General features: G+C 40.1%; 2 protein-coding genes, 2 long non-coding RNA genes and 1 other non-coding gene across 8 annotated transcripts; 2 read left to right on the top strand and 3 right to left on the bottom strand.

The window, feature by feature from the left end:
• Positions 1-7469: 7469 nt before the first annotated feature.
• LOC132652106 (uncharacterized) lies at positions 7470-14625 on the bottom strand. The gene is made up of 3 exons (XR_009589594.1): positions 14501-14625; positions 9659-9858; positions 7470-9192 (listed from the first exon to the last, which is right to left on the bottom strand). It is a non-coding gene; the product is annotated as an uncharacterized LOC132652106 (long non-coding RNA).
• A 164716-nt stretch (positions 14626-179341) lies between these two features.
• Txnl1 (thioredoxin like 1) lies at positions 179342-204999 on the bottom strand. Its single transcript, XM_021657887.2, has 8 exons — positions 204692-204999; positions 195946-196042; positions 192834-193007; positions 190423-190545; positions 188318-188387; positions 186573-186745; positions 185503-185607; positions 179342-179576 (listed from the first exon to the last, which is right to left on the bottom strand). The coding sequence occupies exons 1-8, from the start codon at positions 204787-204789 to the stop codon at positions 179547-179549; spliced, it is 870 nt and encodes a 289-aa protein (XP_021513562.1). The 5' UTR covers positions 204790-204999; the 3' UTR covers positions 179342-179546.
• A 9914-nt stretch (positions 205000-214913) lies between these two features.
• Wdr7 (WD repeat domain 7) lies at positions 214914-530751 on the top strand. Of its 4 annotated transcripts, XM_060377175.1 has the most exons (29): positions 216105-216328; positions 218657-218968; positions 224515-224686; positions 225053-225159; positions 227389-227467; positions 232205-232379; positions 233024-233100; positions 234323-234442; positions 240307-240452; positions 241238-241340; positions 243977-244118; positions 244326-244574; positions 245253-245473; positions 263716-263911; positions 272813-273027; positions 298835-299604; positions 301142-301230; positions 311832-311924; positions 314330-314448; positions 316367-316490; positions 349662-349775; positions 394719-394940; positions 445841-446027; positions 463601-463718; positions 465762-465911; positions 466515-466597; positions 480017-480116; positions 522176-522280; positions 528133-530751. In XM_060377175.1, exons 2-29 carry the CDS (start codon positions 218898-218900, stop codon positions 528334-528336), a joined length of 4551 nt encoding a protein of 1516 aa, XP_060233158.1. In that variant the 5' UTR covers positions 216105-216328; positions 218657-218897; the 3' UTR covers positions 528337-530751. The 4 variants fall into 4 exon arrangements, with proteins under 4 accessions (XP_060233160.1, XP_060233158.1, XP_060233159.1 ...); XM_060377177.1 differs by lacking the exons at positions 216105-216328; positions 218657-218968 and adding an exon at positions 214914-215028; XM_060377176.1 differs by lacking the exon at positions 218657-218968.
• LOC132652549 (U6 spliceosomal RNA) lies at positions 452144-452247 on the bottom strand. Its single transcript, XR_009590158.1, has one exon. It is a non-coding gene; the product is annotated as a U6 spliceosomal RNA (small nuclear RNA).
• A 21371-nt stretch (positions 530752-552122) lies between the features above and the next one.
• On the top strand, positions 552123-558025 carry LOC132652105 (uncharacterized). The gene is made up of 3 exons (XR_009589593.1): positions 552123-552223; positions 552731-552804; positions 557961-558025. It is a non-coding gene; the product is annotated as an uncharacterized LOC132652105 (long non-coding RNA).
• The last annotated feature ends 18691 nt before the right edge of the window (positions 558026-576716 follow it).

Here is a 576716-nt window from a genome sequence, read left to right as displayed (position 1 = left end):
CTCCAGATTTTGGAAATGAAAGAACATACTTTTAAATAAACTATGAGTCAAGGAAGGAATCAAAAGAATAACTAAAAAATACTTTGAACCAAATGAAGGTGAACTATATCAAAGTACATGGGATATTGTTTAAGCAGTTTGGGGGAGAATTACAGAGCCACTTTAAAAAAGCACAAAGATATCAAATGATATCTCAACTATCATTAAAAGATAGAAAAAATAAATTCAAACTAGAAATATTTCAAAAATGAAACAGTATTTTTTTAAAAAAAAGAAACAGTAATGTGCTAGATGGAACTCATAATGCTTCCTAAAGTTTTACTCTTTGGTCTGTATACCCTGTATAAAACTTGAACAATAGACAGGTTATGTAAATATGGTAAGACTTATTTCTACTGTATACTACTGTATACTTATATAACTAGGATCTGAATCAACAGATGGTACATTAACCAAGAGGAACATGATCTTGAGTGGACCTGGCCTCATCAGGAAATCTTTTGAAAACAGTAAAAACTGAAGATGTCAGGAAGTTTGATCTTTAGAACCCACATTGCAACGCTGAGTGTGGTGGCATTCACTTGTAATTCCTACACTGAGGAGGTGGAGATAAATCCTGGGGCTTGATGGGCAGCTTAGCCCGCCTTACTTGACACATTTCAGAACAATGTAACACCACCCTATCTCTAACAGCAAGGTGCACAGTGTTTGAGAAACAGCACCCAAGGTCACAATGAACATGATAAAAAAGCTATGCAATATTGGAGAAACATTCTTTCTGAACTGGAAAAACATGCTATGAACTGCCTGTGGGGACAAGGGGCATTAGGAGTTGAGTAAACAAGCCAACAGCTGCAGGAGACTGAATTCTTTAATAACCCAAATGAGCTTGTATCTGCTCTTTAGACTATACTAGGACCAAGCTAACTTTGATTCCAGTTTAGTGAGACCTTGAGATCCAGTTAATGCTTCCCCAGGTTCCAGACTCATGGAAACTCTTTGATAGTTTGTGTTATCTTAAACAACTTGGAAGTGAATTGTAATGCAGCATTAGAAAACCAGTCCACCTAAATACTAAAGCACAAAAATAAGAGTGAATAATCAAAATCCAAAAGCTGAGGTGGTGAAAACATAAAATAATCAGTATCAATAATAAATTACAATAATTCACAAATAAAAGGGAAAGTTATAAATTCCCAATGTATGAAACTACAGAGATAACATCACTACATGGTCTACAGATATAAAAATCAAGATAGTACTATTGAAAGAAGGGTAAACAGATGGGCATTTTGTTCTCCATGTGGGTCCCTTGTAAGTTGAGCAGGTGCTGTCTATGACATGGACTCTGTTGCCTGCCTTTGATTACTTTGCCCTAGCCAGGCTGCTTTGCCTGGCCTTAGCAGATGAGGCAGAGCTCAGTCATGATGAGTCTTGATGTATTGGGGTAGGGGAGCTCTCCTTTCCTGAAAGCAAGGGGAGGGAGGATAGGGTCAAGAGGATGGGAGGGAGGGGCCAGGAGGAGGGGAGAAAGGGGGATATGATCATGATGTAGAGTAAACATTTAAATTAAAAATAAATTTTTAAAAGTGAAAAAAGAAAGAAGGGTAAACAAATATGAACAAGTATGTGTCAATACATTTGAAAAATTATGAAAACAATCTTCCCATTAAACACTCAACAAAGTGGATGATGTGAGAATCAATATCTATCATCTATTATTTATCAATCTACTAAAAATCTAAACTCAAACCAGTCTCACAATGAAATGTACAGGAATTTATTTGTATTTATTTGTAAATTCTTTCCTTTATTAAAAATGATTTAATTCTATAGAAACATTAAAAAATTAAAGAAAAGAATATTTTCCATATCATTGTATGAAGTGACCATTACTCTGATAGAAAAACTAAAAAATAATACATTCCCCATAAAATTGAATGCGGAACATTATCTGTCCAATGCAGGGATGCAAACATTCTAAGCAACTTTCACCAGATCGAGCCAATGTGTACAAAACAATAGCACAACTCAACTAAAGGGTATTCATATCAGAAACGAAGGATTCATTTAATATTTAAAAACTCACGCAAGTAACAACTTGAAGAAGAATCATTCCCTATATACAGGGGAGGGATTTATAAACATCAACATTCATTTCTCAAAAAAAAAAATCTCTCAACAAACTAGAAATTAAATGGAACTCTGGCCTGATAATAGAAATCTATAAAAATATATTTTAAAAAAAACTTACAACTAATATCAAAATAGACTGGATGATTTACCGCTGTACCATGGTTCTCTAGAAGAAGAGAGACACGGAGATATATGCGTGGTGTGTATATCATTGTGATTATGAATGATTTATTTAATTAACACAAACAATATGCACTGGGTAATCTGTCAATGGCTGTCTGCACAGTGGAGGACAAAGAATGTGGTAGCTCTTTAGTCCATGAAGCTAGAAGCTACAGAAGGAGACAAAATACAGCCTTGATCTAAAGCTGAAGTCACAGAAGGTCCTTAGAGAGTCATGGACATGAGTCTGCATAGTCAAAAAGAGTTGAACTGGCACAAGCTAGCTGACATTTGCCTTCTCCTACTTTCATTCCATCACAATACTCAGCCTGTTGGACGGTATGGGCACATTCAGGATAGATTTCCCCCCTTCCACTGCTCTCTCAAATGTAATCATTCTGGAAACATCCTCAACTACACAACCAGAAGTGTTCTTAACTAATCTCCCAATCCAGTAGTCAATCAAGATTAGCCGTCACACCCCCTAGAAGATGTCTACTTTCATCACCTTTATTTAATATTGTTCAAAATTCTACATAGTGAAATCAGGAAAGGGAAGAGAAAGGTTTGTGTCCCTCCATCAAACATAGCCTTGATATTATTATCAATCTGTTCTCTTTCATGATCATTACGTGAGTTAGAAAACTAGTTCTTCAAGCTTCCTTACACATGAACAGCCCAGGTAGGGGATAAGCAGAGACAAGGAAAACACCTTATGTTTAGAAAGAATGTTTACCCATGAGTATCTGTCCATCACTCTCATAATTAAGCAAAGCTTGATACAATTCCTAATTCTAAGAATTCTCTGTTGAGGAAAATTAGGGCATTAGAAGGCATATCCCTGGAGCTTCATCACATACTCAGGTCCTGTCACTGGTTCTCCATGGGACCAGAGATGATATGCACATTAAAAAATAACCACAGTACCTGAGCAACACTGGAAGCCAAGCACTCATTAGCACTCATTTCTCTCTTTCCATTTTTTCTCTCTTCTCAGTTACAGTAAGAACAAGGGGTTTAAGATGACAAAGTGATAAATAATGGTATGATTTATGGTCCTCAGGACAAGAAAATCACCAAAATAAGGCTATAACCAAATAATATACATATTGATATGGATATAACAAAGACATGCACATTTCCTGTTACCAACATACTGGAAGTCCAGCTGGATTACTAGTGGTGAAAACAGTCACCACCCTACCCCGGAGCTGTCTCTTTTCTTAGAAATTGGCAGATGTGTTCATCAAGGAGAGTCCACAGGATCGGAATGGATGAGAGCCATCAGGAAATTTTATGGATTATTATGATGTCTCACAAGCAAAAGGCAGAATGAGGATTATTATGCTGACAATAAGTATAATTCTCTCTGCTTGAGGCCATCACACAACCAAGTCAGGCCAAGGACATATGCAACAGGGAGTGGGAAACACTGCTGGAAAGATCATCGCAGACATATGCAGTGAACTTGAGGCTTTGGAGTACAGAACTTGTACTTTGCTGTGCAAATGTGGGTTAACATGAACTCAGGGGAAGTTGTAGAGCAGTTAGAGCAGTTAGCAATGTGATTAAAGCTGAAACTTCTAGGAACCAAGCTTGTGGCGAATGTGACTGGTACTGGGCAGTCTCAGGGCTAGATTTTGAGTGTGTAAATCATGATGGTGGAAAGAGAGGAGAACGTCAAAACATATTATTAAAATAGCATCAGAACTGATACATACAGAGGCTGCAGCAGGATTCAGGTCTAGATACTTGGGAGAAAATGAGACTTTTTCTTTTCTTTTTTTTTTTTGTTGTTGTTGTTATTATTATTTACAGTTTATTTATTACTTTATATCCTTTGTAGCTCCCTTCCTCATCTCCTCTCAGTCCCACCCTCCCTCCCTTTTCTCCCCCCTCATTCTCCTCCCCTAGTCCACAGATAGGGGAGGTTCTCCTCCCCTACTATCTGACCCTAACCTATCAGGTCTCATCAGGACTGACCGGATCCTCTTTCTCTGTGGCCTAGTAAGGCCACCCCACCAGGGGGAGGTGACCAAAGAACATGAAACCAAGTTCATATCAGAGACTGCCCCTGCTCTCCTTACTAGGGAACCCACATAGCAACTGAGCGGCCTATGGGCTACATCTGAGCAGCTTGTCTAGGTCCTCCTTTTTTTTTTTTTTCAACAAATAAAGGTGGGTTTATTCCTTTTCATATTTTGAAATTCCACTTTGATCTTTTAATTCTACTAAGTCATAATTTCTAAGAGTCATATGATTAGGCTGGACCAAGTGGGTAATATAGCATTAGTGTTTTTTTTTTTTGGAGCTTTGATTTGTTATTTAATTTTATGTATATATTTATTTATTACAATGTGTTCACTTTGTATCCCCGCTGCAGCCCTCTCCCTTCTCTCCTCTCAATCCCACATGCCCTCCCTTCCTCCCTGCATACCCCTTTCCTAGTTCCCTAATAGGGGAGGACCTCCTCCCCTTCTATTTGACCCTAGCTTATCACGTCTCATCAAAGCTGGCTGCATCATCTTCCTCTGTGGCCTGGCAAGGCTATACCTCCCAGTGGGAGGTGATCAAAGAGCCAGACACTGAGTTCATGTCAGAGACAGCCCCTGTAACCCTTACTAGGGTACCCACTTGGGAGTCAGGGGTTGCCCTGAGAACCTGCTTTTCCAAAGGCCCTTGGGTGGTTCTGGGGCAGGGTTGGTAGTCATTGCCTATGAACAACACTTCTGCCTGGAGCACGTATCTCATCATCTTCACCCCCAAGTCATACTTGGACGATGTTTTTCTGCCTATTTTGCATCCAAAGTCCATTTCGTGTGTTCCACTGCAGCTGCTTTCTCAGCACAACAAATGCAAAGGATCAACTTAAAGGCTTATCCTGTTTCCAAGACCTAAGCACTTTTAAAAGCCTTATTATCGTCACTTGTTTGTGTTTAAAAATGTTGTCATAAACAGTTAGAGCTCAGATGCATTATCTGCACCCATCTAAACACTATTTCTAGATCTTAGGGGCAAGCAGAAATCTGAATGGGCCACATACTTAGCATTCTCTTGAAATGGCCTCCGTTTTCTACTAACATGAGAGGAGGAGGTCTGAATCACCAGGTGCCCTCTCTGGAGTTTCTGTCATGTGTCCACTGGTCAGCGTGTCCCTATGAGCATACCTGCTCTGAAGATTTTCAAAGCATTGCTTTTGCTCTTGTCAAACATAAGTAGAAACTAGAACATAAGGATTGTAGTGACAGGGCCGTGAATAACAGAGAAAAGATTCCGTCAGGACTCATAAGGAAATCTTCAGGTCAGTCTTAGGATGACAGTCAATATACTGGACATAACAATGGTTCTGTACATGGACAAAACGACCTCTTAAGAAGCAATATAATAATTAATAAACAAAGTGGCACATGTTGAACTCACCAGTCACTGAAGAAATGCTTACTAAAACAAGGCGGAGAGCCTATTTTTTTTTTTCACTTAGCAGATTGAAAACCCAAGCAACTTCAACCTTTGATGCAAGCCAGGATGTAATGGCTGCACCGCTTTGAGATGTGGCTGGTGGGTAGCATTTAGCACAGACAGAATCTGGAGCAGCCTCTATTACCTTAACACAGCCAAGTATCTGCCTCCAAACTTGTTCTTGCCTTATCCACAGAAATCCTCACATATCCATAAACAGACACATGTAAGGAATCTCGTTCCAGTTTCATTTTGTGGTTGCTGTGTTAAAATACCTCAACAAAAAAGTAACTTTGTGGGGAATGGGCTCATTTAAGCTTGCAATTCCAGGTTACAGTCCTTCATTACAGGAGAGTCAAGCTTGGAACTTAGACCAGCTAGCCACATCACATCCACAGTCAGGGACAGCAAGACATAAACATGAGCACATTCGCTTGTTTGCTTGCTTGGGCTCTGTTTGACTTCTTCATGCTTCCACAGTTCCAGATTCCCTGCCTAGGGAATGGTACTGCTAACTGTGGACTGGATCTTCCCAAGTTAATTAACACAATCTTCTACAAATATGCCCACAGGCCAACCCAATCTAGACAGCCCCTCATAGAGTATTCATTCAAATGGGGGGAAGGGGCTATGCAGAAGATATGAGGTAAGCTGGAATGTATGTAAAACACATAACCAAAGTCAAATAGTCAAGCAGAAGGGCACCATTGTGACTTGTGGGTAGATATTTTCTACTAAATTAAAAGATAAATAGCAATATATACTGTATTAATATTATGCTATATTATTTACTTTCATTGTTTATCATATAATTATATGTTGAATTTATGTGTTTATGTGTTATTTTCTTGAAAGCAGAAATACATATAGGTCTGTCCAGCTCTACAATTGAGCTACCTATCAAAATCCAGAAAATATTTTATAATTTGATCATAATTATTGTAAACACAGATCATTAAAGCTTTTCTGGGCCTAAAGTGAAAGATGTTTGCTACATATCCTGGTTAGCTTTTATTGTCAATTTGACATAGCCTAAAGGCATGTAAGGAGAGAGAATCTCAGCTGAAGAATTTTCTCTACTGTATTAGCTGGTGGACATGTCTATACAGACATAGTCATGATAACTAATTGATAGGGGAAGGTCCATCCCGCTCTGGGCTGTACTATCTCTAGCCAGATGTTTCTGGGCTGTAAGAGAGTTACCTGGCTTCAGTTTCTTCTTGAGCCCCTGCCCTGACTTCCCAAAGCAGTGAAGGACAGGTGTTTTGAAAACACTAGGACTCTGGGACTCAATTTGGTGTCCTGGTCTCACAGTCAAACTGATGTTGGCAGAGGTTTAAAGACATTACAGAAGTCTACAAGCCACAAGAAACACAGCTAAAAACATCATCACTTAAATGTGTATGTGGCACATAGCCTAACATATTAGAAGACTGTCTGAGAAAGATGACTCAAGTATTAAAGGGAAAAACAAAAACAATCAAACAGTAACCTGATTAGAAATTAGAGATTCAACATAGAGGATCTGAAAAGTGCAATTACGCTACTGGGCAAAGGAAGAAAGCAAAGAGAAACACTTTTCACCCAGCACCCAGACAACCCCAGAAAGCAGCCAACTCATCCTCTAAAGGCTAAGAGCACAAGGCACATGAGAAGTTGTTCCCAGAAACAATAAAATATTTGTGCACAGGCTTTTATTGTTAAGGAAATAACCTTGTAAAAATCCCATAAAATATATATCTATGAAGAAATCCATTTTATAAATAATTTATATTGTAGCTTTTTAAACACAAAATTTTATCGTATTTTTCCCTTATTTTATTCTGTCTCATTTCTGAAGGGAAATAGGTGGCGTGGTGTGCGGGCTCTCGAGGTAGAATTCAAACCACAGCACTGCTCTGTCTTCTGGGGAAACGTATTCGATCGTTCTGTTCCTCAGTTTCTAGCTGAGAAAAATGGATTAAAAATAGAACCTAATTCACAAGATTACAGTAGGCATCTAACAAGTGGCATACACAAAACAGCACATGGCAAGTCATGTAGCTGACTTTAGTGACTGGCCTAGACACCTCAGTGTGGAACAATCCCCACCACCCCCAGGTCTGTTGGTCAGGGGAGCAGTTAATAGTGGTCACAAATGGAACAGGTACCAGGTACCTCAGGTCCTATAAAACCTACCATTGATTGATGCAATTATTTCATGAGTGTGTATTGTTTGCTAACCATGTGACAGGTACAGGGTTATCAAAGGGCAGAATGACCCCTAACCCTGTCCTCGGGTTGATTAAACCTAGGTAGATAAAGGACATAATCACCCAGCCATGCAGAACGATGTCCCGCTGAACCTGGGAAAAGAGAGAAAATGAAGCTGTGCAGATTTTCAGAGCAATGGCCTGTGATGGAGACAGGCTACTACTCACCCTTAGTGGGGTGGGGGGGTCAGAATGTACATGGCTAAAGAGCTCATGCCAAGGCCCAGGCAGGCAGGATCTAACTGTGTGGAACCCATGAAGTCAGAAAAAAAAATATTCCAGGTTTCTCTCTAAGAGGAATGGCAAACCTGTGATGTGCACAGGAGTGGGAGGGGGTGTGGCGAGTCCCCCGCAAGCTTGACAGCAGGCAGGGGGAAAACGTCACCGTGAGCTAAAAGTGAAACTTGGCTCAGCCCAATTTGATTGTAACCAGCGCTAGACCAGGATTTCCAGAGTCTGGCCCAGATCATTTTAAGCACATATTTAAGCACAGATGATATTTAACACAATTTGGGGGGAACAAAGGGTATTCAGATAACAATTAACTCAGCCCTGAGTGCACAACAATTTAAGACATGTTTACATTGAGATTCTTTACAAAGTATATCTGGCTTCTTTCACAAGAGTGGGTACTATGGACACATAGATAGTGGCCAAGGTTTAGACCCTAGGGATCTTGACTGAGGTAAACATGATGCCTGTGGGTGTCAGCATTGTCCTGGCCCTAAGATAACACGGAAGTCACTTTGGCTGTGGCAAAGCACAAGTGACATCATTCATAAAAATAGGTTTATGGTCTAAAATCAATGCTCAAGATTTAGGGGGAAATGTCAAGAATGAGTTTTTTAAAAACATGAATTGGGAGATATGGCAAAGCCTGTCTCATCGGACAGCAAAGACCCCCAGGTTGTAAAACTTCCTGACATTCCAGGAAGAGCAGCTATGTACCTCATTCTGTTGAAGAGGTCAGCTATGTGTTTAACTTTTCTGACTTCCCTAGTGCTCATCTTCGTGCACAGGCCATTTTCCTCCCACAAGAGTGAACAGAGAACGAGGGGCAGCTGCAGGGCGGGCAATCTTCCACTGTAGTGATCTTGGCAATGTCCCATCAGAAGCAGGCCATGTAATTGATTATATTATCCTAATATGTCAGGAGACTGTCTTCTGGAAGTTGATGTAAATACTAAATGAAAAGAAAAAGAGCTGATGGTATTTGACAAAGGAGCAAAGGCAATGTGTCATACTACAGCTTAGATAAGTGAGGGACTCTGCAGAACAGAGTAATTGTTTTTAGTGGCACGTATTTATATGGTGGAAGTCGGTGTAAAAATGTCTAGTGAGTATTATTAAAGAAAACTGTCTCGCAAATGTTATGCATAGATTCTTGCCATTTGTATAAACGATACATTGTAGCTTCATAGAAAATAAAACTTGAATCAATGTGTCAAAATATGAATAGTGCATGTGTATAAATGCAAGGAAATAGTTGGAGATTTTTTCTTGATGTATCCTTCATTTTCATCTCTTTAAATGAATAAATATTCTTCTTTTTAGAAGAAATAACATTTCCAAAATTTCAATAGTGTTTAAAGGAAAAGAGAATGAAGATATAGAAAAATACATCAATGGCCAACTAAAGAAAGACTCACATCTCAAATGTTGTTCTCAGACAACCATGGAGAGACTGGTCTTAACAATCATTATGGTTTCATATTCTTGCCACCCAAGGATCAGTCAAGTATCATTCTTCCTCCTATGGTTTAGAGCTGATGGCAGCAGCAAGTACAGATGGGGAGAACACGGTGTGCTTGCTGGAACCTGACAAGCTTCCTCCGTGAAACTTCTCTCCCTGTAAGAGTTGGGTGAGAGTGTAGGGGAGTCAGGGGACACACTAGTCACCCCTCCCCACAGAAGAAAAGATAAACAGGGTACCTGAGTGCAGGCAAGACTTGTGATATGGACAGGCCCACAGCCAGTATCAGCAAAGATTGCAGAAAGGCTAGAGGGTCCTGGCATGGGGTGGGAGTGGGCATGCTTGAAGACCCGTGGACAGAGAACTCCATTCCTAAAGGATGCGGCTTAGTGGATACACAGCAAACCAGTTCTGTCCCCTAAGCTAAGTTTCAGGCTAAGAATGGTTTCCCATAACCATGAAAGAATTTGATCCAAGAAACCTAACTGTGGGTCAAACTAGTGCAGTCATTCCTCTCTGCGGTGCTCCCCATCCTGAGGTATATGGGACCCTAGGAAAGTGGGGGTGGGCATTGAGCCTTTAGCTGGAGGCAAAGGACTCCCAGATCTAGGGAGGAATCCGATGGCACTTTAACTAGCTTCAGAGTTAAAGGAGGAGGAATTATTTATGATTTATGTATAACAAGAAGATAGATGCAGAGAACCAGCCAAAGGAAAAGATGACATTATAAAGATAAGAGCTCTCGTGAGTCAGAGTCCTCAAGCCAAGCTTGGGTAGCGAGATCACTGATGTCTTCTCTGTACATCTTGGTGACATTTACACCCACTACAGGCCATGCATGAGGCAGTCTGGCCAGAGCATCCCTCATCTCTAGACCTCATCAGACAACACATCACTGAAATATATGCCAGACGGAATGCCTCTACTGTGAAGCGTGAAGGCTGACCTCGCATGCCAACATTCCCATCTGGGGACCATTTGCAAACCAGGCATACCATGTCTGAGCTTTCTAAAATATGCCTATTTTTCACACACAGTGCCATGGATAGAACTGCTAATGCATGCTCCTAAGTCCAAGCCAGTTCTAAGATTTGTCACATCCTTGCTTACTTTCCTATATTAGTCAGCTACCTATCACTATGAGAAAATACTTGACAGCAACTACTGATGAAGTAAGAGGCTTTTTTCAGCTCATGCTTCTAGAGACTCGGCCCCAATGTCAGCCATCCACATAATATTTGGCCTCTAGAAAGGACAGTGTATCACAGCACGAGGGTGAGTTAGGGCAAGCGCTCACCTCTGAAGCCAGGAAGTAGGCAGAGACCAAGATACTGCAGTGGCCTGTTTTGGCAAGTTCCTGCTGATCTATGGAACCCTCTAAGCCCACCTCTTAAGGACAATCCGAGTGTGACCACTGGTTCCCAGGTGGTAGAAAGAGAAGATCAGCTCTTCCAAGTTGTCCTCTGACCTCCACAGATACACTGTGGAGTCCACATGCTCACCGCCCCCCTTCAAACACCCACCAAAGTAAAAATAGAACTAAATATTAAAAAATAATTATCAAAGACTCTGTAGAAAAAAGAGACAGAGACAAAGCATATGGGAACACTGCAATGCTCTGTACCCTGAAAAACTGGTAGAATACATAAATGTTTATCAGAGAATACTTTTAGCAATTCATGCTCAGAGCTGATTATACATACATGCATACACACATATGCACATATATGTATTATATATAGCATATATATGACATTTGGTAACTATTAGAAAAACATAATGAGGTCTAATGGAGAGAATAAAGTACATGAAAAATCTTAACAGAAAAAAAACTCATCTTTAATAAAGAATGCACTGTGTTCAAAGGATAATGTAATACAGTTGCTTTTGACCAAGCATAATGGACTGGTTTTGTTCTTTGGCAATATTTCACTGCATGTACGGATTAATGTGGTGACTAAGTTTGTGTATCAACCTGACTGAGTCAGAGAGAGCCCACATATTTGGTTAAACATAAATGCCTCTGTTCAGGAGTGGTGTATGTGTGTAGGAATGAAGTCAGGTGGGGGAAGGGAGAGAGAACCAAAGGAGAACTGGGGCTGTAATCGTGGATGCATGTGGCTGTTGCTCGTGGTTAATGTTATAATTATCCAACAGATCATTGTTGAACTTCAGCTACACACCCGGACCTGGGAGAAAGAGCACATTTCGGATCCCATTGAATTTTGCATTAAATGTGGCATGGCATTTAAGCACGCTCCCTATAATGCAGTGAGTATGCTGACGGGGACCTCGGAGTAGCAGGAAAGGCATCAGCAGAAGGCTCAGCCTGGCCCAGGAGGGCAGACGTCTTTCGTTATGACTCCAGAAGACCATATGTTTTCTAGGACAGTTCTGACTAACGTCTATACAGAGGAATAATCAACAGTCTTGTATCTGTTCAGAGACAGAATCAGCGGTTTTCCGTCGTTCTGCTTTTAGTGTACATTCCTTGCGACTACTGAGTTCTTGTCTGAGCCAGCCTGCATGTGACACTCTGGGAAGAGAAGCTTCTCAGAGGTGGAGTCATGTCTGTGTTTCTTTGTATCCCTGAGAGGACCTCATGTCCCTTCGGGATGTCATAACCATATGAACTCAGGCAAAAAGTGACCAATGCTAAGGCCCCTATGTGCCATGTCGGGACACTGATCTTTTCCCTGCCTCCCACATGTCACATCACCTTGGTAAAAGTTAAAAGTCAGAAAGAAGAGATCTAACATTGATCAAGTTGGCCACTGGCACAGAGACCTTATCTGAAGACTCCCACTGCTTCCCAGCTCCATATCCACTGGGAAGTGTCCAGAAAATCCCCTCCTACTGGAAGTTTCCTCTGTGCGACTTTGGATAGAGAACCCTCTTAGCTCCGAGGGGCCATTATCTTATCTTCCCTCATCTGAGGGAGGTCAATAGGCCTTGCTACTGTAGACAGGATGTTCTCATCCTGCCTTGTGGCTAGGGACTTGAGACTCCCTCGGACAATGTGGAGGTCAATGCCAAGTTCCTGGGAAAAAATAGGAAACCACAAAGATCTCTCAAGGTCCTGAGACGAGACATAGTGATTCACAGGGCTGTGTCTGCCTTCCGACACCCACCCCACCTCCAGGACTCCCTTAGCACCTCAAGGAGTCATTCCTTCCTGCTCTCATTTGTTGCAGGATATTCTAATGCTCGGGCCATGATTGGTTTCCACTGTTCTGCCAAGATAGACAATACTGTCTTCTGACATGGGTTACGTTTGGGTAAGTTCTATAAGTTATAAAATAGTAATATATACTACTTGTGGCTTTAGAGTACCACATGATTTTTCTAAAAAAAAATAATAATTTTGGACTCTTCACTGCTATTAAGTAGAATACTCTCTAGGTTTATCACGCTGCTAGGCAAGTCTCTAATCTTTAATGGGGAGAATATAAAAGTTCAAACTGTTCCAAGTCCTAAATTACACTAGCGACAGTAAATTCCTGTTATCTCTATGTTCATTATTTAACACATGAACAATTTTGCCGGCGATTTTACACAATTTTCATATTAAATGATATGTGGCATTAGCTACAATTATATTCTATAAGTGAATTTCTAAAACAAAGCTGTAGGGCTTGGTATAAGGAGACAATTTTGTCTGCATCTACTGTTAAATTTACTGAGGACAACTATTAAAACATCAAGAAGCGGTTTATAAGAGAAAATGAAACACAAGTTAACCTCTTAAAGGAAAGCAGTTTTTATCCTATGTTCACAGGGGAAAGGGACAGACAGAGAATATCCAGGAGAAGCTGAGGGACCAGGTAGAGAAAAGCAGAGCCACAAAGCAGATGCCTCAGCATGAGCCATGGAAGGTATATTCAGCACGATTAGCCATTCTGCAATATGTATACCGCAATACCAAACACTTCATGGGATTTGCTCCCCTAAGTGAGCCTATAATGCACTATTTAACACCTTCCATTGACATACTTTGGAATTATCTTGGAGACCTATAGAGTGCTCTTTTGTAATAAATACTTCTTTACTAACAAACAAGTGAGAGTAGGGGTTGTCAAGCAAAGCAAAGACACAAAGGAGTATTGGCCATGGTTAATAAGAAGGGAATAATGTTTCATTCTCCCTTATGCCCTTTATGATAGAATTAACATAGTGAATAACTATTTTAGTCGTGATCCCTTTAACTAATGTGTTGGGTATAAACTAAGGCAGTTTTTTTCACATAAAACTCCAAACACTCTTCATAGAACCTACACTATGAAGAAACAGACTTGACAGCCTCTACTGACCTTCTCTTTTAATATTGCATTAAAATTAGCACCTTAGAAACACACGAATTCCTGTACTCGGTGATCCTGGCTACCCAGGCTAACCTAGGTTATGATTGTTTCTCCATTCCCAAAGCTAATATGGCATCTGTGAGCTGAACCGGGCTCCAAAAGTCTAACCAAAATTTCTATGAAACCTGCCTACTTCCACTCATCCGTTAGGCTCCAGACAGGCTAATGCCTGCAGAGGCTGGATGAGTTGCTCTCAATCCAGTCCAAAGTCTAATGGGCTTAAGTTTCCCAGCCACAAACTACCCCTCCCCTGTACACATCCCCCTCTTACTGCAAACTTCATTCCCATGGTTCCTCCAATCCTCTACTCCTGGGCACAATTCTGTTCTGTGGCGCTCAGTGCCTGCGCCCCCTACTGGGAACTTCTGGAACTGGTGAGCTAAAATGGATCTCATCCACTTGTGTGTTTGTTTGGTCCTCATCTGCCATTCACTTACCATCAGTCTCTTCCCCTGATGCAGTGAACTGGAGATGGTCAAAACACCGGTTTTCATTCAGCACCTTAGGAAAGGGAAGCCTTGGGTTGGAAATATGGCACCGTGCTGAAAAGTGCCTGTGGTTCTTCCAAAGGACCTGAGCTTTAATTTCCAGTTCCCACAAGAGGTGGCTCACAGCTGCCTATTTCAGTGACCTGGTGTCCTCCTTCATCTGTTCTTTTCAGGTGCCACACACATGTGGCATCTGCCCGAACACACACACATACATGCACACACACTCATACACACACACACACATCACACTCATCATATATACATACACAATATAAAATAAAAAATAAGAAAATTGTTATCAACAATTATTTTCACATAGAATTAACAAGTTAGAAAATGTGAAACATTTACTTAAAACTAGGAACATTAGAAAATTAAAGCAAAATTCAGCCAGTGAAATAGGCAGCCTGAATAATATTATATCTGCTTAAGAAATCAAATTTGTAGTTTAAAAAGTATCAAAAAGAGAACTCTCTTCAGAGGTCAGTTCAGGAATGCCAAACTCACAAAGAAGCAATTGCACCAACTCTGTAGCAATTCCTGTGAGAAACAAAAGAGAAAAGGACAGTCTATTTAGTTTTGAATACTGATCTCCTTTGAGGCTTCCTCTTTGACACACACGACTTTTTTTTTTAATGAGCATTGTTTAATTTCCAAGAATTTGGGGGATTTTTCCTGTTATTACTGTGTTAGAGTTCACAGAAGTTTAATATAACTACTGAAATCCTGAGCAAACCTTCCATGAATAGTCACATGTGCCTAATAGTGTGTGTGTGTGTGTGTGTGTGTGTGTGTGTGTGTGTGGTTAAGAGCTTTAGTATCTTTTTAGCTTTTTATTTCATGGAGCCCAAAGTGCTGTTGTGAAGACTCCAGGTTTTCTCCCAGTGCTGTGGTAAGCTACAGAGGGCTTTGAGCACAGGAGTGATACTATTCTGTTTAGGTTATTTAAAATGAAACAAAACAAAACAAAAAATTCATAAATGGCATAAGGGCACTGATCTCCAGGGAGCTGGAGAAGAAGCTAACATCAGAAAAGCTCAACAGCCTCCAGCAGGATGCTGAGATCTGGACCAGAGAAGCCATTAAGGGGAATCACATGGTGCATTTCCTGTGTGTTATGGTGGGAAGGGTTGCTGTGGTGGGACATGCATGTTCTGTAGCCTGAGCATGTCGAGACCTCAAAACACTCCCCCACACACAAATGACACATTTCCTCCAACAAGGCCACACCTCCTAATAGTGCCACTCTGTATGGGCCAAGCATTGAAATACGTGAATCTATGGAGGCCATTCCTATTCAGACCACCACAACCTCCAAACAAAACTATTTCATTGCTACTTCATAACTGTAATTTTGGATCTTCTTCTGTCGCCTACGGATCAAGATGTAGAACTCTCAGCTCCTTCTCCATGTCTGCCTGGACCATGATGATAATGGACTAAACTTCTGAAACTGGAAGGCAGCCTCAATTAAATGTTTTCATTTGGAAGAGTTGCCTTGGCCATGGTGTCTCTTCATAGCACTAACTAAGACAGAGATCTAAGACAGAGATCACCACAACAGGAAGAACTGCTTGAAGGGCCATAGCATTAGGACCTGACTGGACACTCAGCAGGCCTGGAAACACCAAGCACTACTCCATTCCTGGATATAGGCAGGGGCTGGGAGAATGGTACAGTGTAGTATCACAACAACAACAACAAAATGGCAGGAAAGAATTGTAATTGTGGAGGAACACCAAGGGCCACTTGAGGGGTCATGTGGAAACCTACCACATTGAAGCTTCTCAAAATATATGCAATTATGAAAGAAATATAAATTGAGTCACCAGTAATGGAGGAGACAAGTAAAACCCCCAAGACCAAGAATGGGTTGCATTTAATTGAGTTGTTGGCCAGAGGAACCCTGTGAAAACCACCAAACCACTTGAGCTATCGCCGAGGCTTTTCATTTCTGCCCCACAAATTAATGGTAAGGTTCTGTTGTTGAAGATAATACTTACATGTCTCACTGAACACACAGCAGTTGAGCTGGAGCCTACCTAGAGCCTTTACCCTGACTAGCAAGTATCCATGGTACCGGATGGTGCTTGGCACACTATCAGAGTATAAGGGCAACCACCAACCCAGCAGCAATAATCTGCAGTGTTGACGACCTGCATGAAACACTGATGCAACAGTGGCCCACACATTGTGGGAACAACCAACCACCATGTGACCTGATTGGATGAAGGACCGCTCCTCAAAATGGAACCCCTACCTGACACTACTCAGTGTGTAAGGCTGGACAGGCCACAGACCTAGGAGAAAACCAAATACTACTTATGACTCCTAATGACACTCTGCTGTGGTCATCAGCACCTTGTTCAGCCATCATCAGAGAAGCTTTCTCTTGCTGTAGAAGAGAACAAATACAGAGACCTGCAATAGACAATGCGCAGAGACGGAGAGACTTTAGAATCCTCGGTCTTAAATGGGACCTTCACATAAAACTCCTTCCCTCAGGGTTCAGGGAGCTATGCAGAAGTGGAGGTAGTAAGGTTGTAAGAGCCAGTGGGGATAGATGACTCCAGGGAAACAAGGTCTTTCAGGACTGATAAACATATGAGCGCACAGAGACTGTGGCAGCATGCACAAGGCTGGCACAGGTCCAAGCCAGATGGGTTCCTGTGCTGAGGGGGGAGGAAGCAAAAAGCTCTCTCCTATTGACAACTGCTTGCAAAGAGAAAATTGGTTTTCTCAAATGGATTCTCAGTGGGTATAGGAACCACACTTAAAGGTAGGCTCTATGCCCAGCAGAAGATGGCCAACGCAAAACTCAGTGGTGTTTTCGTAAATTTTTGTTGTCATTATTGCTCTGTTAGAAGCATTTTTTTTTATCTTACTGTCTTACTGCTTTTTTGCTTGTAAATTATTTATGGTTTCCTATTTTGTGGTTTCATGGTGTGTGTGTGTGTGTGTGTGTGTGTGTGTTTCCTGAGCTTTTTAGGTTTTTTTAATTATCCTTTTTTAATTTGCCTTTTGCCTTTTAATTTTGCCTTTGTGTGTGTGTGTGTGTGTTTCCTGAGCTTTTTAGGTTTTTTTAATTATCCTTTTTTAATTTAATGTTTTCTAAAGATAGAGAGAAAGAGGCATGGGGTGCATGGGTGGGGAGGTGAGGAGGAGATGGAGAAGGAGAAACTGTGATCAGAATATACTGTATACCTTTGTTTGGTCATAAGCAGCCCTGATGTCACATGCCTAGGCACATTTACAAGCCCTCTCTGTGGGACGGGAGATAAAATTACACCTAGAATGATGGAGTAAATACCCGAGTCTATTCTTACTAACATTACTAACAAGCTATTGAAAATTCAAGATTTTTATTCAGTTACTGGTAAAATTACAATTCATGCCTTCATGTTTGGCTTATGGGTCATTCCTTACAGGTGTAATTATGGCACTAACAATGGAAACTTCCAACCCTTTGTTACAAATTCATGCCGTGTTTCCCCAGGTGGGTACCGGCCTCCCTAAGCACTCTTCAATCCATCCTTGAGTCTGGACCTGGCTAACCCAACTGTCTGTAATTCTATAAGCAGTAAATCTTGCAGGGTTCATGGAAATACCATCTAAGTGTGTTACAGCCCAAGAGCTGGGCTGGAGACCACATTTTATTTGCAATTAATTACGTCCAGCTGTAGGAGAACAAAAGCAAGAACGCTCCATCTTCAGGTCTCAGATGACTATTCCTCCTGCCCTTGGGACACAAAGTTTATTTTGCTTACAGGAACTTCACAGAACTGTAGAGGAGATTAAAAGCTGTTTAGTACAAATGTTCACAGCTTGACAAGAGAACAAGTAAGGCTTGGGGTCAAAAAGTAGCATATCTAAGGTCAAACTTTTCATTTGTAGTTCGGCTAGGGGTTTAGTGCCATTCGGTTTTCTTAAGTGTTTTCTCTTTCCTGAATCAGGAAGGACAGAGAACCCCATGGCCCTAAGTTGTGTCATGAAGAAGAGTGTGTGTACATAAAAAGGAGCAAGCTTGGCGACCTTGTAGAGATTGTGTGGATCTCCATGCGGTGGACATGGAGATCCTGCAGAGGTGTGTGTATTCACATACAGAGGTGGGCAGGGCTAAGGATGAAGTCCACAGTACATTTCATCCAGCGGGAACACAGCATCTGAATGCCCCCAATAGCCGCTAGAGAAGAGAACAAAGCCGTCATTTCGAGTTCTGTTTTTGGCCTGCTGTCACCACGAGTTCTTGTAAAAATGATATAATATGATAAAGTGGACCAAGTATGAGCAGTTGGAGAGGAAGCCAGACAGAAGGGGCTGAAATGCCACAAGGGCGGGATCCCTGGTTCCCGTTCATTGCTCTGAAGTGCCATCACATCGAAGCTGATAAGGGTTAAGGATGTACGCGTTCCGTTTGACGTCATGCTGTGAATGTACCAGGAAGCAACTCACCTCATCTTGAAGCACCCTTTAAAGGCCCTGCAGCTCTGCTGCTCCTTAGCAATCTGATTCCTGGAGACAGACCGGACAGTAAGGAACAGCATGTCTTCTGTTTACAATTTCTTCTCCTCTAGCTGCAACCTGGCAGCAGCACAGCTGAGACGGGAGATTCCTCAAAGGGCTCAAATCCAAGCCAGCATCCCTCCTTCCAGCACGGATCCACTGTGAAATTATGCTAAGTTATGTCAGCACCTCACCCCGATTTTCCAAGGACTCCTCCGTAAAATGCTAATGGTAATACCATGTACTTTCTGGTGAAAAGGATCCACGAGTTCACAGCTATGGAGATGCTAACAGTTATGTGGAATTACCTGGACCCAGGGAACAAAGCTTCTGCCCTGCTCTGGCTGCTGATAGAGGATGCTTCATGTCCCACAGATAATATAAGCAATGGCTTGGGCTTTTTTACAAATCATTGTATAAGCGACACATGCTTCCATGGATCTCAAGATTCTCCACTTCATGCTCACACACTTTTCTCCGTATCGCGTGGCATGGGTGCACAGCTTTCCACACACCTCACGCCACGTGTAGACTTTTATACATTACCTTCCACTTCTCACACCACCTGTACGCTCTCACACATACTTTCACACATGTCAGAGCACATGCATGATCCCACACATCCCACCCATATCAAACTCATACATCACACCATAGATGGCTGTGGGGACTACACATGCCTCGCACAAGCATGTACACATGAACACGGATCTCTCCCTCATATTTCACATGCATAAATGTTCTCATACATCTCCCCTCTCCTTCTCTCTTCTCTCTTCATACTATCCACAGACTGTGTTGGATCATGGTTGTCACAGGCCATCCATGGTTGCCTCACCTCTGAAATGTTGTAATGTGGCTCCCATGCTCCTGCTTTGTTAGGCCCTGGATGACTCCTCCAGGATTCTACCCTCCAGAACATTGTCATACTAATATAAGTGGATATTAACCATACTATATAGGAATAACATACTAAAATCTGTACATATAAAGAAGCTAATCAAGAAGGAGGATGCTGGGTAAGATGATCAATCCTCACTCAGAAAGGCAAACAGCATGGACATCAGAAGAGGGAGAAAACAGGGAACAGGACAGGAGCTTACCATGAGGGACTCTGAAAGACTCTACCCTATAGGGTATCAAAGCAGATGGTGAGACTCATAGTCAAACTTTGGGCAGAGTGCAAGGAATCTTATGAAAAAGAGGGAAATAGAAAGACCTGGAGAAGACAGGAACTCCACAAGGAGAGCAACAGAACCAAAAAATCTGGGCAAAGGGGTTTTTTTCTGTGACTGATACTCCAACCAAGGACCATGCATGGAGATAACATAGAACCCCTGCACAGAAGTAGCTCATGACAGCCCAGTCTCCAAGTGGGCTCCCTAGTACTGGGAACAGGGACTGTCTCTGACATGAACTCAGTGGTTGGTTCTTTGATCACCTCCCCCCTGAGAGGGGAGCAGCCTTACCAGGCCACAGAGAAGACAACACAGCCAATCCTGATGAGACCTGATAGTCTAGTCAGAGGGAAGGGGAGAAGAACCTTCACTATCAATGGACTAAGAGAGGAACATGGGAGGAGATGAGGGAGGGAGGGTGGGATCGGGAGGGGATGAGGGAGGAGGCTACAGCTGGGCTACAAAGTGAATAAACTGTAATTAATAAAAAAAATTTTAATTTAAAAGAAATGAATGAATGAATTAATAAATGAAACAAAAGAAGCAGACATTGAGAAGGGCAATTTAGGAAGGGAGGGTAGGTTTACACTTCTATTGATCATTCATCATAGCAGTTGTCTATGCACACAAGACAAATAATATCCTCACCTGTGTTTTTGACATAATCAAGTTTGTTGCCAGTTACATTTTATCTTCTTCCCTAGCTCCAGTTCACACCAGCCCCTACTTCTCACAGCAGGACACACACACACACACACACACACACACACACACACACACACACACACACACCTGTGTGATGCTTTGATGTGCAAGGTGTCCATTGCCCCTGCAGAGTACATGCCTGAGCTGATTGTTGGCTTTTATCACTACCGAATTCATTAAGGCTGCCAAAGGAAGAAGTTCACTGGGAAACGTTAACCTTTGACCTATAGACCAATTAGATACTTTGTCTGCAACTTGGTTAAGTTCTTCCTATCATACCAAAAAATCTGATTTCTTGATTCCTTTTGAAGTGGATCCTGAAAATCCAGCAGAAATACCAATACTGGACTGAATGTTTTCTGGACTGGCTGTTCCATCTCTCTTTTAATCTTAAAAACCATTGCCATCAAATCTGCAGTATTTTCTCACTCAAAGTCAGAGAGAAACGAGGCAGAATTTTTGCCCCTGTGGCAGAACCATAGTTGAAAGATTTTGTGTTGCAAATGAATTGTTAATTAATATTTCATTGTGCTAAGCTATTCATTTGTGACTATGGGAATGTAACCTTTGTTATGCTTTGCGATGGCTTGAGTGAAATAAATGTCCTCACAGGCCTCAAATATCTGAACACTTGCTTTCTCGTTGGTTGTGCTCTTTGGGAAGATTCTGGAACTTTTTGGTGGTTGGGCCTTGGTGGAGGAAATACTATGTCATTAGGGGGCCTTTAGAGTTTATGGTCTGCCACACTTCCGGGTCACCTTCTCTGCTTCATGCTTGATGCTGAAGGTGTGTTCTTCCAGCTTCCTGCTCCAGCCTCTTGCTGCCAGGTCTCCTCTGCCGTTGTGGTTCTCCCTTTAGAACTCTGAGCCAAATCAGACTCTGTCTTTTATAACTTGTGTACGACAGCAACAAAAAACAACTAGTACATGCATAGAGGAATCTCATAAGAGTCACAAAGTAAATCACTGGATGGAGGGAACTGTGTAAACTTAAAAAAAAAGTGTCTTTTTAACCACAAGAAGGGGTTATGAAATTCTAGGGGAATATTAAAATGTGTTCTTTTCATTGTTAACAATAGCCATGCCTTGGTCTCATCCCAGCTTTCAGCCGGAATTCCAGACAGTTTCCACTAATTAATAAATAGGAGAGGAAGTAAGATCAGGAAGAGGAAGTAAAATCATCTCTGGGATGCTTCTTCCTTGTTAAGGTAGAGACCAGTGTGTGAAAGGAATAGAGAGCAGAGCTCTGACCTTACTTTGGGCTGGAAATAATTGAAAAATAAGACAGTGATGATAAAAACTATTGGTTCTTCTTGCCCCTTTCTAATTCTTCTCTGTTTAGTTGAGTGTTCACACTGGAAGAGACATGACTCAGGGCTGGGGTTCATTTCTAAGCCATTTCACACCAGACCTCTGTGGCTTTGGCTCTATCAAGAGGCCATAGGTATTCTGGGCACACTCTTGATGCCTCTTTCTGTACCTGAAGAGCATTGTGGGGATGCCTGCAACACGTGTTGAAAACAATATCAAATGGAACATGAAACACAATTCAGAATACTTGGCTTAGAAAATTCTCAGCTCAACACCTTATCAGGACTTCCAATGAAAAATCTAATGGACATTAAGAAATAAATTTTCATAGGCACACACACACACACATGTTGGAGGTGGTGTCACTGGGTTGTCCTGTAAACTTAAGGAGTTAACAGCCTGCCTCAGAAATCCTGCCTCTCAACCCCAAGAGCTGTGTGACCACAAGCAAATGGCAATATCTCTCTGGATTTGCCTTTCTCATCTGAAAAAGCCAGAAGAACTTGTGACTGTAGAGATAAGGAGAATGCACAAAGGCAAGTGCCCCTGGACCTTGGCAATGGCACTTACTTTGCAGAAGTGTATACAATGACTGTTTTAGAAGAGATTCTAAAGGGAAGGCCAGGAGGTCCCTATGGAAAGTAGACTTTCAATTTGAATCTGTGCTCCACCCTCCTCCCTGAAGTGGAGCAAAGGTGCTCTTTACTGGATTCCAGGCCTTCTAGAGGGAGGCTGGGCTGTTTGACCTAGGAAGAAACTGCAGCTTCCCACTACCTCTGTGGAACGCCGAAATCCCATCTGTGCCAGGCACACCGTATAATCCCAGTTTTCATACCTGAAGTCCGAATGCCAATCCTTCTTTACCACTGGACAAGCATGAAGACACTGGTCCCACATCCTACTTGGTCACCACGGAATCTTTACCTGGGACAAGATCTAGGAAAAAAGGCACAGTGGTACTTCAGAAGAGAATTCATAATGCCGGCTGTGAGAAGTTGACTTGAGTTCAAGAACATCCTGGCTAGGGACTTGTGAGCTGGTGTGACATTCCTGTGGGTGAATGTGGGAACCTCTACCTACCCCGCAGCCACGCTTGGAAGGGTGGGGAGAGTTCTGAACAGGAGCAAGAAATGGTTGTTTCTGAGAGGAATGAGAAGACAGTCTGCCTTAGCCTTGCCTTAGCTTTGAGGCTAAGGCATAAGCAGAAGCACACTCATGGCCACGCCTTTGAAAAAAGGGGGAAAAGAACACTGTCCCTTTCAGCAGCTAATCAGTGTCACCTCTAAAAGGGGAGCAACAATGATCACTTCATCCTTTTATGGGCAGGAGTATGAAACAGGAAAAACATAGCACTGAGGCTTAAGAATTAAACCAGCTACCTTGAAATAGATACCATTACATAGTTATCTACAATGTTTGACATTAACTGTAGTAATACACACAGTCACTCTATTGTGTAAGATAACACAGGAAAGTATTTGCCCTTTAGAATCATAGTTCTGCCCCTTTTGACAAGCTTCTTCCCAAACCCCCACATTCTACTCTTACGTGTTCATTGCATGTGTCAAACCATGTTGAAACTTCACACAGTACTTCATACGTTAACATAATGTTATGCCAATTTTACAAGATCATCTATGAACAAAAGACAGGCATTTTGGCAATGGGCATCCTACAAAGGCTGCAGTGATGCCCCACTCTGCACATTGGCTTCTATGGCCAGATCTTTGATGTCTTAGCCTACTCAAAAACACTTAAGTATTTATTGAGATTGTACAAGAATAATTTGCAAAATAATTAATACTCAAGGATATAACTATGCTTTCATAATACCCTACATTTCAGGGCCACACAGAATAAACAATTATCTTGAGCAAGATCCTCAAAGAATAATATTTTTCTTTTGGGAAACTGAAAACTGCAGATCCCTCCATTCCAGGCTCAATGGCTGCCATCTGGTATCTTAAGCATGTTCCTACTGTAGCAAACTCTGAGAGACCCAGCAAAGAGGCCCAACATATGCCAAATGAGGACTTGGGTGAGACATTGAGACCAATAAAACATTGCCCTTTCTCAACCAGTACTGAACATTAAGTGCAGGCCTCTAAGCTACTTCCAATCCATTACTCTAAACTCTTCCTCCCAAATCCTCTCTTCTTACTGTTTTCTGCTGTCCTAAATAGTCCCTCTTGTTCATGTCTACACACTGGCATACTGACAGTTTTGTTTTCAACAGCATCCTAGAATACCAGAAACATTAGAAGCATCAGAAGCATGTGTTCTATAAGCCAAGGCAGCCTTGACGGTGGTAAACTGACTGACTGGTCATGGGCCTGTCATTTAAATACAATGTAAAAGAGAACATAAGGAGAGGGTCTGGAACCCAGCTGTTTTCCATGATCATGTGCTAAGGTTCCCACCAGTCCCATCCCAGACTCTTACTCACTTGCTGGGTGAATAAGGAAGGAGCCTCCACGTTTTCAATTTGAAAATGCTTGTTTCGGTTAATCCCCACTGATGTTACATTGTCCCATTCCATTAACTTATAAGATCAAGGTGGAAACAGCATGCAACACAAAACCCCATTGATCACATGAACAATATAGCAAGTAGCTGTAGAACAAACTGAAAAAGCAAACATTTCTTCCTCCCTCCCATCTCCTTTATTACTTTTGTATTCCATGAATCAAAGTCATCATTCACTTATTCACCTGTAGGTAATTAAGCATTTATCACTTGCCGGGCATTGCCTGGGTTCTGGAAACAAAACAAGAAATAAAAGTGACTGTCAACAGAGTACCCTGCTAAACTCATATTTGGGGAAGGAAACTTCAGGCCGAGGAAGCAGCAAATTCTCTCATGCCCGGAAATGTGGTGGTCCCATAAAAAGAGGATGGGGGTTGTCACAGAGGTCACAAGGGGACCTTAGAATTTTCAGTTCACAGGAGACTGGTGTGGAGTAGAAGGATGATGTCATATAGCCTGTGCTTTGCAGGACCCTTCCACCTGCAGTGTAAGGACCAGGCCGGAGCAGCATTGTGACAAAGCCTCCAGTCTAGCTGGGGTCCTTGTGCTGCACTGGGATGGGCACCGTGGGCAGAGACAGAGAAGTTCCTCGAGAGTTCATCTCTGGCAGCTTTTATATCCCTTGGCATTTGACAGTAGCTAGCATCGAGACAGGAGAGTGGCAGATTCTAACGAGCAGATTTACAGAAAGGGATCAGGGGTCTTGAGGTGGAATAGTCCCACACGCTGCCACATGGAAGACCAAGCTGAATTCTATGTCCATTTATCTACATCAGACTTGTCCACTCCAATGTGAAATTACAAGCCCTGATTTCTAAATGATCTTCGGGAACAGCGGCTGGACTCTGTTACCTTACACATAACCTCTGAGTGTCTACCTCATTAAATAGATGCCGGGAACTTCCATAAAGAACTACTAAAACTCACTCCCTGGGCTGCCATCTACTTCTCTGGGAGCTCTCTTTCCTCCATCTTCCACTTAACAAATCTTTGGATTTGCTCATGCCCTTTTGTCCTTGTGTTTCATTCCCCAGGAGAATGTGAGGGCTCTCAGCAAACACCACAGCCAGCAGAGTGTCAGTCTGCATGAGGCAAGACAGAAGTCGGATTCAGCTTGACTCTGTAGCCAGTGTTGGCTTAAACTTCGAAAGTCTGAGTCTGGGTAGTTTATTTCAGGCATATTTAAGTACAGCATACACACACACACACACACACACACACACACACACACACAAATTTCCTGGTGATGATTAGCTCAATCCTGTGTGTACAATAAAGCTCAAGACATGACTACATCAAAACTCATGGTAAAGTGCATGTGACCTATTCATGTGACCTATTCTTTAAAGATGGGTTCTACAGACTGACTGTATGTGACATCTTAAGAGTCTGGGGAAAGATCTCTGTCATGCAGACAGCACCAAGATCACCAGGCCATTAACTGCCTCTGCTCCCATCCTTCTTGGTGGAAAACAGGTTGTATATCTCTTTCTTCGAAGAGACAGCCCTGCCTGTTTGACATTCCTGGTTTCCTCAGAGCTTATCTGTGAGCACAAGTTCCTCTGTGCCCCCTACAGGAGACAAGCAGCTCCCAGGAGATGAGACGCCAGGGTAAGCTCCCAGGAGAAACCTGCAATGGCAACAGCACCAGAAGGCACAGTGGCCTCGAGTGGCGCCCTCTAGTGCCTCCTAGATGCCTCTGCTAAGAGACTCTATATAAGGCATCGGAAAGAAATCAAAACTTCTTGGTCCTTGGCAACAGCTGGAGCTACAGCTTCCAAGCAGGCCCAGCTATTGAGATTCCTCAGCTCATGACAATGCCATTGTTACAGCTTCTAGATCTCTTGTGTCTGAGACTCTTGGTCTCAAAGTCGTGACCGTGGCCTGCAGTTTCTCATCCTCAGTTTTCCACCCTTCAGCCTCAGCTTGAAGTCCTTTCTCTATTTACCATCACTCCTGCTTTCTCTGCCCAGAGATACTCTCTTGAACCATTCAGCTGTCTCTTGCTGCTGTGGAGGCTGCCACCATTGCTGCCATTCAGGAGGCAGCGACTGCAGCTTCTCTGTGGCTGCCGATGCTTCTGACACTGACAGCCACCAGCCCTGCAGCTCTGCTTCCTTTTGCAGCTGTCTCTGCCGCCCACTTCTCTGCTGACATTTTAACTCCCTTTGCTTTACTGTCACTGCTGTGACTTTCAGGCTGTCAGTTCATCCTGCACTGCTAAAAGTAAAGCAAGAAAGGCAAAAGACACAGAGGTCTTTTATGAGACTGTTTCTCCAACCAAGGACCATGTATGGATATAACCTAGAACCCTTGCTCAGATGTAGCCCATGGTAGCTCAGTATCCAAGGGGATTTTCCTGGTATGGGGAACAGGGACTATTTCTGACATGAACTCAATGGCTGGCTCTTTGACCTGCCCCCCACCCACCCACCCCAGGGAGGAGCAGCCTTGCTAGGCCACAGAGGAGGACATTGCAGCCAGTCCTGAAGATATCTGAAGCTAGGGTCAGATGGAAGGGGAGGAGGACCTCCCCTATCAGTGGACTTGGAAAGGGGCAGGGAGGAGATGAGGGAGGGAGGGGATTGGGAGGGAATGAGGGAGGGAAGGGGCTACAACTGGGATTCAAAGTAAATAACCTGTGATTAATATAAAAAATAAAAACTATTTTAAAAAAAGAAAGACAAAAGAAGCTTTGTCTTGAGTCTAATGTTGCAATATCAGGAGATGTTGGATGTCACTTACTAATCTTCAAGTAAGACCAAAGCCCTGATTAATTAGACAGAAGAAGGTGCTTGTGTTGATCACAGCAAACATCACCTATAAATAGACATTTGTATGTCACCTATCTACAGCAGTTCTTTTGGCCTTCTAGGAAATACTGCATGGGCACCTAAGTCCACTGAAAACAGGTAAAAGCATTTGAGACAGCCCTGACCAAGGCAACCCTTTCAGAAACTGGAGCAATCTGCTGTGTTTGTTGAAAGGAAAAGTTTCCGCTCAGGACCTCCAAGACCAAGTTCTCAGCACAAAGGGGATTTATTTACCCCAGAGGGACAGAGAACAGGAAATAAATGACAAAGACAGGGAATGGAGGATGAGAAAGAAACAAAAGGGTACAAGCAGGAGGAAGGAGGGATATTTGCCCCAGAGCGGGACAAAGGACTGCCTCAGGATAGAGAGGAGACAGATGTGGCACATAGGAAAACGGCAGTTTATAAAGGTACAAGGGGAAACGCTATGTTAGGCTGAGACGTTTAATTTTAACTTGACGTGTTAATTAGGTGAGTCGGGGGGGTGATTGCTGGACTTCAACACTTTGATAGCTGGACCTTGATAGTCAGCCTCAGGAGGAGGAAGTGGCCAAATAAGAGATATACCTTGGTGGCTAGCTTTAGGAATGTAATCTAATGGGCACAGGGAATGAGAGAGGACAAGGCCTGCCAGTGTCATGCTCACCATGCTCACTCAAGCTGGCCAGATTTCTTTCAGTTGTGGTACAGTTTGCCCAGGCTGTCTATGGAGTGTTCAGAACAGCCACTGGTGTCGTCAAAGTACAGTCAATTGTTTTTCTTGTGCTTCTATGAAACTAAGGCAGGAAGGCAGAGCCCAATAGTTGCACATTAGAGCCAAAGTGTCCCATCCCCAAAGCCTTTACTTCTTTATGAGAAAATGAACACCAGGAGCAGGGCTGACAATAAGAGCTTAAAGAACAATGAGGGAGGGGTCTCATAGCTCTCAGTGTGTTAAATAGATTCTCCATGTTGAATCGCGTATAAACAGTCTGTTAATAGTATCTGCAGTGGCATAGCCTACAGGATGGCTGAAGGAGCTAGTGATTAGAACCAAAACCATGAAGACAAAAGCTGCACTGTTTGATATTATGATTCAGTTTTTATTTTCGCAAAGTACAGCACAAAGACTTGGCTCGCCTGGAGGGAACGAAAGGTGCTGATTAACTGAGTTCTCCGATTAACTGATGGGTTAAGCTGACGGGAAAACAAACAGGAAAGCAAGCTGCCAGGGCCTCTTTGTTAATAAGCAAGGCATGTCAAGAATTAAAGTTACGGCCTTGCTGCCTAGGCTTACCCATCTGTCGGGCATTTGCTGAAAGAAGGGGTTACAATCATAAACATGGATCTTCTGCTTGGAGGGTCAGTTGCTCAAGGCTTGAGAGTCATGCTCTGCAATGCACCCATCTAGGGAACAGGACCAAGGTCTCCAGACTCCTGAGGGTGGAGTCCTATCTGGGATCATCCCCAGCCACAACACAGGCCGCTGGCTCACATTTTTGCTAACTGACCCTTGGCTGTTACTCACTTACTGTCAGTTGACCTTGACCACCTGGTTCTGGCGATGTGTTATCAGTATCCCGCTGGCTGCTCCAGACAACTACAGTTAGCACTGATGGGCAGGTCACAATGAGAATTGTTGAATGTGTTGCTTCTCAGGGTCTTGGAAGCCAATTGTGGTTGAAACTAAGGACTTTTTTCATTAGGGCCCACGTGTCCTAATGACACGTGTGACATCAAGAGATCAAAAAAACTCCTTCTCAGATCACGGTGTCAGCACCATTTTGAACACGGAGTTCAAAGAAACCACACACTTTGCCTCTGTGTGCAGTATCCTTATGTACAAGTAGGCTGCTGTTGCTCAATCTCCCATCCCTTTTCTCCATGCCTTAAATCACGTTGCTTCTTTGTCCCATCAATAAGCCAATCGTAACCCCTGAGAAGGCACTGAAAACCTGGGTCTGCCCATCCCTTGCTGTGCTGTGTGGCCAACAGGCCAGTTTGATCATACAATTGCATTCATACTTCAAATCGTCATTAGAAATATCGAAAGTAACAAATGACGCCTGAAGTGGGATGATAGAAGCAGGCTTATGGAGCAGAAATGACACTCCAGGAAGGAACCACAAGAGAATGGGGGGCATTCTGCAAACTTAGCTTCTTTAACTGAGCTGTGTAACTAGAATTCTGGACTGTTTGTCAATGAGGAGACACTCCCAGAAAGATGTATCCAGACCCAGAGTCTTCAACTGGTTTCTGAGTTTCCACCCTGCTCCTGGCTTTCCTTTTCCAGTGGATTCCTTGGTTGGGAAATTGGCTAACATGTCAGCCTGCAATATTTCACCTATGATGAGTCATATCACTGACCTGTTTTAATCCCCATTTCTTTGCTCTCTTACCAAATAAACTTGATCTCAGTGAAGGATTTTAGACCAGAGCCAAGTCATCCAGCAAACAGTTAGGTCTTTCCCAGAACTCCTGTTATTTTAATAATTTAACTCTCACCAGAGAGTGCTGTCTGACCCTGAAAGCATTCTAAGTGTTTGGGGTTTTGTTTTGTTTTTCCCCTAATGATTGAGTTGCTCCTTTGTTCTCTGTAATGATTCAGTAAGGAAGGCTGCTGAGTCCAGGGATTTGGACATTGAAATAACATTCCTCAGCTTGAAAGCAGCTACAGGAGCCACCGGGAGTCATAGCTCACACCCTCAGCCTTGTGGAAACCACCAAGGATGCAGTTAAAGAGAGACAGGGATGGGCACAGTTTGCGGGAGTTAATGAAAACGCCTCCAGAATGGAGTTCCAAAGGCATTTATATACCACTCAGGAAAAAACTTCAGATGCAGGCAGTTAGATGCGCACGCATTACACCGGCCATGTAGGACGGGAACACAGCATGCATTATTCATGGCCAGCACTTCTACCCACTGCAAGCTACCCATGCTGGAGAGGCAAAGCGATGGTGGCTTCACTGGCCAGTGTAACAAACATCCTGTAATGCGCAGGCCACTACGACCCCAGGACCCATCTTCATCCAGAAAAGCAAGGCATAAGAATGTGTCTTACTTTAAAGCTTTAGAATTTTTACAAGAGAAGAGAAACAGCGAGCATCTTTTCTTCTGGGAGACTGTATTGATTCACTTGATTCCTAATGAGCAGAGGGAACAGCTCACAGTCAGGCTTGTCATCCAGGAATGTATCTGCTGTTTTATGGGTATCATTTTTTTTCTCTGAACTTCTCTTATTCAGCCACACAAATTAACTATTATTTAAGACTCAAGGAAAAAAATAAGGCAAGAAAACTGATACCAAGAATGGAACATACAAACAGTAAGTGGAATATAATGTTGGTAACTATTGACTGTGTTTGCTCCTTTGGGCAGCTCAGAAAATATCAGGTGTTTGGTGGGTTGCTCAGAAACTAATCAATCTCTAGGCCTTGTGTGGGAAGCAGTCCTACCATAATTGTGTCGCCTCATCATCCAAGAGAATGTACACACACACACACACACACACAAACAAACAACAAAAAAACAAACCCGAAACAGACCCTTCTGCAAGAGGCAATATGCAGGACAAATACACACAGGCAGTCACGGCAGAACAGGAAACAACCCCAGACTGTGAGACTGGAAAGGCTCTCAGTCACTGAGAGCAGCACAGCCCCCACTGGTCAAACGTAAGAAACCTGTGAGTTCCCAGGAATGTGTTGTGACCCCAAGCAACTTAGACACGTTGGTCTCGTGTCTGAATGGAGAGAAAATGTCTATTCTATAAGCTTAGATCAACACTTTTAGGATACAACTCTAAGAAATAAGGGTGAGGAAATGGCCCGGTGGATGAAACACTTGTTGCATAAGCACGAAGACTGGGATCGAATCCGCAGAAGTGAGGTAAAGCCACATCTACAATAGCACGCATCTGTAATCTCAGCATCCCTATGGTGAGACGGGAGGTGAGGAGAGGGGGACTTGGGAAGCTCATGGGCCAGCTGGTCTCACATACACAGGTGGAAGAAAGATGAATGCTTAAGATTGTCCTTGACCTCCACGTGTGCACAGAGGCATATGCATGCCTGCATGCTCACACATGCACACATGCATGCACAATACACATGCACACACATACACAAATATAAAAAACACCTTTTAAGAAATAGACTAATCAGCTGGGTGGTGGTATTGCACACCTTTAATCCCAGCACTTGGGAGGCAGAGGCAGGTGGGTCTCTATGAATTCAAGGTCTATAGAGCTAGTTCCAGGACAGTCAGGGCTATGCAAAGAAACCCTGTCTCAGAGAAAAATGAAAAGAAAAAGAAAAGTAAGAAGTGGGACCAATAGACTAATCATTGTGAGCACTCTGAAGGAAATACAGAGCTCCACACTCGAGCCGTGGTTATGACCTGTTGCCCTGGTTCAGTCCTCCATCCCTCCGTGTTTACCATCAGCAGGCTGTGCCAGCCGAGCAGGAAGCCCAACTTCCTGAGGTCTGTGCTGATTTCTCGCATTCTTAATTCACTTCCTTCCTCTCTTCATTTACATACAAATATAAAAGTGCATAACCATAACTTTAATTAAGAATCTGCTACATGGCAGATGCTATACTAGCATATCTTGTGATGCTTTAATAACCGCAATCGGGAAAAAGTCACCATCCATCGCAGGCTCTAAGGAAAAGTGTCAGTTCTGCCAGTTGATCTACTACCCATAATGCTGTGCTTTCACTGTACCTCACTTTCTTCAATTGCGCTATTATTTTTAGGAATGTATTTATTTTATGAATATGCGTGTTTGCCTGCATGTATGGATGTGCACCCAATGACTGGGGAGATCAAGAGAGGATATTGAATCCCCTATAAGTGGAGTTATGGATAGCTGTGAGATAACACGAAGGTGCTGGGAACTGACCCCAGGCTCTGCACGAGTGACAAGTGCTTTTACAGCTGAGCCCTCTCTCCAGAACCTCACTTGCATCATTTATAAGTTAGAGCCAATAATAGGACACCTATGTTAAAGAATTCTTGGGACACTAACTTAACATACCTACATGTTGATCACTTCTCAGACACTTCCAAGAGCCAGGAAGAACTACAGGGTAGCTCAGTGCTAGGACACATGCTTGGCACGCAATACACCATTGGCTGACATTCCAGCAACTACAACAGCTCAGGAAAAGACCAAGGATTGCGTGATGTCGACTGTCCTCACTAGCACGCCTCATAATGCTGTTTTCAGATTTTGTAGGGAAAAAATAATCCAGATGTGTACCCACTACACAGCAAGCAAGCAAAGGCCCATGAATCAAGGTCAACTCACTTACATTTACTGGCCAATTCACTTAACTTTCATTGTCAAACCATATCCTTCAACAATAAAGTTTATTCGTCCTATTAAAATAAATTCAATAGGCATTTGGCCCCCATCCCCACCATGAAATGAATGTGCAATTGCAAGGCTTAGTTTAAACTCAGTTTGTCGAGCTTAGAGATGGGAGGTAAGAAGGTGGCAGGGAAGTTCTGGTAAAAGAAGACTGTGAGACCTAAGACATTAATGAGAGGGAGGTGAAATGCTAGCTAACTCCTTTGAGTCGAGGTTAGTAAACTTAAAAAGTTGAGGGAGAAACAGCTGCCAACTAGGTAAGATATAACAAGTGTAAGACTGAGGATGTATTGGAACAGAACACTCTGCCTAATGGGTGAGGCCCAAGGTTCAATCCCCAGCACTACATTAGAACATACACACACACACACACACACACATTTCCTCCACACACACAACCCCACACATACACACATACAACACCCCCACACAACCCCACACATACAACCCACACACACAACCCCACACATACAACCCACACACACAACCACACACACATACAACCCACACACACAACCACACACACACATACAACCCCCACACACACATATAAGAATGAAGCAGTGTCACATAATTGGATAGAGACTCCCCTCCCCACCCCCACCACCATCAGTTGGATATGGATGCAGGGAAAGCTGGAGAAGGTCAGAGGTCACTTTAGCTCATAAATACTGATATGACTCCAAGGACTCAAGGAATGAGATAAGCGCCCTTTGAACAAAGTGAAAATTTGAGTGAAGAGCAGAGGTTGCACACCAAAGCATGCACTGAGAGAAAGAAGCTGCATTCATAATCAAAAAAGCTCAGGATCCCCAAAGGAGTTAAACATGATTTAAAAAAAAAAAAAAGGCCTGAAAGTGAGTGAGTCTGGCCCAGCTGTAGGGCAGGTCTTGGCTATGAGGTTGAGTTTTGATTTATTCTCTGTGGCTGTAAGGGTTGCTGAAAAAGTGGTATGTTTGGACTCCTGCCTGGGGAAAGTGCTCTGATGTCTCCAGGAAGACTGGCTGGGAGTGGCAGCAGCAGGGAGTGTGAGGAATAGGAAGAGCAGTGAGAGCAGAGGTGAGTCTGACCTGCAGCTGTTTCAGGGGAAATGAAATAGAAGACACAGTGTCCATGTGATTCAGCAATGGAAGTGACAGGGATACAAAGGAGAATGGCTTTAGGGTAGCATCTAGGAGCAGTCTGGTACAGTTTATGGAGAAAGAGGTGGAAGCACGCAAGAGTCTCTTACCTTGAACCTCAGCAGACAGAGGCTGAGGAGCAGTGACAACTACCATCTTGAAGAGAACCAGGTTCCAGCGTGGCATTCGAGGGACAGGTCTAATAAGATGCTGAGGATGTGGCTCACCTCAGGCCTGTGCTAGAGAGAAGAGAGTCACCACACTTGAGAGAAGACAGAGCATCGCTTCCATGGAAAAGACCTGGGCAAAACACAGAACCAACAAGAATCAAAGAAACAAAGCAGGAGGAACCATACTGGGGGATACGGCAGAGGAAGCACCCTGAGAGAGAGCAGGGTGAAAGCTAGAACAAACGGAGGAGACGGCAGGGTTTGTGGAGAGAGAAGGGTGGAAATGCTAGGCTGAGTGGGTGATCTGGGAAATGCTGCTAGGAAAACGACAATTTAACTGTAAAGCCCTCTCCTATTGCATCAGTTTAAGAAGAAAATAGCCTTTATAAAGAAGCCTGGTCCAACACGGCCTCAGGTGGCACCACGTACTACTCACTACTCCCCACCCCTCCTCCTCGTCCTCCTCCTCCTCCTCCTCCTCCTCCTCCTCCTCCTCCTCCTCCTCTTTCTCCTCCTCCTCCTTTTCTTCTTGTTTTCTTTTTCTTCTTCCTTTTTCTTGTTTCTCTTCCTTCTCTTCTTTTTCTGTTCTCTCTCTCTTCTTTCTTCCTCTTCCTCTTCTTCCTCTTTCTGTTTTTCTTCTTCTATTACATCCTCCTCCTCTTCTTCCTTCTTTTTCTTCTTCTTTTCTTTTTTTAGGAATGGGGGAAAGGTCACAGGGTTGCTGGGCCAAGCTGGAAGGACTTGGAAATGAGTGTGACAAGGGTGCATTATGTAAAATTCCCAAATAATCAAAAATATTATGTTGGAAAAGAAGAATCCCAGAAGGGCCCTTAATTTGCAGATAAATACATTTGAAGAAAATCTAATCATTTTGAAGCATACACTGCTTAACCTAAATGGTATTGTAAAACATGAAAAACTATAAGCCAGTAGAAAAATGTAATATAAAGTAGTCAAACCATTCCATTTTTTTTTACTTACACATCTGCCCTTATAAAGTGAACTCACTTACACAACAGAGTCTATTCAGACACTTTCAATATTTATTATTAAGATACTAGAAAAATAAAGCCCTTTATGTCTCATTGTTTGGAACTTTCTGTTTATCTGTTTGAATTTTGAAGGAGTAGAAATGCTCCCAATATGTCAGAAATACAAGCATGCTTTTATAAAAGGAAAGGATCCATAGAAAACATTCTATACATTTAGGAAGAAAAAGATTCTAAGGTAATCAACTGTAGTGGAACTGGGGAGCCTGTCTCTGTACCTATGGATTCCAAAGACCGAACAGGCTGAGTTGGGGAGAACTCAGGGCCTCCCTTCGCTTTGCTAATGAAGGCTTTTAAAGTGCAGACTTGGTGTTACCAATGGCTGCTGATAATCGGTGTTCTCCGCAGAGAATTTGTTCTTAACTACCTTTCGACTGCCAAGCAGCGCTCCAAGGCAGCACTTTAAATCATGCTCTCCCCGGGAAAATTGGATGCACAGCCTTCTGGGTTTCTCAGGCAGCTAAGATCATGCTTGGGGGGAGGCCAACTGCAGAGAAGGCTTTCCGCCTGCGAGCTGGAAAGTCCCACTGAACGAAAGTTCAGAAGGTTAGAAAGACAGACTTGAGAGAGGGAGAGGCATGTCCACTTGGTAGAGCATGGCAGTCACAGGACGCCCTGACCACAGCTGGGCCATTGAGCAGCGGGAAACCAGGCAGTTTCCCCCCTCATCGGCTTGACTCCGTTGCTTTTCTCACAGAAGATGCTCTGTAAATATATGGTAATTTGATTTTGACTCCGGAAAATATCCCTTGTTTAGATCCCAATAGTCCTTATTTAATTAAATAGTTCTAAATATTACTTTAGTTTTGCCAAGGTTTTTTTTTTTAAGATTTTTTTTTTTTAACTCTCACTCACATCAAGTTTTAGAAACAATTCCATGAGACAGGGGCTGTAATTGCCAACTGCCAGCAACCTACCGTGAACCAGAAAAACAGAACAGTTCAGTCCTGGGATGGCGGTAGGACAGTGGCCGCCCAGAGAAATTGAGTTACCCCGGAATGCAGCGGTGACTTGCCCGCTCCCAGGAATGCGGTTTAAGCACAGTGTCTCCTGTCAGGTGTGTGTACAGCCTTGAGTTCAGATTTTAAAGCAGAGCTTTGGAAACTACAGCATAGTGTCTGAAAGCACAGAAACAATTGAGATAATAATTCAGCAATAAGCTTGGAGCCCAAAAGCAAGGAATTTCTTAGAACTGAGGAATGAATGATGGTGCCTTACTTTACACCCATACTACAAAGAATCTTTGTAGCCTGGGACAGTCAATAAGGAGAAAGGGTCATTTTGGCTCAAGGCTTTGGAGGTTCACAAACATAGTCAGTCAGGTCTTTTGGAGGTGTGTGTGTGTGTGTGTGTGTGTGTGTGTGTGTGTGGTGCAGCGGTACATGATGAAAGAGGTGAGTTAAGCAGAGGAGAAAGAGAAGGGTCGGGAGCCCTCCACCCCCATCCTCTTTAGGGTATGCTGTAAATGACCTGAAACGATTCTACCAACTTTCAGTAGTGCCGAGCTGGGGACCAAGCACATGGGCCTGTCAGACATATTCAGGATCCAAACTACAGCAGACAGACAGGGTGGGAGAGTCCTCCTACTTACAAAGCCTGTGCCCAAGGTGGTAAGGAGGAAGGAAAGAAAAACAAGTGAGTCAACACCACTTTGTATTGCTTCAGGTCTGTTCATTGTCTAGGTCAGGGTTTGACGGACAGACGCCTTTCCCTAAAGGTAAGAAGTGGTTTGCAGGGCATGGCATGGCAACTGTCCAATCTGCCTGTGAAGTGCAAAAGCAGCAATGTAAAGTATGCAAACGAAGGGGCTACCTACAATTAGTGAGGTTCCTTTTACCAAATTGGGCACCAGGCTTCCTTGCCACCTGTCACAGTATGACAATCATTCAATGGCTCTGCTCTGCCTTTCCTATGTTAATTATTAACAAGGACATTTCCATGAGCGCCTGGAGTTGAACTTGGAGGGCCTGTCGGAGTAATGAGCCTTATTCGCCAGACACTGAGTTCAGTGGTCACTGGAAGAATCTTTCTTTAAGGTTTTGTTGTTGTTGTTTGTTTGTTTCATTAAAGATTCAGTCCAATTATGTGGTAATAAGGATTTCAAATCAGCTTCCCTGATGTCAGCCAGGTTCCATTTCTATGTGTAACTGCTTGTTTTAGAATAAGCAACCAAATTACCTCAAAGACATCCAAAATATTTATTAACATTTCCTATGCTGTACTAAAGACCTGATTTGATTTACGGTGAACTTCCAGGCCAGTACAAATTTCTCATATAATTAGAAAACTAACCAGTATGCACTATTGGTTTAAAGTTGGGCCCAGAGAACTTCCCATTCCTTTTAATTTTATAACCTTGTTCTGCCTCTACTATTCAGCTATGTTTGAAATTACTGCACGTGACATGTTCTGTTTCTTACATCTTAGATTGGATACAATTTAAATGTTTCTTTCCAAGAAAAGGAGAATTCAACAATCAAGAAAAAAAAACTATTGAAATTAAGAATTTTACTTTCTTTGGGCAGGAGAGATTATGCCATGGCTAAGAACTCTTAGTGCCCCTAGAGAGAACCTGGATTTGGTGCTTAGCACCCATAGCAGGTGGCTCACGTCTCTTGTGACTTCAGTTCCAGAAAATCTGACGCTTTCTTCTACCTACCGTGGACACCTTTGTGCATATGGTGCACATATCACTTATGCACATACACATACACAGGAAATCAAAGTTAAGAGGCTGGTGAAATGACTCGAAAAGTAAAGGCTTCTATGCCAGTACCATGCAGTTTTTAGTATTGTTGCTCTATAGTACAGCTTGAGATCAGGGATGGAGATACCTCCAGAAGATCTTTTATTGTAGAGGATTGTTTTAGCAATTCTGGGTTTCTTGTTATTCCATATAAAGTTGGAAATTTTTCTTCCAACGTCTGTAAAGAACTGTGTTGGTAATTTGATGGGAATTGCATTGAATCTGTAGATTGCTTTTGGTAAGATGGCCATTTTTACAATGTTAATCCTGCCAAGCCAAGAGCATGGGAGATCTTTCCATCTTCTGATATCTTCTTCTAATTCTTTCTTCAGAGACTGGAATTTTTTTTCATACAAGTCTTTGACTTGCTTGGTTAGGTTCATACCAAGGTACTTTATGTCCTTTGTGGCTATTGTGAAGGGTGTTATTTCCCTAATTTCTTTCTCAGCTTTTTTGTCTTTTGTATACAGGAGGGCTGCTGTTTTTTGTTTTGTTTTGTTTGTTTTTTGTTTTTTTGTTTTTTGTTTTTTTTTAGTTAATTTTGTATCCAGCCACTTTGCTGAAGATGTTAATCAGCTGTAGAAGTTCCCTGGTAGAATTTTTGGGGTCACTCAGGTATACTATCATATCATCTGCAAATTTTGATACTTTGACTTCTTCCTTTCCAATTTGTATCCCCTTGATCTTCTTTAATTGTCTTATTGCTCTAGCAAGAACTTCAAGAACTATGTTGAAGATAGATGGAGAGAGTGGGCAGCCCTGCCTTGTCCCTGATTTCAGTGGGATTGATTTACAATGTAGCCACTCCTGATGAGACCTGATAAACTAGGATCAGAAGGAAAGAGAGGAAGACCTCCCCTATCAGTGGACTTGGGGAGGGTCATGTGTGGAGAAGGGGGAGGGAGGATGGGACTGGAAGAGAAGGAAGGGTGGGGCTTACAGGGGATACAAAGTGAATAAAGTGTAATTAATAAAAATTAAAATAAAAAATGTTCAAAACAAAAAAAAGTAAAGGCACTTGCCACTAAGCCTGGTGAACTGAATTTGAGTCCCAGGACCCACATGGAGAAGAAGAGAACTGACTCCTGCAAATTGTTCTTTGGCCTCCCAAGCCTCACTGTGGCTTGTTTGCACTTGCATGTGTACAAGCACAGACAGACAATAAATGAATACATGCAGTAAGATATGCAACTAAAAATAAAAATCAAATCCTAAAAAGATGAAATAAAAAGGAATTGACATTCTTAAGTGTCGTCTTATATTAGTCTATTTATCCTTGTGCAGCTTTACTTTGAAGCTCATGAAAACCTAAAGGAAAAGTTGTAAACTATGAGATAAAACTCTCAGTATTCTGGAAATACCCAGAGAATCAATCCTTCTTCTCATTTCTCGTTTCTCACCAGAGAAAGACAAACTCGTCTCCATTTATTTAACCATATTTAAGGAGTTTCTATTTACTTTTAGTTTTATGAATCTACTTGAATTGGTCTCTGGTAAATAAATGTTTTGTAAGGAATATATTTAAACAAACAAACAAACAAAAAAGACAGCTGAGAGCATACACCCTCGGCTAAAAAGACCTGTTAAGACATGAAATGCCAGGAGCCGGACGGGGAGCTCAGTTAAGTATAAAAAGAAAATATAAAAAAATATAAATAAGGAAAGAGCATGGAATGCTTTTTAAAAACCCAAGTTTGATTCTCATCACCCATGAAGGGGTGGCTCATTACTGCCTGCTCCAAGGATGTCTGACACTTCTGCCATCTGTGGGCTCCTACAGGCTCACAGCATACATACCCCCCCACACACACATACAAACACAATTAAAACTGTTATTTAAAAAGAAAGAAAGAAATGACATGAAGTTGCCTCATTCAATCAACACTGGGGTGAGTTTCCTGGTCGATCGGACCATCCATGTGTTCTCAGCCATCAACTCACTGATTCTCAAGAGAAACTTTCTCTTCCCTTTACACACTCTAGGGAGTCTATGGGAAGTCTTCTTTTGCACATCACAGGTCAAATCATGTATGTGAGTGGAAGCCCCACATGACATAAGGAAAGACTTGCTGCCTTTTACAACCAAATCTCTTGAGATGGTAGTTTCCAATGACTCCTATAGGACTGACTCCTCTGTGTGAAGGAACCATCCCTCAAGCATTACAGAAAAACCCCAATCTTCCAATAATAACTGTATTTTAGTTGCTCACTGACATTTCATCGATAAACACCACAGTGGATGAGTAGAAAGGCCAGCACCATTCTCCATCTACCACCCAACATGGGGGTTTTTTTGTTTTTTGTTTTTAATTTAGACCTCAATAACATCCCATCTGCTGTCACGTCTGTCTCATCCAGCAAGAAAGACGCAACCACCAGCTCTTCCTCAAGCAGTTTATTCAGGCATTTGCAAGCTTCTTCTCCTCCCGTATCCCGGGCCCTTCCCAATTACATAGGCAACCACATCAGCCAATCACAGCCAACCACGCTCACTCATCAGACCTGCAGCAGGCAGCCAATGGGCCAGTGCCACGCTCGCCTTGACCAAACATGGACTTGTTTATCAGCAGTCAGTACATCCAACGGGCACCATCTTTTAGGCGCGGCAACTTAATAGCCACGGCTTGCCACAATCTGCCATGGAGCATTCCATAATAAACAACGAATGTCACCTGAGTGTGTACCGGGTTTGAAAGAAAGGAATACAGTGAGGTCTGGAGGTAGATGGTTACTGGCCTGGGGAGGCTTGAGGTTTCAGGGACACGGAACACTTGCCATGCTTTGGACACCCCCATGCTCCCCTTAATTATGCAGCTCTTCTGCCATGAGAAGAGGTTAACCACTGAGCAAAGAAAGATGAATATGGATTTCACTGAGAAGAAAAGATAGGCTATGATTTCAAGTGCCTCTTAGATCTCTTATAGTCTTTCTTTCCCCCTCTGCTTTCCAGAGATAACCCTAAAAACACAAACACTGTAATTTCATCATATATATGAAATATAAAATGTCAGGGGTGATAAGGGGAACAAAGGGACATGTACTGAGGTGGAGGCACAGTGAACAAGGCCACCAAACTCAATCCGAGAGCAACAGCACCTAGAGGTGGTCTCAAGGTGCATTCATGGTGGATGAGAGTTAACCACACATGGGCAGGAGTCCAGTTAACACACGGAGGCACATTAGGAAAATGAAAGCAATGTTCTAGAATATAAAGAAACAAGAAAATGATCGCCAAAGACAGGAAACCTAGCAGTCATCAGAGTCTTTGTAGGACTGTATTCTTGACAATGGGGGGGAGGGGGGAGCAGAGAATTGAAATCAGAGCATTGTATAATTAACTTACATAATTACATACTAATTATATATAATTAACTTACATAATTACAACTATGACAAAGTACCTGAGATAACCAGTTTATAAGGAGAAAGATCCGTTTTGCCTCGTGGTTTCAGGGGTTTCAGTCACTGCTTTCTTTGCCCCAATACCTTTACGCCTGTAGTGAGATCATGGTAGATGTATATAGAAAAGGAAGCAAGGAGGCTTGCTTAATAGTAGCAAGGAAGCTGTCCTAGTTAGCACTGACTGTCAACTTGATGCTGCCTAGAAAATGACTCAGTTGTTCTGTAGGAGTGTCCATGGAGGGACTGTCTTGATTGCTAATTGATGCAGGAATGCACAGCCCACCGTGGGTGACACTATTCCTTTGGCAAAGTGGTCCAGAGCCACTAGATAAACACAGAGAACTAGTTGAGCATGAGCCTGAGAGCCATCTGGCAAGCACTGCTTCTCCATGATTTCTGCTTTAAGTTCTTGCTAGAGTCCCTGCCCTGACTTCCTTCAGTGATGTGCTGTGACCTGGATGTGTAATCCAAATGAACTCTTTCTCCTCTAAATTGCTTCTTGTCAATTTTTTTTCACAGCATCAGAAAGGAAACTAAAACAGAAGCAGAGAGAAGGGAAGGGCTGGGGTGTCAACATCCTCCCAAGGGCATACCCTTAATGATATAACTTTGTTCCATGAAATCCCAACTTTGAAAGGTTCCACCACCTCCCGGTACTCCGTGGGTTATGTTTGAACCAAGGCAGGTAATCCCAATACAAGCTACAGCAGTTTGCATTCTTGTGGTGGCAGAAGAGCAAATGCAGACTGGCGGGGAGTGATTATCACAGAAATACATTGAAACTCCAGAATGCCTATTCTAAGGTGGTAGCGATGGAGATGAAAACATGAGCAAGTTCTAGAGCTGAACTAGTTTAGGGGGACCTCTTTAAAGGCACTGTCCCATCCTCAAGCGCAGAGACTTCTGTAAAGCACCTATTGTCTGCCCTTCCCCAACCAGATGACAGTATCCAGGGGCTGGAGTGGCATGCTTGATGTGTGTGCCTTTACTCTCGGCACCATGTCCTTCTATCGCTACAGGGTTGTCCTCCAGGAAGAAAGAATGCTGAATCCAAGAGTGTGGAAATGAGTGAAAGTGTGTTAGGGAGCAGAGCAAACCTGTTCACAAGCATAGAGCAAAGAGAGGGGGAGGGAACAGAGGGACACTTCTCTTTGAGGTCACCCCCCCCGAAGTGTTCTAAGGACCTTCCACAAGGCTCTACCCCTTACAGTTTCTACTGCTTCCCAATGACCATCCTGGGACACAAACATTTAACACAGGGGCAAGGAGACAACTAATATCCAAACTACAACATCATTAGTTCTTCCAGAAAATCTTATTTTGGCTCATGGTGAAGCACTCGGTACTGTCAGCCCACAGTACTGGCAAGAAACATTGGTGGCTGCAGCAGGTTTTTTAGTTCTGGAGTGTTAGGTGATATCTCTCTTGGGGTGTACTGAGACAGCATCACCTAGAGAAAGTCGGGGCCATGAATAACTGTGAGTCTGTCCTCCCTATGCTTATAAAGCCACTGGGATTCAATCATGTGGCTCCACCCTCTGTCCTCAAGTCTTCCCCTGGCCCAAGGTCCTGTCTCTGAGTACTATAGTCAGATTAAATTCTCTCCCTCATACTTCACAGGTGAGATTAAACTTCAGCATTAGTTTTGGAGGGACAAATCATGCCCTGCAAGAGACAACGGCCACCCTAGTGTCTCCCTAGTAATTCTCTAGTGCATCTGTATGTTGCCCCTAATAAAACTGATTGGTAATAATAGAGTCTCTCTTATTTTTCAATTTTTTTCTTTTATTCCTGAGGTTATAATATATCATTTTTCCTTCTCCCCCCCACAATATTCTCCCTTATATCCCTTCTTGCTTACTTTCAAATTCAGTCTCTTTGTTCATTCATTGTTATTATATGCTATATGTTGTTATATATACACATATATGTTACACAGACACATATATGTGTATGTATAACAACATATATATACATACATCATATACATATGCACATATACACATACACACATATACATACATACATTATATACACATGCACAAGCACATACACCTACACATACATCATATGCATCTACATGTCCACATGCATCTACATACTTATACATAAGACTTCCTCAGCCTATGTAATGTTACCTATGAGTGTTTTCAGGGATGAGCACCTTGAACACATAGTTATCTCATCTGATCTCAGGAGCTAAGCAGGGCTGGGCCTGGGTCTGCCTCTGTGTGCACAGTGCTCTCTGGAGGCACTCTAGCGGCCAGTACCCTCTGCTCATGCTTGGAATGCGCATGCCAAACAGCACTGTGAGCTGCACCGGGCAGGCCTCCCATTCTGGGAACTGGCATGGGTACTGGGTCCCAGCTTGGCACTCATCTTCCCAGCCAGTAGAGGCTCAGATTTTAATGCATTCAGAACTAGAAACACGTCTCTGGGTGCTTCCACAGACAGCATAATCTTATAAAAGAAAGACATATTCTCTTGGGTAATTCCTCAATTTTTCTTAATTTCTGGGAAAATCACATCAGTGGAAGCTAAGGCGCACTGGCGTGGAATAGCTGTGTCAGTTTGGGTTTGTGTCACATTTTGAGAGAGGTCTGCTATAAAGGGGAAAGGCTCATAGAACTCAACAAGAATTCAGGATGCAGAGAAGTAACAAGAAGGACCCAAAGGAGGATGCACAAATCTCACTCAGAAGGGGAGACAGAACAGACAGAGGTAGTGGCTGAAGGGAAGGAACAAGGTAGGAGAGGGGGCACAGAGAGTTAAGAGGGTGGAGATCAGAGCTGAGGAGAGCATGGGAGAGAGGACAGAAGGCCTGTAGGGAAAAGAGAAACTGAAGTTGGGGGTGACTTTCTGACAAGCTGGAGAGCTAAATCAGGGTAGGTTCCTAGGAGGATATGAGGGGGATTCAAGCAGAGACTCCTAGTAGCAGAGACTATGGAGACTGAAGAGGACATCCTCTAACTAGACTAGTCTTCTAGTAAAGGGTAGAGAACACCAACCAACCCACAAAAACTTTGACCCCAAATTTACCCTGGCTATGAAATGTGCAGGGCTAAAGATAGAGCAGATAGAGCAGAGACTGAGGAAATGCCCAACCAATGCCTGGCCCAACCAAAGCCCCACCCTATCAGAGAGTGCCAACCCCTGACACTATGAACAATACTCTGCTAAGCTTGCAGACAGGAGCCTGTCAGAGTTCTCCTCTGAGAGGCTCTACCCAGCAGCGCCTCAAACAGATACTAAGACAAACATTGGTCAATGTGTAGGAAGTCTTACAGAACAGTGGGAGGAAAGAGAAAAGGACCCGGAAGTGACAGGAGCTCTACAAGAAAAACAACAGAGCCAACCAACCAGGGCCCAGAGGAGTGTGCTGAGACCAAGCATCAACCAAGGGCCATGCATGAACTAAGGTAGCAGTTGGGCAGCTTAGGCTTCAAGTTCCCCACCAGTAAGGGAAGTGGGGACCTGCATCAGACAGGGGCTTACTTCCTAGCTTTTTAGATCACTTTCTGCCTTGCCAGGCTGCAGGGGAAGAGGACATGTTTAGTCCTGATGCAAGTTAGAGATCTGGGTGGAGGGGAGCTCCCCTTTCCTCAGAAAAGGGGAGGAGAGGGAGAGAAGGTGGGACTAGGAGAGGAGAGAAGGGGCTACAAGGATGTAAAGTGAATAAAATAAATAAATGAGAAAAAATAAATTAAAAGAGGGAAGGGGAGAAGGACCTTCCTTTTCAGTGGACTGGGAGAGGGACACGAGTGGGGAAGAGGGAGGTTGGGATTGGGAGGGAATGAGGGAGGGAGGTACAGGGGGGATACAGAGTGAATAAACTGTAATGATAAAAAAAATAATTAAAAAATATGTCTTAAAAAATAATAATGACAAAAGAAGCGAATGTGCAATTGTGAATGTGTCATATGTGGTTTTGCTTAGATCGTTTAAAATCAAATTCTATTTATGGTGTCATTTTCCAAAACATGTTTGTACGTTCCTTGTAGATGCTTAGAGTATTTTCCCATTAACACCAAGTTGAGAGCTGTGGTAAAGAATCCATATAGGGCTCAATCACAGCTCAATATAAAAGTTACCTTAAGGCCACACCTGCCACTGGTACTTGCCTTATAGTAATTTAACTTTCATCTCTCAGGTAGAATGATCCAGCTCCTAACACTCATCTTGATTAAACTGAGTCATGACTTCTGAGTCCTTAAGACTTTGACAAGCACCTTTTTCTTGCCTTTTCCTTATATTAGTCTGTAATCTTAGGCTGTCTCCTTAAGGCACATGCTCAAATTTGATGATGGGTCATTTTTCTTTATAATGTTGAATGATCTTCTATTGTTGAAAAGCCTAGCCTTAACACATTTGTGTCTGACTTCTTTATTGGATTTTATGCATCAAATAACAGCAAACAGAGCCCTTTGTATCACTGTATTTTTTTAATTGAGGATATAAAAAACTTGACCTGCCCTAATGAACTTCCAAAATGATGGATACATTTGAGAATCAAGAGTACAGAACAGAAGTTGCAAAGTGAGGAAAATAGAAGGCACACATGTACTTTGAGTAGGTGGTTCCCACTGGCTCATTGAATTAGTATTTAGGTTTTTATAAGCTATAAAAAACTGGCTTTTCAATGCCACCAATATTAAACATTGAATATGTAAACATAATTACACCTATTATGCAAGAAAAAAAATGAAATCTAAAATCTCTCTGAGTTCTTAACCATGAACAACCTTTTAACTTGGTTTGCCTGGTCCTCGGCCACCTCTATCCCTGTAGACTTAAATGCTTACAACTTCTTCTCCACCCTCCCGTCCCATCCTTGACCCCTGGCACACATTCAGTCATGGGCCACAAGGGAATCTGTGTGGGAGTGGCCAAGCAGGCAGACATCAGGAGGACGGGTCAGTGCTAGGAAAGAGCTTGGGATACTTCCTGCCACGGAAGAGCAGGGATGTGCTTGGGAGACAAGATGAGTGGGACAGCCAGGAAGCATCCATGAACACACAGCTAAGGGGCTATCCCTCTTTGCAGGTGCTCACGGGTGTCTGGCTCTGGGCTTCAATATGCATGTGGCCCCCATTTCAGTAAGATTCCTACCTAAACAACAAGCCAAACCCCTAATTAAGATAAACTGTTATGAGCTCCCCTGTAGGGTACATCTGGGCCTGAGTCTTGTGCAGCATGCTGCAAAAGGTCTAGTTGAAGGTCAATTGCTTTGTTCTAGTCATTCACTGGCTTGATGATCACTTATCTTATTTTCCCCTGGGGAGATGCTAGAAATATGACATTGAATGAGTGTAGACTCAGCTTCCCCTCATAGATCCCACAATGTGATAGAGGGAGACCGGCAAATAGGCCACCTCAGTTGTGAAGTTCAGTACATGTGTAGCTGGGCATCATAGGGCAGGGGTGTAGGGAGGTGAGAGGTGAGAGGTGAGAGGTGAGAGGCCAGGCTTAGCTGTGGGAACTGAGATGATGACTGACGGTGCTGGTTTCTGAATGAACTCTTCCTGCAAGCTCCCATCCCAAAGCCAACCCTGTCCTGCGGCCTGCCTCAGAGCTTTGCTGAGTGCCCAAGGCTCCATTCCAGGCAGTTTGTTCGCCTTATACCAATTCATCATTCAATGAGTAATTTGTTTGCTTTTCATATGGATGTTGTGACATATTAGGAGGTGGGGCCTTGGAAGGTGAGTAAGGTTCAGGGAGATGGATGAGGCTATATGAGCCGAACCACAAGAAGATGGCGTATCCCTTTAAGAGCCTGTGAGAGCTAGCTTTGTCTTATTTTATGTTCTGTGTCGATTTGAGATACACAGGGACATTGACCAAACTGTTATCAGGAAGAGGTCCCCACCAGAGTCCTGACATTCATACACCCTGACCTCATAATTCCAGCCCCCTAGCACTGTTAGAAAGAACTATCCATTGCCTATCAGCCACCTGTGGCCATTGGATGTAGCAGCAGCCCACACTGGTTGAAGCCTCGGAAGGCAATGGAAGAGAGAATGTGGGACCACACTCACTGAATACTTGAGAAGTTAAGCGCACATCTCCAACACATACACTTACCACAGGGTGCGCGTGCAGCAGGCTGACAGTGGCCAGCGCTCTCACACTCAAGTTCATCTCTATCTAAAACTAGCAAAGTTCTGTCTTCTCACTTCCAAGTGCGTCCTCTCACTGACAGATGGCCCCAAGTGTAGGTGCGCCATCGCTGGTTCACTTCAGCCTCACACATCACACAGTGTTTCACCTGCTTCGTGCATGTGCCTGCATTTTATTGATTATACATCTTCGTTTAACTGAGATTGGCAGGAGAAACCACAGACTGGGGGAAACGCTAATGATCATTATCAAGAGAACAAGAACTTAGAGAACTTAAAACTCTCCTACTGAAAGCCATGTTTGTAGACAGAATCATTACTTCACCTTTGTGGCAAACTTCAGAGATTTCTATTCCAGTTAAAACACAAAATGTAGGTGATCCACAGAGTAATAAAACATTTGTTAGTGTGTCCATACACTAACGATGCTTTGAATTTCATCCATACGGCTTTCCTTTTTTAAGTTTCTGAAGGAATGCTAAGAATGGCCAGGAAGCCCCTCACCAGTCACCACCCAGACCTCAGGTAGGCTGTTCCTCCTACCCTCAGCTAGCCAGCTTTGGCCTGCCTCTGCCTCACACCAGCTTTGCTGTCTACACCAACAACTAACAAGACAACAAATTCAAATCTTCAATAAAACATGGAAGTCTTCAATAAAACAGGAAATCTTCCCATTCCTGCTGAAATCCCACAGGTTCAAGACAGGCCCTCTGCTCACCTTCTGCTTGGCTCAGGTCAAGATGCATGATGGGTCTATGAAATCCCTTCTGTGACTTAGCTCCTGGTGATCTGTCACTCACAGCCTTACCTTGCTCTGGAAGGAAACCATGTAAAATTCTCACATCTTATATTGGTTCCCTCCTTACTCGTTGGCTCCCACCCAATGCAAACCTCAATCCAGATTGCCTCATCCTTTGGCATAAGGTTACAAACCTCAGAGCTCCTTGCACCAAACCTGGCTTGCATCTAGCATACTTTTATCTGCATTTATCTACCTGGACTTTAAAAAGTAGCAGAATGCTCTAGACTCTGGATCCAGTTATCTTACACAGAAATGTATTTTTTGCTTTAAAAAAATATGGCCTTGAGATTCAAATAATATTATTAGAAATATGATGATTTCTACAATAATTTTCAAGCATATGGTATACGATTATTGTCAATTTATCCTGACAGACACTTCAAAATCATTAACATAAATCTTCCACAAAGGTTGGCTTAAACCTTAGTGCTGCAATTTGTTAAATATCCTCTTTACATCCTGTAGAGAACACCAAACTACCCCAGCACTTTCTATGCATTGCATTTACAAGGACAAGTATAATATGGCTGAAAAACCTACATGAATGCAGTGTTTGTGTGAGACAGAGCTTTCAGTCAGGCTACCCAGGAAAGCACTGCCTTGGCAATGAATGCTTATATTGTACACACAGCACAAACCCACCACATGCATTACAGCCTATAAATATAACACAGGAAATTAACATAAAGGCATTTGCAAAGCAAATGTTTATACATCGTTATCTTACAGAGTAACAAGACTTGGCTTCATCCCCTAAATTCTAGCCAAGGGGGCTTTAAAATCCGCATGTTGGCTTCACCAGTCGAAGGAGGTGGGAGGAGATGAATACACTCCCAAACATGTACCTTAATATTTATTATCATTGCTAGTGCCCACAAGCAACCCATGCTGGGGATCAGACGTCTGGCCAGATTTGGACTCTGGGTCACAGAAAAGCACAATTGGCCAGTGACCGAGAACCACACAAGGAGGCCTCCTGTGCACGTCAGACTTCCTGGCACATGGCACCAATGCATACTGTTAGTTGAGGCCAGCCTACCACTTAGACATGTGCCAGGAGGACAAATGAAGTTACTTTAATCATGCTGGTGCTTTAAGTATAATATTGCTGCTTGCCAGCACTGTAAAGGATAAGTGTTCATCCGTGTGCGAGAAGTGAGAGATGAGGATCCCTACTCCCTAAACTGACAGATTTAGGAATTGGGGTTGGAATGGGGATCACCACCCAGGACAACCCAAGAGTATAACATGTCCAGGTTGCATATATGGGAGCATCTTTATTTTACTGTACATTGTGCACCCTTCTGACTTATTTTGTGTTGTTGACAACTGGTAGACACATCTGTTCCCCTCTGTGACACCGCAGGAGAACTTGTCCTCATCGAGCCCTTTGTATTTTACGAGTTTGAGTTTCTTATCCACAAACCAGGCAGCAGATGGAAACGTTGATTACTGAATTTGATGAGCCATCTTTGCAGGGGTTCATGTGGGAGGAAAATGGGAGTGTCTTCTGGCTGTCACATCTAAGAGACCACTGATTAAAGTGTATAGCTTTATTTTGTGTGCTTCTAGGGAAGTAATACAATATCAGTTGAAACTGGAAAAGCTCCCCATTGGAAGGTGCCATGTTCCTGTTAAATGCACACATAACTTGGAGTTGGTGAAATGCTTTGCATGTAGTGGCCCTAGTGTCCTTTGTTTATCAGATCTGCTATCCAATCAGATGCATGGCAAATGGTGTCTGTAAGTCTTCCATTCTTCCACTAGACCCATTGCAAGGAAGTCATACTCACAGGCTGTGAAGCAGAGCGGACCAGGCAGCCCCTCTGCTCAGTGTGTTTAAGAACCAGCCAGAGAAACTGACAGAACGCACAAAGTCAGAACAAACCTTCCATACAGCAAGCACCCATGCAGGGCAGGACACTTTGGAGGATCTGACTCAATAAATCCCCATGAGTTGCTCTTTTGTTTGCAAAAAGGTTCCCCAAGCTTATTTCTTGCGAATGAATTGCACTTGCCTAATTCATTTCTATTAAAAAAAAAAAATGCTCCAACTCACAGATGGGAGTACACTGTAGGAGAAGCAGCAAAGGAGAATGCTGGGAGAATGCAGATTGAGTTGGTCATTAAGGATCACATGCTTTGAAACAGATTGTTACAGTAGATTGTTAATCTCCACTTCCTCCAGGAGCCTTAACCCTCCCCACTTCAGAGAAGGTTCCTGCCGGAAACTCTCTGGGGCTGAACTTCATTATCATTTTGCCCTGAAACCTACTTCCTAAAGTAATCAGGACAGCTATTGAAACCAGAACCAGCTGTGTCCAGACGGAAGGATTGGCTGCATGGTTGTCCTTTCTGACTAACTCAAAGGGTCCAGGTTAGAGGCCCAATGCCAGCAACCCATTGTTGACTTCCATCTTCTGTATCTCCTGAGTCTGTAAACCCCACACCATCCACCCTCCAAGGGGCAAGATTCACTTCTTCACTCTCCAGAATGTCTTGCACGCATACATTCTGGCCTTATTTAATTCTCTGGCATAATTTTGTTTGTTAAAAGTTCTGGGAAATGCTCTTTGATCACCTCCCCCTGAGGGGGGAGCAGCCTTACCAGGCCACAGAAGATGACAATGCAGCCACTCCTGATGAGATCTGATAGACTAAGATCAGAAGGAAGGAGAGGAGGACCTCCCCTATCAGTGGACTTGGGGAGGGGCATGCATGAAGAAGGGGGAGGGAGGGTGGGACCGGGAGGGGAGAGGGGAGGGGCTTATGAAGGGGATACAAAGTGAATAAAGTGTACTTAATAAAAAAAACTTAAATTAAATTTAAAAAAAAGTTCCAGGAAAGCCCACAGCTAAGCATGCCCTTCTGTGGAGGCTGCTGCAGATTCCTGCCCATGCAGTCATGCTGCAAAGGTCGTCCTCAGAGCCGCAAGTGCTGAAGTGGTCTGCAGGTGCAGGCAGGAAGGTCAGCTCAAAATGTCGTCCCTCCTCCCCCCAGGCAGGGCCTAGTCTTGGTTCACAGTACAGTGTTGTCACCTAGGTTATTTTGCTAGCACTTTAAGGACATACTCAATGCTGTGGACATTGCTGAGTGAGGAGCTCCTTGGCACTGTCCCTCCGTGGCCCACTTAGCTCAGAAGTGAGCAGGAAACCAGACACTTGCTTCCCAAGGTCAAGACCCGCCATCTTGTCTCAGTCGTTTCCTTTCTAGTAGTGCTTGAGACTGATAATCATTCTCACATATAAAGCACTTTGATGTCCCAGCACACTTTTTTTTGCCTTACAACAGTTAAGATTTGCAAATATATGTGTTAGGAGACCCATCAAGCACTCTCAGGCATAAAACATTTTACTTTATTTTCATCTTTAGCTAAGAAGAGGGGAAAACGGGCTCCTTTGTTGGCTTTTGAGCTTATTTTCAATGTTAATGCTAAAAATATAAAGTATAGGTATGTAGATTTTATAGATATTGGTTTGATGCCAGGTCATAGAGTGGGATATTTTATCATCAGTCAACATAGTCCCTCAATAGATTTGATAGTATCTTAGGAAAAAAATATGTTTTTAAGCAGCACCCATGAGCTTTTCCCATAGTGTAGCATTTGGTTGGTAGAGGAAGATAATGGCTCCATTTAAGAAAAGCAGGTTGCAGGCAGGATAGAGAAGAGCTGACTGAAAGGTGATGTGGAGCAGAGGCCTCTCTGAAAAGCAAAGCACTGATGAGAACATATACTTGGACCACCCTTTCTCCATCGATGGGCTCCTGGGGCTGCCTGTGAGCAGAACCACAGCAACAACCATAGGTCCACTATGACCAGCTGAGGAAGGATCATTGAGACACTGGGGTGCTGGTTCAAAAGCGGTGCTGTCAGGGCAGCGCAACAATCTGACCTTTATTCACTAAGCTCACCCATGAATACCTGACAATAAAAGCCGCCAAGTGAGTGCTGGGAGTGGAACCTGTGTCCTCCGCAAGAGCAACCAGTGCTCTTAACTGCTGAGTCATCTCTCCAGCACCAGGGGTGATAATTCTAAAATCAAAAAGCTGTGTATCATATCCATGAGGTACAAACACTGCACACAATCACAATGCTGGTAATATAAGCATGAACAAAAACAAACAAACAAAAAAGTGTATTTGAAGTTTAGGCCTTAGTTTAACCTTTTCCAAAGGCAAGAATTGTCTTGTGTTTTATGTTAAATTTGGTTCAGCCATGCAATATAAGAAAATGATTCGAATGCTGTGCCTTAAAGATGGAGCTGGTTTCCGCCTTCCACCTTCCCGATGGTGAGTGCTCTCTGTCACGAACAATTCCACATTTGGCTAAGGCTGAGGATCTGGCTTGCTTCCATGTATGTGGACCTATCTGCATTGCCCACGTGGCACGCTGGCGTTGGCTACCCAGAGGCTATTTAAGCTGTGGGCTGGCTTTCCCCAGGGTCAGATGATTGTTCAAGGTTCCTGAATAAACTGCATTGAAAAAAAAAAAAAAAAAAAAGAAAATGATTCAAGAGGCTAACGCCATGGCTCAGTGGTTAAGAATACTGACTACTGTTCCAGAGGACCTGGCTTTGATTCCCAGCACCATGTAGAGGTTTACAACCATTTATGTCTTCAGTTTCAGGAGTTCTGGCACCCTCTCTGGCTTCTACAGCCACCAGACACACAGTGGTACACACACATATATGCAAAAAGAAAAAAAAAAAACACTCATACACATAAAATACAATTTTAATTTTAATTTTTTTTATTTAAAAGAAGTACAATAGTTGTCCCAGAAGCAAAAAGACACACATGATATATACTCACTCATATAAACATACAACATAGAATAAACCCACTAAAATCTGTAATCTAAACATACTAAGCAAAAGAGAGAACCCTAACTAAAATGTTCAATCCCCATCCTGAAAGGCAAAGAGGATGGACATCCGAAGAAGAAAACAGGAAACAACCTAGGAACCTGCCACAGAGGGCCTCTGAAAGCCTCTGCCATGCAGACTGTGAAAGCAGATACTGAGCCTGATGGCCAACTGACGGGCAGAGTGAATGGAATTTTATGTAAGAAGTGGGAAATAGTAAGAGCTTGAGAGGACAGGAACTCCACAAGGAGAGCAACAGAACAAGAAAATTTGAACACAGGGGTCTTCCCAGAGACTCATACTCCAACCAAGGACTATTCATGGAGATAACCTAGAACCCTGACTAGGCAGCCACTTCTGATGAGAACTGATAGACTAAGATCAGAAAGAAGGAGTGGAGGACCTCCCCTATCAGTGGACTTGGGGAAGGGCATGCATGCAGAAAGGGGGGAAGGGTGGGACCGGGAGGGGAGGAGGGAGGAGAGTATGGGGGGATACAAAATAAATAAAGTGTAATTAATAAAAGTAAAAAAAAAAAAAGAAGTACAATTATTTAGTACATAGCTTGGGTAGCTAACTGCTTCTGAAGGTCAGTCTCTTCTGAAAATAGTCTCTGACGAAGCATTCTGTACCACACATGCTGTCTGGTCAGGAAAATGGGTTTGGGAAGTGAGTACTGACAGGTATATGCAGGCGAGGCTGGGTACAGGAAATGGTTCCTCCTACACTGGCTTCAGTTGGCCCTGGATGCCACTGAATGCCCTCTCTACCTCTTCCTGGGATCCCAGCTACAGGGCATCACATTGTCCTCATCTTGCTCACCATCTGAACCTTCTGAGCTGAAACTCGGTACATGAAGGGTCTGGGCCATGGTAAGCTGGCCACACATGGTTCTGTGGGCGGGGGGATGACACAGGGTAGCAAGCTGTACTATAGGAAAAGGAAACACAGTGGGAACAGTGGGCAGTTCAGACTTCTCTACCAACCGCTGCTAAGCAGGAAGATTATCTGCCTTTGTGTGAAACCACAGGACTGGGCCTATTTACAGTCATTACAAATACCTGAACAATATCCGCTTGCAAGCAGAAAGGCTTGTCTGACTATGTGAGTTCCATCCACAGTGAGTTGACCTTATGCCTAGTACATCTGACAAGCTTCATGGTTTGGTGGTAGGAGCCAGATTGACACAAGACTTTCCCAGAGGCCTCATGAAGAACAAAGGGAGCTTTGGTTCTGTGCTCCTGTCCAGGAGTGGACTTGGCAAAGCCCATCTAGGGCTGGAGCCAATACCTCAAGAGTCGTGTTATGACTTCTGGGGACCTGACTCTTCTCCCTGGGCTATAGTTATCAGGCCTTAGGCAGCCGTGTCTGAGGTATCCTATGTTTTGTCTGCCTTAGCTCTTTGCTGACCTTAGCCGTTCTTCCACCTGCAAATAGGATATAAGATAAAGTACTTTTTAATAAACTTCTTGGCGTAAGTCATCAGTTTATGCAAGCCCTCCCAGTCCCAGATAATGCTTCTGTCTTCTTTATTTCTCTGGACACCTTGTGGTTCAGGACTCCCATTCCTGACAGTTTGGGACAGATTAAGTTGTTCACTTTATGGCAGGCAGAATGGAAATACAGCAGGAGTAAAAGAGTCGGTGTCCTGCGATGCCCTTCTAAGACACATTCCTTAGTGACCTAACCTCTCCTCCCACTAGTTCCCACCCCTAAAATTTCCAACAGGGCCACAGGGTAGAGAAAAAGTCCTTATCACACAGGGTTTTTAGAGACAAAGAGCAGATCCCACCAGCAACTGCCACCCTTGATGCTTCCCCTTCCCCTTGAGCTCAGGTCCCTTGAGGGGAGAACTGCATTTGGAGGGTGAGAAAGCTCAACCATTGCCTCCTCTAATAATCAAGTCCTCCATGAATAGATGTACATATTTGAAAACTCAGGAGACTTTGGGAAGAACGCAGAGCATACAGGACAGAAATGATCTGTGTAAACAATGAGAATGTGACGTCCTAAAGAAATCCCAGAGAGGAGGTCAAAAGGAAACTGGTTAAATATAAGTTAGTATTGAGAGAGAACTTATGCCATTAACCTGAATATGCTGCTTTAAGAGAAAAACTCTGAGTTCAAGGCCAACTTGGTCTAGAGTGAATTCCAGGATACCCAGGGCTACACAAAGAAACTCTTTTTTGGAAAAAAAAGAAAAAAAAGAAAGAAAGAAAAAGAAACTACCCATAGAGAAATGAAAACATCAATGAACAAAACGAAAGCAAAACAAGTATAGAGGTACTGGGAACTAAAACACTGACCCAGAGCAAGACTAAGAAAGGGAAAGAGAGGTAAATGTTGAGTTTGTTTTCTGTTGGCCATCTACTGCTTGGCATGGGACCTTAAGAGTGGTTAGTACACCTAAATGAACATCAGTACAAAGTCCCAATTTATTCCTAATATCAGAGATCAGACCTCTATTCTTGCCTGATGCATCTAAAACAAAAAGGGGGAACTGTAGAGAGCTGCGTAATGCCGCGCCTTAAAGATGGAGCTGGTTTCCACCTTCCACCTTCCCGATGGTGAGTGCTCTCTGTCACGAACAACTCCACATTTGGTTAAGGCTGAGGATCTGGCTTGCTTCCATGTATGTGGACCTATCTGCATTGCCCACGTGGCACGCTGGCGTTGGCTACCCAGAAGCTATTTAAGCTGTGGGCTGGCTTTCCCCAGGGTCAGATGATTGTTCAAGGTTCCTGAATAAACTGCATTGAAAAAAAAATAAATAATAATAACATCATAACACTAAATTTCAGTTTTCAATAAATTCTCACTGAACTTCAAAAAAAAAAAAAAAAAGAGTGGTTAGTATACCCAGCTAGTGAGACTCCATTGGAGAGTCTAGTTTTGTTTTGTTTTTAATGAGAGGTTATTAACTGGAGGTGGAGTCTGCTTAGGGATAGATACTGTGTCTGCTTCTCCTCTCACTAGGACACCATCTGGCTTAGGCCCCTGCAGTAATGGTGCATGTTGCCTCAACATGGGCTCATCAGTCCTGTGGTGTCTAGAAGACCTTGTTGTCGTGGTATCCTCTATCTTCTCTGGCTCTAATCTTTCTGTCTCCTCTTCCTAAGAGTTGCCTAAGCCCTGGGAAAAGAGATTTGATGGAGATGTCCCAATTAGGACTGAGTTGTTCCAAGGTCTCTCACTCTCTGCACATTGTCCAGTACTGCTTCTTTTTTTAATTAAAGAGTTTAATCCATTTCCATTTACTCTAAGTGCTGTGAAGGTAGGAATTACATCTGCCATTTTGCCATGTGTTTTCTAGATGACTTAACTTTCTTTCCCCTCATTCCTTCAATACTATCTCCTGGGTCCTACATAAACATTTTAAAATGAACTGAACCCTGTTTACTAAGAAAATATACATGTCAGTTCACATACCACTTGCAATGTATCTACTTGTGTTTTTACCCCACTGAATTAGTGATTATCAATCAAAACGGGTAATAACATTAGTGGACACAGACTACAAGAAAAAATAGCTTTTAAATTATTAGGAAAATCAGAAAGATCAGTGAGATGGTGAGCATATTAGGCCCAAAGAAGCAACGGACAGCTTTAAGTCAGATGGCCAGAACAGGAAAGAAGTCTACCAGAGCCAAGAAGGCAGAAAGACTTCCGCGCATGGCCAGAGCTTGTCTGATTTTAGCTGATGCACTTTGATCTACCTGAGCCTTTCTAACCATCTACATCTGTTCGCCAGAACACTATTCATACAACCTACCTTCTGCACACTCCCCTGGGAAACATTTCCCCCAGTTCCTCTGCTTCCTCCTAGTATTCTTTAGACATGAATTAATAAACTAGCTGTAATTGTTTACTGACCACTACAGCACAGTGTGGAGGACAAGGGACTTTATGATGAAAGGCCACATCCCCCACAGTGGCATTTCCGATATTATCTGCAGGAAGAAGATCTGTTTGTCAGGGCACACTCCATCCAGCTGTGGCAGCTGCTGTCCCATCACCTCAGCTTACCCTGCCATGGCCCCAAGGCTCCTTGTCTGCAGTATAATCTCCCCCTCACCGACTCTAGGAACTGCCTCATCATTGTCCTTTTCTGACATTTAAAGTTCGGCACCATATAAAAGAATTTTATGCCCCCCAGGTCCCAACACAAAAGTGTCTAAAGGCAAACTCTAGCATTCCCAAGAAACCCACCATAGACATTTCTTTATAAAGGTATATATGGAATAACTAAATAGAGAACCAAAAGTAACTACGACCATTTTCTTTGGTGGTATACACTGCATCAATTAAATCTCATCTAAAATAAGTTATCTGTAATTCCAAACATGGGGGAAAGGTTAGATCCAATAGCAATTTGGAATCAGAGAGTAAATAAAAAACATTCATCTTTGGCACAAAAGAATGCCTGGAGACAGGAAGTCACTGCCAAAAGGATATTTACCCTTAGAGCTATCGGATTCTTGATGTTCTTAGAAGAAAATATTAAGAGGTCATTTCCTTCTGTGAGCCCACATCAAAGACTATATGAATCTAAAGAGCTTCACAAAGTTTAAGCCTGTCCATGCTTCCCAGTTATTTTTAACATAATGAAACCAGGTTAGCACACAGTATCTGAGGTTGAAAAGTAAGTTAATAATCTAATGTTGTATTACTGCTATACTGAAACAAGCGTCAGGACAGCCAATTAAAAGAGAGACAACTACAGGATTAAAGTAATGATAAGGAGAAACACTCAGGCTTATAGTTTGAGTAGTTGAATAAAGCACAGTGTAAGTTGGTGACACCTAAAAAAAAAAAAAAGAGGGGACAGGAAGGACACCTAGGAACCAGGATGAGAGGGAAAGGGAGGAGTCTGTAGTGTTATGACTAGCCTTGAGATTTCCATAGGAAACTCAGAAAGAAAGTGCATGATTCGTTACAGATTTAGAACTCTGGAAATTTAAGCATGAGACAAACATGTAGAAAAAAAAATCAGTCTATAAATAGTGTCATCCACAGCTGAGGAATGCAAAGGTCTGGAGTATGCTGTGGGGTACACGAACACAGCATCACTTAGTGTTGGGAGCGTCATTTTCGGCCCTCCACATGTTTTATTCCCTATGCCGTCTGAACTTCCAGGAGGCTATTCCCCATGACACCGTCACATTCTGTCTTCTTATTTTAAGGAACTCTGATCATTATTGACTCTCCAGGGTTCTAGCTGAGTTATTCGGACTAAAGAAGCATATAGAGAGGCCAGCACAAACACGGTGGAAATGGTTTTGTCCTCTGTCATAGCCACTAGCCATTTAAGGTTAATTGACACTTGAAATGCTATTAGTATAAAATAAGGCATTGGACTTTTATCTCCCTTTAATTGGTAAATTTTAAAAACCATGCACAAAGATAGCTACTCTATTACACATGAGAGATTGTGTGTTTTGCGGAATTATCCTACGTGTGCTTCAGTGACATTCCGCTTTACACATAAGCACATACACATTGAAACACATGAAGCAAAATCCTGTTTAGCAACACTTGGAATCAGAGCTCATTATCCAGTGAATTGCAACTGAACTCTAGCCCAGATTTGGGACAAACAGACAGAAAGACGAATCCATAGGTGATCCCATTGCTGCATCTTCTGCCCATCAGAGCAAGGGCCTATTTTGAATTAAAAGTGACAGGGCATCAATAATCAGCTCCACGTAACATTGTGAGGGTGGTGAGGAGGACTTCAGAAATCTAAAAGGCCATTGGAAGGAGGCCCAGTCAGGAAGGCAGGGGTCTTTGGTTATGACCCAGCGGGACCACATGTCTGTTTTCCAGGACAGTCTTGACTGATGTTTACTGTAAAGATTCCTGTGTGTTTAATAGTGATTGTGCTTTTATGCCCTCAGACATGTCCCGCATTGGACTATACAGAATCTGCCTGAATCAGCCTGGGGTTTCTAGCTGGGTGCTTCTCCCTTGGAAAGAATAGCCTCTCAAGGACCAGAGTGACCTCTGTGACTCTTTATGATGCTTAGGGAGCTCACAGCCACAAGGCCTGAGACAGTCGGTGGTCGATGGTGAGCCTGCTATGTGCCGGGTAATGACATCAGTATCCCTTCTCTACCTCCACTTGTTGCATCACCTCGTTTAAAACATAAAGGTCAGAGAGGAAGCACTTGGACACTTGCTCAAGTTCATCCCTGTGGCACCTGGAACAGGGAGACCTGACCTGGAACATTTCATTCTGTTTCCAAGGCCTGTTTCCAGCAGGCCAGCACCTGGGCTCTCGCTCTGACCAAGTTTCCCCTTCAACAGCTTTGGGCAGCTAAAGTGTTTAAGGCTCTGAGGGCCCGTAACCTTGTCTACACATATCCCTGTAATATCCGCAGGCCCTGGTCCTCTGTACACGATGTGCTCATCCCTGAGAAAATATGGAGGTCAACTCTAAGTCCGTGGAGGAACAGGTCAAAAAAAACCATGAAGCTCTCCCAGGCCCAGACTAGATGGAAGTGTATCTGCATTTTGACTCTCTGCCTCGCTCTCAGCTGCAGCATCTCCTTGCTGACCTGTGTTTCACAGACTCTTCTAACTCTCTGTGCCAAGCCCTGGTGTTCATAGTTCACAGCACGCAGTATCACTTCTTAACTTAAATCTGTTGTTGGTAGTCATGTGTGGCTCGTTGTGACCATGTTCGGCAGTGGGAGTCCATTTTGGACTCTCCTTCATACTGGATGCTCAGTCTGTTCATAAGAAAAAAAACTCATATTTTTTTCCATAAAAAGAAATCAAACTAACAAAGTGAGCCTCCTTCAGTAGCTGCTGAGGGTACCCGTAGGTCTTGGCAATTAAAACTTATCCCAGCTCTGTCAGTGAAGAAAGTGGGGTGTATCTAAAACACTGTTGCTCATAAAGGCTCAATTTTAACCAGTCCATGGTCAGCCAAGCACGAGGACAGTGTGACCTTCAAGTCCTCAAGGGAGAGGCCATTAGGCTTTGATCATTCCCAGGGTCCACTTGGAAGTACGTGGTCATAGAGCCCTACTTCTTCTCTAGTAGAGAAACCCTGGAAAGGCGGAGAAGAATTTATAAAGATTGGTCTTCTCAATCTCCGTACCCCAAGAGCCTAAGACACAAGCACATACACTTCTCTGTTGCATGTACTGAGCCACCAACATTTTCTGCTGAGTCTATGATTTTTTCCCTCCGGGGTATTCATCACGCTTATCAAGTACATATTCCTAGTGATACAGATCGCTCTTACCAGCTAACTATATTAAGCTCTTGGAAATAGCTAAGTGCTCTTCAGAAAGCCACGAGTATTCCTCATTGAACAGTTTTCTAAACTCAGCTCGGGCCTCTCCCAGTCCATGTGTCAAGGGGAAAGAATCAAATGACCTCCAAAGCTCAGAGAGGTCCACAAAGTGTATGATTTTGATGTAGCCTGAGAAAAGCACTGTCCTAGACAGGCTAAAAATACATGTTTCTCTTTTGTTAGTTTCAACAATCAGAGTTCCTGCAAAAAGTCCCCTGAACTATAAAAATAAAATCACAAAACTCCCAGAAATCTTGGGAACCTAGAACAAAATGCTGGCCTGCAACCTTCCTGGAGATATGAGTTAAGTTTGTGAGAATTCAATACGGGACATGGATTATCCCAATCATGTTTTTCACTAAAAGATTTATGGCATTGTTCTGAGGGGGTGATGAGAAAGAGGGAGCTGTGGGACCAGGATCTTAGATGCCAAAGAATAGAGTAAATGGCACTTTAATCCTGTCTGGAATGTCCCCACCCATTTCTGCACACAGAGTAGGAAAGAGTCAAGGAAAAATGGGGGAGTTAGTGTGAAGCGAGGGTCAGGAGAGTCCTGGATTACCCTGGGTATGACCTACTGAGGCCCTTTATAAGCACATAGAGAAAGCAATGTGTTAATTTAAAACCCAAGTTTATGATTCTTTTTTCCCACCGTTATGCTCATCCAGCCTCAGGCTCAGGCAGTTGGTAGTCATGGCTGAATGTTGCTGGGTGTTATTCTGGGAATGCATATAGCTGGCCCAGCGTGACTGGAATTACTGCCTGCCAGCTATTTACCAACGCTATATACAATAGTTCCGTTGCCATTTGTGGTAGGTGGACTACTGTGTGCCTCCATTTGCAAAGCATGTAAGAGTAATTAATTGCTTCATGAATCCAAAGGTTATTATTGTCCATTAAGGGCATCCTGGGTGGAGAAGTAAGCAGCCTGAGACAGCTCTGCCGTGTTTGGTAATCAGTGAGAATTTCAATTTTCACTTGGTTTAAATTTTAAAAAAAATGGTTATAGTTCTTTAATGATAATCTTTACAGCAATAGTCTTATCTGTTCAGGCATTTTAGCTATTTGCCTGTGGTATCCTAACAGAATACCCCACTTTGGAGGCAAGGAAAGGGCCTGGACAGTCTCTATCCCTTATCTAAAGAGGGTCAGCTGATTTGTTTGGGTTAGCTTTAATTTGCCCTAGACACTCAATTTTTTTTCCTTCCATTACAAGTTGAGAAAGAAATGATAAGAGATTAATAAATCCTACCAGCTCTTCTCAGACAGCCTAAAAGAAACCCGATTCTTTACCAAAAATATCAAGTAGTAAATTATCTTTTGCAGGAACTATTTGGTTGACATAGAACCAAGTAAGTGGCCCCCACTAATTTTTTTAATTTTATGTTGAACTAGGATGTAGATTATTTATGCTACTTTCATGGAATAAATGACAATTTGGCATTGACAAACTGAACTCCAAGCTCTGGAGTTAATTAAGTAGAAGGGGACATGAGGTGTTTCTTCTGCTGTTGTTGAGATAGAATGTGCTAACAAAAGTGACTTACGGAAAGAAGGAAGGGTTTCCTTTGGCTAACAGTCCCAGGATGCAATCCATCATGGCAGGAAACTCAGGCAGCAGGAGCTTTAGGCAGCTAATTGCATTGCATCCCATACAGGAAGTAGAGGGAAATGAATACCAGTGCTCAGCTTTGTCCCTTTTATACACTCCGGGATCCCTGCCCAGGGAAAGGTCCTGCCCAGAGTGAAGATAGGTCTTCCACATTAGTTACTATAATCAAGAGGATAGGTATGCCTAGGGCCTCATATCCCTCAGGGGATTCTAAGATTTATCTATCTTTATTTATATGCGTGGATGTGTGTGACTGTATGAATTTATGTGCACCACATGTGTTCAGTTACCCGTAGAGGCCAGATTCCTTGGAACCAGTGTTACAGGCAATTGTGAGGCACCATGTGTGTGCTCTACAAGAGCAGCAAGTGCTCATCTTGTAGAGCTCATCTTGCCAGCTCCTCCCAAGTGATTATGGATCTTGTCAGGTTGACAGCTATCGCTAACCATCACAGAGTGTTTGCAGATGATGATTTTTGTAGTCTCACACAAGCAGAGGGGATCTTTATTAGTATTTATTTCATAATGCAATATAATGATTTTTTTTCTGCTTCAGAGATGTTGTACAGGACAAGGAATGCTACTCAATTAACCAAGAACAGTTTTAACTGTTTTACCTCTGTACCAGCTGAAGATGCATTTAATAATCAAGCGTTCTCCCCAAAAATGAGTAGGCTTTTGTAGCCTAGAGAAATGTTCTGTTGAGTATATACAGACTCAACTTTACCTCCCTCTATTAATTCCAAGGAATTCATGGAGAGGTAAATTTCAAATATAGAATGGACTAAGGTCTTTCATGAATAAAAAGGCTTTCTTTAAATTTTTGTTGGTGTTTGGACCAGAACACACGTTTTTATTTTATTTCTCTTTTTAAAATTAAAATATAACTACATTATTGTCCCCCTTCTCTTTCCTTTTTCCAATCTCATCCATCCACTTGCCTGTCATTTCTCCCTTATGAAATCATGGCCTCTTTCTCTTTACTTGTTATTGGTTTACACACACACACACACCTCAATATAAAAATACAACCTACTTAGTTTGTTAAATATTTTTTCAGAGCTGATCTGTTATTGTGTATTTTTTAATCTATTTTATTGGGGTTATTATACCTCTACCTCCCTTCTAGCTTTTATCCACTCTAATCCCTTCCAACCCCCCACCCCAGCACTAGGCAGGAGGGAAGAAGGTTAGAGAGGAGAGAGGGCATAGGTCTCTTTAGCTACTTCCTGCCAGAATTTAAATCCGTAAAGAGCAAAAAGTGATACCAAATGAAAGACGAACAACAAAGAAGGCAAATTTATTATGCTGCTGAGATTTAAACACCAGAAGTAGATAACTCAGTTGATATGTGCTTGTGCAAGCACAGGGACCCAAAATTGTTCCTCAGCAATAAATACTGAGGAACACTGGGGAGGTAGAGAAAGTGGCTCCATGGGAGTCCATTGGCCAACCAATCTGGCTGCGTAGTGAGCCTGGTTCAGTGAGAGATGCTGACTCAAAACATAAGTTGGAGATCAATGGAGGAAGACAGCTGACATTGACCCCTGGCCTCCACACACACACACACATGCATTCTTGTATACATGCGCATAGCCATAAAAACATACATATACACCACAGAGAGAGATGTGGGGCACTAAAAACCACGGATGTAACTTATTCCCATCCTTCTGGTCTCATCCTTCAAAGTTCCAAGTCCCTGATAACCTTCCTAACACCCCAAGAATTGGCTATTGTTTTTACCCATAACTAGGATTATTTCAGAATTGTTGATCACTTTTACCCATAACTAGGATCATTTCTGCATTCATTAGTTCACTGTTTAGCGTCTCAGTGGGTCTAAGTCCTATAAAAACTGAGAGGAATGCTTTCTTCACTTATCCCTCACCACCTGTATTAGTTACTTTTTTTTCCACAGTCCTCATAGCAGGGAAGGCATAACAGGGGCCAGGGGGAGGAAGCCGGCTAATCGCCTTTTATCCAGACACAAGAAGGAAAGAGCACCAGCAGCTATAAACTCTTAACTCTATCCCCTTCACCCCTAAAATGGCATTCTTCCTCCAGCAAGGCTCCACCTCCTAAAGGTTCCATAACCTTCTCAAACAGTGCCACCAGCCACTGGCCAGGTGTTCAAGACCATGAGCCTACAGAGGGCCTTTCCCGTTCAAACCATGCACCACTGACTGCCCAGCACAAACAGCAATGATTTTACAGCTCTGTGCACAGGGCTGTATACGTGCTTCTTTGTTTCCTGAGTGCAGACATGAAACAGAGAACAGTGCAGAAGATTTATCACTTGGGTAAAACAACCCAATGAGGCTGTCAAAACATTTTCACTGTGACGAAAGGAGAAAGTCCCTTTCATTTAAGCCTGACTTGAAGGATCAGTCAGGAGTAGTATTCACTGGCTTTCTATCAGCCATTCTTTCTTCTGTAGAAAAAGCTACTTTCATTCAGTGGTGCCATTTCCAGGGCTGGGAGCTCTGTTTTAAGTTCATGGAAATTATATTGGCTAAGCAATGTTGCATGAGAGAGGAGAGAGAGATAACAAAATAAACTTCCTCTTTGTATTTCCTAAGAAGTCTGAGGAGTGTTTTGAAAGTTATTAGAATGTTCTTGGCTTTTGAATAGTTGATACTGTCTCCACCCAGATATTCCTGATTCCCCCATTCAGACACCCATTGGTTGCCAACTGGCTCATGTTTTCATTTAGTGAGGTGCAGAGTGAAGCAAATGTGTAACACAAAACATAGTAGCACACACACCCAGAAGCCATTAGGACAGCAGGAATGTCAAAATGTGTTCTATTCCTTACACTTTGGGGTTGAATGCTTGAATTGGGACATTTTCAAGAAAACATTCACATAAAGGGTTCCTTAAAGAAACAGATTTGTGAAGAAAAACAATCAAAAGCACATACCACTTCCAATGCTCAAAAACCACCACTGCTAACTAGTTTTAGAACAGATGGAGTATGCCTGGGGCACTCCTTCTCAAATTCCACCACAGGCGGTTCCTGCCTCCACACTTTAGGCAGGGAATGGCCTCTAGGCACAAACAAATCTTAGGCCTCAACCTCTGATTATTCTGCACAAAACAGAATGTGGGAGCAACGTGATTTCTGTCATCCAGCTCTTGTTCTGAATCTTGACTTTTACAAACCTGGTTCTTATTTACAAGATTTGTAGTGTGATCAAGTCAAATAGAAGACTATCAAGAATATGTGTGTGATATGCCAGCTGTGGTGCCTAGAAGATTCTACTGAATTTCTGACCAGTGGCTTTTCTGTTGTGTTACACACCCAGTTTCTCAACTCAGGCTAGCTAATGTGTTTACTTTTGTGGTTACATGACATGGAAGTCAGTTTGTTTGTGGCTTCCTTTGTTCCTGCCCAAACGAGTTAACTCTCTGCCACCCAGTCGTGACTGTTGCTTCACCCTGGCAGTCCATGAATAATGTCCTGTGGGGAGGTGAGAGCGGGTTGGCAGCAACCCTGGTAAAGTGGCCACTTTTCTTACCAAAGGTTAAATGACAGCATCTTTAGTAGAGCATTTGTATTTGTTGTCTTCTATTTGAGATTCTTGCAATGGGTGGTGGGTTCTTTTTGGAGGGTGGGGCAGAGAGCTGTTTGTTTTGTTTTGGTTTTGACAATCTTCCCCAGGTTTTTTTCTCGTTGCTTTCTTGTGGTGCTGAGGATCACATCCATGGGTGACTTGTGTAACATACAACACAAACTAGTGTTGTTTAACTAAGGTCTTTCTGTCTTCATAAAGGGATTCAAAGGGATGGCTTTGGACCTAACTTGAAAAAAACATTGACAGTCCCAACTGCATGCATGAATTTTAGGCCCTCTGTCTGGCTGTTTGTGCAACTGGGCTGATGAGGTTCATGCTCACAATTCACTCACAGTTGGGTCAGCCTATATTGCTGTCTCCAGCACAGAGCCCTGTACTAGGACTATGACTACATCAATAATAGAGGGAACTTTAAAAATCTGTCATTAAAAACCTGTAATTCAAAGCCAAATAGGAACTGAACATTTAGATGGAAGGAAATAGAAAAGAAAGCATCCTTAAGGATATGTTCAACATTTTGACATTATAAAACAAGGTTGTCATCTACAAAGTCAATGCTTAAAAACCACAGCATCAAGTTACAAAAAAGAAACAAAGTAAGAGAGAGAGAGAAAGAGAGAAAGAAAGGAAAAGAAACCATAAAAACATTATCACATTTTAAATAAGTTTAAATGTAAATGTATTAAAATACCAGTCAGGAGATGTAGAATGGCTAAGCTGATCAAATTAACAAGACCCAACTATATGCTTCCTACAAGAGACGCACAAGGGCTATTGAAATCACAGGTAGGCTAGATGTGAAGGGCCTGTAAAAAGTTCTCCAAGTAAATGGTGACCCAGCAAGCAAAGGTTATTTATACTCATACCTGAAAAAAAATAGACTATAGGTCAAAAGCTATCATAGGAGCAAAGGAGGTCATCATGTAATGGTCAGTTCATCAAGAGTATACAAAACATGCACTCAATATTGAAACATATCTAAATATACAAGCAAATATTAACATAACTGAAGGAGAAATAATTGCAGTACCAAATAGTAGTGATTTTTAACACCACATTTTCAAGAATAAATTAGTCCTCTAGACAGGCTATCAATAAGAAAATATTGGGTTTAAACTATCACATATAATCTCACATTATCAAATTCTAGTAGGATTGCTGATAAAAATATAAAATGATAGAGTCACTTGAAAGACAGCTTTGCAGTTTTTTTTTTTGCATATGCTTATGATATGATTCAACCACTATACCCCTCAATATTCGCTCAAATAAGGTAAACAGTGATAAAGAATTTTGTATAATTATTTTATAGTTGTTTTATTACTATTATCTTTTGTCAAACAAAGAAATCAGGACATCCTTCAGTGGTGCCTTAGTTAGGGTTTTATTGCTGTGAAGAGATACCAAGACCTTGACAGTTCATATAAAGGAAAACATTTAATTGGGGCTGGATTACAGTTTCAGCAGTTGAGTCCATTATCACCATGGTGGGAAGCATGGTGGCTTGCAGGCAGACATGGTGCTGGAGAAGGAGCTGAGAGTTCTACATCTGGATCTGCAGGTAGCAGAGGGAGACTGCACATCACACTGGGCATAGCTTGAGCATAGGAGATGACAAAGCCAACCCCCACAGTGACACACTTCCTCCAACAATGCCACACCTACTCCAGTAAGGTCACACCTCCTAATAGTGCCACTCCCTATGGGCCAAGCATTCAGATACATGAGTCAATGAGGGGAGAGGGCATAGATAGATAAGCAAATTATGCTATATCCATACATATGAATGTTGTGAGATGATTAAAAATAAATCAAGATTATAAACCTAAAAATATGTGGAGACATGGAGGAACCTTGAGGGCATGGTTGTAAGTGGAATGTCTAGTCTGGAAAGGCTGTGTACACGTGTGACTCCACATACAGCAATCTAGACAAGGCAGAACTTCATTGGAAATCTAGGCTTAGAGGTTGCTGAGGGCCTGAGGGGCATCGGAAAGGCATAAATGGGTGGGATAAACGCACTTTTAGTGCAACAAACCTATTTGTTATGATGCTGTAATTGTGGAGACCTACAATATATACTTATAAAAACCATAGACTATACAAGGTGGCACCTTCATGTAAATGATAGATTTGTGCTAGCAATAGTGTAATGATTTAGGTCCACTGATTAGTTTAACAGTTATACCACATTAATTGTAAATGTGAACAATATATTAAGCTGTAATGAAAGAATGGGGTGTGTGCATACTCTCTATATGAGCTGCTCAATATTTTGTAAATCTAAAATATCCTAAATTTGAAATCTATTATCACAAAAAATTAGCTGCTTTTGTGTTCTCACTACATTTAACAGGGACACCATCTTCCAGTAAGGGAAGTGTCAGAGAGGGAGTCAGACGAATATTACAATACCCACCTCAGTCTTACACATAGGGGTAATTTGGAGGATGTATGCCTGAAGTGTAGATTTTTCTATACAAATACAGGCAAAAAATATTCGTAGCCCAACCAGCAGCAAGTGCAAAGGGAGTGCCCTGCTTGGCCTTTGGAATGTTAGTAAATATTTCTAGAGGAATGCTGTAAAATGTGCTTGCAATCCAGGATTCCAGTCCTGTGAAATGAAAACGTCTAGACAGAAGATTAAATCCTCAGGTTATCTCAGGGATATTCAATCTGTCTTTCATTGTCCCGGGTTCCTTCCCAGGAATGCAACCTTTTGTCACTCTCAGGAAAAGCAAAGAACTTCTGTTGTCTCTAGGATGGGTGTGAGCCAGATTCATCCTTAAGGAAATGAATATTTGCAGTTAATTGACAGAAGTAAAGTAGTTGGAATGTAAGACATTCCCTAGTTCCATAGCATTTCATTTTCAGTGCTTCATAGGCCAGAACTTTATAGACATAAGAAAAACTGAGAGAAGATTTATTTTGTCACATATTTTAAGCCTGTTAACTGCCTTCTGTTGGCTGACTTAAAGGTATTTTACAAAAACTGTCTTGGAATTTATATAGACTTCACAATATTTTTTAATTTCTCCTAATGATTCCCTCCTCCATCTACCTCTTTCTCTCCCTCTTTCCTTCCCTCCTTCTTCTCCTCCTTCCCTCCCTTCCTCTCTCTCTTTGAAATATTTTAAGTCATGCTTCTTAGTTTCCATCCATTTTAAGATGTATGGATTTCTCAGTCTATTTTTATTGCCTCATTGAAATCAGCGTGCGACCAAATAATATAATGAGAAGGTGATACCAGCTTCTCGGTGGACTTAGTCAAGCCTACTGTAGTCTGTGGTTTCTGTTCCACTTGCATTTTCTTCTGTATTGTGGCTCTAGACACATCATTCTCAAGTGCAGCTCCTTGGCATTTGAACAAACAACAAAACAGGAAGGTTCTCATTCAGCTTCTCTCCAAAAGCAATCATGAAACATAGGAAGGCCACTCCACAGCTCGCTCTTCTGCCCAGACAAGGTTTTAAGATCTTCATTTATGATTATATTCCCTCTTTGGAGGACAGGGGCATCCTCTGAAGTCGTCAGGAGGCAGAGAAGATCATGTAAAAATAGGCCGCGTCAACTCTTCCTTCACTGATGTCCATTGACCTAGACCTACTTCTGTCCAGGGATATTTCCCCACAACAACCCTTTCCTAATCCTAGGCATAGAAACATTCAAGTTCAGTTTATTCTTTGAGTCTTCATTCCCTATGGATGCCCCTGAGTCAAAGAAAATTTATATTAACTAAATGGTATAGTTTGAATTAGTAATGTCACACACAAGATCATCAGTTAAAGACTTAGCCCTCATCAAATTCTACTTAGCAAAGTGGAAGAAACTTTGAGAGTAGAGTCTCATTGGAGGACATGTCTTAGGTGGCTCACATCTTCTCCTTGGGCTTTTCTTCTATGACGTTTAATCACAAATTGAATGGCATCTGCGAAATGTTCCAAATACCATGTTATTTTTCTTTGTCTGAGGCCCAAGGCAATGGAACCAGCCAAACCCTCAGACTAAATCCTCTGAAATCATGAACCAAAAATAAATCTTTCTTCCTTTAAGGTGTTTCTAACAGGTATTTGTCATAGTAAATAAATATATATTACAAAATACTTTGCTCTTATTGACCTGTGGTTTTTAAAGAAATCTCAGCCATGAGCTTTGCAACCTGTAGGAGAAAAATCTTAGCCCAAAAATATACACTAATAAGTTACAGAAAGATGATAGACAGACAGACAGACAGATATCTAGTTTAACATTTAGTTTAACATCTGTAAGTGTACAATTTAATGGTATCAATAAGGTTTTATTGATAACTTTAATTGACAATATACAATAGATTTTTTGAATTAACACTACTGGGTCACTCAAATATATACCTCTTTTAAAACATTTTCTGCTGCTTTTTCTACTTATTATTTTAAAGAATATAAATCCTATTATAATTCCTTAATTTTTTTTCTGGAAATTTAGTATTTTGCACCATATATTTGCCAATGGGCTTCAAGGGCTATTATTATATCTTTTCAGAAGTTATCTGTCTTGTCAGTATGTAATTGTCAATAGCACATTTTGGCCTTGAGTTTTAGGCAAAGAAAGTGGCCCATGTAGCAAGGCCATAGTACCGGGTCTTTTTCCCTTCTCATGGGTGGTCATGTGAAAGTATCTACAAGCCACATGGGAGAAGAGGGACATCTGTGGAATGAAAAGCAAAGGCAGAGTTTTCTATGATTCAACCCCTGTGGGAGGACTGTGCTCTCTCTTCCCTGTGGCCCTGTGGTCAGCATTCCTCTCAGATAACATGATCCACTGCTCCTCCACATGAGCCTGAGTCATCTTGCCAGTGGCTGGGTGTTTGGCACTTCATAATACCTGTCTTTTTCTCCTCCTCCTCCTTTTCCTCCTCCTCCTTTTCCTCCTCCTCCTTCTCCTCCTCCTCCTCCTCCTTTTCCTCCTCCTCCTTCTCCTCCTCCTCCTCCTCATCTTCCTTTTTCCTCCTCCTCCTCTTCCTTTTTCCTCTTCCTCTTCCTCTTTCCTTCTCCTCCTCCCCTTTCATCCTTCTTGCTTTCTTCTTTTTTTCTTTCTTTCTTTCTTTCTTTCTTTCTTTCTTTCTTTTCTTCTTCTTCCCCTTCTTCTCCTTCTTCTTCTCCTCCTCCTCCTCCTCCTTCTTCTTCTTCTTCTTCTTCCATGTCTGTGCTGTTTTCAGCCACCAAAAGAATTGACTCTCCTTTTTTTTTTTTTCCATCTGCCATTTCTCTCCCAAGATGGCTATGTTCCCTGTGGTATATTGTGGCCCAAGGTCAGGGGTAGAAACCACCGTCATTTCAAAGGCACTCAGCAGTCAGTGGTCTTTGTAACTTGCCCACGCAACAGTCTCTCCACCTTTATTTCAGATGAATAAGAACAAAACGATACAGCAAGCCATGAGGACAACAGAAGTGAGACAGAACGCAAACTGCTGGGAGATGACACATCTTATTTCACAATCTTATTTGTTTGTTTTAACACAAGGTCTCCTAGCAGTACTAGAAAAGCGATGTGCACCTTACAAAGAGCAGTGATGCAAAAGCGATGAATCCTTGCCAGTGGGCCTCTATTTATCCCTTCTTGGAGTCCACAAAGGATATTTACAAACCACGCCCCGGCACAAGACAGCAACATCACGTGCCCTCTCATGTGTCCCTTTTCAGCTGCCCAAGATCATGTGCCCTCTCATGAGTTTGTCTTCAACTGATGATGAAAAAAAAAAAAACAAAACATTTTTCACATCCACATTTGGAACCAAAACAAACAAAAACCACATAGAAAAAACCAAAACTTTCACTACAGTTCTGTTATACAGCTCTAAGTTATTACAATAAGGATGTTAATATGCAAGCACCATGAGCTATAATTTATTCCTATTATTCATAAGGGTCTTAAAAAGTATTCACATCCACGAGTCAAATTATTCAATAGACTTTTATTTACCATTTGTACTTAGAATGTTGTAGTGTTTAAACTATTATATGCTAAGGGGATTTTCTTTTCTATTTCGTGTTCTATTTGCTTCTTGTGTCTGTATGGGTGTGTCTTTCCTTAGCTTGGCAAAGTTTCTTCTATGATCTTTTTAAAGATGCAGTCTATCCCATTCCCTTGGGATTCTTCTCCCTCGTCTATGTCTATAATTTGAAGATTTTTGTCTTTTCATGGTGTCTCACATTTCCTGTATGTTCTTACGCTATTTTGTTTTAATCTTTCATATTCTTTGCTTATTTGCTGTACGTCTTCTACTTTATCTTCCAGTTCTGACAATCCATCTCCTGCTTGATTCAGTCTACTTCCAAGGCCTTCCTTTGAGTTTTCTAGTTGGGTTACCGGGTTTTTCAATTCCATCTTCATTTCAGCTCGAGTCCTTTTCCATACATCTCTCTTTTCATTGAATTCCAATGTAAAGTCTTGGGTCATCTTTGCCATTTATTTCCATTGGCTTTACATTCGTGTCATTCCTTGGCATCATTCATTTTTTTTATTATCCTTAAGTTATTTCTCTTTAAATGTATTGAGTTATTTTTGTGCCTTCTTTAGACATTTTGAATTTTTTTATAAAGTTTATTATTTTATAGTTAAATTGTGTCCTGCCATTCGTCTAGGTGATGGTTACTGGTGATCATTACTGTGGGACTGGTAGGTTTTGGAGGGGAGATCCTGGCTTGAACCTTCATATTGTTGGTACTTTTTCAATAAGATCTAGGTATGTGGATTTCTTTTATTAGCTCTGTATCCTATATAGACAGATCAGGTTGGGAAAATGTGCACACTGGGATGGGTCTGAAGGTTGGAGGTGGCTTAGGTAGAATGAAGTCAGGTGGACAGAGGAGACTAAGCTGGCATGCAGCATTTATATCCATGTCCAAGCCTGAGGGAAGGGGGTGGAACTGACTGGGCGAAAATGTTGGATGTACCGTGGGAGGGGTCTATGGGGGAGGCAGGGAGGGAGGGCTCTGGCATAAGCCTAAAAGTTTGTTGCAGTGCAGACAGGGGTCCTGTGGCCGAACAGGATGTTCTTCCCACTGAGCTCTAGTTAGGGCGACCTGCAGCGCCTTCAGATAATCCCTGCTGTGCTGCACAAGTGGTTGAGGACTGACTTCCTGGAGAAGAAGACCGAATACTTCCTGGTGGAGAACCTCAATGAGGAAGGGGCAGTCAGAGTCTTCCTGTACGCAGGCTGGGGTAGGAGAGCCATGGAGGGTGCCGGCCTGCAGCACCCATTCAAGACAACAGTTCAAAGAGATATGAAATACGTGGCAGGCATGCAGACGCACTGCCCACAAGCCGCTTTCAGGAGGAGGAGCTTCCTGTTTAAACAGAAAGAAAGGACGCATGTCCTTAGTTTATCCAAGTATAGGCAGAATGACGGTGAAGAACACCGATGACTTTTAAAAGTCACCCAAATTGTCACACAAGGTGTTGGACTGCCAGGAGGTAAATGGGAAGCATATGCCTTCTCACACCAGGTAGCACTACAAACCCTGGGGCTGGTTCCCTCAGTGGGGGTGGAGGGGGAGGGGGTGGGGGGTGGGGGGGTACTGCTATGTCATTTCCTGTCCCTGAGCAGAATCCACTGCTACTTTGCTCATGCTGCCAGTAATACCGTCAAACTCCACCTGCTGTCCTGAAGGCTCTGGCTAATTTGTAAAATACCCACGTGAGGAGGTGGGGGGTTGCAGGGCCAGCACTCCTCAGGCCAGCTCAAACAGCCATGCCTACGGAAAACTTTTGAAAAATAAAAATAAAAGATGAATATGCTATGCTTCTCCCCTTAAGACAAATCTTTAGTATGACTAAGTGGACTGTAGATGTGCCCTATGTTCGAGCGAATCACCTCTCCAGAAAACATGTGACCCTAGGAAGCTCCAACCCACACCAACGCTGACTGAGGAGACCACCGGAGGACTGCTGCCCTGGCCATACACTGAAGGAAGCAGTGAGCATTCAAGGTGTCATAGTCCCTGACATCCCTAGAAACCAGCCCACAGGAGCTCACTCGCACGGTGGGATTGTCAGTTTCTGAGGCATAGGACAGGGTAGAGGGGAGAAACATCCTGAATGGGGTAAGTGGAAAGCATCCGTCACACAGTAGCTATCGGCTACACTTTTGGCCCGATTTACTGAGTGTGGAAGGAACTGAGCGTGACTCAGTGAACTGGAAGGGCTTCAGGTGGGAGTTGTCTAGAAGAGTGTCTAGACTGCAAGCATCCTAGACCCAGTAGGCATGATGTCATGCAGTAGAGGCTTAAACAAATAGGTCCAACTCTCGGAACATGCCTCCCAAAACAGATGTGCAATGGTAACGGGTAACGGAGAGTGTGTGAGAGCAGCTAGCATCCAAATGCTCATCATATTGCAGGAGGCCAGCCTCGCTGTCACTGACCTAAGCACCAGGATGGGCTCGGGGAGAAAGACTTTCTGGTCCTGAACAGTAGTCAGACTGTCAGGAGTTCCAGGACCTTCAAGTACCGGAGAGATGGGAGCTGAACTGAAGCTAAGACTTGAATTCATACTTGCGTGCTGGGAAGAGAGCTGTTGGAGATGTTTCCATCAAACCTTCTTCGCCCCGTTTTAACCAGCTGCTGGCATGATGGGAAGGGATCCCCAGCCTCCAGAACAAGGTTTCGCTCCGTCACTAAGTGGAGTTTTTAAATGAGCACCTCCTCTGTGATAGACACTTTCCAGGCTGAAGGGAGAGGCGAGCAAACGGGACTGCGCATGTCACAGAACTGATCTAGTAAAGAATCTAAAGGTGAAATAACTTACTTGTGAGTAGGGATTAGTTTCAAGGTAGAAATCTAGCTCAGAACATGCAAGGCCCTGAAAAAGAAAATGAACAACTAGAAGCTGATTCTTTAAGAGCAGACACATTGCGTGTCTTAGCAGGGTCTCAGCACCTGGAATCCTTTGTGCACTGACACATAGCAGATTCGGTAGGGACTTGCCTGGCTAACAAACACAGGACAGCGCAGTGGGTGGAGTCCTGAAGTTGAGGGTGACGATATGGCAAACCCTAGCTGCAGGGTGGCTAATGGGATCTTCTATACCACGGTAAATAAACTACATTTAGTGAAAGGAGAAAAGAAAAATAGTGCAAGAAGGCACTGTTATTCCTTGCACTTTCTCTTGGGAAGGGAGATAAAGATGGCGTCATTGTTTTCGCTGCCCTAAATATCAGAACACCACAATGGCCAAGTCTCTAGGCAAAGCAAGTCTTAGTTGGGGGTGGGGGAGTGTTTGCAGAAGGCAACAGTGTCGCAAGGCTTTTAGTTCGCAGATCCTGGTGCCTGCATTCCGGCCCGTTGATTTAATTGCTTCCAAGTTCACACTTAAAATATAACACAAGCACTGTCAGATTCCTAGGGCATCTATTCTTTCTACCAGTCGTAACCCCAGTTCCTGGCTTACACATAGATACAAGTTGTCAGAGAATTACTGAGCCCATACAGCATAGATTTCTAGGCCTGCTTACATCCACAGAAATAAAGATTGGTTCGTGGTAGTTGTTTCCAAATTCAGCACAGCATTTAAAAAAAAAAAAAATGGTACCCAGCTCCAGAAAAAGAAAATCAGTACAATATTTTTCATAAAGAATGAACTTTGAACTTTTGGTATTAATTTTTTTTTCCTCCCAGAAATACCAGCAGTTGTGTCCACTTTGATACAAAATAATTGGAAGGGCCTCATTTTTTAACGGAAAGAAACTACTTTTCAAGAACTATAATTTTGAGTGTCCCTGGGGAACTTGGAGTTGGAAGACAAAAACAGAAGAAACTTCCAAGCTCAGGGAAAATTCTGGCAGGGGCCCTCATCATGTGGACCGATGCCTCTGTGTTGAGGGGTAAACGGAAAGTCAAGAGTGTTCGGAGCCAGAATTCCAGAGAGGACTGGAGTTTCCACCCCGGCTCTCCCAGCACCAAAACACTGTGGATTCCATCACTGCCTGGGAAGATCATCTTACCAAAATGGAGCAAAAGCCAAACCACAGCCCGCTGGAGAGTCTCCTTATGTGGACGTCTGCGGGGATGGCTCAATGCACTTTATCGTGAGCAAAGGGATGTTTGCATCATGAAAAGTAAACCTTTTGAGAGTGTTTCATTCTGTAAACCAGCCTGACTTTGAACTCAGAATCCTCATACCTAAATCTCCGGAGCGCTGTAATCATGGGCTTGCAACATCATACGGCTCTCTCTAATTTCTTATTATTATTATCAAGCACTGAGGGATTAGAATATGAATGATGAGGGTATTTTGTCTTTCAAGCAAGATAAACTAAATATTTGAATTCTAGAAATACATCAGACAGCAGCTAGAGAGATGACTCAGTGGCTAAAAGAAAATACTACTCCTCCAAAGGACCAGGCCTTGGTTCCCAACACCCACCTGAAGCTGCTTGCAACTGCTTGCAATTCTAGCTCCAGAGGATCAGACATCCCCTTCTAGCCTCCACGGGCAGATGTCTACAAATGATACATAGCACACATAAACACAGACACACAGAGAAATCATTGAAGTTTTTGGCTTTGTTATTATTATTTTATGAATATGCATGCTTTGCCGGCATGCGCGTGCGTGCACCACATGCGTGCCTGGTTCCCTGAGAAGGTAGTGAGCCTTCATGTGGGTACTGGCGATCAGACTTGGGTCCTTTGCGAGAACAACAAGTGCTCTTAACAACTGAGCCAAATCGCCAGTCCCCCAAATAAACCATACTTTAATACAGACAATATCCAAATTGCCAACCCAGTAATCAAGTGTTTTTTCATTATTTGTGATAGAACAGTTGAGGCCTGAACACTTCTGACTATAAAGGTCTTTCAATTGCCCTGTTGATTGACAGATTATCTACTGTAGGCTAAACATACATGATTTCCCTTTTTTGTTGTTTTGGTTTTTTGTTTTGAAGGAGGGAGAGAGAGAGAGAGAGAACATGGGCACCTGATGATTTTTAAGCACCAACCCAACATGACAGAAGTGGAAATTTCTATACCTGACCTCACATGACAGATTTCATCACAACACAGGTAGCTACTTCCTGTTACTGAGGCACCACTAACTCTCCCACCCTTGGGACTTTTGGTCAGATTTGGGAGTTATTATTATTGTATAAAGCAACGATAGTTGTCCTCTTACAAGAACACTGCAATGGAGAGTTTAAAATACTGAAACTTCTAATCTACTTCCCTCAGGTAATGTGTGTCAGTAAGGCTCCTATGATATGTAAATGAATTTCATTCTAGACTTAGTTTCTATCTCTAAGCCATCTCAGTATGTAAGTGCAAATATTCCAAAATCTGAAAACACCACTGTTCTCAAGCAAACAAGAGATATTTTACATGAAGTGGGTTCTAAAGACAGACTGGCATATCTCTTCACTGTTAAGGCTCTGCTATAAACGGAGAGCTCCAAAGAACCTTTCTGAGTTTCTAAGAGTTTACCTGAACAGTATGCATCCTACAAACTTCTACATCAGAAAGAAAATCTCCACTCTAATTTTAGCTTGATGGGGAAAGTGTATGAAATATTTACAAAATACTATTGCTTGATTTATTATTTGATCTAGAACTTCGTATTTAAAATAAGATGTATTGTCTCACAGTAAGCTAAACTCAAAGCCCCGGTTCTGTGGTTTCTCATGGCTTTTGGCTTCAGGCTAAGGCAAAAGAGGAAACCACGTTTCTTTCTATAGCGAAGTCTTGCAATATTTCAAACAAATGAGCAAAACAACACATACAGCATGATCCTGTGATCAATTCCAACACTGACTGCAGAGGGTGACACAGAGGTTAGTAACATCAGTATGTAGACACAGCTATAGGATCACTGCCTACAATCATAATATGAACATGTGTATGTGCAACTGTTAGTACATGTCACATCTGTGTGGATGGAAAAGTCAGAATGGCATGGACCAAACTGGTTATTAATGGAAATCTTGATCCTCTGCCTTCAGGTGAGCTTTAATTTTCTGAATTTTTTGCAAAGAACATATGAGAGTTCTATAAAGGACTGGTACAGACAACCTATTTGCCTTTCAAGATACTCTGTTACTAGCAGCACTGTACCATCTTTGTCACTGTGAATTCACCCCACATGAGCCAAACCAAACTGAGATCCAGCCAAGGTTTGGCTCATGTGGGGTGGAGTTTATTTCTGTGGTTCTCCGTGATGTAATCAAGATGGCTCTCTCCCTTTACCTGAGGGTCATGGCTCCTTGGGTCTCTCTCTCTCTCTAACCCCAGGCAGGGTTACTAGTCCTGGTACTCTACCATGTGTGTAGGTTCCTGTATCGTTGCCATGGGTTTTAAGGCTAGTCTTCAACACCTGACCACAGGCCACACAGTTGTGTGTGTCTTTCCTTGCTACTGGAAAAGGATGATGGAAACATGGAGGTAATTCCCAAAGCATATTTCCTGGCGCTTCTCTACCTCGTTTGTCCTAAGACTTCATTGATTATAGAGATTTAGTGTAGACAGAGTAAAGAAAAACCCACGTAGCCCAGAGGAATTCCTGTAAAGTCAAGAGCTATGATTCTTCTGTCTTTCTTGGGACATTAAGTCATCCTAAAAGTGTTTCAAGTCCTTGGACCCTGGAATGAACTCACTTTCCATCTTATTCCCAACTTTAACTTGTTTTCCCAATGGGCCTCCCTGAAACAGTGAAGTGTTTCCTGTCCCAGGTTTTTCACAGTGGCTGGGAGCAGAGGAGAATTTGTCAATGCATGATATCGGCTAACAACAGGAAAGAGGATCCCATATTTTGAAGAAGAGGAGGAGAAGGGAAAGGGGGAGGAAAAGAAGAAAATTCTACTTCTGACCAAAATGCAGGAGCTGCCTAGGGCCTGGCCAGGATGAGTTGCCAAGTCAGAGACTCTTCCCAATGCCACTCAACCTCAGAACTGTTTGCTCCCCCAGCTGGGCTGGAACCAGCCACTCAGGACACAGGGCATTGGGATGAATTCCCAGAAGGGCATTGCTTCAAATCAATTTTCCACCAAATACTGCGCTGCTGTCACCTGAAAAGGTCAGAAAGCACACTTTTCCAAAGGAACCGAGCCGTGTTCCAGGAAGTCATCCATACATATTGATAGGAAAACCCCTAGATGCCAAAAATTAACAGCATAAAATCAAATATTGGAACATCTGATCAAAACTGACCAGAAGCAAGAGAAAACAACCCATGATGAAGACAACTGTCAATCAGTAAATACAGACTCAGGAAACTGATGAAATAAAACTGACAGATCAGAGCATTTAGCTCCACCATGACTGTAGTCAGGCTCAGCAGGGCACAGTGGCTGACAGATGAAAAGTCACAAAGAGCACACGCATACAGACAATCCAAGTGAATCGCAGCACACTAACGCTGGGTGAAAGATGCCAGATCGAAATGCGAAAGTACAGAAAAGGTAGCACGCACGCTACAAGTCATGAAATCCTGGAAAATGCGATACTGCCTATGAAGACAAAAAGCAGATCTATAGATGTCTGAAGGGGGGTGGCAGAAGAAATGGCAGGAGGGGTGCAGGTAATAGTTACATTACTAAAGTAAAAACTTCCTGGGCGTATGTAATTAAGATTATCACACTTTTGTGTTAGCTACTCTTGGTTGTCAATTTGACTGTTTTTGAAAACAACCAAGCTAAGACACTCCGGGAGGGATTGCTTTGACACTCAGCCTTGTGGACTGAACAACTACCAGATTCTCAGCCCTCTAAGCATGAGATTAATAGACTACCCAACTGAAACCTGCTTGAACACACACACACACACACACACACACACACACATACATATACATATATATATATTATATATTCTTTTAAAGAACTATGACTAATACAACTTTATTAAATGTTTATCAGATTGTGTGTATTATGAGAGAGAGAGAAGGAAAGCACGAGCGTGCTCATGCCACAGTGCATGTGTGGTGAGATCAGAGAACAACTTGAGGGAGTCACTTACCCCCTTCTACCATGTGATTTCCAGAGAGCACACTCAGGTCATCAGGTTTAGTGGCAAGCAACCCTAACTGCTGAGCCATCCTGCCAGCCCATCCAATTTATATACTTTAAATGACTACAGCTTACCGTATGTCAAGTATATGTGAATAAAACAGCGTGTTCCTTTATAAATGTATTAGCTGAGAAAAGTTGCCCAATATCTTTGCACTCTTATAATCCTATCATGGACTCTTGGCAGGGCCAGAGGAAGGAGGGGCTTGCCAGTGATGATCATGGAGATGTCACTTCTTTTATTTGACTGTCTTTCCCATTTGAAACATTTGGCTATAACCAGCTCCCAAAGACACAAGTCCTGAGTATCTCTTCAGAAACAGGGAAGGCTCAAGCATACAAAATCAGCATGGTAGCAGTTTATTTCCCTTTTTAGGATACATTTTCTGATTCTTTACATGAGTACAATGTTAGGGTAACCTGGTTTTCCCTAAATTCTGTCAAATAGCAATCCATAGTTATCTTAGATCAAGTTGGTAGTCTGCAGATGTCACCCAGTAGGAAATAAGTGTTACCCATGGCACCTAAATTATCCCCAGCCTAGGCCTACCTCTGAGTTTTTATTATCAGTTGGTTATTATTATTATTAAGTCTTTGGATCTTATCATCCACAGGCCCAAATTGCAAAGTGGCTTTTGATAAAAGCAACCAAAGCAGAAAGTGATATAGGTTGGATATCAGATAAGATTACCCTAACAACAAGGCCTGAACGCATGGAGTACAGGGCACACAGCTTCAATTAGGAGGAGGAAGGCCACAAGAGCCACTGATAAAGAAGGGACTAAGAGAAGAAGACAGGAAGTGATTTTAGAAGTAGAAGGACAGCTATGGACAGAGAGTGGGCAAGGGGGTCCTTAACGACACAGTGGCTGCTCTTCCAACAATAGCTGTCACAATGATATTAAGTTCTCCTGAAGGATGAAGATGGCAGTGGGAAAAAAGAAGCCAGAAGGATAAATGAAACAAAGATTCCCTAAATTATCCTCCCCCCTCCCACGTGCCAGCAAGTATTTCCACATCTTTTTTTTAACTTTTAACTTTAATTAGTTAATTTAATTAATTAATTTAATTAGTTGTTTACATCCCAATCATATCCCCCATCCTCCTCTCCTTCTGGTCCCACTCGCCCTTCCTCTTTCCACCTCTCCCTTCCCCTAGCCTTCAGGAAAGCCCCCCACTAACCCACACCAGCACTTCAAGTCACATTCCACATCTTAAAGGATGTTCTGTTGTACGACGTCATGGGAGCCAACATAAACAGGATCAAGCGAAGCAAGTTCTCTAAGGAGCAGTGGAGTTGCATGTACTGAACCACAGCATTACAGCTCCCCCCATAACTTGTTATGCACCCCCCACACACACACAACACTTCCTTCTCTCAGATTCAAATCATAGACATATCTGTGCTGAGGGTCAGAATTAAAGAAGCTACTAAGTGAAAAAACAAAATAAACAACAAAAAAAACTGGATTTGAGGCAGGATAATTAGTGATACTTTTACAGATTTACATTTAGCACAGGAACTGCAAGTACATTAACTGATTTGACTCCACCAATCACTTGTAACGTGAGCAGCCCCAGACGACCATCCCAGGGTGGAAGCCTCTAGGTTCCAGGCTTCCTCTCAGACATAAGACAAACCCAACTTCTGATTCAATGGACCCTGAAGCACTGAATGTAATGCTTTTCATCTTTGGAGTGTGTCTGAGTCCAGGAAAGGAACCATTTTATTGGCAGGGAATGTCTTGGGGTTCAACACTAAATATCATCTATTAACTGAGAGGATAAGAAACTATCACTGCAAAGATAAAGAGCAGAAATGAAGAACTGAGACTACGAATCACCTGTGGCTCCTGGTTTACTATGCATTAGCCCCAGCCATCAATAAAGTCAGCAGACTTTCAGCTGAGAAGACAACTACATTAATGGAGTTCCGTGAGCCGCTTTGATGATCATGAATAATGTTTTCAGTTAACAACATAAGTACTGCATCTCCATTATCAGGAGAGTTTTTAAAATTTATTTCCTTAAGCATTATCGAAAGCATCTCCAAGCTAGAGAGGTCTGGAGACTTCCGCAGGTACAATAAAGCCATGAATAATTAACATGCGTCAGGTTGTCCCTTCCTTTAGCAGTTCCTCTCCAAAAAGGCCATAAATCGCCTCAGCAAGAGTGCATTATTTCTGTAAACCCTATATCAGAGTTTAGGACTCTGAGCTTTTGACTCTATGCCTCTGACATGGAGGGAACTAAATCGCTGTCCTGTTCTACAATGTCACAGTCATGTGACCAGCACTTAGTACTTCTAGCAAGAAGGGTTTCCCAAGGAAGAGTTCCTAGAGAGCAAACATTATTTTCTCCTTTTTTTCCAAAAAGTTCATTCTCCATGTTGTGACCCAGATTTACAGTCATGAAGACTGAGCCTGTCTACTGATTCCTTCCTATGGTGGATACCGTGGGACTGAGAACAATCAGAGTCTACCAAGTGCTCCTGGTGTATTAAACACTCAGATGTAACCACATGGTTTATCCCATTTTCTACACCCTATAGACTTGACGGTGTCATCCATTCGATGTTGGGTTTGCAGATGTATAACATGGAAATGTAAGGGGCTATGGAGGCTTGCACCAAGGTTACAGAAAACTGCCAATAGCACTCTGTGAGAGGCAGGACTGGATTAACTGCAAGGAGATCCTGAAAAGCCACTGCCATAAATATGAAGTCTAAGTTGCTGTGGAAACTCCTGAATATTGGAGATCCACAATGGGAAATCTGCAAAACAAACAAACAAACAAACAAAACAACAACAATAAAAACCTGCAGGCAAAGATTCAAGCCAGCCCAAGAGAGAGGCACTATGTGCTGCAAATGAACTGATGGAGCTATCCAAAGTTGTTGGAGCCCTTGGGTTACCATCAAAGCCCCCTGCTGGTAGGAGTGCAAGCTTGTATAACCACTGTGAAAATCAACCTGGATGTTTCTCAGAAAATTGGGACTAGTTCTACCTCAAGACCTAGCTATACCACTCCTGGGCATAGACCCAAAACATGCTCCACCATACCACAAGGACACTTGCTCAACTATGCTCATAGCAGCTTTATTCATAATAAACAGAAGCTGGAAGCAACCTTGATGTCCCTCAACAAAGGACATGGATAAAGAATGAGTAAAGAAACTGTAGTACATTAACACAATTGACTACTACTCAGCTAAAAAAAAAGACATCATGCAATTTGCAGACAAATGGATAGAACTAGAAAAGATCATCCTGAATGAGATAACCCAGACCCAGAAACATATACGTGGTATGTCCTCACTTGTAAGGAGATATTAGACAGAATAAACTCGTTCCGCTATAACTTGTTTCTTGTCAGTTAATTTGATGAGCCTGCAGGACATGATGTCATGTGAATCAGATACTGAAAGGAACACAGTACATTAGTTTCACTTACTAGGGAAACTTTGAAAATGAAATATATAAGGATAGGGAATGAAATAGTGGTGAGCAAGGTTGGGAGGGGTGAAATAGGAGCATGTATGTCAAGAGATATCAAATTGCAAATATTTTGGCTGAACAAGTGAAAACATGAAAACTCCCATTAGTAATTATGTGTCATGTTCAGGATTTTTGCTAAATGAGCAGGTTACAGATGTTCTTAACCACAGGGAGAAGGTGGGTAACTAGGTAAGATGTCAGATTTGTTCTACGACAGCATATTCGTTACTTGCAAGTGGTTATTACAGTAACAAAATATCCAGTGAAATCAAGTCGAGATAATAATGGTTGGTTTTGGCTCAGAGTTTGCGGGTACAGTCTATCAAAGGGGGAAAGCCATGGCAGCAGGAGCTTTAGGCAAATGGTCACATTGCATTGGTGGTCAGGAAGGGAAAAATGAATACCTGGGCTCAGCTCACACACACAGAGCATGGGAGCCCAGTCTGTGAGATGGTACCACCCAGGCATGTGGTGGGTCGTCTCTTCTCAATTATCTATTAACCATGAGATGTTAGTTCAACCATAGAGGTAGGCAAAGATCAGCTGCTCCAGAGAACTAGAACCAGACAACAGTGAGGTAATTATCCTCTGGACTGCAACGTTCCAAACTCTGGACCATACTGCAGTTCAAAGCAGCCAGTCTCTGAAGACACAGCTTCCTTTTGGGAGTTTTGTTCACACCAGTTACGGATGGGTTTTCCTGCAGACAATAAAACCAATTCAAAACACAGAAAAGTTAACGAGATACAAGCTTATTTTTTTTCTTGCACGAAAGAAATTAAGGAAGGACAGTGCAGGAAGAAGGAATTTTAGTACACAGAAGTCTTGCAGCTCTAGCATATAAAAATTGTATAATCACATTAAATATAGATCCTCCAATTAAGGCATAGATTTTTCAGACTGCCTAATGAGACAAGACCCTACCATTAGAAAATATATTTGTTATATTTTCTCTCCATCAGAAAACATATTAATTATAAAGATGTGAATTTTTAAAGTAAAAAGGTAGAAAATGTAGCATGCTAACACACATGCACACAGTTACAGTATGGTATGTGAGCAAGAACCAGAGGGCCTGCTGGGTTCATGTTAGTACCATGGAGCAGATGTCTGAGAAGGGCTATTCTCAGGGGCGTGGTACGATAGTGATTCCAAATGTTTTTATATCTGATAACAGAGCTGTGATTGGCATGAAAATGAGAAAGGGACTACAAAAGGAAAAAAAACAAACAAACAAACACTACTCACTGCTGTGCCTGTGCTAGTTAGTTTTCCTATTATTCCATAATGATCAATAGAATGAATGGAAAGAAACTGAGTAAGCAGATAAAGTGAGAACCTGAACAACACTATCAACTGTGACCTAGATGGTACTTTAATGACTCATGTGGAATCAGAACTCATTTTTCCTGTCAAGTAAACAGTATATTTAGCAAGACAGGCATATTCTGGAGCCAATGTTAATATATTTTAAGGAAGTCTCTAAAATAAATCTTTTCACCTTGGAATTAAAGTAGAAATATTTTAATTACAGGATAATAAAACTACTTAAAAGTGGACAAATGATTTGAACTGATATGCCACATAAGTAAGCAACCAATGGTACCTAAACACATGAAAGATGTTCAACAAGTTCATTATGGAAGCTCAAATTTTAACTGTGAAAAGATGTAACTACCCATCCTGTAGCAAATATCATGTGTTGGGAGTATATAGGGCACCCAAAATTCTCATACAGCTAGGGGATGCTGAAAATACTGTAAACCCTTTCAACAAACTTTTGACGCTTTCTAAATCATTAACATTTCGTTCAGGATGTGTTGTGGTTTAAGCAAGAAATGTCTCCATAGGCTAAGTGTTTGAACACTTGGTCTTCAGTTTGCTGGAGCTGTTTAGGAGGCTGCGGACCCCTTGGTGGGTAGATCCTTGTAGAGGAAGTATGTCACTAAGGGTTGTCTTTGAGGATTACGAACTCCTTCCATTTTCTCTTATCTTTCTCTCTTCTTTCTGCCTGTATGTAAAATATTTCATTCCCATTCAGACTGCCATAGAAAAGTTTTTTAAAACGGTCTCTATGATTTCAAAATGTGTTATAGGGCTGGCAACATCTCAGCTGGTGAGGTTCTCCTCCACCGAGGTCGCTGGCACCGAGGTCCTCGCCACTGCTCCTCATGACCTGGGTCCTCTTCTGAGAACACACACAGAAGAAGGGAAGAACTGACTCCGGAAAGTTGTTCTATGCTCTCCACACACATACATAAGATAGAACACCAAAAAATGTTCTGATTTAGTAATAAAACCGATGTAATGTTCTAAAAATGCGTTTAATGGTTGAGGCAGGGTCTCATATAGCTCAAGCTGGCCTGAAAGAAACTCTGCAATTGAGGACTATGTTGAGCTCCTGATCTTCTTTCCTCCACCGCCCAAGAGGTAGGATGAATGCATCATGGGGCGCTGCTGTAATTATTAATATTTAATTTCTATATAATCAATGTTTGTACAAGAAAGAAAAAAATATATATAAATGGTGTAAAAGTAAGGGCATTTCAAAATATCAATATGTGTTTAGTAAATGATACTTATGGACTTCAAGTCTACAGCATATAAAATAGATAATTTCATAACTGGTCAAACAGTTGGTCAGTAGAAGCATAATAAAAAAATTGAAGCTTATTTTAATCTGAGAAAACATCTCAAATGGTTTAATTCATGTGAGAAAAAAAAGACTTTGTAAAAAACTATTTTAAAAAAACACAAGAGCTTAGTGTATCTTTAACAAAAGCTGAATCCGTTCTAAACACGATGTTAAATACAGAGACTATAAAAAAATTAATGCAAAGTGATGAAGTAAAAACCCAAGCTCCCTCATTTGTTCTGATGAATGATGTAGGCATTGTTGCTGCTGTTGTTTTGTTGTATTGTCTTTAGGGTCTGGCAGTGGATGGCTTATAACCTACCTCCTGCCTCAGCTTCCTAAGGGCTTTTCGTAAAGGAAAATGACAAATAGTAAAAATATTTCCATTATATAAGCCAGGAAAGGACCACAAGGTTGAACCGAAGTATACATAATTCTTAATGGCTAAGAAAAATACTAGCAGGAAATTCTATAGGGACCTGATGGGTAACTCACATATAGGCAAAAATAAAAATAAAAAGATATGGTCAGTTAAAGTGAAGAAGAAGTAAAAATATAAGTTTCCATATGTACAAATGGTGCTTACATGTTCACAGTTCGCTTGGTTGGATACATGTTTTCAACCATCTTGGACTCTGTTTCAGTTACTTTTCTGTTGCTGTGCTACCATAACACGACCAAAAGCAACTTAATGAAGACCTTATTTGGTCTAGTGGTTCCACAGGGCTGGCTGTGATAATGTGAGAAAGGGCATGATGGCAGGTACAGGAAGCTGAGAGATAGCAACACATAGGAAGGAGGGTGAGCTAGAAGCAGCCATAGCTATAAATGCAAACCCCACCCCTAACGACACGCTTCCTCCAGTAAGGCTGGACCTCCTAAGGGTTCCACAACCTCCCCAAACAGCACCACCCATTGAGCACCAAGTGTTCAAATACATGGGCCTACCTGGGACATTTCTCATTCTAACCACAAGCAGACCTTTTATAGTAAAGCCACTAAAATGACAGTAATCTACTCCTGAGCATAACAAACCCATATGACAACTGAATGGGAAAGCAGCTTAGAGAGAGGATGGCCAAGGTGATCCCACTTGCGAGAATGTGTAGGTACTCGTGAGTACATGTGTGCCTCAGGGAAGCCTGTGAGGACAGTCTCCACCAGTTGTTATCACCACTGCATGATGGGAATGTGACTCAAGTGCCAGGAGGGTGCCAGGGTGGGATGGGCAGCCACTATAGCTAGAACCTTTGATCTCAACACACCTCCAGCTACCAGCTTAACAGCTGTTTGCTTGAAGTGCAAGTATTTCTCTCCAAGTTTCCCCTCTTCTATGACCCATGACCTCATGGGCCTAGGGAACTTTCTGGTACTCACTGTGAGACAGATGAAGAAGATCCACCTCTCCCTGGAGCACTGGACACCTTTGCATAGAGTTAGAATGTGTGGGAAAGCCACCCTCGGTGTTGATAGCACCTTTAAGGTCTTGTGTGCACTCCTTACGGTGCACGAAGATGCCGTGGAATGAGGCGATCAGCCACTTCATTGGCAGCTGTTTCACTTTCCCTGGCAGCCCTGGATGCCATAAGCTGAAGAACTATCAATCCAGCAGCCAGCTGGACCAGAGCTTATGCCAACACCAGCCTCTCTGAACACCGCACACTTGCCTTGAGAAAATGCACCATGATCAGAAATGATTGCTCTGGCTCCTGTAGGCGCAGCCTCTGCCAGGGCTGTTTCAAACATTTTGTACCAGACAGATTTGTATACAAGCTGTCGTGAACTCAATGATCCTGCAAGCATTTTCACCCTGGCCAGAGTGGGGGAACACACTTCCCCTTGTGGCCTAGCAGAGAGGCTGCCTTGACTGGAGCTACAAGAACAGTGCTGAGATTATCACAAGCACAAGCCTTAATTTGCATGCAAGGTTTGTTATGATTGGAGTGAGCACCCGTTCTCTGCATGCATAAGCAGATTGTTTCACTCTTGGGGCAGATGGGAGACCCCTTCCCCTCTGAGCTCTCTCCCCTGGTATTGCCTAATAAAAGACTTCCCTGACACTGTTAAAACCTCATATAGTAAGACCTTCTGCTGCATCATAAGCAGGTCTGTAGGTAAATCATAATAGCTTGGTATAAGTAGGTAAAATCATAATAGCTTGATATAAATTTTGGGACTGCAAAATTTGAGCTATATAAATTTGTCCTTAACAGTAGGAATGACTATGAAAAAGTTGCATACTAGAGTCAATTACTTATAAAAATATTCATTAAAAAGCATCAAATCTGTCTATAAAATATAAAATGCAATTGAAAAATGATACAGAAGCTGTTGCTTAACTGTGCTGGATAGAAAGTTAACTCATAGTTTAGCTCATATGGAGCTGAACTATATGATGGCATATATTTCAGAAGCACAGTCTTGATGTTAATACTAGTGTTGCCAAAATGAATAAAAATGAGGAAGAGATAATAGAACAATAAGGTACAACAGTGAGGTATTGGGAACAGAAAAAGATCACACTGGGTTCTCACATACCCTAGTAGACAATGGGCCTACTTGAAGTGGAAGCAGTATGCTGTTTAATGAAAATGAGGAAGTTTGATGTTGCTTCTGGGGTACAAGGTCACGGGTGTTAGAGACCAGAGGAAGGAGCTGGCAGCACATCATTGGAAGTAGTGCTGCTGGGCAGAACTTGGAGCATCTTGTCTGAACTGCTGTAGTCGCCCAGAATATTAAAAAATAAGCTTTGACCCAGAACTTTCATGAAGACCTGTGCTTAATCCCCAGAACTTATGTTTAAAAAGCCAGACATAGCCATGTGTATCCATAATCCTAGAGCTGGTGAGGTGGAGACTGATGGATTCCTGGGGTTACTGGCAACCCAGCCTGGAGTATTTGGTGAACTTCAGGTTAATTAGAGAACCCTTCCTCTAAACAATTAAACAACAGTAAAGGTGGATGATACCTGAGGAACTACACATAAGGTTTACCTCTGGCCTGTACATACATGTGCTTGTCACACACACACACGCACACACACACACACACACACACACACACACACGGGGGCGGGGGGGGAGGAGAGAAAGCATGGAAACCCAAACCAGTTGTTTGTTAAGGCTGAGATAAAAGCCATGTCGCAGGAATGACTATGTCCTCTGCCAGTTTCCTGGACTGCACTGAGATTCCCTTATTGAACACACATTTGGTAAATAGAATGGCTGCTGCAATTCACTGCTGGACTGAGTAGCAAGAACACAGGGAATGAAAACGGGCTCACAGCTCTAACTCTCTCAGGCCAGGATGATAAATTAACAAGGTTGGAAGGTTAAGTGTTTCATTCAGGCACTGAGCTTCCAAGACTACTTAGAAAAATCTGTCACCTCTTGTAAACGATTGGCTACTCTAGCCCAACATCGCTGCTTAATTACCATGCAACTGTAACTTATAACCTCACCCAAACTCTGCCATAACATGTAAGATCAACAATTAGAACAGAGATAATTTGTAGGATTCTCTTGATGTATAAAAATGCTCTCCCTCTTTGAGAGGCTCTTGTCTACAGAAATAGCCTTCCCTTACGTGAAACCATAGCCAGTTCTGACTTGCTTGGAAACCCTGACTTATTTTATCTGCTCTAGCTCTTTGTTAGGGAATACCATCCTCCATTGCTTAACCTGACAGCCATGTTGTGGGAAGACTTAAGGGAACTGGAGGGGATATAATTCTTAGACATCTCTCTACCACAAAAATAAACTAGTCACACCATTCACAGATTTAGTGGTGGCTTCCGATGATATAGTTTCTGACCGTTCTATCAAAGAATCAACAAAAGTCACCATAATTTTGGAGATATGTACATGCAGTCTACCAGCTCTGCCCAAGGAGCCAGAATAGGAATAGAATGAATCCAAGGCATAGCCCTGATTTCTTGTCTTATTAATGGGCATATGTCCAGCAAGAATAAAAGAGGCTTTTTCCAGGGGGTGGGGGTTGGCTCGCTCACAGTGCTAAAACCATTGATGTTATCTGGTCTATCATTTTTTTCCAGCTCTTCGGCTTAGGGCTGCGACCCTGCAGCTTCATCTACCCAGTCATCTCCTAGGCTTTTGAGGGTGCTGTTTCTTGGGTGTCTTTGAGAATGGATGACATTCATCTCTTGGGTGAGCACCGTAGCTTAAAAGGAGAATATTAGGGAGGTAGTAGCAATCCCTTTCATTCCCAGCGCTTCCATGGGCATAAGGTGCCAAAGCACGCAGGAAGAAATGGCGTTACCATTGTTACCTCCTGCCCTACCTCAGCTGTGAGGCTCAGCCGGAACAGTTCTGGACCATGGCGCATGCCCAAAGAGCCTCAAGCATCCTGGAGGCTCATGGGAGCAGAAAGAAGAGTCTCTTAACAGTCTCTTAGCCCTGGTCTTCTCTCAGGTTTTCTTGCTTTAAAAGTCAATTCCTAACCAGGCGTTGTGGCGCAAGCCTGTAATCCTAGCACTCCAGAGGCAGAGGCAGGTGGGAGCTCTGTGAGTTCAAGGCCAGCCTGGTTACAGAGAAATCCTTGTTTTTTGTTGAAAACAACAACAACAACAACCCCCCCAAAAAAAAACAACAACAAAAAACGAACTCCAAAAAAAAAAAAATCAATTCCTTTGATTGTTTTCTTAAATGTCTCTGCTATCTGTTCTTTCCCTTTCCCTTAATTCTGTGCTCCTGACTTTTATTTCAGTCCTGTAACTTCTCTTTGGCGCTGCTATAGCCTGAATACTTAGTTCCTAATTCCCATTCTGATAATCTCTTCCCTCAGGTTCAGTTCTCTGGCATCAATACCTTTTGTAACCATCTCTATTATCTGTGGCCACACAATCTTCTCATGTAGGTCTTCAGGGTTTGTCCCAGCAGATTTTTAGGTATTTTACAGCCCATATCCAAAGCTAAAACTACAATTCTTTCTTTTTTCATTTATTCCCTTCGTCTCAAACTGCCAATAGTCAATCACAAAGTCTTGTAATTTTACATCTATGAAATGCTCCATTTACCCAAGCCTCTGAGTTAACTTAGGACTTTAATTTCTGTGGCCTTCTTTTTAATGTGTCTTGTCATTTTCACTTTCCACAATTTCCTTATAATTCAGCTCAGAGGTTCTTTCTTTGTAGGGCCCAAGAATGGTCACAGATGTTTCAGAAGCGAGGCTGAGGTAGACCAAGAACCATTCTTACACAGACTCAAAGTGTTTGGTTTTTTTTCTCAAACACACATAGCTTTTCATCAAATGTACTCAGCTGCCCTTATGGTTGGGTATTTATTTCTCTGCTGTTGGCTGTGTTTAAGTCATTATTACTTCCTTCAAATGAACTTGTAACTTTTTAAGTTTGTTTTTTATTGTATGTGTGTATGTATTAATGTGAGGATAGACATACATATGTTCTGTATGACACACTTGCCATACAACACACATGTGGAAGTCAGAAGACAATGTTTCAAAGTCAGTTCTCCCCTTCTCCCCTGGGATCTGAGGACGGAACTCAAGTTAAGCTTATGCTAAGAGAAGAACTAAAATAATGTTTTCTGAGGTTTGATTTTAAGAAGTAATCATAAGAATACCAAATCCAATGTTAGTAGATGAAGGAAATGAAAAGAGAAAGAAGGAATCAATGAAGTAGAATACAAAGGGGAGTAATAGCCCAATGCTGGAATGCTAGTAAATTCACTAGCTGGTTACTCGCATGCCTCGCTGGGTGCCTGTGCCCGTTGATGCCCCTCACGCTATGACTCTCTTCAGACAGAAAAGGGATCTTGGAATTACAGCCGCCATTGTTACTGCCATCTCTTTGGCGGCTGTTGGAGCTACCACCACTGCATTAGCCAGGAGTCATACTGTGCAGACTGCTCAGACCCTGAATAACCTTTTAGCCAATGTAGCTCAAGCCTTAGATGTGCAAAAAGGAATTAATGCTCAACTAAAAGGAGGCTTGATGGTGTTCAATCAGAGGATTGACCTCGTGCAGGAGCAAATTGATACCCTATGGCAAATTGCTCAACTTGGCTGTCAATGAAAGTATGCTGGACTTTGAGTCACTAGCATACAACATGAGAATTTTCCCTGTGCTGCAATAGTCTAAACAATTGTCTAGCTATATTTTAGGTAATTGGACTGGAGAATTCGATACTACGGTGGAGCAGCTAAGAGTGGCCATTGTCACGGTAAATTCTACCAGAGTGGACGCAGGACACTAGCCACAGGATTATCATCATGGATTGCTGCAGCCATGAATCATCTGAAGGAATGGGCGGGCATGGGAGCATTAGCAGGCCTTCTGGTGTTGGTCTCCTTGGTTTGCCTGTGGTATATATGCAAGATTAGAGTCTCACAACAGCGTAATGCAGCCATGACCATTCAGGCCTTTACAGCCATTGAAGCAGGACATTCTCCCCAAGCATGGTTGGCTACCATAAAAAGCTAAAATGTTACGCTCAGGATGCGAGGCTAAGCACTGCACTCAGGGTCAGCTGCTACCCAGAGAAGAGCATGTCTGATTGCATGCGGGTTGATGCCCCAGGTCCCGCCTCTGAGAAAAAGGTATCGGACGGGTCTGATGCTCTTTGGGGGGATGACACCTAAATGAACATCTGTACAAAGTCCCAATTTATTTCTAATATCAGAGATCAGACCTCTACTCTTGCCTGATGTGTCTAAAACAAAAAGGGGGAACTGTAGAGAGCTGCGGAATGCCGCGCCTTAAAGATGGAGCTGGTTTCCGCCTTCCACCTTCCCGATGGTGAGTGCTCTCTATCACGAACAACTCCACATTTGGCTAAGGCTGAGGATCTGGCTTGTTTCCGTGTATGTGGACCTATCTGCATTGCCCACGTGGCATGCTGGGGCTGGCTACCCAGAGGCTATTTAAGCTGTGGGCTGGGTTCCCCAGGGTCAGATGATTGTTCAAGGTTCCTGAATAAACTGCATTGAAAAAAAAAAAAAAAAAAAACAAAGGGGAGTGATATTGAAACTGGTATCTAGTTCCTTAAAAAGATCACTAATTGCTAAGCCTTTAGCAGACAAGTCCACTCGGGTAGAGGGAAAACAGAACACACAGTTTTTTTGTAAAGGGAAAAGAATCACTTTGAATCCCACAAACATTAAAAGGATAATTACAAATGGCAACTTCATGTTAGTAGCCTAACATTTACAGAAAACAATTCTAAAAATACAAATTTCCATAATAGACATTATTTTTTAATTAAGTGGAATCTTGATTGAAGAGGTTAAATTAATCATCGGAAACACTCCAACAAAGAAAGCACCAGGTCAAAATATCTTTCCTGGTCAACTCAATATAAGGAAGAAATTATCAAAGTCTTTATAAGCAAGTCTTTAGAAATCAGGTGATGAAGAAACTCTTCTAATAAAATCCAAGGAGACATGAAAGGTAATAAGGAAGCATCATCATTCAGCACTTATTAAAAAGGTTGAGTTTCAGTCAACATTAAAAATCTGTGTGACTCAGGGGCTGCAAGGTGAATCAGTGGGTGTGGGTTCTTGACCACTAACCCTGACCTGAGCTCATTTCCCAGGACCCATACTATTTCCAGAAGTATGAATCCTCAAGGCATGATTGAAAAGATGTGTCACTCATTTTTAAAGCTTCAAGGGACCATTCAAAATAATCTGGTGGCTCATTTTTATTACACCAACTTAGACACTTCTACAAGTGAAGGAAAAATACTAGACCTTGTTAATGTCTGTCAGTTTAGCCACTCCCCAACCACCCAACTGTTGGCAAGCTCATATACATAATACACACACACACACACACACACACACACACACACATACGCACACACACACACACGAGAAGTTTAGAATGAAAAATTACTCAGAGCCTAGCTTGCCTGAAAAATCTTGAGTCAAATGGGCTTTTAAAGAAACAGGATGCAAACACAGAGAGGAGCCTGTACCTGGGTGTTTTTTTTTTTGGAGGGAGGGAAGAGAAACATAAATGGCAGAAGGAAAGATAGGACCTAGATAACACATAGGATTGTACCCTCCTGGAGAGCAATAGAACCAGAAAATTTGAACACAGGGAACTTCCCAGAGACTCATACTTCAACCAAGTACCATGCATGGAGATAATCTAGAACCCCTGCACAGATGTAGCACATGGCAGTTTAGTGTCCAAGTGGAACACTAAACATAGTAATGGGAAGAGGGACTGCCTCTGACATAATCTGATTGGCCTGTTCTTTGAGCACCTAGAGCAGCCTTACCAGGCCACAGAAGATGACAATGTAGCCACTCCTGATGTGATCTGATAGACTAAGATCAGAAGGAAGGAGAGGAGGACCTCCCCATCAGTGGACTTGGGGAGGGCATGGGTGAAGAAGGGGGTAGGAGGGTGGGATCTGGAGGGGAGGAGGGAGGGGCTTATGGGGGGATACAAAGTGTAAAAAAAAAAAGAAATAAATAAAATGACTAACTTAAAGTTTAAAAAGAGAGAGAGAGAGGGAGGAAGGGTCATGTATCAGGGTTTATAAACTATAGTCTGCAGCCAATCAGCATACTTGCCATCCTAGGCTGACACCCAGCCTTGCAAAGCTGTAAATAAAACTGCTTCCAGTTCACTTCTCTAAGTCTCTAGTATTCTTCTTATCAGGTGCGGATAGTTGTTTCTCACAAAGACCTTACAAGTTATTTTTTTATTTTATCTATGTCCAATTGGTTACTCGATTCATGGACACCATTGGGTCAAGAAGTTTGTTGAAGCCAGGTGGTAGCATCACATGACTTTAACCCCAGCACTCAGGAGGGAGAGGCAGGTGGGTCTCTGTGAGCCTGAGGTCAGCCTGGTCTTCAGAGTGAGCTCCAGGATACACAGAGAAACCCTGTCTCAAAAACAACCACAAAAGCAAATGAACAAAAAATAAGTTTGTTGAGATTCATTTGTGTTATTTTTTTTAAGTTTTATTTATTTATTTATTTATTTATTTATTTATTTATTACAATTTAATCACTTTGCATCCCAGTTGTAGCCCCCTCCCTCATCTCCTCCCAGTCCCACCCTCCCTCCTTCTTCCTCCTTTATGCCCCTCCCCTAGTCCACTGATAAAGGAGGACCTCCTCCCCTTCTGTCTGACCCTAGCTTATCAGGTCTCATCAGGGGCTAGCTGTTCATCTTTCTCTGTGGCCTGGCAAGGCTGCAACCTACAGAGGGAGGTGATCACAGAACCAGCCACTGAGTTCATGTCAGAGACAGGCCACATTTGTGTTCTTAATGGCAAAACCACCAAGAATTTCCTTTGTTCCAGAGCACAGCACATGTGACAGCATAGCAACCCAGAAACTACTGAGTTAATAGTTCTCCAGGACGCTGCGCTGGCCCGTCCCACTTTTAGTCAATATCAGACCTTCTTGGAAATGGAAGCCGGGAACCAGGAGCTCTTGTGCTCCATGAACTACCATGTGGGAGATACCATCTTCTCTCCTAGCATATTTTCTACTTAGTCATTCTTCAGAGGCTTTTATTTAAATTTAGTGCATAACAAATATCTGAGTGCCTCAGATGACAAACAGAAACACAAGTGGTCCTCCAACTAGTTTGTATACTACTCTTAAAGGTCACAGAAGAGGAAAGTAACTCATCAAAGTACAAGGCTTTCTGATACGCCATTGAAATCCTCGTGTATGGTGTGTTTTTAATGCAGTCTCTTAAGTCTTCCTGGCATAATTGCTCAGGCATTTGCATTAAGAAATATTTATTTGTTGGATGCCTTCATCAGAAACAGGAAGGCAAGATTTGCGGAACCTTTTCTGGCGTTTTGTTTTCTTCATAAGTAATGAATTAGTGGCACTAATGATCACCAGAGAGACCTGAGAAAGATGATGCAGATGTCATTGGTTAGTATTTGTATTTTAGGCTTTGATCAACAAAATGGAGAAACTGAGAGCTGGGCAACCAGCCCGCGTGTCCACAACATGCACAAGCAGCTGCATGACGAGAGAACAAGACACACTCTTTCCTCCTGGCAAATGCAAACAGGCACAGAAACTTGAAAGGCATTGGCCACTGACCTCAAAAGTGGAAGCTAACAGCAGGGGAGGCAGAGGTAGCAAGGGGTTTGTACACATGTTTTCCATTATGGGGCAGAGCCTCAACCACATCCCAAATGGGGATGAAAAACTTAAACTTCCAACTAACATGGCCCATCTTAGAGAAAGTTGGCCTTTTCAGACAAAGGCTTCTTCACAGGGTCTACCCTTCTGATCCCTGGGGGAGAAAATGCCCTTTGCAGCAGCCAAGGCATTCTCTAACCAAGCTTCAGAAAACAGTGGTGGAAGAGCAAGGTTGAGCCTGTCATTGATCTTTTTACTTCCTCTGAATGTTTGGTAGCCTCATAAAAAGGTTCATACTCTAGAAATATATGTTAGGTGCTCTTCTCCAGAGGCAGTGTGAAAATGTGGAAAACAAAACACAAGTCTCTCAGATAACTGAGGTATGAGCTGATTATAGAACAGCCTTCTGACAAGACTCTCTCTGTCTTCCCTGCACCATGCGATGACTTGTCATTGGGAAACACCACGAGGCCCATGTGCCAGATACCATCATAAGATGTGGGCTTGAGTCTGACCCTTACACGGAGAGTAGAAGAACATTTCTCTGCCCTTGTAGGAGCACCAAGCTAAGTCCCCAGCCACCCTGCCCCCAATTTTTGCAGCTACAAAGACACCAATACTGTCATTCAGGGTCATCAGATGCGGCTAACAGCAGCAGAGCTAGGAAAATAAAACGCCAAGAACAGTTTCCAATGACAACAAATGACCCAATTAAAGGGCCTTAAAATGACAGACATGTATTACCTCATAGTCTTAGAAGCCAGAAATTCAAGGGAGAGGCGTCCCCCTAAGCCAATCTTCCTCTGGAAGCTCCAAAGTACAACCTGTCCCTCTTTTCAGGTCTTTTGGCTGGCGCATTCCTTAACTTGTGGTCACACCACTCCAATCTCTTCATGGTCATATATTTCCTCCTCTTCTGTGGTCATGGGTCCTCCTTCTGCCTCTTTGAAAAATACCGGTTATTAGGTTTTTCTGAAGTCTGGCTTAGATGAAGCCTCTTTGGTTGCTGAAAAGGCCATTTCTTCTCCAGTGACAATCAAAGTTCATGGCCCCATGTAGAGAACAGTAATTGAGCCTTTTCCATATAGGATAACTAGCATCTACCTGTTCTAGAATTTGAGACCTGAAACTTTTGAATGGGTATTATTCAGTCTGCTATAGTCAACAAAAAGCTCTACTTTATTTAACTCAGTCTGCTCTTTTTCTACCTTACTATGCCTGCTTAGTGGACATTACTAAAATACCATTTCTTTAAAAAGGTGGCCTAAAGAATAGATACCAGAGACACAAGATGGCAGCACCGATTGCACACTGTGTCTGATCAGCAGGACAGCAGTGATTACAGAGCAACCAGCAGACCCAACTATGGGCCCCAAAATACCAGTATCTGTGTTTTGCAGGTGAGAGGAGTGCCCGTGGTGACAGAAACAAGTGGATCCAACCTTAGGTCCCCAGCTAATTTAAGGAAAACTTCCTGGGTTCCCTCATCTAGCCATCAGCCTGTGCCTGGTCTCAGCCTCTACCCACCGCCTACTCTTACCATCCTGTGAATACCTTCTGGGTACTCAGGGTGTGAAGCTCCAACCTTGGGCCTCCTGACACCCAGAGGCATAGGAACAGCCCCAGAAGCTGATCCAAAGGTCAAGCCATCTCTGCAGGGAGACTAAACAGACTTCTGGCCTTGAAGGTTCTCCAAGATGTCTGTGCCTAGCATGCATAGTGCCTGAGCCCAGTGTCTGGGCAGCTACAGCTAATTAACCTTAGAGCAAAAAAGCCAGTGGCAGGCTGCTATCTCTAAGATTTCCCCTCATGAGAAGAGAGCCTCTGGACTCCTGAGGAGTCTAGTTTGTTCACAGGGTCATACAGTTGAGAAGAGTCACAAGCAATTCCCTGAGAATCACTTACCAGACCAAGACCATATCTACCAATCTGAGGAGGGATCCTGATGGAACATCCAGCTTCCTGCCCAGGGGTCTTCATGTACCCCCTCCAGAACTCCAACAGGCACCAGAAACTACCAGCCAATGCCAGAGATGGCTAAAGGCCAGCATAAAAACACAGTCAACAAAACCCAGGAGCATTATAGCACCTCCAGAACCCAGTTATCCCACAGCAAGCAGCTCTGGATACCCTAATACAAGAAATTTACCTTAAATCTATACTTATAAAGATGATAAAAGTAATAAATTCATTAAGAAATATAGGAAGATATAGTCAATCAGATTGAAGCCTTTAGAGAGACCTATAGAGAGGAAATGAATGAATCACTCAGAGAAATACAAAAAATATAAACAGGTAAAATAATTGAACAAATCATTTAAAGAAATGCAGGAAAACACAAACAGGTGAAGGAAATCAATAAAATGGTTCAAGATCTGAAGATGGAGATAGAAACAATAAAGAAAACATAAACTGACAGACTCCTAGAGATGTAGAGCATAGGAAAAAAAGCAGAAGTTACAGAGTTTAAGCATCCCCAACAGAATACAAGAGATAGAGGGAAAAAAATCTCAGGTGTAGAAGACACAATGGAAAAAATTGATGTGTCAGTCAAAGAAAATGTTAAACCTAAAAAGTTCCTGACATAAGACATCTAAGAAATCAAAGACACTGTGAAAAGGTAAAACCTCAGAATAATAGGAATAGAAGAAAGAAAAGATTCCATGCTCCAAGGCCCAAAAAAACATTTTCAACAAAATCATAGAATAAAATTTTCTCAGTCTTAAGAAAGAGATGCCTATAAGCATACAAGAAGCCTATAGAATACCAAATAGATTAGACCAGAAAAGAAAAATCCTCCCACCACATAATAATCAAAACACTAAATGTACAGAACAAAGAAAAAATGTTAAAAGCAGCAAGGGAAAAAGACCAAGTAACATACAATGGCAAACCTATCAGAATCACACCTGATTTTTTAGGAGAGACCACAAAAGCCAGAAGGGCCTGGGCAGATGTCTTGTAAACCCTAAGAGACCACAGATGCTAGTACAGACTACTATACCCATCAAAACTTTCAATCACCATAGATGGAGAAAACAAGATATTCCATGACAAACCAAATTTAAACAGTATCTATACACAAACCCAGTCCTACAAGAAATAGTACAAGGAAAAATCCCACCTGATAAGGTTAACTATACCCCACCCAAGAAAAACCCACAGGATATAAATAACTTCACTACAAGAAAACCAAAAGTAGACAAGCACACAAACACACTACCACAACCAACATCAAAATAAAAGGAACTAACAGTCACTGGTCTTAATCTCTCTCAACATCAATGGACTCAACTCTCCAATAAAAAGACACAGACACAGAATGGATATGTAAACAGGACCCATAGTTCTACTGAATACAAAAAAAAAACACATCTCAGCCGCAAAGGTAGACATTACCTGAGAGTAAAGGTCTGGGGGGATAAAAGAGATTTTTCAAGCAAAAAGATTCAGGAAACAAGCTGGAGTAGCCATTCTAATATCTAATAAAAAGACTTTCAACCAAAATTAATCAAAAGAGATGAGAAAGGACACTTGATATTCATCAAAGGAAAATTCCACCAAAATGACATCTCAGTTCTGAATATCTATGTCCCAAATACAAGGGCTCCTACATTTGTAAAGGAAACATTAATAAAGTTTAAGATACACATCAATCCCAAAAAAAATTAATAATGGGAGATTCCAACATCCTACTCTCACCAAAGGACAGGTCAACAAAACAGAAACTAAATCAAGAAATAATGCACTAATAGATGTCATGATTCAAATGGACCTAACAGACACCTACAGAACTTTTCACCCAAACACAAAAGAATAGCTCTTCTTTTCAGCACTGCAAGGAAACTTCTCAAAAATTGATTATATATTCACTCACAAAGCAAGCCTCAACAGATACAAGAAGATTAAAATAATCCCTACCATCTTATCAGATCATGATAGACTAAAGCTGGACCTCAACAACAGAAATAACAAAAGCTTACACACCCATGGAAATTGAACAACTCTCAGTGACAACTGGGCCACGGAAAAAATAAAGAAAGCAATTAAAGACTTCCTAAAATTCAATAAGAATGAAAGCACAACACACCCAAACTTATGGGATTCAATTAATGCAGTGCTAAGAGGAAAGTTAACAGCACTAAGTGCCTTCATTAAAAACAGGAGACATCTCATACAAGCGACTTAACAGCACACCCAAGAGGAGTAGACAGCTGGAAATAATCAAACTTAGGGCTGAAATCAATAAATTAGAAACAAATAAAACAATTCAAGGAATCAATGAAACCAAGAGCTGGTTCTTTGAGAATCAACAATATAGACAAACCCTTAGCCCAAACTAACTAAAAGGCAGAAAGACACTATCCAAATCAACAAAATCAGAAATGAAAAGGGAACATAACGACCAACACTGAGAAAATCCAAACAATCATTAGGTCTTATTTCAAAAGCTTATACACCACAAAATTTGAAAACCTAAATTAATGGACAATTTTCTTGATAGATTCCACTTACCAAAGTTGAATCAAGATCAGGTAAACAAATTAAATAGTCCTATATCCCCCAGAGAAATAGAAGCAGTCATCAGTCTCCTAACCAAAAAAAGCCTATGGCCAGATGGCTTCAGTGCAGAATTCTGCTAGACCTTCAAAGAAGAACTAATAACAATACTCTTCAAACTATTCCACAAAATAGAAACAGAAGAAACTTTACCATACTTATTCTATGAGGCCACAGTCACTTTGGTACCTAAACCAAAGACCCAACAAAGAAAGAGAATTTAGAACAATTTCCCTTATGAATGTTGATGCAAAAATACACAATAAAATATTCACAAACCGAATCCAAGAACATATCAAAATATCATCCACCATGACCAAGTAGGCTTCAATCCAGGCTTGGAAGGGTGGTTCAATATACAGAAATTCATTAATGTGATCCATTATATAAACAAACTGAAAGAAAAAAAATACATGATCTCTCCATAGATGCTGAAAAGGCATTTGACAAAATCCAACACCCATTCACAGTAAAAGTCTTTGAGAGATCAGGGATATAAGCATATACCTAAACATAGTAAAGGAAATACACAGCAAGCTTATAGCCAACATCAAACTAAGTGGAGAGAAACTTAAATAAATCAATCCCGTTGAAATCAGGGACACGGCAAGGCTACCCGATTTCTCTATCTCTTCAATACAGTACCCGAAGTCCTACCTAGAGGAATAAGACAATTAAATGAGATCAAGGGGACACAGATTAGAAAAGAAGACGTCAAAGTATCACTATTCGCAGATGATATGGTAGCATCCATCAGTGTATGAAGGAACTCCTCCAGCGGATAAACACCTTCAGCAAAGTGGCTGGATGCAAAATTAATTCAAAAATATCAGTAGCCCTCTTGTATACCAAAGACAAATGGGTTGAGAAAGAAATTAGGAAAACAACACCCTTCATAATAGGCATAAAAGAACATAAAGTATCTTGGTGTAACACTAACCTAGCAAGTGAAAGACTTGTATAAAAAACACACACACACACACACACACACACACAAAAAAAAAAAAAAAAAAAAACTTCAAGTCTCTGAAGAAAGAAATTGAAAAGGATATCAGAAGATGGAAGGATATCCCATGCTCATGGATCAGTAGGATTAACAAAGTAAAAATGGCCATCTTACCGAAAGCAATCTACAGATTTAATACAAACCCCATCAAAGTACCAACACAATTCTTTACAGACCTTGAAAAAACAATTCTCAAATTCACATGGAAAAACAACAACAACAAAAAAGAATAGCTAAAACAATCCTGTACAATAAAAGATCTTCTGGAGGTATCTCCGTCCCTGATCTAAGCTGTACTACAGAGCAACTGTAATAAAAACTGCATGGTACCGGCATAGAAACAGAATGGTGGATCAACAGAATCAAATCAAAGACCAAGAAATAAACCCACAACCTTATGAGGACTTGATCTTTGACAAAGAAGGCAAAACCATACACTGGAAAAAAAAAAAAAAAGAAAAGGTAACATCTTCATCAAATGGTGCTGGTCTAACTGGATGTCTACATGTAGAAAAATGCAAATAGATCCATATTTATCACCCTGACCTAAACTAAACTCCAAGTGAATCCTTTGATTCTTTACCTCAACATAAAACCAGACACACTAAATCTACTAGAAGTTAAAGTGGGGAAGAGCCTTGACCTCATTGGCACAGGAGACAACTTCCTGGATGGAACACCAACAGCACAGGTTCTAAGATCAACAATCAATAAATGGGACCTCGTGAAACTGAAAAGCTTCTGTAAAGCAAAAGACACTGCCAATAGAACAAAATGGCAACCTACAGATTGGGAAAAGATCTTCACCAACCCTACATCTGTCAAAGGGCTAATATCTAGAATATATAAGGAACTCAAAAAATGAAACACCAACAAACAAAATAATCCAATTGAAAAAATGGAGTACTGAGCTGAATAGAGAATTCCCAACAGAGGAATATCAAATGGCCCAGAAGCACTTAAAAGAAATGCTCCAAATACTGTCACAGCAAGGTCAGGGTTTCAGGGTGTGGGGGGAGGGGGATATAAATGTTCTATGCATAACACCTAACTCCAAGCTTAAATGGGCACTAAAGGTGTGCACATCTGTGAACCTCAAGAAGGAAAATCTCTTAAACACTTGGTCCTGGTCCATTGCAGTAGAAACGGCTGTGTGCAGAATAACAGCTCATCCCACAATGAAGGGAACACTTTCTCTCCAGAAGGAGCTGGTGATCTAGGCTTCCTAGGCCTTGGGTAAGAGCAAGACAAACACTTCACAGGGTAAAAGTTAAATGACTAAATGTTGACCCCCTAAACCTATCAATATTTGATTATCTTTCAGCTATACAAAACAGCTCTATTGAAAAGAGACAAAGTTATGCAAAGTTGCTTTGATGCATGACAACTAGTTCATAGTAATTCTTGAGAGCCAGAAATGTCCTAACTTGCGCGAGGACCCCATACCCTCTGCGACACTTCTCTCTCCGCAACATTTGCACTGTGCATGTACATCTGGGCCTAATCTTGAAACATCATGTAATCATTCTGCGGGTTAACACATTCTGCAGCAAACTGAAGAACGCTGTAACCTGACATGGTTCTACACAGCCACCTCTCTTCAGAAGTCAGCAGTACCTGCTGCCACTGTTCCCAGGTGAGCGCCATGTTCGCTGAACAACACCAAAACAAAACGTGTGGCCGGCATTCCTTATCCTCCCCCATTGTCAGTGAACAAAGAGGAGACTACAGATGCCTCTATCAGGCAGTGCCCACAACACAGTGTCTAATGATGCCACCTGCGTGAGAACAGCAGGGAAAGAGACACAGAGAGATAAACACTCTTACAGAGGCCATCTCAGGGCCAGCTGGTCCTGCCGCTGTACCACTGTAGGAGGACCTGGGTTCAGTGTGACAGGAGACCTCACACCCTCTTCTGACTTCCCCAGGCACTAGGCATGCATGTGGTATAAATACACACACACACATGCTGATAAAACATTCATATATATCAAATAAAATTAATCTAAAAACCCCAAAAGCTTTAAAAGGTTTCCTTAAAAAAGTATGAATAAATGAAATATAAATAAATAAACAAAATTAAGTATCAATGGAACCTCTGGCTATGTTTCCTCTGAAAAAGGATAACTACTATAAAGAATGCTTGATTTTACTTGAAATGTGTTCACTATCTACCCACCTCTTCCATTTTAAGAACACATTCCCTGTTAATAAGTTAATAATGATCGCATTTAATGATGAAGGGAAATTTTTGAATGTGTGTATGTGTTCTTCTTCTCTAACGATCATAGTGAATTATATGAGTATGGGAGAAATAATGCACAAACATCACAACCATACTGCTGTGCTTCTGAGGGACCCAACTGAAGGTGATTATTATCCAGGGACAAACAGCTACGGTGCTCTAAGGACCCTATGGAATTTGCTACGTAGCTTTCCATGTCTTGACCTTAAGCATTCTTTCAGGGCCTTCGGTGGGAGCTATTCTTCTGCAGTAAGTGGATGAGAAGCGTGCAGATGACGGGCGTGGCGGAGAGGAGTGCATTTGCTCCAGGGATCGCTGCCCGCCAGAATGGACTGCACTTTTCCCTCACCCTCTCCTCTCCTGCATGCTCGCTTTTACAACCTGCCCGCCTTCACCCATACACACACCCCACTAAACGCTGGGTAGGAGCTGCATCTAAATGGTTATGACTCAGGAAAGCATCTCCTTTAACTGGGGACAACATAGGAATGAGGGAGCAGCCAGCAAAGTCACGCGCTCTCTGGTGGCTCATGGATCAAGGATCAGTGAGCTGAGGCTTGCCAGTCCAAGCTGTCTTGATCTGAGCATGGATATTTTTTATTTGCTAAAACTACAGTTTTCACCCCATCCCGGTCTGTTAGGAGAGCAGGAGGCTAACCAAAAGAGCATCATCTGGACAAAACAAGTTTCTTTCTGTTGTTGAAAATTCTGGAATAGTTTTGTTTCAATGTATAATGTTCTAAACATATTACTTAAAAAAATAACACTGCTTGTGTTCCCAAAATAGTAACCATTAAATAGGTAATAGGACAAACTACATCTGAAGAACAAATTGACTTTTCTAGACTCTGGCAATGCAGAGCTCTTTCTGACTAGTTTTTGTGAAATACCCATTTGCCCAGGCAAGAAACTTTTTATGGGGAAACATTTCCCAGCGAATTAGCTGCAGATTAGCCCCAGGCCTCCCTTGTCAGCCTGCCTGTGGTTTTATGATAATTATTGCCTGTATCATCAATTTGTATTTACTATACGCCACTCTTAAGTGAAAACACAGTTTACTGCATAAACCACAAAAGCCTTGCTATTCTTCTCGATCCAGCATTAATAATACATCTTGATTCGATGTTCGTGAATGCAAGTGCATTTACAAACTGCACATTAACCATCAAGCCCTCCCAGGCCTCCAGAGAGCCTACTACCCTGGCAGCCACAGGGGCAACAGAGATGGATCAGCCGTGCCCGAGCCCAGTAGCTGCCCACTAGTCACCACCCATTAAAATCCACAGCAGTGGCCGGCTCCCCCAGCCCAATGGCAGGCTCTGAGTCTCTAAGTCCGATGAGGCTGGCTCCTCAAAAGGAGACATCTTTAAGTAATTTTTCTCCAGAACATGACTGATCGTGTTGCAATTGTGGATATAGAACAACTGAGGCACCACAGATGTCTCACTTTTTAAGTGGAAATGTCCCCTGCAAATAAAGATCCCACCCCAAAGCCTCTGTTCTGCCATTTCAAGACAGACCTAATACTTTCCACTCCATTTGCAATAGCATTCTCTCTCTCCCTCTCTCTCTTTTTTGTGAAGTTGTTTTAAAAGAAGGTGAGGTGTGTTCTCCAAGGAACCATACATACTGAATGACTGCTGACATCTAAATTCTTGCTCCTAGTTTCCCCACTCCCCATCATCACAGTTCTTATGAGCCTTTCCTTAGGCATAAATTTGATACTTTATTCTGTACATCATCCTGCTTTTCTCTCTTTTCTCTGCCTCTTTGCCTCCATGTTTCTCACCATCTCCCCACACCCCTCTTGTGGTTAGAAATCAAGGATTTCAGAGAGCAATGACTCTGGTTGGTGAAATTCACAAGCTATGCACTCTGGAACAAGTTGATCCTAACTGGTGGCAAGCACATGAGTAGAGCCAGGGAGATGCCTGCCTTTAACCTTTAAGAAGTCTTGTGGCCACCAAATGAAATGGCATGGGTGGCAGTACCTGGCAAGCTTGGAACATGAGCATATTTCTAAGTTCTGGCTTCTACTGGCCTTTCTTCTTCCTATGTCCCATTTCTCTGTGTAACTTGACTTGATCTGAGATGACACTTTTTCTAATTAACATTTAACATCATGAATTCTTACTTTTACATTATATCACTTCAGCATCCATTTCAAGTCTGACTCCGGTCACTTGAAAGCCAGTCAGATGTACGCCATCACTTTCAGACTAAAACGTCTCCCACCCCCTATAAGATGATTTATGAGATAGCCTGAACGTCCCTCATCCAAGTTATACAAAACCCAGAAAATTCCACAGTGTCTACTATGGCAAAGCATGATGTTGATACTGGAATCAGGTGGAAGTGGTCTCCACTTTTCACCCATTTTCCTTAGGCTGGCCTATCCTCCATCTCTGTGGAGACGTAGGAACAATGATCGTGGGCATCAGTAGTCTCCCTTCTCTCTCACTCCTGGCTCTGCACCCTGCTACCTCTGGACTTTCTATTGGCCCTAGAGCTCCCCTTCTTTCCCCCAGAACTGTAAAAAAATCAACCCTTTTGCTACTGTTTTGTTATGTCCCCTACTCTGTCTCTCACAGGGGATGCATACACACAGGATACATGCACACACACATACACACGTACACACACACACATACATACACAAGGAAAATACACACACTGTAGCCTGATCCACTCTTCATCAGGCTCCTCTTCTAGAATGTCACTGCTATGGCTAGATATTCTGCAGAGAGACAGCAAGACCTCAAGTTAGGAGAAATCATAGCAAACATCAATTGGAGCTATCATATTCAGCAATTTTCTTACTCGTGTGAAAATTGCCCTGGCCATCACGAATCCAGATATCAATGTTGGAGAAATAGGACAAAAAAATCATTTACCTCAAGGCTGCCTTACTGTGAATCAAAGGGCCTTCCACCAACACTTCAAGGCATTCATAAAGTACGTGATTCATCTTGTTAGCTGTTAAATGTCACCAAATTCCATGGGGCTTGAGAAGTTAAACTCTATGCTAGTGATGACTTAGATACGTAGCAGATTTGTCTAGATGGACTCATGATTTGGAGATGATTTTTTATGACCACTGAGATAACAAAAGCAAACAGGAAGTGTTTCTAATAGTGTGGGGGAAAAGTACCTCTCTCAGTGGTCTTGCTAAGCCATCAATATTAATTTAGAAGACCTTCACCCTCGGAGAATGTCTACTGACCATTTGCCTGCAGACCAATTCAGAGTGGAAATCCATCTCAAGCCCCTTCCAGCAAGTTAGTGGGGAAATCTCCTAAAGGAAGACAGTTATCTAGTTGTCTCTCGCAATTTTGTTTCTCTAAATAATGAATGTCTAAGTGATGAAAAATAAGCCCAAGATGATTTCCATAAGCTATGAGTGGATATGAAAGTGGCAAAGAAGACTCCTCATGAGCAATTTAAGTTTTATGAGCCACATTATCTGAACATCATAAAAGAAACATTTGTGTGGTTGCTTTTTTTTTTTTTTTTTACATCAAGTATATTTTAAACAGAGTGAGAGAAAGGAAGATGATGCCCATTGCTTCTTCTTCAAGAGGAGCATAATCTAGCAGAGGCTGTTTACAGAACCCTGGATGAAAATAATTTACAAACTGAAATGTAAGTTATATTTGAAAGGCACAGCTAAAATATCCTGAGTGTTTGAGACAGAGAAAACATCTTCCTCTCAAATATATGGATTGAAATGGTTGGCAAAATTTAAAAAGCATTCAGAGAGAGTTGGGTTTTGCTCAGCAATAGATTGCTTGCCTAGCAAGTACAGAGGCCTGGGCTTTTGTCCCCATCTTCAAAAAATAAGATAAAATGTGTTTGAGTGACTTAGTTACTGTGCTATCACTGTAAAGAGACATGATGACCAAAGGAAATTAGGAGAGGAAAGGGTTCATTTGGCTTCCACATCACAGTTCAGCATTAAAGGAAGTCAGGACAGGAACCCAAACAGGACAGGAACCTGGAGGCAGAAGCTGATGCAGAGCCATAGAGGGTGCTGCTTACTGGCTTGATCCTTATGACTTGCTCAGCCTGCTTTCTTGTAGAACCCAGGACCACCAGCCCAGAGATGGCACCACCAAATAATGGGCTGGACCCTCCCACATCAATCCCAATTAAGAAAATGCTCTACAGACTTGTCTACAGCTTGATTTTACAGAAGCATTGTCTCAGTTGAGGCTTCCTCTCTGATGACTCTTAGCTTGTGTCAAGTTGATTTTTAAAAAAAGCAGCACATTGAGTTGTATCTTTCCCCTAAATACTTATTTTAAATACATAGATCACTGGAGTCTATTGCAGAATTAATCAGAGCAAGCACTGAATACATTTTTGTTTGCTCAGTCAACAAGGAAAAGTCAAAAAGGACATAATGCTACATGTGAATTTTAACCTGAAATCCAGAATGACCCTGGGATCCAGATTTAAAAAAAAAAAAAAAAAAAAAAAAAAAAAACATGCAAAAAGCCATAGTGATGGGTGATCTGGTGCTATGTTAGATTGACCCGGATCCTTCAGAGCTGACCCTACTGTGTGTTCTTCTTAAGCTCAACTTTAATTTACACAGAAGGATCAGATCTCAATGTTCTATGAAACTCTTGAAGAATGAAAAGGAGCATTTGGTGTGAGTGAGCACAGATGAGTGGTCAAACTGAATCGACGAAGGTTGTTCCGGTTTACTGCGAGCACAGCAGGCTGGACCACCAACAGCATCAAGCACAGTGGAAACTTGCCCAGCGTTCACCCTCTCAATGCTTAGCAACAGGCCGGATGCCTGCTGAAAGTTACTTGATTTGTGCAGCCTCAGTTTACTTTCTCTTGGGAGTGGCCTTTGGATGGAGATCAAGCCACACATCGTGTATTGGGGAAGTGAAGAAAGCCCTGCTGGAAGAATGGGGACACTGGGTATACCAATGACGGGAGCAGGTACATGCTCATTATCCACTCAGTTGTCAGCCAGGGCCCTGGGGAGTTGTGGGAGCAGGTGATGAACCAAAAGCTGCCGTTTCTCAGCACGAAAACACCTGGGGTTCTTATACACCAACTCTCTTCCAATGACCAATGACTGCATTCTTTAAGTTCGTGGCAAGCAGGACCTTTGCCATTTGGCTATTCGGGCCAGCAAAGAGGTAGAAGTGGTTGTTGTTAGACCTGAGCTTTATTGTGGCAAGAGCAAGGTGAGAACAATAGCACATACCACTCATGAAGGGTCAGGGCAAGCATTTTCAAATCAGAAGTGCAGTGAGTGGGTCCAAGCGTCAGTACACAGGCCATGTTTAAAACCACCATGGGCCCTGATGGCTTTGGTAATAGCTGGCTCATCTACTACCCTCCTCTTTATATCAAATCAGTCTCCATACAAGAAGACACATACAAGAACATTCCTAGACTCAAAACCAGGAGCCATTCCATGTCCCTGGAAGCCACCAGGGAAGCGAGCTCTGACGCTCAAAGATTCACCCCATGCCATTTCCCAAGCAGCACAGGGAGCAATAAACCACAATGCTGCCCTCTGCCAAGACACTTGCAACCACCCTAAGTCGACTCGAACAATTTCAAAGAAAGTACCGAAAAAGCTTAGGCCAACCGAAAAGGGAACATCCCTCAAAGCAGCTCTGAAATAAATTAATAAACCTAAAGCCAATAATGGCTTTCGGATGACTGTCTAGATATTTAAAGAGAAAACCCTCCCTGCTAATGTCAATCAGCTGTGGACAGACTCGGCACAGTCTGCTTTCTTTCCACAGCCAGTCCATGACAAATGCCTTTGTCGGAATACGAGCCATGCTACTTCCTTGAGCAGACATGGCCCCCAGCTACCCTTGCCATTGCCATACCACTGTGTCTGTAGTCACCACAGCTCTTAGGAACTATCGCAGTCACTGTGATTCAGGGTTAGGTTTTTCACCAAACCTACTTTATGTAGGGTTCTTAAGCACCTTTACATCCCTCCCAACCTCCCACCCCCCGCAACCTTAGGTAGGACATTCGTAGGGAAAAGGGCTGTAGTCCTCTTTTATCTACTTTCTGCTGATTAAGGTCAAAGAGTCCTTAGGGGATTACAAGACTCAGTCATCAGGATACCAGCAGTCCAGTCCAAAGGCCAACATGAAGCAGCAACAAGAAGTCAGAGAAAGCCAAAAGACTCAGTTGGATTCCCTGAAGAAGCTCTCTGGAACATTTTTCTCTGTTGTTTAAGCATACTTCTTCATTTGCATTTCTTTTAGATTTTTCTTTTTTTGTTTTTGTTTTTGTTTTATATTTCAATATACATATTAAATAAATATATTTAAGAAATTATAGATATATATTTATAGCTATAAATATATATTCACTTTATATCCCTAATGCAACCCCTCCTTCCTCTCCCACCCTTCTCTCCCTTACTGACCCACCCCAGCACATCCAGTTACATCAGGACTAAGCATGTCTCCTTCCCCTGAGGCCAGACAAGACAGCCCAGTTAGGGGCAAGTGATCCAAAGGCAGGCAAAGGCAACAGAGTCCATGCTGACATAGACAGCCCCTGCTCCAATTGCTAGGGACTCACATGAAGACCAAACTGTCCATCAGTTGCATATGTGTCAGGAGCCTAGGTTCAGTCCATGCCTGCTCTTTGGATGGTGCTTCAGTCTCTGTAAGCCTCCATGGACCTAGGTTAGTTGACTCTGTTGGTGTTCTTGGGGAGTTCTTGTCCCATCTGGATCCTACTGTCCTTCTCCCCACTCTTCCACAAGAATCCCTTAGCTCTGCCTAATGTTTGACTGTGGGTCTACTGCTGGATGGAACACCTCAGAGGACAGCTATGCTAAGCTCCTGTCTGCAAGCATAGCAGAGTATCATTAGTGTCAGGAGTTGTCTCTCTCCTATGGGGTGGGTCTCAGGTTGGGCCAGTCATTGGTTGGCCATTCTCTCAATCTCTGCTCCATCTTTATCCCTGCATTTCTTGTAGGCAGGGTAAATTTTGGATTGAAGATTTTATGGGTGAATTTGTGTCCCCTCAGTCCACTGGAAATACTGCCTGGCTATGAGGTGGCCATTTCAGCCTCATGTTGTTTTTAGAATTTCACATGTTTGTACTGTATTTACATCATTTCCTCCCTTCCCTCTTTACCCCAACTGCTTCTCAAATTCATGACCTCTTTTTCTTTATTGTGTGTGTGTATGTGTGTATACATGATTACAACCTTCTGAATCTATTCAGTGTTGCTCATATGTATATGTGATTAGGGGTGACCACTTGGGATTGGATAACCTATCAGAGGGTTAATCCCTAGAGCAGGCTGATTTTCCCTTTCTTTGGAGTCATTAACTACCTGTAGCTCTTCATCTAGGGGGTAGGGCCTTGTGAGATTGCCCCCATTTTTCTGGCGGGGTGGCAACTGGTATTGGCACTGTGCAAGTCTTGTTTAGACGACCATACTGTGAAGATTTCTTGCATTAAGCACACTTCTTAATGGTCGTATTTTGATTCTTCCTTCTTATTATTTTTTCTTTGAGATTTATTTATTTTTGTTTTATGTGTATATGCATGTTTTGCCTGAATATATCTAAATGCACTTTGTGTGTGTCTGGTGACTTTGGAGACCATAAGAGGACACCCTATCCCCAGAAACTGGAGTTACTGGTGGTAGTGAAATTGCCATGTGAACACTGGGAGCCAATCCTGGGTCATTTATAGAACAGCCAGTGCTCTTAACTGCTGAGTCATCTCTCCAGCCCCTTCCTGAATTCTGTTAACAAATACTTATTGTCCAAACTGGTGGTGCTAGCCACATGCTAAGATGCCATCATGAGAAAAAGTAGCAACTATTCTAACCTCAGAAGTCTTAAATTATGCTATTTGGATCCTCGTTAGTTGGGCAGCTCCTTAGACCCAAAGACTTTCTACTCACCTCAAACAGGTTATATTTACAACCAGAAAAAGGGAAGAGGTACACAGAACATTGAGGAGAGGACAAAACTGCCTGATTGGTTAGAATCTGTGCATATGTTTTATTCAAACATGCTTTGAACAGTTGACCCTTGTAATTGGCTGACTCTCCGATGCTTGAAACAGCCTTTATTTCACTCTGCTTGCACACTGAATTAGTTTTCAGTTCACTGTGTATTGAAAAACCTTTGGACCTCTGTGTGTGGAGGCAGCTAGGCCCAAACTAAGAGTGCAGCAATGAACAAACATGATCTCTCTCACCTTGCTACAAGTACTGACAGAAATCAAATGAAGAAAGCCACAAAGAATGCTGCTACCTGTGGCTGCTTGACTTTATTACCATGTGCCCTTCAGTGGCTTCCCATGATCCGTATGTCCTTCACATGACCTGAGGATCCTGCCTGTATTCTTCTAGAATGGCTACCAAGAGCTTCCTTTCTTTGTTTCTTTCTTCCTAAAGAATAATTTATTTGAGCTAATGGTTCCAGAGGGATAAGAGTCTGTCATGGCAGGGAGGCATTAGCAAGGGCAAGCAACAGCCACGGAGCTGGAACAGAATGGTGAGAGCTCACGTCCTTTGTGCAAGCACTAAGCAGAGACAGCATTTTAAGTAATTTTTAAGTAAATAATCCATGGGAAGAAAGACTAATACAGTGAAATCCTTTTTGCTTTTATCATGTAATTCTGAAAATACAACAAAGAGAGTGTTCTAGGCATCAAAAAGTGTTTTCTAAAACACACACAAAAAAAATGTTTTCTATACCTTTAGAACTAGAGCCTTCTCCATTATCCATAATTCTGGTTTCCTCGGAGTTCTAATTATATCTTGGAATCCCATGGTACCTTCTTATGTCGTCTTTGTCCTTGTGGATTGTTCCAGGTCCCCTGTCTTGTCCTCAGGCTTAGTACAGTATTCTGTCCTTTCCCTGACCCATGCTATCGGCGAGGCTTACCAAGCTTTTAATTTTATAATATTTTACACTTTCAGCACTTCAGATTGGTTTTTCTTCAGTGTTCTTATCTCAGAGCTGAGTTCCTCTTTCATAGCTTTCATTGCCTTTCTTATTTCATCAAGCTGTTTTGTGTTCCCACACTCTGGGCTTACAGACAGACTGCCATTCATTCCCACTTGGCATTTACACAAGTTCTATGAATTCACACCCTGGTCTTCAGGCTTGCATTGCACTGTTTTACCCACTGAGCTATCTCCTCAGCCCCAAGTCAGGATTCTCAAAGGCCTGCAGTAAGAAAAATAAGGAATGCTTGCTTCAGCAGTACATATCCTAAAACTGGAAAGCTGCAGAGAAGACGGTCCCAGTGCAAGAATGACACAAAATTTCCTGGAGCATTTCATACTTTCCAAAATCCCACGACTGGAGAAACAATAGGCCTGAGAGGAAAACCTTTTGTTATTGTGCTAGATGGGCATGTCAAACTGCCTTCTAAACATTTATGTTTATGTCCATGGATCTGTGCTGCTCTGAGCTTGCTCAGAGAAGCTTCCTTTTGCAATGGGTCAACGCAGAGACTGATAATTGGCACTGAGAATAAATGACTGTGAGAGTGCTCCCTGAATGGGGTATCTCTGTTAACCCCCTTCCCACTGCAAGGCTCCGGGTGCTTCGTGGAAGGGTTGAAAGAACCCCAGATCTGGAGGATTGGGAGGGGTGACAGGAAATACTGTCTTCTTGGACATGACATGGCCATCCCATCCATAAACTCAAGCAGCTGTGGTCATCTGCACAAAGTGAAGCCACCCAAAACAGCAGCATGGGTAGGGGAGAGATTCATGAGTCCTACCCGTTACTGAGGCACCACCGGCATGATGGCTGCTGGAAGAGAGTTGCTTCTTACGGGGTTGCAGCTTCTGATCGTTTGCCCATGCTCCGGCGGCTGGCTACACAGCCACACACATGTGAGCAGCCCTAAACAGACTCAGCGGGGTTTTTAAGAGAGAGGACATTCGGTTGGGAAAGTGGGTGTTGGGAGGTTGGGGAGAGGTGGACTAGGGAAATGGGCGATGGCTACAATCCAAATGCCTCCTATACATACATGAAATTCTCACAAAGAAGAAAATTAAAATACTGCTCCTACAAAAGAAAGAAAATTAAATCATACATTTAAAACTTTGTTCTGCCTCCCTGTGCGTCTGTGTTAGGATGTCGGGTCCCCTGGAACTGGAATTACAGAGGGCTGTGAGCCGCCATGGGGGAAGGGGGGGCTGGGATTTGAACCCGGAGTCCCCTGGAAGAGCAGCTGGTACTCTTAACCACTGAGCCATCTCTTTTTCATCAGTATCTTAATGTAAATACAGAGTGAGACAAGAGTCCATTATTTTCTTGTTGCTGGGATAAATTACCGGGCAGAAGAATGTCCGTGGCATTCCTGCTGCGTGCCCATAGTAGAGAAGGCGCTGGGCGCTGTCGGGAGAACAGCTCCTGTCCATGCGGACAGGGTCGTGAAAGGGCCTGTTTGCATCTCAGGGGCCAATACGAAACCAGAGTCTGGGCTGGAACCTGGACCAGGCTTTAATCCGTAAGATCCAGCCCACAACCCATCTTCTCCAGTGAGGACCCCTTTCTAAAAGTTCCGGAACTTGCCAAACTGAACCACAAAGTGGTACCTAATTCATCCTCCAGTTCTAGGAACGACATTCCGAAATTTAAATCACGGTGACGTTCCGAGGTTACAGGTTATCGAGAGAGGGAAAGGGAAGCTGGAATAGATTTTTTTTTTTCTGTATCTATATGCTTTTCATTACACTTAGCACTTAGATGTGATGTGACACAAATACTTTGTTTTTCAACTTGCGTTTATTTAAAAATGCAAAAGCTCCTTTAAGTTCTCCTTATTAAGTAGATAGAGCCCACCAGCAGTCTTCACCCTACTTTTTTGTTATTTGTTTAGAAGTTTATCCAAGGAGAGTCTGTGGGCGCTTATGACCTACTGGACTTGCCTGGGTAATGGACCACACGGAGAAGAGAGGTTAAGAACCTTCAATTTAAAGTTATTTTAAAGACTGCGCCGCATGCATTTAGTCCTGGGGGCGGGGGAGAATGATAATTTAACAGGAAAATGCGGTCACACTGATGGAAAAATGTTACCTAGAGATCTCAGCACGCTGAGAAGTGAGGCAATGTGGAGAGTGAGACACTCGAGAAAAAGCCATCTGTGAATCTATTATCAGTTTCCAGTGGGTGTTTTACTGAGAGCAGCAATCGGAGACTTGTGACCGATGATCACTTCGGCTTCCTGCCCAGTACATGTGGGCTGGAACCATTAATCAGTCAGTTGAAAGCTGAACGTGGTTTTGCTTTATATTTCAACTTGAACTTTCCAGATGGCAGTGAGTTTGGGAGCCTGAGAATCCTCCTGACTTTCTATGCATTTTATCTTTTTCTTTTGAAGCCCTGGTGAATTCACTGGATCGCGATCACAGGGTCTCAGTGTGTCTAAGTCCTTGGAGGGAGTTTGCACAGGGAAGCTGGCTGTATACCGCCTCTTCCAAGTCCTGTGGTTTGCTGTGCTGACAGAGTACTGCAGATGCTACGTTTAATTGGCTGACCAATTTGTTTCCTCATCTTTTTATGACACTCCCTTGAGACAAATCACATTGATGAAAATGGCGTTTGTTGGTGCTGACATGCTTTCTGCTCATTCCTAATAAAGATGCCATGAAGTGCATTCAAGCTACTTCCTTGACAATAAGGGATTATATTTAAAGGAATCTAGCTGATTATCTGACCCAAACTATTCATGATAAGGGTAGCAGTGATAACCTCTCTCTTCTCTTTCTCTCTCTCTCTCTCTGGTCATTATAACATCACCCAAAAGACTGAGTTTGCTCCTCAGAGGAACTCATAAGAACAAAAGGAACTGCCATACAAGTTGTTCAACCATCACCACCTCTAAAATCACAAGCATAAGAAGAAACCATTTCAACCTTACCATGTCACTGAGCTAAGTGCTCAGAGCTTCAGTGTTGGTTGATTGCTGCCTGCCTCTGTGAGTGATAATTTATCTCACCATGCTTCTCTATGATAATGAGCCAACAATGTGCTAATGAGCCCATAATACACACTATCTTTTTTTAAACAGTATAATCATTTGAATATATGTAAAACTGTGGATATGTCACAATAGTTGCAGCCCACAATTTTAATATTTAAAAATATTTTAAATAGTTGACTACTCACTTCTTTAAACAACTTCACTGAAAGCTCAGTATCCTCAGTGTCTGACTGATGAGTTTTATAATGTAACTCCAACCACATTCAAGATCCAAACACAACGTATTCATGCAGAAATGCATCTCATAGTCTCTGCTATTGTCCCTCCTTCTCATCAGTCTGTCCCCACTGCCACACTAATTTTATTCATAAGTCACTGAAACAAAATCTCAGTGCCAAGAGTTGGCTCCCTTCCTATGAGATGTAAACCAGGGAGATGCTGGGACCAACAAGATGGACATTTGTCCTTGCTATTCGTTACACACCAGAACTATGTGGTAAGACCCTATAGCCGACAATCCATACATTTTGGTTATAGGACATGAAGAAATAAAGCTGGAGCTCTGTTGGAGGCATGCTTCCTGTTGGCTAGCATTCATCGTGCCAGAGAGTCTATGCAGACCCTTGAGGAACAGTGAGGAATAGTCACCAACGACCTTGGTTATAAACACAAGATACTAACTCTATTGGCATGCCAAGCAAGATGTGTTGGTACAATAGTGGCACTGATGTTACAGGCACTATCAACTATTGTTCAATTGTACTTAAGGCCTGCTTCACAGGGCAGGACCTTTATAAGAATATTTATGGGTGTGGGGGCATACACCTTTAATACCAGTACTCTGGAGGCAAGTGGAACTTTTTGAATTCAAGACCAGCCTGGTCTACAAAGAAGGAAATTATAAGAAAATGATAGATATTGTAAGAAAAAATAACTTTGACCAGGGAGATCCTGGCCCTTAGGGGGGAAACTGCTACTATTATGTCATATGCCTGTTAAATTCACTTCTAAACATGTGTGTTTGTGCCCAACCTCAGTTTGGGAGAAAAACATTGTTTTTCATGAATGGTGGTTTCTGGCTGGACTCATATCCAGCGAAGCTACTGAGAATAAAGTAAATTATGTCATTTCTGTGACATAATTAAATAAATGAATGTTAAAAGATAGTTTCTCATTATTTAGCATAATTACTTTCTTTCAAACCTAGAGAGTCATGCATTCTAGGCAAATACCCTATCACTAAGCTATATTCCCAGTCCTTCTCCTTGTTTTTTTAAAATTTTGATACCAGGTCTCACAAGGTTGTCTGGTTTCACCCAGAAAAACCCTTAAACTTATAATCGGCTTGCCTCAGCTTTACAAGCTGAGGTCACACACAGGCTTATATCGCCAGCCCTTGATAATCTAGCACAGTATGTGAGGGTAAGACACACATCAGCAACTTAGTTTAGGATTGACTTTGAATTCTCTCCATGGAAGGACAGTTAAGCTGTTGTGGTTGTCTGTTGGCATGGTTCTGATGCCTGGTTAAGTCTGCTTCCAAAATCATTAGCATGCTTCCCACTTCAATCCAGATTGGCCTCTAACATAAGTCTACCTCCCACAATGCAGAATAGGTAACATGAGAAAAAGTGACCATGTCGTGTCTATTGGGCACATAAACCACCATAACATGAAACGGAAGAGTATGCAAGTCAGTTTCTCTGATATTTTGTTGCATGCCATCCAAAATTCTGTCCATTGAGTGGACAGAGCTTTTCTTGGCCATCATCCAGCCAGCTGTGGACCGCAATAGTGCAGCCATTCTTCAGATGTCCCTCTCCTATGCTAGACTTATGGCCTACGAGTGCTCCTCCATATTAACAAAATAACCAATCCAACTGTGGGGTTAGCCAGATCTTTAAGATTTGTTCAGGGATCAAAGCCAGAGTAGACACTTGCTTATGTCTGTAATGGGCACCCTGAAACATGCTCTAGGCAGTTAACTCGCAAGTGTAGTACTTTTCTGACATATTCCAACTACATGTAAAACCATCCAGATCAAAGTTTGAGTTCTTTAGTAATAGATACACTTTTAGTGATCAATAACAGGATAATAGTAGTTTCTCAAAAAGAATTTTTCTGGCAGCCATATCAGACATTTTCCCAATATTAAATATTGAGGAGGCATCACTCATGGGCAATCAGGGGCTTTTGTCAAACACCAAGTCAGCGTAAGTACATGCTGCTGATGATTTTATGTCATTTATTCAAGTTATTTTAAGAGACTGCTTTAGGAGTTACAACAGGCATCTCTATCGTAATCTACTTGAAGTTAATTTGGATAAATATTGAAGCTTCAACAGAAGTGGATAAAATTGGAGATAAATACAAACACCTCTATACACAAATCTATAGTTACACATTCACCATACGTGATGATTTTGTTTCTTTGTTGTACCAATGAGCCTGCTTTTGCTCCATTTCTCTCTCTCTTTCTCTGTGTCTCTCTCTCTCTCTGTGTGCCTGTGTGTGTGTGTGTGTGTGTGTGTGTGTGTGTGTGTGTGTGCATGTACACAGGTGCCAGATGAGGCCAGAAGAGAACGTAGATCCCTTGGAGCTGGAGTTACAGGAGGTTGTGAATTGCCATCTCTGGATGCTGGTAACTGACTCTGGTCCTCTGCAAGAGCAGCAAGCACTTTTAACTACTGAGCCTTGTCTCCAGCCCGTTTCAGTCCTTTGAGTGGGACCCCTCAACATCTTCAGTCTGCATTATTTCTATTGCACTGGTGCCAGCGAGTCATCTCATCACTTGCCTATTCGTAATACGTAATTTTCTTGCCTCATTCCACATTTTTGCCTGGCTGTCCTGAATTTTTGCCTTTGAGGAATTTGATTACACTGTAGTTAGTCTGTTTCTCTGCACTTGGTTTCTCTAGGATTGTTGAGCTGCTGCTTCTGAAAGCTGAAGTATTTCACTGAAGTTTTGGTATTTCAGCAGCTATTGTTTTTCTCTCTTGAACCTCCACCTTTGTCTTTGACTGCTATGGCTTGGGGTATGGAGTGTTGCCCCAAAATTCATGTACTGAAGGCTTGTTCTCTAATGCAATGTTGACAGGTGGCTTTCAGGAATTGGCTGGATCATGAGGACTGTGATCTTACTAATGAGCTAATCCATTGATCGAGTTAATGGCATTAGCAGAAGCCATGGACAGTAGGAGGTCCAGCACAGTCAGAAGAAGTTGATCACTACGTGTCTGCCCATGAGGATGTATCTTGTCCTTACACACACACACACTTCCACTACGTGGGTAGCTCTACTCTACTGTGCCCTCTCTGCCGTGATCTTCTGCCTTACCACATCCAAGAGCAACAGGACCAAGCAACCAGGAACCACATAGCCGCAAGCCAAAATTAACCTTTTCTTGCTTTTTAGGTCAGTCTCCTCATGTATTTTTGTCACAGCAACCACAACCACAACAAAAAGCTGTCTAACTCAGTGTTGACTCTCTTGATGTTGCTGTGCAAATACTGGAGGCTTGCTTTACTTTTCTTCAACATGTGCTCTTGGCTCTTCAAACACATATATCCCAGTAAGTTCTCCAACGTTAAAATTTGCTACCATTTTGTGTCTATTAAAAAAATGAAATAAAAATAAATGTCTTTGTCTTAGTTTCTATTGTAAAACCATTACTCAAATGCAACTTCTGTTGATAGTTTCTTTTGTGTTCTTACATAAGTTTATTTCTGGCATCCAATAAAAATATGCACACAATGTACATTTAGGTTTCCCCATATCCATGTCAATGTCTTCAGTCCTTGCTTGTCATTGTATCTGAATCTCTATTTCTTGGTTGAGCTTCTTCTGGATTAAGTTCTTCAAAGCCCTTTCAGTGGAGGTTTGTGGCTGCTCAGTGACTCCCATCCTGGTCCCATTTTACCCTTACTCTTGGTGTGCTAGTTCAATGAGTAACATTATAGTTCATTATTTTCTCTAAAAGCTATGGGTCTATGTAAGGTTTACTGTAACAGTACTCTGCAAAATTTTATTGGCTACATTTTTATTTGCTATGAAATGTGACATAATTTTTCTTCTGCTTTCATATGTAACCCATGAGTCATTTCTAAGTGTTTTATTTATTTAACAAACATTGAGGTCTATGATCTAACTGTAGCATGGTCAGAGGATATGATTTATAAAAATTTTGGCCTTTAGTTTATGACATAGCATGTGTTTTATCTTACTGGTGTTCTTTCACATTGAAAATAAATATCACAAAGTTAATTGTAGTACTAGTGGGTATCTGTCAGACCAATTTGCTTAGGATTTTACTAATACTGAATTTTCTCTCGATTACTGAGAAGTTATAAAAGATCTTTCACACCAAATGGACTTTTTAAATCCAATTCTGCACTGTTTGCTTAATTTTTAAAACTTAAGTATTAAACACATATACATTTGGGACTAGCATGCTTTGTGTATTTTTCTCTTTATTTTCATAAAATATTCACTCTTTATCTTAGTAACAATTTTTAATTTGAAATATAATTTACACTATTGATATTCCTTTAAAATATAAGTTTACTTTATATCATATTAATATGCCTATCATGGTGTTTGTTTATTTCTATTTTTACATTTCTGCCTTTCTTTTTCACCCTCCATATTTTCCAACATACCCCTCTCCTTCAAATTCATGGCCTCTTTTTTCACTTTTGTATTTCATGCATACATGTTTATGTGGCTACATACAAATTCCTAAATATAGCCTGTTTGGGCCATATGAGGTTGCCCATATGCACGGGCACTGAACCAGTCGGTGTTCCCGACCCTGTGGAGGACCACCCCCTTCCATTCCCAGCTTTCCTCAGTTGCCTCTAGTTCTCTATGTAGGCTTGAGGCCTTGTGGGCTTTTTACTTGTCCAGTTTGGCATGTTCATTGGTGTCATCCTTGTTTAGCCCTCATCTGGACAGTCATGTTTGTAAGACATGACTGTTACTTCTACCCTGAAACATGAAGTCTTCAGAAATAATTAAAGAAGTTTGGGGTAGTTTTTTATCAATTGTTTTTTACTATCTTAGTGATACTTGAAGGGTTGTACTGGGCATCTACAATTCATCATAGTCCTTTCAGATTTAATAATGTACCAATTCATTCAACATTAAGAATTCTTTTGCCAGTGTAGCTCCACTTATGCTCTTTGTCAGACAATTTACTTTCATAACCACCACTTTATCATTTATCTGTATCTGTTGTAAATCTCACGTCAGAGCACTGCAGCTATTGATATGCTGCCAATTTTCTACTAAGGAAATGAAGAGGAGAAAGAACAATGACTACTTATATTTGCCTTCACCATTCTTTATTCCTTTCTTTTTCTAAGTTTCTGTCAGGGGTCATTTTCTCTCAGCCTCAAGAAGTCTTTTGCTACCTCAAACATTTGCTAGTAATGAATTCTCTCACTTTTCACCTATCTGGAAAAAAATCTTCATTTGATATTCTAATTGTAAATGTTGGCTGAATATAGATGTCTCAAGTAATATTATAAAGATATTACAATTATTTATTTGGGGATAAGAACTATGTATACCCCATGGCACATGTATGGGGTCAGGGGACAGCCTGCAGGAATTGTTTTTCCTCCTTCCATCATGTGAGTCCTGGAAATCGAACTCATTTCATTGGTCTTGGCTTCAAGTACTTTTACCTGCCAAGACATCTCACCCTCTGGCCTAGCTGTGGGTTTCTGAGCTGATAGATTGTTTTGACCTTTTTTTTCCCCTCTCAAAGATACTCAGTAGTTTCATGTTCATTATATGAAATATTCAAAGATTTGTACCCTTACTTTGTTGCTTAGCAGGTTGGCCATGTTGCCTGAGATTCAGTTTGCTTGCTTGTTTTGATTTTTCATTTATTGAGTTTGGAATTATCTTTGCTTCCTAAGTCTATATAGTATGTGGGTCTTTGAAAAACAAATGTAAGGAGTCTGAGGCTACCATTTTTTTCTATCTTTTCTCCTTTATTCTTCCTTGCCTTACTCCAGGATAACTTTGCCTTCTGACTTCTTTAATTTGCTGTTAAATTATATACATTCCCTTTTTCACTCTATTTGGCTTTATTCAGAACCCTGGTTTTCTGTTGTTTCTGCTTGTTTTGCTGGAATACCATCAATAATATCTGTTGGTCATGATTTTGTCTCAGTTATTTTTTTTCTGTTGCTGTGATAAAATATCTGACAAAAGCAACTTCAGAAGGGAAGGGCTCATTTTGGCTCACAGTTTGAGGTTGTCATCTGTTATGATGGGTGAGTAACAGTGGCAAGAGCTTGAGGCAGACAGTGCAACTTTGCATCTGTAGTCAACAGACAGGTAGCAATGAAGGCTTGTGCTCAGATCACTTTCTCTATAGTCCAGGATCCCAGCCCAGGAGGGAAGAGTGTCACCCATGTGGGTGGGTCTTTCTAGCTCTATTAACTTAATCAAAATACTCTCACCTAAGCATTCCCAGAAGCCCATCTATCTCCAAGATCATAGATCTCACCAGGTTTGACAATAGAACATAACTAACAAAATTTCTTTCACTCCTTTATAATCTGACACCAAAACACATTATCCTAAGTCCCAGCCTCCCACCCCTGCTCCCTAAGTTTCATGTTCATTCTATAATGCAAAATACAATCCAACTTCAAAAGTCCCTTTCGTCTTTAATGATGTTTCTGTTATCTTGTGGGCTCCTTACAATCATTAGTAGAGTTCTTTAGTAACTGAACAGAGATAAGTAGTACCTGCAAGATTTATGAGCTCTTTTCACTGCCTGTCTTCATCTCAGGATCTTTCTCCTCAACTTCCAGCTTCTCTGATAGCCATGGCCTCCTTTTGTAACAGAATATACTAACAAAACAGTAGTATCACCCTGTTGGAGTTCCAGTTATTCCCAAAGTGTGTGACTATGGTGATTTCAGAGAAAGATGGTATGTGGGGGCTGGAGAGATGGCTCAAAGGTTAAAAGAACTGGCTGCTCTTCCAAAGCTCCTAATTTCAATTCCCAGCAACCACATGCACTAGTGATTAACTCTGAGTCACCAATAAAGCACTGCTGTCACACTAAGAAATAAAAAGTTTCCCTTTGAGCTGTTTAACCAAGAGTAGGTCTAGTTTTGAATTCTTTACTTCATGTTCTCTGTGACTTCTCTCCTCTGTCTGTCTGTTGAACGAGTTTGCATCTCTGCCTTCCTGAAAGCTGTCCTGTGAACCTGTCCCTGTCTGTCTGTTGTGTGACTGTGTCTGTCCCTAACGAAAGACTTTGCTCTGTCTATTGAACAGCAGAAAAAGCATCGCATGGGGAAGGAATGGGCCACTTCACAGAAATCTTTAACAGGGTTTTACAAGGTTTCAGCTGATCCCAACTGACCCAGTTAACAAGCAGCAATGTTTGTCAACCGATATCCATAAATGTTTGCTTTCAACCTGTATGATAGACTGTAGGAAGCTGCTTTCAACTTCTGTATTCGCTGCTTTCAGCAGATGACCTCCATGCACCCTCCGGGGTAGGGGTGTGGAGGAGTTCACAACTTAATGCTGCAGCTGTGCATTGGCTTAGGTTATGAAAATTGGTTACACGAGACACTCCAGGCAAATATGACTAGCCATTACATTGTTCTCTTAACATCAGGTTAAAGAGACAGTCAGGGTACAGTAGGATAGCAGCCTCAAGTCCTAAATGATCTCGGAGTGTATTATCAACTCTGACTGTGGAGGTTCAGCAAAAATTCCATTCTCCTAGAGTGTGAGAGACGTTTTCATAATATTCCATCACCGGAGAGGGGTGCAAATGCCACTCTTATATGGCATTTCTTTTTTCTTTCAAAGATCCATCAATCATGTTTTCTCCAGTTTGAGCCTATTGGTTTTCATTCCTCAGTAGCTGCTAACAGTTGTGGTTAGAAAAAGTATTTTATCCATAGTTTGACAAAGTGGATCTTACTATTTCTGGATCTGGGACTCCAAGAACTGTGTTGAAATATTAATTGGCTTATGGGTTTATGGTTTACAAAATCAAATGGGCAATACATATGTGAACCGCAAACCACATGAGAACAGGCCTGTGGTTACAAATTCTCAGGTGTGACTCTCCATTTGTATTCACGACTCATCTGTTTTCACATTTTACATTTTACAAGGGGCCAAAACACATCTTAAGTTCACTGTTTCAGTGGTGGTTCGTATGGTATCCCAAAGTCCAAATGTCAGGCAAGCCTCTCAGGTCCAAAGAGTTGCACTACTTTATGCTACTACCTAAATGCTTATCTCTACGTGGTCATTAAATACACACACACACACACACACACACACACACACACACACACATACACTTTATAATAGTGTTGTTTCTAACACTATTAGCTGCTGTGAAGGCAGCCAGAGGGAAGTTCTCATATGTATGCTTATTAATATAGTGCACTAATGTCTAATAAGACCTTCAATCGTCATGTACCTAACAGCTCCTGAACTTTCTCCTCAATCACCTCTTTCCCCAAGCTTCTAAAGTTCAGTAAACAGCCCGATTATCCATCCACTTTCTCAAATCCTTTCAGTTTCTCCTAAATGCATCTCAAAAGTACCCGTTCATCTTTCTTCATCACCACGACCCTAGCCTCTCACTCTACCATTTAATATGGATCCAAGCTGGTTCTTTTCTTCCTGCTATCCCCTCCACAGTGGCCAATTAAGTATTTACATAGAACCATGTTACATCACCGTCCTGCTTAAAGCTGGTTAGTGGTGTGAATGGAGGAACAGTGGAGGAATGGTCAAGCTTTGCCCGCCATGACCAGCATCACACACTTTCATCTCTCTAAGCACACTGGCCCCAATCATCATGAACTGAAACTAGGAGCTAGACTCAGTCTCACCTCTTAAATTGAAAGATATTGATCATGTGATGCAAATTTCACTAACCCAGATGCCCAAGCAGGCTTCAAGAACATTGGACAAGCAGGAAACGAATGTTATTTACTCAGTTCTGCAAAACATATCTATGAGGTGCCTTGCCTTGAGCCAAACTTTGCTGTTGAACACTAAACAGAACACTGTGTGCGTTGAGTTTGTTCCATAGTTAAAAAAAAAAATCAGGGGAAGGAGGTCCCCCCTATCAGTGGACTTGGAAAGGGGCACGGTGGAGATGAGGGAAGGAGGGAGGGACTGGGAGGGAATGAGGGATCGGGACACGGCTGGGATACAGAGTTAATAAAATGTAACTGATAAAAAAATAATAATAAAATTAAAAAAATCAGAAAATTGCATGGAATGTTGACAATATAATGGGAATCGCACTGCGACAACAAAAACAACAACGATGACAGAAGAACAAGTATCCGTGGGTAGTCCCATTGGGAATGCCCTGCTCTTTGAGTCAGAGGTGGTCTCCCCAAGGAGATGGTACATAAGCTGCAGTCATGACACTGCAGTTATGGGCTGGTTTAGCCATGGCTCAGTGGCTGAAGGACACACACAGAGAGGCCGTAGAATTCTCAACATTCAGCTGGGTGTGGTGACGCACACCTTTAAGCCGGGCTCTCTGGAGGAAGAGACAGGTGGATCTCTGTGAGTTCGAGGCCAAGCTGGTCTACAGAGTGAGTTCCAGAACAGCTAGGGCTATACAGAGAAACCCTATCCTCAATGGGGGGCAAGATTAAAAAAAAAAAAAAAAACAATTCTCGACATTCATTTTCTACTCATGGTGCCCCCAAGGGAACCAGCCTCAGCTGGGGAAGTAAAGAGCTGGTTATGCTGCTGAGGCTAAGGAGAACCTGTTATGGGCCCCTGGGAGATCACGTCTTCTTTATTCAAAGTTAGAAGACAGTTAAGCTGAGAGGGAAAGAGCTTTCTCTCCTGTAATGGGGAGAGGGCTTACATTAGTTTGACAAGGGTCTACTTCTTTAAGGCTTCCAAAGAGTCAACAATTTAAGAATATCGATCTCCATAAAGTGGGCTGTTGGCCGTCAGGAAGCAGCAAAAGGAAGGCATAAACAAACTCCTCTCTGCCAAGGCATCTTGTTTTTTCCTCCGAGTGCCCCATACCATCGGGAGGGCTCCCCCCCCCCGCCCCCGAGCCTCCCAGCTCTTCCAGAAAGAAGAGCAAGCAGCAGTGGGAACATCTCTGATAAGGCACCCGCGAGTCTCCACCTCTGTGCTAGGAACTTCCCTACCAACACCAATTCTAATTTTCCTGGCTACCTGCATTAGAAAGAGTCACACTCCATGTCTGTGAAATGCACTGAATGCCCCCACAGCCGCTGCTCTCTTCAGGCCCCTGTGCTCTCTCCACTTTTAGATCTTAGAAGGTGCAAAGGCAGCCAGAGGAGCCCAACCTCTAGCTTTCTGAACCCTTTCTATGATGCAGATTACATTTAAATATGAGAATACAACATCAGGCTGATCATAGACAATAAAACAAGGGGCTGGAGGTGACTCAGTCAGCAGAGAATCAAGTCCACATCTGTTAGGTTTGGGATAGGGAAGACTGTAAGTTCAAGATGACACTGAGATGAGTTGCTGGAGACTTGGGAGTTTATTAGAAGAGTTATTAAGGAAAAGTCAGAAGGGGGTTGGGAGCGGGGAGAATAACATGACAGGAAGTTCAAGGATATTTCAGCTCCTTGCACCAGACACAGAGAGGCTGGCTCTTTGAAGAGAATCAGATCATCCATGGCAGGTGAGGAAGCCTCTTTTTTAAACCTTTTTGAGAATAGGGAGAAAAAGACAGCAAACCAGCTCAGAAGACCTCAGGTGAAGTGAAAGAGCCTGCTTCAAATAGTAATAATGTGGAAGCTGGTGACAACGTGGAGAAAAAGAGAACTCTGAGACATTGTTGGTGTAACTGTGGGTTAGCACAGCCACGTGGAGGGCCGTACAAGGGCCCTCACAGAACAAGAGCCGGCTCCACCACGGAATCCTGCAGTCCCTCATCTGACTGGCTTTCTGTGATAATGTCACCTTGACAAGCTCTAGAATCAACAGGGAAGTAGGTAGGTGAAGAAAACAAACAAAGAGGAAAGGATATGACTTCTCCTGGGTATGAGGGAGGAGGAAGTTTATCGTGGCCATGTGGGAGAGCATAGCGAGAGGCAGGGACATCTGAGAGAGTCCAGAGCGGACATGATGTTGAGCCATGGGGGAGAGGGAGAGGAAATGACAGAGAAGAGAGGGGAACCAGGTGCAGCAGCCAGGAGGCCCAAAGAGAGTAGACAAAAAGCCAGGTAACCAAAATATATAGGAACAGCAGCTGGGAGAAGGGCAGCCTAACACCTGGGCTGGGGTTCAAGGTAGGTGATGCCAGCAAGGAAGGCCCAGGGTTGAGGAATACAGGGAGAACCTTGATATGTTAAAGCGGCACTTTAGCTATTTGTCCCGGGTTTGAAACCTGACAGGCCTCTCCACACACTTGTAAGGGGTTATCGAGAGTCTGGAGAGATTGTTCAGTGGCTGAGAGTAGTTACAGGACCTGAGATCCCAACCATCTCTATCAAGCAGCTCACAACCTCTACCACCAGCTCTTGGGAATCTGATGCTGTCTTCCTCAGGGCCACTCTTGATCTTATCACCTGTCCTCCTCTAACTCCTTTCAAGTCAGGCCACATGCTGCACCTGCCGGGTCATAAAGCCTGATGCTTGGCACCTGCCTACAGTCCTCAACAAGCCAGGAAGTTCGCTTGCAGGTGTTGACCATCAGCCAGATGGCCTCTGCACACCTCCACAAACCCATTACCTAGGCTGTGTTAGACTTAGTTTCAGGACACAGCACTGGCCAGGATGAAGCCAACAGAATCCTAAGAGGCTTAATACTTTCAAGCACATGTCTAACCTGTCCAAACTCTGTAGATCATTATCAGTGTAGACTCTGGGTCTGAGACATGCTCAGAAGAACCTGAAAGCATTCAATACTGTCTCCATATTTCAGTGCATAATGGAACTTCAGAGACAAGGAATGTTTCTTTTATCAATATAAATGCAAACACGACACATGAGTCAGGTAAAACACATCATAAGTCATAACCTATCGGTAAATGTTGTCAAAGCATCAGAACGCAGTACAAGGTAAAAGACAGCTAATGTGTTTAATGTGTTTCACTCATGAAGTCTGTCTAAATGAGGGCTTGCTGGAGCTCAGAAACATACTGCTTTATTCAGTGAATGGATTTTTTTTTTTTTTTTTTTGGTCCCTGGCAAATGAACCATTTCAAACACCAACTGTATAACTATAGATTTATCTTAGGGGTAGGATATAGTTATCTTGATATAAACATACTTTATCTTTCCCACTAATGATGTAAAGCCCGACCCCTCAGGTCCTTAGCAATTTGCCCCAGCAATGCAATTTACTCCTCAGAGTAGACAAGACCCAAATATCCCAGCAACACTTCCACACAATAACAAGCTACTGACACCCTCCACCTTACTCTTACCTCAGACCTTCTGAGATGCCCTGTGGTAAAAGGGAGGCGGGCTGGAGAGATAGCTTGGCAGTTAAGGGCATAGACTGCTATTCCAGAAGACCTGGGTTCATAATCCCAGAACCCACATAGCAGTTCCAACTGCCTATAATGCCAAGATCTGGCACACTCACACGGACATTAATGCCCATAAAATAAAGGTAAATACATTTTTTTTAATGTGTGCAAATGTGCTGCTTAGTTTTTGTCAGCTTGACATAAACTAAAGTAACCCGGAAAGAGGGAACCTCAGTTGAAGAATTGCCTCCATTGGTTGGCCTGTGGAGCAGTTTCTTGATTACTGCTTGCTATGGGCGGGCCTAGCCCCTGTGGCTGGTTCCACCCCTGGGCAGGTGGTGGTTGATGGTATCAGAAAACAAAATGAACAAGCCTGGGGGAGCAAACCAGTAATCAGTTACAGGGTTCCACTGTGGCTTCTGCTTCAGCTCCTGCCTCCAGATTCCTGCCTCCAGCTCCTGCCCTGTCTCCCTCAATGATAGTGTGATGTGGGAGTGTAAGATAAAATAAATCTTTCCCTCCGCAAGATGATTTCGGTGTTTATGACAGAAACAGAAAGCAAACTCTAACAACAAGTAACTATTAGATTAAGCAAACAACATTACAACTCTCAAATCTTGCTACATGTTCACACAAACATAATAACAATAGTATATGAAACCTGAAAATTATTTCCTCTTCAGTGAATAAAAACATCTTTTTTTAATCCTTGGCCAGCCACACTAGTAAAAGTTAAACACTTTTCTTTCCAACACAAGTAAATATGCTTTACTGAAATCAGCATTTTCCAGTAAGTATCCTGCAATTCTAAGGTGTTACAAAAAGAGGGGGGAAAGATCTTATGGTCTAGAAAGTTTGGCAACGGTGCATGTGATATTCAGGGCTTGCACGCTCAATGAAAACAATGTATCAAGCATCTGAAAGATTCTGAGCAGTGAAGAACCACCTGAACAATATATACTATATACTATATATATGATTAATGCTGTGTTCACATGTGTGGGTAATATATAGAACCAGCTAACTTTATGAATATGAATTAACTATTTCCAACAACTTCACTGAGACATGAGTTCCACATAGCAAAATGTGCTCATTTTCTGAGAAATAATTAGTGATCATTGTTATACCACAGTAAAATATAGGACATTTATGTCACTCTAAAAGGTCTCTTCAGCATTCTCTCCAGATTTCACTGTCCCCAGTATGACAAAACCAGTACGTGAACCCCCAGTTGAGCAATATTACACAAAGTACCTTTTGATGTACCTCAGAACTTTCAAGTCACAGAAAAAAAAGGAGGAATGAGAAACTACCAGACCACAAAAGTTGAGGTTAGGGCGGCAGCCAAAGTAATGTGTAATAACTATTGAGGCAGTGAAGGGCGCTGATCAGTTAGCTCAATGGCTAGCAGGAAAAGAAATGCTACTTTGAAATCAGAAACCCTCTCTTAATTAAATGACTTACAGGCGCTCTGCAGCTCCCTTAGGGAAAGCAAAGATGCTTTGGGGCCTAGGAGAGAGCTGCCGGCTCACCTCGCTGAGCTCTGGTCTCTGGACCATCTTGATGAGCGGAAGCCTTCAGCTTGTGATGTAGAGGGTGCAAAAAGTCTTCAGCCTTTTAAGAGAGAGCCAGGGAGCCATGGCACCCTCTATGAACACACAAGGAATGCAGAGCCAGGTCCCCTGAGAAGTCTCCTCAAGAATTGCATTTATGTAATTTATTCCTCTAAGTTGTCTCTTCCGGTGTGATCTCAGAGAAACCAACATTCCAGTATCCCCAGTACCTACTGAGTCATCTTTCATCGTCCCGAAGGGAAAGCACTGCCCCATCCTGAGGTGCGATTTGTCTCTGTGCTGTAAATCGGGTTCTCAAGTGTGTGTAGCTGTGTTTTCTTAAGTTCCAACCACTACGAGGGTGAGCTGACAAACTAGGAGTCAGTCAGTCAGACCCAGCTAGCTTTACCGTCTCTCCACCTCAAAGGCCAACAAAACATTATTAGGGTGTGCTGTGCCCTCACAGCGATAAATAGTCCAGTGGACTGGGACTGAATGACTCTGAGCACAGACATAATTGTGTCCTCCCTTTCTTTTCCTCTTTTCTTTTACCCCTTTGCAGCACAGGGGGATAGAATGATGAGCCCCACCCATGTGACACTAGCGCCCTACCTCTGTGCTACATTGCCGGGCTCTTTGCTTCTGTCCTTATGCTCTCCCAAGGGAAACCCCAGCACTCCTGAGAGCTTGAAGCCTGTTGTGTTGAAAAAGTTAGTATTGGCTTCAAGGCTCCTTTTGTCTTACGTATGTACTGGACACTCAAAAGTCTGTTTTAGAGCTCTCCTGGTCCTTTGGCTTCATCGGCAGTCGCAAAATAAAGGAACGCCATAATCATAGTAAAACATACACATTGTGCCGCCGCTGTGGCTCTAAGGCCCACCACCTTCAGAAGTCGACCTTGGCAAATGTGGCTACCCTGCCAAGCGCAAGAGAAAGTGTAACTAGAGTGTCGGAGCTAAGAGACGAAACTGGGTGGGATCAGCATCTAAAAATTGCCTACTGCAGATTCAGACATAGATTCCGTGAAGGAATGACACCAAAACCCAAGGAGGGAGCTGTTGCAGCATCCAGTTTATCTTGAGGATTTCAGTCAGTCATAAAATAAATGGTCCAGATTCAAAACATAAAAATGTTTTAGAAAAAACAAGTAAAAATTTTAATCATGTTAACCCTTAACCCTTGAGTGGATATCTTTTTCACATTCTGTGACACAAACAGGAAGCTCCCACCAAGCGCTTCTGTCCCCATGAAGAAGAGGTGGCCTTATGTCTGACTGCACATGGTGCATGCTGACCCATACACCTTACACCAGCTGCATCTTATAGAGCACCATTTTCATAGTACCTGAGAGAAAGACTCACAGGTCACCTGAGATTGGCCACCTGGCACATTTCTGGCAAGTGTGCAAAAATAAGCATATGGATTCAAAAATTAAAGAAATAACTGAGGGTGTGTGTCTTCTACAACAGTTTGAGAAAGCCAAAATTATAAAATTAGTACTAGACCAGCGAACTTGATCCCTGTCCGACACCAATAGGTTCTTTATGAGGCCAGAGACAATATTCACAAATGTGGGAGGTTGTGTATGAAGCTCTGCCTAGCTCCAATCTATCTAGTGATGCATTTAAAAATAATCGTTTTATTTTTTATCTTCATTATCTTTGTGGATTAATTTAAAGATTACCATGAAGAATACATTCTGTTACAGTCCATAGACTGACCAGTCAGACAGAACCTCCTTTTGAGCCTCAGCCATAGATCTAGGTAATATTCCAAATTGCAACTCAATGAAAACTTTCAGGAAGGGGCAATCACTCAACACACGTGACTGCTCTCTCATTGATCACTTCTATTACCAATGACATAAAAACCACGTTTTTGACACCAGAAGGCCTGCTAACGCTCCCATGCCCGCCCATTCCTTCAGATGATTCATGGCTGCAGCAATCCATGATGATAATCCTGTGGCTAGTCCTGCGTCCACTCTGGTAGAATTTACTGTGACAATGGCCACTCTCAGCTGCTCCATCGTAGTATCGAATTCTCCAGTCCAATTACCTAAAATATAGCTCGACAATTGTTTAGACAGTTGGTCTCCTTGGTTTGCCTGTGGTATATATGCAAGATTAGAGTCTCACAACAGTGTGATGCAGCCATGATCATTCAGGCCTTTACAGCCATTGAAGCAGGACATTCGCCCCAAGCATGGTTGGATACCATAAAAAGCTAAAATGTTACGCTCAGGATGCGAGGCTAAGCACTGCACTCAGGGTCAGCCGCTTTGGACCCAGAGAAGAGCATGTCTGATTGCATGCGGGTTGATACCCCAGGTCCCGCCTCTGAGAAAAAGGTATCAGACAGGTCTGATGCTCTTTGGGTGGATGACACCTAAATGAACATCGGTACAAAGTCCCAATTTATTTCTAATATCAGAGATCAGACCTCTACTCTTGCCTGATGCGTCTAAAACAAAAAGGGGGAACTGTAGAGAGCTGCGGAATGCTGTGCCTTAAAGATGGAGCTGGTTTCCACCTTCCACCTTCCCGATGGTGAGTGCTCTCTGTCACGAACAATTCCACATTTGGCTAAGGCTGAGGATCTGGCTTGCTTCCATATATGTGGACCTATCTGCATTGCCCACGTGGCATGCCTGGGTTGGCTACCCAGAGGCTATTTAAGCTGTGGGCTGGCTTTCCCCAGGGTCAGATGATTGTTCAAAGTTCCTGAATAAACTGCATTGAAAAAAAAAGAAAAAAAAAAAACACGTTTCTGTTAAATTTACATATTTTATTTCATGTGTATGGATGTTTTGCCTGTATGAATGTCTATGTAGCATGTGCATCCCTGTTGCCCACACAGACCAAAAGACAAAAACAAACAATCAAAACTTATAACACCCCCTGGAGTTGGAGTTACTGATAGTTATGAGCCACTGGGAATCAAATCTGGGTCCTCAAGAGGAGCAGCCAATGTTCTTAATTGCTGAGCCATGGCCCCATCCCCATTTCACAGCTTGGTGGTGGTTTGGTTTGGTTTGGTTTGGTTTGGTTTTTTTTGAGACAGGGTTTCTCTGTGTAGCCTTGGCTATCCTGGACTCTCTTTGTAGACCAGTCTGGTCTCAAACTCACAGAGATCCACCTGCCTCTACCTCCCTGAGTGCTGGGATTACAGGTGTGCACCACTCCACCTGGCTAATTCATAGGATTTTTAAACCAATAATTTGTGTTAAATGTTATCCAGCAGAGTCCAGAGACATTTGAACTTAATTTGTGTGGTGTAAGGAGGAGAGTGAGGGCTGGAAAGAAGACTCAGGGGTTAAGGGAATGCTTCACTGCCCTGACAGAGGATCCAGTTTCCTTTCCCAGCACCCACAGCAGGTGGCTCACAACCACCTGTAACTCCAGTTCCCTCTGGCCTTCCAGGCACCTGTACACACATGAAGCACACAGACTCCCATGGGAACACATACATACACATAAATAGACAAATAAAATTCTTTCTTTTACAAGAAAGAAACTCACTGACACCAGTTCTGAAACAGATGTAATAAATCTGATGCAATTGAAGGCTCCACACTTTCTGCACTGGATCCTCAAAGATGCCAGCACCTAGGGAACGGATAGCAGATGCCAATACCATGCAGAAACGCACACCTGGTTTAAGTGGGCATTAATGGAAGTAACTTGAGGATGTCAAGATGCCTTGCAGGCACCAGCGGGAGGCTGGGATAGTCGGCTAGGCTGTAGAAAAGTGCTGTAAGAAGACAGTCATGAGAAGTAATGACTCGGTTTCATCAGGTTTGCTGTTCAGCAAGTTTTTTGTTTTTTTTTTTTTTTTTTTACTCTTTTAGAGTCTTTTAATTCCAATGTTATTTCTTTTTTTTTTTAACAAATCCACTTTATTTAGGGTTATTAAATGCTTCTACCTCCCTTCCAACTCCCCAACATCAGGTAAGAGGGAAAGAAGGTTAGTGGGGACAGGGAACAGAGTTCTGTCTGCTGTTTCTTGCTGGGTGGGGTCATAGGTTCTTTGGGGGAATATATCAATATCAGTTATCCAGAAATCCAGAAGTTCCGGTAACCAGCAAATCAACAAACAACAAATACAGCAACAGGATGAACCAGCAGCAAACAGTCCTCCTCCAAGCAGCTGTGCCTTCTTCTTCCAGGATGTCTGATTTATACCCCTCAAAATCTTCAGAATTCAACTAATTCCACCTGACAAAGACCACGCTCCACACAAGACACTTAACAGGTGTGGATAAACTAAAATCCCCAACTTGTAATTTTAACAAAAACATACTTACATATCACAAACCAAAATATCAATGACAGACCATAACCTGGCTATGAGGAACAGTGCTGAATAAGTATGTGAGACATCAAATTGCTGATGCCATTTTCTTTATGCAAACACACAACAGAATAGAATTTTTTGAATGAATAATTGAATAATAGTATTTTCTCATTTTTAGGAACTGGCATGGTCTTTTTCACAATGGCTAAGCTAATGTGTCCCTTTGCAGTGGTTTCTGAGCATTTGTTTCTTCCTATCAGTAACTTGGTCAAGAGTTTTTAATTTTTAATCTTTCTTATGCTGGCATTCTAAAGGGCAGGTAATGTGCCAATTTTTGTCTGTCATTGATGTTTTGGTTTGTTCAGCAAGTTTGTGAAGAGAGACATTTGTCAGAGCGCCTCTCTTTGCTTGACCCAACACCATCCCTTGACTCATGCCTACATCAGCAGCTGAACACGCAACCTTTTAGCGCTCTGCCTGTGATCCATTATTTAAGGAGCTGATGCATAATCCATCACTCTGCTACCGCCTTGTTCACAGCTCTGCCGCACATGCGAGCAGAACTCCTCTCTGCACGGAAATGCATTGAGAGACACGGAGAAGAAGAGGATACTCATCCCAAGCACAGAGCAAGGACTCCCTCATCCACTGATTGGACACCTGGAATTATGAAAAACTCATTGTTTACAAAGCAATGTTACACAGCTAAAGCTTCGGTATGCAGACAGACCTGCATTCACGTAGAGTTGGGACAAGTTATTTGGCCTCCACGAACCCCAATTTCCTTACTGATCAAATGGTCTCATTCTTTCCTGAGTGGGACATGAAGACCCAAGGATGAATACATCAATGACCTGGCCCAGGATCTAATCAGTCAGGATTCAATAAATGATGGCAAAAACAGTAACCATGACCATAGGAACCACCTTTGATAAATTCTAACCGTAGTTCTAAATAGAAAGACCTGGAACCTTTAAAACAGCAAAGACATGGGCTGGTGTCCTTAGTCACAGTCAGTCTCTGCCTTCAGTACCCAGCACCAAGAAACAAAAAAAATAGAGAGGAATAGTCAAGCAGCTGGCCTTCCTGGAACAGAGTATTGAGGAAGAATCGTATAGGATGTGTAATTTATAGAGGAAGCTTGGAAATCGTTACTAGATATTTAAACAACCGAGAACAAATCAATTTGACAATGCGAATGGAAATAACAGAGTAAGTGCTAATATAAACAACAATTCTTTTTCTCTGATGATTTTAATGCTAGTGTTAACAACTCCACATACCACCTTCTAGCCTTGTTTGTCTAATCTGGAAATGAATTTCAGGAATTGAGAAACCACTTGAAGTCACTTGAAGGAACTGTGGCTATGCTCATCCTTGTCCAGAGATATGCTCGGGCAGCGTGGAGTTTGGTACACACACTGCTCTAGTGCACTGCTCTAGGACCCTGGCCTCCCAGGAGACCTCTCAGTGGGGATCCTGACAGTTCTGGGTCTGAAGAGAATTGTGTTACCTATACTCCAGTCACCTTCATACACACAAATCCTTACCTTAGCACACGAAATTCAAATCCTTGAATTTCTGTTTGTAAGCTGTCTCCACTGCAGATAGAAAGTTGAAGATAACAACTGGCAATATAAACTAGGTCATTCTTGATGGCAAAATCCCAAACAGGTCAGGAAAAAAAACAAGAGCAATTCTAGCTTATACACATGAGTATAAAGGTGGGTCACTAGTGCCCAGCGTACATAAACTATCAGATTCTGAGTCCCTGTTCCTCCTCCTATGTGTCTTACAAGGATAGAAAACCAATGAATGGATGAGAATGAATGAAGGGAGAGCGATGGGCATATGTAAAGGCAGGGATTAATAGACGCAATCAACTCCCTATTCAAAGGATTCTACCACCACAAACATCTCTAACCAAGTCTATAGTTGCTAGTCTACTCAGTCTCCTGCTAAGATTTTAACTGTTGAGCACTAAAACACAAGTATCCCTTGATGGGCTAGCTATACAACTCTACATTTCTTTCCCATCAAGCCAACACTCACTGGGCTTCCACTATCTGCTAGGATTGCTGTAGTTGTTACAGACTGCCTGTAGTTGACATGCTACCCTGGTTTGCTTTTCTGTTGTTGCAATAAACACCATGACCAAAACAGCTTAGAGAGGAAAGGGTATATTTAATCTACAATTCCCAGGTCACACTCTGTTACTACAGGAAAGCATGTCAGAGCAGGAACTCAAGCAGGAACCTGGAGGCAGAATCTGAAGCAGAGACCATGGAGGAATGCTGCTTACTGGCTTGCCTCCTCTGGCTTGCTCAGCTACCAGGCTCACCTGCCTAAGGATGGTATTACCCACAGCAGACTGGGCCCTCCTATGTCCATTAACCATCAAGAAAAGACCCCCACAGACATGCCCAACAGGCCAATCTGATGGAAGTGAGTGATTTCTGTGTCAAGATTTCCTCTTCCCAGATGACTCTACCTTGTTTCAAGTTGACAAAGACTAACAATCACACACAGCAATAAATAAAACAAAATCCCCTGCCTGTAGAGAGTTTGTATTCTACCATGATTATCAATAATAAAAGTGGGTGATGCCAGTTTACAGATGACTTAAAACTGGGTTGGAATAAAAGTCCAAGTCCAGAAAATGAAGAAAATCACCCAGGTAAAGAAAGCCAAAGACCCTAAGCCCATGGGAATGAGGGGGCATATACCCATACATAAACACACACACATGGTAGGCATGGATACTAAAAATACACACACACACACACATGCATATATACATGAATCTGAAGGGGGCACATGGGAGACACTTAGAGGGAAAAAAGAAAAGGAAGAAATGATGTATTTATATTATAATGTCAAATTTTATCTTTAAAAAACTGTGCAATGAAAAATGAGCCACCTGCCAATTCCAGGTTTGTTCTGTGCCTGCCAAATGAAATGGTAAAATGACAAAAATAAATGGATGCCCATAAAGTACTTAGCTAAGGCAACGCTGCTGTCTTTATTGTAAGTCTGATGAGTTTCATTAACTATTTATTTACATGAACTTTGCTAATTGAGAAAGGCACTCGGGGAATTCTAAGAGGGTGCATGCTTTTAATGGGGGAATAAAAATTGAGTCTGACAATAGTTTTAAAACAAGTTGGAAGTAAACTGGTAGAGGAACTATGACAAGCTCTCTTCCGGAGTTACCTGTCTGGAGGGAGGCCCTGAGTTTATATGCAGGTCTGCTACCCAGGTCTCAGCACAGTCAACTCGGCCAAGGGCCTGGGTCCATCTTTAAAAAGTAAGATGGGCATTATGGACAGTCTAAAGCTACTCGCTTCAGTTTCGTGTGTGTTGGTCCCCTCTGAGTAAATATATCATTAATTCTCAATAAGAGAAAAACCTTCTGAAGAACTGTTGTCGTCACTTTAAAGGAATAATCATGAAGACTCTAAACTTATTCTTCTCCTCACCCCACAGGTAGTCTGAGGATGGGGAAAGACAGGGATGAAATAGAGGTAAGGAAGGACATTGCTCGGGTACTCTGTAGTTTTGCAGTAAGTTGTTCAGTGTCACTGAGATGCTGCAGAATGTGTTTAGTTTTTTTGCATTTTTATTAATTATTTTTATTTATTACAGTTTATTCACTTTGTATCCTGGCTGTGGCTCCCTCCCTCATCTCCTCCCAATCCCACCCCCCCTCAACCCCCTTCTCCCCTTATGCTCCTCCCCTAGTCCACTAGTAGGGAAGGACCTCCTTCCCTTCTATCTGACCCTAGCCTGTCAGGTCTCATCAGGACTGGCTGCATTGTCTTCTTCTGTGGCCTGGCAAGGCTGCACCCACCCCCATGAGGAGGTGATCAGAACCTGCCACTGAGTTCATGCCAGAGACAGCCCCTGCCTTCCTTACTAGGGAACCCACTTGGAGACTGAGTCTATGGGCTACATCTGAGCAGGGGTTTTAGGTCCTCTTCATGCACAAGGTAATCTATAAGCAGAAAGACACACATGATATATACTCATTAATAAGTGGTTATTAGACATATATGATAAACATACTAAAATCCATACTCTTAAAGAAGCTAAACAACAAGGAAGATTCTAGGGAAGATACTCAGTCCTCATTCAGAAGGGCAAATGCAATTGACATCAGGAGGAGAAAAGAGGGAACAGGACAGGAGCCTACCATAGACAGCCTCTGAAAGACTACTGATTGAGGTATGGAAGCAGAGGCTGAGACTCATAGCCGAACTTTAGGCAGAATGCATGGAATTTTATGAAAGAAGGGGGAGATAGAAAGACCTGGAGGGGACAGGAGCTCCAAAAGGAGACCAAGAAAGCCAAAAAAAAAAAAAAAAAAAAAAAGCCTGAGCCCTGCAGACCCTGGTTGGGCTGGTCCCTCTTGTAATCAAAAGGATACAGTAAGATAGTAAAGCTGCCACCACCTTAAATCTAGACCACACAACACCTTCTCAACTTGACCTTTGCTTCCAGAGTCCTGACCCACAATCTCAGGATCTGGCTAACCTGACACCACCATGGTCTAAGAATGTCCAAGCCATGTGGAGAAGCTTGTACGTGTCCCAACGGCATTTCTCAACAAGGCTACACTGACAACAGCATCAACACACACCACCAACCACCAGGACTACAGTGCCCAGAAGCCTTCCTAGTCACAGGTATTGAACCTTCTAGCAGAGGTGAGACCGGACATTAGAAAACAGAGGAACCAAGCCATACTTATCTAACTTCCTCACCCATGGGATCCATGAGGAGACCAAAGGGTGTTTGTTTAACGTTTTTTTATTTTATGTGTACAGTTGTTCTGACTGCTGTTTGTGTACTGAATACATGTAATACCTAATTGTACAGAAGAGGACATGGGGGAGGGGAGACTTGGCGTTGTAGATGATTGTGAGCCAATATATATATACTGAGAACTGAACCTGGGTCCTCTGGCAGAGCAGCCAGTACTCATAACCACAGAGCCCTACCTCCAGCCTCAAAAGCTTTGTGTTTAATGCCACCACGGTTGTTGGTTTTCAGTTCCTCAGCAATCCTAATAAGATGGAGACTCCACCTTGTTGCCACTTTCACCTCTAAGACAAGCTTCGTACCTCATGGTTGCAAAGATTCTGGCACTTGATATAAAAAAAGAAATTTATTTTAAAAGGTATAATGGTAATGATGCTTCAAAGAGACTGCATCAAGAAACCAGTCTTTCTGGGTATCAAGTGGCTTGTTTAATGGTGGGAGTGTGTCTTGCTTTTGGGGTTCAGACCTCCTATCTCATCACACAATGATTTGGAGAAATTCATGTTTGTAGACACCCATGATGGGTTATATTTAAGCCTTGGACTGTGCAAAAGTGGACAAAGAGAGCTGAATAGCAAGCATGGGTACATTCCTCTCTCTGCTCCAGACTGTGATATAACAAGGTACATCAAGTTCCAGCTGCCTTGATTTTCCCACAGTGATGTACTAGTAACCAGAATTCTGAGCTAAAATAAAACGTGTACCATGAGTTGCTTTTTGTCAGGGTATTTTGTCCAAACAACCAAAAAGAAAACTAGAACATCATAATCTGAAAATCCAAACATTACAAATACCATAATTTTTCAAGTACCAACATGAGGGCACAAGTGGAAAAATTCCACACATGACCTCAAATGATATAGTGATCAGAACATAGGTACAATAAGAATGTTGTACAAAATTATGTTTGGTCTGTGTAGGTAAGGTACATTTAGAACACAAATGCAGTTCATGGTTAGACAAGTCACATCAAGCTATGACACCGTCCATATGAAACTATTTCAACACCCAAGACACTTCTGCACACTCCTCTGCCTCTTGTGGGCAGCGAAGCTTCTGTCATGCCTTCCTGTAGGAACTCTAGCTCTTCTCTATAACCTCCTGCCTTAGGTGGAAAGGCCAGGGGACGATGGGTCCAGAGATAGATGACCATCTTGTGAGAATTTAGGAACAAAAGAGGCTTTGAGAAGATGAGAAACATCTGCCCAGGTTGGAATTACTCTTTCAGACTCCATTTCCTTCCTCTTTATATTCTGCCACAATAAATTTTTGACACCTTCTTTTGGCCAAAAGAAGTATCATAACGGTGCCAAAGTTACTGGGCGTGATGGGTGGTAAGGGTGTCTGTAATTAGAACAGCAATAGGAAGAGTCCTCGTGAAAGAGGCCTTACCAGTGCTGGGTGCCTCTTCTTTGCACTAAGTTCCCATCTCATGTCAAAGTGCTTCCAGTTAGTTTCCCTCATCTCCCTCTCATAGAGATACATGAAGGCTAAGCATTATGGCAGCCATTTTGTGTGGAGAAATGTGATGCTTAGGGAAATGAGATGACTGTGCCACAGCAGCACAGCAACTAGAACCTGTAGATAGAACTGGCCTACTCCTGATTCCTGCCAAATCACCCTGACCTCTACCAGGCTGCACAAATTTAGAGGTATAATGAGGAGCCAAACTGTAATAAAGCCATGAATGCATTCCAGATGAGTCATGATTGTGGTAGGCATAACTGAGGCCAAGAAACACACCAGAGAATAAAAGTGAAGAATTCAACTCGGAGAACTCAGAGTAACAAAATCTAAGGATGAAGAAAGTATTTTCCTGATCAGCCATTCTATCCAGAAACTCTCTTCTGAGTCCCTACATGAGCACCTATAGAATGGCACCCCATACATGTGTTAATCAGCTTTCTATTACTGTAACACATGCATAGGAAAATCAATTTACAAAGAGAGAAAAGGTGGTTTTGGCACACAGTTTTGCATTTTAGTTCTTAATTGGTTGTCCCTGTTGTTTTGGGCCTATCAAACTGCTTCTCTCCCGCTCAGGAAGTGAAAGAGACAGAAGGAAGGAATGAGGTTCTGCAATCAGTTCCCTTTGAGGGCACGCTCCCAAATGATCAGGAGAACTCCTGCTGGGCTCCATATCCTAAAGACCCTAAGTCCTATAAATTGTGCCTTGCTGGAGCCCAACCTTCTGGAAAGATACTCAAGATCCAACATCTAGCACAGGGGGACCCTTTCCCCACTGCTTTCATTATACATAAGGTCAGAAGAGCCTGCCTGCTGATAAATGAAACATACTACTTCCATGTCTGTGCATTGCTTCTAGTTCTTTCTGGAGCAACACAGCCCTCCTTCCGTGTGGGTCCTGGGTCCAGTGGAAGTCTACCACCAGCTCATTAGGATGAGTCTGTACTAAATTTGAATTCTTTTCCTTCGGCGATTCTGGGTGACACAGCTTTCCGATTGCTAACATCCTGGAGGCTCAAGATTATTAAAACGTATTTTAAAAAAGCTTTAAATATTTGTTTTAATTTGGATGCAAAATATGTACTTTTCTTATATATACATAGACATTATAGAGTTGAAGTGCTTTTTAATTTTCAAAGTTGATATTGTGAATTATTTTAATTTTCTTAGCCTAAAAATATTCCCTTTAAAACTTAATTTGTCTCCAGTTTACTCAAGCAACATTCGACTCCCAAATGCACACAATCCTGCAGCTGTGTTTCCAAAGTGCACAGAAAATGTTTATTCATAAAAAAAAAAAAAACCTTTTAACTGTCCCCCAGCAACACATACTCATTGTCCAGAGCCCTTTGATATATGTCACTGTGTTTTGTGAATCTCACCTTCTAGACATTTGGTGTGTCTGTAGAGGACTAGGACCATTTGAAATTCCTTCCTGAAAACCTAATCTTGAATGAGAAAGATTCAGGGCAGCAACTGGTCTGCAAGTTTTGCCTCATTCAGGTTTCCATCTACAGCACCAGGTCGTCAGGCATAAGAAAGTAGTTGCTTTTTGTCATGTGCATAGTTCCTTCCCAGCAAAGCATCCTGGACTGCCTTGTTGTGAAACATAAAATGCAGAGATGGCTAAATTGAACTCACCTCTCCTCCTTCAGACCTTGTGTCAATCAGGTTCTGTGTGTGTAACAAATACCCAGAATAAAGAAACTTAAAAGATTTGTATTGGCTTATGTTTTTACTCTATGGCCAGTTGGTCCTGATACTTTGGACCTATGGCAGCATAGTGCATTGTGATAGGAGTATGTGACGAAAGCCTGTTCATCTCATAACAACCCAGAAGAAGAGAGAGAAAGAGAAAGATGGGGTGGGGTTAGAGTCCTAAGCCTTGTCAAGAGCATGCCCAATGACTAAAGGTTGTCCTACCTCCCAACAGTACTATAGGCTAGGCCAGGCCTTCACACATGGGGATTTGGGGTGGAGGGCACTCTAATCCTAAGATATAGCAGCCTTGTTAACTATTGTAAATAAGAAAATTAGCCACTCACTACTCAGTCCTTGTTTTTTCAATGTAATTTCTGTCACTCATCTGTTGTGGGATACTTGAGCCCATTGTGAACCCGGAGATTGTGAACTGAAAAAACCTGTCTTGTTTGGTTCAGCCCTAACACACACCTTTAAACCAAGAACTTTCTGTTTATTTTAAACAGGTGATTAGGGTGTGGCTCAGCCCTAGCACACACCTTTAATACAAGAGCTTTCTGTACACAGGATTTAATAAAATTAACTGTAGGTTAAGAAGCAAAGCAAGAAACCAGATGATGGGAATTAAGCAGTAAGAAGGGGCTTTCAGAGAGGGGTATTTAAGACAGCGTAGAGAAGAAGAAGCTCTTTAGCTCTTTGGCTTTTAGCTCTTTGGCTCTCTCCTCCTGGGCTGTCAGGTGAGCTAGCAGGCCTTTTCCACTTGGGCCATCAGCTAAGCCAGAAAGCTTTTGGCTTTTTCCTTCTGGGACGTGAGCTGAGTAGGAAGGTCAGCTGGGTGCTTTCTCTGCCTCTTCAAGCTAGCAAGTGGTTACTCCAGCATCTGTCTCCTTCATCTTCATTGGTAAAATTGAACAGATGGGATTTCCTTTATTTATAACAACACTAATCTTACAAAGGTTATATTATAAACTAAGAGTAAAGCCCAAGCCAATGCTAGTTTGTTCCTTCTAGTGGTATTGCTGGTATTGGTGGCATTTGGAGGGTAGGGTGTTAGTTCCCAGAGTGAGACACCTGCATGTTTAACTTCTCATCTGTTGGAAATGTACACTGTGGTCCCTTTCTAAGAACTATTTCATCTAACATAAGCTACCTTGCTTTCTGGTCGAATGTAACCCCTGGAAGTGTGAGTGATAGGACCAAGGACAGCATGAACTTCCTGTCTGGAGAACAGCAACTTTGCAGAATAATCTAGGGCCCAAGGCACCTCTCAGGACTAGCATCATAGATCACATGCTCCCATCTGAGATTCCTTGCTCTTGATGGTGCTGCTCCCCAAGAGCCACCCGCTAGAATTGCACCATCTATATTCTCCTAACAGCAGCTTGTAGGATGTATGATAGGGGGGCAGTGAACCCCCTATAATGATTGTAGCGTGAATGCGTGTTTCCATCCCTTCTCATGATCCCACAGAATTTCTGCTTCTGAATGGAACACCAAAAATTCCATCCAGTCAGATAATTTTTTTATCTTGGTGTATTTACTAATCTACCTGATAAATTGGTGCCTTTTTAAAAATACATCAATAAATAATATCTACCTGTGATCTATATATTTCAATTAAGGCTAAATATAGCTGTTCAGTTGCTAATTAAAGGAAACTTTGTAATTATTTTATTGAAAGTGTTTTTGAAACACATTAATAAAATTGAAAGGCAGTGGCCATCTGTCTTTCTTAGTGAAATAGGAAATACAGTCTTGCTCTTAGCTTTGCTTTCAATCTTTTGTAATAGGACTTTGGTGTTTGGAATTGCTACGTTCAGGGCTGAAGGATCCTCCTGCCCCAGTTTTTTTGTTTCTTTGTTTTATTTTTTTGCTTTTGTTTTTGTTTGCTTGATTGCTTGTTTTGACAATGGAGTCCTTGCTGATCTGGAACTTTCTATGTGAACCATACTGTGATCAAACTCTTAGAGATCCACCTACCTTTGCCTTCTAAGTGCTGGGATTAAAGTTCTGCAACAACTTGTCTTCTCCTGTCCTGCTCTCAAAGCTTTGAGGTTCACTCACTTTCCTTTCACAGGCTGCAGAAGGTGGTTTGTGCAGCATTGTGAGCAGCTTTGAATCTGAGCTTTTCTATGTCTTCTCATATGTAATTGTGGCTAACAACAGGTGAATATTATTTGAGGTCAAATGCATGAAGTACTCAACACATGCTAACCACATGCATGTCTATGCTACCAGACAGTCTCCATGATTGTAGTATACTCTGCCATTATGTCTTTAGATTTATTTTTATTTCTACAAAGTTCAGACTATTAGTAAGGTGTGTGGGTGAGAAATTTTTGAATTGTTTGTTTTATGAGCTGTTATGACAAGCAGATTGTTGTATCTAACACAAAACCATTCATTCCTTCTGTTTTCAAACATCCCATCATGAAGATAGGAGGAAGGTGTCTTCCACATAAGCTATGAGCCAAAATACAGTGGGAATATTATCAGTGTAATTAAAAACACTGTAAAAAAAGCATTAAATGAGCTGTTTCTTAGGTGAGTCCTATTGTTACTTGGAGATGCATCTAAGAATCACTACAGGACAAAAGAAAAAGAGATGTCATGGGGCGTGAAAGCCACTGTGTACAGAGGCATGACCTGGAAGTATGTGACTCTCTGAATCCACAGCTTGTCTTCCCTGTCCCGATGCTCCAGGACACAAGGTCTTCAGTCACATACCTCTAAGACTAAAGCAATAAAGAATTGAATTCCCATTAAGTCAAACACAGTAGATTAGCAGAAGAGCAGGTTGTGGCAGAGGAAATTCTGGACAGCCAATAGAAAGAGGACATGGTGATTGCTAATGAGGATCGCAGGGCCTGCAGCAGTGGCCACCTGAGCTTGGCTCACAGGCCTTCCAATCTTCAAGAGAGGCAGCAATGGACTATCTCTGGTTTCTCGGAAAGAGTGAAGTCATCTCGTTCATTTGTAGAGAACAGAGCTGTGCCAAGTTGCATAAATCAATTGCAGTATATACAAGCAGCGGTGTGTTTTCATATTGGATGTGTTTTCTGGACAACAGTCTTCCTGTATTAAAAGACTGTAGATTTAACAGCAAAATCAAGTCCATTTGAGAGATCATTAAGAAGTGGAGAACTGCTGACTTGCTTGCAGGAATATCTGGCCTTAACTTATAGACCTCCAGGGCCCCCAAACTTCTATCATAAGATAAGGTGCTTTGATGGAAATTTTGAGATGCATGACCTCAGATATAGGATAGGTTTATGACAATGGCATCTCTAAAGCTGTGTACCCAGACCTGGGAGATCAGTGGAGCTTCTGCCTCACTAGCTGCAGCACAAAAGTCACCTTGAACACCCTTTGGCAGCAGACACCACATAACTGACACTAGTTACATGCCCTGTGTCTTCATTATGGTTTCTATTGCTGTGAAAAGACACCATGACCATGACAACTCTTATTTAAAAGAAAACAAAAAACAAAAACAAAAACAAAAAAACATTTAATAGGCCTGGCCTACAGGTTCAGAGCTTTAGTCCATTATCATCATGGCAGGAAAACATGAAACATGGTGGCATGCAGGCAGACATGGTGCTAGAGAAGGAGCAGAGAATTCTACATCTAAATCAGCAGGCAGAAGGAAGAGAAAGTAAGCCACTGGACCTGGCCTGAGCTTCTGAAACCTCAAAGCCCACCCCCAGTGACACACTTCCTCCAACAAAGCCATACCTACTCCAATGAGGACAAACCTCCTAATAGTGCTCTATAAGCCCATGGGGGCCATTTTCATTCAAGCCAACACTGCTTGGCTTTCTCTTGTCTTTGGTCTCTTCTGCAGAGTTTCTGACACCTACCCTCTGTTTTCATTTACCTGTCTGTGTCACTGGAAGATCTATCACCCAGTAATTATCACTGCCACCATCACCACCCAGGCAGTGCTAGAACCATAAGAACCAGACCCACTTGTAACCACAACTGCCTCTCTGCTCTACTTCTATGAGATAACCCCCTTGCTGGACCCAGCCTGTTCCGGTTGATGAACCTTGCTTTTGTGTGAATACCCATCATGCTTTAAAAGAAGATAATCAGCTTACAGTAGATTCCTTTCTCTGTCTCTCGGTCCATCTCTCTTTCTGTGTGTGTCTCTCTCTCTGTGTCTGTATGTGTGTGTTATGTATGTGCACATGCATGTATGTAGTATGGCTGCATTTTGTGGATACATGTGCACAAGTGTGTGTATGCACAGGAGAACACAGGCTAACTCTAGTTATATTTTGAGAAAGGGTCTTTCACCGAACCCAGTAGTCAACAATTAGCTACACTGGATGGCCAGCTAGCTCCAGGGATTAACCTGTCTCTGGCCCTACCTATGCACATGTGTCAGGGAACTGAACTTGGTCCCTCCCATGTTCATGGCTAGCACTTCTTCACAGTCCCTTACATCTACCACAAGAGGTGCTCATAACACACAGAAAGATGCCCAGCATTTCTTGAAATTTTCCTTGGGGAATAAGGTATATGTTATGCATACTCTACCAGGGCATACAGTTTTTTATAATCATTTTGGTTGTCTGCTTTGTTTTTTTTTTTTTTTCTGAGGCCCAGGGATGAGGCTGTCACTATATTGCCCAGATTGGCCTCAAAATGATGGTCTCAGAAGATCTCCCTAGCTCAACCTGCAGAGTAGCTGGGGCTACAGAGGTGCATCACTGTACCTGGATCAGTGGAACAACTTGTTAAAAGTCCCCATAGTCTACCTTCATTTCAAAATAATGTTTAATTCAAATACCTCATTTAAACTAATTCATTGTCTGCTGTCACCCAGTTAATGGCTGTGTTACTAATTATCCCACTGACACTATACAAAGGAACCACAGTGTTCTTCCTGCTTGCTACTCCTGTTGAGGTGTAAGTCTTACAGTTCTTATTTCTCCAGAGTCAGTGTGTTTCTGTGCTGAAGAACATGTGGTTTGTTTGTTTGTTTGTTTGTTCGTTTTTTCAAAATTTACCCCCCTTGGATAATTTTTTAATTTGAACCCAAAATGTAAAAATGATAGGCTAAGTGGCTTTACTAGGCACACTAAAAGTCATCAGCAGTTATTAAATGACTTTCCATTAAAGACAACTCCATCTATGTGTTGTCTCCAAAGAGCTGTGAGAGAAGCCTAGCAACTCCCCAGCTATAATCTCTTACAAGGAAAAGGAATACAGAAGAATCGAGGCTTACTTCCATCAGTGAACATTAGTCTATGTTCTTTAAAGGGCTGAGGAAACCAGAGACTGGCTCCTGACTGCTCCAGAAAATGGGTCCTTGGTGTTATAGAAACCATAATTGCACATTCAGCTCCAAGAGAGCAGGCATGACCTCATCACTATGAAGGACAGCAACACTGGCTTTCAGATTCACAGAGGGTCAACAGGCAAGTAAAAAAAAAAGTATGACTTTAAACAAAGTAGCTCATCCAAAGATTTTGTAGTAAATGCCCAATTATTTTAAATGAAAAGACAAAAATTACTGCAACTCAAAATGACCTTCGGGAGAGTGTGGTAGCTTGAATTAAAATGACATCTATAGGCTCATACATCTGAATACTTGGTCTACAATTGATGGAACTGTTTGGGAAGGATTAGAAGATGTGGCCTTGTTGGACCAGTGTATTACCAGAGGATAGCTTTAAGGTTTCAAAATACTGGTGCCATTCCCAGCGTTCTCTCTGTGTCTCCTATTTATAGAACAAGATGTGAGACGTCAGCTGTTCTTACCACTATACCTTTGTTCTGCTATCACGGATTCTAACCCTCTGAAACCATAAGCCAAATTAAATACTTTCTTTTATAAATTGCCTCAGTTATGGTGCTTTATCACTACAACAGAAAAGCAGCTAAAACAGAACTTGTTACTAGGGAGTGAGCTAATGTTGTGGCAGGCCTGATCCTGTGGGAGGCATACTTTTTATGAAAGGGAGCGTTATGGGATGTTGGACTAGAATAGCAGTTCAATGCTGTAAGCAGAGTTTAATGGATGATCCTAGTTGGAGCTTGAAAGACAATAGCACTAAGAGCAGTATGGACTATGGGGGCTCAGCTCAAGAGGTTTCAGAGGGGAACAATATTTGGAACTGGGCTAGAGATCATGCCTATGATGATTTGGAAAATACTGTGGATGCTTTCTGCTCTTACCTTAAGAATTTGGCTTTCTATATTCCTCTACAGAGAATTCTCTGTTTAGCTCTGTTCCCCATTTTTTAATTGGATTACTTGGTATGCTGCTTTTTCAGCTTCTTTAGTTCTTTATATAGACTGGATATTAGCCCTCTGTCAGATAAAGGATTGGTGAAGATTCTTTCCCAATCTTTAGGCAGTCATTTTGTTTTGATGACAGTGTCCTTTGCTTTATAGAAGCTTTTCAGTTTCATGAGGTCCCATTTATTGATTCAATTCAGATGCTGAGACTTATGACCAACTCTTGGGCAGTGTGCATGGAATTTTATGTAAGAAGTGGGAAACAGTAAGATCTGGAGAGGACAGGAACTCCACAAGGAGAGCAACAGAACCAGAAATTTGAACACAGGGGTCTTCCCAGAGACTCATACTCCAACCAAATACCATGCATGGAGATAACCTAGAACCCCTGCGAAGATGTAGCCCATGGCAGTTTAGTGTCCAAGTGGGTTACATAGTAATGGGAAGAGGGACTGCCTCTGACATAATCTGGTTGTCCTGCTCTTTGATCACCTCCCCCTGAGGGGGGAGCAGCCTTACCAGGCCACAGAAGATGACAATGCAGCCACTCCTGATGAGATCTGATAGACTAAGATCAGAAGGAAGGAGAGGAGGACCTCCCCTATCAGTGGACTTGGGGAGGGACATTTGTGAAGAAGGGGGTAGGAGGGTGGGATTGGGAGGGAAGGAGGAAGGGGCTTATGAGGGGATACAAAGTGAATAAAGTGTAATTAATAAAAATAAAAATAAAATTAAAAAAAAGAATTTGCCTAAGGCTAATTTGAAACAAACTAATATTGATACTGTGATGTGGTTATTGCTAATCACTCTTAAGCATGTCAATAATGAAATAGAGCAAAAGAAGTGAAAATATTTGAAGATTAAAAGAGCACCAGGAAATTTAATCTAGACCACCCAGCCAGGCTTTCTACTCATGTAAGGAAACTGCTTAAGGATTTTTCTGCTCCTAAAATGCAGCAACAAATGAAAGCTTCTGAAAACATGATTCAATGAGGCTGGGCTCCATCTCGTGGGCAGCCAAACATGCAGTGTTGAGCTGCCTCCCATGTAGTATAGAGCTGAAACGAGAATAGTTGGGTAGTAGTTCTTCTACCCTCCTACCTCTTTAGGACAGAATTCACAGTACTATACATTAAGGGGCTCCAATACTCGAGATATGAGAGCTCAGACAAGTAATCAAACCTGCCAAATGTTCATTACCCATGGCTACAGCCACATTCATATTCAAGTCTTCTGATGACTACTTTTTCTTGCTACCCCCACCTCACTCTTTGCCCAGAAAGCTACAAGTCTTTCCAAAAGTATTCTTTTGGCAGACTGAAAAGAAAGTGGTATGTACCTGTGATTTAGAGTCGGTTCTCTAAAAAAAAATTGCTGACTTTTCCTGCACTTAGACTTTAATTTTTGTAGTTAATCTTCCTGGGGTGACTGAGACTCTCCAGGCTGCTAAACTAGTGGAATTTGTTCATCCTGCTCTCCTCTGACCATCTGTGGCACCTGGCACATGGACTGTTGTGATCTTTTTTGGTTTCCAGGAAAGAACATTCTCTGGGTTTTCCTTACCACCTTGTTTGCAGGATCACCATCCTCTGCCCAGTCATGAAACTGAAATTTCTCTAAGTTCATTTATGATTCATGAATTTCACATTCTCTCTGGACCCATAACCATTTAATACATCACAGATTCCTAGACCCAATCTCAGTTGCTCTCCAGAGACTCAACACTGTATACACAGCACACTGCCTTCTTGCTATGTCCATTGGGATAACAAAAAGGAATACTTTACCATCACACATTCACATAGGACTAAGTACAACATCCATCAAACATCTGGGGAACTTTAAAACCTACGAGTCAGTCTTGTATTTCTGCCTTCCTACCAATGTTCCACCTCTGACTCAAGGGGGTACTGGGTTAGTCCACATTTTTACTACTGTCCTCACCCTAACATCCATGTCTTCTTTCTTCTTTGCCTACCTACTCATCATATGAGAGACATTTGTCTAGAGAAAATATTGATTCCCTAAGTAAAAGTCATCTTGCAGATTTAGTCAGTTCCCATCATTCAAATACCTTAGGTCAGTGGTTCTCAACTTTCCTAATGCTTCAACCCTTTAATACAGTTCCTCATGTTTTGATGAACCCCAAAATTCACCAAATTACTTTTGTTGGTACTTCATAATGGTAATCTTGTTACTGTTATGAATCATAATGTAAATATCTGTGTTTTCTGGTGGTCTTAGGCAACTTCTGTGAAAGGGTCATTTGATTCTCCCCACCCCAAATGGGTCACATCTTACAGGTTGAGAGCTGCTGCCTTAGGGGTTAATGAAGTAAGTTGCAAAGACAACTTACTAAGACTATAGGGCACAGCTGTGCTGAGGGCTACTTGTTTTGGGATTTCATGTGAATCATTCATGATGGTGGAAAGAACAAAGTAGTTAACAGGCATTCAAGTTCTTGGCCAAATAGCTAATAAAAGGTCATACTGTCACATTCAGCCTTGGAAACAGGCAATAAATTTGTTGAATCAGGTTTCTGCTCTTAACTCTAAAGGGATAGATTAGTCATCTCAACATTTCAATTTTAAAAAAACAAATAACTCTTTCTTGATCCTCCGAAGAGCAAAGAAAGCCATGACGCTAGAATTGTGTCCATTTACTTTGCCAGGATAACAAATAGAGGCCTGTGGGCATTCAGGTGTTTTCCAAGGAAGAGCACGTCACCAGTTCCTCAGGGAGAACAGAGGGATGACAGATTTTCTTGTTGGTATATGAACTCTTGTGTTTAAACATAAGCATTTGAGTATCTCAAAAACAAGAGTGTTTCTTCAGGCTCAACGTTTTTAAGGAGAAAGTAATTTTAAAAAACTGTGTGAAACAACATCCTTTTTTAAAAGATATATTTATTTATTATGTATATAGTGTTCTGCCTACATGTATTCCTGAAGGCCAGAAAAGAACATCAGATGTCATTATAGATGGTCAGAAACCATCGTGTGGGTGCTGGGAATTGAACTCAGGACCTCTGGAAAAGCAGCTAGTGTTCTTAACCTCTAAGCCATCTCTCCAGCCCAAGAAAATACTTCTGGATGAAAGAAATAAGAAAACATTTTTAAAGTCTAGAAAGGATACAGCTTTTTCGGCCACAGTGAAGTTACTCAGCACAGAAGTCACCTAAGAAAGTAGGCCATGAGAAAGCACTAAGTAACACCCTCCCTTCACCATCAGTACTCCTATGCTCAGATTTATCTGTGACTGCAAATGACAGCCATTACCACTGTATCAGCTCTTTGTGGCCTCTGAAAGTAGGACTGTGGGGCTTCATTGCATCCTCAGAACTTAGCATTACAGACTTTGTACCTCGGATATGCAAGTACCCATTTCATGACAGAAAAGGTAGTACTCTGAGAAGTTCATTGTTTTTAATGGTTCTCAAAGCATAAGGCACTGTGGTGCAAATTGGAAAGCCAGGGTGCCTACGTTTCCACCCCCTAGCAATTTAAACCTGCTCTGTGTCTATGACATGTTCTTAGGTTCCTTGAAGCCTCATTGCTTTGGCTTTAACATGGGATAAGCATGCAGAGATGAGTCATTCTACCCTCTAAGAGGGATCACGCATGCAGAGCATATAAAATAATACCTAGCACATGACATGCCCTCAAAAGACCTAGTGAGTTTCATCAGTCACCTAAAGGGCTTGGAAGAGAGTAGGTTACTTCAACCTCCTTCTGGATAGCCTGACTCATGAAGTTCGGGCAAGCACCTAGAAAGCTGCATTTTCACAATGCCTACAGGGGAACTGGAGAGTCACTGTTAGGGCAATCAAAGATGCCAAATCCAAAGTTCAGGTCTTATCACCTGGAAGTGCATCATTTTCAGGCTTCTTATTTTTCTTTGTTGGCATATTCTCATGATTTTCCAGAGGTGTTAGGAGTCAGTTCAATCCATAGCATCTTATCTATGTCAACTTAAAACTAAATTCTCATGTTTTTTTTCTTTTTCACTTAACAGTTAAATCACAATATTTTCGGTTAAAGCACAATAACTTCCGGTATCCCATGAGACTTCCCTGGTTGGACCATGAGAGCCATCCATTACATGGAAGCAAGGACATACCCTCATTTTCTTAAAACCCTAACCCAGTCTCCAAAAAAGCCTCAGAAATAGAACAAGAATGCTTCAAGGACAAGCTATCCTTAAGCCTGACACTTTATCCACTGAGACCAGCAGGCCTATGAGCTCATATACCACACACAGCTGGTTTTTGGAATTAGCTAATGTTAAACCACAGAGATAACCAAGATCCCTCTTAAACTATGAAGTTCTTAGACTAAGGACCATGTTTTGCAAAATTTATTCCAGTGCCTTCTGAAAAAGTAACACGTGCAACTTCAGTCTCACCGTGTTGATTTGGGAAAATGAACTTCAGAAAATAAAGGCAAACACCCCACTATTGCAACCCCACATCATCTTCCTTGGCATGAACAGTAAAGGCAGCATCAATCCATGCTCCTTGGTTCTCTAAGGATGATATTCAAAGAGGAAAGCTGTTGCCAAGAATGCAAATTTTCTTTTTCTGGTGCCTGTGTATGCAGGAATTTTTTTTAATAGCAAGGTGATTTGACAAGAGAGAGAGAAAATAATAGAATTATTCTTATTAGTGAGAAATTCACTTCAGACTAAGCTCTTTGTGACCTTTGGTGGCTCACTGAGTAGTCTTTGCCCAAATTCCAATGAATTCTGTCTGCAAAGAGAAATGCCATGAGGTTAGCCCAGCACAGTGCCCACTATTAAATTATGGGTTCCATGACTGGAAAATTGAGAGGTGATGACATCAAGGTCTTTCTAATGGCTTCCATCATTATGGATCTGTGTCATTTTATAATGTATAATGTGCTGGTTTTATAACTTTAAAAGAAAATTTAATTTTAAGATTAAAGTGAAGACTGGAAATAGAGAAACTCACAATGCTATGTAAAGGTGAAGGGAGTTTTAGTCGGGGTGACATTTCTTTGAATACTCAGGATATTTTTAAATCACCCATTTCTGTCCATTTAGTGATACATATTTTACACATAATGTTCATTTGCTCCAAAAATGTATTTCAGATGCATATTTTTTAAAGACACTTTAAACCAGGCACTCACATCTGTGAAGGACTCTTTCTACCTCTGAGCCATACCCCTACAAGCAATCCTACTGTTTGACCCAAGTATTCCTGTCTGCAAAGTTCTAATGAACTTACAGTGGCTTTCTAAAGAGTAAAGAGAATTATAGGGTTTAATCACTTAGGTATTATCAATATAGTAATTGTGGATAAGATTTACTGAGAGGAAGCACAGCTTGTTGGGAAAACAGGCAAGTCAGAGTCAGGCACCTGGGTTACTACCCCATCTCTACCACTCCCTGGTGCCTTTGAACACAGAAATCTCTGAGCCTTGGCTTTGATGACAAGGGATATTGTTGTTGAGTGGTGTGCCCAAATAAGGCACACTACGAAGCCTAGATCTCATGTTGTTGTTGTCGGCAGCAACAGTGGCAGTGGTGGTAGTGGTGGTGGCAGTGGTGGAGGCACAGTGGTGGTGTTTTTGAGACAGGATCTCACTATGTGCCCTAAGCTGGCCTGGTTACACGCATGTACTGCTATGTTCAACTTAAGCCTAGATTCTCAATTATAACAATAGCAACATAAAAATACTCATTATTGTGGCCATTCATAAAAGTAAAAGATTTAAAACTCTGATTTCAAGAGTTGGCACACCCAACAAATGAACAGCCAAAGTTCCCAGGCCATTTTCCATGCTTTGGAAAAAGAATTTTAACCTTTAACTCTTGTCTCAGCCTTTGAGAACCTGCAGCTCTCTCACCCTCTTATTTGAAGATATTCTCTGAAGGGCCCCCATGGATGGCAAGAAGGAAAAAGAATGTTGTCAAGAGAATGAGGTAGTTAGTGTTAGCATGAAGCATGAGGCAAGAGGAGGAAGGGGGAGTCTGCTACTAGGAGGGGACCATGTTCCACAGGACTCCGGAGGTGAAATTAGCACTTAGACCAGCTCTGTGGTCCTTCCCTCTGCGTCTTTGCAGCTTTTCTCTCCTTTTGGTGGACTGGAGGACAGATTGACAACCTCTGGCCTAATGTAAGATTACAGCCATGTGGGAAAGTCAGGTCAAGCTATCACCCAGAGAAAGACAAAGAAGGAGGGTGCTGTATATTCTTGGGTGAGCTGCTGGCCAACACAAGTGGTCTGGGGAATCTTGGTATGGGTGAAACAAAAAAGGCAGGGTAGAGCCAATGACACGTGTGACTGCCAGCAAGTGGGCTTTCTTTCCCATCCAGGAAGGGAAATCTGGATAAACTTCTTCAGAAAATCTTAAATCATTTTTATTGATCACATCACTTGACTAATCTCATTACAGTTTGCTACTAATGCCAGCAAACTGGTAGCCAAACCTCTCCACATGTAAGGATGCTCTGGCACACAGTGCCATGCTTTCCATCCAGCCAGGTAGGAAGTGTCCACCAAGGGCTAATCTGAACCGACCTCCACTGGAGGAAGCATTTGCTGGAGAGGGGACACAGTGACAAGAAGCTTGTAGCCTAGATGGACAGGTTCCCAGGTTACACCCTGACCCTCCTGCTGATGTGCCTTTGCAAAGTTTCCTGGCACTACTGTTTTGTTTTTTTTTTAAACTTCTGGTAACTGCTTTAAAAGAACAAAGCTCTTTGTTTAAAGGGGCCCAGGGACCTAATAATTGCCACAAGGCACATGAGTGGTTCCTATACTTTCTAAACAGTTTCTCTTTTAACATTAAATATTAAATTCATAATGTTTGGCCAAAATGTAGATGCTACCTGGAAAGGAGAGGCATTGCTATTAGGATGATTGTGGAGACTGGTAAGAGAGCTCTCCTGCGTTTCTTACCTCAAAACCACAAGGAAAACACACCTACACACACACACACACACACACACACACACACACACACGGGGGTGGAGAGCACAGGCTAACCCACACCAGCACCTGACAACAAATGGCTGGAAGCATAAGGCGCTCCAGCTGCTGGAGTGCCCAGGGCTTCAGTCTCAGGCTATTCCAACTTGAACAGACTCTGATTCCTCTGTATACCTCAGTGGGAGCCTGTGGATTCTAACAGGAGAGTTTCTCAGAATCTTTAGGAGCTCCAGGCCATTCCATGCAGGTACCTCTCTTCTCTGATGGCTCAGGTCTCTTTGCTCAACCCAGAATTTTTTAACCTGAGCAGGAAGGTTGAGCAGCTCTTATACAATCCCTCATCCACACTGAGCTAACCACCAGCTCTCAGAGGCGCCATCTGCTGAACACATGATCCATGCAGGCAAGAGAAGAGGCTGGGGAAACCTCACTATACCCGTTTTAAAAATATGGATGTCCATTATTATTGTTTACTATAATAGTTATTTTGCAGAATGGCTATGCTACAAAAATCATCTGCCTGGGGTTTCTTGATGCAAACCTCAAAACTACAAACTCTAGAGATGTCTGTCTCTGGGTCAAAGATGCAAAGTTCCCAGCAAACTATGCACATAGTCAAGAAAACAAGATCTGAGTTATTTCAAAAAAGCATAAATGCAGAATAACAAAACAACAATAAAGTAGAGTTTGTCAACCTCTTCTTCCATAAGACTCCCTACACTCTGCCCAAAGTTTGGCTTTGAGTCTCTGCATCTGCTTTGATTCTCTGTTGGGTGGAGCCTTTCAGAAGACATCTATAGTAGGCTCCAGTCCTGTTCCCTCTCTTCCACTGCTTCTGTTGTCGACCCTGTTTGCCATTCTGAATGAGGTTTAAGCATCCTTCCTAGAGTCCTCCTCATTGTTTAGCTTCTTTAGGTCTGTAGATTTTAGAATGGTTATCCTATTTTATATGGCTAACATCCATTTATAAATGAGTTTATACTTTCTAGTTCTGGGTTACCTCACTCAGGATGATCTTTTCTAATTCTATCCATTTGCCTGCTGCAGTGGACAATCTGAAGCAGCCCCACATCCCACATATTGGATTAAAACAAAAACATGTTTTCATGACATAACTGGGTTTTTAAGGAATCCAAACTTCTCCCTACAATAGTGACCATTCTGATGGAATCTGTGATGCTTTAGAATTATTGACAAAAGAATCTAGAATTTGATCCTGGAGACATATTTCTGGGTATATGTATAAAGGATTATCCTCTTTTTAAAATTAAGGTAATCCTAAAAGTTGACAGTTCTATTTCTTACATTAGGGTATAAAAGGAATATCATGTGCATTTTATGAATGTAACACCTGTCAATAAAAAATATGATGGCAGGAAGTAGGATGTGGAATAGCTGGGAGGCAGAAAAGATTCTGGGAAGAGCCAGGCATGCAGAATTCAGCTAGCAAGATGTGAAAAGGACAGGTGCATGGTACCTGAGCTCAGGTAACCAACCAAATGGCAGAATGTAGACTGGGTTATTTTAGGTTATGAACTAGTCAGAGAAGACCCCAGCTATATGGCCTACAGATTTATATAATATTTAATGAGTCTCATGAGTTGTCATTCTGGGAGCTTAAGGTCAGGAGGAAAAACCCACCTACCGCATTAGGATCCTAAACTACAAATCAAAGAGAAGGCTAGATTTCCACCAGCATTAATTACTTTTGCCTACTGATAGCTGGTACATGTGACAAGCCACCTTAAACTTCTACTGACAGGACTTCTTTACCATGATGGACATACCCTTGAACTGAAAGGCAAAAGAAATTTTTTCCTTAAGTTTCTTTTGTCAAGATACTTTCCAACAGAAATAGAAGAAACTAATACAGAACTTTGGTACCAGAAGTGTGGCTACTAATGTAATAAACCTGACCATATGGTTCTTCTGCTTTTGGAACTGGCTGACAGGAGAAGTGTGAAAGCATTTGCAGCTGTAAGGTAAAGAAGCCTATTTTTTTACTGATAATTTTGCATTTTGAGAGTTTAATTTTTTCCAGTTCTTTAGATATTCTTAATATTAGGCCCCTGTGTGACTACAACTAAAAAATATTCTCTCCTTTATGAACACCATCTATTCATTTTGTTAATACTTTCTTTTGTCGTGGAGAATATTTTAATTTTAATATCATCACATTTGTTAATTTAGACTATTTCCAGTGCTAGTGAAGTTCTATTCAGAAATTTGTTGCCTATACCATATCTTGGGGTGCTTTCCCAGTATTTTTTTTTTAGCAGTTCCATAAAACTAAGTTTGATTAAGTTTCAAATTAAGAATTTTGATCCAATTTGAATCAGTTTTTGTACATAGTGATAGATATGGATCTAATTTTATTCCTCTGCAGTTTGAGATCTACTTTTGTAAGAATCATTTATTGAAAATGCTGTTGTTGTTGTTTTCAGTGACTATGTTGACACCTTTGTCAAAAGTTAAGTGCCCATAAATTGTGGGTTTGTCTTTGAGTTTTCTGGTGCATTTCATGGATTTACATGTCTGTCTTTGTGCCATTGCCATGCTTGTCTTTCTCACTATGGCTCTGTTGTATAGTTTGATGTCAGGTAATAAGATACATCCAGATTTGTTCTTTCTGCTTTATCAACATTAATCAATATTGGATAATCATGGTCTTTTGTGATTACATTTTTTTCTATTCTGTGAAGAACATATTTGAATTTTGATAGGGATTTCGTTAAATCTGAAGATTACTTTTGATAATAACGACATTTTCATGATATTAGTAATGCCAACCCAGGAACATAGTCTTCCCATCATCTAATGTCTTCTTCAATTTCTTCTTTTGGTGTCTTAAAGTTTTTCCTAACACAAGGAGTTCACCTCCTAGTTTGGGTTTATTCCTTAATATTTTTGAGACAACATGTATCACGAAAAATCTAACAATCCTAGAGTCATGATCCCAAGTGAGAATGACTACATGAAATTCAAAGAGTTCAAGCTGCTGCCACCATGACTCTTCTGCCTTTATGGATTATACCCTGGAACTCTTCCTTCCTTAAGTTGCTCTTGTGAAGGTATTTTGTCATAGCAAGTAACTAAAACACATATAAAACCAAGGATATCTACAATTATTTATTTTATAAGCTATCAACAACAACCTATGACTACAAATTATACTTACTCCTAAAACATTGCAACAGAGGCCTTTAGTCCCTGGCAGAGAGCCTCTTCCATTCTCTGAAACTTGAGTAGAGACCAGTAGAGACCGATAAGTGAGGCAGGATTTGATGGGGTAGAAAACAATTCATTTCAACCAGAAACTGGGACACTTACCAAGGGCCATTGTGGCAGCTCGAATGAGAACTGCCCCCCCCAGAAGCTTGGGTTTGAATGTTTGGTTCCAAGTTGGTGGTGCTGTTTGGGAAGGCTTAGGAGATGTGGTCTTGTTGGGAGAAGGATGCCACTAGAGTGGGGCTTTGAGAGTTTAAAGACTCAAGCCATTTTATATTCTCTCTTTGCTCCATGTTTGTGGTTTAAGGTGTGTGCTCTCAGCTTACTGCTTCAGCTCCCATGCCTGCCTACTGCCGCAGTTTTCTGCTACGATGGTGATTGAATCATATCCCTCTGGAACTGTAATTCCAAATAAAACCTCTCAGTAAGTTGCTTTGGTCATCATATTTTATTACAACAATAGAAACTAAAATAAAGCAGCCATGTAGGGACCAGAGGCCTGTTTTAAATAGAAGTATTACTTGTGGTTATATCCTTGGGAGGTTACTGCTTTCTTCTGAGTACCACACAAACAAACTATATTGGACTATCAGTTGTTAGTCAGCCTTCTGTGATGGTAACTGATACTGTGACAATCAACATAAACAGGAAAGATTCACAGTTTGGGAATTTGATTCAGGTCTATATTTGGTCAACTCCATTGCTCTTGGATGTGTACCAAGGCTGAAAACCATGGTGGCAGCATGTGGTAAAAACATTCACCAGGTAGCATGATGCCTAATATTAAGGAGGCAGAAGGAGCTGGTTCTCAATATGCCCTTCACAGAACATCTCCAGTGCTGTAAGACCACCCACTGTGCCCCTTCTTCTAGAGGATTCACCGAGCCTTCAACAAATAGACATTTGAGGTTTTGTCTAAGTCCTAAGAGTTAGGGACCTGTTTAGTGCACATAGAATTTTTTGTAAATAAACTTAAGAATATAAACATAAGGTGCTACATATAGATTTTGGTGATGTCCAAAAAAATTCTGCAGTGAAGTGATTCATGTTGCTACCTGCATGTGAGAAGATATGGTAGAACTAAAGAATGTCTTGGCTTCAATGAGAAAAGCAAAGAGAAATAAGACCCTCTTTATCTCATCCATCTAATAATGGTGGAATTGAAGTCCTCAATGGCCAATAACAGGGATACTTTAAGAGAGAGGCTGGGGGAAGGGGCAATACTTTTTAACAAGAAGTTAGGAGGGGAAGGTACTGTTCTAGGAACAGCCGGACAGTTAGACACTTATAGCCACTAGATGACTTTGAATTAGCTTGGGTTTGGCCTAGGATGCTGGGATTTTCCAGCCTGAAGAACTCTCTCAAGAGGCACGGGAGGTGGTGGATGCCTGTAATCTCAGCACTTGGGGAGGCAGAGGCAGGCAGATAGTTAGAGGCCAGCCTGGTCTACAAAGTGTCCAGGACAGATAAGAAATCTTGTCTCAAAAACACCAAAACAAACAAACAAACAAACAAAAAACCCTCTCTCAAGGATTAATAAACTTGACCCAATTAAAAAGGTGAGAACGTGGCTTCCTGGCTTGCTGTTCCACTCTCTACCTCATACTGACACCACATCTCTCAGTTTTTCATACTGAAAGGAACTTCTTATGTATTTTAACAGCATAGAGGACACAAAAACATCCAAAAATTTAAGGTGCATTTTTGTTTTCTGGAGAAAGAGACAAGTCCTGTAATTAATCATTGATCAAACCACCAAGGCTTAAAAGAGTTGGTTTGACTCATACACTCACAAGAAGAACTTGGTTTTTCCAAAAGCTCTTAATTGAATGCCCAGATCAGTAATAGGTGCCTGGCAGCCTCTTTCCTCGGTGCTTAAAAGCTAAGGATGAGCACTTGACTCATACCAAAGCAGAATTTTCACTGGTGCAAAGAGTAACTTGAAATTTACAAGGCCAGAGGTGTTTGTATTTACTTTTGTGGTTAATAAAGTACTGTGTTTAACCCCTGAAAATTATCCCAGTGTTTTTGTTAGACTTGTAAAGTTGATCTTAAAATGGTCTACTGGGCAGGAACTGGTAGTTTATACTGTTACATGTTTGTTGTTTGTTTGTTTTTTAAAGCTCTTTGCAATTAATGATTAGCCTTAAAGTCAAAACTCAATGAATCCTGTATTGTAAAATTTATTCTGCTTTCTATCTTACATCCCATTTCATGGGAAATAACAGGTTGGATAATAATTTTCATGTTCCTAGGAAGAAAAAAAAATGTGTAAAACTCTTTAGGAAAAGAAATTCTTCACTATGGCTAGGCGTCATCCCAGACTGCTCAGCTGCTTCTTCGGTGGGTCTTCGACATCTTCAGTGTGTCCTGAGTCCTGTGAGGTGTTAGAAGGGACAGTCAGTGGGCCAGATCAGTAGGACCAGACTTTTTTGTCTAGACATCATCTATTCAACAATGAATTTAAAAAGAAATACACTGAATGCATGACATAAAAGGAACACATAGTTGGCATGACAGTACACACCTTTAATCCCAGCACTTGGGAGCTAGAGGTAGGTAGATCTCCTTGAGTTCCAGGCCAGCCTGGTGAGTTCCAGGACAGCCAGGGATACAGAGAGACCCTGTCTGAAAAAAGTGGGGTGGGGGCAGCGATATAAATTCTACCACATCCGCAATAGGATAATATACAGTGGTTAAAAATCCTAACCTGGCTGCCCTTCCTCCAATGGTACAGAGGCATGGCTTCTTGCTGTAGCAGCAGCAGTTACATTGGACATCTGGTTTGTAAACTATTTGGTGCAGTGTAGCACTCATTTTGAAAACTCTTTCATTTGGGGTTTCTTAAAGCCTCTCCATTCCGATCCCCCTCCAACCCTAGGTAGGAGAGAGAAGGTTAGTGGAGGGAGGAGAACAGAACCTGCTGTTTAGGATGAATGGGTTCCCCTGGGACTATAGAAGTCTTCGTCAACAGCAAATGTTTCTCTCAGTCCATCACACCGGCAGTCTCTGGCCACTCCAAACTGCTACATAGCACATGCCAACACCAAATGCCACAAACTCCCTCTCTAGGCTCCCACATTTATATTCCTCAGAGTCTTATTCCTTTGCCTGCTAACAAAGGCCACACTGTGCACCAGGCAACTATCAGCTGTGGACAGACTAAACCCCAAACTAAAATCTCACACTTGGGATTAAAACAAAAACATATTTACATAATGTAACTGAGTTTACAAAAGAAACCAAAACTTCCATTAGAGTGTAGCATATATGTGAGACCATAATAATGTTCCAGTGTAAAAATCCACTTTCATTTGATACTTGCAAGCTTCATGGTTATGAACTGAGAAATATTACCTAGGAGAATACCGTAACTGCACAAAAATATTTAATTTGCCTTTATACATCATCCTTCTTGATTTTCTTGATGTTTGGGTTTGTGTGGCTTAGCAGAAAGCCTTCAGGATAAGATATACATAAATGTGGTCCCATCAACTTGGCATCTTGTGGCAGGCCACTGATGTCTGGTCTTCCCATCTGGAAAAAAAAAATTCTGAAATAATTAGGTGAATCCTTGTGAAAGAACCTAGCTCACAGAAATACTTACAATGCTATTAATTCACAATTAAACACTGCTAATTGCAGAGAGTAGCCCAGCAGTTGCCAGAAGCTAGGGAGAGTAGATATGGTAGTGATGAGACAAGGCAGGTCAATATGTGCTATGCTGTAGTTTGGTGATGGTGAGAGAAAAAAAATTCTGGTGTGCTATTGCATATTAGGATGACCACAGATACTGATAACACAGTAGATATTTCAAAAAAGCTAGAATAAAAGATGCAAATGTTGTTACCATAAACATCTGGTAAATGTTTGAGACAGGTCTGTTTACCTTTCTTTGAACAATATACAGTGTATGCGTATACTGAAACACCACAAGCGATGCCACGAATGTCTTGGGAACTTTTCCAAGGGACTTGAACAAATGACTATTCACCCCAGATAAATCACCAACAGCAGACCAAAGACATAATTCCACCCAAATCTATCTTGGGGAGACAAAAAGGTGTGTATTAATATCTATGTTTTGTGTTGTTTGTTTCTTTGGTTGTGCTTTGCACAGCCGCTCTCTTAGGATCATTTGTATTTCCTCATAGCTGGTGGGTGTTCTCATCCGTCTCTTCAGTGTGAAGCATCTCTTCCAGTATTCTCTGTAAGACAGTTTAGTTGGTAGTCATAAATTGCTGTAGCCTGTTTTTTAAGTGGGAGGTGTTTTTCTCTCTCCTGTTATGATGGATACTTTTCCTGGGTAGCATAGTCTAGGTTGACAACTGTGTTCCTTTAGAATCTGAGGCACACTGCTCTAAACTCAACGGGCTTTCCAAGTTTCCATTGAGAGCTGTTACTCTGATGGCTTTACCTCTGTATGTGACTTGATCCTTCGCTCTTGCGGCTTTCAATGACATTTCTTTGTCATGTAAACTTAGTGTTTTAAATATAATATGGCATGAGGATTCTTCTTTCCTGGCCCATCTATTTGATATTCTGTGAGCCTCTTAGACCTAGAAGGACAAAGAAATTGTCTTCTGTTGTGTTTTTGAAAATATGTTCCATGTCTTTGACTTAAACTTTTCTCCTTCTTCTATGACTATAATTTATAATTGCCCAGAGTGCCAACACATTCCATTCATGAGCTTTTTTTAATGTATTATTTACTTTGATTGATTTATTCAATTCCTATACCTTATCTTTAGGACATTATATTTCTGTTTTCCACCTGATGGATTCTTCTGGAAAAGCTTTCCACTGAGTTTTGTTGTTGTTTATGAGACTTATTAAATTTTTCATATCTGACTTCATTTCAGTTTGTGTTTTCTTTAGTATTTCTCTCTTTATTGAATTAAAATTTCATATTCTGAAATATTCTCATTTTTTCATTCAGCAAGTTGTTTTCGTGTCCTTGTACTTCAGTTGGGAGCTTATTTGAATCCTTTTTAAGTTTGTTCAGGTGTTTATTCATGCCCTTCTTTTTTAATTCTTTGAACTTTTTGAATATGTTGTTCTTTTGAGTTCTGTGTCTTAAATTTCTTCCAAGTTGTTCTTGTTGAAGACAATTTTGAAATTAGTGTTTTAGAGGAGGCAAATTTTCTTAGTTGTTCATATTGCCTGGTTGCAAAGGGACCTGAGCAATCAGAGTTTACATTGTTAGTTGTGTGCTTTGATATGAATTTTTTAGCCCACGGGTCCCCAAGTGGACTGGGTAGTTTGGGGAAGCCCTGAGCAGAGAGAGCTGAACGGAGAGGTTCTCTTACCGGGGTTTTGTGGGTGCTAGAGGGATTCCCAAGGTGAAGTAGTAGTCTGAGTGGCATGGAAGAGTCTCAAAGGTACTGCGCCGAGGGGAGCAGGCATCTTGTTCCGTGGCACTCACAGCTGGAGAGTGTCTGGGCTGAGTAGCTTAAAGGGTGTTCAAGAGACGCCACTGCTGCGGGAAGAAGGCCTTTAGAGGGAGCCGGGCTGGTATTCTGGAGATAGGTCTTTCAGTTGGAAAGAACAGACCTGCGTGTGTAACTGGCTCAGCTCTATTATACAGCTCTGCCTCCTCTGCCCAGCAACCACCCGGAGGTGTACCTTGTGGCACATTTGGTGTGGAATCCTGGTAAAGGCAAGTAGAGTTAGGGCAACCCGGAGAGGAGAATAGATCCCCAATGCAGCAGTACTGTCTGTGCCCGGTCCCAAGAAAAGTAGGCGGGGCTTGGGGCAACCTAAATACGAGGAAGGAGAGAGTTCTACCCAATGGCAGGGTGAACACGGAGTCCTAGTAAGGGCATGGGAGAGGGTGGAGCCCTACCCGGCAACACGGTCAGTGTGGGGTCCCAGGAAAGGCAGGTTGGGTTTTAAGTAACCTCAGCAAAAGGAAGTAGAGGATGCAGAATAGCCAAAGTCCCAGGAAAAGCAGGGTGTTGGACAGCCTGTCGAGGATAAAGGATATAGCTCTCCTTAGCAGTATGGTCAGCACAGAGTCCTGGGAAAAGCTTGTGGGTGCTGGGTGACCTAGGAAGGAGGAAAAAGAGGAGCCTACCCAGAAGCCTGGTCAGAACCAGTCCTGAGAAAGCAGAGACATTGGGTATCCTAGGGAGGAGGCTTGTTTCTCTCTTTAGTAAGGAAAAAAAAAAAGACAGATAAACAAGAGTTGATCTCTCTCCCTTCCATTTTATTCCCTCTCCTTCACACACAAAAACACTCAAAATACAGAACATAAATTCTAGATACAGGACATTTTTGGTTTTGGAGTTTTGCTTCTGTTGTTTTATTTTTGAGACAGAGTCTCACTAGTAGTCCTTACTGGCCTCAAACTCACCATGTAGACCAAGTTGGCTGCAAACTAAAAGGGATCTGCCCGCCTCTGTCTCCCAAGTGTCATCATGCCCGGAAATGCAGGACATGTTAAAATCATCCTAAATATATGAAAATTATTCTTTGACAAGGTTACAAGCATTAAAGGTCCAATCCTGACCTTTCCAGCCTATAGGAAGCACAGTTTAGAGTGAGCATTGGAGAAAGGATTGACAACCACACTGACCTGTTTTCCTCAGCAGAAGGAAATGAATGACATCTGGCCACCTGGAATGCCAAAAGTGGTCAAACAGCCTGGTGATCCTTTGCTCTTCTATTAGGAGCCAGCCTCCACCCAAATCCCCACCCCAACCCCTGCCCCCAATATCCTAAGCATTATTGAGGTCCTAATCCTGAGTTTTGTCTCTCAGTGAGTAGAACCCATTCCCATGAAAGCCGTCCCATGTACTTTGATTCCTCCATTAATAGAATCTATCCTTATCCTCATCACTGATCCTTCCTCTAGGCCCTAGCCCTCAGCTTCTTATCAGCCAATAGAACTCATTCTTATTTTAAAGATCATGCGTGCTTTGCTGGGGAGATTCTGTGCAGCGATGCCTAAAGCTTTGTTGTGATAATTGTCTTGTAGAAATACCATGCTTAACTGTGTACAGGGCCTAGACCATGAGGCCAGACTCTGGAAGTCTTGACCCAGTCACTAAAACAATGGTACTGACTGGAGTTTTGTTCTTCATCTCACATGCATCATCTTCCCGCCAGCCATGAGGGTTCCTGAGACCAACCAAGGGCTAGTTTATGTCAAGAGTTGTTATTAACTGGGATAGGAAGGAAAAATGTTAACAGGGCCCAATCCAACATAAAGAATTCCACTGATTGTATCAATTATTTCCTCAAATAATTTCAGCAACATAGACAGGCACCGTCCACAATCCACAGTAGTTCGTTCACATGAGCCATCCACCTCCTTCCACAAGACTGCTATTCATATCCCCACTTCCGCCAGGGGTCAGAGCTGGCTTTCTTCATGCACAAAGAGCTAGGGCCAAGGGGCAGCTTGGTCACATTATACTTTCTGGAAGTGCAACTCTGCCTGGATCTAACAGTTTCTAACCTCAAGCTGAGTCTTGCTGGCGCCTCTGCATTGACCATGCCTGGATGCTCAGAGAGTCCTGTGCTGAGCAGACAATTCCACCCACAGTGTTCATTGCTGTAGAGAAATATACACAGTTTTAGTCTGGGGAAGAAGAGCTCACCATGGGACAACTGTGTTTTTGTTGTTGTTTTGTTTTGTTTCGTTTCGTTTCTCATCTGCAGTGCCAGTATCATTTTTGTCTTTACTAAACTTTAGTCAGTGCTTCAGCCTGTCAGAGACTCACAAGTACCGAACTTGTCTTTCTGTCAATCTTTCTTCTTAGAAACACCAGCTCAACACAAAGAAGACCACATTTGCTTTCAAGCGACCCAGAGAATGGGATCTTTGCCTGTTTTCTCTTTTCCTTGTCCCTTTTATACGTTAGCTGTTCACAAATAAGTTGTATACGCCCTTCTAAAGGAAGGCACTACAATCATGGTGGGACTTTAGTATTGGCAGCTGCCAGGACTGAAATGATAAGCGTTCATCCATGTGCAGTAAGTGAGAAGTGAGGCTACCTACCCCCTAAACTGAGGTGTAGAAATTCGGGTTCAGACAAGGATGGACACTCAGGGCAATCCAAGCGCTTTTGATATCCAGGCTGCTCATGCGAGAGCATCCTATTTACAGCAAGATGTACAACCCCCCAACTCGTTTTGTGCTGTTGACAACGGATAGACACCAGTCTGCTGCCCTGTGTAGCACTGTCCTTATCAAGCCCTTTGTGTTTTATGAGCTTGAGTTTCTTATCCACAAACCGCCTAGACAGCAGATGGAAACACTGATTGCTGAGTTTGAGGAGCATCTTTGCAGGGGTTCATCTGGGAGGAGAGTGGGAGTGTCTCCTGGCTGCTCATCAAATCTAAGAGACCGTTGATTGACATGTGCCGCTTTATTTGATGTACTTCTAAGGAAAGCCATACAGTACCAGTTGGAAGTGGAGAAGCCACCCTTTGGGAGACGCAGCGTTGTTCCATGGAGGTTTTGCATGTACACATAACTTGGAGTTTTGTCTGTGGAGTTCTGTCCCTTCCAAACAGGAAGCACCTGAGCTGTGCAGGGCAGGACACCTCGGAGACTCCAATCCAGTAAACCCCCAGGGGTGCATCTTTTGTTTGCAAACTGGTTCTCTGAACTTGTTCTTTGCAAAGGAATAGCACATGCCTAGTTCGTTTCTATAAAAACGAGCACTCTCTAAATCACAGATGGGAACACACTGTAGATGGAAAAACAAGAGAGGATGCTGGGAGAGCCCCTATGGGGGATTGTCATCAGGGGTTATATACTTTGAAGCAGGACTGCCAAAAGAGATCATTAATCTGCACTTCCTCCTAGAGTCTTAACCCTCCCCACTGTAGGGATGATTGCCATAGAACCTCTCTTTATGCCCAGAAACTCTCTTTATCTTTCCATCAGAAAAGATAAAGAAAATATGGTACATATGAACAGTGAACTTTAACTCCCCTATAAAGAATGAAATTATGAACCTTTTTAAAAAAATGGGTGGTGCTGAAGGTCAGTATGTTAAGCAAAAGAAGCCGGACTCAAAGGGACAATTAATACGTGCTCTCTCTTATATAGAAGTCCAAGATTTTAATAGTTATTTGTGTGTTTTAGTATGTTGGGGGTGTGATGGAACTAGAAAGGGTATCACGGGAGAGGAAGAAGCGATCTCAAGGAAGGAGCAATAGAATACACGTAGAAGTGGAAGTGGTTACGGGGGACGGTAGGGAAGGACGGGCTGGAGAAGGGGAGTTGGAAAGGAGGACTCGTAAGAACAAAGTCTGCACGCTAACACCACAACAAGCACTGGGGAAATGGTTCAGCGGGTAGAGCATCTGCCACACAGATCCCCAGAACGCATGCAAGTGTTGGCCACAGTCGTGGGCACATGTAAGGCCAGTGTTCCCACGGTGAGGTTGAGAATGGACATAAGCCCCAGAGCTGGCTAGTCCAGCGTGTGCAATGGGGAAAGAGAAGGCAAGAGAGAGGAGATGAGCAGAGAGGTCCTCTCCCAATCGAGGCAGAAGGTGGGGAATGAGCCCAGAAACTGTCCTCTGACCACCACGCATCATAGCACACATGCATATGTGCATGCAGACACACACACATAGAAAAACATATCATACACATGTACACAAAATAAGTACAGAATAAAAAGATAAATAATACCACAATAAAGCCCATTACTTTATGTGCTGATTTTAAAATTAATATTTATTCAAAAACAAAGATAATTCTCTGGAATGAATGAATGAATGAATGAAAACCTAGCCACTAGGTAAAGACTAACAATTGTCACCATGTGGCACACACTTTCATGCATCTGCTGTGCTCAAACACTCCCACCTGGGATCCTGGGCACACCTGGTGACACAGCTGCCGTGTCCCTGCAGCTCCCTGGGGACACAGGCAAGCTTGCCAGCCCAGGGTAGAGGCTCACAGGATATGCACTCACCATGTACCCGCAGCTCAGAGTCGAGGTGTGGACAAGACTGTCCCTGCAATGACCGTGTGCCCGGTGCCACAGTGTGGGCAGGCATGCATGCCTACTCACGCGCCGACTGACCAAGTCCCAGCAGCACCAGGCAAGGCCAGAGCACTCCCGTTCGCACACCTGCTGTGTCTCAGAGCCACGGCAGGGTGGCAAGGTTGTAGCTTTTGGCATGCCTTCCTTGTGCAAACAATGCCATCAGATGGCATGAGCCAGACTGTTCGCAGACGTGCGGTGCCCCGGTGCCACCACGAGGCAGTGTGGGCATGCCTGCTTGTGTGCCTGCCTTGTCTCAGTACCCACACATGGCAGTTGCACAGCCCTCTTCTCGAACCCGCCATGGAGCAGTGATTGGATGTGGAGAAACAGACAATTCCATCCCTGCACCCCACGTGGTCCTAATGCCAGCACACAGGGGCATGCTGCTCCCTTCCAGATGCCTGCAGTGTCTTGAGACCACCCCGTGTCCGTGAGAGCACTCTCCTTCATCTGCTGTGTTCCCCCTCGCCATTGTGTGGTGATAGGTACAAGCATGTCTGTGCCGCATGCCTGTGCCTCAACGTGCTAGCTCGGGAAAAGCCTGTTTCTGCACCTGCCGAGAACTTGGATACACTACGTGGAGACAGGTCACTCCTGTTCACCCACCTGCCACGCTAGTGCCACCCGGTGGCACAGACTAGGTATGCATATTAACCACCGGTCATGTGCCAAGGCTGGTGGTGGAGGCATGCTGTTTGTGCGCCTGCCCTGTCCCAGTGCAACTACATGGCGGTGAGGGTGATCTCATGCAAGTACCACTGTGTTGTATCGTTGCGGAATGGGAGCGTGGGTGTGCGTGCATACACTCCGGCCGTGTCTCAATAGCGTCCTCTGCTGGAGGACTAACATATCGCATCACTGTCCAGCCTGTTCACCGGTCTGCCTAGGCTGGCGTGGACACATCTTCCAGTGCCGCCACGAGGTGATGCCGGCTCGCCAGCCTGAACGTCTGCAGTGTGCCTACACGGCCCCTTTGGTGGCATGGGCACGACCCTTCACACCGGTGGCATGTTCAATGCTGCCGCGTGAGGGGGCAGGCACCTCTTTCGATGTTGGTGTCGTGGTCCCTCCTTTCCCTGGCATCACCACGTAACAATGTGGGCACGCCAGTTCTTGTCCTGGGCATGTCACAGTGCCTCCACAAGATGGCACATGCACACCTCTCCATGTGCCCGCCGTGTCCCAGTGCCTACACTTTGTGGCGTGGGCACGACTGTTCACGTGTCTGCGTGTCCCAGGGCCATCAGGAAGCAGCATAGCCCTTCTTTTCACGCACCCGCTGTCGTCCCAGTGTCCCTGTGTGGTGGCACGGGCATGCCTCTTCACCGGCCTATTGTGATCTAGTGCCAGCACTCGGCAACACCTGTGGGCCTTTTCACACACCTGCCGTTCCCCAGCTCCACATAGTGGCGTGGGCAGCCCTGTCTCCTTGCCTGCCACGTCCGGGGGCCACCGTTACCTAAGGGCATATGCACCTCTGTTCACGTGCGTGACAAGTCCCGGCGCCACCTCGAGATGGCATGGCATTCCTGTTCACATACCTGCCGTTTCCGAGCGCCCCACAGATGCCAGCACGGGCACACCAGTTCTTAGGCATCCTGTGTGCCAGCACCGCCACCTGGTGGCCCAGGGCTGAAATGTGGGGGCAGCGGTCATCTGTTCCTGCGCCTTCCGTGTACCAGTGCCGTCACCTGGTGGCATGGGGTGCACCGTTTGCACACCTGCCATGTACCAGCGCTGACCTGTTCCCACAACGGTGGTGTCCAAGCACCGGTGGTGGCCTGCCACTACCACTCCTTAGCCTGTCATTTCCCGAGACTGCCATGCGGTGGTGTGGGCACACCTGTTTACATGCCTTCTGTGTCACACGTGGTATGAGTGCACATGTTTGTGCCCGTCATGTACCAGCACTGGCCCTGTAGAACCGGCACACTGGTTCACACATGATGGCACGGGTATGCAGTTTCGCAAGCCTACACCACACGGCCTCATCGTGGCACATTCGTGAATGTTTGCTTGCCTGCTGGGTTCCAGCACAGCCAAGGGTTGGCCTGGGCACACCCGCTCACGTCTGCCACATCCCAGTACCACAATGCGGCAATTCCGGTCAGCCTCTTCCCACGCCTTCCGCGTCCCGGTGCTACCAGGGGGCACCGGGGCTCTCAGTTCCTGCATCTGCCGTGCCTCAGTGGCCCCAGGCAGCGGCCTGAGCACATCTCTTCCCACACCCGCTCTGTTCTAGAGGCACCGACCCACAGGTCTGTGGTCACGCTGTCACACAGCACCAGCACTTGGCGGCGCAGCACATCTCTTTGCACGCCTGCTCGAGCCTGCCACCTCCGACACCCCCCCACCCCCACACGTTCCATTTTCTAGCAGTGCCACGTGGTGGCTGCGCAGTCTCGCCACAACTCGGAGGGGCGTGCACGTGCGTACGCCTGCCCTGTCCCAGTGCCGCCCCACGAAGGATGGAAAATCCCGTTCGAGCTCCTGCTATACATGTTACCACCACGGGCAGAAGAGCAAGCCTGTTCCTTGCACACGCTGCGTCCCAGAGCCAACACGTGGTGGCACCACAAGGCTGAGGACCCAGCTGCCGGTCCCCATCACCACCACACAGTGGCCTGGGCAGGCCTGTTCTTACATCTGCTGGGGCCAGTGTGGCCACATAGTGGCACAGGCACAGGTACGTACCGGCCGCCATGGGCTGCTGTTGAAGCAGCTGTTAGTACTCCTGTGATGTACTGGCACTGCCACGTGACGGTGCGTACAAGCCTGTTCCCACGACCAGTGCACCCCGAGCCACCACGCGGGGGCAGCAGCCACCCTATCAGCACACCTGCAGTGTCCCAACTCTGCCACACCACGGTGACGGCCTGCCCGTTTGCATGACTGCCATGTCCCGGGGCATGGCGGTGTGGTACACCTGTTCGCGCACCTGCTGTGTCCCCGTGCCAACACCTGGCCTCGCAGATGGGCTTTTGTGTGCTTCCCCCATGTCCCAGCACCGCCACGTGGAGAATTTTCTGTACTTTTCCCCTACACTTCTCATGCGTTGGCGTGTGGAGAAACGTTCCTGCTTGTTTGCGTGTCTTGCCAAGTCCCATCCAAGCTCAGTGGTGGTGATCACTCTTGCTCATGTGTCTGCCGTGATCCAGGGCCACAGTGCGGTGGCACAGGGATCTTTGATCCTGTGTGTCATGTCCTAATAACACCATCTGGTGGCGCATGCACATCTGGTCACGTGCCCGCCGTGGACCAACCAGCACTGCACTCCGACCAAGGCCAGCACATCTGTTTGCATCTGGGCTGTGTTCCAGAGCTGTCGCTTGGTGGCACGCGTCTGCAGCTTTGCACACCTTGCCGCGGCCCGGAGCTGCCACGTGGTGGCGGGGTTGTGCAAGTTTGAGTGTTTGCTACATCCTAGTACCACCACATGATGTTGTGGGAGTGGCCAGTCACGTGTCCACCAGGTCCCGGCACCAACACACGGTATCAGAGGCAAGCCTGTTCGGGTGTCTGCCGAGTTTGGGGCTGCAGTGTAGCTGCATGGTCACACCCGTCACACCCTGGCTGCTTGCACCCATGCCGTCTCACTGTAGCCACGTGGTGGTGCAGCCACGCCTGTCAGTGCACCCGTTGAGTCTGGGGGCTGCCCCACGGCATCGTGGGAAGGCCTGTTCGTGTCCCCGCAACGGTATGTCAAGACGAGCACAAACACTCACAGCTGCCAGGCATGGCGTGATGATGATGCTCCTGTTCACGCGCTGGCGTGTGGCAGCACGGATGTGCTTGTTTTGTTGCCTTTCATGCCCTGGGCTGCTGACAGTGTGCCCGCCACGTCAGCCCTAAGAGGTAGTGGCATAGGTAGGTGTGCCTGTTTTCACCCCTGCAGGGTACCAGCACTGTCACGCTGGGCACACTTGTTCGTGTGTCCTCCGTATACCTGCACGCCTTGGCATGCGGGCAATGTGTGAGCGCTGTCAGGTGTCAATGCCAGCACACCTGTTCCGTGTGCTCAGCATGTACCAGGGCCTCCACATGGCGGCACAGCACTCCTGTTTGCACACCTTGCTTATATCCATCACCACAGTGTGGCAGCACGGGGCTCCGTGTTTAGATGCCTAACATACCCCAGTGCCACTACATGGTGGTGTGGACAAGGCTGTTTTCATGTTTGTGTGTTTGTTTGTTTGTGCTCCGGTGCCACCATGTGACAGAGCAGCACTCCTTTGCGTACATCTGCTGTATTTTGGCACCTCCGTGTGGCAGCGTGGGCAAGCTTGTTCGCACACCTGTTCTGGCACCAATATGTGGCATCGCAGGCAGGCCTGCAGGGTCGCGGTGCAGAAGCACAGCCACACTTGCTAACAACCTATTCCATCTCCTGGTGCCGTGCTTTGTGGTGGAATAATTGCTAGACCCTAGCGAGCTTCTCTGCCTCAGCTAGTTTCCAAATAATCAAAGCCTTTTAGATGTACACAAATCTTTAAAGTGCCATAACTGGGCAGCTGTCAACCCTCCAAGCTGTTCTCCTATCTCCCAGCTACACATCCCAGTCACTCGCCCTGACTGTTCCTGCCTGGGCTGCTTCCCTTCCATCAGGCCAGTCCTTGAAGTCCTGTGCTCATGGCCCACACTGCCCCACGGTGACTTCCTTTTCTCTGGCTTCCTTTTCTGCATCTCTATCCTGCCTCCTGGACCCCATTTGACCCCAAGCCCAGGAACCTAAACTCCACCTACTTCTCTTCTGCCCAACTACAGGCTTCTAGCTATCTTTATTAACTTTAAATTAGGGAGCAAGGTTCACACATCAGTTGGTGCATGTGAGGATGTGCTCATCTGGGTGAAAACCAGATTTTGGGGACCGGCATTTAGCATTTGAGTACACAGCACCAGACCAAGCCCCGGCAATGCTTGGTTTTGCTGTTTCACCTCTTCAAAAGCCCGTGGTGTTGTAGTACTGCCCTCGGGCAGCAGGGACATACTTTCGTGCACCCATGCTATGTCTCAGTGTTTCCAGGTGACCATCTGGGCACATTTGTTCATGTGCCTGATACCACATGGAAGCATGTGTGTCCAGGTGATGCTACATGGGAGCAGGGTATGGCTGTTGCCATACCCCAGTACACTGCCTCACCCGTTTGAAGGCCTGTGGTGTCACACCACCACAACTTGATGGCATAGACACCTGAGTGCATGTGTGCCTGGTCCCAGGGCTGCCCTGTAGTGGAGTGGGCACACCTGTTCCCACCTTTGCGATGTCACACGACTGTGCAGGCTCGATCGTTCCTGCACCTGCCACAATCCCGCAAAGGCATCTGGCAGCCTGAGAATCCATGTGTCTGCCTGCTGTGTGCCCACTGGTGGCACAGCATGCTTGTTCATGCTCCAACTGTGTCCCAGTGGTGGCCTATGGTGTCAGGGGCACGCCTGGTTACATCCCTGCCAGTCTGGAGCTGCCGTGTGGCAGCAGAGCCACGCATGCCCACATTATTACCATCTCTCAGTGCTGCCCCGCAGTGAGGGTTGCACCTGTTTGAAAGCCTTCAGTATCCACCACTGCCTTCTGAGGGCACAGGGACACCTACCTGTGCCTGCCCATTCTGTGTCCCATCACCACCACATGGCAACACAAGCTTAACTCTGGACCTGCTGTGTCCCAGCCACCACACTGCAGCATGGCCATGTCATTCTCCAGGAGTGATGGGTGTGTCCATGCCTCCAGGCAGTCATATAGGCTTGTTCCCATGCCTGCTTAACCCCAGCACCAAGGTGTGGGAGTGCAGCTTGACTGCCATGTCGAGGGCCACGGTGTTACCACAGAAACGTCTTTTCACGTGCCTGCCAGCACCTGGTGGCAGAGGCACATCTGTTTACCTGTCTGCTGTGTCACAGTGCCACCTTATGGTTGCATGGGTAAGCTTGTTGGCTTGCTATGTCCCTGTGCCTCTGGTGGTAGTGAGGTGAGGGCAATGCATGTTCACGGGCCTCCTGTGTCCCAGCACTGCCACATGGTGGTGTGGGCATGTCTGTTAGAATACAAGCCATGTTCCAGTGCTACCACGTCGTGACACTGGCATACCTGTTTGCACATTTGCTACATCCCAGTACCACCACGTAGCAATGTGGGCATCTACACTCAGGCCTGTGCCATGTTCCAATGACACGCCAATCTGCCATTTCACAAGGCTGCCAAGATTGCCAAGTGGCATTGCGGGCATACTTGTGTGCCTGTCCTGTCCTAGCACTGTCGCATGGTGGCCTGCCTATGCATGTTAGTACCTGCTGCATCTTTTGCACCCACTGTGTTCCAGCACCAACTCATGGGCAGGCCTGTCTACGTATCCGCAATGCATACGGTTCTGCAATCACACCTGCCCGTACTCATGCACTCTTCCAATGCCACCATTTGGTAGTGCTGGCTCTCTTTAAAATCCTGTGGCGTTTCATATCTGCCACCTGGTGGCACTCCTGTTTGCAACCATGCCAGGTCCCGGAGCTGCGCAGGGCAGCTTAGGCACACTCGCTCACTTTATCGGCCATGTCCAAGTATAACATGGTGACACAGCAATCTTATTTGGACACCTGCCATGTTCAGTACTGCCACAGGCCTCCCTATGTGCAGGCTTGCCATCTCACAGTCACCACTTGGCAGCATGAGTACCATTTATGCGTTTGCCATGTGCCCGTGCAAGCAGGTAGCAGTGGGGGTAGGCATATAACAGTTCTTGCCATGCGACAGGTATGTGGACAAGTCTGTTCACATACCTGCTGTGTCGACCTAAGTGAAGGTGCAGGCATGCACGTTTGGATGTCATGTCCCACCAACATACCATGGTACAGCATGCCAGTTCACGTCTGCTATGTCCCAGCATCGTGTGATGGCACAGGCATGTAATCACGTGCCTGCTACATACCAGTGTTGCCACATGGTGGCATGTACCAGCTCAGGAGGAAGGCACTCCTGTTTGACTGCCATGGTCAGTGCTGCCTCATGATGCATGCTTCTTGTCACTATGTTCCAGGGATGCTATACACATAGCTTTTCCCAGCACTTACCAAGGCGTGGCCCAGCCTTCCTGCTACTCAGCACAGAAATACCTTTGTGCACCGGTGCTGTGTACCAGTGTCATCACCTGGCAGTGGTGTCTTTTCTATTGCTGTGAAGAAATACCATGACCAAATCATTTGACTGGAAACTTGCTCAGTTTCAGAGGGTGAATCCATGACTACCATGGCGGGGAGCATGGCAGTAGGCAGGCATGGTTCTGGAGCAGGAGCCAAGAGCTTGTACCTGACCCATTAGCAGGAGACAGACTGGCCTGGCAAGGGCTTTTGAAAGCCCACCCCCAGTGACACTAAGGCTACATGATTTATGATACTTCTCAAACAGTTGAACAACTAAGAAGAAAACACTCAACTATAGGAGCCTATGGGGGAGGGGGGGGAGGAAAGGACAGACTCTCGAGACCAGAGGGTAAATGGCATCACTTCCTGAGCAGCAGCATTCAAGCTTTCTGTGTCAGCCTGCTTTCTGCCTTCCTCTTCAGTAGCTGTTTATCTGTATCTGACCTCCATGCTAGTTGTTGCATAGCTTTTCCTGCTTCCTGTTCCCTAGGTAGCTAATGTTTACTCTCCTGGGCTTGTTTTCTAATATTCTAATTTGAGGTAATTCAAATCTGTGTTCTTGTTCATGATCACTTTTTAAAAAATACTCAACTACCTCTTGCTCCCTTTACAAAATGTTTTATGCCAGGTGTAGTGGCGCACGCCTTTAATCCCAGCACTTGGGAGGCAGAGGCAGGGAAATCTTTTGATCTACATAGTAAATTCCAGGACAGCCCCACATAGTGAGACCCTGTCTCAAATAAATAAACAAACAAATACATATATTAAAATGTATTTTATTAATGAGACTAAAAACTTCAAGAAGAAATTCCAATTTCCCCTGTATTTCTCAAACATGATAACCAAATGAGGTGAATAGACAAATGAAGAGACAATGAAATTTTCATATATAAATGCTTAAACTAGAGACAATAATTTTCTTTGGTCTAATAAAAAGAAACCAAAGCTATAGGTGTTGATTCAAATAAGGTACATATCAGCAAACTTATATTTTTAGATATTAACTAAAGAAATGTAATCCCTTTTTCTTGCTAATTTCAAAAGCCCAGATACTCCCAGTTGTCTCTCTGCCTTGTGCTTCTTGATCAGATGTAAGCAAACATTCAGCTACTGCTACGCCACCATGCCCGCTTGCCTACTGCCATGCTCGTCAACCTAAGATTTTCACCCTCGAAAACAGTAAGTGGCAATGAGCTCTTCTATAACATACCTTGGTCAGGGATATTCACAGCAATAGAAAACATGCACATATGCATGTACATTGATACAACTGGACGTGTGTTGTTCCTATGTATTCAGGGTTGACCACATGGGACTGGATAACCTATCAAGGGGCTTTTCCCCGGATAAGACTGATTCTTAGTAGCTTTTCTTTTAAAGATTGGACCCTGTAAGATAATCTCAGTCCATTCTGGCATGTCAGCTGATGGTGCCATTGTGCAGGTCTTATTCAGGTGACCATATTGTTAAGGTTTGATGGGTCCAACTCCATGTAATATATAGAAGACTGTAGCTCATAGCCAATATTGGGGTCTCAAGATTCTCAATATAACCCAGAGCTAATGACAGCCATAAGAGAAACGCTGGTATTAAATGTGCACTAATAGCAAAGCTATGAACACTAAAAAAACCACCTTATACATCTTTAACCATTCAGATACATGGTGGGCAGTCAACTAAGACTATCTCCATCCAATACATTCATGTACCAAGACGGGCAAATCTGGTACTTGACAGCAAGCAGCCAAAGTGCTTTCATAAAGGGCCAACGTGAACACACGAGGGCAGTAACAATTGCTAACCTTACTGTTATGTTAGGCTTTCTCTGACAAAGCCTTCCTATGGCAATACTCTGTTTACGCTGACAGTGTTTCGCTGTATGTTCCAGCTATGCAGCTTGATGTGAAATACAAGATGCACACAAATAGACTTTTTGCAATGAATGTCCAAAAACAAACTTAGTTTTCTAGAAAACACTAATGGATGACTAATGTTAAAATAACCAAGGTTACATATTTTTCATATTCTTTTCAGGAAAACTGTTACATGTAAACATATATATATGTAATATTTATATATGTGTGTACCATTTTAGTTTAAGAGAAAAATACCACTTTCAGCTTGATGTTTTAAATGTCAACTATGCAAACTTTTTTGTAGGAATAAAACTTGTGACACAAGTAAGTTTTCTACTAGCATTCTTCACTATTTACAACTTGAATGACGGAATGTCTGTATGTTGCAATGAAGTTACAGAAGTCATATGAACAACAAAAATCTTATGTCTATCCTTTGCAAACCTGAAAACACTTTTACTTCGTTTTTCAAGTAGTCATTATAAATAGGATGAGACCATTTACACTTGAGATGAGGCACTTTAATGATTACCCCCAAAAGGGTAAGTATAAACTACAACTCATATTCTCCATTTCAGGTTTGATTAACTTCAGATGGTTTGCATTACAAGTATTATAAACTTTTATTTTGTCTTCCTTTTGTTCTAAGTCAACAAGTGTGAAATACATAAAATACACACATTATCAAAGACCAGTTACTATGCTCACATACAAATGAACTGAACATTACTTAATGACAAAGGTTTCAGAAAAAAACTACTTCAACACTAAAACTTCCAGTTTTTCATAACTATGTATAAATACATTACTATCCAAAGTGCAACTATCTGCACTAATTCTAGGCAAGAATGCCCTCAAATGTATTAACTGAATTACAAGTGTCTTATATATGCTTTTAAAATACTGAATTAAAAATGTTAGTTTTATAGGGCTGGAGCAGCAGCCCTGTAAAAGTCTGGGTTCAGTTCCCATCACCCACAGGGCAGTTCCCAAGCAGCTGTCACTCCTATTCTAGAGGTTCTGATGCTCTTCTGGTCTCCACTGGACAATACACACACATGAATATAAACACATGGAAGCCAAACAGCACACACATTTAAAACAAAATATTTAAACATTAAATTTGCTTATATTAAGGGTTAAAAAAAGCATATTAGAACAAATTTTTGTTTAGCCATCCTTTTGTGAAAGAGCTTTCAAATAAGTCTTTAATATTAGACACTAATTCCAATTTTCCACAAATTCACTGCATTATATTTTGCCAACTGTCTAAATTCAGTATTAATATCTTTATTAGTAAAGAAAATAGCTGACTCTAATTTTTAGGTTTATATAGAAAGAGTTAAAAATCTTGGTATGAGACCAGGTTAGGTGGCACATGCCCACGACACCAGCATTTGGGAGGCAGGCAGGCACAGGAGGATCGATGGTGAGGCTAGCCTATGCTATACAGCAAGATTCTCTCTCTCTTTTAAAACAAACAAAAAATATAAACCTTTTAACCTTTTACCAGTGATAGGTAATATCAGTGGTAATAATTTGAATAAATTTATAATGCCTAGTTACCTAATGTGTTTTGATAAACAAGTCATTGCGTATTTGAATGGTTAGCTATTCCATATCCATGCATTAAAAACACTCCACGTGTGTAGTAGACAGTGCTCCTAATTCCTGTACCCTTCTGTTCCTCTGGAGACAGACTAGCTCTTAGTCAATGGGATATCAGACACACCTCTTCTAAAACAAAACGTCAGCCAATTTTCAAATTAAAAAAAAAAGAGGATGCATTTATATAGAGTAATAAAATTTAAGGTTGGCAAAAGTAGTGACTTTTATTTACAACTGCATACATGAAGATTACAATAGAAACACTAGTGATACCATCTGAACAAAAGCAATGATTTATTGGTAATGGCAACAAATAAAAGATTAACAGTTTCCGAAGAGAATCAAGCAATTATCCAGGAGCTGCAAATCTGACTGCAGTAAGTCTTCCAGTGTCTTTTGTACCCTAATGGCTTTCCCCTTTTTTGCCAACTACCTAGAAAAAAATAAAAAGAAAAAAAAAATTTATGTACAACTTAATGATTCAGATACATGTTTGTTTGTTTTTTTTAAATACTAACATGGTAATAACTTCAAAATTACTTTGGTCCTTTTGTCCTGATATTAATTTTTATCCTTGAATCTTTTTGCATGCAATGTGCTTTTATTGTGGCAGCAAACTGACATTCCTTCCCCCTAGACACAAAGAATTAAACACATGCAGGCTATTTTTGGTTTCCCCCCATCTTAAAAAGCATTGTAATTTTCCAAACCAGGTTGGCAGTTTAGAGACGTTAATAAAAAAAAAAAAAATGTTATATGAGTAAAACATTTTTGGTATACTAGTTTTAGGCAATTAGAAATCAAATGTCAATTACAAAATAACCTATATTTAAAAGAGTACTACACCAAATTTATGTCATCATACCCACTGATGAGTTTCTAGACTTTTCCTTCAGTATGTAAACATGCAAAACAGACTGAAAATGATGACTTCTTTTCCAGCTTTTAAAAATCCCTGGCTGCTAGAAATGGTCTGTAAAAAATGTTAAAATAAATCTTGCATCTGAGTGATTAAAAGCCTATCTGGTCCTGAAGGTGAAACTGCCCTGGTTCCTATAAATGTCAGAGCACCACCTGCCACCCCCCCAAAAAAAAAGGGAAACCGGGTATCTATCAGTATGTCATGAAAACAGGTTCTGCTAGCTCTGTGTTCTAAAGTAATTTATCTAAAGAACAGTCTGTCATTAGTTAATATATTCTCAAAGCATGTCAAAAGAAACCCCCTTTATAATAAAGATCTATATGTACATGTACAAATATAAGTTTCTTATTTCAAAGTGATTCGGTTCTTAATAGTAGTGTCTACAAGTCATTAATACATGTCTGTCTATAACAGAAAATAGCTGGGACAATGTCATTCATGAAAATATATCTTAAAACACTTTCCCGTGAGAATTATCAACCACAGAAAGATAATGTTTTTGAGTTTTTGTTGTAGTTTGTTTTTTCACTCAATGCAGAACAACTTTTAAAGAAACTCCTCTTTGGTCCATGCAAACTATGGTAGAAATAACTCAGAAGGATAATAGCATCAGAAAAAAGTGGACAAGAGTAAGAAAAACAGGGCTTTAAAATACACCAGAATGCAGGGGAGATGGTACCACCTGTGCCACAAATGAGTTTAGCTGATAACACAATACAACATTATTGATCACTGTATTACTTAGGAAATGCAAAACATGGAGCTATTAGATTAAGCAAAGGAAAACAATATTAAAACAAGTTTAGAAGATGTGATACAGTAGAAGATACAAGTCTGCATACTGTTTCACAGGCTGACAACTCTCAACTTGCCAATATGTATTCTCTGTAAAAAAAGAAGAAATTCAGCATTCCATGCAGATTCTTACCCCAAACATAAAGCTCTTTCATTCTGTCTTAATTCATGTTACACCCAAGACAAACCAAAGTCTAGGTACATCAAAATTAGATGTTAAAAACTTTCATTCAGTAAAGAATCCATTGATCTTCTGCATTAGTATTTAACCCAGCCTGTTGTTTAGTCCATATGTCCTTCAACTGGCCTTGAGTTCACTTGAGAAAGCATGGGAGAATACAACCACAAAAAGATTTTGAGGCTAATGTTCCAATGTGAAAACTCACAAATTGCAGCTAAAACCTAAAAAGTATGTAACACTAGCTCTAGTTAAAAAACAAAAAAACAAGCAAACAAACTTGTAGTTTCCAAACAATTCTCTTGCTAAAATAGAAAACTTTAAAATGGATAAAAATATTACTCAACTAAATTTGAAAGCATTTATAACAATTTAAGTTTTACTTCAAAATTACTTCTCAAAATATTGAACAAAATTAAACTAGGAAATAGCAGAAGGTTAAAAAAAAAGAAACAAAAACAACACTGCTTTGTGAGCAACACAGTACGGTAAGAAAATGAAGGCACCTAATCGCAAGCAAAATAAAGGGCCAACTGAGTCATGAGTGGGATGAGATCTGAAGTAAGAGGTGGTTGAGGCAATATAGGTAACAAGAAGGCTGATCCAGATGCTGAAGCTGAAGAAATCTCACGGCAACAATTGAGAAATAGGGAGGGTGAGAGCAGGTAGGTGACAGATGAGCAATGAAGCAAGGAAAGGAGTACAATGAGACAAGTCTATATTACTTCATTAAAAAAAAAATCTTCTGGTTTTAGTTCATTGAGTTGTATTAAAAAAGCTGAAAAATAAACAAATAGAAATGTTATAAAAATAGCATATGTGGTAAATGGCCAGTTTAGAAAAGTCTGTTTTTATAAAAAGTGATTAAAAACATGGTCTATTTTTAACATGCACCTTGTTCTCTAAGAGGCAAAAGCCCCAATTTTCTCACTTTTGCACACCTGTATTTTAATATAAAGCAAACTATGTGAAAAGCCTATTTTAGCAAAGAATATATTTACTCCTAATTAAAATTGCAAGCTTTTCATGCTACCATGAAGAATGCATTTACAGAAAATAGCCAAAGTATGCACAAAGCCTTCGAGAGCCAAAACAAACAGAAGGTTTACTGTTTTTTAGCAGGTCTAAAAATGAACCTAGAAGGCTGCAACAGCATGCAAAGTCATCTGAAAGAGCTATCCACAACCAAGAGGAATCAGTATTACCTGAGCTTCTGTCACTTAGTGATGTAAGGGGAGGTCAGTGCCATGCTGAAAACTAAAATCATCTACACATAACTCACACAACAGAAGAATATACACTGAAAATCTTTACACTCACTAATTTGTGATCCATTACACCATTTTGTGTAGCTCTCTCTCCACTACAAAAGTTATCAAATCTACCTTCACTGAATACACACCAAATACATTTTGAAAATTTAAAAAATACAACACAGAGCCTCTTAATATCAGACTAATTACATCATAAAGGAAGAGAAGTGTCCCATTTGACTTTTCATTGAATGAATTCTGCACCTTTATGTTCTCATGTCTGTGTTTCAATGTTTCCATTCTATCCAGGGTACCTAATCACTATGGTTTCCTCTATCCAAATTCTACATTCTCTCTCTTCTGTGGTTCCTACACCAAATCTTCAGATGTGAACAGACAACATGGAGTAACCACAGAAACAAAAGTATAAAGGGACCGTAGGGCGGGAGTGGAGGTGGAGCTTGAGAGAAAATAACAGGACACAGGTAATATGAAGTGGGAAATGGGAGAGGGCTTCAAATGGGGAGGAGTGAGATCAATACAGGAGGAGGGAAAAAAACATCAAGGTAGTTTGACACTGTCTGAAGAAATCATATTTTATATTTGCCTAAAATTATGCATATAATTACACATATAAAATTGTATGTATTACACATAAACACACATATAAATTATATGTCAACATGTATAAACATGCATCTGAACATGTGCACGTGTGCACACCTACCTACCTACCTTAAACAAAGTTAAGCTACTTGGCCAACAATGCTTCCCAGAACCATAGACTAACAAAAAGAAATGAAACTTTTGAAGGCTTGGTCAGCATTGTCCAAGTGACTCCCCAAACAATATAGATTTCTAATGCTGCCTTTGGTTGCCTGGGGTTGAAGGTTAGACCCTACTGCTGAAAACCACACAGAGAAGACATGACTCAAATGACAGAATGACTTGAGCTGGAGCTGACCTGAAAGCCTCCTTCATGATTCCAGAAAATACTATGAAAACTATCAAGGGAAGGATGCAATTCATCAGCCCTATCAGCTGCAACATCTCTGAACCACAAGTACCTACAAGGCAAGATATGCATAAAGGTGCAGGAAGTGGCAATTGCAGGTTGGTGGCAACCAACAGCTATCTAACTGGAACTTACACAGCTTTCCAGGGCTAGAGAGGCGATGGATTTTAGAAAAAAAAAAAAAATCTATTATTGACACTTTGCTAGAGCACCATTCTAAATCTTATCCTTCCATCCACAGGTAAGTGAGACTATCACACCTCATCAAAGCTTTTCCTTACAGAAAATGGAAACCATCACAGAAAACACAACTAGACACAATGTAGAAATCAATGGACCATGGGGAACCATCTCAGTGGCTATCACAGCTACGCCACAGCTCCTGCGTCTCTGGCTGAGGGAACACCATGGAAGGGAGGGACAGAAAGAGTCTCAAGAGCCAGAATATCTCTGCTGTGAAAGTCTGTCCTAGAACTAGCTGTATAAATAAGATAGGAACAACAGCAAAATCAATGGACCTGTTAATGGAGGAGGAAGAATACTGTGCAGGGTCTAACACCTAGACAAAGAACTAGAAACTTTTGAAAGTAATTATTTTTTTTTCTGATTAAACTTTTTGAATCTTACCTGACACCTAGAAAGGCCTCAAATGTGGCAGTAATCATACTACCTCAACTTCCCAAGTACTGAAATTACAGGTATGAGCCAATATACCTGGATTCCCAGATACTTTTTACTAAGTATGTTAAGAAAAACTCTTCTTGATCCTCAATCATCTTTCATATTTTAAATGATAACCAAGACTGAAAAGTTAAGAAGTGCTACTTTCCCATAATTTAAACAAATTAAATAAAACAAATACTCTCAAGCAAGCACACTCTTCAAAAGCAGCTTTGACTATCAACGAGAAAAGACTAAACAGCTAGACGGATGTGAGACTACTACTTAGGACAGTTACTAAAGCAGACGGGAAAAATTACAACTCAACAGCTGACTGGTAAAAATGCAGAAGAGAATAAATAGGATACTGAGGCAAAACCTCATGGTAGAAAAAGACTAACCAGATACACAGTAATAAATCTTACAAATGAACTAAGCTGGTAACAAACTATACAAGGAACAGTTAAAGCTAAGTCAATCCAATCCAAGACAGAAGAGCAGAGAGCCAAACATCTTTGTTGCTTATATATTTTCCCAGAAAAATACATCCCACTGGATAAAATGAAGCTGCTTGATACCTGCTTCTTCTGATTAAGCATCATATACATATGAGCTAAGTACATAATCACTTATTCATACAGCTCCCAAAACTTATGCTATGAAATAGTAAGAAGAAACTGAAAAATAACTGGCAAAAATATGTATTATAGATATCACCAAAAATAGACTTCTCAGGATATTCTAATTCCATAAAACAATTCCCTGCATAAAGTGTGCTGGGAACCGCCATGAACTGGCAGTCCTAAGGAAATTAACTCATCCCAAGTCCTAGACCACTGGCCAAGCATAGCCATGAGCAGCACTGTGGCCAATGTTTCCTGTACTGTTGGCATATTGCAAGTTTGGCAATGAAAGGCTTTCAGTGGCACCTCTATGATCTGGGTTTGTGTATTTAAAAGTCACCCACACAACTGTTCCCAGTAAGAAGCTGCCCCAGAAAGTACAAGAGGCTGACCCTCATTCCTGAAAGTTCTGGGTACCCAGTAAGCTCCATGAAAACCTTGGGCTGCATCCTTCAAAAATACAGATGAATTTATAAAAATACGAGAAAACTTGCACAATCACTTTAAACATATTTGTGGAAAGTATCCTTCCAGGACATACAGTGTGCTTAGAAAGTTATAATGTGGCCATGTGCTAAAATTTATTCTTTCATAATGAAATTATTCAAGTCATTGTAAATACATTTTCATATTTATCAGCAAAGTCCTTACAAATCTTATTCTGCCTTTCAAGTAATTTAACTATAATTTCTCTATTATTCCTCAGCATTTTCTGGACTCAGACTACCATTCTTACTCAGATGTCATTCACTAATATTTATTTTACCAGTTAACAGTAATATTTACTAAACTCTTCTTTCAGTTGAGTATCTCAACAGTGCCTTCACTTAACCTTTTATGAGACACAGTTTTGAATCTTTATGTTTAAAAACGATGACAACTAAGATATAAAATATCATTTGAACAAACTTACTCGTTTGAAGTCATTCATATTTGTCGCTTGGACTGGAGTACCAATGAAAGTAAAATATGAAATTCTCGTTGTCTCTTCTTCACCTTGATTAGACTGAACAAATAACTACAAAAAAACCCACAAATTACATTTATAATTGTAATCTATTTTTCATGAGCATGCTTTAATCTGTTTGCTTTCTTAATAAAAGTATCTTCCATCCTTTTTGAGAATTAATCAAAATTATATTACACTTACACTAGAGTCCTAAAGACTGCCTGTTGCCTGTCTGCACTGAAATCCCCACCTTCTTCTCCAGAGATTCCCTGGCCAGATGCTCACCATGCTCATGTTCATGGTTCAGTGTGACTGTACAGAGAAGTCATAATTAAATTCCTTACAGACTACATTATCTTTTTCAAAAAGATAAAGCTCATGCCTATAATCCCCAGAACTTGGAAAGTTGAGACAGAAGGACTGTTGTGAGTTCAAGCCATTATGAGCCCGGGTATACAGTAAATTAACAGGCCAACTGGACTACAGAGTGAGATTCTGTCTCAAAAAAAAAAAGTTTAAAAGCCAGTTTTAGTAATACCACAGTAACTACATTGAGAGACTACATTCTAGAAAATTAAAACAGTATTTTCACACAGGCACCAGTACTCGTCGCCAGTTGTGACAGAGTATACATAAATAATTCCAATGTACGTGTAAATGCTCTAGAACTAATAAATCCATGAACCAACCTCCATTTCTCAACTTTACTGGACAAATTCTACTCAAAAAAAAAAAAAAATTAAAGGGGCTGGAGAGATGGTTCAATGGTTAAGGGCACTGGCTGCTCTTCCTGAGGACCTGGGTTCAATTGCCAGCACCCACATGGCAGCTAACAACTGTCTGTTACTCCAGATCTAGGGGATCTGACACCCTCACTCACACAGGCATACATGCAAGCAAAACACAAATGCACATAAACTAAAAACAAATTATTAAAAATTGAATGAAAATTTTAAAGAAAAATCATTTAGAACACAGAAGACAACAGTGCTGCCCACAAGGAGAGGACAATATATCAATGAAGTGCTACTCACAGTTACACTGTTAACATTCTGAAATTTAACGTAACGAAGAGGAACAATGCCGTCTTCTTTAATGTCATCTTCTGTCAGGTCCAGAGCTTGAGTTGGCTCACTCCTTTCTGCCTCCTCAAAATCCATAGATCGGGGTAGGTTGATAAAAATTTTTACATATTTAGGACCCTGACCTATAAAATGGTTTAAAAAAATATGAAGTGCTAAAAACTAAACACACACTATACTTTTCCTTTATCATCAAATGTATCTTATAGAGAAACCTGTGTAGGCCCACATATGTACTGACACACACCAACCAACATATCTTCAAAAGCCTCCAACTAAAGCTTAATCAGAACATACTGACGGCCAATCTCCCCAACACTCATTTGCTGGTATCTTCTTAGTCTAGTTGTCCTCTACATTAGGAATAAGAAAAAGCATGTACCCATGTGGACATAAACAGGTCTCCACCCTCAAGAGCAAAAGACGTACTATGAGTTGCATGTAGTGGGGCACACCTTGGCAGGCAAAGGTGGGGAGATATACACAGCAAGCTCTAAGCCAGCTACATAGTCAGATTCTGTCTTAAAACAAAAAGAAAAGCTACACTACAATAAATACAGCACTATCAACAAGGAGCTATATGGAAGGTGGCAATGGAATCTGATAGTATATGCAAGTCAACAATCTTTCATAAAAAACAACATACTAAGTCCTATGGTTACCTACAACTTATATATTTTGTTATCTAGGAAGAAAACATTATTAGCATTAACATTTATCCAAAAAGAAATTAATCATAAAATTACCAGATTTTATTTTTCTTGGTTATTATTACGTAAGGAATATGCCCATGATTATACTACTTAACTCTTTCAATGCCAGCATCAATTTAAAACTTGTATGTGGCTGATTAAACAGTACTAATTTCTATAGTTTACTTATACAGTAATTCATAAAATTTTACTATTGAAAAATGATTAACATATGAAAATGTTTAGCAAATTAAGTAATTATTTTGTCTTTTTGTTTTTCCCAGAGCTGAGGACGGAACCCAGGCCTAGCAAGCGCTCTACCACTGAGTTAAATCCCCAACCCCAATAAGCAATTATTAAACAAACCGTTGGCCAGGCATATGGCACAAGCCTTTAGTCCCAGATCTCAGAAGGCAGAGGTAGTTAGATCTCTTGTGCTCCTGGTCTACAAAGGAAATTCTAGGACGTCAAGGGCTATAAAGAGAGATTCTATCTCAAAAAACAAGCAAGCAAACAAACAAAGCCTTGGTTGTTTCTGTCAATCAGTTAAAGAAAAAAAAGAAATCAAACAAAGCCCCTCAGTTGACTCCTTTTTCTCTAAAAAACATCAACAGTAACAGGGGGAAAAAAAAAGATAAGGAAAAAAAAATCCACTTCATTATATGAAACATAACCCAAGTCTGTAAAGCCATATTGCTATCTACGGTCATTATAATAATGCCCAAAAACCATGACTTGGAGCCTCATGCCTATCATCCTGAACAAGAACAGTTTGAAAACAATTTTGATTCTAAAAGATGACAGAAATGGGAGGAATCAGTACTTTATAAATTAAGGAGAAACAAACATTTTTTTTGTTTAGTTAATTAATCCCACATTACCTGGCCATTTATAGTCTTCTGTGAACAACACATAAAGATCTACCTCTGCTTGATAAAAAGTTTTAAATGTAAACAAACAAGATTAATAAAAAAGAAAGTCAGATTTTTTTTTTCCTTTACTCACCATTATCTGGTCCTTGAAATTTCATGGAATAAAGCTTAACAGGTTGGTTGAATGCCACAGTAATAAGTAGCTGTGGGGAAAATGGTAAAGGGTTTGTTAACATGATGAGTACACAAAATGGCTACGGGGAGGTAAAATAAAGTTGGCGTAATACTAGTTCATCTAACAAAACAACTTCAATATAGAGATTCTGAAAGCTGAAAATTAGTTTGGCAATTAAGAATTGCCATCCCCAATTACTTATAAATAAGAATGGCAGAAAAAAATAATTTAGTAAGTTTACTAAAATTACATATAAGAATTTAAGATCTGGGGCTGGAGAGATGGCTCAGCATTTAAGAGCATTAGCTCTTTCAGAGGACTCACATTCAATTCCCAGCACCACATGGTTGTTCACAGCCACCTGTAACTCCAGATCCAACACCCTCTTCTCACACCCCCGAGGGTACCAGGCATGCATGTGACCCACAGACATAAACACAGACAAAATACCCGTATGTATAAAATTTTACAAAAAAGGAAGCTAAGATGTGTCCTATGAACTGACAAGTAACCTATATTCCCACAAATGAAACAAAATTCCCAAGTGAAATAAATAAGTTCTAAATTTGACTATGCAACACACATCTTTCTAGTATGTGAAGTACTCAGCCATACTGCCTGACTACTGGAAGGCAATATAGTATGCATCCAGACTAACCCTCACATGAACTGTGATCTAAAATACAGAAAACAGGACTCTCGGGACCAGGACTGTAGCTCAGTGTACAATGCTCTGAGTAGTGAGAGAGAAAAGGGAGGGAAGGTACTAAGAGCTAAGTCATTACAGTTTTCAAAACTTCATTCTCAATTTCTCTAGAAGGCCACTTCAGGGAATTAAGACACCAATGCTGGCTGGAGTTTCTCAGAAGCTCTAAGTTATTCATTAACCTTTGTCCATCCATAACAGTATTTGTTCAGAACTATACTCCTACCCTGTATAAAAAACTTCCCCTTATATAAGATTTCAGCAAAGCTGTAGACAATACTACCATCTACACTGTCACGGTTTTAGGCAAGTATACACAGACATACAATATGAATCACAATCCTGAAGCTGTAATAAGGTAACTCTATTTAGAAAAAAGCATTTCGAGTTATTATTTCAAAATCACATTGTGGTCTAAGAAAACAGCTATTTCCTCTGGTTACACCACTTACTTTTTATACCTGACTCAATAGTGTGTCAAAACATAGCAAGTACAGCATGTGAAGAGCTGAAATGCTGGTGAAAAGCAGGTGAGTGGGAAAGCTAGAAACACATCAGGTCAGCAAGACATCCTAGAGCCAATAAAGAGCCACTAGTTTTTACGAGGAGGAGGAACAAACATTCAGATACAGACTTTATAAACTTTTGTGACCAGGTAGAACAGGAAATAAGGCCACACAGTGTATTAAGGAAAGTAATACCCAAAAGACAAAGATGGTGTGATTGAGAGTTGCCCTACTTTCTCAGTAGCAAGAGCAACAAGAGCAACGCAGGGAAGAGAAGAAAGCAGTTTGTTTTTATCTGGGATTAAGGAGACAGTCTTCTGGGGTTCTGTTGTTGTTGTTTTGACACCGGGTTTTAACTCACAGAATTCACCTGCCTCTGCTTTCCAAGTGCTGGGATTATAGGCGTGTGCCCACCACACTCTTCTGGAGACAGTCTTACACTCAAGACCAGTTTTTTATCTAACCAGTCCCTTCTGCTCAGACACAAACTATCTGGGTGGAAAAACAGAAAGCAGTATAAAAAAAGTGACCAAGTATGGTCATGACTAACTAGCAGTGGGGCCAACCATGAGTTCTGCAATGTTCTTTAGGGCATATGGCAGTTCACACACAACACAGAGAGCATATGGATCTGGACAGCGATGGGACAGGAGTCAAAGAAAGTGAGAACTATAAAAAGACAAAATGATCATCTGGAAAAGGAAGACATAAGCCATGAGACTTGAACAAAAAAAGGCCAGAAATGGTCATCTGGAAGAGAGAGATAAGCCATGAGACAAGAACACTACAAAGAAATAAGAGTACATATAAATAGTGACAGTCCCTACCAGCCTTAATATAAGCTGAATTACCTGCTCATCACAGTCAGATTCCAAGAAAGACGTGTCTTTTCGTAAACAGTTGTCAAAGCCATGCTCATCACTTTCATTAAGGCATTCACAACCAGCTTTGTTAATAAAAGGCATTAAATCCATCTGAAACAAAAGAAATCAAGGCCTTAGGCAAAACATCTGGCTTCAGCATAAAAAAAATGTAAAAGACTTAGATCTATGCTTCTTTCTAAATTGGGACGATTTTGAAGAAATTACTGAAGTTACTGAAAATTTTTTTAGTGATCTTTTTAATTGAATTTTTGACTGAAACCTATTCACTAATATTAAAACTAAATCTAGGCTTACCCTATATAGCAAGGTATCAGAAACCCAATTTGTAGGCCTTAGAATTTCCCAGGACATTTACTACAAAGAGCTTAAATATGTATTTAAATATGTATGTGAATATGTATTTCCTGGTAGCCCAGAAGCCTCTCTGAAGGACCCAAGACACTTGCAACCTGGCACTTGGGAAGAAGCACAGAGTTTGAGGCCAACCTAGGTATACATGAGAGCCCAGCTCAAACAAAACTAAACCACACACGCAAAAGCAAACAAACAAATAAAATGCCCAAACCATCAAAACAGTTAAGACCTCTGACTCTAGGACTTCATGAGAGGGCAAACCCCAAACTGACAACACAAGCTAACAAGCATCAGCAGCCTAACCCATCCACCCTGAGCAATAGTCTGTACCTTAACTTCTTGACTCTACTAAACCCCCCGACAGGCTCCCTTCTCCCTTCATAACAAAGACTGAGTCCTTTTCATGACAGCATTTTCCTAGACTTTCCTCATTCTTAACAGTGCTTAACAAGTTTTATAGAGTGAATGGCTTCCTGTGAAATACTTAAAGCCTGACCCAGGGACGATCCTAGGCTGGACAGAATGAAGTCTCAGATCAACACAACCTCCGTCAGGTCCAGGCACTATAAGGATTAAGGTCAAGGTGATAGTGTTGGCAGGGAACTGCCACATTAGTAGGATCCCACTAGCTTAGCTATAGATAACAACAGGTTATAAGAGCACAGTTGCCTAAGTAGTTTTTTTTTTCTTTCTTTCTTCTTTTTAATTTGGAGGCTTTCTCTTTAGGTCAAGGCAGCTGAGACCACTGACACTGCAGCTGGGCAAACGTCCCAGGAACTTCTTTGTTCTGAACATATGCACTATGAAACCGCAAAATGTAACTACATGCAGAAGCCACCAGTTATGTAATCTTCTCTTTCTTCCAATCACTGTTTCCCATGCTTCAGAACTTTATCCTTTCCTACATAATATGTTTGGGGACACAAATTAGAAACTTGTTTTCTAGTCTTCATGCTTGGATGGCTTCTCTTTCACAAAACTTGTTTCAGTAATCGACACACCAGTAAGACGGATATAATGACCTAGTTCAGTAATTATCAATCCCAACTCAAACAACAGTTTACACTTTCTGATTGGGTGTTATTTTAAATAAACACTAAGTGTACAGATTAAAGAAAAAAAAACAATGCTATTATCATGTTACATATACTCACCGACAAAGATACACACACAAAACATGCACTCATGTCCACCTGACCAGTTACAGACAGGAAAACATTCATCTGTTTTTTAATGTATTGGCTACAACTTGAGAAACAAGTGCAGCACCATGAAGTACTACTTCTGAACTTTGCTTCCTTCCTGAATAATCTCAAATGATGCACAATTGCATTATTCATACTATGTAGCTTCAAAATATTATCCTTTGAGTCTTTGGTCTTTGAGTTCTTGAATCTTTTTGTTGTTGTTTGGTTTGAGATAGGGTTTCTCTGTTTAACAGCCCTGGCTGCCTGGCTGTCCTGGTTTTGCTCTATAGACCAAGCTGGCCTTGAACTCAGAGATCCACTTGCCTCTGCCTCCCGAGTACTGGGATTAAAGGCATGTGCCACCTCATCTTAGTCTTAATTTAAAAAAAAAAGAAAAAAAAAGTGGCTTACTGTTAAAATACACTCAATATGAAAGTTACATCTGATTCTAACCCAAACAAAACTGGACTAAAGAAAGTTAAGTAACATGGGGATTCAGTACATTAAAACTCAAGCCATTGTACAAAACTATGAAAATGAGAAATATTTTTCAATGTCACACTCTCCCCTCACAGAAGGGGGCAAGCATTGTATATGGCTATTCAACAGGTTAGAAAACAGTCTTAAGTGACAAAGAAATTTAGCATAAGAAATTTAGGGAAAATAATACTCAATGGAGATTTAAGGTTGTAACAGACAAAACTCAATAGTCCATTTTAGTTTGAAAAAATGCTCACTTGAAAGTATTCTGAATTCGTAAGAAATAAAATACTAAATTTCATTTCAATCAAATAACACCAAATTTAAGATATTGCTTTTACTCTTCTGATGACGTACATAGCCTTTTGGAATGTCTGTGTCCTCATTGCTTCCAGGATCATTTTCTAAGTGCTGCTTGATTTTTTCTTCTAGTCCCACAGCATCTGCTCCTTGATACTGATCAATTCTCACTTTGTTTCGAAAAAACAAAAATGTAGGTGTTGCTGATATATTGTTGGTCGCAGCTGTTCCCTAAAATCAGCAAATTAAAGTGTTAAAAATTAAAACAAATATTAATACCATTTTGATTTTTCATTCTATAACTTTAAACAAATTAAAACATCACAAGTCCTCACCAGAAACATAAATTAACATACTCCTAACTGTTATTTAGGAGAACAGACTGGGCTAAAGGTAAGGCTCAGTGGTTACAAGTGCTGGATGCTCTTCCAGTGGACCCAAGTTCAATTTACTTCTAGCACCCAGAAGGCAGTTCACAACCACCTGTACGACTGAGGTTCCAGAAGATCCGTGTTCTCATCTGGCCTCTGCAGGACCCAGGCACTCACGTCCTACTCAGTCATGCAGGCAAACAAAATATCCACGCACATTAAATACACAAATGGAAAAAAACTTGAAGGGCAGACATTTAGAAGGAGGTCCTATGGAGACACTGCTATATCACCCACACACAGCTTTGTTTTGGTGTTTTAAAAGATTAGCTTCATTGTAATATACTTTATCTAACAAAACAATTACCTTTTAATACAGAAATTGAATTGTGCTTTCTAATTACACACTATAAATATTTTAAAAAGTAATAACCAAAGGCTGGGCATCGTAATACAGACTTTTAATTCCAGCATTTGGGAGGCAGAGGCAGACAGATCTCTTGAGTTTGAGGCCAACCAGAGCTAAATAAAACTGTTTCAAAAGAAAACAAAAACAAGAAATGAATCAATACAAATCACTGCTGCTAAGAAAAAGTAACTATCCGAAAAAAAAAGTGGGGGGGGAGCCAGTCTATACAACCTATTTAAAAATAAAAACAGCAACAACAAAAATAACAAGACAATGTCTTTTCTCTTAAAAAAAAAAAAAAAAAGTCATCCTCATATAATTTCTACTCTTACAGAACTGATTTCAGGTCATCATAAAAATAATAGCTATCTTATTAAATTTTGTTCTAGCTCTACAACTTAATACTGAATAGAAATTAATAACCAGAACAACACTGTTTAAAATTTTCATGATGAAGATTTAAAAACCAGCAAAGTAAATCTGTCTTCTCACATACGTAAATTCTGTATGAAGAGATACAGAAAATGTATCATTCAAAGAAAACAAAAGCAAAAAGGAAACCAAGGCATATCTTCTCTAAATTTCACAAGTGACTATTACAACAGCACTACCTTTGTTCAAAAAATGTAAGACCCTGTGTGAGCTATACATGTATACATGTGATTTTACATTTTCTGGTATGCATAATAAAAATATTAAAGTAAGTAAAGTCAACACAATATTTTAGTGAAGATAATATATGCATGTTCAGCATATTCAACAATAATAAATGACATATTTTTCTTTCATAAATCTTCAAAATCCAGAACATATTTCATACTTTTAGGGCATCTCAATTTATATTTACATCTCAGGATAAAAAAATATCGGAGAACTCAGCTTCCAGGAGATCACTTTCAGAGTGAGGTTGGAGTAATGGCTCAGTAGATAAAGGCTCTTGGTGGCAAGCCTGAACCCCAAGTTCAATCTCCAGGACACAGAGAGAATCAACAGGCTGCCCTCTGTTAAATCAGAATCAATATGATCTGTCCACACAGATCATGGTGGGTGGCCCCTACCACAATTAAATAAAAGTACAATGTACTTTAAAAATAGTAAAGCTTCAGGTTGGAGAGGTGACTCATTGGTTACTCTTCCAGAGAACCCAGGTTTGATTCCCAACACCCACAAGGCAACTCCAATGCCGTCTTGTCATCTCTACAGACCCCAGGCATATGCAGAATATACAGATCACTCATACACACACACACACACACACACACACACACACACACAGAAAAATTTAGAGAATGTAAAGCTTGGGTCAGTGATACCATCCTATTAATATTTAATGTAAGTAAACAAAACTAAAATTTGTAACGTCAGATTACACACCCAATTTCTAAAACACTTTATACAAACCATGTATTAGTCTTAAGTTTGCCCACATTCAGAAAAAGGAGTTGCAGGACTACAGAACTGCTTCTTAGAACTAAGACTCATATTTAGCATATGAAAAATGCATTCTGCAGTGTATTTCTTTACTCTGTATATGCAAATACAAAACTGCCATACAACCATCACACTACAATCACCAGGTTGATATAGCTATAGCACCGAGCCTCAAATAAGTAACTGCAAAGTTTCTCCTACCACTAGAAAAGTAAAAGACAGTTCACAGATTGGGAAAAAACATCTGCAGAACATACTAGACAAAACACTTCCATAATTCTCAAATATGTAACAAGCATTGCAAGTAAGTAATTTTTCTTCGGGTAAAAAACAAACAAAACAAAACAAAAAAAAAACTCTTGAAATCGGGAACTTGACAAATGAGGTACTTAACGTGAAATTTGGGCAATCAGGGAAATACAAATTGAATCTACTTTTATTGCAACAGGTAAAACAAAAAAGCAGTATTAAGAATGAGAAGAAACTGAACTTTCATAGTCTGTTCTTAACAATGTACAAAGTATAACCACTTTGGAGGGAGGGTGGACATGTAACTTTGAAGGTAAGATTATAAAATGATCAAATTGATCAAAATGTTCTGCTATAACTTTATGATCAATTAACCAATGCCTCAGCAGAAGATGTGAAACTACCAGGTAACCTATTATGGTAACGACATTGTATTAATTTCACCTCATAAAAAAACTGAAATAATATGCTTTCCTAACCAATGTAATCAAAATGGCATTTAAAATAATCATAATGTTTTCCTGTCTTCTAAAGAATAAATACTGTGTGAATAAAGATATTACAAGCAATATAAGTATTGAATTTGGATCTGTTTCACGGGGGAAAAAAGAATAATAATACGAAGAAGACGGGGAGGAGGAGGAGGAGGAGGAGGAGGAGGAGGAGGAGGAGGAGGAGGAGGAGGAAGAAGAAGACTTTTCAGCCTTACCTGGCACTGATGTACATCTACTTCCAAGAAAACTGCCTGTGGATACTTATTACTCATAGAGCTGAATGCTGGGGCAATCCTCAAACATGGTCCACACCTGTGAGAAAAACAGCTGTATGTAGTAAAATAATACAAAGACTGTACTAACTTATGTGATAAAAGCATTTTTATCAAGTTAAGAAAACAAGGCAAACTGATATTCTTGGCCTTAGGGACTCTAGTATATTCACCTAGGTCATTTGCCTTAATGAGTACAAATGCTATTAGGTCTCAGACTTAAGATTGTGAAATCTTTCCACGTTGTTCTCATGGAAGGAAAATAAATAAAGGGAAATGTTTATAAATTTTTAAAAAGTCACTGTTGTCAAGAAATCAATCCTCCTGTTTAGGATTAATATACAATCCTGATTTTTAAAAATGAAACTAACAAATTTAACAGGGGGAAAACCCAAAGACAACCTAAGCTGAGGTTCAAAGCTAAACACACACATATGCACCAAATATCAAGACCTATCATAAAGCTTTATTAACTAATAACACACAATACAATAGGTGAAACATGTTATCTGAAAACTTTCAAAATTCAAAATGATCCTAAACCCCAAAACTGGATATCATACCAGCACTAAAAAGGTGTGTATATCAAAACATTCTGAATTTCAAATGTTCAGATTTGATAGATATAACTGGTAAAGTTTACATTTACTATTTCAAACTCCAACTCTCAAAGCTGAAAACACTCTGATTCCATGCATTTCAGATAAAAGATAAACAATCTATCAGGGACAAACAAACTGGCTAAGGAACAAAGAAGAAAAATCATGAAGCAGAACCACTACATATAACCATCTGATTTATAAAAAATGTTAATACGCCAAGCACTGGAGAAAGAATGTTCTTTACAGTGGTAGGTCTGGATATTCAAATGGATATTCACGTTAAAAAAAAAAGAAAAGAATCTCACTGAATACACATGACCAACTCCAGATAAACTGCACACATAAATGTAAAGCAATACATATAACAGAAACTCAAAAATTTGGAAGAAAAAAAAATTTTTTAAACATCACAAAGGACTGATATACCAGAATGTATCTGATAAACTTTTAAAAATCAACATTAGGGCTTTTTACTAACAAAAATTGCAGAAGAAACTACAACCTTTCTAGGGAACAGGTACTAGATACAACTAAAACAAATTTAGTTTTATTAACTTCAACTTTCTTAAACCTAAACAAGAACTGCCTATGTAAGTGTGGTGTTTTCTGTTTCCAGATGCAAGTTTTATTTCTATTTTTTTTCTTGTCACTACCTAGTGGGTAAAAAAGTCAGATTAGCCACCACAAAGGGGAGTTGGTGAGTACACCCAGCAGGGGCCCTTCCTAAACAAGCCTGGAAGCCTATGTTCCAGCCCCAGAATCTATATAAAGTAGACATGGAGAAAGAGCTCTGCACAGCATTTGTGCCCATGATTACACACCACAGACACATAAAGAGTAGTAAATAAATAAAGAAAAGGCACTGTTTTGAGAGAGGGTGTTAGTAGGTCTGGCTAGCCTGGAATTCCCTGGCTGGACTTGAATTCATTTGCCTTCCTACTGCTAGGTTTAAAGGTATACACTAGCACATTCAGCCTAGCAAATAATTTTTGGGAACTACTAAGTCCATGTTATATTGATAGTTTCTGTCTATTTATCTATCATCATTTATCTACTTACCTATCGTGCATGAGCTAATTGGTGTTAAACATCCTGTAACTAAACCAACTTCATCAAACAGTATCATCATGCAAATATCTACTTCAAAATCTAACCTGTCAAAAATCAAAGCACATTACTACAGAGACACACATAGGCCTTCTTTCACATTACAGCCATTCAAATTGTTTCCCTCTACCATTAGCCCTCAAAGGTTAACAAACTTCAGTGGTGGAAAATGTGTAAAGTCCTTGGTCCAATTCACTATTGATTATTTGATTAATGAAAATTTTCTATGGCTAGCAAATATGAACAAGCAGCTAGAAAACCCTTCAGAGCTACTACATATCCCGGATGAGCAAATGTCAAACTATGTTTTTCTCCTAGAAAGACCTTGACTAACAACATCAATTTAGATAAATAAATAAGGTCAGGGTTTGTTTTTTAATTTGTTGCAAAGCAGCCCACAAATCATCTAGTCCAGGGGAAATAAAATAGGTGGGGAAAATTACTTTTCTGCCTCAAATCTCTTTGACTTAAAGTTTAGATTTAGTACAATATATAAAATAGACATGCAAGCAGGATTTTAGGTCTTTTTGAAAGAGTACAGAAAACAAGCTTAAAAGAGCTATGCACTAAAGAAGCAAATCAACAAGACTAAACATCTAAACTGACGTAACTAATGGAATTTTGAGGGTCTCATATATAATACTGTATCATCTGCAAAAGGAATAACTTTGATTTTTTCCCATTTGCATCTCATTCATTTCCTTCTTTTAGTTGAAATACTACATTGAAAAGGAGAAGGGACAGTGGACAATCCTGTCCCATTCCTTGATTTAAATGGGATTTTTCTTCATTCACCAAGATATTGGCCATGGGTTTGCCATATGCCTTTATTATGTTGAGCTCTGTTCGTACCAGTCCTACTCTCTCCAGGACTTTTTCCAAAGGCATAATGGATTTTATCATAGTGCCTTTTCTGGATCTACTGATCTGATCATATAATTTTGTCTTTAATTTCACTTATATTATGTGGTATGTTTCTTGACTTACATATGTTGAACCATTCCTGAAAATCAAGGATAAAGCCAACCTGATTGTAATTAATTATTTCATCAGTATATACCTTGTTTGCAAGTATTTTATGAAAAAAATTCTGTGTCTTCACCAGGGAATAATAATGGCCTGTTAGTTTTTGTTATTTTGTCTTTATCTGATTTTGGTATTAGAATAATACTGGCTTCACAGGAGTTTGGAAGTGTTCTTTCTGTTTGTCTTCTTTTAAAGTACTAGTTGGAGTTCTTTTTATACATATATGCATAAATTTGTGTGTATGTATGTGTATATATATATATTTATATATAAACAGTAATGAAGAGGTCATAAATTAGAAGGGAAGTGAGTAAAATGAGAGGTTGAAAGTGAGGAAAAAGAGTAGAAATGCTGTAACTAAACTACTTATGCATAAAATTCTCAAAACAGAAAGAGAAAATAAAATAAAACTAAGCCCAGCAGTGGTGGCACATGCCACTCAGGAGGCACAGGCAGGCCAGCCTAATCTACAAAGCAAGTCCAGAACAGCCAAGGCTACACAGAGAAGCCCTGTCTCGAAAAAAAAAAAAAAAAAAACTAAAATAAAATAAAATAAAACCAATGTAACCTAACACAATTACCTACTAAGAACTGAAGAATGCCTGGCTTGGTGGCACATGCCTATAATCCCAGGACTCAAGGGGCAGAAACAGGCAGATATCTGTGAGCTCCAGGCCAGCCGGGTCAACAAAGAGAGTTCAGGACAGCCAAGGCTAGCTACACAGAGAAACCCTGTCTCAAAACAAACAAACAACAACAACAAAAACAAACAAACAAACAAACCAAAAGCCTGAAGAACAAGGCTCTTTGTGGTAGTTCATGACTTTAATGCCAGTACTCTGGAGACAGAGGTAGGCGATTTCTGTGAGTTAAGGCCAGCTTGTCTACATAAAAATTTAGGCATCGCTGAAACATGAGCATTTTTTAGCAGCCTAATAGTTGAGACTATTGGAAAGAAGAACATTTGAAGCACTATGTAAAATAATTTTAAAATTCATAAAACTTATGAAATAGTAGAATCAAAGATATTTAATAATCCATATAAATAGCCAAAATAATAAAAAATACAGCAATGAGAAATGTAGCAAACGACAGGCTCAAATCATACTGATAATATTAAATGTAAATAAATAATTAAAAGGTAAATTATGACCAGATGTGGTGGCATACACTTTGCATCCCAGCACTGAGGAGGCAGAAGGGGGCTGATCTCTGCAAGTTGGAGGCCAGCTTGGTCTACACAGAAAGTTTCAGGACAGCCAGGGCTACATAAAAGAGAGGCCCATCTCAAAAAAAAAAAAAAAAAAAAATCTCAAAAAAAAAAAAATCAAAAAGACCTGAGGGCCAAAAGTTAAATAAGCAGTTCAAAAATCCAACACCCTACTTAGAAGGTCCACAGAAAAGTCAAAAATCCAATCCAATTCTCTTAAAAAGAGCTACTGAGTTTTTAGTAATAAGTGAAAATTTTCCTTACAGCTCTAATATTAAAAGACACTGAGGAACTTTATAATTCTTTTCCCTTGCCTCTACAACAGGCAGTGTTCTTGTCTTGAACAAGGCTTGTATAAACATATATACAAACCTAGATAAAAGAAATGTATGCACTTTCTAAAATCTTATTTCAAAAGGCTTATTTTTCCATAGGAGATAACTTTCATGCAGACCATTTCTAAACGTATTATAGTTGTTATAACAGCCATATCCATAACTGGTTCTGTAAATCCCATAAAATACAACTATCCTAATAATTAAACTCTATTAATAAAATAAACTCTGGCCACCTGCTTCATTACAGAATTCAGAAAGATATTAAATTCTTGTCGCCTCATTTAAAGTTTTACAACTGCCAAGAACAGGACTAGGGAAAAAGTCCAGTAGCAGAACATTTTCCCTGCATGTGGGAGACCCTGGACTCAATCCCCAGCCAAAATATCGAAACTTCCAAGAATAATGTCCTAGACCTTGACTCTTTAACTACTGTTCCCAAAAGTCCACCACAGATCTCCAGTTTAGTTGCTTTTCTTTATAAAGCAATGGTCATATACTATACAGTACACACTTTTAAAAAAACTATATCCTCTTGAAAGGGAGCAAGATTACAAAATATAATTCTATTTTAATATGGTTTAAGTTAAGGCAAAACTAACAGTGTCAGAATCCAAAAGTGAAGGGAAGAAGCCCAAGGATGCAAGAATTTGGGGTTGTTAATAACCAAGTGTTTCTTATACTTGGTGTTAGTTATACAAATGTGGTCACTTGGAAAATTTATCAAGCTACATATTTAGTAATTTGGGTCTTCATGAATGTTAGTCACCAAAGTCCCCACCAAAACAAACAAATAAAAACTTCCAATTCAAACTTTACTCCTAGGTCTTCATCACTTCTTCTACATCACTTAGAAATAGATGTTTATCTGTCTAGTCCTCCAGACTCCTGGGCTATCTTATTTTGGTAAGCTACTTCCAGTCCTTAGCAATTTTGTAATATGTAATCAATACACTGCACATGTTAGTAATATACTAACATACTACTGGAGTTCAACATCCTCACATACAACACTAGCATCCTCCTTGAATGGTAACTACAATACCTAATCAACTACAAAATAAGGCCTGATTTAAGAAAATAAAACACAGAGTAAACTGTATATAAAAGGAAAGCTCGACTTACTGAAAAATACTCACCATTTCAAGATAAAAATCATTCATATTATACTAATAGAGAAGAAACTGTACATTCTTGTAACTTAGTATAGCCACAAACCACAAACCAAAACAATAAAACCGTACTGTTGACAACTACTAAATGTATCTGGCCATACTTAAGATGCAACTATTTGTAAACAGTTATTTTAGAAATCTTACCAAAATAAATATTTAACATATAAAATTCAATCTCTTAAATAGTATGAATAGATTAATATTCTCATCTTGCCAGAAAAACATGAGAGTAAACTGGATTATTGATAGCCTTAAAATTATAATGCAGAAAGAACCGTAGTTAATGTATTCAAAGCAATCCTTATCAAAAAAAGAATTAAAGCAGAGACTGAAAAAGATGTAATATGCCAGTGTCCATAGTAGTAGTGTTCATTAACTGCTAAAAGTAAACACAAGTGACCATAAAGAATGATTCCTGAGACATCCTATACAAGAGATGAACCTTGAAAACACACTAAGTGAAATGACTAAGGAAAAAAAAAAAAAGGCAGCAGACATTCACCTATAAGTTTCATACATATAAGGTACCTATAACAAACAAATTCTAGAGACACAAAGTATGATAGACACTACCAGGGACAGGAGTGGATATGGGGACAGCGGGATCTAACAGTTTTGTTGTAGAAAAATGAGCATAGGGTATTACTACTTAACAAGTACAGTTTCTTCATGGAATGATAGAGCTATCTTAGAAAATAAAGGAAATGATGACACGATAATGTGAATGTAGTTAACACCCCTGAATTATACTCTGTGAAATTGCTAAAATGACTCCATGTGGTGGTACATACCTATAATTCAGCATTCAGAAGGCTAAGGCAGGAGAATCACAAGTCTGAGGCTGGCCTGAGCTATAAAAATTATTTTTGAGATGCTAAAGTCATTAATTTTATGTCATATACATTTTACTATAAAAAGAACAACAGATCTTGGGGTCTAACTCATAGAGTGTTTGTTCAAAGGCCCTGTACATATTCTGAAGAGCTGTTGAAGATTCTTGAACAAAGCTATCTACACACTGCTTGATGAAAATTAACTTACCGCAGTGGTCAATAAGTCATATGCAATTTAGCTTAAAGTGCATTGGTTGAAGTGAAGAATCAGGTACGTGAGAAAACTATGCCCTCATATGAGGTAACATTAACTTTCCCTGAGCAGTTTCTGACAAGACTTTATTGGACACAGTCATTTGCAGGTCACCAGGTATAAATAAGGCCAGTTATATCAGCAATGACTTCAGACAAGAATGTCTTGATTGCACATGTTAAAAGAATGTCAAAGACATTTAAAAAATAAAAAAGAACGTCAAGGGTAAACAAACACAACATTACTAGATGTATAAATGTTACCTAACTGGTCTTTTAAACTAAAAATGTTCTCTAACTATAAGCACTTACTTGCCTTAAGTTTTTAACAAAGGAAATATAATGTTCATTCCATTAAAACATTTTAATAAGAGTCAGGTGGTAGTGGCTCACACCTTTAATCACAGCACTTGGGAGGGAGAGAGTGGCAGGCCAGCCTGGTCTACAGATCCAGTTCCAGGATTACACACAAAAACCCTGTCTTGAAAAACAAAACAAAACAAAAAAAATTTCATAACAAGCAATCTAGCTCTTTACCAATCAGTCCCTACAGGTATACTAAAAATGACTCCATACTGCTAACAGAAAAGTTTTGTCAACAACAATGATTCTCCACCTTTCTCACATCAATCAATAACTACTTATCATTCCATCTCTGGTATGGTAAAGGAGGAAATAAAGTCACTGAGTGACAAAATTGTAAAAGCTCCCATTAACTAGAATTACAAGGATGAACTAAAGATGAGATTCCCATTGAAGCTATCTATTCTCTCTTCCACTGTAGTCTAGTCAACAAGCCTGCAGGTATTCTAGTATAAAAGCTGTAAACATGACAAATGGCTAAAGCTGAGAAGACAGACACTTTCTAGAATTCGGGCATTCGTTTGAGACATGCCTTAATACATATGACACAGCCTAACCCTTTTACTTTAGTAAAAGTATCGTATCACATGGGTGCTCTATTAAATCAATTTATTTTGCCCTTTCAGTTCCATAGGAGACTGGCCCCCAAACAAAACCGACACCAACAACAGCCCTTACAACTAGTTTTCTTCTCTATTTGGACCCGGACCTCTAAAGCTAACTACATTCATATACTCAATATTTACCTAACCTTGTGCTAGAATCTATGAATTTTTCTCTCACTTTAAAAAAAAACAAACACACACCATTACATGGGCAAGTAAGCCTTGACATAAACAGTAGTATTGGGAGTAAATCCCTCTCAGCTTGTTTAGGAGTGAAAAATGCCTGGTGGTCAAATGAAGATTTCCAAATCTTTTTTGTTTTTTTGCTAAGTCCGGCTACATTCAAGAGATCTATAAATACACTCAGAGTTTTGGCCCGTAAGGCCTAGTTCCAATTTACAGACACGAACATTATTACACGCCCAATAAGCAATCTTCCAGCTTTCCGTCCTTTACATTTTGATTTTATCCGAAGAACGGTTAACATCTTTCCATCTCAAATCATTAAGTATTTCGTCAAACACAGAGAGGTCCGTCTAACCGGTGGCATGTGCATACTAAACTGTGTAATCTGTATACACAGAGAAGCCTAAGACAAAATCAAGCATGAAACAAACATGTTATGCACATAAAAAAAAGCATTTTTCACAACATTTAACTTAATTCAAAATGCAGAAACTACGCTTTAAGATCACACGTTATTCGGACTAGATGGACACCTTCATCTGGATCTTTCAAAGGCTTTGCAGAAATGCAAGTGAAGAGAAATCAAAGTGTTTGGAAACTAAGCTTTCAGGGATACTAAAATGCAAATGATGGTTGGCTCTCTCAAAAGCCAGGGACGAGCGCAGGTAGAGGTAGAGACTCCTACAAGCTGGAAAGTGTCGCGGGCCGCCCCCAAGAGCAGAGTACATCTGTGAATTTAAACTCGGCGGGCAGGCTCGTCCTGAGCGGTGGGACCCGCCAGGTGGCCTCGGCGCCCGCCTGGAAGCCCCCTGTGCACATCTGAGACCCGCACTCCAGAGCCGAGGCCTAATCCGGGCAGCGGCCTGGGCTGTAGTCACCACCGGACATTCCAGAGCACAAGACAGGAGAACTGGGACCCGGAAGATGGGGGCGGGGAAGGATGGGAGAACAGGGACCCACGGAGGAAGGCCGACAGGGTCCAGCCTCAGCCTTACCCTCTCATGGTGAACTTGACCACAGCAAGTCTGGAGCCCGCTCCGCTCAGCTCCGGCTGGAAATCTGGATCGCTCCCGACCGGCTTCACTCCAACCATCCTCGCAGAGAGCCCGGCAGGGCGGCCACGACGCTTCCGCCTTCAAAACTTAACGGGAAGGCCCGAGAGAGGCCGGAGAGAGGCTGCGGGAGGCCGGGGCCTGGACGGGAGCGGCAACCACGACGTGTCCTCCCCGCGCCGTGAGTGCCGAGTCACGCCAGGGAGCAGGCGAGCCGAGGGGGAGGAGACGCGGGCTGGGAGGGGAGCGTGAGGAGGAAGGCGCGCAGCACCCAGCAGCCACCGCGCCGAAGCCGCAGCCCCTGAGCGTTTGACGTCATTTCCGCGCCTTCCGTTTGCGTGCCCACCAGAGGCAGTTTCTGCCAGAGTGGCGCAGGCGCAGTCTGGGGAGTACGTAGCGCCTCTGGCCTTCGTGAATTGTGTCGCTAGCTTCGCTGACCTAAGGTTTAGGTTAGTTTTTATCAGCGGAAGACTTTGGGGAGACTAGACAAAAGGACCCTCTGTGGGCTCACGGCTGCAGCCTAAGGTCATGAGGCAACCTTCGTAAGAACTTTGACGATGATTCTGTCTTGTAGTCTGGGCAAGTCGTTAGGCTCAAAATATATGTTAGGAACCTTTCTTGACGGATTTCATTACATATGGGTGCTATCCGAGCCCCAAATTATGCCAAAAGAGACACCCCCTCCCCTTTTCTTCAGGAATCTGGAGTCTAGTGATAGACAAAATTAACAAATATAAACAGTAAAGTTGGAAACAAGTGAGATGGGCTTGTGATGCAAGGTAAAGGGTAGGAGCTGTAACGTCAAAATTCAATCTTGTAGAGACCGTGGTTTTCAAAAAAAAAAAATTCAATTTTGAAAGAGAAGAGATTAGATGATGGAGGTAATAGAAATATTCCAGATAGGGGAACCAGCAGGTGCAAGTGAGTTGAAAGGACAGATAATACGAAATATTTGCTTAATACATCTATCGAACACAACATTATATATATTATGTCATAAATGTAATCTCCATATTATATCAGACAGTGTAATGACTTTAGTAAAAGCTGGCAGAGTTTTCCAGAATCTGCAACTTGTCTTTTGGGGATGGGCAAGCCATTAGCCTCTCTGAACCTTGTCTTTCTTGTCTGAGAAGTATGTGAATATCTGCTTTCTAGAATTGTGAAAGCTGAAGGTTATAGTGATGTTCAAACCAAACATACAATACCCAGTAAATACTTCTATTAAGTGTTGTTATTCATCTAGAGTTGTATTAACAAAATATCACAGAAGTGGTGTAGAAAACAGAAATTTCTCATAGGGCTGTAAACTGGAAGTCCAGAAGAGCGGATATTGGTGGAAATAGATGAAAGAGAGAGGATGACTGCAAGAGTTTGTTCCCTGGGGTCGTTTTTATTTTTATGTGACTTCCTTTACACTCTAGCTTCACATGAATACAATAAAGTGCTGATCTGGTCCTTTACAAAGATACTGATCTTACTAAATTGAGACAGGATAAGTAGCAACACCCTCCCTCCCTTTGTCCTAAGTCTGTAACACCCAGAGTTTTTGACATAAGTAATTAGATCACAGATCAAATCACTGAGAAGCTTCTCAAGCCATATTGTTAAGAATGTGTAATGACACCAATAACAAACAGTGAGGAAAAACATTTGGGCACACTCCCATTTACATTAGCACTTTAAACAACAAAATATCTTGAAGTAAACATAACCAAGGACGTGTAAGACCTCTACAATGAAAACTGCATAGATGTGAAAATAATAAAAAGAAAAAAAAAAGACATTGAAAAGGTAACAAATACCAGAAGATATCCTGTGTTCATGGACCAGTGGAGTTAATATGTCAAAATGATCACTCTAAAAAAGCAGTTTACAGATTCAGTGCAATATCAATCAAAATACCCACAAAATTCTTCACAGAAATGGGAAAAAAAATCATGAAATTCAATAAAATCAGAACACATCCAGATAGCTTAAGCAAATTGAACAAAAAGAATAATAAAAGAGAACTACCAGACATCAAGATATATTGTGGAGCTATAGTAATAAAAACAATATGATATTGGCACAAAATAGCCATAAAGAACAATGCAATGAAAGACTTAAGCATACGCACCCATAACACAATCATCAGAGACAAAAGGCATATATGGAAGAAAAGACAGCATCTTCAACAAATGCTGCTAGGAAAAGGGAATGATCACTAGCAGAAGAATGAAAGTAGACCCATACTTACCACCCTGCACAAAAATTAGCCGCAAATGAGTTAAAGACCACAATATAAAACCTGAAATACAAAAACTGCTAGAAGAAAACAGAAAGTATCCTACAAGACCCGGGTATAGGAAAGGACTTTCTTAACAGAACTTCATTAGCCAAGGAATTAAGGCAAACAATCAACAACTGGAGGCTACAACAATAAAAAGCTTCTGCACAGCTAAGGAAACAACCAATCGAATGAAGAACTCCACAGAATTTGTCAGATATACTTAAGCCAGAGGAGTAATACCCAGATATACAAAGGGCTCAATGAACAGCCAAGGAAACAAATGACCCAATTATAAAATGGGCTAGAGAGATCTAAACAGGGAGTTCTCAATAAAAGAAGGAAAAATGGGAGCCCAGGCATGGTGGCTCATGCCTTTAATCCCAGCACTTGGGAGACAGAGGCAGTTGGATCTCTGTGAGTTAGAGGCCAGACTGATCCACAGAGTGAGTTCAGGACAGCCAAGGCTACACAGAGAAAATTTGTCTCGAAAAAAAAAGAAAAAGACAAAAACAAAAAGAAATATAAATGGCTAAGAAACACCTCAAAAAGTGTACATCATCGTGAGCAGTCAAGAAAATGCAAATTGCAAATTTAAAAAACTTTGAAATGTTATCCTACCCAGTCAGATTGGGAAAAAGCAACAACACAACTGATAACAAATAGTGGTAAGGTTGTGAAGAGAGAGGAACCCTCATTCATTATAGGTGAGAATGCATATTTATGCAGCCACTCTGTAAATCAGTAAGAAGAATCCTCAATAAACTAAAAGTAAGTTTACCATATGATACAGCCATACCACTTCTTGGCATATACTGAAAAGACTTAACAGCCTACTCCATATAATTGCTTAACAGTATTCATAGCTGTCCTAGTCATAATAGCCAGGAACTGGAAACAAGCTAAATGTCCTTTAGCTTGATGGATAATGAGAATGTGGTACATATACACAGCAGGATAGTACTCAACTGTAAAAATAAAATAAAATAAATAGAAAATCCAGATAAGTGGATGGACCTAGAAAAAAATTCTGAGGTAACCCAGACTCAGAAAGCCAAATGCCAAATGTTCCTTCTCATCTTCAGTTTCTAGCTCTAAATCCTGAGATGTAAAAATATAACATGGGGTAGCCACAGTTACAAGGAAAGTAGAAAGGAATGGATTTTGGAGGGGACTACCAGGACACAGATAATATGATGTAGGAAATGGAACAACAAGGAGAGGGCTCCAAATGGGAAGGAGGAGGGAGGTCAGTATTGAAGGAGGAGGGACAAATAACCAGAAGGAATCATATTAGCTTTATTTATCTAATATTTATCTAAAATTATATACAATACATATAAGTGTCTACACACACACACACCTTAAAGGAAGTTAAGCTACTTGGGCCATCAATGTTCCCCACAAGAACTATATACCAACAAAACCCCCAGTACCAGAAACAAAATCTGTGAAGGTTTGTTCAGGTAGTCCAAATGTCTCCCAGAACAATATACATTGTCTCCCAGAACAATATACATTATCACCATAGCCCTTGGTTGCCTCTCAGAGGTTGAGAGCGAGCCCCTATTGCTGAAACACACACACACACACACACATCAAGGACACATGACCTGGATGACATTAGCTTTTATGATTATAAAAAATATGAAGACTATCAAGGAAAGGAAGCAATTAAGCAGTCCTATTCAGATTCAACAACTATGCAACACAAGTTACCATCATGGCAAGATAAGCATAAAGGTGCAAGAAGTGGTACTCAAATGTTGGTGTCAACTGAAAGTTATCTTAACAGAATTAAAGCACACTGGAAAGTAGGGGAATGACGCCTCATACTGGAAACCTAACTAGTATCTAGGAGCTAGTGAGGTCTCGAATTTTTGAAAACAATCTACTACTGACACTTTGCTAGGCCAGCATAATCCCTTACCACATTCTAATTTTTATCCTTCCATCCACAGGTAAGTGAGACTATCACACCTCATCAAAGCTTTTCCTTACAGAAAACGGAAACCATCACAGAAAACACAACTGGACACAATGCAGAGATCAATGGACCATGGGGGACCATCCCAGTGGCTATCACAGCTATGCCACAGCTCCTACATCTCTGGCTGAGGGAACACTGCAGAAGAGAGAAGCAGAACTCTGCTGTGAAACAGTCTGTCCTAGAACTGGCTGTATAAATAAGACAAGAACAATAGCAAAATCAAGGGACCTGTTAATGGAAAGGGAGGAAAATTTTGCAGGGTCCAACTCCTCAGCAGAGAACTGCAGGCAACAATTGTGAAAAGGAGACTTAGCATCCCCCAGAGATGAACCTTCTTATTGGTTGTTCAGTGCTGAGTGGTCAGCCTTGAAATCATACATACACAAATAACAAAAATAGACTCAGTAAGTTGTAAGTAAATATGACGTATTTGTTTACAGACATACACACAAGTATGTAATAAATATAATAAAAATGAATCTAGAAATTTAAGATTGGTGTGTGTGGTGGACTGAATAGGTATGACTCCCATATTCTCATGTGTTTGAATTTTGGCAAATAAGGAATAGCACTATTAGGAAGTGTTGCCTTGTTGGAGTAGGTGTGTCATTCTGGGGATTTGTTTTGAGGTCTCCTATACTCAAGCTATGCCCAGGTGGTACACAGTCCCCTTCTGCTGCCTGTGGATCAAGATGTAGAACTCTCAGCAACTTCTCTAGCACCATGTCTGCCTGGACACTGCCATGCTTCCCACCATGATGGTAATGAAGTAAGCTTCTGAAACAATAAGCCACCTGTAATTAAATGTTTTCCTTTATAAGAGTTGCCTTGTCCACAATGTCTCTTCACAGCAATAAAACCCTAAGACAGGGTGCATGGGACAAGTTTGAGGGAAGATAACTAAGAGGAGAAAAAAGCCAGGTAAGTGATGTAATTCTATTTCAGTTAAGACATTTTAAAAAATAAAACTGGCAATCAATTTCTGCTATTAAAAAAACTGCATAATGAACTTCACCTTACACCCAATCTCCTTGTGACATGTGTATGAGCAAAGATGCCTTTCACCAATGTTTATTCTCTAACTAGTGTTCCCTTCTGCAGCCTGCACAATGTGCCAAAACAAACAAAAACTTCACCTTTGGATTACAAAAGGGAATATATCAGCACTAAGCTTTCCTAGGCTCTAAGCTTAGTTACAGATTAAGTAGCTTCAAAACTCTACAGTGTTTCATTCAGCCACTTCTGAGACACTGGGTTGTGCTCCTCTTCTAATAGCTGCACCAGACTCTTTTCAAGTGTGTCTTTTCAACGAATTGATATGTTCACCAATTTTACTTCATCCTGAATCGTCCTTACATCACTTCTGTGGTATCCTTGAGGACTGAGGTACACCTGAGCAGAAGCCTCCCTAGGCTCTGTGGAAGCGTTCTTAGCCTCAACCACAAACACTGATAGTAGTTTATGTTGCCAATGACACGAATAGGGTCTTGACGTATGACGTCCCTTAACATAAAGGTCTTTTAAAATTTTTTATATGAATTACAGTTTATTCACTTTGTATCCCAGCTGTAGCCCCCTCACTCATTCCTTCCCAATCCCAACCTCCCTCCCTCATTTCCTCCCATTCCCCTCTCCAAGTCCACTGATAGGGAGGTCCTCTTCCCCTTCCATCTGACCCTAGCTTATCAGGTCTCATCAGAACTGGCTGCATTGTCCTAACACAAAGGTCTTTATTGAGCCTTAATTCTCATTTCCAAAAACAGTGAAACCATATGGGGAATCAGGGTTTTACATGAAGAATTCTGGTTTAGGGTCAGGGGCATCTAGTTCAGTTCATAGTGGATGGATTGTAATTGATTCTAACTGTCCCTTCCACAGTTTAGGAACCAAGCTCTGAGTATGAAGCTCTGAGTTTGAGTCTTCCACTGTTTGGGTGAGACCCAGGAATCAAACTCAGATCATCGAGCTTGGTGGCAAGCACCCCACCCACTGATCCATCTTGCCGGCCACAGTTACTCATTTTTAATGTGGTGCTTTTTAACTTGTGTAACTCTGCCTCACATAAAAAATTTTAAATGTGTAACTACTATTTGGAGTCTGGGAAATTAAACAGAATTGTTCAGGTAAGAATATATGAAAAATTTCAGGGTAGAGGCTGATACTGGAGAAATTGATGATTTAATCAATAAATAATAAAAAGGTTATGACAGGAAGTTAAGGACAATTAGACATGGCACAAACTGAGAGGCATTCACAAAGAAAGGGGAAATTGGAAGATGGCAAAAGTCAAGGGCCAGAGACTAAAATGATGAAGACTGAGAAACACCTTTGAAAGTAGTAAGGTAGTGATAGGTTATCATGCAAAAGATCAATGCATTTTAATGAATTACATATGGAATCAACTCAGCAGCCACAGTGAAATCCTTGGCACTGGAAGCTGCAGAAGTTAGAGATACATACTATTGTGAGCACTTCATACCACAATCCAGAGACAAGCAGAACAGTCGTTGCCCCTGTTTCTTTGCCTAGTGTGCAAAGGCTGACGACATTCAGACAATGTGCAGCTGTCTGCCTCTCTGGGGGTTACACCCTGAATTCCATAGAGATCAACAGTGCGTATTTATGTAAAGTTAGTTTTCTAAGTGACTTTATTCTTGTCTATAGTTGCTAAATGTCTTCATAGCTACAACCAGTATATATAATAATAAATATGCAAACCAAGTCCTGCGTAGGAATTCTAAAAAGAGATCCAGACAGCTAAAATTAAGATAATATTGACAACTAATCAGGAGTCCTGTATAAAATAAAGCTTAATTTATCTAAGTAGAATAAGTTTTTGATGGGTGGAATTTTAAAAATGTCATGGTTTTCTATCAATTTACATAAACCATTTGACTTAATATTTTCTAGAATTTCCAAGAAAATTTTAGAGGAACCTAGTAGACTCAAAAACTTCATGTGAGGACAACTTATGACTTCTTAAATTACCATGGAACACTCCTGCCACTCCTCAGGGAAATATTTTCAGAGATGTCTAGTAAGCAGCACAGAATTCCCTTTCTCCATTCTCAGATAGGTGTGAGAGTCACTTTCCTGCGGTGTCTACACTCCGCAGTACCTGCTACCACAGTCAGTACTCTTTTGTTGTTGTTCTTGTTTTTAAACTTATTTATTTATTACTTAAACAGTATACTGCTTGCATATGTGCCCCCAGGCCAGAAGAGGGCACCAGATCTAATTATAGATGGTTATGATCCACTCTGTTGTTGCTGGGAATTGAGCTCAGGACCTTTGGAAGAACAGTCAGTGTTCTTAACCTCTGAGCCATCATCTCTCAGCCTCCCCCCACCCCCATTCAGTACTCTTAACTGAAACTTTTTTTTAAATACCAATACTTCAGTATTACTAGGTCCTTTTCACCTCACTCAATGTGATCTCTTCTAATTTATTCATTTACCTGAAATTTTCATTTTTTAAAATAGTTGAAAAGTATCTCATTGTATATATGTAGCACGTTTTCATTATTCATTCATCAGTTGAGTGAAACATTTAGGTTTCATTTCCTTGCTATTGTGGATAAGCGAGTAATGGACATGGCTCAACCAGTGGAGTAAGTTATCAAGTCCTTGGGCATATGCCAAAGAGTGGTATAGCTGGGTCACAGGTTAGATTTACTTCTTGCTTTTTGAGCATTCTCAGTACTGATTTTCAGAGTGGCTGGAACGGTTTGTTACACACAACTCAGGTCCAGACAGAGAAGGAACTAAGCTCTGGAGTTATTGGAAATCTGACCTTGTGCAATACTCGTGTGGAGAAGAGAACCAATAAAAGTTCTTGGTGTGGGAAGAAAAGAACACAAGCCACACTTCCTCTACTGCAGTATTGCTCCCAGTGTATATTCTCAGGTTATCTGGAGAATTGCTCTTGAATGTCTTGGAAATTAAACAATTATAAAAAATAACTTAGGTTTGTCCATCTTCCTCCCAAATGTTGGTTAGAATGAATGAACAAGTGGATGGAAGCCAAGGAGAAATTAATGTGTTTGTCACAACTGTCTACTTCTGTTGAAAGAAGATAACAAAAATATTCATGTTTTGTTTTGTTTTCCCCATCTCTATAAGCTCATTAGTAGATTTATAGGTAGGTAAGAATCTTGTAGTCCTGAAAAGTTACTGCATAAGGAATGCACTTGAGAACTTTGTTATAATTAAGTTTCAGATTATTCTGAAAGTCGTTCTTTTTCTTTCTGTCTTTTCTTCCTTTGTTTGTTTTTTCTCCCTTCCTTTGTGTGTGTGTGTGTGTGTGTGTGTAACAGCCCTGGCGGTGCTGGAACTCACTCTGTAGACCAAGCTAGCCTTGAATCCACAGAGACCCACCTGCCTCTGCATTAACAGCATGTGCCACCAGTGCCAGGTGACAGTCTTTCTAAGAGGCTCTCAGGGGTGAGACCTCCAAGAACATACCTTGAGTAGCAACATTACAACTGGACACGGAACCCAGAGCATGGGACCTTTAAGGGTCTTGAGTAGGGCAGAATCAGCTCCTTCAAACAGTATAATTTTCCTCAAAAGGTGCTGGGGGTTGGTTTGGGTAAAAGGCCTTCTGTCAACAAACAGCAGCCCACAGAATGGAAAAGGATTTTCACCAACTCCACATCTGACAGAGAGCTAATATCCAAAATATATACAGAACTCAAGAAACTAGAATCAATAAACTAAATAATCCAACTTAAAAACAGGGTACAGATCTAAACAGAGAAATCTCAACAAAGGGTCCTCAAATGGCCGAGAAACACTTAAAGAAATGTTCGACATCTTTAGCCAGCAGGGAAATGCAAATCAAAACGATTCTGAGATGCTATCTTATACTTGTCAAAATGGCATCAAAACCACAAGTGACAGGTTATTCTGGCAAGGATGTGGAGCAAGTGGAGCACTCCTCCACTGCTGGTGGGAGGGCAAACTTGTACATCCACTTTGGAAGTCAGTGTGGCAGTTTCTCAAAAAAACTGGAAATCGATCTACCTTAAGACCAGCTATACCACTCCTAGATGTGTACCCAAATGATGCTCCACCATACCACTAGGACACTTGCTCACCTATGTTCATAGCAGCTTTATTTTTAATAGCCAGAAACTGGAAACAACTTTACTGTCCCTTAACTGAAGAATGAAAAACGAAAATGTGGTACATTTACACAATGGAGTATTACTCAGCTGTTAAAACAATGGCATCATGAAATTTACTGGCAAATGGATGAACTAGGAAAAACGAAAATCATTCTGAGTGAGGTAGCCAGACCCAGAAACACAAACATGCTATGGCTATGTATTCACTCATACATGTGTATTAACTGTAAGTAAAAAGCAATCATGTTACAGTTCACAGACCCAGAGAGGCTAAATATGGAAGGTTTAAGGGCGGGGGCTTACAAGGATCTCCCTGGGAAGGGCAAATAGAATACATTTCATAGGTGGACTGGGGGCGGGTGGGGTTGGGAGCAGGAGGGATCATATGGTGGTGGGGCATATTGGGAGAATGGACTGTAACTGGGGGGCTTTCTGAGGGAAAGTGGAAACCTAAGGCAATGGAAACGCCATGGAATCTACGGAAGTAATCCCAACAAAGACCCTAGTAATGGACGCAAAGCCTGAACCAACCATCTTTTGTAACCAGGCAAGGGCTTAAGTGGAGGGATTGGGACACCAAGCCAGCCACAAAACCTTCAACCTAGGTTTTGTTTTGTTTTGTTTCTGCTTGCAGAATGTTCTGAGACCAGAGCCTAACAGAACCATCATCAAAGAGACCAGGGAGACTTCTTTCAGCAACTGAGGGGAGCAGACACAGAGTCCCTCGGCCAACATTAGGCGGAGCTTGGGAAGTCCCGAGGAGGAGGCGGGTGGTAAGGATTTGAGGAACCAGAGAACTGGCGCACAGAAACAACTGACCTGGAGTCATGCGGGTTTACGGAAGTCAGGAAGATTGGGGGTCTGATCTAGGACCTCTGCATATATATATTATGGTTAGTAACTTTGTGTTTTTGTCGAATCGTAAGAGTGGGAGACGGGGGTTGTCCCTGACTCTTTTGCTTCCGTGTGGGACCCTTTTTCTTCTACTGGGTTGCCTAGTTAAGCCTAGATTTGATGGCAAGCGCCTGGTTTTACGGTAGCTTGTTATGCAGTGATTGGTTGATGTCCCTGAGAGACTGCTCTTCTCTGAGGGGAGGTGGATGGAAGAGACTGGGCGGGGCGGGGGGGGAGGGGATTGTGGTCGGGATGTAATATACAATAGCAGAATAAAACAAAACAAAACAAAAAACCTCCAAACCCCAAAATAATAAATTTGGCTTGGTTTTTAAAAAAATGTTCGTTGTCCTTAGCAATTAGGGAAATGCAAACCAAAACAACTTCGAGATTCCATCTTACCTCAGTCAAAATGTCAAAGATCAACAAAACAACTAACAACAAATGCTCGGGGAAGGGGGAAGAGAATTAAGAAGGTAATATTGGTGGGCTGGCTCTGTAGTCATCATAGCCTTTAGTCAATGTGTGTGTGTGTGTGTGTGTGTGTGTGTGTCTATGTTGTGAAGGTGCTCCCTTAGTTAGATGCTGTTCTTCTGACCAGGTATTTTCCCAGTGTGTGTGTGTGTGTGTGTGTGTATGCGTGTGTGTGCACATGCCTGTACATATGGTGTGTGTACACGTGTGTGCATGTTTTCTTAGAAGCTGGTCATTCTGACCAGAGGAAACAGAATCAAGGTCCTGCCGCCTGAACCCAGACTTGGGGGCCAAATCTAAACTTTCACCATCCCGATCCAGGTAAGACCTGATTTCCTAGACTGACCATTCCATCCTTGTATGCTTTTCCGTCGCCCTACAAGACGACGGAAGCGAGAAGGCAGTCTACACCAGACTTACAGTAACCCACAGGGCTGCTGCGTGCCTAGAGCGGGCTTTAGTCTCCATAGTAACCAGGCCACGCCTGCCTCGGCTTGGGTGTGCTGAGAAACCAAGAGCCGTTTCCACCCCGCCTTGCTTTTGCGACAGTTGCAGCGCACGTCACCGCGGTCGAAGCCGGTGTCATCTGATTTACGGCACTTGAGGCCGGTGTCAGCTGATTTACTGCAGCAGCCGCGGCAGTGGCACCTTGCAACCCAGGCAGGGTGAGGGCGGCTGCCTCGGCCTGGGGCTCCCCGGGTTCGCCCACCCGGACTTGTGCCCGCCCTTATCCTCCTCGTGTACGCTCCGCCTTTGGCTCCTTTGCGGGGGCGCCCAAAGCATCTCCTACAGACATGATTATTACCTGAGGTGAAGCTTTGACAGGTAGGAGAGCTTTGGAACCACCTTGTGGAAGCCCAGCCCTAGAACTTAGCCTTGGAGGGTAGGGGCCAAAGGTCAGGGGTCACGAGCCCTCCCTGGCTGGAGACCTTTCCAGCTGTCAGATTGTTATTGTTGAATGTTGTTCTGTTTGGTGCTTCAGCTTCAGACCACCTCTGGGAGCCTTTTTCAGGAGCCTTGGGGTCCATGGCGGTCCTTTTGGGAACCCTAGTCTGGTGACATTTGCTGCTTGTGAGCGCGGCCCTAGTATTGAGGTGGGATTGCGTTGCTCTCAGGGATAATCTAAACTGGGTCGGGTGACTAGAGATGATCGTGGGTGTTTATTGGTAATGTTTCTGGGCAGTGTTCTTGCTTTGGAGCCCATATGTTCTGATCCCCCCCTGTTGGTACTTCTTTTCAGTTGGTATTACTGACTAAGGGTCAACACTGTTAGAGGATCACCTTTGCGCTGCCACTTGCTTGCTCTCTTTTAGGACTTGCTTTGTCAGGATGTCTGCTTTTCCTTACTGGTGGATCCTGGCATTCCAAAGCTGTGCTCCCAGACAGCTATCCTGCCTTTGATTTTAAAATTGTTTTGGATCCACCGGCAATGTCTGTACCTTAGATCCTAGGCAGAATTCCCTAGTTCTTGGGTACAGAAACTCTTGCAGATTCAGGTGCATCACAGGCCACATGTGTGCTTTCTTGCTTCTGACTTCAGTGCTTAGTCAGTACCAGCTATAGATTCCTGTAATATCTGTCGTGGGACAAAAAAAGTAAGTTTATATAATTTCTTTTGTCTTTTTCTTTCTTTCCTTCTCCTCCTCTTCCTTCTTATTTTTGAAAGGAGGACTCTCCTTTGGCTGTTCTAGAACAAACATACTTAGAACATGCCCTTGTACAGGCTGGCCTCAGACTCACAGAGATCTCCATGTCTCTGCTTCCTGAGTGCTAGGATTAAAGGTTATGCCGAGCTATGGTTCTTTTCAATGACTTTTATTTCTTAGAAGACTTTTGTTACAAGATTACAACTATCAAATGCTATATGAAAGAAATTGAATTGCTGGTATTTTGCTGCATATAATTTCTAGTTTGTTTCAGCTTTTCACCTACCTCATAAGCAATCTTATGATAATGTGGAGGAGGTGGTGGTGGATTCCCAGATGAAAATTTTGCATTGAAATTATCTTATAAAGAATGAAAAACTACTTTGATTTTTACCCAGAACAGCAGATCTCTGGTGCTTCAAGTTGGGAGAACAAACAGCATAACTACAAAGGAGAGTCTTACTGTCAAATAGCAAATAAAAATTATGGTAGAGAAGTTAACTTGTCAAATTTCTATTTAAAAGTTCTCCAGAACTATACTTGCCAACTGGACAGAAGATTTGGGTGACTAGAAGAATCAGAGAGACTGAGTTCTCCCTGTGGGAACTTAGAATTTGGGGGACAAAGCCTTATGTAGATATTTTCTTTTATCATGAATATAGTTTCTGTCTTAGAGCTAAAGGAAGTAGACCAGGCTGGCTGCCTCCTGAGTGCTAGGATTAATGCTTGGTGCTACCATCTCCAACTTTTATTATTTGTGTGTGAGAGAGAGGGAGAGAGAAAGAGAGAATGCCACATTGTTTGAGGGTGGAGTTTAGAAGAGAGCAGAGAGCAGTGCAGTTGAGCCTCTGGGCTTGGAGTTCCTAAGTCATCTGATGTGGGGACACTGTGCAAGGAGTTGGCTCAGGAGAGAAGATTAGGGTTTAGCTTAGGATGTGCTAAAGTTTCAGAAACTTACTGGTTATGCAGAGGAGTTTGGAGTTCAGAAGACAGCCCTAGGCTGACTGGGGGAATGATTGTTGTATCTATAGTATTTTGGAGAGGGTGAATGTTTCATTGATTTTGCACTGTGCTGCTAAGCCACTGCTTTCCTGTGTAAAAACTACAGGGGCTAGTGAAGCACATGGGAAAATGAAGACAGTACTGCCCTTCACCTGACAGCTGAACAACACACTTTTCTGTGCTCTCAGGGATTTCCAATGTGAAGTACATTAAGTTTTTCACCTAAATCTTATAGATATAGGAATAGATATAAATGAGTTACAAATAGCCTCAAAACACCGTGTTAATCTCACTTATTATCTTGAAATATAGAGCTCTTATACCCAATTTTTGTTTTTGTTTTTTTCCAAGACAGGATTTCTTGTGTGGCCTTGGCTGTCCTGGACTTCCTTTGTAGACCTGGCGGGCCTTGAACTCACAGAGATCCACCTGCCTCTGCCTTTTGAATGCTGGAATTAAAGGCATGCGCCACCACGCCTGGCTTCACTATTTTTTTTTTTTTTAGATAGTGTGTTGGCTGGTTTTCTGTGCACTTGACATAAGCTGGAATCAGTTGGGAAAAAGGGAACATCAATTGACAAAATTCCCACACCAGATTGGCCTGTGGTTCATTTTCTTGATTGATGATTGATGTAGGAGGCCTCAGTTCACTGTGGGCTGTGCACCTCTGGGCTGGTGGTCCTCTGTGCTATAAGAAAGGAGACTGAATAAATCATGTGGAGAAAGCCAGTCAGCAGCATTCCTCCATGGTCTCTGTATCAGTTCTGCCTCCAGGGTCCAGCCCTGACTTCTTTGATATGTACTGTGATATGGAGAGGTAAGTGATAAACCATTTCTGTGCAAGTTGTTTATGGTCATGGTGTTTTATCAGAGCAATAGAAACTTTAACTAAGAGAGGTAAGGTCTTGGCTTACACTGTAGTGCATCTTGGCTGGCCTTGAATTTGCTATGTAGACTGGGTTGGCCTCAACTCAGAGATCTGCTGAGTGCTGTAGTTAAAGGCTGGTGCGGCTTTGTTGTCATTTTTTAACACAGATAATCTCATAAATTCTAAACAGCAGATTTTAATCCCTAGTCCAAATACCTAGTCTAGGGTATTATAAAACAATGTACATTGTGTTTATCTGCACATATTAGGAAGCTGGGATTTCCCCTATTAGCAGTGATTGAGAATAGTTTCTTTTCTATAGTTCTTCCTACACTTTATTTCAGGTCTTTCATCCAGCACTATAGACAAGTGTGCCGGGGCCAGTTATATTACACTGTTTCATCTGGTGTGTGTGTGCGCGCGCACGTGAACATGCATGCTCAATCATGATCACTCCTTAATGAATTCCACATATTTCTTATACCCTTCTTCATTCGTTAGTTCATTCAGTTCTGAAGGTTTCCCAGGGTTTTTGCAAAGTGCTCCATGACAGGATTATGTCTTCTGGCAGGACTGTAGAGTTCAAGCAGCCTTCACTCTTTAAAGCACTGCGGTTCATCTTGCTTTTTAAGTTTTGGCTAACCTTCAGGCAGACTACAGTAAACAAAATCTACCAAATGTGTGATCTATGGTTCCCACTGTTCCATATACCATTCTCTGTTGTTATCCATTGGTGTTTCTCTGAATTTATGCACCAACAGCAGAGCGAGTCTTGTGAGCACCATTTACCACTTGCAGCACTGTGATCCAGGGTCACCAGCAAGGGCTAGATTTTACACACACACACACACACACACACACACACACACACACACACACACTGAAAGAAGAGAAAGAAGAAGAAGAAGAAGAAGAAGAAGAAGAAGAAGAAGAAGAAGAAGAAATAGAGTAGGAAAATAGAAGAAAGTCAGGAGAGTATGCTGATGTGGAGGCCACGTAAAGAAGTGACTGTCAGAGGCTGTACTAGAAACTGTCATATACTGCCGGTAGATTAGTTAAGGTAAGGAACAATTCCTCGGCTTAGTTTAGCCTGGGCTTGTTGGCCTAGTCAGGAACAGTTCGTAGTTCTGCAGAGCACTGTCTGTAGTCTCTAAGGAGGAAGGTAATATAAGTATGTAACTTAGGTTACATATATCCTCAGAGTTTAGAGCCAGGCAGTGGGAGAGCCGATTCTTCTCCAGCTAACGTGGTGCTCATACCTTCATACATATACAGTGTATTTTACCGATCTGATTATTGAGACATTTTAACTTCTACCTTGGTTGTTTCTTCTTCTGGGTACTTTAGTTTATATATGGTAAAGTTTCAGCGATCAATCTAGAGTTTAGTGATGATAGGGAAATAGCAGAAATGATTGGAGATGCAGGGAAGGTGGGGGATAAGGCAAGGAACCTGAGGTTCATTCTGCTAAGCAGAATCTACTTCTGCTGCAGAGTAAGAGCTGGTGGGTATGTTGTGCTTTTGGCAAATCGGTACCTGCTAATGTTGACGCACATGAGTGATGGATAGAGTATCAGTGAGAAAAGTGGGCAGCTAATGTCAGCTGCAGAAATTAAAACACAATCAATATGCCTCAAACTCTGGAAGTCACTTTTAAAATTTTGATTTATTTCTGAAAAGATAGCCATGTAGTTCTTCAGGACCTATAACTCATGTGTTTAGGGCTGTTTCAGTAATAAGACACACATATATTGTTGTGTTACCATCTGTTCATTCTACACACCCTTTTGAATATGAATACTGGAACATCTTCAATATAGCAATCCTAAAGTGTCAAGCTCACCGAGAGTATTATTTCTTGCCCTTCAAATAGGAAAGTATGACCTTGTTAGCTGTGTGGTGGTGTCAGAAGGTTGTATCTCCCTAGCTCTTTAATTCCTAAAATGCTTGGTAAAGAACGCAGCTGAGTACTGAATTTCTTCACTGCATTTTCTTACCTAGTTCTCTCTTCATTGTCTTCTTTAGTTTTTTAAAGTCTTTAATAAATTGGTAGTCAGAGCATAGAAATAAAGAAAATTTGTTATCATCTATTTTTGTTTGTTTGTGTTTTTAAAGAAGGTATTACCTTATAGCTTTGGCTGTCTTGGGAAGAACTGAAGAACAGGCTGGCCTTGAACTCACAGAAATCTCCCTCCTTCTGTGTTTCCAGCACTAGGATTTTAGGCATGTGTCACCATGCCTGGCACAAAAATCCATAATCCTAATGGCCACTTTGTTGATGACCTAATACAGTGATCTTGGACATATTCTTTTGACAAATGATGTAGGAATGCCTTTTGAGAATCCAAGTAAACCTTTGTAAACTTTTATCGTTAGTGCTGTGGCAAGTATTTTAGCCCTTAGATACTTACTTCCTGCTTTCTGTATTCCCCAATGGTGGAGCAGTATGTCGTGTCTACCCTCACACATGCTTGTTCTCATGAGGGAACTTGAGTTTGTATTGTCTCTGAGTAATAGGAGGCCTACCTAGTGCACGGGAAGTACACAGACTGATACTGGTGCCTTTGTGAAAATGCCCACTGTCCGAAGATGGAAAAATGAACTCCTTCTAAATACTTTTTTCCAGAAGGTCTTTATTGAGGATGCCATGTTTCCAGGAACACACTGTTCAGAGTTTAGCTTTCCTTGCTAGTGTCCGATAGGAATATGGGAATAATTATAATCTCATGATAGCTTATGAACCTGATATGACACAAACAGACTTTATTAATAAGAAGTGTCTTTTGAGTTTTTTTTCTTTAAATGTATACCTTTTATTTCTAAAAAGAAGAGGTCTTTTGGATAAATAGATTGGTGAAAGCCATACATTGTAATAAAAATAAAAAAAAATTATATAGAGGGGCTGGAGAGATGGCTTAGTGGTCGAGAGTACTGTCTGCTCTTTCAAAGGACCTGGGTTCAATTCCCAGCACCCACATGGCAGGTCACAACTGTCTGTAACTCCAGTTTCAAGGGATCTAGAATAGACCTTCACACTACGCACATAAAATAAAAATTAAATAAATTATAAAAAGTATTATATAGGTTGTTTTTGGTAGGCATTTTAATGTCCCTCATACCTTTTTTCTCTCCTTGATTTATTTTTTATTAATTATAGTTTATTCACTTTGTATCCCAGCTGTAGCCCCCTCCCTCATTCTCTCCTAATCCCACCCTCCCTTCCTTATCTCCTCCCATGCCCCTTCCCCAGTCTACTGATAAGGGAGGTCCTCCTCCCCTTTCACCTGACCCTGGCCTATCAGGTCTCATCAGGATTGGCTGCATTGTCTTCCTCTGTGGCCTGACAAGGCTGCTCCCCCCTCAAGGAGCCTTAGCCCATCAAAGAGCCCACCACTGAGTTCATGTCTGAGACAGTCCCTGTTCCCCTTACTAGGGAACCCACTTGGAGACTGAGCTGCCATGGGCTACATCTGAGCAGGCATTCTAGGTTATATCAATGAATGGTCCTTGGTTGGAGTATGAGTCTTAGAAAAGACCCTTGTGCCCAGATTTTTTGGTTCTGTTGCTCTCCTTGTGGAGCTTCTGTCCCCTCACCCTTCTTTCATAAGATTCCTGAACTCTGCCCAAAGTTTGGTTATGAGTCTCAGCATCTGCTTTGATACACTGCTGGGTCGAGTCTTTCAGAGGCCCTCTGTGGAAGGCTAATGTTCTGTTTCCTGTTTTTTTCTTCTTCTAATGTCCATCCCATTTGTCTTTTTGAGTGAGGATTTATCATCTTATCCAGTGTACTCCTTCTTGATTAGCTTCTTTAGGTGTACAGATTTTAGTATGATTATCCTATATTATATGTCTAATATCCATTTATAAGTGAGTATATACCGTGTGTGTCTTTCTGCTTCTGGGATACCTCACTCAGGAGGATATTTCCTAGATCCCACCATTTGCCTGCAAATTTCATGTTTTCCTTGTTTTTAATTGCTGAGTAGTATTCCATTGTGTAAATGCACCACAATTTCTGTATCCATTACTCAACATCCGGGTTGTTTCTCGGTTCTGGCTATTACGAATAAAGCTGCTATGGACATGGTTGATCAAATGTTCTTGTTGTGTACTTGAGCATCTTTTGGATCTATGCTCAATTTCTTTTTAGACGATTTCTTTTGCTTTGTCAGGCAACAGGGGACGCTCCAGATCTGGCAGAGTTCTTTTGTGTGGAGCTCTCTTTGATTGTTTTATTCTTGTATTCTAACTTCTCTGAACTCATATTTATTTATTTATTTGTGTGGAGCTCTCTTTGATTGTTTTATTCTTGTATTCTAACTTCTCTGAACTCATATTTATTTAAATATACAGTTATAGCAGTTAAGTGATTCAGAAGTAAATTTTAATTTTGTTATATGAAACAATGATTTCTTATGTTCATGCTTTCCTGCAAGGGCTATACAAGAGTATACACTGTTTAATTATCATTTCTAATTTAAATCTCCTCATCAGAAACATATTTAATTTGGAAACCATAGCTTAAAGGATATTAATTTTTTCCTCTAGGTTTCAATGCAGCAAAAGACATATGTGGCATTTGGAGTAAATGTCGTTAAGTGAATTTCTCATTAAGCATATTCAGTCAGTGTTTAGCACACAGTGAAACAGACATTTTTGTCTGTTTGCTTTGGGTGGACATTGTTATTTTATACTACTTTGGAAACTTAGTGGAGTTTGAGACTCTCCTATGCCCTGTGGCACAGAGTAAGGAAGCCCACAGATTCTGGAGTTGGTGCTCCTCTGGGGTCCATCACTTGTCACTTCATGACTCTGCCTTCGTGCCCTTGCCAGAAAGAGAGTGCCATAGCGCTTCCCTGTGGAATGTGAGCAACAACTGAAAAGGACTGTATTCGTGTTTACATCCGCATCGCACTCAGAAGGGCTCCCAGACTCTCGAGAGTGCTTACATTCTCTGTTCAGTGGTTGTGGCATAGTCTTCCGTGCACTGCATTTTCTAAGCACATCTGTTTTTATTTCATTATATTACTTGTGGAGGCAGATGACTTAGAACCAGGCAGAAAGGGCTTGGATTGGAGCACCATGACTTGCTAGTTCTCTGCCTCAGGGCAGGTAATGCTTAACCCTAACTTTCTTGTCTTTTAAGCTGGGAAGACTGTTTTAGGATTTGAAATAAAATAGTGCACTTAAAGTTGCTTTACATTGATGTGATAAATAAAGAAATAAATGTGTATTGAAATTACTAGGCTTTCATTTTAGTAAAATTTAAAAATTGTGAATGCCTCCAGTAAATACTTTTGTCTAGTTTTTAAGCCTCTGAATTTGAGAGTGAATATGATAAATTAGCTATTTTTATTTGAGAAGATTTAAAGTGGCTAAATTTTGATATTTGGAAAATACACTTATTTTCAAATTATACAAGTTGACTTCATAATAAAGGCATATAGTATGTTTTAGGAAGAACATGACATCTGACTTTATTGTTACATTTTCAGGCTTGAAAACACAATGGCAGGAAACAGTCTAGTTCTGCCCATTGTTCTTTGGGGCCGCAAAGCACCCACTCATTGTATTTCATCAATCCTGTTAACGGATGATGGAGGCACAATTGTAACTGGATGCCATGATGGACAAATATGTCTCTGGGATCTTTCGGAAGAACTGGAAGTGAGTATTTGAAATGGCTGCTGTATGTTTTAAATATGTCAATAATTACTCGAACATTACACGGTTCACTGTTTGCCTGCCCTTACTTTTCAGTGTTCTGGAAATGATTTCTTTCAATTTGTGTCTGTGTATTGATATTGAATACTTAACATGGTTACTGATTAAAAGGTTAGCTTAAAAAATTATTTATTCATGTCCATGTGTGTTTGTGCACTTGCTGCTGGATGTTCACAGAGACTCGAAGCTGGAGTTACATGGTTATGAGCCAGACTTGGGTCACCTGAAAGAATGGTCTGTGCTGTTGCTCCGGCCCCATGGTTAACTTTTTAGTTTGCTATTTACAGCGGCATGCTTTTGCCTCTCTAGGTTAATCCCCGGGCACTGTTATTTGGTCACACAGCATCGATCACTTGCTTGTCCAAAGCCTGTGCTCCTGGAGATAAACAGTACACCGTGAGTGCATCTGCAAATGGGTAAGTGAGAGTCCGTTTTTCATTTTCAGTTTTTTGGTCAGGCTTCTCTTTCACCGCTAAATTTTCATGTCTAGAAAAAAAAATGTGGATTTTGGCTGAGTGTTGTCCTAGCACTTAGGAGGCAGAGGCAGGTAGATCTCTGAGTTTGAGGCCAGTGGGATATACATAGAAAACTCCTGGCTAGCCATGGCTCCACAGTGAGATCCTGCCTCAAACAAAACAAAACAAAAACAAACGTAGTTTTTTTATTTGTCAGTTAAAAACTGTGTTTATAAGGGCTGAAGAGATGGCTCAGAGTTGAAGAGCACTGACAGCTCTTCTAGAGGACCTGGATTTAGTTCCTAGAACCCATGTTCAGCAACTCATAAGCACCTTTGAGTTCAGCTCAGAGGTCCAACAACCTCTTCTGGCCTCTGTGGGCACCCACGTGCACATTGCACCACCCACAGAGACTCACACATGAAAACATAGGTAAAAAATAAAAATAAATCCAAAAAATGTATTCATAGATTAGCATGTGACATTTATATTTTGTGCTTTAAACTAGCACCAGTTTATTGTAGTATTTTTCTTGCACTTCTAAATCTAAAGGATGATGCTTGAGTTATAGGTTTAAGGATATATGTTTTTCACAATTGATTTTTTGTAATACTCTATTTTCTTTTTGAAAAACTCAGATTATCATGAAAGTAAAAGCATAATCATTAGTTTTCATGGCATTTTTACTGAATCAGCGGGCAACATCGGGGCTTTTAAGAATGTCAAGTGATTTCAGGCTGTCACAGGTTGGGAGATGGACCTCCCCCAAGGTTTTGCTATTGTGATGCTGGGTACACATGTGTTGCTGCAGCCAGTTTCCCTGTCTCATAGCATGCCGTGTGCTGCAGAGGCAGAGAACTGAACAGTCTTCGTAGGGCCAGAGTGGGAAGAACCTTAAAAACATTTCTGATTCTTTTAAAACAAATTGGAGAATTTATAGAAATGTATGTAAGACATGTTTTTCCCCTTCTATAATATTAGGGTTGGAATTAAACTTTTAAAAGATAATTTGCATTGGAACACTTTTTTTGGTCCCCCCCTCTTCTTCCCTCTTGTTTTGTTTTTCAGGACAGTTTCTCTGTGTAGCCCTGGCTGCCCAGGATTCACTTTGTAAACCAAGCTGGCTTCAAACTCAAGATCCATCTGCCTCTGCCTCCTGAGTGCTGGGATAAAAGGCATGCACCACCACGCCTGGCTGGGACACTTGTTTTAAGATGAAATTGATTGAAAAATTGTTTCAGCAAGGCATGGTGGTGTGTGCCTAGCACACTTGTAATCCCAGCACTCCAGAAGGAGAGGAAGGAGGATTGCTGCAATTTAGAGGCTGGCATGATCTCTAATACATAGTAAATTCCATGCCAACAGGGACTACATAGCAAGACTATGTCTCAAAAAACAACTACCAAAACAAATATTTTTATATTCCTTAAGATGTAACAATGATATCAAAATAAAAAAACTAGTAAATTTTATTATATCTTGCTAATATTTTCTGTTAAATAAACATTACTTTTTTTAAAAAAGACAAGGCATATTGTTATCTTTAATTTTTAGTGTATTCATTAGTTTGAGATGTGAGGATTTTGTTCGTGTTCTTGTAAAACTAATACAGATGAGAGCTGTATCGCTGTGTTAACATTTGGGACTCTGTTGGCTTTAGCTGGTGTGTGTTTGCAGGGCTGCATGCACAGGGGACATTTGACACCAGCCCTAGGCTCTCAGACCTTTAGATTTCAGCTTTATCTCTTCGGGTTATCACACAGTCTGTGCATCACTTCCAGGTTGGCTCTGTTTTTTTATTATCCTAACTTTGAGCTTCAGGATGGGGGAACAACTGGTAGTTGAAGCAGCCACGTATGAGGAGCATCTGCGGAGGAAAAGGAACATTCTGGACAGCCTCACTGGGTTTAAGTTTTGCCCAGAACTGCTCACAAGACTAACAACCAGTGAGGAGTCAGGAATGCATTTCTCCTCTAAGAAGGATGGAGACTGAAGTGGGGTGTTGACAGGTTGGAAATGGGGTTAGAATAGTGAGTGAGCGGAATGGAAAATTTGATCAATAGAATAATGAATATAAGCTACTTTCCTTCCTGTAATACATTAGTTTCAGTGGAAGCTTCCCTCTAAGCCACTGTGACAAGGTTGCTTTTGTAAATTAGATTCAGAGTGAGCTGTTACTTTGTCTTCTAGAGAGATGTACCTCTGGGACGTGAATGACGGCAGATGTATTGAATTTACAAAATTAGCCTGCACACATACTGGCATACAGGTTTGTATCTATTTCTTTGGCTGAGTCAACATAGTTCATTATAAGTGCATCATTAAAACATGGCTTAAAGCATTAAACCTGTATTTTTATGTAAAAGTGTCGGGCAGAGGTAAATATGAGAAATTTATAATGACCAGTATTCCTCAGAAGGTGGGATAGATGGGAAGAGACATGGTGTGGAGGAGACTAATGGAGAAGGGTGTGAGATGAGGCAGTCATCAGTGTTACTTCTGTGCTTTGGGCTGTCCTGGTTACTCAGTGGAGAGCTTCTGTAATTCAGCTCTCCAAGGGAAGTTTCTCCGACAGCCCAGTTTGACAGACAAAAGGTTTGCTTTGGCACATGGTTTTAAAAGTTTCTAGTGATCCAGGTTGCTTTCAGGCCTGCTCAGGGTACTAGCTGGCAGCAGTGGGGGAGTGTGTGGTAGAACAGAACTGCTTAGAAGAGGAGGAAAAACCCGACATCCCACAGTTCTTTTTAGGGGTGTACCCATGGTGACATAAAGACACCCCTCTAGAATCCGATCCCTAAAGGCCTTCCGATAGCATTATGCTGAGATCAAGCCTTCTAGCACATGGATCCCTGGGGGAACCCTGAAGGCAGATTTCTATGAGTTCAAGGCCAGCCTGGTCTACATACTGAGTTCCAGGCTAGATAGGGCTACATGCTGAGTGAACACTGTCTAAAACAAACATAAAACAAACAAACAAGAAAACCAATCAAAGCCCCCCCCAAAACAGTAATAAAGTAATAAATAATATAACTTATCCACACACACTAAAACCCCTTCAATACTAAAGCAGATTTGACATGCAGTGGTCCATGTTTGTAGGGAGGTGGTGTTTAGGTGATTTTTCTGACTGTCTCTTACCCTGGCGGCAGGAACATATAAAAGTTTTTTCTGTTTGTTTGCTTGCTTTTTTTTGTTTGTTTTTTAACCAGTGATTTTAGAGCATATCGTTCTTATTTGAAAAGCAAATATTGGGCTGGGGAGATCGTTTGGTAAGTAAAATTCTTGCAAGGGCCTGATCCCTTGAACCCACGTAAAGAAAAGTGGGCATGGTGGTGCACGCTTACAGTTCCTGTGCACAGGCACGCTGATCCTTGGGAATCATTGGCTAGCCAGCAGCCAGCCTGCTCTGAGTTTCAGAGCAGTGAGAAACCTAGTTTCTTTATGTAAGTGATAACTGAATGAGTGAATAAATGAATGAAAATAATAAGTAAGTAGATGAAGGTGTTGGTGCCTGGAGAATGACACAGTAAGGTGGGTCTCCCCATCAGTTAACCCAGTCTAGATGTCCCCTCACAGTATGATGGGATTGGATTCCTAGTGGTTTGCGCTGCCTGGTTTTATGTCAGTTTGGAAGAAGCTAGAATTATCTTTTTTTTTAAATTATTCAGTAGCTTTTTGTTTAAATTTATTTTTATTTTCTTTATTTATTTTATACCCCAAGGGTGCCCTCTCCCCCTCTCCTCCAAGTCTTCCCCCTTGCCATTTTCCTTCTTTTCCTCTCCCTTTCCCCTCAGAAAAGGGAGCCCCCCTCCTCTGTATCAACCTTCCCCAGCACATCAAGTCACATCAGGACTGAGCATATCCTCATCCGCTGAGGCCAGGCAAGGCAGCCCTGCTGGGGGGAGGTGATCCAGAGCAGCCAAGAGTCCATGTTAGAAACCCCTACCCCCACTCGTCAGGCTCACATATGAAGACCAAGCAGCCCATTGGCTTCATGTGTGCAGGGGTAGGTCCAGATGATGCATGTTCCTTAGTTGATGTCTCAGTCTCTGGAAGCCCCCATGGGACTGGGTTAGCTGTCTCTGTTGGTCTTCTTGTGGGGTTCCTGTTCCTTCCAGGCCCTTCCATCTTTCCCCCAACACTTCCACAGGACCCCCGGAGCTCTGCCTCATGGTTGGCTGCAGGTCCCAGCATATGTCCCAATCCACTGCTGGCTGGAACCTTCCAGACTACAGGTTCCTGTCTGCCAGTGTAGCAGTGTATCATTATTAGTGTCAGAGGAATTGTGGTACATTTACACAATGGAATACTACTCAGCTATTAAAAACAAATAAATCATGAAATTTACAGGGAAATGGATAGAATTATAAAATATCCTAAGTGAGGTAACTCAGATCCAGAAAGACACCATAATATGTACTCAACTTATAAGTGGATATTAGACCGATAGTCCAGGATAACCACTCTACAATCCACAGACTGAAAGAAACTAAGTAACAAGGAGGGCCCATAGAAGGTGCTGGAATGTCACTCAGAATGGGAAATAGAATAGACAGCAGAAGTGGATGAAGAGAGAGAACTGGACAAGAGATGGAATGGGGAAGAAAACAGGAGTGGGGATCAGATGTGAGGAGAAAGGGGAGCTGGTCGGAGAGGAGAGCGCTAGGAACAAGAAGGGAAACTGAGGGTGGACATCTCTTTGTTAAGCTGGAGGCCTGCAACAGGGTAGGCTCCTGGGAGGACATGGCTGTGTCTCTAGCTGAGACTCCTAACAGGTGTAGACATGAAGACTGAAGTGGCCACCTCCTAGCCAGGCAGTATTAGTGGAAGGAGGGGAACAACAACTCACTGACAAAACCTGTGATCCATAAATTACCCTGCCTATAAGAAATGCAGAGATCTCAGAAAAGACCCCTGGGCCCAGATATATTTGGTTCTTGTGGAGCTCCTATCCTTTCCACGCCATACAAACTCCCCCTTCTTTCATATGATTCCCTGCATTCTGCCAAAGGTCTGTTTATGAGTCTTAGTATCTGCTTTGATACACTGTTAGGTACAGTCTTTCAGGGGCCCTCTGCGGTAGGCTCCTGTCCTGTTACTTGTTTTCTCCTAAGTCCAATGCACCTCCCATTTGTTTTTCTAAGTGAGGATTGATCATCTTACCCCAGGGTCCTCTTTCTTGTTTATTTTCTTTAGGTGTATAGATTTCATTATTTTTTTCATATCTTATAGGACTATATGAGTATATACCATGTGTGTCTTTTTCCTTCTGGGATACCTCACTCAGAATGATCTTTTCTAGATCCCACCATTTGCCTGCAAATTTCATGATTTCCTCGTTTTTGATTGCTGAGTAGTATTCTATTGTGTAAAAATACCACAATTTCTGTATCCATTCCTCCGTTGAGGCATCTGGGTTGTTTCCAGCTTCTGGCTATTACAAATAAAGCTGCTACAAACATGGTTGAGCAAATGTCCTTGTTGTGTACTTGAGCAAATTTTGAGTATATGCCTAGGAGTGGTATAGCTGCATCTTGAGGAAGCACTATTCCTAATTGTCTGAGAAAGCGCCAGATTGACTTCCAAAGCTGCTGTACCAGTTTACATTTCACCAAGGACCATGTATGGATATAACCTAGAACCTCTGCTCGGATGTGGCCCGTGGTAGCTCAGTAACCAATTGGTTTCCCATAGTAAGGGGAACAGAGACTACTTTTGACAGGAACTCAATGGCAGGCTCTTTGACCTCCCCACCCCCCAAGGGAGGAGCAGTCCTTCTAGGCCTCAGAGGAGGACTTTGCAGCCAGTCCTGAAGATACCTGATAAAACAGGGTCAGATGAAAGGGGAGGAGGTCCTCCCTAATCAGTGGACTTGGAAGGAGGGAGGGAGGGAGGGAGGGAGGGAGGGACTGGGAGGGAATGAGGGATCGGGACCCGGCTGGGATACAGAGGTAATAAAATGTAACTGATAAAAAAAATAATAAAATAATAATAAAAAAAAAGAAAAAAAAAGATCCAGTTGTAGTGCACTTTTTTTTTTGTTGGAGGGCCCAGATCCTAGTGGGTGATGCCATCCCTGAGTTGGTGGTCCTAAGTTCTATAAGATAGTAGCTGAGCAAGACATGAGGATCAAGGTAGTGAGTAGCACCCTTCCCTGGCCTTTGCATCAGCTCCTACCTCCAGTCTCTGCCCTGCTTGAGTTCCTGCTCCACTGTTTTTGATGATGAACTATCATATGGGGCCGTGAGTGAAATAAACCCCCTTCTCCCCAAGTAGTTTTTGCTCATGGTATTTCATCACAGTAATAGTAAACCTGACTGGTTCAAGATCCTGTCAAGTTGATGGTATTGTCCACCACATTGACCTGCTTCTATTTCTTAGAATTCACATTGGTTTTTAACTCACATGAGCCTCCTGTTTTATTTAATTTGTTAAGCTAATTTTATTTGGGTCTTTTCAGGTTTGTATGGTAATACATGCTCTTATTTCTGGTTCTCTGGTGGTAGCGGCAGGTGTATCTCTGTGAATTTGATGGCAGGGTGGTGTATATTGAGAGTTCCAGGCCAGCCAGAGATGAGTAACATTGTGAGACCCTGTATAAAAAAAAAAAAGAAACAACAACAACAACAACAAAAAAACTCAAAACAATAAAAGCCCAAGCAAGTAAAACCCAAACAAAACCAAAACACAAAACCAAAAATGAGCCCCTAGCCTCCTCATAAAAATTATGAAAGTCTGTTTTAGATGACAGAGATAAGGACAAAAAGATAAATTATTATTTTTGCCCCATAAGAGCTCAAAATTGAGTATGTGACATTAGGAAAGGAATTTTTCTTAAATATTAAAGATTAGTATAATCTGACATGGATGTGCCCATCTGAAATGATTACTGGAATAATTTAATGTTTAGGAGAATATCATAATGTATTTAATGAATCCATGTTAATCAAGTAGCCCAACTGAAGCAGTACATCTAAAAATACATTTTTTTTAAATTTGGATTTAGTTCTATCAATTCTCTGTTGGAAATCAGCAAGAAGGAAGACTTTTATGCCATGGACATTACCCCGAAATCCTCGTTGTGGATGCTACCAGCCTTGAGGTGTTGTATTCTTTGGTATCAAAGATATCACCAGACTGGATTAGCTCCATGAGCATTATCCGGTCTCACCGGACACAAGGTCAGTAGATTGTACCCTTTGGCATTTTGAACACCATCTTACTGTTTGAGATGCTGTGAAATGCTATATAATTTGTCAAGGTTAGCAATTTTGGTTATATGCTTGTATCCAACAGATATTTGTTTCAGTAATTTGTACTCTGTCTCTTTACAAAGGGGTTTGTCTGAAATAATATTTGACTCACAGGTGATTACCTCCCCTCTGTGTGATGGGTTGTGCAGCTTAAGGAAGCTTTAGCGTAGAAAGTTTTCCCCAGTGAGGCAGGGTTAGCATGGCTGGGGTGTGGTGGTGATAAGAGCTCTAGTTTCATGGGTGTCTTCTGGATCCTGGTCTTATCTCTTGTCAAAAGGCACCATTTTTCTTGGAGACAGTGAAGAAGGAAGAGATAAAATTCAATGACTTTCTGTAACTGTGTAGACATTACTACTTTTTCTTCATTTCTTTTGAAGCCCTTCATTGAAAACCATGAATGAAAGCATTTTTTTTTTTTCAGAAAAGAACAATAATATCAACACTGAATTTGTATTATTCTAAGCATGGGGAATTGTGTTTTTCTACATGTTTAGTTCATGAGGGCAGGCTGCTTTAATGTTAGAAGAAAGCATTCTGTTTTACTGTGGGCTTCTTGTCTCTCCCTGTTTTAGAGGACACTGTGGTAGCGCTCTCCGTGACAGGTATCCTGAAGGTGTGGATTGTTACCTCTGAACTTAGTGGCATGCAGGTGAGATGGGCAGTGATTTCTATCATTATTATTATATAATTTTATCCTTTTAGAAATCATGGTTCTCACTTTAGTTTGTTTATTTGTTTTTTTTTAAAGGAAAAAAGCATTTCTATTGAAATGATCGCATGCACATATTAGAAAAGATCCTCAGTGTTGTTGGCTTGTTTGACTAAATTTTTTCCTTCATTCTGATGGAGATATTTGCTCCATCAAGGATATAAAATAAGGAATATATCATCCAGAATATGAAGTAGAGAAATGTAAAATTCCTCTTTAATTTTTTTAAACCAAGTGTTAGAAGGCAGCTTGCTTGAATGAAGAAAATAAAGCAACCTACCCCTTTAGTTACTCCTGCATCCCCCTGACAAAAATAGTGACAGAATACCTGACATAGACAATTTAAGGGAAGAAGGGCTTATTTTAGTTCATGGTTTCAGAGACTTGAGTACATAGTCTTTGGCATGACTGACTCTGGCTAGTAGTGAGCAATGTCACTGCTACAGGAGCGTGTGGAGGGTGAGAATCCTGTTCACCCAGTAGCAGCCAGGAGGCAGAACAAGGAAGGGACTTAGGACCAGGTATAATTTTCAAAAGCCAACTTCAGTTTTCCAGTGACCCACTTCTTGTAAGTGTGCATACCTCCTAAAGTCTTCAGAGCATTCCAGTATCAACACAAGGTTTAACACTTGAGCTTGTAGGGACATTTCATATTCAAATGCCAACATTATCAAAAACGTATACAAAGTTATTTTTAGTTTTATTTCATAGGTACTATGGACTAGAACAATTATTTACTTTTGACAAGAAAGATCAATTTTCTGACAATACTGCTATTTTTCACTTCAGATAGTGAAATATTAGGTGTTGAGCTTAGAAAAACTGAAGGAATTGATCAGTTTTTTTTTCTTTTTAAGTACGTATAACCATAGGATTACTGCAAAATTCAGTCATCTGCCATTTCCAGTGAAAATGTTCTGACTCACCATCAGGGTTTAATTTTGGTCAACTTTGTAGCAAAGACGTTTTTTGTCCAGCTCTTTTTTTAAGAGTACTTTTTTTTTTTTTTTCCTGCTGTTACTGTCTTGGCTTTTACCCCAGGACCTAAAATAATGAATTGCTCACATGGTGCAGTTGTTCCCTAGTGATATCATTACCATTTTGTGAAGATTTCAATTAATATATGTTATTCCTGAGACTTTATAAATCTCTTTCTTTTCAGGATACTGAACCAATATTTGAGGAGGAATCCAAACCAATTTATTGTCAGAATTGCCAAAGCATCTCTTTTTGTGCATTCACACAGAGGTCACTTTTGGTTGTATGTTCCAAATACTGGAGGGTAAGTTGAAAATATGAAGTTGTGTTTTTATCCACCATGATAAAGTCTAGTAAGGATGTACTTGACACAAGACTCGTCAGTTACTTGGAACTCCTGTTTGGTTCTAATGCTTTTTGAGGAATTGGGACTTAATTCTATGTGTCTTCTTTGTTTTAGTCTATATAATGAATAGTTTAATGAGTATATTTTGTTGGGCTTAATTTCTACTTTTTTGCTACTATTTAGTTATTTATTATGTACAAAGTAAGTGTTGGTAACGAGGTCTCTGTAGGCTGGGCATTGCTCATTGTAGTATGTTACTAAACTTAAATGATACATTTGTTTCCTGACTTCTTCAAATTGGAAGTCTTGATGCTATCACTGGACAGTTAATGATGAGCGAAGAGTGTTTCTTCTACATTGCTTGTCTTTAATAATAGAAAATTAGTCAGTGTGTTTTGAGCATTTGTCTTGTATTTAGCAATTTATCAAAACTTTCCATGTATTTAAAAAAAGTATTTGTGTTATGATTTTAATAAAATAATAGCATTTCCTCTTCCCCTTTCTCTCTCCAAACTCTCATATATTCCCCCTTGCTTTCTTTTACGTTTATGGCCTATCTGTTCATCAATCATTGTCACACATGTATATATACATATATATTCCTAAATACATGACCACAACAGTTTGTACCATGTGACTTGAAAGTATGTGCTCAGGGCTGGCCATTTGGTATTGGATAGCAAATTTTCTCTATAGAAGACTATTTCTTTAGCTCTTATTAGTATTCCTTAGTTTCCTGTCCTGTAGGGCTTTCTCCATTTTTGTTAGCCTCTCTATTTTTGTCATCCATGTTCAGGATGTGTTTAGGCAGTCATGTTGGTGAGACTATATGGTGTAGCTTCCAACATTTCTGGAAATACGATCTCAGAGTAAATTTTCTATTTCTTGGGCTTCTATAATCTTTCCGCCCACCCAGGGATCATTCTGCAATGATCCCTGAGCCTTAGGTGAGGGAATCGTTTTGTAGATATTTCTATTGGGACTGGACTCTACAACTCTGTCTTTTGATTGGCTATGAGTTTCTCTAATGGTTTCCATTTTCACAAAAGAGCAGTTTCTTTGATGTAGGGTAAGAAAAAATACTCAAAATTTAGTTAGGGATTATGCTGGCTGAGTAATTTCAGTATTTCTACTATCATATTTATACTTTTTTAAACTTATATTAAAACAGTAGAAATGTAGTCTTGCGCATTTTTGAAGGTGGGGAGTTGGGCCTAGGTTAACTGGCACCTCCGATTCAGAGTCTTCCATTGACTGCCATCACAGATCTCTCATCTCATTTGCAAGTTCAGCTTTTGGAGGATCTCTCATGCTTCCTCATATGGCAGTTGGCAGGCCTTTCATTTGACTGACTGGTGAATGAAGACATTTTTTTCCGTTCATTATTCCTTGAGTGATGGCTTTGTGGCCCTTTTAGTGGAGGGGCGCTCAGCATGCTAGCAGGCTTCTTTCTCAGTAAATGAGCAAGTAAAGTTAATTTTTATTTATTTATTTATTCATTTATTTATTTATTTTTATTTTTTTATTTTTTTCTTTATTAATTACATTTATTCACTTTTGTATCTCCCCTGTGGTTCCCTCCCTCCTCCTGTCCCAATCCCTCCCTTCTTCCACCCTCTGCATGCAAGTCCCTCCCCAAGTCCACTGATAGGGGAGGACTTCTTTTCCTTCCTTCTGATCCTAGTCAATTAGGTCTCTTCAGGAGTGGCTGCATTGTCTTTCTCTGTGGCCTGGTAAGGCTGCTTCCCCCTCAGGGGGAGGTAATTAAAGAGCAGGCCAATCAGTTCATGTCAGAGACAGTAATTTTAAGATGGCTTTGGAATTGAGAACTCATGCCTTTCACTACATTCTATAGACAAAATGTGCTCTAGAAATTGTCAGAAAACCTAGTGTGCACTAAAGGGGAGAGGGTATTGGGCGGGAACATCTGGGAAGCTGCCACCACAGTAGGAGCAGCTGCTTTTCCTAGCTTTAAATACATATTTACTTACTTTTATGTGTGCAGATATTTCCTGCATGTTTGTCTGTGTTCCATGTGTATAATAGATGGCAATTAACACAGAGGCCCACGGCTTGTCAGGGGCAGAGAGCAAGAGACTTGGAGTACTCAGCCTTAATGGGATCTATCACACCTCTCCTCAAGGGTCATGAATTTATGTGTAAGGAAGTGGCAGAAAGATTGAAGAGCCAGAAATGGTGAAACTGTTTTCCAGACACAGCAGAACATATGACCATATGTACATTTGAACTCGCAGCAGTTGTAATAGCATGCATGAGACCTGCTCCAGCCAGATAAAATCCCAGCATGGAGGAGGGTAGATGGACATGAAGTCCCACCCCTAGCTGAGGGACTGCTGTCACTTGATGGCTGCCTGGAAGGGGGAAGTTCTTTCTCTTTAATTATGTGACATCTGGTCTACTGGCCACACTATGGCAGCCCCACACCCAGGTGTAGTCAGCTAAGACAGCCTGGACTTAGACTGGTTCAAGAAGGTGGCAGAGGAGAATGAAGTGTGTTGATTAGGGATGCAGGAGTATCATGGAGGATTTGGGGGAGAGAGATGAACATGATCAAATAACATTATATGAAATTCTCAAAGAATTAATAAGAACATTGTAAAATGCTTACTTGAGTTAGGATGAAGCCCACATAGTAGAAAAGATGTTTATGATGCTTGCATGTGTGAATAACTTGTTCCTTGTTATAACAAGCTTGTATAAAAAGGAATAAAAACAGAAACAACCCACTAGAAAAATGAACAAAACTATTTCAGGAAAGGAGAGAGACAGGTGGTTAGTAAATGGAAAGGTGAAGTTTCAGTCACAAGAGAGATGCGAGTAAGAACAGAGCTGGGCCTGGAGAGTGGGTGAGTGGTTGAGAGGAGAAATCAGGTTACAGCAACCCCGTCAAAAGGTGAGTATCCCTGCAATTGCCCATAAATCTTCCTCTGAGGGCATAGAGGGTCAGGAGGGTCACTGGGGCCTACTGATCAAGCCTAGGTGAGATGAGAGATCCAAATTTAGGGAGTGATGCGCCTCAAAAGATTAGATAAAGAGTGAGGGAGAAGGAAGGATACCTGGTGTCCTGAATGCTCCCACCCCATTTGTACACACACACACACACACACAATTAAAATAAAATAAACAAATAATTGGAACCTTCACCTCACCAGAATGGCTTTTTCAGATGTCCAGAATTTGACAATTTTAGTATGGTCAAATAACAATTTTTTTAATGGTTCTAAAACTACTATGAACAGTTTTGCTTTTTTCTACCACTCAACAGCCATTCCCATGTTCAAACAATAACTACTCATATTTTTATTGAAAACATGCAACATTGGGGAGATCAGGTGAAGGCTAGAGAACCTTCAGTGGAGATTTCTAAAAAGTTTGCTAGTATCTGAGCTGTTTGTCATTCCCTGGAAGATCAATCTATATTAATATGACTGAACATTCACTTTAAATAAGCATCCTTTCCCCCAGGGTAATAAGGACATTTCTCACAAAAAACTATCACACATTGTTTTTGATGCAACTGAAGCATTGGATAACAGTTCTGACAAACAGTAGTATAAACAAAAAGCATAAAACAAACAAAGAAATTAAGTTATCTAAAGAGTTTTGTAATTTGAAATACTCTTTTTTTTTTTTTTTCTTCTCAATGCAGTTTATTCAGGAACCTTGAACAATCTTTTGACCCTGGGGAAAGCCAGCCCACAGTTTAAATAGCCTCTGGGTAGCCAACCCCAGCGTGCCACGTGGGCAATGCAGATAGGTCCACATACATGGAAGCAAGCCAGATTCTCAGCCTTAGCCAAATATGGAGTTGTGACAGAGAGCACTCATCATCGGGAAGGTGGAAGGTGGAAACCAGCTCCATCTTTAAGGCGCGGCATTACGCAGCTCTCTACAGTTCCCCCTTTTTGTTTTAGACGCATCAGGCAAGAATTTCGCCTCAGGTTTGCTGTGTAGCTGAGAGTGGCCTCAAACTTCAGACCCTCCTGCCTGAACTTGAGTGCTAGAATAGGCACTGGAGACTTGGTTTATTTTATTTTTTGCACTTTTTTATTAATTTATTTTTTAATTTATTCATTTACTTTGTATCCCAGTTGTAGCCCCCTTCCTCATCCCCTCCCAATCCCACCTTCCTTCCCTCTTCTCCTTCCATGCCCCAGTCCCAGTTCACTGATATGGGAGATCCTCCTTCCCTTCTATTTAACCCTAGCCTATGAGGTCTCATCAGGGACCTGTGTTGTCTTCCTCTGGGGCCTGGCAAGGCTGCTCCCCTGTCGGGGGGGGGGGGGTGATCAAAGAGCCAGCCACTGAGTTCATGTTAGAGCCAGTTCCTGTTCTCTGCAGACCTGGTTTATGTAGTGTTGGCAATGGAACCCCAGGGTCTTGTGAATGCTAGGCAAGCACTCGACTGAGTCATACTCCTAGCCAAAGGTCATTGTTTTCTATGAAGAAGAGTAAAATAAAAGACTGTGCTATAGAACGATGAATTCTCATTCATTCCCCTTGAGCAAAATTTAGAGTATATTTCTATCAATTATTGAAAGTAGAAAGAACTAGTCTGCTAGGAAATATGAACCTAGGGCTTTTTGTAACTCCTAGTTTTATCACATATGGATAAATAACTATATCCTTTCCTTCTTTCTTTCTTTCTTTCTTTCTTTCTTTCTTTCTTTCTTTCTTTCTTTCTTTCTTTCTTCCTTCCTTCCTTCCTTCCTTCCTTCCTTCCTTCCTTCCTTGCTTTCTTTCTTTCTTTCTTCTTTTTTTTTCTTTTTTTGAGACAGCTTCTTGATATGTAGCCCTGGCAGGCCTGCAACTTCTCTGTAGATTAGGCTGCCCTCAAACTCACAGAGATCCACCCACCTGTGCTGAGATTAAGAGTGGTACCACCATACCCAGCTCTGATGCGTAACTTTGAACACTGTTATTACTACTGTCATCTGTATCACTTTCCTGACTGTAGATTAGGGTACCAGTACCTGCCTGCGTGTGTCCTTTAGTGGTTCTAAGGATCAAATAATATAAACATATCTCTGAACTGCATGGTGCTTGGTAAAAGTAAGGGTATGCAAGGTCACTGGGTGCTGTTTCTGGTGAAATTATAGCAGCTTGGCCTTCGCAGATACAATTATTAAATACTTAAATGGAGTTCATTAACTTCCTATTCATAATTTTAGAACACTGATGAAAAAAGGCCAAGCAAGATAATTCTACTAGGGGCTGGTGAGATGGGGCACTGTTTAAAAGCACTAGTTGGTCTTAACTTGGGTTCAATTCCCAGCACCCACATGGCAGCTCACAACTCTCTGGAACTTCAGTTCCAGGATCAGACACCCTGACACAGACATACATGCAGTCAAAACACCAATGCACATAAAATAAAAATAAATAAATCTTAAAAGGTAATTCTACCATTCAGATAATATTACAATGTCAGAGCATATGGTTAGAAGTGTTACCAGTCGTAGTATTAAGTCTGGTGTATATTCTAGAGTGTGGAGTACCTATTATTTGCCATGTCCCACCACATAGGAAAGTCTAAGGATTCCTCTTCCTGTGTCAGCAGCTCACCTGCTATACTTGTCCTAGTCCACTGTCTGCCGGAGGTCGCCCATAGCTGGACCCTATGACGATTGCCCCAGATCTCACTGCGAGAATATCTTTGTCTGCTGAATCATATGCTGAAAGCTTGGTTCTGTTAAATGTGCTTTCAGAAGTTTTCTTTCAGCTGAAATGCTGTTCTATCCTACTTAAATCATAACAAGCTAGAATAAGTTGAAACTGTGAATTTCTCTTTCCCCTACTAGGTGTTCGATGCTGGAGACTACTCCCTCCTATGTTCAGGCCCTAGTGAAAATGGACAGACATGGACTGGAGGTGACTTTGTGTCTGCAGACAAAGTCATCATTTGGACTGAAAATGGGCAGAGTTACATTTACAAACTCCCTGCGAGGTATGAAATAGAGAAGTTAATATTTTAGTCGTGTAGTGTAAATATTTACGTGTAATATAAATATTTACATGTAGTGTAGATATCTAACTTCAGACTGTCTTAAGGTTCATATATAATTCCATTTTAACTTCTAGCTACAAAGAAGGTGGAGTTTTTACACTTCTTTATTTACTCTATGTACGTGTGCACGCATGTACCACTGTGCATGTGTGCAGGTCAGAGGACAACTCATGGACATCAGTTCTCTCCTTTAATCACATAAGTTCCAAGGATCAAGTTGTTAGGCTTGGCAGCAAGCTCTCTTACCTGTGAGACATCTTGTGAGCCCTCAAAAGAATTTTTTGTTTTGTTTTGTTTTATCAAAGGCAGGGTTTCTCAGTGTAGCCATGGCTGACATGGACTCACTTTGTAGACCAGGCTGGCCTCTAACTCACAGAGATCCGCCTGCCTTTTCCTCTCAGAGTGCTGGGATTACAGGATTACAGGCATGTGCCCCACACCCAGCTAAGAATTTCTTTCTAAGTTATTTAATACCTCCTTAAATTAATTAAAACTTAAAAATCCCACTTTTGTTTGTTGTCATAAACCCTTGGAATAATATGTTTCATACTATTTATTTTATTGTTGTGTTTTATTTTATTTTGAGACAGGGTCTCACTATGTAGCTCTGGCTGCCCTGGAACTGACTATATAGATCAGGCTAGCCTTGAACACACAGAGAGCTGCATGCCTCTTTCTTGCCTGCCTATCAGTATTGTAAGTGGATATTTACTTTCCTATTTCAGTTGCCTTCCAGCTAGTGATTCATTCCGCAGTGATGTGGGGAAAGCAGTTGAAAATTTGATTCCTCCTGTGCAACACAGCCTGTTAGATCAAAAAGATAAACAGGTAAAGTTCTTAAGGTATCATTTATAATTGATGGTGTATAGGCATTTGGAAGACAATAAAATCTAGCAACATTAGATTTCACAAAAATATTTTGATCTGGTGAGTTATAAGTACATTTCAAAATTTGTAGATTTTTAAATATGTAATTTTAATACAAGTGATCTAATTTGAGTATGCATTAGAATTGACTTTATAATTCATATTGACTGTCAATTTATTTTATACAGTTAAAACAGAGTGAAGATCAGACAAGGATAACTAATGCTAGTGCTGACTGATGCTGTTTGTTACTTGATTCATGCATTCCAGTATTATTCCAAAATCAAGTAGTGACTCAATAACTGGATATTAGAAATGAATATTAAACATTTTAATGTTAAAATAGAAACTCAATTTTCTTAAAGCCTTTTTTATTGTTTATTTATAATTGAAATGCAGGGGCTGGAGAGATGGCTGAGTGGTCAAGAGCATTTGTTGCTCTTCCAGAGGATGTGGGTTCACTTCCCAGCACCCACGTGGTGGCTCAGAACTGAAGCTAACTGTGATTCTAGGGGAACCAGTACCCTTTTCAGGCCTTTATGAGCAGCAGGCATGCATGCGCTACACTAACTTAAGTGCAGGCAAAAGAGTCATACACATAAAGTTAAAAAATACTGAAATGCAGCAACATGTACATTGGATTTCCCAATTTGGTCTCTGGGAATATTAAGAAAAAAGCTTTGTTTTGGGAAGGAAAGTTTTCTCTACTTTGTTTCTGGTTCTGAGTTCCAGTACTATCATTCTGAACCTTATGTCTCACCCATCAAAGGAGAATGGAGGGATGATAAGTAGAAAGGAATGGGTTTTTCTATGACTATTTTAACTATAGAATTTGTACATCTAGGTGTACTTTAAAATCTTATAAAATTATTTTCTTGAACTACTGGCTACTGTCCAGCTCAGTCAGCCACTTCCAGCTAAACTAAAGGATAGTGTATGTGTGAAAAAAACCTAAAGCAATAAAACAAAATATAATATGCTGTTAATTATACTCCTTGTTGCTGTCACAAAATACTGGACAAAAGCAATGTAAGGGAAGGAACGTTTGCTCTGTTTTATAATGTTAGGATCTAGCACATCATGTTGGGGTCATCATAGTGACAGTAGCATAAGGCAGCTGGTTATCGTGCTTCCATAATCAGAAATGCTGCTGCTCAGCTTGCCTTCTGCCCTGTGTAGTCCTGACCCAGCCCGTGTCATGGTGCTGACCATAGCCAGCATGGGTCTTCTTTAGTTAACCAGAGCCCAAAGATCCTTTACACATGTATTCAGAGGCCCCTATCTTTACTGGTTCCAAATCCTGTCAAGTTGACAGTCACATACACACATTTTTCTTTAAATACCAGCTCTCTGGTAAATACTAGTATATTTTATTGCAATGCATGTATGATATGATGAGAGATGCTCTTACATGGAAATGTGATATTGGTTATTGTAGTTGCTATAGCAACTCCCTGTTCAGTGTGTAGTTTTGAATTAAAGTCATCGAAGTTTAAAGTTAAATGCTTGGCTATGCTTAACATAGCTAGTTTCTAGAGGCCAATGCTTTTTATGAAGCAATCAAATACTGTAACTAGATTGTTAGCTATAAATTTTGAAACTAAATTTTATTTATTATAATTTTATTCTAAAATTCTGTTAGTTTGTTAAAATAAGTTATGTTAATGTGGCCAATTAAATGCTGTAACCTATCCTTATTTTTAAAAATCCGTGGCCTGGAGTGGTGACTTAGCTCTTAAGAACACTGGCTGCTCTTCAAGAGAACACTGGTTTGATTTCCACAACCTATATGGCATCTTATAACCATCTGTTACTCCAGTTCCAAGGATCTGGTGCCCTTTTCTGGCCTCCAAAGGCATCAGACACTCACATGATGCAATGAAATGTTATTATTCTTAGTGACTTATCAGAAGGCAAAAAAGATAGGATCAATGAATTCTTTTCTTTTTTTTTTATAAAAGTGATATATTTTAGTGTTTTTGTTATATTTTGAGTTTAATATGTGAGTACTGTATTTATATCATTTTCTTCTCATACTTTGCCATCTCCAACTTCTCCCATGTTCCCTTTGCTCCCTCTTAACCTAATGACTTTCTCTTCTTTATTACCAGTGTTACATATATATGTGTATATAAATACAATCTGCTGAATCCATTTAGTGTTGCTTATGTGTTGAGCTCTTTAGTTTTGATTTTAAGTAGATACTTCTTTTTGATTAAGAGTGACCTAATTTCTATATTAATTATTTTACAATAAACAAGTAAATTATCCTGTGATTGATAACCAGTTTTTATAAAGTTGAACAAATGACTATAAACAGTTTTAGAGAAAGGCTATAAAGTTTTAGAGAAAGGCTAAAAAGACAGGTTTTCATTCCTTTAGTGTTTATGCTCTACTGCAGTTGACATGCATATTAATGCTATTAAATTGCATGAAAATATATTGAATAATCATGCTGAAGTACTTTTTGAAACTGGGGTATGAATCAAAGCATCTAAATACCTTTATATGAACATGTTAATATATAAAATATTTGAATTCTAAATACACTAAAGACACTTGTTTTTTTTTTTTTTGTTTTGTTTTGTTTTTGGCAGTTGGTAATTTGTCCTCCTGTTACTCGGTTCTTCTATGGATGCAAGGAATATTTGCATAAGCTATTAATTCAGGGAGATTCTTCTGGAAGGTTAAATATTTGGAACATAGCAGAAGTAGCTGATAAACAAGAAGGTGATGAAGGTAATTCTATATGCATTGAGTCCATAATTCTTTTAATATAACATTTTGAATCATAACAACTTTGAAAATATTTATATATCATTTTTCTCTAAGAATTATAGTTGATGAAAGTAAACTTTTGGTACATCACTGAATCAATTATTTATTTGATGTCATTATTTTTTTAACATAAATGTATTTATTTTCTATGATACCAAACCTCTACAGGGCTAAAAATGACAACTTGTATTAGCTTGCAAGAGGCATTTGACAAACTGAAGCCTTGTCCTGCTGGAATTATAGATCAGCTAAGTGTGATTCCCAACAGCAACGAACCTCTTAAAGTAACCGCAAGTGTGTACATACCAGCGCATGGACGACTTGTTTGTGGCCGGGAAGATGGAAGCATAATTATTGTCCCTGCCACCCAGACGGCCATAGTTCAGCTCCTGCAAGGAGAACACATGCTCAGAAGAGGTATACTGCAGATCTCCCTGTGTCCACTGTGTCTTGAGAAGTCTGTATCCCTAATGTTGACAATAGCTCTATGTAGTAGTTTAAGAAATAAAACCAGTTGGTGCAGTTGTCACTGTAGTTGGTCGATTAGTGTACATTCGAAAGAATGTGAAATATCTGGAATCAATACTGTGAATGGCTATGAATAAGAAAGTATTCAGTTTTTATCTCCTTGGCATGTATTAATAATTTTATAAATTATTAGTTGAATTGATTAGTAAATAGCTGTATTATCAGCAATGTTGATAATTTTCTAAAACCATGCTGTTGAACTAATGTAATTTTCTAATAGCAGTATTAAAGATAAAATAAACATTAGAAGTTAACTATTACAAGTTATGGAGCTCAATATAGCAATATTACTTTCATTTCTATTTATAATAAATATGGGAATTATTATTGAAGTATTTTATATTATTTCTTTTTTATTCTAATTCTTTAAAATATCATGACATTTGACATTTGCACACAGACTCGCACCATTTTAAAGGCCTGTTAGTCTTGGTAACTAGTGGCTACCATGCTCCACAGACCTGACCTAGAAGTAAAAGTTATAGCCCTTCTGACATTTCATGTTTGCTTGTTGAAGCATTGCAAAGACTCTATTTTCCAATTCTGAATTCCAAACCTCCTTCACAGGTTGGCCCCCTCACAGAACCCTCCGCGGCCATCGGAACAAAGTCACATGTTTACTGTATCCTCATCAGGTCTCAGTTCGCTATGACCAAAGATACCTGATCTCTGGAGGTGTGGATTTTTCCGTCATAATTTGGGACATATTTTCTGGAGAAATGAAACATATCTTCTGTGTTCATGGTGGTGAGATCATGCAACTTCTGGTCCCACCTGAGAACTGTAGTGTAAGTGGCTTTATCTAAGATGATATCTCTTTGTAGAGGGGGCTCAGTTGCTCTCAGGCATAGAAATGGAATTCACAGTACCGTAAAGGAAATACGATTGAGTCAGCAAAACTTTCTCAGTATTGACGCTAAGATGATAGTAACTTACAGTCAGGCAAAGTTTTGGTCCTTTGCTATTGGGTAACTAAAAATAGATGATGGACTAATTTTATTATCAGTTTCTAAATTGTGTGTTTCTAGCAGCAGTTCGGAACATGCTTATTGAAAAAATTGAAAGATTCTGTTTCAGAGCAATTTAAATGTCCCAGAAGATATCCTCTAGTACCATTAATTCTGAATCTATCTAACCTAAATGACAGTGAGCATATACTGTGGTAGATGCAGCACGTGTGGAGACTTACTGCTGTAATTTGTTTAAACTGTAGTCTGACCAGGGAAAAGGATATGTTTTTAAGGTTAAACAAAGTATTCATTTTTTTCATTTAATTTTATTTTTTTATTTATTACAATTTATTCACTTTGTATCCCAGCTGTAGCCCCTTCCCTCAGCCCCTCCCAATCCCGCCCTCCCTCCCTCTTCTCCTCCTATGGCCCTTCCCTAGTCCATTGATAGAGGTGGTCCTCCTTCCCTTCCCTCTGACCTTAGCATATCAGGTCTTATCAGGACTGGCTGCATTGTCTTCCTCTGTGGCCTGGTAAGACTGCTCCCCCCACCCCCCACCCCTCAGGGGGAGGTGATCAAAGAGACAGCCAGTGAGTTTATGTCAGAGACAGTCCCTGTTCCCCTTACTAGGGAACCCACTTGGAGATTGAGTTGCTAAGGGCTTCATCTGTGCAGGGGTTCTAGGTTATCTCCATGAATGGTCCTTGGTTGGAGTATCAGTCTCATAAAAGACCCGTGGGTCCAGATATTTTGGTTCTGTTGCTCTCCTTGTGGAGCTCCTGTTCCCTTCAGGTCTTTCTCTCTCTTCTTTCAGAAGATTCCCTGCACTCTGCCCAAAGTTTGGCTGTGAGTCTCAGCATCTGCTTTAATACTCTGCTGGGTAAAGTCTTTCAGTATTCATTATTTTTAAGCTTAGCTAGGGAAGAAGAAGTCAAAGTTTCTACCTTGCCAGATAGACTGATGCCGTAACAAGAAGGAGAGCTAAAGGCACCCTTTCCTGTTTCCTCACTCAAGCCTTGTCTCTGGAGGCAATTAAGATGCGTTTATCTTCCTGTTATCTGGTTTTTAAAAGCCATTCTTTCCTTCCCTACATTGTTTTGAGCTATTGTTTTTTAACGTCTTTTCAATCTGAGCTCATATCATCGGTGTGGTACAGCAAGCTGTCTCGCCCACTAGCCCTATCTCTCCAGTCCTGTTCACGTGCTCTCCTTTTATCCTCAGAGCTATAAGTTTCAGAATCACTTCATTTGATAGCTGAAAGCTATAAGCAATACAGAATGCATTGAACAGAAAACAACAGAATGATTTCCAGATTTGAACAGCTGTCTAAGGTTGACTTGGGTGAACCAACATCTGAAATCCAGGTGAAGGAAACTAGATAGCTGTGGAATCCAAGGGAGAAGCAAGGTAGCTGTGACTAAGAGCAGCCCTTTCTAGTTAGGACTGTGGGTCACACGAGGGTGCGATGACACCTTGTTGTCCTCCTTTTGCTATAAGTTCTAGTGCCATCCATACTTGAAACTTTTTGTTCTCACATAGGTTATTGATAGAGAAAGGAACTGGATTTTGGAAAAAATACTAAAAGAACAAAAGCCTTCTAAAATGTGAGAAGTGCTTTATAAGCCATTTCCATTAGGAAAGCAGGTGGATGGCATTGGTAGCAGCTTAAAGCTAGCAGTCAAATACTGAGAGCAGCCCAGTAGGCTGTCTCCTACAGTAACAGATACCTCTGCATGTGCTTTCTGTGTTTCCTCAGTTGGTTTCCAGGTGAAAAGGGCAGCTGAATTCAGAATGGAATGCTTCATGGAAGTGTGATACACTTTTCCTTATCCCATACTGCATATTCATGGAGACATGTACAGACAGTACATGGATTAAAATTGAAATAGAAGGATCAGCAACAAGTTTAGATTCTGGTTTGCCTTTGGAAGTAAAGGAACAAAGTATGGAATGGAACAGAGAATGTGGCTTTTTAAAGTGTAGGTTTATTTTGGTTGTTGTTCTTGGTAAATAGAGACCTAATATTTATTTCTCATTTATACTGATGATTAAATTGTCAGAGCTGCTTTTCTATTAGTACATCTATTTAGAGCAGAATATTTGGAAAACTAACAAAATAGATTATTATTTAGCATCACTGGTATACTTCTTGTCAACATTAAGTTCTTTAATATGTTACCTAAAAGTTTTTTTTAATTCTTTAACATTTTTAATTTTTCTTTTACGATTTATTCATTTTATATCCAGATTGTAGCCTCCTTCCTCATCTCCTCCCATTCCCACCCTCCTCTGCCTTCCCTTATCCCTTTCCCCTAGTCCACTGAAAGGGGGAGTCTTCCTCCACTGCCATCTGACCCTAGCTTATCAAGTCTCATCAGGACTGCCTGGATCCTATTCCTCTGTGGCCTCGCAAGGCCGCATCACCAGGGGGGAGTGATCAAAGAGAAGGCAATTGAGTTCATGACAGAGGCAGCCCCTGCTCTCCTTCCTCATGAATGCACATGGAAACTGAGCTGCCCATGGGCTACATCTGCGAGGGGGTCTAGGTCCTCTCCATGCATGGTCCTTGGTTAGTGCATCAGTCTCTCTAGGGGCCCTTGGGCTCAGATTTTTTAACTTTGTTGGTCTCCTTATGGAGCTTCTGTCCCTCTGAGTCCTTTTATTTCCCACTTCTTCCATAAGACTCCCTGCTCTCTGTCCAAAGTTTCGCTGTGAGTCTCACCATCTGCTTTGACCCCCTGTTGGGTGGAGCCTTTCAGAGAACCTCTATGATAGGCTCCCGTCCTGTTCCCTCTCTTCTACCACTTCTGGTATCTATCCTATTTTTCATTCTGAATGAGATTTTAGCATCCTTTTTTTTGTTGTTTAGCTTCTGTGGGTCTGAAGATTTTAGTATGTTTATCCTATATTATATGGCTAATATCTGCTTATAAGTGAGTATATACCATGTGTGTCTTTCTGGTTCTGGATTACCTCACTCAGGATGATCTTTTCTAGTTCATCTGCCTGCAAACTTCATGATTTCCTTGTTTTTAATAGCTGAGTAGTAGTCCATGTGTAAATGTGCCACAATTTCTGTATCCACTCTTCCATTTAGGGACATATAGGTTGTTTACAGATTCTTACAAATAAAGCTGCTATGAACACAGTTGAGCAAATGTCCATGTTGAATGGTGGAACATCTTTCGGGTATATGCCAGTAATGGTATAGCTGGATCTTTAGGTAGTGCTATTCCCAATTTTCTGAGAAAGCACCAGATTGATTTCCAAAGTGGTTGTACAAGTTTACATTCCCACCAGCAATGGAGGAGGGTTCCCCTTTCTCCACATCCTCTCCACCATGTGTTGTCATTTGAGTTTTTTATCTTAGCCATTCTGATTGGTATAAGATGGAATCTCAAAGTCGTTTTGATTTATATTTCCCTGATGACTAAGGATGTTGAAGCTTTTTAAAATTTTATTACATGTTATGGAAGTTTCATGGTCACATAGTGTCTAAAATGGTCCAGAAGAGGGCAGCATGGATTTGTGAAAACTTTAACATGGGCATTTGGTATGATCATTAGTGTTTGGACCTTCAGTTTGACAGTGTTGAACTTCTGTTTCCTGGGTACAGGTCTGACAATGCGAACAGCACATATGACTAAGCACATATTACTTTGATAAATGTTCACAGGCAGTAAGAGTAGTTAACAAATTATATTTTCTTTTTATTCATTTTTTTATTTTTTAGAATTATACATATGGGTACTGAAATGATTACATCATTTCTACCCCTCCCTCTTTCTAGCCAGAAACTCATTCCACATCACCCCCTACTCCTTTTCAAATTCATGACCTCCTCTTGTTAAGTTATTATTATGCACAACACTCCCCTGCCTTACCAAATCCATTTAGTTTTGGTTGAATGTGCATGTGTTTAGGGCTGAGCATTTGGGATTGGATAGTCTGTCAGGAGGCTTGTTCCTAGAAACATTGATTGTGCTTCTCTCAGCAGCCGTTAATCGCCTGTGGGCTCTCCAAGTACGGGTAGGACCTTGTGAGATGACCCCTGTCAATACTGGCACGTCAGCTTGTGTGGTCACTATGCAGGTGTTATGCAGGCTGCTGCTTTGTCAAGATTTCATGGATGTGGTTTCCTCATCATATCTAGAAGACACAATTTACAATAAGCATTTTGGGCTTCTGGCTCATGTGCTATTCCTGCTGCCTCTTCTACAATCTCCCTGAGCCTTATTTTTTTCTTTTAGTAATTTTTCATTCATTCTAAAGAAAGGACTGAAAGCTTTTTTTTTCCTGATTAGTGTTTTTCTTATATTTTTGAGTCTGAATTTTTGTTGTTAATTTTAATTTGAATGTCATGTTTCAAAGCCATGTTTATAAACTTAGCATAGTACCTGAAGCAAGAAAAGTAAACATTTTCATAGAAATTAAGCAAAAGTAGGAAGCAGGACTGTTACTGTTTATTAAAATGAAGTTTTCAGGGCTGGAGAGGTTGGGCTGGCTTGGTGATTAAGAGCATTTGTTGATCTTTCAGAGTATCCACGTTCAGTTCCCAGGACTGTGGTAGTTCACAACCAAATTACAGTTTCTAGGGTTATGATGCCCTCTTCTGGCTTCCTTGATCAAACTCCACATGCACCTGGCATATTATATATTTTATATACATACATACCTATATTATATGTGTATATATGTATACTCATGCAGGCAAAACACTCATGTACATAAGTAACTTTTAAAAAAGTAATTATCTATGTTTTTTCTCTTTACACTTAATTTATTATATTTTGAGACTCTTCATATCATCAGTGAAATAAGAAATTTAAAAATTAATTCTGGAGAGAACATAATGGAGAACAGGAAGGAAAGTGACTCCTTCCTAAATCCCAGTCCAGTGTGGCCAGTGGTGGGTCTCTTGTAGACAGTGTTTCTGTGTAGCTGGCACAGAGAAATGGAGATTTGCTAGAAGGGAAGGCCAGGAAGGTTGGCAGGAAAGAGCTAAGCTGGGTGTTAGAGGAGAAATAATTTAAAGAGATGGCCTCTTCTTTCTTTCTCTGTCTGTTTCCCTTTTTACTTCTTTCTCTCTTTCTCTCTCTCTCTCTCTGTCTTTCTTGAGAAAAGATCTTACTTGTGGCTGTCCACAAATTCAACATGTGGACCAAACTCAATATGTAGGCTGGTCTTGAACTCATAGAGATCCTCCTGCCTCTGCCTCTTGAATGCCAGGATCAAAGGTGTGTGCCACTATGCCTTGGCTTCCTGTTTATCTTTTATATCACTAAATATATTACTACAAGATTGCTTTTAGTGATTTAAAAGACAATTTTACTGTTTTTACCAAACTAGGCATAATAATTAGTATTGTTAAGTAGTTTTATAGGTTGAGAGTTTCTTCAGATAAAGTCTTAGGTTGGAATTTGTGTACAAAAACAAGGGATTGATTTTTTATATACTTTTAATATAATGTCTTTTTTTTTTAAGATTTGTTTATTATTTATACAGTGTTCTACCTGCATGTATGTCTGCACACCAGAAGAGGGCACCAGATCTCCCTATAGATGGTTGTGAGCCACCATGTGGTTGCTGGGAATTAAACCCAGGTCCTCTGGAAGAGCAGCCAGTGCTCTTAACCTCTGAGCCATCTCTCCAGCCTCCAATATAATATGTCTTAATCATGCTTTCCTCCCTCCCCATCTTCTCTCAGATCCTTCCAACTTTATGTTTTCTATCTCTGTCTTAAAAAAAAGAAACTATAAAAATACAAAAACTAAAATCAAAACAAACACTGGGCAGTTGCTATGCCCAGGAGTAGTTGACAAACAAAACAAAACAAACTTCATCTTTTTCTTTTTTTATGGACTTTTTATTTTGACATTATTTTGTCATATTAATTTTTTCAAGGCATATGAACTGATACTGCCATATTACTCTTACTCTTCAAAACTTTTAGGAATAGGTTTGTCTAGCCACCATTGCACTTATAGAATTCTTCACCATCCTTTTCAGTTTTAAAACTTCATTAATTTGGGAGGCACATATGGAGAGTATGTGTAATTAAAGCTCCCATCTTTATGTAGAAAGTACGAAAAAATTAAGCTAGAGTAAGTGGACATTTTGGTTAGTTTTTGTACTTTTATGTTTTCTAATCTTTCTTTGTGGGGTCAGGGATCATATCCAGGATTTTGAGTGTGTTAGGCAAGTACTCTCCCATCTAGTTACATTCCCATCCCTTGGTTTTTTTATTTTTTTTTGGCATGAAAACTCATCTTTATTTATTTATTTATTTTTTCAATGCAGTTTATTCAGAAACCTTGAACAATCCTCGGACCCTGGGGAAAGCCAGCCCACAGCTTAAATAGCCTCTGGGTAGCCAACCCAGGCGTGCCACGTGGGCAATGCAGATAGGTCCACATACATGGAAGCAAGCCAGATCCTCAGCCTTAGCCAAATGTGAAATTGTTCGTGACAGAGAGCACTCACCATCGGGAAGGTGGAAGGCGGAAACCAGCTCCATCTTTAAGGCATAGCATTCCGCAGCTCTCTACAGATCCCCCTTTTTGTTTTAGACGCATCAGGCAAGAGTAGAGGTCTGATCTCTGACATTAGAAATAAATTGGGACTTTGTACCGATGTTCGTTTAGGTGTCATCCACCCAAAGAGCATCAGACCCGTCTGATACCTTTTTCTCAGAGGCGGGACCTGGGGCATCAACCCGCATGCAACCAGACATGCTCTTCTCTGGGTCCAAAGCGGCTGACCCTGAGTGCAGTGCTTAGCCTCGCATCCTGAGCGTATCATTTTAGCTTTTTATGGTATCCAACCATGCTTGGGGAGAATGTCCTGCTTCAATGGCTGTAAAGGCCTGAATGATCAAGGCTGCATCACACTGTTGTGAGACTCTAATCTTGCATATATACCACAGGCAAACCAAGGAGACCAACACCAGAAGGCCTGCTAACTCTCCCATGCCCACCCATTCCTTCAGATGATTCATGGCTGCAGCAATCCATGATGATAATCCTGTGGCTAGTCCTGCGTCCACTCTGGTAGAATTTACTGTGACAATGGCCACTCTCAGCTGCTCCATCGTAGTATCGAATTCTCCAGTCCAATTACCTAAAATATAGCTCGACAATTGTTTAGACAGATTTGCAGCACAGGAAAAATTCTCATGTTATATGCTAGTGACACAAAGTCCAGCATATTTTCATTGACAGCCAAGTTGAGCAATTTGCCATAGGGTATCAATTTGCTCCTGCACGAGGTCAATCCTCTGATTGAACACCATCAAGCTTCCTTTTAGTTGAGCATTAATTCCTTTATGTACAACTAAGGCATGAGCTACATTGGCTAAATGATTGTTCAGGGTCTGAGCAGTCTGCCCAGTATGACTCCCTCTGGGGGGGAGCAGCCTTACCAGGCCATAGTAGAGGACAATGCAGCCACTTTTGATGTGAACTGACAGACTAAGATCAGAAAGGAGAGGAGAACCTCCCCTATTAGTGGACTTGGGGAGTGGCATGCAAGCAGAGGGAGGAGGGAGGGTGGGATTGGGAGGGGAGGAGGGAGGGGCTTATGGGGGGATGCAGAATGAATAAAGTGTAATTGATGAAAAATTTAAAAAAAAGGGAAAAAATAATTTAAGAACCTTAAATGACTTTCAAAAGTGGAGGAAAACATGGAGTTAGTCAATTGGCATGGAGCACGTCCCATCCCTTGGTTTTTAAGACCCAGTTTCCTCATGCATCTCAGGTTGGCTGTGAAGTTCTTGTGCAATCCAGGTGACTCTGGAACCAACGGCCCTTGACCTTTGTCTCCTGAGTGCTGGGATTGTGGCTACCAACTGTGGCTGTTGTTTAGTTTTTAATCTATGGTCATATGCTGCTGTATGCAAGATGAAATGTTATTTTTATGCTATATATTACTTATATATTTCAAATTTTGTAAAGTGTCCCAACTATTTATAGTATGCAAAACAAAACAAAACAAAACAAAAAACATCGGTCTAGTACTAAGGAATTTTCAGTGATGGTTTCTTTCACAGTAATAAGAAAGATTCAGTCTTCTGGCTGTACAGGTATTATACCAACCATTTAAGAGATTTCTCTATTTTTATAAACATATATATATATATATATGCCAAAAGAAGATTTCAATGGGCATGGATTTATTTATTTATCTATTTATTTACTTTGTGTGTGTGCACGTGTACATCCTTTGGAAGCCAGATTACTTATTCATTTGGATGGAACTGATTTGATTAGGGACTGTAGATAAGATATAGTTCATGTTGATTAAATTTAAGTTAGTAAGAGAGTCAGATTAGCAAGCAACCAATCAAGCTAATCAAGCAAGTTATGATACAACATGAAAGCTTTTTTTCCCTCCTCAAAGTCCTTTGGGAATAGAACAAATGAAGGGACTCCCAGGAAAGCAGCTTTGGATAGTTGGGGAAGACTTTTAAGAAAAATCATATCTATTACATTGGGGCATATTAGCTTTGTATGTATTTATGAAGTCATAAATGGTATACAGAAAAGCCTAATTCTGAGGAGGTTGTTATCCATTGTAGTATGGGAGTGAGCTTTTTATAACTGTGCATTGTCTCCTTTGCTCCTGGTTCCCAGGCTTAGACTTTGTTCAAGTTAAGAATGAGTCTTTTCTTTCTTCCCAATCTGACTTTGAAACTTTTAGGGAGGGCAGGAGGACTGATTTATTATTCATATTTTTAAGATTGACAAAATAATTGTCCATATTTGAGGGAGATTGTGGAACAATATAATAACTGCATCTTTTTATTACATGAAATAGAATTTTCAAGATATGAAGAGAATGAGAGGCTTTATTGTCTCCTAATTTCTTAGAAAATAGTCCTAATTTCTACTTATGCCTCTCTGCTCATTGCCTGAAATTGAGGTTTTTCTGCTGCCTGAAAAGCCCAACTGGGTCATTTCTTTGTGGTCCCCCAGAGTGGATCACAGAGGGGAGGAACCTTTGCAGGGCCTCTGTCAGGAAAGCCTACAACACAAAGGGGGAAATTTTCCCATTTCATTGATTTTCTTTGAACATAAATTGAATTACTCACTACTCTGTTGTTTAATAATGGACTTTCAAGGTTAGGTTTCTTTATATTTTTTGATATAACTTAGACAGCAAGCCAGTATCTCTTTTAAACAAAGATATATAGGTGTGTTAATGTTGTTAGGAAAGAGACGGAAATTCTTTCAGAATATCCAAGTTACAAAGTGAGGATAATATCTATAAGTCATGAGAAAGGAAGGCTCTGTGATTAATGTGAAATCCATTGTTTATTTCCTACACACATACAAGTATAAATATGGTAAGGTGAGGCAAACATTAAAAACTACAGCTCAGTTGTTCGATGGCATTCATCTTTCTGTTCAGCCAGATAGCAGAGGCTGTTCCTGTAGATCCCATCTGGGGTTTTGGTGTGAGGTGGTAACTCAGTTGTGGGGAGAGCTGGCTGGGGTGCAGAGTGGAGAAGGCAAGCATATGTGTGTATTTGCATGCAAACATTATTTATTTAATAAAGGTTTTTGCTTTGTAGCCAAGGCTGGGCTCAAACATGTGATTCTGTTGTTTAAGTCTCCCAAGTGGTTGAATTGCAGACACATGCCATTATGTCCAGCACCAGCTGATAATTCTGAGTAACTTAAACCAGACCAAAAATCCACAGCAGCAGCACCACCACCAGGATTTTGGTATTTAGCTTTCTTGGTCCAGAAAGCCCATAAATATGTAACTGAAAATAAAGTTAGCATTTTACTGTTTAAGGTAGATAAAAAGATGAGAAACTATTTAGGCTATGATGGGAAATATGAGTTGTTCAGTTGAACATTTTTATTGGATATAAATTGTTAAAACATGCTATACAGGGATGGAGAGATGGCTCAATGGTTAAGAGCACTGTATGCTCTTCCAAAGGACCTGGGTTCAATTCCCAGCACCCACATGGCAGCTCACAACTGTCTGTAATGCTGATTTCAAGGGATCTGACACCTTATTCAATCAAATAAATTATTGAAAAAAGTACTATACAATTTATGAATATAATTTTAAATGTGAAGGATATTGGTGTTTATGAAATGGGAACTATTCAGGTTAAACTAAAGCAGGTATACTTATAATAAGGTGAAACTGAGAAGGGGAAACTAAGGTGCTTGAGTTATAAATGTTTTAAGTGGGTACTTCAGTGTTGGCAATATCTAGGAATGCACTGGGAAAGTAGGTATAACTACACTTTAACACAGACAGGGATAAGTGGGCATGGTGGCACATGCCTTTCATCTCAGCCAGCGTGGTCCACAGAGTGAGCGCCAGGACAGCGAGAGGGCTACACAAAGAAGCCCTGTCTCAAAAAAACAAAAACAAAACAAAACAAAAGTATATCTGTGGAGGAGGAAGGCACATGTGTATGTGGGCATATGCACATGCACACATACATGCACATGCATACACATACACATACAACACAGGTATGCTGGAATGTGGAGGCCAGACATTAATATTGGGGTTTCATTTCTCGATTGCTTCACCATATTCTTTCTCACTGAACCTGAAACTTACCATTCTGGCTTGACTGAGTGGCCAGTGAGCCCCCTGGAATCTGACTGTCCCTCAGGTTACAGGCAGGAGTCGCTGTGCCAGCTTTCATGCTGGTTCAGGAGATCCGAACTTAGGTCATCGTGTTTCCACAGCAAGCACTCCACTGAGACATGTACCCAATCCAAGTTCACTTATTCTTCTAAGGGTTTTAATCTATGGGTGTGGAAGGTTTGCCTGCATGTATGTGCACCATGCGCTTGCCTTGTTCCTTCAGAGGTCAGAAGGCAATACTGGGTCCCCTGGAACTGCTGTTACAGATGATTGTGAGCTGCCGTATGGGTGCTGGGAACTGAACCCAGGTTCTCTGGTGCCCTTGGCCACTGAGCCATCTCCCCAGCTCCCAGTAAAATATTTAAGAGGTACATATTTTCTTGTCTTTTGATGTTGTGAATGTTGTATTTCGGCTTGGGAATTTTAGCTTGAGTTCTTAACTAAAATATTAAATTCATGTTTTTATTGTTGGATTTTCTTTTTGTTTATATTTTTGAATTCTTTAATCTACAGATATTTTGAGTTATATGTAATTTAGTTTATATGTCGTTTTTCTTTTTGATGTAGTTTCACATTTTAGAAGCTTGGAATCCCCTCCGTGCTATAAAGTTCAATAATGCTTGAGTAAAGGCAATGATTAGATTAAAAACAAATATAAAACCTTTTCATATAACTAGGATGAGGTAAGAATAAAAATTCTCATTCCTAATATAACATTATCACTACATTATTTTTAAATGAATCTTTTTCTGGCATCTTTTTAATCTTGCTTGAAAAATTCATATTTATTTGTTGTTTTTAAAAAAGTGGAAAGTCCAATTATCTAATATCTTTATTGATACATGCATACATATACATACATACATACAGTAAAGGAGGATGTTAAAATTATCCTTGTGAATAATATTATTCATTTGCTTGGTTGGCTCATATGATCTCATAAAATAGACATTAAAGAAACAGCTCCATTTTTAAATAAAAGTTTCATTTCTGATATTGAAAAATATTTTGTTTTGATGTAGTTTTGTGGAAGTAGAGAAATGAAATTAATATTTAATCTCAGACTCTTTCCCTTTAGACAGAATATTTAAAATGATAAATGACATCTTAAAGGCACATTTATGTTCCAAAGAAACAGTTCTGGGAAGGACAAGAAATAATGATTAAGAGACAACTGGGATTGATTCATGCGCAAAAGAATCAGGTCACTTACAGCTTTTCTGATGATGGGCATATTTAAAAGAAGAGACATTACGGCGTTCATATATTTAGAGGATATATATACAAAGAGAAAATTAATTGGGATAAATATAAGACCGCTCCTCAATGCCAACAAAGGAATTATGTAGTTTAGGAAACAAACTAGCAAAACTAGAAAATAAATTAATATTATTTGTGTTGGAATCCACTAGAAAGTAGAACCGTTTCCCCAGGGAGCTAGTGGACAGGATAAACTGGCTGCCTGTAATTTCTGTAATTCATGCTTAGGAACACATTGCATGAGAGGTTTCTGGGAATGCCTTAAATGTGTAAGGTCAGACTGCATGACCTAAGTGGTATGTTCTGACTTTCAGACACCAAGATAGCTTGTAGCATTCTGCTCTTCTGCCCTTAATGTAATCGGAGAATTATTTCCTGGCAAATTTAATGAACCTTTTTTAAATTTTAGGATTAGATTTCTTTGAAAACAAAAATATCTATCTTGATGTTTTGTCTAATATTTTTTTACTTGTCCTTACCTCAGTTATTTTTTCAGAAAAGTGATATTTGGCTAAATATTCTGTTGCTTATTGTTAGCCTTTACTTTTAATTTAGAATTTGAAGTCTTAGTAAATGGAAGTTTCTGAACATTTACTTGGATGGACAATGATACCATCACTAATTTCAAAAAAAACCATATGGTATATATTGCCACAAAGAGGGATCCAGAGACCCTCCCACAAGTGTGCATCTAGGTAAAGGTTTCTTTGAGAGATTTGTAGATTTTACTGTATAAAAAACAAAACTTCAGTGCTGAGCATTAAATTCAAGGCCTCATGCATGTTTGACAAGCACCCTATGTCCCAGGAACTTGCTTTTGTTTTTGTTTTTGGTTTGTTTTGCTATAGCACCCCAAAGTGGTTTTGATTTTTATTTCCCTGGTGGCTAAGGATGCTGGACATTTCTTTGAGTTCTTCTCAGCCATGTGAGTTTTCTCTTTGGAGAATTCTCTACTTAAACCAGTACTTCATTTTAGAAATTTGGTTATTTGTTTTCTTGATACTTAGTTTTTTGAATTCTTTATATATTTTAGATGCTAGGTTTATCAGATGTGTATTTGGTAATTTTCCCCCCATTCTCTAGGCTGCCACTTTGGCCTGTCAGCGGTGTCCTTTGCTGTGCAGAAGCTTTTTGGTTTCATGAAGTCCCATTTATCAATTGTTGATCTGAGTGCTTGAGCTAACGTTGTTCTGTTCAGAAAGTCTTTTCCTGTGCCAATGAGTTCCAGGCTATCCCCACTGTTTCTTCTATCAGATTCAGTGTTTGTGTTGAGGTCTTTGATCTGTTTTGAGTTGAGTTTTTATGCAGGGTGAAAATATGGATCTGTTTGTATTTTTCTACATGTGGACTTTCAGTTAGACCAGGAAATTTGTTGAATATGCTGTCTTCTTTTTAGTTTGTGTTTTGGCTTCTTGATGAAAAATCAGGTGTCCATAGATGTTTGGATTTATGTCTGGACCTTCAGTTTGAGTCTATTAATCAACATGACTGTTTTTGTGTCCATGCCGTTTTCATTGCTATCACCCTGTAGTACAACTTGAAGTCAGGGATGGTGAAATTTCCAACAGTTCTTTTATTCAGAATTGTTTTGGTTGTCCTGGTTTTTTTGTGTTTCTATACAAAGCTGAACATTGTCCTTTCAAGATCTGTGAAGAATTTTGTTGAATTTTGGTGAGGATTGCATTGAATCTATAGATTGCTTTTAGTATAATAACCATTTTTTTTTTGTTTATTAATCCTACCAATCCATGAGCTTGGATGATTGTTTAAAAAAGATTTAATTATTTTAATTTTATGTTAATGAGTATTTTTCCTGCATGCGTTTAAGTGCATGCAGAGTGTAAAATGTGCTTACAGGCCACAAGAGGGTGTTGGGTACCTTGGACCTGGAATTACACATGTAAGCTGCCATGTATGTTCTGGGAACCAAACCAGGATTGTCTACAAATACAACAACTGCTGGTATACTCTGAGCCATGGAAGGCATTTCCAGTAAAGAATAAGTATCTTATTAGCCACACTGGATTTAAGGAACGATTACTCCAACACACTGGAAGAATAACCGAAAGTCATAGTCATGTAAAGCATGCATAAGTATCCACTATCATTGACAGTGAAGCCTTGTAAGGATAATTGTTGTGCCTGTAGTATTGGCTAATTATAAGCATTTATATTATTATAAATATAATAAGTTATTTAGAAAAATCTAATTGAAATCTGTTAATTTAAACCTGAGTTATCCTTTTAAAAGTTATGTTTATAATGTGCATATTTGTACAGAGGCACAGATAATTTATACACACACACCTCAACAGTTTTTAATCTGTAAATGATTGAAATAATCTGGAGCATGATGCTTTCCAAATAAGTTTTGGTGCAAGTGTGCTACAATTGTTAGTTGAGTAACCTTGGTGTGTGTGTCTCTGTGTATGTGTCTGTAACCCATGTCACCTGGAACTGTGTAATCTAGCACAGAATCTCTTGAACTCTTCCTATTCCTCTTGGCTCAGCCTCTCAAGTGCTGGGATTACATATATGCATCACCCTGCTTGTCTTGTATAATCATTTTAATTACACCATCAAAATGTTTTGTACATTATCTTGTTACAGTGCTCTTGTTAAATCATCTTTAGTTGATGTTTCCATATTGAAGTAGAAAAAGAACGAAGTACTATTGCTAGGTTATAGAATCAGTCATTATCCACAAAGTTAGGTGTTTAGTGCCACGATCTCCAGAACCTAGCTGATAAGGAACGTTGGATCTAAGTCAAGAAGAAATGTAAGTTGTTAAATATTTTTAGAAATGTAAGTTGTTAAACGTGTTAATTGTGTTTTAGCAAATCTTTTAAGTGCTTTCATTTAATAGAGAGCTAAGAATTATTTAACATAATTCTGCTCATTGAATCAAAATTAATACTAAAGAAGTGCCTGAATGGTCTTTTTCCTTCTACATTAAATAAGCGAATCATTTGCCTTGTTCATATTGTTAATTTGTTCATACGGGCATCAAAGGTATCCATTAACACAGAATTAATTAGTGAAATTAGAATTAATGAGGTTTTGGTATATTGAGTCATTTCTACTCTATGCTAGTTTTCTTTATATGAATTGGACTAGAATTTTCTTCAAAGAAGGAAAATTAGGTTTATTCTAATCTGTATTTAAAAAACAGAGCACCATATTTTCTTTTGAGTTAAGTACCTCTAATAACCATGTTTTTTTTTTTTTTTTTTTTTTTTTTTTTTTTTTTTTTTTTTTTACTTACTAATACTGATTTTTTGTGTGTGTGTGTTTCTGTTTTTACTCTTGATTATTGTGGTCATTTCAAGAGTGTTCTTTGTAGTGAAGCTAAGGTTTATTCTTCAAATACTTTTATTGCTTACAGAGAGGGTATGTGATTTTTATAATAACAATATAGCATTTTGTGGACACTTGCCAACTTCACCATTATTGTATTTAAGAAAATAATCATCTTATGGGGACTGGGTATATAGCTGATTGTTAGAGTGCCTGCTTTGCTAATGCGAGTGATGTTCTGAGTTCCTTTCCTGGCAACACAGAAAGCCAGGCTGGTGGGGGCACATAACTGGTTACAACACTTGGGAGATAAAATTCAATATCGTCTTTATCTGTATAATGAGTTTAAGACCAGTCCAGGAAACATGCAGAAATTTAAGGTTATCTTTGGCTACATAGGAAGTTTGTATTTAGATAAATTTATGTGATAAAGAATGTATTGTGTGGCCATGAAGAGATAGAATTGGGACACTATAAAAAAGAAACCCAAATGTGTGTGTGTGTGTGTGAGTGAGTGTGTGTAAGTGTGTGCACACATGGAGGCATCCAATCTTGCACATGAACTTGTATTGGAGGCCAAAAGAGGATGTTGGGCCTCAACTTGGAGCTAGCATCTCTTCTAGAGTAGGATCCTGAAAACTTCAGAGATCCTCCTGTGTCTGCCCCATCTGGGCTGTGGGAGGCATGTTGGGGCAGCTTGGCTTGTGGCTTAGGTACGCGATCCAATGATTCATTCCTACAGTTCCAGATATTGTTTAAAACCTTAATGTCCCATAGTCTAGGTGTAAAGCTTAGGCTGTGCAATTAGCTAAGATTTTATTTGTTTTTTATTCCCCTTATTCTTCCTCTATATAAGAGCAGTGTGGTATAACACTTTTCAGTGTTCTTATTCTTTTCATCTTTGAAATGACCGACCTGGGTGTCTTGGGGAAGGCGAATGTCTGACAGTGAAACTTCTCAGGAGGATTTCCCCCCATTCCTAGGAGTTTTGTTCACTTGAGTGGCTCTACTCCTTTTTTGCTAGATTATCAATGTATTAGTTACTTTGCTATTATTGTGTTAAAATATCATGTCCAAAGTGCTGTATAGTGGGAAGGGTTTATGTGGGATGAGCAGTCCATCATGCCAGGGAAGTGGCAGGCACAACATTAGGCATGGAGGCTGAAGTAGCTGTCTGAAAGCTCACATCTTGAACCACAAACACAAAGCACAGAGAACATATTGGGAATGGTGTGAGGCTTTGGAACTTCAAAGCTACCCCCAGAGACACATCTCCTCCACTAAGGCCACAAATCCTAACCCTTCCCAAATAGTTCCACCAACTGGGGACCAAGTATACAAACATATGAACCTACGGGGCCATTCTCATTTGGACTATCACAAAGCCCATCAACCATGACATGCTTCTGCTAGCAAGGCCACATCTCCTAACCTTACCATTATATTTTGTTAGTATTAGCTCTGTGGAGCTCCTGTCCCCTCCAGGTCTTTCTGTCTCCCTCTTCTTTCATAAGATTCCCTGCACTCTGCAAAAAGTTTGACTATGAATCTCAGGATATGTTTTGATACCCTGCTGGGTAGAGTCTTTCAGAGGCCCTCTGTGATAGGCTCCTGTTCTGTTCCCTGTTTTCTCCCTCTTCTGATGTCCAAATGGATATTAGACATATAATATAGGATAATCATACTGAAATCTGTACACCTAAAGAAGCTTATCAAGAAGGACCCTGGTAAGATGTTCAGTCTTTATTCAAAAAGGCAAACAAGATGGACATCAGAAGATTTTTCTACTTTTGATAAAGCCATTTCTCTTCCACTTACATCCTATTCAACTTTCTTTTTTGTTTTAACTTATCTTCATGTGTTTAGTTGTTCATTTTACATCCCAGCTATAGTCCCCATCTTTCTCTCCTCCTTGTCCCACTCTCCTTCCTTCTTCCCCCATCCTCCTCCCCTCACCCTCAGGAAAGGCCACCCCTCCACTAACCCACTTCAGCACTTTAAGTCACATCAAGACTGAGCACATCCTCTTCTACAGTGGCCTGGGAAGGCAGCCCCACCAGGGGGAGGTGATTGAAAAGCCTGCAACAGAGTTCATGTCAGAAACAGCCATTCTCCACTTATTCGGCAACCCACAAGAAGACCAAGTTGCCCATTGGGTATATAAGTGTAGGGTCCCTAGATCCAGTCAATGCATGGTTCTTGGTTGGTGCTCTGGAGGCCCTCCTGGTGAGCCTTATTACTTAACAGATTGTCACAGTATAGTCAGATGATTGCTTTCATATGGTTAAATTTTAAATTGCTTACAAATTGGCCTATGGAAATTAAAAGACTCTAGTTTTTAATTTGCTAAAGTAGATTCAGCTCTCTTGTTAGGAAAAATCTGTACTTTCATTGCTTATTTATAAACAATTTTGCTGTAAAAGAAAATTGAAGGGCAGAACCTAGCAATGAACCATGAATACACAGCGGAATGTTTAATTGGCTGTCGTGTGGTTAATTGAAGTGCTGCACCCTCTGTCATTATAGACAGACACCATGACAGGAACAGGGATGCCAGTCCTCAGGTAGTATGTGATAACTGGGTCTTTCAAGGAGTGACCGTGCTTGTGGGACTGTGAGAGGTTTGTGTTGGGACAGAAGTGCAGGGAGGAGCATGGGTGTAACTGAGTCATGAGCAGAATGGACCAACAGGCCGCTGTCTCCAGAAACAGAAAAGTAAGTTTATATTGCGGAAAGGGCACACGTGAGAGCAGACTACCCCACCTACCGTACCCCGCCCTGCCCAGTGTTGCCTTCTCAGACATGGCAGTCATAAGTAATTGTCATTTTAGTTATTGGGAGACAAGATCTACCTTATTCTGATTTTAATGTAAATATAATGAAAGTTTATTTTTCTTTTTAGGCAAGAGTTCAACATTGCATCTGTTCTGTAGCCAGTGACCACTCAGTAGGACTTCTAAGTTTGCGAGAGAAAAAATGCATCATGTTGGCGTCTCGTCACCTGTTTCCTATTCAGGTGATCAAGTGGAGGCCTTCTGATGACTACCTGGTGGTGGGATGCACAGATGGCTCTGTGTATGTCTGGCAGATGGACACTGGTAAGAGAATAAACATGGAGAGGAAATAGAGACTTAGAATGTATTTGACTTTCTGAAATAGTTCTTTATATGAAATTAAAGCACAGAAATGTAAAGGGATTCCTATTTATATTTCTTATAACTATTTTTTCTAATTGTATCATTACCCACAAAACATATGTAGCATCATTTTTGTTGTATTATGTTAGAAGTCGTAGAGTGGTTCGATAGTCCTTAAAGGTATGCAATTGAGGGTAGTGTGCAGATGAGGACAAATAAGCAGTGATGTCTATATTATTTATGGAATTGACACGCAAGCTGAAGGAGACAGTTTGGCTCATTTTCTTTTTTTTTATATTTATAGAGGTTTTATTCACAATTACCCATATTTGAAATAAACAAAAGTGTTTAACATCATCTCCTTTTTTAAATCAATATGTCAATAAAACAGAATATTATTCAGCACTGAAAAGAACTATACTATCAAGTCATGTACAAAAACATAAAGGGTCCTGATTATGTCCTATCATATGATATTATATTACCCATAAGTCTTTCTGAAAAAAATGGTTTAAATTACATGGTATTAAAAAAGAAGATTAGTGGTCACTAGCAGCTACTGGGATAAGTCAGGACAGTATAGTGAATTCTTGTGGCAAAAGAGTATTCTCTATAATACCATAATAGTAAATATGTTATTACCAAATCATCCAAGTTTATCAAAATATATGCTATGTAAATCTCGAAGAAAAATGATGTAAAGATATATATGTATATATATATATGCTCTATAGCAGCTTTTATATCAAGTGGTCATGATTTTATTATTATTATTTTTTTCAATTACATTTTATTAACTCTGTATCCCAGCCGTGTCCCGATCCCTCATTCCCTCCCAGTCCCTCCCTCCCTCCCTCTTCTCCACCGTGCTCCTTTCTAAGTCCACTGATAGGGAGGACCTCCTCCCCATTCATCTGATCCTGTTTTATCAGGTATCTTCAGGACTGGCTGCAAAGCCCTCCTCTGTGGCCTAACAGGACTGCTCCTCCCTTCGGGGGTGGGGAGACCAAAGAGCCAGTCATTGAGTTCCTGTTAGAAATAGTCCCTGTTCCCCTCACTTTGGGAAACCAATTGGTTACTGAGCTACCACAGGCTACATCTGAGTGGAGGTTCTAGGTTATGTCCATACATGGTCCTTGGTTGAATGTCAGTCTCAGAAAAGACCCTGTGCCCAGATATATTTGGTCCTTGTGGAGCTCCTATCCTTTCCCCATCAGACTAACTCCCCTTCTTTCATAAGATTCCCTGTACTCTGGCAAAGGTTTGGTCATGAGTCTTTGCTTTGAAAACACTGCTAGTTAGAGTCTTTCAGATGCGCTCAGTAGACTCCTGTCATACGTTCAATGCACATCCCATCTGTCTTTCTAAACGAGGATTGATCATCTTACCCCATGTCCGCTCAATTGATTATCTTTTTTAGGTGTATAGATTTCATTATGTTTATCATATCTTATAGGTCTATATAAGTGAGTATATCCCGTGTTTGTCTTTCTCCTTCTGGGATATTTCACTCAGAATGATCTTTTCTAGATCCCACCATTTGCCTGCAAATTTCACGATTTCCTCCTTTTTGATTGCTGAGTAGTATTCCATTGTGTAAAAATACCACAATTTCTGTACCCATTCCTCCGTTGATGGACATCTGGGTTGTTTCCAGGTTCTGGCTATTACAAATAAAGCTGCTATAAACATGGTTGAGCAAGTATCCCTTTTGTGTACTTGAACGAACTTTGGGTATATACCTTGCAGTGGTATAGCTGGGTCTTGAGGAAGCACTATTCCTAATTGTCTTAGGTTGTGGAGAACGGGGAACCCTCCTCCACTGCTGGTGGGACAAGACAAGGCTGTCCATTGTCCCCATATCTCTTCAACTTAGTACTTGAAGTCCTAGCCAGAGCAATAAGACAACTAAAGGAGATCAAGGGGAAAGGAAGAGGTCAAAGTGTCACTATTTGCAGATGATATGATAGTATACATGAGCGACCCCAAAAATTCAACCAGAGAACTCCTTCAGCTGATAAACACCTTCAGCAAAGTGGCAGGATACAAAATCAACTCAAAAAAATCAGAAGCCCTCCTATATACCAAAGACAAAAAGGCTGAGAAAGAAATTAGGGAAACAACACCCTTCACAATAGCCACTAATAACATAAAGTACCTTGGTGTGACTCTAACCAAGCAAGTGAAAGACCTGTTTGGCTCATTTTCAAGAACAGTAAAAAAAAAATAAAACTAATTTTTACTTGAATAGCAGGAAAGTGATGCAGTCCAGGTAATTGTAGAGGAATTTTTAACCCAGCAACATGGCTACACTGGCAAGGGATCCCATCAAAAGCCCTAGGTCTGTGTGATCCAGCTGGAACACAGATATGCCCTTAGTGCACACCTTTAATCCCTCTGGCTGGAATACAGACAGGCCTTTACTACACTCCTTTAATGCCAAACTATGATGTCTAATTGAGTGCTAGACAAAGTGACAAATCAGAGAAAGATTTGGCAAAATGAGTCAGAGATAGGATAGGCCCAACTCTCGAGAACAGACAGGAAGAGAGGCTACTTAAGAGCAGTACGAGAGAGGGGTAGAGTGGTAGTAGTACTAGTCATAGGAGGAGGAGTGTGGCAGTCTTATCAAGACAGTTTTACAGAGACAGGTAGCGGAGAGAATGAGCCAGAGAATAGGAAGGAGCCAGAAGAATAGAACACATTGCCAGAGTTTGTTTGAGGCCAAGCAGAGCAACTCAGTCAGAAGCCAAGAGAGGAGCCAGATTGAATCAGTCAGCTTGGAGAGGAATTTGGGCCAGAACAGCTGAGTTGAACCAGCCAGTGAGAGTTCAGAAAGAGCTAGAAAAGGTGAGTTTATTCAGCAGTACTTCTTGGAGGCTGAAACATCATAGGCCTAGGTTAGTAGATAGAGGCTAGAAGTTGAAGCCTTCAAGGTTTGGGTTACCGAAGATTAGCTTGTACAGAGGATAAGCTTAGGACTAAGGATAGCTAGAACAGAGAAAGAAGTGCTCCGGGCTCGGTCCAAGCTGTGTATTTGTACAGCTTGGCTGTGGCTTTCATCTCATCCCTACTTCTGAGGAAATAAAGCAGCATTTACACTTACAGGTAATATTAGGAGCCAAATTGAAATGGACCCTGAGACAACATGTGAAATTTCAACTCTGCATTCTGTGTATGGTGTATAGTATAGAATAAATATTGCTTAGCAGAAAAGCACAGGTGCTGATAGATTTTTATATACATGTCAGGAATATTACTAGGGATATTTCAGCATGAAACAATGTTTTAGCTTAGGTTTTTATTGTTTTTTAAAGCGTACTTGCTAATACTTTCGTAGTCTTAAGTAATATATATCATTGATTACAACTTTTCTTTTGAATGCTAGTTTACTTATTATTTAAAATGATTTTACTAAATGTTTTTATTCCTCTTCTATTTGCTTTACATAGTCTTTTAAAATAGATTTGATGCATATTTTCCTTGTATTGCTATAGAGTAGGGATTATCAGGCCCTTTGGAAATAAGTAGACACATCTTCATCATTCTTGACAAGAGGAAGCATTCTTGAAATCTAACAGACTTCTTTTGCATTTAACTGAATATTCTGCTTTGCATTATTAGAGGGATTAATATTTTCTGTTATATTTTAAAAACACTAAAGATTAAAAGAAGAATGGCAGACTGAAGTCACAGACTCATTGTAAACATGACCACTGTGATGTATTTCTTTCCGATCTACTTTTGGGTACTTTTAGAGGAAGAATTGCTGTGGATAGAAAGATGGCTCAGCTGTACAGAGCCTGCCCTGCTTTTGCAGAGGACCCCTGTTAGATTCCTAGCACTCACATGGGCAGCTCATAACCCACCACAGGGGGCTGACTACCTCTTCTGGCTTTTGCATTCACTGTCACTCCCATGCAAATACCTACCCCAAAACATACACAAAATTTAAAAATTTTGTGAAACAAAAGGAAGAGTTGGAGTTTTCCTAGGGGCCTGTCTATACCACCTCCACACACCTAATCCTGGCTCTCAGCCTGCAGCTCCTGCACCAGCTCAGCATGAGACAGGCTTAGGTTAAGGAAGACACACTCATACAGATAAGAAGTACAGAACAGCAGGCAGACGAGAAAGGCCCAATAACATGCTACAGAATAAATAACGTACAGAACAAAGAGAAATTACTTAAAGGAGCAAGAGAAAGATCATAGGCTGCAGATGAGGAAAACCCATCAAAATAATCACCGATTTCAAAACCTAGAAAGCCAGACAATCCTGGAGCACTGCACTCCAAGTCCTAAAAGACCGAAACTGTCAGCTTAGACTACTTGCAGTACCCAGCAGAACGATCTTCCATATTTGGAGGAGTTAGGAGCACATTCCTAGGTTCAAACAGGCTAAGAAAATTTCTATCCAGTAGACCATTCCTAAGTAGAATATGGGAAACAATGGTTTAGACTGAAGAGAGGCTGGCTATATGCTAAACAAAGAAGCTGTAATTTCTGAAGCCAACAGTATAATTAAAACACAAACAGCAAAAAGCCAAACAACTAAAATGACTGCAATTAACATACACCATTCTTTTAGCAATAACTTTAAATATTATTGGCTTCAATTATAAATCAAAACACATAGGCTGGCTGAATAGATTTAATATCAAAATCTATTTTTCTGTCACCTACTTGACATTCAGCATTAAAAATAGGCCTCACCTTAAAGAGGAAGGATGGAAAAGAGTATTATTAGCAAATGAGACTATAAGGCGAGTAGTGCTGCTCCATTATTGGCTGAGAAAATAGACTACAAGTTAAAACTAATCAGAAGAGATAAAAAAGACACTTCATCAGATTCAAGGGGACAGTTAGCCAGACATTATGATCCTAAACATACATGCAAAAACTCTGCTGAACCGAATTTCATAAAAAGTATATTACTGGAATTAAATTCGTAGATTAAGATCAACATAGTAACAGTGAGTGGTTTCAGTACATCACTTTTTTTATAGACAGGTTATCTGGATAAAGAGAGAGAGCAAGATAGAGAAGGAGAGGGAGAGAGAGGTCAGGATTAATTGATATCATGCATTAAATGGATTTAACAGATATTTACAGAATGTTCCATCCAAACACCAAAAGAGTTCACTTCTACCAGTGGCCAGTGGAAGCTTTTCAAGATTAAACAGCATTTGTAGACAGAAAACTTATCTTAAGGAATTTAGAAAGATTGAAGTAGCTCTGTGTAGACTATTTGGCCATAGTTCCACAAAGCTTAAAATTAACAGCAGAGAAATCACTAGTAAGTACAGTAACCCACAGAAGTGAAACAAATCATAACTGAATGATGAATGGGTCAATGAAATAAAAAAAGAAATAAAAAAATTCCTGGAACTAAATGACAGTAAACACAATATGATAAAACCTCTGGGACACATTAAAAACACTTTTGCAAGGGAAACTACAGCTCTAAGTGCTTGCATTAAAAATCAGAAAGAACACAGACAAATGACTTGATGATGTAACCCAAGAATTTCACAAAACAAGAACAAACCATACAAAAATCCAGAACATGACAAGAAACAATAAAAATCAGAGCAGAAATTATTGAAATATAAACAAAAATTGCAAAGAATCAACAAATGTAAAATAAACAAGATCATTAGATCCTTCAGGTACCAAAGAAACTCAGACTGTTATAAAGAGGTAATTTAGAAATCTGGGCTCCATTAAGTTGGAAAAAATATAAATGAGATGGATTAATTTCTAGATGCAGCCGAACCACCAAACTTAAATCAAAAAAAGAACAACTTAATCAGACCTACCATGAATGAAGAGATTGAAACCATCAGAAGAAGGCTTCTGATTAAAAACAGATGGTTTCACAGCAAAATTCTATAAGACTTACTAAGAAAATCTACAGCCAATCCTTTTTTTTTTTTTCAATGCAGTTTATTCAGGAACCTTGAACAATCATCTGACCCTGGGGAAAGCCAGCCCACAGCTTAAATAGCCTCTGGGTAGCCAACCCCAGCGTGCCACGTGGGCAATGCAGATAGGTCCACATACATGGAAGCAAGCCAGATCCTCAGCCTTAGCCAAATGTGGAATTGTTCGTGACAGAGAGCACTCATCATCGGGAAGGTGGAAGGCGGAAACCACCTCCATCTTTAAGGCACAGCATTCTGCAGCTCTCTACAGTTCCCCCTTTTTGTTTTAGATGCATCAGGCAAGAGTAGAGGTCTGATCTCTGATATTAGAAATAAATTGGGACTTTGAACTGATGTTCATTTAGGTGTCATCCACCCAAAGAGCATCAGACCCGTCTGATACCTTTTTCTCAGTGGCGGGACCTGGGGCATCAACCCGCATGCAATCAGACATGCTCTTCTCTGGGTCGAAAGCGGCTGACCCTGAGTGCAGTGCTTAGCCTCGCATCCTGAGCTATTTTTTTTTTTAAAGGTAAAAGCGAAGGAACATTCCCAACTCTAACCATGTAGCCAGTGTCACTCTAATACCCAATCCAGATAAAGGACACAAGAAAACACTATAGGGATTATAGGCCAACATCTCTGATAAACAGAGATTTTAAAGTCCTCAATAAAATACATAAAAACCATTTACAGGCATGCACCAAAAGATTATTCACTGTCACCAAGTGGACTTTATCCCACTGATGCAAGAATGGTTCTACATACACATAAGCAAATGTAATAAATGACGTGCATTGGCTTAAAGACAAAAATTACTTGATCACTTCAAAAGATACAGAAAAAGTCTTGATAAAATCCAGTATGTCTTCATAATAGAAGTCCTATAGTGTAGCACTTGAAGGAACATATTTCAACATAATTAAGGCTATAGATGACAAAGCCAAAGCCAGTATCACCCTTCCTGATGAAAAATTTCAAGCAATCCCTATGAGTTTGAAAAGGAAAACTGCAACTAAAGCATGACATATTAAGTGAATAGGAAAGGTATCTGAGGGTGTCTAGCCAAAAATCAACCAGGAAAGCTATTTCTAAGTGAACAGAAAAGCAGGGTTGGGTTTGAGTGTTCCCCCAAACACTTGAAGATGGCTCAAGTAGTCTTCAGAGTTTAAGTACATTTCATATATCAAATCCTGCCTGAACCTGATTTATGGAGCTTCATTTTTTATTGATATGATAAATAAATAAATACTGTCAATACCTTCAGGATGTGCCTTCCTGACTCTCCAGGGGCCTTTATATCACTAGCTACAGCTTGAACAGCAACAAGAGGAAAACATGTATCTCCCAACTCAGTTGAAATCCAAAATAAATGTGGCTTCTCCATTTTTATCTCTTGTTTTTTTCCCCCTGCATGGATTTGCAAGAACTCTATTTTAAGCTATTAAGTATGTGTCTAATTAACCAATAAATAGTTAATGCTATACATAGAATGAGCCAAACACCCCAAACTCACTAGTTCTTGTGTAGTTCATAGTTCTGGATCTAAAGAGGCTGAGGAGCTATCCTAGTGGTTAAAAGCAGTTGCTGCTATTGCAGAAGACTCAAGTTCAGTTCCCAGAACCCAGATAGCAGCTCATAACTGTCTGCAACTCTACTTTCAGAGGGTTTGACACCATCTTCTAGCCTCAGCAGGCACCAAGAATGCATGTGATGAACAGGCATACATGCAGGCAAAACAGTCATACACACAAAAATAATTTAGTCTTAAAAACATATAGTTGATGAGTTGGTAATTAGGATTAAGGAGAAAGTAAAAGAGAAAAAGAGAAACTATTAAAATAATCTGGGAGTTTTAATGGTAGTGATGAAGCCCAAGTTATTCAGGAGGAAATTTGTATTGTATCTTAAGAAATGTGTAAGCCAGGTGGTGCTGGCACACACCTTTAATGAGAGGCAAATGAATCTCTGAGTTTCAGGCGAGACTGGTCTACAGAGTAAGTGCCACAATAGTCAGGGCTACACAGAGAGATCCTGTCTCATAAAAAAAAAAAAAAAAGAAGTAATAAAAAAGAAGTAATTAGAGGAAGAAGAGGAGGAGAAGGGGGAAGGAAGGGAGAAAGAGAAAGGGAAGGAAGGAAGGTAAGAAAGAAAGAGGGAAAGGAAGGATGGAAGAAAGGAGAAACATGTAGATGGAGGTAAATAGAAGGGAGGCCAGATGAGGCACTTTGAAGTAGATGCACATAGAAACAGCACTTATTTTATAAACATATGAGAAAACATACCACAGTGAAACTAAGACTCCAAAAGATGGGGATGTAGCCCAGTGGTTGGACACTTCTTGCCCAGCATGTAGGAGGCACTGAAGCAGCAGTGAGGAAGACATTTTTGAAGATTAAATGGAGAAGACTCAACATTTTCCTTCCTGTTTTGTGGCTGCTGTAGAAATTATTGAAGGAGAAAATGGACTCATTTTCGTGAGGTTTTTTATTTTGTTGTTGTTTAATGTTGATAGAAGACCATAAGAAAGGTGAAATCATTGAGCTTGATGTTTGAAAATAATGTGAAAGTCATAGACTTGTCAAGGAAATTCTCCTGGGAAACAAAAGAGGGGAAAAGCCTGGTGGAGGCTCTTAAAATCCCTGCTTTGAATTTGATTTTATTGGAAACGTTGCTTGAAACTTTAGGGGAGAAGAATAACTGTGGAACCTACATGGAAGAGTAGTGTCTCAAGGGAGTATAAGGTAGTGTTAATGGGGAAGTAGTAGTAAGATGCGCCTATAAAAAGTGTATGCCATCTTTTTCTGTACCTAAACAAATTAAAAATTCATAGTATTGCATAATACATGGGACATATTATTTTTTTCTGTACCTAAACAAGCAAATTAAAAGTTCATAGTTTTGCATAATATACGTGGACATACATTACCTTCCAGGTGCACTGGATCGCTGTGCGATGGGCATAACAGCGGTAGAGATATTGAATGCTTGTGATGAAGCCGTTCCCGCTGCAGTAGACTCTCTTAGTCATCCAGCCGTCAACCTGAAACAAGCCATGACAAGACGGAGCCTTGCTGCCCTTAAAAACATGGCGCACCATAAGCTGCAAACCCTTGCAACTAACCTCTTGGCGTCCGAGGCCTCTGACAAGGTGAGCTTTGTGTGTGGTTTCACAGTCTGTGGGGTCCATGGAAGGCCATTTAGTAACACAGCTTTTCCCAGTACTGAGCATTTTGACAAAGGATTTTTTAGCCATTCAGATAGCTTAAAATTATTTTTATTGAATTAAATGATATTGGTTTCATATTATAAAAACGGAGTTTTTCTCCTTTGTGTAATCTTAAGTTCAAGTCAATTTTCCTAGCTGGTCCTTACAACCCAGACATTAGCTGCTTCTCTGTTTGGCAGATGGATGACCTAGTAATAAGCAACAGCAGTCCCAGGCCACTAAACTGGTCCTCTATCCTTTGTTTTGCAAAGCTGAGCTGCTGTTTATTTTGTGGCTATATTTTGTTCTTAACTTCTTCCTTTTTTTTTTTTTTCTTCAGAAAAATGGTTAAACTTGTGTATAAATACTGAAGGGATTGAAAGATTCACCTGTAAACTGACAATTATCCATTAATTAGTGAATGCTGACAGTGTATGAAATACTGCAGACTGTCCCATTGACCTATCTTCTGCAGTAATTGGCAATGATATCACCCTTTTGATCATTCTTTCTTTCCCCAAGACATTAATGTTTTATCGGCTCTGTTGTCTTTTATATTTCATTAGTTGGACTTGTGAAATCCTTCTGTGGCTTTCCACTGTGATTTCAGGTCCATGCTCTAAATTTTGAGGAGAAATCACAGCTTAAATGTGTTTGCTGTGCTTGTCCTTTGTTTCAAAGAATCATATTTGACCAGGAAGTCGTTGGCTTATTATACAATGTGACATGACTTTAATTTTGTGTAAATGTGTAAAATCAAGGTATTAAAGAAGATGTGTCAATGTTCTTATCTTTAAGAAATAAAAGATTTTTTTTCTTAATGTTAGCTCCTAGAAATAAAAAAATTAGAAAAATAATTAAATAGCTGGAAAAGTAAAGAAAAATAAGCAGTATAGTCCTGTTTATGAATGGCTTTAGTATGTGGTCAAGGTTCATTATGTGGATTTTACAGTCTTGTTTGTCCCTCTTTTAATAGTGTATTTTATAGTGCAATTAGTGATAAAAGCAGCAGATAGCTGCTGTAGAGTAATTTTTGCCTACATAGAAAACAGTTATAGAAGGGGAAAGGCTTAGGAAGCTGAGGCTGCAGGAGGATAATCACTTCATGAAAAATGTATGTTGGCTGTACCATTAAGGATTTCTCTAACTATTGTGTGTGCTGTCACTGTCTCTGTGAGTTCATATGTGTATCAGCCCTGTTGTATTCTGAATATGCTGTTTCCTTGGAGTCATCTACCTTCTCTGCTCTTAGAATCTTTCCACTTCTTTCACATAGATTTCTAAACCATGTGGGGAGGGCTTTGATAACAACATCCCTTTTATGGCTGAGCTCTCCAGGATCTCTTCCTGTCTTCACATTGTCTGTTTGTAGGTCTCTGTGTTGATTATGATATACTGAAGAAGATGCTTCTTTGATGGGGGCTGAGCAATGAACTGATCTATGGGTATAGCAGTATGTCATTAGGAATCACTTTATTGCTATGTTTCTTTAGCAGAATAATAGTAGGTTTTCCCTAGGGCCCAGACCTCTGCTAGTCTCAGTTTCTGGCCTCATTAACTGTCAGGTTTAAGTTCTATCTCACGGAATGTGCTTTTAATCCAATCAAAACATGTTTGGTTACTCATATAACATTTATACTGCTATTGCACAGTATGTCTTGCATGCAGGTCACTGTTGTAGGTCGTAGGGTTCATAGCTTGGTGGGATTAGTGACTATTTTTCTCTTCTAGCAGTGTGAATCTTACCTTCTAGCACTATGAATGGTAGTCAGTAAGGATAAAGCTTCTAGTTGGGCACCAACGTGATTTCTCCATGTTTAGTAATATAAGTGGTGTCTTCAGCAGTAGGGACTTAATATCAGCTTGTGGAAGGAAACCAGGAAGACCTGTCATATTTGTGAGTATGCTCTTTGAGGCCAACAACACAATAGGATGCAACTCATTCCTGGGAAGTGGGGATTTACTTCCTATCATATGATATCTAGTTTATGCATTGCCTCTTCCATTCTATGGTAACCCCATTTAATTTCCATTTATATATGTATATATTTTAGGAAGATTCTACCATAGTAGGTTCCCATATGGTCTTTCAAAAGGTTTTTAGTATTAGTTGTCCCCTGTCCCTCTTTATAGCCCCTCCTTTACATTGTCCTCCCATCCCCCTTTATGGATATTCTAAATCAAACACATATATCTAAAGCTTAAAAGCTAGCATCCGTATCTAAGAGAAAACATGCAATATTTGCCTTTCTAGGGTACATCACTCAGGATGATTGTTTCTCGCTCCATCCATTTATCTGCAAATTTCTTAATTTTGTTTTTATCAACAGTTAAATAATATTCTGTTGTGTAAGTGTGCCATATTTCCACTATCCATTCATCAGTTGATGGATGTATAGGTTGTTGCCAATTTCTGGCTATCATGAACTGAGCAGCAGTGAACAAGGGTGAGCAGGTATATTGGTTAGTTTTATGTCATCTTGACGCAAGCTAGAATCTTTTTTGAAGAGGCTCTCTGAGTTGAGAAAATGTTCCATCAGATTGACTTATGAACAAGTCTGTAGGCTGTCTTCATGATTAATTAATAATTGATGTGGGAACACCCAGGGAAGTTGTTCCTGAGTTGTGTAAGAAAGTAGGCTGAGTAAGCCATGGAGAGCAGGCCAGTAAGCAACTTATTGGCCTCTGCTTCAGTTTAGTTTCTGCTTCTATTTTCTGCCTTGAGTTCTTGCTCTGATTTCTTTTGATGATGGACTATGATGTGTTAGTTTAAGCCAAATAAACCCTTTCTTCCCCAGATTGCTTTTAGTCAGGTTGATTTATCACACCAACAGAAAACTAACCAAGTCAGCAGGTATGTAAGAGTATGTATTGCTGGATCTTTTGGTAGACATGTTTTCAGCTGTTTGAGGAACCTCCCCACTAATTTCATAGTGGCTCTACTGGTTTGCACTCCCAGACTTGAGTAAATGTTCCCCTTTCATAAAAGCTTCTCCAGCACCTTCTGTTAATTGATTTATTGATCTTGGCCATTCTGATTGGGGTAAGGTGAAAACTTTGCTCAAATAGTGATGTTCATTGCTATATAAAAACTTATTAATTTTCTGAGAAAGTGCCAAATTGATTTCCAAAATGGTTGTATAAGTTTACATTCCCACCAGCAATGGAGGAGGGTTCCCCTTTCTCCACATCCTCTCCAGCATTTGTTGTCACTTGAGTTTTTTTTTTTTTCAATGCAGTTTATTCAGGAACCTTGAACAATCCTCGGACCCTGGGGAAAGCCAGCCCACAGCTTAAATAGCCTCTGGGTAGCCAACCCAGGCGTGCCACGTGGGCAATGCAGATAGGTCCACATACATGGAAGCAAGCCAGATCCTCAACCTTAGCCAAATGTGGAATTGTTCATGACAGAGAGCACTCACCATCGGGAAGGTGGAAGGCGGAAACCAGCTCCATCTTTAAAGCATAGCATTCCGCAGCTCTCTACAGTTCCCCCTTTTTGTTTTAGACGCATCAGGCAAGAGTAGAGGTCTGATCTCTGATATTAGAAATAAATTGGGACTTTGTACTGATGTTCATTTAGGTGTCATCCACCCAAAGAGCATCAGACCCGTCTGATACCTTTTTCTCAGAGGCGGGACCTGGGGCATCACCCCGCATGCAATCAGACATGCTCTTCTCTGGGTCGAAAGCGGATGACCCTGAGTGCAGTGCTTAGCCTCGCATCCTGAGCGTATCATTTTAGCTTTTTATGGTATCCAACCATGCTTGGGGAGAATGTCCTGCTTCAATGGCTGTAAAGGCCTGAATGATCATGGCTGCATCACACTGTTGTGAGACTCTAATCTTGCATATATACCACAGGCAAACCAAGGAGACCAACCAGAGTGGACGCAGGACTAGCCACAGGATTATCAACATGGATTGCTGCAGCCATGAATCATCTGAAGGAATGGGCGGGCATGGGAGCGTTAGCAGGCCTTCTGGTGTCACTTGAGTTTTTAATCTTAGCCATTCTTATGGGTGAAGGTGAAATCTCAGGGTTGTTATGATTTGCATCTTTGATGACTAAGGATGTTGACCATTTCTTTAAGCGTTTCTCTGTCATTCTATATTCCTCTAGAGAGAATTCTCTGTTTAGCTCTGAATCCCATTTTTTAATTGGGTTACTTGATTTGTTGCTGTTTAACTTCTTGAGTTCTTTATATATTCTGGATATCAGCCCTCTGTCACATATAGCGTTGGTGATCCTTTCCCAGTCTATAGGCTGTCGTTTTATTTCTGATGACAGTGTCCTTTGCTTTACAGGAGCGTTTCAGTTTTAAGAGGTCCCATTTATTGGCTGAGACTCATAGCCAAACTTTGAGTAGAATACATGGAATTTTATGAAAGAAGTGGGGAGTCAGAAAGACTGAGAGGGGACAGAGCTCCACAAGGAGAGCAACAGAAAAAAACAGAAAACAAAACCCTGGGCTGGGGCCCTACACAGACTGATACCCTAGCCCAGGACCAGGCATGGAGAGGACCCAGCTCAAATGTAGCCCATAGACTCAATATCCAAGTGGGGTCCCTAGTAAGAGGAACAGGGCCTGTCTCTGGCATGAACTCAGTGGCAAGCTCTTTGCTCACCTCCCCCCGGGGGGGTGCAGTCTTGCCAGGCCACAGAGGAGGACAATGCAGCCAGCCTCGATGAGACCTGACAGGCTGGGTCAGATGAAGGGGAGGAGGACCTCTCCTATCAGTGGACTAGGGGAGGGTCATGGGGGAAAAGAAGGAGGGAAGGAGGGATTGTGAGGAGATGAAGGTGGGGTCCACAGCTGGGATACAATGTAAATAAATTGTAATAAATAATAATAATTAAAATAAAAAGTGAAAATAGAAAAAAAAAAAGCTTTTTAGCCTCACGAGGTCCCATTTAGTGACTGCTGGTTTTAATGCCAGTGCTATCACTGTCTTATTCAGAAAGCCCTTTCTTGTGGCAGTGAATTCAAATATATCTTCTTTTATGCTTTGAGGCCTGTCTACCTGGAGCTGAATTTTGCGCAGTGATAGAAACGGATCTCTTTTCATTCTTCTATATGCGGCTATTCAGTTTGACCAATGCCATTTGTGAAAATAGGCTGTTGTTTGTCAGTTTCCCTATGAAGTCGAAGATTGTGTTTTCAGTTTCAGTGTGAATAATTGTATTGAAATTTTGATGGAGGTTGGATTGGATCTCGGTTGCTTTTGGTAGGATGGCCATTTTGCATAGGGACTTGAATTTTTTGTTTTTGTTTTTGTTTTTCCTCTTGTCTGTATTAAATTTCCTATGGACAGCCATCAAACATTTCTTCTTTTTATTTTCAGTGTTTAATATAGTATAACTACTTTACATGTGTAAATTGGTTATATCATGCTTAAGACTTTTAGGGATAAGTTTGTTTGAAAGTGTAAATTAAAATCATATTATAAAGGAACTTGGTTGCAAAGCTGAGGGGTTTACCAGGGCATTCTATGATGTTGAATAGTTTTGAAAGATTTTGTTAAAGAAAATTTTGTCATGTTTAATGGCATCTATAGATATGAATAAAAGTTGCCATAAGAAAATAGTAGGCTACTGTATTGATACAGTGAGAGGTCATGAGGGCTAGAAATGGCATTAGGCAGTGAAGATAAAGAAGGGCTGAGCAAATAGGTCTTCGCAGATAAGCATGAGAAGATTCTGACTTTCAGGATTGTTTCAGAGACACTGGCCCAATAGTAATAATAGAACTAACTGTAGAGTCTGCTCAATGTGACTTGAGGATGATTATAACAGGAGATAATTCTTCTAGGTGGCAGTATAAAGTTTGTGTATGAAGAGTTCAAAATACTTCTGAGAAAGAAGTGATAGTATGGGAAAAGAGAGCAGTGTTGTTGCATGCTGCCTTCTAAGCAGAGTAGCTGTTAACACCTTTATCAGAACAACTTTAGCTACTTGTAAGAGACCCTTAAGCTGAGGCCTGTTATCACTCCTTCACAGAAGAGAGTAAGAGGGTCACATGAGATTCGAGCCCCTTCATCCTATGCTTCTCTCCCATGTGTATGTAATTCTACCCAATTTGCATTTAGCCTCATGGTTTTGAGGTCTCCAAAAATGATAGAATGTATTGAGATTGGACGTGGCACTCTATCTGTACAGCTATGGGGAACTTGTTATATGTGGTAGAGTAAGACTTATCGATAGTGCAGTTGCTTTGGGGTCATCTCTGCTGTGTAAGTAACCCTTACGTGGGTTCCATACTGATCTGTGGTTATAAGATTTATAATGTAGTTAGGAACAAAGTAGCCACTGTAGCTTCTCTTTACAATCCACGAGCTCACAGCTGTGGGTACTTGACTAGGTTCCTGGTACCAAGCATGCTTTCTAATGTCTACTTAGATGTTAATTACCACCAACATGTGAATGCCATTATTGCATCTTTATGGGTATCTCACTGTTGTGGTTCATAGGTGTCACAACAAATAGGAGGATAAATTTCTTCCCTCTTTTGTTGGTTTGCGTAGTACTGCTATAGTACTGCTATTATGGAAACTAGACCACAGGAGGAGTCTTTCAGGTTAGATCTAGCTAAAATAATTTGAGTTCTGTGACTTACATTTGTGGATTCTTCAGCAGTTGGGACTTACCTTCTACACAGTAAGTGTAGTTCTTACCCTTCATCAAAGAAGCTTCTCTCTACAGCAAATGGAAGCCATTACAGAAAATCACGACTAGACATAGTGCAGAGATCAGTGGGTTGTGAAGTGCTTAGCACAAAAGCTTACATCTGCAGGCTAGCTCCTGCGCTGTGTCCTGTATGGAAGTACATATTTTAAGCTTTGTGAACTTTCTTTGTCATGGGGACTTAATTCTTAGTTTTAGGTAATATGTGAACAAATGAGCATGGTTAGCTTACAGTAAAATGATTCATGAAAGCAGGTAGCATGCTCTCTTTGCTCATGGCCTACTTTGCTGACTCTTGCATCAGAAGATGACATTTTTAACTTCAGAGCTGTGGGTGTAGTTTGTCTCAGAAATGGCTTTTGGTTCATTTTTTTAAGGGCAGGTAAAGTAACTACTTAAGAGGGTGGCCTCTGTGTCTCTTTAACTTGCGAGGTGTGGATTGTGTTGAACATTAACCAGCCATAGCCTCTTGTCAATCTTGAAGCAAAAACCAAACTTTTGCAGTGACTTTTGAGAGTTTGTGTTCAGATGTATGCCTCCTTCCTTTCATTTCAGTTTTTACCTCTTGAGATTCTAGTTCTGGATACTGGCTTCTTATTTGTTTATGACTGATTGATGAATGAATAAACTTGATTTAGTACATTTTGATCATTTACACATTGCAAACCCTTGAGGTAGAATTATATGCTATAGATAGAATATTATCTTTTAAGAAATGATTTTTCTAGGCATATCCTCAGATGATCATATTCTTGGGGGCCAGAGTATGGGAAGGGAGGAACTTTGAAGATAAAATGTTTGTATAGGTGTAAGAAGGTGAAAGTATCTAGGTCTCACATACAGTTGAAAGCAGACCTTTGTAAAGAGAAAAAAAAAGTGTGTCAGCAATTGATCAGAGACTGAAATAACAATGGGAATTGAGGAAAAAGGGTTTTAGGATTAGTAATTTGGAGCATACCATTGATAGTTGTTTTGGTAGAGTAAGTTAGGTCAGAAATCGGGGTACAGTGAGCTGAGATTGAGAATGAGATGATGAGGTAGAGAGTGGGTGAATTTCGCCTTTAATGGTAGATGGAGAAAGAAGAACGGTTGTGTGGCTGTGTGATCAAGAACAGGGTTTATGTTTTGTAAGATCCACACATGTGCTGGTAGAGAGGATAATTAGTAGAACATTGAGGAGGACTCAGTGTTGAGAACAAAATTTAAGAGTTAATGATGATGAAAAACAAAGAAGTGAATATACCAAGCTCTTTTTAGTGGGTAAAAGTAGGCCTTGATATCTATTGATAAAACAACATGGTTATAATCTCTTAGGATAGAGCTATCTCCTTTCCTATGCCTGGCACAGTCATGTACTAGGAGTTAGATTTATAAGGTAGTAGTTTATACTCACCTGTAGATTGCACGTGTTTGGTGACTGTACAGATGATAGGCTAAGCAGATGGTCTGAGTAGCTAGAGAGATCGGATTAAGTTTCTTATAAAGCGTTTGGTACAGACACTGGATCTTGGGTTGAGACCTTGTGGGATATCTTAGGTGACAGGGATTTTTTTCAGTAAAGCAGTAAAGCCCTTAACTGTGTGATCTTAGGCCCGTAGTATATGATTCTCTGCTCCACACCTTTATATTGGGGCATTTTTTTTTTTATCAACAAAAGTTGCTCTGTTTATATGGAAACATGACAAAACTGATGATGTTGAAAAAATGACCAGTACTTTTCTTTCACTTACATCCCACCCCCACTTGTCTTCTTAGTCAAACCCTTGGGAGGTGGATGAATGGGCTGTTTTTACAGAGGTCACTACCTTTGTATAACGGAGAATGGAATTCAGAGGTCAAATATAACCTACTCAGAACATACTGTGGTTTTGCTTGTAGAATTCATGTTGTAAAAGTTTTTTTTTTTTTTTTTATCTGATTGAATTGACTTCATGATTCCCTGTGAAAAGGGCAGTGCACGGCACAGGAAGACAACCCAAACAACATTGTATGCAGTAGTCAAGGCCTTGTCTAGAGAATTCTTATTATCCTTAGAGAAATTCTTATGACATGTATGACCTTTGAAGAATCAGTTAAAGTAAATCAACATTCCACCTCCCAAGTTTAATGAATATTTTAATAAAATATCAGTGTGTTGGTTGTACTTATTATACGTTTAGAAGTGTATATGTTAGTTTGGGTTATTCCAAATGGTTACTAGGACAAACTTTTAATTATTAGACAATTAATTTTATTGTCTACTTTGCCCTAATAAAGTTAAAGAACCTTAACTAACCTATCCTAGTTTTAAGAACAAAGGGGTGCTGAGGAGGAAGTCCCATTCAGACCACCTGAACTTAACTCTGAGACTCACATGGAAGATGAAGGCTAACTTCCATGAGTTGTTCCCTGATCTTAGCACCTACTCATAGGCACACATGAGAGAAAGTTAGTAAATAAGTAAGTAAGCGTAATAAAAAGAAAATAAACAAAAGAATAAATATAACTATACAGGGGAAATACAATTTTTCAGTTAAATAAAGAGAACATTGGTCATTTTTAATCTTTTGAGTAATATTGAGATATGTGACAATTTAGATTAATAATAAAATGATTGTGGTCTAATATGTAAGACTGTTATTAGCTTTGTGGTTGTTGGCACTAGAAGTTTTTAAAAATTGTTTCTAGAAAAGTTTTTTAAAATAAAAAAACCTGTGTGTTTGTATGTATATGTATGGTGTATGCACATGTGTGTAATACATGCATGTAAGTCTGCATGAACAGAAGCCAGAGGAAGACGTCATATGTCCTCTGTCATTCTCTGCCTCACTCCTCTGAGGTAGGATCTCTCAGACCTGCAGTGTCTGGCAGCAACCAAAGTCTATCAGTCCTCCTGTTTCTGTCTCCCACCACACTCCCCAGTGGGCAACCATGGCCAACTCTCTACGTGGGCTGTGAGTATTCGGATTCGTGTCCTTAATGCTTGCTCAGCAGGCACCCCTACTCACAGAGCCAACAACCCAGCCCTACAGAGGTATTTTAAAATATTGTCAATCTTCACCACCCAGACATATGAACATATGGTACCTTGAAAGAGTAATGTTTTGTATACCATTATCATGTTATTTAACTCTCACTGTTTTCTGAATACTTAAATTTCATATGCAATAACCAGAATTCTTCCCTTCTCTTATCTGTACTAAAACATGGGCTTGGATGCAGAGTATCAAATGTAATCCAACCCAGCACTTGGGAAGTTAGGCAGGAGCACCGTTGAGTTTTAGTTCAGCCTGGGCTGAACATAATGAGACCCTGTTTTACTGCCTTTCCCACAATGGGCTTTGTCTATTCTATGAGATGTCTGTTTCTACAGCATTAAATATTTTGTAAGACAAGGACTTTGGGTTGGGGGGACAACCTGTTTTTCAGTTTTACTTTTTGGATGAGAAACATTTTGCTTCTTAGTGTTGAAGGAGGAACTCTGATGACTCAGCTTGATTATTGTGTCTTGATTTTGCTGTAAATGAGTAAGTACATGCACAACTTTCTTAGTGGCTTGCAGGAGTGTTAGATTGCTCTCCAGATTCTTTCTTTATGGCTCTCTTCTTTTCTGTTCTCCTTTTAGCTAGCTGCTGTGGCTATTTGCCAGTCTCTACTATTCTATGCATTTTTCTTAAATACACCTAATCATTTTTTAAAAACAATTATTTGTATTTTATGTGCATTAGTGGTTTTTCCTGCTCTTGACTCTTCCAGATGCCTCTGTCTCAGTCTCTCTCTGTGTATCTCTGTCTCTGTCTTTTGTCTGTCTCTATATCTCCTTCTCTCTCGCAATATAACTTCCCCTTTAATTATATCATGAAATGGTCATGACAGCAGTGTTGGGTTTTTTTGTTTGTTTGTTTGTTTGTTTTTATCTTCTTGCCTCACCCCCATATACAATTTTCTCTTGCCAACAAAACTAGTTTTTAGTGAAAGTCCACTCATAGTGAATTTTCTTAGTTGTGGATTGTCTGGCAGTGTCCTCTATTTCAAAATTCTCTACCTTGAGTGCTGCGGGTCACCCAGGGCCTTACACATATTGTTAATGTGTAAGACCTACTTTTAACCTCTCTGGCCTTTCCTGCCCCACTGATCCAATATACCTGTTGCAGTTCTCCAGTAAAGCATGGTCATTTTACACACACACACACACACACACACACACACACACACACACATACACACATATACAGGACCACTGTAGGTTGTGCATGCATGTGTTCTTTTATGTGAACGATTGTATAACGTGTGTATATTTTAACGCTTGGGATAACGCTTTAAAATTTTCAACTCTGGTTGTCAATATTTTCTCTAGTTTGAAAGAAATGGAGCTTTAAATTTCTGTGAATAAAATATGAATGATTCAATTAAGCAGCTGAACTAAACTAAAAGTTATAACTAAATAACTAATAATAAGTACTTTTTTGCTAATTACATTATTTTTGGTTCTTTTCCTGTTTTGGAGAATTCTTAAATTAGACATGATTGGTTCATCTATGATGGTTTCCTAGCACCTTTAAAATTGAATCTCCAGGGGACTGCCTGAAACAACCCTTGGGTCCTAATGCCTTATCGGCCATGCACCTTGTGATTATTGGTGGGTTCCCGACTGGACTCTACAGCGCTTAGTCACTGTAATGCATCCTACCCTGAGCTGTGGAAGAGTGGTTTGTTCTAGGATGTTTTAAATTCAGATCTCGTTTTCCCTTGGAAATACATTAACAGAAGATACTCTGCATTAAGAAAAAACTTCTGCCTGTAATCCTAGCACTCAGAGAGGCACAGGCAAGAGATATCTATGAGTTTGAGGTCAGCCTGGTCTACAGAAAGAGTCCAGGACAGCTAAGGCTGCACAGAGAACCCCTTTCTTGAAAAAACAAAACAAAACAACACAGAGAGACACTTGCATTGCTAGGGAATGTATGTGAGGTACAGCAGAGTATTCTTTTAAGTACCTATATAAATCTAACTATAGATTGCCAAGGAGCACTATGGAGACTCAGTCTATGCCTTCAGCAGCCAGACCCTTCTAGCTGTCATATGCTATTCTTTATCTTCTGTGTTGAGAAGTTGAAGTTATAAAAGAGTTACTAACCAGGAAATGGAAAGGACCAGATGGCTTATTCAGGGAGAAGCTTTCCTTGTGTTTCCACAGAAGGCTGATCCACTGCAGAGGTCCCAGACCGGTTGACTGTGGCAGGATTTCCCTCACTGTGTCGGAGGCAGAGACTTTTGATTCTGCCACTTCCTCCCCTCCCACCTCAGCCATCATCAATGGGTGGAATGTGCCCTCTGAGAAGTTAAAGCAGAAAGGACTGTTTTTATAGAAAAGTTTATATTTGTGATTCTTTTAGGATTTTTAGATTTTTAAAAGATTACTTTTTAAGTTAAGTAATAAAACAGTTGATTCTTCCTTTGTAACCACAAATTGCAACCTGCCAGCCAGTAAGAGAAAACGGCTGAGAAAAGTACCCTCACACTTAGCTTACACTTTGTTAGTCTATAGCATGTTAATTAGTTACGAATGTACGTGTGTTCTTGAGAATAATTTGCTTTTTACCCATAATATGTAAAGCTCTTGAGCATATGAGGGCATTGTGGGACATGCTTTTTTTCCCCTATCTATGCTCATTGTAATTATTCACTTAAAGAAAAATACAATGTAGCTATATTGTAATTTTTCTATTGCTTGGAAGATCTTGCTGGGATACAGAAGCTGTGGGAGAAAAAATAAAGTTGTTGGAGCGTTGCTGCATTCACCATCCACCAAAAAAAAAAAAAAAAAAAAAAAAAAAAAAGAAATATAAAGGTTTTTGACTAATTATAAATATTTTAGCAATTTGAAGAATTACATTTTTTTTAGTATTTGTGAAAAAAATCTCTTCTTTATTAGTCCATATAAAATATTTTTTACTTTTTGACTTTTATAGTTTATGCTACAAAATAATTGAATCAGTCTAGTTCAGTAACCATTTATTGACTAGTTAGGCACTGTGTTAGGCCCTGGAGAGCCAAATGAATAAGACATGATATTTACTCTCAGGAAATGTGAACGGATAAATTGCAAAGCACTGTAGCCAATGGCATGGTGAGAAATGCAGAAAGTATTGCAGAAGTCTTCTTAGCCTGAGGTGATCAGGATTGGCTATTTGGAGGGAAGAAAAGTGGAATGTATTTAGGTGATGGATGGAGAATGGTTGCAGTGTGTCCAGTAAAGAGAGAAGTAGAGAGAGACTGCTCAGTCAGTGTTGTTAGAGCTGTAGCTGGACACAGATAGTGGTAGTAAATAAAGGTCAGTTCATTTTGTACCAAGGGAAGATGCTGAAATTTTTACCTTCTACCTTGGTGGCTTTCAAAATTAAAAAAAAAAAAAATCTTTAGAGTTCTTTACTCAAATGGAATTTTACATGAAAGCCAGTCAATAAATTTGATAAGAAGGAGTACAGTGGAGAATTCAAACTCAATAGTTGAATTGAGTTGTATTCAGTGGGAGCTGATGATTGATTAGGTATGAGTAATAAGGAAGGTTTATCCAAAGGTCCCCTGATTGACTGAATAGAAAGTGGCTCTATCAAGTGTGATATTGAATGTACAAACAGGTTTTATAGGGATAGTGAAGAGCTGTTTGGTTTATGGTAACCTGAAGAATTTGTGTGTTACATATGTCAGGATGTTTGTTGGGTGGTTTAATTTAGGAGGCTGAAAATTGAGAGATTGTTAGGGTGAAGGGATATATACATTGATGAATTCTTGCTGTTTGTTTGTTTGTATGTAGCTGGTTCTTAGTTCCGTGGAAATAAGTGAGATCATTCATATACAAACTCATAAAAATGGAGCTTTAAATGGAGCAGGATGAAAAAGGGTTAAGGTAGGAGAAACAGGAAACTTATTGGGGGAACCAGAAGAATGTGCTGGTCAGCAAGTGGGAATCAAGAAGTGCAACAAAGAAGAGATCACTATGTTAAATACAGTCAATGTTAAACCTTCAAAGGACTGAATACATTTTTTCAGTCAGGGTCAGGAGCTGTACTATAAAGATGGAAGAGTGATTAGGAAAAGTGGAAATAGAAAAAAGCAAGTCAAGTTTGTATGAGATTAGATGGGAGGAGCAAGAGAGCAGTTATATGGAGATGTAGTTTTGGAGATATCAAGAAATGCCCTTGGCTGAGGACAAAGAGCAGAGAGGGTGAGCTTCAAGATGGGGAAAGGAGAATTGATTATTGATATGTGAGGAAATTCAATTCAGAGGCAAAGCAATGGGCTTTGTCATGGAAGAGAAAACCCCATTTTCTGAAATTGAAAGTAGAGAAGAGGCTGGGTATTTGGATGGGTTTGTTCTAGAGTTAGTGGGTGGGAATAAGGACAAAACATTTCTAAAGCTTATGCATTTAAGGAAATCTGGGGAGGAAACAGGGCACTGAAATAGGGAATTGGGAATGAAGAGGTTCAGTACAAAGAGTAGAAGCTAAGTATAAGAAGAAAGATGGATCAGGCAAGAGTAGAGGTCTGCTAACACTCCCATGCCCGCCCATTCCTTCAGATGATTCATGGCTGCAGCAATCCCGCCTTCCACCTTCCCGATGGTGAGTGCTCTCTGTCACGAACAACTCCACATTTGGCTAAGGCCGAGGATCTGGCTTGCTTCCATGTATGTGGACCTATCTACATTGCCCCCGTGGCACGCCTGGGTTGGCTACCCAGAGGCTATTTAAGCTGTGGGCTGGCTTTCCCCGGGGTCCGAGGATTGTTCAATGTTCCTGAATAAACTGCATTGAAAAAAATAAAAAAAAAAAAAAAAAAAAAATTCAAAAAAAAAAAAAAAATTCAAAAAAAAAAAAAAAAAAAAAAGAAGAAAGATGGACTGGTTTTGTAATGGGTTAGAATGAAGGCATGTGGAAAAGCAGAGAGTATATTTTCTTATTGTTGCAGATTGTAGTCCTGTCATTCAGAGATTAAAAACGGTAGTGCAAAGTAGCTGTGAAAGATTGATTGTGGTTAAGCATAGGGTCATACAGATGAGGGAGCATGAGACTGGTAGTCTTTGAAGAAGTGGAGAAATCCAGTGACAGAATGTCCCTATGATGGCAATAACCAGACTGTGCTGCACATTGAAATCACCTGGGATCTCTAAAAACTACCACCGCCAGTTCCTACCACAGCCTTCCTGATTCAGCTTGAAGTGCAACAGTACACTGAGACTTTCAGAAGGCCCTCAGGTCATTCTGATGTGCAGTAGCTTGTGAAGCACAGCTCTGCGGGCAAAGAGCAGGTGTGCTAGGAGTTTGAACTGTAGAAGGTTATGGCATGACTCTTCTTGGTTTCTCAGGGAGGAAAGCCCTGATAACATGGCTGTGTAGTGTCCAGCTGAGCCAGGGGGGAGGGCAAGATGACTGGAGTTGAGACATCCAAGGACCTTTGAGGCTCTCTGTGACTCTCAGTCTTAGGAGATTGCAAAAGAGCTTTCTAAGTCTTTGCTGTGTCCCAATGGGTCAAGAACCTCACAGTAAGAACACAGTGCCCCATCCAAGAGGCTCTGTACGGGATCAAGGATGGAGAATATGTTTTAAGTATAGGACTTTCACATAGTCTTCTAGTGGTCTGTGAAAAATCAGCTTTAAATTCATGCAGATAACTCTCCTTTGAACAAACCAGTGCTAAAACTGACAAGATGTTATATTTTAAGAGCAAGACCAACATCAGAAATCCATCATTTCTGTACTATTTACAGAATTGGTGTTTGTGCATGTGCAAAAAAACTTTGTGCCATTGTTTGGCATGTCACATGAATGAAATACAGTTAGAATACTGAGTCAGCAGGACTTGGTTGTACACGCCTGTAATCCAAGCACTCTGGAAGGCAGAGGCAGGCGGATCTCTGTGAGGCCAGCATGGTCTACAAAGTGAGTCCAGGGCAGCCAAGTGTACACAGAGAAACAAACAAAAAAACAAAAACAAAAAACCAAAGTCTCCTTAACTCTGTAGCCACATGCTAACATGACTGTAAAGAAATACAAAGCTAGTACTGGTAGCAAAATAAGCAGATATATTTGTCTTGTTACTAAATGATTCTGTGCTTATATGCTATGGTCCCCCCCTACTTGGAAATGTTTTACATCCTTTAAGAGAGTTCCTTGTCTGCAAGTAACCACAGGCCATAAGTTGAAGATCACTTATCTACTTGGATGGTGAATTTTCCTAGAATGACCAGGAAGGCTTTCACTGAAGTTTTAATCTTTTTTTTTTTTTCCAATAAAGAGCTCATATAGTGACATGTATGGCTGATATTTCACACCCTAAACTTAACTTTGAATGGAAATATATTATTTTGCTCATCACAGCAGGTCAATTTAAGGTGGATCTGAGACTAGAAGTAGGATTTCCTGCTTTTCAAGTTCATCTGCAGCACACACATACTCACACACTCAACAGCACTCCGGCTTTTGAGAAAGTATTTTCTCTCAAGGGGGTGGTAGAAAGAAGAGGTGGAAAGGGGAGACAAGGGCAGGAGGGGCTTTTGTCAGCTTTAGCCAGGCTTTCAGTACTTATGGTATACACATTCTTGGTCTCCAGTCTCTTTCGTGTGCATTTCTGTAAATGCAGCCCTTGACATTTCCTATGACTGGGATATCTTGTTACTGCTCTTCCTCATCTGAGAACTGTCCAGGACTGTCAGCCAACAGAACCACATCAGACTGTAGGGAACCTTCCTCTCTGATTTCTGCCACTAGGCTTGTGTTTCTGTCCTAGTCCTAATTCTGTATTCTGTGAATACATTCATTCCCATTTCCATTTCTCTATATATCTGGTGACCGAGTGATCACCCGATAGTAGACTCTCCTAAACACTAGATGCTGTTTCCTAGACTCTACCCCCTACTTCTTTGTGCCAGTTTTCTATATTTGATACTGTGTCTTATCTAATTAGACTACTGAATATCTGTAGGAAACTTTAGCCACACACTAATTATGATTGGAAACAGTAAAATTAAGCTAGCACTTCCAACACTTGGAAAACTGTGCCTTCCATTATTTCCAGAGTTCATTGCTGGTTGAAAATGACTGCACTGTAGCATGTGGAGAGAGGATCCTATCATGTTCTTCCCACAAAATGTCCCTTGACTCAGTGTAGGCAGCCTGGTGTTTGAGGGTTCCATTTCTCAACTACATACACTCCTCCATCCCTCCAGTCTGTGCAGAGCTGGTGCTGAGAACTCTTAATATCCAGCGCTATTTCGAACATGTGGGAAATGACAGATGGATGCAGAAAGAACCTGATTTCTTCCCACATTTTTACCATGGACTTGTGTGTGCTCCCAAGTTACTGATGAACATTTTAGCTTAATTTTGTCTTTCGCTCTAAAATAGGCATAATTGGGTTGTAATGAAGTTAAATGTTACAACATGCTCTAAACATTTATCACAGTAGGCATTCGCCACACACTGGTTTAATACTTGATTGTTGATTGATTTCTGCATTTGTTCAGCATATTTTGGGTTCATGCTATGATTTAGGCCCTGAGCTAGAGCCAGCTGGAGAGTGCTTTAGCCACACCCACACCGAGCAGGTGCTGGCACTGAGCAGCTCCTGTCTTGGTGTTGGATCCCCTGTGTAGTTCCTAATGTGACCCTCAGACTACTTAAGGAATGAACCAATGGGGGAGAGCTCAGGGAGATGCACTGATCTGCAGAGCTGTTGGGAAGGCTTTCTGAAGAGAAACGGGCCTGATATCAAGAGGAAAAGAGGGGGAGTGGCCCAGGCAGATGTCATAGCATGTAGGATGTCAGTGTGGCCAGCAAGGCAGGGATGAGAGAAAATAGCAAATAAGAGATTTGAATCTGTTAAATTTCAAGTGTTTCTGAAATGAGCCATCACTTAACCACATCAGCCCAGGAACTGTGGCTTTTCTCCTTTTCATTTCCCCACTTTTAGTCTTCTACTTTATGCTTGTTCTTACCAAGTTAGCTCTCCAGAATCTCAGCTTGATGCCATTCATTTAAAAATATACCAAGGGTCTTGACTGAAGGGTGTGTTTCCAATAGGGAGCCTTTGGAGTTTGCAAGCCCTTTCACTACAGTTCTCCCTACCACAGCCACACCCCCCCCATTGCAGTCCCCTGCGGTTAGTTTTAACTGTTTTCTTTAAAAAATATTATTTACAATTTATGCACTTTTATTTATTAATAATTTCAGGTTATTCACAATTATTCACAATTTATTCCTGGCTGTACCACCCTCCCTCATGTCCTCTTGGTCCCACCCTCTCTTCCTCTTCTCCCCAATGCCCCTCCCCTAGTCCACTGAAAGGGGAGGTCCTCCTCCCCTACTATCTGACCCTAGCCTATCAGGTCTCATCAGGACTATCTCTGTGGCCTACTAAGGCCACGTCACCAGGGAGAGGTGATCAAAGAGCAGGCAACTGAGTTCATGCCAGAGACTGTCCCTACTCCCCTTAATAGGAGACACCCATGGATATTGAGCTGCCCATAGGCTACATCTGAGCAGGGGTCTAGGTCCTCTTCATGTATGGTCCTTGGTTGATGCATCAGTCTCTGAAGGACTCCTTGGGCCCAGATTTTTTTGTCTCTATTGGTCTCCTTGTGGAGCTCCTGTTCTCTCCAGGCCTTTCTGTCTACCCCTTCTTTCATAAGATTCCCTGCATTCTGCCCAAAGTTTGGCTATGAGTCTCAGCATCTGCTTCAATACCTTGCTGGGTAGAGTCTTTCAGAAGACCTCTGTGGTAGGCTCCTGCCCTGTTCCCTGTCTTCTCCCACTTCTGAAGTCTATCTATTTGCCCTTCTGAATAAGAATTAAGCATCTTCCCTAGGGTCCTCCTTGTTGTTTAGCTTCTTTAGGAGTATAGATTTTAGTATGTTTATCCTATATTGCATGGCTAATATCCACTTATAAGTGAGTATATACCATGTGTGTCTTTGTGTTTCTGGGTTACCTCACTGAGGATGATCTTTTCTAGTTCATACCATTTTTCTGCAAATTTAATGATTTCCTTGTTTTTAATTGCTGTAGGATTCTGTTGTATAAATGTACCACAATTTCTGTATCCATTCCTCAGCTGAGGCACACCTAGATTGTTTCCAGATTCTGGCTATTATAAATAAAGCTGCCATGAACATGGTTGAGCAAATGTCCTTGTCTGGTTGAGAATCTTTCAAATATATGCCTAGGAGTGGTGTAGCTGGATCTTGAGGAAGTACCAGATTCATTTCCAAAGTGGTTTTACAAGTTTACATTCCTACCAGCAATGGAGGAGGGTTCCCTTTTCTCCACAAGTTCTACAGCATGTGTTGTCACTTGAGTTTTTGATCTTAGCCATTCTTTCATGTATCTCTTTGACATACACATTTGATATAAAATGAGAGGAGGGGAATACTGCCTGTATCATCTATTAGCTCTTTTCAGCCCCTCTAGTAGGTGGTCAGTTTGTTCTAAGGCAAACAGAGAGTTTGGATTAGGGAAGCCAATTCCTCATGTAACAATCTGTGTCGTTACAGAGAGCTTCTGGTCTTGGTGTTTGCGGCTCTGGGCTCTTTAGCTGGAGTTGAAAGTTGATTTCCTGGGCTACTGTTGAATTCTTACTACATTAGTTTTTCGGTCTCAATATAATTTAATAATTTTATACACTAATAGCATGTGGTCTTTAGAAAAAAAAGTCCCTTCAAAATATATTTCCTATATGAGACATAATGTTTGTATTTGATATTTATAATTGCACTCTATTTATGTCCTGTTAAATAAATTATACTAAAATGTAAAATACTTCCTTCTTGATATGTTTTATGTCCTTTCTTAGTTTGTTTTTACTTAGGTGCTTGTTAGTGGAAGCACATGGAAAGGAATGGAAACGATAGGAACTGTATGACTAAGTTATTACTCACATCTGATCATGAATTCTCATCCCATCCAAGAGCAGATTTTTAAGATAAGTGTAGCAATTGTCTATTTCTAGATGGGATCAGCATGTTCAGGGTGGTATGATCTTGGACCTATTGTTAGATTCCAATGTCACTGGATTCTTGGCAGCACTCTTGTTAGCCTAACCACTAACATGAAGAAATAGTTGTATGACAGCAGAGGGCGCCAAATAGCCATATTGGGCAGACAACTGTTTTTGTGCTTCCTCCAGTCTCTTCTCTTTTTTTTTTTCCTCTTTCCTCCCTTCATTCTTTTTTCTTGGTACCAAAAATAGTTAATGTTGAATCCATGCTGTGAATATTTTCTAGTAGATAGGGAGAATTTCCGTTAGCTACTTTAGATTATTTAAAAAGTGCAATAAGACATCTAATTTTTATTCAGTGCACCTTTTACACTTATTACTATATGTGAGAACTTTAGAAATCCCTTTAAAGAACTTTCATCAATAAAATACCATATATTAAATCAAGAGGAAAAGTATTGTTCCTTTCTATTTCTTGCCAAAATAGTTTTTAATATTAAATCAGTTTTTTATACCATACTTAGGAAACTTAGTTATTTAAAATACTCATAAATACAGCACCTGTACAGTTATGCTTTTATGAAATAGTAAATTAATGTTTGTTAAGTATAATTTCTCTTGTAATCTATTTTATAATTCAGTATTTTCTTAAAGAGGTGCCTGTGCATGTCAGATAGATGCTCATTTTCTAACCTGTCCTTAGGTTTTTTTTAATCACTGATTTCAAGCCTGATTCTAATTTAACTATCTATCTATCTATCTATCTATCTATCTATCTATCTATCTATCTATCTCTGTATTTTATATGATGGACATATCATGTAAAATCAATGGCAATGGAAACTCATTTGGTAAAGGCTCATCCAGTAAGTGGCTACTATACAACCATTTGGGCCTGCCTGAGTTGGGATCCTTGAACCAGTTATGGCAGTGCACGTAGTCTCAGTGCTGGAGAGGTGGCACCAGATGCACTGAGCCAGTAAGCTCCAGGCTTAGGAAGAGTGTTTCAGAAGCTGTGGCTGAGAGGAGGACATCACGTCAGTCTTGGCCTTATATGCATGTGCATGTCCCTCCCAGGCACACACAGCAGGCAGTGTCTTTCACACACCCACAAGCCAATGTTTCTGCTTTGCGTTTGATCTGAAAATCATCTAGCACAATACTTGGTAGTACAAATCACCTTTACTTTTAGATTAAACCTATATCAGATTATATATTATAGATTTGATTGAAGAAGAAGAATAAATCACTAGACTATTTAAAAATAGCATTGAAAACTGTGTTATTGAACAGTGATTTCACAATAAGTGAGCTTTCAAGTCAGGATCAATGAAGTGAATGGTGAGAGAGTAAAATTTCTTGTAGTCAGTGGATAAAATGGAATACACTTAAAATCTTTAAAGATTTTAATAAAATCATTAAAGACCCTTAGAGCATAATATTGGTATTCAGAGACAACACTATCAGATGTTTCAAAAAATATTTCATTTAGAATATGTTCAGTTATATAAAATGATGAAAACTTATATATACAAGGCAACATTTTTTCCACTGAACATTTCTTGCATCTACCACATCTGACGTGCATGTGCCAAGATTCGTGTATGTGTGGATAAACCCTGATATCAACATGACAGCTCTGTTGTTTTCCTTGCGAGGTCATTTTAGCTAATATTCTTGCCACAGGTTCACTTTCAGTTATGAATCATCAATTCATTATTTCTTCAGTCTGTTATATTTTAAGTTAATTTTCTTTTCTTAGGATTTTAAATGGTACCAGGTATGGTGGCAGATGTTTTTAAAACCCCAGCACAATGCAGGTTTTAAAAAGGCAGGTGGGTCTCTGTGAATCCCAGGACAGCTAGGGCTGCATAGATAGAACCTGTTTCAAAACAAAAATAAAACAAAAGGAATCTCACACAGCCAAATATGTACTTCTCTATGTAGAAAATGTAAATTACAGTAAGTATGATACTTAAAATAAGCATAAGATAAATCTGTGTCTTAGATTGTTATGTGAATATAGATATTTGTATAGCTGCATTTATTAGCATGTTGGAGACTCAGTCATTTGTAATTTAACTTTGCTTTGAAGCTCTTGTCAAGTAGATTTTCAACTATTTTTCTTAAGGGCAAATGCCAGGCATGTCACACACATTAGGTCCCTCCACAGATGTTTGTTGAACTGAATTTAATTCTGCTGTATGATAACTTTAAGGTGAATTGTCCATGCACACTCCGGGGGTTGTAATAAATGCGTCAGAGCAACCCTTCTCAGAGTTCCTCATTAGTTAGCTTTGAAATTGTCGAGAGTATGTAGTGATGAATGAATCAGTCTGTTCCCCCGTGTGCCTGTGTTTTTGTAAAGCTAAGAAAACCTTGGAATTTACTACCTGTTTTTGTTCCTTTTCCTGTAGGTCATCTTAGCAGCACATGCTAGAAAACCAGACATGAGAGGGATTAACTCAGTCATTTCTTTACCTTTAGCTAAAACTTCATTCTCTCAACTTTGATGGGCATCTATTTTTTGTTGTGATAATTTTTCTACATTGGTAGAATTGGTGATGATGAGTTTGGATCCCTGAGCCCATGCACTGCTGGTCATGGCAGTGCCCATAATCTCAGTGCTGGAGAGTTGGCACTGAGTCCTCCTCTCTCCGCTTTCCCTTCAGCCTTAATCTGTTTTCTTGTTTGTTTTTCTTTCATATTTTGTCTTGGTGGTGGTGTTTTCTTTATTGTTTACACTCTTTTTGTGAGACTGCTATTAGATCCAGTTTTTGTCACAGGCAACACATTCAGTAGCTATGAGAGGTTGTAATAAAGAGTCTTACAAACACACGTACAGACATGGTATTAATTAGATAATCTTCTCGCTGGGAGCATGTGGCTGTCTGCTGGAACACCATCAGAAAGAGATACAGATGCCTGCAGAGCTGGAGGTGCTGACGGGCACATGTGTGGCTGACACCAGCCAAGCTGGGCTGTCTACCTCGTGTTTTCCTCTTGCTGTCTTTTTTTCTAGCCCTTCTTACTGCTTCAGTAATTTCCTAGCCAAACTTGTTTAATTTTATGTTGTTTTTAGTCTCCTTTTCCTAAAAGAAAGTTGCAAGAACATTATCTTCAGGAGCACCCTGAAGACCTTTTCATTTTTAACTGTTGTTATGTATTCCTTCATACCTATTTTTAGAGCTGTGTACTTAGCATTGTGGTATTTTGGGGACATAACTAGTGCTAATAACTAGAATCGCTCCCAAGCTATAGCAACAGCGTGGTATATAGTAGATGTGATTATTAATAATACTTTTTGATTGAGTTTATATTGGATATAATACATATAAGTTCATGCATGATTCACTTAGTGAAGTACAAAGCACTGAACATAGTGTCTGATATCACATGTTCACTGTTTGAAAGGCAAACGTGTGAAACAGAGCAGGGAGAAATGAAAGGAACAAGGATGGTCCTTTCTCTGTCCTGTCGCTCACATTCTTGGGGTTATTGGGTTTATCTTGCTCATCTGTGTGCCTTCCGCTGCCTCCTGTTTCATATTCATGACCCTGCCCTGTCTCTTTCAAGCTAGCAATACTGCATCTGGCTGCGCAATTCCCTCATTTGGATAGTTGTTTGCCGACCTTACTGCATAAAGTTGTATATTTAATATATTTAATAGAAGTGGTTAGATTCTTACACATTCCTACACACTAATTCAGGAGTGATAATCAGGTCCAGGAACCTGCATTTCAGCCAAACTCCTCACGATTCTGCTTTCGTCGTGCTCTGGTTTGCAACATAAAGTTGGAAAGTTTCAGTGTGATGGCGTGAGCTCTTAGTGAATCGTGGCCTCCGTTCTTCATCTTGACCACCCGTGGGTTCTTCGTTATCCACCCTGTGATCTTCATCGTCACTCTCCTTCTCTACATTTTGCTTTCTTTCCGTTATGAGTGTTTTTGTTTGCCAAGTTCACTCTTCTATGAGGGCTTCCCTGTAAATCACCTGAAATAGATTTCTCTGCTATGTTCCTTTGGTTTCGTATTGACTGTTAAATAGTATAACTTTATCGTATTAGCTAGATTCTCTAGGTCATTTAACTATAATTTAGAAAGGTTTTCATCCTCCTTTAAACATCATTCAATTCAAAGAAGTTTATATAATGGAGGCTGTGATAACATTTGCTTGAATTATTTTTGTGTAATTTTTGGACAGTGAACATCTTGAGATATTTTGTGAATGATGATAGAGGAAATGGAGAAGGAATGTGGTCCTAGTGTAAATATGTTCAATGTTCCAAAAATTTGAGATTATTTCTGGAAAGGATAAGTGACGTTGTGTTAATTTAAAGGGGTAGTGGTTAGAGGTGAAATGAAGGCCCGAGGAGCAATATATTCTGGAGGATGTTTTGTGCTTTGCAAAGAAACCTGGATTTTCCTCTCAAGTTATAAAATGCTATTGATGATCTCTAAAGCTAGAAACACAGTCAGGAGGGATGGAAATAGAGATAGGAGACCAGTTAGGGGAATCTGTTGTACCTGTTACAGGAAGAGCTGATGAGCAATATGAATAATTTTGTAAGATTTTTATAGTGTTCTTGTTCATTCTGCTAGATTCTCTGGTTGCACAGAATGAATAAGGAGTAGTTTGCCCATGTTTTGAAACTGTCTCACAGAATAAGTAACTAAAACAATATCCATATAAATATTTTGGAGATATCTGAGCATCTGACACTCGGTAGATGTGAAATGTTAGGGAACTGAATGTATTGTGGGCTAACCTTTCCCTGGGAGAATCCAGTCTCAACACGAATGAGATACATTTAACAAGTAGAACATGTATATTTAGGGGCCTGGAGAGATGGCTCAGTGGTTAAGAGTACTCCCTGCTGCTCTGAAGGTCCTGAGTTCAATTCCTAGCACCACATGGCAGTTCACACCTGTCTGAAACCATCTTCTGGTGTGTAAATGTACATGTAAGCAGAATACCTGTATACAAAAAATACTTAAATAAATAAATCTGGATTTCAGGCATTCATGGTACTGATTTGTGATTGAGAATTAAGGTCATGTAGAAGAGAAGGACTTAGAGGAGAATAAATGAAGATTCATGCAAAAGGAAGAATAAATGGGTCTGTGTGCCAGGGATAGTAAGCATGGTTCGGGAGCATGTTTGTTAAAGCTGAAAGGAGATTTTATAAATGGGCCTGGAATTTGGGCTGAAGAAGTCTATGCTTTATTGTATAGATTTATTTTATAGTTATGCAAATATAGCATGTGTTAATTATATACGATTTAAGAATATATGTAAAATCTGAACAAAATGTTCTGATTCCATGAAAAATTAATTGCTGTTTATATTCTGGCACAACATTTCTTTTCATCTTCTCTTGCAACGTTTATATGTGGGCATGTATGGATTTTACACATACACATGCACACCCACAAGCACTGTGTAAGTGAATTATATAGCATACACTCTTGTCTCCGTAAGGCAGTGTCAGATACAGAAAAACCGGAGGACCTGCCCTTCAGATCCTCTCCACTTTCACTGGATTTAGCTAGAAGGGACAGTAAGTAAAGTAGAGAAATAGAAGAAGGAACACAGTCAGGTTTGCTGTACTTTTACAGTTTAAAACACAAAAGATGTAAATGTGCCTCTATGGAGGGAATTCGGTAAGCCGGAAGACTGAAGGTAAGCCGGAAGACTGAAGGTAAGTGCAACGGAAGGCTTTCAATGTGTGGTGCTTCTGAAGGATCCGCATCTTCTCCAGGTGCAGCCACTTTCAGAGTCTGCTAATGTCGCTGAAACCAATTTTAATGAGTGGGGAGACTCCCACTTGAGCAGTAAGCTTTTGGTAATGTATACTCAGTTTTTAATTAATTGTCATTCTAATGATTATGTCAGTGTAAAGTTCTAGTTCTCCTAATTGCATAAGTTCATATCTTTTATGTGTTGCTGGTTGGCAAAGATATTTTTAATGATCCAGAAGCCTTAAAAAGACAGCTTCATAAGCACTTTAATTCAGCTATTTATTGCTTATTAATGAATGTTGAAATTAAACACTTGGAATTGTAACTATTTTCTAAAAAATATTTGTTACAGGGGAATTTACCTAAATATTCTCACAACTCCCTGATGGTTCAAGCAATAAAGACAAACCTAACAGACCCGGACATCCATGTGCTTTTCTTTGATGTGGAAGCTTTGATTATTCAACTCCTGACTGAAGAAGCCTCTAGGCCGAATACTGCACTTATTTCCCCAGAGAATTTGCAAAAAGCATCTGGCAGTTCAGACAAAGGGGGCTCTTTTCTGACTGGAAAGCGGGCAGCAGTTCTTTTCCAGCAAGTGAAGGAAACTATCAAAGAGAACATAAAGGAACATCTCCTCGACGAGGATGAGGATGACGAGGAGGCAATGAGGCAGAGAAGGGAAGAAAGCGATCCCGAGTACCGGGCCAGCAAGTCCAAGCCGCTGACCTTACTAGAATACAATCTCACTATGGATACTGCAAAGTTATTCATGTCCTGTCTTCACGCCTGGGGTTTGAATGAAGTTCTGGATGAAGTTTGTCTTGATCGCCTCGGAATGCTGAAGCCACACTGCACGGTGTCCTTCGGCCTCTTATCGAGAGGAGGCCATATGTCGTTGATGCTTCCTGGTTATAATCAGGCTGCTGGAAAACTACGCCAGGGGAAAGCAGAAACAGGAAGGAAGCTGCCAGCAACTGAGGGAGTAGGAAAAGGAACCTACACGGTGTCCCGAGCCGTCACCACTCAACATCTCTTGTCCATCATATCTTTGGCAAATACTTTAATGAGTATGACCAATGCAACTTTCATTGGTGATCACATGAAGAAGGGCCCAACCAGGTGTGACTATGTAGCTTAATTTTATTCTTTATTTTCAAACGGGATAAAAGGACCATATTCTATATTTGTTACTATTTGTTGCTCTTTTGCTCTTTTGTTCTGCACAAATTTCCCACTTAAGTCACATTAGTGATATCCCATTTAAAGTATGAAACAGACATTTCTAAAATGCCTAGTTTAAAACACAATAAAATTATAGCAACATGATATGCTTAGTAGCAATATGGATATACTTAGTAGCTATTTTAAACTGATTTACAATGTAGGAGTTGGTCATAGAAGGTAGCTCCTGAAATAAAATCTTTAACATTTTTTTTCTTTAAGATGATTTTTTTTTTTTTTTTGAGATAACCCTGACTGGCCTGGAAATCGACATAGACAAAACTGGCCTTGAACTTACAGTCTGCCCTAACTCTGCCTGTTGAGTATTGGGGTTAAAGATGTGTGCCACCGAGAATGACAGTTTTTATTTTTTAATAACGTGTTTATATGTGGGTGTGTGCATGTGTGAATGTAGGTGCCTGGGGAGAGGGTGTTATCCCTGGAGTTAGAGTTACATGTGGTTATGAGCTACCCAGTGTGGGTGCTGGGAAGAGCAGTGGGTGGGTCCTCTGCCAGAGCAGTGTGTACTCTTAACTGCTGAGCCACCTCTCCCAGCGCTATAAATATAACCTTAAATTTATAGCTACTGGAAGTTTGAACTGACATTCAGTTCAATGTGTGTCTGTTTACAGTGTTTCTCATTGTAACCTGTATGCAGTAATGTTGTGTTCAGTGACTGGCTCTGGCATGTGGTCATAAGTACAGTCCAAAGTCTACAGTAACTCTTAAAGCAGAGTATTTTGATGTTTTTTTTACAGTACTTAGCCTGAATTCTATTTTCCATTTTTCCAAAGTTATGAAGACAACTTAGTATTTTTACTTTATTAAAATTTGACCATATTAGTTTTTTTAAACATAACAAATACAGATAGTATTTTTTTTGTATCATGCTCTGTTCTAATTATTTTACAAAAATTCAGTGTCCTTAATCCTGTAAATAATTTTATATGGGAAGTTGCTGAGACAGAATCCAAGTGAGACAGTTTACTTCTAGACTCCAAAATTTCTTTATGCTTTATTGCCACATATATGGCTGAATGCTTTTCAGGTCAGTATATTGTTCCATGAATTCCTGTGTGCTAATGATAATTGGGTAGGGTGAAATCCCAGGATGTTAATAGTGACTAGAGAAGGCTAAGAATGGTTTGTACTTCTCAATTATAGTTCATTGGAGTGTCCAAAAATACATGTTAAGACTAACAGAAACCATAAATTTTTTGTTAGAAAATTTGTATTTTCTACTTCATAATCATGTAATTATTTTACCGGAATTTGAGATGGATAATATGAATAGGGAAAAAACTTAGAAAATGGTTATCTTTTTGAAAGAGTAAGTTGAAAATGTTCTGTTTATGTTTCTTTTTCATCTAGAGAATGATGTTTTGAATCACTCTGGAAAGGGGAAAATGTTCAATTTTTCTTTCTTCTTTTAAAGGCCACCTAGACCAGGCACCCCAGACCTTTCTAAGGCAAGGGGTTCCCCTCCAACTTCCAGTAACATTGTGCAAGGACAGATTAAACAAGGTAAAATTCAATATTATTAAGTAATTGGCATGACATTTCAGCTGTAGAGGCTGAGAAGGCCTTGCTAATGTATAATCATAGGATTTTGTTTGTCTCACATTGTTAAAAGAGAGAAAAGTTGTTATATTCCAGATGTAAATATGGATAATTAAGATGTCAGTTAAAAATAAATCAGATTTATTTAGAAATTGATAACTGAGCATATTTCAGATAATTTTATTATATGATCTTTGGTCTAATTTGTATGTATTAGGGCCACCTTAACTTGACAACACTAGTGAACTGTGTGTATCTTAATTTTAAAAGTTATACCTATTTTTAACTGCTTGCAAATGTTTGAATTCACAGGTTTATTCTACAGCTAGTGTTCTGTTGCTTGCTAGTGGTATCTACTTTGCTATTCATGAGTCAAAATGCCTATTAAACTATTTTTTATTTTTAAATAATAATATACCATAGCTTTCATTTTTAGCTTTGATTTTCCTTAGGGAGTAGGAGGGGGAAAGGCTGAATTTCTTCTTCTTTTGAAATCAATTCTAAAAATGTTTGTGAATTAATATACTATTACTTCTGAACATATCTTTTATAGCCTTTTAATAATGACAAGTAAAATACTGCCCTCCCACCTCAAGAATGCTATAGGTCCACTTATGCCCACATAAGTATTTTGGGCCAAGATCGGTGCTGAATTTCCTGGAATGAGATGATGGTTAGTATACTTAAATGGTATGCCTGAGTTTTCGACAATAATAAATACTATCCACCGCCCTCATTATGGGCAATGAGCTCCTACACTCTGTCATTCCATCGTTCGTGTTTAGTTCTTTACACCTATCTTCAGTAAAGTTATAGTAACACTTTTGGATGGCTTATATTATCAATATAAAATTATATATAGTTTCATTTAGATAACTTACGTTGTATGTATAACATACATTATACATTTATAATAGCGCACAAAGCAGAAATGTATAGAAGTTGAGCATCCTTGAAACCAAACCCTCAGAAAAGGAATAGAACTTAGGTGTCACTACAGAAATTCCCTTTGTGCTCCCTACGAGCCACTACACCTCCCTCCACAAAGGGGACTAAGGGCTGAGTATCACTCTTCTGGAATCTGAGTGTGAAATGATTGAGAAGCTGAAACTTGAGTGTCGTCAAGATTCCAGAAGTGGAAAAATTTACACCTGATCTCACATAGTAAGTTACAGTCAGAACAAAGGTGTACTTTAAAAAATATCAGGCTGAAGAATAGTTTGTATATAAAACAAATGAATTTCCTATTTAAACTTGACTCTTATCTGCAAGATAGCTTGGCATGATGTGAAATATTTATGAATTAGAAAAAGCGACAACTCTTACATTTTATAGGTTATTAAATATAACATGTAAATTTTTGTTTGAAGTGTGTGGTGTTCACAGGGATTTTACTGTGTAGTTTCATTTCTGGTAGTGGCCTCACAGAGCGAGTGACAGCTGATCCTTGTAGATGAATAGTATTTACTCTCTGTTGGGTTGTTTGATTCATTAAGTGAATGCTTGTTGGCCTAAAATACATAAGATTTTTTTTTACTCTGTATTTTTATTTTTGCATATATTTCAGGTTTTTTAAAATATAATTTAATTAATGAACTTTTTGTCAAATTTATCAGGCAAAACATTGTAGAAATTATTAAAATTCTCTTTTTAATTTGTTACTCATCTTTTTATTAAAATCCAGATAGCTTAGTATAACATAATTTTAGGATCTTCTTTAAGATCCTACTTGACTTAATAAAATTCTGTGATTTTTCTGTTTTCTAATTCTCACTACCCTCTTGTTATTTCTATTTTAAACCTTTAGCTTCTTAAGGGGAACCTGAGTTTAATGAACAGTCACTGTTCTCCCTTATACCCCAATATTTAGTGCTGAAATTTCATCCTGAATATTGCTTGGTGGCTACTCCCACATTTTCCATTGTTGTGCTTTTTGTTTATCAGTAGTTTAGTGATGAGGTATTTAATTTTTCCAAATTAAATAGTTGAATATTTTCCAAGGATCTGTGTAGGTTCTCATTGATAGTGAAATAACATTACTTGAATGATTGGAATCATGAATTTTTCCAATTTACTGTGTTTACTTATTTAAAAATAATTGTATATTTATGGCATGTATGTTTCAATATACTTGCATATTGTGGAGTTACTAAATCAAGCTAATTATTAAATCTTTTGTGTTATCAGTGTATACATATAAATGTATAGATGTGTGTTTGTGTCTATCTGTGTGTGTGTACATGTGCCTATCTTGGTAAGCATTCTTTGTGTGTTAAGAAATGTATAGTCTGGCCAGGGGGGAGACAGAGGCAGGTGGGTCTCTGAGTTAACTGGTTTCCTGACACGTTCTGATTGATGCTCTGCTGAACCTTGAGGGGAACCTTCTGTACAACTTCAGCCCTAGCATCTCTTCTCTCCTTTCTTTAAATTCCGGCTGTCCTCTTCTCCCGGGACTGCCAGCTTTGTGTCTCCAACTCTTTGAATTTGGATTCCCTATGTCTTGACTTAGGAAATCTGACCAATCGATGATAAAATAGGCCAGTCATAGAGCTCACTTTGTCTCACATATGTGAAAGAAAAATGTTAAAAATAAATGAAAATTAAAAATGGCGTTTTAGTTTCAACTACAACATTTTAAGGGATTCTCAGCTCTATCTAGTGTTCCAAGTCTAAATTTCTGCTATTGATCCTGGAAAAGACAGTGAAAAGCTATTGATTAATTTGAATAAATGTTTTCTGAGATTACTTAACAAAGACTGATTCTCATTTCTTAGTTTACATGATATAAATTCAACCCACTTATGAAAATGGGTTTGCAAAGAGCATATTATAACCTTAAATCCTTAAGTCTTTCAACAGTGTGACTTGCTCATGGCCTTCCCATAACAATCTGATCAGGTTTCCCTTCCCCAGCCCCTCCAGATCCTTCCCACTTCCCTACCCACCCAAGGTTATGCTCTTCTTTGCTGTCTCTCTCTCTAAGAAAAAAAAAAGCATAAAAGGATAATAACACACACAAAAACACAAACAGGCAGAAGACCAATATGACAAAAAGGAAAAGGAAGCAAACTGGGACCAAAAACTCTACAAAATTCCATTGAGTTCCTCTGGGGAATGGGGTGGCAGCTAACAACCCCTGGCCATGGGCCTGGATACACCCAATGACACTCAGTTGGAGAAAACTGGTTTTCCTTCTGGCAGTGAGTATCAGCAGCAGAAAGGTTTTTGGTTAGGGATGGCACTCTGTGTTCACGTCCCCCTCTCAGTGCTGGGACCATGTCTGGCTTGAACCTGTGCAGGTCTTGTATGTGCTGCCATGGTCTCTGTGAGTTCATGTGTGTCTAGAAGGTACTATTTCTTTGGAGCCATCCATCACCTTCTGTTCAGCCTTTCCTTCTTTTTCACATACATTTCTGAGCCTTGAGAGGAGGGGCTTGATGAGACATCCATTTTAGAACTGAGTTCTCCAGAGTGTCTTACTCTCTTCACACTGTCCAGTTGTGGGTCTTAGTGCTAATTCCTATCTGTTGTAAAAAGAAGCTGATTTGAAGAGTGTTGAACTAGGCACTGATTTATAGGTTATATTCGTTTAGCAGGATAATAGTACCGGGTTTGTTTTTCCCCCCTAGACCCATAATCTATCTAAGTGTCAGGTTGTTGGCCACTTCAGCAGTGTTAGGTATGGGTTCCATCTTATGGAGTGGACTTTAAATACAGTCAATGGTTGATTGCCCCCATAATATTTATGCCACTAAAAGTACATAGGTCACTGCTGTAGGTCACAGGGTTTGTATCTGGGTGATATTGATCATTACCTTCCTCCTGTAGTGTGAAGAGTACCTTCTGATGTTGGAGGCCTTCTGTAGTAGTACCCTTTTTGTCTTTTTTGCCAACAGATATAACCTTTTCCTGGCACTGGAGTTGGTTTCTTAAGATGTCTAGTTGGAATCCTAACATATATACATATTTGAAATAAATCTAGATGGAGTCACGAAATAATAGGGAAGACAATTCACCAACTTAACTGCCACTTAAAAAATTGTCTTATTACTCTAATTGTTGTAAAAGCTAAAAAGATCGGGATTGTTGTCTTGCTCACTGTTTTTTCATAAGTCATTGCTACAGTGTTTGATTCATAGAAAAGGCTGGTAACTAATGAATCCACATGTACCCTTCTTTCTGCTTCTAGAATAAATATTTCAGTAACTAGGTACTGTGCATATAAGAACAGAATATAAGTCCCTGGCTACAAGCAGTGCTTATGCCCGTTAGAGACAATGTAGAGGAGTGCAGTTCATGACCATGCTTGAAAATGCTTCAAAAGATTTTCTACTAGTGAGTGTTTTGTGGCTCTTAGGCTTTGTCTGATTTTTGTATTTAGCTCAATATCTGCAATTATTCTAAGCACCTGGTTAGTGCTGATAACATGGGAAGTTTTAACAGCTTTTCATAAAAATTCATCTTTAAGCCTAATGAATTGTTTCTCCCTGATTCTTGGACTTAGAGGACTCATTTATTTTTGTTGTTTGTAATGAAGATGCTTCTAAGCAGTTTTTTTTTTTTTTTTTATGTCTTTGGCTTTAGTTATAAGCCAAGAAAAAGCACCAGGGTATCTGAGCTTACTCCAGTTCTGATGGAGCTACTGATGATTAAAATATTCAGTAATAGTCGTTTATTTCTTAGGGTATTCTAAATTTATTTTTATTTTATGTGTATGAATGTTTGCCTGGATATATGTCGATGTGCCACGTGTGTGCCTATTGCCCACACACGCCGAAATAGGGTGCTGGTGCCTCTAGGACCAGTGTTGCAGCTGGCTGTGACCCGCCATGTGGCTGCTGGGCCCTGAACCTGGGGCCCTCAGCAAGAGCAGCAAGTGGTCTGTAACCATTGTTCCAGCGCCACTGCTGCAGTTTTTAAGCCGTATGGGCTTCTTGATATGTTGTTGCTGTAACTTAATCTGCCTTTCATCACGGCGGGATTGGTAATTCATTCTGAAATGGTAGCTCCTTGATTGTTTCTGTTGTCTGAATGTTTGCACACCCAGTGCACATTAGTTATTTAATTCTCTGAGTTTTTTCTTTTTTTTTTCTTTTTTTTTGTCTAATGGTATTGATAGCTCAGTTACACATTGCTTCCTAGTTTGTTAAATTTATATCTAAGCAAACATCTCTAGATTATAAATAAGTGTATTACTAAAGTAAAGTTTTCATGTATTTTAGGGATATGCACCATGATGTACACAATTATAGTATGAAAAGGTGATTTACTTGGAATCTACTGCATTGTGCTGTGGGCCTTTTATAATATGCCCACAATAATGGGTCGTAACGATTATGGACTCATTTCTAAGACCATCACAGTGACTTACCGGGATTTAGTTATGATCTGCAGGGTGTAGAGAAGTATAAGTTTCAAAAGTCCACAAGACATCCGAATTTATGTAAGTAGTTATTTGTAGTAGTCATGTTTGCCTCATTACCCATGTTCTATGTATGCAAGTATCATAGCTGCTGGCATTATCCATTTCTTTTCACTCAAAACCACAGCTTTCATCTTAAAGGGAGTAAGAACTAGTTTATTTTGGGGTGACTGCCCAGGAATACTATTTGGTTACCCCTAATTCCTTGTTCTAGTGGGAAAATTGTTTCATAGTTCTATAGAACAGAGAAAGCCATAAATCAAGGCAAGTGTAAAATACATTGGTGGTCATTAGAGACATGGTTCTCACAGGATGGCGGGAGCTTTTCTATAGCTCCAAGATGCTCTCTGATGGCATTCTTAGCCTTTGTTGTGGGTGGGAGATAGAGCTCTGCTGCATTAATAGTTTCCCAAGTGTTAGTTCAGACAAAGAAATGGTCAAGGCATCCATGGTCCAGAAGGCTATAAGTAGACCAGGGTAATGCAGCTACCTCCTGACTGCAGCATTCCAGTCTCCTTACAGTACTGTGCTGCTAAGCAGTCAGCGAGTCTCTGCACACACAGCTTTTTAATTAATTAATATTAATTAATTAATGTTGAGAATAGGTTTTTTGTACAATATATTATTATTATAGTAGTTTCCTCTCTTCCAAGTCCTCCTACAATTTTTCACTTTCCCACCCACCCAAATTTCTGTCTTTTAAAAAAATCTCTCATTAGAAAACAAGCAGGCATTCAAATAGTAATAAATAATAAAATCAAATTAAACAAACCAACCAAAACAGACCTCTTTAAAGGAGTTTTCGCTCACAATTCCAAACTATCAGTGAAATACGAAGTTGGATTAGTAACATTTTCAAGCATTTATAGTCTTGTAAAACTAGGTTTTTGTGTTCTTGTTCTTATGAAGTAATTGTATAATCAAATTAGAAGACTAAACAACAAAATGACACAGAGCCTATAAATTCAGGGTCTATTGAGAATACTAAGGAAGAATTTGTCTGGTGATGGTAATGGTGTTTCAGGATGACAGCTACTCAGCAGACTGGTGCAAAGTTGGGAACTCTGTACTTCCGTGTTTCTGGATATGCTACATATCATGCTTGGGGGACACTGGGCTTGGTCTGTGGAAAATCACTGGTTGTCCAGAGTTTACATCTGAGTCCAGAAAAAAAAGTTAAGAATCTATACTACAATATCACCATCACGGTTATTGTACATAAGTTCATAATAGTTAATCAGTATAGTGTTCCATTATCCCTTCTGAATTAGGACATATTAAATGGGAGTTTTGCATGACAAGCGCCATTAGAAGGGGAAGCTAGAGTGTTTGTTTTCACGTTACTATAACATTCAAAGCAAATTCCTCCGTTAATTGTGTCATTTGGGCCGCTGAACACGTAGTCTAACTAGTCAAGTGCGACGTTACATTGTATCATTTGATTTTGATTTTGATTTTTGTTTCTGAGTTCTTTAAGACAGTCTCATATGGATCAGGCTTCTTCCAAGTGCCATATAGTCAAGGATTGGCTCAAGCTTGTGGTCCTACCCCCTGCACCACCACTCCCAGGCCCATTATCTAGTTTATGTTACAGTTAGAGCTTCGGAAAAGAGATGAGACTGCATCAATGATTTCTCTTAGATACTCTGTTGGTTTAAAAGATGAATAGGTTGTCCGTTTAAGCAGGGCATGCGAAAGCACAGACACAGAGGGAATTGTAGCTACAAGGTGCCGATACTGAATGTCAGACTGGTGCAGGGTATCTTCATGGTAGCTAAATGGTGCTGCTGCTACAGGGGTTCCTAACTACTGAGGTTTTCCACTTGCCCCATTTTCCTCTCTTCTTCCCCTCCTTCCTTTTTCCTCCTCCCCTCCCCCACTTCTCTCCACCTTCCTTCCCTTCCTCTCCTTTCCCCAGCAGTATGATTACCATTACCATTTTAAAAGGTTATTTAGTATTAAATATTTTTATTTTTCCAGTGTTACACTTTGAAAAACTTTACTTTCTTAAGCATTACATTTATTTTTCTATATTTTTAGATGTTCTTTTTTTCCCTGTGAAAATGTAAGGACTCTGTGTTTATACACTGAGATTGAAATTTAGACCAACATTTAAAGTCTTTGTTATTCAAAATGTTAATCTCTGTTACATACATCAAATTATTTATATCATAATTTCAGCAGAGGAAAGATAGAGTTTAGGATCAACCTCAAATCTATTAAAAAACAGAAAGTATAAATATTATAATGTTGAAAACACATGCTTATGCTATATAAAGAAAAGCTGGAACAAACATTTACAGGCCTATATTGTTGTATGAGTTTGTAATAATGAGCTAGTTTCTCATGGAACAATGGCAATTGATGAGGCTCTGAACTACTATAGTACATTCTTAAAGGACTCTCCCTGACCAAATAATAGAACTTATATCTCTTCAACCTTCCTTCCATTTTGTAAGAAAAAAGAAAATCATAGGCGATACTGCAACCTTTCTGCTGTAGTGATATGAGCAAACATGATTTATGCTATAAATCCTCAATATTCATCCATAGGACTTTTCAGGTTTGTCATTTGTTACTAAACTTTGAACGTTTTATTTTGAGTGATTTATTTTTCCTTCTAGCTTCTGATTTTTCTATATGTGGATAGTCATAAAAAAACGTGAAAAGAGTTTTTGTTTGTTTGTTTGTTTGTTCTAAGACAGTTATTCTATGTAGCCTTGGGCTATCTTGGACTCACTTTGTAGACCAGGCTGGCCTCAAGCTCACAGAGATCTCCTTGCCTCTGCCTCCCCGAGGGCTGGGATTACAAGGTGTGTACCACTGCTCCCAGCTTAGTTTCTTATTTTTTAAATTATTTATTTATTTATATTTTATGTGAATTGCTGTTTTTCCTGCCTATATGTCTCTGTGAGGGTGCTGGATTTCCCGGAGCTGGAGTTACAAACAGTTGTAAGCTGTCATGTGAGTGCTGGGAACTGAGCCCAGGTTCTCTGGAAGAACAGCCAGTTGTCTTAACTGTTGAGCTCTCTCTCTAGCCCCAATAACTTAATTTTTCAATAAACTATAAAAGTATTTCTAGATTTTGCCATTCTAGTTGTGAGGTTATGTGAGTAAAATATTTTTTTATGTTGATCCAGAGACCTTTAAAGCTTAGTAAATTTGATTCCTTAATCTCTGTTATTTGATTTGTAGTATCCTAGGGTTTATTAAAGTATAGATAAATAAATACCTATTTCAACTTCCATTAACCAGGACTCCAACATTATAATAGCAATGGTTTCTTCCTCTTCCTGGTGAGTGTGTTGGACATCAGCTCCTAGCATGCTGCCCAAGCAGGTTTCCTTCTGTTTTTTTTGAATACTCTTACATTGAAAAAATATCATTTAATATTAATTAATTCTATGTATTTGATACAGCTGATAGTGACCAGGTACTCCTGAACTTTTATAGATATATTTTTTATTTTTTCTCATTTTCTCATTCTAGTGTAACTACAGAATTAGGGTGAAATAAAACAGAATTAATATAGGTTTTTTGAGAGAACGTGAGAAAAGGATCTTTAGCGAAGGGAGAGTTGACAGGGTGTGAGTGTGACCAGTATGCATTATATACATGTGTGAAACTGTCTAGGAACACATTTCATACAAATAATGTGTATTTGAAAATTTGACATGACAGAAAGGTTTCAACTGTTGGGGTTCCCCAGAGCAGGGTACTCAGCATTTTTTGGTGGCATGAAGTTGAGCCACAAGGGGGATCCTTTGCTTCAGCATGCTCACTAGCTTCTTTCATGGGGAGGTAAATGTTATTTTGCTCATTTTAACTGAATTTATAATTAAACAGTGAAGAGAAATGAAAAATGAAATATTTCAGTGGAATACATAAGTATTCGGTATTTTTTAAAGACATAGTGGGATTTTTAGGTATTATGACATACAATTAAATATTTAAATGTAACACGAAATAGTCATATAACTTTATGATAAACAAAAACAAACTCTATGATAATAAAACCAAAAGAGCAGTACAGTTTTCTACATAAAACTTCCATGGGTGCAAGAAGTATGGAGATGGTTTCCTTTCTCTTACTGTTCACAGACTTTATTTAGTCCTACTGGCTGCCTCACAAGTGCCTGAGTGACATTATGATGCATTCCTGTGAAAATTATTAAAAAAAAATAAAGTTGTTTTCCTGCAGCTGTCCCACCATAACAAAAGGACTTCACTGAGTGAAAAGCGAACATATTCTTCAGACAATGCCTGATCTGCTCAGGAGCCCAAACCCATTGCGGCTTAGTGACAAAACAAAGGAGAGGGGTTAAATTGAAGATGCTTGTGCATGGCATCTGGTAATGTTTTCATAGGAAGGAAGTGCGAGATGATCACCTCTGGATCTTAACATTGACCTCCAGTTGTAGAATGTGTATGCCATAAGGTCCTTTGGCTTTTTCATATGATAATCTAAACTGCAGCATTTTCCTGGCAATACAACTTTCTTGAGTCAGGGAGGGGATTGGTTCCTTTATTGTATATGAATTACAAAATCCATAATTGTTTTAGTGGGTGCATTTTTAAACTGAATGAAAGCATATTACAATTCTTCTAAGAAGAGTTAAATGTAATGTGCGACGTATGTTCTTTAGAAGTTGGTATATTTGATAGAGTTTTTATGTGAGCATAGGGAATCAGAATGCTATTGTATTCTTTTGAGATGTTTAAAAATAGTTTATATGTAATATTAGAGAATAAACTGTTAGAAAAATATGATCAAAATATGAAGGTTTCATAAAAGTTTTCTCTGATATATTTTTACAAGTGGATTACACTTCTGATAATTATTAATGTAGTTTTTATTGCTTTGTGTTGATGTTTTCACAAGATTTGTTACGTTGTGGATGTATGATATAGAAAGGTCTTGACTTTAAGAAGTTGACTACACTGAGATCATGATTGAAAGAAGTGCGCCATCCCCGTGGCTCTTTCTAGCGAGCGCTCCTTTCTGATTACAGCGTCAGTTTTTAGTTGTCTGTTCGCTATATTTTGCTAACTTTGTTTTCATTCTTCACTAATACTGAGCTTTTTTTCAGAAACTGCTGTACCTCAATTCTTTCCTCTTTATTTCTCCTATTTTCTATGCAAGTTGCTGCACCTGTCGTTTCTGCTCGGTCTGCTGCTGACTCTGGCTCTGACTCTGCCTCTCCTGCTTTACATTCCTGTTTCTTAGTAAATGAAGGTATTCTCTCTCACTTGGTAACAACTCCCTTTCTGTCTCTGCTTTGGCCTAATAGACTTACTCTTTTTTTTTTTTATCTGATTTATACATCCATCTGCTTTATTTTGTATGAATCCTGAAGTTCCCATTTTGAAACTTTATTTGCTGAACTCAACGCCAGGTGCCAATTGTTAAAAAAAAAAAAAAAAAAAAGTGACATTTCTCCTGCCTAGAGAAAACATGTCTGCTATCAACTTAGCATGCTGTTACAGGAGACAGGAGTGCAGACATGCCAATCTTGGTTGTGAAGTTTTTGTTAAAAGCACAATTGTTGTCATAGTGGTTTTTGCCATTTGATTTGTGTCATTAATGATAAACTTATTTTACATGTCCTATCAGTGTATGAGAGGCAGTGTGCACAATCTCATTTGAAAAGTCTTCAGATTGATATAAGCACATGCATGATACCTACCTTTTTACTATTTCTGCTTCAGGCAGAAGCAAAAAAAATCTATAATTTAAGCCTTGGGATTCAGTTGGGCCAGCATATCCTTCTTGTGTAGATACACAAATGGGAAATAATTTTGGGGCTCTGAAATTAAGAATGGAATACACAAATATTTGGTGCTTAATACTCTTTTGACATTATACCTAAAATGTAATGGAATTCACAAGTGCTATGTTATATCCGCTTTTTCTTGTACGGCTTCAACCTTTACTAGTTTGTATAAAATGAAAAGAAGGAACTTCACAAAATCTAAAATATAACTCAAAATTACTCTGACTCTTCACCAAACCTAATGTTGCAAGGCCATCCAAACAGAGGGAAGGTTAGATTGCCTGAGAAGCACAGAGCCCCAGCTACAAGTAATACTCTCCAAAAAGAAAATATAGGAAATTAACGTGGGAATATCATTGTTTGTTTGGTTTCCCTGGCAAAGGACTATGCTAAGTTTTTTTATGTAAAGGCTGGATTGGAATAATTAGAATAATATTTTTGAGCCATTTTAAAAATTAGTTATTTGTTACTTAACAGTATGCTCTAGGGTTTTGGTAATGATCATCATGTGTGAAAGCTTAGCTGATAGGTAGTTGAGACTGTGAGACGTTAAAACATATAAAAAATTACTCATTAGTGGGATATATATGTATCTACAGACATGTATGTATCCATGTGTTATAAATTTAATATAAATGTATGTCCATCATTTGATTAATGTTTAATTAATTATGTTACATTTGATTAATGTAATATAATGATACATATATGTTATCAGTTGATAAGAATTTCTTTACTGAATGGATGAATCTTTAAGTAGGAGACTTGCCTCTCTTTTTAACAATTTCTGAGATCACTTTATATTTTATCATAGGGGCTTGTTATTAATTTAGAAGAATACAGTTCATTCGAAACACAGAACTGATAGTTTGTGCTCACAGATATTACATTATAAATGATAGCAAATGCTTTTTCATCCATTCTTGATTGTCTTAAGATGCTATCCTTGGGAGAAAATGCCACAATACTGTGAACCAATAATGGCCTCATACATTATTTGAGCAGTTGAGACATTCACTTTATTTATACTATATAATATGATATTTATAATGTATAAATATTATATGCTATTATATAATATACAGTTTTGCACACTTTTAAATTCGGCTGAAATAACTCAAAATTTATATACTAGTACGGTAGTAAATAGCATCTGTCTTTCTCATGTAATTAGATTTCATATCAAGAATCAGAAATTTGGAAGAAAATAAATTGATTTTCTTTGAATTAGATCACTGATGTTTAAGGCTGTGAATACTGGATTGTCAGGTTTTTGATTTTGTGGAATGTCTTTGTTGGCATTTTCTTAAAAATCGGCATTACGTTATTTCCGCTTTGATTGTGACTAAGCTTCTGATTCATTTAGTAAGAGAGGGGTCAGTAATTATCTTAATTAAAGCCCCCAACAAAAAGGGAAGACACCCCCTTTGGCTGGTATGTTGGCAGCACACAGATGGCCATGCCTTAGTTGACAAAACCTACGGTAGATGTCTGTGTGAATGCCCTTTTACATGGCAACAAGTTCATGTGTATGTTCTCACATGGTTTATTTCTATCCTTTCCTATCTACTAACATGTTTATTTTAGAAATGTGTTTTCTTTGGGAGTGTGGCAACACTCTGTGTGGAAAATTGTTTCTCTTGGTTTTTAAATTCTTCACAGTTCTTATAGGTCTACAAATAAATGATTGAAGGATGAAATATATTTTATGTAATCTTGTACATACTACTACTACTAAATTGAACTATTTATAACAATTTCATAGGCCTTCCCTTTTTGTTTTTGATAATTGTACTAAATAAACATTTCTATTTATTGTAGAATGCCCAGGTGTCTAAAGTATTTGTCAAATGTCCCCTTTTGGTAGGATGGAGCCAGCTGGCTGCCATGCACTGTGTTATGTTGCCTGACCTGCTGGGGCTGGACAAGTTTAGGCCTCCTCTTCTGGAGATGCTAGCTCGAAGATGGCAAGATCGATGCTTGGAGGTAATGTTGAGGTGATAAGGAAGAGAAAAATGTTTCACAAGTTCAGTGAAATGTGAATTTTAAACAAAAGTATGTTTATCTCATTTGTCCTTGTCATTTACTCATTCCATTATAGAAAATGCAGAGTCAAGATTTCCATATTTTTCTTCTCTGTTTCTAGAGTAAACAGTAAATATTCTAACTTTAATTACTTTTTAAAAATTCACTATTTCATTAAAAGTTTGCACATACTTTTTAGAATTACTTCTTAAGTGTTGGTTTCTGTAGAGATCATGCAGTAACATTGCAAAGTCATATAACCATCTCCCCCATGATTGCATATTCAGTACAATGTCTTCCATCAAATTTCAAGTGAGTAATCGGAGAGAGGCCAATGGAAGGTCCTATGTTATAGTAAAACAAGACAGTCTTTGGAATTAGAATAGAGCTCGATTAAATGTCAATGCCAACAATTATTAACTTTGTCACCCTGGATGCTTTGCTTATTATATTTGGAGATCATTTGTAAAGTAGATTTAATAATGTAATTCTCATGAGAATACACATGGTACTAGGTGGTTTTGCTGCATGACCATCATAGGTTATATGTATGTACACTTAGTAAAATGGCCATGATGTCACTGAGGAATAATTTGATAGGTCCTGTGTATGTCTGGCCTATTGTAATGAAATATCATAATACTTTAAGATATTTGCCTTCCTGGCCCCTGTAGACTAACCTCTAAACAGAACTGAAATAGACAGGTTTGCGTTGAATAACCTTTTAATTAATTTTAAAAGACTATTAGTCATAAAGAATGTTTTACTTAGCCAGGTGCAGTGGTGTATGGCTGTAATCCCAGCCAGAGGCTGGTGGATCTCTGTGAGCCAGTATAGTCTACAAGCTGAGTCCAGGGAAGCCAAGGCTACACAGAGAAACCCTGTCTCCAAAAAGACAAAACAAAACCAACCAGCCAAACAAACAAACAAAAGAGTGCTTTACTCAAACTCTTTTTTTAGATGAAGCTGAGTTAGCCCTTCAGTTATAAGCCCTTCAATATATAGCTAACAAGTTGGTTAAATTGATAGGTAGTTTGCTTAAACATAAACTAGCTTCTTTGAGCTCATGCCTGTGGTATTTCTGTTAAACATAACTAAAATTAAACTGCAAAATGAAAAAAAAAGTTGCATGGCCAATTGAGAGAAAAATTGATATGATTTTGAAAAATGATTCCCTCTACAGAACTGAAAGAGGTTACACAGGAATCTCTTTACCTATTTTGTTTGTGTCTAGGCATATGTGAATCATATGGATTTATAACTATTTGACTGTATAAAAGATCAATGCTTGAGGCAATGTTGTGTGACAAAGTAGAGAACAGCTATTAAAAAGTCTTTGTGAAATGTAAATTTCAAATCAAGAAATAATTTTTTGGAGACCTTTGTCATCTCTCTGGCCTGTTGACTCAAATATTATTCAGTGAATGGCTTTCATATATTTGCTGTCTCTGATCCCCTTCCCTTAACTTCAAGCACAATTGTAGTATATAAGGAATTTGCTAGTAAAGGTTAAGTTTCTGTTGGGTATAAGGGAAAACTATTTAATACTCCTGATATCGATTTTTAACAATAATAGTTACATGGAAATTTAATAATTGAAAATGCTCTATCATAAGAATTCTTCAGAAAATCATGTTTTAACCATAAAGGTGACTAAACGTCTGTCCATTAGCTTTAAAAATATTTTTGAATGAAAGCGTCTTTATTTATGTGTAAGAGGCCAGCATTTAATTGTTCCAAACTACTTACTTTATTTGATAGTTTTTTTCATGTAAATAAGAAATTTCTGTTTCCCAATTTTATATTACTGTATTTCCTGATTTGTAGACATTACTTTACCAGCTGATGTCTATTTTCTCCTTGTCTCTGCTTCTGTCAGGTGAGAGAGGCTGCTCAGGCCCTGCTTCTAGCAGAGTTGAGAAGAATTGAACAGGCAGGACGAAAGGAAACTATTGATACCTGGGCTCCTTACTTACCTCAATATATGGACCATGTTATATCACGTAAGTGTTCTCATGCTTTTCTGAAAAACGTGGGAGGACTATGCAGAAAAAGTACCAGACTCACAGGGTTCGCATTTCTTCAAGTGAACAAAAGTGAGAAGGGGTCTTTAAATCTGATCTTTTCTTTTGAATTTTGGTAGTTTAGAGTATGGCAATTAAAAAAAACAAGATATAACAAATACGAAATATTCACTAATGACCTAACATTTAATGAAATTAGTTCCCTATAAGAAACAGAATTCCTACCCTATTTATCCCCACCTTTTCCCTCTACTCGTTGCTTCACTGGGCTTATGGGTTCCACATGGTCCATATTGGTCTTGAGTTATGATGTGTACAGACCTCTTGGGAGCTTACACTATATGAAAACTTAAAAAGCAAAGATATTGTAAAGTTACACCTGTGTACAGTGGCAAGAGAGAAAATTGGCAGGTGTTGTGACTGGCGAGTCTTCCAGATGACTATGATTTGAACAAATTGGGAAAATTATTGCATTTTTGGGGAACTGTAAATTACAACTTTTGTATTTATGCTGTTAAGTTAAATGTACTTTGGAAAAAGGTTATATTTCTTACCATATTTTTTTCCTCTCTGATAAAAATGTATGTCCTCAGTATGTTTAAGTCTTTGTTTTTTTAAAAAAAGTTAGTATTAAAATTTTATTTTGATTTATGTTAGTTACAAGCTACTTTCAGTTTTTACATAAATTCTTGATTAGTCTTAATTGTTTTACTATAAATTTGACCTACATCTTATGTAGTGAAATGTGGATTTTTAAAAAATTGATTCTTATCATTTATTACAATTTATTCAATTTGTATCCCAGCTGTGTCCACTTCTCTCATTCCCCCCAACTCCCACCCTCCCTCACTCTTCTCCCCCCATGCCCCTCCCCTAGTCCACTGATAGGGGAGGTCCTCCTCCCCTTCCATCTCATCTTAGCCTATCAATTCTCATCAGGATTGGCTGCATTGTCTTCCTCTGTGGACTGGCAAGGCTTCAACCCCCAGGGGGAGGTGATCAGAGAGCCTATCACTGAGTTCATGCCAGAGAAAGCCCTGCTCCTCTTTACTAGGGACTCCATTGGAGACTCAGTCTATGGGCAACATCTGAGCAGGGGTTTTAGGTCCTCTCCATGCATTGTCCTTGGTTGGGGTATCATTCTCTTCAGAGCCCCCCAGGGCTCAGTTTCTATGGCTCTGTTGGTGTCCTTTTGGAGCTCCTGTCCTCTCCAGGTGTATCCCCTACTTCTTTCCTAAGATTCCTTACAGTCTGCCCAAAGTTTGGCTAAGAGTCTCAGCATCTGCTTCGATACCTTGATCAGTGGAGTCTTTCAGAGGCCAACTGTGGTAGGCTCCTGTCCTGTTCCCTGTTTTCTCCTGCTTCTGATGTCTATCGTGTTTGTCCTTCTGAATGAGGATTGAGCATTCACCCTTGGAAACCCTGGATTTTAAACAGACTTTGTCCACTGTCAGTTTTTTGTGTAGAGAAGTGCTTACCCATAGCACAATCCTGTGTGCTATGAGAGCAGCACACATACTGTTCAAGAAGCAAAATAAAAGTAAGATTGAGAAAATTCTGGAACTATTAGAGCAGCTTTGATTGCCAGAACAGCTGTGCTGCCCTGTGATGTAATTAGACACATGACCTTGGGAACTTTACCTCCATCTTTTCAGTTGAAAAGATGCTAGAAGGCTTTGCAGAGTTGTAATGGAATGAGTGACCCTCGTTAAGTGTACAGGTTGGTACCTAGCTCACAGTAAGCACTATTGATTTGTTAAGTAAATAAATACTGAGACAAGTGTGGTCACATATTCACATGGTAACACACCAGGGGATAACGGGTCCTAATTAAAACGTTTATCTATTCGAGTAGGAGATATTTACTGAGTGAATTTCTAAAACCTTTAAAAGCCCAACCATAACAGTAATGACAACAACAACAAAAATAACAACTCCCAAATGTAGGGACTGAGCCAAGTTTTGAATTTATTCACTACTTCCTGTTTGCCATGGTGTGAACTACTTAGCTCCACCATGGCCTCCTTGTGTGACTGATTGGCATCCCGGAAGCCATAAGCTAATCAACTTTCCTTTCCCAAAGGAAAACATATGTGCACCTTAGTTAAAATATTAGCATTAAATTTTTTGAGAATTTTTAAATAAAAACTTTAGAGCTGGTGACTATAGTTTTGTGGTAGAGTGTTTACCTGGTTTTGTCCCTAGCACTCCAAAATAAAATGAAAATAAGTTAAGAACAAACAAAATAAAATAAAATAAAATAAATTTAAAGTAAGTTTTCAAAATATACAGTTAAAAAAGAAAGAAAAGAAAGGTTAGAACGAAAAACCTTTAGAATATGTGAGTAAATAATGAGACATGTGCCTAATTCCTGGTGTGAGCATTAATCTCAGAAACTAGATTCTGATGATTCACTGTGTCATAATCGTTGCTGAGTAAAACATCCTTAAGGGTCTGGAGAGATGGCTTAGGTGGACATGATATGGCGGTGTAATCCTTGTCCGGTAGGAGATACAGGAGAATCCCTGGTGCCCTAACCAAATTTGTGAGCTCCATGTTTAGGGAGAAAGCTTGTCTGAAAAATAACGTGAAGGTCTATTAAGGAAAACACCTCATGTCCTCTGCCCTCCTCGACATAACAGCACTCCCATATACACCACACACACACACACACACACATTCTCTCTCTCTCTATATATATATACACACATATATTTATTTATATAAATATGTATGTATTTATATATAATTTATATATATATATATAATTATGTATACACACACACACACACACACATACAAATAATTTTTAAAAATCTTCACATTTGAGGCCAAACTATGAGCGAGGTATTTTACAGTAGGCTGAAGGTGAAACTATATGAGAGCAAGTCACTACAGATTCTTTTAAGAGGAAAATTGAATTATGGAAAATTATAAAAACAATCAGAAACATTTCAAGACATCTGTGTTTAGCATGAAGTCAGGCTGTCACAAAAAAGGTATGGAAACCAGATGTAAATGTGGGCAAGCAGAATGAAGAAAGTTAAGCCACGATTAGTGATTACATATAAAGATCTAAGAAAAACATCAGAAAGTAGTACAGAGTTGTCCTTGTGACCGTTTGGAAAAAGAAATGACATTATAATTTATATCTGATGCTATTTTGTTTTCCTCCTAGAAAGAAGGGAATGGCTTAGCTCCAGACTATAGGCATAGTGTAGCCACCAGTCATTTCCCAAAGGAGTGGTAGAAATGCATTGCTGTGATACGGAGAAGAGTAATGACCATCATTATTTGGAAACTTTCTCTGTATCAGACTTTTGCTAACTACATGCAAGGTCTGTGCTTTTCAATGTAACCATTATGATAACCTAGTAAAGTAGATACTTTTATTGTCTTTCCTGTATATTGTTTTCTTTCACATGAGGTAATAGGCTAAGGGGACTGAAAATTTTTCTGAAGGTCCTTCAGACATTTAAATGACTTCTAGATTCCAAAACTCACTTTTCTTACCATGTGTTTATTCTTGGTGGCTCATGCCAAGTTCCTTAGATCTTAATTGAGGGCAGATGTGTCAGAGTAAGTATTCTAGACACTGTGCTTGCCTGGAACTACTATACAGTGGTGTCTTTCCCAATCACCTTATCTTTAAGTGTAGCACAAAATGAAGCAGAAAAGTAACTGTTAGAAAATTACTCTTTGTTATTATTGTTGTTTATTTAAATAAAGTAGTTTTATTGTAAGTAAATTTCAGCACTTCCCTTTTTGTAATTAATTCCTTTTTACTTACATATACTGTTTTTCTGTACTTCAAAAGTTACATGAATTCTGTTTCCTAAAATTTGAATTTTATCTCGTACTCTTAATTTCGTGTGTGTGCAAGAAAAATAATAGGTATACATTCTACTAAATGTAACTAAAACATCCCACATTATCAACTTTTGATCTTATATCTTAATCAATTCTGGAACTATAATGCTGACTGAGTATAGAATTAGTTTTACTTTCTTTTATTGGGAGCTTTCTGTTTTAATAAAAGAGAGTCAAGCTAAAGGAATAGGGATTCTGAATGTATTAAAGGAGAAGAAAGCATTTAACAAATGAGGAATGACCACATAGGGCTGGTGAACAGATTTGCTGTCCTAGGGGATCAAAAGGTTATGGAGGCAGCTGGTGGTCAGCCCACACCTGCTGTCCACCTGCTTGAACCAAAGTCTCCCCACCATCGTCCTCAGTGTTTACACAGACAATCATCGCTGTGAGTTTTAAAGCTTTGTTTTACAAACACAGCACCTTTCTCAGACATGAGAATCTTAGTCACTGAAATAGAGACAATGTTGGACAGTCTATCTGGAAAGTGACTACTAATCAGCAATAATCTTGTAATTTAACCATTCTAAGTATTTAAAGATATGCAATCATTATATAAGCAATATCGGAAGTGCCTAAGTTGTGCCTGCTTTTTGTAGTAGAGTTTTTTTTTTTTTGTTTTTTTTTTTAATTATTTCTCCGGAGAACTCACAGGCTGTGATAGATAACCCTTTACCTCTGAGATCAGAATCAGCGCTCACATAGGTAGCAGCTTCCTCTCACTTTTCTGTCAGGACAGGACTGGGCTAAGGATAATATGATGCCAACTGGGCCTGTTAATAACCCCCTTGTATTTTATGTAGGTATGGTGGGTGTATAGTAGCCCAACTGAAAGCTCTTTATGGCTTTATGTGAAAGAAAGAAAAGCATAGGCCAAGGCCAGCTGCTTCTTTTGGGAGTCTTGAGAGCACTAGTAGCAGAAGATCCTTCACAGTACATAATACAAGCAGTAAGCGTGGGTTGCTTAGCCCTTCCTGTTTCTGTACTTTTCTGGTAGTTTTGTTCTCCTGTGCTGTTGCCTCATCATTCATTTAAATTTTTATCTCTTAGGGATCCTGGCAGTAGACTAGCAGATGCTAGGGAAGAAAAAGCAACAGCAATCTGCCTTAACTGATAGCCACAAATTTTCATAAGACCCCTCAAAGGCCGCAATTATTGAAGGACATGAGACTTTTGCTGCAGGTGACATAGTTTTGTCTTGAGCCAGTCAGTGGTCATTGGTTCATCCTTTTTAAATGCCAAAAGAAAAAAAAAAAGGGAACTTTTGTTTCTTTCTTTCTGACAGGAAATTTAAGGATAGTTGTACTATGATCCTTATTCTAATGCTAAGTACTGTATATATTCTGCAACATATGAATGGAAATATTGTACATTTTTTCTGAGTTATCATTTGCATGTTGGATATTACTTTTATGTTCCAAAACATTTTTATAGAATACTAATAATTTTAGTAAGTAGAAATTAATGTTATTTTTTGAAACTATTGAATTACAATGTAGATAAAGATAAATGTTGCCTGAGATTTATTTTGAATTAAAGATGTTTTCCAGAACTGCCTTTTATATATTTCTTCCTTTGGACATTCTACATATAGCATTTTGATAATTGACTTTTTTATGAGGTCAAGCACCTGCTGGTTTATGAAACATGCCCGCATTTGCCCTTCATTCCAGTCAGTGACTTCTCTGAAGTAAATGCTGATGGTTCCTGATTTCTTTTGGCCTGCAATACAGATTGACCTTATGGGGCATTAGGTCACAGGCGTAATTATTTCTCATACATTGTGTTCTGCTTGCTCACAGCGCTCATCTCTCTAGCTTCAGAAACAGTATAGACAGAGAAAATTCACTGTCCTTATATAAATTAAAAATCTCTCCTAATGAATATATGCTGTGATTTTATACAATGCTGGTCAGTGTATTATTAATTTGTAAGTTTATCATCTCAAACATTGATAGACAAATGCGGAACACTTTGTGTTTCATACATACTGATGTTACTAGGCTCAAGCTTTTGTTCTTCTTTAGTCCCTGCCTTTTTAGCTTTCTTTTATGTCAGGTTGCCAGGATCAGGCTCCTCTTTCACTCAACCTTGGAAACAATAGAATTTCTTTCTTCAACAAAAGACACTTTTAGTAAATGTTGACTTCCAACAAACCATACTGTGATGCCTGTTTTAACCTGGAATTGAAGTCTCGTTTGTAATGTTTATAAAGCAGTGACTCCAGGCACAAATGTGTATGGTCAACAATAGACATGAAGCTAAGGTGGGAATGTATGTTTCAGACATATGGAAAGTGCCGCTGGTAAGATTTCCCTAATGCTGGTGTGCCGTCTAGAAGGCAGATAGTGCCAGGATTTATTGTGGGAAGAAGGTGGGAGACAGACTAGAAAGGGATTTGACACATAAGATTTAATTGAATCTGGCCCCAGCTCTCACAGACCTTAAACTACTTGGCCTTCCTCCCGTCCCTTTCTCCCTTTCTGTTTCCTCTCTTAGATTTACATTTGTCTTGCATGTCTGGAACTCTCTGAGAGAACAATGTTAGGGGAATGATTTTTCTGGATACTGAGAATTTCTTTATTTATTGAAGACATACTCATAATATTTTTGTAAATCTATTTTTGATTGAAATAGTTTTTGCTTTTACATGTTCCCATGTTTAAAACGTTTAGTCTAAGCAGAGGCTGTCATTTCCGGCCATGATGTGGAGTGACCACTGCTGTTGTCATAGACAACCTCCTGCTGAAGATGGTTGTAGATTAGTGTGCCCCTTGCATTTCAGGTTATATATTTCTTAATTTTTTTTCTTTCTCTCTGTCTCTATTGTTTAGCAATTGTGATGAATTTTTATTGTGATTGAGCTCTTTCTTTTCACTCATGATGGCTTCTGTCCTGATTTCTGATTTGCTGTTTGTACTAATGTGGGAGTAGGGAAGCCAGGTAATCAAGTTTATTGTGGTTAAGTATTCAGTGAGGGTGAACTGGCCAGGAATGAAGACTGTGAAATGGAAAGCTACCTGACAGCTTTCCAGTAAGTGCCTTGTGGGGCCCTCACTCTCTGTCTGTCCAGATCACCTCTTTGGGAGTTTTGTGGCATTCGGGGTATCATTATTTTTTTTTTTAAGTGAGAATATACTAATTCAAATTGTGAAATGAAGGGCAAATTATTTGGTTAAATACTTCTTTTAGAATTCCTGCTTTATAAATCAGCTGGGATTAAAGGGTGTGGTATTCCCAGGACTGTCTGAAGAAATTGTTGACCCCTTACACTGAGTACTGTATGTATAAGCCCCTTCTGTGTACTGGAAGGCAGAAAGGATTTCTCTCCAGATGAACTATATTTAGTGTGCACTCTACATTTTAGCTGCTTACAGTGTTTCATTGGAAGTTAGGTATTTGTTCCTCCTTTTTTTTCTACAGTGTCAGAGAAGTTGAGCTTAATTTTAAACATCCTAGACTGATCATGTATTTAAAACAATAAATGATTCTGTTTATCTTTATTTGGCCACCGACCTAATGGAATTTCTACTTAAATATCTATAGCTATTTTTAAAAAAATTCCTTCCATTTGACATGTTTTTTGAGGCATTATTTAATATTTTTGTAATTTTCCATTTACGTATTCAATAGTCTTGGGAACTTGAGTAGTAAAATGCCAAGTTAAATATGAAAGTGTTTTAGTGTAAGTTGGTTACTCAGATTTAGTTTCAGTAATAAAAAGGAAACTGTTTAATTGTGGGACTATGATCCTGGGAGCTCTGCAGTGTTAGCTGAGTGAGCGCCTGCTGCTGAGGATCCACACTCTCCACTCTGGCATCAGAGCACCTCTGCTGTGTGATCTCTAAAGGAGGCCCTAGCAGTTTAACAGAGGAAGGTGTCAACCATAAGGAAATTCAGCTGTTTGTCCCTGTGTCCCTGTAGAGCAGTGAGGGAGTGTTTGCCTCCTAGTCTAGGCCTCCTTACAAGCCTCTGTCCCATTCCATCTGGCCTCTTGTGCAGGTCTGCTTGACCTAAGGGCTTATAATAATTTTGGTAATCTCTTCCTTTTTGTCTTTCACAAGTCTGTCCCCATCTCTCTTTCTTCAGTGCATTAAAGCAAAGCTTCTTCTCCATCTGCAGTTTAAATTCAAACACGTAGGAGGCATACCTGGCTTGCTTTGAGATATTTGTGCACTTTTCCTAGTGGCTGTAAGCTTGGAAGCACTTAAGACTATGTAGACTATTTTATAAAAGAGAACTGTCCATTCAACCTTTGATACATTCTTTAAAAGTGATGTTTAAATGGAAATGCCTGGTAATATCTTTAGCTGAGATTCTAGTGGCCTTTGTGATAATAAATGACCTAATATCACTCACCCTGAAGAAGATGGTATTGATTTCTGTCATCATTCTCTTGCCGATTTGCTGAAGACAAAAATTTATAATGCTAATGGAAATAAAGTACTTTATAAACCATTCCTGTTGGTGCTGGAACATGTTTTTCTAATAAAGCAAGTACTCCAGTAAAATTTTAATTATAAATTTTGTAGTAGTTTGAATGAGAATAGTCCCTATAGACACAGATGTTTGGACACTTGGTCCCCAATTGGTGAAACTGTTTTGGAAGAATTAGTAGATGAGGCCTTATGGGAAGAAGTATACCCCCTGGGAGCAGGCTATGAGCTTTCAAAAGCCAACATAATTTCCTGTTAGTTCTCTTGTTGGCCTTCTACTTGTGGATAAGACTGTCAGCTACTTCTCCAGCACCTTGCCTGCTGCCTTGTTTTCGCTGGTAGTAGTTTTGGTTCTAGTATTATTTACTTATTGTGAGATTATTTTCCAAATATACTAAATACTTTTCCCTCTCTCTCTCCCTGCTTTTTTATATATAGTATTTATCCTTTACTGTTCTCTAGTGATGTTGCTGTGCTGATTTACTGCACTTACTGTATCTATTAAGCATATTTGAATATGAATATGTATTTTAAATGATTTATTGTATCTGACATTTGCAGACTTTAATATTTTTAGCACTTCTAGCACACAAACATAAAGAAAAAAATTCTTTTTGTTTGAACACCTGAATTGACCCCAGCAAGATTGAGATTGATCTGGTTTCTTTCAGCCTGTTAAATGCCAATCCAGTCATCTGTAACAGTACTTGCTATTTTTGTAATTTTCCTTTACATGTTTTCTGTTTCTTCCATAAAACATACCCATCACTTACAAAGATTTTCTTTGCTTAATTTATAGACGAAAACAACCACAATCACCTATTTTTATTGCTTGCTTTAAAAACTTGCCCCATAGTCAATGTCAAGTCTGTAGTCACAGCTCTCTTTTAGAATACTGTGGAAGGACTTTATAATTTACTGGGAAAAGATGGTGAGACTTACAGTTGAAACGTTCTTAAACTAAAGAACATTTGGCTTTTAGAAAGAATTCTAAGACGGTAGATGGTTCTTCATTTACAAACATTTCTAATGATTTTAAAACATGATTAAATTCATTTTGGGGGCCGGGGAGATAGGTGTGGAGGTGAGAGAACAACTTTTAGGAGATGGTTCTTTGGTCATATGAGCTCGGGGATCAACATCATGTCCATAGGTTTGCTGGCAAGCATCATAGAATGCTGAACTGTCTCATAGCCCCAGAAAGGCTACATTTCTTGTGTAATGAAATCAGCTTGCTGTTATTACTTTTTGTAGCTTTTGTAGCACCTTTTAAAACTCTTGATGCTTTATTCACTAATGCTATCTTGCTCTAACAAGTGTTTTTCTATATCATACACATGACACATCCATGTATGTGCTTATACTGACAGAGTAGAGGAGTAGACAGACAGCTGTCCACTCAGATATGTTTCTATGCAGATTAACTTTGGTTTCTATGTCACCCTGTGGTTGTGTATGATCTTTTGGGCAATACATTCGTACTACCTACCCAGCATAGAGTGCTCTTCACAGAGCTGCCTGAGGGTAGCCTTAACAGTCATGTCGGGCATGACATACAGCCTGAAAGAGCTGTTTCCTGGAAGCACAAAACATTTCTGATTACCCTACATATTTGTAATATGGTTCATTATTTTGACTTAAAGTTTGCAAATCTGTTAGCCATTTCTGGCTTTGAAGCTCCCCCCCCATATATAATACTATGATTTTATAATTTGACTGTAGTGATCTTATAATAAACACAATCAGTTATAATAATCACTTTATGACTTAGTTGATTGGATGATGGCAAGTCATAAATTTGGGTGACTTTGATTTGGGTAACTTTCTCTTTCTCCGAGATATGGTAAGTTTAGGAATGTTTCTGTGATGTTTTCTGTGTGGAATTAATGTGTATGCCTTTCTAAGAAGCATACTGCTTGGGCTTTGGTTTTGTTTTTTGTTTTCCTATTAAGTATTTATCAAGTAAAATAGATTTTGTTTTGGATTAAGTTTGTGGCTGAGGATTTCTCTCTTTTTACTTTGAACTTTAATTTGTGTGTGTGTGTGTGTGTGTGTGTGTGTGTGTGTGTGTTTGTCTGTGTATTTATGTGCACATGTGAATTCAGGTGCCTGGAGAGTTCAGAAAAGGGCATTAGATACCTAAGTTGGAGTTTCATACAATTGCAAGCCACCTGAGGTGGGTCCTAAGAATTGAGCTCAAGTTGTCTAAAAGAGCAGTATGAACTCATAATAGCTGAGCATCTTCAGCATCTGGTGTCATTTGTTTTCTTGGTCTTGGCCATTTTCACTGGAGTAAAATGAAATATCGGCTTTGTTTTATTTGTATTTCTGTAATTGCTCAATGTGATGAAAACTTTTTGGAGTATTTATTGGCCATTTCTTATTTTCTCTGGAGAAAAACCAAACAGAAGAACATTAGAATTAATGGACATTTAACTTCAAATAGATATAACAAATATCTATACAATATTCCACCCAAACACCAAAATATATTCATTCTATTCAGATGCCTATGGAAGCTTCTCTGGGACAGAAAGCAGATCTTATCAGAAATAATTGAAATAAGTCCATAAAGCCTGTCTAACTACAATGTAATGAAACTTCATGTCAAAAGCAAATGAATTTCTAGTAATTACATAAACCCATGTAGGTAAGACAACACACAATTGAATGATGAATGGGTAAAAAGAAATCAAGAAAGAAATTTCTGGAATAAAACGAAAATCAAAACACAACACAACAAAACCTCTGGAACACATTAAAAGAGGGAATATTATAGCTGTAACATCCTACTTTAGAAAGTTGGAAAGAGACAAATAAATGACCTAATTATACAATTTACGAATTTGGAGAAGAAAGAATAAATCAAACCTAAATCTAGTAGAAGGCAAGAAGTAAAAATCAGGCAACAGATTAATGAAATAGAAACAAATAAAATAATTAAGAGCTAACTAATCTGGTTCTTTGAGAAGATAAACAAGATCACAGACCCTGGGCCTAACTAACCAAAAGCAAGAAAGATAACTCAAATTGACAGAATCAGAGTGGACAAGGAAATATAACAACGGACATCAAAGAAATTAAAAATATTTTGAAGCAATAATTTTAAAGCCTTCACTCTATTAAGTTATGTAATCTTAAATAAGACAAATGTTTAGATTCATCCAAACCATGTATTTTAAACCAAGAAGAGAATTACAGCTTTAATAGACCCACAGCACCTGCAGAGATCAAACATTAATTAGCAGAATTCCAACTAAAAACAAAGCAAGAACAAAAGAGCCCAGGGTAAGATGGATTCCCAGTAGCATTCTACCAGACTTTTGAAGAAGATCCACAGCCAATTCTTCTTAAATTATATATCCCCCAATAATAATAATAGAAACAGAAAGAACACTTCCAAACCTTTTCTATAAAGTCAACATTACTCTAATACCAATATCAGGTAAAGACAAACATTAAAAAGAAAAGTACAGGTCAATATCTTTGCTGAAAATAGATGCAAAAATTCTTAATAAAACACTTGAATATTGAATACAAGCACATATAGAAAAATATCTTCCACCATTGTTAAATAGGTTTCATGTAGAGATAAGTTACAGTTCAACATAGGTTAGTCAGTAAATGCAATAAATTGCATATATGAATTAAAAGACACACATCACACTGTCATCTTGATGCAAAAAAATAGCCTTTTAAAAAATCTAACATGCCTTCATGATAAAAGCCCTACAGACTGGACTGGAGGGAACAGACTTCGACATTATCAAGGTTATATATGACCAGCCATCATCTTCGTGAAGGGCTAGCTCCAAGAATTCCCATTAGCAACAAGATTACCCACTATCCTCATTCCTTTTTAGTATTGTGATTGAAACACTAGCCAGTACCTTAAGACAAGAGAAGGAAATTAAAGCAAAAAAGAGGAAAAGATAAGTCAAATTATTCCTAGTTGCAGAATACATGGTATTATATATAATAGATCACAAAAAATCTACTCGAAAATGTCTAGAAATCAACAATTTCAGCAGTCCGCAGAATCAACTCACACAAATCAATACATTTTTGAACTACTAACAACAGACATGCTAAGTGAGATCATGTACATACTTCCATTCCCAACAGCCTCAAAAATATATTCCTCACAGTATTAAACTTAACCAATCAGATTATGTCAGAGGCAGTCCCTCTTCACATTACTATGTAACCCACTTGGACACTGAACTGCCATGGGCTACATCTGTGCAGGGGTTCTAGGTTATCTCCATGAATAGTCCTTGGTTGGAGTATGAGTCTCTGGGAAGTTCCCTGTATTCAAATTTTCTTGTTCTGTTGCTCTCCTTGTGGAGACCTTGTCCTCTCCAGCTCTTACTATTTCCCACTTCATACATAAAATTCCATTCACTCTGCCCAACAGTTGCCCATCAGGCTCAGCATCTGCTTTGATAGTCTGCAGGGCAGAGGCTTTCAGAGGCCCTCTGTGGTAGGTTCCTAGTTTGTTTCCTGTTTTTTCTGCTGCTTTCAGAAGCCCTCTGCAGAAGGTTCCTAGGTTGTTTCCTGTTTTCTTCTTCTTCTGATGTCCATCCTCTTTGCCTTTCAGGATGGGGATTGACCGTTTTAGTTAGGGTCCTCTCTCTTGCTTAGTTTCTTTAGATGGACAGGTTTTAGGTTTGTCCTATGTTGTTGATCACCTTCCCCTGAGGGGGGAGCAGCCTTACCAGGCCACAGAAGAGGACAAAGCAGCCACTTTTGATGAGAACTGATAGACTAAGATCAGAAAAGAGAGGAGAACCTCCCCTATCAGTGGACTTGGAGAGGGGCATGCATGCAGAAAGGGGAGGGAGGGTAGGATCAGCAGGGGAGGAGGGAGGGGCTTAAGGGGGATACAAAGTGAATAAATTGTAATTAATAAAAAAATTATTAAAAAATTATAAATAAATAAAAATTTAATGTATATATTCATTTAAAAAAAGAAATAAAATCCTTAGGAATACTAAAAACAAAACAAAACAAAACTTAACCAATGAGATGAAAAAGCTCAAAAATGAAAACTTTTTTTCTGAAGAAAAGAGATTGAGAAAGACATTAGAAAATAGATTTCTTATGTTCATGGATTGGTAGAACTAATAATGTGCAAATGACCATTCTATCCAAAGCTATTTATAGATTCAGTGCAATCTCATTGTTTAAGTCCTCATCTCATTCTTCACAGAAATAGAAAAAAAATCCTAAAATTAATTTGAAACCACAATAAATTTGTTATTCCCATGTAGCCAAGCAATGCTGCGCAGAAAGAACGATGATTATTATTCCAGATTGACTATTGAGGTGTAATGATAAAAACAATATTGTACTGGAATAAAAACTGACATGTAGACCAATGGAAAAAAAGAAGACCCAAACATGAGTGCAGGTAACTGCAGCCACCTGATATTTGACAAAGATGTGAAAAACACGTCACAGAAAAGACAGCAAATAGTGAAGAAGGAAATTAGAACACTGTATTTCACTACCTGAAATCTAAGTCCAAAGGAATGATGTGAAACTGGAAATGCTAAAAATACTAGAAGAAAACTGGTGTATGAAAGGCCTTTCTACAGAGTACATTTGCCCAGGAATTATGGCCAACAGTTGACAAGTGGGACACAATAAAGCTAAGAACCATCTGTACAGCAAAGGAAATAACTGAATGAAGAGGAAGTCCACATATTGTGAGGGAATCTGCTAACTATACATATGACAGATGATTAATATTTATAATATATAAAAATTCAACAGAGTCAAGGGGACAAATGACCTAGTTAAAAGATGGACTTGGTTTTAAACAGAGTTCTCAAGAGAAGAAATTAAACTGCCACTGTCTCTTTCTATTTATTTATTTATTTATTACAATTTATTCACTTTGTATCCTGGCTGTAGGCCCCTCCCTCTTCTCTTCTCAGTCCTACCCACCCTCCCTCTTCTCCTCCCATGCCCCTTCCCTAGTGCACTGATAGGGAGGACCTCCTCCCCTTCTATCTGACCCTAGCCTATCAGGTCTCATCAGGGCTGGTTGTGTCATCTTCCTCTCTGGCCTGGCAAGGCTGCACTCCCCAGGGGATGGTGATCAAAGAGCTAGCCACTGAGTTCATGTCAAAGACAGCCCCTGTCCTACCCCTTCCTTACCCAGTTGGAAACTGAGCAGCCTATGGGCTTCTTCTGAGCAGGGGTCTAGGTCCTCTACCTGCATGATCCTTGGTTGGAGTATCAGTCTCTGCAGGCCCAGAAAGACACATATGGTATATACTCACTTATAAGTGGATATTAGCCATATAATATAGGATAAATATACTAAAATCTATAGTCCTAAAGAAGCCAACCAACATGGAGGACCCTAGAGAAGAGGCTAAAACCTCACTCAGAAGACCAAACAGGATAGATATTGGAAGTAGGAGAAGACAAGGAACAGGACAGTAGCCTTCCACAGGGGTCCTGTGAAAGACTACCCATCAGGGTATGGAAGGAAATACTGAGACTCATAGCCAAACTTTGGGCAGAGTGCAGGAAACTTTATGGAAGAAGAGGGAGATAGAAAGACCTGTTGGGGACAGGAACTCCACAAGGAGACCAACAAAGCCAAAAAGCAATTGGCTTTTTATGAGTGATTTATTTAACTTAGGAAATGTCATCCAAAGTCCTTCTGTGTTATAGAATAGTTCAGAATTTGGGATGAATGTGTATACAATTATATGCATGCAACATCGCATTTTCTCACTCCTTAATTAAAATTTAGCTTCTGTCCAGCAAATGGAAGTATGTATACTTGCTACTATATATATTGATGTTATGAACTTAGGTATCCACTGTCTCTTTACAACCTGATTTTAATTATTTTAAGATTATGTTGATTGAAGAATTTATAGGATTAAAAGGTAATTCTGATTTTTGGGGTTTTTTTTTTTAAAGAAACATCATTATATTTTCCTTAACATTCTTACTATTTTACATTCTCATCAGTAGTGAACAGAAAATGAATTCCTTCATTTTCCTGGACACTCCCCTCCCTTTAAATATCAGTTATGGTAAAAGGCATGAAGTGCTACTGAGGTTTTGATTTCCACTTCCCTAGTTATTTCCACTTCGTGTTAAGTACTTTTTTCTTGTATTTGTTGGCCACTTACATATTTCTTTGGAAGTGTATGTTTTGTGCCCATCATAATCAGGTTGGGTTTTATTGTTGTTGTGTTGTAACTATTTTTTTAGACAGCTTTGGCTGGCTTGGAACACACTATGTATACTTGGATGGCCTTGAAGTTGCAGTAATGCTTTTGCCTTTCCTTGGATCAGAAACGTATATCATAATCCCTAACCTAAGAACTATTTATAGTTGCTGTTTATTAACGTCTTTTCAGATGATTTGAAAACAGTCTCTTTTTCCAGGGGTGAGCGACCAAAGATTAATCAACCAACTTCATGATAGAGGCAGCCATGCTCCCCTCACTCCGAGATCCACATGGAGATTGAGCTGCCAATTGGCCACATCTGAACAGGGGTCTAGGTCCTCTCCATGCATGGTTCTCTGTTGGTTCACCAGTCTCTGCAGGACCCTCTAAGCTCATAGCCTTTAGCTTTGTTGGTCTCCTTGTGGGGCTCCTGTCCCCTCCATGTCCCTCTACTCCCATCCCTCTCTTCTCCCATAAAACTCCTTGCACTCTGCCCAAAAGTTTGGCTGTGAATCTCAGCATCTGCTTCGATTCCCTGTTGTATGGAACCTTTCAGAAGACCCTCTAATGTAGGCTCCCATGCGCTTTCCTCACTTCCACTGCTTCTGGAGTCTATCCTATTTGCCATTCTGAATGAGATTTAAGCATACTCCCTAGGGTCCTTCTTAGTGTTTAGCTTCTTTAGGTCTGTAGATGGCTATCATTCATTATATGTCTAATATCCACTTATAAGTGAGTGTATACCATGCCTGTCTTTCGGTTTCTGGGTTAGCTCACTCAGGATGATCTCTTCAAGTTCCATCCATTTGCTTGCAAATTTCGTGATTTCTTTGCCAGGCCAGGAAGGAAGAGAATCCAGGCAGTCCTGATGAGACTTAACAAGCTATGGACAGATGGCAATGGTGGAGAACTCCCCCTTTCAGTGGAATAGGAGAAGGGGATGCAGGGGAAGAGAGAAGGAGAGTGGCACTGGGGAGAGTTCAGGGTGGGGACTTCAATCAGGATATATAATGAATAAATTATGAAAAAAAAAGAAAACTGTCTCTATAGTTTCCTTTCTTGCTCATGATTGTGTCAGTGCACAGGTGGTTTACCTATTTGTAGTTTTCTTGCGTATTCTTTTAGTATCATTTTCAAGAAATCATTGTTATATTTGACACCATGGAGTATATCTCTTATTTTCTTCTAGAAACTTTATAGTTTCACATCATAACATTTAGATATTTGAATCATTTGAGTTAATTTTTATATATGCTATAAACTCAGAATTCAACTTAAACTCTTGCTTGTAGATAATACCCAGTTTTCCAAGCATATTTGCTGAAGTGACTATTCTGTCCTGTATACCTGTTTCAACTTGGTGTAATATGTATGCATGTGTATGTGGAATTATCAAAACCATTGAGCTTTTGTCATTAAGCATAAATTGGATATTTTGATATTTCTTATTCTTCCTCATCTTTTTAAAAGAGATGTTTGATACATCTTCTTGTTCTGTTTGGCTTTCTAAATTAACTTTTGGGTTGATGGGTATTCTGGTTTTGTCTAGTGTTTGGTATTATGTACAGAGTGGCAGTGAATAAACCCATTCACGTCTTTATTTTTTGATAGTGTATTTTAAGTATATTCCTAGAAGTAAAGCTTCTGAGTTTTTAAATTGTTTGTTTATTTATTACAATTTATTCATTTTGTTTCCTGGCTGTATCCTCCTCCATCTCCTCCCAATTCCACCTACCCTCCCTTTTCCTTGTAACTGACCCTAGTGCATCCTCTCATCAGGGCTAGCTGCATCATCTTCCTCTGTGGCCTGGCAAGGCTGCACTCCCAAGGGGGAGGTGATCAAAGAGCTGGCCACATAGTGAAAATGGCTATCCTCCCAAAAGCAATCTACAGATTCAATGCAATTCCCATCAAAATACCAACACAATTTTTTATAGACCTTGAAAGAACAATTCTCAATTTTATATGGAAAAACAAAAAACCCAGAATAGCTAAAACAATACTGTACAATTAAAGAGCTTCTGGAAGTATCTCCATCCCTGATCTCAAGCTGTACTATAGAGCAACAGTAGTAAAAACTGCATGGTACTGGCATAGAAACAGACAGGTGGATCAATGGAATTGAATTGAAGACCCAGGAGCTTCTGAGTTTAAAGATAAATGCCTGTATGTCTTTCCAGGTTGTTGATTCTTCCCACATGGATTGGGTGGTTTTGTACTTTCAACAGATATCTATGTGAGGCTTTGCTTTTCAGGACCCTTTACAGCTGAACATAGTCTTAAACTCTTGGAACCTCATATCTATGAGAGATGAAAAATGAAATATCATATTTCGCTTTTACTTTTGTTAGGGACTATCTGATTATTTTTTCATATGAGCCTTATGAATTTGTTTTCAAGCACCAGTTCCTATCCCTAACTCTTTTTTTGTAATAGTTTTGAGTACCTCTATATTTATAAGTTTAAAATATTATCTAGTTATATATATATGTACCTATATATATTTCCTTTTGCTTATGAGCTCATAAGTTGGAGGGGAAGAATGGCTGCCTGTCCAGGACAGTGGCTCAGCAGGTAAGTCTTACTGCACAGGTGTGATGACCAGAATTTGATCCCAGGAACACATGCAGATGAGGATGGAAATAGCCAGCTTTGCAGAGTTGTCTCTGACCTCCATAGTGTGAGGTGGCATGCATGCCCACACTGGAGACACCTGACACACTGCACGTACAAATAGGACAAATGATAAAAATGTGTGGCTGCCTAATTTAAATATATTTTATTTTTGTTTGTAGAGTGGGTTTGCAAAATAAAGCATACATTCTTTTTTGATATTGAAGTATCTTGGTTATGATAGTGCTTGTCTGCACAGTTATAGAGCTTTTTATAACTTTGTTCTGCAAGTTAATTCTTTAAGAGCTCTGCCAGAGGCAATGACGAGTGCAGCCTTAGTTAATTCAACTTTTCATTTTCCTCTAAATCATGAGTTAGATATGAATAGCTTTTAAAATGAATTGTGAGATTTAATTAGTGTAATGTAGTAGAATAATAATATGCTCCTATAGACGCATTATGCTCATGACAGAGCATGAGTTTGATGTCTGTAGTCATGTGATTCCACTCTGTCATCTCTCTAGACTGATTTAACTGTGTTTCACAAACCTGCTTATTTAGTTTCTCTGAGGCTTACTACTTTATAGTTTATATTACATCTCAGAAGATAGTTTTCTATTTTATGACATAATCTATTTCCTTGTGATCTGAATCTACCCAGTCTTCATAAAAATAAATGTGCATAAGTATTCCACTGAGAATATCTTCTTGGGTATAAAATAAAAAAAATAGTTTTTAAATTGCTTCTTTAGCATATATTGTTTATAAAAAGTGATGTTTCATAATGATTGTATTTTTCCTCTCCAAATGAGCTAACACCAAGTCCTTACTATACTGTTGATAAATACTTGACCTTGTTACTCAGTTTGTTGCTTTATCATTCTAGCCTTTGTCCAAAGATTCTCTTTTCATTTGTCACTGGTGTCCATTTGATGTGGCATCGTGGTTAAAATCCTGGCATATGCTCCCGTCCATCTTGTTTTTTCCTACCTTCCTGCTAGGATCATCATGTTTCTTAGGAGCCTTTAGTAGATCTCTTAGAGACAACAGTCTGGGTACCCCATGTCTTGCTGCTTCTGGGTTCACAAATTGTAGAGCCTCTCAGTGCACAGAACAGAGAAACACTCGTAACTCATTCTCATTCCATGTGTCTGCCTATCCCTCTGTCTGCTGTTCTCCTTTCCTTATCTCTCTTTTGTGCCTTCCTTTCTGTGGTTTCCTGGCTACCTGTCTTCACCTATTTAAAATAAACCTGAGCTCAAGTGAATGTTTCCCATTTTTATTCACACAAGGATTCATTCTAGCCCACCCCTGTGTGTATTTGTAATTTCTTTCTCTAAATAAAATTAATCTGCTACTCATTATCTGCAGTAGATTTGCTTATTTTCCCCAACCTTATTAGAGTTCATGTAATTTAGGCTTTCTAACACATACATTGTAAAAACCAGTTAACACTAGGGTGCAGTATTTGCGTACAGATCTCTTTTGATCTGTAGCTTTATGTTATCTAGTCTTTTGGTCTATTTCTATAGTCCTTAGTTCAGTGTCTTTACGTTTCCACTTTTCTGTCATCTTATGTAACAAGATTTGTATTAGATTTATTTGTAGGCATGTGCACTTCATCAAATTTCCCAGCATTCTGGTTAACTTATTGGTTTAAACAGTTGCATTGAATAAAGTTTACTCTGTCATATTTAGATATTTAGGGTGTGACACATTAATAGAGTTTACTGTCTACTACCACAGTCTTATAGAAACCATCCCCACTTTTAACATTTCCTGGTGTGTTTCTTTGTAGTCCACTTAGCTCCAGCACTGTGCCAAACTCACCTACATTCATATTTGAACTTATAATACAATTACTGTATTTCATTGTGTTTCCAGGTCGTTATACACGAAGACACAAACAATCTTGCTAGGTTGCTAGAAACCATTACTTTTATTGGTTGTTTCTCAGAATGTAGATTTAAGTAAAAACCCTGTGGCTCCCTGCATGTTTTCCCAGTCTTTTGGTTGTCTACCCAAACTGAATTCCGGAGAGTGTGTGATAACCAGAAAGAGAATGGATAGGATCCTCATGCTTCACTTCTGATGTTAGGTCTTAGGAGCTTGTTCTCAGTGCATAGAGAGTAAACATTAGCACTTTTTGGTTATGGGTATTAATGGGTCTACATTTTTTTTTTTCCTCACACTGGAGCCAGGTAGATGCCTTAAAGGAATCACGCTTATGTGCTTGCTGTTTGTGGTGGCAGTGGCCTTTAGTCAGCCCTGGGTAGCAGGGTCAGATGGGTTTCTATAACTTCAAGACTAGCTTGGCCTACATAGTGAGTTCCAGGCCAGCCAAGGCTACATTGTAAGACTCTGCCTAAAAAAACAAAACAAATAAACAAACAAAAAAACCAAGCAAGTTTATTCCTTTCCTACCTGTGTTAGGTTTCTCTAGAGGAGCAGAACTTAGAATGAATACACATACACACACACACACACACACACACACACACACACACTACATTGGTTTACAGGCTGTGGTCTGGCTAGTCCAATAATGGCTGTCTCCAATAGAAAGGCCCAGATTCTGGTGGTTGTCCAGTCCACGAGGCTGGATTTCCCAGTTGGCCTTCAGTATATGTTGGAAGGCAGAAGACGTAGGTCCTCATGTCAGTGAAGGAGTACAGCAGCAGCAGATGGGTGAACTTGCCAATGACAGTGAGGACAGCAGGGAAAAGCGGTCTTTCTTCTTCCATGTCCTTTTCTGTAGGCTGAACCCAGAAGGGGTGGCCCAGATTTAGTGTGGGTCTTCTGACTTCCCAACGATCAGGGTTAGGATGCCTTCTTTCCACCAAAGATAATTCAATCAAGAAGGAGAGGAGGAAGACCTCCCCTATCAGTTGCCTGGGGGAAGGGCATAAGTGGAAAAGGGAGAGAAAGGGTGGGGTTGGGAGGGGAGGAGGAAGGGAGCTACAGGGGGGATACAAAGTGAATAAACTGTGATTAATAAAAATTTTAAAAAGAAGAAGAAAGAAAACTCCCTCACAGGTGTGGCCAACTGCTTCATTTTAGTCAACTGCAGATGTAGTCAAGGTGACAGGAAGCACTAGCCAGGACAATGCTTCCCATCCTCTGTTAGCAACTTACTTTTCACTGTCTGTTGGGCTCCAGCATCTAGTGTCTGGTTAGCTTCCTTCCCCATTGTTGCCACACTTAATTCCTGCTGGTCTTGGTGTGCTGCTCTTTCATTTTGGAGTTTTCTTCACTCTGTATAATTCCATTATGCATTTTACATACCCTTCAAGACCCAACTCAGATGTTTCCAGCTCATGAAATTAATTTTGAGGTGTTCTCTTTTTATCACTCTGAAAATGTTCTTTGATTTCCCCCCTGTTTACATAAAAGATTTTCACTTATAAATCTGCAGTAGTAGCATGGCTCTCAAGTTCCCCAGTAAAAAGTTTCTGTATTTTACCCTCTAGTTTTATTCTCTTTGCTTAGTAAGCCAGTTAGCTCCTGCCTCCTCCTCCCAAATTAAATGAATGGATAAGTTTTCTCTCCATTTGTATTGCCTCTCTTTGGAAAAACTATCTAGAAAAGTGATTATTATTTTAAAAGTGTTTATTCTTCAAATGAAAACTTCTGTAAGACATGTGCACACTTCTTCATGCATTTACCCAACTACTCAGTAAGTTAAGATGGGAATCTCTGTCTGGGAAAACATAGTTTGAGCATTATTAGTTCATTACGATATCCATTCACAAATCTTTGTCTTCTCAATACAGGAAATATCTTTCCCCAACACAGGTGAAGGCATTCCTCACATCTCCATTCCTGTAGCCGCTCCCTCTAGCCCCAGTGCACAGCAGCCACTGAAGCTGAGGCTCTCTTGTCATGCCATGCCGCTCCTTGAGAAGGCTCGTTCAACAGAAACTGAGTGCTCTCAGTCTGTATGTAAATGTGAGCACTTTGCACAGATACCGGCCTTACTGTGTGAGCAATGCTATGCCCTCTGATTCATTAGATGATCTAGCCCAGGATTCAGGAGCTTTCTTGCCGAAGCCATTATCTTCTGCTGCTCCATCAGCTTCACTTTCATTGATTTTTAAAGAACCTTACTGTTAATATATGCTTAGCATGTGTACGTTGTATACTGTTTATGCAGTTTGGTTTTTTTTTTTTTTTGTTTGTTTGTTTGATTTTGTTTTTTATCTTCACAGCCATTGCTAGTAAATGAAGAGGAGAGGCAGAAAAGGAGCTAGAGGGAGATACAGAAAGAATATGGACCTTTGAAGGGTTTTGGTAACAAATTTTTAAGCAGTTCTGAGATGGATAATTCTGCTCATACTAGAGGTTCCAAATCAGCCAGATCTCAGTGTTAGTGTGCGTCAGGACAGATTTCAGTGTTGGTGTGTTTCAGGACAGTTTTGCCTTTGATTTTGCAATACCTGAAAGGTCAAGCCATATTAGTCTTTCTTTCATTTGTAGCTTCTGAAACAAATAAAAATTTGCTTTTAGTCTATTTGTAGCCTACAAATCAAATCTTTGAGAAGGTGAATTTAAAGTATCATTTTTACAATTTTCAGTTCTGTTTGGAAAAAAATAATAAAGCTGTATGCTCTCACATTAATATTCTGTTGAGCTAGTACACCACCTGTGGGTTCTATTACTTTTGCATTTCCCAGCTTGTTTTGCTGCTTTCAGGATGGTTTATATTTACATTCTTTATGAGAGCAGTTTCATAAATAGTTCAAAATATTAAGTAGGAAAATATGTCTCCTTAATTAAACATCAATTCTTATTGCTTCTTACCAATTCTTACCAAATAATTATTATATTCTGATTTAATCTTAAAAAATCTATTTTAATCATATTTTTATTTCTCTAATTGCATTGTGCCTTTCTTTACTAAGCTAGCTTGTTTCTGTTAAATTGAAAGGGTCTTTATTCAAAATAAAGAATAACTACCTTTAAGTTATTATGTGTGAAATCTCATATGACATCTATGGTGTCATAATTTCTATTTTTGATGCTTAGAGAAGGAAGAGTAGGTGCTGTATCTTTAATGGAAAGCAAAAGGTTGTCTTCTATGGCCTTTGTGTGTGCTGATGAGAATGCCGGCAGCCAGACAGGCGGTGTGCGCAGGGACTAGGGAATGGCTGCAGATCGATGTGTGTGCTGTGAAGTGAGTTAATGTGGGGCAGGCCGTCTGTCTGTCAGGAGATTGTGGGGAATGTGCAGCAGTGCTGGTCAGGCACTGCACAGATCCACTTCCAAGAAATTCCCGCCTTCTGCCTGAAACGCAGCTGGAGATAGTCACACACTCCCTTATTGTTGGATTTTACTTCAGTCAAAGTAAATGTTCATATCAAATCATTGCCTCAAGTGTACTTTAATTAGAGCACTGGAAAATCACAGTTGTGAGAAACTGATGAAATAAAAATACCTACTGTTGTTTTGGATATATTTTTCAGTCTCCCTGGAAATCTATATTTTATGAGAATGAGAAATATAATTTTTATTAACAATTTTTTCTTCTAACAATATTATTCTTTTCACCTAATAGTAAAGTTACAGTGATCTGAACTGGCTTACTATCCCAGTATTGGTTAACATGCTACATTAATATATCTGGGCATAGGGGTCTTTTCTGAGACTGACACTCCACCAAGGACCATGTATGGATATAACCTAGAACCTCTGCTCGATGTAGCCCATGGTAGCTCAGTAACCAATTGGTTTTCCCTAGTAAGGAGAACAGGGACTATTTCTGACATGAACTCAATGGCAGGCTCTTTGACCTCCCCACCCCTCAAGGGAGGAGCAGTCCTGCTAGGCCACAGAGGAGGACTTTGCAGCCAGTCCTGAAGATACCTGATAAAACAGGGTCAGATGAAAGGGGAGGAGGTCCTCCCCAATCAGTGGACTTGGAAATGGGCAGGGAGGAGCTGAGGGAGGGAGGGTAGGAATGGAAGGGAATGAGGGAGTGGGATACAGCTAGGATACAGAGTTAATAAAATGTAACTAATAATAATAATAAAAGACTAAAGCATATATTATTCAGTAAAAATTTTTTTTTACAAAGTTAAAATCAGTGTTTTATCTTTGCTTATCATGTTAGTCAAATGACACTATAGAATTATTCTGAGCTCATTTTATTTGCCATTATTCAAATATTGTAAACCAGTTGAAAAAATGCTTATAAAGCTAATATGTAAGACATGAAACATACATGTTTAACTAATGTGTATATTTTACTATTGAATTGAAAAATATTTTATGTGTCTAGACGTTTCACCTGTAAGTCTGTGCTCCAAGTGGGTGCCTGGTGATCTCAGAGATCAGAGGCATGTCAGATCCTTGTGAACTGGAAGTACAGATGTTAGGATCCTCCGTGTGCATGCTGGCAATTGAACCTGGGTTCTCTGGAAGTGCAGCTTGTACCATGCTCCAGCTTTTATTGCTGGAATTTTGTATATAGTATTTAAGTATAGTATTTGATTTTGAAGACCATATTTCTATATTCACATTAAAAATAACATACATATGAATGTCACATATATAACATATACTATATAGATATAACTGGAAACATTTTAATTATTGTAAGTCTTTGACAATAATAATTGACTTTCATATATAGAAATCTGTAAGGTCTCATGAAATTCTTCCTGTTCTCTATTCCTCCCTTCTGCTCTGTTCAATGCTCTCCACCCCATGTTGTCATAGCAAAACGTCCTCTTATCAGTTTTCTGCTTCACTCCATGTTTTGTCATTTCCTTCCTGAGTCTCATTATAGATCCATATGATGAAACCTATGATGGAAAAATGTACATTTTTTTTCATTTTGTAAGACCTGAGTTTGTAAACTTACTCTTTCACACATTTACTGTATCTCTTTCGTTAGATCATTTTCTGTCTTCATTTAATTTTTAATTTTTATTTTATCATTTTTTACAATTTATTTTCACTCTGTATCCCAATTGTAACCCCCTCCCTTATCTCTTCCCGGTCTCACCCTGCTTCCCTCCTACCCATTCCCTTCCTCTGGTCCACTGAAAAGGAGGAGTCCTCCTTTACTACTGTCTGATCCTAGTCTATCATATCTCATCAGGACCACCTGGATCCTCTTCCACTGTGTCCTGGTAGGGCCACCATACCAGGGGGAATTGATCTAAGAGTTTTCTTTTTCCCCCAAAACTATTGCTCTTATTTCCTAGTATAATTAGTTATTGTAATTTCTGTTGCATTGTGTTGCATTGTTTAGTCCGAGTTTATTGAACTTTATGGCCAATATTTTGAATATATTTGCCAAAGTAATATACCTCAGTTTATTATTATTATTATTGTTTGGGTTGTTTTTTTTTTTTTTTTTTTTTTTTTTTTGAGACAGGGTTTCTCAGGTTCAGGACTCGCTTTGTAGATCAGGCTGGCCTCAAACTCAGAGATCCACCTGCCTCTGCCTCTGACTCCTCTAGTGCTGAGATTACAGCTGTGTGCCACCATGCCTAGCCATTTTATTTTTAATGTAATTTGACAAGTAAACTCACTAACATGAGTTATATAAGGCAAAAGCAAAGAATCACCACATAGTTGATAGTTTAAATCTTTGCTTATGAGTAAGCAAGTTTATGTTTACAGATTTTATAAAGATTCCTTTTTTAAATTTCCAGGAATATTTCATCTTTTTCTCATAATGAATCACATGGAAATAATTTTATGCTTTGAAAACTTATGCTTTTTATATCAGTAAGTCACTACTTTTCTACTGTCTTTGTATTTCATTGGAAACAATACTACAGGGGTTAGGGAGATGGTTTCATAGATAAAATGTTTGTTGCACAAGCCTGGGCCCCTGACAGCTGGAGATAGAGCTTGGCAAATAAAGTGTAATTAATAAAATAAAAATAAATAAATAAAATCAGATTGAAAAAAAAAATAGATCACATGCTGTTCTTGCAGAGGACCAGGCTTTATATCCCAGCATCCAGACCAGGCAGTTTAAAAATTACACATAACTCTAAGTTCTCAGGATCCTGTGCTCTCTTCTGGCTTCCTTGGGCTCTGAAAACACATGTGGTACACATACATTCATACAGACACTTAGGTCATGTAACATATAAATAAATCTTTAGACAGCATAAGAGCCTAAGTTCAGATCTCTCTCGTACCCATGTAAAAGCAAGGCGCAGCAACGCAAACCTGTAACCGCAGTGTTGGTGGAAGCAGAGACATGTGCATCTTAGAATCTTGCTGGCCGATCCCAGCCAATCAGAGCCCTCCAAGTTCTCAAAATAAGCCTGTGTCAAAAGATACGATGTAGGGGTGGGTGGGGGTGTGGGAGGGCGGAGGGCGGAGAGAGATGAAGGAAGAAACGCCGTGTTAGATAGATTCAGGCCTTCACACATACATGCATTGACAGGCACACCTGTTTATCTTCTCACACATGCACACACAGCATACACACAGAAAGAAAGAAAATAGTATTTTCACATAATCTTCAGTTCTGTTTTATGACTGTTACAGTGTTGTCTATTATATCCTTTTGAAATAATTAAATTTACATATAATAAAATGTATCATTTTGGCTCCTAGTCTTCAACAATGTGTTTGGTCATGTACATACTCCCACAAGCAGGATATAGATTAGCTTTGTCTTTAAAGGTTGATTGATCAAGTACTTTGTTATATACACTTAGCCCCCCTGGAGCCACTGATACTGTGATATCTTCTGCTCTAAGAGAGCAGATTGCATGCATCTAAATAACGTGATGATCAGAAGTAGCCAAATTATGGTTTGGGGTTTGTAACAATGCTTTGATGCCTTCTTTTTGCAGATAGAGAGTAAAATGGTTGGCATTATTTTAAAATGCTATTGATCTTTATATGACCCAAAATTTTAAGTTATTTCCTGAAAACAGACTGTTAAAATTGACTTTGATGGAGGAAATGAGAGTGTTGTGATTTGGTTGTGTGTCTTCAGTACCTAGCCTTCACTATTTTCCAGAACATTTAGAGTCTTAGAGAATTGATTGCCATCAGTGCACAGTGGTATGAGAGTTACAATGTTGAGCTTATATTGGAAAAACAGTCTCTCCTTCTTTTACTTACTGGTAACTGTGTAGCACTGAAGATTGTGAAGATTAGCATATTCACACATTAACAGGTTAACACATTCTGGCAAAACCAGGAACATGGCTTAACTATTTCTTAAAGCGTGCACTTTTGGGATGATGATGTTGTTTATTTGGAAAAGTGATCTCCTCCTTGATCAATTCTAACACAGGTAGAAGGTAGTGGCAGGAGGATCAAAAGTTCAAGGTCATCCTCAGCTATATAGCAGATTCCTGGCTATGTAAGACACTGCCTCAAAACAAAAAACAAAGTGAGAAAAAGTTATGTATTTTTGATAGAAGAAAATTCTTGCAGGAATGTCACTTTCCTAGTGTATAAATGCTCTCTGTTATTTTTTCCTTCCTTCCTTCCTTCCTTCCTTCCTTCCTTCCTTCCTTCCTTCCTTCCTTCCTTCTTTTTTTCTTTTTCTTCCTTTTTGATATACAGTTTCTCTGTGTAGCTTTGGCTGTCTTGGACTTGCCTTGTAGAACAGGCTGACCTTGAATTGACAGAGATCCACCTGCCTTTGCCTCCCTGAGTGCTGGGATTATAGGTGTCACCACCATGCCTGGCCTGTAATTTTTTTAATCTGTTTTTTTGGGAGTACCCATAGTGTACACGTAGTGGCATAGGTGGCTTGGTTGATACTAAATGTTAGAAAGCCAGACTTGCTTTATAGGTATATTTACGGACATATAACTCATTTTCCAAATTTTCCCCAAACACACACACAATTCGGAGAGCTCTTTGCTTATTCATACAGCTGTGCAGCCATCAGTCCGTTTTGGAAAATGTTCACCTGAGAGTGAGCCCCACCACTTAATAGCATTTGTCCTGATACCCCACTTCCTCTCATGCTAGACTAGTGTGCTGCTCTCCTTTCTGTTGCAATAGATTTCACCATCTTGGCTGTTTGGGGTCATTAGATGAAGTGATTCTTTAAGTTTCTAGTGAGCATATTGCAGCAACTATCAGAACTGCCCCTTTTTGAAATGCTGTGCACAGCATTCCACTATATGACTGAATTACAATATTGTAGCAGTTTGGCCATTTACAGTCTCACCATAGTTTTGCTTTTGTAGATAATGGTGCCATGTATATTTAAGAATTAGTTTTCATGAGGACATATGATTTCATTCTCTAACAATAATTACTGCATCATACACACTTTCGTTAATAGGAGGAATTGGAACCCTGTTTACTGTGAGATTTGGAAAGTTTCTTGTGCAGTCTGGGTACTGGTCTCTTGTTGGGTATATGGTTCTTTTTTTCACATCTTTTTATTTACTTATATTTAACCCATTGATACATACAATATATATATATACATATACATACACACATGTATATAACTTTTCACACAATGACATGAGTACAATTTCAAATAAATTAGAATTTATGGATGAATTGTCAGGAAGATATTTCTTAACTGTGACCCTTAGTGAGTACCATCAACATCTACAATACAGTTGTCCCTCGTTATCCCTAGTTTCATTTGTGTGTTGCCAGTCACACATCATCAATCATGATCCTAAATTTATTTTTATTAATTACACTTTATTCACTTTGTATCCCCCATAAGCCCCTCCCTCCTCCCTTGCCAATCCCACCCTCCCTCCTCCTTCTTCCCGCATGCCCCTCCCCAAGTCCACTGATAGAGGAGGTTCTCCTCTCCTTTCTGATCTTAGTCTATCAGTTCTCATCAAAAGTGGCTGCATTGTCCTCTCCTGTGGCCTGGTAAGGCTGCTCCCCCCCCCAGGGGGAGGTGATCAAAGAGCAGGCCAATCAGATTATGTCAGAGGCAGTCCCTCTTCCCATTACTATGGAACCCACTTGGTCACGAACTGTCATGTGCTACATCTGTGCAGGGGTTCTAGGTTATCTCCATGAATAGTCCTTAGTTGGAGTATGAGTCTCTGGGAAATTCCCTGTGTTCAAATTTTCTGGTTCTGTTGCTCTCCTTATATGATTCCCGTCCTAAAAAATTCTTTTCTCTGGTCTGTGTTTTGTCTTTTTTCCCCCCTCTTTATAGTGTTTTTGCAGAGCTGAAGTTGTTTTGATCCTGATAGGGGCCACCTAATCCATATTTCTTTGTATGGATTATGCTTTTAATGTCAGGTCTAACTTTAGGGCTCAATGATATTTTTATTTTAAAAAGTTTAATTGCTTTATTTTACATTTACATAATTCACTTGGAATTAGTTTTATGTATGATGTGTGCTTTAGTTGGGATGTACTTTCCTTTTAATGATGCATATATGAGAGCTGTGTCTCTAGTGTGGTAATATTGAGAGATGGAGGAACATGTCGAAGGTGAGGCCCGGTGAGAGGTTTCAGTTCTTGCTGATGTCCTTTGAGAGTGACTGAAGAACTCCATACTTGCTTTGTCTTCTTGTATCATTATGTAACCTTTCTTTTCACACTCATGCTGTTACTGTACCACTGACCAGGAAGTCCTCACCAGAGCCGCATAGTACATGCCAGCATCAGGTCTTGTTACTCTGGAGGAGATAGACACAGGGGAATTTTATTAAGCTAGAAATAAAATGGAATTATGAAATTCTTAAATAAATAGATGGTTCTAGAAATTACATTAAATGATAATAAATTTGACTAGACTCAGAAAGACAAATATTACATATTTGTTCCCATATGGGAAACCTAGCATCTAATTTACATGTGTGCATGCATGCACACAAACAGACATACAAACTCATAGACACACCTGTACAGACACATATATACACACAGAAAGACACACATATTCATGCACATACAGACTCACATATACACACACACACAGAAAAACACATATTTACAAACATACACACACACACACACACACACACACACACATAGAGAGAGAAAGACATATATAGACACCCCCCAACCAACCCCGCTCCACACATGAGTGCATATATGTATAGGCTATGAAACTAGAAACTGTCAATGAGAAGAGGCTGGGAGAGAGTCTGTAGAGTCCTTGCAAAAAGAAGCTTTAAGGAAGGGATGTTGGTAATAGGAATGATTCAAGATTTATCCTTTATTCTGTAATAACTAATTTTTGTTGTTGTCTTTTGGAATTCTCTAGATTTTTTTACATTGGCAATTATTTTACCCTTGAATAGTATTAAGTCAGTGTTCTTTGGAAAGATAGAACCAGGATCAATAGTGGGTGATGGATGGATGAATAGGTAGGTAGTTGGAAGAGAGGTGATTAACTAAGGGGAATTGGTTCATGTAGCCAAATAGGCTAAGTTTCACAATAGGTCATGTGCAAGGTAGAGCTCGGGAAAACTTACTGTCAGGGCTCAGTCTAAGTATGAAAGTCCAGGTGGCTTAAGAGCTGACTGTGTGTGTGAACTCAGTCAAATCGGTACCTAGAATTAAACATCGCACAGGAGCAGTCTGCATTGTTCTTTCCAAACTGCATATGTTTTACCTTCTGTTTTGGTATTTGTTAGAGTTTTCCATGTTGTTAAATAGGCAAATGTGTTCTAAGTGTAATCCTTGTTTATTCCTGATTATAGAGTGAAAAGGATCGGATTTCCTTCATTAAATATAAATGTCAACTTCAAGTTTTACATCTTTTTATAAGCTGAAAAAATTCCCTTCAATTCCTGATTTTCCTATAGTTTTGAAAAAGTCATTTTCAAAGATGTGTCAAACTTTCATCAAATAATTACTATGATCTCATGATATTCTTTAGATCACTCTTTGGATTAAACTGTTTGGTTTTTCTAAACTGAACCAGACTTGTATCCTGTGGTAAAGTTCTCTTGGCCGTATTATATAAACATTTATATATATTCCAGGCTTCTACTTTTTTAATTCATTAATTAGTTTTCCTCCCTGCCTTCCTCACATGCTCTCTTTTATCCCCACCCCCCTTTTTTTGAGGCAGGGCCTCACTATGTAGCTTGGTTGTTATTGAACTTTCTATGTAGACCAGTCTAGCCTCCAACTCAGAAATCAATCTGCCTGTTTCTTGAGAGCTGAGATTAAAGGCATTTACTACCCTGCCTAACTCCTATTTGCTAATATTTCAATAAGGATATTTGACACTCTATGCATGCAAGATTTTACTTGGTTGTATTTTATTTTTCTTCCAAGTTTTATTAACCTCGGTTCTGAAATGGATCTATTAAAGAAAAAATATAAGTATGGGTTTTTTGGTTGTTGACCTCAGTTCCATTGAGATATATGTGTTTGCTGTTTAAGCTCTATGCATGGATGGCTTGACAGCATTCACACTGAATGGTATGAGTTTAAGTCTTTGTGGCTATGCTGTGATGTTCTGTAACACCACTCACCTGTCCCAAGGACTCACTTCCAAGAAAACCTTGTGCTGAAGTGACTTTGACTTGGGATTTAAGGTCAGAAGGCCTGTCTTTTAGTTCTGGCTTCGGAACCTAGCAGTAGTGTCACATTGAGAACTTTCTTTGTCCCTCTGGTTCAATAGGATGAATATAAATGGTTTACTTATAAGTCTTAACTTTCACTTTCATTGAATCGATGAAAGGAAAATACTAATCATTACTGTCCAAATTGTTCTTTGATATTTTTATTCCAGTTTTTCTCATCGTTTTCAGAATTACTGAGTGCTAGCAAAGAATGAGATTTCAAAGGTTATGTTTTAATTCAGTATGCAAAAATTATCTTTGATTTTTTTTTATTATTTGAACATTGTGTCCTTTTAGGAATGTGTTGTTTCCCTTTCTATCCCCATCTCTTTGTGATTATTTTTCAGGTGAGTGGCGTAGATTACATAATTAGTATTTTTCTAATAAAACCCTCCTTCATGTTAAAATTGATCTTGTGAGCCCAGAAATAAATACACTTCCTAGAGTGGTAGCATCATCATTTTCTGTTCACTGGGGACCAGTTTTTGTTTTTATTCCTTCCCTTCCTTCTTTCCCTTAATTCTTCACTTCTTCTTTTCCTCCCAGTGCTCCAGAACAGCTCTGAACAGGTGATACTCCTATACTTGTACATTCTGTTTTCCATATTCAATCTGTAGATCTTCTGGTTACCCACTGATGAGTCCAGCTTACTATCATTCACGGTGGTGAATTAGCTAAGGATGTTTTCTGTCTGGGTGCCTTTGGAAAGCCTGGGGAATTGTGTTGTACACCTTAGAACAAAAGAAATCCTTCAGTATCTATTGCACGTAGTTTGTAAAGCATTTGTATTGCTCCTTTTTAAGCAATTATTAAAGTACTTCTTTAAAAGACTTGGTTAGAAATTTTCACTTCTATAGTACACATGATAGATTGATGATAATCATTTTAAAACACTATAAAATCTACTTCCTCTTGCCAACTTTGAAATTATATGGTAAATGCAAAGTAACACTACAATATATCTTCAGACAGAGAAAAAGATGGCTATGCAGGTGATAAAGGCATTTGTGTAAACTAGCAGAATGGAACCCATTCGGTGTGATAATTCTGTTCCTCATCCCTAATTCTTTCATAGAAAGAAATGTTTTTCTTTAGAATCAATACTTGTCTCAGAACACAGCTACTTCCCTGTCCTCACCTACCTGCCAACCCCAAGTTGTGAACACAGTAACATGGAAGAGAGTAAACCTTTGAATTATTTCTGCACTGTACATTTTTGTTTCTGATTGCAGCACAATTCAATCTAAATCAGATAGCATAGTGTTAGTGAAACAAATCAAGTAAAAATAAAATTTATATCAGCATTTTTGTCTGCTTGTTGCAGATATTGAGTAAAACTAAATATAGGATAGACCCATGCATGTCCACCCATATAAATAAATAGAGTAGAGATAAATACTTTATTCATTTGTTTGTATCTTACACAATATTGAATGTTATCTTTCAAGTAGTAAAAACTTTACAAGTTTCACTACATTTCTTTCAGTTTGTAAAGTGAAATCTTGTCACTCTAATGTGTTATAGCTGGAGTCTCAGCGGAAGCAATGCAGACTATGACAGCTGCTCCAGATGCCTCAGGGCCAGAAACCAAAGTCCAGGAAGAAGAGCATGACCTTGTGGATGATGACATCACTACTGGTAGGCATGGGCAAAATCACATAATTTGTTGGAGCTCTGATCAGTGTTTCAAACTGTTTTCTCAGTCACTTATTGGGGTTGTGTCTTGTAAAGGAAGCCAGGAAACTTGAATTCAAGTGGAACTGTTGGTTTGGTACAGGATGGCATATGTCACATACCTGTGAGCTGGGCACTTAATGTTCTGGAAGCCTTTTAGTTGTGCAACTAGAAACATTACTAAAGTCTTGAACATGTAGAGGAATACGCATGTCCATGAGGTAGTAATAACAATGTATATAGAATGGGTCGTGTAAGAAATGTACATATTTTTTTGTACTGAAACTGAGAAAGTGAATGATGCTTTTTAAAGTTATTGAATTTGAGTGGATAGCAAAGACTTTTACATGTGTTATCCATCATGGAACCAGGCATATAGCAAATTTTATAAAGTTTATATATGACAAATTTAGCATATCTTTGAATCATTTTGACTAATTTTAATTGCTGAATCTCCACATTCATTGTGCTCAATTTCTTTGAGTGTACTAATGATAATAAACAGACTGATAGTTTTATTGAAACTATTGGGTTTTTTTTTTTCATTTTGTTTCTTGTTTTTTGTTTTTGTTCTTTTTTTTTGGTTAGTTGGGTACAGATGGCTAACAGTAGTTGAAAATGTGACTACAATATCTAATTACTTTTAAATGTGAATATTAACCAATAATTTTTTAAAGTATGACCAAAAAAATAAGAGTAAATTTAAAAAAAAAAATTGAAAGTAGAATTTTCTTTCTTACAGAGCAATATGTAGCAAGTCTGTTACTATTACCACCTAATAAATGCCTTTAATTTTTTCCACTGGGAAGAAGTTGAGAGAGCTCAGTGATTTCCTTAGATAATTGGAAAGCTTATGTTTAAGAACTGTACCCTTAGGCAGTGGCTTTGAATAAATTTTGCCTAAGTAGAAGAGCAACAGATTTTCTGATAACATGAGATGATGATGTTCCCTTGTTATTTTTTAATACTTATTTTATTTTTTGAAATGATAATTGTAACATTTTTCCCCTTTTGTTTTCTTTCTTCCATTTGCTCTCTTTCAAATTCATGGCTTCTTTTTTCTCTGTTGTTACATACATGCATACATACACATAAATGTAGGAATATAGGTGTACATGATTTCCTAAATATGTAACTACAACCTGTTCAGTCTATATACTGTTACCTGTATATATATATATAATCTAGGGATCATATACACTTGGACTTGGATTGCCAATTTTTAACATATAAGTATTATGGTGAAAATTCATCTGATTTGAATATAAATATCATTAGGTACATCCAAAATTTCAGAAATAATTTAGCATTTAACAATTAATGCAGTTCATTTTAATAACAACCATAGAAAATCTTCCGTTTGCAGATGCTTTGTAAGTAAGAAAATACTTTTTAGCTCCTGTTTTTATTATATTTAAAAACAATACTATAGATGTGTTTTTTTTCTTAAATCCCTAGAAAGCTAAAGACCTTCTATATAAAAAAGTAGTTATTTAATTTCTTGCAAAGAGAATGCCCTTGCCACAGTAGAACAGAGCAGTGAAATTCTTGAATAAAGATCATTGTGAGCACTCAAATTAACTTTAAGAAACTAGTTAAAATTTAGATCATGCAATTATAAACTCATGAGATTGTATTAAAGCTCACGCCTGTATTCTTACAAGTTTAATGACGTTTTAGTGTAAGTCTCATTTGGAGAATTAATTCATGCTGCCTACCATGTATTTTAATCTGTTTAATTTGGCTAAATGTGTGTGACGAATGGCCTTTGTCAGTTGATTTATTCGCTTCATGCTATGGGTACTAGAAGCAAGATTGTTCAATATCCAAAGACTTTAAATAACCAAAAAAGCCTTCGTTAACATGTTGCCAGAGCAGGGAGCACGCTGCCGTCTGTTGATGGTTCAGGTTGCCTTTAGACTGTGGGACTTGATTAAGCGGTGGTATAGATTTTTGTGACAGTTTAGAAGAAAACCATATTTCTTTTTATTGACTGGAATCCTATATAAATTGCATTATGAAAAATATGGTAGATGTAACGAGAAAAACCCATTTTGAGCACAGTCTTATTTTGGGATGAGCACCATTGTCGAATACCAGCACCAGTAAAAGAAAGGCTGACCAGTTTAGCCAGTACCTTTGAAATAAAATCAGATTATTTTGAAGGAATTGCTAATGATACCTCTTCATAAAATAACTAGAAATTATATCATGACACAATTTTGTGTATTTAGATTAATGTGGGTACCTATTTAATTTTATCTTTGTTGTACCTGAGACTTATTCTTAGAAGTAATTTGACCATTAACTAAGTAAAATGTAAAATATAATTTCGTATTTTTGCTAAAAGCAGGATGACTGTTTCTGACATTATAATTCTGGCTGAGAAAGAGCAGGTATGAATGTTGTCTTAGAACAGTTAAAGCTTGACCTAGCGGCTTTTGTTAGCGTTTGCCTCAAAGAAGTGAAGAGGTGTGGATAAAGCCTCCTAGTGTTGGCTGTGATCAATGGAACTAATTAACTGTATTTGAAATGAAGAGTACTTAATTGGAAGAGAACAGCTGGAAAAACTGGGAGAAAAATATTGAGTCTTGATTGAGATGATTTCAACCTTTGCCATGACACTTAAACAATATGCTGCTGCTATTTCTATCTTTCTTTTTAAAGCTGACACCCATTGATCAGCACTGCAGAGAAATTCCTGTGTGCTCGTGAGCACACTAAGATTTACTTACCAGACTGTCTTAACTATGTGGTTTAATTTATGTGTCACAGTTATTTTGGTGGATCAACATTTTTATGTATAGATATTAAAACTTATTTACATGAATCTTATATCCTATAGCGTAAATACAAAATGTGCTTCCTCAATAAAATTGCCTCAGGGCTTCTAATATACTGTATATTTACATTTTTTTAGCAATAATATAATATTGTTAGGATTATGTCTAGGGCTAGGTATGGTGGTACACGCCTTTAATCCCATTACTCCAGGAAGCTGAGGCAGGTTGATCTCTGTGAAGTTTAGTCTACAAAATGAGTCCAGGACAGCCAAGGATATACCCTGTCTCAGAAAAAAAAAAAAATTATGTGCAGATTAATTACAACTTCTCGATCCAATGAATATTTTCCTATACAGTGTGTTTGCTTTTATCTATATACTTTCCTTAGCATTTTAACATGTAGATATACTATGTAACCAATATTGTAAATGATGTGTTTTCTTTGCACTATGATTTTATTTTATGAATTTATTATTCATATGAACTTTGCTGATGCTGATTCAAGGGCCTCATTTTCTTGGTGTCCCCCACCTCTTCTGGCTCACACACTCTTGCCACCTCTTCTTCCACGAGGACCCCTGAGCTCTGAGAGGAGATGGAGACACCCATTAATGACTGAGTGTTCCAAGGTCTGTCACTCTGTAGTGTCTGTCTGTGGGCCTCTGCGTTCGTTCCCATCCTCTGCAGAGAGAAGCTTCTCTGATGATGGCTGAGCAAGACACTGATCTATGAGTATTGCAGAAAATCATTAGGAGTCATTTTATCACTACATTTTTTCTCTTTTTAGATCAGTTATTATTATGATTTTATATGACATAATTGTGCTAATAGGGGAAAGCTTATTAAAAAGTGACCTCCATAGAAAAAAATTGTAAATGAAGCAGGATTGATTCTTAAGTGGGCCTTCTGTGTGACTTACTTTTCCTTTACATAGATATCTTTACGGTGAAAAATAACATTCTAACTGAGGATGAAGGGATGGGGCTTCTAATGTTAATTTTTACACAGCTTTTAAAATTTTCAAAGTAAAGTGGGAAATAGTCCTGGAGAGGACAGCAGTTCCAGAAGCACAGCAACAGAACCAAAATATCTGACCACAGGGGTCTTTTCTGAGACTGATACTCCAACCAAGTACCATGCATGGAGATAACCTAGAACCCCTGCACAGATGTAGCCCATGGCAGCTCAGTGTCCAAGTGGGTTCCATAGTAATGGGGAACAGGGACTGCCTCTGACATGACTGATTGGGCTGCTGTTTGATCACCTCCCCCTGAGGGGGGAGCAGCCTTACCAGGCCACAGAGGAAGACAATGCAGCCACTCCTGATGAGACCTGGTAGACTAGGATCAGAGGGAAGGGGAGGAGGACCTCCATTATCAGTGGACTGGGGGAGGGGCATGAGTGGAGAATGGGGAAGGAAGGTGGGATTGGGAGGGGTAGAGGGAGGGAGCTACAGGGGGATGCAAAGTGAATAAACTGTAATTAATAAAAATAAAAAAAATTAAAAGAATTTTAGAAGGACTTTATTCATAACCATATTTATTTCTCTAAGAAATAAATTTGTATTTGTCTTTACTGCCTTGACTCTTATTTAATATTATATGTTCAGGACACAACTGAACATACAGTAAAAAGGGTCAAAAGTCACCATCGTTGTCAGATAAGACTAGATCAGTGAGAAGGTAGCTGGCAGATTTAGCTAATCGAAATGAAAGGAACTGTGGCATATGGATCTGAATGGGCCTATTTACTTTTTTTTTTAACTTTTTAGTTTCTTTTTATAAAATTGTAATTAACTGCATTTTAGTTACCAACTCAGGGACAAAAAATATTTCTCCCCATTACAGATGCACAGAAGTGCCATAAAAGGTTTTGTTGTGAATTTAGAGCTGGCGGAACCTGTGTGGGCCACCTCTCTGTCTCAGCTGCATTTGTAAATATGTATATTTTAAGCCTAATTATTTACTTTTGAGTGTTTTACTTATGTTTGTATATCTTGGAGGAAATCCAATTTTTTATAAATTAATGTAGATTTCTATAAATTTACATTCACTTCTTTTTGAATTATAGAATCAAAGTACTTTTTCTAGGTATGATATTGGAAATTTTTAATCTCACTATTTTTTTTATAATCAGTCATTTCTTTATGACAGGCTTTGATGTCCACTGTCACACAGCACTGTGTGTGAATGGGGCAGAAGAGTCTCCCATTTTGATTCCATAGAAAGATTTAGCGAAAGTAATATTTATATGCATTTTTCTTTCGAATGCTACATGGCAGTCTTTTTAACAGTATGTATATATTTGGGTCATGCTAGTAATTTTTTTTAGAATATGTCATTTAAAAAATAAGCAGCAATACATTTCCTCATGGAATATTCTCATGGGGAAAATAGACAATAAAAATAATAATTAAATGTACAGTGTGTAATATGAGATATGCTACAGAATAACAAAAAGTTAGAGAAGAGTAGTATAAATTGAAGGTGCTAAAAGTTTTTCCCCAAATTTATATGGACGTATTGATAATAAACCACACACAGTAAGAACAGTTATAAAACAACCAGGAGAGCCTTACGTAATAGTTACGTTCAAAATGTTTAGTTACGTTCAAAATGTTTAGCTCATTTGTATTTGGCAACCTTGAAGAAAATACTATCTATCCTATCTTGGTGAGTCTAAAGTTTTGCACCTAAATCAGTCTCTATCATATCTTGTATTTAACTTAAAAAACATATTTCTAGACCTTCAAATGTTTTCTTAAATCCTAAACAACCTAAGCCTAACTATGAAACTGTGACTATCTAGTCTTAAACCCCATCTGAGACTTGTATCAAGAAATACATGTCTGACTCTTATAAAATCATTTTGAAGTAGATACTAGTATTGTCCTTGGTATGTAAATGAGGAAACAAGATTACAGAGAGTGCCTTTCTGGGTTTTGTGCTTGACAGCTAATAGACCTAGAATATAGCATGAGCCCCATATGATTTAGAATTATTAAGCTATACAGTCTCTCACTCTTGGTGAATGATTTTGAAAGAGTTTCTTCTTCTTTTTTTTTGGTGTGAAATAATCCCACAGACTATCTGTGCACTTGTGGGATCAGATGAGCAGCGTGGTAGGTACACAGTGTCACTGCTTAACGGAGACCAGCAAGGGCGCTGAGGTTGCTCAGTGTAGCCTTCTTGCCCAGCACGCTCAAGTTTCAGGTTAGCCTCCAGCGCCACAGGAAAATCAAAGTTAGGCCAAAATACCATCTCCTTTGGGAAAAGAAAAAAGTCATATATTTCTTCTTTAAAAATTTCACCATTGCTTAGGACTACTGTTATAAGACTGCAAAAAGAAACATTTTTTGTTGCTACAGCCCTTTTTTTATTACATACATGTTAAACAGAAAGCTCATTATTTTCTAAAGTTTTCTGAAGTCATCACTATAAAACAGACACCTTAACAAATATTCTTGTATTAAAGTCTCAACATGTCTGTAAGATAAAGCTGAAAAGAATGTCTAGTCTGAGACTAAATATTGATTTGTTCATTTTACTACTTACTAAAAGGCCCTATTCATAACATATGCTTACATTTTTTTTCTGACTAAAAGATGGGAAATTTGCCATGTTAAAGTCCAGATAAGCTCCATTGGGGGAAAGAAAGAACATTATTTATTCAGAGATCAAAATTGCTTTCCTAACACAAAAAGAGACCTTGTAATTAGTAAAAATTATACCTGTATCCTTTACCTTTCTCATTTTTAAACTTATAATTGACAATGGAGAAAGGAGTATAGGAGTACTAGATATATGTGGCTCTTTTTAAACACCATTTGATCTTTTATTTATTAAATTTATTTTGTACAGTGATTTTTTTCTTTTGCTTTAGAGAATATAATATAAAATATATAATATTTTCCTTTCTTCCCTCTAAATCCTTTCATATGCCTTTCTATTCTCTTTTTAAATTTAGAGCCTCCTTTTTTCATTAATTGTTATTAGCAGTATTTGTAGTGTATACAAACAGATATATGTATGTCTATACATATAAATTCCTAAATATGACCTACTAGTCTGTATAAGCTTACTTGTATGTATGTTTTCAGGGCTGACCATTCAGTGTTGGATTACCAATTGGTGAGCTCTTCTCTATAGAAAACTATTTCTCCCACTCTGAGCATTCCTTAGTTGCCTGTAGTACTTTGTGTAGTGTTGAGGACTCATGGTCTACCCACAACCCTACCTTCACCCATTTTGGCATGTCTATTTTTATTGTCCTTGTTCAGTTCATGTTTAGCGGATCATGTCGGTGAAGCTTTATGGATATAGCTTCTGCCATTACTAGGAAACACAATCTCAGAGGAAACTCCACATTCCTGCCAATCTTACAATTTTTCCACCCCCTCTTCCAAAATGTTTCCTAAGCCTTGTGTCAGGGAATGTTTTGTAGATATTTCTTTTGAGCCCTGGTTCCCCAGCTCTGTGTTTTAGTTGGTTGTAGTTTTCTGTAATGGTCTCTTTCTGTTGCAAAGACAAATTTCTTTGAGGAGGAGAAAGTAATAAATCATTATAAAGTGCCGTTTCCCATTGTTTTAACTGTAGATTGTTGCTACTACAAAGTTTACCATGTTCAGGCTCATGTGCAGATTACTAAAGCTCTTGATTATTCACCATGAAGTGATGGGAAAAAAATATACTAAGCAAAGTAGGGATGTCATTGTTTTCTGAATAGAATATCTGATTCCAAATCATTTTCGTTTCCATGCTTTACCTTTTAATCTGAGGAAGACAATGTAAATTAGAATATTTATTTTCTAATGTTTAATGTTCAGCTTTAGTTGTATATTAGTGGGTAAACACTATTTCTAAACCAAGGTATCTAACAATTTTTTGGCAAAAGCGCATTAAGTATGCTGTTATGTGGAGCTAACATAACTTTTCTCATATATCCCTTTTTTGAGCTTGGTTTAATTTTTGTTTCAAGTACTAGTTGTATGGTAATTTTGCTCAAATCTACATCTACAACCTCTGAGATGCCTAGTCTAAGCACCAGGTTCATATGCTCTCATTCTGCCTGCATGTCCTATAGCTCTCTAAAGCCAAGCCCAGGACCTAAAGCCTAGTACACAACAAGCTGCTTGCTATCTCTTCCCAAGGCTTTTCTTTCTATGTACATGCAGTTGAAGACATTACAACGGCATAACTCATCAACTCCAGCAGTGCCCTACTGTATCTGGTACAAATTTTTATAAGTTGTTTCTCCTAATTATCTTTTTCTCTAGAAACATCCTATGCCTAGACTCCCTCACTTTAAAATTATTTGTATTGTTCTATAGCTGTGTTCCTGACTCCATCTCTTACTTGTCCATTTTATGTCTTCTTTCACTATGAGAATTTCAGTAACCTGTGTATCACTTTTCACTCTTTTTTGTTTGTTTGTTTTGTTTTTTCCCTGTTAATAATTTTATTTTTTTAATTTTATTATAATTAGTTACATTTTATTAACTCTGTATCCCAGCTGTATCCTGCTCCCTCATTCCCTTCCATTCCCACCCTCCCTCCCTCAGCTCCTCCCTCCCCTTTCCAAGTCCACTGATTAGGGAGGACCTCCTCCCCTTTCCGTCTGGCCCTGTTTTATCAGGTATCTTCAGGACTGGCTGTGAAGCCCTCCTCTGTGGCCTAAGAGGACTGCTCCTCCCTTGGGGGGTGGGGAGGTCAAAGAGCCTGCCATTGAGTTCTTGTCAGAAATAGTCCCCGTTCCCCTTACTAGGGAAACCAATTGGTTATTGAGCTACCACGAGCTTCGTCGGAGCAAAGGTTCTAGGTTATATCCATACATGGTCCATGGTTGGAGAAACAGTTTCAGAAAAAACCCCTGTGCCCAGATATATTTGGTCCTTGTGGGGCTCCTATCCTTTTGTTAGCTGCTAATAACTAGCTGCCCCTGAGCAAAGCAGAGATTCCGAAGACTTTCCTGAGGTATGTAGAGCCCCTCAAGGATTCCCATTTTCTCCAGAGCCATCAGCTACTGCAGTACTTCACTATTTTCCCAAGAGTCAGCACAGTTTATTCTTTGCACGAGTCCCTTTGCCTCAGCTCTCTCATATGGGGGTGATGTTCTAAGATTCCCTTCAAATCCTATTTAAGTCATGGTCATCTTTGTGAGTCCGTCTGAATCTCTGTTCCATGGGCTTTCCACTATGTTTTCTGCACTCCTGAAGGATAATGTCATGCGCTTTTTATGTTTAAGCATTTCACTTGCCTTTGAGAGTCATTTGTGGGTACATGATTTTTAACCTTTCTATATTTCTAACACGAGTCACTGCCTAGATATGTGCCATCTCCCTAATAAATTATTTAATAACTAAATACTTGAATTAATGAGCCCCTTAGATTTCTTCATTTCAAGAAGCACCTGCCATTCACTGTATATTTTATAAATTTATAAAGTCATATATATTTACTGTATTCTTCCTTTACGTACATGCTATATTTCTCTTCTAACCAACCCCCTTCATCATAATTGTTATTTAATGACTCAGAAAGTATTTGTAACAAACTAGTGTGAGATTATGGGCTATATCCTGACAACCTCTCTCTATTGTGAAGAAAGGGACTGGAAACAGATATAAGAATATGGCTAGCTCTATTGAACTAGCCACAGTTGATTTTCATTAAAGTATGTTTTCAAACTTAGGAATAGCATATTATATGCAGGATTTCCTTAACAACAACAACAACAAAAAAGATAGGAAACTTTACCTGGGGTCTCTGTGCATTGTGACTTAGATACTGATATGTGGTTGGAAGGTAAAGTGGTTATTGTAGATTCTCAGGTGGACACCTGTTTCCAAATACCCTCCTGCCAAAGGGTCTTCAGTAACCTTTCAGTCTATAGACAGTGGAGATGACAGTTCTGCTTCCATGACAGGCAGTGAGTCTTTGCTTGGCTGCTGTCTCTTCTCCTCCATTCTGCATTCCCGACCTTTATAATGGTAACTGCCACATGAGCATTGGACATGGCCCTGTTAAGGAAATGACATCTCTTTTTTTTTCCTTTTTTTTATTATTAATTACACTTTATTCATTTTGTATCCCCCCATGAGCCCCTTCCTCCTCCCCTCCCGGTCTTACCCTTCCTCCCCTTTCTGCATGCCTGCTCCTCCCCAAGTCCACTGATAGGGGAGGTTCTCCTCTCCTTCCTTCTGATCTTAGTCTATCAGGTCTCATCAGGAGTGGCTGCATTGTCATCTTCTGTGGCCTGGTAAGGCTGCTCCCCCCTCAGGGGGAGGTGATCAAAGAGCAGGCCAATTGGTTTATGTCAGAGGCAGTCCCTCTTCCCATCACTATGTAACCCACTTGGACACTAAACTGCCATGGGCTACATCTGTGCAGGGGTTCTAGGTTATCTCCATGAATAGTCCTTGGTTGGAGTATGAGTCTCTGGGAAGTTCCCTGTATTCAAATTTTCTTGTTCTGTTGCTCTCCTTGTGGAGTTCCTGTCCTCTCCAGCTCTTGCTATTTACCACTTCTTACATAAAATTCCATTCACTCTGCCCGTCAGTTGGCCATCAGGCTCAGCATCTGCTTTGATAGTCTGTAGGGCAGAGGCTTTCAGAGGCCCTCTGTGGCAGGTTCCTAGGTTGTTTCCTGTTTTCTTCTTCTGGCTTTCGGAGGCCCTCTGTAGCAGGATCCTAGGTTGTTTCCTGTTTTCTTCTTCTTCTGATGTTCATCCTCTTTACCTTTCAGGATGAGGACTGAGCATTTTAGTTAGGGTCCTCTCTTTTGCTTAGTTTGTTTAGATGTACCGATTTTAGTGGGTTTATCCTATGTTGTATGTCTATATGAGTGAGTATATACCATGTGTGTCTTTTTGCTTCTGGGACAACTCACTCAGGATGATCCTTTCCAGGTCCCACCATTTACCTGCAAATTTCATGATTTCCTTATTTTTCATTGCTGAGTAATACTCCATTGTATAGATGTACCACAATTTCTGCATCCATTCTTCAGTTGAGGGGCATTTGGGCTGTTTCCAGCTTCTGGCTATTACAAATAAAGCTGCTGCCAACATGGTTGAGAAAATGTCCGTTTTGTGTACTTGAGCATCTTTTGGATATATGCCTAGAAGCGGTATGGCTGGATCTTGAGGAAGCGCTATTCCTAGTTGTCTGAGAAAGCGCCAGATTGATTTCCAGAGTGGTTGTACAAGTTTACATTCCCACCAGCAGTGGAGAAGGGTTCCCCTTTCTCCACAACCTCTCCAGCATGTGTTGTCACTTGAGTTTTTGATCTTGGCCATTCTGATGGGTGTAAGGTGAAATCTCAGGGTTGTTTTGATTTGCATTTCCCTAATGGCTAATGATGTTGAGCATTTCTTTAAATGCTTCTCTGCCATTCGATATTCGTCTACAGAGAGTTCTCTGTTTAGCTCTGTTCCCCATTTTTTAAGTGGATTACTTGGTTTTTTGCTTTTCAGCTTCTTTAGTTCTTTATATATACTGTATATGAGTCCTCTGTCAGATAAAGGGGTGAAGATTCTTTCCCAATCTGTAGGCAGTCGCTTTGTTTTGATGACAGTATCCTTTGCTTTACAGAAGCAAGCCTATAGCCAACATCAAACTAAACGGAGAGAAACTTAAAGCAATCCCACTAAAATCAGGGACAAGACAAGGCTGCCCACTCTCTCCATATTTCTTCAACATAGTGCTGGAAGTCCTTGCTAGAGCAATAAGACAGTTGAAGAAGATCAAGGGGATACAGATTGGAAAGGAAGAAATCAAATTATCACTATTTGCAGATGATATGATAGTATACATGAGTGACCCGAAAAACTCTACCAGGGAACTCCTACAGCTGATAAACACCTTCAGCAAAGTGGCCGGATACAAAATTAACTCAAAAAAATCAGTACCCCTCCTGTATACAAAAGACAAAAGGGCTGAGAAAGAAATTAGGGAAACAACACCCTTCACAATAGCCACAATTGAAATTACATCTCTGTTGCTTTCTTAAAGCCAGAGGTTAGCAGGGTAGCCACATCTAATCCGGGGATTAGAGGCTCACTGCAGGAGAAGGAGGGTAGTTTGTGTAGGAGGGGTAGAAGCCTGATAAGTATATGACCCTCAAGAGGCACACCTGACAGGGTGCAGCTACTTTTGAACCACTAAGAAAGCATGCCTTCTGTTGTTGGTTGAAGACTATAACTCAACATGTGCGATATTTGGGTTTACTTGTCTGAAAGACTGGCCTGAGAATGCTTGTTTGAGAAAAAGTCTAAAGACAAAGGCAAGTCAGGAGAAAAGACTATTAAATGCCATTTAAATGTTCAGTTTCTCAGTGAATAAATCTTACACTGTTGTAAATGAATAATCAACTTAATATTGATGTTTTTTCCCAAGAATGTTTTTGTACAGTTAAGTGAATTAAATATCATAAAGCATCAGAGGTGCTGTAACATGAATTATTTTAATCAACGGTTGCCTTGGCACCAGATCTTTCTTAATGATATTTGCTAAACAGAGCATTGTTATTGTTTAAATGTACGTGTATAGGATGTTTGGAGTTAATACTTCTAAAAGGTCTTAGGCTAGTTTGTATTTAATTAATGTAATCTTAGCAAACTCACATATATGGACACGTTTAAAAACAGGGACCTAATAATACCACGATATGCTAGACTCACTTAATACCTAAACATTTACCAGACTGTAGTCTAAGCTTTGAAAAAAAAAAAAAAACTGTAACAACTCATGTGACACATCTTCATTATTACTTCATTTCACAGAAGAAGAAAATGAATAGTGGATCACTGCTAGGAAATGGTGAAATGAGGATTTGAATGTACGGTGTAGGCTTTTGACTGGAAGGAATTTACTTGAAACTATCTTATCAAGTTTACAAAAGAAAAAAGAAAAAAACACATTTATTCTGGTATATATATTCTTTCTGTGTGATACAGAAACTTTAATTTTCATTTCAATGTAATCCAGTCTTCCTTTTTATATAGCATAGGAAATATTTTAAATCTAAAGAAAAGCCTCCTTGTGTAATAAACACAGATAGTCAATACAGGAAATAATTTTGTGTAAATATGAAATCACACAAGCATGTGCACCAAAGTGTAAACAAGATTGACTGGTACATTTAATTGCTTATGTTCCTCTAGTTGAGTTTGGGAAACCACAGAACTCTTAACTGGATAAAAATGTAGGAGCAGTATTTAAAGGAAAAAAGAATCCTTCCCTGTGAGTGTTTAACCTTCAAGATGAACTTAAGTTTGTTCCTTTGTGGGCTGTGTGATAATGCCTCAAAGATAAGAATGAATTGCAACTGCATCAAGGCACACTATTATGTAGGTGAAGTACCCCTATAATTGATATCAAACCCATATGACCAAAAGTCATAATTCACAAAAGGAATGACAACAATGTCTCATAACTCACAGGTTTCATGTCACACACATGAGTAATACTTGTAGTGTGCAAGCCATGCTAAAGGGGAGAAGCCGCTTTTCAAATGTATAGTGGTTTTGAAGAGTCTTCCCTGATCCCTGGTAGTCATGCTGAATACACAGGAAGATCATGAATTTGCCAGCCCTGTTGAACCATGATTATTTTTTTTGGATGCAAATCAGTTGTCAGACATAAAGATTTTTTACTATTTTGAATTTTTAATCACAAACAAAAGGTAACAGTTAATCGAAGTGAGAATAATCATAAACTCGAGCATGGTTTCTTCTTATGGACTGCTGTGGAAAGGACAGTCCTAACTGATATAGGAGGAAAATCAACTTTTTTTTTTTTTTTCTTAATAGTGATAGTCCTAAATAGAAATGACAGAAGCTTCACAAGGATCGAATATATCTGGACACGGGGTCTTTTATGAGACTGTATCTCCAGTCAAGAACCATGTATGGATATAACCTAGAACTCCTGTTCAGATGTAGCCCATGGTAGCTCAGCATCCAAGTGGGTACCCTAGTAAGGGGAACAGGGACTATTTCTGACATGAACTCAATTGCTAGCTCTTTGACCTCCCTCCCCATCCCCTGAGGGAGGAGCAGCCCTGCTAGGCCATAGAGGAGTGCAGCCAGTCCTGAAGATACCTGATAAGCTAGGGTCAGATGAAAGGGGAGTAAGACCTCCCGTATAAGTGGACTTGGAAAGAGGCAGGGAGGAGATGAGGGAGTGAGGGTGGGATTAGCAAGAAATGAAACCAATATGACTGGTTTCTAGACCTCTTTCTCTTCCATTTGTAATTACTCCTACTTGTCAGTGATGCTCTATAGAACACAGTCCAGAACCAACTAGGTGACCACTCAATAATCACTGAAGTATTAGAAAATTGTTGCTTATTTTATCCGGATACTATAATTTTTATATTAAATTGCTTTCCTAAAGAAGCTAATTCTATAGCAATTGTGTAACTGCAAGTTTTTATATGAGTTGCTGTTAATTCCTGTCTTTTTCAATTATAAAAGGGACCTTAAGTTTATCCCTTTTGGTTTGTACCTTACTGGTTTTTGTTGATTATTCGGATTGGAAATCTTTCTTCTTGTTCAGTATATAAGTTATTCCTATTACCATTGTATGGTCTAAGAATATGATCACCAACCTATGTTGATATCTTTGGTGACTAGTTACTGGAAACCTGGTCTCCATAGGTAGAAAGCTATTCTACTCAGTCATCTGTTCCCAAATCTCTCTCAGTTATGGCTTTCAATTCCGTATAAAGCCACTTCTTTGTAATGTCAAATATCCATTTTGCTCATAACAATATTCCCAGAAAATGCTCCAGATAATTTACTGAAATCAGACTGTGCTGTATTTTTATGAACAGTGTAGGTGGGAGATATTGGATTTTACATTTATGCTCCTGTGCCTAAACTACATGCATACGAAGAGGTTTAAAAATTAGCACTAAAGTATTTTGGGTTCTGGAAGAAATGATTTTAACTAGTAACCTATAGCTGTAACCAATCATCTTCAGGATTTCAGGAGTCACTGAAAGTTTGTCAAAATTGTCAGTTGATGTGCAGTATCTGTCTATGGGAGATTATCTACATCTCAACTGTGTATGAAACTAATGCTGATCACTGTATCTGCTTTGATTATCATGGTGAATACTTAGTGATTGTCTACTTATAAGAAATTAGACATGCTTGCCTTAACTTAAAACTTGAGTTTCTCTGTTTTTGAAGGTTTCACAAAAGTCAAGTGAAACAGGTCACATTAGAGCTCTGAACAGTGTTAGTTTTAAATCTCTGTTTAATAAAATTTGGTTTGAGATAGAAAACCAATAAATCATTAATGTGGTATTATTATTTCAATTCTGTTAGATTTTCAAATATTTGCATTTGACTATTCATCCAAATTCATTAAGTCAGTGAAGGACTGTGCGCTCTGATAGGCATGCTTTTTACTTTTAAGACTTTTTAAAATGAGATGCTTTCAAGGATTTATGAGCTTAATTTAAAAAAAAGTAGGAGATGTGAAGAGTAGTTGGAAAACATTGATTCTCAAAAACAAAGTGGCTTCGGCCTACTTAGAACATTCTGTTCAGTGGCTAAAGCCAACTTAACAGATTTTTTTTTTTCTCCATAGTCTTTGTGAACTAGGTTGATTCTTTTTGAAGTAGAAGTGGCAGGTGCAGAAATAGTACTTTCCTCTCATCTGTGGGCAGGATTCACCTAAATTTAAGTGAAGAGTGAAGATATACAACAAATGAAACCATCTGCCACTCCCAACCAGCCTTGCCCACTGTTGGGAAGTGCTGGGCCCCATGAGTCAGCCACTGGACAGGGCTCCTGCAGGGTCTCATTTCAGAGAGTGAGGGCAGACCCTGTCAGTACACATTTTGAGATGTGAGTCTCTCACCAGCCAGTCATATGGAGATCAAAGAACCTTTTAATTTGCGTCTAATTACTCCTTGAACAACCGTCCACCATATCCAGCAGGAGCTATTGTATGAAAACAACCACATATGTATGTGGTCTTTTGAAATCTGAAGCCCCTTCAAATGCTAAAATAAAAATACTCTTTCTGTAACTCTTGTCATGTTTTCCCCATAAAATCATGAGTGAAGAGGATAATATGAGCAGCAGTCTGAGCAGAAAGGCTCATTGTATTTTAAGCAATTGATGCTTTGTAACAATTTCCATTTTTTGAAAGGAGCCTTTCAGCTAACACTTCTGGAGGATTTGTTTAGCACATTTGTCAGTGTGAATTCTTTTATTGGCATATAATTTCCAATTAAAATGATACCATTTTTATTGGGACTATTTTTAGTAGAATTTTAACAGTGTTGTAAATCTTACTATTGTGTTAAGCCCTTTGTAAATTATTATAGTTTAACTACAGCCATCACCAATCTCTGAGAATTTTAAATATATAAAGATAAAGTTGTGGTCCAGTGACAAATTGACATTTGTCATAAAACAAACAACTTGTCTTTGAGTTGATACCATTTGAGCAATTTTGATGACATGGTTAAATGACAGATGTTAGTGCCATTAAGAAGCAAATTAATTTGAGGGTGTTAACTAAACAGGATCTCATTTAACCATTTGCTTTTGAAATACAAATAGAAGTATTGCTACTAGCACAATTGCCCATCCTTGGTGAAAAAAAAAATGTGAACACACAGACTTAGTCACTATTTGGATCAAGCTCTCTGTGGCTATGACCTGTGAGGAGATCTAAAAATCAGCCATTGTGACCATGTTGTGAGCATTTGATCAGTCAGAAAGGAAGTCTATTGATTAGCAATAACTGACATTTCAAAATCACTGTGTAGAAAATGTTATTGGATTTATTAATGTTTCTCATCAGCTGCAGTCACCAACAGATTTAAGTAAAAATGTCACAAGCCGAATCCGTATAAACAGTTTCCTATTATAAAACTTAAAACAAGCTATATAACCTCTAAATCTGATGAGTATTAAAATGCCATGTGATCAAATCATTTTGAGTGGACTTAAGAGAAACATAGTAAAAAAAAAAAGTAGCTATAGAACTACTTTACATATTAAAGGATTTTGATTTTTCATTGAGATGAAATTCATATAACAAAGGTAATGATTTTAAAGTGAACAGTTTGGTTTGTTATTAAAAATCACAGGACATTAAAAGTTGTGCGTGTGACTAGTCTAGGAGTAAGATTGCTTTATACCAAGGTAGAAAAAGGTTGTTTCTATTCAGACAAGATGCTGAGATACTTAGTATTTCCATCTTATAACAGCATTATGTATAGACATAAAAGCATTTTAAAAGCCGTGTTATGATAGTTACGTAAGAATTTATATTCTTTTTTTTATCTTTTTTTTTAATTTTTTCATCAATTACACTTTATTCATTCTGCATCCCCCCATAAGCCCCTCCCTCCCCCCTCCCAATCCCACCCTCCCTCCTCCCTTCTCCCTCTGCTTGCATGCCACTCCCCAAGTCCACTAATAGGGGAGGTTCTCCTTTCCTTTCTGATCTTAGTCTGTCAGTTCACATCTAAAGTGGCTGCATTGTCCTCTACTATGGCCTGGTGAGGCTGCTCCCCCCGAGAGGGAGGTGATCAAAGAGCAGGCCAATCAGATTATGTCAGAGGCAGTCCCTCTTCACATTACTATGTAACCCAATTGGACTCTGAACTGCCCTGGGCTACATCTGTGCAGGGGTTCTGGGTTATCTCCATGAATAGTCCTTGGTTGGAGTATGAGTCTCTGGGAAGTTCCCTGTGTTCAAATTTTCTTGTTCTGTTGCTCTCCTTGTGGAGACCCTGTCCTCTCCAGCTCTTACTATTTCCCAGTTCTTACCTAAAATTCCATTCACTCTGCCCAACAGTTGCCCATCAGGCTCAGCATCTGCTTTGATAGTCTGAAGGGCAGAGGCTTTCAGAGGCCCTCTGTGGTAGGTTCCTAGGTTGTTTCCTGTTTTCTTCTTCTTCTGATGTCTATCCTCTTTGCCTTTCCAGATGGGGATTGGACATTTTAGTTAGGGTCTGAAAAGCAGCAAACCAAGTAATCCACTTAAAAAAATGGGGAACAGAGCTAAACAGAGAATTCTCTGTAGAGGAATACCGAATGGCAGAGAAGCACTTAAAGAAATGCTCAACCTCACTAGCCATTAGTCAAATGCAAATCAAAACAACCCTGAGATTTCACCTTACACCCATCAGAATGGCCAAGATCAAAAACTCAAGTGACAACACATGCTGGAGAGGTTGTGGACAAAGGGGAACCCTTCTCCACTGCTGGTGGGAATGTAAACTTGTACAACCACTCTGGAAATCAATCTGGCACTTTCTCAGACAACTAGGAATAGCGCTTCCTCAAGATCCAGTCATACCACTCCTGGGCATATATCCAAAAGAGGCTCAAGTACACAAAAAGGACATTTGCTCAACCATGTTTGTAGCAGCTTTATTTGTAATAGCCAGAAGCTGGAAACAACCCAGATGCCCCTCAACTGAAGAATGGATGCAGAAATTGTGGTACATCTACACAATGGAATATTACTCAGCAATGAAAAATAAGGAAATCATGAAATTTGCAGGTAAATGGTGGGATCTGGAAAAGATCATCCTGAGTGAGTTGTCCCAGAAGCAAAAAGACACACATGGTATATACTCACTCATATAGACATACAACATAGGACAAACCCACTAAAACCTGTGCATCTAAAGAAACTAAGCAGGAAAGAATTTATATTCTTACCTTTATATGAATTCATTCTAAAGGAATAAAGAAGTCAACCTAGGACGATGTTGTTAAATCTCTATTTAACTTGCCTTTTACCTCTTCACCCCTGAAAGAATTTGCCTAGATTTTCATTCAGATGCTTTGGCCTGCTTTAAGCAAAAGCAGGTTATGTAACTTAGGGGCTCTTAAGTGTCTGTACTGTATGCACTGACTGGACCAGCTGTACCAAATATATTCAAATCACCACTTGTGAAAAACCAAACAGGATCAAGTTGGGCATAGTTTTCCTTAGTGTTTTTGCATGTCTGTTGATAGAATATGAATATAATACCATTAATATCACATTTCTGCGTACTGCAGATATGTCTATATTACATTTATTTTTATTTAATTGTGAAGAACCCAGAAATATGCTTATCAAAATTGTTCCATATGTAAGAAACCTTTTCTTTTCCTGCATACACTCAAAAATTAGAAAAAGGTTACGACAACTCAGTGGGTAAAGACCAACCTGAGTTCAGTTTCTAGGGTTAACATGGTGGAAGGAGAAACCTGTTCTCCACAGGATGATGTCCTCTGATCTCCACATTTATATAATATGTACACACATATATAAAGTTAATAAATGTAACAAAATATTACTTACTTAAGGGTTAGACAGAGAATGTATTTTAAAGGCAGATAACCTGGTTCTCGTGAATTGGAACTAGAAGAAAAACCATCTGTATGCTGTCTCTAAATCTAATATATGTTGTTCATATAAATAGAATCAAATGATTGTTGTCTTATTTCAGTAAGTATAGCATTTTTCAGATTGATCCATATTGTAGTTTGTGTCAAAATTTCTTTTCTGTTTAAGGTGGAATAATACTCTAATGTATGGCTCTACCATTATTGATGCTAGGTACTTGGTTCCTTTAGACTGTTTTGAATAATGTTGCTATGAATCTTGGTATATAGATACTGGCTAAATTCTTCTATTTGGAACTTTTATATTCTTTCCTGTTCTTTTAGTTTTATACTCAGGGTAGAGTTATTTGAGCATACAGTTATTGGTTGTATTTTAATTTTTTAAGACCTGCCATATTGTTTTCTACTGTGACGGTTCCATTTTGCACATCTACTATCAGTCTTATTTGCAAATCGTTGTATTTCATTGTAGTATTTTCTTTGATTTCTCTAATGATTATTAATTCTGAGAAAGAAGACATTATTTCTTAGTACTTTAACTTTGTGAAATATAGATCCACCATTCCTTACCTTTGTATTCAGTGTTTAAATAATCCTTTTCCCCTTAGTGTTTAACTTTTTTCTCTATTTTTAAATTTTTTAACTTAGCACACAGTATTATTGAGTTTCATTATGGTATTTTGAAACAAAAATCGCTTTTGTGGTTCTCCTTTCCCTGCTCCATTTCCCTGATCCCTCCTTGCAGCCTTCTCTGCTCCCTTTTATCTCTGCTCTCATGCCACGTATCCCCATTGGCCTTCCCTAGCTTCCTTAACATCTTTCCTCTCTTGTGGCCTCCTTTCCAGTTCATAATTATCTGTTTTAATGATCTATGATGTTTACTAGATTACAACTTAACAAGAATAGTCCCAATAAAAATTGAAATGAAATTATTTTGTTCTTTTTGCATGTAGTATAGAGATGTAATTTTAGGTCTTTAAACTTGTAAATTTTTGCATTATCTTAGGAAAAGAAACTACAGCTCTGTGAGTCACTGTAGGACCCTATGAAAGTTTAGACAGGCCAACCACTGTTCCATGGGAATGGGAGGTTCATCAGAGGAAGACATAGACATGTAGGTTTGTAGAGAGACTGAGAATTGAGGATACACAAGGGTTGAAATTGTCCTACTAGCAGTGGCATTGTTGACTTTTTCCATTTTTATTTATATATTTTTTTTGTTTCTGGATATGATTTGTGCCTGGTGAGAATTGATCAGATATGCCTCAGTCTGTGCAGTTTTACTAGGTATTTATGAGAAGAGATTTCTGCCAACCACAAGATTTCCTCTTTTGATAATACTTCTGTCGGTTTTCTATGAACAATTACAAAATTCTGCAGAGTTTCTTGGCATGTGTCTTTCTTTTTAGCACTTTGATCATTTTTTTTTCTTTTTATCAACAGTACAGTTTACAAGGAGTAGAAATGAGTTTTTACTGAATTTTATTGCTATTCTATGACTGTTGTGTCTTGTACATATACTGAAATCATGGTTCATTTTTATAGTTGTAATTTCTGCTTTGTAATGGCAAACTAATTTTTATCAAGAGAACCTAAACGCTCATTTAGTAGAGTCCACTAAAACTCACATTTATTTGGAATCATATTTTATTTATGCATATTAATATTATCAGTAAATGTAAATAGTTAATACAAGAGTGCTTAGTAGTTTTGTTTCAACACTAGTTAATTTTTAGTTAACATTGTGTTTGATAAAATACAAAACACTTTTAAAACATTAATATTGTCTGGCATGGTGGCACATACCTGTAATCTCAGCATGCAGGGAATGAGAGGAGGCTGGATCACTGTGAGTTTGAGGCCAGCCTGATCTACATAGTGAGGCCAGGACAACCAAGACTACACAGAGAAACCCTGTCTCGAAAAAAGAAAACAAAACCAATACTTTCCTCTTCCCCCGACCAAAAAAAACAAAAAAACAAAAAAACAAAACAAAACAAAAAACCCAAAACATTAATATTATGAAATTGCTTTCATTAAGGAAAGAATTTAAAATTTGGGGATTGCACAAAATTATGGTACACAGCCTAATTTAGTCTTTGGAAATTTTTTCTTTTAAGGTTTTATATAAGGATTTTTTTTTTAAAGAGATATTTTAAAAGTTATTCAGCATTTAAGAAAACTCATTTAGTATTTAAGAGGTTGGCTGTGAAATGTCCCTGTATACTGGTTTATGTACTGGTGGCCTTTCTGTCAGGTGGTAAGTTTTTTAGTAAATTTTTAGATCCTGAGGACTGTGGTTATAGGTTTATAGTCTCTGATGCCATTAATGGGAGTTGTTAAAAAAAATTGAAGAGGACACCTTGTTGGAGGTAGTAGGTCACTGGTGTGTATATTGTTTTCTACCCTTTCCTCTTTTCTGCCTTTGGGCCACCTTTTTGAGCTGCTCTGCTATCTGATTCTGCATTTAGGGTATTTATTCCTTCTTCTTTCAGATGTAAATCAGTGGATCCAACCAACTATGAGCCAAAAATGAATCCTTCCTCTCTTAAGTTGTTTGTCAGGTATCCTGCAATGCTCTCAAATTCTGATTAACACATTAATGAAGAAATATTTCCTTGATATTAAATGCAAATACTTGTATTGAAGGAATAATTGTTAAATAGTTTCTAAACACAATGAGCAATGTAAGTGGCTTCTAGTGCATACGGGATAGAACTTTCTGTGTCATCTTCCTGTTTTACCTTTCATAGACTTAGCCAATTGACTGTGTAAGAGCTCACGTTAATAAATGCTGGTAATCTCTGGGTGTTTACTGTTCTTTCTCTGTACTCTTTATTGGAGTCCAGTTTGTCCCAGGGACTATCTGGAAACTGAGGATAGAATAATACAAAGATATGAAGCAATTGATATTGACCTGAAAATAATTTGTATACAGTAACTTTCCTAAAGAAGCTATATTCATGTTTCCTGTTGTTTGCTAGATAATTAAGTTTCCCATCTTTCATGTTTCTGAACTTCAGTCTCACATCTTTTTTCCAACTCTTAAAATTGCAGTGTTGTCTCTAAGCCCAATATCTTCTTTACAAATATATTTTTTTCTTATCCAACCAAGCATATTCTTCCTTGGTAGTCTTTCATTCCTTCAAGTGCTCTGTGACCTGACCTTCTGTCCAGTATTCCAGTACACGGACCCTTTACCTGATCACTGGGAATACTGAGTTCAGTATTACTCAGCTTAGGGAACAGACAGGGGCTCCTTATTCCGGGCCCTGCTGACTACTTTCTGAGAAAAACTCTCTTCAGTCCCAGGGCGTGATTATTCTGATTTTCATGTCTTTCTCTATTTCTTTCATATCCTTCCCTCCTTACACTATTTCTTATTTTTAATTGATCTTTATTTTTAAAAATTATGTATTTGTGTGGGGGGTAAGTATGTACACTTGAGCACACATGCCATCAGAGGCAAGAAGAAGGCACCCAGTCCCCAAGAGCTGAAGTTACAGGTGGTTGTGGATCTTGTGAAAGAATGGAATAAGCTTTTAACCACCAAACATCTTTCCAGCTCCCAGGTCCTTATTTCTTAAAAGTCAGCATTTTGGAGGATTTGGTCTATTGTGCTTTTTAAGCTTCCTTATATTGAACCACTTACTGATAAATATTCAGCATAGCTCTGGGTTATCAACTCCTTTTCTTTTTCCCTGTTTTCAGAATAATTGCCTAAGTGTACTTTTCCATTTCTCATCAAAGCCATAGTTACTGTACTAGCTGACCTCAGTGTCATTTCTAGTGACTTCAGTTTTCTGGTGTTATCTCTGCTCCTGTCTCCCAGTGAAGCATCTTCTATACTGAATGATTTCTTTTTAAATGCCTGTCAAATAATGCCACTGTTGCTTAAATTCCAAAGATGATCCCATAGGAAACTTAGATTTGAATTCCTTATTTTGCTCACGAGGTCTGCTCAGTCTATGCTTATTGCCATCTGCTCTTGTTCATTCTCTTCTTCCAGCTACATTAGTGTTTGTTTACTTTATGAACATGTCAGGCTTCTTCTACATTTTGAAAATTGGCATATAGTTTTGTCTTTCTCCAAACTTCACAAGTCTTGTGGTACCCGAGGCCTTCCCCATGATGCTTCTTTCTCCCATGTGGCCCAAACACATGTGGACTCTATTTTAGCCACTTTCTGTACCACATTTTTACTTTTTTGCAGTGTCTATAATAATCTGGTTATTTATGTGTTTACTTTCTTATTTTCTTATACAAAAGGCATATTAAAAGGACCATGGTTATTTGTTAGCTTTGACAGTGGATCCTGTTACATGCCTGAAACATTGGAAGATGTTCGGTAAATATTTGAGCAATAGTTTAAGTAGTATGTCAGTTGCTTATTGGCCACATATAAACAGATTTTCATAATATGCAATAGTTTCAAAATTGAACCAATTTTTCTAATATCCAAACAACTTCCTTGACGTATGTTATTGGCCTCCAGTACTTACTTCTATTCACCATATCTGTTCGAGTTAGAATCCAAAGAAATGTCTATGGCCTGCTGCTGATTCCTTACTGCTCCCGAGTCTAGTTGACAGCTGAAGCAGTCACCTCTCTTAAATCCTTCTGTCCATTCTTGCAGCCCATTCACTTTGACCACTGTTGAGTACTTTGGCACTCACTGTTTATGGTGGACACAATCCCTGTACTACTAGAATCACCTTTACAAATAAAAAAGAACTCCTGTTCCTTACTCTGGTGCTTCATTTAGTCTTTTGTGCCTTTGACATAAATCTGTGACCATCATTATATTACTCTTCCACTACTTGGCTTCATCTCTCAACCTCTTTCCCTCTTTCTTTTTCTTTTTTTTTTTTCTTGTTAATTGTCTAAACATGTTAGTTTTCATTCTTTTTACCTGTTTTCATAATTTTCTTTTTGGAATCCCCCCTACTCAGGCTTCCATCCAGCAGTCTTCTCATATCTTTTTTGTTTGTTTGTTTTTGTTTTTAGATAAGTTTTATTTATTTATTTATTTATTTTAATTTATTCACTTTGTATTCTGGCAGGCCCCACTGGGCCCAGGAAAGTTTTGGCTTTGTTGGTCTCCTTGTGGAGTTCCTGTCCCCTCTACGGATACAGTGCAATTTCTATCAAAATACCAATACAATTTTCTACTCATATCTTAACACTCAACTCTGAAGTGTTTTTTGTGAAGAATTTCCAGTCTGATCCAGCAGCACCCTCCTAGGCAGGCCTCACTACTATTTGATTGTAGATAGATAGATAGATAGATAGATAGATACATAGATAGATACATAGATAGATAGATGGATATCTCCAATTATCTATTTATTTGTCCATCTCTCTTTTGAATTTCAACTTCTATTTTTGCTTTTAGGGATTTATTAGCTTTAATAATGTATTTGTGTATGTCTGCGCATGGGTATGTGTACAGTAATACCCATGCCCTTGGAGGCCAGAGGTTTCAATACCTGAGCAACATAGCAAGGCCGGAGATAAAGTGCCTTAACCAGAGAACTCCAAATACAGAAGGCAACTGCAAATCTAGATGCATCCCGTTCCTCGGAGCTGGAGTACAGACGGTTGTGAGCTGCCTGAGATGGGTGTTGGAAATCAAACCCAGGTCCTCTGGAAGAACAGAATGTACTCTTAACCACTGAGCCAGCTCCCAAGGCCCAGACATCCCTGTATCTTAACCGAAGTTCCCAGCCCATCACTGTCCAACAGACACCTGCTACAGGAGTCAACATTTACTTAATTGAAGAATTCTGAACTCGAGGCTTAATGATGTCTGAACCGTTGTGATGGTATGGACATTGTCTGGATGTGTGACTGCTCAGTTTTCTGGAGAGATAGTCCTTAATGATGACTCTTTCGAGTTATTTTCCAACAACTTTCATAGTCAGCAGTTAGGGTCCCTTGACACAACTTTGAAGTTTAATATATCTTAAGCCATAACATAATCCTACATAGGTTTTTTTTTTTTTCCCGTCTGTTATTCACACAAATAACTAATTAGATAATGCCTTTTTCTTCTTGCTTAGGGAACTTCTTACTGTGCTCTCTTCTCTCTCCTCTGCCCTTTGCAATACAATGTATCTGGAAATATTACCCCGGTTCACCTTGAATGCCTGTGCTCAGTGATCTATCTGTTTCGGCTTCCTGGGATTACAGACACATCCCTGGCTTATTTGAGGAAATTTGAACAAGAAGACTCATTTTCATAGATATTGAAGGGGTCTAGGTTATAGATTTGGTTCCTGTTATTGACCTAATAATATTTATTTTAATCAGATCACAAATGCTTTTTTTGCCTCTAGTAGTCATTTATAAGTATGCTTAAAAAATGTATCATTTAGTCTTGTTTTAGGTTTTTTTTTTTTAACTCTGTTTGTTTGTTTCTGAGACAGAGTTTCTCCATGTATCCTGAGCTGTCCTGGAACTCTCTCTCTCTATGTAGACCAGGCTGGCCTCAAACCCACTGAAATCCACCTGCCTATACCTCCACAGTGCTAGGATTAAGGCATGTGCCACCATTGCCCACTGTTATTAGTTTTTTAAACTGAAACAGGTATTTAGCATATAAACTAGGTGTTATAGTGTATATAGAATCTATGAGAGCTTACTTCTATACTTAACTAAGTAGTACAAAAATTTATATATGTTATTGTGTCTAATTGCAGTTTAGTTATAGTTTATCCATTATTTTGGCAATAGACATTTGTGTTAGGTTTATGCTTGGTTGGTTTTGTTTTTGTTTTTGTTTTATTTTTTGGTTTTCCCCATTAAAAATCTTGGTGCTATGAACATGTGATCTGTCTACTTAACTATAATGTGTACTTAGGACTGGAGTTGCCCAGCTTATGAAAATAGCATATGAGATTGTGTGGTTTAACAATTGGTCTAACACATCCTATTTTTAAGTTTTGTCAATTGAAGTACACATACTTGTGTGCACCATAGTTCCACTGTTTGTAGAGGAAGGAAAATTTTATGAGCTCATGAGCAACATAGCCACACTCTGTCTCAAAACAAAACAAAATAGTCCTTTTAGATGGAAGAGATTAGATTAATTCACAGGAAGGGAGTGATACCCATTTGCTCTTAGCCGCATCAGAGTTTGAATGTGTTTGTGTCTTTCCACTTTTGTGAAAGACATGTACAAAAATGTTTTTCAAGATTCTCTCTCTCTCTCTCTCTCTCTCTCTCTCTGTGTGTGTGTGTGTGTACTTGGAAAGGATGCTTTTTTTAAAATGTTCTTAATTTTTATGTTGTGATTTTATCTGTGTCTCCTTTTATGGTTAGTGATTTTTTGATCTTAAGAAAGACTTTATACCATCATTTATGCTTTCCTTCAAGAGCTAATGTTTTACCACAGTCATAGTGATTAGTAGTTTGATAATAGTTGATTTTGTGTGTGATGGAAGCATAGAGTTTAATTTTCTTTTATTCATACAGCAAAAAAGGAAAAGAAAACAAAAACCACTATTTTGAGTGTGTATGTGCATGAACTGTTGTTTTATTGCTGTTCTTTCTTTTCTCATTTTATTGTATGTGTGTGTACATACACACACACACACATACACACACACACACACACACACATTCATTCCTTTTGCAGGACCTTGCTGTTTTTATTACTGTAGCTTTATAATCAGTGTTTATACTCTATAGAGCATGTTCTCTTTTCTTTGTTTTCCTCTTTAGAGATGTCTTGCTTATTCTTGGAGCTTTGTTCTTCCAATAATACAGTGTACAGTCAAATTAATAATTCATCACAAGCTTTGCTGGAAACCACTGTCTTTCCCTGCACACCTGCTTCTGGAAACATATGACTTTGGGAGCAGTGCTGTTTTTTGCAAGTAAATGCATCTTGAGTGGAGCATGGAGGTCAGGGAGGGGGTGAATTGCTGTGACAAATCTCTTGTCTTATCCTTCTTTCTTTGTCAGAAAAGCCACTATACGGAACACTGGGGACAGAGTGAGCCATGAAGTCAGGGACCCCCAGGAAAATCCTCTCGCAGGAAAGTATATGTGGGAAAGACAAGGCCTCATTAATTTCTAACATTATTAAAATTTGCAAGACTGACTCTGGGCCCTTAGCATGTCTAATGTTCTGAGCTCTCTGACTCACAGGTAGACTGTCTTCTATGGGCAAAGTCCACTTTTGTTATTTTAAAGAACCCATAACTCCTCCAGTTATTGTAGATTCAAGTAAGTGAGATACCTTTCCAGTAAAAGACTTGTTATAATGTAGAAGTCTTGATTACTTTCCTAGAGTTATTTAAACTTCTGCCTGATACCTGTCCTGATATAGGATGGGAACTTTGATTTGCTTTCAGAACTTCATAAAAAAAATTTTTTTGAGGCAAATAAGACTTTGGTGCATGAGCTTAATGCTGCTTCCCACCCCCCATCTCCCATCTCTGTATTTATAGGAAGAAGGGCTTATTATCTGAGAACACGGCTCATTAACATGTGCTTTCCTTTTATGACTGATTGCACAGCCAGGAGGGCAGCAGGTGTGCTGTGGCATGTGGGAGACTTCTCGTTTTGTTTCTCTTCGTAGAAGGCAGCACGAGGGGCCTGGGAGAATGCACCAAGAGGAGTGACATGTAAATTGGATGGGTAATATGGCCCATAATGCGAAGTTCTCCATTGGCTATTGTAAATCATTCCAGAGTAATTAGTGTACTGTGAGGCAGGACGTAAGGCCTCTTTTTTGTTGTTGTTTTTGTACTACTGAGGGAAGAAAGTGGTTTCTGCTTTAGTATTTCTTCCTTACAGCATGGAACGTATGGCAGCATTAAACTCCACTCACACAATTTGACAAACACCACACACATATGTATGCATGCATGCATGAACACATTTAGCCCATGTGAAATCTCATATATACTCCTCCCTGTAAATGCACGTGTGTGTGTCCACACTTACCATGCAGTACTTACTCTGGCTTATATTCTAAGATTCTGTTATTGCGGGAAAGGCATGTAGTAGCAAATCACAAAAATGACTTGTGGACGACTTTGCCTCCTACCTCTGGAGGACTTGACATTAAGCAGTGTAGGAACAAGGTTAACCATTGAACAAACTTAACAATTCTCTTTGTAGTATGTGTGTGCACCCAAATTTATGTTCATGAAGATGCATGTCCATGTGTGCAGTCATGACTATAGATCAACCTCACATGTTGTTCCTTGAACTTGTGTTGGTTTTGGGGACAGGGTTTCTTACTGGAACATGATGCTTAGTGATTAGCCTAGACCAGCTGACCTCTTTTTTTCCCCAGCAGTGGGATTACATTCATGCACTACCATGCTTGGCTTTTTCATGGGTTCTGGGAATCAAACTCTGGTCATCATGCTAGGCCAGCCAGCACTTTATCAAGCTGGCATTTGAGTTGTGACAGGGTTTGCCAGATGAAAGAAGCATCATGGGGTCCTTCCTTTTCCTCCATTTTGTTTCTTAATGATTGGTATGCAAGGAAGCTTTCACAGTCTCTCTTTGCAGTCCTCTTCCTTCTCTACCATTCTTTGTTTTGTTTTGTTTTTTTTTCCACATCTATGTCTCAAAGGTGCTTAAACTTGGCTATATTTAAACTTCATTTTATCAGTGACCCATTTTCCCAGCTCTGAACCTTGACTCTTGAGCTGCTTGGCCCTTCTTCCTTCTTGATGTCTTTTGCTTTACACACAGACAGAGATACAGCTAAGGAGATGGGCCAGTGAGTCAGAGCACTTGCTATGCAACCAAGAATACCTGAGCTCTATTCTCTAGCACCCAATCAAAAACTAACAAAAACTAACCCAAACAAAACAAAAGCAGGCATGACCACAAGTACCTGTAAGCCTAACACTGGGGGATAGAAACCTACAGATTCTGGGAGCTTGCTGGTCAGCCTGCAAAGCTAAAACATCAGGCTTCAGGTCCAGTGAAAGACCCTGTTTCAAAAACTAAGTTGGAGAATAGAGGATGGTACCAGCTTTCCTTCTCTTGCCTCCCCTGTGTGCCTGGGTGTGTACACATGCATACACCAATAAATAAAAATAAAGTAATAAACAGAATTTATTTTGTCTAAAGAGATTTAGATAAAATCTCTTGTCTCCATTTTTGCCTTTGTAACCCTAGCCTCAAGCTATTGCATTTTATATTTCAATTCTCTTCAATGGATAGTTGTTGGGTTTATTTTTCTAATAATCACTGTATGGTTTTGAAGTCTTCTGTTTTTCATTGCTTTTATAAGCTAGTTTCTTCAGTCTAGTATTCACAAAGCTTCACTTAATGCTTCTTCAGCTCTGTCTTTGGTTAGTATAAGCTAGAGCTATTCTGCTTCTGTCCTTTATTTATTCATTCAGCAAATAGTCCTTCAGTGTCCACGCCTAGGCATTGTACTAGGCCCTTGGACAACATCTATAAACACAGATATGGGAATTTCTATCACTGTCTTCATGTAACTACATCCTACCAGGTAGTAAAAGTGATTTTGGGGAGGGTGATGGGCATAATAAATGCTTATATTAAAATTTTCGTCATTGATTTATTTAGTGTGTGTGTGTGTATCCAGGATATGTAAGAGAAGTCAGAAGACAACTTGGGGCAGTTGGCATTCTTCCATCATGTAGGTTATGGGAATTGAACTCATGTCATGAGGCTAAGTGGCAACTGTCTTTCCATGGTGAGCTATCTCACCAACCCTTGAATGTATTTTTAGTGTATAGTTGAAAATGGGGAACAGATAGAGGAGGTTAAGGAGGAATAAAAGGAAAGAAGCTCTGTGGAGGTATAGGAGCTAGAGGGTGGTCAGATAGGACTCTACTTCTGCTCCTGTTTTTTAATTTTTTATATGCAACCCTTTCTTCCTGTCTAACCCAAGTGGATTTAGGGACCTCCCTTGAATGCCACTTTTGCCTTTTGAGACCACGTCTCTGAATATCCACGAGTTTCTTATTTTTGTACCTGTGTCATAACAAGTATTGCTTTACTTTTTGGATTCAATTTATTTGTTCATCCATTCTTGCTTTTTCAGATAGTTATCCTTATCAAATTAGCTTAGTATATAGATTAATGTAGATTATTAGAGTACATTTTTGGGTGTATCTGTGAAGGTGTTTCCAGAAATGATTGCTATGAGAACAATGACTGAAGAAGACCTGCTTAAATATGGTGGTATATCTAAAAGGCTGAGAGTCTGCGTGAAACAAATGTAGAAGGAAGAGGAGACTCTGTAGGGCAGGCTTGGTCTTTCTCCTGCTTCCTGACTGCTTGAGGGGAGCAGCCGTCCTTCATGATGCCATCACACTGTCTTGATTGTGTGCCTCCCCATAGACCCAAGGCAACGGGGCCAGATGGCCATGGGTGGGCACGGTGATCCCGAATCAGTGCTTTCTTCTTTAAGTTAATTTTCTAGTTATATGTCACACTGATAGAAAAGGAAACAGTGTGGATTACTGTTAAGTTCCAAAAGCTTTGCAAAAACTTTTTATCTGATTGTTACTTCTTTAACATAGTAGCTTAAAGTATCAGTAAATAAGAACATCAGATTCATACCAGCAATAAGAGTAAGAAACTTACTCAACCATTATGCTTCAGGATTTTTATCTTGCCCCTCTTTCTTATACTGTGTACTCCTTTGTTTTCTAGTTTACTTTCTTATTTGTCTTCTATGTTTGTGTAGTTTTGTCTTCATCTCCATGCGTACATTATTCCTCTGAGTCCGTGCACCCCTCCTGTATGTGTGCCTCCATTCCTCTTGTGTTAGATGTGTTTATGCGAGTAGAGTGGGGGTGTTGGTAGTACTTTGTATCTTCCCTGAATATATAAATGCACACATACAGGAGGGGATGTGCAATGAATGTTTATGACCACTGAATACAAAGAAGTCTTCATTAACATTTCTTAGTGATAAAAAGACTACCTCTTCTCAATGTCATTTTTTACCTGACCCTGATCACACGGACTTTTAATTCGTCTCCCTCTGTGTTTCCTTTAGAAATCAGATAGGCATTGTCTACTTTAAAGTCTTTATATTTATGGTTTTAGCAGCTTGGCTTTCTGTGTGAAGCAACTGGTAAATAATTATATTTGTAAATGTAAATGCAAGTAAAATGTTTTATAATGGCTGGAAGAAGTGAGGGTGAGAAAGGGTTTCCATCACTCTGAGTTGCAGCCCCTAAGTGTGTGGTAGTTCCTGGAATGAGGAGAGTGCTCCTTCCCAAGCCTGTCAGTCACTCCACTGACTAGAGATACAGGGTGGGTCCTGCTGCCAGAAACACAACTGTTTCTTTCTTTCTTTCTTTCTTTCTTTCTTTCTTTCTTTCTTTCTTTCTTTCTTTCTTTCTTTCGAGAAAAAAAAACATAAAATGAACCTTATGTTTGCTCAAATTCTTAAAATCATTAGTACTTTTTTGAAATTAATCTCCATATGATTTCCGTATGTAATCACAAGTGCACAGTTTAATGAGTTCAACTGTTGAACATGATTTTAACATGTAAAAACTATCCAGAATATACAAAAGCCATAGTTTATTTCCACCAACACAAAAATTCTGTAGTTTTCCCATTCCTAAATTTGATCTATGTTTACGTTGGTTTAAAAAAGCCGACCAGTCCCCTCCTCCCCCAGTAACCTAATGCTTCACTGCTCTCCTCAAATAAAAGAATCAATATATGCACCAAACGCTCACGAGCAGCCCTGTAATAATAAACCAGAGTACATGAAATTGAAATAACTAATTCCAGGAAAACAAAAACAAACGGGTTACCTTTGTAACCAATCACAGTCTTAAAAACAGATGATGTGCAGTATTATAAATATAAATATTCCTGTAATTTAGTTTTTCTAAGAAACCCTTAATCTTCACCTAAAGGTATTAAAATAATGCATTTGATGTTCTTTGTATTCTCACAATCATGAATTTAGTATAAGAAATTCTAAGCCAAGATATTTAAAAATCTACAACCTGATTCAAATTTAGAATTTCTTTTTTTTTATCCTTTTAATTCTACACACATTTTAACTTGAACATTTTTAAAGGAGTACATGCATTTTGAATCATTACATTTTGCATCACATATTGAAGTATTGTATGACATAAAATATCTTTTAAAAGTCTGTATCAATTTTCCTAGAAACAGATTACCTTCATTTGTCTTACCAGCTTTTGTTTTGCTGATTTCTCATTTCTCAATTGTACCCAAAAAACTAAATGTACTTTAAAATACTCATTCTTTATACTGTTGCAAACATATCAAATTCTTATGCAAAATAGTAAGAGATCAAAGTATATTATTCGCTGTCTTACTAATCTTTGATAGTTGTACTTTGATAAATAAATAGATCATCTGAGATTCAATAGGCCAATTGCAGCATGTAATAGCTATTCAGAGGCAATTAAACTGCCTTTTTTCATGCCAGCATGCGAGCTGTCCTTTTACAACCTTCAGCTTGATTCGTGGTGATTCAAAATTAACTTAAAAGTCTTGTTTGCTGACAGCTTAAAGCTTAATTGACTGAAAGCCAAATAGAGTGTGTTCTGCATTCAGCACTAAGGCTATTGATAAAGCCATGTGTAAATTGTGCATGGTGAAAGACAGTGATTGGGCCTCCTGTTCATGTATTAGTCCACAACTTAGCATTGCTGCACAGTCAGAATTGCTTTGCCGAGTCTTTTATCACACCAGGTTAACTCTCTCTGGAGCTGCCCCAGCAACAGAGCAGTCAAGTATCGAGCTTCCGCGAGACTGTGAGCCTGCCGCAATTCTGTTTCTTACCTGTGGTTTCATGTAAAAATAGACAATACTGGCCTCCTCTCATCTCTGAACGAGACCTCTGGTGGCATTTTTCAGGAACCTGTGGGCTTTTTTGTTTTTGTATTGGTCACTTTAGGAAATAGCCAAGTCTTTTGCTTGAGGAGTTTTGAAAATATTTTAAGAAAAATGAGTATCATAATAATGATATCTCTTACAAAAGTTAAATTTCATTATTTTGGACATTTAACTGTAATAATAATAATGGGTGCTTAGTAACCTCAAGTATAACTATTATATTCTAATAATAATTAGACTGGGGTATACTTTACGAACTTTTTACATAAAACATATTTCACTGATTTTGAATCTTACATGTGTATTTCTTTTTTTAATTTATCAAATACTGATTTAATAGTTTAAAATTTAAACTTTTCATATAACACATGTTGAAGATGTTTTATAAACATATTTGTAGTGCAAGTTTTGAGGGTTTTTTTAACACACTATGCATGTTGATATTTAAATATGACTGTGGTAAACTCTTCCTTCTATTTCTTAGGTCAGCTTAATTTTACAGAATCACCTTCTAAAATCAATGAAGATTCACTATATATTTCTGACTTCTCATTTATATATATTGTCTACAGTAAATAAATATTTGAATTTCAGTTAATCTAATGAATCCTTAAAGGCATGAATTCTTTTGAAAACATTTTTTATAATGTATATTTTAAAAAACACAGTTACATTGTTAAGGAAAATAAATACAATTCCCTTCTTTGTTTTTAGTATTTTAAAGAAGAGGCTAAAATTTAATATAGGGATAAAAATCATTGTCCCTTAAATATACCTTAAAAGAATTATTCTGATGAACATAGGGCAGGTGGCATAAGTTTTGAGTTTATGGTAAATAAAAAATTTTCTGTACAGAATTTGAAAGGGATACAAATTGTACGGCTAGGCCTTATAGACATTCTTAGCACTGCTGGCAATCATAAAAGTTCAAACCTACTGAGGTGCTGGAAGATCTGAAGTCAGCTTTAGCAGTGCCAATTATTTAATGGATTTTGATTTTGAAATTTAGAGGCATGGTCTTGTGTTGTCAGGCAACCTGCCTTGAAGCTCAGTGTGTCGCAATGTTGGTGTTAAACTCCCAGCAACTCATAGAAGCACCAATTTTTATAAATTATGTTTTTAAAAACGTATTTTTAACAGGTCATTATAATTGCAAACTTCTTTATATTGTATTTGCAGCACAGGAATATTTTTGAAGCTTTTGAGATTTCCAAGTTGGAAAGGTGGAGGTTCATGTTCATAACCTTCTCGCTGGCTCTGGCTCTCTGTTCTCTCTGCTGGGGCAGCGGTCAGTTTTAGTGTTTCTTCACATGTGCTGAATGTTTCTCCATTTCATAATGACTACTCCAATACCTACTGTTACTTCATTCCTTGATCAGTTTTAATATATCAGCTAAGGAAAAGTGTGGACATTCTAAACTCCAAGAGGGTGTTGATGGAACTCTGAAAACCTCAGTGCTGCCACAGTGCTACTCTGGGACAAGGGAACTTTAAAGATAATCTAGGCTGACAATGGGTTTTCTTCTTTAATATTTTGAATCATGAAATATTTTGCTAATTACAATGTGGTATAAATGCCAGAATATGTAATTTTGTACTTATTTCTTAGCAACTGAGCTTTATTTTGATTTTGTATTATTAATTATTAGTATTATTCAGAGAAAATGAAAATAATAGATCAAAAACTAATAATTGGCATACTAGAAAAATTTCAAATACTGGTATTTTATGTGTCTATAGTATATACTTGGAGTTTTAAACCATCTAACAACTAAATGAACTGTTTTATTTGTATTTATAGCCTAAAACACACCTAGGAAAAGATTACATCTTAGTCACTTAAATATTCAAATAATGCCATGACTCTCATTTACATTGGGATCTATATTAAATAAATGAAAATACTAAGTTGTGAAACTTTGGTAGGATCATAAGTATCTGGTCATATATTTTTCTTTCAGCTTTATAAACGAAGGACAAATTAATGTCGTAACGAAACAAGATTTTCATGGATATCAGCTTGAAAGTGAGTTTAATGCTATACCATGAGAAAAATACTTTTACCATAAAGTGATCTAATAGCATTACTAAATTAAGAGTGTTCTGTGTTATATACTTAACCTTCTAGGTAATAGAAGATAAGTATACTTTGATTTTCCTTTTCAATTTTATACTATTTAAAATGATAATGGGCATGGTAGAGTAGTTATACAAGAACTGAGATGAATATCTGTTGAAATTGAGATAATTATATTGATAAAGGAAGCAGTGTTTAAAAATACACTCAAGGTCAAAGATCACCCACCTACCAATGGATTCTCAATTGAGATGAGTCTAATCCTGCTTTATTTCTTTGTGGGACTAAATAACATTTGATGCTGAAAGGTTTTATATGTGTAGAACAGTCTGGAACGACTTGATTATAGCTCTGTGAAGTTGTGTCTTGTTTCTAACCGAGACTGATTATTACACTGAAGTCCTTTGTACTAAACGCTTGTCACCTTTGCATGCTACTCCCTGGCAAGTGTGTGTTAATATTTGGGAGTGTTTTGATGGGATGTACAGTGTCTGACGGTGACTGGCACGCCTACATACTGACGAGCACTCACTTGCTGGTCTACACTAATGCTCTAGAAGGTGCCGGACAAGTTTAGATGTTAAGCTTTTTAGGAAGAGTGAATGATGGCTAATGATTATTTAATGACGGATCTCTGGACTGAGAGGCATTTAGCACTCAAAGTATACTGCAAAGCCTATTTCTCAAAGCTTCAGACAGGTTTATTTGGTCTCACCTTGAATAGAACAGTGCCATATTGATTTCATTGGTGTGGATTTAAACACACTATCGGCTTAGAATAGCACCACTATATAGTAGAAAATGATTGTCCTAACCCTTATGGTGACTCACAGCAATTCTTTCACATTACCATGTGAACTTCGGAAGTGATTATGAATTATTCCCAATATTTGTAGTTTAGTTTATGACTTTGGGAAATATTTGTACATATATTCTCACAGCAAGCAGACATTACTGACAGGAAGATTTATGTAGAAGTACTTAAGACTTACATTCATATTTTAAGTTAGTAACTTTTACTGTCTATTGTATTTGAAGACACTTGCTTGTGGCAGTGGATGATACTGTAGATGACACTCTGAGTTTCTCTTTCTGTGAAAGCACATAAGTCTTCAGTTTATGGATGGTAATGAGGTTCATGCTAAGTGCATTACTTTTAGTATTTTAATATTCCCTTTGAATTCCCATGTAAGACTTTTTATATTTATTTCAGATGTCTGAGCGTATATCCTTCCCAAATTCTTGTATTATTATGTTATATAGTACCATAGATGAATACTTAAGTTTTCTCTAATTATTTTTGTTTACCTATTGCTTAAGGAACATTTAAAATTGTACAGTGTTGAAAGTTCCCATTAGTAAATCACATTGGATCAGGTGTTAAATATTAGTAAGGTTCTCTGCACAAACACCGACTTCCAGTCTGGTTAAGATTCTAGATATCGGTCTAAATTATGCCCACTCTTTGGCCCCTTCACCCGGTCACTAAGACACTGAACCTCCTAATGTTCTGTGTCTTAAAAATACATATACAGCAGCTGCTGAACCTCCATTTTCTCTACATGTCTACCCCCGCTATATCTTGTACCCATGAGATGTTCTCATCCAGGCCTGGACTTGCTTTCTTTTCCTTTACAAACTTTAATATTATTTGGCTTTGTATTAAGTTTGGAAAGTAAGTGTAACGCACTTATGATTAAAGCATCACAACAAATACAAAGCTACTGGATGTTTGATTCACCTTAAATACACAGGTGGAATTTGTTTACCTCCATTATTAAAAATAATTAAAAATAGACTTGAAATTTTTTGATGGTGGTTTTTAAATGAGGAATTTATTTCTTCAATGTATTTTGATGGACTTTCCTTTCATAAGAATTTTTTATTATTTTTTTTGCAGAAATCAAAAACATTGGGTAAAGTATTAGAAAAACGGCCTTTTCTCTTGCTAATGGAAAAGCAAGTAATATCTAAGAGATGTTTTTATTACACATTTCCTTCTTGCTGTGGGTTGTATCTTCTGTGTTGAGTCTTTGTATGGGAACTTATGACACTAACACTGATGGACTTATGGGGTGGTGATAAGAATTCTCAGTACGTTTTATCTTCTTGTGACTTGATAGTCTTTTTTTTTTCTCTTCACACAATTTCCTAGTTCAGTAAAATGATAATTTAGCCATCTTTGGTATGTGTGTTTACAAATATTAATAATACATATTTTATGATTTTTGTATATGGGAATATGTTTTATAATATAAATAGAATCAAGATAAGAGTTGGTCAGGGAGCTCTCTCTTTTTAACTCCTAAGTTGCCTAATGATTTGAACTAGTCAAGAAGAATTTTGAGTAAATTGTTGTTTTAGTCTATAATAGAAATAGATTGCTTTTAAACTAGCATCACCTCTGTCAACCTGAGTATTTCACTATTCACATATACTGGTTGAAGCATTAAACTTTTCTGTTAGTACTCATTTTATAAATGACAGATTTCCCAATCTATAGTCATAGTATTTCAAGGAATAAGCTATTCCTGTGTCTCTCAGTATCATGGTAAGATGAACTCATGTGGGCCGGGAAAAGTTTCAAGGCCCAGAGGCTGCTATATTCTGACATGTGCAAGATGGCAACTAAAATTGAACTAATAAGAAATCATGTTCAACAGCTGCATAGAAAAGAATCAGTTTTAACATCTGGACATGCTTTCAGTTAATAGTATAGGTTTGTGGTAAAGGAAATATTTATGGACAGAAAGTACAGGAAGAAAAAGTGCCAAATTAACAACTGAAATTAATTTGACAATCTAATTAGCAATGCATTAAAATGAGGATGTGTAAAACAATTTAATAAGTTAATTTAAATTAAAGCCACATGTAATAATCTTAAAAGCACACAATTCTTCTGCATGCAGTTAAAAATGGCAAAATCCTACACACATGAAAAGAATAAAAATGAAAATTTTATGTACTTGTCTATTAGATTCAAACTTTCCACTTTTTCATACTGTCTGAAGCTCCTTAGAAGTCTGTGGTTAAAATAAAAATTGGCCATTTACCAACATGTGTATTCTTTTGGCTTGAGACAGAATAATAATTCTATGAAAATGATGAACAGATAGTCAGTACTTTGTGAGTGGCTCTTTAGACTTTGAGCATAGACTGTTTACTTTGGCTTGTCTTTTTCTGTAAACTCAAATATTTATATTCCTGTTTATTTATTAACATGGTTCTTTAAAAAATTCTTAAGTTGCTTTTGAGTTTGCATTTTTAAAGTTTTTTTCTATATTTAACCTAACTTTTAAAATTTTTACATTTCTTATTCAGTTTTAAAAAATTATAGTGGATGCTAAAGTTTATCTCATTTTAATAATTCCCAGAATGCTCAGCATCCCAAGAAATCCTGTTTGCCTTTGCTGTTTGTGCACTGGATGGACTCTTCACTAGAAAGTTGGCCCTAGGCTTAGCTGAGCCATCACAAGTTTGCCCAAGGCACCGTATTCTCACTTCTGTTTCCATCCCTACTTCTTACAAGGCAGCAGAAGGGAAGGCAGTGTGTGATGAGTTTTCAAAAGTGGAGCCAGCAAGAAATCCCTTGGAAGCTATAGCTTTCTCCACAAGAGCTTTAACAAGTAGGAACTTGAAGTCACGTGTCACTATTTCATTGTTGGGAATAGAAGTGTAGTAATTGAAAAGAAGACTACAGATGCTCCATCTATAAACAGATGTCCTTGTTAACCCTCCTCTGTGGTGTAAAGCTCCATCTATAAACAGGTGTCCTTGTTAACCCTCCTCTGTGGTGTAAAGCAGTTGTCTTTTTTGGTCTCAGCTTCATGCCACTGATGTAATTTTTATGTGAATCCAATAAGTGGTTTGTCATTTTATGAATAAAAATGATCCAGGTGTAACAGTTTATTTTACTGAGCTGTAATGAATAGGTATAAAATCCCTGTGGACACCTTCTGACCATTCAGGAAATTTGTGTTTTAAAGTCTCTTCAGTCTGTTACAGAAACACAATTTTCTATGCCAATATATGTTAAGGAAGTATCATCATAGGAGTTGGGTTCTTTAGAGCAACAAGTACAAGAAAAGATAATCTATGCAAATGATTTGCTGCTTTCAAATCTGTACAACTTACATAAGCATGTTTCTGCAAGTTTTCTTTTTTCAAGAAAATTTGTTACAGTGTGTACAGCTTTCAGAAAAACTTGGTTATATATTTAAATTTAACTTTGAAAAGTAAGTGGAATCAGAAATTGAACTTTCTATGGGAAAATAGCCTACATGTTTTTAATTAATTATCTAGATATCATAATTACTTAAGATGTTTTTAAATCCCTGTGGAGTTTGTTTTTTCACACAGTGAGACTGTTTGCCATAAAAGTAAAGACAAGAAAACCGATTTGCTTTTTTTAATAAAGGGAAAGTAGAATAATACAGGTCATAGAAACCACTGTGCTAGTACTGTGTAGAGAAAAAGAAATACTTACATGAATTACTAAAAGCATGCACATTGCTGTCAGTAGGTAAGCGCTCTTCAGGCTAGCCTACTGGCATGCACCATCACAGCAGGCAGAATGCTTTAAGGTTTTAATTATCAAAATAATTAGCACTGGACACCGATAACACTAATTGTTTTACAAAGTAATTTTAACATGGTCAGATATTTTGCTTTGATCTGATTTGGCAGGAACTGCCTTCATGCATTTTTAAAAGCACACACATAATACTCATTTTTGCAGAGACATTACTTCAAAATAGCTTAATCAGTGAGTGGCCTGAGACCCTGGCATTTGCAGGAACCAGTGTGTTCCAGCAGGGGGCCATCATGCATGCATACAAATTAATAGCACGTTTGTTTACTCTGCTGTTTTGAGTGGGGAGTGGTGCAGCACCTGCAACAAAAGCAGAAGCCGCACTAGGTGTGTATGGGGAGGGGGCACATTCCCTCCACCCCACCAGTATGTGAGGAACATGCTGGCAGACGGAGCACAAAGCTAAGCAACTGTGTTTTTAACACAATGGGAGAAACTGCTAGGCTCCTTACTGTGCGTGTACCTCCTTAAAAATAGTGTGAAATCGAAAATGCATGCAGGTGCTCCGTGACAGTCCTTTTAAATTAGCTGCTCTTCCTTTTCTTAAGAGGCTGAGAAGATGCACAACACTTCTGAAGTGTGTAGTTTAATTCACTCACAATTATATATATTACCTGCTGTAGTTTACTTGTGATGTTTAGTGTAAGCTGGAGCACTCTAAGTTATTCCAACAAATGCAGGTAACTTGTAACACTCCCACTGAATCGTGTGGTTCAGACAAGGAACCACATTACTAAATTACACTGATTGCCACAGATCTGTGCCTTCTTCATTCTCTACATTCAACTCTGAAATAGTCAAGAAAGAAGCGGTAAACTAGATAGCTGAAATCTAATCAGCAGAATGTCATTTTAAATTTCTTTAAAACTAGATTGTTTTAAAACTGAGTTAATATTAAAATAATTTTCTTCTTTTAAAGATTTTTAAATCTATTATTAAAAAAGCTTTTTGAAGGTGTATTTGGAAGATTTCGATTTTATGTCTTTGAAGTTTCGCATTTTTTATGGCATTGTATTTTGTCTGTCATAAAGAACCCGAAGAATAGCAAATGCATACAGAAATATTTAGTTAATCTTACGTAAAAACATTTAGATGGTGAAGATTTCTCAGTTTCAGTGTTTTGAAATGTAATTCTAAAATGTGGTCAATACATTTTAAAAATCTCAAAAAATATCACTCAGGTATAATGTCTTGGAAACCTCTATGTCTGGGGATATAATCACATTTGTTGAGTAGCTACAAATAGAGAGTTAACTTAATTAGCAACATATGATGATGAAACAGCATTTAGCTTAAAAATGAATAGTAAATATTCCATTAAGCACCAGGTCCATCGGTTAAGATATGAGTCATTCAAGAGGAAGGTGATTTTGGTTAAACTATATCTAAGAAACCATTTGACCAACTTCTTGAAATCTGATTTGAAAGCTTCTAGATAGCAGATTTCACTGTCATGCATCATTTTCAGTTCAACTTCACCTGATATGCCATTTTATATCCTTGTTATGGTCTTTATTCGCTAATATCATCACATGACATTTTAAATGTCTTCAGGCTTGAAAAGCTAGAAGTAGATAATTTGAAAAATTTAGAAGAATATTTTCCTAGTGAGAAAATAGAAATCTGTTGTGGCTCTGGGGAATCCATAGAGCCTTGAGCACTGTGCCAGGCCAGGCTGCGTTAATGCCACAGAGGCATTGTAAAAATATATTATTCATCTTTAGCTGTGAAAGACCAGTGTTAGCAAAAAAACAAAAAACAAAACAAAAAAACAAAAAACAACAACAAACAAACAAAAAACAAAACAAAAAATTTCATTGCAAGTAAAACAAGCTTGTAGAAACCAGAATCAAACTATTTCCTAGCTTAATCCAAATTAATTAAAATAATTTCATCATCTGCCATGGATGGATCATGTAATTCATGTTTTCTTTTCTTTTTATAAAACACCTTTTAAAAAATAAACTATATATAATATGTCTTATTAAGTGCAAATTATTTTTACCTTGTTAGGTATCACATTTTTTCTATTTAAGCCTAAAGAAAAACATTTAATATATATCTCTATCTACCAAAAAGAAATAGATACTTCTGAATTTCAAAAATGAATTTTTGAGTACATTTCAATTCCTATCAGATTCATAAAATATTCATATTCTTATGAGTGATACTTGGACTCTATTGTGTACCAGAAGTTTCAGACAAAAATTGTTAATATATTAGCTTTAAAAATCCTAGTTGTACGTTTGTGAAGTGAGACATGTTTTACAGATTGTTACAATTCAAAGGGAATACCAATTGAATTCAACTACAGTGTTCATTAATTTTAACTAAAATTTCCTCAGATAAAAGTGTGTTATTCAGTCCTAAACAAAGAATCAATTTTTAAAAAACAGTTTCCCCATATCAAACCACAGAGTTCTTAAAGTATTTTATCAGGGTAGTAAATTGGTAGTATCTACTTATCTGCGGTTTTAATACCTAATACAATAACAACCTTCTATCAATATATGGCTAATTGCTAATATAAAGTATCTACTGGTAGTCCATCTCTCATAAAACTGCCTTTAGCTTTAATTCAAATCCATTGATTCCTATTCCAGTTAAAGCTGAAGAACTTAATATGTCTTTTAATCCTTTTATTGTAAGCTAGGATAAAATTAATTTTACCCTAGAACTGCACAAAGCCAATTAACATGATCTTTAGAGTTATTTAGTAAAGTGCTTCAAATTGTTAAATTTATCTTGACCTCTCGGTTGCACTCTCTGACTGCTTTTTAAATGAAGCAATCAATATCGCACAGCCCTTTTAATAGCTTAAACTTCTCAAATATTTTACCTGTGCTCCAGTTAAGCTGTAAGCAAAGTGTTTATTCCTGTTCCTGTAAATCTGGAGTCAATTATGCTAAATTTAAAGACAGCTATGCACTTTTGAGAAACCCTACAAATTAAATGTTTGTTTTAATAAAGTCAAAACCTCATGTTGTGTTAAAAGTAGCCCAAACGTCAGGCAACATCATGTTCACACAGAATTTGTTTTCTGTTTACAACTTCAGTATAAGACATTTATGTCCCTCACCATCCAGGTCCTTCTATTTTTCTGCACAGGCTAGTTGAAGGTATTAATTTTCTTACTGTGATAGGGTGATCAACCGTCCTGTCAAGAAAATGGATCTCTATGTCACCCTTTAGCATGATTAAATGGAGCCATGTCTTGTGAAAAGAAAAAAAAAATACAGATTTTCATGAAACTGTAGGAAGGTTTACTTTTAAAGAATTATTTTATTTTTAACAACTCCAACTCTCCCTTTTGCTTGGCAGTTTCATTTATAGGAACCATTGCAGCTAATTAACACATTATTGCTTTTTAAATCCAGGCCAGACCAATAAAGAAAAGACACTTCCAAATCTGAGAAAGTGAATGACTGCTTACTGTTATTGTTAGCCCAGTACCTGGGCTGCATCTGGCACCTTGTGCCATCACTGTTCAGTTAATGTCTGTTAGTAGCTCTTCCTTTCCTATTTCCTTGTTCACAAAGAGCAATCTCTTTCCATATGACTGATTATAAAAATTAAATACTGAATTTCAGCACCAATAGTATTAATAACTCGGCAGTGTTACTATGAATGCAGGCACATGCCAAACTTTAAATTACACCAAGTGATGTAATTAGGATTTCATATTTTGGCACTTAGCAGAGGGCACCTGTTACAATACTTACTATTAGTTTAGGGATAAAATGTATAAATGGCTGATAGAAGTTACCAAATTAAACTAGTGTAAAGTCTTAATTTTTTCCCTCAGAGTGGGAGTTAAGACAAGATTGAGGTAATTAACGGAAGGAACATAGAGAAGGTGGGTGGTGGGGCAGGGTGAGAGAGGAACTCTCCAAGTGCCTCTTGTTTAATTTCCTACTGGAAGCTGACCATGTGTACTGCTGTGCCCCTCCCCCTCCAGGCTGGCGTTGCAGAGGCTGAGCTGCTGGGGTCAATGCCTTGCCTATTGATCAGTATCCCTGCAGTCCCTTGCTCTAGCAGCTGCTTCATCGGCTTCTTTCAGGGCCTGCTTCAGTACATTAGAATAGAAATCCATAACCAGAGCTGTGCTCATCCAAGCAGGGGAAGAAACTAAATTAAATGGTATAAAACAATCTTGGATCAGGAGTTTGTGCCAATTCATCTTGATCTAAGATGTCACACCGGGCTCTCTGTCTGAGCACCTGGGCTAGAGGCAGCCATAGTGAAAATAGATGGAGCTGCGATCATTCATTTGTCAGCTAAGGAGCAAGGCAGCAGTTAGCAATTCCCTTCTGCAGAGGTCAGCTGACAGAACAATCAGTGCAACTGCAGAATAGAGCTTTCCTTTGAACTATTGTTGTGGAGCATGCTCCTGCTGAGACGTGGGGGAGGGGAGCGGGTTGCTTCCTATTTCCAGAACCCTGTGTAAAGAGTGAAACATACAGTGCTATAGAAGATGATTCTCTATGTAGTTGCCCTGTGCTCTACTCCCTGTGTCTGTTAAGTACGTAAATAAGGTTAGTTTTCAATGAATGCACAAAGATCTGTGTTATCAAACTGTTAAATATGACTTTGTCTAAAATCAAGGTCCTTTTAAACACAGAGGAAGTGACTATTGATGTTTTTTCTCCTTAGTGTCCCAAAACGTTTATAGTCTTTCTTCCTATGTTAGTACTCGTTAATATTTTTAATAAATATTTCTTTTGTCTTCAAAATTTTCTGTAAAGTGAGAAAATGTATGTTATAGTACAGATTAGAATTTTTTTTTTAGTATGAAATATTTTTAAACATCCAAGACTACAGTTTTATATGAGATATAAGAAATGAGATGTGGTTTTTCATGGTCTTAGAAGTTACTAAGTTTTTGTAACTTCGGGGGAGCCTCATGATAAAAATAGCCAGCATGATCTGAAATGAAAACATAAGATTACACATGGCATTAAAAGGGGGGTATAGCTAACATTTTATAGGAAATTAGTATATTTTAAGGAATAAACCAGTGAAGATTTGGGGCTTTCTGTGCTGAACTTGAGAGCTATTAACAAGGTGTTTCGGTCTCTTTGATTCAGTGGCATACTCTCGCCCCACCCTGGTGTCCCAGTGCTGTCTGCTGAAAATAACTATTCTTTCTGAAGTACTTCATCTAGAAGGTTCTTCCAAGTGCACATACTTTTTGTATTGATATTCTTTTAATTTGGACACCCATTTTTGGTTTTCAGGTTGCTTATCAAGTGTACCACAAATGAAAAAAATGTCCACGTCCTATGAAGAAAGAAGGAAGCAGGCCACGGCCATTGTTCTCCTGGGAGTGATAGGAGCAGAATTTGGAGCTGAAATTGAACCACCAAAACTGTTGACTAGACCTCGAAGCTCGAGTCAAATCCCTGAAGGATTTGGATTGACAAGTGGAGGCTCCAACTACTCACTGGCCAGACATACTTGTAAGTGCTCAGATTTCTGATGCTGATCCACTTGATTTTTAAGACATATTCTTTGTCAACAGAATGTCAGAGCATCGACTATATGTATATCCTGAAGTTTTAGCTTATCTGTTTACTAAATGAAGTTAGGAAACAGTACCACCTTTTGGGCCTATTGCTCTTTAGTTATATTGCTCAAATTTCATTTTAAAGTTAAAGCTTCGTGCTTTCAGCGCTTCTCTACAAGAACACATCCCTGAGATTTGTGTTCTTGAATTTTTGATCAAGACTCTTCTCCTCAGTTTATGAAAGCTCTCCTACCCACTCGCGCATGCACACACACCGCAGCACTCACTTCAAAGGGAATAGTTAAGAGACAGATTTTCTGGAGCCAAAGAACGTGGCCCAGAGAATGTGGAGTGAGGTTACCTTGGGTCTCATGTTCTGTTAGTATCAGAAAGAAGAAAGTCATAAATTAAGGCAATTTAAAAATACATTGGTAGCCACATCAGCAATGCAGTTACAGTCTTCAGAAGCTAGCTGATGAAATTCTTAGCATTTGAGTTGATGGAAGCTAGAGGTCTGCTGACTTATAGATTCCAAAGGTTTTTTTTTAATCTCTTAGTCACATGTGTTAGTTCTGACACTGGCAAGGAATGGCTATTTAGGGAGCTAAAACTAGTCCAGAATAAGATAATTAGCCTCTTGATCTGCAACATTCTAACCTCTAGATGCCAGGGAAGTTCTAATTAGTCAGTCAGTATTTTCAGACATAACTTTTTTTCCCAGGCATCCTCACTTACAAAGGCTAGTTTCAATTAAAAATTTCTAAAACACTATGTCACTGCATAGTATGCATTGAATAGGACTTGAAAAGTTGGAGATAGGATGGAACATAGAATGGAAAAAACATTGAATGACCTTTTTAATTTAAAAATAAATTTCCAGTAATGGTTTTAAAATGATTCAACTATTGCAATTACTCTCACAGGTCTTGCTCGTACAGTTGCCTGTAATTCTGTGAGTGCTGTGTGTGGGAAAAATGGGTCTCAGGTGTTTTGTAATGAGGCCTTTTGGTGTTGAAACTTCTTCAGGTGAGACCAGAGTATTCTTACCATGTCAAAAAAGCATTTCTGATGAGTTGGGGTATTTTTTTATTATTGTTAATTTTATTTTTGGAGATATGTAACCCTGGTTGGCCCGGAACTTAAAAAGATCTGCCTGCTTACTCCCTTGGAGTGCTGGGACTAAAGGGTTCCTTCCATACCAGCTCCTGCTGAATTGTGACATCATTAAGGGCAATGTAGAATCCTACTGATCAAATCAGGAGATGTTCTCCTTTAGAAAGATTTATTTTAAGATGTCGATTTTTATTTCAAGTATGTGTGTGTGTTCTGGGCAGAGGATGTGCACCTGTGTCTACAGGGGAGCGAGTGCCTGTGGAGGCCAGAGGCATCAGATGGGGCTGGAGCTGAAATTGCATATGGTTTTGAGTCACTTGGTGTTAATACTGGGACCAAACTTAGTTTCTCTGGTAGAACAGCAAGCATTCTTCACACTGAGCCATCTCTCTAGCCCTATATTTATTTTTAATTCATGTGTGTATGCGTGTGTGGGCAAGTGTTTATATACAGGTGTGTGAGGAATTCTGGGGAAGCCTGAAAGGGTGTTAGATCCTCAGGAGCAGTTTGGAGGTCCTGATGTAGATGCCTGAAACCAAACTCAGTTCCTCTGATGGAGCAACAAGTGCTCTTAACTACTGAACCATCTCCCCAGCCGCCAAAAGATGCTCCTGTGGAATAAAACACTGTGCGATTTGACCTTCATGCAGAGGAAGAAGATGTATGGTGCTCTGTTAGTCATCAGTTGAGAACTTCATGGGACCTTTGTTTCATACTTTTGTGTACAACTGAAGAACCACATTTATTTTGTTAAAAGCCTGGTCTGCAGATTATCTGTCCTTGATACCTTTTCTCCAAGATTTCTAACTCAACAAAGACTTCTTGCTGATCATCTCTTGATTCCTACTGACACTGACATTAGAGAGAGCTCATACCACCGCCACTAAAACAATTAATGGCACTTTCTTTCTAAGTTTATTTTATGTTAATTAACTTTGTTATAATAAATCTTGTAACTTAGTTTTCTGTCTATATTTCATAAAGCTTGGGCATGCAGGCAGGCTTTGTTAGCCTCGTGAAATCATACCTTCAACAAATAGTATTTCTTATTTCAACATTGTTTATTGTTTCTGGAGCTAATGCTTTGGCCATTCTGTGCTCTCAGTAAAAGAGGGCTGAATGATGAATATGCACCATAAATTGTATCATTTAAGAAAAAGAAATGCTCTTTTTTTCTTTTCTGTTTCCCTCCTTAGATCTTCAAAATAGATTTAAGACTTCTCCATAGTGGCTCAGGCAGAAAGTAGCGAGAACTGTGCCTGATTTAAACTTCTTGTTAACTAAAAATCATGCCTCTTCTGCTCTCCTCCTAGATATTGTGTGGAGAACTGTGTTACCTCTCTACAGTGTACTCCACACTCCCCGCTTCTCAGTTACAGCCCACTTACCTTTCCTGTGTTCCTAAAGGGCCCTGCTTTCCATTCTTAAGTCCCCGAGAAAACCTGGTATCTCCTGTCTGTGCCACTCCAGATGGCCCAGAATTTAGATACATGCTTCCTTACTTGAAATTTTGTAGTTTGGATATCAGAGGTTAGGAGTTTTACATGAACTGATCAATTGGTTTGCAAACCAGTTTACTCTTAATCTCCTCACCAAGGTAAAAAATGTTTTAGCCTTTCCATATTTTTTGTTAATAGTATACATTTAAACTTTTTCAAAAGTTATCATCTTGAGTATTTCTGAATTTAAACACGATGTTATTTCAATATATTGAGTACAGTGTTTAAAAGTACATGAACACAAGCTGGTAAGATGGTTCAGCAGTAAGGTCACTTCTTCACTTCCAAGAGGAATGGAGTTCAGCTCTTGAGACCTGTGTCAGGCACCTTACAACCACTTGTAACTCCAGCTCCAGGATACCCATGTGCCTATCTTCTGGTTTCTAAGGGCACATTCATGTATGTGCGTGTGCACACACACACACACAAACACGCAGAGATATATATATATGTGTATATATATATGTTTTTTTAATGTAAAAAACTTTTCTCTTAAAAGTGAGTTATATTTTATTATTTTTCCTGAATGGTAAAAATTCTTACACTCACAGATTTTAGAGGAGATCATTGGTAAATTTAGTGTCTATAAATGATGATGATTATTTTTTTAAATTGTTTATGTATATACTGAGACTCATCGCCAAACTTTGGGCAGAGTGCTGGAATCCTTATGGAAGAAGAGGGAGATAGAAAGACCTGGAGAGGACAGGAGCTCTACAAGGAGAACAACAGAGCCAAAATACCTGGGCCCAGGGGTTCCTGCAGAGACCTATACTCCAACTAAGGACCATGCATGGAGAGGACCTAGACCCCCTGTCCAAAGGAAGCCCATTGACTGCTCATTTTCTAAGTGGGCTCCCTAGAAAGGGGTACAGGGGCTATCTCTGACATGAACTCCAGTGGCAGGTTCTCTGATCACCTCCACCTGGGGGGTGCAGCCTTGCCTGACCAGAGAGTAAGGTGATGCAACCAGCCTACATGAGACCTGATAAACTAGAGTCAGATAGAAGGGGAGGAGGACCTCCCCTATCAGGGGACTAGGGAAAGGGCATAAGGAGAGAAGAGGGAGGGTAGGTGGGACTGGGAGAAGATGAGGGAGGAGGCTGCAGTAGGGATACAAAGTGAATAAATTGTGATAAATAAATATATAATAAAATTAAATTATTTAACGAAAGTATTTATAGTGGGCTGGCTGAGACAAGAAGTTCTTAAGTTCAAGGCCATCTTCACTATATAGTCATTTGTATATAGCCTTGGCTGTGCACAGAAAACCTCTCTCAAAACACCAAAAAAAAATAATATATATATATGTGCGTGTGTAAGGGATATATACAAGATATATATATATATCCCTTGTATAACTTGTAGAACTTTTGCTTGGTATTTCTTAATATTCTGGCATTTGAGGTTGGCTACATTCTTTGAAGAGACTAATTCTGTCCAAAATATTTTATAATTTCCTATAAAATAATTTATAATTTCTTATAATCTTTTGTATTGACCATTTCCCACAACCTAAATGTTTGCCTAAATATTGAAACATCACAAACCAGTAGATTGCTGATTGGTTTCACCCAAACCATTGGTTAGTTGCTCCGTGAATTTATGTATATCTCAGTATTTAGAATTTCTAGAGTACTAACTAGTGTCACTTTTTTACCCATGACTTGTCTATACAAAATTCTGAAATTCATGCATGTGCTTCCATATGTCTGATTTTAAATGTAATAAATCCATTTTCAACTATAAAACCATAACAAGAAAAAAGAGGAAAGGGTTAGGGGAAGAAAAGATCTCAGAAACTTGTGGCAAAATAGAAATAGAGATTTTCTTTTTTCCAAAGACGTTTTGGAGATTTAATAAGGAATTTTAAAGGATGTTTGTATTAGTGAGGGTTCTTTAAAGGAACAGAGTGAAAGAAGAAAGAGAGTGAGAGAAAGGTAAGAAGGAAGGAAGGAAGGAAGGAAGGAAGGAAGGAAGGAAGGAAGGAAGAAAGGAAGGAAGGAAGGAAGATGTTAAAATATATATTAAAGAGAAACTTATTAGAATGGCCTACAGGCTGCAGTCCTGCTGGCCCAAATCTGTTGTTGTGCCAGTGCCTTCAAAGGGTTGCTCCAGACAGATGTAACACTGCAGTTTTCCACTCCAAGTGGTGTCTCCTTAGCAGGCAGAACCACCTGTAAACCAGACCTTAGTTTTCTCCTGGGTCAGCTGAGCTCTGTGGCTACTGAAAGGAAGATTCTCTTCCAGGGTATACTCAGAAACCTTTACTCTGCATGTCTGGAGCCTATCATTTGCATCCCTGAATTCATTCTTTTCCTTTGTCACTGTGTCCTGTGATGCTAGAAGTTGATTAGTTTTCGTTGTGGAGCTCATTCTTTGCAGAGATGCTAGAAGGGACTAGCCAGCATCACCTTTCCACAAATTGTCCATAGTTTTTTATATAGAGTCACAAAATTCCTTGTTCCTCATAGTAGGTAAATTAGGATAATCAGATACATTTATCTTGATAAGTTCTTTCAATAGGTCACAGTGTGAATTTTTAGTGCTCCGTGTGCTTCTAGGAGAGCCCTTGGTAACTACAGATGTCAGTAAACTGGGGGTCTGTTCCATATACTTAAAAAAAAAAAAGCATCTTTATACTTCTGTTTCTCTAGTACTATCAACTGTGTTAGTCAGGGTTCTCAACATGTGGGTTGTGACCTCTCTGGGGGTCATAGATCAGATATACTGAATATCAGATATTTATATTAAAATTCTTAACAGTAGCAAAATTACAATTATGAAATAATTTTATGGCTTGGGATTATCACAACATGAAAAACTGTCTTAAAGGATTAATACATTAGGCAGGTTGAAAACCACTGTGCTAGAGGAACAAAATTTATAGGATGAATACATACATACATACATATATACACACACATATATGCATATATGGAATTTATTACAGCAACTTACAGGCTGTGGTCTTGCTATGCGAACAATGGCTGTCTCCAATGGAAAGGCTAAGAGTCCAGTAGTTGTTTATGAGGTTGGATGTCTCAGTAGGTCTTCAGTCATTGGTGAAATCCTGAAGAAGTTAGGTTCCAATGCCAGAGAAATACTGCTTAAGCAGCAGCAGGACAACCTTGCCAGTGAACGTGAGGGCAGGTGCGCCAAAAGCAAAAGCTTTCTTCTTCTATGCCCTTTTATGTGGCTGCCACCAAAAGCTATGGTTCTGACTTGAGGGGTGGGACTTCTGACCTCAAGTGATCCAAATCTAGAGTAGGCCTTCTCCCTTCCAGTCAGCCAAGAAACTCCCTCAAAGGTGTCCCACCTGCTTGGGTTTTAGTTGATTTAAAATGTAGTCAAGTTGACATTCAAGATTAGCCATTACAATGCTACTACTGAAATCTTATTTTGCTGGAAAGCAGTAGTGGACCTACTTGTAAAAGCGTTGCAATGTATATGTTTCTGGCTTGAAGGAAACCATGGACTTAAGTATGCTGTAATAGGGACTTTTGCCTTGTCCAACCTTCACTCCCCCGTGGATGGCAAATAAAAAGCTAATCAGACATTTTAACAGTCCAGGTGTTTAACACCAGGTGTACTCTTTGAGAACTTTAGATCTTTGACTGGATATAGGAAGATATGAAGAATCTGTTTCTTTAGCAAATTAGGAATATTTTATTGATAGAAAATTATTGATTTTCAGAGGTTTCTAGCAAGAGGTCCTATGTCAAATTAAATTATGTAATACTGCATAGACCTGATTCTAAAATGCTTTTCCTATTTTTTAAAATTATAATTACCTTATATCATTTTAATAATCATAAAATATTTGTGTGTACATGCATTTTTGTGATTATATATATATATATATATATATACATACATATGTGGATCCATGTACATTTGTGAGTACATACATAAGAAAGCTAGAGGACAAGGTTGGGTACCATTTCTCACGGTCCATCTGACTTTTTAAAAAATTTTTTGAGACAAGGCTTTTACTGACTTGGAATTCACCAAGTAGGTTGGACTGGTGCTAGTGAGCCCCAGAGAGCTGAGCTTCTGTACCTCCCCAGAACTGGCCTTATAAGCACATATTTCCATTTCCAGCTTTTTTAAAATTCAGATTCTGGGGATTTCACCAGGGCCCCAGGCTTCCAAAGCAAGCCCTTTCCAAGTGGAGATATCTTTCCAACCCAGATATGAAATATTTTAGAGGTAATTGTGGATTCGCTCTTAACTTCTGTAGCACAACCCTGTGTTTTATCCAAAGGTCTCATGTTCTTTGTGATGGACATGCCTAAAATAACAAGAGACTTTTGAGACCTTTATTTATCAAATTGAAGTATCTTGGTTAAATTGAAACCTGCTGTTTGGAAACAGATGTCTAATTGCCTGGTATCTTGCTTAGCTCCTTTCAGTCAGTCAGTCATGTATAATATTAATCGACCATCATGGTATCTTCCTCTTATGAATGTTACTGTTTTTAGTATGGCATTTAGAATGCATTATTACCATTAAATATTTATTCTATTTGGTCTCTGATTGAATGAGTAATAATTATTATCATATTGAGGTAGGCCATTGAGATGCAATATTTGATTAACTTTAATTACTAATTATATTCATTACTCTTTTGTGGCTGTAATAAAACACCATGACCAAAGTAACTTATAGAAAAAATATTTTTTTTTTGGCTTAGCTTTCCAGAGGGTTAGAGTAGGCAGGGACAGCATGGTGGCAGGAACAAGAAAGTTAAAAATCCTCTCTTGAACTTACACCTTATATATTTATTGAAATAACATCGAAGAAAAGCTGGAAAAACTCTGAAATTAATGAGAGGCCTAGATCAGGTTCCACTGTTTCCTTATGTCTTTGAGTAATTTGGTTCCTTTTTCATTGCGGTATACTCTATAGAATAAGTGAGGGGACCTGTTTTTACTTTAATGCCCCCATTGGCCCAACAAGTCTGCTTCCAGACATCTAGCATCCTAGAAAGCTCACCTCCATCCTCTCCTCTCCTTTCCATATAAAGGTGGGTTCCCTCTTGTTGTGTAGTTAATTAATTCAGTGGAGATCTTTCCTCTTCTTCTTCTTCTTCTTCTTCTTCCTAATATACAAATTAGGCCTTAGACTATTTGAGAATATTATTTATGATATTACCTTGTAGATCTTTTGCTCCATTTGTTCTATGGTATCCTCTGCTCGTTTTGTAATTGTAGAATTATGCTGGCACATCTGTAGTAAATCTGCTTAGATCTCTCATTGGATTCTTTACTTTGGGCAGCTGTCATAAGTCATTTCTCTAGGCAGCAGACTCAAAAGCTGATTTGTGTCCAGGACTATTCCTGGGATCAATAGCTTGAAGAGAGGGAAAGAAGGAGAATTGGCTATGGGAGACATTGAGCTTTCAGTTGCAAAGAAAGCCTTTGCTGATCTCAGGGAACCCTGAGGCTGGGTGACCCCTTAGGCTTTCCTCTACTGGGCACAGGCCTCAACTTTAGTAACTTATGTCACTTAGTTATTGAACTGGAGGGGCCCCAAGAAGAGGCTGTGACCCCTGACGTAGAATCTGCAGAGGGGCTGAACTAAGATGTGTCTCCTACTAACATCCCCAACACATTGCAGGAGTGATCCTCAAGACTTTGCAGTAGGGTAGACAGCTTCCCCACCTTCCACTGTGCTGTATGATGGCCTTGCATATACGCTAGTTTCCCTTTTATCATAACAGAAATGATTAAAGGAGGAGTCTTTTAATTCCGACTTTATACATATTTCTTGTTACACTTAAAGGTAAATATCTTTTTTCTCACCCGACATAGTAAGAAGCATACTACTGAAGTGTTATGAGTGAATATTTTCTCTTTGTCAGGTGTCTTGCTCCCCATTGAAAATATGCTATTTTAATCCAATGTTCTATTATGTGCATGGACGTAGGGACATCCATGAAGCATGGACGGCCTATCAAGGGCGCCTCCCTAAAGAAAACTGACTTCTCCCTCTATAGCCTTCAGTTGCCAATAAAGGCTAGGAGTGAGACATTGTGAGCCCTTTCCCCATCTGTGTTGCCGTTGGGCAGACTTGATTTTGTACAGGTCTTATACATGCAGCTGCCATGAACTCATTTGTGCACTAGCCATGTCATGTACAAAAAAAAAACAAAAAAACAAACAAAAAAAAAACAAAAAATGATTTTCTGCTTTCTGTCAGCAATTGATTGTGTTTCAAAAATTATGTTGTCATATCTGTATGTTAAAATTAGAATATTTATAAAGAGTTCAGAACACTTTAGAGAAAATCAAGATCAAGTATGTGATTGCATAATCTCAGCAGAATGGGATGATGTAATGAAGCTGTGAACAGACAAACAGTATAATATAGCTGATTAGATGTCTTGAACACTAAATCCAACAAGATTTACTATTTATATATGATTTTAAGAAATGGGTGAAAATTAAGAATAATTTCCATTGAAGAAGTGTTACTTATTATGTCTAATTAGACAGAAAATTTGTCATTTATGTTTTCTCATATTACTAAGCACAGTGAAATTTTTTCCTTCTCAACCTGTGATTATAAGTTATCATGACTGACTTCTATTTCCTTTTAGCAAAATTTTGTATTTTATACCTATTATTCTTACTTTTTTTTTTTTCAATGCAGTTTATTCAGGAACATTGAACAATCCTCGGACCCCGGGGAAAGCCAGCCCATTTTTTGCCACCGTAATCTAGCCATCTAGCCTAAAACTACCCAAGCCTAGAGGTGGCCTTAGTGTCTGTCTTACAGCCTTGTTCAAATCAGTCACTGAAAATGTAATAATGCATGCTTTTGGTTTACATGATATGGACTAGGGCAGAGTAGACTTTTATGTATATTGTCCACACCCTCTACTTCCTTAATATCTTTAAAAACTCTAAAATACGTATTTGTAAATCTTAGCTTTGTTACAAATGTCACTTTCCTCAGAGGTCCATATATGAGTGTGATCCAATGATATGCAAATAGAAATAGCTATCATTTGTTAATTTTTCATTCATTGTTTTTCAAGTGCTTAAAATAAATAGGAGAATGAACTTTGCTTTGACTGGTACATTTTAAGACTTGAAGATAGTGTTCAGGATGAAAGACATAGATGAGTGGAAACATGAAGCCAAATATTTCATCATATTTTTATTTTTATTTATACTTTTTCACTTCAAATATTTTACAAGTTTATTACAGCAAATGTACACAAATAACTGAACATACAAAATATTGAAAATTCTTAAATATCTATCATGTAAATAAAATGTAAAAAAAAAGCAATGCATGAAAATCTTTTCATAGACACTTTAATGCAGCCCATTTTATCAGTGTTCTGCTCAGTAAATTAAAGTCTAGATAGTAAACAAAAGTGAATGTGAATAGATTTTCAATTGTGTTAATTTTATATCTGAGATATAATGGAATAAATAAAACATGTATTTTTTAAAAAAAAAAAAACAAAAAAACCCACAGTTTCACAGTAGTCCACTTCTCCACCTTATTCATAATCTTTCTGGCCTTCCTTCACTATTATCCCCGAACCTTCCAAGGAGAGGGTGTGAGATAGCTCTCCCATTCAGTGCTAAGCATTGCATAGTTATCTCTTAGTCTCTGCATGTTGACCATTTGTGTATCTCTGTACTAACCATCATTCACTGCAAAAAGAAGCTTCTCTTATGAAGATTGATTTACATACTAATGAATGAGTACAAGACAGCTTTTAGGGAACAGTTTAAGATTACATCTATTTAAGGACAACAAAAAATAGTAACAGGTTCTCCCCTAGGGTTTATGGCTCACCCAGCCACAGGTTCTTGTTCCACTTAACAGTACCAGGTATGAAGTAGGCCTAAATCCAAGCAGAAAGTAGTTAGTTACCCACATAATGTTCATGCCACTATTTCATTAATAGGCATCTGTCCAGACAAATCATTATTATAGCTTGCAGGACTCACAGCTGGGCAACACTGTTGACTTCTCTTCCCAGTAAGATGCCCAGCACCTTCTAGTACAATGAAAGCTAGCTAGTAGGGATGAAGCTTTCAGGTGAATACCCACTTGATTTCTCCATATTTTAAGATTCAAGTACATGTTCTCAAACATAGTCTTACTGTCAATTATGGAAGATAATCTAGAAAATGTCAATATCCTATTGGGGGTTGTTTGTAGGACAACACTGGCCTTGCAAGGAGATAGCCCGCGCCTGGCACTGGGCTTTTGTTTGGTCACATATAACATCTGAGAGAGGAGTTATTCCTTCCTCACTCCCATAGGGTAACTCAAGTTTAATCTTTTAACACTAAAATGCCAAGCAAGGACTAGAACACCTGTCCATTACAGCCTCAAACTGTAATGGAGAGCGTATTCACCATTTCATGGTTATAAATAAGCAAAACTTGGATGTGCTGGTGCAGAAAATGGGGGTGTTCTGGAGGACCAGACTGCCTGCAGACGTGAACATCTCGAGTTCCCCTTCGGCCTGTGCTGGGTTGACAAGGCGCGAAAGCACATAAAATCCGCATACATCTCTATACTTTGAAAATGTCTTTCATCTTTGCTGTGAAAACCTAGATTAAGGAAAGTGTTTTGTTTTGTTTCCTCTACAGTTGGTCATTACAGATACTGCAATGCCAAGCTCTCCAGCTGGCTACGGTGTATGATCTCTAGATAGTGCATGGAGAATTCCATAATGGTGTGCGTTTGTGCTTTTGTCTTAGAAAAACTACCTAAATTTCATTTATTTTTTGAAAGAATGCCATTAAAATAATGGACAAGGACTACTGTATAAGTTTGTCAAATAATTGTTTTATTATCTTGGATTGTTTGAAATTATAATATAAATCATTTCCTCCTTCCTCTTCTCAAATCCTTCCATATAACCATCCTGGCTCTTTCAAATTCATTCCTTTCATTTCCATTAATTGTTGCTACATGCATATGTATATACAAATATATTCCTAACTATAACCTGTTTAGACTGCATAACATTACTTGTATGTATGTTTTCAGGGCTGACCATTTGCTTTTGAATAATCAGTTGGTGTGCCCTTCCCTGTGAACTCTCAGCATTCCTTAGTTGCCTATAGCTTCATAGTTCCTTGTATAGGGTTGAGCCCTCCTGGGGTTTTTCCAGTCCACATTAGCATGTCTATTGTTGTTGACCTTGTTCAGCTTGTGTTTAGGTAGTCATGTTGGAGAGATTTAATGGGTGTAGTTCTGACATTTCTAGGAGACACAGTCTTACAGCCTATTCCTCTGGCACTCACAATCTTTCTGCCCCCTCTTCCACAATGATCACTGAGTCTTAGGTTCAGGAGTTTTATTATAGATGTATCCTTTGGAACTGTGGCCACAATTCTATAATTTAGCTGGTTGAGGTTTTCTGTAATGGTCTCTGCAAGTTGCAAAGAAAAGGTTTTTGTTGTTTTGAAGGGCTAGGACTATACTTATCTATGTGGATCAATAGAACCCAATAGAAGACCCAGAAATAAACCTACAAACCTATCGGTACTTGATTTTTGATAAATACAAATATTTACACTATAGTTAGTGATTATGCTTCATTAGTAAAGTGATTGTTGTATGTTTTCTTCCAAGATCCATGACTTCACTAGCCCCAGTTAGTAGGGTAGGTTTTCAGTACCAGGTATGATTTCCCTCTTGTGGAACTGGTCTTATGTCCAATTAGAGAGCTATTGGTTGCCACCAAGGTATTGTGCCACTACTATAACCTTAGGGTTAACACGCCATACTGGCCTTTGTTGTGGTTCATATTTATCATAGCTGGGTAGGACTCTTTGTTGCTTTTCTCCTTTGGAACCCATAGTAGAGTTTTCTAGTATGATGAAAGCTAGTCCTCAGGGAAGAGGATTTGAGGTCAGTTTCTGCTCAGGGGCCTCTAGGCTCTTTGTCTGGAGTACAGTGTCTTTCGTAATAGAAACTTCCCTTTTACCTCGGGGGGGGGGGGGGCAACGAAATAAAGTAGCAAATAGCCTGTAATGTTTTGGGAGTATTTTGGAAAACCTCGACCAACAACTCAAAAGAGGGCTTTTGGTGCCTGCCAGGGATTTTGTTAGATGGCTTTGAATCCAAGGAGAGAGAACATTGTCAGTCCAGATGGGAAAGCTTTACTTTAACTATTTACTATATTTATAAACAAATTTAAATGCATCATTTGGTCTTATTAAGTAAATAGCTATTAGTGTGATTTCTCATGACATTTTTTGTTTTTTAAAAATTTTTGGGGTTTTTTATTAATTTATTTTTTTAAATTTTTTATTTAACTTATATTAATTATACTTTATTCATTTTGTATCCCCCCATAAGCCCCTCCTTCCTTCCCTCCCGGTCCCCCCCTCCCCCCCCTTTCTGCATTCATGCCCCTCCCCAAGTCCACTGATAGGGGAGGTCCTCCTGTCCTTCTTTCTGATCTTAGTCTATCAGTTCTCATCAGAAGTGACTGCATTGTCAGGGTTCTAGGTTATCTCCATGAATAGTCCTTGGTTGGAGTATGAGGCTCTGGGAAGTTCCCTGTGTTCAAATTTTCTTGTTCTGTTGCTCTCCTTGATTAATTTATTTTTTATTAATTACAATTTATTCACTTTGTAGTCTAGCTGTAGCCCCCCTCCCTCATCCCCTCTCAATCCCACCCTCTCTCTTCTATCCTCTGCCTCTCCCTCAGTCCACTGATAGGGGAGATCCTCCTCCCCTTCCATTTGACCCTAGCCTATTGGGTCTCTTCAGGACTGGCTGCATTGTCCTCCTCTGTGGGAAGTGATCAAAGAGCCAGCCACTGAGTTCTTGTCAGAGACAGCCCCTATTCCCCTTACTAGGGAACCCACTTGGATAGTGAGCTGCCATGGGCTACACCTGAGCAGAGGTTCTAGGTTATCTCCATGCATGGTCCTTGTTCGGAGTATCAGACCCCTTTGCCCAGATTTCTTGGTTTTGTTGCTCTCCTTGTGGAGCTCTGCTCCCCTCGTGGTCTTACTATCTCTCCCTTCTTTCATAAGATTCCCTACACTCTGCCCAAAGTTTGGTTATGAGTGTGAGCATCTGCTTTGATACTTTGCTGGGTAGAATCTTTCAGAGGCCCTCTGTGGAAGGTTCCTGTCCTGTTCCCTGTTTTCTTCCTCTTCCAATGTTCATCCTGTTTGCCTTTCTGAACTCATGATTTTTCAAACATCTTTACTTTAACTTTGCTCTTCTCTCTCCTTCTGTGTTTATCTCCTTCTCCCCTTCTAATTGAAGGCCCCACATTTTTTCCATTTTCTCTATCAAATCACTTGTACCCTGCTATTTTCCATTCTATTACTTTCCTACCCTAGTCCTGTGTGTGTTAATGATGGTCATTGTGTTGTTGACTTTTTGATGGTCTTCTTCCTGCTCTCATGGCATTTTTTATTTAGTAATTACACCTTTGTTTTTATTCCAGAGTATCTTGGCTATGCTCATTCTGCCCTTCAATCTAAAGATTACTCCCTCAATTTTCTTTAGGTTTTTCTTATTGTCTAGAAATTTTTCAGGCTGTTTATGTATATCTATACCATGAGAATATTTTCTTTGTCGTTTGTGGTGGTTTGAATAAGAATGGCCGCCATTGGCTTATATATTTGAATGCTTTGTCACCAGGGAGTAGAACTGTTTGAAATGATTAAGAGGATTAGGAAGTGTGGTCTTATTAGAGTAAGTGTGGCCCTGTTGGATTAAGTGTGTCACTAGGGATGGGCTTTGGGATATCAAAAGCCTATGCCAGGCCCAGTCACACACACCCCCACACCTATGGATCAGATGTAGGGCTCAGCTACTGCTCCAGCATCTGCCTGCATGCTGCCATGCTCCCTGCTATGATGATAATGGACTAAACCTCTGAAACTGTAAGCAAGCCCCTAATTAAATGCTTTATTTCATAAGATGCCTTGGTCATGGTATCTCTTCACAACAATAAAACATTGATTAAAAACACTCTTCAAGTATGGCAGATAGTTTTGTGGGATATATTGGTCTATAGTGGCCATCATGGTCTTTTAGGATTTGAATGCATTGCTCCAGGATCCTTTGATTTTCAAAGTTTCATTTGAGAAGTCAGCTGTTAGTCTGATGGGTTCCCTTTGTATGTGGCATGTAGTTTGGGGGTTATTGTTGTTGATTTTTATACTTGGTGTTTTAACTATAATACATTGTGAAGATTTTTGGTTTTCGTCTTGTCTTTTTGGTGTTCTATGTGATTTTTGTATCTGTATGGGTGTATCTTTCCTTGGGATGTGGAAGCTTCCTTTTATAATCTTCTTGAAGATCTGATCTACCTAATTGACTTGGGATTCTTCTCTCCTATGCCTGTAATTTTCATGGTATATATTTTCTGTAGGTTCCTTTCCTATGTTTTATTTTTATATATTCTTTGTTTATTTTATCTAGGTCCTCTACTTTATCTTCTAGACTTGATTTGTCTTCTGCCTGGTTCATTTTGCCTGTGGGGCTTTCCTTTGAGTTTTTCAGTTGAATTGTTGGGTCTTTCAATTCCATCATCATTTCATTTTGAGCCCTCTCCAATGTTTCTAGCTCTTTTTTTTTTTTTTGGATTATGTTTTCAAGTTCAGGGTTGTCTTTGTCATTTCCATCAGCTTCATGTTTGTGTTTTCTTGGGCATCACTCATTCATTTATTTTCCTTAAATTCCTTTATCTTAGCTTTATTGAGCTATTCCTTTGTATCTTTTTTAAACTTCTTGAATTCTTTGATGAAGTTTATGATTGTTCTTTTAAGTGTATTGTCCTGGTGCTCATCTCTGTAATTTTCACTGGCTAGCATTTCCACATGGCTGGTAGGTTTTGGAGTAGAGACGCTTGATATTTTATATGATTTGCATTTTTATCATAAGAGTTGGACGTGTGTACTATTTTTGTTAGTTCTGTGTCTGATAATGAACAAAGCAGGTCGAGGAGGAAGAAAGAATGTACTGAAGGTTGGGCCTGGAGTGTGCAAATGGCTTAGGTAGAAGGAAGTTGGGTGGACACAGGGGCTTGGGCTATTGTGCAGAGTATGCATCAAGCGTGGGTATCAAGAGTAGATCTTGCTAGGTGGAGAGGTTGGATGTGGTGGGCCAACGGCCAGTTGTGGGCCTGCAGGGCTGGTCCTCATGGGGAGCCTAGAGATTAGTTGTGGAGCAGGTAGGGTAACCACAATAGACTGTAACACTAGATGTCAGACATGAGCTAGAACTGTTGAGTTAGAGAGGGTTTGTAGAGAGGAGAGTCATGCAGACTTACCTAGCTAGACCCTGGAGAAGGATATACAGAATCTGCTGGGTATAGAGGTTAAAATAGTTGTTTCTCAACAAGGGATGGAGCCATATGCTTCTTGATGAACTAGATTCCCACCAAATGAAAGCATCTACTAGATGCTACCAAAGAAATGTTTTAATTTTATGAATCTGTATCCAGGGTTTTATATTGCTGTGGCACTGCATATGTTTAATTTTGTTTTGTTATAGTCTCCTTTGTGAAAGTAATCCTCCAGATACTTCTTGTGCTTTCTAATCTTGAAGAGTATATTAAATGAATATATTAATACAGATTGAGATTGATTTTATAATGAATCTCTTTTGTAAATTTTATTACATATTTAAATGAGAAAAAGCTAAGCTAGATCTCAGATAAATCCCCTACTTCTGTGTGTGTTGAGGGGGGGAGCTTTCCTGGGGATTACACAAGCATTCTAGGACTGCTACACATGCAGTCCTCCATCTCAAATACTTGTCAGTAAGAATAAGCCAAAACCTTTGAATTATAGTTACAAAAATACAAACAAACAAAAGCGTAATGATATTGGCAAGTTCTGAAAAATTAGCAATAGCCACACACAAAAAAGCACAGATGCAATTTCTGAAGATAGATAGTGCCAAAAAAATTATATTCTCACTCTTCAGTCATTAACTTGTTATTGAGCTACTGCTGTGGCCATAGAGATCACATATTTACCTTTTACGCTTGACTCTGGGTTTTAATGCACTCTGCAATTTGTTCTTTCTTCTACTTAATGCAGTATCTCATCATTCCATGGTTCTTGCCAGCTCTTCTCATCTGTTATTATTTTGAACACCTCCTTCCCTTCTCTAACATTGGATGGCACTACGTTGCCTTTGGCTCTCCTGAACATAAGCAATGATTTTCCAGTCTACACTGCTCTCAGATCACTCCTAGCATGCTTTAACAATGTGGTTCCTGTTCACAAAGTTAAGAGTAAGGTTCTTGGGATCTCTTATTTTTCTTTTTGCTGTTTTAATATAGGTTCCCATCATGGAGCTTAGACTAGCCTCAAATTCATATTATCTATTTGTGTTAAACTTCTGCATTTGGGGATTCTAGGAGAGTACCCCACACCTGTCTATCAGTGCTAGTTTTAACTTTTCACAGGTAATTTTGATGTATAGCCACAGTAGAAAACTCAATTCAATATGGAATCTTCTGTAGTTATTTTAAATTAAGTGTTTTATGGTAGTTTTTCTTACCAGTAAATTATCTTAATGCACAGATTATACGTTTTTGTTAAATTTTCAAAGAGAAGAGATAATGGAAACTAATCAGGATGAATAAATGACACTTATACTACCCTCTGAGCTAATTAGTTAGATAATTCAGTCATTTTTATTACAATTTAATTATTCTGAATCCAGATTGCTTTGGTTGAACCTTGGCCTTATCACTGAGTAGCTGCATGATCTTCAGTTCTTTCTGAGCTAGTTTCTTTAAGTAGGGAATATAATGCACCTATTTTTCAGAATTAATGCAAGGATAACAGAGTGTATGTAAAGTATTTACAAAACGCTTGAGGCAAAGTTCTTTTACAATTTTAGGTGTTATAATTGTTTCTAGAGATATTTGTAGAACAAGGATAGCTTCATTTAGAATGTGTTCACATTGGTTGAGGAAGTGTCTCAGTCAGTAAAGTGCTTGCTACCATGCATGAAGCCCTAGGTTTAATCCCCAGAACCATGTAGATTAGGTATGTGTCACAAGCCTTTGATACCAGTGTTCCAGAGGAGAAGTGAAAGGATCAGAAGTTCAAAATCATCCTTTGTTGTATGAGGAGTTCAAGGCCAAGCCTGAGATTGAAACTCTATCTTTAGTTAATATATGTATACATACATATATATATATATATCTTTTAAAACTCTTTCTAAGAAATTTATGAGTAGATTTTTATTATAAACACATTGTACATGAATAAGGGTTTCTATTGCTCTTATAAACTAAAAAGCGCTTAGGGAAGAAAAGGTTTGTTTAGCTTTTAGATAACAGTTTGTTATTATGGGAAGTCAGAACAGAAAATCAAGGCAGGAAGAAGAGTCAGGAACTTAAGCGGAGACCAACAAAGGAATGCTGCTTCCTGGCTTGTTTACTATGATTTGTACAGTCTGCTTTCTTACACAGCCCAGAGCCCTGCCCAGGGGTGGCACTATTCCCGCTGAGCTGGGCCCTCTCATATCAATCATCAGTAAAGAAAATGTGCTAGAGATTTGTCTAGAGAGATTGTGGTATAGGCATTTTCCCCACTGAAGTTTCTCTTCCCAAACACCTCTAGCTCTTGTCAAGTTGACAAAAAACTATCTAGAAATATTGACCCCTTGTCAATTTGACACACCAGTACATTACCATTATAAACCTTTCTTTCCTGTCAAATCACTCTAAAAATTCAAAGCTGCGTAATGTTAGGCTTCTTTAAACTAAAAAATAAGTTATAACTTCTTATATTAAGGCCCAGGATATAGTCACATTCTGAACAAGGTAAAACCAAGCTCCAACAATGTAAGTTAAATCCTGGAGCTCAGTGTCCTCCTCCTTAGATTTACTCACAATCTTCTGGGATCCAAAGGGCTTAGATTCTCAGACTGCACCCTTAGCACACACTGCTTGTCTTTGGGCTTAGACCATCTCCCCTCCAAGCTGCCTGCTCTTGACAGTTGTCTAATAGTCTTGCCAATCTAATATGCCAGAATCTCCCAGGCTTTACCTTTAACGAGAGCCTTCTGGTCTCTCTTCATGGACTCTAACCATGCCACAGGTCACCAAGCCTCAGATGTTTTCCATGATGCCTTCAGTCATGGGGTTTTCATCGTAACAAACTGCATCTTCATCGATAGTCTCTCATTGCACCAACCCTCAGCTGCTCTTTATGACCCCGCTAATTCTGTTACTGCCCAAAGCAGTAACATGTGGGAGATTTTTACACATTTTTTAAGTTTGCCTGATGGCATGCAATGCAGCCTTGGCCCCTCTGGACCACTGTTTCCCTGTACTGATCCTGAGGAAACACTTTAATGCTGAGTTCCTACTCACAACTGATTTCTCAGCCACAGGTAACCAGCATCAATTGTCCCGGTAAAGCAGATGTTTCCCTTCAGTGGCACTGGACTCTTGATAAATACTGCAGATTCTTCACCCTCAGCTGGCCAGAACCTCTAACTCTTGGAGTTCTTTTTTGTACCTTTAGTTTGAAAATTATGTTTGACAGAGGCCTGGGGTTCTTCTAAAACATTGAGTGAGGGGTTACTTACCAGAGCATGAAGGACTCAATGACAGCTTCGTCACCTTTCTCCTCAGCATGGATGACAATGATTCTTGAGATTTGCACCACTGCAATCGCTTATGGGGTACTCCTGCAGCATCCTTGAGCTTCCTTTTCCCTCCAGGAGAGAAAATTTTAATCCAGAGTAAACAGCTGTATAACAGATGGCCATTTCTATTTGCTTGTTTGTTTCTCTATTATCTTCAATTCATAGACAATCCTCATTTTTCTTACAAACCCATGTATTACATTAGGAAACTCTTACAGGCTGCATATTAGAAATATATCCAGAATCTATCCGTTTCTTTCTTACTGCATGTGATTGGCTGCTTTGTTTTCTCATTCATGTTTTTGGCAAGCCATCCTACTTTGCTCTTATTGGTGTTGTAGGGTGTTTTAGCTTAGCATCCTTGACAGTGTTTCTTCTCATCTAGAAGTTAAGCAGTGTTCAGTCCAATTCGAAAACTCAACATTCCATTAGAATTGACACCTACCACTTAAGTATTGTTTCCTGTGTTTCCATTGTAACTGGCCTTTCCTCCTCTTGGAGCTCTCCCTGTCTCATTGCTGCATGCTTCACCCCTTCACTTCATTTATGCCTTGGCCTAGATCCCCCTCTTTTTTAAATATTTTTTATTTTAATTTTTATTAATTATGCTTTATTCACTTTGTATCCCCCCATAAACTCCTCCCTCCTCCCCTCCCAATCCCACCTTTCCTCTCCCTTCTACACGCATGCCCCTCCCCAAGTCCACTGATAGGGGAGGTCTTCCTCTCCTTCCTTCTGATCCTAGTCAATTAGGTCTCAGCAGAAGTGGCTGCATTGTCTTCTGTGGCCTGGTAATGCTGCTTCTCCCTCAGGGGGAGGTAATTAAAGAGCAGGACAATCAGTTCATGTCAGAGACAGTCCCTGTTCCTATTACAATGGAACCCACTTGGACACTGAACTGCCATGGCCTACATATGTGCAGGTTTTCTTCATGCAAGGTACTTGTTTGGAGTATGATTCTCAGGAAAGACCCCTATGCTCAGATTTTTTCTGTTCTGTTCTGTTGCTCTCCTTGTGGAGCTCCTGTCCTATCCAGATCTTACTATTTCCCACTTCTTTCTTAAGATTCTGTGCACTCTGCCCAACAGTTGGCCATAACTCTCAGCATCTGCTTTGATAAGCTGTAGGGCAGAGCCTTTCAGAGGTCCTCTGTGTCAGGTTCCTAACTTGTTTCCTTTTTTCTTCTTCTTCTTCTGATTTCCATCCTCTTTGCCTTTTGGGATGAGGTAGATCCCCCTCATTGTCTATATCATGTTGTTTGATCTTGTAAGCCTCTAACCTTCCCTGTTTCATATCTAATCCCTGTTAGTTTATGGTTTTCAAAGTCCTAGATGCTGTTTGACTATAATATATAAGTTGCCTGCTTATAATAATGAAGCTCTACTAAGAAAGTAGCTTTATGATATTTTTGATCTGAACCTAAATTTTGATTTTTATGTGACATTTGAGATGACTTTGCTGATGTGTTTTGAAACTTTATAACCTATTAATCTAGGTAGTTGTAGTTTGTTATATCCAATTTAAAAAGCATCCATATGACTGAAGGGGAAAAAACCTACCATTAATTTCAACAAAAGCAAAACCTGACATTGTGTCTAGAATCTTTTCTTCATAAAAACTCGTATTAACTAAACTTCTTATTAAGGAATTTAAACTGGATCTAAAAGCCACATTATTCTTAATTGTGCCACAGTATATACGATCTCATAAGTGCCATTTATTTATTTATTTATTTATTTATTTATTTACTTATTTTTATCATTTTCCTATGTTATCTATCTATCTATGTTTGTGTCAGAGTCTTAGTACATAGTTGAGCTAACCTAAAATTCACAGTGTTGACCAGGCTGGCTATAGAGATCCACTTGCCTTTGGATCTCTGGGCTAGGATTAAAGGCTTACACCACAATGCCCAGCTATTTTTAAATTTATTGTACATACTTGTTTATGTGTACATTTATGTGTTCATAGGCAGATGGCATGGCATTTATATATAAATCATGGGACACCTTTAGAGAGCTTGTGTTTTTCCATCATGTGGGTCCCAGGGAATAAATCTGGGTTGTCACACTTAAAGACAAGTATCTTTACCCACTAAGCCATCTCACTGGTCCAAATACTATTATTTAGATGAAAGTTGCAGCAAAATTTAGCAAAATAAAAATAAAATCACAAATATTGAAACTTTATGCTGTGTATTTGTAAACTCAAGAGTACCCATATGGCAAACACTAGTAAACATGATAGAAAGTCATACACAGTATCACTTTGGAATACATCTAACAAGAACCAGAATAGCAGAAAGAAAATTACAATTTTTTTTTTTTTTTTTTTTTTGCCGGAGACTATAGAAGTGCTGCAGATGGTAGACAGTTTCAGTTTAGTGAATAGTCAGACTGTTAGGGGGTAGAAAGTGTTCACTACATATAATTATGTATTATTCATAACAATTTTTTTAAAGTTAATGGAGTTTCAAGTATAAATGATAGTTCTTCAAATTTAAGGAACAGCATGCTGAACGACATAACCAGGTTGGGACTGGCCGGTGGTAGAGCACTATCCTACCACTCACCAGGCCATGGGCTCAGTCCCCAGACACCGGGAAGAAGCATAATTACCGCAAATACATAATTACAGGCATATCAGCAAAATTAAGAGACACACAAAAATCATAATATTTTTCCAATCTGATGTGATATTTGAGTTGAAAAGAAAGCATGCAGATCATATGTGAGTAAAAAAATTCTATAGGGCAAATATCTGTTCTCAGTTAATATGTAGATTTTATATAAATACCACCCAAGTCTCATTATCATAGTTTAAGTAGACAAAATTACAAAAGTAACATAACACAGATAAATGGAATTTGTGATTTATTTTGTTTTACTTAATAAATACACATAGTGCTGACAGTATGTCAGTTATGATTTTAGGCACCTTACAGATGTTAAGTTATGGCCTGAAACACTACCATGTCCCTGCCCCTATGCGGGTAGACACCTACTGCGCAAGGACAGACTACACCCACCCAAAGAACAGAGCTCTCCTGCCGGCCCAAAGGCCACGCTAGCTACCAGAAATCCAGACCCCAGCTCTGAGAGACTTCTGGCTAGACCAGCGGGCATGCCAGCAGCCAGAAATACAGACCAGAAAGACCAAAGAGGAAACAGAAACCAAGGAACAAAAACAATCTCAGAAATCGACCCCTAGACTTCCACTCAAACCCAGATGCCTAGACGCCAGGGTAAGAGCACAATCAACAACAGATGTTAACTCATTAATTGCTCAGTATAGCCCTAGAAGGTAAATAATGCTCTACTAGAAAATATAGAAAACATAGGCATGATTCTAACACACATATGCCAGAATTATATTTTAAAAATTGGAAATTAAGTTGAAAGAGATTTTAAAAGACCTAAATAAATAGGAAGGCATGAGTACGGTGTTGTAAGGGCATCATCCCCCCCCCCCCTTTTTGTAAACAGATACAGCTTTTCCAAGGCAAACTACCAATAGGATCTTTGTCACTGTTGGTTTGGCTATGGCACGGTGGTCTAAAGCAATCAGAATCGAGTAAGACAAGCCATGGCACCACTAAGAAAAGGAAGTGGAAGCAGGGATTTCTATATCTATACATCAGAGTATTACAGACTTACAGTAATTAGTGTAGAGATCATCAGTCTAATAAAACAACATAACACAATAATTTTATAAATATAAAGAAGTTTGATTGTAGATCAGTGGTGTAAATGATAAAGTTCAGTGTGTCTCTGCATGTATATATGCTGGGAATCATATATTCAGAGCTTTGTGCATGCTAGGAAAGTATCCCAAAATAAATTAATAATGCAAGTAAGTTTAATCGTGCTATAGTTTATTTTATATTTTTCTCATTGTTGTAACAAAATACCTGATAGGAACACTACCAGTTAATGACTTAGAGAGTCTCAGTCCATTGCTGCAGGGAAGGCCTGGTGAGGAGAACCTGTGGTGAGACTCCTTACCCGTGGCATTAACAGGAAACAGGCTGGATTTTTAAAGGCCAGTCTCTAGTGACCTACTTCTGCTCATCACCCCTACCCACTAAAGGCTGCACAGCTTTCAGAATAGCACCTGTGCTGGTGTGCAGCATTGGGGACAAGAGACCACAAGGGACACTTTAGATTCAAACCATGTTAGTGGTTGTTGGGTTGCCACAAAACATTGTAAAACCAAATCGCTAATGTTAATTGTCATCCAAAGTTAATTTGTTTTTGTTTTTGGTTTTTTTTTTTTTTTTTGAGGGTTTCTCTGTGTAGCCTTGGTTGTCCTAAACTCACTTTGTAGACCAGGCTGTCCTTGAACTCACAGAGATCTGCCTTCCTTTGCCTCCCTGAGTGCTGGGGATTACAGACATGTGTCACCGCCCCTAGCTGTTTTTAACAATTTTTATAGAAAATATTTCAAAACTTTTTACAAATGATTCAGGAGAGTGTGACTTTGGAATAAGGACAGTTCCATAAATAAACACTAGAAAGCTCAGCCAAACCATAATGAAGATGGATAAGTTCAACTATATTAGAATTCCAAACTTTTATCAGGAAGTAAAAAGTAAACCGCAGAAAGGGAAAGGGTTTATAATGTAAGTGAGGAGAGTTGATTAATTGCTTGTGTATAAAAAGCTTATAAAGTAAACAGAAGTTATGTATCAGAAAAAATGGGTGAAAAGATTCTCAGAAAGGAAACAAGACTGCTAATAAAATTGTGAGGATCCATTGAGCCTTGTCATCAGTGATTTGGAAATTGGAAGCACAATGCGCTGTTATTTCTTACCTGACATAGTGAGAACTTAAAGCTCCAGGGGGTCATACTTTGCTGAGGATTTTGAGTGATCAGAGTTTGTTTGTTTTTATGAAATTTAAAAGCACACGGAATGAATTTGTGCTTATGAATGTAGAAACATACGGTAAGAAGATAAAAGGGAGAAAGCCAGTCTACATTTGATAGCAGTGGTTCATTGTAAGGGCTCCAGTACAAGGAGGCCCAGGTTGGACTTCTGCAGGTACTTCCTGAGTATCACAGAGACACAAATAGTCCTCGTGTGGCATGACTATCATGAGCAGTATCAAAGAGGCCTTCTGAGACACACAAACTATAGATCATGACTTTGGTTTAAGTATCTTGGTAAATTTTTATTGTCATTGGAAATTCCGTCATACCTTCTTCTATAGATTAATTAGCTTGGGCCTGACACTTTGGAGAACACTTTCAGAAAGTGAAATGTATTCTTACATCTCCATTTTGCAACTCTTCTGGAAGACTATAGGAGCTATCCTTAGCACATTGCATGTAAGAGATTACTTTGAGATAGACTGATGTTGGATCCTTGAAATTCTTGAAGGGAGGTAGGAAATTAAGGTGTGCTCTTCCTCCCCAGAGACACAGACTTCATCAGTTATGGGTACAGAGAAATCGATAGAATTTCATAGTAGAAGGTGCTTAACACTGCTAGATGTTAAAGAGATGCCTTGTTATCTGTTCATTTATTCTTTGAGTATTTCCTACAATGTATTTTGATCAAATTTACTTTCTTCTTCCAACTCCTCCCAGATCTACCCTTACCTCCCTATAAATCTACTTCAAGTGCTCTTCTTTTAAAAAATAAGTAACATTTTATTCAATTTGTATTTTTACAACTACTCTTGCCTGTGGGGCCTGCTGTGGAGTGTGGTCAATCTACTAGGTATTACACCACTTTAAAAAAAAAAAAAAAAAACAACAAAACTCTCTGTCTTCTAGCAGCTATCAAATGCCAATAGCTCCTTAGCTATTTGATAGAATTTCATGCCTGCTTTTCCTCCTCTATACTGAGATTTTTCTTTTTAAATCTGGCTTGAGCACCACAGGTTTTGTGCATGCTTTCACATTCACTGTGAGGTCATATGTGCAGCTGCCCTGTTATAGCCTAACTGTACTGTTTTCTTGATGTTATCTACAACCTCTGACTCCTGAAATCTTTCCACCCCTCCTTGGTGATGATATCTGAGTCTTGGAGGGAGGTTTATCAAATTTCATATTGAATACTTCATAGTCTTCATGTGTTGCCAATCTTCACATGGTGCCTCATTTAGGGAGTGTGTCTCTGTGTTAACTGCTATCTACTACAAGGAAAATGTTTTCCCTTGAGGCTAGAGAGGTACACTGCTATATGGGCATAATACTATGTCATGTGGAATCTTTTTAATCATCTGTCCACTTAGTAGATTAGTTATAGTAGATTCTCCCTTTGGGCTTATGGCCTATCTAGTCATAAGTGTTTTGGTTTCATTGACAGTACAAAGTATGGGTTCCATCTCATGAGGTGACCATCATATCAAGGATGAAAATGGTTGGCTACTATGGTAACACACCACTTTTGTACTAGTTGGGTATATCTTGTAAGGCCAGTCAGTACTATAGCTTTCAGGGTATAGCTTTCAGCTTACTTTTCTCCTCTAGTACTGTGCATCGCACCTTCCAGCTCTGTGAAAACTAGCTAGTAGAGAGGAAGCTTCATGGTCATTGCCCACTTTATTTCTCCATATTTTATTACTCAATTATGTGATTGTTTCATCCATAGGGTCTTACTATCAAGTTCTGCAGGGTAACCAAGAGCAGTGGCTATAGCCTGTCATTTTTGAGGCTCTATGGGATTCTACTGGTCAAAATAAAAAAAAAAAAGGCAACCCATTCCTTGACTAGGATTTAAAAGAGACTCTTGTATACTCAGAAAATATATGTGCAAAATATCATCTGCTCATTTGTCTATCTAGGTCTGAGGACGAATAAATAATAAAAAGATATGGATAGGCCCTCTACCACAACTAGGGTTAGACTTCCTCAAAGAATCTGTGGCTTCAAGGAGAGCCCAGATTGTGAGTAATGAAGAAACTAGCCAGGGAACACAAGTTGGAGGTATACTGTGGTCCTTGAGCCCAAACAACTTGGAGCTGGTCCAGACACTCATGAGAAGTAGGAACACGAGAAGTTTTGATGAATCCGCATGCTGGTACAAGCTGCTGTAGGAGTCATCTGCCAGGTCACAAAGCTTGAGTGAGCAACAACTACCTGGGAGGGAATTATCTTTCTCTTTGTAGAATCATTGCACGGGCTCTGTTGTCAGTGCCTAATATCCTGCCTGACATTTCTACAGAGAAGTGCAGTTGACTTGGAGCTGAGATGCTGAACCATGTCAAGTGGTCCAGGAGGAATAATATACTATTAAAATTCTAAATATATTCACAAAATTGAGGAGTTGCTGATCTCTACAATCTCTTTCTCTGCTTGATTCCTTATAATGCTAATAATAGTCTCCATAAAAGTGTTTTGAACTAAGGGTTTATTTTATTGTCTATATATGAGAGACCAAACAAAAAATGTTTTTTGGTGCTGGAGAGATGACTCAATGTCTGAAGTGCCTGCCACATAAGCATGAGGTCCTTGGCTCCCCAGAACCCATGTAAAACCCAAGTGTAGGACTTTGTGTTTGTGTTCAAGCCCTGAGGGGGATGAGGCAAGCAAATCCTAGGGCGGAGCTTACTGGCCAAAGAGTCTAGCCTAATAGATGAGCTCCAGAGTTAGGGAACGACCCTGTATCAAAACTTAAAGTAGAGAGCCCCTTACATTGATCTCTATCCTCTCTACACATACACCGTGTCTATGGCTCTCCCCATAGGAACATGACACAATACATACAAAAACAGGGTTTGGGTTTAAAATGGTTGAGGATGGAAGGGCTAGGGAGAAGGTTCCATGGGTAAAGGTGCTTGCCCTTCTACCCTGGTTAGATTCTAATATATAGCTCATGTAAAGCTAAAAGAAGACAACCAGCACCCAAGAGTTACTCTGTGACCTCCACATCCAGGCTATGGTACCTGTGCTTATACAAACACACACACACACACACACATGCACACACACCATAATAAATAAATAAAATTTTAATGTTTCTTAAGTTGCCTTCTTCTTCCTCAGAAGTTCCTTATCATATATCTATACAAATATGACACATGCCTATACAATGCAGTTTTTTAGCTACTAAAAGAAGTAGATTTAAACAGACAAGAACCAGGCCAGTGACTAAACAAACTCTGTGTGTGGTAAGTACAGCTAACACTGTTTTGCACTTACTGATGAATGAGTGTTGGTAAGTAACTGTTGCTCCCCAGTTTACATCTCAATGGGCTAATAAAGCCCTATCCCTTGCCTACTACTACAGAAGAATGTTAGTGATAAGGAATAATTAATGATTTGTTAACAAGATTAAATCTTTGATTATAATGTACAATAGATATACAAATTCTATATTTAACTTTTATTTGCCCTTTAATTGCCATGGTCTGCTAGGAGGTATTTTATCAGGACGGAGAAATGGTTCCTCTAATCTCTTTTCCTCAGTCCCAGTGGACATTACGATGTATTTTCTCCCAAATAGAAAAGGCAGTACAGTTCCATTATATGTTGTAAAATGTTGCAGTGCCATCCATTTTAGCTGTGGTTGTCAGTTCACTGGGACAGCATTCTGGGAGTAAGGAACGAATAAAAATGGCAAGCAGTGGACTTATTCGTGTTTTTGTGCTAAAGAGGGAATAATATTGGCAGGTGGAGAATTCTTTGGACTCTTAAGCACTGAAAAAGTTTCTGGCCAAGAGAAGGTAATGCATTAAACCCAAACCCATTTAAAATTCTGCTTTGTCTGGCTAACCATCATATTATGAGAACAGTCTGCTCCCAATGTCTCCTGCGCCACTTCTGTGACCTTCCCTCTGCCTCATGCAGCAGTTGGCTTGATTGGAGCAGACCTCTGTTCTTCTGGGAAGAGCAGAGTACTGGGCAATAGCACAAGTCTTCAAATATTGATGTGGTCGCTCCCCTAGTACGGAGGTATTGCATACTTTTATGCAGAAAGTCATTTCAACTCTTTTCATTGCCAGAAGTCATAATGCTGAACTTACAGATTGTCTACCAAGATATTTTGGGTAACCGTAGAGTTTGCTTTTTTGATATTTATATAGCACACACACACACACATATGCACATAACATACATGCTCAAAAGATGTAATAGTTTTAATGCCAAGCAAAGATAGAAAAGTAACTATTCCATTTTATACCTTCCTCACATCTGTCATCTAAGTGCATACACATGAAAGAGCCATGCAGTTATTTCATTCGCCAAACATAGGCTAGAGCTAGGAGAAGCGGTATGTATTAACGTGTACTGTATGTAATTGCCAGCTTGAAAGACAAAGATGGTGAAGTGCAGCAAAAAATCAAGTAATCCAATTAAAAAATGGAGCACAGAGCTAAGCAGAGAATTCTCAATAGAGGAATATCAAATGGCAGAGAAACACTTAAAGAAATGCTCAACCTCATTAGCCATCAGGGAAATGCAAATCAAAACAACCCTAAGATTTCACCTTACACCCATCAGAATGGCTAAGATAAAAAACTCAAGAGACAACACATGCTGGAGAGGTTGTGGAGAAAGGGGAGCCCTCCTCCACTGCTGGTGGGAATGTAAACTTGTACAACCACTCTGGAAAGCAATCTGGTGCTTCTTCAGACATCTAGGAATAGCGCTTCCTCAAGATCCAGCTATACCACTCCTAGGTATATACCCAAGACTCTCAAGTACACAATACGGACATTTGCTCAACCATGTTTGTAGCAGCCTTATTTGTAATAGCCAGAAGCTGGAAACAGCCCAGATGCCCCTCAACTGAAGAATGGATGCAGAAATTGTGGTACATCTACAGAATGGAGTATTACTCAGCAATAAAAAACAAGGAAATCATGAAATTTGCAGGTAAATGGTGGGACCTGGAAAAGATCATCCTGAGTGAGCTATCCCAGAAGCAGAAAGATGCACACAGTATATACTCACTCATATAGACATATAATATAGGATAAACCTACTAAAATCTGTACACCTAAAGAAACTAATCAAGAGGGAAGACTCTTGCTAAAATGCTCAATCCTTATCCAGAAAGGCAAAGAGGATGGACATCAGAAAAAGGAGAAAAGAGGGAACAAGTCAGGAGCCTGACACAGAGGACCTCTGAAAGGCTCTCCCCTGCAGACTATCAATGCAGATGCTGAGACTTATGGGCAACCTTTGGGCAGAGTACAGGGAATGAAAGAAGTGGGAAACAGTAAGATCTAGAGAGGACGGGAACTCCACAAGGAGAGCAACAGAACCAAAAAATCTGAGCACAGGGGTCTTTCCTGAGAATCATACTCCAAACAAGGACTATGCATAGAGATAACCTAAGACCCCTGCACAGATGTAGCCCATGGCAGTTCAGTATCCAAGTGGGTCCCATTGTAATAGGAACAGGGACTGTCTCTGACATGAACTGATTGGCCTGCTCTTTAATTACCTCCCGCTGAGGGGGAAGCAGCCTTACCAGGCCACAGAAGACAATGCAGCCACTCCTGATGAGACCTAATTGACTAGGATCAGAAGGAAGGAAAAGAAGACCTCCCCTATCAGTGGACTTGGGGAGGGGCATGCATGCAGAGGGTGGAGGAAGGGAGGGATTGTGACGGGAGGAGGGAGGGAACCACAGGGGGGATACAAAGTGAATAAAGTGTAGTTAATAAAGAATTAAAAAAAATAATTCTGAAAAAAAAAAAAAAAAAGATGGTGAAGTGGTTGGCGGTTTATATGATCCAGCCTAACAGTGTAGTATCAACTGTGCAAGGATTTGGTAGTGTACCAGATCCTTAAAGCAAGCTATGTAAAAGCCTGCACTCAGATTAACATCTATGCAGCAGACAAACAGACAGAGCTCTCAGGGTGGTAAAAACTTATGAATTATTTATAACTCAGTTTGTGCCTCAGTGGCATGAGTTTGACCACTGATTAACAGATTATTCAGTGTGAATCAAGTGTCTTATGGGTAAGGTAATACTTACATATTAGTTCTTCAATTTTTCTTACATAGTTACCCTCTTGGCATGGCATGTAGCATTTTTTTTTCTTTTAAACTGTTATTTTCCTGACTTATAAACATCAAGATCATTGTCTTAGCTATTTATTAATGCCTTAGGTGGTGGTTGAATGCTTGCAATGTAAATTTAAAAGATAAATTTAAACCTTGCTTAATATGGTAACAGAAAGTATATCATCCACCATGAAGATTGTGCATCTTTTATTGGTCTACCTTATATCTTATTAATTTTTAAAGATATTCATTTATGTGTATATACCTATGTCTATTTCTATGTGATTTTTTCCATGTGTATAGAGCTGTGAACTATCTGATATGGATGCTTGGAACCAAGCTGTAGTCCCCTAGAAGAACAACAAGCACCCTTGGCCACTGAGCCATCTCCCTGGCCCCTGTCCTCTTTATTTTCTAGATGATATTGATTGTGGTCTTTCAGTTCTTTTAATGAAATTGTAATTAGTATGATATGTGTAATAATCCTCAGTTTCTATTACAGTATGTATTTCAAAGCCTCAACCTTTAGAGAAGCCAAAGTTTATGGATTGGTAGTGTTTTAGTACTTAAATTTAATTACTTCTAAACTTGGTCACAATATTAGTGTGACTTTGGGGTCAGTGATGTTTTCTGTATCCCTTGCTTTTAAAAACAGTGTCAATTGAGAATTCCACACACGTATACAGTCTGTTTAACTTAACACTACTTTCTGTTGTTCCCTCCCCTCCAATTTCTTCCATATTCCCCCAACCATTATTCCATTATTTTATATTTCATATGTTCTCTCTCTCTCTCTCTCTCTCTCTCTCTCTCTCTCTCTCTCTCTCTCTCTCTGTTCCTCTCCTCCATTCTCAACTGGAGTCTATTTAGTGTCATATACATGTGTATAAATGAGGATAAGGCCATCTTCTAGAGCTTGGGTAGTCTTTCAGGGACTCCATCCCTTAAGAAAACGGACTGTCCCTCTACCAGCAGCCGTTGGTTGCCAATAGCTCCTCAGCAAGACTGAGATTTTTTTTTTAAGCCTTCATTCAAAATATACTGGGTAATTCTACATGGACATTATCAGTTTTTACCTTTCATGTCCTGTGGAAAGTGCAAATCGGCAGTCATTTTTACTTTCTCCACCTGGTAATTAGAGTGAGACTAGGGTAAGATATGTGATTCTTTCCTTGCAGAAGGGAAGTAGCTAAAGAGTTTTTTGCTCTTACTGAAAGGACTTGTTGACTACATGATCTTGTACTTGTCTTGCTAGAAAAATAAAAAAACTCCACTCTCAATTATCTTTTTTTAAAGCTTCTTTCCTCAAAAGTACCAGAATCTTTGTGGATAAATTATGCAACAGTAGAACACTGTAAAGTTTTAATTGTTTTATAAAACAATGAGAGGAATGGGAAAATTAAGGAAGTTGAATTAAATATTAAATGAATAGAAAAAGACATGAACTATTAAAATATTAATAATAAGAAAGCACACAGATGCTATTGTAAGTCTCTCTACTGCTTGGACAGTAGTGTGTGGAAGGCAGATTTGGTGAAGCAAAGACTTAATGACAAATGAAGTATATTTTTTCTCAAACAGGGGTGGAACGTCTGCATTGTATTAGTTTCTTTTTTATAGTAGGGAAGCTTTAGAAAGCATTGTTCTATATTTCATTTATTTTTTTAAATATTTTATTTGGGTAAAGCTAGAAAGTAAATGATAATGCTGCCCTGGCAACTGACAAGTCATATATATATATATATATATATATATATATATATATATCTCAATGGCACCTACTTGAATTTTATTTGTACTCATTGTGAAGAACTATGTCTCTGTGTTATAGAAAATTATACAGGTGCTAATAAAACATAATCTGATGGAAAATGCCTCCATGCACAATGACTCAAAATTTAGAAGAAATTTATACATTTGAATGAGCTCTATAAGCTATACTGTGCTATTCACTTTAAAAACATAAATACCGCTCCCGTGTGTGAACTCTATAAGCTGTACTGTACTATTTACTTTAAGAACATTCCAATAAACTCAAGCAGAATCATCCAATCTACTTTGATCCCAAGTTCAAAATGACACTGGGCTTTCTGGGGTCATATGCACTTCAGTGCCATTTTTTTTTTTTAAATGATTTAAGGAATTACCTTGTTACTTTGGAAGCTGGCAAGTTAAGAAGAAGTAAGCATTTATTCTGTGTTTTTATATGAATATGCCTTGGTGTATTAAAGTGGCAAGGAGAGGAAATTCTGTAAGCTTTGAAAAATATTTTAAAATGTTATTTGTGCATATAGACAGACATACAGATATAGTTGGAAATGTATGTATGGCATCAGGTCCCCAGAAGTTGGAATTACAGGTATTTGTGACCCACCAAATATGGGTACTGGGAACTGAATACCTGAACTCTGATTCTGTGCCAGAACAAAAAATGCTGAGCCATCTCTCCTGTCCTGGAAATTCTTTATTATACTGTTCTAGCCAATGAATAAAGATGGGATGATAAAGTGCAGTTATGTTATTCCCCCAGTGAATTAACAGACCTGGGCTACAGTTCCTAACCCCACCCTAATAGAGTCAGACTGTGTCCTACACCTCTGCCTGAAGTACATCATTCTTCAAGTAGAATCTGCTCAGCCACATTGTAGTATAGAGAGATCAGAGCATCTGAAATAATGCTGGAGACTTGTCATCATCTGAGCCAGACTTAAGGAAACTCTATGGTATTGACAATGCATAGAGGATAATCTAACTACAGATTTTAAAATGTAAGAGAGATTTGTTTGTATTATAATTAGAAGAGACCCTGAAAATAGTGAAGGAAAGAAAGAAGTAAAGGAGGGGCAGACAAGATGGGGGAAGGTAGGTAGAGGGGGAAGGAAAAAATGGATACAATTGTTACTCTGACAGTCTACTTGACAAATTTAAAGAATTGATTGTTGTTCCAGACGTGATAATAGTTCTGTGGGTTTTTTTTTTTAATGTCTCAATCTTTAAGACAGACATGATGAAATATTTATAAGTGGAACTTGTTGCAAAGTAACTCAAGGTGCTAGAGAGAAAGGAGTCAAGAGTAGATAATTTTTAAGCCACATGTGTTTATTGCTCATAGTTTTGGAAACTAGGATGTCCACCATCAAAATGGCAGGTAGCTTGGCATATTATGAGGACTTGTACCTCATAGCTGGCTCTTTCTAGTCTATGTTATCATGTGGTAGGAAGGATAAACAAAGCATTTGAGGCCATTTTAGTAAGAGCCCTTTAGAAAACTAATTAATAAAGCAACAGTACTCTTTAACCCCACGTGCTTCCAAAATAATTGACAGAGAGACTATGATTTATTTCACAAGCTTAAAGCACTGGAGCTGGGCAGATACCAACCCTCAAAGCTATTTTCTATCTCTCAGCTATACAGCTCAAGTTACTTCCCAGTAAGTCCTCCTTTCTGGGCTGGATCGGCTCCATCAGGGCATGTACTCTTTATCTATGTTCCTTCTTCACATCCTCTCCCTGCTTTATAGTCTCCTCACCCCCAGACCTGGGAACCTAAGACTCCGCCTGCCTCTCTTCTGCCAAGTCATAGGTTTCAGCATTTTTTTTAACCAATCAACTTTAAATTAGGTAGAGCAAGGTTTACACAACAAAGACAGGTATATGTGATTCTGTGCCCTTCTGGATAGTAACCAGATCTCTGGGCACTGAAATCAGCATCTGAAAACAGTAATGAGACCCTCTTCCAACAGGGCACCAATGACTGATCACCTCCCAAAGGTTACACCTCTTCACACTTTCACGTTGGAGATTAGATTTCAGCACAGGAACACTAGAGGATAGAGACTTTCAGACATCGCATCTACGTAGATGAACAGTGTGCTATGGGCAGCATCTACACAGGTGGACAGTGTGCTATGTGAATCATTTATGCAGGTGGACAGTGTGCTGTGTGCAGCAGCTATTCAGGTGGACAGTGTGCTTGTGAAACAGCTATGCAAGTGGGTACTGTGCAATGTTTAGCATCTACGCAGGTAGATAGTGTGCTATTTGTGCAGCATCTACACAGGCAGGCAGTGTGCTGTCTGCGTAGCACGTACACACTATACAATGTGCCATGTGCAAGGGGTTTGGTCCTTTTAGTAACAATGAAATCTCCTTGTTGCTTCTGGGGTATGCTTGTTCTTTTTCCTGCCTCTGTAATACAGTTTTATGAGTGTGCATTTGATGGGTATAGTTAGATTCTTCCCATAACTGAAACAGGGTGCATGTTGAGCTCCTTTACTGTCTCAGAGCAGAATTGATCTCACTTTCACATTTGATTCACCCTCTACAGATTTTGAAAGGAAGAAAAATGGCATCACTAGCTCAGTTTAACTAGGCCAGAGTTAATAAGGGGCAGGATGGAAACCAGTTGTTATGATTTTTTTTTCTGCCTTTTTCTGCCTTGTTTGGAAGTGCTAATGCAGTAGAGTTCAGGTGAGTGCCAGCATTGGGAAGGGTTGCCACCCAGGCTTCCACTCCATGTGGAGATGTGGAGATGACTCTGTCTGACTTTAAACCAGCATGTCACTGTACAGTTGTCAGGAGAGCAGAGCGTGGCATGCTCCATTCGACATTTCTAACATAAATTCCCTTTGCAGATAGCATCCAAAATTGTAGGATATAACTTAGATAATTTTTTTTGTCGAAATAATATACGTAATTTGGATAGAACCTAGGATTCCAAGTCAGTAAATTTCATTTATTCTGACAATACCAATAGTGTGTTGTTTATGGTTTCTAGAATGATTTTTTATCATCCTAAAAAAATGAAGCTAGTATTATATTCCTCACAAAACTATTTTCAGAATAAATGAAATAGTACATGTCAGCACACAGCACTGTGCCTGCTGCCCACCAGTCAGGGAGCAAATGTAGGTTCTTTTTGTGCATTTTTCATTCCTTCTTCCATTTTGTTGTTTTTCCTTATTGTTTACGGAAATGTCTTGTAGTGTTTTTAAAGTATTAGTGTCCAATAAGTTTTCCACTCTTTAAAAAAATCTACTTTGAAACATAAGTATAACTTACAATTAAATATGTAGAGGCTTGAGGGAAAAAATAGTTTAAATAATTAAAAGAAAGTAATGGAAGGAGAGAAGTATGATCTGTAAAGAGCCTTCCCTCTCTTTGCAGGGCATACATTACCTTACTGAATGCTATATATCAACTCAAGAAACAGGTCTCATCCACATAATTGTATCTTATTAGATGAAAAGACTTGTACACCAGTGCTCACCTTAGTTACCTTAGAGTTCTCTGCTGTTACGAATAGTATTTTGACCACAGAGACAAAGGTAGGCTTTTCCTTTTCCCTGAAGCAAGCTGAGAGCAGAGTGTGGAGGGAGAGGAAATGCCTGAATTGTCTGAAGGACATTGTGGTTCTCATAGAAGTATGTTCGCCAGCCTAGAACTCATTGGCACAGGAGACAACTTCCTGAACAGAACACCAACAGCACAGGCTCTAAGAGCAACAATCAATAAATGGGACCTCATGAAACTGAAAAGTTTCTGTAAAGCAAAGGATACCGTCATCAAAACAAAACGACTGCCTACAGATTGGGAAAGAATCTTCACTAACCCTTTATCTGACAGAGGACTAATATCCAGTATATACAAAGAACTAAAGAAGCTGAAAAGCAGCAATCCAAGTAATCCAATTAAAAAATGGGGAACAGAGCTAAACAGAGAATTCTCAACAGAGGAATATCGAATGGCAGAAAAACACTTAAAGAAATGCTCATCCTCATTAGCCATCAGGGAAATGCAAATCAAAACGACCCTGAGATATCACCTTACACCCATCAGAATGGCCAAGATGAAAAACTCAAGCGATAACACATGCTGGAGAGGTTGTGGAGAAAGGGGAACCCTGCTCCACTGCTGGTGGGAATGTAAACTGGTACAACCACTCTGGAAAGCTATCTGGCGCTTTCTAAGACAAATAGGAATAGTGCTTCCTCCAGACCCAGCTATACCACTGCTAGGTATATACCCAAAGTTTGTTCAAGTACACAAAAAGGACACTTGCTCAACCATGTTTATAGCAGCTCTATTTGTAATAGCCAGAACCTGGAAACAACCCAGATGTCCATCAACGGTGGAATGGGTACAGAAATTGTGGTATTTTTATACAATGGAATACTACTCAGCAATCAAAAAGGAGAAAATCATGAAATTTGCAGGCAAATGGTGGGATCTAGAAAAGATCATTCTGAGTGAAATATCCCAGAAGGAGAAAGACAAACATGGGATATACTCACTTATATAGACCTATAAGATATGATAAACATAATGAAATCTATACACCTAAAAAAGATAATCAATTGAGCGGACATGGGGTAAGATGATCAATCCTCATTTAGAAAGACAGATGGGATGTGCATTGAACGTATGACAGGAGTCTACTGAGAGCATCTGAAAGACTCTAACTAGCAGTGTTTTCAAAGCAAAGACTCATGACCAAACCTTTGGCAGAGTACAGGGAATCATAAGAAAGAAGGGGAGTTAGTCTGATGGGGAAAGGATAGGAGCTCCACAAGGACCAAATATATCTGGGCACAGGGTCTTTTCTGAGACTGACATTCAACCAAGGACCATGTATGGATATAACCTAGAACCTCCACTCAGATGTAGCCTGTGGTAGCTCAGTAACCAATTGGTTTCCCAAAGTGAGGGGAACAGGGACTATTTCTAACAGGAACTCGATGACTGGCTCTTTGGTCTCCCCACCCCCGAAGGGAGGAGCAGTCCTGTTAGGCCACAGAGGAGGGCTTTGCAGCCAGTCCTGAAGATACCTGATAAAACAGGATCAGATGAATGGGGAGGAGGTCCCCCCCATCAGTGGACTTGGAAAGGGGCACGGTGGAGATGAGGGAGGGAGGGAGGGAGGGACTGGGAGGGAATGAGGGATCGGGACACAGCTGGGATACAGAGTTAATAAAATGTAACTGATAAAAAAAATAAAATTAAAAAAAATAAAAAAAAAAAAAAAAAGAAAAAAAAAAAAAAAAAGAAGTATGTTCGCCACGAATTCTGGTACCCTCACCCTGACATTTTAAGCTGTGGTTTGCTGCTTTGTCTTGTTCTCAAGTATGTGAGCATAGCAAAAATGATGAAGCACTTTTGTTCTGCTATACATTCCTAGATACAAAAAAAAAAAAAAAGAGCAGATGGTATCAAGTTAAATCCATACATGATGTAAAGCCCTAACAATATTTTGGTGACCTTATTCTTTATTACTGAAAGGATTTGGACTTGGAGTTTTTTGGTATAACAAGCAAGTACTATAGCCTGTTTTCAGGTTTTACATAAATGTCAATGACACTAAAATAACAGAGAAATAAAATTCTTAGTCTGCTTTACATATTCTTTCATGTCTATTAAAATTGAAGACTGGGTTGTAGTGCTTTTTGGTTATGTTGAAGAATTAATTGATGGAAATTAATCTGTATAGAGCTGTTTTGCAAATTTAGTGAAAAAGAGATATTTGAAAGAAAGTTGTTTTAACGTTAAAATTACACATTAGCCAATACAGTATGAGCATCTAATTGCTTTCTGTCCCTTCCAAAATTACTCAGCCTGAGAAGATAGCACATATTGATTTACTGTATAGTAAATGTTCAGTTGTCTCTGTTCCTCTGAAACACACACACACACACACATATACACACACACTATACTTACATGTAAGTCAGGGAACTGCACATCAAACCCTTGCTTTCATCAAACCACAAAATAAAGATGCAATCTTTTTACCCTCTGTAAGGAGAAATGGCGTTAAACACAGAAGGTGAGCGGCGGGGGTAGCTTGAGCGCCACATGTGAGGCCCCTGTTTGCCTTTATGACCAAAGATAAAACAAAACTGCAAATCAAATGTATGTCTCCTTACAGTGTGTTATCAGCCTGTTTATCAGCACATATAGCGGTCTCTACTCAGTCTTCTGTGTGTGTTGCGAGAAGGCATGGCAAATGTCACCTGTACTCTGTAATGTTTTTAGAAATCCATATAAATATTATTCACATTCCAATTGTTCTTTCCTCATGGTCTTGCTTTATTCCAGGAAAGGGCCACCAAACCAGAGAACAGGATTTTATTCATATGACAAGCTCTGGATTTCCAGCTGTATAAATGTTGTCATCCTACCTCTGATTCTTCTGTAAGCATCTGATTTCTCCCAGCACAGACTGGGATACTAGTTTTAGCTGTCCAGAAGCTAGCTCAGTAAAGTTAGTGAAGGTTCCAGCAGAAGCGTATTAGAGGATCAGCTCTAAGGAAATCTCTGTAAGCAACAGACTCCGGAAGTAAGGGACAGCATGGAAGGATCTGGGAAGAGAGGTATTTCTCCTTCCTGTTAAATGAGTGTAAAGTGTCATCTAGGATTTTTAGTCTGTAATGTCGGTTGCTTCGAATATGTTTGAGATTGACATGACCTTTTCTTTTGTTATAGCTTATATTACCTGGTATATTGCCAAGTGCCCTTTTATTTTTTTTTATTTTTATTTATTTGTTTATTTATTATCAGTTACATTTTTATTAACTTTGTATCCCAGCTGTATCCAACGCACCCTGTGCCCTTTTATTAAAACAAAACAAAACAAAACAAAACAAAGAAACCTGAATATTTTTAAATATATTGGACTTTCTCTATTTGAACATTAATATGTATGCCTAGTTTAGACTTGCCTGTGCTCCTGTAAACACACTGGCACCCTTTGCATCCTGGAGCAGTGAGGGTAGACTGAGCTTGGGTAGAGAGGCTGATGTTTACTGGAGCGTTCCCATTAATGTAGCCACCACTTCTGGGTTAGATAATGGACTCAAAGGTTAAGAGCAGAGGATTTCAACAGCTCCAATCAGCAGGGCCTTCCCAGGGCTAATTACCTCTTTACTGCGCTGACTCTAATGTGACATGTTTATTGCTTTAACTAACAACTCATTAGCTTAGTTGATGTTTTTGTCAATATTAATTCGTTCATTTAAGCCAAGTCAAAGCTTAAACAAAGATGTCCAGACTGAGAAACGGGCAGCCAAGTGAGTTTTGTTTGCCCATCTTCCCCAATCCCTTATTCACATTCAGTAAAATAAATGTGCAGAGAGGGAGTGTTTAAAGTGCATATATTGAGAAGGCTGGCATTTGTCCCTTTCTCAGCACGTATAAAATTCTGAATGACCATCTATGCTGACTCCAGTCTGTGTGCTGCAAGCTTTCTTGGTCTTTAATAAACGCTGAGGGTCCAGCTTTGGTGATCTTTGACTTTCTGTCTGTGGAAGGTTAACCTGCAGCAGATCTTTACTCCAGCTCATGCTTTACTGAGCTGGAATAGAAAAGAGAGCAAGTAATTTTTCATAGGATTTTATGTTTCTTTACACCATCATAAGATTGCTTTAAGATTCATCTTGTAATTATAGTATAACTTTCTTAATTATCTTGAATAAATAATTTAAAAGAAGGTACAATTTTGAGGTTATAATGGAACATTTCACTTCTTCCTACATTTTTGTGGATTTGTCCCCTAACTTTTGGTTAACACATTAGTATTTACAGGCGATGTTCATCATTTTGCTTCATGCAGTCTGCTGTTTAGATCTTTTAAGTTTTACTTCATATGTATTATTGCATTACCTGCATATATCTGTGGGCTCCTTGTATGTGCCAGTTGCTTGTGGAGGTCATAAGAGGATTTGGAACTGAAGCTATGGATGGCCATGAGCCACCATGTAGATGCTGGAAATTGAACCTGCATTCTTTCTGCATTACAGTTGTGAAAATGAACAATATAGCTGAGTATGTTCCTCGGACTGAGTAGTAACTTCAGAACCTGGGATTTAATTACAAATCTCCTCCACCAGAAGTTTAATAGCATCTGGATAACAAGAAAGGGTTAAAGTGTAGTGCTGTGGCAATCAAATATGGGTAGAGTGGGAAGGACAGAAGGATTGAATCTTGGTAAGACCATCTTCTCTATTAAAGGCTAGAGCCTCGCTCTGACTGATCCTGAAAGACAAGCCCAGAAGGTGGCTGATAAAGGTGTGTATAGAGCACAAGATCAAAGTACTTGAATCCCATCCACCATTCTCTACCAGTGGTAGGTTATATGGACTCCAAATTATTACCAGTAATCATGGGAATCATTGTCATAGCAAATAAAAGTATTTTTATTTGGGTAGATGTATATATTCCATACTAAAATTTCTGACTATATTCACCTCTGTTGCTTTCTCAGCTGCCATCTTTCCTGATGCCTCCCAGGATTTTTTACCTTTCACTCCACTGAAACCTTATAACTGTCACCAGTTACTTACACAGTGGCAATCCTACTATCATGTTTTAGCCTTTGTCTCAGTCTTTGTCACTTGTGACACTTCTAGCTCTGCTAGAACCTAAAACTTCCTCCTTTTGGTTTCTGAGATACCATCTTCTCTTACCTCTTTGGCCACATGTACTGTTTTGGTATTTAAAAGTTCTTTTATATAATGATTTACAGATTTTTAATTCTAGCCTTAGTTTTTACACCTACACCCATATATCCAGGGATTCATCTGATAACCACTCTGTGATGAGCAGAGCTGGTGGGCTCTAAGGCACTTGACAATTAAGATGTACACATGAGATTTGCCTTTCCAATATTTTACATTTTTTTCATACAAACATCCCTCACAGTAACGTGCTATTATAAACTTTACGGTAGTCTTATGTAAACAGACATCTCACCCAGAAGTTGTGGTCCATCAAGAAATGCTGCAGGCTTCTACTGAGGGATCCTCTCTGATGAGGGCGCTTTGGGAGGTTTTCAGCTGGGGCAGGCCAGGAGGATGGCACTATTGGAAACTACAGAAGATCCTTCAGGACACTGGCCAGCTGCTGGTACTGACAAGCAGGCATGTCTGAACTCAGCAATGGGGTCAGAAACTTTTTTTTTTTTTTTTGGTGGAATCAGAGTCACACATATCAAAGCCCTGTTGCCTATGGAGATCAGTGCAGTGACTTGAGATGCTTTGTCTTGGGAACAGGACAGTGCCAACCCTGCAGAACCAGGCTGCCTCTGTAGTTTGAGTTTTTTTTCTTGTTCCAGGGGGCATTAGCTTTGCACTCTCATGGCTCACAGCTTAGGGCTGGTTCATTAACTTATCAGAGCCTGCCTTAAGCCTGGCTGCCTTGTGGCTGGCTCCTTAACACATCTTAAAACCATCACTTTATTCCAAGTCACAAAAATGGTTTCACTGTGTGAAACCTCATACACCTTTAGGTATATAGTGTGTATATCAAGTTTGAAATGTTTAAAATTGGGATAGGGAGATGGCTTAGTGGGTAAAGCACTTGCCATAGAAGCATGGTATGTTTGAATCCTCAGAATTTATCTAAAACCCACACCAGGTAGTACACATCTGTAATCTCAGCACTGGAATATGGAAATGGAGGACAGAGACAGAAATATCATTGGCACCTTGCGACAAGCTGGTCTGCCTTATGCAGATGCAAACAGCAAGAGGCCCTGTCTTGAACAATGTGGAAGGTGAGGACCAACACCCGAGGTTGACATTTGACCTCCACAAATGTGCTATGGCATGTACATAAACAGTGCATACATATACAGAGAGAGGGGTGACAGGGAGAGAGACAGAGAGAGAAATGTCCAAAACTAAACTGGATTGCTGTCTCCCAGCGTAAAACAAACAGGCAGACAATGACCTTCCTGTTCTTACTTGTTTTAGTAAATATAACTGCCATTCACATAAGCTGTTTGTGCCAGAATTCTTAGAATGCTATACTCTTTCTCTTTCTGTCTTGAAAATAGGAGTTCCTAAATGAATCCTTTATGGTCTACCGTTAAAACAGCTTTTAAGATCCAGAATTCATTCTGCTCTTCCTGGTCCATTATCTTTTGCTGAACCTTTAGAAACTCCCTCCAACTGGCCTTCCCAATCTCACCCTGTCTCCAACTATATATGCTGTGTTCTGTGCACAGCACCAGCTGTTTTCCACTGTGAAATAAGACAAGGCCCCTCTCCTTGCTGCAACTTCCATAGTTCCTCATGACACTTAGGATACAGCCCACATTTAAAGGGTCCTGTATCCTGCACTTTGCGACGACTCCTGGGCTCGTGAGTCCTGCTGTCCCTCCCCTTGGCAATTAACCGTGCAGCCACACTGGTTTTCACTGTCCCAGGTGTTCCATGCAGGCACCTTCCTCAGTCTTCTGTGTTCCTCCCACAGCAGTCACGTGTTCCTCTAATTCTGCTCTTGCCTCTAGTCATCTTCTGTCCTCCTCTGTCTCTGTCACTTCTAGTATCCCAGGCTTTATTTTTCTGCCCAGTGCTTAGCAGTAGTTGGTTTAACTGCCTCTTACAGAAGTGTCATATAGGCCTAGAATTTGGAGGCCTGGACTGAAATAGTACCTGGTTCATTGATGGCCCTCAGTAAAGACTATGTAAAAGATAATGTAGCTACTGAGTACATGAACCCACACTTAATCATCAGGATTCCTTCCCATTCCTCCTTCCTGCTATCTCATCGATGAGCCTCTCAGTGGCCCTTCACCTGCTGAGAAGAGAATAAAGAAATATTTGGCTTGGTCAATATTCAGTGAATTATAAATTTTAACAGGTCTCTGATCTTGTAAATATACATTTCTATTCTTTTACTTCTTCATTGCTGACCCACAGCTATCCAGCCATTGGCACTTTCTGCTGCTCTTAGGCAGAAGACAGTGTGTACTAAAGAAAACTCTTTTGTAAGATGGCCAGACTGTTTCATGTTTTAGTCTGTTGTCCAAAGTTATACTGAAAGCAAAATGAGGCTTTTCCTTTGTGATACAACTTTGTTAACTTGATATTCGGTAAAGCAAGAAAAAAATTATACTTTGTATCATAGTGAACTGGAACTTTATACTCTTCATTGTAAGAAAGAAAACATAATTGTGTTAAATTATTTTAAAGTAGGACTGTTTTGGTTAAACTAATGCAAGACTAATGAGTTTTAAAATATACTTGCTAGTTCTCCAACTTAACAAAGTTCTTTTATGTTTTTTATTGAATAGAAATGATGGCTTCTTTTTTATGCTATACAGGAAGTAAACACTATCACCTCAGATAGTGTTTGTTTTGCTTTTTTGTTTATTTGTACCAGCCCTGGCCTGGAACTTACAGAGCTCCTGCCTCTACTTCCCAAGTCTTATAGTTAAAGTTGTGTACCATCAGCATCTAGTTAGAAAAGTGTTTATTAATTATTTTATACCTTCAAATAACACATATTGGCCTCATGTTTAATCAAATATAGTACCTGTGTGAAACAGAAGAATAAAATTCTCGTTGCACTCTGCCATCCCTGTTCTTTGATGGCCATAGCAACTAGGAAAAGGCTTCATTTACTAGGTTACACTTTGAAGTAAGTGGCCAATCATTATTTATTCATTTTGCACTCATTGTAATGGCATAAATCATAATAAATTCATTTGGTTTAAAGTGTATATAATATGCTTTCCCTCAGGAATTTTCCTGTAATTGAGCTATTAATTAAAGTATTTTAAAAATATGACCCTTTTTCCTTCTCTGCTATTCAGACCCAAGGATAGTTAGTGGCTATTTATTCATCCATGATTGTGCGGAATAAGGTTGCTGTAACTAGGACAGTTGCCTTTGTAGGAGTGAGCAGAGCCCAGTCATTTATGTTTCCTTCCAGTGGCTCTGACCATAGCTCTGTGTGGTCTCTGAGGGCATATAGAAAAATTCTCTGAAGTGCAGTGGTGTTTTAAACCAGTAAGAAAATCTCATTTAGTTAAGTCTGGTTTGATCCTGACTTCTGTTTTAATATGTAATTCTTAATTCTTTTCTTTATAGATAATGTTTCCCCACCAGCATTTGTTGTCTTAAACCCCAAGCTTCTGCCCTAAAGCCCACAGTTGCTCTGAACTTGATGCCTCCTCCCTTACATTGTCCTTCCCTTTGTCTGCAGTCTGTAGTTAGCCAGTGCCTCTGGCTCAGTCTCAGAGGATGCTGATTGCCAGAGGGCTATGACAGTGAGTTCTAGACACAGCTAGGTAACCACAGGAGACCTTGAGGTCTTCAGGTTTCACAAAAGAAAGGAAGGATTATAAATCTTAGGCAAAAATTATAACAAAAGGACTTTAAAGATCACAAATGAAAGGCTGGGCAAAATATCACCAGTTTCACACTTTTAGAAGGATCTTTTCTTGTTTCATTCTATACAAACAAACTGGGTGAAAAAGTACTGTATAGTGTAAGTTTGTGTCTTGGTAGGATCTGATAAATTGGCCGTGGAAAATAAATATACAGAGAGACCATGGGGTTGTCCTACATGTGTAGTAGGAGGGTGGCCATGCAGGATGTTTGTATATAAAACAAGCCTGCTTTCTCTATGCCTGTTGTATTGGTGATGTGCAGTGAGGAACTGAAGGCCGCACTAGTAGGAAAAAGGAAATACTAGTATGTAGATGTTATTAAACAAATAATAATGAAAATAGTACATTATTCCCATCTAAGCATAGAAGTACAGTTCTTTTCAGCTAATGAAGTGTTTTCATGAAATATTAAGTATGTATAACATTCCTTAATCAGTTGAGTCTGTGCTTTGTTATAAATACATGTTGCAGAATCCAAATTCATTAAGTATTTTCTATAAAATCATTATAGCACAAATGCATTGATGTGCCTATGTGTCATGATTTGTATATTCATTTTTGAAAAGTCATCATAACTAGCCAGATACTGCAAAAATATTTAGAACTGGTAGGTTTTTTGTTTTGTTTTGTGTTTTCAGTTTTCTTGCCAACATGTGATTGAATAGTATTTCTCATGCCAAAGTAGTGACTGAGCCGTGGTTCAATACTGACCCCTTTTAAGCACATCGTATAGGGCTTTACCTTACTGTCTTTGTCTCAGCCTTTTTCTCAGTTTTAGTATTTTGCTGTTAGCACAAAGTGTAAATATTTTCTTGCACCATTGCTCTTTTGAAGCACTTTTAAAACCATTAAGATTGAAGTTGATGTCCTTCAAAAAATAAAAAATGAAGTAAAATAACACTAAAATATTAGCTATTGATATTGCTGTTGGCTGCATGTTGACAGAATTTTCTCCACCGCCAGAGGCTCAAAGTTAATTGTGATTTATCTATCCAGTGCTGGGCTTTTGTACGTTCAGCTTTTATTTTGTTTTTGTGGGTTCTGCATTGGTCTGCATTTGGCAGTGTGTTTGTTCATTTGGGTACACAGTGGTGATGTGACAGGCTACAAGTTGAATTCTGACCATAAAACTGCTGCCCCCTATACTACTCACCTTTCTTACAGGTAGGGAAAACTGTCCTTGATTATAGGTCCAGATTGTAAAAATAATGCATTTTCAGTCTGTGGTAAGCTGAGGGAGAGCTCCTTAGTGTGTGCAGTCAGAACCAGTGGCCGGAAGAAGGGTGCAGGGTTAGTGAGTCAGAGAGGGAATGTTCCGTTTGGTTCCTCCCTGCATCAAATCTCTGAATGTCACTGTGCTTTGCAATGCTTTAAATACTATAAGCCAGTAAAATTTCTATAATTATATTTGAGAAAACTTAGAACTGTTTCAAGTTTTCTTTGTCTGATACAAACATTAGAAAAATACCATTGTACACCAAATTTTATTGAAATTTTCTGTAGTCTATCAAATGTGTAAGAAGGTAATTTTACCAAGAAAGTAGTAAGCCTATTATTATCTTAAATAAGCAGTCTTTTCAACTTTCCTAACTTTTCTTTTAGACAGACAATACCTTATTGTTTGTGTTTTTCTCAATTTACCCTAGAGCCATGGGAACTGGGCCATGCGTGACTCTTGGAAACCAGGAATAGTTGACTATTCTGCACACACAGCATAGAGTAGTTCTCAGTGTTTGCCAAAGCTACAGTTATGTGAAGCAGTATGCTAAGTGTGTGCCAGAGAAGGAAGAACATTCTACAATTTTACATGCTAAGGAAATGTTGAGTGTTTACAAGGTTGAAAAAGAAATGAATAAAGTTACCATTAAAAAGAGAACAAATGTCTGGGCTGGAATGTGGCTCAGCCTAAGGCAGCTGGTCTCCACCTTCCTAACCCCCGTGGCCCTTTGATACAGTTCCCTAGGGTTGTGGTGACTCCCAACCATCACATTTTGTTGCTACTTTGTAACTGTAAATTTGCTACTGTTATTAATCATAATGTAAATATCTGATCTGCAGGATAGCTGATATTCAACCCCAAAGAGGTCGTGACCCACAGGTTGAGGACTTCTGCATTAAAAGCATATACTACTCTTTACAGAAAGCCTGAGTGTGAATCTTAGCCCTGTAGGGAAGGACTTACAACCTTCTTTAACCCCAGCTCCAGGGGATCCAGTGCCCTGTTCTGACTTCCATCAGACCACATCTACACAGAGAATTAAAAATAAGAACAAATCTGAAGAGAGGAGAGAGTAAGTGCCAGACAGTAGTATGTAGTTTGTTAAATACTGGACTGTAATCACTATATTTTATGGGGCTGCCAGCATATGGCTCAGTGGCAGAATATGTTTAGCATGAGTAAAGCCTGTGTTCAGTCCCTAGCACCATAAGGTTGGTATGACAGAGGGAGGGAGAAAGAGGGAAGAATTTCATTCTAATGTAATCAGGAAAGAGCGGCAGGAATTGCTCGCTGTGTACCCTATACCGCTCTCCTGTGTAAGCAAAGCCATGCAAAACTCTGTGTAATCCCCAGATCTTGCTGTGTTTTTCTTTGCATGGAATGGTTCCTTTCATTCACCTCTGCCTCTGATGAGCCAATTTGTACTAACAATTCTTGAAGCAGTGATGCCGTTATTTTTAGTTAATAGAGTCCCTCAGCATCTTTACTGACCAACATGCCTTGAAACCAAAAGGGTTAATTCAGTAAACCTTTGTAGCATCTGTGACTTACGTATGTTGTTTTGAACAGTTGCCTGAGACAGATGTGGAATTTTTTCATTTGTATGTCTTTACAATTCCAAAACATCTCATCAAAAAGAAGCAAATATTTTCTTCTTACTATATTTAGAATTTATGTGTGAAGATGGCCGTCTCCTTCTCTTCTCCTCCCACGTGGGTCCCCAGATCTGTGAGACTTGCCCTAGCAGAAGGGTTGGGATCTTTGTTATCTGGAAACTCTAATCTGACCTACTAAAGGTCACTGAGTGAAGTGATGCACAGGCGATGGTGCCCTAGAGACCCGGTGTTTCCTGCCAGGCACCACCTTTACCATTGATGGCTGCTCACACCGCACCTGGGAGGAGCTAGCGCTTTGATGGCTCACTGTAGGGACCAGAGTTTCGGCGAAACCCTTTCCGGTTTTCCACTTTCTGCCATTTCGCTCAAGGTCACATGGCCACCTTTTGCAGGCTGCCCTTCCCACTGCTCCAGAACACTGACGGGAAATATGCTAAGTCAACCTCTACTGTTTTTGTCCTCAGGAAGTTGTGAGGGAGCTGTTCCTAGCATTCCCGGATACAGGCCCTTAGAGAGCAGCCAGGTTCTCCACACGCCATCTGTCATTTAGTGCTCATCTGGCAGCCTGCCGTGAGGGGAGAGGACCACTAAAATGCTGTAAAACATAGTATCGAGGAAACTTAGTCCAGGGAGCTGCTCTAGAGACAAGCATGCAGCAGAGGTGGAGCTGAAGCCCAGGACAGGAGCATAGCATGCACAGTGCTGAGGAACTGGAAGATGCAGGGTTGGAAGAAACATGGCTGCTGCCCTCAGGAAGCCGCACGGTTAACAGAGGGGAAGGAAAATGCACAGAAATGTTCATATGTCCATGAGTCCTGTGATCAGAAACACAAAGGTGGCCAAGTGCAGAGCACTCTGTGGGTTACTTTTAAAAAGGAATGTGTTAATTCTCTATTCCACAAGTAAAGCATAAGGTTTACTAGGTCATTGACCTGGCTAAATGTCGGTAAAATTATAAATCTCATATGAAGTATTTTGGTGGGTATTTTCTTTTGATGTTGCGAGCAAGACCAAACATGCCTCTCAGAACTAACCTCGATGCTGCAGTTCTGAATCCTCCCCGCAAACGGGGGCTCTCCTCGGCACCGGCGATGGCAGGCTCCCTGCTTCCTGGGTGGTTCGATCCCGGGTTTCGGCACCAGATGTTGCAAGCCGCGTGATCGTCTCGCCAGCAAGAACGCACACGGACAACAGGATCCTTCTGCAGCAGGCTTTATTAAGCAGAGACCTGAGTATATTTTTTAGTTTTGTGCATGGACAGTGAACCCACTACCATGGCTACTTTGTCATTTTGACACAGGATTGGTGTCCGTCTCTGTGTATGTAGTATTCTAGGGGAAATGCTGTGGTGTCCAGCAAATACATTTTTTTAAACAAGCTGTTTGGGTTTTTGTTTTTGTTTTTGAAGAAGAGTGTTGGTTTTGTTGTGGTCCTTTCACCTGATCTTTGTGTCTGTTTACCTTCCTGCCCCATTCCTCTCCTGTGCTGGACTCTCTCCCCTCCCCCACACCCACCCACCATTTGCTGTGTGGAGGTGTGGGGTGGGTGGAGGTATGCCATGCCGCAGGACACTGGCAGTGCCAGAAGACAGCTTGCAGCAGCCACTTCTTTTCCTCGCCAAGGGATCCACCCAGGCTGCCAGGCTTCACAGCAGGGGCCACCGTCCCTTCTGCTTTCAAGTCACAGGAGTATGGTGCCCTCCCCTCCCAAAGACACCTTTTTCCTACTTTCACGGCTCTTTTCCCAGTTTTATGAGCTACACCCACACCCCAGAAAAGCACATAAAAATTAAAATCTAAGGTCCACATGTGAGAGAAAATGGGTTATTTGTTTTTCTAAATTTGAGTTACTTCACGTAACATGCCTTCCAGTGCCATCTGTTTTCTCGCAAATGGCGTCATTTCAGTTTTTCTTTATAACCAAATAAAATTCCATTGTATGCATGTACCACATTTTGTTTACTCATTTCTTCCTCCAGATTCTTAATAGGTTCCGTAGCTAAGAAGTCAAGAACTACCAGTACACTGAACTTGTCTGTAGACTGTGACTTAGAGAGCCTTTCCATTTCACCTCTATTTCAAGCCATTCTGCTTCATAGCTGACTCTTTCAGATTAAATACATTCTTTTTTGTGTCAGATATATTAAAGTTTACACACCATGTTCTTTTTAGAAAACAGATGGACTGGGCCAGTGAGATGGCTCAGCAGGTAAAGGCACTTACTACCAAGCCAGGTCACTTGGTTGCTAGTACTCACGTAGTAGAAGGCGAGAACCCTCTCCCAAAAGTTGTATCTGACTGCTCATACACACACAGACAGATAGATAGATAGATAGATAGATAGACAGACAGACAGACAGACAGACAGACAGACAGATAGATAGATAGATAGATAGATAGATAGATAGATAGATAAATAAGTAAGTAAGTAAGCAAGGGAAGGAAGGCAATTTAAACACAAAGCAGAAACTGATTAACTGGTTGAGCATGTGCTTCATAAGCCCTGCCCGCCATGTTTGGTAGTTGGCTGGGCAATGCATTATGTAACATAAGCACAATCAGCACTTATACCTTTCATTGGAGAAAACTGCCATTGTAGCTACTTCAGAGACAAGAACATTGACGCCCAGTGAGTAACTGTAGTCCCCATCTCTAACAATTAGGAAAGCATAGTTAATCCTCTGTGTGCTTCTCTTTCTCAGCATGCTGTATGTTCTGTGATATAGGAACTGCTTCCTAACTTCCCCTCCAAAGAACAAACAAAAGCAGCTCTTTAAAATTAGTTCTCTTAGTCTCAGGTGGTAGCATATGCCTTTATTCCAGCCCCTAGGAAGCAGAGACAGGCCGATCTCTGTGCCTTTGAGGCCAGCCTGGTCTATGTAGTTAAGTTCCAAGACAGAAAGACAAAGCCAGATAAAGAGACTCTATCTCAAAAAACAAACAAACAAACCCAAATAAATAAATGAATAGAATTTCCATAACTTTAGTGATTTTCTTGTTTAATGTCAAATTGTGTTTTGAAATGAATGGTCCTAATGGCCACCAAGCATGAGTGAACTGTCACTAGGCCGTCCTTCAGCAGAGAAGGAGGCATGCACCTTCAAAGCTAGATTGCTTGTTTTTTTAGAAATTGATTTATGCTGTTTTTACATTTGTAAAATGAATGAAGAACATGATTATAATTGTACCATAATGTGGAAAGAAATGTCTCAAACTTCAAATCTTAATGGTATCTTCTGTAGCCCCTCTACTGACATTACCTGTAAAGCCTGATGGAACAGTTTGCCTATGACCTGTGTTAGACACAGTAGAAAAGTTTAAAATGTTAAAATCCTACATTGCATTACTTGAACCATCATTAATTTGTGATGCTGAGTTGAAAGGAACATTGTATGGGAGCTAGGCCACTCATGTTTCAATGTAGACGTGTGTATTTATACATAACTATTATGTAATTAAGCACTTAAAAATATACTAAATATTGTAGCCTAACTTTTCTCTTGAAAATATGGGGCTAAATAAAGTATACGTTCAAAATCTTTTATGATTTTATTTTTCAAATGCTTTGGGGGAAAAAGTTGAAGTATACCTATATTTTCAAATTACTTAATATTCTGATTTTTATTTTTTTAGGCAAGGCACTGACATATCTTCTGCTGCAGCCACCAAGTCCCAAGCTTCCTCCTCATAGCACCATCAGGAGAACCGCCATTGACCTGATTGGGCGAGGTTTTACCGTGTGGGAGCCTTACATGGATGTGTCCGCTGTGTTGATGGGGCTTCTGGAGCTGTGTGCAGACGCTGAGAAGCAACTGGCCAAGTATGTGTGGATTGCAGAGGGTTAGGGTGTTGCTCTGGGAGGTACTGGCTATCCCTGGGAAACTCTGCTTGTTTAATCAGCAGCAATCTACAGGGCATGATAGCCATGCTTTAGTCTCGACTCATCACACCAAAGCAGGAGGACTGCTGCAAGTTCAAAGCCAAACCGGGCTGTACAGTGATACCCTGTCTCAGAAATCAAAAACAATATAAAACTCAATAGAAAATTGAGATGTAGCCTTGAGATAGTGAATGTTCAGTGACATAATTTTCAAATTGTTTATTATACCTCAAGACATTACTGATAAATAACTGTATAAATGTGCTGCTTATTAGGAAAATGATATACATATTGGTACTAGCTCAAAATGTTTTACTTACAGAAGATGGAACTAGATAATTTGGAGAATTGTTCCTCTACATTCCTATCAATTTTTAAATTAACTTTATTGGAGTTTCTTTTGCCCAGTTAGTGACAAGTTATGTGACGATTATAGTTGGGATGTGAGGAGGGCTCAGCAGGAGAGCTCAGATTGCCACCAAGCGTGACAATCTAAGTTCAATCCATGAGCCACACAGAGTGAAAGAAAAGCATCAACACCTGCAAGTTGTCCTCTGACCTCCATTGATGCACTTTGGTACACACACACACACACACACACACACACACACACAAAGCAAATGAAATGCATTACATTTTTAATAGACTGTAGTCAACACTATTAAAATAATGAAAGAGGAAAACATATAGAATGAGTTACTAACCTGAAAAGAGTGGGAACACGTGTGTTGGTGAACTGGCTATGAGTTATGGTGGGAAACATGGACATTGGTGTTGTCTTAGAACTCCAGGCTCCTAATTCCAGGAAAACGTGCCTCTTCTGGGTATATTAAACAAGTGGCATACAACTGGTGGTTATTGCCACAAGTAAACTGACAGCGTACAGCCACCACAACCACCTGCTTCCCAATAGTGCTAACCCCAAGTAGACAGCCTTGTGCATTATGCTGTTTCTCTCCATCCCCTGTCTATATGCCTTAGGAAACACTGGTCTGCTCCTTTCCTAAATTTGCCTGTCCTAGACAGTGCACAGAAATGAAACCTTGCATTCTGTGATCTTTTATGTTAATTTCATTTACTTTACCCTCATACAGAGTCCATCCATATTGCATCATACTTCAGTGTTTTATTTTGTATTTTTAGCTGAATTCCATTCTCCCCCCACCCCATGATTAGCTGATGTCGATCCTGATGGACACATAGCTATTTTTCACCTTTTGGCCTTGTAAACAGAGCTGCTGTGAACGTTCATGTGTAAGTGTTTATGTGTGAACTCGTTTTATGTCCAAGGTGGAATTACTAGGATATCTGATAATTAGTTCCATGTTTAAATTTTATAGGAGCTGCCAAACAGTTTTTCCTAGTGCCTGCATTTCATTCCCATCAGCTCTGTACATACAAGATTTCTATTCTTCTGTTGACTTTTAACAGTATCTCTTCTGAGTGAATATAAAGTGGTAGAAATTCCTTGACTTTTTGTGAAAATTTGAATGAATGACATGCCAGTGTTATCATTTTTTTTTTATGGTGGAAATTTATTTATTTTTTTTTTTTCAATGCAGTTTATTCAGGAACATTGAACAATCCTCGGACCCCGGGGAAAGCCAGCCCACAGCTTAAATAGCCTCTGGTAGCCAACCCAGGCGTGCCACGGGGGCAATGCAGATAGGTCCACATACATGGAAGCAAGCCAGATCCTCGGCCTTAGCCAAATGTGGAGTTTTTCGTGACAGAGAGCACTCACCATCGGGAAGGTGGAAGGCGGAAACCAGCTCCATCTTTAAGGCATAGCATTCCGCAGCTCTCTACAGTTCCCCCTTTTTGTTTTAGACGCATCAGGCAAGAGTAGAGGTCTGATCTCTGATATTAGAAATAAATTGGGACTTTGTACAGATGTTCATTTAGGTGTCATCCACCCAAAGAGCATCAGACTCGTCCAATACCTTTTTCTCAGAGGCGGGACCTGGGGCATCAACCCGCATGCAATCAGACATGCTCTTCTCTGGGTCCAAAGCGGCTGACCCTGAGTGCGGTGCTTAGCCTCGCATCCTGAGCGTATCATTTTAGCTTTTTATGGTATCCAACCATGCTTGGGGAGAATGTCCTGCTTCAGTGGCTGTAAAGGCCTGAATGATCATGGCTGCATCACACTGTTGTGAGACTCTAATCTTGCATATATACCACAGGCAAACCAAGGAGACCAACACCAGAAGGCCTGCTACAGTGTTATCATTTTTAAAAAAACTAAAGTGATCTGCTATTTTCTCCATGACTACTTTTTCTTATGCCACAGTACCCTCCAGTTACAGCATGTTGGTGACCTGATGTCTTTCTGCTTACAAAATAGAAACCAGAGAGGCAGCTGAAGCTAGAATACAGTGCTGAGACTTTGTCCACAGATTTGCTCTGTGTTTGCTCAGTGCCCCAGGTTAACTGAAAGGAGGAGGATATTCAGTGCAAACCTAGACAGCTGTTCCCTCTCTTACCCCTTCTCACACCCCCAGGTTTGCTAATCTCACCTCCAGGTCTCCCTAGCTACGTGATTGGAAGTAAAGTGTCTTTAAAAGGTTGATGCCAAATGAGTTTATGTTCACAAGAACTTAGAGTTAGCACATCATATGTGTTTTAATTTGTTTCTCAGTTACTGTGATAACACACTGTCCAAAACCAACTTAGAGCAGAAAGGGGTCGTTTCCCTTACATTTGCCAGGTCACAATCCATCACTGAGTAAAGCCAACGTAGGACCTTGAAGCCAAAATCATGGAGGAATGCTGATTGCTCAGGCTCTGCTTTGGCTCATGCTCAGTTAGTGTTTTTGTATAGCCCTTGACTACCTACCTAGGGATGGCATTGTCCACAGTGGACTGGATCCTTCTACACTAGTTAGCAACCAAGACTATGTCCCACAGATATGCCCACAGGCAGATCTAATAGAGGCACTTCTTCAGTTGCAATAGCTTCTTGCCAAATGACTAAGTGTCAAGCTGAAGGTAAAATCTAACCAGGACATTAAGAGACTGATGATGTAAATGGAGATGCCGTTGTGATGGTCCCAGTGTTCAACAGATTACAAGCTGATAAATGAGCAGCTCTATAGACTAGTGGTGCGAATGGTTTCTGATAATGGATGCAACAGATAGTTCTCAGGTGACTATTGGAATTAGGAGGGAATTTAGTCCATAAGTTTGCACCAATAGTACAAGGTAGCTGGTCTTTGTGCAGATCTCCAGAATGTATTTTCTACCTTTAGCCTCCTGTTGGCTCACTGTTATATACCCACAGGAGACCATAGCATGGGCTGCTGGTACTGAAGCTATCTTGGTGTATTTTGAGAAGCTTGTAATATTTTAATTATCCAAAAACATACTTTGTTTTCAAATGTGACCAAAGCCCATTTCACAAGTTTATGTATTCTGTTTTGTTACCTAGAAAGAATGGTAGGTCTCATTTTAGTTTTAGCATTTACAATTTTTTTTTTTAAATAAGTTTATATCAGCAAAATAAACATGTATCTATGATTTACCTACAGACAGTATATCAAGATACATAAATCTTATAGTTCTCAGTAGGTGATTTAAATCTTGCTATTACATCCTTTCTGTCACAAAGATTAGTATGACTTTCTCTACACAGCTCTGAATAAATGAATGTATCAGCATGTAGCCTTGAGGAGTCCAATGTGCTTTTCATCATGATAAATTGCATAATAAGCAAGAAAATGTTTGCTTATTAATCTCTAACAAGATTTAGATTGAAAATGGTCCTGTTACATTCATGGCATATTGGTACAGGCTACGGAGTACTGAGATGGGGAAGTAGAGCAGTACTATATCCAGGGTCTTAAAGGCAGCTCTTACCCAACCCCACCCCTCATGGCCTGCTGTGGCTGATTCACTGTATAGGCAGTAATAGGGCTCAACCGCCTGTGTCTGTCCATGATGCTAAGCCTGCTGTGTGAAAATGCTGGACATTAGACAAGTGCTTAAACTTCCACATGTACAGAAAGAGCAACCATAGCATATATTTCCTTTTTAATTCTAGCATAAGTTTAGGAGGACAAGCTTGGGAGCCAGACTGACTCATGCCTCATTCTGAAGAATCAGCACTACAGAGGAGTTCTCCCTCCCTCACTTTCAAGTACTGGGATTCCCTGTCAGAATTGACTTCTGGAATTTTTCCACTACACTGTAGGACCCAGTGTTCCCAGAATTCTTGACACCTTACTGTAAAATTCTGACTCACCACTTCTGTCTGCTCACAGTATCAGCACTTGTTTTTCAGTGTTTATGGATGTTTTGCTGGGGGTGTGCTTTACTAATTATGCAGGCTTTTATTACCTAACACTGGCCCTTTTATATATTAGTTATTTGAATTTCCAAGTAGAATCAAACAAAGATCCTGTCTCCTGATGTTCAGGACATTGAAGAGGTAGGAGTGGTAAAGGGGTGGACAGGCCCATTGGGGTGAGTAGCAGGGTGAGCAGAAGGTGTGGGTGGAATTTCACATCACAATAGTCTGTGGAGAACAAGGACACAACAGAACGGCTGCTGGCCAGGCACTAGCATGCTTTACACAGATCCTTAGTGAAAGCCATCTTCGCTCTGAACTCGCAGCAGGATGCAAGCTGGGATTCATCTATCATGACACAACTGCTTCCTTTCCAGTTGTCTTTGGAAGGCAGAATGAAGATTAGCCACAAGACTGGTTTAAACTTTTACTGTAGAAACAGGTTGTAACAGGAAGCTCCTTGCTTGTAGTTATCTCCTACTGTGTAAAATGAGGTATGATGGATCTGCAGGTTCAAAGTCCAGTCTTCATAATAATACAGGGAACATTGGTATCCACCTCTTAGAGCCCTTAGTGCAATTCATAAATAATTTAAGAATGAACTCAAATGGAAGCTCAAGGACAATTTTATTAGAGTTTAAAAGCAAACCCTCATGACAGGCAAGCTGTAAATCTCAGCAGCTTCCTGGAGGAGAGTTGGGGGGGTGTCATGCTGTTTAAGCTGTTATGAAGGTTGGACACAAGACAGACTAGCAGCCATGTGGCTGAAAGGGAGCTTTAGGGAAATAGTAAGCAAGCATAAAATGTTTGGGAGGCCCAAAGTGTTAAGGAATGCCTGCTTAGAAAAGATACTGAAGGAAGAAAAGAGACTGCACTATTCTGAGTAATTCAATATAGTGGGCAGATGTGCAAAGCTTCATGGCTGCAAACCAGCAAACCACTGTTCTAGGGGCGTGCATTCTGGGAGGGAAAATTATAGTGTTTCCCTAAAGGACTTATTCTGCCTAGCTCTTTACCATGGCTTAATGTGAGCCGTCTTCTTGAGGTGGTCACTTAACTAAGTGGTTGACCTGGCCAGACTGCTGCTAGGTTGCAGGCCAGAGATTCTGTTGTCTTACAAGAATGAGGTTTTCCTTAATGGACCTTCATTGCTTACTCTAACACTCTCACCTCTGAAAAGATAACCCTAAAATCTCAGATCAGAGTCCCTCTAAGCTTCTGGCATCTCTAGCTATGATGAGACAATCAAGAAGCTCAAGAACATTTTTGGGTTTTAGTGCTGAAAAATCTGGTTACATTTCTTGAAAGTCTTTTTTATTCCAACTGCCTACCTAGTTTGTATTTCCTGTTGGGCCTTTGTTTGCTTACTCTACCAATATGCAGTGCTCCTTAGGGGGTTATGTGCTGTGTTTATTGCAAACACATTCATTTGGGTATAGAGAAGCCCTAAGCAGTAAACATGATTTCCCCCGTTTTCCAAGTACAAACACAGAGTACAGCATATGAATCTATCAGAGACACTATCTCTTGTTATCAAGATGGTAAAAGTTACTGGGTTTAATTCAGATCTAGCTGACTCCAAAAGCTAAAAGTGTAACACTGTTCAAAATCTTAACACCTACAAAATTAAAGACTTCTTAAATAAGGATTACAAAAATGGTCAGGGCAGAATTTTAAATGTACTTTTGGATTTTGTATTTAATTTTCATTAAGGATTTTATACCTTATAGAAATATAAAATTTTAATTTAAATATCTCTAATATTTTTTGAAATATAGAACATCTCACCAATTTGTTTGCCAACCTTAAACAGGGGCCATGCTAATCTCTGTATGCTTCCAGTTTTAGTATATGTGCTGCCAAAGTGAGTGCTCATTAAATTATTTAAGTAGTGTATTGGTAGACAGTGGTGTATACCAGTAAACTTTGAATAAAAACATATTTTAGATATGATAGTCTCCATAAGTTGCATCTGGCCCTGTGTGGTACTGAGTAAACCTAGGGAGGTTACTTGTCTGGGGGACTGGCCACTCCTCAGGACTCTCAGCTCATATTTCACAGCTCCTATACTTAAGGCTTATGCTCTTGGTCTGGAAAGTGAGCCACAGGTAGCATCTTTTATGAGGATTTCTTAAACGAATGAGACTTTATTCAACGTCGACTGTGTAATAACACATTAAGGCTGTACTTTCCTGAAATAATTGACCTCCCTAGTTAATTGTAATAAAAATAGAAACACATAGTTTTTTGTTTTGTTTTGTTTTGTTTTAAGAAATCCTTTGTTAAGATCTCTCGGGGTTTGTATACACTGATAAAGTGTTAGAAACGACAGGCAAATTCTACTTTATAGACAAGAAGGAAACTCCTGTGCTCTTGGATGGCTAGACTTCTGCCTGGCTTTGTGTGACCTGTGATTTGGATTCTATTTGCCTAGGTCACGGTGTAGGGCCTTTATTGTGAAAGAACAGTGGAGCGCAGCCCAGCTGCTGAGGGGGCCATGCTCATCATGTGCTGCCACAGCTGAGGACATGAGGGGATTACAGAAAGCCTATTGCTTTTAGGGCATCGTCAGAGCTTACCAAACAGAGAGGGGGGAGGGAGAACAGAGTTACTGGAAGGCAAGAATTGTTTATATACAGAGAAGCACCATACATTGGAAAGGTTCCTTTTGAACCATATAGAGTTGGAAGAATTGAGTATTTTAACTCAAACTCAACCATTTCTATTAAGTTTGAGGGATAGCGAGAAGCACATTAAAACACAAACATGCTTTGGAATTCTATATTGGACAATTGTTCCTGTTCCAAAAAATTCATTTATAACATGAGGTTTATAACATGAGGAAGCCCTTTATATAGACGGGGTTAGCATAATTTTCTTTGTTTAATGTAAATATATGCAGCTAACAGGAAATATTTATAAAAGATACATGTTTGGAAGAGTTGGAAAAGTTTCCATCTTTGAGCTTTGAAATGATTACTACCTCAACTTATAAAATGAAGCTCTACATACTGGTGAGATGGTTCATGAGTACTTGCTGACCAGTGATGCAAGCTTGGTAACATGAGTTTCATCCCCAGGACCTAAGTAAAAGTAGAAGGGTAGAACAACTCCACAGAGTTGTCCTCTGACCTCCACGACATATAATAGCATTCATGCATAGACACACAATAGAAGAAGAAGAGGAAGAAGAGAAAGAAGAAATAAGAATATTTTTAAAAGTGAAGTTTCAAATTGACATATTCTTTGCATAGTCTTTACTATGTTTCATATTCTTCACTAAGTTGGAAACAAATATTAACACACTTATGTTCTTAAGAAAGCATAGGATAAACATGGAATATACTCGCTTATATAGACCTAAAAGATAGGATAAACATAATGAAATCTATACACCTAAAGAAGATAATCAAGACAGCGGACACGGGGTATGATGATCTATCCTCATTTAGAAAGACAAATGGGCTATGCATTGAACGTATGACAGGAGTCTACCGCAGAAAGCATCTGAAAGACTCTACCTAGCAGTGCTCCAAAATAGATACTAAGACTCACAACCAAACCTTTGGCAGAGTGCAGGAAATCATATGAAAGAAGGGGAGTTTGATGTGGAAAGGATAGGAGCTCCACAAGGACCAAACGTATCTGGGCACAGGGTCTTTTCTGAGATGGACACTCAACCAAAGTCCATGAGAGGATAAACCTAGAACCTCTGCTCGGATGTGACCCATGATAGCTCAGTAATCAATTGGTTTCCCATAGTAAGGGGAACAAGGACTATTTCTAACAGGAACTCAATGACTGGCTCTTTGACCTCCCCACCTCCCAAGGGAGGAACAGTACTGTTAGGCCACAGAGGAGGACCTTGCAGCCAGTCCTGAAAATACCTGACAAAAGGGAGTCATATGAAAGGGGAGGAGGTCCTCCCCTATTAATGGACTTGGAAAGGGGCAGGGAGGAGATGAGGGAGGGAGGGTGGGATTGGGGAGGGAATGAGGGATACAGCTGGGATACAGAATTAACAAAATGTAACTAATGAGGAAAATAAAATTATGGAAAAAAAAAAAGAAAGCATAGGATAGAAGTCTTTGATTTTATGTAATTAACTAACTATATACTTAAAACAATGTTAGCTTTCTTCATTTTTGATGTAGACTGTTTTCAAAGCCTTGTTACAGATGACTAATATTTGCAGGCTATTTTCAGAAAGCATAATGTCTTCTCCTGGAATGTATCCTTACAGTATTCCTTAATTTATCAGAGGCTGGCGTTTCACAATTTTAGATGGTAACATTTTACTAAAATGTTCTTCATGCAAATTTTTAGATGATTTTCCTAAAATGGAACAAGCGTTGGAATTAGATTAATGAACAATCATGAAAATAGTGAGCTCGGCCTAAGGGTACTATGTTTATATTCATGTTATTTATCTATGACACCATTCAACCCTCGTATTTTTGATTGGATAGGTGTAGGTGTGTGGAGGGGAATGCTGAGTAAAATACTCTGTGATATCCAGTTTCTTTAGAATAAAGACTAAACCAAAGGCCTATCTCATGGGTCTATAAAACAAATGGTTTACACAGCAGCCCATGAGCGCGATCAAGAGGACAGAGTAAGGCTGGGTTTACACATAGGTTCCTGAAACAGACAAGTAGCACCCTCCCATCAAGCCTTTCATCCATGCGAAATCTCACATTAAAATGTGCGGCACAAATAAAGGAGAACATGAACATGGCTTGGCAGGTATCTGTGGAGTAAGATGATGAGTCAGGTGGACATATGCCAAGGAGTGGTGTAGCTGGGTCATTTTGTAGATCTATTCTTAGCTTTCTGAGAATTCTCTACACTGATTTCCAGACTGGCTGCACCACTTTGCAATTGCAGCATCAGAGATTAAGCTTAAGTTTCCTTTACCCACATTTTTACCAGCACTTGCTGTCAGTTGATTTTTTTTTTTTTTTATCTTAGACGCCTGACTAGGGTAATATATAATCTCAAAGTGGTTTTAATTTTCATTTCCCTAATTATTAAGGATGTTGAACATTTATATAGATATTTCCTAGCCATTTTCATTTCTTCTTTTAAGAATTCTTTGTTCAAGTCCATAGCTCATTTTTAAATTGGTATTTATTTTGTTGATTTTGTTTTTTGAGTTCTTTGTATAGTCTGGAGAATTATCCTAGCTCTGAATCTTTAGAGTTGGTATACAATCTAAAGTAACCACAGAATCCATAAAAGTAGGAAGGGCCTACTTTTAGAAACAGAAAAAGGAGCTCTAGAGAGAGGGTAAATAGTAACAGGGCTATGCACCTAGGCCTTAAGGCTTTACATGTAGCTCAACAACTCCATCTTCAGAGAGTTTTGTATTTGCTCTCTTCTGCAACAGGGCCTTGCTGCTAGTTTTTAGAGAGCAACTGCCTAGGTTCTTTGGGTATTTCCCATGGGACCCCTTTGTCATTAGACTGCCATGCAATCCTGGGACTGGAAGCTTCATTTAATGATGAGAGATGTCCAGTCGGGGCTCTATCTTCCCTTTTATTTGGCAATTTCATTTAGGTCACCTTCACATATGTATATATTTTACAAAGCTTCTGTTTGTTAGTTTTTCATTCTGCCCCTCAAATGGTCTTCTCACCAGTCCCTACTCTATACCTAACTTCTACAGACTACAGCTTCATATCATTGACTTAACAGTAACTATCTATGTATAAGAGAAAACATAACAGATTTGTCTTTCTGGGTCTGTGTTACCTCACTCAGTATAATTTTCTCTAGTTCTATCCTTTCACCTGTAAATTTCATGATCTCATTTTTTTAACAGCTGAGTACTACTCCATTGTATAAACATACCACAATTTTCTGTATGCATTTTTCTCTTTTGAGGGACATCTAGGTTGTTTGCAGTTTCTGGCTTTATGAATAGAGGAGCAGTGAACATGGTTGAACAAGTGTCTCTGATAGGGTGAAGAGTCTGTGGATATACGCCCAAGAGTGATGTAGCTGGATCTTGAGGCAGATGAATCCCTATCCTACTGAGGAACTGCCACACTGATTTTCATTGTGGTTGTACAAGTTTGCACTCCCATCAGCAACAGAGGAGTATTTCCCTTACTCCACATCCTGGCCACCATGAGCTGTCACTTGTTTTATTGATCTTAGCCATTCTGACAGGTTGTAAGATGGAATTTCAAAGTAGTTTTGATTTCCATTTCCCTAATAGCTAAGGAAGGATGTTGAACATTTCTTTAAGTTTTTCCTAGCCATTTGAGTTTCCTCTTTTGAGAAATCTCTGTTTAAATTTGTTCTCTGTTTTTAACTTGGGGTTTTGTTTTTGTTTTTGATATCTGATGTGTTTTAATTGATGGAAATTGCATTAAACCTGTAGATTGCCTTTGGTAGCATGACCATTTTTACTATGTTAATCTTACCAATTCATGGGAGACCTTTCCATCTTCTGATATCTTCTTCAATTTTTATTGTTGTTGTTGTTTAAGATTTTTTAAGTTTTTATCACACAGGTCTGGTTAGAGTTACTCAAGACATTTTGTATTATTTCAGTGTGTTGTGAAAGGCACTTTTTCCCTGATATCGTTCTCAGTCTATTTGTCATTTATATATAGGAGAGATACTGTCTTTTCTGAGTTAATTTGTATCTATCCTACTTTGTTGAAAGTATTTATCAACTGTGGGAGTTCCCTGATAAATTTTTAGGGTCACTTATCTGTACAGTAATATTATCTACAAATAAAGATGCTTTGACTTCTTTCCCTCCAATTTGTATCTCCTTCAGTTGTCGTATTGCGCTAGCCAAAACTTCAAAAATTATATTGTATAGGTATGCAGAGAGTGGATATTCTTGTCTTATTTCTGATTTCAGTGAAAGGGCTTGCTGTAAACTGCCTTTATTATGTTAAGGTATGTCCCTGTATCCCTAATCCTTCAGGGACTTTTGTTTGTTTGGATTGGTTTTTAGTTTGTTTTTTCCAGACAGGATTCTCTATATAACCTGGCCGTCCTGCACCTTGCTTTGTATACCAGGTTGGTCTCAAACAGAGATACCCCTGCTTCTGCAGACTGAGTTTTGAGATTAAAGGTGTGCCAGTCGTTTCAGGCACTTTTTATCATTTAGGGGTGCTGGATTTCCTCAAAGGTCTGTTCTGCAGCCAATTCAATGATCACGTGGTTTTTGTCTTAGTTTGTTTATACTGTGGATTACATTTATCGATTTAAACATGTTAAACCCATATTTGTATCTCTGAAATGAAGCCTACTTTATCATGGTGAATGATCTTTTGGTGTGTTCTTGGATTTGGTTTGCAAGTACTTTGTTGAGAATTTTACATCTTTGTTCATAAAGGAATTGCTCTGTCATTTTCTTTATTGGGTCTTTTTATGGTTTAGGTGTCAGGATAACTGTGGCCTAATAAAATGAACTGGGCAGTGTTCCTTCTGTTTCTATTTTGTGGAATAACTTGAGGATTATTAGCATTAACTCTTCTTTGAACGTCTGGTAGAATTCTATGTCAAAACCATATGGCTTTGGAGTTTTTTGTTTGTTTGCCTGTGTGGGAGATTTTTAAATTACTGCTTTTATAAGTCTATTTCAATTACTTATCTGATCTTAATTTAACTTTTGTTAAGTGTTATGTATCAAGAAAATTACCTGTTTCTTTTAGATTTTCCAATTCAGTAAAATACAGGTTTTTAAAGTATGCCCTTATTATTGTCTGAATTTCATTGATGTCTGTTGTTATGGTCCCCTTTTATTTCTAATTTTGTTAATTTGGATAGTCTCTCTGCTTTTTAGTTAATGTGGATAAGGCTTTGTCAATCTTATTTTCTCAAAGAACCAACTTTTTGTTTCATTGATTCTTTGTATTTTTTTGTTTTGCTTGTTTCTATTTTATTGACTTCAGCCCTCAGTTTGATTATTTCTTGCCATCTATTCCTTTTGGGTGGCATTTCTTCTTTTTGTTTGGAAGCTTTTAGGTGTTCTATTAAGTTACTAGTACGAGAGCTCTCTCTCTCTCTCTCTCTCTCGCTTTCTCATTTCCTTTTTTTATGTTGGCCCTTACTGCTGTAAACTGGCCTCTTAGAACCACCTTCATTGTGTCCCATAGGTTTGGGGAAGTATTTAGCTATTTTCATTCAGTTCTAGGTCTGTTTTGACCCAGTTTTCATTCAGTAGTGAATGTTCAGTTTCCATGAGTTTGTAAGCTTACTGTTTTTGCTGTTGTCATTGATATCCAGGTTTAATCTAGAGTAGTCAGATAGGATGCAGGGTGCTATTTCAATTTTATTGTATCTGTTGAGACTTGCTTTGTGACCAAGTGCGTGGTCAATTTTGGAGGAAGATTCATGAGGTAATGAGAAGATTGTAGATTCTTTTGTGCTTGGCTGAAATACTCTGCAAACACCTCTTCGGTGTATTGGTAACATCAGTTAGCCCCAGCATATCTCTGTTTAGTTTTTGTCTGTATCTTTTCAGGTGCAGACGGTGGGGTACTGAGGTCTCTGAGACTAATGCTTTAAAGTAGTGAGGTAGAAGAGGGTTCAGGTCTGAGACTCTCGTTCTTGTCTCAGTTGAGTACTTGGACAGTAGCAGAGCACCATATGGTGAGGAGCGAGGCCTGGTGAGTGTGTGCCAGTGGAGGGAGAGGAGAGAAGAACAATGTGAGAGACAACGTGGAAACAACAATGTTAGAAAAATCACGGAATATAGAAAAGGGATAAACCTGAGGAACCAACTTTGAAGTTAGCACAGCCTCAGGAGCATTAGTGATGAAAAGATAGAGCTGAAAGTTAGTGATGGAGGTTATAGAGGATCTGGGAGTTTAGGAGCCTTCAAGCTCACACCAAGGAATCAAAGCCTTTTATCCCCTGCAGAAATTATGTGGGACCACAGGAGGTTTTTAGGATAGGTATTCATGAAATAGAGTTGATGGTTTGGGAAGACTTCTCTGGTGGTAGTACACTGCATAGACTAGAGGACACATCTTGTTCTCTATACCATGGAAAACTTATGGCATTGACACTGAGCCCTCTCACTTTTACAAGGTGGGTGATCCCAAGACAATGGCAGAGCCCTGGCTTGCAAGCAGTGGTTCTGAGCATACTCTGTAGTCCTGCTCTCTTGCTTCAAGATACCACTGCAGGGAATCACACAGATGTGCACATCAATTCCTCCTCAAATGTTTTCTGTCCACCAAACCCATCAGGCAGCATGAAAATAAATGTTTGATTCACTTTCTTCTCCATTGCCTAGGGCTTCTCTTCAGACCATGGCCTCCACCAAACCTTAACACTTTTCTTACCATAGTAAGTTTGGTAATTCTTCCAAATCTGCATGGTCTTTAACTGACATGAAAAAGGGTAATATATGGCTAGATCTTTAATTTGAAGTTAGTGACTTACTTGTGTTCCTTTCTCTTTATAACTGTGCAAGATAGCTTTCATCACAAAAAAAAATCACATATGGCTCTGTCTCATTAACTTCTTCCTCTCTTTTTAATTTCTTACTTTAATTTCTTCCTCTCTTTTTCCTTCCCATGAATAATTTCTCCCCCATCCAAAGAACTGAGACAGGTAGAAGTGAGAATTTTCTGCTGTGCTGGACGCCAGCCAGCCCCAGCAACCCTTCTTGAAGTTTGAGTTTTAGGTATTTATTTCTACTCTGAGTTCTGGGATCCAAATTCTGGTCCTCATGATTGTGGAGCAAGCATTCTTAGCTGCTGAGTTAGCCCTCCAGCCCCACGGCTTCTTATTTAGCTGAATTTGATCTTTTGAAGAGCTTTATGGATCCTAGTTCTGTGACTTATTATGATTAATCTCCTTTCAAATATTATGGTCAACCCAATTGATAAGTGTATTATATTCTTCATTTAAAGCACTATGGACCCTGAATAAGACAACTGAAGGCAAAGTATCACAACACGTCCCTACAAACTTCTCTGAGGGAAGCAGTCTAGCCATTCATCCAAAGTCATTTGGTCATTTTACCAATTCATTAATCTAGTTCACCACAGTGCCACCATGACTCGATACTTTTTACTTACTACAAAGGTCAGTGATTCTGAAAGACAGAAATCTCCCTTATCTACAGGGACACATTCCAAGACTCTCAGTGGATTCATAAAACCATGGAAATCCTAAATCTTTTTAAAAAATTTTTATTAATTATACTCTATTCACTTTGTATCCCCCCAAAAGCCCCTCCCCCTAAATCTTTTATATGCAGTGTTTTCCTTTATATATGGAGCTGTGATATAGCTTACTATTTAAATTATGCACTTTAAGATATTAAAATAACAATAAAATTGAATAATCATAACATAGTATAATAAAAGTTATGTGAGTATAGGTCCCCCTATGTCAAATGTCAAAATTGTTCTATGTTTCCCTGTTGTTTTTCTTTGAGTAGGTTTGTGGTATTTACATGAGGAGGCAAATAAGGTGAACTGTTTAAGCACTGTGCAGGGTTAAGTATTTCCAGAGGACTACCTGAATACAAGCACTGCTAACCCCTTCACGGTGTACTAGCAAAAGGTGGCTACAAAGACAGCATATGCTCAGTGTGTACAAGGACAAAGACCTGACTCACTTAGCAGGCAATATGCAGCAGAAGATTTCATCACACTAGCTTTCATGCAATTTAAAAATTTATTAATTATTGCTGAAATTTTCCGTTTAATTTCTTTTTAGGAAACCCAAAAAAAACAAATCTGAAGAGACAATGATGGACCACTACTACGGCTCCTCATTTAATTTTCCTTGACCTGAATTTTCAGCCTTGTAGAAATGTTGGGGGCTTATCCAAGCAGACTGGAGCAGAGCCCCAGCAAGCCCAGGCCCTAGGCTCTCTGTCTAGCTATTTCCGTATGGAGCGTACCTGATGTGGGATGGACTCCCCAGGAAACTGATGTACCTTTCCCCACTGGCCGTTTTCAGAAAAGTTGTGATTTTACAAGAGTTGATTTAGGTTTGTTCAGGATTAGCCAATTAATATACCCCCCCAAACACATTTTCAATATTATCATCACCTATTCATACAATTTGTAGAAAATAAAACACAAGGTATCTAAAATGATTAACTCGCTTTTGAGCTTTTAAAGAAATCAACTTAAAATATGGATCTGTGATATAAATTTACCAGTAATCATTAAACAATCCACTCTCAATCCCAACATTTCCTTGCTGAATTTGAAATGGTCAAGTTTAACACAGGACTGAGACTGGCCAGCTTCCTATCCTGCATAACACTTTTTCTAGCCGCTGCTGGGACCCAGGAGCACCGCGGCATGTAGCCTACACCTTGTGTATGCATTTGTTCTCAAAACTCACTTTATTTTTCTGTAAATAACAAAGAAAGCCTCTGTGTACTCTTCTAGTCTGCGTCCTACTTTGTAGGAACCCTCTGATTGGGATAAAAGCATGGAGCATTATTTATTGTCAAACTTTTTTGTTGTTGTTTTTGTTTGTTTGTTTTTTGAGATAGCATTTCCCTGTGTAGCTTTTGCTGTGCTGGACCCGCTTTGTAGACCAGACTGGCCTTGAACTCACAGCTATACAACTGCCTCTGCCTCCCTGAGTGCTGGGATTAAAGGCGTGCACCACCACTTCCAGCTTTTTTGTCAAACTTTTAAGCAATGGTTCTCAACCTTCCTAATGCTGCCACCCTTTAATACAGTTCCTAATGTTGTGGTGATGTCCAACCATAAAATTATTTTGTTGCTACTTCATAACTATAATTTTGCTACTGTTACAAATCTTGATGTAAATATCTGATATACAGGATAGCTGATATGCAACCCTTTGAAAGGGTTGTTCAACTCCCAAAGTGGTCACAGTCCACATGTTAAGAACCACTACTTTTAAGTAACACAATAGTCACCAGGTAGTAAAGCAAAAATTTCTGTCATCAGTTTACCTCCTTTGATGTAACTCATCATGACTTTCAATGAAATATTAAGATAACTATTCTTAGGTTATAGAAAAACCTATAAACTTTTGAGATTTTTTTTTCTTCTTTATTCATTTAATCACTTTACATTTGATCCCAGCCCCCTCCCTCCTCTTTTTCTAGCCCCACTCTCATGTCCCCTCCTCACATTCCCCACCTCCTTCTCAGAGAAAGGGAGGCCCCCAGGGGGTACCAACCCACCCTGGCATTGAGAATGATTTTTAAATATAATACAGCTTATGCATTCAGATCATAGATTTGTTCAGAATACACTCTAATGGATCTTCACATGTTCCTTTAAGTTAAAATTATTTAGATAGAAAAATTATAACTGAATGTAATAAAATACTCTTTGTATCATTAATCTATGGCTCCGTGACTGCATTTTAGTCAAAAATTTTCAGCTTTTCACACTGTGTTTGTGTGTGCTTGTGTGTATGTGTGTGTCTGCATTGCATGTCTGTGTATATATGTGTTTGTGACTGAGCATAGTGATTAATAAGACTGGTGCTTTCATATGTCAGAAACGGGAATGCATTGTCAACACTGTAATATCAGGGTCCCATGTTCTCACAGTCTAGAATGATTCACTTCATTATGTACATCACTTTATGAAGACTGTTTGCTGTCTCTTCTTTCTCTTAAGACAATTAATACCAGCTGTTTCGTTTTTGCTTCAATGTTAAATGATGTCAGTGGTGTGGGGACTTACTAGTGGATGCTTCTGAAAGTGCAGAGCATGGGGAGAGAGACCAGCAGTGCTGAGGAAATTTCAAACTAAAAATACTAGCCAACTAGAAGTCATTCTCAGCTCTTTTTATAGCTTTACAAAAGGAATGTGTTCTGCTTCCTTTCAGGAAAGACCCTCAATTGTAGTTTCTTAACATGGCCTTATGAATAAATTATTTTTAACCTAACCTAGGAAAAACTTTAAATCATCCAGTACAATATTCATCCCTACCTCTTTTTTGAGCTTTGGGATATGTATTCAGTAGTAGTTCTTGATAATTTGTTAACAAGCCATTTTTAACCTTTTGGACAGATGCACATACTGTTTTCAGTCTTCATGGTTAATAATTCGATTTTGTATTTGATCCCAGAACACCCTGACTCTTAATCACTGCTCATTGTTGCAAGTCTATTATATTCTAACTGTTTGAGTGCTCCCATTGACCTTGAACTGACATTATAAGCTGTGTCTAATCTTTTCAGTCTATATTCTAATGCTGCTTTTCTTCTTCCTTTTTTCTGATCCCTGTTTAGCATCACAATGGGGCTACCTCTGAGTCCAGCAGCTGACTCTGCCCGCTCTGCAAGGCATGCCCTTTCTCTCATCGCCACTGCCCGACCACCCGCCTTCATCACCACCATAGCCAAGGAGGTGAGCCGCCTTCTTCATCGTCCCTCTCAGAGGAATTCCTCCATTCTGTAACTCAGGGCTCAGACTCACAAATGCACCAAGTTAACAATTTAGTGCTCAAATGAATGTATCATGTCTGCATGCACTCTGAATTCCACAGCTGTGTATACAGGACTTGTGTTCGTGTTCCTTTCTGTCTCAGAATGAACACACTTGCGATATTCGACAATACCTTTCAACATGAAAAGTGCTAGGTCTGTGTGAAACTAAAAGGTATTAAAGGTATTCACATTTTTTGGTATAAGCAAATACTTATAATCAAAACTAAACTCATTTAGATGTAGCAATTGCTCTCCAACTATATGTAAAGAATGTAAGCCATAAAATGACTGATTGTTTTCCTGTTCTATGTCACAGACAAAGACTTGAAAGTCCATTGATTCCCACATTCCTGGTGTTATACTTAATTACCCATCCAGCTGACAAACTAGTAAAGAACAAGGAGCCAATTCTGTGTTCTTTCCTACATATCCTAGTAGAGAGAGAAAAAAAGGAAAGGATAAGTTCCTCAAGGTTTTAAAGGTTTGTTCCATTTTGGCATCAGTACTACACAGCTCAGTGTTCATAGGCTCTGGGCTTCTGTTGCTATGGTGAACTTTTACAGTAGTCGATTCCCTCTGAGTCTGCTCTGATAATGTAAACCTGGTGGGTCTACGCCTGCCCCAGAGCCATTCCTACAGGCATGCTGCGAAAGCAGCTAGAAGGGATGATGATAGTCCCTTTTTGGTTGATTATGAAGCAGTGGGGTTATGAAATCATATCTAAAGTAAAGCTGTGCACTACAGGTATGGGGATAGTAAGCTTCCACTGTGTTTAAATTACACACACACTTCATGTACACTTGTAACAAATGTGTGTGTGTTGTTTAAATAAATAGTTTTATTTAACTTGGAAATTTCTAACCAGTTTGCCCCATGCATGGAATGTGCACAGGTGGTGACATTGATCGCCTTGAGGAAACTTTGCATTAGTTTGATAGGTCTTTATATTAATTATATTTCTGAGTGTTATTTCATAGTACTTACATAGTATTTTTGAATGAAATGTCAGGATACTCATACTGAAACATTTGGTTGGAAAGGTCATTTAAAATAGTTTAATTAGTAGTCCTTTCCAAAACAACTTTGCTAGTACAACTTTTAATCTTGGATCATTCAAAACTGCACTAAGGTATTTCTCACTTTCACTGTTGTTCACTACCCTGTCTCTCGACCCACTGCTCCATGGCTCACCAGGGACTTGTCCAAGGCTGTAAATATTTTGTCTCATTTGTTCTGTAGATTTTATAGTTTCTATGAGAAATCTGTTATTTGTTATGCTCATTCCTTTTTGAGGCTTGTTAACTTAAACTTCCCAACTTGCTTATAACATTCCTAGAACAGTTAATACCATGTAAGTATCGTCCATCATTATTAGCAGACATAGTAGGTCATGTTGATGCTCTGTGGGCATTTCCTAAATGTGCCTTAGAGCAAATTACCAAACTGTTCTTCAGTTTGTTTCTTTTTAAATGTCATGATAGTATACAGTCATATCCTACTAAACACACTCACATCTAAAATATCATAGTAATGCTGTTACGGTCTCACATAATACTCAGAAACTAGTTGGGCAAGGTGTTGTATGTCTATAATCTCAGTGTATGGCAAATATAATGGAGGCAGGAGAAACAGTTCAAACTCATCTTTAGCTGCATACAGTTTAAGGCCAGCCTGAGCTACATGAGATTCTTTCTCAAAATGATGATGGTGATGATGATGATGATGATGATGATACACCAGGAAGTTGTAGAATTTTATTAGACCATACTTACTTAGCTCTTATTGTATGTAATGCTTTTGTGATTAAAAAACAATTTCTGACCTACCCTGAATGATTTGTTTTTACAGTTCTGGTTGGTTGTATATTTCATTTTTCTATAATAAGTGAAAGTAAACCAGTGACTAGAAGTGTAAATATTTATGGAGCAGCAACAGTGTCTACAATGTGACAATTCTTTTGTAGGTACACAGACACACAGCCCTTGCAGCAAATACCCAGTCACAACAGAGTATACACACAACAACCCTAGCCAGGGCTAAAGGGGAGATCCTGAGAGTCATTGAAATTCTCATTGAAAAGATGCCTACAGATGTTGTGGATCTTCTTGTGGAGGTGAGACTATCCTGCTTCCAGTATTCCTGTTGATGCATTAACTACCTGAGCTTAAAAATAATGGAAGAGGAGGAGGGGAACAGAGGGAGGAAAGCAGAGGGAATGTGTCACATAGCTAACATTAATTAACTTACATGCCTTAATCGTTTCCCCAAAACTAAAACTGATTGCTATAGCCATTGACCACTCACATGGAATTTACATGTATTAGACTATTTTAAAGGCTTTGTTGTCACCAACATTGCTATAGCCATTGACCACTCACATGGAATTTATATGTATTGGACTATTTTAAAGGCTTTGTTGTCACCAACATTCGTTGTAAATGAAACCACTTACACCGTGCACTTGAGTGGCAGCCCTACTCTGCACGTGAGCATAGTCAGCTTTAAAGGATGTGAGTCTATCTGTTGGTACAGACAAGACCAAGGATAACCTGTGGTGTCCATAGGCTTACAATTGTTTTTTTTTTTCTTTTTAAAGTAAATACTAAATCAAACTGTATGGATTTACATAGACACAATGAGGTCTAATGGAATCATTTAAATTTTAGGAGATCAAGCATTTGAAATTAACTTTCCATCTATGTCTTTCTTCTCAAAGGTCATGGACATCATCATGTACTGCCTTGAAGGATCCTTAGTTAAAAAGAAGGGTCTTCAGGAATGTTTTCCAGCTATCTGCAGGTAAAGAAGCCTTCAACATGCAAAATAATTGATTTCCAGTAACAAATAATTTAAAAAATTAGTGAGGCTAAATGAGAAAACCAGGTATTAATCATTATTTGCTTACTTTCTAGAATAACTCTGACAGCTTGTGATAAGAACACAAAAATAATAGAACTAGTTATTTAATCAGGTCACAAGGACATTTTGCTTGTCTTAAAAGTATATTGTATATGTCTGTTCTCACAGTCTACTCAACTTGTTGTTTGTGTTACAAAACACTTAGAACACTTCTGACTTAGGAAAAGTGTACTTGCCAGCAACAGAAATCAGCAGGTCTCCTTTTCACTCACTAGTAAATTTTATTATGAGAATAATATGAGTATTTACATTATGTCCTATTAGTGTATGTAGTTCCCCTGTGAGGTAATCAGTAAAAAGTAGGAAAACTAAAACTTTGCAAATTGTACTAAGAATATTAAGTATAAGTTAGGAGTCCTGTTTTATATAACATATAAATTTATATAACACATGGAATGAAGATTACTTTTGCATTAAAGTACAGTACATTGTGGGGGTTTTTTACTGTATTTTTGGGTAAATGTGCTTGTCCCATGAGCCTGACAATCTAAGTTTGATTCCTGAGACTCACATGGTAGAATGAGAGAACTAATCCCTGCACACCATGCTGTGACTGCACACATCAGTCACCACCACCGTCATCACCACCACCACCACCACCACCACCACCATCACCACCACCACCACCACCACCACCACCACCACCATCACCACCACCACCATCACCACCACCATCACCACCACCACCACCACCACCATCACCACCACCACCACCACCACCACCACCACCATCACCACCACCACCACCATCACCACCACCACCATCACCACCACCACCACCACAATCACCACCATCACCACCACCACCATCACCACCACCACCACCATCACCACCATCACCACCACCACCATCACCACCACCACCACCACCATCACCACCACCACCACCACCACCATCACTACCACCGCCGTCATCACCACACCACAGTCATCACCACCACCACCATCACCATCATCACCACCATCACCATCATCACCGCCATCACCACCACCACCATCACCACCACCACCACCACCATCACCACCACCACCATCATCACCATCACCATCATCACCATCACCACCACCACCACCACCACCATCTCCTCATCATTGTGATTCACAAAATAGCTTTTTAACTGATTCTAAAATATTTGTAGTTTGGAGCACTTCATTTTATTTTATTGTGTTTCTGTAGTCTATAGAAATAGTACTCAAATCTGTCATAGTAGTTTTTCTCAGAGCACTCAATTCCTCAAAGTTAGATATAATTATTTTGTTTGTAAGGCAAGTTCAGTGATAGCCTCCTTTTCCTTGCATATGTCTGCAGGTACAGTGCAGTATAAACTACAGTTGGCAGTAAGATTCCTGAGAAGAGTGGCATGACAATATGCCACTTCATCTTGTCATTTCCTAACATTTCTGCAACTGGCTTGTTGAATGACTTGTACTCTCTTTATCTTCTACATATTTTTCTGTATGCTGTGGAACTTACATACTAGTCTCTCATTTAGCAATTTGATTTTGCCACCTAGATGTTAAAATGTGAGCACAGATAAAGTCATGCTGTAACACACATGTACAGATGCTGTAGCACATGTATGCAGATGCATTTTTTCTTGTTATATAAATGATGCAAATTAGAATATAGTCTTTTTTTAACATTGGATATTCTATGGGAACTGATTATGACTACATATAGCTGTCATTTCCCAGCTGATTCCTTTCTAAAAGAAAAAAACACCCACATGAAAATGGAGGTCACTTGTCATTTGCTAAGTGGAGATGCTAAGAAAGTGGTTGTATTAGGACTTAATTTATTGAGTGCTAACAATGTTGGTAAAGCACTAGCCACTGCTATGTAAATTAGCTTCCCGGAGCTCATGTGCATAAGCTACTCACTCAAGGGTCTGTTTTCCAGCTTTGCCCAGAGCCTCCTTCACAAGCAGCTCCTTAGGTGGCTGTGCTCCACTGATGCCCATGACTTGACAAAGTTGGCCTGGAAAGGGGGAGCTGTGCTGGATGCGTACCAGATTTGTCTTTACTGAGCACTACATATACAGTTTCCCCTCTGACCTGGCAGCGAGCAATTGTGCTTTGTTTATTGATTTAGTAGTATTTTATTGAACAGCAACTGGGTATCAAGTACTGGCTGTTCTCTGGGAAGGAATGGTAGATTAGGTAACCCTGCACTCCAGGATCACAGTGGGCAATGGGGAGAAGATTACATAGGTTCTGTGCTAGACTGCCTACCAGGAACTGGGCACAGCAATAAATATAATGCTCAATTCAGTATGTGGAATCTGAGAAATTGTATAAGGAGAATGTAGAAAATAATAGTTATCCATTTAAAATGCCTTTACAAAATGGCTGCTGGGTAGAGAAAGATTTGTCCTGTGAGAGAAGTGGAGTGATGGCTGTCAGAGCAGTGGTGGGCCATAGGAACATTTCATAGAGCTGAGCAGGCGGGCTTTGCGAGCTGGAAAGATGTGTGTCATTGTGAAAGGCAGCGAGAACCACGCTGCTGTGTGTACAGACAAGTGTGCAGCAAGTTCGGCCGTGCTGTGCAGTGGCTGGCTAAGCTGGGGGCTTCACACAGAAGTGTAGAGCTGAGCAGGGGCTTTGAGCTCCCCACAGAAGAGTTTAACCTTTGTTGAATGAGCAAAGGAGAGTTAGAAAAGCTTAAGCAAATTATTAAAGTGATAACCAGAGATACGATGCAAAATTTCATTGTAAAATAAGTACTTATATTTTTAGTAAAATAAAAAAAATATTTTAGACAGAAGAGTTGAAAGTTTATGTTTTCAGAAATGATTTAGCTTTTCTTAACTGTGTTATTATGTAGACAGACTGATTGATTTTCCTTTTCTAGTAAAAAGCTGAATCAGCTCATTTCACCTTAAATGGGCACTTAAATTCTAGTAAGAAATTGCACAGTCTGCTGCAGAGCACGGCATGAGCTCATTTTCAGGGGACGCCTCCAGATTGTGGTTTGTTCGGTGACAACAGCGATGACCATAGAACAGCTTCTACCGTAGCTTCCAGTAAAAGTCTTAAGTTAGTAACTATTTTAAACTAGAATTTGATACTAAAACCCTCACTAGTAGGAATCTCTCTCATTATTTTATCCCTATTCCTTACACCTAAAGTGTGTGTATCAAAATCTTGCAGTACTAAAAACCTCCATGTTAAAATAAACCAAAACAGGGCTTGGGTGTGCTCCATTGTGCAGCAACTAGCATGTGTGACTCCCTGAGTTTGATTGTATCAAATAAATTTATGCTCGTATAACTCTAGATCTTTTATCTATATTCCATTGTACAACAAGAATAGTTAATTTTAAAGTTAACTATTATAAAGAATGAAAATTTAAGCTGCATCTAGTGGACCATACCTATAATCCCAACACTTGAGAGGTAAAGGCATGAAAATGAGGAATTCTAGCCTATCCTTGGCTAGTTAATAAGTTCTAAGCCAGCCTGGGCTACATGAGACCATCTCTCAAAAAAATTAAAACAGCAAATAAGAACCAAATTTTATTTTATTTGAAAAACTAAAATAATAAAAGATTATACTTGTAGCCAGGTGTGGTGGCACATCTTTTTAATCCCAGCACTTGGGAGGTAGAGGCAAGTGGAGCTCTGAGTTCAAGGCCAGCCTGGTCTACAGAGGAAGTTCCAGGACAGCTAGAGCTACACAGAGGAATCCTGTCTCTGAAAATATAAAATATAAAATTAAATTATTATACTTGGAAAGCATAAGTCTTTTAAAATCTATAAATTTGGACTATTTGAGCATTCATCTCTCCTATTTATTAGAATAACATTAGTGACTAATTATTGCCATAACTAGTAACCTTGTTAGTGATATCACTACCACATTGAGCAGTGCAGATGATGATGATGATGATGATGGTGATAGTGACGATGACCGTAGCCAGGTTAATACGTGTTTGCCATGGAAAGAGTAGCACTCTCTGAATAGGAATACAGTGCATTGCCCTCTGCTGAGTACTTTAGTAGTATGAACTCTTTTCTATTTCCCACAACTACAATAGGTAGTGTTCCTATTTTGCAGATGAAGACACTGATGAACAGATATTTCCTGAATAGATGAGATGAATAGATTGAAGTAACTTGCCAAGGTTACAGTATTAGTAAGTACAGAACCAGATAGTGAGGTACAGAGCCATTCCTAGTACTTTTCTTGTCAAGCACTATGCTCTGTGCCTAGCCCCACGTGCATTTCCTTTCTTTATCACCCTAGCCACAGGATGCTATGGTATAGTATCCCCTCCCCAGAAGGAAAATAATTTACTCATTAACCACTCAGCAAGAAGTATTTTATTTACTTCAGTATGTAAGACCCTGACTGGAAAATAGTGACTCTCAAGCAGAATTATTCAGCATCAACTTCACAGACTAGGACATCTTCTATTTTCTCTTTTGAGCTGGTACCCTCTGCTAGCATTAAGTGCTTCTAGAAAATGCCTATTCATGTGTATGTACAAAAACCTACACCTCAGTTCCTGTGAACATGCCTTCACCACAGCCATTTTTCCATGCCTATAAATCTTGCAAATATGTGCACAGTTTGGAGGTCTAGAATTTGTAGGGGCAGGAATGAAAATGGTCTTTGAGGTCCCAGACATAGTATTGCCTTTCATTGCATCTCTGTGACTATTGGCCTGAGAACCTACTTCTAGTCTTCATGGTATCTGTCCAGCCAAGAGGTGTGGACAGTTGCTTGTCGCTTGTACCTTCTTGTAATGAGAGTGAACAATCCTTGCTCCACTGCAGAAGTCCTGTTACTTTTTTCTTCAATATCTGTATTAGGAGTGAAATCTTTCCTCATGGATAATTGAGAACACATCATGAATAACTCAATCCTAGTCACTCTGCATGATGAACAAAGGGACACAATATTCTGTTGGAGAAATTTTAAGGAGTTTTCCTTACATTATTAATAAAGCTTACATATGCTTATCCTGCAGAGTATAAACATATGGATCAATCTTTAAAAATTGCATACAAAATAGAACAAAAGTGCAGTGCCATTTATTTTCCCTCCTGTTGGCAAAAAAAAAAAAAGAAAAAGAAAGAAAGAGAGAGAGAGGGAGGGAGAGAGAGAGAGAGAGAGAGAGAGAGAGAGAGAGAGAGAGAGAGATTTGATGAAAACAAGTAAGGGTGACAATTGGTGAGCATTTTAGGAATTTGGCATTGCCTGTCTAAATTTTAAGTGTGCATAATATTTGATCCAACTTTAATTAATCTGTCCAGCAAAAAATACTCATATATATATGAGTGTGTGAGTGTGTGTGTGTGTGTGTGTATGTAAAGATCTATGACATGATATAGCCTATAGTCTATCAAAAAAAGAATGGTTAAATGGTGGAAAGCACTCACAGAAATCTGCCTCCCAAGTGCTAGGATTAAAGGTGTGCACCACCACCACCTGGCTATTTTTAAGCTTTTGATTAATGCATATTAATTATAAGTATCTGTGCAGTAAAATGTGATATTAGATTTTGTTCTTATAAATTGGGTAGTGTTTCTATCATTACTTCATGTTTGAAGACTTTGAGCCATCCTCTCCTTGTTATTCATAAAGCATATCCTGGTTTGCTGTGCACTGTAGTCAGCCCACTATACCACTATGTTGTTGAACGCTAGAACTATTCTTAGACACCTGTAGTTTGGTAGCTATTCCCAAGTCCCCCAGTCCTCATGGCCTCCCACATTCCCCATCCTCCAGTATCACCATTCTACATCATTGTTAGCATTCTCATATGTATTTGCCTTTATGTCTGACTCATTTCACATATACAATGTCTTCAGGTTCATCTACTTCACTGCAAATGATAGGATGTCATTCTTTTCTATGGATGAAGATACTCCATTTTGTATGTACAGCATTTCTTAGTGTACTCATCCAGCAAAGGGTACCTAGGTTAATTTTCATCTTAGCATTGTACATAGTTGAACAGCAAACATGCTCTGCAGGTATTTTCTTAAATTGTAGCTATCATTTTCTTTCTTCTTAAGTAACATCCATACTGATCTTCATAATGACTGAACTAACTTAGATTCCCACCGTACATGAGTTGCTTCTCTACATCCTCACCAACATTTGATATCTTGATACCTTTTTTATTATAACAGCTTTAAAAAAAAATGGGATGCGATATTTCATTATGCATTTTCTTTTAATAATTTTAATTAACTCACAAAAATCCATAGTATGCAGTTGTGCATACTATTGAGATATCATGTCAGAGTCTGATATGTATGTACATTGATAATGTTTAAAAATACCTATCTCAGCCAGGAAGTGCCTTTACTCCCAGCACTCAGGGAGGCAGAGGCATGTGGATTGCTGTGAGTTCAAGGCCAGCCTGGTCCACAAAGTGGGTCTAGGATAGCCAAGGCTACAAAAAGAAACCCTGTCTTAAAAAACTGAAAAAAAAAAAAACAAAACTAAAAAAAAACAAAGAAAGAAACCAATTGTCTCCTGAGGTTAAACATATCATCAAACATTTATCTTATGTTTGTAGTAGAATATTCAAAAGCTTACTTTAAGTTTATGTATAAATTAAAACTTTGCATATATGCTAAATGTGCTTCCAATGAATATATGTTGGTATTTTAGGGATTTTTTTTTAATGTATTGCTTTAGCTTTTAGGAAGATTCAAAAGTTTATGACTTACTTAACTCAGTATCAATAACCTTTAAAAGTAACTAGATTCAGAAGTGCTTATATTATACTATAAAGTTTTCTTAGCTAGCTATAAAGATAGACATATACAAATACTTAAGATAGTGTCTGTTACATAGTTACGACTCTCTATGTTAACTGCATTTACATGTAGTAGATAATCTTATATATGCAATCACTTCTATACTCCTATATATTTAAAGCGGTCTATATTAAATTAGAAATTAATTCTGTATTAGGTGAAGAATATTTTTTTGTTGTGTCTTGAATGGTATTGTTATACCATTGTCATGAAATCATTGCAGATTACCAACATCTTAGTTAAGTAATTTGTACAGGCTTCTGTCTTTCTCCCAAATTAAATTTTTGCAGAGGTTTGCATGTTTTCCTTTTCCTATCTATTCTATTTTTTTTTTAATTTGAAATGTTTTATTTTCTTCTTTTTCTTCATTTTCTTTTATTGAACATAGATGCTTGTCTCATACAATGTATCCTAAGTATAGTTTCCCCTCCCTCTACTCCTCCCAGTTCCTCCTCACCCCACTTTTCCTCCAGATCTATTCCCTTTCTCTCTCTCATTATAAAAGAACAGGCTTTTAAGAGATGGCAACCGAACATGACAAAATAAAATATATTAAGATGAAGCAAAAACTATCTTACCAAAGTTGGACATGGCAGCTCAACAGGAAGAACAGAGTCCCCAAACCAGGCACAAGAGTCAGCCTCACTCGTTCTCACAGTCAGGTGTCCCATAAAAATACTGAGCTAAAAGCTACAGTATACATGCAGAGGACCTCGTGTAGACCCATGTAGGCCCTGTTCATCTGCTTCAGTCTCAGTGTGCTCATATGTGCCTTGATTAGTTGATTCCAGAGGGCCTTGTCCTCTGGCTCTTATAGTCTTTCCATCTCCTCTTCTGGACTTCCTAAGCTCTGAGGGGAGAGATTTGATAGAGACCTGTTTAGACTGCCTCTCTGCATAATGAAAAATACATTTCATTGTACATATCACCATTGAGACTACTTAGAGTCATTCTTTTAAATTTCATGCTGTGTAATTTTTTTCTAGCCTTGTACAATAGTTAAACTGTAATTGTCAGTTTTGTGCTAAGGTACCCAAGAAAGCTCCAGGGCTTTATCAGATAATATATTTTAAATTTGCCATTGCTTATCCCCAATAATATATATATATTTTTTTTAATTGCCAAGCAAGTACATGTCATTCCTTATTTCTGCTTGACTCTGGTTCAATTTGTATTTCCATGGTATTTAACAATTGTTATTTTAGACCATATGGGAAATTAATTCTCTTAAAAATTAACATTTCACATGGTTCACATAGTGCTTACTAAACGATAAGCATTGTTTGGATCTTAGCTGCGTTGAACTTCTTACCATTGCATCTTGCCTGCTTGGCCCTTGGCTGCATATTTAAGTCTTTGATGGAGGAAAACAACCAATTTTTGATCTAGAAAAAGCAAAAATAACTGTGGAATATTTCAGAGGCAATGGATTAAATTTAAAAATGGATTGTTGGGTTAAAAAGTATCAGATAAAGGCTACTGTATTAAACAAAGTGCCTTAAGACAACATTCTTTGATAGAGGAGGTCCCATTTATTGATTGTTGATCTTAGAGCCTGTGCTGTTGGTGTTCTGTTCAGGAAGTTGTCTTCTGTGCCAATGAGTTCAAGGCTTTTCCCCACTTTTTCTTCTAACAGGTTCATTGTGTCCGTTTTTATAGTGAGGTCTTTGATCTACTTGGATTTTAGTTCTGTGCAGTGTGATAAGTATGAATCTATTTGCATTTTTCTACAAGTAGACATCCAGTTAGACCAGCACCATTTGTTGAAGATGCTATCTTTTTTCCATTTATGGTTTTGGCATCTTTGTCAAAAATCAGGTGTCCGTAAATGTGTGGGTTTATTTCTGGGTTTTCTATCCGATTCCACTGAGCCACCATTCTGTTTCTATGCCAGTACCTGTAGTTTTTACTACTGTTGCTTTATAGTACAGCTTGAGATCAGGGATGGTGATACCTCCAGAATATCTTTTACTGTAGAAGATTGTTTTAGCAATTCTGGGTTTCTTGTTATTCCATATGAAGTTGAAAATTTTTCTTTCAAGGTCTGTAAAGAATTGTGTTGGTAATTTGAGGGGAATTGCATTGAATCTGTAGATTTTTTTTTTGGTAAGATGGCCATTTTTACTATGTTAATCCTGCCAAGCCAAGAGCATGGGAGATCTTTCCATCTTCTGATATCTTGTTCTGTTTCTAATTATTGGACTGGGGGAGGGGCATAGGAGAAGAAGAGAGAGGGAGAATGTGATTGGGAGGGAATGGAGAAGAGGGCTACAGCTGGGATACAAAGTGAATAACTGTAATTAATTAAATAAAATAAATTAAAAAAGAAGACATTCTTTATCAAGATAACCTGAAAATGGGGCCTTTGTGAGATGAGTGCATGAGCAGCTGAAATATTGGACTGCTGAGATTTTTCAGTACCAGGAGCAAGACTTAGAAATGGGAGTACTGTGAGCATATCCAAGAATATGGAAGGTGTTGGCCATTCTTAGAGCAGAATAGGCAAAAGAAACCAAAGATAGGTCCCAGTGTGTCATGACTTTGAAGGACAGCTGTGAGCAAAAATATGATGTGAAATAATACATGGCTGAAATAATACAAGACCAAAAGCTGCGTGTGGACAATAACCAAAGTCTGCAGCCAGTGTCTTTAAACATTTTAGATAATGACCACCTTGACCCCAGTGGCCTTACCCGTAAGTACTCCAATCCTTCTGCTTGCTAATGCTGGCTCCAATGGGGCAGTTTCCTTTTGAGCCCACCTGGTGGACAGTAAGTGCTAGGATAACTTGGTGTGGTAGTTCTGTAAATTTGGTGCAATCTGGAATCATGTGGGAAGAGAACCCGGTGAGTAGTCATGTAGAGCAAGCTGTTCTGTGGGCATGGGTTAGAGTTGGGTTAGGGTTCAGCTGATATGGGAAGGCCAAGTCTACTGTGGGTGGCACCATTCGCTAGATTTGGTTATTACTGGTGTGAGAGTGGAGAAAGTGAGCTGAGCAATAACCGTGCCACTTACTCATTTCTCTCTGTTCTTAATTGTGAATGTGAGGTAACTAGCTACTTTTAGTTCCTGCCACCATGACTCCCGGCTCTGATGGACTGTAACCTGGAATTGTGGGCTACAGTGAATGCTTTCTCCTCCAACTTACTTTCTTATCACAACAACACAAATAAAAGTAGGGCCCTTAGAACAGTAACAAAAAGGCTTTAGCCAGGTTAGTAATTGCCACCTTAGGGTCTGCTTACTGTCACAGTAACCTGAACACTGGGACACTGAAGGCACCGAAGTTCTAGAGAAATTTGAAATTTTTCTGGGAGTTGGGTGAAGATGAGAGCAATATTAAAAGCTATAGTGACTGCTGCCTCAACCTCTGGTGCCATCAGAGGTGGGAACAAACGATGCCTGTCTCACCATTCTTAGAACCGACCGTGCCCACATGGCAGAGCTGTTTCCAGAAGAAGGTAGTCTAGCAGGATGGAGGGCCTCGGAGGCCTCAGCAGTGCATGGTTTCCTGCAGCAGCACCGAAGTGGGTTCCTATGCACAGACTGACATAGTTAAGAATTTTTAAAAGTTATTATTATAAGAACCAGTAAGGAAATTTTAGTACAAATTCCTTGCGGCAAAACCAGGCCACGAGACTGTCACTGCCCAGAAATCTTTAAAGTGTTTTTAGAAGTGTTAAGTAGTAAATTACAAAGAATGAAAAACGCTAGAACTGTATAGTCCTTTCAGGCACACCAAAGATTTGATACCAAGAATAGATTTAATCGTTTTTAATCCCATAAATAATGGTATTTGTAGATGATAGAAGAGTGGGGTTGATATCCAAAGCGTAAAGAATAGGTGATGTAACAGAAACCCTTAGTTTAAGACTTTGTCATCACAAATGTGTTTTGTTTTGAAAAATGTTATTTTGAAGGTGATAATATTGTTTTGGAGTAGGAGTATAGTAGTATAGCTATTAAATTTTTGCAAATAGTAGATAAAAAGCCACGGCAAATCTTACTTTTCCATGGACATTCACTACAAAGAATAAATGTTTTTAAAAGAATGTGTGCGGTGTTAAGTTTCATATTATTGTAGTAGCATGCAAATTATACATGTGTGTATGTATGTGCAGAGATGGATGTCAATAGTGACGCAATCAATAATCAGACACCCAATAATCAGACTGATAAAATTACTAATAACAAAACAGCCACTGTTTTAAAATTCTTCTAAAGCATATTAATTTTCAAAAGTAAGAACATTGGGTTTTGAGTGCAGATTCCTACTGTTTATTGAAAAAGAGTAATATGCTACTTTTCATGAGCGGTGTGGAGAACAGGACATTCACAAGTAGTGTCTGTCTGTCTTCCATGTTACTGAAAATAAAGCCCTGGTCTTCCATAAAGTAGAAGTTGATTATGAATGAGGCTTATGGATGAGACAAAACATCACAGAATCTATTACTTCTCAATAAATAGCAGACAAAAATGTTAAAAATATGTGTGGCTATCATGTGTGCCTTGGTTGTCAGAATGCCCCTGCTAATAATATTCAGATTTGTCTCCCTTGGCCTTTCTTCCTGGGATTACAGAGTTGTCATCTATCTTACATCAAGAATGTGTTGTACCTCAAGAATGCATTGGGGTTTTTCTTCCTGTTTTATCTGTCTTGAAAAAGAATAAAACTGCTTTAGGGTTTCTGTTGCTATGATAAAACAGTGACCAAAGGCCACTTGGGAAGGAAAGGGTTTATTTCATAGTCCAGGGAAGTCAAGGCAGACATTTGAAGAAAGGAACTGAAATAGAGACCATGGAGGGATGCTGCTATGGGTTTGATCTCCATGGCTTCCTCAGCCTGCTTTGTTATACAATCTAGGACCACCTGCCTAAGGGTGTCACTGCCCTCAGTGGACTGCTCCCTCCCATATCAATCATTAATCAAGAAAATATCCCAAAGGGCAATCCAATGGAGGCAATTCCTCAACTGGGATTTTCTTTTCCCAGATGACTCTCGTTTGCATGTATAAAGCTGATGAAAACTAACTAGCACAAGAAAGTGTATTCCATTTTAGTCAATATTAAAAGAATCCTCATTTTGTTAGCCTTTTTTCTTATACAACTCAGGATCTCCTGCAGAAGGGTGACACCACCCTCAATGGCCTGGCCCCTTCCGTATCAATCACTTATCAGAAACGCTCCCAGAGACTTGCCTATAGGCCACCTTAAAGAAGCATTTTCTCCACTCCCAAAATTACTCTAGTCGATATAAAACTAATGAACACAGAAACCCCATGGGAACGAAGGAAGGTACAACAAATAATGTGATTGGAAAAGATATTTTCAAATAGAATACTTAGTGTTGTTCCCTTTGCCTGGATAGCTCAGAGACCAGGTGAAATGGGAAGTATATTTAAAAGTCTTTGTGAGCATAAAAATCATACCTGCTTTACCCTTCTAGTACCGTCCTTACCTATAGATCGCAGACATATGGCCTTGAAATCAGTACATCCGAGCTTAGGTCAGAAATCCAAGTACGTAATCTACTCCTAAACACTAGTCTAGAAAGTAACAATAATAAACCTCTTACAAACTTCATACCATCTACCCAAAATTTGTTCTTATTCAATGGAACAAAAACATAAAATATGCTTGTTCATACTGCCTATATTTTGAGTTATGTAGCCAAATAAGTAAGTCTAGTAGATGTGGAAGATCTTGGCCAGTTTCAGATTGTTGTTGTTGTTGTTTTGTTTTGTTTTGTTTTTCCTGGTGAGTATCTTTCTAATGTCATTTTAAATTACTGATGAGAATTTAGGAGACTTGCTATTTTTGTAGCCTTTTATTATTGTTCTGTGAGAATGTATATTTCATTAGTTAAGTAATACGAGAACATAATTGAATATATGAACCTTTAAAAATCTTCTCATTTCTGTTCAAATAGAAAATGTTCATGTAAGTTGTCATAAAGCTGTAATTTCACAATTATCTTTTTTTGCCTTTGGCCCTTTGTACCCCAAACTTTCAGGTGTGTTCATGATTATAAAATTGTTTCCTATCAAAAATAATTTTTTAAAGACATGGTCTTACTCTGTCTGTAGTCCTTGCTGGCCAGGAACTTACAGTGTAATGCACACTGGCCCAAACTCACCTCAGTCCTCTGGCCTCTGCCTTCCATGTGCTCGGTTTAGAGCTGTGAGTCAGCCACTAGAGCTGGCCAAAAATTCATTAGCAGGCCTAAGTGGCATTCTATATCAATTCCATGTCAGTTGATTTTTCAAAAGTACTCGTACTAAAGGGAAACATTTTTTAAAATCCATATGTTGATTACAGGAGTATTTATTTAGAAATAATAGCCATAAAGAGATTAAAGCTTTTATATACATACATATATAATTGTATATTTTATATGTGTGTGTGTGTACATGTGTGCAAGCATGCACGTTGGCTTTAATCTTTTGAGTATTGGTTTTGTCTTCCACATACTGGCAATCTCACCTGGCTTTTGTTTTTGTTGTTGTGAAAATGTTCAATTCAGGTTCTACATGGTCAGCTATTACGAGCGGAGCCACAGAATTGCTGTTGGAGCACGCCATGGCTCAGTAGCCCTATATGACATCCGGACTGGAAAATGTCAGGTAAATAAATCATGGTGGCTTCCTCTCCATGAGAGACCAGTACTTCACCAGGTGATGGACTGAGCTCCTGGAACATTACGGATCATGTGTACGAAATCAATAGTTTACTGAAAGACTCAAAGAATATAGAGCCCCACCGTCTTTACTCCCTGGGATTGGAGGCAGCCGTGGTGGTTCATGGTGGAGCTCAGAGTGAGAAAGCACTTCTCATGGCTGATTTTACAATATGTCTCTTCTTTGTTCAGTGTTGGCTGGTTTTCTCACTTCGTACGTGTTTCCTGAAAAAAGTTCAATGCTACATATGAGAATGTGATGACTGAGTAAATAATTAATTTTCTGTGTAAGAAAAATGAGATAGTTAGCAATTATGAGACAGGAATACAGTCAGACTTCATATAGTAAATCACAATAGCATTTACTAAAACTCCACAAATTGCTTTACAATAAGTGTGTCACTTTAAACTTTTTATTCTACATTTTATGATTTTGTGACATTTTATTGTCCATGAATTTTTTTTTCGTGGATTTGATCTTGTTTACCTGACTTTCAAAATATACGCAGTAGATAGATGGGGAAAGTATATCCTCATTTGAGATAGAAAATGAGTTGAAGCTCGATGCTTAAATCACTGCATCCCAGAGTCACATCGTTAGCCAACAGCAAAGCCAGGGCTAAGTCTGCCAAAGTCCTGGTAAAACCTTGATGCCCATAAAGAAAGACCTATGCTATACCTTTCCCTGTCTTAGTATGACACTTAGCATTGGTGATTTCTTATAGTTTACAGAAGGGACATAAGAAATCCATAGGGGTGTCCAACGGTTTAGATTATATCTTCAATGTAGCAAACTGCTAAGCTAATGCTCTCTTCAAAGTTTCCTTGATAACTTGCCATGAAATGATAACCTGCCTGATAATGAGTGCTAGGGTAAAGGTCTCAGACAGGTGTAGAGGGCACTGTTCCAATAGTAAGTGCGTCTCTGTGGGTGCTGAGTGTGCCCTGTGTGGCACGTGGCCGTCCTTGGCCATGCTGTAATTGTTGGTGTTTTCCCCTCTCTAGGCCACTCGGGTGGATATAGCTTTCCTCTAGGCTCCTATGGAAATCAATGAAAACATTCTGAAACTTGTTTAAGGATTAAGTTTTGATCTATTTATTTCTAAATTCTTTCTAAAGGGATTCTTCAAACAGCATTTTCAGAATGTTCTTCTTTAAACGTTTATTTGTTTGGGGGGAGGGAGGACACAGCACATGTTTTGAGATCATGGACCCCTTGAGGGAGTCAGTTCTCTCCTTCCACCATGTGGGTTCTGAATCAAACTTAGGATGTCAGGCTTGGTGGCAGGAGTCTTTACCCCTGAGCCATATGCCAGACCCCAGAATATCCTCTAAGAACTTTCTTCTTTGTTTGCTTGTTTGTATCTTTATTTATTTGAGACCAGGTCTCGATATGTATCCCAAACTGGTATGGAACTCACCGTTTTGGTCAGGCTGGCCTCAAACTCACTGAAATCCATTTGCCTCTGCTTCCTGAGTGCTAGGATTGAAAGCATGTGCTACCATGCCAGGTTTCAATTTAATTTATTTTTAAACATACCTAAAACATAACTTTACATATCAGGGGATGCTGACATGTTTTGATGCCTATGTACATTGTATAATATTTAAGTTGGGTCACGTATTTCTGTGTTTTCAAAAGCTGATCATTTCTTTATGATGAAAACATTCAAAGGCTAGTAACATTTTAAAGTATATGCTACATTGTTCTATACTTAACACAATTGTACAGAATATAGGAGAACTTTCCAGTTCTTTACAACTTAGTAAGCTCTGACCAACATTTCCTATCCTACCACACCCATCCCCAGTCTCTGATAATCACAGGCAATTTTGAAGCAGTTTCTTAAAATTAAAGTATGTCACTAAATAGCAAATTTGAAAGAAAACACATATACATTTACAGGGTTAAAAGAAGAGGAAGAAAGGATAGTGAAAGATATTTTGTAAATGTCTTCAAGATTGAGAATTTGTTCGTTATTACTTCTCTGAGCATTCCCTGTAAGATAGATCAGGTCTATAGCCAGGACCTGGCCTAAGTGCACCTGCTGGCTTGCTTTCTCTTCTTTCTTTCTTTCTTTCTTTCTTTCTTTCTTTCTTTCTTTCTTTCTTCCTTCCTTCCTTCCTTCCTTCCTTCCTTCCTTTCTTTCTTTCTTTCCTTTCTATCTTTCCCTCTCTCTTTCTGTCTGTCTCTCTGTCTCTGTCTCTCTCTTTCTCTCTTTTTGGTCTTGAGACAGGGTTTCTCTATGTAGCCTTGGCTGTCATAGACTTACCTTGTAGACCAGGCTGGCCTCAAACTCACAAAGATCCACATGCCTCTGCCTCCCAAGGGCTGGGATTAAAGCATGCACCACCACTGCCCGGTTTTAACACCTGCTTTCTAGCAGCATCCTTTTTGGCTGACCTTTTATTGTTGATGACATAATGTGAGGATCCTATATCACCCAGCCACATGCATGGAGCTATTTTTTTTTCTTTGCAGTAGGCCAGGGGAGTTGGAGTCTTCTCTTTCAACAATATAAATTACACCCTCAAAGTTGTTCTTTGAGGCTTTTAGGATTCTTGTTTTGGTCGTCATAGATATCATCCCACCCCTGAGCTTTGTTTCCTTTAGTAGCACCCCCTTTTTCCCTGTGTTCTATCCTGGTCCTCTCCCAGATTATGTATGAGGCATTCAAAGTATCTATTGGATAAGTTGTCATAACCTCAGATGGGATTTTAGGTATTGTGCCTTTGCTACATTTACTGAGATTGTTCAAAACGGCTTCACTCAGGAAGATCTCCTCATCAGTGAAGCACTTCCAGCAAGCAAGAATGCTGAAGACAACCACAGTGAGCCAGCAATGGTTAGCTCTCCCTGAGAACTAGTCCATTAGAATGCATTGCAGGCCTTTGAATCCTGCACTCCTCTCATAAGCCGTGCTGTGGCCAGACTCCTTGCCCATCTGTACCTGTCTTTCTTATTATAGCAGTCCTTGTTACTCTTTGTAGCATGCCAGACTTAATGTCTGTAATTCTGTTGTTGAACCATTTATTTCCTTTTGTTTGCTAGAGAAGGCAGTGTAGTGGAGAGTAGATTCTGAAACCACACTGCCTAGGCGTAGTGTTAGACACATTAGAATATATTCATGTGTATATCATGCTTGTGAACCATGACAATAATTATTAACTGCACATCGGTTTAAATAGAACAAAACCAGTCAGTCCCCCTTGCTGCCATGGTATCAGCTAACTTTGTTGTGACTTTGTTCTTATGACTTTTTGGATGATCTTTTCCCTCAGATTATACCAGTTAACCTTTTAAATATGATAACCATAGTACCCACAAAGTAATTAGCAAAATTCAAAGTTTCCAACCTACCGACCTGTCCCTAATCATCTCTTTTTAGTAAGGACAGTTTAGTAAACTGTCCTTATTTTTTGGAACATTTTATGATCTTATTGATAATTTTTGTTTGCCAATTTCTAAAACTGCTGTAGCATTTCTTTCATTGCTTCTACACTATTAGAATCTTTCTGAGTAAAGTTTTTTAAAAACCCATAGTAGACTTTTTTCAAACAGTTTCAGGTTTGTGGCAAGATTGAATGGAAGGTACAGCTTCTGCATATCCAGTGCACTCACACAGTGAGTGACTCTCCTGTTAGACATCCCCTCCACTGGCATTTCAGGGAAGGCCACACTCTTCCTCAGAGGCTTCATGGTTGCAGCTGCTGAAACTAATCGGTTTAGACACAGGAGGCAATGCATGCACACTCATCACCATGAACACAGATGTGACAGCTGTATGAAACACAAAACTCAGACAGGTTGGATGGCTGGGGCTTCAATTCTGTCTTCATAGCAGAGAAAGAAGCGGGAAGCTGAACAGGAGTAACTGATTGGTGAGGAGAGAAGGAGTCTGTAGAACAGACAACAGCCAGGGGCAGTAGTCCTCTGGACTCTGGGTGCTGCTGCTCACCGGTTCCTCTGTGGCAAAGGTTAGGTCTTCCTTTGGTAGAGAGTACTTCTAAGAAATCTCTTCTCTGAAATCTCTGCTTCTCACTTTCTTTTTGAACTATATCCAAAGCAGCATGATGAGGAGGGGAGGCTTTTTCTAAGCCCCAGAAAGTATAACTGATAAACCTGTACTCGATTTTTTCACACAGTCAATAACTTGCATTAGGCCCCTCTCCTGCTGTTGTGTAGTGACAGATTTGAACAAATGTACCATTGAATATTTCTAATACTATTGTGACATACATCAGAATTTCACTGCCCTAAAAACTCATCATCTCTGTAATGTTTTAAGTACATTTTATTGTTTTCCTTGGTGTGCATTGCTGAGCCATAAGATTCATGCACTTGGTTACCAGAGTGTCTGAAGCTATGTTCCCACACATGTCTATGAGCACTTGTTTCTCTATTTCTTCCTGAGCATTTCTGTAAGAGGCCTGGCAGAAATGAGTTTTCTACAGAGACACTTGTGTCTCTCAAACTGACTCTCAGACTATGGAAACTGCATGAGAAATTCCAAATGGGAATTTATCCAGGAGCCTCATGCTTGGAGATGGAAAGAGTGCCAGCCATTGGGTAGCTTCTCTCCGGGAAAGATTCTCCTACAGGCAGGTCTGACAGTTTGACCACCACCTTTCAGAGACTAAAACACAGAAAATGACAAGTCAGTGGTAGGTGGGAGCACACCTTGACCAGGACTATTTAGATGTTCTTATCCTTGGCCCTCTCTTTAAACTTTGATCTCACTTCAGGACCTTCAGGGACCTTGAAGGGTTCTCTGAGTCTCTTTGTACCTCTTCCCTCCTTTCTTTAGTTTCCAGTACTAATTTGGCACTTTTTATTGACATATTAAGAACGGGTGGCTGAACCTGACTTGGTCACAGGTTGTGACTCCTAAGTTCAACATCATTTCTGTGAATTACTTTTAAACATTAAACATGACTTTTAAGCATTACAGTTCTTTTAATTTATTTGACATGGAGACAGGGAAACAGATGGAAGCCAGAAAACAATTATTTTAAGAGTTGGTCCTTTCTTTTCACCATGTTTTGAAGCAGTCTCTCCTATTGCTTCCACTGCTGCACACTGCAGACCAGCTGGCCAGGAGGCCCATCTCCTCTTCCTACCTCCCATGTTGCTGTAGGAGTGTTGCGATTAAAGAGACACGCCACCTCCTCTGGCTTCTTATGTGGGTTTTGGAGTCAACATCAGGGTCATCAGGCTTCTTCAGGAAGTGTTTTGCTCACTCAGTCAGCCCACTGAGTCATCTCCCTGGCTCCATGATTGGCCTGTTTTGCTTCCTGTGTTTGTCATCTTAGATAATAGACTATTATTTATCAATCTATAATTTATCATTTGTTCTGTTTATTTTTAAAAAATTAAACTAGCTCATCACTGTGCTAGACAGCATATTACATGCAAGAGATCACAAAATAAATGAGTATGTCCATCAGGGAACAGCTGGTGGCAGAGACGAGCACAGCCATCTAGCTAAAGCTTTGTGATCAGCCTTTCAAGGAGGGGAACCTACAGAGCATGGAGCCTACAGTGCTACTAACCTAAAGTTATGTAGGAGAGCTGCTCTGGAAAGGCAGCCATAGAGGAAAGATGTCTGGACAGAAAGCCGTAAACAGGAGGGGGCAAGGAAACCTTACAAGTGCTGTCCTGCACACTTAGACATCTTACAGCAGTCCTGACTTGGATATTACACTGGGAGTTACACATGTGACAAGCATTATTTCAACACACAAGGAAGGAGACACATCTTATCTGTGACTTATTAAATTCTTAATCAGCTCAGCTTTGTTACTAAGATGTATAAAGCTAGCTGAGTTCCAAGGAGATAAGTGACTAATAACATTTTCAATGAACTAAAATATTATTTATAAGAAAGGGGGCCTGGAGGCTAGAGAGATGGCTCAGCAGTTAAGAGTACTGGCTGCTCTTCCAGAGGACCCAAGTTCAACTCCCAGCACTCATAACTGTCTGTAACTCCAGTTTTAGGACACCAAACACCCTCACATAGGACATCATAGGACATACATGTAGTCCAAACACCAAATGTACATAAAAATAAAAAATAAATTATTACCGGCGGGGGGGGGGCTTGCTCACTGTTTTCAGTGTGGCATTTAAAGTATTTTATGAAAATCAGCCCTTGTCAACTTTTCTAAAATACACTTAATTATGGCAAGCACTCTGAAGTAGTAGATGCCAAAAGGAAGCTAATATTCAAGTCTGAACAGACATGCTGGCTGGCACAAATTGTGTCACTGTCTTCAGAAGACACTGTTGGCTGTGAGCATAACAACGGTTTGACTTCTAGTTAAGAGGAGAAATGGAACTTAAAGGAAGGTAAGATTGATGTTTCTTTAATGCTTATAGTTGACATTTTAGGTATTTTCCCCTTTCTCTTTCAGCAGCTGCTTTTATGGCAGGTGCTTCCTATGACATTCTGGAGCAACAACCAGAAATATGGCATCAGGGGCAATAATAAGATAAATGGCCAGAGAATACAATGGCTTCCTGACACCCTTGAAGAATTACCTAGTAGGCTTCCTGTTCTAATAGTGAAATACTATTTAGAGACGAACCTCAAAGAAAAGAAACGCATTCCCCCAAACATTGCTGGAATTTAGATTGTGTTTTTCTGAAACTTTCAGTATCTTAAAATAATATTTCTAATTGAATGTACAGAACCTATAATTTTTTTTCTTACCCTTCATGCATCAGATGTGAAATGTTAGTGTCCCAGTAACTTTGCACCAATATAGAAAATGAAATCATTATTAATGTCTTGCTTTTGACAAAGCCAGTAGTTGGAAAAAAAAGCATTCCAACATCCTTGCGAAGACTGTTCCGACCTGGAGCTCCTGTGTAGATTAGGACATCCTGAAACTCACAGAAGTCCTCCTGTCTCAGCTCTCTAAGGGCTGTGTTTACAGGTTCCTGGCTTAAAATTTCTTTCAGTTCTGAGAATTCTCATCATTTCATTCACATTTCTCAGTACCATTCAGGTTTCTACATTGCCATTTCCTTCCTCCCCTTCTATGTACAGAAAATAAAATAAGGGTGGAGAGAGGGCTCAGTAGTTCAGAGTGTGGGGGTAACCTGCCTCCACACATGTTGTATCAACTGCTCTGAAAGTGAGCCCTTGTGTTCTCCGTTGTTAATTGCTGTGCCTGCAGCTCCATGTGCTGGCAGGATATGTAAATGTTTGTCACTTCCTCACCTTCCCCAAATGAGGAGTCTCTGAGACTATCCTGTTAAAAAAGCAATCTGCCATGGGGAAGGTCAAAGAAGGTCACATTGCCCTCAATCTGGCCAAAATGCAACACTAAAATAGGGACTGGGTTTAGTCCTGCTCCAATCAGTTCAGAATGAATAAGCTGTGGAACTTCTCCCACTACGCTAATAATTTTTTGTATGACATAGGAATTTGGCTTTTGATAAATAAGAAGCTGGCAGCTGGAGCTGGGTATAATCCTAGATGTTCAGACTTTCATTTAAGCCTAATTTTATGTTTTATTTTTTTTCTTGTCTCTCCTTTTCTTTCTCTTTTTTTTTTGTTATCTTTTCATTTTATTTTATTTTATTAATTACACTTTATTCACTTTGTATCCCCCCATAAGTCCCTCCCTCTTCCCCTCCCGATCTCACCCTTCCTCCCACTTCATCACGCATGCCCCTCCCCAAGTCCACTGATAGGGGAGGTCCTCCTCTCCTTCCTTCTGATCTTAGTCTATCAGATCTCATCAGGAGTGGCTGCACTGTCATCTTCTGTGGCCTGGTAAGGCTGCTCCCCCCTCAGGGGGAGGTGATCAAAGAGCAGGCCAATCAAATTATGTTAGAGGCAGTCCCTCTTCCCATTACTATGGAACCCACTTGGACACTGAACTGCCATGGGCTACATCTGTGCAGGGGTTCTAGGTTATCTCCATGCCTGGTACTTGGTTGTAGTATGAGTCTCTGGGAAGACCCCTGTGTTCAAATTTTCTGGTTCTGTTGCTCTCTTTGTGGAGTTCCTGTCCTCTCTAGATCTTACTATTTCCCACTTCTTACTTAAAATTCCATTCACTCTGCCCAACAGTTGGCCATAAGTCTCAGCATCTGCTTTGATAGTATGCAGGACAGAGCCTTTCAGTGGCCCTCTGTGGGCAGGTTTCTAGGTTGTTTCCTGTTTTCTTCTTCTGATGTCCATCCTCTTTGCCTTTCGGGATAGGGATTGAACGTTTTAGTCAGGGTCCTCTCTCTTGATTAGTTTCTTTAGATGTACAGGTTTTAGTAGATTTATCCTATGTTATATGCCTATATGAGTGAGTATATACCATGTGTCTTTCTGCTTCTGGGACAGCTCACTCAGGATAATCTTTTCCAGGTCCCACCATTTACCTGCACATTTCATGATTTCCTTATTTTTTATTGCAGAGTAATACTCCATTGTGTAGATGTACCACAATTTCTGCATCCATTCTTCAGTTGAGGGGCATCTGGGCTGTTTCCAGCTTCTGGCTATTACAAATAAAACTGCTATAAACATAGTTGAGCAAATGTCCTTATTGTGTACCTGAGCCTCTTTTGGATATATGCCTAGGAGTTGTATGGCTGGATCTTGAGGAAGCGCTATTCCTTAGCGCTTAGTCTGAGGAAGCACCAGATTGCTTTCCAGAGTGGTTGTACAAGTTTACATTCCCACCAGCAGTGGAGGAGGGTTCCCCTTTGTCCACAACCTCTCCAGCATGTGTTGTCACTTGAGTTTTTGATCGTGGTCATTCTGATAGGTGTAAGGTGAAATCTCAGGGTTGTTTTGATTTGCATTTCCCTGATGGCTGATGACGTTGAACATTTCTTTAAGTGTTTCTCTGCCATTCAATATTCCTCTACAGAGAGTTCTCTGTTTAGCTCTGTTTCCCATTTTTTAATTGGATTACTTGATTTGCTACTTTTCAGCTTCTTTAGTTTTTTATATATACTGGATATTAGCCCTCTGTCAGATAAAGGGTTGGTGAAGATTCTTTTCCAATCTGTAGGCAGTCGTTTTGTTTTGATGAAGGTGTCCTTTGCTTTACAGAAGCTTTCCAGTTTCATGAGGTCCCATTTATTGATTGTTGCTCTTAGAGCCTGTGCTGAGACAACAGGAAGTTGTCTCCCATACCAATGAGTTCAAGACTCTTCCCCACTTTTTCTTCTAACCGATTTAATGTGTCTGGTTTTATGTTGAGGTCTTTGATCCACTTGGACTTCAGTTTTGTGCAGGGTGATTAAGTATGGATCTATTTTCATGTTTCTACATGTAGACATCCAGTTAGACCAGCACCATTTGTTGAAGATGCTATCTTTTCCCCATTGTATGGTTTTGGCATCTTTGTCAAAGATCAGGTGTCCATAAGTGTGTAGCTTTGCAGAGAGAGGACATGTCAATGGAAGCTTGGAAGTATTAGCTTATGATGCATTGCAGAAGCTATATGGATTCTGGTATGCCAAGAGGAAAGGTGTAAGAGTTTGTGATTATGCTAGAGGTGGAGGGCAATAAAGGCTGACAGAAGGACGGTGGGATTATGTTGTACCTTTCCTGACAAACACTTCAGTTTGGAGTCTTCTTAGGATCAACAGTGTGTCTGTGCGTGTGCATGTGTGCACATATTACTAAATACAACCCACTCAGTGTATACAATGCTACTTGTATGTACATTTTTGACAGCCAACCATTTGGTATTAGGTAACCAATTGGTGTGCTGTTCCCTAAGGAAGACTATTTCACTCTCAGCATTGCTTAGTTGCCTGTAGGTCTTTGTGTGGGGTTGAGGCCTTTTGGACTTTTCCCAGTCTGCTTTGTATATTAGTGTCTTCCTTGCTCAGCTTATGTTTAGGCAGTCATTACACCCAAAATGCATATCCATAGGAAGTATCTTACAATTAAGTAGACATTAATAATGAATTTACCAGGGGTCTTTCCCTTTGGATACACTAGGGCAGAGTGCGGGGTATGTCCCAGAGACCTGGCTCCTACCAGGTTAGTTACCCACTTAGAAAGGCCTGGGCCAGTGACTAATGAGAAGGCACAGGCCTGCCCTGTGAACCTTCCAGTCTCTTGGTCCACAACCCAGCTGTGGAGCAGCCACACCTTGAAGCTTATTTCTGCTGTTCTGTGAGGTGACTGTCTTAATCTAGAATATTGACTATGCAGCAGAAGATGTTCTTAAACATAGTCCACTCTCCAAAGGATGACAGAAACGAGGAACCATCTATAGAAAGGCCACCACACCAGACTAGGCACTTTTCTCACATACATTGAACATTGGCCCTTGTAGTGAGAGGACTAGCTCCCACAAGCCTCTGTAGTTCCCTGGGTGAAAACCCAGCATATGGCACTGTTACTATGTTGCTGTAATTTATGTAAATGTCTTGTCAGAGATGAATTAAATTTATAGCAGTAAATCTACAAGGACACAGCTATAACTCATATAGATATATTGCTTATAGTAACATATATCAAGCCTCTGGAATTACTGCCTCTTCAGTAGTCAGAGGTTAAAGAAGGTAGCAGCTTACATGCCATTTTATGTAGACAGCAGTTTGTCATTCTTTGGGAGTGTGATGAATACAAAATACAAGCATGTCCTTCACTCCACCGTCTAATCTCTACATTTCAGCACCAAATGAAGAACCAGGAAATTCAGTCTTAAGTTTGTTTATTAACCTGCTACTTAATTTTATGAGCCTGAAGTTGTTAGGTCTGAGACCATATTTTCTATACCATGACTGCTTTGTGCAGCAATCATGTATGTAATGTATTCATTCAGCAAATACTGAGTGCCAAATATATGTCATACATAAAAATTTCTTTTTATAGGATTAAATAATTTCATCCAACATCCTTATTTTTGTGAAAGAAAAAGATGGGGCCAGAAAATTTAGATGCTTCACAGGAATGTGTTGAATATTACAAAGGCCATTCAAGGGAAGTAATCATTAATTAGAATACAAAGCCAATGTCTCCTTTATATAGTAATGTCTGTATGCTTAGCACAAGTGTGTCCAGCTGAGTTTATTTCACATTCATTCTCCAGCCACTGAGATTCAACATTGTTCTCTCTAAACCTGAATGAGAACCTGTGAGGCAGAGACCAAGTCATCTACATTTTTATAGAATAACCCTAGGTAAATCCATGGCAGGCTAGAGGTTAGAGACTCTAAGTTTACTGAATAAAATAATAGGGTGTGGGGAAAACTAGCATTGAATTATTGTGTTAATATTTCAGTCACTGACAGTCTATGAAATCAAGAAATTTTAGAAATTACCAAAAGAAAAAAAAAAGCCTTCTATCTAGAATCATATAGACTAAAATGGAGCTTAGGATGACTGTTATTTGGAGTATGTTTGTATTATTATTGAAAAAATAATGTAACAACAACACAGAAGATTTACAGGGAGCCCATTGTTCCCCTATGACAAAAATTGTTCATGGTCTACATACCCTGATAAAGAATTTCAAATGTCACCTAAAAATCTTGAGACTTTAGATTATAGTTACTCCTTTCAAGCCAGATACTTCTCTCCTTGCCCTGAGGTCACCTAGGGCTAGAGTCTTTAGGCTTTCATTTTGCATTTGAGTATATTCCCCTCCATTATACTGACTTCATAACCAAAGCTTGAAGCCAGAAGTACTAGGAACACTTAGCTTTATTTTCTTGCCAGTCTCCCTGCTGACACCTTTTCAGTCTTCAGATTACAGCTGAAGGGAACCTCTACCAGGTAAAATCACTAATAGAAAATGTATCGACAGAAGTCGTCTCGAGCTGGTTAGCCCCTTGTAGTTTTATCCCTAATTGGGACTTTTGCACAATGCAGATAAGGTGCTGAATTGAGGATTTTCCAGACTCTGTTGTCTCTCCCAGTTTGGTGGGATCTAATTTTTTTTTCCTTGCTGAAATATCCATTCAAATTATTTACCCCTGTACTAGTGCCAAATACCATTGAAATAATGCATTTCCATGCATGGGAGCAAACTCATGCTTTTTCTATAGAGAGAACTGGGAAAGGGAACTTTCGACTGCCATGCTCTGACATTCTGAAGCCAGTGAAACTGCCAGAACATAAGCAACTACACATTTAGTTTCATGCTATATCCTTATTAATGTTCTAGAAGATATTGTGCACTAAGATTTGCAAGAGAATAACTGAAGACACTCCCTGGCCAACAGCACAGCCCTGCCCTGCCCTGCCTAGCACATCCAGCTCTTGGTGGAGGCTTCTCCACCAAGGGGTCATGACAGAGGCCTAGAAGTCACTCACCTTTACAGAGAGTACTTTTCAGGTTTGAGATCCTTATGGGAAGTAAAGAAGATTCAGGCTTATTTCCTGGTCATTCCATTACGGAGCTGTAGACCGTCAGGAGTTTCTTAGTCCTCCCTCACTTTAAGATGAAAGGACATCTTATAACACCCTTGCCTAGGCTGCTGTTTGTAGACACTCATCATTGCAGCAGCTGTGGTAATGCCACCAGAGGACTAGAGAGTATGTGAGTATAAAACAGGAATTGTCTACTGCTGGTGAGTCATGGGTTCAAAACCGACATGAAAGATGTTTCTTTGGATTTTTGCCCTGAGCATGATACTCCAACATGTTGTCTACATAGTGATATGTGCTGACACTGTTCCTGTAGACCATTGTGATAATCACTGAATGACAGCCAGCCCAAAGAGTCATGGACTAATGAGAATAATAAGGGAGCCAGAGTAAGACACCAAGCAGCACTCCAAGTGTGAGACAGAAACCCATACCTGGTTTCAACAACTCATTAAAGCCATTTTTTTTTTTTTGAAGATTCTCCAGGCCCTCAGTTTCTGATATTCATAAGAGAAATTGTAGTAACCCTACCAGTATGTGATTAAGGGACATACATTCTGTTGCCATTGGTGCAATACCATTTGTTTGTCACAAGCACATTCTGGAATATTAGCCAATTGCTCTTGTGCTTGTTTTTTAAATTTCTTTTCTTCTTTCTTCCTTCCCCACTCACCTCTTGCCGTGTGTTGGGGGAAAGGGAATGTTCTGTTCTCATTTGTGAATTTCTACCAAAGAAACACAACTAACCTCCCAGACTTAAATGGTTTTCACATGATTCCAGTCTCAGTGTAGGAAGAGCTGCTCTGCAGCTTCCCACCATTTCCATAAAGCAAACACAGAGCTGTTTACAGCAGCCTTTGTCTGGCTGTGGCATTGATTTTAAATCACCTGGGTCGATCAAGTGGTTATGGAACTTTAAAAAATCCTACTAAACACAATTAGAATCACTGGCTTTTTAATCTGTGAGCATAGTATCCATAGGAATGAGTTGTCAATTATTCTTAATTTGGATTACCTAAAGAAACAGTGCCTCTGTGATGCCACAGTATCTGGGGCTGTCTGGGTGCACTGTGCAAAATGTTCCTGGCTTCAGAAACAAGCAGCTGAAATCCATGTGTGTCACAGCAGAGAACCTCCTCAGCCAATGAGAGAGCAGCATGCAGATCCAACAGCTGTCTGGTCCTACATCCCTCTGTTGCAGCTCAGCAGCAGGACTGAGGCAAGCTGATTGCAAACTGAGTTGATACAGAGGTGAAAAGTCTGAAAATGAATAGTTCAACACAAAGTGTCAACAGTAGGCAGGTGTGGAGGGACAGAAAGGAAACCCACAGGAATTGCTTCTTAAACACTTCATGTCAGACCTTGCATCCTTAGATGTAGCTCAGTCTAAACGGTCATATGGTGGATAGCAAAGGAGCCCTGCATTTCCCTGACTACCTCTTACATTATTTCTGCAAAAGAGAATGTTTAAAAGCTTCAAACTGCTTTTAGACATCAACTTCCCTCTTTAAAAAAAAAAAAAAAAAAAAAAAAAAAAAAAAAAACGATTTTTCTGTAGTTTGATATCATACTGCAATTTTGTTGTCATGGCAACTAGATAATGTAATATAACTTTTCAAAAATGGAAACCTGCTTTAAACTTTATTGCACCAACCTGCCAGTTGTAAATGAGGATCTCAGAGTGGATGATTTATATGGACTCTGACTATGACCTAAAGTCTAAAATTTACTTTATATACATCAGATTTCAGTAATTGAGCATATAGAGAGAACTCCATCTGTCTCCTAGACACTAAAATATAATAAGCATCAACAAGTAATTTTTTTTTAATTCATGTTCTTTCCAGTTGTAAAATATTTCCCCAGAGAAACACAACTTTGGAGTATTTTCATGGTAGCATTTTACTAAATAGTATAGCATAGTTTTCTGTACTACCTGATAATAAGTCAGCAAGTAGAGAGAGGGGCAGAGAGAAAGATGATGAGTTTTCTTGCTACTGGGCTGAACAAATAGATACCGTGCTTTTCAAATGCTGGAGGAGGTCAGTGCTTTGCTTCCCAGAGCCCCGCACAGGCCACTCGGCACAGGGCAGTTTTCTTTGTTCAGATGCTTCTGATTTGGGCACAGTAGGCACACACTGCATGTAACCCTGTGACATTTTTGGAGGAACGTTTATCGTTACTCAGGGTACATTTTAATGCTTTGTGGTATCGGTTATTCATTAATTTTTTAATTGGAATAACAATTATAAATGTTAAAATATTTCCAAGGTTATTTTTAATCTTCCAGTACATTTTCTTCATGTTTTGAGGAGGCTGTCTCTGCATAGTAACTTAGAAATAACTCCTAATGATTAACAGAGTGATGGATGTGACAAATCACCTTTTTCTTGAGAAACAATAAATCAACATATCCCTACCCATAAATTTTTACTGAAAAATGTGAAATATTAGCACCATATATTTAACTAGGTGCCAGATATAAACACTGCTGTCAAAACGTTGTTCTCAGAAGCAGTGGACTACATTACAATAGAACGTTGGTTTATTTTTTTTTTTAGAAAAAATGTAGTTTGAATATAATTTACAAATTTCTGAAATTTGTAGTGTTTCTCACTTATGTGTCTTCCTTGTGTTAAGCACAGCACATCCTGAATATTACCAAAGTCAAGAAAGAACAATCTCCAAATAAAATTTTTTACTCACAAAGATTTTAGTTGAACTTTGGTTTTAAGAATACCCACTACAGTGTTTCCGGAGTTTACTCTGTTTGCCTTGTTTATATTACCTAATTCTGTCCTGGTTCTGTTAGCACAGCCTCTTGCCCCTTGTTGTGATGTCCTTTTTTAGGCAGATCGTATATTGAAGTCTGTTTGGATCTTTGGGAAGCTTAGTTGAACACAATGTATGGCTGAATTCAGAGGCTAGTGGATTTTTAGCTACCCAGCATTGGCTTTATTTTCATTTGGGAGTATTTTCCTCAAGTCGCCATGGTGTATTGTGGGAAGTAGAGCAGGGCAGTGGCTTTCCCCTGGCTCTATTGATTTGCCCTTCAGCTGTGTGCAGCGCAGAGAACCTCAGGCCTTGTTGTTGATTATCTACACAGTGTCTCTGGGAGCTGTATTGACCCATTGCCGCTGACTGCCTGTGGCTCTTGATTTTTCACACCGTCTCCATGACACTCATAATGAAACATACTATCTTATTGCTTCTCAGCTCTGGGAGTCAATGGATTCAGCCTTCAAACACCGCAGTATTTCGGGAGAACATTTATTATATATGGGATAAAGTGTAGCAATTTTGGGGCTCTGTGTTGTGTACTTTTTGTGGCTACCTCTATAGCAAGAGTCCACACACACTTTACATTTCGGATGCCTTTAAAAAGCCAGTGCTGGCTTTGTATCTGTTTTTACCATGGTGTATACAAAGTTAATTTTAAAACAATAGGCTCATTAACCAAGAACAGCTTGCACTAAGATTAAGTTAGACACATTGCATTTTCAAATACATACAAGGATTGTCCTATGATTTATTCTGCCTTATATGTTTATCATGTGGACAGTGGGATTCCTAGAAGTATACAATTTAGGATTGAACGTGTTTAAGGTTATCCTTGTCTGGATGTCCTAGATACTTTTAGTGTTTGAAGTAAAATCTTTCTCAGCTGTCTTGAAAGATTTACTTTCTATTTAAAATATAATTAAATGGTTTTCTTTAAACATAGATCTTTTTGTCAGTATTCATGTGTTCTATCTTATACTAAGATCAAAATATTTTAGATGTTGCTGCTACCTACATATTTCCCAATCCAGAATTACCATCAACAAGTCCTTTGTGCCACATGGGTTGTATGCAATTATAAAAAGAGCTTAAGACTTGGAAAGGCAGGATTTATTTTTCTAGTAGAGAGAGAATAACATGAGGGTATTTTCAAGGCAGACTTCTAATATTATAATGCACTGTGAGTGCCATTGTTGTGTCCAAGTTAATGTAACACCAGAGAGAGAGAGAGAGACAGAGAGGACAGAGAGAGAGACAGAGAAAGAGAGACACAGTCACAGAGAGACAGAGACACAGAGAAAGACAGAGAGATGGAGAAAGAGAGACAAACAGAGTGAGAGCAAGAGAGACAGGAGAGGGAGTGAGAGCAAGAGAGAGACAAAGAGAGTGAGAATAAGAGAGAGACAGAAAGAGAGAGAGAGAATGAGAATATTTTAGTCTTAGGCCAGATATTTTTATAGGAAAGCCAAAGGAAAAGAATTGCAAGTGAGTTATTAATATCATGATTACTTTTTGCTGAAGTTAATTCAAATGTTTCTGTTAGTCAGAACAAATTAAAAATAATTTAACAAATCTAATTTCAATGAAATCGGTCTTTGAGAACTCCGGGAGCTCATGATGGAACTCACCTCTGTCTGTCACACACATTTACCTCTGTCAAGTATTTGTGAGCTTCAACACCAAAAGAAAAAGATAGGAAAAGGATCTTGGCCTTCAAGCTTCATAGAATCAATCCACAAATAATTTTTTCACATTTAGAAATAATAATTTTTTATTGGTGTATAGATTTAGTGTTTACATCTATTTTGCCAAGTTTTAAAGCATTGGTTTTAGGTTTGAAAGACGGAGTTTTCAAGCTGTTTTTTAAAATATCAATTCATTTTAAAATGTTCAAGCAGAAGCTTTTAGCGAGTATTGTTTTAGGGGCTGGTTTGATAAAGTACATCCTCCTGTTCGGCTGCTTCAGGTCAGCACAGGACCCTGGCAGGCCCACTTGAAGCAGGCGGGTTATGGGTTTGAATCCTGCCGAGGCTGCATAGAGAGTTTAAAGCCAATATGAGGTGTATAAGGAAGACTGTCAAAAAAAACAAAATACAAATAAAACCAAAGACAGAAAAAAAAAATAAAATCAAAGGAAAGCATTACAATTCCTACTTCCTAAGTTAGCATCTGTCTTTCATTCCTTTAAATTAAAAGCTTAAGTTTCTTTAGTGTTTTTATTGTAATTGCTGAGATTCTTTTCCAATATTTTGTTAGTGCACACGCACTTAATGCGGTACTGACACAACGTCGCCAATAATGTGGTGAGGGTAAGTAGCACTCAGTGTTGCCTTGAGCAGAGGCCTTTCCAATTCTAGGTTCTGTGACCTCTAGCAAAAGTGACAGGGTTCATTTCCCCCTTTGTCGTGAAAACATTGCCCCCATTGTCGTGAAAACATTGCCCAGAGGTTACTGACTTTCACCTGCACGAGCCCCACACTCAGCTGCGCTGAGACCTGTGTCTGAAGGAGCATCGGGTTCACGGTAGCCGCATTTCGTTATGCTGATCCTTTATGCTGATGGTTTGGTAGTGTGCGGTCCACATTCCACTTAAGCCTCAGCACGCCCTTTGTCTTGGACATGCAGAACCACTGTTAGGTGTGGAGGAGCCCTCCTCTAACGGAACGTCAGTATCAGGTAATGCAAAGGTTAAGCCTTATCGTCCGCACCAAAATAAAAAAAAAAAGTGAGGTTTCATCAAAAACTTCCATCCTCACAACCTTTCAACCACAATTTGATGATTATTATTGATTATTTCACAGCCTTTCACTCATGCTCTGCCACTGTGGCCAGCCCTGATATACAGATAGGGCTGTGGTCCAGCTGAAATAAGACTCCATCTTGATAATGGACTGAGATGAGATGCTGTTATTTGATAAAGATAATTGATGTTTCACAGTGAATTGAAAAGCAGCTCCAAGCACACCATAGCTGGAGCCGTGTTCTTCCCACAAATATGGCAGTTGTTTATAAAAATAGAACAAAAGAATGGAACTTAAATTTTTGTGAATGGCTTATTAGAGACTTTTCGTATTAGAATTTTTCCTTTCCTAGTTGATCATTTATAATGTACAAAAAAAAAATAGAAAGGGGTCCATTGCATTATTTTAAAATCCGGTTCCATATTAGTTTGTTCAAATCTTAGATGGCATGGATGTTACTGACCAGATGATCCCTGGCACACTTAATACCTAAATCCCATGTTTGGGTGACAATGGGTCACTGTCATGCACAGCCTGGGTAGCAAGAGTCAGTTAGATTTTATGCTACCACTGATTTTTTTTTTTTATGTTTTTGCAAGCTGTATAAAAACACAATTTAAGTTACTGATCATGAAATCATGTCTCCTGGAAAATGCAATTCAAATAATCTGTGAATGCAGATAGGGTTTCTCCTCATTCATTATTAACAAATGTCTCTGCAAACACCCCGGAACACAGTGCGCACATTCGCTGTGCTTCCTTCAGCCCCCAGCTTTAGGTTGATTAAGGTATCATTCGTCTCTGGTACTGTTCATCCGTTTCTTTTAGTCTTATCACCTTCATAACCCCTAATTAAGCAATAAGGCTTGACAGGGAGTATGGTTATGTGAGATAATGACGCCCCAAGTGTGTTGTGAGTCACAGGGTTCAGCTGAGTGCTTCTAAACCTCTACGGGTGTGATTATCTCGTGATAAACATGCCACATTGCTGCGCATTGATACCACTGATGCATGCACACCACTTGAGTGCAGGTGAAATTGACGTTTTCTTGCTTACCTGCTCACCCAATCCGAAGAGCTGATTTTGTAACCTTGTTGGCTCAAATCTTACAGAGTTTGGATCCACAAGATCTTATTTCAGTTTAGATGGTAGCAATTGAACCTGCAAGTACACATCTGAAATGAAATTAATAACCTCACTCTTTTTAAAGGTTAAGCTTCCTCAGACGGTAAGCTTTAGGGAAGGTAAATATATCTTTCACTGTGGTAGTTTTGCAGCAGCCCATTTAGCAAATGGTAAAAGTTAGCCATTCTTATGAACTCAGAATTGTGTATGCTTTCATACTCATGACATCACCAAGCCCTTGAAATTTCTCTAAAAAATAATATATTTTTTTAAATATTGGGAAGCTTTTTAAAATCTGCCATTTGTAACTGACTGCTAAAAGCAGTGTGAGAAGGGAGATTGCTAACTCCGTAGCTACTTTCTGCGAGATGAAGATTTTGGAGAAAAAGAATTTATATTTCCTGTGTAGACTCTAGCCTGTTATTTTAAACACCTCAATTATCTCTTATAAATTTGTTCTGACTCATTGAAGAGACTACATTTTGGGGTGATATATTTTTTAGGATTGTGTGTGTGTGTTTTAAAAAGAAAAAAACATAAAAATACTGGGGCTAGCTTTTGAATGTTTCAACATGAATTCAAGTTAATGCAATCTTCTAAAACACATCTGCTTGGAGAATTTTTGATGATGATAAAATATTCTATATCTTTGCCTTCTGATCTCGTGGAATCTAGCTGTATTCAATTCTTAAGAGCGAGGAAATAAGTTTTACATATTTCTAATGTAGTGAATGTACTTTCCAGTAGCTGTATGGCTAGTAACTAATATATTTTATAGCGTGTTCCTAAAAAAAAAAATCCTTGTAAATTAACGTTTCTCAAGAATTTGTGGCCTAATTTTCTCAAGCAATTCAGTTGTGTTATAACTTTTTGATGTTTGCATCAGATCTGAATTTTTTTTTAACTTTTGAGGGATGTCTTAATTCACCATTGACGTTCTAATGTTGTCCAGCCTATGTATTCAGTTTTTGAAGATCCTGTTATATAACAGGTATTTGATGTATGTTGAAACTATGAATTTAGGTATGAGTTAAAATAATTTTCCTGGCAAAATACTATCATTTGAAGAAAAAAAATTACCATCAAACCAAAACTAGGGAATTTGCTCTCTACTTACTATTAAATGACTTATAATATTGGTCGTTGCATTTTATTTCTCTCATAGAAAATACTGTTTTCTTAATAAACTTGGCCACACTTAACCTTAATTCCTGTAGTTACTATTCCCTTCCTAATAAAGATGGAGAATATTTAAATTTTGAACACATTGCTGGTACACCCAGACACCACTGCTTACATAGCCAAGTTTGTTCATCCATAAACAGCATTTGATTTTAAACTAAAATCTTCTCACACTCAAGTTCATAGTAAGTGTCCTCTAAATGAGCTGACAGGACCCAAGGAAACTAATATCCTTTTCATGGAAAGTAAACATGTCTTAAAACACCAGTATCATTATTTCAGCTGTGACTGCTTGGTGCTTACATTAAAACAGGATTTCTGATATAAAATAGCATTGAATTTTTTAATGAAATCTATGAAACCAAGGTCGGTAAGCTGACAACCAATGACTCTCCTAACGCAGAAACTTCATGACTGTGTTTGCAGATCATGGCATAGTAAAGTTCTGACGGAGGACATGGGTGAGGAAAAGCTGGAGCTGCTGCCAGGCCACCTAGAGGGAGGGGATACTTTGAGCTGTGAACCTGAGGCCACTGAAAGTCCTGTGCTTCTCTAAGTCCTTAGAATCTCTGCAGTGTGGTGCCTTCTGATTGAATGGGGAGCCTTCCCTTAGCAACAGAAAGTCAGTTCAAAATCAGATACGCCACTGATAAGATCTTACTTCAGATCAGTATAGTCTGAAGATCGGTCAAGATAGAACAAGTATGATTAATCATAATTAATAAAGTAATCATGGTTGATATTTTCAGTTCTGCCCCATTGGATTTAATTTGAAACTTTCTGTAATGGCTTTTAAATGTAAGTCTATAAATACTGGATTAATAGAAATATTGATACATAATATATACTGTACTGTATATATAAATACTACTTCATAATGCTTATGCATGGTTTTCTACTTTAACCTGCTGACTGTTCCAGCCTCATCTCTGGCCAGACTGACTGTCTTATTTTTTGTTTATACCAATCAGCTTTTCTCCCTGACCTTAAGCCCTTTGCTCATGCTATTTTTTTTTATTTGATATCTCTGTTCCTCTTGTCTTCTCTCTCACTTTTTCAGTTAAATGAGCTACTGTCTCTTCATAAGCCCAGCAAGAGTGAGCACTTCACTAGTTGAGAAGTGCATGAACTCATTTCAGTTAGGATATCACTGAGGCCTGCTTGCACCCTGCTCTCCTGACTAGAATTGAGGCCCCTGCCTTGCCCAGTTTTGCCCAGTTTTCTCACTTGCTGTTGCCACTTTATACATAGTGAGGGAGACACTGATGAAACAATCTTGAAGGTGAGTGGCCCTGGGAAACTTGACTGGAGAATGCCAACACACACACACACACACACACACACATTGGGGGTAGAGAGAGCAGGAGGGAAAAAGAAACTTAATCTTTATAGTGCACTAATTTAAAGTACACTAAATAAAATGAGCCTTTGGATCACAAGACCCCGTGGGAGTCTATGGATGTGGACAGGGTCTTGAGTGCTTGTAGGGTAAGGGGAAAAAAAGAATCTGCCTTTTTTAAGCTTTAGTAATTTGCTTTCATTTGAAATGGCTCACTGGTGACACAAAGGATGTTAGTTCAAATGAAAATGCCAGAACTCTGCTTCAAAGGGTAGCCAGAGATCTCCTGAGAGGCATGAACCATTAGGGAAACAGGAGCCATGCCTCGTAGTTAAGTTTTTCATTATGGCTTCATGTTAGGACTAGTCATGCCTTTCAAATATTTCATTTTTGTTATAAACATATTTCTTCCAATTTTTAACATTTTCTTCTTTTCTGACTAATCAGATTAATCAGTCGAAATTGGAAGGCTCAGCCTATGATAACCTCAAAGCTTATGCTATATGCTTGTGGCTTGCTCTGACAATGAAAAAGAGTAATTCAGCTAATCAAACAACAGTTTCCTCTTTCCTTACCTGTCTTGATTAAGACTGCTGGTTTTCTGTAGCATTCCCCAGCTAAGGAATCTATTCCAGGTTAAACCAGTCAGTAGGCAAAAGTAGCCAAATGCATGACAATGCTTTAGATGTGGGAAGCAAGACAGGCGCTTGGCTAGTAAGTGGACTCTTAACTGTCTTAGCTCTCTGCTTTCTGCACATTAAAACCTGCCTTTGTAAAGGAACTGTAGAATATCACTGTGAAGAAGAGTTGTCTGCAGAGTGTTCTTAGCAAGTTAAGCATCTCAGAAACGATAGAATCAGGATCAAGGCACAATTGAATGGGGTTTTATCCAGGTTATTCCCGAGGGGGTGGATGATGATGATGATGATGATGATGATGATTATTTTGCTAATTTTAACAATGAAACAAGGCTTAAATTTTATCTAAAAACAGAAAATACTGCATTTCTGACTCTCATAGTTAGCTTTTTTTAAAAAAAAAAAAGTCTTAAATAGTAACTTGGAGTAAGAATTGAAAATTTAAGATGAGGGTCATGTGGACCTCAGATGGTGATGGAGAACTTCTCTGAGTAAGGAGAACAGTGTATTTCATCAGATAAGTAAGATAGACTTCCTATGCTCTTCTCCTTCTTCAGTCTTGTCCTGTGGCTGATCAGTAGCTTTCCAAGTATTCCAGAGACAGGATGGTCAAGGACTTGCAGCGTTCGTTAAGATTTTCGGTAAAGGACATCCCATGGCCACAGTAGCTATATGCCCTATGTTGGCCATGAATGAAAGAAATCTAAACTTTAGCCAGGACTGTCAATGATGGAGACTTTTCGGAGCTTTCAGCTGATTCCCATTCAGGCTAGCTCACTGTACCGGTGACCCGAAGTTCTTGAAACTGTCCTGTGCCTTCCAAAGTCAAAGCTGCAATGTGCTAATATTACAGGTATCTGACCGTGCTCTGTGTGCTGCACATGTGAAATAGGTTGATGAAGTAACCAGGCGTGGGGAAGAGTAGCTCCATGAGTGGACTAGTCAGTTGACCTACGGAGAGTGGAGAAGCCTTCCCCGTTACTCTAGAATAGCCAGACTATTTATGTAAATGCTGGTGGACTTGAGGCAGTAGGAACATGTCTGACACCAAAAATGTGGCAACCAGAAAACAAAATAGTTTTTCTGAAATTTCTACCTAATATTTAGCTTTTCTCAAAGAAAGAAAGAAAACCATTTTGGGCCAGGTGTGGTTATCAGAGGCAGGCAAAGCTCTATGAGTTCAAAGCCAGCCTGGTCTACCTAAAGAATTCTGGGTTAGCCAGAGTAACAAAGTGAGACCCCCGCCTCAAAAAACAAGCAAGCATACGCACACATAAGCTTGACATAGTCATCGATTGAGGTCTTTTTCACCATTATTTGTCTTGGAATGAAGCCACTTGCTATCATGTGGCCAGGCGGCCTGGAAAAGAGTAAGCTGCTGACCACGCACTGAAGCTACATCGCCCAGGACTGCGATTTGAAATGGACATTGCATCTGGGGAAAGGCTCTTTAAAAGATTGAATTTGTATCAAAAAAGAAGTGCAGAAATGTACCTGCTTTACCCAGGTCTCCCCAGATAGGCTGTCTCAGCTTTCCGCTCTGGGAAGGTTCTTGTGTTAGCAAAGCACTTTAGGGGCTGTCAGGGGGAGCTTCTGTCTAAGGAAGGGGGATGTGTGTCTCTTTTTCCTAGTCATGCTAATTTATAGGAAACCCTTTCACAGAATGGTGTTTTCCTGTAAAGTGATCAGTCATTCTCCAGGACGCTCTTTACATTACTGGATATATATTCTACAAGAATCAAGCAGACAAGCACGTGGGCACCCAGACTCTTCCTTCCTGGCATGACACATATTTATGCTCTTGGTTAAAACAGAACAATTGTGACTATGCACCCACCACTGTTTAAAGGGCCATTTACAATGTCCTCTGCATTCATGTTTGTGGAACTAAGTGAAAACTTGTGTGTACTAGTTCTCCTAGAATCACTAGTTCTCCTAGAATTGCAGCAATCCTGAGCACCTTACTTTTAATATTCTGTTAACTTGTAGGCCATTTTGCATGATTTATCATCCTCTTAAAAATAAGAATTTGTTCGCTTTTTGTGATATTATTCCTAAAGCTTCCTCAAATAACTATATCTTTCATACTTGTTGGCCCCTGGAAAAAATATGTTTGTATCTATAAGAGCATAATTTAGTAGCCCTCTGCTTATCAAGAACACTCTGCCAGTAGTCGGCCTGTGAGCTGTACGCCACAGTAACCAATATAGAAAGAAAACAGTTCAGCTGTCTGCTACTCCAGTCTACACTCATCTTCTGAACTGCAGGATAGAATGGCTTCTCTTTATTTAGCAGCTACAAACTTTCAAACTTCAGGTGGTGAGGGCCTGGGATTACCAAACTCACCACATACTAGAAAGTGCCAGCAATGTATTAATGCAGGAGGTAGCCAGCATCTCTTAGTATATTTAACAAGTGAAGTGTTTTCACAAACAGTGCTGCATTTATTTTTGTTGTTGTTGTTTTGTTTTTTTCAAGACAGGATTTCTCTGTGTAGCCTTAGCTGTCTTGGACTCGATTTGTGGACCAGGCTGGCCTCGAACTCATAGCGATCCACTTCCCTCTGCCTCCTGAGTGCTAAGATCAAAGGTGTGGAACACCATGCCTAGCTCAGTGCTGCATTTCTTAAGTGAAATAAATTCTTAGTGTTTAATTTAACTTTGTTAGGCAACGTAGTACTTATAAACACTCATCAAATATTTATTATATTGTAGTAATTTAAGCTAGAATGTAAAAGACAATTTTATCTTAAAGCTCGCACTTAGGTACAAAGCTGAGGTTATCAATTTCTAGAGAACGGTGGCTGCTCTCTTCAGCTAGAAGTTATTCTAGTGACGCATCACTTGAACATCTGGTACTGTTTCCTGGCGAAGCATGATAAGGAGTTGTGCTGAATTAGTCAACGGCGCGCCAAGGCACTGTGGAAAACAAGCAGGGCTCTGACAGCCAAGGGAGGGAGGGAGGCTGTAGCTTGTTTGGAACTTCTGAAAAACAAACAAACAAACCAACAAACATAACGAAGCTATTAAATAACAAGAATAGCCTTATTTATTTTGAGGTGTCTTTGGCACTTTGACTTGTCTTTATAGATTCCAGCTTTTAAGCAGAAGGAATGAATTCTGTTGATTATAAGCAGATAGCAAGCAGCTGCTGACTGTGGAAGGCTTGAAAATGTTTGTAGCAGGAGCTACAAGTTGAGAAGGAAATCAACCTTCCCTTGCAGTTTCTTTGTCCTTCTGTTTTGATAGTGTGCCCTGTAACTAAGGCATGAACTGATACATGTATCTGCGTGCTGAGCTTCCCTATTAGAGAGCCAGCTTCCTGGTAATCAGCAAGGGAGGATGAGCAGCAGAGGAGCCCTTCTTACTGTGTTGCCTTCCTGTGCAACAGGAAGGGAGTGCAGCCAAGTCACGTGGACATTTGGGCATCATGAATTTTCTCAGCTGCTGCCGTCTCTCCACATATAATCTGAAATGAAGTTGAGGGTATTATTTAGTTGTTTTTTTAATGAGTTACACTTAGTAAAACTGCATCAGAAGACTCCTCCCTAAGTCATGAAAGTGGGAATTAAACTCCAGGAAGGAGTTTAATTGCATTGTCAGTTGACATCCATATCTTCTACTATTCTTTTAAGGATGATGGTTTGGAGGAATGAGATCCATTTCAGCTAGTTAGGCATCCAAGGATGCATCTGGTGACCGAAAATCTTTGTAAAGCATAAAAACATAAAGTTTACAGAATTATTTGCACAGACATCTTATATAAGAAATAGCATTTTGTGAATTTAAATGTCACTTAAATGGTCATTTATAACAGGGAAATAAAATGAGAATATTTTGTTTCTAAATTAAGACAGTATCTTTAAAATTTTAGCAGTATTGAATATTTGAGAAATTATAGTCTTACTTTATATTGTTCCAAGTTCTTGGTAATATATTACAGCACTTAATAACTGAAGAAAGTAAGCCTTTAGTAACTGTTTCCCAACTAGCAGTGTGAACTGTGTGTCATGGAGAAGGCATAATGCTTTCATCTAATGCTCTCCATGTCTGTCACTCTCCTCTGCATAAGTTATCTCTAAGAATATTCATAAGGCTTTATTTTAGGAAACATAAAAGTATTTCAGAAAATTTTATTAAAACAAATTCTTAACTTGACTTGAAACTTCATAACAAATAATAGCAAGTCCCACATCTTTCAAGTGCCATATAATCTGCCTGCTCTGTTTGTTTTCTGTACTGGAGAGTAAATCCAGTGAAGACTTTAAAATTGTGAAAAAGGTGGGGTTTTTTTGGTTTGGTTTGGTTTTTAGCACAGAAATATAGAAAAGTAACCAAACAAGCATATTGGTAGACTTGGGTAGACATATTAGAGAAAATATTTACTTAACGAGTAAATATTAGGAAGCTATGTATCTGAAATGGCAATAATGGATTACATATGAAACTAAGGTTTAGAAGAAAGAGAAACCTCTGGGATCTTTAAGCCACTTATTCTGATGTAATGCAATAATGAGAAAAGAAAGGAAAGCCTCCTTTCACAGCTTTTCTGTGGGGTCAGCCCCTTTATTAATATAAGCCATGTGAGACCTTAAAAAATGTTTAGAAAAATGGCTCAGGAAGACTGACACTCCACCACGGACCATGTATGGATATAACCTAGAACCTCTGCTCAGATGAAGCCTGTGGTAGCTCAGTAACCAATTGGTTTCCCATAGTAAGGGAAATAAGGACTATTTCTGACAGGAACTCAATGGCAGGCTCTTTGACCTCCCCACCCTCCAAGGGAGGAGCAGTCCTGCTAGGCCACAGAGGAGGACTTTGCAGCCAGTCCTCAAGATACCTGATAAAACAGGATCAGATGAAAGGAGAGGAGGTCCTCCCCAATCAGTGGACTTGGAAAGGGGCAGGGAGGAGATGAGGAGGGAGGGAGGGTTTGGGAGGGAATAAGAGAGTGGGATACAGCTGAGATACAGAGTTAATAAAATGTAACTAATAATAAAAATAATAAATAAATAAATTTTTAAAAATGGCTCAAGAAAAACAAAAGCAAAAATGGTCAGGAAAAAAAAAAAAAAAGACATAGAGCCAGGCAGGAAAGACTTTTTAGAGAAAGGTTTTCTTTGTCTTGGCGTCAAGAAGAGATAGTCCTATGATGGTAGAAAAAAGTAATCATAGAATAATATAATCAAACTAATGACAAGTTAATACTCTCTTTCAGCATCTTATACAATAAATTAAACAATGCCAGAAAGAAGGACGGTAAATAAAATAGAAGAGTGACAAGACAGGGACTGGAGCAATTGTCTTGGTAATTAAGCAGTCCTGCTTGTGCGAGAGTGAGGATCTGCTTTCCAATCTCCAGCCTTCATGTCAAAAGCTGGATATGGCCATGGGCACTGGAATCCCAGGCTGTGAGAGATGTAGACCAGAGAGTCTCCACCACCGTTATTCTAAGCTGAATGAGAGACCTTGTCTTTTTTTTTATTTTAATTTTTTTCACAATTTATTCATTATATATCCCTATTGAAGCTCCCTCCGTCAACTCCCCTCAATCCCACCCTCCCTCCCTTGTCCCCCATCTCCTTCCCCTAGTCCACTAAAAGGGGGAGTTCTCCACTATTGCCATCTGCCCATAGCTTGTTAAGTCTCATCAGGACTGCCTGGATCTTCTTCCTGCGTGGCCTGGCAAGGCTGCATCATCAAGGGCGAGTGATCAAAGAGCAGTCAACTGAGTTCATGATAGAGGCAACCCCTGCTCCCCTCACTGGGAGATCCACATGGAGACCGAGCTGCCAATCAGCCACATCTGAGCAGGGTGTCCTCTCTATGCATGGTCCTTGGTTGGTGCATCAGTCTCTGCAGGACCTGAAGAAGTAAGTCAGGGAGTGATAGAAAAGTACAGAGTGTCCGCTGTGCACATACACACGTGTATACACAAACAGGAAGGAAAGGAGGGAGGGGGGAGAGCAGAGAAAAGCAACAAAACTGCAGATTCCACACTTTAGGCAGAAGCTAAAACTTCCCGGAAACTTCCTGAGAGAGGAGGTTGTGTCATGGCTTTGCTAGATAAGGCAGTCCTGGGAACTGAAGGGGGTTCTGTTTTCTTCTGACCCCTGTAAGCCTCTCCATCCTCCCATCGGCAGAATTCGTCTGTTTCAGGTGTCTCTCAGGCAAAACTGACTGTGACAAATTCCTGTGCTCTCATGTCAGAGTAGCACTGTAGCTGGATGAAAAGAACGAAGCCCAGCCCGATAACTAGAGGCAGCGTTAGGAGATGTGCACAGGAGGGTTGAAGGATATTCTTAAACTAAAGTCCTGACTATATAATCCTTTCCTCTCTGAGCTAGCTTTAGAGATGTATGAGTATTTGTATGTAATTAACCGGAATTACATTTATATTTTTAAAGACTGTCATAAAACAGAATTAATTCAGTGACCAAGGGGAAGAAAAGGCTTAATAAATAATAATGTTGCATTTTCCATATCTATTTCACTGATCTTGTAGTACCTCATTTGATATTTTTCTTAATAAGGAAGATATTGACTAAAAATGATGGAAAAATCCTGTTTTTATTCCTTTATTGAATATTCATTTTTATTTTCAAGTCTTGCTATTGGATATTGCACTAATTAAAAGTAACACCATATTCTTCTGTGGGCAGATTGGTTCCCACCCCAGGCCCTGCTCGTTTGTTCTTTTTTTGTGATTTTGTAATCTTTCTGAAAGAGGATTGGCTTGTTGAGAATAAGAAAGCTCACAGAGCAGCACTTCACTGAGTCACTGCTCACGACTACAGAGAAACTAAAAAGACGCTTCTGGAACTAACAGCGCACCGCAGCCTCAAGCTATATGGGTTTAATGTTTTCTTGAAATTTGGTTGCTCTACAAAGTGTCCAGAAGTTTCCTCCAAAGAAAGGTTTTATGGTTTATTCTGTGCTATTTATGGTCCCCGTGCTGTTTATTAATATGGATCACAATGAATCTCTGGTCTATCATGAGAGACGTTTGAACTTAGAGATTCTGGAATGTGTTTAAATACTTTTCTATGTCTTTTACCTTTTGCTTGAAAATAAGTGCAAGCAGACACTAAAATATATTTTTAGATTTAGAGCTGGAAAATGAAAAGGCTAAGAGTCTTCTGGCCAAGCAATCCTGAATCAATAGGCAGTATTACAAATTGAGCAAAAATGTATGGCTTCTTGGAAAGGAAGAACTGTCACGTGTGACATGAACAGTTCTACAGAGTGATAGACTGCAGTTCTAGGAAAGGAGCGTGTGTAGCCGGCTTACAGGAAAGGCTTCCTGGCTGAGATGGTAGGTTGTGGTTAAGGTTCCCCAAGGGACACGGTGGGAGCACTATCCATTGAGGGGTGATGAAAACTAGAAAATGCATTCCATGAAGCAGCCTTTAAGCCTCTTGCTCTAAGTAGCCTTTTCTGAGTCTATTTCTCAGTGCTTCCAGGCAGTAGCAGCACAAGCATCCCGCGATTTATTCTTTTCTAATGTATCTTCCTGTTCATACGTGTGTGTAACTGCTTTCATGGAGTATTATTATGTGCTCTACTCAATGTACTGGTTATGGCTGGGTGGATAGTATTGATGCGCTTGGTTTTGTCATCATCACATGCAGGATCGTGTGTGTGTGTGTCTGTGTGTGTGTTTGTATGTGTGTGGGGGGAGGTGCTATATTATTTAACTCAGCATATGCACATCCACCTATGAACCTATATTCTAGTCTGTTTCCTTACTGATAAGTGATACTAAACTTGTACCTACAGAATCCCAGATTTGAGCTTGCCTGGAAAGGTGGGCTCATTTCATCAGAGCATAACTTGTTAGAGACACTGAATACAGACAGCAGTGATTGTTGGGGCAGTTGTCATGTCTGTAGTTCATTTCTCTACTGTTTTGGTTTTCTTTGGGCTTTCACTGTTTTGCCTTTTTATCTCTTATAGTACACTTCAGTTTCTATACTTTTGAAGTGGAATGGATTTTAGCATTTGGGGGATTGTTTCCCAGCTCTGAGTTATCTCAGACCAGCACTAGAAGTTAGTGGGTCAGAAATTAAAACAGCCAAGACTGCACTATAATTTTCTCATGGAAAAGAAGACACCCATTGTACAAGTAAGTCTTCCGAGCAAAGCACCTGGTGCAAGCTTTGTCTTTCTCAGACCGACATTAGCTGAATATTCCTTCTAAAGCATCCAAGATGTTCTATAGTGTATATCTAAAGCAAAAGTTTATCGGCCTTTTTCATAGTTGTCTACTTGAATGGATGGGGTATTCTAAATCATAAACAAAAAAATCTGGGTTTCTGAAACACTTCTTCCCACTGTTGCACTAGACTAAGAAAGTGAGGTAACTTGCTGGCTGTCACATTTAGTGATATGATATTTCAAGTACATAACAAACACATGTGAAATGTTCTGCAACACGTGGATGGCTGCAGCCATCATCTTGTTTTTTTCTGGATTAAGTTTGGCCAAGAAAGAAACTGCCTCATTTTGTAGTTGTAGTTGACCAGGAAGTAAAAGCAGACTGTAAGGAGAGTCACAGCAGGAGAGCCCTAACAAATGAGAGGCACACATTGAGTGGCAGCCGAAATGTCATTTCAGTGATAAATGTACTTTATTCACTATGGTCAAGGTCACTCACTGTTGTCCTTGATTTTACTGCCATCAAAACTTTTAGTGCAATTCACATTCTCAGCAGTTCTAATAATCAGTATGAGGAGCCTTACTTCAAAATGTCAGCCATTAATTTATCTCATTTATATAAGTAAAATGTACATTTTTTACTGCAGCTTTATCTCACTACTTTTTAAATTTGATGAGACATCGAAGAAATGCTTAATATTGATGAGACATTGGTAAGGTGACCTTGTGCAAGTAGTCATAGCAGCAAAACCTGAACACAGCCAGACTTCAGTATTAGCCCTTCTGGGGTTTATATTTCTTCAGTGTTTATAATTTGTGAAAAAAAAAAAAATGAGCAGAATTCCAAAGCAAAGCCATTTTCATCTTACGACTGGTATGAGTTTGTCTTTTTTTTTCCTTTGACTCAAACCCATTGCTTCATGCTTTCTAAGAATATGCTATACCCCTGAGCTGTGCACCTATGCCAAGGCTAATATATGTTTGAAATAAGGTGTATACAAAAATATAGAAAATGGCGTTTGTGCTTTTTTTCCTATATCCTTCAAAAAGCATTTTTACTTTTTAGGATGTTTGCTAACACTCCAATAGTTATAAGTACTCAATGAGATCAGGTCATTTACCGTGTCTCATTTAAAAATGAGGTGCGCCTGCACAAATACAAACATCTACAAGTGGGCTACGGGGTCTGGTGAGACGGGCTACTTGGTAAAGTGCTTGCCATGCAGGTATGAGGATCTGAGCTGATCCTCAGCCCACGAGATACATTCTTGTGACCCCAGTGATGGAGAGGCAGAGACTGGTGCATCCTGAAGCTTGTCGGCTACTCAGTGTCCCTAGCCAGTGTGTTCCAGAGGCAGTAAGAGGGCATGTCTTAAAAAATGAAGAGAAAAGGGAATGCACCCAGTGTCAGCGTCAGACCTACACATACACACACATACACACACACACTACATAAATAATCTCCAAACAGCAGAGCGTTGGAGAATGAATGTAGTATTAAATGAATTTATTTCGATGTCTGAATAATATGGAGAACATGATGGCTTGGGTAACACAATGTCTTCTGTGAATAGTTTCAAAGACATTGTTCTTGTTGGGTTAAGAGAAGTTCTGTCAGTGTGGGCTCACAGCACATACTCAGCAACAGTCCCAAGCCCTTCTTGCTGTCTTCAGTCTGATCTACCACCCTCTCTAATCTTATCCTAGCCATTCTAGAGCCACCACCATTTTGTAGCCACCACCTTCCAAGAGTAGAATCACACTCTCTGCAGTCTTGCTAGCTCTCTGTGTACTCCAGTGCTCACCTGCTCTCCCTCCCTCCATCCCCCTCTCTCTACATAATCATTTATAAGCAGAAAATTACCAAGGTTTCCTACCTAACCTTACAGTAATCCATAAGTTAATATCTACCTAAAGGTGTATGTGGGAGAAATTACAGAGTCTGCCTGATTTTAGATTAAAATTTAGGGTAAAGCCAATGTTTAGAAAGACAGATGGATAATCTCATTTTTTTCCTGCACATGCCACACAGACTCTTGCCAGCCTGATAACACATAGAAATGTCCCTTTTATATCTAGAAATGCAAAAAGTTACAGCAAATACGATGGTAGGTTCCTCTTGTCTGACTTAGACTTGGAATGTTTTCTTCCTTTGAAACTGTTAGAAGTAGTGCTTAGGACAGTGAACTGGCACTATTAATCCTCAAATGCTTAGAATGCTATAGGTTTCTAGAAACTGGCCTAGAAATCAGATTACTATCTGTGCCACTGTTTCAATAGATTACTGTGCAGAGTTCCAAACAAACATAGGAATTCTTACTTGGTCAAAACACTGTGACAAACTACATAGGAAAACCTCTCTAGTATGTGTTAATGAATAAATGACCAAGTTGTATGTGCGAAGACATTGAGTGATAGTGTATATACAGAAATACAAAGAAAATAATGTAAAAAGAGCTTCTTATATTTAACATAAAGTAAAGCTAGTATACTTCTGTATTTAACAAAAGACTATTTTCTTTTAAAAGAATTGTCTCCTTTAAAATACCATAAAACTGGGGCTGGAAAGATGGCTGCTCTTCCAGAGGACCCGGGTTCAATTCCCAGCAACCACGTGGCAACGTACAACTGTCTGTGACTTCAGGATCCAACACCTTCACATAGACATTCATGCAGACAAAATACCAATGCACATTAAAAATTAATAAATAATAAAGAAATTATGTTTTAAAATACCATACAGCCTTCATTGTTCCACAGAGGTGACTAGTATCATAGTTTTTTGTCAACTTCACAACTTCAGATATGTCTAGGCATATCTGGGAAGAGGGACTCTCACTTGAGAAGTTGACTCCATCAGACTGGCCTGTGGAGAAGTCTGTGGAGTATTTTTTTGATTGATATGGGAGAGCCCAGTGCATTGTGGGCAGTGTCATCCCCGGCCGTCTGGGCCTGGGCTGTGTAAGGGAAGCAGCTGAGCAAGTCATAAGGAACAAACCAGTAGCAGCATTTCTCAATGGCGTCTGCTTAAGTGTCTACCTCCAGGTTCCCGCCTTGAGTTCCTGTCTTGGTTTCCCCTATGATAGACTATAACCTGTAAGCCATTAAACCCTTTTGTCTCCAAGTTGTTTTTCCTCACAGCTGTGGAAAACAAACCAGCACATCTAGTCTCTATCCCAAGCCGTAAAAGTAACTACATATCATGTATTAAATGATGTCTCTTTATTGATCTTGTTATAAAAGCAAAGCATGGTTTGGGGGAAATATATGTGTCTCATATAATGTGAAACTTACTATTTTAATATCTAAAGTGACCTGACAACTCTGAATCTTGGAACAAATATGCTGTTAAATAATTAGCTTAGGGCCAACTGTTGGGCAGAGTGCATGAAATCTTATGTAAGAAGTGGGAAATAGTAAGATTTGGAGAGGACAGGAACTCCACAAGAAGAGCAACAAAACCAGAAAATTTGAACACAGGGGTCTTTCCAGAGTCTCATACTCCAACAAAGTACCATGCATGGAGATAACCTAGAACCCCTGCACAGATGTAGCCCATGGCAGTTCAGGGTCCAAGTGGGTTCCATAGTAATGGGAAGGGGGACTGCCTCTGACATGAAGTGATTGGCCTGCTCTTTGATCACTTCCTCCTGAGGGGGGAGAAGCCTTACCAGGCCAGAGAGGATGACAATGCAGCCACTCCTGATGAGATCTGATAGACTAAGATTAGAAGGAAGGAGGGGGGGACCTCCCTATTAGTGGATTTGGGGAAGGGAGAGGGGAGGTGGGACTGGGAGAGGAAGAGGAAAGGGTTTATGGGGGGATACAAAGTGAATAAAGTGTAATTAATAAAAGTTAAAAAATAACTAGTACAAATGGGGCTAGAGAGATGGCTCAGCATTTGGGAGCACTGGCTGCTCTTCCAGGGGACCCAGGTACAAATCCCAGCACCCACATGGCAGCTTACAACTGTCTATAACTCCAAGATCTGACACCCTCACACAGACATGCATGCAGACAAAAACACCAATACTTGTAAAATAAAATAAAATAAAAAATTAGCATAGAGAACGTTAAAGTTGCTCATTCTAGAAAATACAAGCAAACAAGTGTTGTTATTTCATAGACAAACTAACACAGAGTCGGGAAAATGGGCTGGAGAGATGATTGGTAAGTAGGTAAAAGTACCTACCACCCCAGACTGGAGCCTCGATAGGTCTCTGGAATGCATGTTAAAAGTTAGGAGGAGGGTGGGCCATGGTGATACACATTGTTAATCCCAGCACTCAGGAGGCAGAGACAGGCAGAGCTTTGTGAGTTTGAGGCCAGACTGGTCTGCATAACAAGTTCCAGGGCATCCAGGGCTACCTAGTGAGACCTTCCTCATAAAACAAACAAACAAACAAACAAACAAATAAGGTACAAGGAGAGAACCAATTCCACAGAGTTGTCCTCTGGACTTCACACATGCTCCACGGCACATCTCCTCTCCCGTCCACACACACATATCATATACAGACACAAGGAATGATAGTAAGTACAAACATTTAAAAGGAAGCCTGGAAGGACATAGCCAGCAATTCATGACAGCTCGTTAAAGGGATGGGATCCGATCAGGAGGGCTTCCTTTTTGACAAATACTTCTAAAAACGTAGGTGGGACTAGAAGTAATTTTTAGTTTCCTTTGTGTGTGTGCATCTGTGTGTGTGTGTGTGTTTACTCATATTTTTTTAAAGAAACTAATCAAAGTAGCCAGGTACTACTACTGGTGGCAAATGCTTTTGCCTATAAGGTAAGTACTCAGGAGGCTAAGGTGAAAAGATCCAGAGTTGAGGACCAACCCACAGGAAACCCAGTCTAGAGGGAGCTTGGGATTCTAGCTGTCTTACATACCTGTGGGAACACACAGGGCCTGCTTGTCAGGCAACAACAATAAATGAAGCAGCCCCTGTCCCGGATCCAACTGTAGGAGTTTACACCTCTGAACACAGAGCTGACCTTACTTTTTCACTGGGCAGGATGGAGGAAGGTGTTGGTCTGACGCCAGAAATCTCAGCCCAAGGGCAAGGGTGGCCCTATCTTCATCAGCATCTACCCTCCACAGTTGATGGTTTTCATGGATTCATTTAGTTGTGTCTCCTCTGCAAGCAGGGAAAGTAAGCAGTTCTTAAGAAAAGACTGGTATAAAATTCAGATCCTGCCTTTTTCTCGCTGGAGACAACAGATGTCATGCAGAATAACAGAATGTGGTAAATGCGAGGCTGTAGCTCTCTAGTCATAGTGGGTGTTTCTTAATCACATCATCTCTTTTCTGGAGGAGGCTGATGTGATGCTTTTTGATTCTTATTAAGCCAAGTCTGGAATGAGAGTCAACCTGCATGGTATCTTCCTAACAGGATGCACTGGAACTAGTCAATGAATGGAATTACTTTCTATCACTAATTGAAATGAATATACATTTGAGGAGTAGACAAGTCTATTTGGTATCATTTTAACATCTTAATGGGAATAGACTTAAAGATAAATATAATGAAGTGAGCTACCGTGAGTTTTATTATGAGATAGAAGCCAAGTAAATGGACTCTATTCCTTTAAAAACGCTGTAGCCCTTTTGCCCACTTGCAGTTACTAACAGTGATTTATATGTCATTTGGGGATAAACTAACTGACATTGATGTATTAAATAGTGTTTAAATATCTACATACTGATAATCCTTATGACATAAGCAATATAGCCTTTTGATGTTTTTGTTTGGGGGATAATATTCCACTGGCACAGCAATAGTGAGAAACAGTGTGTTTATGCTTTCACCTTTGTAATGAAGCATTACCAATAACTTCAGGTTTTAGTTTTGCTCATCATTAAGCAATGTTATTGCATTAAAGATACAAAGGTTTTAGCATACATGTCTTCTGCTTTAAGAAGATTAAATACACCTTCCTCTATAGTTAATCTCATAATAGAGTGCTTAATTCACTTTTCATTGAAGTGAAATTTTTTGAGAAATCTACAGGGAATGCTGATTAAAAATACAGTATATTGCTAGAAGTAATAGCAGAGTATCCAGTGTGTGTTGTATTGATTCTGTCTTATGATTCCATGAACGAGTGAAGCTTAGAGCAGAACACCATTGGTAAGTGTGATCGTTAGTGAAAGAATCTGCACACTAAAGTGAAGAAACAAATGCGTATGCAGGTACACAAAGAGACTCAAGTTCATTTCCGTTCCTTATTATCTTTCCTAACTTCTAATGGTATGGCTTTTTTTTTTTCTTTTAGGATTACACTAGGAAAGTCTTGAGTTTATTATACATATACTATTGTAAAACATAATACTGTAGGTAACTGATAAAGTTCAGGATTAAGGTAAAATTAGAGCTATAAGTCTGTCAGTAAAAATAGGTCTTGTTGCTGAAAGTGTTAAACAGTGTCCTTTTGGCACCATCATGAAGTCCTAAGGGTGCTCGCACAGAAAGGCTTGAACAGGCTTCATGCAGTGATCATTTCAGTCCACTTGAGCCTTGTGACTGGCTATAGTTAGATGGTCTACTGTTGGATGGTGTTATGATCTAAGCCTTGTGAGCAGCCATAGTGAGATGATCCACTGTTTTATGGATTTAAGGTCAATGTCTATCTTTGTGACTTGTTGAGCCTATCATTTGTCTCCTTGAACAGATGGCTCAAATATCTGCTGAAATGCTCCCAAATTAGTTGTTTGGAAGAAAAGAACAGGGCAGCTTTCTCCTTGGATATGATTCAGTCTTAACTTCTGAACTCCTCTGGAACTGCTGTGTGGATGAGCCTTTTCCTTGCCAGGCTGCCATGAAGTCTATGACTTCCTGTGTTGGGATCCTGGAAAGACATGCTGATCATGTGCCGGGCTCTCTCCTTCCATACCCCTTTCTGATTTGTCTGCTGTGAATACGAATATGTAAGAGAAACCACAGAGTGAAGAGAACTCACCCCACACTGGCATTGGTAGTCATCCTTTAATGGGATCAGTGCCAAGAAAGTGTCCATACTGAGAGGTCTTGCCTTTCCAGGACCCCGTGCTTACTCCCCGGCCAGTCCCTGAGTATTATGGCCATCTCCAATCTATCTCTTGCCTCCATAGACCAGTGGACACTCTGCTCAGGCATTTCCCAACCTCAGGCATCTATCATGTTTGTGCTTATGAAACATGAGGTTCATGCTTGTCCTCTCTGCTTGCTCCAGTGCATTCTGGGGAAGTTGCCCCTGTGGAAGGCATAACTTGGTCTTCAGTGGACATGCGCAGCCACTGGAAACAGAGCTCCCATGCCCCCAGATTGCATCTGCTGCATTATTCCTGATTCAGCCATGCTGCTCCTAAGACAGACAGTTCTCTCTCAGTCCCCAAGACCTAAGTGCAGTGAAGTGCAGGCCATGTTCTTATATGTCTGTCTGTCTGTTTGTCTGTCTGCCTATTTATCTATTTACTGTTTGCAAATATATGGTCAGTTCTTTGTAAATCTTTTGCCCATTTATGATGACAAAGTTTTACCTACTTTTATAAATTTTCCTTATTTTGTTAAAAGTAACAAAATTATTTGTGTGAGCCTCAACCACATAGATGAGAACAGAACCATGCTGAGAGTAATGGGTAGGAAATATTTATGAACTAGACACAATATATTAAAAAAAAACTGCCTATTATTAGTCTTGTCCTGCAGATCTTTTTTTTTTTTTCATTAGGCAGTGGATTGGCGTGTTTAGTATTCTATCTTGTGCCTGCGATAATTGCATAATTTCTCTTGTTTCTTCTGTACTTCAAAATTAGATTATTTTCTTCATCTCATCTCTGTCTTTTCAATACAGTGATGTCTTTGACTGAAAAAAAAAATACATAGCAAGGCAGTGGTACATATTTGCATATAAAAAGGCAGCCAGACTACTTTTTGACACTTGTTGTTTTGAAAATGGCCTTTAGGGTTTAGCATCTGAGGCTGGGTTTGCTGCCTCATGAAACCCTTACAAGCTCAATGAGATCCTCCACAGCTGGGTATCTAATGCAATGTGAGAACTAAGTTTAAAGTCAGTTCAGGTGATGTCTGCACCAGTCCTCAAGCCAGAGAACTCGAACAAAAGACCATGGCAACATATTCTTACAGTGAAGGAGCACCTCCCCAGCTGAGGCGCTGATGAACTTGGCAGCTGTATCACACTGTGGGCTGCAGAGCATCTACCCTGCGGCCATCACATTTCCTCATCCACAAGAGACCTGTGTGTCAGCCGCAGCCAGGCTCCTGGAGCTTCTGTAGGTCTCTTTAGAGGCATCTCTGTGGGAAACCCAGCAGCATTTTATCCTATGCATGTATACGTGCGTGCTTATGTATGTGCTCACATGCATTCATGGATACGTGCAGGTGCCTGCTTGCATGTGTTTTATTTCTCCTGCTTTAAGGCTAATCCTACTTAATCCAAAACAGACTTCAAAGATATTTAGATTCAAACTCAGCATATATCTGGACTTGAAACCATTCAGATTAAAAATCAGGCCAAGGATGAGCAGAATATGTGGGCAGTATTTATTAAAAGAATCAGACTGGGCTTAAGTTTAATTCTGAGCTTCTTGGAAGTAAAGGCAATACAATTGGATTGGCTGTTTCACCATGAAAAGAAATGTGTCTAGTAAGCAAATCACCAAGAGGAACTTATTTACATTATGTTAGAGGTAGCAGCTAAGAAGAAGCTATGTCTCCTGACGTGAAGCTGCCCTTCATGTAGACATTCTGAACACTCCTCTCTGGAGACCATGAAGGTGTAGGATGAACTGGACAGACATACCTGAATGGGGCAGATGTGGGCCTGGGCCTGGTGTCTGGTTCTCTCCCTTTGGCAGGGCTGACTTCCCCAGGAAAGTGTGCTACCTGTCTGTTGGATGTGACGCCCCATGGGTGACTGGCCTAAAGCCCACTTGTTGCTAATTGAGGCAGGATGCAAATCAGGAGGCATTGCATCTATATTCAGAGCGTCACTGCCCAGCATGGGCTTGCTATGCCTCCACTCAGTTGGACATTGAGGCTGTCTTAGAAATATGTGTAGTTTGCTTATGGTTCTAGCTGGATAATCAGATCCCAGAGGTTGAGAAACTGTTTTGAACCAGATATGTGCAATGAAAAGGCTAGAATCTATAGGTGAGCTTGTCTGATCCATAGGCCTGCTTTTGTGTCAGTCAAGAGCAAGTGTCCAAGATGAAGTGGCCACGTGTAAGCTGAGCCCAGCTCTCCAGCAGCTCCCCTTATATGAGATATGGGAAGTTAGAATTATGGGCACAAACCTTTTTAAACAGTTTGCAGGGAAACAAAATACATCTACAGTCCACTAGCTAGTGGTAGTGCTTGCATCATGTTCAAGGCCAATAATCATAACAATTTGATTTTGATGATCCTCTGTGGCAAACCTTGGTCTTACCAGTCAATTACCTTAACCAAAAAAGGGGATTCAAATTGGCCCAAAGGAAGTGAAGTATTTTTTTTTTTTGTCTTTTTCTTGTTGTTGTCCAAAACTGGATACTAATTTTCAAAAATGAAAATGCTTTCCCATTGAGTTCTTTAAGCTGTTCTAGTAATCGGCAGTAGACATTTAATTTCTTGAAGATTTTTCTCATGCCTAGAACAGTTTTCATCCTACCATAGTTGATTTTCGATTACACTGGTTTCCTTCACTAGCTGTTCAGCACAAGCACATGCTGCTTTATTTGACACACTTGTTGCCAGCACCATGAATAGTTCCCATGCATCTTATTTAATAATGGCACAGTCTGTTTTTAAGCATTCTAGGATGCCAAGTGATTTGATGGGAGAGGTCATTTAAAAACCATTATACTTACGTAATTGAGTTTTGTAATTGTTTACATTTGTGTGGTCATTTGTAGGCAAGCAGGTGTGATACACTGTCAATATTATTTGCTGAGTTTTTATTATGTGTTAAGCACTGTTCAGGTTATAATGTGTATATTAGCTCATTTAATTTTTACAAAGCTCTTTGACACACATACAATCACTATCCACATCATCATACCTATATTATAAATATTGATAGTCTGAGGTTAAATAATGTGACCCTGGTTCCACAGTGAATAAATATTGAGCCAAATGCAAACCCAGAGTCTGATTCAGCTCCCATGTTCTCTGCTGCCTAAAGCCTACATCTGTATTACCAGAAGGGACTCTTTCTTTGAGTCCCTTGACCATCAAATCAAGAGATGGCAAAGAACATTAAGAAATGTGCTTGGCTCATGCCTCTGTCTTCCCTAGTCTTTCTTATTTGAATTTTCAGATCTGAACTATGTAAAATTTCTTATAAAAATTTACGGCATGTATGACCCAAATAACATCATAAGTCTGTGTCCACTGATTCTTATTTCTCCTTAAAGACAAAGGGAAGCCTCTGGGTATTAACTAAAATGGTGTTTAGCAGTTGAGTGTGAGCTAGCTTACAGTATTACAATAATTTCCCTAGCAGGCTCTATTTTCTATAAATATTAATATCATCAGATGAGTGTATTATTTTTTATTGGTAAGTACCTTTTATCAGAGATATATATACTCTTCAAAAATAAATACTCTTTCTTGTTATTACTTCTGGTTAAATCAATGCTAGCTATTGGCAAAGATTCAAGACTATTCCTGCTAACATGTTTTTAATAGTGTTTGATTTGTATGTGCCTGTATTTCTAGTGCATACATGTATACATGCTTACTGGTTGTAGCTGTAGGCAGTTAAGCACAGTGTAAAATCAAGGCTAAAACATGAAAAATGTGTAATTTAGAAGGATTTGAAGTTAGTCTTTAACTGTGTCAGAGCAAAATTACAGTACAGGTTTGGCTGGTTTTCACTTCAGATAAGCAAGTTCCTGGGTAATTTTTGGTGATTTTTTTTTTTAATTAGTCAGGGTTCACTAGAGGAACTCACTAGAGGAACAGAACTGATAAGATGAATCGCTATCTCTACATAGAGGGATTTATTAGAGTGGCTTGCAGGCTGTGATCCCGCTAGTCTAACAGTGACTGTCTACCAAATGAAGGTCCAAGAACCCAGTAGTTGTTCAGTCCACAAGGTTGGATGTGTCAGCTGGTCTTTGGTATACACCAGGATCCCAAAGAAGTGGGTTCCAATACCAGTGAAGGAATGGGCTTTTGAGCCAAGCAAGCAGGCAAAGAGCATGCGTCCTTCCATGTCCTCTGTATAGGCTGCCAGCAGAAGGTCCACATTAAAAGTGAATCTTCCCACCTCAAAATATCTGGAATAGAAGCCAGTCTTCCCACTTCAAAAGATTTAATGAAAATAAAATATCCTTACAGGTGTACCCAGCCATTTGGGTTTTAGTTAATTCCAGATGTGGTCCACTTGACAACCAAGAAGAGCCATCACATCTTTCTAATTAACTGCAAAATTCTACCCTCTAATGTGAGGAATTAAAACTCTGATTTCTCTTTAGGCTCATAATGCTCTTCAAACTGTGGAAGACAGACCTCTCCCTTTAATGCCCTTCCATACATGAAGAATTTTTTTTCACTTCTCTTCATTTTATAACCTGATTTTATAAATAATGTTGCAGTTTTCAGTATCTGGTATCTGTGATATTACCTGTTCAACACTGAGTATGTTCCCAGAAGTACTTGTAGGAGTTCTATGGAACGCAAGTCACTAGTGACCTATGAATGTCATTTCAGACCATCCACGGACACAAGGGACCGATCACAGCCGTGTCCTTCGCTCCTGACGGGCGTTACCTGGCCACCTACTCCAACACTGACAGCCACATTTCTTTCTGGCAGGTAAGCAGCCTAAATATGTACTGTATGATGTGCTTTGCTGGAAAAGTCTTCCTCTCATGCCTGTCTCCCAGCCTTCCTTCTTGCCCTTCTCCCCGCTCCCTTCCACAAAAGCCAAGTGTTCAGATCACTGATCATGAGCTCAGCACGAACTCGCAGGATGCTTGAGCATACACTTAGCAGTTTCCCTGCTGTCACAGGGCCGCACTCAAAAGGAAAGGCAGGCAAACACTCAAGCAGTTACAAATCAATCTGAGGGCAAGATGGTAGCCTTTCAGAGCAAGGGACACCTGGGTGGAGTCATGAGAGATGGAAGAACAGGTGAGGCCTGGCTGCATAGGAATTCAGCACTCAGCCATTAGTTTATCGAAGGCATTCTAACAACGTCCTCGGAGCTACTCTAGTGGAGCACAGGACACTGGGTATTTTCCTAGTATTTTATGCACTTGCCCTTGTCTCCTTTTTAGTTTACATCTTATTTTTGTTTGAGTGGAAGTTTATTTGTTTTGTTTTTGTTTGTTTGATGGTCTCCCTAATAATCCAGGCAAGCCTCAAACTCAGTACCCTTTTCCCTCCACTTCTAAGTGCTAGGATTATAGGCATGTACTACCTGGTACTCACTCTTAATGTTCTTAATTTCTAAGCTATTGAAGACATTTTTTAAAAGACTTGAGTGTCTTTGTCTGGCACTTCATGGAATATACGTGGGAATATATGTATTTAATGTTGACTAAACTAAATGCTCATTTTGAGCAACTAGTTTTTATAGTAGACTGTTTGATTGTAAATATTTAAGGACCGCCATCTCCTCTTCTTTCTTAACTTTTTTTAGTCCTAACACTTAGAAAACTATTACCAAGACATTTCTCCAACCCCCAACAGCTATTGTTGTTTTATTGGCAGCTGTGTTTTTGGAGGGTGCAAATGTACTACATAGACAGGCATTTTGATTCAAAAGCTGAAAAATAAAATTAAAGTTTTGACAAGGCTTCAGCACAACTTGATGATGCTTTAAAAACTAAATCAATAGCTAATAGAATGTAAAACGAATACAAAAAATTGTTTAATTAACAACATCCTACTGAAATGTGACACCTTCAAATCTGTCAGAACCTTTTTCTTCTTTTTAATCTAATTTAGCCTTCCAGGTTATTTTCTCATTATCCGTTTTTCCAGAATGTGTCTCCGGCACCTTAATTAACTCATATTAAACTCCATCAATCAGGGATCTCATCCCATCTTAACTCTGAGCCGCCACAGGACTGGCATTTTATACTATGAGCTCCTGTGAGTCTATTAATGTCCACAGATGGGCTTAAAAGATGGGTTCTTTCATGATTGGTCAATCATGGTTTGTTTTTCCTATTCATGTCTGGTACAGTGGGCTCTGCCATTCGCCACCTATACTTTCATACAATTTTTTTTTTTTTAGTTCCTGTTTTTCTGGAGTCTTGGATGGGTGCTTACACATTGCCCTTGTGTCCAGGTGCTAGGTTCTGGGCCACACTACAGAGAGAGGGATTAGCAAGTCCCAGGGGCCACTTCTCAAAGGGACTAGTTTTTCCCATGTTTTCCTTTTTATAAAGAACAAGCAAACCAAGCCTCTGTTGTGGGGGGGGTGTTTGTTTGTTTTTGTCAACTTTTGTTCAACTAAGAAAGTATGGTGTTACAGAAAAAAATTAAACCCAATTTGACATCTTTTCAGTACTTTTTGAATTTGCTGCATAGTAAGTTTTTTCTTACCCCTATCTATATTATTAAGGTTCTAGTTGAATACATTTATTCATTGTCTTCTTAAAACATTTTATGTTCCATCCAGCACATGAGTGGAACTTACTAGATGGTGTTTGTTTGATTCCTCTTCCAGTCCTTCTCTCATGCTTGCTGACATTTCCAGGTTTTTTCAAGAGCACCTGAGCCTGGGAACATGGCTCCGTAAGTTCCCCTGCTCCAAGGGATGTTGGTGCCATCTGCGTGTACCAGTGCCCGAGATAGGCCAGCCACCCCTAGGTCCTTCCTTCCTCTGACAGCCTCATAGTTGAGGGTGCAGTGAGCTCTTGCGGTGCTCCAAGTGTATGGAAGGCATGAAAACAGATCATTCTGGCTGTCCGCGAAAATAACAGCTCTTCTAGAACTGTAGTGGCTTTTTTTTTTTGGATTAAAGAGAGTCTACAGTGCAATGGGTGAATCTTCTGTTCCTCTACTGACGCAGACCACATTGCTCAGTTCTAATGGTGTCTGAGAAGGCTTTTGATCATTCCAGGAAGTGTACTATATTTTGAAAACTTAATGAAGTCTTATTAATACAGAGCCTTACTAAAACTATCAACTATAAAATCTTTGCTGAGAAATGAGTGTTAATGAGAAATATTGGCTGAGTAATTACTCAAGTGAGACTCAGTAAAAGGTTTGCATGCAGCATTACTTACTTTGGGGAAGGCATTAAACATTCTCTGTTTTGATGGATTATATCTCTGTGTGTTTTTTTGCTCAGAAAATAATCTTCATAACTAGTGTTGTGATGCATATTTCTGAAAGAAAGGAAGAAGCCAGTGCTGGGTTTTAGTCAGTTAATATAATTAGCTGTTAAATAGCACAGTCTGGAAGCCACACACCATATTCCCACAGTTTGAACATTTCACTTCAGTGTATCTATTTGATAAAACAACAAGGAGAATTTGGTAATGAAAAACATCCTTAATTCTGTCATGCATGTATTACCAGTACCACCTAATAAATAAATACGGTATTTCAAAACTCTTAGTAAAGTACTAGTAAAATACTAGTTTCTTTTTTATTGGTATGTCCATTTTATTTATATGGACCATTTATGGTCCATCATACAGTTGAGTGCTACCCAAAGACTCGAAAACAGTGATATAAATCTATAGTCATTAGCATGAAGATTGTCTTAACATGCTGTTGAAGGAAAAAGCAGATTGTAAAACTACTTTTTAATGTGAGCCTCTTTCTTAGATCTCAGTATGTGTTATGTGTGCATACAGTGTGTATAGAAGTGCAAGGTATTTGACTGTTCATGTGTCCTGTGTATTTAATATGTGCATACAGTGTACATGTTATGATAGGGTTCTTGCTTGAGAATGCATACAATGTGAATCTGCACATCGTGCACACGAATGCATAGTATGTGACGGTGTGTGTATGATTGTGCATACAGTTTGCATATGTATGCCAGGTGTTTGAGTGCGCATGTTGTGTGTGCATGTGTGATTTGTGTGTGTGCATATATTGCACAAGTGCATGCAGGGTATAGGACTGAGTCCTGGAATGTTCAAAGGTTGTTTACCAAAATGGTAACAGTGATTGTCACAGAAAATAAGAGTTAAAGAATTTTTATAAAATTTATAATTTTCGTAATAAGGAAAAATACTTAATACAGATGAAATTTGTAATTCCATGTAGCTTTTCACTCAAAGTTTAAATTTTCTTGTGTTTAGCATAGTGTATAGCCACACATCAGTCAATAAAAGGATAATGTTGGCTATCAGAATGGCTCATTGTTTCAGTGAGAATTAACCCTCACCCTGGAAACTAAGACCAGTCCTCATTTGAAGGGTTGTAGGGAAAGGATGGTCAGTAGAGAAATGAAATCTAGTGCGTGTGTGGGTCTTCATGTCCACCGTGCTAACTGTGTGCCTCTGAGAACTTGGCACACCCCGTTCTAAGTTGGAAGGCTGCGTGGTGGAGCGGAGATGACTCAGCTTATGATGAGAGCCCAGATATAGCAATGGCTTGTTCATACAATGTGCCTGTCTGTGGCTCTTTATGGGATAGTCTCATCCTTTAGCCCTAACTGCATTTCTTGTAAATGGCTACAAGGAATGAATAAAAGAGGCATATCCAAGCCTATATGCCCTTTGCATCTTCAAACACCAGCAGAAATCAAGCTCCATACGTATTTTCAGAGCAAATCCATAAGGAATTAAAAATACTTTGTAGATATTTATCAACTGAGAAAGCATATGTTTTTAAAGTGCAGTACACCTGTTGATGCCAGTTAATTTTAACCAACAATTTCTTGGGTCAATTGGATCTGTTTTATTAGAGGACTAATTATAATCTGTTAGGTTTTGTAGATGTGAGACTAGCAAATTGAGTTTACTATTGTTACCTACATTTAAAACAGCAGGGAGGCCCCATGAGGCAGGAAGGCTTAGAGTTTTGTCTTGTGTGAAGTTTTTTAGGAAAATGAGGAAAAGAAACAAGGAAAGAGACCTTGGGAGGATGACAGTGAGATACTGCTTGGCTTGAACTGAACTTTAGCAGAAAGAGTTAACGATGACCATACATTTGGTTTAAAATGTGACCTCGTACACTAGTGATTTTTTTCACCCCTTGTGTTGTGTTCAGCACTATTATTAATGCAGGAAAATCAGTAACATTAGTCATCTTAAAAGGGTTATTACTCAAGATGATTTAAATTGTGAAAATGTCAGTGGAGCCTGCACGCACCCTGCTAGAGATGCCATGATTTACGCCCTCTGACACCATCCTGCTGCTGAGAAGGGCTGGAAAAGGAATGGCTTGTATTGTGCACTGATCCAAATTCAGAGCATGGTATCACAATAACACATCTTAAAGGTCCTAAGACCTGTTAGGATTTCAACTACAGGTGCAGCTAGGTCATGATAGGCATGTTTTGCCCACACAACTAGCATGTGGTCCATGCAGATGAAGATGCTTAATCACCAGAGGAATAGAAAGTGAATAAGTATGGAGGAAGATTATTTCCAAGGCTGGTTTCCAGGTTTCAGAATGCTCTCTGTGTGATTTATGGTAGCACAAATAATGCATATTGAAGTCATTTAAGTAATATTTAGCCCTTCAAGAAACCTTCAAATACAGTGACTGCAAACCCAAACAACTTAGACAACAATTATTTGATATTCAACACCTTAATTTAATTACAGAGTTGTTCATGATCCATATTTTTCATGTTGTTTTCATTTTTGTGACTAGATGAAGAAAAATCACATTTCTAAGTCAAACCCAGAAAAAAAATCTCAAAAAGGCAAAAATGGCCAAATGGTTTTAAAAAAAAAATGTTGTCAATAAAGCATGAAAAACATATTGTCCTTAGCAGGGTAGCAGAGTGCTGGGATGAAAATGCTTCTCATTTCTCTCTTTAAAATAAAGAGGAGTTGAGGGCTGAGACGACTCAGGGGATAAAGGGCTGAGTAATTGAGTTTGGACAAGAAGCACTCACATGTCTGCTGGGCTGGTATGGTAGCACACCTGAAATTTCAGCACTTGCTAGGCAGAGGAAGGGGAAAGGAGGATTCCCTGGGCAAGTGGGTCAGCTAAGTGAGCTGAATTTGTGAGGTCCAGGTTCAGGGAGACACCCCAATATACAAGATGGAGAGTGATTGTGGATGACGCCTGACATGAACCTCTGTCCTCCAACCACATGCTTAAGTAATGGTGGTTGTTGATAGGATGATAGGAATGATAGGCTTGGGGCATGGCCTAGTCAGCTCTCCATCCGCAGCTTGTTTGTGCTTCACTTTCCTCAACCAATTTTGAACCAAATGCTCTCTGACTGAACTGTTTTATTAGCAATCTTAGTTTAGCTTCTTTCCTCAGGATGAATGGACTCCACTGTCAGGCTCTACTTACAAAGGAAAATAACCCGAGGCTCCTGTGTTCACATTAGTGGCATCATAACAATTTTAAATCTTTTCACAGGAACCATTTAAAGTCAGAATAACTCAAAGCTGAATGTGAATTATGATTCTGGAGCAGAGACTAGGCAGAAGAAATAAGCCAGTCTCTGTGGAGAAAGAGGGAAGGGCTCTTGACACGTGTCCTGATGTGTGTGTCCCCTGTCATTGCAGATGAACACATCACTCCTGGGAAGCATCGGCATGCTGAACTCGGCACCTCAGCTGCGCTGCATTAAGACCTACCAGGTACCTCCAGTGCAGCCCGCATCCCCTGGCTCCCACAATGCCCTTCGGTTGGCCCGGCTCATCTGGACTTCCAACCGGAATGTTATCCTCATGGCCCACGATGGGAAGGAACATCGCTTCATGGTCTAACACTCCTTGCTGCTGCCCTGGCTGCCTGTTAACTCTATATTTTCTAAGCCAATGTTACTCTGCCCTTACTCAGGCTAGACTGTTGCTTGCTATCTGCCCTCCTCAAGGCCATCCAGGGGCATGGCCGGGTCTGTGTCACTTGTGCGTACTTCATGGTGGCAGACTCCATGTAGGCAACCTGTCAATTTAAAGGCACGAACATAGCACTCAACAGGATGTGACCATTCTGTCACTAGGTAGATTTTCCCTGCCAGAGATGGGAGGGGAGAGCTAGTGGTTCGTGGAGGTGCTCTTGTTGCTTGATGCAACAAAAGCCTGAACATCAGTAACATCTGTGCTTCACTCCCAGCTCTGATCCCCATTGCCAGCCCTGGGAGCTCAGCTCTGCCTGGACACTGGGGCAAAATGGAGTCCTCATTATTGAAATGACTTCCCTTTGGATATCCCAAACATACTGTTGTTTACCAAACCTTTTACGTGTTTACATTGGTTTTTTTCCTGGTAGCAATTGATAAGCAGTTACTCAATTCCATTTCTGAGGAGTTAGCCACTACTTCCTCAGTAACACCAATCCTGATTTGAGGCTAATGAGAAAATATTAAATTACGTATTTTTTTTCCTTCCAGAAAAGTTCTCCAGATACCTAGCTTTCTAAAATACTCATTTCCTGCTTAAATGTTAGTATATTTCATAGTTTAAAATACACAACATTGCCACTCAACATGTGGTGACTATAACTAACATTCCACGGGACTTTCAATAAAGAACCAAGTTTGGAAGCATAACACATTTGTACAGTGGAGTATCTCCCATGTGTCACTATAGATTCTCCTGTGCAGGAAAGCCTCCTCCTCTTCAGGAACTTCATAACTGGCAGGTCTCATGTGTACGCCCAGTCACTTACAATGATCATTTCAACCCAGCTTTCCAAATTCTGACCAGTGCAAGAACAACCAGGAAGGCAATTATTTTAAGTAAACTTCCTAGAAATCTAATAACTGTGCAGACACATTGTTCAGAATGTACAGAAAAACGTGAAGCCTGTTCATCTATTTGAATGAGCACTACAGTGAATGTGCTCACCACGTTTCAACACAAACTTTAACTCCACTTTCTTGTGTCAAGTTATGTTGATTGTAACATAAAGGAAGAAAAAAATCCATGACACAGTGTTTCGTATGAGTTGTTCCTAAAAAAATTTGATCTATATTAGTGGGAGTTGACTTGTTTGTTGGTTGATTGGTTAATTATACAAGATGGTTTATTACATACAAAAATAAAAAGAAGTTATTGAACTCAGAGAAAACGTGTAATATTAACAGAGGAACTAAAATGATAGTGAGAGCATTTAGTCTTAAACTCATAGATTGTCAAAGTTTATGTAATATGTAGAAGAATAGGATCAAGGTCCGTGAATAAATACATCATTTACAGTCCTTAAAAAAACATGTGAAGAAGCAAATGTCCTCAGAATGTCTTTTGCTATTTTGTTATTTTTATTGGTGACAGCTCTATACTGTCTCTTGGTTTTTAATGTTTGGGTTCTTTCAAATGTGAATTTATTTCACATGCATGTATATCTTATTTATAGTGATTATATACATAGCTTCAAAGAAGGAAACCAAGGACTGTACAGTGTAGATTTTTGTGAACGTGGTAATATATTTGATGTAACGGAGAATGTCCAGCGGGCTCCAGAGGCTGCTGTCTACCCAGCACACGTTTACTTGATGAACTTCAGAGGGAGCAACTGAACCATTTGGAATGACAGACAAACTCACACCTTAGACATTTTTTTTAAGCAAAATGTTCCATACATTATGAAAGAGATGCTGGACTGGAGGGCAACAACAGATGCCATCCATCATAGAGATGGGTACACAGCAGTGAGGTCACAGGGACAACTCTCTGATCGTAGGTCTGGCTGGTCCTTCCATGTGTATAGTCAGGAGCGCACAAGGACAATAAAGTTCTGTGCATATAAAACTTTATGCTAGAAGAATCACTAGCTGATAAAGTATCACTTAAATTCTCATTATCATAACTCTGTCCTTGGCTGTTTGGACAACCACAGTTCCCAGCTGCATCTCAGCTTGGATTCCTCAACACTGAGGTAAAGTTTGTAGTGCCATCCCAGTGTACGCTTGTAGTGTTTTATTGATTTTGTTGACACAGCATTTGGAACTATCCTTGTAAGTATAAAGACATATGTGGCTTCACTGGTAATTTACAAGCAGAAGGCGACATGATATGAAACCTGTATGAAAATGTTGTCATGTTTGAATTGCATATAGTGAATAAATTAAAATGTCTGTCTCCTAAGACATTTCTGGTTGACTCCATTTACTAGATTCTATGTGTTTAAAATCGTTGTGTACATACTTGTGTTAAATAAAACGGAAGTGTACTGATAAAGTGTCTTTATCCTGTTTTTACTGTTTGCTGCAGTCCCTCTAAAAACATTCTCTGTTGAAGCCCTTATGTTCATCTTGCCCTCCTGTTCTAGCTACTCATTTCACTGGCGAGCAGGTTGCAGGAAAGGCAGCTTTGTTCTCAAAGGACAGTAAAACAGTGGCTTTTACCCACAGTGCACAAGCTTGAGATTGGATGCAGAAACTCAGCGGCATCCTCTGTGGCTTGGGTGGGGGAATTGCATACATGTTGCTATATCTCCAGCCTAAACAGAGAGACATTTTACCAAACTGTATCTTGGGGGTTCTCTGCCTAGGAATCAGACTCAGATCATTGAATTCACCTCGGTTAATGTTGAGTTTGAAGCTGGACTTGAATGCTGAGGTAAGAATAACAAAAGTTCTAGTCATTCATGGAGCATTGTAAGTAAGTAACAAGTGTACTCTTCCCACCTTTTCAGATGAGAGCACAGGGCAGCTGGACTTGAGTCGGTCGTGTATAACAGCATAATCATACCCAGGAATTAAACAGCCATAGCTTAAATGTGTCCTTGTAGGAAAATAAGAGCAGTAACAGTTCTGTGTGGTTGGTGATCGCATAAACTGATCAAATGCAGAAAGGGCATGACATTAATAGGAAGGTAAAGACAAGCAATGCCGGGTGAACTTTCACCTTTCACCCCTTTGCCTGACTGACAGAACTGAGTGTTGGAGAAAATCAATACTTCAGAGCCAGGAGGGAAATATTTCCACCCTCTAACTAGAGAATATATTTTGACAAGGCCAAGATAATACAAGCTGCACAGGAGAAAGAGAAAAGACTCATTTTTAAAGCTTGGCACTTCAAGGTGTTTTTGTACAAGGGTTTAGAGATCGTCAATACATACAAATACCAAAGGTCAAGCAGAGAAGCCAAAAGAATTTCAAAAATTAGATGCTCTATTTCTTTTTGCTGTTTACAAACTAAAAAGAGACTACCTATTGAGGGCTTGTGTTTGCAATTGTTATTTAAATGAACTGAGCCCACCATTGGGTATTCGAGGGCATTATCTTTTTAAATTTTGTATTGTCGAAAATATGAATATAGCGTGATGACAGGTGTTCGAACTTCTTATTTGTATAACATTTTGCAGTTCATGTTAATTGTGGCCATGACGTAGACTTGTCTTCTTGGTTCAACCATTTGCATAGGAAAAAAGTTCATGAACCTTTAGAGCTAAAATGGATTCTAGTTTCCCAAATCCTTATAAACATATCACTTATTCAAGGACTCTAATTAGGACCCTTCTAAATGAGAGTCTTTGAACCTTTGTGAAGAAAGGAAAGGAGGGAGGGAGAGTGAGAGAGGAAAGAAGGAAGAAAGGAAGAAAGCTCAGGCCATTCTTGCCAGCAAAATCTGGGTCCAGTCCATAGATACATATAAGCACGAACAAATATGAATTCTTCTGTTTCCTACAGGTAAGGAGGCAAAAAAGCCATGTGTTGCCAGACCTTCTTGACAAGCTCAGAAGGACAAAGGAATCCTAAGTGCAGTGCGTATAGCTGAGCCTCATCAGGTCTTTCAAAAAGATTGCTGAAATAGGCTCAATTTACCTACCTTTCCTCTCAGTAGTAAATGGTACTCTGTTCTGAGGAGATAGATCCAGATAGATATGTTCAGTTTGGTTATTTCAAAGTAAGAATGCAGATAGCCAAGACCTGAGAATCCCCAGAGAAAGCCCAGAATGGTATGCCTGGTTTGCAATCTTCAGCATCAAGTAAATGGTTGCGACTCCGTTAAATCTATGAGATTATACTATAAAAGGGTAACAACACCCACTAAATGTTCCGTAAATGTAAGTGAACATTTTAGTAGCCATTTAGAATTCATTGAGCATGAATAAAAATGATTGCCCTGCCTTTTGGAAAGTGCTGGATTATTGTGTCACAATATTCTGTCTCTATCTTCACTCTGAACATCTTAGTATCTTCACTCTAGGATAGCTCTGAGCATGTCTGACAGAGCTCCAAGATTCTGCTTGTGTTCACCAGCCCCTTTGCCAGATGTTATGGTGATGTCTTACTTCTCACCAAAAACTCTGGATGTGAAGAAATGGAACAGCGTATGTCATTGCAACTCCAGAACTGCACTGAGAGTTAGCTGACACTTTCGTTGCTTTGCAGCAAAACCTCTCCCTTTGTTCACACCTGAATTCCTCCCCTGCAGCCTTGATCCTGGGGACACTACATCATAAACTTTCAATATCCAGTGTTCTCTCTCTCCCTCCCTCCCTCTTCCCCTTCTCTCCTCCTTCTTTCTTTCCTTCCCACCCCTCTCAGTCTGCATCCCAAAGAGCCAGCCTATGATGCTTGGTACCAGGAGTGTGCAAGAAAGCATGCTGGAACAGGATTTGGTACCACTGAACCACAAGAGGAAGAAACAAATAGCAAATGTAGCCTCTGGCACAATAGAGATATACATTTATTACCTCACTGATGATGACTCTGGACAGCATACTGACAGAGGGTAACACTGGAGGAAACGCCATAGCAGGCATTTACATATAAGGAAAAGTGTAACTAGAACAATGAATTTAGATTCATTGAAGAGACCACTCGGAGGTTAAGTGCATTGGTTGCTCTTGCATAGGACTAGGGTTTGGTTATCAACACCCCATGGAGGCTCATAGCTGCCAGTAACTCCAATTCCAGGGCATCTGAATCCCTTTTCTGGCCCCTACAAGCACCAGTCACACACCTGGTGAACATACATAGCTGTGGGCAAACATGCTCAAAAGCATTAAGTAGACTATTGTTTAAAAAATGGTCAGTCTAGACTATTCTAGTGTGCTGAGGGAAGACAATGAAAGGCGAAGGATAACTGCTCACCAATTAAGAGCTAAACATGAGAGCCAGAGACACCCACTGGCAACATTAAAGAGGGCCTCTTCTACAGCCACAGGCAAGATGTGCATCAGGCCCAAGACTCCTGATGAGAAGCGGAGTTCCAAAACAGGTGCAACTCTTGACCTTACAAGGTCTGCTGCCCAGTACAGCCCTAGCTGAAATAGAAAGGGCTGCCCAGTTGATGCACGTTAACAAACTTTAATGACCAGGTTCTAGTGATCTCTCCTCTTCAATTCTTCCTTAGTATCTTATCCCATCTCTTAAAAAAAAAAAAAAAAAAAAAAAAAGTTGCTATTCTCTTTGCTTGAGGATAATAATGCATGTCACTACCTCCTCTCCCAACTGTCAGACCAGTTACAGCACACTGTCACCGAGTTGCTGAGATGCTGGGCCAGCTGACTGGGAAAGAGCTAGAACTCAGAGGAGCTATGAGACCTCACCAACAGGGACCTGGGAGAACTGGTGAAAATAGGACTGCTTATTAGGGTCCCAACGAGATACAATATAAGGTACGGCAAGGAAGAGTTTATTAAAATGTTCTTAGTAATGCACACCTACTGATGACAAGCTGCTCAGGTAAGGGAAAACAGTGGCCACATCCTAGCCAAGAAAGAATAAAATAAAACTGGGAAACAGCCATGCTGGAGAAAGAGTAAACTCCAGTAATAGAAAACCCCACCTACCAGGAAGATGCCTCTGCCCAGGGAAAGACCTTTTTATTTACTGTTGTAATAGTCCTTTTATTTATTTTACTTACCATGCAATAGGATGTATAGCAGGCCCATAAGCCAGTACTGAGGGGAAAAGACGGCATTGTAGAGCTGGAGTCCTCCCTTATAATACCGAGGGTGGTAAAGTCCTCAGATACTAGAGACCTACAGGGTGAGCATGATCTACAGAGGTCTTTGCTAATGGTTAATAAAACATGTCTTCTCTATGAGCAAGACTGGAGGGCTGCCAGTAAGGATACTGTCTGTCCGTACAACCGAAAGAAGACTTAAGGCAGCCATTTTATTAGAAAATCAGTCTCCCTCCCTGCCTTGTTGGTAAACATGAAGGTCATAGTTGTCAAAAGCCCAGCCCCCTCAAAGAGAAAGCTTTGGGTTATCTTGCTGCTTCATCATGAAGAGGAGCTGATTGCTGCCTACACCTAGGGAGCAGGGGTGTTACAGTGGTTTCTTGAAGAGCAACTGTAACAGAGACAGATGTAGTTGTCTCCATTTCTGTGATGTGTTGTTGCCATATAAATAATAAGTTTCAATGTGACTCCCCCACCCCTTTGGTTTTTGGAGACATGGTTTCTCTATGTAGCTCTGACTGTCCTAGTACTCACTTTGTAGACTAGGCTGGCCTCAAACTCACAGAGATATACCTGCATCTGTCTCCCAAGTTCTGGGATTAAAGGCATTGTGGCACCACTGCCCGGCTTCAATGTGACATATATATATATATATGGGTCATTATATTTTCTTCCAATTTGCCCTTCCCCAAGTAGTCACCCTAGCTTCTGTTTATGTAGATTCCATTTTCTTCTCCTGTCCCCCCTTTCCTCTAGACCTCATTCTCCGCTTTTATAATCCCATGTCTACATCTATATATAAATTTAAATATATAAATTTAAATCTAGTTTATATACATGAGAGAAAATATACCATATATGTCCTTTTGAGTCTGGCTTATTTTATTTAACATTATCACAAATTTCACCCATTTTCCTACAATATATACTTTCATTATTTTCAGTGGAATAAGATTCCATTGTGTATATACAGCACATTTTCCTTATCCATTCAGATACTGATGGACCTATAGGCTGGTTCCATATCTTGGCCGCTGTGAACAGCGCTACATTAAATGATGTTTAGTGTTCCTGACTTGGAATTCTTTGGATGGAGGTTCTATTTTTAAGTTTTGAGACACTCCCATACTGACTTCCATAAGGGATGTTCCAATTTACATTCCTCACCAGGATTTGTTGTTTTTCTAGACGATAGATATTCTGATTAGGGTGGGATGGAATCTTGGTGTGGTTTTCACTTGCACAGCTGTGATGGCTAAGCATATTGAACCCATTCCCCCATATTTATTAACCATTTGTATTTCTTCTACTGAGAATTGTCTACTCAATGTATTAACCCATTTATTGGATGGGTAAGTAGGGGGTGGGTTTTTTTGGCAATTCTTTATGGAATCCATATATTAATTCCGGGTCAGACATTTAGATTGTCTCTACTCTGCTGGTTGTTTCCTTTGCAGTGAAGAAGTTTTATAACTTCATATGACCCTACATGTCAATTATCGAGATTATTTCCTGCGATACTAGAATCTTTTTTCATAAAGTCCTCTCTGACATGGGTACTGAAAATACCTCCAACTATTTGTCCTTTGGTTCCCTCTGGAACTTGCAGAGTTTCAGGGCAACTCTTTAAGGTCTCAAAGCACATAGATCCCAGTGGGACTGTGGGTGTGTGCTCATTCCCTGAGCTGGGCTGTAAGCAGCTGTCATCTCTCCACTGAGTCCTCTCTAGGAATTTCTTGGGGCTCAGAAAACCTCCACCCTGCACATACCTTCCCAACAGCAGCTACAGCTGACAATTGGTCACGGGAAGAGCTCCCCTTACCCTCATATTGGGACATCGCCAAGGACCTTCCCAACTTCACAGGGCTGGGTGGGGTTGGCAGAGAGCTTCACTGCCGTCACCTATTCCTCTGTCCACCTATCCTTGCTTCATGTGATCTTATTCCAGAATGGCTTCCCCATAGTCTTCTAACAAATTTGTCTCAATCTCCTTAGAAATGAACCTGGCAAGATAAAGGGCTGGCTCGGCTACTTCTACAGCTCTGTGTTCTGGTTTCTCATCTGCAAAACGGGAACCATAGTTACATTTAATACTCGAGCTGAGAACAAGTATGGAAGGTGGGCTCTGTGATACAGAGGGCCTTGGAAAACGTTTCACGTGACGGCGCACTCAGTGCTCACTGCTGACCCCTGTCCTTCAGCTGTAACTGGGGGATTTTCAGGTTTTCTTCATTTCCTGCCTCCTTTTTAAAATAATTTATTTGTATTTTATGTCCATTGGTATTTTGCCTGCATGGTTGTCTGTGTGAGGGTGTCAGATAGCCTAAAAAGGAGTTAGAGACAGTTATAAGCTGCCATGTGGGTGCTGGGAATTGAACCCTGGAATTGAACCTCTGGAAAAGCAGCCAAAGTTCTTAACTGCTGAGCTATCTTTCCAGCCCCATGTCTTGCTTCTCTGTTACAGAAAGATATTCTTTTCCACGAATATTTTTCCTGTCCTTAATTTCTTTCTTCAACTGGATTAAAATTATCTCCCTTAAAAAAGTGAGAAGAAAAGCTAGAAGGAACCAGTACTTTAATCCCCAAAGCTATGAATTGTTCTCTCCTTTTTGCAAATGAAAGAAGTTTCAGTCCCGCCGACAAATTCACAAGGTCACAGGGCAATCAAAAGGCAAGCTGCTACTGAGTCTCAGACTCAGTCACCAAGGCCAGCTTTCCATGTTCTCCCTGGGTAGCTTGCATGGCCAGTAAGGTTAAAAATAAAAAAGTTTAAACTCATTGGTAAATATGAAAGATACTCTAGAAACATATTTTTGAAATGGAATTAGAAGTCAACTTTGAGCCGGGTGGTCGAGGTGCACGTCTTTCATCCCAGCACTCAAGAGGCAGAAAAAAAAGAAAGAGAGAGAGAGAGGGAGGGAGGGAGGGAGGAAGGAAGGAAGGAAGAAAGAAGGAAAGAAAGGAAGAAAGAGAGAGAGAGAAAGAAAGAGGGAGAGAGAAATCAGCTTTGGAGATTTTCCCTCCCTGACGACTTGGACTCCTCTGTGCACAAAGGTGTTACAAGACTTACTTAAGGAGCATATAAGCTACTGTCCTGTCGCTCTAACCAAACATCTAAAGGTTCGTTTTAGCCCACAGTTTAAGGGTGTAGGATATTGTATCGATGATGGCATGGTGAAGAGAGTGACTCTAGCTGTGGCTTCCGGGGCCATGAGGCAGCCAATCACATTGTGTCCAGTCAAGAAGCAGAGAAAAACAATGGTGTTCTTGCTTTTCCTCTTAATTTGCTCTGAGCCCACAGTCCAGGCAAGGCGCCAGCCATATTGAGGGTGAGTCTCCCCACCTCTAGGAACCTCCTCACACACATACCCAGATGTTTATCAGCACGGTGATCCTAAATCCACCAAGTTGACAAGGAAGATTAAGCACCTCAAGTCTACTCCTTGTCGCCTTGATACCCAAAGTTATCCCTGTAACTCTTAACAGTGCGGAGGCCATTGCAGCATTTACTGTCACAGGACATGTTTATGTCATGTTAGATCCCATGTCCCCGATCATCTCACCTTGGGAAATACTGGACTATACCAGAACTTTCTAAAGCAAACATACTCAAATCCCTTAGCCCAGTCCTTAGTATTGTAGCTTGCCTCATGTCTCTACCACAAGCAATTCTCGTGTCCATTTCCTGTCCAGTCACGGGGGCTCTCTGAGGGTGCAGCTGAGCTCCGAGACCAAGTTAGGCATTTGGTAATTTCACTCAGGCCTCCAACAATTCTATGGGCTGAACTATAATCTATAGGTTGGAAAACTACCATTCGGAGAAGCTAACTGCCCTGAGGTCACGCAGATAGTGAAGCAGTAAAGCTGAGAGTAAATTCCAAGTGCTCTTCCCTCTCGGTGACGGACAGGGTCTTCACGGGCAATGCTATAGTGCCTGGAGAGACACAGCTGATTTTTATATTGACCTCGAGAAAGAACAGCAACAACAAGGACTTCAAAATCCATTCTTCATTTATTTATTACACAACGACTTATTGAATGCCTATTATTTTCCAGGCATTTCTAGAGAGGGCTAAATTAATACAGCCCAAGCGCTCACATCATTTATGCATTTCAAAATCTATCTGGCTAATGTGGTGCATTTTGTAAAGGCCATTATAACACAGTGCACACGCGTGTGCACAACCCCGCACCCCCAACACACAGAGTGTCTGATGGTTGAAAGCATCATGAGAGCATTTCTCATGACTGAACTCAGTCAATATTCTCAAGACAGTGTGCATGGGCCCACATGGTCTCCCTAGTGAGCCGAGGACTTGATTTCCCTACAGGCCTCAGGCTTTTCTCCTGGACCCCAGTGAAAAGTTCTCAACAACTATGATTTTTTTTTCTTCTTCTTCTTTTTTAGCGCTTGTCTCCAGAGCCTTTGTTCAAAGGACAAGGGATGTAAACATGCAGGGCATAATGGTGGTTTGAAGAGCAGGAAGGGACAGGTCAAGGAGATGAGTGCTTGAAAATGAGGAACGAGACAGAACTTACGCAGACCAGTAGTTGAAAACGACCCTCATCCACTTACTCATTCGTTCATCCTGTAGCTATCTAGCGAGCACCATCGGTCAGCGAATGAGGTGCCGAGGTTGGAGTGTGAATGGAATGATTGCACTGTACACACAGAGTGTAATGGGAGTGAAAAGAAAGCCAGGAGAGGGCAAAGACCCTTAACCCTAAAATAGAGGTAAGCAGAAGGCATAGGGGAGAACCATTGGGGGTAAAGGTCTCCCAAACAAACACAAAGGTGAGCTCTTCAAAGCAACACGGGGGGCTGGGGGTTGGTGGGGAGACGGCAGTGGGCAGAGCCTTGTCCTGTGAGTCTGTCCTTGTTATTAAACTATAGAGCCACCAGGTCCATTGTGTGTGACAGGGCAGGAAGTGCAGCCAGGCGTGTGAGCTGAGGCCTGGAGAAGGCTTTAGTCAGTATTCGGAAGCTTGGTTTATCCTGTGAGGTCTGGGAAACTTCATTCCCTGCAGGCCGTGCTCCATCTGTTGGCTAAGCCTAGTGGAGGGCTGGATAATAGGAAATGCTGAGGAGGTGTGATGGGTTTTCTTGCTAGTCAGCGTCACCACATCTGGAATTAAGTAAAACCGAAATAACTGGCCACACCTGTAAGGAGATTTTTTTTTTCTTAATTAGATCATTTGAAGTGCAAAGACCTACTTCTAATCCAGATCTTTGAGGTGGGAAGACAAAACTTTAACCCAGATCTTCTGTGGCAGGAAGGTGCACCTTTGATCAGGGCCGGACTTTCTTCTGGCAGCGTGTCTAAAAGACATGGGAGAAGGAAGCTTGTTTTCGTTGCCTGCCTGCTCTTGTTCTCACTACCAAGTCCATCCCTTCACTGGCATTAGAACCTATTTCTCTGGAATTTTGGCATCTACTGAAGATCACCTGAAACATGAAGCCTCATGGACTGAACAACTATTAGATTCTTGGACAAGGCATGCAGTAGATTGGCTATTCTATAGGACAAGGCCATGTTCAAATTTGAACTCTACTAGAACCATGGGCTGACTCTACAAAAACCATGGGATGGGAGAAAAGTAGCTGAGCCACTATGACACGAACTAGGAAGCTGCTTCAACATTTGGAAAGAGATGGTAAGGGGAACACAGGGGCACCCAGAGAATCCCAGAGCAGGACTATTGCCTACGTCTGGAAAGAGCCACAGCTCTGTCAATGGTGCCTGCTATCTGTAAGTATACACAGCATGGAATATCAAATTTAAGCCCGTTCACCTTATAGGGGAGATAGTAGTGTACAGAAACAGGAGCTTCAAATTCAAACCTGAGGTCCATGCAGCAATTGTAGACAGTGACTCTTGACATGCCGCTTTATTTCATTTCTTGACCAGAAAATGTAGATAATGCCACCATGCTGAGAGATTATCACTAGAGTAAGATCAATCAGTAATACGAAAGCATTTAATAAATTGTGAGGATTCCCCCCCCCATTTGCTTGGAAGTAATTTCAGACTCACAGGCAAGTTGCAGAAAGAATTCCCACATTCCCTTACTCAGCACCCTTGAACAGAAACACACGACATAATCAGAGTTCAATAATCAAGTGCAGTAAATTAAAATTGAGCAGTACTCTTAAGCCAAACTACAGCCTTGGGATTTTTACCAGAAGTCTCAGCTTCTGGTGGAGACCCACCACAGGATCCCACGATCATTGATTCTGACACCAGTTTAAACTCCTCCAATCCCTAACGCGGCCTTAGTCTTCCTTTGTCATTTGTGAAATTCGACGCTTTGTAAGAATGTGGGTTAATCTCTCTAGGGCCCAGTCGAACGTGGTGCCCAATGTGGTGTTTTCTATCATATGTGAGTTTCCGGTGTGGTTCTGACTAATGCTTCCGATGGTTAGGCACAGAGTATACACTTCCACAGGAATCACGGAGCTGTAGGGGCTAGAGAAATGGCTCCACAGGTAAACTGTTTGCTCTGTATGCATGAGGATCGGTGGCAGGTTACCAGAAGCCACGAATGCTGACCACAGTAGCATGTATCAGTAATTCCAGTGCTTCGGTGAGCCGGGAGGTAGGGAGAGAGAGTCCACTGAAGCTCACTGGGCAGCTAGCTTGACTTTGCAGCAATGAGTGAAAGAGCCTGCCTCAGCTAGGGTGGAAGGAAGAAACTGACAGCCAAGATTTTCATCCCCTCCTATCTCTGTCTCTGTCTCTGTCTGTCTGTCTCTCTGTCTCTGTCTCTGTCTCTGTCTCTCTCTCACACACACACACACACACTCATGCACACACACACACAGTGCCCTTCTAGATGTCCTGTGTCAGGAGGCCTATGATGGATATGAGCCTTTCTCTGTGATTTTCACTTTGATCCCTTGAATGAGGTGATATCTGTAAACTATGAAAACAAACTATGATTTTGCAGTCAGCATTTAGTGGGAGAGGCTTTCAGATAACACAAAGATACTGTTGGGTTTTTTTTTTATATATAACTTGTCTGATAATTTCAACATCTGGATGATTCTTAATTGTGTTCCTTATAGTGATGGCTCTCTCACGAATAGAGTTTTTCTGTTAGTGAAGTTATTTAGATCATTGCTCTTCTTTTCAAACAATGAGACAAAAATGAAAAGTTCCGGCTGGCTAGTTATCAACATCTGGGACACTGTGCAATTAGGATTATGAGGTCAACCTTCTTAGTAGGAGAGAGTCAAAGGTACAAAGAGGTGAACGGAGCTGCAGTACCATACTGGTAATTCTAGGGAAGTGCGTTCTCATGTGGGCAGAGAGCTCCTGCCTGCTACGCCTCTGCTGCCTTGCTAGAAGGGCTTCTGCCTATCCACCTCTTCCCTCTTCCCTCCTATTGGGGACATTTTGTTTCCATGAATGTCTGCAGCTCCAAGCACCATGACCTGTATAGACAGTAACCACTGGACCAGGGTATTTGCATGAGAAAGGGCACTGTGTCAGGCAGCAGATTATCAGGGCTGGGGTCACACTTTCCTGTGCCCCATTTTCCTGTGCTAGTATGCAGTACCTCTGCCCAGATTAGTGTGGGAACCAGTTACTTGCTGGGGCCCATAATGGCTACCAGGGTATTGCTGCTGGACCTTGAAGAGTGAGAGCGTCGTTGCTGGAATGAAGGGACAGGTAGAGGGGCATTACTGTTTCACCTGAACTTGCTCTTTCCTTCATGACCTGGATTATTCCTACAGGCTCTCCCATTGTTCCCATTTCCTAGTGTTGCGGCAACAAATTACCTCAATGCAGTAGCCTAGAGCAATACAAATTAAGTAGCTCACCATCCCAGATAAATCCAAAATCACTCTCACTGGACTAGAGGCAATGTCAGCGAGGCCTTCTTCTTTCAGAAGCCCAAGGGCAGGACCTCTCCCTTGCCTCTTCCAGGTCTGGAGGCTTTGGTATTATTTGATCACAGCCTCTTTTTTTGTCTTCAGAGCCACGATATGGCGTCTTCTCTCTGCCTCTCCTTCTGCTGTCGCAGTGCTTTCCTGCTGTCATTTTTGTTGTAAGAACTGGTGAGTTGACAGTACACCCACCAAAACAACTCAAGATAATCTCAAGACAGTTAAACTGCACGCAGCTACAAAGTCCCTTTTCTGGGCCTAGGAAGAGGAATCAGCTGGTAAAGTGCTTGCTGTTCTAGCATGACTTCCAGTTCTCTAGAATACACACGGAAGTCAGGTATGGCTCTGAAAGTCTGTGATCCCAGCATTGGGGGAGCAGAGACAGGCTGGTCTCTCTGCTTATTGGCTAGCCATCAAATAAAATCAGTAGGTTCCAGGTTCAGGAAAGACCCTATCTCAATAAATAAGAAAGAAAGAAAGAAAGAAAGAAAGAAAGAAAGAAAGAAAGAAAGAAAGAAAGAAAGAAAGAAAGAAAGAAAGAAAGAGAAAATGTTGCACAACCACGGAAGACACAGAGGTTGACCTCTGCCCTCCACATGGCACCTGCTCACATATGTGCGTGTAGTCTGGTCTACATGTACACACATGTACAAATACACACAGACAATCCCATTTCCCATCTCAGCCACCAAGGATTCATCGGTGGAGCTCATTGGTAGGAGTTCATGTTGACCCTCACATTGCCTTGGGCTGGCTGCTGGTTTTAGTTTACTTTTTACTCCTGTAATAATGGCACCATGACCAAAAGCAACCTGGAAAAGAAATTAGTTATTTACCTTACACTTCCAAATTATAGCTCAACATTGAGGGAAATCAGGGCCGGAACTCAAGACAGGAAACTAAAGGCAGAACACTGCTGACTGTTCATTTTTTTCCCCCCATGACTTTCTCAGACTGGTTTTTTCTTTCTTTGTTTGTTTGGTTGCTTTTTTGTTTTGTTTTGTTTTGTTTTTAATACAACACAGGACCCCTATCCAGGGATGGCACTACCCACAGTGAGCTGGGCCCTCCCACATTAATCATTCATCAAGAAAATGCCCTGCAGACTTACCTTCAGGCCAATATGATGGATGCATTTTCTCAGTTGAGGGTCCTCTTTCCAAATAACTCAAGCTTGTGTTATGTTGACAAACCCTACCCAGGACACTGCTGTAAATGAGGATGGAAATCACAGTGACTTAAATACAAGGTATGGATTTAATTCTCTTTCATGAGCAGTTCAGAGCCATAATGTCCCCCTTTCCATCCTGGACATTAACATCAAGGGTATGTTTTTCACTCACTAACTCACACACTCACTCAATCTTTCTTTCTTTCTTTCCTTCCTTTTCTTCCTTCCTTCCTTCTTTCCTTCCCTTCCTTCCTTCCTTCCTTCCTTCCTTCCTTCCTTCCTTCCTTCCTTCCTTCCTTCCTTTTCTTCCTTCCTTCCTTTTCTTCCTTCCTTCCTTTTCTTCCTTCCTTCCTTTCTTCCTTTCCTTCCTTTTCTTCCTTCCTTCCTTTTCTTCCTTCCTTCCTTTTCTTCCTTCCTTCCTTTCTTCCTTTCCTTCCTTTTCTTCCTTCCTTCCTTCCTTCCTTCCTTCCTTCCTTCCTTCCGTTCCTTCCCTTCCTTCCTTCCTTCCTTCCTTCCTTCCTTCCTTCCTTCCTTCCTTTTCTTCCTCCCTCTCTCCCTTCCTTCCTTCCTTCCTTCCTTCCTTCCTTCCTTCCTTCCTTCCTTCCTTCCTTCCTTCCTTCCTTTCCTTCCTTCCTTTCCTTCCTTCCTTCCTTTTCTTTCTTCCTTCCTTCCTTCCTTCCTTTTCTTCCTCCCTTCCCCCATCTGTGTGTGTATGTGTGTGCACACACATGCACGGCTATGCAGTACATAATTTGTGTGAGGTCAGAGGATAACTTTCAGAAATTGGTTGTCTGGATATGGGACCTTGGATTGAACTCAAGTTATGAGACTTAGTGGCAAGAGTTTTGCCCACATGAGCCATCTCATTGGCCCTATTCTTTCAATCTTCTATTTTCTTTTCTGTTTTGGGAGGAGGAGAGTGGATTGGGGTTAAGACAGAAGCTCAGATTTGCTGCGTAGCTGGGGAAGCCCTGGAGCTCCTGTTGCTTCTGCTTCTGTCTCTCACATGTTGAAATTACATTGGTACCACTACACCAAGGTTTTTAATTTTGAAAAACATTGTGTCTCTATCCTCATCAAAAAACTTTCCTATGGTCTAAAGTGGCTACTTCCACCTCACCATCATGTCTGAACTCTAGACAGCAGGACGATGCATGGAAAGAGGACTGCAAAACCTCTATTTAGTTTGTATCAGGTCAATTCACAACCTGTTAGTCACATGGCTGTTGCCAGCTCAAGGAATGTTAGGAAGTGGCTGGAACCATGTGTCTAGCTAAAATCTTATTAAGGAAGAAGTAGAGAGGACAAGAAGTGTCCCCACCAAAACAGGCAAGAGGGCATAGTGACTTCTGTCAGATTTAATTGATACAAAGGAACAAAACAACCGAAGATGTGTGATTTATCTACATCTTACTGTGAATCTAGATCCATCTGACAGGAAGATTCAAGGTCTACTCTGAGAGGGACAGATGGACAGCCTGCTTCAGCTAGCTGACATGCACGGTGGATGGGAAAATTCAAGGTCAGCTCTGAGAGGGACAGATGGACAGGTTGCTCCAGCTAGCTGACATCATCTCCATATGCACAGTGGACAGGAAGATTCAGGGTCAGCTCTGAGAGGGGCAGATGGACAGGCTGCTCCAGCTAGCTGGCACCATCTCCAGGTGTACAGAGGCCAAGCAGAAGGAGAATGTATGTAGAGCCAAGTAGATTTGACCCGTTTCCTGGCTCTTCTATTTGATAGTTGTGTGACTCTCTTTGTGTTACTCTTCATTTCTTATTAAAGTGACAATGACAACATGGACCTTGGGCAATCTTGTGAGCAGTCAATGAAACAATATTTGCGAACAGCCCAGACAAGGCCTAACATATAATTGGCACTCAGACTATGTGGTTGTAATGTCCACTTACTCATCTATTGATGCTCACAGCAATTTCTCAAATCTTAGAGACAGGTATGTGTGATTCATATTATATTGCTGGGCTTTTCAGAGCAAAGTCTTTGAAAAATGGAGGGATGATTTGGCTCTACTGTTATCCTGCTATAATTTTTGTGTTTGGAAATTCGTTAAGAATTCATTTTGATGAATCACAAATGCATGCACCATGAAAAACAATTAGCATTAATAGTGTAAAAGAAGATCAATAAATAGATTCATTTTTAAACTGTAATAATTTATTTGCTTCCTGACTTTTGGGAAATACTGCATCTTCGTATGACATGTCGATCATTAAATAGCCAAACTGCAATGATTTGTGGGAGGAAGTGGATTTGCAGGAGGTAGGCCCTGCTGGAGGATTCAGCAATCCAGCACCAGTGCCAGCCTTCAGCCAGGGAAGCAGGACCAGTAAATGGTGCAGCATGCGCAATTTGGTGCAGCTGTGTGTAGCTCAGTCCTGCTCTGCGTAGCTCAAGGGGCTGCTCAGGTGTCTTGCATTCTAGTGCAGTCTACCAGAGGAAATGTTCATGGACCTAGACGCCTGTAGTAAGGATGAAAAACGTGCTGTTCATCAGACAAGAAACAGGGAAGTGAAATCATGCTGAAGACCAGCAAGCATGCTGGGGCCCTCTTTGAGTTTCCAAGAGCAGGAAAGCACATCTCATGCTTGTCGGGAGTGAAGAAACCGGATGGAATTCCAAAATAAGCATAAAGGAAAGGACCAAATGAACAGAGAGATCTCACAGCCCTTGGGGGTGGAGAGGAGGAAACTGAAGGTGTTCACTTGCCACATGATGGGAGAACAAAGGATCGGCTGCCATAGTAGCTTCTCATTGCCAATGAAGGCTGGTGGCAGCTGAATACCTGCAGCAGCCCCTTCAAGCAGATAAAGGGAAAGCTTGTTAGAGAATAGGGGCAGAGGGGTCATGAGAGAAACAGCCTCTAGCTCCTTTGCCTTCCCATGGGATGCCATGTTGCTAGCTGTGGGTAGAGAAAGTATGCTTGCTGGTCAGTGGCACCAAGCCAGGGCTGAGGAGTCCGGACAGACAGACCGTGAGATGCTCAAGGTCTAACAGCTTTGAGCTGAGAGCTGTCTGGTTTGGAGGCTGGCAGCCGATGGCTATCAATGCCTGTCCCACCCACCAGGCCTTGGGCCAAGGGCCAGTGCAGATTACATTTTAAGGTGATAGTCATCTTTGACCTTTGGGACCTCCAGGGCCACTGGTCATCCATCTTAGAGCCGCTGACCAGCAACCTCTGGGCTATTTTTATGACCAGCAAACATTGCCCATTGATTGAATTGATTGAAATTGCAGCTGGTTGGTGGGGGGAAAAGGATGCTGGCTTCCCAGGGCCTGGGTTTTGCAGCTTTGCATTCTGTTATTTTTGTTGACTCTTTCCTCTCCTCTTCTTCTTTCAGCATGAAGTATGCATGGAAACAGGGCATATATGTAGACACACATATCTTGAACACACACACATATCACACACCACACACATACACCACAAATAGACAAACAGCACACACATACATACACACCACACACACAAACACATACATACATGCACACCTTAACGAATAGATTTCCTCCCATGGTGCTTATTGTTCTGTCAGAATTTAAAGGGATTCTCAAAGGTCAGTGGAGAACAGCAGTGGTGCAGTCAATTCAAGGAGAGCACACACACACACACACACACACACACACACATACACATATGCAAGCACACAGAAGGGGTGCTTGAGATACAGAAACAAATGTCTAGATATAAAAATAGAGATAAAGAAAAAAAACTAAAATTTCCTTTCAGCTGTCGTTGGGTGAGATTTGTACAAGGCAGAGGAGACCGCAGAGAAGCTAACTGAGCTTTCCATGTAGGGACCCACACGCTCTCCCCTGTCCCCTGCCCTGCCCGGAAGCTGCAGCTGCCTCTCAGGCTGGTAGTCTCTGGCTGGACCTCCCCACTGCTCTCCCTGAAGAAGAAACAAGGCTGACCAGCTCCCTAGCAGCATGGGGTCAAACTAGATTATAGGCTCTTTATTCTCCATCACTCCCAGCGGTTCAGCCTCTTTGACTGAACTCTAGCCAAATGCGTTACAAAAGGAAGGCATTTAAACAGGGAAGCGACTGCCAGCTCTCACAGTTTGCATTTCTAGATCATTGGCTTGCCTGACCTTGCCGATGGATGATTGGGGCAGTCTTACCGTGCCAGGCTGATGTCTAGAGGCACCAGCCCTGACTGCACAGATAGTCAATCTCTGAGCCTCTCTCTTGGCCTTCAAACCCTTTCATGTCTGCTGCTCCCCAAACCCAGGACTGACTTGGAATGCTGCTCAAGGGCACCAGGAAGTCTTACTCTGGGGAACAGATGAGTATGTTCTAGAAGTGGCACCTTGATTCTCACCCAGAGCCTACAAACGATGACAGTGATGAGAGGCCTGGTGAGAAGATACGTCTCAACCTTGGAGGGGACATAAGGAAAGCCTACAGGTCCCTTAGAAGCGCGGCCTCCCCACTCTTGCCTCTCTTTTGTTCTACCCCTGACTTAACCAAGGCACTGAGGGAGGGGAATTTTCAGGTAATCAGCTGCTCCACATTCACAAATGCCATTCCCACACTGACTCCAAGTCTTGGGTGTTGTGTCGACCTACAACACAGATCAGGATTGACGATGTCTTGGAGTACGCCCTCTGAAGCCATACCAACAAGCAAAAGCAACCACGTGGCCACTCCATCATTTGTAAATTCAAAGACATTTCTCGTGTCCTGCTTCCTGCCCCAGAACACCCTTTCCAAGGAGAAGAGGAGCCTCCGTAAGCCTCTGCTTCCGGGGACGGGTGCATTGTAGGAAGCTGCTGGGGAAGAGTGCATTGTGGGAAGTTGCTGTGGTGTGGGAAGCCCTTCAGCAGGACAGCTGGGAAAGGTCGTTGGGAGATTTCCTGTATAGTGCACGCAGTGTACCCCGGGAGTGCATGATGTCTGCGGGTGAACTGCTGAAGCTAGCTCCCAAGGTCTCCAGACACCAGCCCTGGCGTGAAGAGAAGTGTTTCAGTGGGCAGTCTTGATCAACTGAGACTGGCTCTTGGAACATCCAAACATACCAAACAAACAAACAACAGCAACAAAAACAAACAACAAAAGACAAATTAACTTCAAGGTTATTTCACTGTTGTTTTCTTTCCATTAAAAAATAATTATTCATATTTAACCTCCGAGTGGTGTGAGAATGGGCACTTACTGCTTGCGTTATTACTCACTTTTTTCATTTACTTCTGTGTGTTTAGAAGTGCTCAGGCTAACATATCACATGCCCGCCTCTGGCAGCCCCTCGGGTATGTGTGCTTCTGTTTACAGCCATAGTACCGTTTGCACGTTGTCTATACAAGTCTCTTGTGCAATTTATAGGATGTTCAGCTGTGTCCCCAGCTTCTACCTACTGAGTGCCAGTCACATGCCCTCAGCTGTGACAACCAAATATGCTTCTCAACCTTCCTAAAGCTGTGACTCTTCAATACAGTTGCTCACGTTGTGGTGATCCCAAAACATCAAGTTAGTTTCTTTGCTACTTCATAACTGTAATCCCACTACTGTCATGACTCGTAATGAATCTGTGTTTTCCAATAGTCTTAGGCAACCACGGTGACAAGGTCATTTGAACCCAAAGGGGTCATGACCCATTGGTTGAGAACCACTGCTCCGAGCATCACGAGTGTCCTCTGGGGGATGGGAGTGCCAGATTTGAGAAAGGCTGTTCTGAGGCACAGCAAGTCTCTTCAGGCTGACAGGACAAAAATCACTACCTCCAGTGGTCTCTTTTCTCCTTTCATCTATAAAATGGGTATAAAAATATACTCAGCCAAGCTATGATGTGGCTGTGTTTATTAAGATTTGAATTTAAGGCAATGTCACTGAAATCGTAACCCCTTGAGACCAGAGGTTTTATTGAGTCCCTTCATTGCAAGTCAGGTGATGGAAGAGAATGGACAACAAGGATGGGGGATACATTCACCATCTTGCACTGGTCCCTTTGTGCTGATCTAGAGTCCCTGGACTCCTTGAGAACGTTCAATGTGCTGCCTTGGGCCTTGTGAGCTGGCCTGGGGCCTCTGGACTCCCTCAGCTCCAGAAGTCAATACAATCGATTCCTGCATGGCCTTTAACCTCTGCAGCAGGGCTGTCATGGGAGAATGGTCTCAGACTGGAGTATGCACAAATCCATAGACGCCTATAGGAAGCACCTTCCCAGAGGGTCCTATTCAGAGGGACAGCAAGGCTCAGAAATCTGTATTTGCACCAGCACTTTCTCCTTTTAAATCTGGGAGGCTGCCCTGTCACCTACAATTTGGGGCATCTGAAATGGCCCAGGAATTAACCAGCTGGAATTGAGCCCAGCTTTAACCAGCCCCCGGTTTCCCTCAAGGAACACATGGGTGCTGTGTTGAAAACTTCCCACATCCTTCACCTCAGGTCTACGTACCTGATGCCATGCACTCCCTGGGCAGTGTCTGGGCATCCACGGTGGCTATCCTGGTTCCCAGGACCCAGGACCTTATGCAGGACCTCCTGTTTTAATCTAAGGAAATGGAGTTGCAAGGAGGCACTGGGCATTTAAGAGCCTCCGTTCTTCCTTGAAGACAAGTAAGTAAAGTCTTCAAATCTGAGGTCCCAAGATACAGGCTCCTGGCCCGTAGTTGAATGCCACTGTCCCCACCTTGCAAAACAGACTTGACAGAGGCATTGCCTTTGCCCAGCAAGGCTGCAGGTTTTTGATTTAGCTGTTCTGGAGACTAGTCCAGTAAGCCTTATGCTTTCCCCAAACCCCAACTGCATGCAGAACCCCAACACCCTTTAACCCTATTGAGAACCACCTCTGCGTTTTAAAGGTCCATGAGACTCTGTAGGTGCTTGGGGCGTCAGACAAAGCTTCTTCTGAAGGAATCACCTAAGCTCCCTTGGCTTCTGCATTGAAGAAAAATCTAGTGACATCTTTTGTCCATCCTTAAATCAGGTTGTTAGGTTTTTGCTGTATCTACTCTTTCTGGTGTCCATTCAAGCCACTGATGAAAATCTAGGATTTGTAGGGCCTGAGGGCACACCAAAAAAAGAAAAAAAACCTCACTCTGCTTTGCCATGCATTGTTTATCATGATGGGAACGCAGGGTCTTAATTGAAGAGCATCAAGATTCCTCATGTTGTGGTGACTCCCAACCATAAAATTATTTTCTTTGCTACTTTATAACTGTAATTTTGCTACCGTTATGAATTGTAATGTAAATGTCTGATATGCAGGATATCTGACATTCAGCCCCTGTGAAAGGGTCATTTAACCTCTAAGGGGTCACGACCCACAGGTTGAGAACTTCTGTACTAGACTATGCCATCGCTGACACAGAAAAGGTCTTCAGCTTTACCGGTTCCTCAGAGACCTTCCGCTGTCTCATAGTTCCTTCCCACCTAACTATGGTTGCTTTTCCCTTATCAGGTGATAGCAGGGGGGAAAGAGCAGCCCTCCCTAGGTTCTCCACCCTAAAGTAAGAGCACAATGAAAATCAGAGGAGCACAGTCAGATGGGTTAGGGAACCTCAAAAAAGATGCCTGCTCTTTGTGAGGCCTCCTTGCCTTACCTACAAAATGGGGGTCACGGTAATGGTTTTCCCTCTCAGGATGGTTATGAGCAAGTGGGGTGGTGTGTGAAAACAGTGAGTGTCACACCTAATATAGGAGGCACTCAATCACCATTGACTATCGACTTGAGACATTCTTTCTTCCAAACTACTCAAAGGGACCTTTGTTGTCCTGAGTATTTTGTCAAATTTTGAAGTTTCTTCCTTGGGCCCCCTTTTTTTTTCCTGTCACTAATGTCCAAACCAGAGACTACCTCACAGGGAGGCCAGCTGCTCACGGTCTTCTTACTGAGCCCAAGAATGTTGCTACCACAGTGCTGGAGTAGGCAGGTGCCTTTTCTTGACTTTTTTTTTTTTTTTTAATTGGAGAATCCGTGGTTGAGTGACACTGTTTCCTTGTTTGTTTTTGAGTCAAGGTCTCCTGTATATCAGGCTGACCTTAAACTCAGTATGTAGCCAAGGATCTTGACCCTCTTTTGCTAGCTCTTAAGTGCCACTATTATAGGCATGTGCTATCATGGTGCATGTGAACCCAGGGCTTGTCCATTGCTACTAACTGAGCTGCATCCTGCAGGATGCTTAACCAGCCTCCCAGCATTCTTTTGGCTGAGTGAGTCTCTGTTGCAGCAGGAAGGCAATGTTTTTTAGTCTCTAAAGAATTGCCTGCTTTGCTCTTGGGACCCTTTTCCTCCTTCTGGATTGCCTCATTCAGTCTTGATATGAGGGTTTGTGCCTGGTTTTATTGTAACTTGTTATGCCATGTTCGGTCGATATCCCTAGGAGGAATGCTTTTTTTTTTTTTCTTTTTTTCTGAAGAGAAATGGAGGGAACTGGTCACGATGTATTGTGTGTGAGAAGAATAAATTAAAACAAAATAGAATTCTATCTTCTTTATACCAAAAATGCACATCAACTCTGCCTAAATTTTCTAGTTGCATAAGATTAGAAGGGAAATGAGTCAGACCTCTGCAGCCTGCCGTTTTCATTTTGCCAATTCTTTCTATCTTGTGGTGTAAAAGTGGTCCAAAGAAGGGATGGGTTGGGAGAGGATGCTGACAGGGCAGTAGGGAACCGCCCAGGGTTGTAGGCAGAGTGAGTCGTGCTGCACTGGGAGCCGAGGACTGGGAGAGATGACCTGCTGGAGCTGTACAAGGTGGGCAGAGGAGGTGAGGCTGGAGTCGGTAGACCTGCATGGCTGCCTAAAGGCAGCTTGGGAGAGAGTGAGAACAGGAAGAACTGCTCTGAAACCTGACCATGCCACCCCCAAGACCCTAGAGAGATGACAGAATTTAGGCATGGCTGACGGAAGGGGGCACCATTGAAAGCTGGCAGAACTTAAGGGTGACAAGAGGGTGCAGGGGGATATGGAAAAGATGTAGCTGATCTTGCTTGCATCTGCTCTTTTTTTTTTTCCTGTTTTATTTTGGCATTGCAAAGAATAGAACCCAAAGCCCTGCACATTAGCCGGACACTATGGAACTGTTTCCCCAGCTGTCACTTGTTTTCATTAGATAAAATCCATCACAAAAATCCCTTCACTTTAGAGCGTATAGTTCAATGAGTTTTGGTAGATCCACAAAGTAGTATGTCTTTGTCAGTATTTAGCTCCATAATATTTCTGTCCCCGGACACCTGCAGCCATTAACAGACTCTTACTTTCTCTCTGTCCCCAGCCCATGGCAAACCCTTTGGACCTGCCTATTCAAGATATTTCAATAGACCTCGAACCTTTACAAGGTCCATTCAGGTAATAGCATGTGTCTGAACTTCATTCTTTTCTCCATGAATCTAACCTACAAACTTTAATTTAGTAATCCAAGGAGCATAAGTCCCCCTCCCCCACCCAGGCTGAGGAAAGGGCAAGGACACTGGCCTGTGTAACACTGTGCCCCCCTCCCAAACCCAGAAAGCACATGCCTGGACCAGGATCAAGGACAGTTAGCTGGAGGGACAGAGACAGGGATGGGCAATGTTCTAAGGCAGTTACAGGCCTGGATACATGACATGGCAAATTAGACAAGATCAAAAAGCACCTGTGAGCCCAGCATGGGACTAACACCATAGTTCTACAGTCGAGAGCCGCATGGACAGGTGGGTGGTAATGGGAGCCACTAGTCTCTGTGGTGTGGATGTGATTTGAGAGTCTGACTCAGTACCTGCCCATCTTCTCACTACCTGCCCATCTTCAGTGGGTTTCCATAACAGAGGAGGTGCTTTGGTGGAAGCCCAGACGATTTAAAGCAGGTAGCATTCCTATAGATTACTCAAGAGAGCAGAAGCGTGAAAGTGTCCAGGGTCACCTCATTCAGCTTCTTTATTCTATGGAGGTGAAAACCAATGAGACTCCAGTGTTGTATTGACCATGACACAGCTCACCCATGGCCTGGGGCCGATCTAGAGCTCCGCTTCCTCAGGGAGTTTCCACTGTTATCAACCCTAGTCTCCTCCACAGGGCAAACATTTTATAATGATGTGTTTGCAACCTGAATAATACATGCAAAGATAATGTAACCTGCCTATATGCATAATAATCAATAAAACACCGCATAAGAGATCTCCAAGAGGTAGTTCAGTAAGGAGAATGGGGAAGGAACAACGTTGTTCAAAGATACATTTCATTTTTTAATTTTGGGTCTGTGTCTGTGTGGGGGTATGTGTACAGGGTACAGTTGCCTGCAGAGACTAGAAAGTAGCTCACGTGCACTGAAGCTGACATCAGATCCCCCGAGGCTAGAGTTACTGGGGGTTGTGAACCACCCAGTCTGGGTATTGGGAACCAAATCAAGTCCTCTGCCAGAATACTGAGCCCTCTTAACCCCTGAGCCATCAGCTACGGTCAAAGGAACATACAGATGAAGATGAAGAGAGAACTGCTGTCTTGGCGATTTAAATAGTCAAGTGTTGTGTGATTCTTTTTTTTTCTGAAATGGTAACGACTCTTGGTAAAGACAAAGCATATTGGTCAATGGGTAGGAAAAATAAGGCCCAAGTGTGTGTTGGGGAGCTTAGGATATGATCAGAGGTGGAGATAAGGCAGGGGTGCTTCCCACAAGGGGGCAGACTCAGGGCAACGAGAGGAGGGAGAAGTACACATGGCAGTGACGTTAGAAAGCCAGGCAGATAATGCCTTTAGAGGGTTATTGCTCAAGATGCCTCTATAAGTGAAGATGTAGACAGGGAACAGAGGAAGACTCTGGCCAGGCCAGGGAGAAATCAAACAGCACAATAGCCCTCAGCTTCTGTTTCAGTCCACTGCTGGGTGGAGCCTCCCAGAAGACAGCTATGCTAGGCACCTGTCTCTAGGCACAGCAGAGTATTATTAATAATGTCAGGGGTTGGCTCTCTCCTCCCACCGGGTGGGTCTCAGGTTGGGCCAGGCATTGGTTGGACATTCTCTCAATCTCTGCTCTATCCTTAGCTCAGCACACCTTGTAAGCATCGTAAATTTTGTGGGTGGATTGGTGTTCTATTCCCTCCATTAGAGTCCAGTTAGAGGATGGCCTCTTCATCCTCCCTGACCCCTGCTGGTCTCAGCTGGTGTCACCCTCGTATACTCCTAGGACCCTAACCTGTCGTAAGTCTCCAGCGTGTCTCAGAGATGGCCCTGCCCACGGTTTCTCTTCTCTTCGCAAGCCTTCTGTCCTCCCACCCCCTCTCCCCAGTCTGATATATACCTTCATTTCTCTCCATGCTCATTCTTCAACCCAGTTTTCTTTCTTCAACCACTTCTTCTATCTAGTCTATAGTCCAGTTCTGAGCGATATTTAAGTATCCTCCCTTGGGTACTCCTTGTTACTTCTTTGGATTTGTAAATTGTTGTATGGTTATCCTGTATTACATGGCTAATATCTAATTATAAGTGAGTACATACCTTGTGTGTATTTCTGCTTCTGGAATACCTCACTCAGGATGATCTTTTCTAGTTCCATCCATTTGCCTGCAAATTTCATGATTTTCTTGTTTTTAATAGCTGAGTAGTATTCCATTGTGTAAATGTACCATGATTTCTGTATCCATTCTTCAGCTGAGGGACATCTGGGTAATTTCCAATTTCTGGCTATTACCAATAAAGCTGGAATAAAGACAGTTGAGCAAATATCCTCATTGTATGATAGGACATCTTTTGGGTATATGCCCAGGAGTGGTACAGCTAGAGCAAGGAAATAAAAACACAACCGTCAAAGAGGAGAGACAAGGAAGGCACATTTACATTCAGACGTGTTCCTGTAACTAGTACCTGTCATCCTCAGGATCAAGGGATTCCAAGCCTCTCTGGCAGACTGAGGGGTCATTCCTGCTCTCTGTGACCGTGAAGAGATGAGGTCACAGGTTGTGAGGACCTCTATTGAACCCTGACTCAGGCGTGCCCGCCTATCCTGTCTGCACAGCACAGCTGACTGCATTAGCAGCGGCCCAGAGCTCTGTCCTGCAGCCCACCCCCTCCAGCCCCTCCTGCCCCAGCACTCTCTGTGTCACTGCCCAGGAGCATGGCCCTTTGTCTCTTCCTGCCCGCGTGCATTCTCCAGTGGGCACAGCAGGCGACTTGCTGCAGGGCCTCTGTCCCAGCCGGGATTACTGGTCTGCATGCAGCAGCAGATGGTGGTGCTTAGAGCCAAACTGCACTCTCCCGCTTTGAACATCTTGAAAAGATTTCTTTAGAAGTTAAACTTGGCCCGGGAATGACAATATGGTTCCGTCTGTGGCTTTGAAAAAGGTCTCTGGGTGGGGTGAAGGGAGTGGCAGTTTCAGAGCCCCCACCCCCTCCTGCCTGGATTTGGCTCTTGTTCTCAGAGCCCGCCTTTCTTGTGTTTTGTGGCCCCTGTAGCTGCAGATTTTGGGATCCATTGTTTGAAAGTCACACTTGCTTCCCCTGCCCTGTGTGGTTGCAGGGCCACTTTGTGTCCAGAGCTGTCCCAGCCTGGCATGTTTTGCTGCCTCTGAGCAGCTAGGGAGTTTCTTGAGGAGGGAGCATGTTGGCACCCCTGGATGGTTTTGCCTTTCCTTCAACTGTGAGCCTCAGACGTTTGAGATTTGAGACCCTAATCTTCTGGCATGAGCCTGGACCAAGTGACAGCTTCTGAAATCTTGGCGCTCGTGCCTAATTGCCCTGGACTAATGCCCTCCAAATCGCCATTCCAGGCCTTGTACCATTTAATGAATCCTTTGAGGGACAAAGGGTTTGATCATTTCTGAACTCAGATAACATTTCCCTCGCCCACCCCTGCCGTATTCCTGCCTCAATTTGGCCATGCTAAACTCTGTCCAGGAAGACCCAACTTTCCCCAAAAGGAGCCCCCAGGACTGTCCCAGGGGTGAGAAAGGTTTGTAAATTAGCAGAAAAAGAATTCAGGGCTTAGTGCTAGGCCAGACTGGTCTTGTCTCTCACAGGAGCCTCAGCAGCCAGCACAGGCACCATTGCCCATTTATGAGATGTCAGGTGGTCTACAGATGGGAACACGGCATTATTGATTTTTACTAGCCTGCTAAAACCGAAAAGGGTGTGGGGGGGAGAAACTTAAGAGCTCCTGGTGAAGCTTTGTTTCCTAAATGATGATTCCAGGGCTCCTAGTTTGTCAGAAGCAAATGTAAAATATTGGGACTGATGGCGATATACTAAAATGAAATATTCTTAGAGCCATTCAGTTCAGAAGGAAGTAGCAGATCTCTGCTCCGGCTTGGGGTTGTGGGGTGGGAGAGACCCATAGAGGGAGGGCGGGGCAGAGGTAGGCAAAGAACAAAACCAACCCGGAGCAGCTATTTCGATAAGATTGCTGCAGCTCTAGGTGGAACAGCATTGGGAACCTTGCTGCTCTCTGGGCAGCAATGGGGATCTTGATGAGAGCCACTGGCCCGATGCTTTCCCCCACCTAAATTCATGTCAGAGGAAGTGGGGGAAGTGGGGTCAGGGTCTGGGCTCCCCGGGGGAAAGCAGGAGTCCTAGGACCTGTGTTACCCAACCTCCATTGCTTAGGTAGATGTTTTCTGCTGTCCCTCTTCCCTCCAGCCGGGCTGTCTTTTGTGGTACATTTGGGTTTAGTCACTTCTGCTGATGTGTGGGCTTCTGGTAGGACTGCCTAGACAGATGCAGTTCCTGGAGCCACCTCACAGGTCATGTGTTCTGGCTGGGTCATTTTCCTGCAAATGTTTGACCTCGGACCAAACCTCTCGAGAAAAATCCCCCGCCACGAGCTCACAGAGGAACATGTCTCCTGAGGTGTCTTCTCGAAGCGAGGGTCCTGCGTTATGGCTGAGCCACCACCTCCTCTTAAGTGTGTGAGCACGCAGATGTGTGAGTACACACGTTCAAGGATATGGGGATACGTGCGTGGATATGCATGTGTGTGCATACAAGTGTGTGTGTGTGTGGACGCTTGTATTTTTATACTCTTGTTGGATTGAGATAGGGATGACATTTTGTTCATAGAAATTTCCTAGACTGTGCAGTAGCATTGTGACACTATAGAGAATATATCCGTTGATTGATTGACCTTTTTGAAATTAAAAGGGCAAGGTGCTGTGAGACACGAGTCCCAGGATCTGACCAATGGATCAATCAGCAGATAATCTATCGAGCTTGGAGAAACACTGGATTGCACACTACAGCGGATTCATAGAGACAGAAAGTCCTAGGTGACAGAAATGTTTGGGGAACTGACCAGTTGATCGGGTTCCACAGACTGGGTCCTGAAGCACCAGGATCTTAGACTAGAGAGAGGCTTGAAAATCCCTTGGGCGAGGGAGCTGAGGTTAGCATCCACTACACTGTCCTGAATTCCAGCTCACGGCTATTGATCAGCAGGACAGTATGCCTTTCCTGACAGGTAGCATGCACTGCACTCTTAGGTCACCTACGGACCCAGGGGAATTCAGATCTACTCACCTTTCAGCTCTCTTTTCTATCAGGTGGGCTGGACGCTAAGCAGAAAGGACCTTGGAAACTTCTTCAATCTTTACATCTCAGGCACCGCTTGTACCTTGGTTGCACAACTGGGTATAATCTAGAAAACAGTAATGAAGCATGAAGTGATTTGCTGAAGGCTCTGTAGTCATCACCTATTTAACTCTGTCTTCAGGAAGTGAGTACTATTATTACCCATTATTACTATTATTAGTATTCATACAATTAGTACCATTATTACCTATTATTGGCTTGTTGAGGATATTCCTGCTCAGAGAGATGATGTAATCTTTTCTAAGGAAAGGCCTACACACAGTTTGGGAATGTACAGCTGTCCGAGTGTGAAAAACATCTAGCAACCCCACCTGTACTTGTTCTAGTCCGTAAGGTCTGCTTAGCTTTTATTTAGTGCTATGAGTACTGGCTACTGCATTGTGAATATAGCCTAAGTATATGCCAGAGCCCTTTATAAAGCTGAGGTAGGAGACGGGGTTGCTTTACTTCCAGGAAGAAATCCTGGCTCATCAGTGGTTAGCAGTGTCTGGTCAAACCTCACAGGTACTAAGGGAAGGAGCTGTAACCAAGTCTGTAGTATGGCACACTAAGACAGAAGGCTAAATCGCTACTCTGTGTTCTTCACGGCCACCTCCCAGAAAGACAAATGCTGGTCAAAATAATTATTTTTTTTATTCCTTCAGAGGTTTGAAGAAAAAATGAATTAAAATTCCAATTGGCTGTCATAAACCTGGTACACAACTTCAAGGTGAAGATGGAATTCCTTTCTCCTCTGGTGATGGAATCTACATGATTGGGGTTGGCCAACTTTCAGGAATCATGGTGATCACGCAGAAAGATACTGGCACCGTGGTGCATTGTGGACCTCTCTTCTCAGCACTGCTCCTATGGATAATTTGATTTGATGCTGTTTATGCTAATGTCAACATCTATAGGAATAATTCAGCATTAAGCCAAAAGGGACCTCGAAGAAGCAAGTTTTGCTGAATCTCCATTTTCATGAAAGAATTATGGAGGCTTTAGGAATTCCAAGGGCAAACTCTCCTCCAGCCTTCTTTTCTCTATCCTCACCCCTGCCTCTTTAATGGCTACTCTCTCACTGTAACCAAGGTAACCAGGGCCTAAGCAGGAAGGACCTCTGTCTGTCAGAGGATGGATGAGCAGCACGGGTTAACCCCAGAGGGGACCCGGATGACCAGCGGTACAGAATCCCTCTCCTCACATCTGCCAGGGCTGAGTGACAGCTGAAAGACTGGATGTGTCACCATGAGACAGAGGAGGACGCCACGCGCAGGAGATTCTTATCACTTCTGTGAACACCTCCAATTACAGACATTAGTTCCACGGCTTTGTTTAGCAATTGGTGCCACAGCAATTGGTTTTTGTTCATTGATTTACATGAATGCATATTGTAGCTGCTGTCTCAGGATACATAATTTGTGTCAAAGGGTTGCTTTTGTTCCTTGGGAAATCTTTAGGGAAATGTGGGAGAATGAAAATATCCTCGGAGTGAACCCACAGCCCTAAGCCTCGGCATTTGAGGCAGGGTAGCAGCTACATTCTCACAGGGTGAGGCAGGCAGGCAGTAGGCTATCTCCAGTGTTGACAGTAAGGGCTGTATATGTCGTTGTCATCAGGGGTCGTGGGGAGTTGTGTTATGCCTTGAGCCCCCCCCCCAAGAAGATGCCAATAGCAACCTTTACCCAAGTCTCAACAACCCAAAATACCTACACTGTATGTCCTGGAGTAGCATTCCAGGGAGGCAAAGTGCGGGGAGTTTACCAAAAAGGGCTGGGCATAACTAGAATAGAAATAAGCAAGCTAGGAAGCCCATATGAAAATCTCCCAGGGGCCCAACAGTTCCCTCTAATGAACTTATTTAATTTTCACAGTAGTCACCTGTGAGGGGTCCTTCCCTGCTTCTTTTTTTTTTTTTTTTTTCCTTTTAGGGTTGTTTATTTTATATGTGTGTGCGTGTTTTGCCTGTATGTGCGCCTCATTCATCACATTCATGCATGGTTCCCATCTATAGAGGTCAGAAGAAGGTACCGGAACCTGCGGAAATGGAGTTAAGAATGTGAGCTACCATGTGAGTTCTGGGAATGAACCTAGGTCAACTGCAAGAGCACCAGATTTTAACTGCTGAGCCAGTTAACTCTTCAGCATGCTTTTTTCTTTTTCAGATTAGGTAACTGAGGCACAGAATTTAAGTCATTTGCCAGAAGCCAAAAGGCTAATTAGAAAGAAGACTGAGTTTGTTTTTTTTTTCTTTTTCAAAAATTCTATTTATTTATTTATTTATTTATTTATTTCCGTTTATTCACTTTGTATCCCAGCCATAGATCCCTCCCTCCCCCATGCCCTCCTATGCCCCTCCCCTAGTCCACTGATAGGGGAGGTCCTCCTTCTCCCCTTCCCTCTGACCCTAGCCTATCAGGTCTCATCAGGAAAGCCTGAGCTTTTAAACACAGCTTTCCTTTACCTCCCTCCCTCACACTTAGATATCTAAGAGCTTAGAGACACCTGGTGGCCCCAGCAGCCCAAGACCTGGGTTCTCACACTGGCCCTGCTCTTTCTCTGGGGACACTTTTACTACACGTGCTGCATCTGTGCCCACTGCAAGGTACGTCAGCAGCCAGCTCTCTGCATAAAGTGCTTAGCACAAGAACAAAGATCGCAGCACCTGACTTAAGGCTCAATCATTCTTCCCATCAGGCACCAAGAGCCCTTCTTTAGGGAAAGGGGATAGAATCTGATGAGCTTTGACCTCCCATGGCCAGCCCCTTCTCAGGCTGACCCATTGCCCTGGGGAAAGTGTGCCTTTGTCCAAAGGTGCCACAGTAGAGTCTAGTCTTTAACCTCTCCAACTTGAGCCATGTTTACTAAATAAAACTGCTGTGCAGAATCCAGGCCCCAGGGGAATAAGGCAAGGTGGAAGAGTAAAGGTCAAGAAGCAGGGTCAAAGGGCTAAGACCCTGGGGGAAACAGGAGATTAAACATTCCCTTTTCAAGTCGGGAGCTTTGGGTAATTAATTGTTCCCCAAACACGAAAGCTCTCACTGACCGTTCCGGGCAGCTGCCATTCCGTTCTTGCTCCTCGTTCTCACTGCAAGATGCTTTTCTCTAACACCAAGGCTCAATGTAGTCCCAAGGGGGCGGAGGGGGTAAATTGCCAATGGCTGTCCCCACTCAATTGTGCTGTTCCCCTTTCAGTGGAAGTTTATCACGTACACAAAGGGTGGAACTCTGGAGATACTAAACCTGCAAGTGTAAAGGTGGTAGGGTGGGGGTACTCCACACTGGGGTCATCCTGGATTCATGGCTCCTCCCAACACTGTCTGGTACGTCACTCAGCGTTCAGGCTGCCTGGGCTACCCTGAGGTTGGCTTAGTCCTACCTGCAGACCTGGAAATACCCAGGGTGACCAATGAGAGTACAGTGGCTAATCTCTTGTGGCATATCTGTGGAAAGGCTAGGGATTTGTTCCTTGAACTGTTTAAAATTGTTCTTCAGCCCTGCCCCGCCTTTCACAGGCATGCTGGCCATGAACATGAAACAGCCCATCTACAGGAAGCTTCATTGGCTTCACATCGATATCTGGGCCACCAATGAGATCCTGTTCAGCACTTGAGAAGACTGTCTTTGCTGGGTTACTAGTCCAGGACCTCCAAGGAGAAGGGGGGGAGGGAGAGACCCCAAACAGGGAACCTAGGAGTTCAGCTTGCTAAGTTCTGGGTGCAGTCAGCTGGGGCAGACGCCTCTTGGAAGATGCTGGGGCTGACGCCAGTTCTGGTAATGTCTTGGGTGGCCTCACCTGGTCACTCTTTGGTCAAGTGTGGAGAGTGCATATCAGCATCAGGTGCTACTGTGGTGTGTGTGTGTGTGTGTGTGTGTGTGTGTGTGTGTGTGTGTGTACCTGAACAAGCCCTCCAAGTGCTCTAGAAAGGAAACATAAAGGGCTCTTAGCCTCCCTTTCTTCTTCCTGAAAGGATGGCTGGTGGGTCTCCGCCTTTGTGTCTGTGATAGGCTGGCTGTGAAGTACACTTCAGAAACCACAGCGTCGGAAATTCTATAAATCATTATTCTAGCCCGCTCTCTACTCCTCCAAAATCATTTCTGCGTTGAAACGTTTACTGCTACTCATGACGTTCTGTGTGCACATGCTGTTGGAAATTGTGCAGAAGGACTTCGGGTGGTGGGTGGGGAGGGTGGGGACCCCTCCTGCCTCCACCTCCCCTTTGCCCCTTTGTGTATGTGCAGGTTTTTCCATCTGAATTGTCGTCATAGCAGCCTTATGATCTCCTGATCCTATGTAGCTGGAAGAGGCGGAGCCGTGTGGTGGGGATGGCGCAACCCCCCTTTCCAGCCCCAGAAAAGGCCAGCGTCAAAGCAAGTGTGCATCTATATACAGGACAGGACAGATGTGCACGGGGACTCATGAACAGATCAGTTGGAGATGATATGGGATGAAACAGCAGGACCCCCCAGCTCCTGTCATCTGGACTGTGCTGTGGCCATTCTCAGAAGACTCCAGTAGGGAAGTGAATGGCTCAGTACAATGGCATCCTGTGGATTTAGGGCAAGGTAAGGAAGATTGAAGCACTCACATTTCTATGGACTTGCTGCTCTGACAATGAGTGCTTGCGCCTGCTTCCTCAGGCCCTGGCAAAGGCTGCAAGCTCTGGCTCTTTCTAGAAATTTCCACCCCTCACTTCCCCTATGCGATGCATATGCCCTAACACATGAAAGGGCGGACTGAGCAGTCACAGCCAATGTCTCTGAAAGGCAAGGCCTGATTGATTTGCACTGGCTGATCGGTTTAATGTCCCTTTTCCCCAAGTACCCATCTCACCAGCAGAGGTGCTATATTTTCCTCCTCAGGCCCAGCTGTGAGCCACTGACACCCTACACCTAGAGGGTGCTTGGAAAGGTTACAGGAACAACAAGCGAAATGAAAATCCATAGTTTTTAAACCTTTATGAATTGAGGATGTAAACCTGGAAAATGGATCTGGAACTACTAATGGACAATTGGTCTGCCTGGCCCATCCATCCTCCAGCCGAGGCCATTCATGTTACACATGCTTCTGAAAGCAGAGCCCTCATCTCGATTTCTTTCCCACCCCCGTCACAGCCAGGAAAACAGATGCAGGCAAAAGAAAAAGACCTGAAAGGCCTAGAGCTCTGCATGTCCAGGTGAGGCTTTAGAAAAGTGCTGGCTGGGAAGAAGGATAGTGGCTTTGCCTCCAAAGGGTCAGTCATTTCACTCTGGACAAGTGGCTATCAATAGGCAAATAAGAGAGATTCCATTGCTGGTGGGAATGTAAACTTGTATAACCACTTTGGAAATCAATCTGGCGCTTTCTCAGACAACTAGAAATAGTGCTACCTCAAGATCAGCTATACCACTCCTGGTTATGTATCCAAAATATGCTCAAGTACACAACAAGGACATTTGTTCAACTGTGTTCGTAGCAGCTTTATTCGTAATAGCCAGAATCTGGGAACAACCCAGATGCCCCTCAGTTGAGGAATGAATACAGAAATTGTGGTACATCTACACAGTGGAATACTACTCAGCAATTAAAAACAAGGAAATAATGAAATTTGCAGAAACCAGAAAAGATCATCTGGTGTGAGGTAACCCAGAAGCAGACAGACACACATGGTATATACTCACTCATTAGTGGATAGTAGACATAAAATATAGGATAAACATGCTAAAATCTACACTCCTAAAGAAGCTAAACAGCCAGGAAGATGCTAGAGCCTGGAATTCTAAGTGATAGGAGCTTAAAAGAGCTAGTCCTATTACATCCGCTGTCCAGAGCAGAGAGAGACGAATGCGTGAGTGCTTAGCACTCAGGTCAGTTTCTCCACTCTATCACATCCAGGACCCCAAACCAGGAAGTGATGCCGCAGCAACCAACACACTTAAGACAGGAGATCTCTTCTTTGATGGTTCTGGATTGTGTCAAATGATGCTTTTAAACCAAAGCCACCATCAGACATGGCTATACCCACATATGCAGTGTCTCTTGTTTAGTGTTTGTTCCGGCCTAAGGCTCTCCTCCAGGATGGGAGCCTGACACAGCGAGATTATTTCCGGTTTTGCTGGCTGTTTTGCACTCAAGAATCTAGAATTGTGTGTGGCACAGGCAGGTTAGTAGTGATGTGTGCTGAGTGAATGAATGAGGGAATGGGCATCCTGAGGACTGTAGGCTCTTTTTCATTTGAAGAGAAGCCAGTTGCCCTTCTTGTCCATCCTTACAGATGATCTTGCCAGGACGTTCCTGTTGGTGTTATCTCTTGTCTCCTGCCCAGCTTTGTCTCACCCACATGTTCCAGGTGTGACACTGACTTTCTGTTTTGCTTGCATCTCCATTTCCCCTCTTCTAGGCCTTAGAGCACTAGTTAAGAAAAATGTCTTTGCTCCTCACAGCCCCATTGCTAAAAATCCTTTCCAAGGAAAGATATAAACACCTACTCCTCCTCCTAAGATCCCAAAGACAAACCAAGGTATGACTCCATGAAGCTCATCCTGGGGAACCTGTGAGTTTATTGGCCTTACAGCAGGCAGCTAACTCACGAGGGGTGTGGGTGTGCCTCCTAAAAGGCCGAACCAGAAAGTATTTACTAGCAAGGGTGACAGTTTTCCCATAACTGCATAGATGAAGGCCCCCGGCCCCTAGTCTTTCATGGAATATATACTCTAATTCTTCTTTTGTTTGTTTAGTATGTGTGTATTTGTGTGTATGTGTGTGAGGTGTGTGCCTGAGTGCGTAAGTGGTGCATATATGTGCATGTGTTTGTGTGATGTGTGTTTGTATGTATGTATGGTGTGCATGTGTGTGGTAGGTTGCGTGTGTGGTGTGTATATATGTGTTATATGTGTGTTTGTGGTCCATGTGCTTTTGTGTTGCATATTTGTGTGTGTAAATGGTATGCATGTGTGTATGTAGTATGTGGTATGTGTGGTATGTATATGGTGTACATATGTGTGTGTGTGCATGCATGTACATATATGGTGTATGAGACCACATGTATATGTGTATGTATGTGTGATGTGTGTGTATAGCTGTATGCACACAGAGGCTAGAAAAGCACACTGAATGTCTGCCTCTGTCTTCATCATTTTGTGAGTGATATTTTTGAGGCAGGTTTTCACTGTGTGTCCCTGGCTGACATGGAGCTCAAAGAGATATACCTGTGTCTGTTCCCCGAGTTCTGGGACTGATGATGTGCACCACCACACCCAACTTCCACATTATGTTTTGAGACAGGGTCTTTCTCTGAGCCCAAAGCTCTCCAGTGTGCTGGGCTGGCAGGTCATTACACTCCGAGATTTGCCTGTGTGAACCCCGGAATACTGTTAGGTAGACACAGGCATGACCAGTCTTTGCTTGGATACTAAGGATGTGAACTTGGGTCTTCTTGTTTTCACAGTAGGTGGTCTTACTCATATGTCACCTCTCCTGCCACCTACAAGGTGTTTTTAAGATTCATCTATGTATTAGTATTACATTGCTTTTGATAAAGTAACATTTTATTATAAGCATATTGGACAATTTTAAACTTGTTTAAGAAATCCATGCATGTGACAGAGAAAGGAAAGGATGCCAGCTGCTAAGAAGAGACATCAACAGGCATTTAAAACCTAACTAGGAGCCATCCAGCTGTAGGCTGTCTTGATTGGATCACAGCCTCCAGAGTGGAGGTGGAGAAACATTTGGCTTGATGCTGTTGATAGCATGGGGCTGGGTTTGTGTAATTAAACCTGATTTTATTTTAGTTACTATTTAAAAACATTTATTTATTTTTATTTTTACATGTATGAGTGTTCACCTGCATGTATGTGTACCACATACCAGGCACACACATGCCTGGTGCCCTTAGTGGCCAAAGGAGGGCATTGGACGTCCTGGAACTGCATTTACAGACAGTTGTGAGTTGCCAAGCAGGTGTTGGTCCTCTGCAAGAGCAGCAAGTTCTCTTAACTGTCCCGACATCTCTTCAGCTCCTAATACCATGTTTTACAAATACTTTTCAGATCGTTTATTCATGGAAGAAAACAGCAAAATGTATTTGTTTCAATATCAGTCATCATTTTCTTAACACTGATTGGCTGAGCACAACATGACTCTATTTGTCCTCAGAGGAAACATGGCTCAGTGTATTAGAAGGGAAGAGTCTTCAGGGCACGGAGACAGAACCCTGGATTATAAAGCAAAGGCGAAGCCACAGAGCCATGGTTAGAATGTCTTCCTCTACACCCGCCTTATAGACTTAATCTCTAAGACAACAGTATTGAGTGCAGGAACTTCTAAGAGGTAAGTGAAGCCTCTGTCTCACGAATGGATCACTGATCTCATAGTCTCAAGAATGGGTTTGCTAGGAATGAAATTTTGGCCCCCTTTTGATCTAAAGGCTTCTCATGTCCTGTCTTCATCTACAATGGGATAATAGAGCCAGAGACTCTTGTCAGGTACGAACACCTCCATATTGGACTTCTCAGTCATTAGAACTGAGAGGAAATACATTTTGTTCTATAAAAGTTTCCCAGATTCTAGCATTCCACTGTAGAAACACAAAACAAACAAAGACACATCATCCCTATGTATCTATTGCTTCTGCCACAGTCTACACACTGCTGACATTGCTTTTTGAAGTTGAAGCTTTCCAGATACTCAGTTTGTCTGTACCCACATGGCTGTAGACAATACCATGTTCTCAGGCCTGATCCAGAGTCAAGAGAGAAGAGACCTTAAGAAGACCAACAGAGCCAACAAATCTGGGCCCAGGGGAGGCCTGTAGAGACTGATGCACCAACGAAGGGCCATGCATGTAGAGGACCTAGAGCCTCTGCTCAGATGTAGCCAATTGGCAGCTCAGTTCCCTAGGAAGGGGGCCAGGGACTGTCTCTGACATGTTCTCTGGTGTGTGCTCCTCAATCACTTCTCCCGGACAGGGTGGCCTTGCCTGACCACGGAGGAAGGAGATGGAGGCAGTCCTGAAGAGAAAGTGACAGTCTGGGGTCAGTTGGTAGGGGAAGAGGGCTCCCCCTTTTGGAGAACTAAGGGAGGGGGATGGGGGAAGAGGGAGGGAGGGTGGGACCAGGAGGAGATGAGTGAGAGAGGAGGGATGTAAAGTGAAGTAATTTTCTATCTGGCTAATAATGAATAAAAATGGGGGATATAGACAAACAGGTGTGGGCTTATAGGAAATATTATGAGAAGCCTTAACCCCTCGTTGGAACATCCTGCATCAGTTCTAGAACTAGCAGTGGTGGTGTCTGAGGTCTGAGTAGGTTCAGGAGACCATTGCCCCCAGGGGCGAGACGTGCTCCATGCCAATTGACTAACTCCATGTTTTCCTCCAATTTTGAAAGTCATTTAAGGTTCTTAAATTATTTTTTCCCTTTTTTCTTAAATTTTTCATCAATTACACATTATTCATTCTGCATCCCCCCATAAGCCCCTCCCTCCTCCCCTCCCAATCCCACCCTCCCTCCTCCCTCTGCTTGCATGCCACTCCCCAAGTCCACTAATAGGGGAGGTTCTCCTCTCCTTTCTGATCTTAGTCTGTCAGTTCACATCAAAAGTGGCTGTATTGTCCTCTACTGTGGCCTGGTAAGGCTGCTCCCCCCCAGAGGGAGGTGATCAAAGAGCACGCTATGACTCTCTTCAGACAGAAAAGGGATCTTGGAACTACAGCCACCATTGTTACTACCATCTCATTGACGGCTGTTGGAGCTACCACCAGGGCATCAGCCATGAGTCATACTGGGCAGACTGCTCAGACCCTGAATAATCAGTTAGCCAATGTAGCTCATGCCTTAGTTGTACATACAGGAATTAATGCTCAACTAAAAGGAAGCTTGATGGTGTTCAATCAGAGGATTGACCTCTTGCAGGAGCAAATTGATACCCTATGGCAAATCGCTCAACCTGGCTGTCAATGAAAGTATGCTGGACTTTGTGTCACTAGCATACAACATGAGAATTTTTCCTGTGCTGCAAATCTGTCTAAACAATTGTCGAGCTATATTTTAGGTAATTGGACTGGAGAATTCGATACTACGATGGAGCAGCTGAGAGTGGCCATTGTCACAGTAAATTCTACCAGAGTGGACGCAGGACTAGCCACAGGATTATCAACATGGATTGCTGCAGCCATGAATCATCTGAAGGAATGGGCAGGCATGGGAGTGTTAGCAGGCCTTCTGGTGTTGGTCTCCTTGGTTTGCCTGTGGTATATATGCAAGATTAGAGTCTCACAACAGTGTGATGCAGCCATGATCATTCAGGCCTTTACAGCCATTGAAGCAGGACATTCTCTCCAAGCATGGTTGGATACCATAAAAAGCTAAAATGATACGCTCAGGATGCGAGGCTAAGCACTGCACTCAGGGTCAGCCGCTTTGGACCCAGAGGAGAGCATGTCTGATTGCATGCGGGTTGATGCCCCAGGTCCCGCCTCTGAGAAAAAGGTATTGGACGGGTCTGATGCTCTTTGGGTGGATGACACCTAAATGAACATCTGTACAAAGTCCCAATTTATTTCTAATATCAGAGATCAGACCTCTACTCTTGCCTGATGCGTCTAAAACAAAAAGGGGGAACTGTAGAGAGCTGCGGAATGCTATGCCTTAAAGATGGAGCTGGTTTCCGCCTTCCACCTTCCCGATGGTGAGTGCTCTCTGTCATTAACAATTCCACATTTGGCTAAGGCTAAGGATCTGGCTTGCTTTCATGTATGTGGACCTATCTGCATTGCCCCCGTGGCATGCCTGGGTTGGCTACCCAGAGGCTATTTAAGCTGTGGGCTGGCTTTCCCCGGGGTCCGAGGATTGTTCAATGTTCCCTGAATAAACTGCATTGAAAAAAAAAAGTGAAGTAATTTTGGGCTGGAGAGATGGCTCAGTGGCTAAGAGCACTGTCTGCCCTTCCAAAGGACCTGGGTTCAATTCCCAGCACCCACATGGTAGCTTACAACTGTCTGTAACCTCAGTTTCAAGGAATCTGACACCTTTAACACTAATGCACATTAAATTAGATAAATTATTTTTTTAAAAAGTGAAGTAATTTTGAAAACACACACACACACACACACACATACACACACACACGAGAGAAGAGACTGACTCATCGTAGGAAGTGCTGATGCAATAGTTTCTCTTGGACTTTTGCCAACCATGGTATCATGCTTGACTGCAGCACCAACCCAGTTCTCCACCTTGCCCTGGCCATACCTTTGCCATGAGTCTGAGCTTCCCAACTTCACAACAGGCACAGTGACCTGTCCCTTGTCTTAACACTGGTCTCAGCTCTGTTACTTGCTTTGGCCAATGAGATGTCAACAGATGCAAAAGAAAGCTAGCTGGACTATGGTAGTGCCTGGATAGTTCAAGTTAAGGTCAGCATACAACCAGCTGACCCTGTCCTGTGTGTTCCCTCACTGATTTGGGACATTTGTGTGTGAGCAAGGGCTTAACACTGAACAACACTGAGGATTTTGTGATTGGTCATTACTGGCATACAGAAATGGCAGATAGATGACATCAGGGTCATTGTGAAACCGTTCTTAAATTCACCAAATAGCTAGTTCTATTAGCCTAATGTCCACATTCTTGATTCAAACAATCCCTGGGCTTCTGGTTTTCTCCAACATCAACTAAACTTTTAGCTTTTGATATGTTCCTTTCATATGCTTCTCTCTCCTGATTCATTTGTTTTGTGGCTCATTATACTAATTCTCTCCCTCAATTTTTCATTACTTCGTTTTACAACATGAACAAGAGAGCAAGAAAATGAAGAAAGAAAAGCACCAGAATTTCAGCGAATTGACTGTTCAACTGGAAGATTGAAATATGGGATGAATGAATGCACTAGAAAATGGAAAACATTGATTGCTTTACATTTCCATCCATTTCACGTTCATCAGAGAATGCTCACATATTGCAGCAGGACCATCATTAACCTGTCTTAACTACCCTAGAAGGGCCTCTCAGTGACTGCTTTCATTAAAGAATATTAATATAAGCTGGTGCGGAATACCCAAGAACAAAGAGAGGACAAGATAGTTTCCTGTTATAGCCAGCTGGGAGCCAACTGTAATTTTCATAATGAAACTGTGACTCTCCAGTATGTCTGCTTAGGCAGAGTATCATCAAGAGGTGATGTCTGGCATGACATCAACTATCTTAAGGCAATGTCTGTCTTGTGTCCTGTGAAGGAAGACAAACACAACAGGATGCATACAAAAAGAAAAGGCAAGGAATAAAGTGGGTATCCTGGAAATGTCCAGAAAAGGGGGCGAGGCAATGAGCACCTGTCTGAGCATTTGACTTGAAAAGATGCATTGGAGATGGTGAGACTGAACAGCCTTTCTCACCGTGTATAAGAGTCCACGCTCATGCTCAGCTGTAAGATGTAGAAACCAGGACACTTGAGAACGTTCCCCCACGTACTCAGGATTGGGGCTCTGAAGGCTTTGTAAAGCCTGAGTGCAAGCACAAGTGTAAAACTGTGGACTTGATTGTTCCCTTGGTCCACATGAGAAAGCAGGGAACACGAGAAAAGAAAGAAAGGAATGAATAAGGTATGAAACAAAAACATGGATGGGGAAATAGTAACTACCTTTCTTCTGGAATCCGTTTTCAGCCCCTCAGAAAAAGGACTGGGGAAATAGCTCTACTCTGTTCTGAGACATATTATAACCACACAGCACATGTCTCTAACATGCTCCTAGTTTGAGTTGTTTCCTGAACTTACTAAAAGAATTTTAATAAGACAAGCTGAAGAGGGAAATGGCTTGTTCGCTGTCTTATCTTCTTTCTACATTCGTTTTCATCTGTTTCCAGCTCCAATTCCAGAGTTTGGTACACCGAGATGCCACTCTCCCTGGGCTGCCTGGCTGTTGAGTGGACTGCACTGCTCTCAAGTAGAATCTGCTGGTCTCAAAGGAAGAAGAATGTAAGTCTTAGGAAAAACATGTAAGTCAGTGCAAATGACACAGGTAAGCTGGGAAAGCCAGACCTAGTCATGCCCTGGATTCCTCTGTTGGAACGTGAAGGCTAACTCTGAGGACCCTATGTGATATTGACCAAGTAGAGTTAAGCCTAATGATACCCTGTCTATGTCTCAGGCAACAAGGCCCTAATTCTATAAGGATGTCATGAGAAATTCCCATCAATTGGAGCACAAGTAGTGTAAATCTAGGCATAGCAGTATGTGGCCCCACCAGTTCTATCTTGGAGGAGGTTATAGGAGTGTGTGTGTGTATGTGTGTGTGTGTGTGGGGTAACTTTGTGGCAGCAAAGTCACAGAAGGAAAGATTCCATTATGTAAAAAAAGAGTTGGAGCCATTGTGCCAGTGAGTCAGTTAAAAAATACACAGATACCGGGGGCATCTAGATTCGTTTAAGGAAGAAACAATGTCTAGATAAGTTCAAAATGTTTCTTTTTATTAGCCACAGACCTCTAGTAGCACAGGTGGTTCTACTCCATGAGAACCTCTAAAGCGGGTCCTGTAAGAAAATGCAAGATGAAATCCAATCACCGGAGGCAACGACCTCCAAGAGAAGAACCACAAAGTCTACACCAAGGCCTCAGTAACCACAGGACCAAGCCAGCTCTCCAAGATTACTCCCAGGGTCCTTCCCTAAATGCCTTCTCTAAGTTTCTTGAGGTTCACCCTCCTCACTTGCTGGCCTTGGTCCCTTGATTCTGTGACTACAGCATGGAGCTGTATTGGTAAAATGACATTCCAACCCCTTCTCTTTCTTTCCTGGATGACATCTTCCAAAGATTTCAAGACACGAGTCTACTAAGGGGAGGGCAACAGAGTACCTCTTGTTTTTATGATGACAGCTGACTCTAAACCTGGTGGAGAGCAGAAGACTTCAGGAGTCATGGCATTTAAGAAATTCAGAGTCATTTCAAAAAGGAATTGGACTCCTTGTCCTTCTATCCTTTTATTGTGTTCCCCTTGTTTCTGGTGTTTTTTTCATTTGGATCTTAAAAATAAGGTTGTCATGAAAGCACTATGGCCATTAACAGAGACATGTTTGTGTCCTTCCACGATGTCAGAATTAACAGTAAATTAGTTAGACCAGAGTTCCAGCTGCTGTCTTCCCTTTTCCTTCGTTCATCCTTCCCCTTCCCCTTCTTCTCCTGCCTCTTCCTCATTTTCTTCTACTCCTCCTCCTTCTTCTTCTCTTCCAACTAGTCTTAATTTACCTTGAGAGCTGACCATTAATAATCACAGGTTCCTCTTCTCCAACCTTGATTACTATCATTAGCTCTCAAATCACATAGTATATTTCCACATACTAATTATCTCTTTCTATAGTCTATCTATCTATCTATCTATCTATCTATCTATCTATCTATCTATCTCTCTCATATCTATCTATGTCTATCTCACAAAATATCTACAAATGATAGGTTAAAGAGTACAAGCAGTGTTCCCAGTGACCTTACTGGAGTCAGAGACACACGGTTTATGCAGAAACACAGAGAATCGTGGCAGGTGGCTAAACCAGATCATAACAGCCCAGCTGCAGAGCTGTGGAAGGCAGTAGAGCTGAGCTGCAGAACAACAGGACTGAGCTGCAAAGGTATAGACTTCTAGAGATACAGAGGTACAGAGTCAGTCCAGACAGATGGGCTGTCTGACATCTGGACAGCTGGATAGATGGCAGTTGGAGTGGGCTGCCCCATGCAAAGAGGCTCATGCTGAGCTGAATTAAAAGCTCTTTGCCTATGTGTCCTTTGATGCATGTACCTAGCGGTCAGATGACAAGTTGTGGGGGCATCATCATCACAGCGCTATGTGTCTTTCATTTTATGGAGTTCAGGAAAGAGTGTTGTAATCTTCATTGGTGTGGTGTGTTTGCTAAGTTCTTGGGCCTGTTTTCTTTCTGATATAGTTTGAATATGCCCATGTGCCCCTGTGTTCCCAGTCTACTTCAGTAAGTTTATAGGTGGTTCTTTTTTACTTTGAATAAATTCTTTATTTATTCTCATGTTTATTGCTGGGCAGGTAGTACTCTCCACATGCACAAACCTCAAAATGAAGCCAACTGCTGTTTTGTAAACTGGAGTCACCCAGAGCAAAACAAGACCCACAGCTGAGGTATTTTAAACCGTTGGCACCTCAGTTTACATAACTATGCAATGGGGATGACGAAATCGTCCTACAAGAGTAGGTAAACATAAGCACAATGTCTGAGACAAAGTAAACACAATGTCCTTATTCACCAGAGCTGCTCTTCGCTTCAGCGTCAGGCAGATGAAAGAGAGATGCTGGCCACAGTTCTAGGTGAGCTGTGGAAATGTCAAAGGAGAGCTGCTCTCGAGACAAAAGCAGAGAGGCTAAAAAGACTGTGACCCACCTTGTAAAACCACAATTCCATGCATAGTAGGTTGCTGGGGATTTGCCTGATTCTCCAGTCTTTGATGTCTACACTCAAGAACCTTGAAATTCAAGGTTGGAATTCTGTATTTTATCTTTCATCTTCCGAGATTGATGAATGTATTCTTTTGTGAAAGAGAGAGAGACAGTAAGAAACTCACTCAGAAACTGGAGGCTTCCCAACTCCCTTTCTACACCACTGGACTTCCCAAGTAGGTAAAAGCTGAGCTGGAGTTAATTATAAAGTCCTGCCTAGCTCTAGAAACAGTGTTGGGTATCACCATTACGTTCACAACTTCGTAAAGCTTTCTGAAAAGGGGGCCTCTGAAATCCAATCTCTTGCCTATCAGCCAAATGAAAGTCATGATTCTCTTGAAATGTTGAGACTTTGAGGGAGGAACTTCAATGAAGCAGTGAATGTGGATGACATCGATAGGACACATTAGACACAGAGATTACAGATGACTCCAGGATGTCATTTTTTTTCTTCATGAACTGCTGTTTATGTTTATTTTATTTCATCAATTACACTTTATTCATTCTGCATCCCCCAATAAGCCCCTCCCTCCTTCCCTCCCGATCCAACCCTCCCTCCTCCCTCTGCATGCATGCCACTCCCCAAGTCCACTGATAGGGGAGGTTTTCCTCTCTTTTCTGATCTTAGTCTATCAGTTCACATCAAAAGTGGCTGCATTGTCCTCTACTATGGCCTGGTAAGGCTGCTCCCCCCCAGGGGGAGGTGATCAAAGAGCAGGCCAATCAGATTATGTCAGAGGCAGTCCCTCTTCACATTATTATGTAACCCAATTGGACTCTGAACTGCCCTGGGCTACATCTGTGCAGGGGTTCTGGGTTATCTCTATGAATAGTCCTTGGTTGGAGTATGAGTCTCTGGGAAGTTCCCTGTGTTCAAATTTTCTTGTTCTGTTGCTCTCCTTGTGGAGACCCTGTCCTCTCCAGCTCTTACTATTTCCCAGTTCTTACCTAAAATTCCATTCACTCTGCCCAACAGTTGCCCATCAGGCTCAGCATCTGCTTTGATAGTCTGTAGGGCAGAGGCTTTCAGAGGCCCTCTGTGGTAGGTTCTTAAGTTGTTTCCTGTTTTCTTCTTCTTCTGATGTCCATCCTCTTTGCCTTTCCGGATGGGGATTGGACATTTTAGTTAGGGTTCCAGGATGTCATTTAAAGACAATGTTCCTGATTTGTTTTTCTGCATGTCTCAGCGCTCACTGCTACATAGTGAAGATTTCATAACATTTCCCTGCATGCTGGAATGAATGCATGCATGAATGAGGAAGGCCTATGGCTGATATTACCAAGTTGAGGTTTAAATTTCCAGATCTCGATCTGGTGAAACTCAGAGGTCAGCAGGAGAAGTAGTGCGATGGGAATGTGTGCTTGGGACAGGTTTACTCATCATGGTAAAGATAACATCTGATCTGGAACTGTAGATGGCACTTGTGTGCTCAAAACCAAATGTAAGGTATGCTGAGTTTCAGGAAATAGGAATCGATTAAAATGCATAAACGAAGAAGAGTGTAGAATTCTGAGCCCTTCGACTGAAGATTCTACATTTAGTGGAGTTCCAGTATGGTGATGGTGTGGCAGCAGTGACCCAGGCTCCAGCTTTCTTCTCTTCCACTTGGCTTGATCCATTGAGGCTGCTTTCCCTCAAATCAGCCAAGAGGAGCTGGCTACAAAGGTTATTGCTCAAGTCAAGCAACTGGGTAGCCACTAACATAAAGCAGGAGTCCTCTGGGCTGATTGGACCACCCTGAAACAACCACCATGACCAGTGGATTCTGGGTACTGTAGGAACTAGCTTTTATTAAGTTAAGATATTGTTCATGGCAAGGGGAAAGGCATCAAGTGGGTTCATTTGCCTGAACATCACCATAGTTGTTCTATGAAGAGAGGCAAAGGCAATATCCCTGTGGGTCTCCCCTGCCCTGATCCTGCACTGTAGAGCCAAAAGGCTGGGGAGAATTTACCGTGCTTCTCATATTAATACTTCTGGTTTTGCATTCCGAAGCTTGACTAACTTCTCAATCTGTATTCAGTACATGTGTGTGCCTTTATTGCACCAGAGCTTGGAAAGAGAGGGTCCTCAGGACACTGACAGAGAGTCTATATTGCTAAAAGGCCACAGTCTTCTTGATGGCCTGGGAAGTGGGCTTTGTTCTCTTCACTTCCAAGTGAGAAGATGGTAGTTCTGTCACTCAAGTGGACAGACAGGTCAGATGCCATGTTGCAGTCATTCTCAAGTCCAAACATCCTCCTCAGACTTATGGTGTTCTCACTGGGTTGAAGAGTGATTTCAGCTTTTGTGGGAGCTGGAGCTGTAAACATTTGCCCACGACTATGACAATACTGGAAAAGGAGACAGTGGTTCCTTCCGAGGGAATCAGGACACTGACGTGGAAATATCCGTGTCTTTGTCATATTCCAGGCTGGGCCCAGGCAATGTGTCACTCACTAGTTTTTCTCCACCTTTGGTACTAAGGGAGTCCTTATTCACTCTGTTGTTTGGCAGCTTCCAGACTACCTCTCACCCCACTCCTCTCCCCAATAGCCACCATGGCCTTATTTCTGACTTTAGAAGCTCTCTCCACATCCTAAGGGCCATTCTTTCAGGACTTTGTTAAGAAGTGAAGCTATAAACCTGAGCAAAGGCACCTACTCGAAGAGTTAAGTGACAGACTCTACAGGTTCCAGCAGAGGCAGCACACGAACAAATGAAGACACCCTTGGAACACAGAACCATCTTCACGTTCACCATCCCACCGTGTCAGAGTGCAGGGCTGGAGTGGACAGCAAAACTTACCCATGAGAGAGGTGTTTCTGTCAAGAACAGAGTTGATAAAGAAGAAGGGGAAAGAAGAATAAGTTTTCTCCACTACAAATCTGACAGTAAGATCCAAGTTAGCTTAAACACACACACACACACACACACACACACACACACGCACACGAGCAAGAACACACTCATGTATGAATGCACACATGTACACACAGTGCTATCAGGCACAATGTGAAGCAGCCTTTTGCATAAAGTTTCACAAAGATTGTCCCCTGCGAAAGAGAAGGCCCTTTTGCCCATTTATGTGTGTATGTGTGTGTGGGGGGGATACAGTCACTTTCATGTTCAAGAGATGAATGTAAATGTTGATCCTATGAAAATCTGATGGGATGAATGGCAAATTAATGGCTTTCCCCAGATGAAAGCTTTGAAAAAAGGAAGTGGCAAAAAGGGGAGGAGGAAAAGAGGAGAGGAGAGATATTGGGAATATAGAATAGGGAATGATGGAGAAGGACAAAGGAGATGGAGAA

This window comes from Meriones unguiculatus, chromosome 2 (assembly GCF_030254825.1).
Source record: "Meriones unguiculatus strain TT.TT164.6M chromosome 2, Bangor_MerUng_6.1, whole genome shotgun sequence".
NCBI classification, from domain to species: domain Eukaryota; kingdom Metazoa; phylum Chordata; class Mammalia; order Rodentia; family Muridae; genus Meriones; species Meriones unguiculatus.
The sequence above is the reverse complement of the archived record's forward strand: the minus strand, read 5'-3'. Positions and strand labels throughout refer to the sequence as shown.

What these genes read in the sequence shown, in the direction of transcription:
- Txnl1 (XM_021657887.2), bottom strand. Translation starts at nt 204,789, where the DNA reads ATGGTTGGAGTGAAGCCGGTCGGGAGCGATCCAGATTTCCAGCCGGAG. An exon ending in CAGACATTCCAAAAGGCTAT is followed by an intron (nt 190,546 to 192,833) that starts GTACGTCATCAG and finishes CTTTTGTTTCAG; the next exon opens with ATGGATTTAATGCCTTTTAT. An exon ending in AGAATGTTAACAGTGTAACT is followed by an intron (nt 185,608 to 186,572) that starts GTGAGTAGCACT and finishes GTTTTTTTGTAG; the next exon opens with TTATTTGTTCAGTCTAATCA.
- Wdr7 (XM_060377175.1), top strand. Translation starts at nt 218,898, where the DNA reads ATGGTCTCTGTATCAGTTCTGCCTCCAGGGTCCAGCCCTGACTTCTTT. An exon ending in GCACACATACTGGCATACAG is followed by an intron (nt 227,468 to 232,204) that starts GTTTGTATCTAT and finishes ATTTGGATTTAG; the next exon opens with TTCTATCAATTCTCTGTTGG. An exon ending in GCAAGGACAGATTAAACAAG is followed by an intron (nt 301,231 to 311,831) that starts GTAAAATTCAAT and finishes TTTCTATGCAAG; the next exon opens with TTGCTGCACCTGTCGTTTCT.